The sequence below is a fragment of the Kogia breviceps genome, chromosome 14 (genome assembly GCF_026419965.1).
Source record: "Kogia breviceps isolate mKogBre1 chromosome 14, mKogBre1 haplotype 1, whole genome shotgun sequence".
Taxonomy (NCBI): Eukaryota; Metazoa; Chordata; class Mammalia; order Artiodactyla; family Physeteridae; genus Kogia; species Kogia breviceps.
Window position 1 is genome coordinate 35,832,177 of NC_081323.1, and position 484,883 is coordinate 36,317,059.

The 484,883-nt window shown below is 40.5% G+C and overlaps 2 protein-coding genes and 1 pseudogene across 14 annotated transcripts; 1 reads left to right on the top strand and 2 right to left on the bottom strand.

The window, feature by feature from the left end:
• The first annotated feature begins 21,085 nt into the window (after positions 1 to 21,085).
• On the top strand, positions 21,086 to 395,352 carry TASP1 (taspase 1). Of its 13 annotated transcripts, XM_067011978.1 has the most exons (16): positions 21,086 to 21,132; positions 29,971 to 30,189; positions 33,218 to 33,285; positions 34,988 to 35,056; positions 63,910 to 64,030; positions 71,478 to 71,562; positions 81,416 to 81,495; positions 95,149 to 95,255; positions 120,501 to 120,620; positions 125,836 to 125,914; positions 169,073 to 169,183; positions 212,319 to 212,429; positions 228,302 to 228,375; positions 344,104 to 344,246; positions 363,361 to 363,471; positions 395,161 to 395,350. In XM_067011978.1, the coding sequence occupies exons 2-16, from the start codon at positions 30,045 to 30,047 to the stop codon at positions 395,264 to 395,266; spliced, it is 1,530 nt and encodes a 509-aa protein (XP_066868079.1). In that variant the 5' UTR covers positions 21,086 to 21,132; positions 29,971 to 30,044; the 3' UTR covers positions 395,267 to 395,350. The 13 variants fall into 13 exon arrangements, 11 of the variants coding, with proteins under 11 accessions (XP_066868079.1, XP_066868081.1, XP_066868080.1 ...); XM_067011980.1 differs by lacking the exon at positions 212,319 to 212,429 and having other exon boundaries at positions 395,161 to 395,352; XM_067011979.1 differs by lacking the exon at positions 363,361 to 363,471 and having other exon boundaries at positions 395,161 to 395,348.
• Positions 146,660 to 147,479, bottom strand: LOC131741790 (replication protein A 32 kDa subunit pseudogene; annotated as a pseudogene).
• On the bottom strand, positions 356,531 to 435,148 carry ISM1 (isthmin 1). Its single transcript, XM_059038986.2, has 6 exons — positions 434,975 to 435,148; positions 385,478 to 385,717; positions 376,193 to 376,457; positions 368,126 to 368,269; positions 364,160 to 364,249; positions 356,531 to 358,254 (listed from the first exon to the last, which is right to left on the bottom strand). The coding sequence occupies exons 1-6, from the start codon at positions 435,110 to 435,112 to the stop codon at positions 357,737 to 357,739; spliced, it is 1,395 nt and encodes a 464-aa protein (XP_058894969.1). The 5' UTR covers positions 435,113 to 435,148; the 3' UTR covers positions 356,531 to 357,736.
• Between the last annotated feature and the right edge of the window lie 49,735 nt (positions 435,149 to 484,883).

Here is a 484,883-nt window from a genome sequence, read left to right on the forward strand (position 1 = left end):
ATTTCTTTTGCCTTGGGAGACTGATCTAAGAAAATAGTGCTATGATTCATGTCTGAGAATGTTTTGCCTTTGTTCTCTTCCAGGAATTTTGAGGTGTCAAGTCTTATATGTAGATCTTTAATCCATTTTGAGTTTATTTTTGTGTATGGTGGGAGGGAATGTTCTAATTTCATTGATTTACTGGTAGCTATCCAACTTTCCCAACACCATTTGTTGAAGAGATTGTCTTTTCTCCATTGTATATTCTTGTCTCCCTTGTCATAGATTAATTGACCGTAGGTGTGTGAGTTTACTTCTGGGCTCTCTATTCTATTCCATTGATCTATATGTCTGTTTGTGTACAAGCAGAGGCTTTAAATGTGCTCTCATGGTTTGACTTGGTCTCTTGTGCTTTTGTCATCTCCATGAGCACATCCTAGTTAGCTGTTGTTTCTAGAATGAGAAACACATGGATCAGTCCTGAACTTGACCTGCAATCTGGAGCTAAGCTAAGCCAATTCACAACCTGGAGTAGAATTTCCCCAGCCAACTAGCAGACCAATGATTGTGAAAAGTAAGAATTCATTATATATTTTTTTGTTGTTGTTACACAGTATTATTTCAAGAGTAGCTGATTGATACAGGGGCCTCTAGTCCTCCCAGTAATGAACATATTCTTAAGCTTTACCTCTAAAATTTGTCATTGTGTGGATTTTCATGGGAGGCAAGCCCTCTCTGACCCCTCCCCTTCCCAATAGCAATAACAAAGTCATGTGATTTGACTCAGCCAGTCAGATGCTGTCCCCCTCCTAGAACCTTAAATCTGGAGTAAGTGATACAGATAAGAAGGAAGAGTTTAAAATTAATTTCTTTGGTGGAAGCAAGGAGTGCCAGTGTGAGTGACCTCATAACCACAGACTCTTCTTCCCTTGGTTGTTGCTCATTTTCAAAACTTCCTATAAATTCTATGAGTGATCAACTAATTTCTGACTAATTTCTTTTCTGCTTCAGTTAGATCTTTGTATTTTTTGCAGCCAAAATATTGGATTGGTACAAATAGCTCATCTGAAATATAATCATTTGAGAACACAGAAGGCTTTTACATTTATTTCTAAGGCTCTGAAATCTCTGGAGCCCTGGAAGCTTCCCCCCTACCCCAAAAACTGTATTTTAATGATTCCACGAAACTATACCAAGTTACATCAACAAAGAGTATTAATCAGATCCATACTTTTGGAAAAATCTTTCTTCCTCTAGACCTACATTAGCATTATCTTTCTAGAAGAGACCAGATTTTTCAACACAAGGAGTCTAGTATGCCTTCATAAGTGGCTCTTTGGCTTAAGCAAGGGGTGGGACCAGGTTGGAAATCAGAACTGATCCTGAAGGGAATGATTCAAATGATAATGTTTTTGCGTGGAGGTTCCTCAAAAAATTAAAAATAGAACTTTTAGAAGATCCAGAATTCCACTTTTGTGTGTATATCTGAAGGAAACAAAATCACTATGTTGAAGAGATATCTGCACCCCCATGTTCATTGCAACATTATTTACAATAGCCAAGACATAGTAACAACCTAAGTGTTCACCTATGGGTGAACGGATAAAGAAGATGTTATTATTCAGCCACTAAATAATTCAGCCCTTAAAGAAGAAGGAAATCCTACCATTTGCAACATGGATGCATCCTGAGGGCATTATGCTTAAGTGGTGTAAGTCAGACAGGGAAAGACAAATACTTACTTGTGGAATCTATAAAACACACACACACACCCCAAAACACAAAGCCATAGTAAAAGAGATCAGATTTGTGGTTACCACAAGTGGAAGGTGATGGGTGGGGGAACTGGTACAAATTTCTAGTTATAAGATAAATAAGTACTGGGGATGTATGTACAACAGGACGACTATAGTTACCACTGCCATGTGGTACGTTTGAAAATTTCTAAGAGAGTAAATCCTAAAAGTGTTCATCACAAGGAAAAACACTTCTCTTCTCTCTCCCTTTGTTTTCCCTGTATTTATATGAGATGATGAATGTTAGCTAAATTTATTGTGATAATAATTTCACAATATAAGTAAGTTAAATCATTATGCTGTTCATCTTAAACTTATAAAGGTCTGTATGTAAAAATTAGAATTCAAAGACCCAGAGTCTTGGCTTACCTTCTGTGAACCTCAGTTTCTCCTTATGTATAAAACGGACCTAATAAATTGGACAGGAAAAGGTTTTTAAACGCCAAACGGCTACACAGAAGGAAATTGCCTAAACATATATCGCTGTACCCATCTCCTCAATGAGAAAAAAACAAGGAAAAACGCTATGGAAAGATTGATTGCTAGTGGCCGTTTCTGGCAAGTGATGAACACTGCAGTAAGAACAAAAAAGAAAATACAAAACTTGGGCTTCTTGAGGTTTTTGGCTTGGCCCCCAGCTAATCATGATTCCAAGTGCTGGCCGGTAAAACAACACAATCACACTGAGTTAAGCTCTTTTGCGATGTTATGGAACATGCATTGGAAAGAGCAGGCTGAGGGTGTGATGCACCTGGGACTCCCAAGAATGTTGCAGAAGCTCAGCCAGTAGAGGCCGCTGAGGAGTTCCAATCATGTAAACGGAGTGATTATGTGAACCAACTGTTTCTACTTGGCTGGACATCAGAAAAATGGCCCAGCTAGTATGGTGGTGAAGGTGGTATTCGTGCAAACGTAGACTTAGGCTGAGTGACTTCTCCTCGGAAGCGCTGCCAGGCTCTTGGTAAATCATATAGCCTCAGACAGAGTTTGGCTATGTTAGCTGTTTTTGTCTTCTTGACTGCATCTTTCCAAAATAAACTCTCCTGTAGAACTACTTTAATGAATGAATGTGTTACTACAAACTAATGATGGAGTCATATTTAGAGCCAACAACCCCTTTCCTGATACACCCGCAGTTCCCGAAGCGTGGCCCCCAAACCTGCAGCATCAGGGTTACCTGGGAACTTAGGAACGCAAATTCTCAGGTTCCATCTCAGAATCAGAAACTGTGTGGGTGGGGAGGGGGACAACAATGTGTGTTTTTATAGGCCCTCCAGGGGATTCTGACTCACACAAAAGCTTGGGAAATACTGCCCTACAGCATCTCCTTTGGCCTATTCAAGAGCAGAGCTCAAACAATTCTGCCCTCTTCTCCGACAGCATCAATCTCTCCCTCTCCATTGGAGCTTTCCCATCAGCACACTTATTCATGCTGTTATTTTTCCTTCTATAACCTCACTTCTTGCTATAGCTTTGTTGACCTCACTTCTTGCTACCTCACTTCTCTTGCTATAGCTTTGTTCTTTGCTTCACTTTAGTTTGGATAAACAAAACTCTTCAAAACAACTGTCTGCGTTTTCCTCCCAGTCTCCTTTAAACCAACTCAAATTAGGTTTTGCAATGAGTGCTCCAAGAAACTGCTCCAGCCAAGGTTAACCGATGACCTCCAATGCTACAAAGTCTAATGGACAATTCCCAGTCTGTATCTTTCTTGATCATTCCCTCTTCCTGGGAACCCTTCCTCACTTGGCTTTCAGGTCTACCCACTCTACTGGTGTTCCTCCTACCCCATCGACTCCCTCTCAGTCTTCTTTGTGGGTTCTTCCTCATCCCCTTGGCTTCTTCAATGCTGAATGCCATTGAGCTAAGTTTTTGACCACTTCCCTCTTTTATCTTCACCCTGTCCCTTGGGGGGGGGTCTCATTTTTTTCTCATGACTTTAAGTAGGAACTATGTTTATGACTCTCCAGTATATATTTCCAACCCAGAAATGTCTCTTGAACTCTAGACTCCTAAATCCTACTGCCGAGCTGATAGCTCCTCTTGGATATCTATTAGATAGAGCAAAGCTAACGTGTCCTAACTTGACCTTCTCATCTTCCCCTCCCCCACAGAGTCTTCCATCCACAGTCTGCCACATTTCAATGACTGAAAATGCCATCCTTCCAAGAGAAGCTTGGAGTTATCTTTTATCCTGCTCCTTCTCACATGGCACACGTGTAGTCTAATGTGAAATCATGTTGGTCCCACCTTCAAAATATAACCAGAATCTGACCACTTCTTACCACATCCACTGCCACCACCCTGGCACCAGCCACCATCAGCTCTCACCTAGATATCTGAAATCACCTCATGAATGGTGCCCCTGATCTTCCGTTGCTGCTCTACAGTTGATTCTCAGTGACTAGAACGGTTCATTGAAAGCATAGTAAGATCATGTCACTCTTGGTCTTAAAGTCATGTAATGGCTCCTGTGATATTGTGACTTTTAAGAAATATATACTTGGTCTTCATCCCCTTCCTAGAACAGAGCTCCTAAATCCCTTGGAATTTCCTAAGTGGTGAGAGCAGTCCCTAGAGGTGGCTTTTCTTATGTCAATGAGGTGGCTTTTGGAAAGCACACGAGGATGGGGGCAGGTTTCCAGAGGAATCAACCCCATGATTAGAGGGTTGGAGATTTCAGTCCCACTCCCCAGTGTCTGCAGAGGGGTGAGGGTCTGGAGGTTGAGTTCAATCACCAGTGGCCAATGATTTAATCAATTGTACCTATGTAAAGCAGCCTTCATAAAAACCCGAAAGGAGCGGTTTCAGAGAGATTCTGGGTTGGTGAACACTCCTTGGGGAGAGGGGTGTACCTGGAGAGGGCATGGAAGCTTAGCAACCTTTCCCACACACCTTGCCCTGTGCATCTCTTACATCTGACTGTTCCCGGGTTATATCCTTTTATAATAAACTAGTCATTGAGTAAGTAAAACATTTCTCTGAGTTTTGTGAGCTGCTGTAGAGAACTACTCAAACCCAAGGAGGGGGTCATTGGAGCCTCTAATCTACAAGCAGTGGGTCAGAAGAACAGGTGGCAACCAGGACTTGCAACTGATGTTTGAAGTGGGGGAAAGGCAGCCTTGTGGGACTGATCCCTTAGCCTGTGGGATGTGACACTATCTCTGGGTCAGAATTGGGTTGAATGGTAGGACACCCAGCCATTGTCAGAGAATTGCTTGGTGTGGAGGGAAAGAACCACACCTTGTATTTGAGTGCAGAATCATAGCTCTCTGTTTCATTCAGAATCAAAGTCCTCCCCTCAGTTGCCTCGGTGTCTGTCTCCTAACTCTCTCCCCACTTACTCCTGCTCCAGTTACACTGATCTTGCTACTCCTTGAGCCCGCAGGCTTCTTCTCGCCTCTTGGCCATTGGACTGGTTGTTTCCTGGGTCTGAAATGGCTGGGACCCTCAACTTATTCAAGTCTTTTTTTTTTTTTCTTTTGGCCTCACCGAGTGGCTTGTGAAATCTTAGTTCCCCGACTAGGGATTGAACACGGGGCCGTGGCAGTGAAAGCACCAAGTCCTAACCACTGGACAGCCAGGGAAGTCCCACTTCGAGTCTTTTTTCAAATGTCACTTTTAAAAATTTTTATTTACTAAAAAAATTTTTTTTTGCAGTACGCGGGCCTCCGACAGTTGTGGCCTCTCCCGTTGCGGAGCACAGGCTCGGGATGCACAGGCTCAGCAGCCATGGGTCCCGGGCCTAGCCGCTCCGCGGCACGTGGGACCCTCCTGGACCGGGGCACGAACCCACATCCCGTGCATCGGCAGGTGGACTCTCAACCACTGCACCACCAGGGAAGCCCCAAATGTCACTTTTTAACGCGAAGCTGACTTTGTCCACCCAATGTAAATGGTAGCACTACGACTCCATATCAAATATCCTGCTCTTTTTTTTCTCATTGCATCTACCACTTCATCATATCATATTATTCACTTATCTAGTTTATGGCCTGCCTCCCTGCACCAGAATATAAGTTTCTTCATCACGGATGAATCCCCAGCTCCTAGAGCAGTTCCTGGCACAAGGTTGGCACTCAATAAATATATATTAATGTACAATTAAATCAGTAAATGAATGAATATGTGAGTAAATGCATGTGGAGTTATTTGGGGCCTTGGTGATACTTATGTCATCACTCCATGTCTTTGATCCTAATGTATCTTGTCCAGAGGAGTTAGAAATTTCCCTCCAGTTGCCCTAAAGCCATCTGGATTTCATTTTTTATTGCTACCATCATGGAACATCACATCTCCAAAATCTCAAATTAAACAGAATATAAAAATGGAAGGGGAAGCAGAAAAGGAATCTGGGCATCCCACCTGTAAATTGCAGGGGGGGACGAACACTTCTAAGCTTGAAAATATTCATGGTGGTTGATGTGAGAGGCCAGAAGAAAGTGATAGCACTTGAAACCTGACTGAGTAAACAGAGGGTCAGGGAAAACACAAAAGACCCTGGTGACAGCCAAAAAGAATGGCAGGACATTTAAAATACAGGTCAGGGGAGTCAAAACTGAGTGAATAAGAATTATGGCTGTGACCCATGAGTAGGTTTTGTAGTTTCTTCAGAAGCTGTATTGAACCTGGAAAGCAGATGGTATATCAGTTTCCTATTGTTGCTGTAACAAATTCCCACAAATGTAGTAGCTTTAAACAACACACATTGATAATCTTACGATGCTATAGTATGAAATGGGTCTCACTGGGCTAAAATCAAGGTGTTAGCAAGGCTGTGCTCTGTTTTGGAGGCCGTAGGGGAGAATCTGTGTCCTTGCCTTTTCCAGTTTCTGGAGGCCGCTCACACTCATGCCACCCACCCCCCGTCCCCCCTTCCATCCTCAAAGCCAGCAATGGCCATTCAAGTCTTTCTCATACAGTATTACTCTGACATTGATGCTTCTGATTCTCTCTTCCACATTTAAGGACCCTTCTGATTACATTGAGCCCATTAGGGCAACCTAGGATAAGCTTATTTTAAAATCAGCTGATTAGCAATCTTAGTTCTATCTGCAATCTTCTTTCTCCTTTGCCTTGTGTGATATTGTGATTTTTAATAAGAGATGTACATTTGGTCTTTGACGCTGTTCCTGGCACAGAACTCCAAAACCCTTGGCATTTCCTAAGTGATGAGAGCTCGAAAGGTGTCTTTTGTTATTTTTATTTTTTATTTTATTTTATTTTTTTGTGGTGCACGGGCCTCTCACTGTTGTGGCCTCTCCTGTTGCGGAGCACAGGCTCCGGACGCGCAGGCTCAGCGGCCATGGCTCACGGGCCTAGCCACTCCGCGGCACGTGGGATCCTCCCAGACCGGGGCACGAACCCGTGTCCCCTGCATTGGCAGGCAGACTCGCAACCACTGCGCCACCAGGGAAGCCCGTCTTTTGTTATTTAATGAGGCAACTTTTGGAAAGCTACTAAGGATGTGACTGGTAGCCAGAGGAGCCAACTGTGTAATTAGACAGTTGGAACTTTCAGTTCCAATCCCCAGCCTCTCGGTGGCCAATGGCTAATGATTTAATCAATCATGTCTATGTAATGAAGCCTCCATAAAAACTCAAAAGGACAGGGTTTGGAGAGCTTCCGGGTTGGTGAACACATGGAGATTTGGGGACAATGGTGTGCCTGAAGAGGGCATGGAAGCTCCATGCCCTTTCCCCATACCTCGCCCTGTTAATCTCTTCCATCTGGCTGTTCCTGTGTTACATCCTTTTATAATAAACCGGTGATCTAGTAAGTAAAATGTTTCCTGAGTTCTGTGAGCTACTGTAGCAAATGAATGGAACTTGAGGAGGGGTTGTAGGAACCTCTACTCGACAGCAGGTTGGTCAGAAGCACAGGTAACAACCTGCGCTTGCAACTGGCATCAGAAAGTGGGGGGCAGTCTAGTGGGACTGAGCCCTTCACCTGTGGAATCCGACGCTGTCTCCAGGTAGCTAGTGTCAGAACTGAGTTAAATGACAGGACACCCAGCTGGTGTCTGGAGCATTGGTTGTTGGTGTGGGGAAACCACCACACCCCAAACACATACATGTTGGAATTGGGGGTTTAGACCCCATTACCTTGTAAAATAAAATAGTCACAGGTTCCTGAGGTTACTACATTAGACACCTTATTCTACCTACCACAGATGGTATCTGAATCACAATAGTTTTTTGTTTATTTGATTAGAAATGAGTTCTAGAAAAAACAAAGACCAGCCTGGACAGCTGCTCTTTATCCCTGTTTCTTAGTAATATTTATTGCATGGATGGCTAGAGAGAAGGGTGGGATTAGAGGTACTTTTACTGGAAGCTTCCCACAGGAGTGTTAAGGATCTTTGGGGTGAAACAAGACCACTTCCTACAATTTCCTATCTGCCATTATGTTTTATGTTTGCAAACCTTAAAGGTAAGTAATAGAGACTAGAAGAAAATGATGTCTATAATCAGATAACAGTGTTTCAGAGTTTCTCAGTGAATGTTGTTGGACTCGGGTAAATCTATAGACAGTTTTTTACTGGCCTACTTTCCATGGGTATAGTTGATTTGCATAACTTTCCAATCCATCTTCATTAGGTTTCTCTCTTTCCCAGCTTCCATGAGTGTTGGTTAATAACTTAGGAATAAACATTGAAATGCAGGAGGGATTTCACACACTTGTCATTTGTGACACCTTCCCCTGGACTCTCACACTGGCCCTGACAGAAGATAACGTGGGCCCTGGGTCAGACGACTCTTGTCATTTACACTTAGCCAGAGGTCGCCTTCTCCATGCCTACTGTGTGCCCAACACTTAATAGGCCTTCCACAAATATTTGTGGATTGATGGATTGGGTTAACCATCTGTGAACTGAGTGGATTGGAGCAGATGAACTTCCTATCAGGTGTGTGTGGTTCTTCAGAAGCAAACTCTGAGATGAGGATTTGCGTGCAAGTAATATGCCAAGGAAGGACTTCCAAAAGAAATAGGTGAGGGAGTGGAGGAGGCAAGCTGGGGAAGAGGGAGAAGCCAAGCAAAGGAGTGATTTCAGTCGAGCCACAGCTTCTGCTTTATCCCACGGGGAGGCTTGAGAGCCAAGATTATACCTCTGGGTTTGTACTTTCTCAAGGGAAGGAGCTGGGCTTTTCTATTCCAGTACCAGCCCTTGTTGGCCAAAGGCCACCCTAGGGGGATGTGTGTGGGCCCCCAGGCACTTGGAGCTCTCAGCAAAGTGGGCAAAGTGGCTCCAGCTGCCCAAGGGATGGGCCCTGAAGAGAGTCAGACCGGCTGGCTGGTAAAAGCAAGAGCACAGAAGCCAAGGGAGGGGCCCAGAAATGGTTAGAGACCTCGGAGGGTACCACCAGCATTCACCACAGCGTCTTCCGGCTCCACAGTTGCAGAAACATGGCAACGTGTTCACGTTTGTTATGTGCAAAAATTCACAGTTTGAGAATTCTGAGAGACACCCCTGTAATACATTTGTCTTTAATAAATATGGCTTTGTTCCCAGGAAATAAATTTTTCCAGTGGTAAATCTGGCTTTAAATGACCATGGTATATATAATTTCTGCATTTAAAAAATTCCATGTGGTTGTTTCTAGGGATATTTGAACTTTTCGATTCCAACTCTACTATGCTATACTTGTAGAATTGGACTAGAAAAATGCAGTTAACTACATACTAGATCCAAATGTCCTCCCGATCAGTCATGGTATTAATTTCGTTTAATACTGATGTTTTGGACATTATTCATGGCATGGTTAAAAAGCCATAAAAATAAAACTTGAAGCATATGTTCCTTGGCTCATTTCTGAACAAATATCTCAACAATTAAAGAAAAAAATTACTGAAAATAAAAGAAACTAAAGAGGTCCATCTCCTTATGATCCTGGAACCACTGAGGGCAGAACAGTCCCTCAGATTAAGACATTTCATTTATGAAGCTTTAAGTTAATCTGGCTTCCACTGAGGGCAAGTCAAAAAGGCACTTGAAAGCAATGCAAAGTGTTGGTTTTGGACAATTTTAATGCTAAAACACACATTTAAACCATTTACACAAGATAAACTAACAGTTTTTTTGGCCAAGGGCCTGCAAATTAGGATGTTAAAAGAGCAGGCATAAGAAACCATGAGTTTTTTGGGATGTAATTTGAGCCTGTTCTCTGGACCAGCGTAATTGTGAAAGACCAACATGTTCCTTTCTAGGACCAGGTTGTTTCTGTAGGCTTATGGGGCTTCTGTGTGTCAAAACTACTCTTGGAGCTGTTTATCTTTGTGTAGAAAGTGACTGGCAGGGTCACTGAGATACCTTTTGGCTAACAGAGTTACAACGAGATGTAATAATTCAATTCACCTAGAAACAGCAATGATTGATTATTAAATATACCACATATACCTCCAGTCCTGATGAAGATGTTGATGTTGATAAGGATAATGCGGAGGAGGAGATGGAGGATACTTTGCCAAGATTCTTCCTGTTGCTGGAGTACTCTGAGGGCTTTGAACTGGCTTTTCTTTCTGCCTGAATCTTGTTCCTCTAGATGGTGTCATGGTTGGTTCCTTTCTTCATTGAGGGATAATCCAAAAGTCACCTTCTCTATGAGGCTTTCCTAGGGTTGATCTAGTATTGTTTTCCCTGATACACAGACATGCACTATGACATTCTCTGCTCTATTTCCTTTATAACACTCATCACTAATGTTGTTATATTGTCCACTTATGCTTTTATTTATTTATTGTGGGTCTCCCCTAGGCTCACCACTCTCATTTATGGAGGCTTCTGATTCACAAAACGACTACTTTCTTTTCCCATCCATGGCTCCATCGTGTACCATGAGGGGCCCTTGTGCATGCATGTGGACAAGACCACTTGCCCATCCAAACCCCATCCAAAACACCACCATCCCTGTAAACGTTGAGATATGGCACAACAAGAAGAACTAGTTGCAATTTACTTTGAAATTTATTAGTTTTTAAATAGATAGGTTTATGTCCGGATAGAGAAATGGCTAGCTATGTGATAAAGCAAGTACAGTGAAATGTAAATGGTATTGTAAAATCTAGGTGGTAGATATACAGGTGCTTGCTTTTTTTTTTATTTTTCAAGTTTTCTGTATGCTTGGAAATTTTCATCATACAAAGTTGGAAGGAACACAAAGAAAAAAAGAACTGGTTTGGAAGTCAGGAGAAGTCAGGAGTCAGAGTTGATTGGGTCCCAGCTCAGCTATTCACTTGCCATGTAACCTTGGACAAATCTCAAACACTGTGAGAATTATATCCAAAAAATAGTTTGACTATCTATTAGTCAGGACTCTTTTGGTTGGAAGTGACAGTAAGCCATCTCAAACTAACTGAGAGAGACAAAGAGAGAGAGAGAGACAGATAGATAGATAGAGATTGATTGGCACATATAACTGGGAGGGAGAAGCTTCAAACCAGACCATTTGACATTTCTCCCCATCTCTTGACTCTGCTTCCCCTCATGTATTGCCCTTAGCTCTTCCAACTCCAGATGGACTTTCTACATGCAGCAGGGAAAGGGAATGGCCACAGATTTTACCTCTTTCAATTTAATAACCTAACGTGTAAAAGAGGATCCTCTCTTCAAAAATCCATAATATAAGATTCTAGGGAAGAATTTGGATTGGCCTGAAATAAGTCATGAGTCTAGACTTAACAGCCCCAGGTATAGTATGTAATTAGCCGGGCCTGGGTCACATGCTCGTACCTGGGTCAGGCTACCAGGGCACTGACTGGAAGACCCAGCAAAGCCACATAAAATGGGGGTGGGGATCAGTTTCCATAGTCCAAGGGACGTTATTACCAGGGAGAAAAGGGAAGGGATGCTGGAGAGAGAAAAGAAAACAAATGCCTACTATAGCCTGGCCTCTCTAAGGAATCTTTTAGAGCTAATATTTTGTAGGTGCTGATCAGACTGCTATGTACCTTATAGATGCTCAGAAAACATTTGTCAAATGAAAGAATATGTAAAAAAAAAAAAAAAAAAGAAAAAGAAAAGAAAAAGCCAGAAAAATGAAAAATTATTTAAAATGTTAGTAATGGGAAAATTCTTTAGATATCAGTTAGCTTAACTCCTTCATTTCACAGATAAAGGAAAATGAGGCCCCAAAAGGTTAAGTGATATTCCCAAGGACATGTGGTTACATCTAATACTCAATCATTCTGATCCCCCATCCTGCCTCTCCGTCCCTCTTTAAAGCATTCTTATTTCAAACAGATTCCTTTCGCCCTCAAGTCTCAGTAGATGAACCATCAGCTAATACCACCCAGGCATCTTGATAGCAAAGAAAATAGAGACAAAAATTACAAAGAAAAGGAAAAGAAAAAAAATCCACCTTTGTTTAATTGTTATTCTGATGAGTTAAGCCTTGGATTCAACACAGGCAGGCTCTCCTAATAGAAAAGAAGACAGATTCATTGGCTGCTCCCACAGTCAGCTTGTGGATAAAAGCGTGTTTATACAGCTGGATGGATCTAGAAGGAGCCAGGGCTGAAAATAGTCAGTGAGCAGGCTGATGGCAGGTGACAGCTGGGAGCATCTGTTTCCCATTAGAGACCCTGGGCTACAATCGTTCTGTCCTCTGACCCCTGGGCCCACCTTCCCTGGAGGGCTGGGTGTGTTCCCAGGTCTCAAGGTGCTGACAGCCAATTCACTTGCTAACACATCCTAAGGATGCTCAAGGGTTAGAAAGCTCTGGTCTGGGATTTGGAAGGAAATCTCAGAATTCAGATTGGATGGATCAAGTTATTTATGTTCAGCTACTAAATCATACTTTAATTCTGTCGTAGAAACTGTCAGAAAGAACGTGTCATCTATTTCCTACCCCTTGCCCGTCCTTCCTTCCTTCCTTCCTTCCTTCCTTCCTTCCTTCCTTCCTTCCTTCCTTCCTTCCTCCCTCCCCTCCTTCCAATTTTTAGCTGAGCGGGAATATTGGAAGAGACTGCTACCCTTAATTTTTTGTAGAAAAGCAGAATCATGCTGCTCCTAATTTTTCTACAGCAGTTAGCCACCTTGGCCAGCATCTTGAAAAATATCTTGAGTCCTGTCTGCAAAATGAGCTTCATAGAAATGAATATTAGGCTTTGATGGTAACCAAAAAATATGACTGGAAGAAGGAGGTCAGTCTTAATTTGGGTTCCCCTGAATACAGACCCTGAGAGAGGATCAAGAGCAGGAAGTTTCTGGCGGTTTAAGGAAGCGGAAGCCAGGGACTATGAAGGCTGAGCCAGGGAGGCAGGAAAAGCCAGTGAAAAGATGCTTCATCCATCGCTGCTGTGGGCAACGCTGAGAACTCTGAGAAGCTTACAGAATGCCTTCCAGATTGGCGTGAAGGACAGAAGGCTGGAGCCTTTAAACAGCTCTTTGGTTGAGTGTTGCCCCTAGGGGGTGTTACTGTCCAAGCACTTCCAGGGTGTGCTTGAGCATTAACTCAGAGCGAGCTACTGCAGCATTGGAAGTGACCCTGGGCCAGAAAGCAGAAAGACAAGGAAGCTGACAGTGCAAGTTGGAGGTGCCCGCCGGAGATGAACCCAGAGTCAGCCAAGTAGATGAGGTACAGACACCAGAGGCATCTGCTAACAAAGTATGAGCAGCCAGAATAAATCCAGATCAACTATGGATTAATTAGTGATTGGAATATGGGATGACTTATACTATTCTCTCTACTCTTTTGTATCTTTGAAAATTTCCATAATAAGAAGTAAAAAAGAAAAAGTGAAGCTTAACATACAATTTCCTCCAATGTCATCCTCACACTTGAGAGAAACATTGGAATAGAAGCTAGATAACCTTGATTTCCCTGCCACCCCCCTAACACGGTTAGGTGCATTCTTCCTTGTAAAGATTATAAAGGAAGGAAAAATGTTATTGGTTCTAAACTATATAAAATAATACGGGTTAATAGTTCCAAACAAATGATATGCTTTAAATTTGCCGAAACAGCATTGAATTTATAGAAATAGACAATATTGCATAGGTAGATAGTAAGAAAAGGAAATCATAGGAAGGGGGAAGATCCTGACTGGTCCTATTGTTTTAGGCAAAGTTACACTCAAAGCGTTCTGGACAATGGGCATATTTTGCTTTTTGCAGTCTAGCATTCATGTCTCCTGCTCTTGGAAACGTTTCTCAATTTCCTCCCCTCATTTTATGCAGTTTTTGTGGGATTATGAGTTTGAGGATCCTGTCTTCTCTTGGAGAAGGTGTGAACACATGATCCAATTTATGCCATATATATGTTTTATCCTGGAATTTAAATCTTGAAGAAAGAGACACAAGTAGCAGAAATAGATGAAGTGGATTTATCCCATGGTTGTCCCTGGAAAAGCTTGTCCATTAGTAGTTGCTAGGTAGCTAGAGCTTTCCTGGTTCCTATCTTTTCTGAGAGGTTTTCCTGTTTCTGTGAGCTACCCATCCATTTAATACATTCATTTTGGGGGCTCTACTTAGCCAAAGGGGGTCTTGGTCACATGCAACCACTGAACCCTTACTGAGTATGGCAGTTTGTCTCCAAGAATGCTGCCCTCAATCCCATCCCCCTTTACAGGCATGGGCCATTGCCCCCATCAAAAGGTGTAGGGAATGACACACACTCCTTTAAATCAGATCTGGCCTTTGACTGGCCTTCCATATGGTGTTGTGTGCACTCTGCTTGTTCTGGGTCTAGTTTAAGAGGACTGGCAATGTCCACTTCCTTTTTCTTAGAAGGCTCATTCTCGGGAAAGTCAGTTGCCATGTATGATGTCCAACTGCAACTGTGACCTCCATGTTGTGAGGAAACCCGAGTCACACAGAGAGGCTGCAGGTGGAGAGATGCCCAACCAGTGTCCAGCTGTTCTAGTTACACCAGCCCAGCCATCAGACATGGAGTGAAGAGGACTTCAGGTGACTCTAGCCTCAGTTGCCATATAACGACAACTGTGTGAGAGACCCCCAAGTGAAAACTGCTCAGCTGACCCCAGTCAACCTCTAGAACTATGAGTGTTAAGAATGTGTTCCTAGGACTTCCCTGGTGGCGCAGTGGTTGAGAGTCCGCCTGCCGATGCAGGGGACACGGGTTCGTGCCCCAGTCCGGGAAGATCCCACATGCCGCGGAGCGGCTGGGCCCGCGAGCCATGGCCGCTGAGCCTGCGCGTCCGGAGCCTGTGCTCCGCAACGGGAGAGGCCACAACCGTGAGAGGCCGGTGTACCGCGCAAAACAAAAACAAAAACAAAAGAATGTGTTCCTAGGTATAACAAAAAGACACGTACTAGGATGGTCTTAGCAAAACTATTTGTATTAGTTTCCTAGGACTGCTGTAACAAAGTACAGCAAACTGGGTGGTTTAAAACAAGAGAAATCTATTTTCTCACAGTTCTGGAGGCTAGAAGTTCAAAATCAAGGTGTCAGCAGGGCCATGTTCACTTTAAGACTCTGGGTATGATCATCCTTGCATTTTCTAGCTTCTGGTGGTAGCCTTGATCTCGGACATTCCTTGCCTCGCAGCTGCATCACTCTGATCTCTGCCTCTGTTGTTAGGTGGTATTCCCTCTTTGTGAAGTGTCCATTTTATTACACTTATAGATTCTGTGGTCAGAAATTCAGACAGGACACAGTAGGGATGGTTTATGTCTGTTCCCCAAAGCCTGGGCGAATTTTCTGGCGCTATGAATGGGAGATCCTTTCCTCCATCTTCCAACAATATCCTCCTTAGCTTTTTCTGAGCCCTACTGCAGCTTCCTCGATGCCTTTTAGGCTTCTGCTAACATTCTCCTGTAGGATCCTCTCCCACCCTTGCTGCTTCACAGAGTCTCAATGCCAGTGCCATATGTTTTACTTTTGTTATGTTATTATGTTGTTTTGTTATGACAGATTCCACTTCCAAGTAACAAAATCTGTTCCACTTACTATTCCCTTCTAATAAATTGTTACTCTTACGGTGTAATAAACTTTCCCTCCTACCCCTAGAAGTCAGTGGTAGAAAATTAACAAAGGAAAAGCTACACAAGAACTGGTAAGCTGTGGCAGTGCTGTTGGAGCCTGTGATAAGTACTGGCAGAAGTATAAACATAGACGTGTAAAACAAAAACAATTTTATTATGCTCATGGGTTCTGTGGATCAGGGTTTGGAAAGGACATGTGGAGATGGCTTGTCTCTGCTGATGACGTCTGCAGCCTACACTGGGAAACACACAAACCACCTTCCATAAGAACAGAAGGCTGGAAGTTAATCCAGGATTAGAGACTGGAATCTTCCAAAGGCCCATTCACTTACTGGTCCAGCAGTCAGTGCTGGCTGCCAGCTGGGACCTTATATGGGGCTGCTGGTCACAACATCTACACATGGTCTCCTCGTGTGGCTGCTTGGGCTTCCTCAGAGCATGGTGGCTGGAATTCAAGAGTAAAGTATTATAAGGCTTCCCTGGTGGCGCAGTGGTTGAGAGTCCGCCTGCTGATGCAGGGGATATGGGTTCGTGCCCTGGTCCAGGAGGATCCCACATACCACGGAGTGGCTGGGCCCATGAGCCATGGCTGCTGATCCCGCACGTCTGGAGCCTTTGCTCTGCAACAGGAGAGGCCACAACAATGAGAGGCCCGCATACCACAAAAAAAAAAAAAAAAAAGAGTAAAGTATTCCAAGAGGGAACCACAAACTTCATTGCTTCTGTGACCTTTCCTTAGAAGTCACCTAGAGTCATTTATCCTACAAGTCAAAAGCCATCCCAGATTCAAAAGGAGGGAACATAGACAGACCTTTAGATGGGAGGGGTATCAATATGCAAATATGATCGTTGTCACTATTCTGTTCAAAATGATACAGTAGCTGCCCACAGACTATAGGCTAAAATCCAAACTCCACAGAATGGCGTAAGATCTCCATAATTTATTCCTCACATAACAGCCAGTACTTTCTTCCACTTTATCATCCCTTAGTTATGAGCTATTTAGAGTTCCCAGAACTCAGTCTTTTGCAGGTCTTTGTGGTTTTGCATATGCTGTTCTCTCTGCTTGAAATGCTTGTCTCTTCTTTCCTGACTCTTCCTTGCCTATTCTTATGCTTTCTCAAATACATTTATATGTTACATCTGTTATAGTCAAGTACTAATTTCTTACTCATTGCATTTATTATTATACAATGCCAATATGCTAAATATTTTACATGCATTACATTAATTATTCTCGAACAATCCCATGAAGTAGGTTGTTACTTCCATTTTCCAGATAAGAAAAGCAAAGTTAGGAAAGGTTATGTAACTTGTTCAATATTAGGCATCTAGTAAGTGGCATATCCAGGAGATAGACCCAGGTTTATTTGATTTCAAAGTCCTTCCAAGTAACTACTATCCTATACAGACGAAATTTATAATAATTGTATCAGCAGTTATCTGGCTTTTGGTCTCAGGACAACTTTGTGCTCCTAAAAATAATTGAGGATGCTCCAGATATTTTGTTCATGTGGGTTATATTTATTAATATTTACCCTATTAAAGATTAAAACCTAAATATAAAGCAATATTTTTGTTTAAAAATGAAAATAAATCCATCGCATGTTAATATAAATACCGTATTTTGATAAATAACTGTATTTTCTGAAAACAACCAAAAAAGGTAGAGAGAAAAGTGTTATCTTTTGCATTCCTGCAAATCTCTTTATGTCTGGCTAAAAGAAGCCAAATATATTCTCCTCTCTGCCTCTGAATTCAATCTGATGTGATATGTTGTGCTGGTTGAAGTATGTAAAAAAAATCCAGCCTCCCACAGATTGTAGCTGGAAAAGGAAAGAATATTTTAATGGTCTTATCAGATAATTGTGCATACTCTTTTTTGGATAGTACATCAAAACTGGACAGGTGGTGGTTTTTTAAAAGTTAGTTGCAATATGAAATTTGAAATCCTATCTATGAAATTTTTGCACATTTTACACTTGTAAGCGAATGAGAATAGGTAGATAAATAAATATCTTAGTATTATTATAAAATAACAGTTTGATACTAATGATCCCCTGACATGGTCTGGGGACCGAACATACACACACGCACACACACACACACACACACGCACACGCACATATGCATGTATAAGATTTAAACTGTACATTATCTGAGGACAAGTTGGCCTCTTTTATCCTTATATATGTACACCTGTGGTAGTACAGCTGCTTTTTTTTTTTGAATTTTATTTATTTTTTATACAGAAGGTTCTTATTAGTTATTTATTTTATACATATTAGTATATATATGTCAGTTCCAAATTCCCAATTCATCCCCCCCCCCCCAGCTTTCCCCCCTTGGTGTCCATACGGTTGTCCTCTACATCTGTGTCTCTATTTCTGCCCTGCAAACTGGTTCATCGGTACGGTTGTTTCTTGATGGTGTCACCTTTGGGGCTGGGTGTACTTGGCTCTGGAATTGATTGTTTGCTGACCTCTCTGGATCTCCAATACTTCTTTCAAGCCTTCACACCCTCAGCACCTCTCATGTATAATGCATAAGATCTAATTATCTGTTCAATACATGAATGCCTATATTATATAGAATTTACCTTCCAATTGCACAGTACTAATTTATTTTCCAAATTTTAATAACAGTTACTCCAAGAGCAAACTGGACATTTTTGGTTTATTTAATACCATTGTGTCATTTATTTAAGAAAGAAGCTTGAGTCTTTGCATATTTTATAGTAACAAGCCTGAACTTAATGTTTGGTTTTATTTTTAAGTAACATTTATTGATTACTTATTATGGGCCTGATACTTTCCTAAGTACTTCACATACCTTATTTATTCCACAGAACAGCTCTATGAGAGATTCTATTATTTTCCTCATTTTACAAGTGAGGAAACTGAGTCACAGAAAGATTGAGTAAATTGTTCAAGGTGACTCAATTGGTAGGTGGTAGGGCTGAGATATGAACACAGATTCTCTTGCTTCTAGAATCCCTGCTCTTAACCACTGCACTACCTCTGTCTATCCTGACTTAAACACGTTTTTTTTTTTGTGTGTGTGGTTTTTGTGGTATGCGGGCCTCTCACTGTTGTGGCCTCTCCCGTTGCGAGGCACAGGCTCCGGATGCGCAGGCTCAGCGGCCATGGCCCACGGGCCCAGCCGCTCCGCGGCATGTGGGATCTTCCCGGACCGGGGCGCGAACCCATATCCCCTGCATCGTCAGGCGGATTCCCAACCACTGCGCCACCAGGGAAGCCCTTTTTTTCTTTTTTAAACCACTTACTTTAATATAGGGTTCTACCTTCCCTTTTAAATCTAAAATTCTGTTTTTATAGATAACTTTCACAGTAGACCTTTTTATTCCCTTTTATTTTTGTTCATAGAGAAAAATATCAGCAGAAAAATATGTTGGAGAATACAAAAGTTAATAAAATGAATTTGGAATTACTAGCAGTTAAGTCTTTCCTGTACAATTAACACAAACTTTTATCTAGGAATCCCAGGGGAATCAGTTCTGGGGTCTCCCATACTAGCCCCAAATTGCCTTCCTGACTCTCATTCCTTTTTTAAAAAATATTTATTTATTTGGCTGTGCCGGGTCTTAGTTGTGGTACGAGTGATCTTTGTTGCCACATGCGGGATCTTCGTTGCGGCATGTGGGATCTTTAGTTGCAGCACGCAGGATCTATAGTTGTGGCATGCAAATACTTAGTTGCGGCATGTGGTATCTAGTTCCCTGACCAGGGATCAAACCCGGGACCCCTGCGTTGAGAGCACAGAGTCTTAGCCACTGGACCACCAGGGAAGTCCCCTGACTCTCATTCTTGATTGCTGGAGGTACACATCTTGATTGCTCCCCCTTCTGAGGCACTCCTTCCATCACCCTCCCCAACCCACCTCTGCAACTAGGCTAAAGAGAAAGTCCCTCTGGTTCAGTGGTTCTCAAATTTTAGTTGTGTCTGATCCACTCAGACAGCTTGTTAAATCAAACTGTTGGGTCCCAAACCCAAAGTTTCTGATTTAGCAAGTCTGTGGTAAAGCTTAAGAATTCACATTTCTGCTATGAGTCCAGGTGATAGGACCACACTTTGAGAGCTATCCAGAACTACTCCTTTCAATCTCTGCTTCCCAAGACAGGTTTAATGGTGGTTATGAAATGGAGCAGGACCCTATGGTCCTTGCCTCCATGTCCTCAGCCTGCCTTTTGTCTGTGGAAGAACTTTAGCTGAAGAATAAGTTTAATCAGAGAAATGAGAAAATGCAGAAACAAAGGAAAACAGTCAAAGGAGGCCAAATAATAATTTAGTCATTAAGCATAGTCAGGGACCTTTAGTTCCTTCTCAAGGGCTATAGATAATATTCTGAGCCATATCCTGTGAGCTGTCTTGTACATACTGAAACCCTCGCCAGGTGGAAGAAGTTGACTACATGATGACCAGACTGTAGCCATGACATAAGCTGCCACAATTCCAAGAATTGGCCTCAAGGAGATGGGAACAAACCGACCCTGGAACTGAAGACTGACTGTACTTAAAACAATCCAGATGAACACTGGTCAGATCACCTCATGATTAACTTCAAGATGACTGTCAGAGCTGACTGTGCTGTTTCTGCATGTAGGCCCCTCCCTCCACCTATAAAAGCTCGTGCTCACTGATTGTCAGTCTGGGGAAGCTGGCCTTTGGACAGGCATTGCCCGCCGGCCCGCTTGCCGACATCCGACATCCAAAATAAAGCAAACTTTCTTTCCTTTCCACCAACCTTGCCTCTTCTTTATTGGCTTTTGAGCGGCAAGCAGCCGGATCCCACTTTCGGTTACAGTTACATGGTAACTATTCATGTTAATAGTTACAAGAAAACATTAAAGAGATTACATAATGTTACTAGATCTTGGTCTTAGATGCTAGAGGCTAAAAGAAAGGCCACTCACATTTTCCTTCTCCCCAGGGCAAGGCTAGCCCTTTCCTCCCACATGTAATCCAGGCAGAACTCTAGTTTTCCCTACTGTGTGTGGGGGGTCTGCAAGGATTGAATGAAATTAAGCTCTTAAGTGACATCTCAATAAATGATGACGTTTAACTTCATTCCGCATCACATCGCTAGTCTGCCAACCACCCACATAAAAGGATCACATCCTTCTGGCTCATTAAGAGGCGGGGTGAGGAGAGAGAGGCAATGGCGCCTGCGCAGCTCACAACGAGGCTCCAGGTGGTGTCCTCCCTGCACCTCCCCTACCAGGTGAACCACTCCGGGGCCGAGGGAGGAGACCGAGCAGAGTGTGGGCGCCTGCTTCCGGCCACGTGGTTATGCTCACGGCCAATGGAAAAGCTTGACGTCACCCTCGCTTCCTCACCCTGGCAACGGGTCGATGACTACTTCCGGTGCTGTGAGGGCTCGGGGCTGACGCGGGTGAGTGTCTCTCTTTCTCACGCTGTCCGCGCCCTTGCCGCCGACGTGCGCTGCCTCTGTCCGGGAGCCGCGCTTTCGCTGGGACGTCCTCTCCGGGGCCGGGTGCGGGCGGCGCGCAGGATGCCCCTTGCCGGGGGCGGTGCTGGAGGAAGGGACTCGGGACGTCCCCAGTCCCCGAGTCTCGGTCGCGCGTGGGGCCCGCGCCGGCCCCCTCCCAGCGGCTGCAGCTTGGCGGCTTCATTCCCTCTCCGGGGAAGGGACTGTCTGTGTGTGGGGAGGGAGTCCTTGCATTCCTTCACCCACTTTGCAGTCTCGGGCTGCGGTTTCTCCGAGTTCGAGGCTCGTAGAGACCCGAGGGTGTGTGCCCTGGTCCTGCGTGGCAGGTGGGGGAAAGCAGCCTTATAGTGTAATAGAGGCCTGGTTAGAGTCCCGCGGAACGTTAGCATTTACTGCTCAGTTGCAGAAGGACGAGGAAAGGACCAAGAAGATGGAAAAGGAGCAACTGGAGAGGAGGGTGGAAAACAGGAACTGGAGGTCCCTGAAAATAGAGGGCATCGTGTTTCCGGAAGGAGGGAGTTCAACTTGATTCGCCTCTGTAGGGGAGGGGAATGAAGGTATTTTGGGGACCACGTGACTGAGATCATTGTATACTAAGTTAAGGAATTTTCATACACTTGGGAGTGTAATAATTTGCTTTTTTTGTTTAAATAAAGCTTTCCCCCCACTTATAAAAAGCAGTGCATGCTTACTAAAGAATATCTGGAAAATGTAGAAATATTTAAAAAGAGATCATCTGTGGTTCCACCATCCCCAGCCCAACATTTTGATATCTTTCTACTTTTTTTTCTTTTGGCTGTGCTATGTGCCTTGTGGGATCTTAGTTCCCCGACTAGGGATTGAACCTGGGCCCTTGGCAGTGAGAGCATTGGGAGTCCTAACCACTGGACTGCCAGGGAATTCCCTACATTAAAAAAAATAGCATATTTTTAATCTACTTAGGATCATAGCGTATGTGTATAAAATGTGATTTTAACTAAAAAGCATGTTTTATACATTGTATCTATTACATGGATTTTTTTGAGAAATAATTCATAAAATTCCGCCCTTTTAAATTTAAATTTCAGTGGTTTTTAGTATATTCACAACGTTGTGCACCCATCATCACTATCTAATTCCATAACTTTTTCATCACCTCCAAAAGAAACTCTGTACCGTTATAGTTACTCGCCATTGATCTCCCCTCCCCTTGTTCCCCCAGCCCCTGGCAACCACTAATCTACTTTGTGTCTATGGATTTTTCTATTCTGGATACCTCATGTAAGTGGAATCATATAATATGTGGCTTTTTGTTGTCTGCCTTCTTTCACTTAGCATAATGTTTTCAAGGTACATCCATGTGGTATTATGTATCAGTAGGTCACTCCTTTTTATGGCTGAATAATATTCCATTATATAACTATGCCACGTTTTGTTTATCCATCATCAGTTGATGGACATTTGGATTGTTTCCACTTTTTGACTCTTATGAATAATTTTGCTATAAACATCCATGTACAAGTTTTTGTGTGGATGTATGTTTTCAGTTTTCTTAGCTGTATACCTGGGAGTGGAATTGCTGGGTCATGTGGGAACTGTTTAACTTTTTGAGGTACTGCCAGGTGTTTTCCAAAGTGGCCTGCACAAGCAGGATATGAGGGTTCTGATTTCTCCATATCCTTGCTAACACTTATTGTCTGTCTTTTTGATTATAGCCATTCCATTGGTTGTGGAATGGTATCTTGTGGTTTTGATTTGCATTTCCCTGATATCTGATAATGTTGAGTATCTTTTCTCTGTTCTTATCGGCCCTTTGTGTATCTTTGGAGAAATGTCCGTTCAATTCCTTTGCCCATTTTTAAATTGAATTAAAAAGTTTTAAAAGAAATTTTAAAGTTGTATGAGTTCTTTATATAGTCTGAACACAAGTCCCTTATCAGATTGCAATATTTCTTCCATTTTTTCCCATCTTGTGGGGTGTCTTTTCACTTTCTTGAAGGGTGTCCTTTGAAGTACAAAAGTTTAAAATTTTGGTGAAGTCCAATTTATCTGGTTTTTTAATTTTTGGTTGTTTGTGCTTTTGGTGTCATATGTAAAACCACTGCCAAATCCAAGATTATGATTTACTCCTATGTTTTTTTTTTCCCTAAGAGTTTTATATAGTTTTAGCTCTTACATTTAGGGCTTGATTTATGTAGAGTTAATTTTTGTATATGGTGTGCAGAATGAGTCCAACTTTATTCTTTTGCATGTGGCTATCCAGTTTTCCCAGCACCATTTGTTGAAAAGACTGTCCTTTTTCCATTGAATGGTCTTGCCACCCTTTTCAAAAACCAGTTGATCGTAAACACATAGATTATCGTTTTCTTAACTATTTCTTTATGTTGGGTATTTAAGTCGCTCCCAGATTTTTGTTTTTCTGTATTATCCTATGTTAAACACAGCTTAAAAGGCATTAAACCTTTTCTGTATTTAAAATTATTTTGGTAGAAAATGTTCTCAGAAGTGGAATTACTGGGTCAAAGATGAAATAAGTATGTTTTGGAGCTCATTTAATGAGGCATTAAACCTTCAATCTCATGATGTTAAGAGCAACAAAATGCTTCTTTATTCATCAGTTGCTATAGCTTAAGGGCTGGATTTCTCTAAAAGCCTTTCTCTGTAAGATGAATGGATTCCATGACTTACTTCCTCCTTCAACTGCTTCTAAAAGACTAAGTAAATCTACAGTGAAAAACTTCAGCACCAGAGGCAAACAGGACATGTGGTAGTGTTCTAAATGGCTTAAAGAAAAAAAAAAAAAGTGTCATCACATGCAGTAGGAAAATGAAACAATCTTTGAGAGAAATAGGGTTAAGATTTAGACCTTAAATCAGTACCATAAAAGTCCCTGAAGCAAAAAAAGTGTTTTATTCTGAGTTTCTCTTCTGCCCTTGATAATCAAGTTAATTTACATTCATCTAGGTCCCAGAGACAGAGAACTTAAATCTTCTCTTTTTAGTAAATAGTACCCACTTAAAAAAAAATTCAAATATGAGATGTTATTAGGAGAAAATAAGTTTCCCTTTCATCTTTGCCCCTCCCTCTTCTCCAGTCTCCCAGTACTATTTAGAGGAATCCATGGTACTATTATTTGTGTCTATGTAGACTAGTTCATATATAGAGTATCTCTGGGGAGCGGGTATATACAAAATTATATATTTTAAGGCTGTTGATACTTTCTGACACATTACTTTTCAAAATGGGTACATCAATTTATGATGGCAATACAGTGCTAGTTAGATTTCTTCTTTTTTGTATTTCTTTGAATATTCTTTCTTTAATATTGGATATCCAGTTTATATTTCCTTTTTTATGTATTGCCTGTTCATGTCTTTTGGCATGCTGTTTGTCTTGATTAGCATTGTCCTTTATGAGATTTATTTTGGTAGCCTTTTATAGATGGTTGTTTTACGACAGCCTGGATTTGGGGAGAAAAGTTAATATGCTTTTTGTAATGCTTATGCTAAGAGGTATGTGAGCTGAACAAGGGTCAAGGCAGTAGGGAGAAGGAAGTTAAATGCTTGAGAAGAAATCTATATGATTTGGAAACTGGGCGCAGTCCAAGATGACTACAAGGTGAGTTAGAAAAGGGTGGTATATATTTGATGTCAATCTTTGGTCACAATTTATTTTTTTAACTCCTTAGTCTTAACTGTAGAGATCAAATACTAATTTTATTTATTTTTTAATTAGGATTATCTGAGGTTTGTGTGGCCTTAGAAGTTCAAGATCCAGAAAAACAAAACCAAAAAAGACCTCTTGGGCCAGTTTTTTTTTTTTTTTTAAATTAATTAATTTATGGGTGTGTTGGGTCTTCGCTGCTGCACGCGGGCGTTCTCTAGTTGCGGTGAGCAGGGGCTACTCTTCGTTGTGGTGCACGGGCTTTTCATTGTCGTGGCTTCTCTTGTTGCAGAGCACGGGCTCTAGGTGCACAGGCTTCAGTAGTTGTGGCACGTGGGCTCAGTAGTTGTGGCACACGGGCTTAGTTGCTCCGCGGCATGTGGGATCTTCCCAGGCCAGGGCTTGAACCTGTGTGCCTTGCATTGGCGGGCAGATTCTTAACCACTTCGCCACCAGGGAAGCCGTGGCCAGTATTGTTGATTGGCTGTGTTTTTGTCTATTCCTTCTGTAGGTGGGATGAGTGTTGAGAACCTTCAGAATATGGCATTTCTCCTCTTAGTGAAGGTTTGAAGTGGGATCCCATAGGCTTGCCCTATTTTGGTACTTGGACTTGGCTAGTTACCTGTGTTCTCATAATTAAATAAATATAAAAAAGCTTTTTTTTTTTTGGTAAGTAATGCATTCAGATTGTTCAAAATCAAAAGGTACACAATGGTGAACAGTGAAATTTCCATCCCTCCTTTGTCCACCAGTCACCCAAATCTTCTGGTAACCACTATTATGCTATTTTTTGATACACTCTTCTGGATTGTGCTTTGCATATATATATTTAACTGTATTTTTTTCTCCCCTCCCTCAAAATACGGTACTGCACATACTTCTGTACCATGTCTTTTTTACTTGCTAAAATGTCTTCAAGACTGGTCGTTTCATATTTGTATATCAAGAACGTTTTCATTTTTTCCAAGAGCTGCATTTATTTTTAAGCACTTCCATCAAGACATACTGTTGGTCCATATCTTTCCCATTACAGACAGTCTTTCAGTGTGTATTTATAATTTTGGTTTATTTTGCCCAATTGCCCATGTTGAGTTGTTGCTACTAGCAATGTATGAGAACTCCTGGTTCCCTATATCCTCAAAACATGGTGTTATCTTACATTTTTTTGTTGTTGTTTGCTAGTCCAATGATATGTGAGTGTAGTTTTATTTTACATTTTTCTTCTGAGTGAGGTTTATTTTAGCATCTTTTTTTAAAATATAAACTTATTTATTTTTAAATTTATTTTTGGCTGTGTTGGGTCTTAGTTGCTGTGCGCGGGCTTTCTCTAGTTGCGGTGAGCGGGGGCTACTCTTCATTGTGGTGCGTGGGCTTCTCATTGCAGTGGCTTCTGTGTTGCAGAGCACAGACTCTAGGCATGCGGGCTTCAGTAGTTGTGGCACACGGGCTTAGTAGTTGCGGCTCGCAGGCTCTAGAGTGCAGGCTCAGTAACTGTGGCGCACAGACTTAGTTGCTCCGTGGCATGTGGGATCTTCCTGGACCAGGGCTCGAACCCGTGTCCCCTGCATTGGTAGGCGGATTCTCAACCATTGTGCCACCAGGGAAGACCGGTTTAGCGTCTTTTGATCTGTTAGACTGTTACATAATTTTTCTTTTTTTTTTTTTTTGCCGTATGCGGGCCTCTCACTGTTGTGGCCTCTCCCGTTGCGGAGCACAGGCTCCGGACGCGCAGGCTCAGCGGCCATGGCTCACGGGCCCAGCCGCTCCACGGCATGTGGGATCCTCCCGGACCGGGGCACGAACCCGCGTCGCCTGCATCAGCAGGCGGACTCTCAACCACTGCGCCACCAGGGAAGCCCCATAATTTTTCTATAAACTGGGATTTGCCCACTCCCCCCACCCTTTGTCTTTCTTTTTTGAGACATTTGTTGGAATTCTTTTAGGAAGGTCAGACTTTTAATGGGTTCTGAGTTAAACAAAAACTGATGTTGGAGTAGAAATTGCTTCATTTCTAATTGAATTAAAAATATTCCAGTAACCATTGGGAGCTGGAGGCCAGAGTTGTACATTGGATAGCCTGTCTACTTGAGTTCCTTTCCCAGTCTAGCAGAACTTTGGGGCCAGCATTTTTGGAGGAGTTTATTGAGATGACATGGTTTGCTAAATAAAAAAGTTTCAGATAGTCTCTGAGGGATGGTAGATTGCTCAAGAAATTGCATATTGATTCATCTTCCACATTTTATTTTTTTCAGACAAGCTTGAGAAGCAGTGTTTTTAAATCTCTAACATATATTGAGTGCCTATTACATCAAACCTTATTCATTATAAAATGTAGATGTTCTAACTTGTTATTCATGAAAAAAAATGCATCTGATAACAGTGAGTCAGAGTAAGTTTTATAGCTCATAATGCTTGGATATGGTTTCATTTGAACTGAAGCTTTGAATTTTCCAAAGCCTGAGTTTTCACACAACTATGTTTGTGGGACAAGTGGGCCCAAGCTCATTTCATGGCTAGGCCAGACCTCATGGCAGGTATAGACTGGCAGATGAACTGCTAATCATTTAAATTGACTTCGTCAACCAACACAGGAATAAATAGTAACCTATCTCAGAGAAATAACCAAAGTCAAATAAAGGTAATTGATGCAGATCCTTGTGAAGTCCTTGGAAGAAAATCCATCCTCAGGGAGAGAGCTACCACCTAAAACAAAAACAAAAACAGGCATTTTAATCCACTGTTATTTAATTAACCTCAGCACTCTTTTGTAATGAAAATTTATGAATATATGTAAACATTTTAATACAGCAGCATATATATATGATTTAAAATTATTTATCCTTTAAATGAAATGACATATAATAAAAATTAAATGAACTCTTAATCAGGAATTAAAGGAAGTTAAAATACCATATTGCAGTGCTTCACAGACCATTTCTGGTGTGAAGGATCAACTTAAAAACTTTTTTCAGTCCTTTGTTGACCATTTCTTTTGTAAAATGAAAAAAACAAAACAAAAAACCACAAAACCTCAAAACAAAACAGAAATATGGAACTGTGAATGAAAGATAAAAGTAAAAGCTTTTATTTTTATTAGATGTAGCTGATAAAATTGTTTCAAAAATATAGTTATAAACAAAACATGAGGAAATAGAAAAGAATTACAAAAACTGTACACATTGTTTATTGAAAATGTACACGTAGATGTAGAGAATGGACATGTGGACCCAGGTGGGGAAGGGGAGGGTGGGACTAATTGGGAGATTGGGTTTGACATATATACACTACCATGTGTAAAATAGATAGCTGGTGGGAACCTGTTGTATAGCACAGGGAGCTCAGCTCGGTGCTCTGTGACCACCTAGATTCATGGGATGGGGGGTGGGTTGGGAGGGAGGTCCAAGAGGGAGGGGATATTGGTATACATATAGCTGATTCACTTAATTGTACAGCAGAAACTAACACAACATTGTGAAGCAATTTTACTCCAATAAAAAAAAAATAAGACAATTAGTGTATGAATAAAATAATAATCTCTTGCAGACTGGTAAAAAGCACTGGTCTGCAAACCACACTTTGAGCAACACTGTTCTTTTGGACTAGTTGGCTAAGTCACTCTTTATGTTACTATTTATGTTTTCTATTAGAAAAAGACTTGTGCTCCTCCTTCCCCATTTCTCAATTTAGAATAAGGTATACATTTTTACCTAACAGTGTGAATCTAGGTGTTTAATTAGTTTCAACCACATGACTTTGAGATTTTCTTCAAATCTCTGTCGAGTTTTAAATGATCCACTTTTCCCTAGTCTGAAGTGTGTTCTGCCATCGTTATTATTATAATAGCCAAGATTGCTAGAAGCTTGTGAATTTGTGAGAAAAATTGGAAACTTTGTGGTTTAAGTTGCTTGTAATTTGTTTTATAAAGTTTTGTATTTTATCGTTTATCTTTTGAGAGCCTCAGAAATAACGCTTTCATGAAAATTAACAAGTATATGTGCAAGTGTTATTTTAATTTCTTGGTTTAGTCATACAATTTTGTTAGCATTTGCCTTTTTTTCTTTTTTTAAAAAATGAATTTAATTAATTAATTTATTTTTGGCTCTGTTGGATCTTTGTTGCTGTGCGTGGGCTTTCTCTAGTTGCGGTGAGCGGGGGCTACTCTTGGTTGAGGTACGCAGGCTTCTCATTGTGGTGGCTTTTCTCATTGCGGTGGCTTCTCTCATTGCGGAGCACGGGCTCTAGGCTCACAGGCTTCACTAGTTGTGGCACATGGGCTTCAGCAGTTGTGGCTCGCCGGCTCTAGAGCACAGGCTCAGTAGTTGTGGTGCACGGGCTTACTTGCTCTGCAGCATGTGGGATCTTCCCAGACCAGGGATTGAACCCATGTCCCCTGCATTGGTGGGCAGATTCTTAACCAGTGTGCCACCAGGGAAGTCCCAGCATTTGTCTTTTGATTGAGCTGTGAAGTATTACACTGTTTTTCTTAAGTGGTTCTTCACAGACAGATGTAAATCTGTATGTTGCTTCATTTCTTTAAGCAAGCAGCAATCTAGCTCTTAAATGTTCTCACCACACACAAAAAATTGTAATTATGTGAGGTAATGGATGTGTTAACTAACCTTGTTGTGGCAATCATTTTGCAGTATATACATGTGTCAAATCATCGTGTTGTACCCCTTAAACTTATACACTGGTGTATGTCAATTATATCTCAATGAACCTGGAGAAAAAAATAAGCAGCAATCTAGGCTTTATATCAAGGCTCAGTGATGTTGCCAGCACTGCCTGTGGTTCTAGAATGTCCCAGAGGTTATTAGCATTTGGTTTGGAGGGAGTAGAAAGTGATATTTAAGTTATGTTGTGGTTTTCTTCAATGTAGATAAAATGAAAGATAAAATATCTTTGGACTCAATATGAAGTCTTTTTACAGCAGTTCTTTTGTTTATGTGACTTCAAGCAAGTGCTGTCAGTGGACAGAGAGATTTAAATTCTAACCTTTGTATATTCTTTGTATTACCCAGTTAAATAACTTTAAAATTAGGTTTTAAATTTTTTTGAAAGTTATCTGTGCACAGATTTGTATGTTACGTGTGTGTTAGTGGAAAGAAATGCAAACCCTCTTTGCCTGTTTTCCTTTAGAGTAATTCCTCTCCTGCAGTTACTTTTGGATGGAAGTATGCTCTTTTCCCAGTAGAAGATGGTAATCTTGGAGAATGACCATGGAGAAGGGGATGAGTTCTGGAGAAGGACTACCTTCCAGATCATCTCAGGTTTCTGCTGTTAAAATAACAGCTAAAGAGTTGGAAACAAAGCAGCCCCATAAAGAGAAGCGAGGGGGCTTTGTGTTGGTGCATGCAGGTAAGCTCTGAGTTGGAAGATGAAAATAATGTTTTTTTCCCTTGCCTTGAAGTACACCAGGAATTGAATTTCATATCTGGAGGAGGCAAACTGCCAGAGGAGCTGGAACCAAAGAGATTGACTTCGATAGAGTGAGGGCCTCCCCCTAGCTCCCCACTTAGAAGTCTTATAATGACGGCTCTTCCTTTGTCTCCTTCACTCACCTACTCTATTATTTACTTTTACCCCATATTTAGGTATTGTTAAAACCAGACACAGTAATTGTTTAAACTCTGGTTTGTGTTTTTAAAAATAATGCTGCTGAAAAAATTTTATTGACCCCATTTTTGACTTTGTCCAACTTAGAGTATAATTTACACAGTCTTAGAGCTAGTTTGCCTTTTTAATATTATAAAAGAGGAACCTTAAAACCAGAGAGATTAAGTGGCTTCAGCCACATGGCTAGTTCGTACAAGAACTAGGCTGAGACACCCTGAAGTGAGCCTTAAGTCCCAATCTAGTGCTCTTGGCACTCCATCAGCCTGTAATCTCTGCTTCAGAGTACCTTCAAGACAGACACAGTGAGTTCAACCCCTGAGTCCCCATCATTGAAGCCTCTAGGGTTTCTAAGCAGTGCAGCCCTACCTAGGTCTTCCCCCCCCCCCCCTTTTTCTTTAGTCATCTTTATTTGCCTGCATTTAGCGTCTAAAGTTCATGACCTCTGTGAAGGAAGAAGGAATGGCTGGGTCTCCTTTTAACTTTTCTCAGACAGTCAAGCAGGATGGCAGCAAGATTAGCTTTGATATGGGGTGAGGAGTGGAATTGTTTCTTCTTGTCAAACTGGTGTTCTTCCTGGTCATTAACTTTTGGCTATATCTAAACTGCACAGACAACTCGGGAAGCCTTATAGAATCGAATCCAGAAGAATCTAAAAACAAAACAAAAACCAGGTTCAAATTCCTTTTCTTTCAAATGATTTTTCAAAGAAGTGAGGTAAATTTCTAGAAACAACTCAGATTCCTAGTCCAGTGTTCTTTCTACTACACCATGGTAGTGGTGCATCTTTCATAGTACACAGTGAGTTATTTCATTCAGAATGAGTATTTGAAAAATGTCCAAGAAAAGCCTGAGATGTGTAAAAGCAACAACATGGAGCTTTTTATTAGTTGGAAAGGTTTGCCTTCTATGACAGTCATTGTGGCCTCCCCACTGTCTCAGAGACACACCTGATGGCAGTGGCTCTTAGACAAAGTTGGTGCCAGGGGCCAGCTGTAATAGGTGGAAATCTGGGTTATGACAGGAAATTGTATGGATGAAGGGTGGCCTTCCCCTTCTAAATTATTAGAAGTTCAGATAGAGTGATTGATTATGCAGCATTATATAGCTTGTACATTTAAGGGACGAAATTTCAATTCCAGTGCAGAGATTTTAAGTGTTTTTTTTTTTTTTTGCACTAAAGGCGACTTGCCCATGTTTTAGTCATTTGAGTAGTAGATTCTTGCTTTTCCCTAGATCTGTATACTACTTATTTTACCTAATATTAAAAAAGATAAACACTTTTTAACCTTAACATTTTGAAGATGGAACTTATCTTTAAGTGGAATGTCGGTATCACGTGGGTGAAGAGAAAATAATTTAAACACAGTGCAAAAAAAAACCCAGTGTGATTAAATTTTAGTTAGGTTCTGTTGCTTGTCAGCTGCTTAGATCCTAAGCTTACCTCTCCTTTGTTAAGTAGAGGAATTAGCAAGTGTTAATCAGGTATTAAAGATCTCCTGGAGTCATGCTGAGATGGTTTCCCTATTCTAAGTAGAGGATTGATATGTTAATGCTATTAGTGCTGTTATCCACACACTAAAGTTATCTATTTGGCTATAGTATCCCATGTTTTGGGAAACACTGCTGAAAGTTTGGGGCCTGCTAAGACAACAGACCTGGGATCATTTATTAGAGAACCATGAAGAGAGTCCTTTTAAATATTGGCGCAGGTTCTGTGAAGTTTCAGAGTTTGCTTGAGAAATGGGACTAGCATTTGCGCGTATTATGGATTCGTGTTGTCTGGGCATCTTTTCTGTTCTGTTGGGTCCCTTAACCATAGCTTCTCGGGCTAGTTTTTTCTCTGCCCTGATGAAAGTTGGGTTAAGTTCGTGTTGTAGTCTGCATTCTCACAGGAGAAGCCCTGAGGCTTAGAGATGGAGTTCTTTTTTTTTTTTTTTTTTTTAACATCTTTATTGGAGTATAATTGCTTTACAATGGTGTGTTAGTTTCTGCTTTATAACAAAATGAATCAGCTATACAGAGATGTAGTTCTTCAGCCTTCCCTACTATGGACCCCACTGGGGCCCAGCAGGGGGCTGGGATGGGGGCTGAGGGGAAGATTCAGAAAAAGTTAAAGAACTTTGATTAAGGGCTCTTTTCTTGGTTTCTTTCTTGTTTAGGTTATTCTCAAATCCCTACCTAAGCAAGTATTACTCCTTTTAGGAAAACAAATTTCAGAGCAATTCTCTTGAGGAAGTTGCTGGGTGTTCGATTAAGAGACAGGGACCACCAGGATTTCTAATAGGCAGTTGTGAATATACTATCATTGAGATTTCAGAGACACCCTGAGCTACATTCCAGGGGTGAGAGGATGGAAAAGTTTGGGTAGAAATGGTGATATTGGTGGTGGTTGTTGACAGGTGGGATATAACACCCCTCAACTTCAAGTATTATTCAGAAACTACCTGAGTTATCAACTCCAGCTAAAAAAACTCCTAACTTTGGAGAAGTTTTTGAAAGGAGAGGTGACCTTGGCGAAGCTGCTCTGGGGTCATAAGCTATTTCTGGTGCCTCTAGTAGGAAAATAGCTTTTGAAAAGAGGAGATAAGGCATGGTATTAAAAAGTCTTATGGTGCAGAAGGAAGCTGCTAGATTTTTAAGACTCCATGCTCTTAGGACAATAGTTTTATTGTCACTAGGAGAGCATCAGTTTATATGAGCTATTTATATAATATAAGCAAGGTCTCTGATATCTTAATGACAGTTAACAAGTGACTTTTTTTCACTACAGGTGCAGGTTATCATTCTGAATCCAAAGCCAAGGAATATAAACACGTATGCAAACGAGCTTGTCAGAAGGTATGAAGAGAATGTATTCTGTCTGCAACAGTTTAGTTTTGACCAAAAGCAGCTTTACCTTGAAATTCAAAATTTTAAGGTTTGATTTATAAGACAGTCTTTGGTTTGGGCCACAAAGTAATTTTGCTCCTATTTGTGGGGTCTTTTTTTGTTTTGTTTTGTGTTTTTTATTCTCCAAATCATGTTTAGATCTTTTCCTTCCTTTCCCAGATCAAAGTCTGTATTTTTGGAATTGTGGGCACATAATCATATATCTTTTAATCTTTGAAACGGCACTGAGCTCTATAGAAGGGGTAGGGAAAACAGCTCAAAGGCAGCCAATGTGTCTTTCTATGAAGGGAAGAAAAAAAATAATAAAAAATTAAAATGGGTGTTCTTCTTAGGGAGATTATCCTGTGCTTTTTCCTTCTGTTTTTCCATCACATAATTTTTATCATAGCAAATTCATTGTCATTCCTGAGTTTAACTTTGCCCTTGTACCAGTTGTGCTTTTTTTTTTTTTTTTCCATCTTTGGTGAGGTTTTGCTGAATTGTTGAATACTTAATGTGGAGGCAGGAATGGACTCAGAAGAAATATTGTTTGTTTTTATTTTGATCCTGACTGTATACTCTTGTAGGCAAACCTTCCATTACTTTTTATGCAAATAGAATGTTAATTGGATGTTGCATATCAAGTAAATAGGGGTCTCTCAGCTCTTTTCATTTATATTTACATACCGTTTAAAGACGATTATAACTTTATTAGCGATCCAAGATTTTTCTTATGAATGAAATCTCATAAATGAAAAAGAATATTTGGTTACAGGGATTTCATTTGTTAAAAAAATTTGTAATAAAGGTAAGTATTCTTTAAGCTATTTTATATTACTTTATCTTATTTTTCAAAGTGTGAAATCTTTTTGTTATCTGAGAAGAGATGGTTTTGTAGGAATATAGTTCTGTATATAATACATTTAGAGTGTGTAACCAGCCTCCTTAATTTATACAACAAATGAACTTCTTAATGAGGAATACAGTGCTTCGTTTTTGATCTTTGTTGACTAAATTGGAGCTTCAGTAATTCATTTAAAAATCAGTCTTCCTTCTCTTTCTTTCCTGTCTTAATTTATACCTAAGAAACAAGGTGATTTTAGTGACCTTTGCTCTCTATAGATTATATTACAAAAGAATATGATATGTTTATCTCGATGTAGAATACCTTATAGGATCAAAAATACTTTTGTCAAATGTATGCTCCATCTAAGGATTCTGAAATGCCTCTGTGACTGAGAGTAACTACTTTTTATAGTTAGGGGTAGAGAGAGTAGTAATGGTGGGAAGAGAAGTTGTTAGCTTAGTCTGTATAAAATATGAATTCAAATTTCAAAATGGAATTCATATAATTTCTATGGCTCTGTGAATTACCCTGTGATGAATGAAGCTCTTCCACTTACTAAATTCCTTGCACTTTGTATTTAGTGGCTAAATTTATTCATTGTCTTAATTTGAATAATAATAAGTGAGCTATATTATAAATTATCCTGAATAATTGCTTATTTTAAATCTCACTCATTTATGTGTTGAGGTATGGAATGGAACTCTAGTGATCAATTTTTATTAACTCTAAATGTCTCCTACACTTCTTCAAGCCTTTGGAAAGTTTCTGGGTATGTTTAAGAAGTTGTGGTTTTAAAATGAATAATCTTGCCCATTGGTTTCATAGGCAATTGAAAAACTACAGGCTGGTGCCCTTGCAACAGATGCAGTGACTGCAGCCCTGGTGGAACTTGAGGTATTTCTTTTCTCTATTTGTTTCATTTAAAATATTTGTGAGTTTATTTATTTATTTTTGGTGCCGAAACCTGGGATATTTGTGAGTATGTTCATTACTCTTAAATGACATGAAACTGTTGTTTAGTCAACCATCAATTATATGACCAGCGTTTCTCAACAATATTAACAAGGTATGAAGAAACCTGTGATTTTGTTAGGTTGTTCTCATTGGAGACGTCTCCGAGTAATATAAAAAAGTTGATTAAATTCATTTTTCCCTGGTTTTGTGAGATTCATGAATACAAGTTACTGGTGATTGGATGCTTGAATTTCCTAAATATTTTCAGAAGAAAAATTCCTGAAGTTAACACCTCCTGAAAGTAATACATGTTCTGTTGTTTAGAAAACAAAAAATTCCAACTGTCTAGAAGTGTCCAAAGTGGAGGAGGAAGTTTTCTCACAAACTTAGCAGTTGGATATATATCCTGAAGCTGTGCTCTGTGTGTGTCTTGTCCAGTGTGATAGGTTGGTCTCCAGTTTGTGGACATTGAGGAATTCATTGAGGAGGTTCTCAAGTTCGCTGTAATCCTTGCTCCTCCAGAGTGAGGGTCTCTTAATTCTCTTAATCTGGAACCCTGAGGATGAGTTTGTGCAGGGGATACTGAGGGCTTCAGAAGACCGATTTCTGTTGCTCAAACTTAGAAAAGGTAGATTAGTGTAAATCACTTTAGAGCAGTGGTCCCCAACCTTTTTGGCAACAGCGACCAGTTTCGTGGAAGACAATTTTTCCACAGACGCAGGGAGGGGAGGGGATGGTTTTGGGATGATTCAAGCGCATTACATTTATTGTGTACTTTATTTCTATTATTATTTCATTGTAATATATAATGAAATAATTATATAACTCACCATAATGCAGAATCAATGGGAGCCCTGAGCTTGTTTTCCTGCAATTAGATGGTCCCATATGGGGGTGATGGGAGACAGTGACACCCGAAGTGTGTTGCTTATGTCCAGTCTACTCCCTAAGATGCAGCTTAATCGTCACTTGCCACTCACTGATAGGGTTTTGGTATGAGTCTGCAAGCCGTTGACTGATTATGGTCTCTGTGCAGTCAAACCTCTCTGCTAATGATAATCTGTATTTGCAGCCACTCCCCAGTGCTAGCATCTCCACCTCAGATCATCAGGCATTAGATTCTCATAAGAAGCGCGCAACCTAGATCCCTTGCATGCATAGTTCACTGTAAGGTTCGTGCTCCTCTGAGAATCTAATGACGCTGCTGATCTGACAGGAGGTGGAGCTCAGGTGCTAATGCGAGCAATGGGGAGCGGCTGTAAATACAGATGAAGCTTCACTCGCTCACCCACTGCTTGCCTCCTGCTGTGCGGCCCAGTTCCTAACAGGCCATGGACTAGTAGTCGTCCATGGCCCCAGGGTTGGGGACCCCTGGTTTAGAGAACAGTGAACAAATAGTTATTTGCTTGAGAAGATTACTAGAGGAATCAAATAAGACATGAAGATAAAACAGGGATGAGTTTGAGGGAGGAGGTGTTAGGGTAGACTGTCCCAAATTGACTGGATTAGGCTCTCATATCAGGGCACCTACCCTGACAGGCCAGGCCTTGCTTTTACTTGCGAAGATTGCCCAGGAGTTTACAAAAAGTCTAGCCATGTTTTCTGTATATTCCCCTGGTTAATTGCAGAGTTACGCTTTTAATCGTGCTCTGTAGATTGTACTCTATCTTGTTAACACTTTGAGCTTGGTCCTAGGGTATGTAGTCAAGAAAGGTGAATATATATGGTGGGCACCAGTTCCACTGTAGTTTGGTCCCTGAGTTGTGTGACTTGGGGATATGTGGTCTCCTTCCTATTGAGACTGATACATCTTATACCAGCCCTACCAACCAGTAGCCATGAGTCCCTGGGCACCTCACAGACTCTCCTTGACTCAGTTTACCCATTTATAATATAGGGATGATAATTTCTACTTTACAGAGTCGTGAAGATTGAGTTAACATATGATAATCACTTAGAACAGTATGAGGCACATAGTAAACACCTCATAACTGTTAGTAGCTATTACTATTGTGAGGTGCTTTGGAAATTATATATATGAGGTGAATATTTATGTTAACTCTTTACATTGTCAAAGGAAAGTTAATTATATGTTGTGGGTAAAAGGGCAAAAGTGATACAAGGAAGAAGATTGATGTGCCTACCACCAAATTTTACCTTTATTCAAAACACACACAAGGAAAGCTTCATCTAACTTAATTCAGTTATTAATTGCAACTTACTTTTCTTTGTGTAGAAGATGATGTTACAGGTGCATGGAGCCCGTGTGGGTCTGGGGAAAGAAGATTAATGAATAGCTGGGTATATATTGTACCATAATGGCAACTATGAATACAACGTTGAGTAAAATTAAGTTTTCCTTTTTCTTTTCATCTTAGAATAACTTAAATCTTCTCAGGTCGTACTTATATCATGCCCAATATTTCATTACATTTTTCCCATGATGAATCAATCCTACTTTTAAGGAGTTTACTTATGTATACTTAATAATGATTTAAAATACATTTTGGAATGAGTTACATGTGAGTAAATGAGCTTTATAGTTTTGAATGATGACCTGTGTTTTTTAAGAGTGTGGATATGAAGGTTTTTAAAAAAACAAATGTGTTCTGTTATTTTGATTGGACTATGTTATATGGCCTGAGTGAGTTTAGTGTACTTTCCTCCCTTTAATTATTAAGTTTGGGGAAGAATTTCAATGAACTATCTTGAAAAATTCATTTTTATGTGGGATCTTTGATTGAAATGTATGTCAGTAGTTTAAAGGTTAAGTCTACACTAACAGGAGGAATTTGCCGGAATGTTAAGAATTATGTTGGAAGTCATGCATATACTGCCCCCTGCAGTTTCAGTCACCTTGTGTAATTGTGCTTCATCACCTTTGAATAGGGTGAAATCTTCAAATAAAGAGATTAATCAAAGAGGTATTGTAATAGTTTGAGTCAATGGAAAGATATATAAAAATTGGATTATTGTATTTTCTGTACTTAGAGAAATATAGGTAACAATATTAAGTCCTTTCAGCCAACTGAAAATTCCCAGAGAGTCTGATTTATACTGTTATGTTTAATTTGAGAGTAACCACGTATCTTTAGTTTTGATCAATCTATTTAGTAGAGCTAAGCTTTGTTCTAATTATCAAATTGATATGGGCGATCGTTATACCTTTGTCTTTTGACTTTGGGATATACTTTTGACTTAAAAAAACCATACTTTTTAAACTTGTTTGTTACATTATTACTTAGGCAGGTAACTAAAATTGGTTTGAGTTTCCTGAGGACTTTCCTAACTGTATATTGAAATGACTGAAATGGTTTAATGCTCCTTATTGGCTAGAAGGGGTATCTGGCCTTGTATTTGGAAAATATGAAAATTTGCATTTACCCAAATAGTGAAAAGTACACTGACCTCAACTTGTTGCCACAGAGGAGGAAGAGACAAGGTGAAAGAAAAGAAAATTTTTAATAGAAAAAAATGTGTTTCGGTGGCCTCTGTAACTGAAACAGGCTACTTAGACAAATCATTTTTGAGCTTTTCTTGGAATCCCATTCCCTTGTGTAGTTTCATTTTTCTCATCCACCTGGACAGACAAGTGGTGTTATCATAAGACTACAACTTCTGGGCACCAGAGGGAGTGTTCCCTTCATTCAAATAAGGGGTGGGGGGCATGCGTGTAAGTTCCTGCCTAGTAAACTGACTGGCTTCTTCCTTTGGGGTTTTGGGAGGGAAGGTGGCCACTTGTATGAGAGGTGTTCTGCAGTGTGGAGTTGAAAATGAGATGATGCCAAAGTGCATTTTGTTTATCTTCAAAATGTGGTGAAGGAAATGGAAAGGTCAGTTTTATAGATCATATTTTAATAATTTATTGTTAAAGTGATTTGGTCCCATTGTTTCATTTAACTATTTATAGTTTTTTTTAGATTCTTTTTATATCTGATGGGAAAGGGACTGCTATCAACCCTGATTTCCCTCACAGCAGGGAAGATAAATTTGTGAAACAATTTGATCTTCATACCTAGGGCTGTGCATTTGGAAGACAGTTGTTTCCATGCCTGCTTCTGAAATAGTTTTGGTTCGGGTAGTGACAGTAGATTTAAAATTCTAGACCATAATTTTGTACATTTCACATGTATAGCCTCTGATATGAATTTCTTATGTGAGAAAATTAGATATAGATATGGGTGTGTCATGATGCCACTGCTAAAGTAGAGAGCTTTTCAAAGATTCTGACAGAAAATGAACTCATAAAATGCTTACTGAAGCGCCCTTTGCACATCAGTGTATTTTTCTTAAAAAGTACGAAGATGTGATTTAAAAAGTTCTAATAAGGAATAATAGGTGAAATATGACTGACAAACTTTTGAGAGGTTACTTATCATTTTGTGAGGAAACTGATGAATCTGGCTGGCTGGCTGGTGTAACCTTTGAGAGATTTTGGTTAATTCATTTTGAAAACTGATTATTTTGGTAGGTAGAATACTATGCATTAGCAATAGTGATAGATATAGCTTTTAAATTTCATATAGTGAAAGGTAAATTGCACAGCCTTCCTTGTTAAAAATGTTTTGTTGAACTTATGTTATTCTAAGTGGACCCTGCTGTTTTGTTGACTTGCTTCATTCTTTAAGTCTTCATATGGTCAGGGGAGATGGTAATTCATGGTGGAAACTTGTTTATTGTCCAAATGCTTTAGCATTTAAAGGGCAGTTTATATTGGGCACAAGCTTTTATGTCTGCTAAAAACGGTCCATTGTCTTTGGATCTCTATATAATCCAATATGATGCTTGCTTATAAACTCTAGAAATTCCTTTAAAAAGTAACTTCTTATCCAGATGGCTGATAGTTTGGGGTGTGAGAGAAAAAATGTAGGTATTTGCATTACTGTATATTTATATTATTATATATAATATTGTTATGCATTTATCTGACCTCTACATCCTGAGATGTAGAGCCAGCTCTGCATGCATTTCTATAAAGCAGGGATCTCCAGAATGTCATCACCATTGAGTAGTCTGTTGTTGGTGGACCACAGCCCAGGCCTCTGTGCAGCTGCAGGATTAGGCCACACACCCTTCCCTTGGCCTTATACTTCTGGCTGGAATTGTTTGTGTGCCTCAGGGGGAGAGAAGGCCTGCCAGTCCCTGGGATGCTTAGGGGTCATGAAGATGGTGTGGCTTGCTCCTGGCATATGGGCATATCTAGGATGGGAGGGAATATTGGGAAGGTCTGATATAACCCCCTTTCTCTCACCAAGCCTGTAGCAAATTCAGTTGTGGGGTTTCTTTGTGATTAGATGCTTAACCACACCTGCTCCCTACCCCACTTCAGTGTTTGGTTTTTGTTGCAGAAAAGTAGGGGCATCTGTTTTACACTCATTTATGTTTATTTGAGAGGTTAAAAATTATTTAAATAAATGAGCATCTTTGTTCTTCTGCACATTTTTTTTTGTTTTGCAGAAATCATCTTTTCATATGCAAAGGGTAGCTGAGTATTTCAGTGGTTCCTTGCTTCCTCCTCCCCTCCCCTCCCCGACGGGGCTGAACACATTGGAAAGACAACTCAATGCATTTAGCTCACATACACACAGTGCCCATTAACCATGTGACTGAGGAGTCTAATTTTAGACCTACTACCCCTGAAAGTCTCATTTTTCTCTTCCATTGACAATATCTTTTATTCTCTGTAATGGGGAGGGGGTTCCTGTTTTTAAGTATGCGAAGCAAGGAGTTTTTACCTTTTCTACTTTGTAGTACTTAAAATGTTTTCATTGCATGACATTTGGATTTTGACTTCGGATGCTCTTTTTTTCAACTTGGTATCATTGATTATTTCAGTCAAAGACCCTATTTTGCTGTCTGTTTAGCAGTATTTCCAGGGGTGCTTCAGTATTTTGTGTATTCCAGCTGTTTATAGAGTCTTTATGTTTCTCTGCATTTTTTTTTTATTTTTTTTTTATTTTTTGAGGTGTACACACACAGTTACACTTCACGGAGTTGCATCCAGCCAAGTGTCCATGTTCTTCTTGTGAAGAGGCAGAGAAAAATCACCTCTCCCAAGAAATTCCACCTTCTGACCAAGGGAAATGTGTCCTGAAGAGCTGTACGCAGATGGGAGGCAACTTGTTTGCTTGTTCTGCTGCTATAGAGCATTGAGTTAATTAGAAGACAGGCTGTGGGTGGCCAAGTGCAGACAAAGAAGCACCAGACAGAGCCCAGTTAGCCTGGGGAAGTAAAAGTAAGTTACACTCTTTTTAAAACACTTTTTTTGAGTACTGATGCTGATTCTTGCCTTTAGTACTAAGGGGCAACTTGTAACTTACTGTTTGTATTTACACAGTAGATGCATCTGTTCTTTTCTTCAGACTCTAGAAACTAAACATGCTCTCTAGCACAAAGTACCCGCTTAATTAAGGAAGAGCAGTGATTTTTTTTCTTTTAACTTTTTTTAGAATAAAAAGAGAACTGAATCAGTTATTACATTCCAGATAAATTTTTACACCGCATCAAAACTGTGTATTAGTTTTTGGCCAAGTCAAAACACTTAAGTACAGAGCTTGTTTGTATGGACGGGAACATGAAAACAGTTTCACCTTTTTCTAGCCATTTCTTGATGAGCTCTGTGGAACTTATCAGATGAATTCATCTTGGCTGAATCTGGTAGAAGGTATGGTCTGAGACCAGACTTAACAGTTCCTAAGGAGCTTGTAGCTTTATGTATGAGCCCTTGTTTTGCTCTGGGAGTTATTTTTCTCCAAGAATATACTACATTTTAGAATTCAGCTTTGAGCTACTTAAAGCTACATTTGGTAGTGTGATGTAATTGGTGGTAATTCTGTGTTTTGGTTATGTGGCAGCAATTTAGACTTTTGGATTGAGTGTAAAATGTCTTCTAAATTAATAGAGATATTAGATTTATTGGCCCTTGGATTTATAGTGCTGTGATTATTGAATCATTTCATATGTGTAGGGTGTGTATGTCTGTGTGTGTGTTTGGATCTATATTCTTTGGGGCATCAATTTTATAATCTAACATCTACTCTCTTTGCTTTTTTGCTTTTGGTAATGAAGGGCTAGGCTAAGAAGATTTTTCTATGCTCAGCAAAATCACAGGCTGATATCATGAAGGTCAATCTGAAAGACTGCCTTTGATTTTAAGTTTTTGTCTATCTCTCAAATGTAGGACTGTATTCAGAATCTGGAAGGGAATGGGGAGGAACTTACGTTATATAATTTTTAGGAATCTCATCAAGATCATATCCTAAATCCTGCTACAAAGCAGAACAAAGCATTACTTCTGTTTTTTCCCCACTCATTCTCTCTGTCTACCTGCCGTCTAATTTTTATGTGTACAGCAGGCTTTACCTAAGTGTTAGAATAATGAAGGATTGCATCTCCCTATAGCAGAGCAAACAGCTTAAAATGGAATCCTAGGCATCCCAGTTGAGAATAGTGCTTTGGCCATTCCCACTGCCAGGGAGTTTTTACAGGCAGTCATTCCCACTCAGGGTCCAGCCTCCTGCACGGTATACTCATTTCCTGACAGTTCATGACATGTGTATAACATAGGGTATCAACACTATACCATTTACTAGCCTTCTCAGAAAATTCTGAGTGGGGAACTTATTTTTGTTTTCCTCTTTTGGAGTATGTGCAGATGTTAACATTTTCTAGTGGGTTGGAAATCTTTTAAATAAGCATAGTTATAAGTTACTACTTATAAGTTAGTGACACCCCTCTCACCCCTCCAATCTACCATGTCCTCAGTTCACATTTGATAGAAGGATGGTTTACATTATTATAATTCCATGGTCTGTTAGGTTCTTTTTGAGTGATATTTCCATATTATTGTCAATGTGGTTAAAAGGTATAGTTATTAAGGTTGAAGGGAAGTATAAGTAGATGCCAAGTTTGGCTTTACTAGAGAAACAGCTACATTTGTCTTTTTCTATTGTAGCTCATGTGGAAAAGACAATTTCAGGTACCGTGTGCGCTAACCTCTTCCTGGACATCGTAAAGAATCCAACTAAAACAAAGTTTAAAACTATTTCAGATGTGCAGGTCTATGGAAGCCAATATTTTATGTTAGAGATTTGTGTTATGTTTGACAAGTAACTCTTTGTACTGCAATTCTGTGGCTTTCAATTAAAAAAAAAAACTCATGAAAATAAACTGCTGTGATGCGATTTTTCTGCTTAATATTGCTATGTCTTTATTTGCAAATTAGGCAGATTAATAATGGAAAGGAGGTGAATACAGGCAGGCAGTGCTTTTTAATTAAAATACTTTTAGTAATAATTTAGAGAAAAAACGTGGTTCTGTTTTTGACAGAATATTGCATGCCAGATCAACAAATGCTCTAATGAACAAAAGCAATATCTGATGCATTTATTCTAAATTTCTATTCAGTAGAAGAGCTTGGACACTTCAAGATCATTAAAAAGTCTTAGTTCCTAATACATATACTGTTGTGTGTTAGTTTTTTTTTTTTTAATATAAACTATGTTTTTTTTGTGTGTAATTGGACAGTTAAAAAAATGAACTGTCACAGATAATAAAAATGGGTATTCAACATACTATATTTGACTCAACTGTTCACAGAGTGTGATGCAAACAAATGTTCTCTCAACTTACATCCAGCATGGCTAAAATATTACTTTAACACATGTTAAAAGTAGAGCATTGTAACTATTTGGCTAGATACAATTCCGGGCTGTCTGAATTGAGTAATTTCCTCAGGCATTCCAACTTTGATCAACCACAGCACAAACTTTTAGCATGTCTGTAAAGCAGCCAGTGCATCTGTAAATATGTCCCGCGATAGAGAGAAAAGAGAGTGCCAAAAAAGAAAGAATACTTTCTGTCGTTAAGGAGCAGTTACAGAATGAAAATGGAAAGTTTTTTGTTTCCCTAGGAACTCTCTTTAGATGATTGAGCCTCTGATGTCTAAGTATGCCCTGTGGTTCTGTATTAATGAATGAAAGATATTTCATTTGGGCTTAGTAGAAATGTTTTCTGGCTAACTCTGCTGAAACGTACTGGTTAGAGTTCATTTATTCTTAAACTTTCCAGTCTTTATTAATATAGTATTAATTGGCTAAAAACCTAAACATACACAAAAGCATGTATCTCAGTAGATCATGTCTTAATTGTTTATAGCTAGTATTTGGGTGAAAATATTCTCATATGACCCTGTTTTAGAGAATAACTCTAAGAACAGGCAGTGCCACTGCAGAAGTAATCTCTGCTTTCACCACATGGAGGAAAATAGTTTTTTCTGGGTTTTATCTTCAGTGACCTGGAAATGAATTTGCAAATATCTACTGCTTTCTGTATATAAACTAGGATAATTTATAATGGTAAATTGCCCTCTTGGATATAGCATGGTTATATCACATGGATGTAACTTCCTTGGAGATATTTTAAGGTGTAGTAAACAACTATTTGCAAACTGGGTGTTAAGTTGGATAATATGGCTTGCTTCTTTCTGACCTTGTTTTCTGTAGTCCTAGGATAACAGATACCATGACCTCCAATTAGCTCCAGTTGTGAAAATTCTGCTTTTTAGGTCAACATTGTACCAGACATCAGGAGGAATCCATCATCTTGTAATTTCTATGTTGCAGATCTCTTCTTATTGTCCACATTGTCCAATTAGTCAGTCATGGTAAAAACACAGTTAATCAGTTAAGTAAAGTTTACCAATAGTGAAAAAATTTTATTGTAGTTTCATACTCTTTTCATTGAGTGTTTTTTCAGAACTAGACAAAGGGTAGTATAGTTCGTAGATTTACACCCTTTAAGCCCATTCTCTGTATCCCAAAAGAGGTTCAGAGAAGTGGTGGACAGGCAAGTTGGGGAGGAAGATGGAAAGGCAAGGCCTGGGTGAGCTAATGTGACTTTCAGAGGCAGGGACTTGAATGGATCGCTAAGTTGGTTACCTTGTTGCTGTTTCTTTGTTTACCCAAAATTTATGAATGCCATCATTTCTTCAAAATTCAATACTTCTTTAATTTCATGAGCCTACTACTTTGAATTTAAAATCACTAAAGTTCACGCTGAGAACGTGAGAGCCAACTTTTACAAAAACTATGTGATATCCAGTTTATAGATAGTTTATATATCCAGTTTATAGATAGGTTCTCAGTATCTGTTAATTATTTTACCTGATTATCTCTTTGTCATTTTTTTGGTGTTACTCAACATTGATATGCCACTCCCCCCCATGTAACTATATAAATTTTGTGTGTGTTTGGGTGTTTTTGGTTTGTTTGTTTTGCTCCAAATTACTAGCTCCATAGAGAATAACTGTGTTTTTTCTCATCATTTTGACAATGGCAATTCACCAGTGTATAAAGTTGTAGATGAGGTTGTCTATACTAATGGTGATCAAGGTAGTCTTGAGAAAAATAACATGATAATTTCATCATTCTTCTTGTGGATTCTGGGTAGAAAGCTTGTCTGACTCATTTTGGAGAAGCAAAAAAGTATTATAAATTCCAACTGTCATAATCAGAAGATAAGTGGCATTTCTGACCACTAAGCTGGCTCTCAGTTAAGTGTGTTGACACAGGGTAGTTAGTCTACAACACAGATTAAATGGCTTACTTCTGTATTTATCATTCTTCTTGTTTAAGTAGTAAGAAGTACAAATAGTCAATATTTTCAATGTTCAACAAGGCCTGAGAATGAAATCATGATCTGTTGTTGGGACTGGCATTTGTGTCAAAGAGCTGCTTTGCCTGAAATCTGTATTATGTGGAAAATTGAAGACTTACCAAAGCTGAGAATTTGTATCTGGAGAAGCATGAGACCTTATTAACCTTTACAAAGTGAGGTTGCAGAAGAGACAGTTTACAGATGTGTGTTGATTAGTCCATAGACAAGTTCTTAAAAATTGGAATTTGTTGCCAACATTTAAAATCAGGAGACTCATAAAAACCTGGATTTCTAACTTCTTTTGAAAAAAAGTGAGATCTGGTCACATGGAACATGCATTCTCTGAGGGTTGCAGTCTGCCAGGGCTGAGCGACAGCTGCCCCTTTTGAGTATAGGAAGCTGTGTAACTGAAACTATTTTTCAGCTCAAGGTACAGATGAAAATAAGGCTTGGACAGATATGCCAACTTTTGTGTTGTTGGAAGGCCTGAGAAAATGAACTGATGATTTAATTGGCCTCAGTTTTTTGCTCTAGAGTTTGCAAATTGTTGCAACAGGGATTTCTACCAGAAGTAAGAATAAGACTGGAATGAGCTTTGATTTGATTTTTTTAAATTGGAATTGGACTAAGGTATTAACTTATTTTGAAAATGAACTTCAAGTCAAACTAAAGACTTTTCAAAAAATTTCCCACTGAAGTAATTTGAACCAGAACCAAGGTATATCACTCCAAAGAGTTTGAGCTGGATTAGAAGCAGATCAAAATACTCTGTGACCTGGCTAAGCATGAACTAAATTGTTCCTTTATTTACTTCTAGTTCCAGAAGTAAAATATTATTGTTAGTGATTGTGGTGAAGAATGTACCAGAAATGACCATAAGTACAAGCATGTTGCACTGATTTTTGAACTTTGTCTTGCTAACCTCCTAAAGGATATTTAGCTTCCAACATCATTTGTCTTATCTTGATTCCATTAATTCTTGATGGAAAACATACTAAGAAAAATCATTGATTTGTGCATAATATTTGTGGCTGCATCTGTGATGATTGCTTGGAAACTTTTGTATGTCCTTTCACCATTGACTCACATTTTATTAATCTTTTTTCCAATTCATCTCATTTTTCTCCAGTAAAAGTTGAATCCTGCTTCCCAGAGTGGTTAGCTTTTGTAGCCTCTCATGACTCACTTGTGCTTTCTTACTCTCCACCTCCTCTGTGCTTTTGCTCACAGATGCCTTTACAAGCCTCCTCAAGGTAGGGTTCGAGGAGAAAGTGAAGTTAAACAACTTGTGGAGTTCATGTAGATTGGAGTTTCTGAAGGAGAGGGCCATGGTCCAGCTGAATCAGAATCACTTGAGGTAGTTTGTTCAAAAAAAAAAAAAAAAAAAAAAGTGAACAGTCCCTACCTTCACCCCACATGACCTAGGTCAGAATCTTTGGGGACAGGAGTCTGGAAATTTTCATTTTTCTGAGTTAAAAAAAAAACTTTTAGCTTTGAAATAATTGTAGATTCACAGGAGTTGTAAGAAATAATACAGAGAGATCCCTTGGGTCCTCAACCCAACACTGATAACCTTTTTTTAAAAAAATTTGCCATTAATCTTTTATTAAAAAAAAGTTACACTGTAGTTTCAAAACTTTTTATTCAAGTGTAGTATACATATAGAAAAGCATACACATTTATGGTACAGGGGCAGCTCCTTGAATTTTTTGGAGTGAACCAGCACCCAGATTAGGAAACATTTGCAGCCCTCCAGAAGGCCCCTTCTGCCCCTTCCAGTCACTCCAGGGTAAAGCCTGTTCTGAAGTGGAATCATGTAGTACGTATTCTTTTGTGTCTGCCTTTTTTTGTTTAATTCATAGAATGCAAAAGGTGAAATTCAAAGAACACACAATTAGTCATTTTAAAGTAAATAATTCAGTGGCATTTAAACATTCATAATATCGTGCCACCACCACCTTTGTCTTGTTTCAAAATATTTTTCACTCCCCAAAGGGAAGCCTGTACCCATTAGGCAGTTGCTCTGTATTCCCTCCTCCCCAAATCCCTGGCAACCACCAATCTGCTTTCTGTCTCTGGATTTACCTATTCTGGATATTTCATATAAATGGAATCATACAACATGTGACTTTGTGTGTCTTCTTTCACTTAGCATAATATTTTCAAGGTTCTTCTACATTGTAGCATGTATCAGTGCTTCATTCATTTTTGTGGAATATTATTCAACATTATTCATTTTTATACCACAGTTTGTTTATCTGTTCATTCATTGATGGACACTTGGGTGGTTTCCATTCTTTTGCTGTGAATAGTGTTTGTTATGAATAGTGAACAGTGTTCCTGTGAACATTCCTGTACAAGTGTTTGTTTATCAACTTACTGGGTCATATGCTAATTCTTTGTGTGTGTGTATGTGTATTTTATTTACCTTTTGAATTTTATTTTATTTTTAATACAGCAGGTTCTTATTAGTTATCTATTTTATACATATTAGTGTATATATGTCAATCCCAATCTCCCAATTCATCCCACCACCACCAACCCCCTCCCCGCCCCACTTTCCCCCCTTGGTGTCCATACGTTTGTTCTCTACATCTGTGTCTCTATTTCTGCCTTGCAAACCAGTTCATCTGTACCATTTTTCTAGATTCCACATATATACATTAATAAACAATATTTGTTTTCCTCTTTCTGACTTAATTCACTCTGTATGACAGTTTCTAGGTCCATCCACATCTCTACAAATGACCCAATTTTGTTCCTTTTTATGGCTGAGTAACATTCCATTGTATATATGTACCACACCTTCTTTATCCATTTGTTTGTTGATGGGCATTTAGGTTGCATCCATGACCTGGCTGTTGTAAATAGTGCTGCAATGAACATTGGGGTGCATGTGTCTTTTTGAATTATGGTTTTCTTTGGGTATATGCCCAGTAGTGGGATTGCTGAGCCATATGGTAATTGTATTTTTAGTTTTGTAAGGAAGCTCCATACTGTTCTCCATAGTGGCTCTATCGATTTACATTCCCACCAACAGTGCAAGAGGGTTCGCTTTTCTCCACACCCTCTCCAGAATTTGTTGTTCGTAGATTTTTTGATGATGGCCATTCTGACTGGTGTGAGGTGATACTTAATTGTAGTTTTGATTTGCGTTTCTCTAATGATTAATGATGTTGAGCATCCTTCCATGTATTTTTTGGCAATCTGTATATCTTCTTTGGAGAAAATTCTATTTAGATCTTCTGCCCATGTTTTGATTGGGCTTTTTTCTTTTATAATATTGAGCTGCATGAGCTGTTTATATATTTTGGAGATTAATCCTTTGCCCGTTGATTTGTTTGCAAGTATTTTCTCCCATTCTGAGCATTATCTTTTCTTCTTGTTTATAGTTTCCTTTGCCGTGCAAAAGCTTTTAAGTTTCATTAGGTTCCATTTGTTTATTTTTGTTTTTATTTCCATTACTCTATGAGGTGGGTCCAAAAAGATCTTGCTGTGATTTATGTCAAAGAGTGTTCTTCCTGTGTTTTCCTCTAAGAGTTTTATAGTGCCCGGTCTTACATTTAGGTCTCTAATCCATTTTGAGTTTATTTTTGTGTATGGTGTTAGGGAGTATTCTAATTTCATTCTTTTACATGTAGCTGTCCAGTTTTCCCAGCACCACTTATGGAAGAGTCTGTCTTTTCTCCATTGTATATCCTTGTCTCCTTTGTCATAGATTAGTTGACCGTAGGTGTGTGGGTTTATCTCTGGGCTTTCTATCCTGTTCCATTGACCTATTTTTCTGTTTTTGTGCCAGTACCGTATTGTCTTGATTACTGTCGCTTTGTAGTATAGTCTGAAGTCAGGGAGTCTGATTCCTCCAGCTTTGTTTTTTTCCGTGAAGATTGCTCTGGCTATTTGGGGTCTTTTGTGTCTCCATACAAATTTTAAGATTCTTTGTTCTAGTTCTGTAAAAAAAATGCCATTGGTAATTTGATAGAGATTGCATTGAATCTGTAGATTGCTTTGGGTAGTATGGTCATTTTCACAATACTAATTCTTCCAATCCAAGAACATGGTATATCTATCTCTCCATCTGTTTGTGTCATCTTTGATTTCTTTCATCAGTGTCTTATAGTTTTCTGAGTACAGGTCTTTTGTCTCCTTAGGTAGGTTTATTCCTAGGTATTTTATTTTTTTTTGTTACAGTGGTGAATGGGATTGTTTTCTTAATTTCTCTTTCTGATCTTTTGTTGTTAGTGTATAGGAATTCAAGAGATTTCTGTGCATTAATTTTGTATCCTGTAACTTTACCAAATTCATTGATTAGCTCTAGTAGTTTCCTGGTGGCATCTTTAGGATTATCTATGTATAGTATCATGTCATCTGCAAACAGTGACAGTTATACTTCTTCTTTTCCAGTTTGTATTCCTTTTATTTCCTTTTCTTCTCTGATTTCCATGGCTAGGACTTCCAAAACTATGTTGAATAATGGTGGTGAGAGTGGACATCCTTGTCTTGTTCCTGATCTTAGAGGAAATGATTTCAGTTTTTCACCATTGAGAATGATGTTTGCTGTGGGTTTGTCGTATATGGTCTTTGTTATGTTGAGGTAGGTTCCCTCCAAGCCCACTTTCTGGAGAGTTTTTATCATAAGTGGGTGTTGAATTTTGTTAAAAGCTTTTTCTGCATCTGTTGATATGATCATATGCTTTTTTTTTTTTTTTTGCGGTACGTGGGCCTCTCGCTGCTGTGGCCCCTCCCGTTGCGGAGCACAGGCTCCGGACGCGCAGGCTCAGTGGCCATGGCTCACGGGCCCAGCCGCTCCGCGGCATGTGGGATCTTCCCGGACCGGGGCACGAACCCGGGTCCTCTGCATCGGCAGGCGGACTCTCAACCACTGCGCCACCAGGGAAGCCCATATGCTTTTTTTTAAACATCTTTATTGGAGTATAATTGCTTTACAATGGTGTGTTAGTTTCTGGTTTATAACAAAGTGAATCAGTTATACATATACATATGTCCCCATATCTCTTCCCTCTTGCATCATATGATTTTTATTATTCAATTTGTTAATATGATGTATCACATTGATTGATTTGCATATATTGAAGAATCCTTGCATCCCTGGGATAAATCCCACTTGATCATGGTGTATGATCCTTTTAACGTGTTGTTGGATTCTGTTTGCTAGTATTTTGTTGAGGATTTTTGCATCTATATTCATCATTGGTATTGGTCTGTAATTTTCTTTTTTTGTAGTATTTTTGTCTTGTTTCGCTATCAGGGTGATGGTGGCCTCGTAGAATGAGTTTGGGAGTGCTCCTTCATATGCAGTGTTTTGGAAGAGTTTGAGAAGGATAAGTGTTAGCTCTTCTCTAAATGTTTGATAGAATTCACCTGTGAAGCCATCTGGTCCTGGGCTTTTATTTGTTGGAAGATTTTTATTCACAGTTTCAATTTCAGTGCTTGTGATTGGTCTGTTTATATTTTCTATTTCTTCCTGGTTCAGTCTTGGAAGGTTATATCTTTCTAAGAATTTGTCCATTTCTTCCAGGTTGTCCATTTTATTGGCATAGAATTGCTTGTAGTAGTCTCTTTCTATGCTTTGTATTTCTGTGGTGTTCATTGTAACTTCTTTTTAATTTCTAATTTTATTGGAGTCCTGTCCCCCTTTTTCTCGAGTCTGGCTAAAGGTTTATCAATTTTGTTTATCTTCTCAAAGAACCAGCTTTTAGTTTTAGTCATCTTTTCTGTTGTTTTCTTTGTTGCTGTTTCATTTATTTCTACTCTGATCTTTATGATTTCTTTCCTTTTACTAACTTTGGGTTTTGTTTGTTCTTCTTTCTCTAGTTCCTTTAGGTGTAAGGTTAGATTGTTTATTTGAGATTTTTTTGTTTCTTGAGGTAGGATTGTATTGCTATAAAATTCCCTCTTAGAACTGCTTTTGCTGCATCCCATAGGTTTTGGATCTGTGTTTTCATTGCATTTGTCTCTAGGTATTTTTTGATTTCCTCTTTGATTTCTTCAGTGATCTCTTGGTTATTTAGTAATGTATTGTTTAGCCTCTATGTGTTTGTGTTTTTTACGTTTTTTTCCCTGTAATTGATTTCTAGTCTCATAGCACTGTGGTTGGAAAAAATGCTTGATGTGGTTTCAGTTTTCTTAAATTTACTGAGGCTTGATTTGTGACCCAAGATGTGATCTATCCTGGAGAATGTTCCATGTGCACTTGAGAAGAAGATGTAATCTGCTGTTTTGGATGGAATGTTCTATAAATATCAATTAAATCTATCTGGTCTGTTGTGTCATTTAAAGCTTGTGTTTCCATATTAATTATATGTCTGGATGATGTGTCCATTGGTTTAAGTGGGTGGTTAATGTCCCCAACTATGATTGTGTTACTGTCGATTTCCTCTTTTTTAGCTGTTAGCAGTTGCCTTATGTATTGAGGTGTTCCTATGTTGGGTGCATATATATTTACAATTGTTATATCTTCTTCTTGGATTGATCCCTTGATCATTATATAGTGTCCTTCCTTGTGTCTTGTAACAGTGTTTGTTTTAAAGTTTATTTTATCTGATATGAGTATTGCTACTCCAGCTTTCTTTTGATTTCCCTTTGCATGGAATATCTTTTTCCATCTTCTTGCTTTCAGTCTGTATGTGTCCCTAGGTCTGAAGTGGTCTCTTGTAGACAGCATATATATGGATCTTGTTTTTGTATGCATTCAGAAACCTGTGTCTTTTGGTTGCAGCCTTTAATCCATTCACATTTAAGGTGATTATCAATATGTATGTTCTTATTACCATTTTCTTAACTGTTTTGGGTTTGTTTTTGTGGGTCCGTTTCTTCTCTTGTCTTTCCCACTTAGAGAAGTTCCTTTAGTGTTGGTTGTAGAGCTGGTTTGGTGGTGCTGAATTCTCTTAACTTTTGCTTGTCTGTAAAGCTTTTGATTTCTCCATTGAATATGAATGGGATCCTTGCTGGGTAGAGTAATCTTGGTTGTAGGTTCTTCCCTTTCATCACTTTAAATATGTCATGCCACTCCCTTCTGGCTTGTAGAGTTTCTGCTGAGAAAACGGCTGTTAACCGTATGGGAGTTCCCTTGTATGTTGTCATTTTTCCCTTGTAGCTTTTAATTAATTTCTTTGTCTTTAATTTTTGTCAGTTTGATTACTATGTATTTCAGCATGTTTCTCCTTGGGTTTATCCTGCCTGGGACTCTGCACTTCCTGGACTTGGGTGGCTATTTCTTTTCCCATGTTAGGGAAGTTTTTGAGTATAATATCCTCAGATATTTTCTTGGGTCCTTTCTCTCTCTCTTCTCCTTCTGGGACGTCTATAATGTGAATGATGGTGCATTTAATGTTGTCCCAGAGGTCTCTTAGGTTGTCTTCATTTCTTTTCATTCTTTTTTCTTTATTCTGTTCTGTAGCAGTGAATTCTACCATTCTGTCTTCCAGGTCACTTATCTGTTTGCCTCAGTTACTCAGCTATTGATTCCTTCTAGTGTATTTTTCGTTTCAGTTATTGTATTGTTCCTCTCTGTTGGTTTATTGTTTAATTCTTCTATGTCTGTGTTTAACATTTGTTGCATATCCTCGATATTTGCCTCCATTCTTTTTCTGAGGTCCTGGATCATCTTCACTATCATTATTCTGAATTTATTTTCAGGAAGGTTGCCTATCTCTACTTAATTTAGTTGTCTTCCTGGAGTTTTATCTTGTTCCTGTATCTAGTACATAATCCTCTGCCTTTTCATTTTGTCTGTCTTTCTGTGAATGTGTTTTTTGTTCCATGGGGTGCAGGACTGTAGTTCTTCTTGCTTCTGCTGTCTGCCCTCTGGTGGATGAGGCTATCTAAGAGGCTTGTGCAAGCTTCCTGATGGGAGGGACTGGTGATGGGTAAGGCTGGATGTTCCTCTGGTGGGCAGAGCTCAGTAAAACTTTAATCAACTTCTCTGATGATAGGTGGGGCTGAGTTCCCTCCCTGTTGGGTTTTTGGCCTGAGGCAACCCAGCACTGGAGCCTAGAGGCTCTTTGTTGGGGCTAATGGCAGACTCTGGGAGCGCTTATGCCAACAGTACTTCCCAGAAATTCTGCTGCCAGTGCTTGTCCCTGCGGTGAGCCACAGACACCCCCTGCCTCTGTAGGAGATACTCCAACACTAGCAAGTAGGTCTGGTTCAGTCTCCTATGGGGTCACTGCTCTTTCTCCCTGGGTCCTGATGTGCACCCTACTTTGTGTGTGCCCTCCAAGAGTGGAGTCTCTGTTTACCCCAGTCCTGTTGAAGTCCTGCAATCAAATTCCATAGCCTGCAAAGTCTGGTTCTCTGGGAATACCCGTCCTGTTGCTTGACCCCCAGGTTGGGAAACCTGACGTGGGGCTCAGAACCTTCACTCCAGTGGGTGGGCCTCTGTGGTATAATTGTTCTCCAGGTTGTAAGTCACCCACCCAGCAATTGTGGGATTTGATTTTATTGTGATTACGCCCCTCCTACCATCTCATTGTGGCTTCGTATGTGGGGTATCTTTTTTGGTGAGTTCCAGTGTCTCCTGTCGATGATTGTTCAGCAGTTAGTTTTGATTCCAGTGCTCTTGCAATAGGGAGTGAGCTCACATCCTTCTACTCTGCCATCTTGAACCAGTCTCTCCCATGTGCTAATTCTGTTTTTAACTTTTTGTGAAATCAACAAACTGTTTTCACAACAGCTGAACCATTTTACACTACCAATGGCACTGTACAAGTGTTAACAATTTCTCCATGTTCTTGCTGGCACTTGCTATTTTTTGTTTTTGTGATTATAACTATCCTCACGGGTACGAAGTGGTACCTCATTATGACTATGATTTTTATTTCTCTGTGAATAATGATGTTGAACATCTTTTTATGTGCTTGCTGACCATTTGTATTCTTTTTCAGGTAAAAATGTCTGTTGACGTCTATTCAAGTCCTTTGCTCATTTTATAATTGGGTTCTTTTTTGGTTGTTATTGAAAGTTGTAGGAGTTCTTCATATATTCTTTTTATTTTTTTTATTTTTGCGGTATGTGGGCCTCTCACTGTTGTGGCCTCTTCCGTTGCGGAGCACAGGCTCCGGATGTGCAGGCTCAGCGGCCGTGGCTCACGGGCCTAGCCACTCTGTGGCATGTGGGATCTTCCTGGACCGGGGCACGAACCTGTGTCCCCTGCATCAGCAGGTGGACTCTCAACCACTGTGCCACCAGGGAAGCCCCTTTATATATTCTTGATGCTGTACTACTATTGCATTTCTCTGTCAGTCTGAAATTACATCAGATTAACACTTAAAAGGAAAAATATATTGTAACTACCCCTGTGGTTTTTTTGTCTCCCCTTTATAGCCCTGTTGCCATGCCCAGTACTTCCTGTTTCCTGTCCTGTATTGTTTTTCTTCATCATATTTACTGCTATCTAATAAGGCATCTAATTTATTTAATTTCTTATTGTCTGTCTCCCTTAGCTAGAATTCTGGCTCCATGTGGGCAATGATATTTTTCTGTTTTGTTCATTTCTATATCCTCGTGGATTAGGTCAAGGATTAATAAACCGTGGCCTGAAAGCCAAATCTGGACTGTTGCCTGTTTTTGAATGGCCTGCAAACTGAGAATGGTTTTGCCATTTTTAAATGGTTGAAAGAAGAATAGTATTTCATGACACCAAAAAATTATATGAAATTCAAATTTCAGTGTTTATGATGAAGTTTCATTGGAACACAGCCATGCTCATTCATTTGTGTATTTTCTCTGGCTGCTTTTCATGTTACAGAGGCAGAGTTTAGTAGTTGTAGACTTGTCTGTGTGGCCAAGCCTGAACTATTTAACATATCTGGCTCTTTACAGAAAGATTTGCCTGGCACATAGATGAACAATAATTTTTGGTTGAATGAATGAATGAATCTTAGCCTATACCACCACAGAGGAATCTAAATTGGAACTCTTTCAGCAATCCGGTCTTGAAAATTTGAGCTTAATTGGCTGCTTAATAAAAATATCCTCAATGTTTGGTAATACATTTTCATTGGCTTCTATTCATCCTGTAAATAATGAGAATTAATGATGAAATACCAGGGAGTTTTTAATTGTTAGGATAGTGTCAGGTATGATAGGTTTATTGTACAATTTTTACTAGTGTTAGTTTGAAAAAGACTGTAACAACATGGAGTATACATCCTGTTTTTATTTTTCTATTTAAAAATGACTCAAGAAATTGTTTCAAAAGCTGTTCCGTTTTTTTTCTCATTAGCTTTAGATTAATAAAACTACCTGCTTATTAATGAAGGCAGTAATAAAAATAATTTTGATATCTTAGCATACTTAATTTTGAATAAGAAAGTGTATTATCACGTAATTTCATTCTACTGTTGAATTTGCCCTGATTAACAAGGTATGAATACTAACATATTAGTAATTTCCTGTAAATGTCTAACTTCTCCTTAAAGGAGGATTGGAAATTGGACAAACATAAATCATTTTATATAAAAATGATTTTACAATGTGCCAGTCCAGTTTTTGTACAACATTTGAAAACTAAATTGTTTGCATCTGTAAGCGCTGTTAATAGAGGTCTCATAATAGATCCCCAGAGGTACAGTATACCCCATAGCCTTGCAAACAGTTTTTATTTTATGCTTTCAGCAAAGGACATTAAATGGGTAATACAGGTTGTGGTTTAGAGTGAAAGAGTAATGCTTTGCAGATCTTTGCCTTAGCTCGGTGTTTCCAAATTTCATTAATAAGAAAGGGTTTCCATGTCATGGTGGGTGTGTAGCTCTTGATTTGCCTCTTGGCTTTCCTGCCCTCTCTTTGCTGGGTTAAGCAAAGTGATCTTGCTTTTTAAAGCTTTGTCTCCTTTGAAAGTTATAAGTAAACTTAAAAATTATTTTGCTTTTAAAATGTTATCTTTTAGAAACTGAAAATTCTATTGCCTGAATTTATTTAATTTCTCTTGTTTCAACTGTGAAAAGATTGGATTCTTAACACTCTATTACATTTTTCTGGCGTTTTTTTATAGCAGTAACCTGTAGGAATCAGTAAGTATCAGCTTGCTTAAGGGCTTATAGTTCACAGTGATCAGTTATTCTATTTATATCTATTTGTAATTAACTCCTATCCATTCTGCAAATATTTATTGAGTACTTACTGTGTACCAAGCATTACTTTAGACATTGGGATACAACACCTAAAAAGACAAATTATTGTACTTACAGGGCTTACATTCTATGGGGAGAATTAGACAATAATATATAATGTCAAGTCATAAAAAGTACCATAAAGAAGAATAAGATAATAAGAGAAAAAATCACTGAGGAAGGTTGGGGAAATGCTAAGTCAGTATGGGGAGGATTGACCTGCCCAGGGATGTCACATGAACAAGATAGGGGAGAAAGCCATGCAAACAAACGTGTCGGGGAAGGGAGTCTTGGGTTTGAAGGGGAAGTCTCTTTTTATCCGATTTTGTTCTTCTTTCTAGTACTTACCATCATGGGACATCAGCTATTTATACATGCAGACATACGAGTATATGTATGTTTCTATATACACACACACTCAGTCTTTATTTACTGACTCTTTCCCCTACTATAATTGCTCACTAAGCTCAGCATTTCAAAATGTAAAAGCCTTCAGGGGGGAGTGTTCCTCTTGTGCAAAAATTACAAGGAGGCGTGTGGCTGGTGCATAGTAAGGGAGAGAAAGAGAGGGGCCAGATCACGTAGGGCCTTGTAAACCTTGGAAAGTAAGACTTTAGATTTTATTCTAAAGTATGACAGGAAACCATTGCAGGTTTTTGAAAAGGGGAGTAAACAGGACTTTAAGAGGATCGCTGGCTACTGATTGGATATAATGATTGCTAGTTGTACAAAATGATTCAGCTCAGAAAATCAACAACAAATGACCATATAAAAAGCTTATGTACATTATAAGGGGAAAATTAGTATATGGGGTGGTCAGTTTATACTGAGTGATAAGTACAATTTTTTTTCAGTTTTATTGAAATATGTATACAACAAAATGCACCAATTTTAAGTGTATAATTTGATGAGTTTTGACAAATGTAACTACCACTGTAACTACCAATACAATCTTGACATATAGCATTTCCATCACCCCCAAAATTCTCTCCTAATGCCTATCTGCTGTGGATCCCCTCCTCTCAGCCACCCCTGGCAACTACTATCTGCTTTTTTCATAATTTGGCCTTTTCTAGAATTTGGTATAAATAGAATCATACATTATGTGGCCTTTTGTGAGGGGCTTCTTTCACTTAACATAATGCTTTTGAGATTCATCCATATTGTTGGGTAAATTTAGGAATTTGTTCCTTTTATTGCTGAATAGTATTTCATTGTATTGATATATCACAATTTGTTTATTCATTTACCAGTCGATGAGCATTTGTGTTGTTTCCCGCTTTGGGCCGTTCTGATTAAAGCTGATATGAACATTTTCATTCAAGTCTTTATGTGGACACATGCTTTCATTTTTCTTGGATAAATAGTTAGGAGTAGAATTGCTGGATCTATGGTAAGTGTGTGCTTAACTTTAAAGAAACTGCCAAACTGCTGTTTTTATTCTTACTAGCAGTGGGTTACAGTTGCTCTACTTTCTTGCCAAAACTTACTATTGTTGGCCTTTTAAATTTAACCATTTTAGTGGTATCTCGTGGTTTCAATTTGCATTCCCTAATGACTAATGATATTATGCATCTTTTCATGTATTATTTGCAATCTGTTCATGAAATTGTTTGCCCATTAAAAACTTTGGATTGTCTTACTGAGTTGTATGATTTTTTTTTATGTATACTGGATACAAGTCCTCTACCTTTATGTTTTTTAAAATTTTTCTCCCAGGCTGTGGCTTGATTTTTTTTTTTTTGTGGTATGTGGACCTCTCATTGTTGTGGCCTCTCCCGTTGTGGAGCACAGGATCTGGACGCACACGCTCAGTGGCCATGGCTCACGGGCCCAGCCGCTCTGCGGCATGTGGGATCTTCCCGGACCGGGGCACGAACCTGTGTCCCCTGCAACGGCAGGTGGATTCTCAACCACTGCTCCACCAGGGAAGCCCGGCTTGATTTTTTAAAATAAAGTTTTAATTTTAGAACAGTTTTAGATTTACAGAAAAATTGAGAAGCTAGTACAGAGAATTCCAGTACACCCACTACCTCATCTTCCCTACTAGTGTCTACATTAGTATGGTACATGTTTCACGGTTAATGAACCTGTATTAACACATTATTATTATTATTATTTTTTTTTTTTTTGCGGTACACGGGCCTATCACTGTTGTGGCCTCTCCCGTTGCGGAGCACAGGCTCCGGACGCGCAGGCTCAGAGGCCATGGCTCACGGGCCCAGCCGCTCCGTGACATGTGGGATCTTCCCGGACCGGGACACGAACCCGTGTCCCCTGCATCGGCAGGCGGACTCTCAACCACTGCGCCACCAGGGAAGCCCAACACATTATTATTAACTAAAGTCCATACTTTATTCGGATTTCTTTAGTTTTACCTAATGTGAAAATCTTTTTTTGTTCCAAAGTGTTTTTTACCTTAGATTATATTTTTCATCTCTAGAAGTTTGATTAATTTATTTTTTCATAGCTTCTTTTTCTTCTTCATGTTTTCCTATACCTACTTGAACATATAGAGTATGTTTGTGAAAGCTAGTTTAACATTGTTAGTTAACATTAGAATTTTTTGCTAGTTCTGTCATTTATAGGTCTGTTTTTGTGTGGTAATTTCTTCTGGTTATGAGGCATAGTTTTCTGCTTATTTGCATGCTGGTCATCTTTGGTTAGTTTTAAACACTGTGTATTTTACATCTTTGGGAGTTGGATATTGTAGTAGTTCTTCAAATATTGTAGGACTTTGTTCTGGGACACTGTTGTGTAAATCATTTTGATCCTTTTGAGGCTTCTTTAAAACCTTGTTAGTGCAAGTCTAAAGTAGCCTTGTTTTTAGGGCTGATTTGGCCCAACTCTAGACGTTACCTGAGACTTTTCCTGATGTCCTCACTCTGGCTGATGGGAACATGACTTATTCTCCCCTCTGTGTGAGCTCCAGGGATTGCTCAGCTTACTCTTTTCCAGAGGTTCTTTCTTTGGTCTTGGTAGCTTCCTCACAAGTAGGCTAATACTCATTTAAAGTCTCAGGGTCCTACAGGCCTCTGGCATTCTCTCCGTGTAGCTCTCTCCTCTTTGCACCCTGTACTGCATATTCTAGCCTTCCTGGCCTCCGTGAACTCGTAACTTTGTCTCCTCAACGCTGGAAGAATATTGGCTGTTATTTGGGTTCCTCTTCCCTGTGCTGTGGTCTGAAAAGTATCTCTAGGGATTAAGTGGAGGCACCTGATTTGTGTCTATTTTTCTCAGGATCACAGTCCTATGCTATTGAATGAAGTCTGTCTGTTTCATATATTTTGTCTGATTTTCTAGTTAGGAGGACAAATATGATCCCTATTATGCCTTCATAGTCAGAAGCAGAAGTTCAGTAGACACACTTTTGAAGTTATAAATGTATTTTGAAGTAGGAGAAGTATTTTTGAAAAAAAAATTGCTTCTAAGATATCCTTTAATTTTCTTATATCCCTTAATCTTAGGTATTTTTGAAATGTCAAATTTAAACATCGGGCAAGAGTTAATTTTTAGAATAATTTAGTTCACTTTGTGATTTCTAACTTTGTGTTATATTGAAATTAATTTTGTAGAGCTTATTTGCTGATATATCCCATTTTAAAGATTGTTGAAATGGCATATATACTGTTATGATCTTGTACATATATTTTGGGAATTACTAAATATGATGCTTTAAATTTTTCTCACATTTCAGTTCCTTTCTCACATACTTTGAAAGATACATGTGATTAGGCAAGGGAGGTTATGTAGAGGAAAAAAAAAAAACGCTTGAAATATGGTGGTAATTTACTTGTGCTTACTTGTACAAACTCTCTGTTCAGTGTCATAGAGGCTTCTGACCTGGGTCTTTGTATGTTTGGATATATGGGTTCAGGCTTTTGAGCATGAGCCACCCGCTTTTGCTTGGCCCTGCCTGCAGTAAACCTTTCTCTGCCGCTCCCCCAATATACATACATACATATATATATACATACATATATATATATATATATATATACATACATATATATATATATATATATATATATATGAAATAATCCAGGGCAAGGATTCAGTCTTTATCTGTTCTAAATCATAGTCTTCTTTAGTTGTGATCTCTTTCCCAAGATTTAATTGTGAATTGATTTAGGTAGAATATTCACTTGGAAGGCCTTATTCAAACTTGTTACACTTAATTGCGCACTTTCTTTCCTTCATCTTATAAAATGCCCCGTTTTTATTAACGGTTTTATTTATCTCTCTAGTTTGGAAGTGTTCTGGTCCTTTTCTCTCCCTTTCTATTTCCTTTTCCCTGCTGCTGTCATTTCATATCAAGTGGTTAATGTTTCAAGCCTGCATTGTAAAATAGCCTCCAGTTTGGTCTCTCTGATTTCAGTTTCCTCCCCCTACTTTTCGTATATCAATAATATGTGAATGTCAATTTATGTTTCCTTGGCCAATATACTCAACTTGACTTTTTCTTCTACAGAAAGCTTGAATGGCTTCTCATTATTTTCCCAATCAAGTCCAGATTCTGATGAGTGGCATGGAGCAATCGCCATATTTGGCTCCAGCCAACCATGTTTCCTAAATGTGTCTTCTGTGACTCTGACACTTTACGGCTGCCTACGTGTTGCTTCCTGCACATCCACCAAGTGGAATTTTCTAGCCCCCTGACCAGTCTTTGGTTTTGTTTTACATCCTTCAGGAAGTCTGCTATTAACTTCTTCATCTCATACTGGGCCATTTCCTTTTGAATCCTCAAAGTACTTATTGTTTGTATCACTCACTTTCTATTTAATTATACAGCCCTTTTGTTGTTTTCCAGTCTGTGATCTTACTTCTAAAATTCTGTGGACAGTTAGATTTTCTAACTGCATTAGAACAAAGGCCCTGGTCTCAAATACCTGACCCCTTTGCTCAAGTTATAGGTACACATTAGGGAGATCTTAATGTTGTAGTCAGTTTTCCTTGGATCCAGGAAACTGGGGACATTTGTAGATAATTTTTGGGCATTTGGTGATCTTTAGGTTGGTAAAGAATTGCCCTGGTTTCCTAGATAATATTGCTTAGCTTAGAACATAGTTAATTTTTCTGCATTGACTGTGATTTCTGACTCAGATACTCTCTTGCGTTTGGATATCTAGTTGTCCCAGCACCATTTATGGAAAAGACTATACTTTCTTTTTTCTTTTTTTTTTAATACTGTTACTGAAGTTTTATTGCATATATATTTTCACTTACTAAATTGCTGAACCCAGTAAAGAAGTATTTGTTTTCTGCTTTTTAAAATTTTTATTGGAGTATAGTTGATTTACAATGTTGTGTTAGTTTCTGCTGTACAGCAAAGTCAATCAGTTATACATGTACATATATCTACTCTTTTTTAGATTCTTTTCCCATATAGGTCATTACAGAATATTGAGTAGAGTTCCTTTTGCTATACAGTAGGTTCTTATAAGTTATCCTTTCTTTATTGAATTGTTTTGGCATCCCTGATGAATTGACCATAAGTGTAAGGCTTATTTCTGGACACTTCTGTTGTATTGATCTATAAGTCTATCCTTAGCTATATGTCCATATCACACTGTCTTGATTAATTTGTAGTAAGTTATAAAACCTAGAAGTGTGAACCTTCAATTTTTAAAAGAAAAAAAGTGTTTTTCTTTTAAAAATTGTTTTGACTGTTCTTAGTTCCTTGCATTACCATATGAATTGTAAGATTAGTTTGTCAATTTCTGCAAAAAACGGCAGCTAGGATTTGATAAGGGAATGTGTTAAATCAGACCAATTTAGGGAGTATTGCCATCTTAAAGATATTAAGTCTTCTGTTCTATGTAAATTGATGTCCTTCCATTGATTTAGGTCTTTAATTTCTTTAAAACATGTTTTATAGTTTTTACTGTACACCTCTTACACTTCTTTTGTTAAATTTATTACTATTTTATTCTTTTTTTTTTTGGCGGTATGCGGGCCTCTCACTGCTGTGGCCTCTCCCGCCGCGGAGCACAGGCTCCGGACGCACAGGCTCAGCGGCCATGGCTCACGGGCCCAGCCGCTCTGCGGCATGTGGGATCCCTCTGGACCGGGGCACAAACTCGCATCCCCTGCATCGGCAGGCGGACTCTCAACCACTGCGCCACCAGGGAAGCCCCCTATTTTATTCTTTTTGATGTTACTGTAAATTGAATTGTTTTCTTAATTTCATTTTCATATTTTTCATTATTAAGGTATAGAAATACAACTGATTTTTGCATATTGAGCTTATATCTTGCAATCCTGTTGAACTTTTTTATTAATTCTGATAGTTTTTTAGTGGAGTTTTTAGGATTTTTTGTATACAAGATCATGTCATCTTCCAACAGAGGTAATTTTACTTTCCTTTCTAATCTAGATGCTCTTTGTTTTTCTTTCTTGCCTAATTGTCTTGTTCAGAATATCCACTATAATGCTGAAAAGAAGCGGTTAGAGTGAACATTGTTGTGTTGTTCCTGATCTTAGGGGAAAGGGTCTTTCATCATTAATTATGATGTTAGCTTTGGACTCTTGTAGATGCCCTTTATCATGTTAAGGAAGTTCCCTTCTGTTTCTAGTTGTTGAGTGTTTTTCTCATGAAAGGGTATTGGATTTTGTCAAATACTTTTTCTCTGTTAATATGATCATGTTTTAAAAATTTGTTTTATTCTTTATTTTATTAACATGGTGTATTACAATGAGTTTCAGATATTAAACCAAACTTGCTTTCCTTGAATCCCTCTTGTTCATGGTGTATAATCCTTTCATATTTTGTTGCATTTGCTTTCCTTGAGGAGGGTTTGGTGTCAATATTCATAAGGTATATTGTCCTTTAGTTTTCTTTCCTTATGATATATTTGCTTTGTTTGGAATCAGGGTTGTACTGGTATCATACAATGAGTTGGGAAGTGTTCTTTCCCGTTCTAGTTTTTGGAAGAGTTTATGAAGTGTTGACATTAATTCTTCTCTAAGACTAATGGTATTTTAATGTTTGTTTTTATCTTTTAGGATTCTCCTTTTACAAATGCAGGAATGGGATCTAATCTAAATCTCTTGGGTGAAATTGAGTGTGATGCCAGCATAATGGATGGAAAATCCCTGAATTTTGGAGCTGTTGGAGCACTGAGTGGTATGTGAACATTATAACACATTATCTCTCTTCTTAGAAAAAAACGGAATATTACCATTTCATTCCTCCTAAAGACTTAGCTCAGTTGTTTTCGTCATTCGTACTTGGAATAGTGTTGAAAACATTGTTTTCTTTTACGGAATTAAAAACAGAAAATCTTACCTACAGATAGAAAGAAAACAGTGAAATAGCTTATGTCCAAGTCTTTGGTTAGAGTTTGATCATCCTCCTCCATCTCCTCAAGAGATTACAGACATGTAAAATGGGAGTTAGCATATTCTATTAATTTTGCAATTATTTGAATACACAAATAATATATTTTTATTGTTAAAAAATTCAAATGATATAAATAAAATTTATTTTATTTATTTATTTATTTTGTTTATTTATTTTATTTTAAAATAAAATTTTTTCTTCCAAATCTTTTCTTCCAAAACTCTCCTTAAGTTTAACCAGTAAAATAATGTGCATTTATCCATATTTATATGTAAGAGAAACATAGTTTTGCACATTTAAAAAAAAAATCAATGTACATATTATTATGAAACTTTCTTTTTTTCTTTAAATAGGATGTCTTGGAGATTTTTTTCCACATCAGTACATATAAGATATAAATGTTTTGCAGTTTACTTATTAAAACAAAATATAGGGCTTCCCTGGTGGCGCAGTGGTTGAGAATCCGCCTGCGGATGCAGGGGACACGGGTTCGTGCCCCGGTCCGGGAAGATCCCACATGCCGTGGAGCGGCGGGGCCGTGAGCCATGGCCGCTGAGCCTGCGCGTCCAGAGCCTGTGCTTCGCAAAGGGAGAGGCCACAACAGTGAGAGGCCCGCATACCACCAAAAAAAAAAAAAAAAAAAAAAAATATATATATATATACATGAAGGGCACAGATTTTTTAAAAAAAAATTTTATCGTAGTATAGTTGATTTACAATGTTGTGTTAGTTTCTGCTGTACAGCAAAGTCAATCAGTTATACATATACATATATCCACTCTGTTTTAGATTCTTTTCCCATATAGGACATTACAGAATATTGAGTAGAGCTCCTTTTGCTATACAGTAGGTCCTTATTGGTTATCAGTCTTATATATAATATTATGTATATGTCAATCCCAATCTCCCAGTTTATCCCTCCTCCCTTCCCCCTGGTAACCATATGTTTGTTCTCTACATCTGTGACTATATTTCTCTTTTATAAATAAGTTCATTTGTACCATTTTTTAGATTCCACATATAAGCGATTTTAAGTATAAAACTTCATTAATTTCTAGATGTATATAGCCATGTAAACCACCACCAAATCAAGACATAAAACATTTCCATGTCAAAATATAGAACATTTCCAAACTCACAGAAGGGTTCTTTATGCCTCTTCCTAGTTTATACTTCTTGTACTCTCCTCCTACCCACTCCCCCTTGTCCACTAATTCTGACTTTAGGCACCATAGATTAATTTGCCTATTCTTCAAATTCCTATGAATGGAATCGTACACCTCTGTGTCTGGTTTCTTTTGCTTAATGTTATGCCTGTGAGATTGATTTATGATTTGTGTCATAGTAGTTTTTTCTTTTGTGTTAGTAGCATTTTATTGCATGAATATAAAATAACTTATTCTCTTGGTGGATATTTAAATAATTTCTAGTTTTCTACACCTAGAAATCGTACACCTCTGTGTCTGGTTTCTTTTGCTTAATGTTATGCCTGTGAGATTGATTTATGATTTGTGTCATAGTAGTTTTTTCTTTTGTGTAAGTAGCATTTTATTGCATGAATATAAAATAACTTACTTTCTTGGTGGATATTTAAATAATTTCTAGTTTTCTAGAATAATTTCTAGACTGTTATGAATAAAACTCCAGTATATATTTTTGTGCATGTCTTTTGGTAGACATATACACTTATTAATATTTCCCTTGAGTATAAACCTAGGATTTGGAATGGTAAGTTTAGGTACCTATGTACTTTGCTTTAGAAGATACTGTCAGACAGTTTTAGAAAGTAGTTGTTACAATCTATACTCCCACAATGTATGAGCATTTCAGTTACTCTGCATCCTTGCCAATGTTTGATATTGTTATTCTTTTAAAAATTTAGTCATTTTGACATGTGTATAGTGGTATTATTGTTTTAATTTGAGTTTCTCTGGTGACTAATGATATTGAGAACCTTCTCATATGCTTATTGGCCATTTAGATGTCCTTGTTGTGCAGTGTGTTCAGGTCTTTTGCATACTTTTTATTGGATTATTTTTTAATTGATTTGTTGGAGTACCTTATATATTTTTCACACAGATCCTTTGTCAGATACATGTATTGTGAATATCTGCTCCCAGTCTGTTGCTCACTCTTCTAATGAAGTTTCAGTTATCAACCTTTAATGTTATGGTTAATTTTTATTGTATTTTGTTTAAGAAATCTTTGCCTACCCAAAGTTTTGAAGGTAGCTTCCACTGTTTTCTTTTAGTAGTTCTATTGTTTTTAACCCTTCACATTTAGTTTTTTTATCAAGCTCAGATTCATTTTAGCGAAGTAGGAACCGTATACCTTCTATTCCATTAATCTGTCTATTGCCAGTCCCAAACTGTCTTGATTTCTGTAGCTTTATATTGTATTTTGATAATTTGATAGTGTAAGACTTCCAACTTCCTTTTTCTTTTTTTTTTCTTTACAGTTGTATTGGCTATTCTTTTTTAAAAAATACATTTATTTTTGGCTGTGTTGGGTCTGGGCTTTCTCTAGTTGCGACGAGCTGGGGCTACTCTTTGTTGTGATGCGTGGACTTCTCATTGCGGTGGCTTCTTTTGTTTCAGAGCACAGGCTCTAGGCATGCAGGCTTCAGTAGTTGTGGCACGTGGGCTCAGTAGTTGTGGCTCATGGGCTCTAGAGCGCAGGCTCAGTAGTTGTGGCGCATGGGCTTAGCTGCTCCACGGCATGTGGGATGTTCCCAGACCAGGGCTTGAACCTGTGTCCCCCACATTGGCAGGAGGATTCTTAACCACTGTGCCACCAGGAAAGCCCCTGTATTGGCTATTCTAAGTTTATGGCATTTTCATAAAATTTTTAGAATCAACTTGTCAATGTCCATAATAGAACCCTGCTGAGATTTTGACTGGTATTGCATTGAATGTAAAAAACCATATGTGGGGGCTTCCCTGGTGGTGCAGTGGTTGGGAATCCACCTGCCGATGCAGGGGACGCGGGTTCGTGCCCCGGTCCGGGAGGATCCCTCATGCCGCGGAGTGGCTGGGCCCATGGGCCATGGGCACTGGGCCTGCGCGTCCGGAGCCTGTGCTCCGCAGCGGGAGAGGCCACAACAGTGAGAGGCCCGCGTAATAGGGAAAAAAACAACAACAACCATATGTGGACAACTGACATCTTAACAATATTGCATATTACTGTTCGTGAACATTAAATATGTGCATTTGTATAAATATTATTCATTTCTTTCTCAGCAATGTTTTATGGTTTTTAGTATAGATGTCTTATACACCCTTTTTATTAGATTTATTCTAGATATTAAGTTTTTTTGATGGCTATTATAAATATATATTTTAAAAATTAATACCAGTTATTTTTGTATTTAGAAATACAGTTGAGTTTCGTGTATTGGACTTATATTCAGTGGCCTTGATGACTTCACTGATTAATTCAAGCAATTAGAAAAATAGATTCTCTTGTAATTTTTATATACACAGTCACATCATCTGAATCATGGCAGTTTCTTTTTTCCTTTCTAATATTAAATTTTTTTTTTCTTGCATTATTGTGCTGGCTCTGTCACTCGGTACAATATTGAATATAAGCAGTGGTAGTGTACATCCTTGCTTTGTTCCTGGTCTTAGAGGGAAAGCCATACTGTGTGCTGGTAGCTGTAGGATTTTCATAAATGCTGTTTATCATATTGAGGACATTTCCTTCTAGTCTTAGTTTGCTGATAATTTTTATTTTAAATGGGTTATTGAATATCATTAAGTGCTTTTCTGCATCTTTGGCTTTTCTTTTTTATTTTGTTAGATATGATGGAATTTATGGTTGATTTTTGAATGTTAAACCAACTTTTCATTCCTGGCATAAAGTCAGGATTGTAATTTTTTATCTTTTTCACATTCTACTGGATTTGTAATTTTTTATCTTTTTCACATTCCACTGGATTTGATTTACTGATGTTTAAGATTTTGACATCTATGTTTATATAATAGATTGGCTTTAATTTTACTTTCTAAAAATATTCTTTTTAGACTTTGGAATCATGTTATGGCTGGCCTCATAAAATGAGTTGGAATTTTTTTCCCCTCTGTTCTTTGAAAGAGTGTGTGTACAATTGGAATGTTTTTTAATTGTTCAGAAAATTCATTAGTTATTTTGAATCATTTGGAGTTTTCTTTTCTTTTTTTTTTTTTTTTTTGGTGGTACACGGACCTCTCACTGTTGTGGCCTCTCCCGTTGCGGAGCACAGGCTCCAGACGTGCAGGCCCAGCGGCCATGGCTCACAGGCCCAGCTGCTCCGCGGCATGTGGGATCTTCCCCGACTGGGGCACGAACCCATGTCCCCTGCATCGGCAGGCAGACTCTCAACCACTGCGCCACCAGGGAAGCCCTGTATTTTGCATTTCTTAAGGTTTATCTCACTCATAATTGTAACTACAGTCACTTACATTTTCTTCAAATACATGTGTAATTTATTTTTCATTGGCTTCTTGAAATCATTGTTTGTTGATCAGTTTCTGAACTGATCAGCAAATTGTCCCTATATAATTTATTGAATAACAACAGTAACGATAATATTAAGTACCATTTATTGGATGAGTATTACATACATACCATGCAATGTTCTCCAGTAGTTCATGTATGTTAAATCATTTAGTTCTCACGATAACCTTTTGAGGTCAGTACTTTTATCCCCATTTTATAGGTGAGGAAACTGAGACACAGGAGAGATTTAGTAATTTGTCCAAGGTTACTGTGTCAGTCTGGGTCCAACTAGGGGACAGAAACCACACAGCAGTTTAGACAGGAGAAGCTTAATGTAAAGGGAAGGGGGAGACTATCCTGGTAAGGATAAACTTGGAAGGGAGTTCAGACCTCACAGAAAAAGGTGTGGCTGCAGCTGACTGTTGGACAGCCCACTTTTTTGCTGGGTTACCCAGGCCACAGTCATTGTGAGAGCAGAAACAATCCTGGGTGCCTCAGGCTGATAGGTGGGCACACAGAGGCCAGGAAGCCGTGGGAATTAAACCTTTGTTTGCAGGATGAGGATTGGACTTTTGGCTCCCTAGACAGCCAGCCCCACAGGATGCTTTGCTATAGGGCTGAAGAGAAGGTATGGGGATCAGTGACTTGAGCTGGGCCTGGTCCTGTTCTTTCTGGGGCTGTCAGCTATGCTGCTGTGGCCTGAATCAGGAGTTGGGGAAAACGTGGTAGCCAAATGCTGGAGAAAGCTGCACCCCGCAAGCACTTAGCACTGGAGAGAACCTTGTGGACCAGATAGTGAGAATAACTGGTGCTCTCCTGGATCCTGGCTGGCAGGCCACCTTTTCCTCCTGCACTGTGTCTCCAGTGCCCTCTACTGACAAAGCTGACCCGTGTGCCAGCTGGCAAAGGAAACATAGTTAGGCCCATTTCCACTTTCACCCATTAGGCAACCAAGGGTGAATTTATAGCTGAGAAGCGATAAATTGATAGCTGGTTTATAACAGTCTGACTCCCATCACTCTGTGTTCTTTCCACCTCTCATAGATAGTCCATCCTTTTCCTATTCATTTGAAATACTATCTATATTATGTATTAAATATCCACATGTACATGTATTTGTGTCTCAACTTTAGCTTTATTCTATTCCATTGATATATTTGTCTGTTTGGTACCCAAACCACACTCAATTAGAATAGCTTTTAATAAAAAACGGTTATCTTGTAAGGTGAATACCTCCTCATTTTTTTACAAAAAATTATTTTCATTTTTTTTTCCTGATGAATTTAAGAGTCAGCTTGTCATGTATCATAGAAATCCTTTTGGAGCTTTGGTGGAGAATTTATTGCTTTGAATTTGTAAGTTAATTTGGTAATTATTAATGTCTTTACAATACTGAATTATCACATACAGAAATAAATTTAAGAGCTAGTACAGAGATCTAAGCTTTTCCTTTCTTTGCTACTTCATACATTCTTTGGTGGGGCAGAGAAGTTTTTGGTGTTTAGCTAAATATCTAGTTTTGTTTTAAGGCAATCTGGTGACCTTAATTTGAAGTTTTTAGTCTCTTTGTATCCCACTTCTGTTTTTTTTTTTTGTTGTTGTTTTTATTAATAGTGTTCTGAAAGGCATCCATAGGTTAGTGGTTAAGGGCATGGTCTCTGGCATTAGCTGCCTTTGTTAAAATCTCAGTGTGTGATCCTGGACAGGTAACTTAACCTGTGCAAATGTTTCCTCAGTAATCAGATAGGGTTTATAACTGTACTTATGTGATAGAGTTGAAGGATCAGTTAAATAATCTGATACATTTAAGGGCTTGACACTGGGCCTGGCTCATACTGGATCCTAAGTTTCTGTCACTGTCTTCTATCATCATCATTGTCATGCTAGGCAATTTTTTTCATGCTAATACTTTCTGTCCTATTTTCCCTCCTAGGTAAGCACCCTTTTCTCACTGTTCACATTTTGTTTTCCCTTCTGGAAACAATCCGAACCATATTTTAAGTCTCAATCTTGTACATACTTGGCCTCTTCTCCCCACCCTTATCCCATTTGTAGGACTTTCTCTTTATGCTTTCTTGCAGGTGAGATTTAAAATTTTGGGCCATTAATTTTTCTCCCCAAGGTAAATTTGAAGCTGTTTGTAATCATGTTTATTCTTTAGAGGAAATTCATGGTTTTGATAATAGATGCCAAATTATCAGTTTATTTTTTTTTTTTTTTTTTTTTTTTTTTTTTTTTTGCGGTATGCGGGCCTCTCACTGTTGTGGCCTCTCCCGTTGCGGAGCACAGGCTCCGGACGCACAGGCTCAGCGGCCATGGCTCACGGGCTTAGTTGCTCCGCGGCATGTGGGATCTTCCCGGACCAGGGCACGAACCCGTGTCCCCTGCATCGGCAGGCGGATTCTCAACCACTGCGCCACCAGGGAAGCCCTATCAGTTTATTTTTTAAATTCCATACTGAAATCTATTAAAAAGGAACTTAATTTAAATTTGTATTATTGCAAATTCAGTCTTTGCTGCTGTAGCACATGACAAAATGAGAATATATGTTTTATATTTGTTCTTATATCTATAAGTATTCATATATTTGTCAATTTGATCCTTATTTTTCATGACAATTAACGATATTCATTAGTGTATTTAAAGAAAGTTTTCCATGATATTTAAAATTTGTCATATTGAAACTGCCACAGAATTGAGTGGGAAACTTGAAGACTTTTTGACTTCATTTTCTGCCAATTTTATTTTATAGGAATCAAGAACCCAGTCTCAGTTGCGAACAGACTCTTGTGTGAAGGGCAGAAGGGCAAGCTCTCAGCCGGCCGAATTCCTCCCTGGTAACTGCTTTGTTCTTCGACTTTCCCTGGGTCTTTGGTCTTTGGTGCATGCAGTGTTTGAAGGCTATTTTTATCCACAGAAGGCTGATGCAGTTGGTTACACACCAGCAGTAGCTTGCCTTTGAGAGGAAGACATGCTTTGTTCTGTGATCTTGGAACATTTTGAATACTTGATAGAGCTCCGGTTGGAATAGAATATTACGGATTAAAGCAGAAAAGAGATCAGTTAATTTTAGGTTTTGTAGTCGATTATAGAGATGCTTTTGCTGTTAATAAGTGTTCAACGGGGGTCTTTTTATTATAAAACTTTAAAGTATCTTACATGTTTGAGACCAGAGTCTAAACTCATTTTTAATTTTGAGAAGCTCTTAATATAAAAGTATGTAATTTTTCTTTTCTGGAGAAACATATTGTGACGCTCAATTAGTAAAATTACATCTTTTCTCCAACATTAACATAATTTTCATTAAAAGAAACTGAACTTTTCAAATATTTATGAAAGTAGAGAGAACATTTTAAAGAACCTTCATGAACCTACCATCTAGCTCCAATAATTAACAATATTTTTGCCCTTCATCTATCTCATGCATCTCTTTCCTATAGTTTTTTTTTTTTTTTTTTTTTCCCATTACGCGGGCCTCTCACTGTTGTGGCCTCTCCTGTTGCGGAGCGCAGGCTCCGGATGCGCAGGCTCAGTGGCCATGGCTCATGGGCTTAGCCGCTCCACGGCATGTGGGATCTTCCCGGACTGGGGCACGAAGCTGTGCCCCCTGCATCGGGCAGGCGGACTCTCAACCACTGCGCCACCAGGGAAGCCCTCCTATAGTATTTTAAAGAAAATCCTCACCATCGTATTTCATCCTTAAATAGTTTTGTAAATTTCTGTTTGCAAACTGTAATTACCATCCTGTTAACATGCCTAATAGTATAAACAAGTATGCGTCAATATTGTCTTTTTTTTTAAAAAAATTATTTATTTATTTAATTTTTGGCTGTGTTGGGTCTTCGTTGCTGCGCGCGGGCTTTCTCTAGTTGCAGTGAGTGGGGGCTACTCTTCGTTGCAGTGTGCGGGGGCTACTCTTCGTTGCGGTGTGCGGGCCTCTCATTGCTGTGGCCTCTCCTGTTGCAGAGCATGGGCTCTAGGCTTACGGGCTTAAGTAGTTGTGGCATGCAGGGTCAGTAGTTGTGGCTCGTGGGCTCTAGAGCACAGGCTCAGTGGTTGTGGCGCACGGGCTTAGTTGCTCCGCGGCATGTGGGATCTTCCCGGTCCAGGGCTCGAACCTGTGTCCCCTGCATTGGCAGGCAGATTCTTAACCACTGCACCACCAGAGAAGCCCTCAATACTGTCTTATACTCAACCATCTTATACTTCAGTACTATATGTGTTCAGCATGCCTGAACACATTAAAGTTACATTAATACTCTCTGTTGAAAGTTGTGACAGTGGTACTATAGATATCACTTTATTTGACTGTTATAATTTCAAGTCATAGAAAATAAATTAATATAGTTTTGAGAAATCTTGAAACCTTTTACCCAAATATATTCACGATATCCCTGTTTCCCATGTCAAGAAAATGAAACATGTTAAGAAATGTTAAGAAAATGAAACATTACCAAGAGATTTAAAGTTGCCTAGACTGGGCCCTTTCTAATGGCATCCTTATCCATCTCACTGTCCCATATCCTTACCCTGACCCCATCTCTGGCCCTGCCCCTAGGTAACAATTGTCCTCAATTTTAGCTTTTCTTATTCTCATATATTCCTTCATAGTATTACACATATACAGTACAGGCATACTTCATTTTATTGGGCTTCACAGATGCTGCATTTTTTACAAATTGAAGGTTTGTGGCAGTTGTACTTCAAGCAAGCCTATTGGTGCCATTTTTCCAATGGCATTTGCTCATTTCATGTCGCTATATCACATTTTGGTAATTCTCAAAATATTTCAAACTTTTTCATTATTATTATAGTTGTTATGGTGCTCTGTGATCAGTGATCTTTAATGTTATTTACTACTGTGACTTGTTGAAGGCTCAGATGATGGTTTGCATTTTTTGGCAATAAACTGTGTTTTAATTAAGGTATGTACAGTGTTATTTTAAGCATAGTGCTATTGCACACTTAATAAAATACAGCATAGTATAAACATAATTTTTATATGAACTGGGTAACCAGAAAATTTGTGTGACTTGCTTTATTTATTCACTTTATTGTGGTGGCCTGGAACTGAACTTACAATATCTCTGAGGTATGCCGGCACTTTGATTTTCTAAGTCTACGTAAACATGTACATAGATGTACAAAAAAGTTCTGGAAAGAAAGTTACCAGACCTCACCATAATTACCTCTAGGAAGGAGAAAGGAGGGAACAAGATGAGGCAATTGTCAAAGGAGATATGTGCAATATTTTTATATTTTACAAAGATAAAATATATGTGAAAAAGTGATGGCCATCTCTGTATTAAAATTATATCATAAAGTGATCCTACAATTGTCTGGAACTAGTGATGTAAGTTTCTCACGTACATAGTTCTTCAGCTTTATTTTTTGTTTTCAAAATTGCTTTGACCATTTTAGGCATTTTGCATTTTCATGTGAATTTTAGAATTAGCCTGTCAATTTCTGTGAATAACCTGCTGGAATTTTGATTAGCTTTGTAACTTATCCATTTTATAGGGTCTTCTTTAACCTCTCTGAATAGTGTTTTATAATTTTCAGTGTACAGATTTTGCACAGTTTTTTATCAAATTTATACTTAAGTATTTCTTTTTGATGTGATAAATTGCATATTTTTAAAAGTTAAATACCAGTTGTTCCTTGCCAATATAGAAATATGATTAATTTTATTATATTGATATTCTAGCTTAGGAATTTGCTAAATTCATTTGTTCTCATACTGTTTTTACAGATTCCATAAGATTTTCTACATAGATAGTTCTGTCTTCTGGGAATAAAGATAGTTCTTTAAGTAATAAAGATACTGCTTTCTAATGTGGACTCCTTTAGTTAATTTCTTTTTCTTTATTACACTGGCTAGCACCTCCTATGCAATGTGAAATCAAAGTGTGAGAGTAGACATCCTTGCCTTGTTTGTAACCTTAGGGAGGAAGCATTTGTTCTTTTACCATTAGGTATGATGGCTGCTATAGGTTTATCATAGATGCTCTTTATCGTGTTGAGAAAGTTCCCTTCTTTACCTAGTGTGCTGAGAGTTTTTAATAGGGATGGGTATTGTACTTTTTCAAATGTTTTTCTGCATCTGTTGCAATGATCTTATAATTTTCCTTATTTTGTCGGTATAGTGATTGGTTGATTTTCGATTGTTAAAGCAACAGTTGTATTCCCAGGATAAACTCCACTTGGTTATAATGTATTATCCTTTTTATATGTTATTGGATCCAATTTGCTAACATTTTGTAAAGAATTTTTGCATCTATGTTTATGAGAGACATTGGTCTGTAGCTTTCTTGTAATGTCTTTGGTTTGGGTTCATTTTGCTTCTTGAATATGTAGGGATATATAGTTCATCAAATTTGGAAAATTTTTGGCTATTACTTCTTCAGATATTTTTTTCTGATCCCCTCTTCTCTTCTATCTTCCAGGATTCCAATTACACGTATATTTGGTCCTACAGATCACTGATAATTTACTTTTTCCATTCATTTTTCTCTTCGTTTCATTTTTGAATAATTTCCATTGCTGTTTTCAAGTTCACTATTTTTTGGCAATATCTAATCACCTGTTAATCCCATCCAGTTTATTTTTTCATTTCTGACATTGTAGTTTTTATCTCTAGAAGTTCAGTTTGCACCTTAAAAAAATGTCTTCTGTGTATCTACTTAACATGTTTCATATTTCCTGTAGCTTCTTGAGTATATGAATACAATTATAGTAACTGTTTTAATATCTTTGTTTCCTAATTCTGTCATCTTTGTCATTTCTGGGTTGTTTTCAATTGAGTGATTTTTCTCATTATAGGTTACATTTTCCTGCTTCTTTGCATGTTTGGTAATTTTTTATTGGATTCCAGATATTGTGAGTTTTGCCTTATTTTGTGTTGGATATTTCTGTATTTTAATTCTAGGATGCGGTTAGAGACAGTTTCATCCTTTCAGGTCTTGCTTTATACTTTGTTACATGCAACTAGAGAAGCATTTAGCCTTGAGCTAATTTTGCTTTGCTGTTGGGCAAAACCTTTCTGAGTACTATAACAGATGCAACTAGAATGAGGTTTTTTACTTTGGTGGGAACAGGAGCTGTTTTTGGCCCTGTGTGAACTTGGGGATTGCTTCCTCTAAAACTTTTCGTGTTATTCTTTCCCAGGCTTTGGATGATTTCCTCTTACACATACACTGATCTGAAGACTATAGGCGGACTCTGTAGATTTCTCCTCTCTGGTTCTCTGCCCTGTGAACTCGGCCACCTGGGCTTCTCTGGATGCCCAGCTCTCTGTCTTCAACTCAGAGAGACTGCAGGGCTCTGCCTGAGTTCCTGTTCCTGTGCTGTGGCTGCAAACTCTCCAGGCAGTAAGCTAGGGCAATCATAAGGTTTACCTTGTTAGTTTTCTTTCTTTCAAGGATCGCTGTCCTGTGCTACCTACTGTCTAATGCCTGAAAACTATCATTTTCTGTATTTTGTTTGATTTTTGTTTTCCATTGGTTCAGGCAAGAGTATAAATGTATTCCCTGTTTCTCCATCTGTCCAGAAGCATAAGTCTCTCACATACGTGCAAGTTCACAGTATACCTGCAGTAGTTTTAAAAAAATGCCAATTCCCTGAGTATCCTAAATAAATAAAACAAATTTATCATGTTTTTACTTTAAGCTTGTTTATGCACAACCCTAAGAAGTCTAGTTATCTAATTTCTATAATGATAATAGCTAAAATTTATTGCATTTGTACACTATGAGAAACATTGTTTTATGTGGTTTGTGTGTATTATCTCATAAAATCATTATATGATTTATGAGGGTAACATACATTTTGCCAACAAAGAAACTGAGTACCATACTTGACACTGTCATGCTATTAAAAATTTATGGAGTCTGTCCTTATCACATTAGAAGCAGCAGATTAGAACCCATAGAGTAGAATCCTTTTATAATAGTAAGAAGTAATGTTTACACCCATTTAGTTATCCATTCACTTACCCATTCCTTCATTCAGCAAATATTTTTTGTTTACTTCCTGTATGCCAGGCATAGAGGTAGAAAAACTATCAAAAGCAGATGGAGGACTTAGAAACTGTGGTCTTCTGGTGTCATCTGTTGAAGAGGCAGGTGACTCTATGGGGGCAGCAAGTCATTGGGTGTTTTCTAAGAAGTCTTTAAATAAAAAGTTCATCTGTCTGTATATCTCATTGAGGAAGACAGGGAGGGAGTGTATTTGTTTCAGCTGTATCTAAATTCTATTAGAATTTTATAAACTCTTATTGCTTTGTTAGAAAAACCCTCAGCAGAACTTTAGGCAGAATGGTATTTCTATTAGCTGATAATTTTTTATGTTTTAATTTTTTGGTTATTGCCACCATGATATGATATATTACTTAAGTATTGGTGTTTGGTCAGATTAGTAGAATATATTTAGCATGCATATGATATCCTCATAAATTTGGTGGGCCTACTATCATAAACTGGGTCATATTTTCCTAAGTTTATTTTATTTATAAAAGTAAATAAATTTTATTTATTTTTACTCTTTCCTCCTTCATTATGATAGGCTACAACTTTGATAGGCATAACCATCTAGAACAGGGGTTGTCAAACTATGGCATGTGGGCCAAATCTGGACTATTGACTGTTTTTTGTAAATAAAGTTTTATTGGAACAGAGCCATACTCATTTGTGTACATATTGTCTATGGCTGCTTGTGCTCTGCAAAGGCCAAACTGAGTTGTTGCAGCAGAGACATCTGGTCACAAAGCCTCAACTGTTTACTGTCTGGCCCTCTACAGAAAAAGAATTGCCGACTGCTACCCTAATATGTTATAGAATAAGTTATAATTTTTGGAAATTATGTTTCTTTTGGTGAAAAAGGGAAAGCTAGAAAAGCATTGTTGCTCATTAGACCCTTAGATTTTTTAAGATGCAAATTTAATTTTTGGTACATTGTTTATTTAAAAATACTATTTAATCTATTGTATTTCATAAATTCATTGATTTTATTACCATTGTATGAATGTGAAAAGAAAATTTAAAAACCTATAGATTAAAAGAAACAGAGCTATCAACTAATCAGGAGTTATGGATGGGTTAGTTGGGTTCCCCTTCAAACAAAATAGTTTAAAAGGCAAAAATAACAATAATAGTAAAAATTTTATGAGACAATCAGGGAAATGTGAACATCGATTGAATAAACTATTTTGATTCTAAGGATTTATTGTTAAATTTTTTAGGTGTCAATTGGTTATGTTGTGGTTATGTTTTTTTAAAAAGTTATTTTTTGAGATGCATGCTAAAATATTTATATTTGAAGTTATATGATATCTGAGATTTGCTTCAAAATAATCTGGGTGGGAGTATAAATGAATGCGATTAGCAATGTATTAACAATTGATGAAAATGGGTGATGATCCTTTGGGATCATTACACTGTTCTCTGTAATGTATATGTTTGAAAATTTTTGTAATAAAAATTTTAAGAAGAGGTAAATCCTTATTATTTAATTTGGTCATTATGTGTTATTTCCACATACAGCAGGTTCTCTCTTATTTGCACTTTATCTGTTTGTAAGCTTTAAATAATCAGTAGCCACCAAATTGGTGGTCTTTCTTCAGTTCTGTGCATTTATGATAAAGAAGTAATAGGTAAAATATATAGAAATCCATTTTTAAGTCCAAAGAAGCAGCTATCATTTTCTCTCATTATATCTTTCTCATCCAACATAATGCATTTTAAGCAGTTTTGAGAGCTTTCTGAATCACTAAATTGCACAGTTTTAGACTGACTACATAGTATCATGGTTTTTGAAAATTTCCCATCCATGAAATTGTAATTGACCTCACTGTGTTTTCGGGTGTTTGGCTATGCTGGCACTTCAATAGCTCAGCTTGTTGAAGGTTTTAATAATCCCACTCAGTGCGGTCTCAGTAGTGTTGCTTTTGTTTCTTAACACTTTAGACTTGCTTTAATGTAAATTAAGGAGAGCATAGCACGAGAAAAATGCTGTCCTTTAGAGAATTTTGACACCCTAGTTTATTGCTGAATATCTTGCCAATGTTTTTCTAATGCTTAGTGTGCTTCAGGCACTGTTCTAAATGCTTAGCATATATGGATATCAATGAAAAACAAAGATCCCTGTTGTGGTGAAGCTTACAGTTTATTTGAGGGAGATAGATATAAACAACAGAGATAATATCATCAGTTATAAAGTATATGGTATGTGAGAAGATAGAAAAAAGAAAAAATGTAAAAAAGACAGAATGAGAGGGATTGGGAGTACTGGGTAGAGGAGTGCAGTGTGTTGGGTACAGTTTTAAATTGGCCTCATCAGGGAGATATATTTAAACAGATGGGGAAATTTGCCATTTGGGAAATAAGGAAGACCCTGACAGGGAACAGTCAGGGTGAAGGCCCTGAGGCAGGAATCCCCTTGGCATGTTTGTGTGTTGTAAGAGGCTGCAGCAGAGTAAGCCAGGGGGCAAGAGGAAGAAGAGATGAGGGAAGAAGGGAGCAGAGAAGACCAGGTCACTTGGGAGCCTGGAGATCCTGGTGAAGGCTCCAGTTTTCATGCTAGAGCTCTCACGAGGGCTTTCGCAGGATTTTGAGAAGAGAGATGTCATTACCTGACTTGTGTTTTACAAGGATGTCACTGGCTGGTGTGTTGAGATTAGACTGGGGCAGGGGACGGAGCAAGGCGACCATGGAAGTGATGAGGCCATTTCAACACTGTAGGTAATAGATGATGGTGGCTCAGACCAGGGCGGTGGTGAGAAGTGGTCAGACCTGGATGTGTTAACAAGGTGGAGTCAATGGATTTTTCCAGTGAATTGAGGTGAAACTTCTGTGAAAGCTTTCTCCTTGGAGAGTCAGAAGAGTATTTGAGAAATATTTGAATTGGTGCTGCATTTAGTGTTGTGGGAAGAGATTTTTCATTTTTGATAGTATAGTTTTTAGTGAAAGCTCACCTAGCTTTTTAGCATTTTAAAATGATTTCAGAAGCAGTTAGTTATATGCCATTTTGTGTGATGTCAAACTGCTGGACAAGTAATTTTTGGTAGTGAAAGGTCAGGATCTCAGAATTCTTACCCGTAAGACGGCATCCAAATATGCACCTTCCTGTGAATATTGTACAGCGCCTAACGTATTTAAAACCTTGCATAGCAGACAACGGCAAACTAATTTTATTTAGAATCAAATTTACGAATGATTAAGAAATGAAAAATAAAACTAAGCTTAAGTTATAAAATACTTTCGATTCCAGATGCTGGGATAGAACCCCAAATGACGACTGGGAGTGCTGAGAATACTAGATTCAGCTCCAAACTTCTGTCCTGATCATTTAATTTAATACTTCAGCATCTCTTCTACGTCTTCACATGAAGAGAGTTTATTTCTTATATCAAAGTCTTTTTCTAGCAGAAGGAAGTGCTACAAATGCTGTCAGGACAGCTCAACTTGCATCCAAGTTCCTACCTCAGTTATTCTTCCGTTTTCCTTTATGTGACAGCTTTTCTTTGTAGTTTCTTTGCAGTGGTCTTCATTTGATACAGGAATAGGAGGAACTTTTCTATTTCTGGAGTCCTTTAGATTTTTTTTTAAGAATGGAAGTTTGAAGAGGTATTCTTGTTGGCTCTCTGCCTCCTCTCTTTTTTTTAATGCTTCCTCCATTCTCACCTTCATATATACTGGAAAATAGTTACTGGGCTTAACCAATTTGTTTTTCATTGGAGCCATTTGGATATGTTTCTGAGTATCAACTTAGACTTTCTTCTAATCTGTCATTGATCTTCTTACGAACAATCAAATCTAAAGACTTCAATATGTATTATTTCAAGTTTTTAGTGTTGGAATGATTAGAAGAACAGAAACAAAAAATAGGGAGCAGGAAACTAATGAGTAGGCACTAGTTCAAGGAATCCATTACTAGCTGGCTGAGAGCTTTAAGAAGCTGGCTGTGGAAGGAGATGAAGTGATTGATTATTATGGTAACTGCTTGCTATTACTGTGTTAGGGAATGGGGTGGTTAATTATCTTGCATGCTATTTGAAATCTTTGAAAGGAGGTCTTTTACAATTAGCTAACAGTATCCTTTTATTCACTTTGTTATGTTAAAACTTGCAGTTTGGGACTTAAAAAAATTACTTTTGGGATGTACCACACTGCTTTATTTACCACAGTAAAAATGATTCTGACAGCCATGTATATATTTTTATTGCATCGAGGCTTAGAAATGTAAGTGCGTATCATTGTGTTTGGGCATCTCTGGATGTACCCGACTCATTTTGGGTAGATCCAGGTGTTATACTAGGCACGAATACTAAATCTGAAGACATTCACTTAAGCTTTGACTCTTAATCTGATGAAATAGATCTTGTACATAAACTGAGAACCACAGTTGATCCAAGATAAATCTTAATATTTTCCACTGGGAAATCAACCATTTTTACTTCTTATGTTACATTTTGCCAATTTTTACTGGTTAGTTATTGCAAACGATATTGTACCATTTCTACTTGTAAAATTTCCAACTTGAGGAAAAATTAAAAGAATTTTTTAGGCATATGGCCATTTTGAGGTATTGCAAATTTTTTTCAGTTGCCTTACTATATTACTTATATTACTTTATTGAATATGTAGGAGAAGATGACACTATGAATTTTTAAAAGAGTAATTTTTCTGTCATTAGCTTTTTAGTTGGAGAAGGAGCCTACAGATGGGCAGTAGATCATGGAATACCCTCTTGCCCTCCTAGCATCATGACCACAAGTAAGTAAAACTTTTCAAAATTAAGCTGTATTAGCATATATACCTGAAAGTGTTACATTGCTTTTGATCCATATAGTACCTATATTTAAGGAAGAAAGCTTGTATGTTGAAATATTTTAGTTAAAAGATAAATAGAAAGTTATTTGATTTTAAGCCACCTTTATATTCTTGAGATCCCCTCACTCCTGCTTTCAAAAAAATTTTTGGTTGCATTGGGCCTTCGTTGCTGTGCATGGGCTTTCTAGTTGTGGCGAGTGGGGGCTACTCTTCATTGTGGTGTGCAGGCTTCTCATTGTGGTGTCTTGTTGCAAAGCATGGGTTCTAGGTGTGTGGGCTTCAGTAGTTGCAGCACGCAGGCTCAGTAGTTGTGGCTCATAGTCTTAGTTGCTCCGGGGCATGTGGGATCTTCCTGGACCAGGGATCGAACCCATATCCTCTGCTTTGGCAGGCAGATTCTTAACCACTGCGATGCCAGGGAAGTCCTTGCTCATGTTTTTATAGAAGTATGGTTAAAGGATCCCTTTTAGGCTACTTAAAATAATTACTAACAATAAAACCATACCACTCAGAGAGAGAGAAGAAAACATAGGTCAACATTTACCCATCCTTGAGCTGAAGAAGTCCTATCTAGGTACCAAGTGTATGAGAAGGAAGAACAAAAGTGTGACTGCAGAAGAGTTAAGACTGAAAAAACATTTATCATAGCTATGACAATGGGATACATATGCTTAATCTATGAAGAGTTTTGCCAGATTAAAAGTCACACGAATACATGTGATACCCCAATAGAAAAAGGTCAAAAGTCATAAATAGATAATATAACATAGCTAATAGGGACATTCAAATTAAGATGAGTACATGTTAAATCTGTTCCCGCTCACTTGGTGAAAGAGTTAAAAAATATTGTATTACTACTGGTAAGTGTGTGGTAAAATGAACATAATACATTGTAGGTACAAATGTAGATTGGCAGAAATTTTGGAAGACAGTTAAGTAGTATAGATCAAAAGTCTTAAACCCATTCTGCTTCTCGGAACTTGTCATCAGGGATATAGACGTAGGTTTATGTAGAAGGGTACTCAGTGAGCATTATTAAGAATGTAAAAAAATTCTATTATATATAAAATAAGCTACAAGGATATATTGTACAACAGGGAATATAGCCAATTTTTATAGTAACTATAAATGGAGTATAACCTTTAAAAAATTGTGAAATCACTATATTGTATACCTGTGTCTTATATATTATTGTACATCAACTACTTCAATAAATAAAGGGAAAAAAAGAAAAACATAAAAAAAGATTACTAAAAAATTTGAAAAAGACTTATGTCCAACACAGAGGAACATGAGTAAACTATCACATAGTCTTATAATGAAATGTTATGAAGTAGCTGGAAATTGTTATAAAGACTGATAATGATTAAATCTAATAATGACTTTAAAAAGTGAAAAATGAGGTTCTAAATATGTATATATGTGTGTTTTATATGTCTGTCTTAAAAAAGAAATCATGGCTACGTGTTTATGTGTAAAACAAATAGTAAAAACATATACTACTTGTTTTTTAAATCTTTAAATTTGTATCAAGTAATCTATGAATGTAATTTAAATAATCAAATGAAAAAGTGAGGAATCATTAGCTCCATGGAAACCAAGTTGTATAAAAAAGAGATGACAATTTATCATAGCAAGTGTCTAATAAGGACTAGCTCTTAGTAACATTATATTCAAAATGAATTCCGTACTGCTGCAAGTTGTAATATTGAGAGGCTGGGAGGAGGAGAAATGTGTGTGTGCAGGGAGGCAGGGAGTGTGAGAGTCCTGGATCCTCACACTCGCTGCCACGAATTCTGCCTTAGAGTCTCCCCAGTGGAACTTGCTGTGGAGCTCTTATATCAGGCACACAAATCAGCTCATCTGCCAATTCCATCTTGTTTTTCCTTGGAGGCAGGCCACCTGGCAACCTGGGTCTAGAGTGGGCGCTCGGTAGGCCTGCTGTGCAGCTGTCATCTGGTCTTCACCTCCCTATCACTTTGGAATTCCCTTTTCCTCTCTCCAGTATCAAATTGTCTGTTTCCGAATGTTTTTTTTTTTTTTTTCTTGTTTTACTCCCTCATTTGATATATGTAAGGTGGGAAATCACTTTCGCTTAGGTTTCTGAAGAAATTGCTCTGTCTTCTAATTTCCAGTCTTGCTATTATGCAGTCCGCTGGCACTTTGATTCCCATTTTTTTGTGGTGTCTTTTGCCTCTTTGGAAGGAAGTTCTTATTTCAGTGAATAAGATATCTTATTACCTCAATGATATCTTGGGATGGGCCTTTTTTAACTTATTATACTGGGTACTCTTTTGGACTCTCCATCTGGAAATTCATGTGCTTTGGGGAAATTTAAAAAAATTTGTGTAATAATCTCTCCCCCTATCTCTCCTCTGTTATATTTTTCTAATTTCTTTGAATTAGATGTTGAACCTTGTGCTCTAATCCCATGTATCATTTTCAAAATTTACTTTTTCTCCTTTTAAAAATCTCTGTCTTTTGTTCTGCTTTCTGGGAAGTTTCTTCAATTTTATCTTCCAAATCTTCTACTTCTAATGAATTTATAATTTTGGGTTTCATATTTTTAATTTCTAGAGATTCATCTGTGATTAATACTTTTAAGACATGGGGTTTTGTTTCATGAACTCAGTATTTCTCTCTTAGGATATTATGGTTTAAAACTTGTTCTTATCCACTGTTTCTGCTTCCTCTGTCTTACTTTGTGTTTGTTTCAAACCCTAATACATGTTAGCTAATTTCCTCAACTATCTAGTGACCCTCTGCAGTTTTCATATTCATGAGTGAGTTACCTAAAGACCTGTTGGCAGCTTTTTGTGTTAGGGCAGGTCTGTTTGACCTCAAGAGGGGAGGAGTTGATCATTTCTCTACACATTTTTCTTTTGGATTAGACAGAGAAATCTTCCCAGCTCTGGCAAGGCAATAGCCAGTATTCTGGTACAGAGCAAGGGAAGGGGCTGGAGGTGTCACAGTGCCTTTATCAGACTTTTACATCAAACTCAGTTTTAGGTAGAGCCCTGTACCTGCTCCCAGATGTGCTTGGTGTCTGCTAATTTGGTGCCCATCTAGTTCAGCCTCTCCACATTTTCTGCAAGCACAAGCAGGGGATTTGGGCATCTCCATGTTCCTTATTGACATTTTCTGCCCATTCTCCTGTTTTTAGTCTCAAGCTGGCTTTCAGAGACACCAGGTGCTTTCTACTTTGAGCTCTCTTGATGTTTCTTTGGCAGGAATTAGTTTACTTTGGCTGAGATTAGTTTGCTTTGTGATGTCTTGGCTAGTGGGCACTGGGGTTCATCTTCCTCTGCTCAATTAGTTACTGTTTGTCCACTTGCTTTCTATGTTCTAAAACTGTTGATATCTCCCTTCTCATTATAATCACTGCTTGTGTATGTCAGTCTTTTCCCCCACTTAAATTTCTTTTTGGTAAAGTTTTAGTAGGGCATGGAGATGAATTCATGCATTCAGTCTGCCAATTTTACTTCAGAACATTTATATAAAAATGTGTTGGGCTTCCCTGGTGGCGCAGTGGTTGAGAATCCGCCTGCCGATGCAGGAGACACGGGTTCGTGCCCTGGTCCGGGAAGATCCCACATGCCGCGGAGCAACTAAGCCCGTGAGCCATGGCCGCTGAGCCTGTGCGTCCGGAGCCTGTGCTCCGCAACGGGAGAGGCCACAACAGTGAGAGGCCCGCATACCGCAAAAAAAAAAAAAAAAAAAAAAATGTGTTAGAAAATAGTACTAGATTTTTTTTCAGGATGGCAAAATTATTTCTGACTATTTTTTATACTTGTAATAAGAAAAACATATTGTGCCATAGATTTTTTTTTATAACTTTTATAACCAATCAACAAGAAATGTTCTCTGAATAAAGTGTTTGAAAGTTAAGTGACATATTCTTTTTATTTTTTTCAAAAAAGAATGGTTCTGACCTATGGGGAATTTAAAAGGAGAAATTATAACTATTACTTAGATTAAAAAAATTTTAAATACCATCTTATACTCAGCCATTTGTTTAATCCTCAGTAGAAATAAAATGGTATGTTGGTGCTAGTTAATGATAATGTTTTATACTTGATTACCTTTTGGGGGGCATAATTTGTAGGTTTTTATTCCCCTTCAGCTTTTAGAATGTCTTTCTAAGGTTTATTCTAAGTTTATTACACATTTTCACATGTACTTACATATTTTATTCCTATATGTAGATTTGAATTTCTTTCTGGCATCTTTTCCTTCAGCCTGGAATGCTACATATTTTCTGGTAATGTGGTAGATGTAGTGGTGAAAACTTTTCTCAGCTTTCATTATTTGAAAAACATCCTTATTTTGCTTTTACTTTGAAAAGACATTTTTGTTGGATATAGACTTCTAGGTTGGCAGGTTTTTTCCTTTTAGCACTTTTTTTCTTTTTTTTTTATTGTGGTAAAATATTCATAACATAAAATTTACCATTTTAACAATTTTTAAGTGTATAACTCAGTGGTACTAAATACATTCATAGTGTTGATTAACCATCGCCTCTACCCATTTCTATTTTTTCCTCAACCCAAACAGAAACTCTGTACCCATTAAACAGTGATTACCTATCCCCCTCTTGCCTGTCCCTGGTAACCTTTATTCTGCTTTCTTTGTTTATGAATTTGCCTGTTCTAGGTCCCTCCTCTAAGTGGAATCACGTAATATTTGTCATTTGTGTCTGGATTATTTCACTTAGCGTGTTTTCATCTGTGTTGTAGCATGTATCAGAATTTCCTTCTTATAGCTGAATAATATTCCATTGTATCCTTTTAGCACTTTTAAAGATGTTATTCCATTATATTCTGGATTCCATTGTTTCTGCTAGGAAGTTAGACATGATTATTATTGCTTCCTTGTGTGTAATGTGTCTTCTTTTTTCTCTGACTGTTTTTAAAAATTGTTCTGTTTGTTTTCACCTAGGTATGGTTTCCTTTGTGCTAGTTTTATTGTGCCTGTTGAATCTGAGGGTTCAGTTTTTAATCAAATTAGGAAACTATTGGACTCTCTGCTTCATGCTCTCCTTCATCTGTTTCTAGGACTTCAGCTTCACTTACATTAAAACATTTGATGCTGTCATGTGTTCCTGAGGCTCTGATTTTTTTCAGTCTTTGTTCTCTGTGCTTTCTGTATTAGTCAGGATTCTCCATAGAGACAGAACCAATAAGATACCTATCTATCTATCTATCATCTATCTATCTAAAGAGATATTATAAAGAATTGGAAATTATGGAGGCTGAAAAGCAATTATGGAGGCTGACAAGTCCCAAGATATGCAGGGTCAGTCAGCAAGCTGGAGACCAGGAGAGACAATGGGGTAGTTTTAATCCAAGTTCAAAGGCCTGAAAACTGGGAGGGTCAATTGTATAGTTCCAGTGTGAAGGCTGGCAGGCTTGAGACCCAGGAACAGCTAATGTTTCAGATCAAATATGAAGGCAGGAAAAAGTTGATGTTCTAGTTGAAAGGCAGTCAGGCAAGAAGAATTTTCTCTTACTCGGGGAGAGTCTGCATTTTTCTATTAAGGCCTTGAGCAGATTGGATGAGGTCCACTTACATAGGGAGGGCAATCTGCTTTACTCCTTCTATCAATTTAAATGTAAATCTCAACCTTATCAAACATACCCTCACAGACATACCTAGAATAAAGCTTGACCAATATCTGGGCACTCTCTGGCCCAGTCAAGTTGTCAAATAAAATTAACCATCACACTTCTATTTGTTTGATTTCTGTTGAATTGGTCTTTGAGTTTATTGGTCTTTCCTCCTGCAGTATCTAATTTGATATTAATCTGATGTTATGATTTAAAAAATATAAAATATTATGTTTTCAGTTTTAAAATTTCCATTAAAAAAAACAGCCTTCATCTTTGTCTTGAAATTTCCCATGTCTTCACCCATTATATCCATTGTTGCCATATTTATCATTGTTATTTTGAAATCTTTGACTGCTAATTCTAAAATCTAGGTAATCTGTGGGTCAGTTTCTATTGATAGATTTTTTTTCTTGACCTTGGTCACACTTTCCTGTTTAGTTGCATGTCTCAATTTTTTAAAAAAAATTACACCTTGAGCATTGTGGATGATACATTTTAGAGACTATGATTTGTTATCATCCTTTGAATGATGTTGAGTTTGCTCTAACATGTAATTAAATTATTTGCAGTTCACCTTGATATTGTCACAGCCTGGTTTTTGGCTTTGTTAAAGTGAGTCTATTTCAGTTTTTTCTTAATCCTAGAGTTGTCTCTTAGTACTAGTTTGTGGTCTTTATTCCTGAGATATGGCCTTTCTGAGGTTTCAGTAGAAAGTCTCAAACTTTAAATTTTGTTTCTCCTACAGTGAGTATTTATACTGAAACATCTGTTCACTTTTCAGCTGTTATTCTCCTCAGTGGACTTTATGGAATCTTGCATCCTGTATGAACAGTTAAGGACTCATTCAGGATTTGAGGGGACTTTTACATAGATTTTTGGGCCTCCTTTTTTGTGGATTTCTCCTTTCCAGGATTCCTCTCTTACTTTCCAGTGGCTTCAGTAGCCCCAGACTCCTTCATCTCAGGCCAATAAGACTGTAGTTTTCTACCTGAGCTTTATTTTCTGTGTATTTCACAGGGTGGGGAGTGCCTCATGGGGAAAGCTGTTTGAATTTGGATCTCACCCAGTGTGTTTCTTTTCTTTCAGTGGTTGAATCCTCTCCTATTTCTGCCAGCTTTTGGTCACTTGCCTTCAAATAGGCTTTTTTTTTTTTTTTTTTTTTTTTTTAGTTTAAAACTTCTGTGCAGAGTTTGTAATTATTATTGGTCTGTAGGTTAGTCTCATATAAGCTATTCTTTCATTACCAGGAGCTGGAACTGATGTTTTGTAAATGTGTACTATTAACAAATATAATAATAAAAATAATATAAATTAATAAATGTATCTAACCATTGTATTTATTACTTTTAAATTGTGTGGTAGAGGAATAAGTTATCTTCTTAAATACTGAAGCATTCTACATAAACCTGGTCTTGCTTTTTACTTCCATTCCCAATCCCAGACTCCTGCTCAGTCTGATAACCACAGTTACTTATTTGATTTGCTTCTCTCTGTTCCAACAGAAATGTTGGAATATATAGTATTCCAACATATATAGTTGGAAAAGAATATATAGTATTCTTTTTTAAGTAGATAAATGGTATCATACTGTAGTATCTTTAGTAAGTTTGTAGATAAGTAGTATTATAACATGGCTTTTTATAATATTTTTTGTAATGCAGCAAGATGTATTTTGAAATCTGTCCATGTTGATATATATAGATGAATTAATTTTTAAACTGTTGAATAGCATTTTACCGTATTTATTTAGCTGTTTCTTTATTGATAGGCATTCAGGTTGATTCTAGATTTTGCCGTTAACATTGATAATTCCATGAATATTCTTGTACACATCACTTAATATATACGTGTTCTATTGGGGTAGATAGTTGGAAGTAGAATTGCTGGCTCATAGAGGATGTGCATTTACTGTTTTGCTGGCTATTGCCAGATTCCTAAGAGGTTTGCTGTCTACTTTTGAGAAGTCTGGCTTTGTATAGTTGGTGCCATTGATGACCACATAGTAGCTCAGAGCACAGACTTTAGAGGCCTTTATGTGACCAGGGGCAAGTTACCTCCAAGACACTTTTCTCATGGAGATGTTGTGACTCCTTGAGGTAATGTATCAAGAATTCTTACTCCAATTTTTGGTCCATAGAAACATTCAGATGTTGACTATTAATATCATTCTCACTGTTACTAATATGTGGGATGTGAAAATGATCTTGGTGGTGTGATTTCATCAGAATTTAATAGGCTTAGCTCTTTAGCACTGACTAATAAGATGATTTTAGTGATTGATCGTATCTGGAGTTAGGTGTAACCAGTAGAGCAGTGGTTTTCTACTTTGGCTGCACATCAGAGTCACTGGGGAGCTTTGAAAAATTCAGAAGCCCTGGCTGCACTCAAAATCAATGAAAACAGCAACTCTGTAGATGGGACCCAGGCATCTGTAGTTTTTAAAGTTTTGTAGGTAATTTCAATGCGCATTCAGTTTTCAGAATGTCTGAGATAGAATGTGTACATTCTTTTGAATTCTTCCAGAAAATTCATTAAACTTGAAATTAAAAGGAAAGTAATTTTGTTTTCCTTTGGTAAAGGACGACCTTAAATAGTTTGTGCTACAAAGTTGCTACCATCTATTCCTTAATTTTCAGCTGTTTTATGCTTTCATTGGACCTGGGATACATCTTTAAATTAAGTAAAGAGTAGATTAAGGACATTATTCTATTCTTTCAATTTATGGGCATGATTCCACCACAAGGAATCCTATTTTCTTCTTTTCTGTTGGCTAGATTGTGCTCTTACAGTTTTTCTGCCTTTGCGTAAGGTACTTTGAAAGACAACATGATATCAAACATACTTTGTAATTGTAGAGTTTTATCATAACTGGTATATGATATATCAACACTTAATTTCATATGGCTAGTTAATATGGCCAGTTATGCTGACATTCCATGTACCCTTTGCCCAGTTTCCACCAATGGGAACATCTTGCCAAACTACAGTGCAATATCACATTCAGGATAGTATTGACAGTCAAGATACACAACACTTTTATCACCACAGGGATCTCTCATGTTGCCCTTTTATAGTCTCACCCACTCACCTCCAACCTTCACCCCTTCCTTGACACCTGGCAGTTACTAATCTATTCTCCGTTTGTATAATTTTGTCATTTCAAAAATGTTATATAAATGGTATCATATAGAATATGACTTTTTGGGAATTGGCTTTTTTATCACTTAGTATAATTCTCTTGAGATTCATCCAGGTGGTTGTTCTTATCAATAGTTTGTACCATCTTCTTGCTAAACAGTGGATGTACCACTGTTTGTTTAATAATTTATCCATTGAAAGGCATCTGGGTTATTTCCAGTTTGGGGCTATAATAAATAATGCTGCTATAAATAACTGTTCATGTACATTAAAAAAATTTCAGTAAAATACACAATGTAAAATTTACCATCTTAAACATTTTTAATGGTACATTTCAGTAGCTTTAAGTATATTTACAGTGTATAACTATGACTACCATCCATCTGCAAAATCCTTTTCATCTTGAGAAACTGAAACTCTGTACTCATTAAACACTATCTCCTTGTTTCCTTCCACCTGGCCCTTGGCAACCACCATTCTTAGTTCTGTCCCTATGAATTTGACTACTCTAGGTACCTCTTATAAGTGGAATCATACATTTTTTTTTTTCTTTCATGACAGGCCTGTTTCACTTAGCATGATGTCCTCAAGGTTCAACCATGTTGTAGCATGCGTCAGAATTCCTTTTTAAGGCTGAATAATATTCCATTGTATGTATATATCACATTTTGTTTATCCATTTATACATTGAATGGGTTAAAGCAACTTGAGTTGTTTCCAACTTTTGGCTATTATGCATAATGCTGCTATGAACACAGGTGTTCGAATATCTGTTTCAATTCTTTTGGGTACCCAGAAGTGAAATTGCTGGATTATATTGTAATTCTGTTTTTAATTTTTTGAAGAACCAGTGTACTCTTTTCCATTGCAGCTACACCATTTTAAATTCCCAGTAATAGTGCACAAAGGTTCCAATTTCTCCACACCCTCATCAACACTTGTTATTTTGTTTTTTGTTTGTTTGTTTGGTAATAGCCGTCCTAATGGGTATGAGGTGGTATCTTGTGATTTTAGTTTTCATTTCCTTAATGATTATGCTGTCGGTTATCTTTTCATGTGCGTTTTGGCCATTTGTATATCTCCTTAAATGTCTGTCTCCAAAAAGGGAGTCAAGGACTAGCCTTTTAAATTCCCTGGAGGTCACTTTAGCTGGAGGGAGAGGCATTGCAGCAATGGCTGTCTGCCTCTGAGTCTGTACCTCTGTGACCAGAACTAGCAATCAGAGCACAGATTCTGGTATTTGGAGGAGAGGTTCTTTATTTCCCACCCTGACTCTCACAAGCTATGTGCAGGCTGCTCTAGGAGTGTATGCCCAGCTGCCTGCCACAGGGTTGGGGATGGGGTGTGGGGAGGCTACTGTGTGAAGAGCTGAAGTTGACCCAAATTAACCACAGTTTACAATGAAGCTTTCCCCTGGAAACTTGCCTCTTTAATAGACTCCAGAGTTGTATAATATTTAACATTAGACAGATTCTATCAGGCCAGTTGTTGTCTAGGTGGGGAGACAGATTCCTGGTGCTTCTTACTCTGCCATTTTCCCTCTAGCTCCAGCTTATTAATTTTATATCAGACTATTCTGATTCAAGGTTATTAATCCTATCTATAACTATTTGCATATACTTTAAAATTTAAAAAGATACCATTTATCATTTACCTTTGCATATGATGTCTTTTGCCTTGTAGACATTTTAAATTTTATGTGGTTTTATCAATGAACCATCCTTTTGATGGATTCTGGCTTTGATAACATTCAAAGTAAAATATTCTACTTTAAAACGAGTAAAAATAAAAAATAAAATCTCTCTCAAAAAAGATTGATATAAAAAGACTGGTATTTATGCCTATTGTGTGATGGCTTAATCTTTTTGGACTTCTGTTTTTAGATTTTATATGTTTAAATCATTAATACTTATAAGGTTTCAGTTTTGTGTGTAGTGTGGGGTAGGAATTTAATTTGTGTTTTTTTCCTCAAATAGGTAATGTATTGTGCCAAGAAAGTTTACTGAATAACATAGATTTCCCAATGGTATGAAAAAGCAGTGTTATTCTCAAATTCTATTAGGATATACCTGAGTTTGTTTCTAAATTTGTTGGTCAGTTCCATTACTCTTTTTTGTCCATTACTACACTATTGTTGTTAGACTTTGTCTTGAGGGCAACTCTGGTTCCTTTCCCACCTAATTTTCCCGACATATTTGTTTTTCCTTATTTAAAATTTTCTTGATTAATCTTAAAGGTAATATGTTAGAGTATCTGTTATTTTCCCACTGTTATTTTAATTTACATCAATGTGGAGAAAATTAATATGCACTTAAAAACACTGTGACACTTTGTTTTACTACAGTCAATTTTCATTTAGATTTGTCTGCACATATATTCTTTTCTTTTCACTTAATTCCCCACCCCTCTCTCCTACCATTTTTTTTTTTTTTTTTTGTCTTTGAGCTTTCACTTTGTATTATTTTGCCTGTTACTGAGGAACACCTTTTAATATTTTTCATTAGTACAGGTCTTGCTGGTGATGAATTTGCTCATTCTTGTTCACCTGAAACTATTTTTATTTCACCTTCATTTTTTATTCTTATTTTTTTTTAAACTTTTTTTTTTTTTTTTTTTTTTTTGCGGTACGTGGGCCTCTCACTCTTGTGGCCTTTCCCGTTGCGGAGCACAGGCTCCGGACGCTCAGGCTCAGCGGCCATGGCTCACGGGCCCAGCCGCTCCGCGGCATGTGGCATCTTCCCGGACCAGGGCATGAACCCGTGTCCCCTGCATCGGCAGGCAGACTCTCAACCGCTGCGCCACCAGGGAAGTCCTCACCTTCATTTTTGAAGGTTAATTTTACTGGATATAGTGTTCTGGGTGAGCAGATATTTCCTTTCAGTGCATTGGAGATAACCAGCTTGCCTAAATGCACTTGGTATTGGGGTAGAGGGTAGGGGTGGACTTGCTTGGTTCTAGCTCAGCCTTCCTGTGGGGATGTTGGCCCTTTTAATCCCTAGCTTGCTGTGGGAAGTGTCTCCTATGAAACTCCCACCTTTAATGGGCTCTGGGTTTGACTTAATGCCTCTCCTTGATGCTATGGAATCAAATTCAAGTGTGCAAGTGTTGGCAAATGTTCACAGTGCAATAATAATAGCTTTAGTCTTCAGTTTACCCCCAGAAAAGCTCGGTACTTTTTATATGGTTTTTAATGCTTTTAAGGTGGTGTTTTTCATGCTTTTAAGGTGGTGTTTTTCATATTTTATCCAATATTTTTGATAATATTTGGTGGGAGAATTGCTCTTAAGAATTTAGTCTGCCATTATCAGAAAACTTTGGTAATCTATTCAGTGTTGTATTCCAGTTTGTAATTTCTCTTGTCAGCTGAATCTAATTGTTTAAATCTGTATATCAAGTCTTAAAATTCCAGTTATTGTATTTTTTATTTTTATTTTTTGTTTTTTATTTTTTTAAATTTTTTGTGATATGTGGGCCTCTCACTGTTGTGGCCTCTCCCGTTGCGAAGCACAGGCTCCGGACACGCAGGCTCAGCGGCCATGGCTCACAGGCCCAGACGCTCCGTGGCATGTGGGATCTTTCCGGACCGGGGCACGAACCCGTGTCCCCTGCATCGGCAGGCGGACTCTCAACCACTGCGCCACCAGGGAAGCCCCTGTATTTTTTATTTTTAGAAGTCCTATTTGGTTCTTCTTCAAGTCTGCCTGGGAATTTTATCATCTTTTCTTCCTTAGTTATATTTTCAATATCTTTTTTTTTAATGTCTGTGAGCATAAACATGTTTTATATTCTATATACGATTACACTAGTATCTGAGGTCTTTGCCGGTTGGATTACACTTTCTGATGTTTGGCTGACTTTTATTTTTTCATTCTTGGTGATTTATTTCTCATTCGTTCTATGAACTGTGTTTTTAACTATGGGCTCATATTAATTGGAACATGGGAATTCTTTGAGGTCTGAGTGAGCTAAGGTAGGTTTTTCCAGGGAGTATTTGCATTTGCGTTTAATGGGTTTTTGAAGCATTACCTCACCGAGATCATTTTTGGTTTTTTGTGTTTTTTAGGCCACATAGGTAATACGAATTCTCCTAATTCTGCCTGAACTTTTAAGTATTTTTTTATACTTTAATGTTATATAGATATGTATTTTGTTCTTATAATTCTAATTGTTCTTCAAGAGCAGCCCCCCACCCCTACCCCCACCTTGTGTGCACACGCGCACACACATTTGCGTACACACACCCACACACGCGCGTACACCCCCCGACACGCGTACACACCCAACCCCCCATGCACGTACCCCCCACACACACCCACACACACCCACAAAACAGCACTCCCCTTCCCAAACCAGCCAAGTGTAACAGGACTTTTCTTCTCTTACCTTTATAGCCAACCTGTGACTTAACAAGTTTCCTGATCCTTTGCATATTGCAGCATTTTCTAGTTTTCCCTTTCATTGGGCATATCACCCTTTGGGGTTCCCCCTTTTTATGCGGATGATCTCCAATACGTTTTCTCCTGCTGCACTGTCCCAAGTCTCAGCTCTTGTCTCTTATGCACAGAGACCTTCAAAACCAGAGCTGGCCATGGCATGCATTAGCAGACACTCCTGGAGAGCATCTATCTTCAGAACTCTCTTGTCTCTCTGGATTTGACCTTTTTCTTAATTTTTTTACTTTAGGTTATTTTTCTTATTTCCTCCCACCTCAGTGTACACCGAAAAGACTTTATAAAACCCTTTATCTAACATTCTTAAGGATTTTGTCCTGAGGAGTCTCTTCAGGATATCTCATCTGCCCCATTGCCCTAATATTTTTCAAATGTTATTTTTAATGTTTCTTTTATAGGATTCAGTTTAGCTGCATTTAAAAGAAACAAGAGGAAACTAGAGCTGGCAGAAAGGGTGGAAACAGATTTCATTCAACTAAAGAAAAGAAGACAATCAAGTGAAAAGGTCAGGAGGTGTTTGAAATATTAATAATTAATGTATCATAATGATATACTTAGTCTGCATTTAGATATATAAGCCTCAGAATAGTACAACCCAGTAGAAATATAATGCATGCCACATATGTACTTTTTTAGTTTTCCAGTAGCTGCATTTAAAAAAATTAAAAGAAACAGGTGAAATTTTAATACTTATTTTATTTAAAACAGTGAATCTAAAATATTGCTTCAAAAATGTGATCAATGAAAAGAATTACTAGTGATCTAGTCTATTTTCTTTTTTTTTGTATTAAGTCTTCAAAAAGCAGTGTGTATTTTACACTTACAGCACGTCTCAATTATATTAAATTTTCATTGGAAATATGGTCTGTATCTATATACCATAAAGTTTACAGTTGAAAAAGTAGGTTTACATAACAAGTTACATAACAAACATACTTAAGACTTCCCAGAAATTGAATTGAAATTCTGTTTTTAAATTAAAGTTTATTAAAATGTAATAACATTAACAATTTAGCTTCTCATTTGTCCTTACCACAGTTTAAGTGCTCATAGCTCCATGTGGCTCCTGGCTGCTGTTTTGGTCCTTGCAACTCTGGATGAACATGGCTGTTTAGGGGATAGAGTGTTATAAGGAAATGTATATATTGGATTCATGTAGGTTTTTTTGTACATTCTAATTACATGTCTCTGTTTCTTATTCTTATATTTTCTTTGTTTGCATTTCATGCGTTTGTGTGCCATCATGAGTCTGCTTGTGGCATTTCTTAGGTGTTTTGGGGGATAGAAAAATTAAAAACCATATCATTCATGCTCAAACTATGGATTAGAGGTCCGTTAGCACACAGTTCATGATCGAGTTCTCATGTCACATCGTCATTTGATATAACGGCATCTCGTTAATATTCTTCATTGATTAGTCCTATAATTGCTTATGTATTGGCTAATGCTTTCCATCATAGCTATATATGGTTTATTCACATATGAATGCATACTAAATCTTCTCTCATGGTGATAGATATTTTTACAGTATGTTGCCACATGGGACAATTAATCAAACATTTTGGTCCAAACCTTTTTATTTTTCTGCCAGAGAAGAGTAGAAATTTAGGAGGCAAATGAACAAATGAGTAGGTAGACCTTGGTGAAAGTGGCTAGTAGTGTGGTTCTGTTTCTTCGGTTTTTGTATTCCATGTGATGTCTGAGTAAGCAAATTAAGGGCTTCTGTTCTTTTAAAAAACTGATAAAATTTGCATATAGTGAGCAATTGAATCATTTTAATAAATAAATATATATATATATATATATATATATATATATATATATATATATATATATATATACACCCATGTAACCCATATATACCTATCAAGATGTAGAACATATCTGGTTCTTTTGTACTTCCTTTCAGCCATTCTCTACCCTTTATAGGTGACCACTGCTCTGAGTTTTATCACCATAGATGTTTTGTGTTGCTCTTGAACTTTATATAATTGGAATCATACAGAATTTACTCTTTTCTATTTGGTTTCTTTCACAAAATGTTTTTGAGACAGTGTGTCACAGGTTTATTCTTTTTTATTACTGAATAATATTCACATTTACTGTAAGTTGTTTATCCATTCTCCTATTGATGGACATTTGGTTCACTTCCAGGCTTGTACTTTATGAATAAAGCTGCTATGAACATTCTTATACAGGTCTTTTTTTCAGGGACATCAGTTTAGGGTTTTTATGCATAGAAATATCAGTTGACCTCATAGAGAATATCTTCAGCTGGTCTTATTCAGAAGATTCATTTTTTTTATTCAGAAAATATTTATTAAGCAGCTACTCTTGGTGCTGAGCTGGGTAGTAAGAAAACGGTGGTGAACAGGATGGAGGTAATTCCTGCTCTAATGAAATTTTACACTTTAGTGTGTAGAGATGGAAACATATAAACATACAATCAAGTAAGATAATTACCATGTTTGATAACTGATATAAAGAAAAAAAAGCATAAGATGATATGATACAAAGTAACTTGGATATGAGAGATGGAGGGAAGACTCAAAAGAGGACTCCTTTAGTTAGGATGATACCTTGCTAGTTAGAGACCTTTCTGAGGGTGTAACATTTGAGGCGACATCTGAAAAAGATGAAGTGAGTTTTATGATAAGTCAGTGGAATAGTGTTCCAGGCAAAATGAACTGCATGTGCAGTGGCCCTGGTGGGGACTTGGCATATCAAAGGAATGGAGAAGAGGGGCATTGTGCCTAAAGCATGGTGGGCAAGAGGAGGATGGTATGATCTGAAGCTGGAGAGGTAGGTAGATGCCGGCTCCTTGAGGTGTTTCCACTTTTGTTTCATGAATAGTGAGTTATTGTAAAAGCAGGGAAGCAACACTGCCTTATTCATATTTTACAGAGTTCTTTCTGGCTGCTACATGGAGAATAGGGGGAGGCAAAAACAGAAGTGAGGAGATTAGTTACAAAGTTATTACAGTTGGGAGATGGTGCCACATGGACTGTGGATGTTAGGGATAGAGATGGAGAGAAGTGAATATATCCAGGATATATTATAGGGGCTCCTAGAAAGACAGGAATTACTGATGCCTTATAGAGAGGGGATTAAAAGTTTTAGTGTAGTCGTAGTGTATTGTCATTTACTAAGGTGGGGTAAGGAGATGGAGAAAGTATGGCTTCAAGGTGATGGAGGTGGAAAGTGGAAATCAAGAACTTTCTTAGTCCATGTCCCCTTAATGAGCTCAGATTAACCAGTGCTTTTCATTTTCACAATAAAACATATTATCTGATGCCAAGGCACCCTAAACACTCAAAGGTAATAGACCACTTTTAGTGTGCTGTGTTCCTTTACTCCTTTCAGCTGAATTTTGTGCCACCAAGAGCTTCATTATGCTCATTGTTTTTATCATTTTATCCTTTATCATAATTAATCGTCTCTCATAAACTGATGAATATTGAGTTTAAAAAGAGAGTTGTCTGCTTGAAAACTGAGAGAGTTATTTTGAAAAAGTTAGTTTGAAAACTAACTTGAAACAGCAGAGTGGGTCTATAAAAATTAAGCATGGGCAAACCAGCTGTAAAAGATTGAGAAAAATCGTAAAAATCTAGAAGCTTTGTGCATTCAGAGTGTATTGTTAGTGTATTTATATTCTTGTTCTATTTTTAGATAAAATAAAACTTGAAATCATAGGACAGTCCAGGGTGTTATAGGAAGATGATATGGAACATTTGTACGTGGGCTCACATTCAGAGAAAGTCTTATATGAAAAGATTGGCTAGTGAATGAATGAATTGGTTTTGTGTTTTAAATAAAAAGGAAATATTTACAATATGTGTCCTTTATGATTCTGTCCTTCACCCAGAGAATATTCAATTTTTGAAAAATTTAAACAACCACTCATCAACCTGGTTAAGAGGATTTGCAATAAAAAGCTGGATGTGGCAGCAGGAAAGATTAACTGTGGAGTTGGTTATATGCATCTGAAGCTTAGGGGTAGGTCAGGGGGAAGATTCCCATTTGGCAATCGTTGGCATCAAAAGGAATATGAATCCACATGGCCAGATGAGCTCACTTAGTAGGAGTGAGTGAAGATAGAGGTCTGAAAACTGAACCCTGGGCCAGGCCAACATGTCTACATTGGGAGGAGGAGAAACCAGTGAAAGAGAAAGATGGAGCAGCCAGTGGGGCAGAGGGGCCACCAGGAGAGTGTCTGGCAAGCAGAGAGGAGTGTTCAAAGTCAGGCATCACCTGGGTCAAGTGCTACTGACAAAACAGGTAGGAGGACAGAGGACTGGCCACTGGACTCGGCACCTGGAGACTTTGGACCTGGATGAGGACAGTTTCCATGACGTGGTGGATTGTAGAGCAGGTGGAGTGGGTCCATCAGGGAGAACAGGGTGGAGATAATTCTTTTGAGAAGTTTTGCTGTGGAGTGGGGAGAGAGAGGTGGGGAGATGGGGTCAAGACGCCATACTACAGTTACCTTCTGTGAATTCACTGAGTAATTTCACCTAGGAAGGCTCAGTTTCCTTATCTTTAACTGAAAATAGTGATATTCTGCTCCCGTAGCAGGGCTGTTAGAAGGAACAGATGTGTTAATGGATGTTCGAGTGTTTGGTGACTGTCACCGACTGCGACACCATTGTTTTTGCCTTTGCCATTGTTTGCCTTCATCTCAGCCAAAAAAGAAGAGAAACTGGTACTCTGGGTGGAATCTTGTAATGGAGAAAAGGAGGGTGGTAATAGAGGTCACTAGTAGTGGGTGGAGAGGTGGAATTCAGGCATGATTCAAATGGAGTATTTTAGACCCCTGAAATGACAGGAAAATATTTTTAATATTCAGAATATATGAACTTTAATGTGTATAATTGATTGTCCAGACATTATCACAATACTAATAGAAATCAGAATTAAAGCAAGAAGAATATTTAATCAGCTTGCTACCTCAATTAATTAGAGTACTTTTGTTTTCCTTTGTCTTTGACATTTGACTTAGTTTAAGATAAGAATGGTTAATTAATGGAACACTTTTGGCTGCAAACAACAGAAAACCTGATGGTGACTTAGGAAATGCATATTTGTCCCCCTGCTCCCTGGCCCTCTGCCTCATAATGAAGAATTTTGGAGGTGGGTGGTTGCAAGCATTCATTAGCTCAGGTTTCCAATGATGCTGGAGCCAACATATCTGGGATTTCTCTTGGGCCTTTTCTCTCATGCCTTTTGTCTTATGGATGGAATATGGCTCCTATAATTTTAGGTGTCACATCTGCATTCAAGGTGAGAAGAAGGTGAGACCATGCAGGGTGTGGGCCGGGAGACTAGTGCCAGATGTGTCCGTCACTTTTTTATCTGGGATGCAAAAGTTTTCCAGAATCTCTCTCAATAGATTTCTCTTTAGTTGTTTTTTTCGGGGGCAGTGGACAAGGGGCACAGTTTGGTTACATGGCTATTCCCAGTTGCAAAGGAGCCTAGGAAGTTAAGTGGATTTTCCTCATTACTATCTCATAGCTCATGGCTTGCTGCTACACACATTGTCTTCCCCCCCCAAATTAGTTGTTTTGTTGTCAAAGGAAGGGGAGGAGAGTGGTTATTAGGGAGGTAATCTACAGTGTGTAGCGTAGATGGAGAACTTTTTTTTATCGTCGTCTTCTGCACAATTAATATGTCCCTTGTTGCTACAAACCAGTAGTGGGTTAAGCAACTAATCTACCTATAAATCAAATAAAACACATTTTGTCCTCACTTTCAGAACACATGGGTTTTAAGATACAATATTAAAAAATAAGGAATAAATTCTGAGTAACTGTCTATTCTTAATAATTGACATCTGTTTCATCCATGCTTTTTTGGTGTGACTTAGAGGTAAGACATGCTGGAGGAGGAAAAGATTATTATTTACCTGTAGTGCTGTGTAATATAAAAGTAGTAGTTGTTTATGCTCTATTCCACTCCCCTATCTGGGTAGACCCAACTGTTCTGGATTTTTCTCTACTTCTTTCTTTCCCTTGCAGTGTATAGATAGTCCACACTTTGCATGGTAGTGCTAGACCATAAAAATGACTGTGCAAACTGGAACTGTGCAAAGGGATCTTAATGGCAAAAAATTACACTTTTTCCATGACCTTTAGACTATTTTTTTTGTGGGGGGCGGGGTACATGGGCCTCTCACTGTTGTGGCCTCTCCCGTCGCGGAGCACAGGCTCCGGACGCGCAGGCTCAGCGACCATGGCTCACGGGCCCAGCCACTCCGCGGCATGTGGGATCTTCCCAGACCAGGGCACGAACCTGCGTCCCCTGCATCGGCAGGTGGACTGGCAGCCAGTGCGCCAACCAAGCCCGACCTTTAGACTTTTTTGTCAAAACATTAAAAACTCTTTTACTGGTGGTTATAAATGTGTAGAGAAACAAACAAAAAAGTAATTAAAATGAATATTTGTTTAGTACACTAATTTAAAACATTAGAATTAAAGTAGGTTTTTTCTGTCTAAAAAACCCTTTATCAAGAGTAGTTTGAACAGTGCTTGCTTTCCTGTCATATAAGTTATGATATGGAGTGAGCATCTCTTTATGTCATGGTGAATTGTCAAACTTTTAAATTTTGGATCAGCTTTCAACATTTTATCCTTTGTTCTTTCCATGTTGTACAGTATCTCTCAGCGTTCCTTTTATGTCAGATATTTTTGCCAGTGTCACTTCTTCTGGGACATCTTCATCCTTTTTGTCACAACTACATTCCTTATTTATGTTGACAGGTTTGTCTTCACTAAGTTCCTCTGACTGAAGGTCTCGAGTCTCTTGAATGGTGGCAGTGTTGAAAATTCCCACAGTCAATTATTTCTTCCATAAGGTCACTTATTTTTTATTAGAATTGCACTTCCAACCTTATCACTTTTTGTTTCTTTGCTTCACTTTCATCTTAGTTGGCTAGTGCCCTTTTTTGATTATCGATATTTGTAAAATGTCATGTGGATTTATCACTGGGAGACAAGGAGGTAACACAACTACACACTTAGCTGTCTGTGCACAGTGACCCATCCGTGACAGATGTCGAGTGAAATGACATGATTGGTCACTGATCATGATGAGCATCTAACATTTACATAGTTTACATACTGATCTTTGAACTAAAGGCCTAGTAGTGAAGTTTACACTTTATGCAATTACTCACAGTTACTATACCATGTAATTGAAGTTTGAACCAGGTTGTTGAGTGACTGGTATTATTTAACTGAGCTGTGATAACTGACGTTTGTCTGTGTCAGAGCTAGGCAGATCGAGAACTGTGTTTGTGAAAAGGAATGGTGCAGTTCAGCATGCTCCTCTGTCCTTTGTGTAGTTCCCACGCATGGGTATCTGCATTCTCCCCCAACAGCATTGCCAAGGACTCTCATTGTTAGAATATTTATCAATAATTCTTGTGGTGTATGTGATGAAGTGATGACATGTTTTAAGTTTATCTTTTGATACAAAAAGTAAAAGGTAGTTGTGTTAGTATTAAGCATTTTTGAAAAAGAAAGCTTTATTTTGGAATGAAGTGCTAATAAAGTCATTGGCCAATTGAGGTTCTTAGCTCTGCTACCGAACTGACTGAATTGTTACATAACCTTGATACATAACAGAAAGAGTTGCTACAAAGAGGAGATACTTTGGGAAAACAAACAGACCCAGTGCACAGGATAATGTAGATTTCATAAATATCAGTTTCAAACAGCTAGCCCTGGATATTACTAGAAGGGACTCTTTTGTTCTTAGAGTATTAAAAGAGGTTGGGGGTATTGTTTGATCTCAGCATTTTTGATGTTTCAAGCCTTTTTTTCCCCTTCATTTTTCACAAGCATATTGTCAAAATAGTTTCCATGTCTTTTTCTTTAATAACAGAGTTTACAGTTGGATGTACATGAAATTCTTTGCCTTCTCCCACCACTTTTATGAAGTAATTTAAGTTTTCAATTAATTTCATTGGTTTTTAGGTAAAGCAGTACTTGTATAGTGTGGTGAAATGAAAGATAATCAGACCTTTCCCATTGTGTGAATCTTTCATTCTTCAATTTCTAATGAACAAGTTTAGAAAATCTTGCAGTGCTTTATACAGTGTTGTGTGTTGAAAACCACTCTAAAGAGATTCTACAACTTTTAATTTTGTGTTCTTTAGCCACCACATAGGGACATCAAATTGGCCACATGTTTCAGAAAGAAAATGTTGGGCCTTGCGTTGTGTGCTTCACATAAATATATTCTATTCTTTTGAAGTATATTGTGGGTAACATTTTTCCCTTTTATCCACCATCTTGAAATTATTATATAAACGCTTAACTGTATCATACTAAATCACTGTTATTTTTTGGGTGAGAGGTAGGTTAAGATCAAAGGAAATAAATGCACAGAAAACAACATGTTTTCGTCAGATTGTTCTATTTGTACTTGTGTACATGTTTGTGTATTATGTGTGCAGAGGAAGGAGTAATTAGTCTTTTATAGACATTTACTTGATCTGGAGTCTTTCCGTGTTTCTCAGAAAGATGGTTAATGCATAGATATATGAATAAACAGAAGTAAGAAACTTCTTTGCCTTCTCTTTTTTTTTTTTTTTTTTTTTTTTTTCCAGCCCCCTCCACCCCTCCTCTGCCTTCTCTTTTACATAAAGAAATATACTTTATATATTTGTGGTTTTTTCTTTTTAATAAAACTGTAAATTCATCCTGTGGAGTCATTATCTTCCATTTGAAATTATTTCTTTGAATTGTAAGTAATATATTAAAAATTATATTTTCCTGTCCTAAAAGACTATCTTGATTACTGATTAAGCCTATGAGACTTAACATGTAAATCAGTAAGTCAGTAATTTAAGTACTTGTATTACTAGATTACCACCACCTCATGCATTTATGTAGGTTATACAGTCTGATGACCATCATTCCTTTGCAATATAATTTGATGGGGTTTGTTTATTTATTTATTTTTCCATTTTCTTAAGACTCTTTTAAACCTCTTTTTCGACCTTGAAGTTGGTCTTTTTTTTTGAATTTAATTTATTTTTTTTTATACAGCAGGTTATTATTAGTTATCTATTTTATACATATTTGTGTATATATGTCAATCCCAATCTCGCAATTCATCCCCCTGCCACCATGGGGTTTCTTTAAATGTCTATGGTTTGCCGGACTTTATGTCAATTCATCAGTTATCCAAATCCAGAACTTTCAACCCCTGATAGCTGGACTATTGCAGTATTTTTTTTTTTTCTTCTGTTTCAGAAAAAGTTTCTAAGTTCTCATATAAAGATTCAATAGCTAGTAGGTTGGATTTCTTCCCGAGTCTTCCTTAAACCCTTATGAAGCTGTGCCTTAAATTTATACTGAGTTTTAAAGTTATAAGTGAGATGAGTGAGGCAAGAAATCTGTTAACAGACCTTAACTGCTGTTTTTATTTTGTAAGGAAAGTAACCTGTGGTTTTCCAGACTTGTTATAGGCTGACATCATATATTCAGACTTGTAAATCCTCCCTCCACTTTTATTATTCATCAGCTCTGTAGAGCCTCCTCTAAATTTTGGTGTTTAACAGAATCAATGGAGGGGAAAAAAGAGCATTCCTTCATTATCATTGGGATAATCTCAGCTGATCTTGTATATAATGTGCAAATCACCATATTATAGCTTTCCTAAAAGGAAGTGCCTCCAGTGAATGGAATTTCATTGGAGCTACAGATAGAAGTCTTCCTGTTTGGGAATTGGCTCAGACCATGATGTTAAGAGCATCAGATTCTAAGTCAGAACTTTTAAATATGTCCTCATATGATATCACCATGTACTAATGACCTGAGTTGACCCATCACAGATGTAGTAGTGTTGACACATGTGTAGCTAATAAGGCCAGCAGAATAGACCAATACATGAGAAGACAAATGTGTATATAAACACACACACACACACACACACACACGGATCAGTAACAAGGATGTTTTAAGATCAGAAGATAAGACCCACTGCTTAATTAGGTTGAAGGAAAACTGTCTGGAGTTTTCAAAGACCTGATTGGCCCACCTCTTCTGTAATCAGCCTAGAACATTTTGAATAAAAAGTCAGATGCCAGAAACTATTCAGAATTCAAGACCTGGACTGGGATTACTTGAGGAGTGGAGGAAGTAGGGCAGGCTGAAATGGGGTACAGTAGACCAGGATTTCTAGTCTAGGTTTGCTGTTAACTAGTCCAGAGACCTTGGGCAAACATGGAGTCTCTCTAGACTTCAGTTTCCTCAGCAGTAAAGACAGCATGCTGGACCAAGTGATTACCATCATTCTTTCCAGCTTGGTAATTCTCTAATATATTATCATTGGCAACATGGAGTTTGTCTAGACCTCTTGATTCTCTCATTGAGAGATACTTTATTTTAGTGTATGCTAAACCTGGCCGGCCATTATCTTCATCTGGATAGTTGTAAAACTAGATTTTTAGGCTCAACTCTCAATATACTGATAAAAATCTGCAGGGTTGTGTGAGGTATTGGGCCAGCATTTGAGACTCATTGCTTATTCTGCCTAATATGTCACAGTGGGCCTAGAAAAGCTGCTTAGTAATCATTGCTTAAATGAACATAGAACGTTCTAGAGGAGTTAGTAATTATATACATGATTGCATTCAGTTAATAACTTCATGTCCAGTCTTATTCCTTTAGCTCTCCTGTAAGTACCCTAGAGCTCTTTTCTCCTTTCTCCTAATTCCAGAATTTGTCTCCGGGTCATTGTCATTTTCCACAGGTACCTGACACAGTGCCCATTTAATGAAACTGTGTTTGAATGGATGAATCTGAGTTTTTATTACCACCCCCCTCTTCAGGCCCTGAACTGTTCCAGTTGCTTATTATACATTTCATGTCATACCTTAGCTCAGCATGTCTAAAATCAAGCTTCATCACTGTCTCCTGGATGACTGCAGTAGCATCGCAACCCATCTGCTCTTGCCTTTCCAGTCAGTTCTATACCCAGCCTTTGTGGAATCATTTAAAAGTGCAATTTGATTTTGTCATGACGCTGTTCAAACTCTTCAGTGACTTCCAGCTGCTCTTAAGAATAAAGTATAGGCCCCTTAACAGAGCCCACAGGGCTCGATAAGAGCAGGTGCCTGTCTTCCTTTTCAGTCTTTTGTTCTTTTACTCTCAGTCTGGGTCACACTGTCAAGATTCTGCCTGAGTCAGGTCCTTTGTCCCTATGATTCCAGATCCCAGGAATATTGCCTCTCCCCCTCCCACCTGTCATATACACTGTCGTGCTGCTTCAGCTGCCTCTGAGTGTGCTTATTTGATGTCTTTCTCTTTCCCTAGAGTGCAGGTTCCAGGAGGACAGGGCTTATATCTGTTTTCGTTGTCATGGTTTCTCAGCTTGGCATATAATAAGTACTCAGTTGGTTTAATGAATACAGGCACTGTTTTTGTTTTGTTTTGTTTTTGCTTGCTTCTTTTTGATATATTTACCACCCTCAAGTCTATGCCTTTTTACCTTGATGGCTGGATGGTGGCAGTATCTTTATAACTGGCTTCCCTGGTTCTAGCCTTTTCCCATTCCTCTTTAGTTCTGCGTATTATCCCAAGATGCATTTCCTTAAAAATACCTTCATTGGTCTTGTCCTTCTTCTGAGAGAAACTTTAATAGAATCTTTACTATATGTAGATTAAAACCCAATGTTTTCAGAACTGACTTTATGAACGCTCTTGAAACTTGAGCCCAGCCTACTCTTGCATTATTTCTCTTCTGAATAATCTTTTTTTCTCTTACCAACTACATTTCTGTATTTGATTTTTCATGGAATTGCTGAAAGTTCTTATATCTAAGTTTTTCTCATGTCTCCTTCTCTTTGTGGAATAAATGATAATTCGTAATGGAATACCAGCCACTTCTCCACCTACTGAAATTCTAATCTAAGTCCTTTGGATTAAGGACCAGCTCAAATGCCACCCAGATCAAAACCAATTCCTTTCTTCTACTTAGTACGTGTAATGGGCACTGAATAAATTCTTGTTGAATTGAATTATCTACTACCTTTGACATTTTGAGATTGGTGTGTGTTTATTTTATTATGTCTATGCAGGCATATGGAAGCGTGAGCATTTTGTTTTTTTATCCTTATCACAGTGCCTAGAAACGGTGCCTTTACTCAATTGATATTACTAACTAAAACATCTACATCCAATGATTCTACTGTTAATTTTGAGAGAGCAAAGTGTATGTTATTTTCTTTAATTGTAAGTCTTATGGTCTTTCAAGATAAGTTTGAATCTTCTTTTAATTGCTTCAAGCATACATTAGTTCAAAACTATGTCTCACTTTCAACAAGCTTGTATTTGGGGATGTAATGAAAGAAGAGTTTGGTTATCTGAAATATTACTGTTAATAATAATATTATTGAGTAAGTGAGGGAAATGATTGTTGGGAAATAATTTCTTAGAAACAGCTCACAGTTGCAGCTGACCATTCCAGAGGTGAGTCAGGAAGTGTCCACAAGGGGGCGTGCCCATCTAGCCATCTAGAGAAACGTGACCAAGTCCCTCTCCTGTTGTGCAGGTAAAAATGCCTGTTTTACAAATGTACTCCTAGACCATGTGTCTTTTTCTAGGAAAAAGAATAGACATTCACCATAACAAAAATTCCTGCCCATTTTCTAGCACCTGTTTATTTTGGTGGTGTGATTTTTCCGAGGAGGGACGGGACAGAATGGAAATAGGGATTGCCTTGCAAACTAAGACAAGTCTATGATGCTTGTGATTGTGCTTTTTTTTTTTTTCCTGCATTGAGAGCATTTTTATTTTACAAGCATTGCCATCTCTTCTGTGGTCATTGTATGTCGTTTGCTCAAGGGATAGGCAGTGCTCCATTTTCATTGCTACATTGATTTGTAATCACCTGAGGTTATGAGGAACTAGCAAGTGACCTTGAGGAGTGCACAGGCTTTGAGTGGAGTTTCTACCAGAGGTCATGGCCTCATGGGATCTTCAGTTTTTGTTTTTTTCCAGTACCTATTTTACCTTGACTTCAACATTATCACCAGCAAACATTTATTGAGTACTATTTATATACAGATTTTTAAGTAGGCTTTAGGAGTAAATAGAGAGGCCCTTCCCATTTGGTCCAGAGGAATTAAACAATAAAGGGAAATCATACCATTTGGTATGTGCTAGAAGAATGAAACCATCCGTGAGAGCTGCAGGGATTAGCAGGATGGATAAGTTACCATAAGCACCTGATAGGCTTTATGGAAGAGGTGGAATTTAAGCTGGGGCTTAGATAAAGAGTAGGGCTTACATAACTGTAGAGAGAAAGAGAAAGTCGTAGTTTAGAAGAAGCCTGTGAAAGCACCACAGAGTTTCTGCAGGAAAGTGGTTTCAAACCCAAATGCTTATGGGGGCCAGGCAGGTAGCCTAAATATGTGAGACCGTCTAGAGAGGGGTGGCGGGGGTGGCAATACATGTTCCATTTTTAGGTATTCAAAAACCAAAATAGTGCACTTTGCTGGTCAAACCAAGCTCTGGTTTCGACAGCCTGTAATCCCCAGTGGGGGCACGACAGCCGATAGGATTCAACTGTCCACAGAATTTAGCAAAGTAAAATAGACCATAGAGGAAGTAAGTACACAGGCAGAGCTGCCCCTGAACGTCTGTTTGCACTAACTGTACTCAGAAGCAAATGAGGAGAATGTTTTGAAACACAGTATGTGTGAGTGGCGCCTGTCCTGGTGGTTATTTGCATTAAACACAGGCTTTTTTGAGTGTTGGGAATCTCTGAAAACATCGAGGTTAATTTGAATGGAGTTAGAATATCTAAAATATAGTACTATCATGATTAGTTTAGATTGTATTTTACATCCTAGAATATACTTAGCTCCTTCCTACTCTTTGTAATTCTTTGATTTATCTCTGATTTCTAATAAGATTTTAATCTATTGAGGAACAAAAAGAAAATAACTATATGGGCATTTTTTGGCTCCCTTTTGCTTTTTAATATGCTGATCTTTAGTTGTTATATATTTATGATTTTGAATAATAATTTCTATTTTGTGAGTATACTCGTAATTATACGGTCAAATGAATATTGCTTTAGAAATCTCATACCAAATAAAGTAACTTATTACTGTGTTATTAAAGTCGGTGTCCATTATTGTTCTTCAATCTGGAGAGGGTGGAACTTAAATCCAGGTTAATGACCCATCCCAATTGTCATGGTGTTTCATTGGCAGGAATAGACTCCAGATTGTCCAAGTTACCTTTATCTGTTATTCCCCACTGCTTTAAGACTCAGTTCAAAGGCCATTGGAGCTCTGGAATTTAAAAGAAAAAGTGTAATTTTATCCCGAGAAGGTAAATGTAAGCTCTGAAATGAAAAACCAGAGGTCCAGACCACGGCCAGGTGTTCCTGGAAAGAGCCAAATTGGACAAGTAAATTGCAAAAGGTTGCCTGCTCTTATTAAAGAGACTTTGTTCCTGTCTATTTAATTAGCAAGGTCTTAGTTCATTTATTTATGTGTTTTTTAATCTGCCCAGGTAATGACATTCATAGCCTATTAGTGTGTGTGCTGGTAGCGTGTTGCGCTATCTGTGTGGTTGAAGTCCTCTCATATATGCGCCTCTATGAAGTGAAACTGCCAAATAATCTCAATTCCCTCCTTCTCCCTTGAACATGTTTCCCAGACGGCAGTGACTGAGTTTAAGATAGTGAAGGATGACCAGTGGAAAAAGTGAAGTTAAGACTCAAATATTGTACGGGTATTAATTATTTAGAGCTTTTAGGAAAGCAGTCTGGAATTAAAGAAACTGAATTGGTTAGTCAAAAACGAGGAGTGTGATATGGTGCCAGATGATTGATTTAAGGGGTTGGGAAGGCAGTAAAGAAGTGTTACCAAAAGAAAACATTGAACGGTGGAGTGTGTGACCAATATAAAGATATATCATTTCTTTATAGATAACGTGAGAGGCTTAGTGTTTGATGGTAAGAGCCTTAGAAGTTTGTTTTGAACAGTAGACCAAAGGGCATGCACAACGTCCTGAAATAAAGATCACTTCCACATTGTGAGAAACGAGTCTGGACTTTAGTTTGGTTACTATGGGACCAGCGAAAGATTTCTCAGCAGTTGTTTAAGGATTTGCTTTTGAGACAGAACCCATTTAGGAGTGATGTGCAAAAGCATTACATTCAGGGAAGATCTAAATATGAAATAATCAGAGAAACGTGAGGTTATAGGAAAACTACTTTAGATAGGCCGAGTCTGGATTGTGCATAAAAATGGAGCAAGATGCAGTTTCAGAGGACAAGAAGTTTGAGTTATTGATGAGGTTCATTTAAAAAGTATTTATCTTATGACACTTTGTTAGTTGCTGCTTCCAGGTGGAAGGGGGGGACGACAAGCCACCCAAGAGCTTAGAACAAGCCAGTGTATAAAAGTCTTCCAGACAGGGGTTTAGGTTGTACTTTTAGGGCCAGGGCCCCGGTGTGGATGGGAAATGATTCAGGAGAACTTTTCTGGAGTTACTGAGGCCCTGGGACTTGAGGAAGGGCAGCATTTTGATGAGGGGCAAGGGTAGGGGAGGAGAGAACAATATTTGCACTGGATGAAGTGCAAGCGAGTCAGGATGCCATCTATAGTGTGGAGTTTAACAGTATCTGCTGTTACTCTGGAAGAGCCAAGGCTTATACTGGAGGAGAAGGCAGGAGGGCCGGGCCTTTGCTGAGGTTTAAAACAACAAGTTGTTTTGTCACAGAATCAAATTTGCCCTTCTTTTTCCTCTTTATTTATTTAATTGCTTTTTGGATCTTTTCACCTAGTGTTTATTCCTCTTTCATTGATTTTTCATCTTATCTCTGTTTTTTCTCCTCGTGTTTATCTTATTCTCTTTCTAACTTTAGTTGGACACCTGGCTTATTAATTTTGTTTCCTTTTCTAATATTAATATTTTGGGTATTAATTTCTAAGTGCCACTTTTGCTATATCTCTCACAAGTTTTGAAATGTAATATTTTTATTATCATTCATTATTAAATATTTTTGTTTCTATTTAGATTTCTTATTTGATCCATAAGTTATTTAGAAGTTCTTTTTTCTTTTTTAATTTTAAAATTTTATTTACCTTTAGTGACTCCTAACTTAATTGTATTATAGTTAGAGAGTGTATTCTATTCGATAATGTTTCTTTTTTTTTTAACATCTTTATTGGAGTAGAATTGCTTTACAATGGTGTGTTAGTTTCTGCTTTATAACAAAGTGAATCAGTTATACATGGTCAATTTTTGTAAATATTTATTTGTGTTTGAAAAGAATACTTCCACTCTAATTGGTACAGAATTCTGTGAATAATGCCTATCTAATTAAGCTTTTTAATATGCTGTTCAGATCTTTTATTTCTTACTGATTATTATTATTATTATTATTTTGGTCCTTTGACCTATTCATAGTTGAGAGAAATGTGTTAAAATATCTCATTGTGAGGTATTATGGTTTGCTGATTTCTCCTTGTTGCTCTGTTTTTGCTTTATGTATATTTGAGGCTATTTTTTAATTTTAGGTACATACAAATTTAGAATTACTGTATCTCCCTGGTGTATCTAAACTTTCAGTATTTATCACCTAGTGACCCTTTAGTTCTATCCCTTTAGTTCTATTAACTTTTTGTCTTAAAACTTAATTTTCTTGATGTTAATATAGCTACATTGTTTGGATTGGTACCTGCTTGGCATCTCTCTCTCTTTCCCCCGTCCTCTTCCAGCTTTTCCATGTTCTTATTTTTCAAGTGTATCTCTAATAAATAGCATAGAGCCAGATTTTACAACCCAATCTTGACCTTCTAATAATAACCATTATTATTATTATTATTATTATTATTTTTTTGGAGGGGGCCCTCTCACTGTTGTGGCCTCTCCCATTGCAGAGCACAGGCTCTGGATGCGCAGGCCCAGCGGCCATGGCTCACGGGCCCAGCTGCTCCGCGGCATGTGGGATATTCCTGGACCAGGGCACGAACCCATGTCCCCTGCATCGGCAGGCGGACTCCCAACCACTGCACCACCAGGGAAGCCCAACCATTATTATTTTTAATTAATTAATTTATTTTTGGCTGCGTTGGGTCTTTGTTGCTGTTGCATGGGCATTCTCTAGCTGTGGTGAGCGGGGGATACTCTTTGTTGCTGTGCATGGGCTTCTCATTTTGGTGGCTTCTCTTGTTGCGGAGCATGGGCTCTAGGCATGCGGTCTTCAGTAGTTTTGGCACATGGGCTCAGTAGTTGTGCCTCGCGGGCTCTAGAGTGGAGGCTCAGTAGTTTTGGCATACAGGCTTAGTTGCTCCGTGGCATGTGGGATCTTCCTGGTCCAGGGCTCGAACCCGTGTCCCCTGTACTGGCAGGTGGATTCTTAACCACTGCACCACAAGGGAGGTCCCTAACCATTATTATTTTTAAAGACAATATTAATTTTGATTTACATGAAGTTTTGCCATTTTATTTGCTTACCTATTCCTCGTTTCATTCCTGAATGTCCTTTTCCTTCTTGGATTATTGTCTTAGTCCTTTCAGACTGCTATAACAAAATACCATAGACTGGATGGCTTACAAACAGTAGAAATTTATTTATCACAGTTCTGGAGGCTGGGAAGTCCAACGTCAAGATGTAGGCAGATTTGGTGTCTGGTGAGGACCCACTTCCTAGATGGCTATCTTTTTTGCTATAACCTTACATGGCAGAAGGGACAAGGGAGCTTTTTGGGCTTCTTCTGGAATGGCATAGTCCCATTCATGAGGGCTCTGCCTTCCTGACCTAATCATCTTCCAGTGCCCCACCTCCTAATGCTATCACCTTGGGGATTAGGATTTCAACATGTAAATTTTGGAAGGACACATTCGGATGACAGCAGTTATTTTCCTTCTTAAAGTGTATCATTCATTTGTTTATTCATTCATTCATTCAACAGGTATTTATTGAGTGCTTAAGAGGTATCAGGTACTTTTCGGGGTGCTTAGCATATGTTAGTGAATAGAACAGATAAAGATTTAAAAAATTTATTTCTTTATCTTCATTTTTTCGGCTGTGGCAGGTCTTAGTTGCAGCACACAGGGTCTTCGTTGAGACATGTGGGATCTTTCACTGAGGCACGGGCTTCTCTCTCGTTGAGGTGTGCGGGTTTTCTCTCTCTAATTGTGATGTGTGGACTCCAGGGCGTGTCGGCTCCAGGGTGCGTGGGCTCTGTAGATTGTGGCACGTGGGCTCAGTAGTTGTGACACGTGGGTTTCAGTTGCTCTGCGGCATGTGAGATCTTAGTTCCCCAACCAGGGATCAAACCTATGTCCCGTGAATTGGAAGGAGGATTCTTTAACACTGGGCCACCAAGGAAGTCCCTAAAACATACAAAGATTACTGCCTTTGTCGAGCTTCCAGTCTCGGGGGAGATTGGCAGTTTAAATAATATGAAAATATGTGGTATATTTTAGAAGATGATGATATGTTATGGGAAAAAGATAAAGTAGAGTCAAGAAAGGAAGATTAGGAATGACTATGAGTGGGTGGTAGGGAGGATTAGAAGGAGGGCAGTTTGCAGTATTAAATAGAATGTTCCTTTAGGATTTCATTAAGTGCAGGTCTCTTGGTGGTAAACAAATTTTATTTTTTTATTTATAAATGTATTTATTTTATTTTTGTTCCTAAAAGGTAATTTTGTTAGGTACCCACTTCTAGGTTTATAGTTAATTTTCTCTGAGTACCTTGAAAATACACCACTGCCTTCTGATTCCCATTGGACTTTGGGAATTCTGCCTTCATTCTGTTGTGGTGAGCTTTCCTTTCTATCTGGCTCCTTTTCTTTCTCTCTGGCTTCCTAGAGATCTGGATTCTTGTTCTTCATCAGTTCTGGGGAAATTTGAGCTATTTTCTCTTTAAATATTTTCACTTCTCTATTCTGTCTATTCTTTCCAGTTGGGCATACATTAGACTTTTTCTCATTCATATTTTTTACTATCTGTCTCATATTTTCCATCACCCCCACTTGCTTACAATTGCAATCAAATGTGTATTAAATGTTATATAAATATAACTGTATTATACTATTAGGAAAAAGTTGAAAAATTTGTTCATGACCTGATGTTTTGAATTCTTGGTTGTGTACTTTAAAATAGATACATCAGCTGTTGATTTCTTTTTTTTAAGGTAAAACTTAACAAACAGCAACACACACACAATCTTAAGTGTATAATTTGATGAATTTTGATATGTGTATACAACCATGTAACAAGATATGATATTGCTACTAGTCTAGAAAGTTTCCTTATACCCCTTCGGAGTCCACACCTCCTCCCAAGACGACTATTTTTCTGATTCTTTTTCACCATAGAGTAGTTTCACCTGTTCTAAAACTTCAGATGAATGGGATCATATATTATGTACTCTCTTATGTCCAGCTTCTTTTACTCAGCATACATCTAAAAGATTATCCATATTGTTGTACATATCACTAGTTCTTTTTTATTGCTGAGCAGTCCTCTACTGTTGCCTGTATCACGGTTTGTGTACCCATTCCCCTCTTGATAGACATTTGGGTAGTTTCCAGGTTTTGACTCTTGCAGTTTGACTAAGGTGATATAAACATTCTTGACAAGTCTTTTGTCATGTATATTTTGCTTTCTCTTGGCTAAATATTTAAGGCTTTAGTTGCTGGGTCATAGCTAGGTGTGTATATTTAATTTAGAATTAAAATTTTTTTGATTTAGAATTTTAAAATTGTGATTAATACTTATTCCAGAAAAACAAGAAGCCAAATTAGATATATTCATCATTAATTTTTAAACTGATTTTAAGTCTTTGAGATGTATTCTGTAAGTGTTTTTATCAAATGGATGCAATTTAATGATCTAGTTAATATTATCTTAAGGAACTTGTCAGAATTACCATCATTCTTAAATTCCTTAATTTTTATCTCAACTCCAGTATATCTTAGGTTGCTATCCTTAACCAGTGGTTCATTATGAGTTCAAATTAAATAATATTAATTAAACAACATATGAATAAGAATAAAAATTATTTAAAACTGTGTAAAGCTATCATTGTGGTGGTTTTTACTGTTCAACTGTGTAATAATCTAAGTCATGAGTATGTTCATAATCTAAGTTCAATAATATAAGTCATGAGTGTGTTCATCTGGTCTCTACCATCACTTACACGTGCTCACTCAACATGTACACTGAGGCTCTCAAACGGTTCCATTTTGAAGAGAAAAAAATCCATAATTCATTATTTGTAAGATTATTAAAAAAAAAAACCCTGAGATTAGCCACCAGAACACTGTATAGGAATTCTGCCAGTTGGAAAACATTGTCCTTTGAGAGTCTGGAATTTGGGGGTAATCCTCTGGAATTTTCTTATGATATGAATTTATAATTAAAGCTTAATCCAGATATATTAAAGCCCCTTAAAAGCATTGTTAACACTTTATTTTTATTTTGAGCTGAAAATGTTTCTGTTTTCAGAGTTGAGTGATTTAGGGAATTAATAACAGAGACTTTTATATAATATAATTTTTTTCTCTGTTTTAGATATGATTGGCACTAATTATATAGTGCTGCAAAAATTTTAATGCATATTTATTAAGCAAAGAAAATAAAGGATTATTTAAAAATAGACATGACTGTAGCTTACAGAAACATCATTTGTAGTATTGGACATCAGAAGGGTGATTTTCTGAAGGGTCACTGGATATTCTTATATCCAAATTTTCCTTGGTTTCAGCCAAGCCAGACACATGAAAGTAGATAATTCTAGCTAAATTGTACTTCTTTTACACACACAGCTGATATACTCTGAGCCCACAGTGGCCCCACGGTAGGGGTCTGGTTTTAGGAGATTGACCTGGAGCCAGATCTAAGTCTCTTGTAGCCAGAGGTAGTGTTCCATCTTTAGGATGCTCGAAGGTGGTAAAGCTTTATGCTGAAGTTACTGTGCTGTCACAGAGGGTGTTAAGTCAGCTGCATTTCTCAAGTGGAAGCTCAGGCCAATCATAATGTTGCTTTCAGCCTAACAAAGGTGTACTGGGAAGGTTTGGTACCTTTAAAAAAAACAAAGTATTATTAATAGGATGATCCCACCATACATCAGTTTCAGGATGCACTTTTACACTTGAGATATTATTCTTATATTTTAGCTATTTGATATTTGAGTAGTTCTGTACAGAAGAAAGACCAAGTTAATGAGATAAGTAACTGATAGATGGTGTCTCTTGGCAGGTTTCAGAGTTCAGAGTGCAGGTTAGAGGCTTAATTTTCATGTGGAAAGTACCTACATTTTGTTCTGATGGATTTATTAGTTTACATGTGTTACTTAATTTAATTCTTACAATAACTGTGTAGTAGCCATCTCCAACTTGGAGCAAGAAAAATGAAAACTTTTGACATTAAGCCCAACAGAGATTACTAGATCCTTGGTTACTTCAAGAAAGTTTTATTTCAGTCTTTTCCATAACACATGCAATCTCTATGCCAACTTTATGTACATGTGTTTATTCTGATGGGAACTATAGTTTATGCCACTGCTTTTTGGTCACAATTTTATCTAAAAAATTAATGCAACTAGCATGTTTCAGTCAGGGACAATAGGTCCATGTGTACCTATGTGGTGCATGTACTTCTAAGTATTTATGGAGTGTAAGTATAATAGCAGCTCTATATAATAACAGTCATTGTGTGTTTTTTAGCCTTTCTTAGATTTCATTCTTGTACAAACGAGCTCTGTGAAATTATTATAGCCAAAATACCAGTGTTTGTCTTTCACTCAATTTATCTGCACTTCATAAAAATGCTTAAATGTTATTTCATCATCCTTCAAGTTGCTTTTCAGTATGTGAAATCTATGAACTAATTCTTGAATATTTATGAAGTAATTCTGATTTTTGCAGGTGTTGCAAGCCATTAGGAATATTTAGCTTAATTTGGAACAGGATTCTCTATTTTTCTCTTGATTTTTCATTTTTGAAAAACAAGTTACAGTAAATCCATCTGTGTATAATCCTTTTGTGTCTTTCTATAGTAGTTTGGTTAGGGATAAGAGTTATAGTTCACAATATCCTGATCGAAATGCTAAGAGAATTGTTTTACAGATAACGTATATCATTGTGTATATGTTATGTGTCCCCTCAGTAAAATTCTACTTTATAGGATGTTTGAGTAGGATCAGCAGTCACAGTTAACAAAAAAGGAACTAATAAAGAATACCCTTTCCTGACTTTGTTGTTGCTGTTTTTGAGGAAAGTTATTTTACAGTGCCCCTTTATTTGCATGAGAGTTGTCTATTTCTAAAAGAACCAGTAAGATTAATAAGATCATACTTTAAAATACTTTGTAGTATGTTCATGGTGTTATGGTTTTGGTGATATGCTGCCAGTTGGTAGTTGAACAAGATAGAGCTTAAATCTTTTATGCTGACATAATGTTGGTCTTAGGTGGTTTAAGTTTCTCCTTCAGCAGATTTGTGCCTATAAAGTTATTTGCCTTAGAATGAGTAGAGCAGACATCTGGCTGATAATGACCTCGTGGGATGCTATCAGACCTTGTTTCTCAAAGTAGGGTCCACGGAGCAGTAGCATCAGCATCAGCATTACTCGGAGGTTTTTAGATGTACAGTCTTGACTGATTCTAGATTACTCCATCAGAATCTGCATTTAAACAGACCCTCCAGTTGATTTGTATGCACATTAAAGTTTGAGAAGCCCTCCTGTAGATGACATAAGACTTGGCATCTGAACAAAAAACAATCTCTATCTGAGGTTGCAAGGATATAAAGATTTAGGAATTATTTCTTAGAAAAATGAAACAAATGTTCATCTTAAAAATACATTTGTCTTTAGGATTATCTCTCTTTTCTGGAATAAAATGTGTCCAATGCATTTCTTTACTTTGATAATTCCATCTTATCTACCAAAGGAGACAGACTCCACTTAGTCTGTACCAAATGGGTAAACCTGATAATTGTTAATCTTCCCTAAGATAGTGTCATTCTCTGGCCTTGTATGAAATTGAATCTTGAGAAAAGGAGATGGAAGACTGACGTTAGAATGGCAGGGCATATATCGTCACTTATTGGGCTTGGTTTTGTTACACCAGGGATACAGATGTGCTTTATTTACTCCAAATTTATTTTATTTTTATTTTTTAAATTTTTATTGGAGTATAGTTGCTTTACAATGCTGTGTTAGTTTCTGCTGCACAGTAAAGTGAATCAGTTATATGTATACATATATACACTCTTTCTTAGATTTCCTTCCCTTTTAGGTCACCACAGATCAATGAGTAGAGTTCCCTGTGCCAAACAGTAGGTTCTCATTAGTTATCTATTTTATACATAGTGGTGTATACGTGTCAATCCCAATCTCCCAGTTTGTCCCACCCCTTCTTCCTCCCTTGGTAACTGTAAGTTTGTTGTCTACATCTGTGACTATTTCTGCTTTGCTGATAAGTTCATCTGTACCATTTTTCTAGATGCCACATATAAGCGATAATATACGATATTTGTTTTACTCTTTCTGACTTCACTCTGTATGAGTCTCTAGGTCTATCCATGTCTCTGCAAATGGCACTATTTCATTCCTTTTTATGGCTGAGTAATATTCCATTGTATATATGTACCACATCTTCTTTATCCATTCCTCTGTCGATAGACTGACTATCGTAAATAGTGCTGCAGTGAATATCAGGGTGCATGCATCCTTTCAGATTCTGGTTTTCTCCAGCTATATGCCTAGGAGTGGGATTGCTGGGTCATACGGTAGCTCTACTTTTAGGTTTATAAGGAACCTCCATACTGTTCTCCATAGTGACTGTACCAATTTACATTCCCACCAACAGTGTAGGAGGGTTCTCTTTTCTCCACCCCCTCTCCAGCATGTATTATTTGAAGATTTTTTGATGATGGCCATTCTGACCAATGTGAGGTGATACCTCATTGTAGTTTTGATTTGTATTTCTCTAGTAATTAGTGATGTTGAGCATCTTCTCATGTGCTTTTTGGCCATCTGTATGTGTTCTTTGGAGAAATGTCTATTTAGATCTTTTGATTAGGTTATTTGTTTTTTTGATATTGAGCTGCATGAGCTATTTGTATATTTTGGAGATTATCCCTTGTTGGTTGCTTCGTTTGCAAATACTTTATCCCATTCTGAGGGTTGTCTTAAAGAATAAGGATGTCCTGAATGTCTGCTGTGTGCAGACTGAAACAGTGGATCAGACCTTTCCTCAGAGGTTTACAGTCAGGTTAGGAAATTATCCTTAAAAGTCAGACAACCTACCACCAGAAGAACTGTGATATTCTGGGATACGGCCATGTTGATCCACTGGCTGGTCTTCCCCAGCTGCTGTTAAAAGGGAGAGTAGGGACACAGCACTCATTTCAGTCAGTTACACCTGTTGTATCAAAGTAAGTACTGTCATAGTGGAACAGTATATTTAAGGGGAGTTAGAATTTAGAGCAAGAACCAAAGAAATGCCAATATCTAGTTATACCTTCTCCTAATAGACTTAATATAATATTCACTGTGGCATACTCTGCCTCTGCATTTTCTAGTTTGCTTTAAGGAAAAATCTTTTGTTTTCATTCTGCTTCCTATTTCAAAACTCCCTTCAATGTTGCTCAACTTCTGAGGTGGCCTTGGGAGCCCATTGACTTTTCTGGGGCTAGCCTTAGTGTGGTATTTCAAAAATCACTCAGGCAGGTACCCCCTCAGCACAAATATGTCTTGCTCAGTAAGTAGTATGAGCATAAACCACACAGGAGGGAGAGCTGGTCTCGTTGAACATGGGCCTCTGCCTGACTCTTTCATACAGACTTGAGTGCTAGGGTGAGGGTAGGGGTCTCAGGTTCTGGGGCACCAGTGCCCTAGTGTAAGAATACCACCATGACTGCTATGAACCTAAAGACCTGTAGTAGCCCTCCTTTTTAATACATAAAAAAGATAATTTTTCATGAAACTTTGTTCCCACTTCCTTTACTTCTGATTTTTATCCAGCAGTGTAAAGTTTGTCTGCCTTGCACAGGTGAACCAGAAATCTTTGAGGTAGGAGACAGCTGCTTGTGGTCACTACATGTGAAATGCCTTAAGCATGTGGCACCTGGAACAAGACACAAGAAACACAAAGATGCCTCCCAAGAATGTGCAGTTTTCTGACATATGATTGGCAACCATGTTATTAATATAGCAGAGAAGGGAGCTTGCCATTAAGTTTCTCACAAGGAAGGAATTATAAAAGAAAAATTGTATCATACTAAGACTAGAAAAGTCACTCTCTTCATTTATTGTGCTGAATATATTACTTTTAGAAATTTGTATATAACATTTAAAAAATACTAATAAGGACATCTGTTAGTTCACTTACATCATAGATCTTTTCCTCTATAAATTCTCAATCATGAACTTAATTCTTGAGATTAAGGAGACACGGCGATATACTGTAATTTATATTAAATTGTTTTTTTTCTTCCTCCCTTAGAAAGGCCCCTTAGGCTTATCATTAGAGAAGAGCAACCAGACACCCTTGGTTCAGGATCTTACAGTGGAAAATACGTTTTGACTTGAACCGGATTAAGTGGCAACTTGATAATAAATAATTTCAGGAGATTGCTGAATGTTCCGGTTAAGGATTAGCTCAGATTTTGTTATGTCATGATTGTCCTGACAAGTGCTGTGTGGTCACATCATTGTCACACACCGTGCTTAGCGAATGCTGTGGCCACTTTTGCTCTGCAGGAGAATGACTCGGGCACTTTGGACACAGTGGGCGCTGTGGTCGTGGACCATGAAGGGAACGTGGCTGCCGCCGTCTCCAGTGGAGGCTTGGCCTTGAAACATCCAGGGAGAGTGGGGCAGGTAAGTGATTCTGGGGTTTTTAAACTAGCTTTCCAAGTTGAAACATGGAATTTTCTAGCCCACAGGTTTTTGCACAAGTAGAGATATTTTTTTTTCTTTAGAAAAAACAAATGATTGTTCTTAACACTTATGTAGTATAAATCATCAAATACCTGTTCAGGATTCTTTCTAAAATTAAAACCTATCTCACAGTAATAGGGTTCTTCCTGGTCTTTACAATTGGTAATCCTATGTTTGGCTACTTTCAGCAGGCTAGCTACTGGCCCGGGCATTTATCAGACATTTAATAAATGTGCATCCATTTCCATTTTCTTTCTTTGTAAATGTCATTCTCTTTAGGATCCAGTACCTGACTATATGGCTGCTTGCTTTCCAGGTGGAAAAACAGTTTTAGAGTTACATTTTGTATTTCCTCCATTCAAGGAACAATAACATTTTGACCCTCTAATCCCTCCTCTGATTAAGCATTTCAGCTATTTTATAGACTGACTAGTAGTCCAAGTCACCAACACATGATACCACTTGAGAAATCGAGATAGAAGGGTCTAATTTATGTGCAACTGGCTTATTCCCTGTTCACTTGTACATCTTCTTCACCCCTGACTCCCCATCTCCATCCAGCCTTTAGTACCCAACTGAGAATGAAATTTAATAATCCATTTGATCTAATAACCTTTCTGAGAATAAACCAATTTGGCACATTACTTACAGCCTTAATAAATATTTGTTGAGTGAACAAATGAATTGGACACCCTCACAGAATCTGTTAAAGTTGTTGGACAGGGTGTGCTTAAGCTCAGTGCTTGGATCTCGTGTTGCATCTGTAGCACCGCTTGGCACGTTCTGTGTGCCTTGTCTCTCATGTTTGAAGAAGAGTCGGTGTCACAGTTGCTTTGGACATGATGGTTAGCTAGTGCTTGGAGCAGAGTGATCTGCTTCGTGGAGGACATCTTTGCAAAGCCCCAAGTGATGTTCCCTGATTTGCCCTTTATTGTGGACAAGCCACTCACTGTCCTATGGTGGGAAGGGGAAGGGAAGAATAATTAATTTTGTGCTACTCTTTGCCTACCATACAAGGGGATTTATGAGGAATGATTACTCAACATGTGAAAATGCTTTGAACTCAGTATAAAAAAGCCTTTGTCTGGTCATGGTATTTTTCCACATTATAAAGCCCTGTGTATTTGTCAAGTTTGGAATAAGAAAATCAAGCTTGGCATATCAGATCTGGATTCCTCGGTGGAGAAAGAGAGAGAAAAGCCAGCAGAGCCACCTTCATTGCATTGCAATTCCCATGACTTTCTTACTGGTTTTTGTTTGTTTTCGTTAGTAAAATAGCAACAACAGAATCAAGGATAGTGCTGGACTATGTTAGCAGGTTATTACACCGAACCCTGCACGTGGGGTTGCCCTGGAAAAAGAAATATGTAAAACTTAACACGTACACATTTGAAGCTAGGAGAGTAGGTCTTAAAAGTTCTTACTACAAGAAAAACAATTCTGTAACTGTGTATGATGACGGATGTTAATTAGACGAATTGTGGTGATCATTTTGCAATATATACAAATATTGAATGATTATTTTGTACACCTGAAGCTAATATAATGCATGTCAGTTGTACCTCAATTTAAAAATATGGGCTTCCCTGGTGGCGCAGTGGTTGAGAATCCGTCTGCTGATGCAGGGGACACGGGTTCGTGCCCCGGTCTGGGAAGATCCCACATGCCGCGGAGCGTCTGGGCCCGTGAGCCGTGGCCGCTGAGCCTGCGCGTCCGGAGCCTGTGCTCCGCAACGGGAGAGGCCACAACAGTGAGAGGCCCGCTACCGCAAAAACAAAACAAAACATAAAAAACCTTGCATATTGATTTACTCCACTTGTCTAGTTTATGAATGCATAGTTTGTGAGAGCTGATAAATCAGGAAAGGGTGTGGAGGGGTAAAGAAAGGTGCTTACGGGAAAACACAGTTGCTTAATCATGTTATATTGCTCAGACAGAGGAGAAGCAATAAGCCTAGAAATATGCAAGCATCAGATGGGAGGTAAAGAGCCATTCTTCTTGACGATCAGGACAGAATGAAACAAAATACTCAAGCAAACTATTTAAAAAAGCAAAGATTAATTATTTTTTAAAAATGTGCTGAAACTAGCTATTCTTATATACATTTTAAATGCACAAGTAACTCTAAAAATTTTAGCATATTACCCGTATTACCCAGCTGCTGAAGTGGCAATTTGAATTAGAACTTGTTTGCTTCCTCAGCTTATCATAATTGTTAGAACTTACAAACAGGGCGCGAGAGAGGAATTATTATCATTATGTTCTACTCTCCCCTAACCCTCACCCTACCCACACACAAACAGGCAGTTGAGTTTAGGGGCTAAGAGTGTGGATTTGGGATTTAGGTAAAACTTTATTCTGACCCCACCCGCCCACTTACCAGTCCCCTCCCCATGGACAAGTTACTCAACGCCGTTAAGTTCTACTTTCCACAACTATAAAATGGGGATAAATAGCTACCTTACAAAGTTCTAGAAGGTTAAATGACATAATGCATTTCAATTGCTTATCATAGTGCCTCCTAATAACAGCTGCAGCTGCTGTTTATTAATCACTGGCTCTGTGCAGCAAGTGTGTTAAATTCCCATGATCCTACAAGACTGTGAGGTGGGTGTTTTTATTACCCTCATTTTATAAAAGAGGAAACGAAGACCCAGCGAAGATTAAATTATAATAATATCATCACTTGTATGACCTACTTTTACTGCATGATAATAGCTTTGATAAAATTTTACACTAAAAAGAAGGAAGCCTTTTCCTATCGCTCTTAAAGCAAGTTGTTTTTAAAGATCTGCTTAAGGTTGTTATGTTTTATCCAAAGGAGTGGATAAGAGAGGGACAGTCTCTGATTCTTTCTTTTATCTTAGCCATCACTGTCTCAGCCCAACCAATTTCAGAAGGTTAAGAAGGAAGACAACTTTAGGTCATGAAATTGAGGAGAGATAGCATAATGGAAATTTGCGTAGAGAGGAGGAACAAGAGTAAGAATAAACTTCCTTTTCATGGCCTCCACTGGGCTTCTCAGGGGTGTCCTCTTGGCCATATTTCCTATTTTTTAGGTGCAGACTCCTGGTCAAGATAATTGTGGGAAATGGAAAGGGCAATGGGCTACGATCCAGGGTTTCCAGTGAAGGAAGGATGGGCCCTTCCACCGAGGTCACATGTTCTCTGAGGCTTCAGCTGACCCAACACCCAGCCTAGGTAGTACCAGTGGAATGGCTTATCCCACAAGTCTGCCATTTTATTCTGAAATCCATATGTTGAATTAATTCCATAGAGCTTTTAGTTGCCACACTCACCCAGCTGTCTTGTGTGTTTTAGAAGCATGGTGTTTTCAATATGTCTGCCATATCAGGGGTGTTGTGTTCAGTTCTTCGTTCTACTTTTAAGAGGGGTATAGTCATTGACAGTGGGGGATGGCAACTGTGGATCACACGAACATGGTCAGACTTCATCTCCAATTATCCTGGACTCTGGATCATTTCTCAAGGAGGGTCATTAGGGAAGTGGGGTGGGTGTGTGCATCTCAATGTCTTGGGGAGCAGTTCACAAATTCTTTGAGAGAGAAAAGAGAAATCAGGGCATTAGAATAGATGTTGTCAAAAATTTGGAGAACTTTAGTGGAAGGTTAAAGTATTTCCAGAGAGTAGACCTAGGATTGGTGGGTGGAAGTTAAGGAAGAACTTTCCACCAATGGAAAGTGTCCAGAAGGGGTAAATGTTTCCACATGAGGTGGTGAGGTTCTCAGTATCAGAAGTGCCTGGGATATTTCACGGGAATCCCTGTTCTGGGTAGAATATTAAAGCAAATTAGTTCTGAAGTCCTTGTAAAAAAGATTAAAATATCATAGAAAGCTGAAGTCTGTCTGGTCACCATTCTCAGTCTAAGCTTCTTCTTCCAGTCCTCACAAGTGAGTTTCTAGAATATAACAGTACTATTTTATGGGAGTATCTTTTTCCTTCATCAATCACAGAGAATACTGAATGTCTTGTAGTTTGCTGCTTTTTTTTTTTAAACTCAATAGGTTTCAGAGTTTCTTCTGTAATAATTCTTAAAATTTTTTTTAAAGAAACATAATCCTTTTTTCTAATGTTTGAAACAAATTCCACATATTGCTATGCCAGTGTTTAGTTAGCCATTTCTATACTGATTGAATTTACGTTGTTTTCAGTATTTCATTCTTATCAAACAGGTGATAATGTACATTCTTGACCATGCCTCCTTTTTTTCTCTGTAATAGCTATCTAAGGGTTTTTCTAATTTTGCTTCTAAGGAATGGAACAGTTATCAATTGTGATTCCCCTTCCAAAGGCAGAGAAAATCATTGTGAATATTGAAGAGGTGAATCCAGACGTTCTGGGTGGCACTGTTGGAAACAAAATAGGAATGATTGTCACACACTTTTTATAAAACCACAGCAGCTTATTGTGTTCCTGGTGGTTTCAGACATATAAATTTATTCCACCACCTCACAAAACGATTAGCTTGAACAGGCCTTTTTGTCTCCTTTCTTTCTATCTGGCAGAGTCTAGTACAGTGGTGAGCAGATACTGGGCCCTTCGGTGCATACCTGTTTGCAGTTCCTGTTGTGCCATCCCGAAGGAGGCAGGGAAAAGGCACTAAAACCTAAAGCAGCGTTTGCTACAGCGTGGCAGGAGGACCACCCGCATTCCGGGCTCCTAGGCCTGGGTTAATGATGCCGATTCCTGGGTCAACCTCCAGACCATCAGGATATCTGGGAACCAAGGTTCCTATCATCATGCTCCCCGAGAAATCTGATATACACCTAGTTTGACAAGTGTTATTTTAAGGCAACCACAGTGATTTCAAGGGGCCAGAAGAGCAACACCTGACAAACTACAATAGAGGGAAGATTTTTCAGGGAAGGAAAAATTTACTGTTGATGAGACTAAGAAACTTTCTTTTGCTATTTTCTGAAAAATTTTAGATTAGTACATAGCTGAAAATATAGTTTTGTTAATGTTAGAACTATTGTTTGGGTAGGTCGTATACAACCTCTGGTTATCGCTCATTTGCTATACATCATTATTAGATGAGGCTTTATTAGATGGGTATGATTTCTGTCTTCTGTTGAAAGCTAGTAATTACGTATAATAATCTTAAAATATTGTATTTATCTATTTTTTCCCCCCAGGCTGCTCTTTATGGATGTGGCTGCTGGGCTGAAAATACTGGAGCTCATAATCCCTACTCCACAGCTGTGAGTACCTCAGGTATTTGCTGCTTTCATGACCATTTTTCATAACTTCAACGTTGTAGGTCATTTAATGATTGAAAACCATTATTTTTATGTAAACACAAAGCATGTGCTAAGACGTCACATGGATAAGAACATAAATGCCTGAAAAATCTTTGATATTTGGGAGATTTTGAGAATTGTTTCACAATGTAAGTATCACAGTATAAAGGCTTTGCTAACATTTTCAATACAACTTTGGAGTTAACTAAAATTTAATTGTATTTTTAATGGATTTTTTTTCCTCTAATGACTCATGGTAGTACCAAATTCAGGTCAAAATGATATAAAAGTAGCAAGGCATTTCAAAAACTAAGAGGTCATTTCTTGAGTAAAATGTTGACATAAAACTTAAAAGGTGTATTTCAAACTGCAGTTTATGGCATCTACACTTTTGATAAAATGTAGGTCCTTTTTTTGTATTTGTATTAGAAGAGTCATTTTCATTTAGAAGTGTGTGTGTGTGTGTGTGTGTGTGTGTGTGTGTGTGTGTTTGTGTGTGTGTGTGTGAGAGAGAGAGAGAGAGAGAGAGAGAGAGAGTGTGTATGTTTGGGGGGAGTGGATTTTTTAAAAAAATTTTTATTGGAGTATTGTTGATTTATAATGTTGTGTTAGTTTCAGGTGTACAGCAAGGTGAATCAGTTATACGTATACATATACCCACTCTTTTTTAGATTCTTTTCCCATATAGGACATTATAGAGTAGTGAGTGGAGTTCCCTGTGCTATATAGTAGGTCCTCATTAGTTATCTATTTTATATATAGTAGTGGGGAGTGGATTTTAATGGGCAGAATGGTTGTTGTCTAGACCCAGGTTTTCATATGCTTTTGCCAGACGTACTTGAAGCTCTTCATGTAGTTGATATGCATGGTTGACATAATAATATTGGTTCATCCCCTTTGCTGTGCTGTCTCTCAAGTTACAGTCCGAGGCCTTTCTCCCAGACGTCTTCAGGCTTTATCAGGAGGCCGGTAGACATGGCTGCCTTTCCATCCTTTCTCTCTTCAGTTTCTTGCCACATTGTTTTCTGTCCCACCACACTGACCACCCACCCAATCCAAGAGCCCTCCTCTCCCACTCACTCTTGCCTCTCTGTGGTCTCTGGCACAGGTGACTCTTTTCTTTCCATCTCTAGCGTAGATCCTGAACTGCTCTTGGTTTGTCCTGCTTCCCTGACCTGCTCCATCTTGTCCTTCATCACAGACTCTTCCCATTGCTAACGACCCCAGTGTGGGCCTCCGCTGGCTTTTCTTTATCTCACTGTGTGCTGATCTGGTATTATTGCTGTTGTTATCGTGATTTCAGCTGTTATCTTCTAACGTATTGGCTTCCACGTCTGTTTCTACTCTGGACTTTTCACTTGAAGTCCACCTGAGTTCTTTCTGCCTTCCTGTTGGATACGTCCCTGTGGGTGTCGTGTGCATATGAGATTCAGCAGCTCAACTGAACACCTTGTTCGTTATTCCCACGCCTTGGCCATCCTTCTCCTGTATTCTTTTTTTTTTTCTTGCCATCACTATCCTATTTGGTCAGACTTGAAATCTTGGTACCATTCTCATATCTGTAGCTTCTTTCCATTTCTACTGACCTGACCCTGTTACTTCAGACACCCAAGCTCCTGCCTGCGTGTTGCAGCAGCCTCCTGACTCAGATCCATTATTTGCATTGGAGGAAAAATTTGATTTTGAGCCACTCAGGTGAAGTCCAAACACAAATTAATGTTGAATCTAAACCATACTAATATAATAGACAAAAAATTGTTTCTCAGTCTCTCCATTTTGAAGAAATGAGCATAATGTAGTAATATGAGTTAATTTTTAATTTAATATTGCTGGCACAGGAAAATCTTTACACATAATACTTAGGAATTAGCTTGTGCATAATGAAGTATGGCCCATGTCTATGGAAAATTTTGGTATTTGAACAAACCAAAGTCTAAAATAGGTAATTCATTGTTTCATTTTTATTTTCCTAAAGAAATATCAGTTGGTATCATATGTTGTGTTGACTTTATTTTTTGTCAGTATGTGGTTCATGAGTTGGTTTATTGCTATTTAAATGTTAGGAGACCTGAATTCTACTTTAAGCTGGAATCCTGAGTGCCTGTCTCACTGTGTCACTTTGGAAAAGAAATTCAATCTCCTTGGGATTGTCCACCTTCCTTGTTTAAATTTGGTGATGTGGAATAAGAGCACATAAATCTTTATAGATTTGATTCAATGAAGTAGATTGCAGTGGGTGGGTAAAGTTAAAATTGTAAAATTAAGGTCTTTCTCCCTTCCCCTTGAATATTTCTTTCTTTGCCCATCTTGTGTCCACTGAAGATAGTTGTATATGACTAAAGGTAACTTTAGGTTTCCAGTTTATGATATCTAGTGTAGTTTTTTAGCTTGGATGCCCAGCTCATCATGTTATATCCTTCTTAAGTTTAAGAACTAACCATCATCAGCCTACAGAACCTGAGGATAATAGAGCAAGTCTCCAGTTCCTTCCATCTGTGGGACTTTGTGTGATTGCTTCGCCCTTGTTTCTCCTGGGGCTGTTGCTATGAGGTTGACGATGGAAACATATGGCAGAGTTGGGTGACCAAGTCAGAAGAAAGGCAGAACACAGAATTTTGCAACTGTTTGGTCAAAATAAAAAAGACATGTGCCTTAGGCTGTTGCAGAAAATCCAGAGACCTGGCCTACATTTTAGGTGTATAGTTCTTGGAAGGTGATAATTGAAAGAGAGAGGGAAGATAGTTAGTTATGGTCAGGGTAGGACATCTTAAGGCCAGACAGGCGATGTGGTCATTAGCCTGCGGGATAAACTCCAGCATCTTGTTCTCATCATGGCGGGGAGGAATGAGTGGAGAGTGGGGAAGAGCGTAGTGGGGCAGGAGCTGACCTTGCAAACTCTGACTAATGTTCCAGCATCTTTGAAATTTGCCGAGCTAGGGAGGTTCTTGTTCAGACTCTTCCACTCACTGGCTGAGACATCCTGGCAAGGAGTTATTTGTACCACAGGAATAGTATCTACCTTCATATTTATGAGGATTTAATGAGCTGATGTATGGATCTCTAGAACTTATTCATCTTACACAACTGAAACCTTATGAATTTTGAATAGCACCTCCCCATTTCTCTCTTCACTAACTCCTGGCAGTCACCATTACCCTCTGCTTCTATGAATCTGACTATTTTAGGTACCTCATATAAGTGGAATTGTGCAGTGTCTGTCCTTCTGTGACTGGCCTGTTTCACTGAGCATAATGTCTTCCTGGTTCATCCTTGTTGTCATATATGGTAAGATTTCCTTGCTTTTAAAGGCCGAATAATATTCCGTTATATGGATATACCACATTTTCTTTCCTTGCTCATCTGTCAAGGACATTTAGGTTGTTTTCATATCTTGGCTATTGTGAATAATGATGCAGTGAACATGGGAGTGCAGGTACCTCTTTGAGATCCTGATTTCAATTCTTTTCGATAAATACCCAGAAGTGGAATTGCTGGATCATATGATAGTTCCTTTTTTTTTTTTTTTTTTCCCCTTGGTACTCGGACCTCTCACTGTTGTGGCCTCTCCCGTTGCAGAGCGCAGGCTCAGCAGCCATGGCTCACGGGCCCAGCCGCTCCGCGGCATGTGGGATCTTCCCAGACCGGTGCACAAACCCGCGTCCCCTGCATCGGGCAGGCGGACTCTCAACCACCGTGCCACCAGGGGTTTTTGAGGAACCTTCGTACTGTTTTCCATAGTAACTGAACCATTTTACATTCCTACCACCTGTGTATGCAGGTTCAGATATCTCCATATCCTCACCAACATTTATCTCTTGTCTTTTTTTTTTTTTAACATCTTTGTTGGAGTATAATTGCTTTACAATGGTGTGTTAGTTTCTGCTTTATAACACAGTGAATCAGCTATACATATACATATGTCCCCATATCTCCTCCCTCTTGTGCCTTCCTCCCACCCTCCCTATCCCACCCCTCTAGGTGGTCACAAAACACAGAGTTGATCTCCCTGTGCTATGTGGCTGCTTCCCACTAGCTATCTGTTTTATATTTGGTAGTGTATGTATTTCCATGCCACTCTCTCACTTCGTCCCAGCTTACTCTTCCCCCTCCCTGTGTCCTCAAGTCCATTCTCTACGTCTGCGTCATTATTCCTGTCCTGCCCCTAGGTTTGTCAGAAACATTTTTTTTAAAAATTCCATATATATGTGTTAGCATATGGTATTTGTTTTTCTCTTTCTGACTTACTTCACTCTGTATGACAGACTCTAGGTCCATCCACCTCACTACAAATAACTCAATTTCGTTTCTTTTTATGGATGGCTGAGTAATATTCCATTGTATGTATGTGCCACATCTTCTTTATCCATTCACCTGTCGATGGACACTTAGGTTGCTTCCATGTCCTGGCTATTGTAAATAGAGCTGCAATGAACATTGTGGTACATGACTCTTTTTGAATTATGGTTTTCACAGGGTATATGCCAGTAGTGGGATTGCTGGGTTGTATGGTAGTTCTATTTTTAGTTTTTTAAGGAACCTCCATATTGTTCTCCATAGTGACTGTCTCTTGTCTTTTTGATAATAGCCATTTTGACAGATGTGTGGTGATATCTTGTGGTTTTAAGTTGCACTTCCCTAATGACTAATGATGTTGAACACCTTTTTCATGCACCTGTTGGCTGTTTGTATGTCTTCTTTGGAGAAATGTCTATTCAAGTCCTTTGCCCATGTTCTAATATTGTTTTTTTGCTATTGAGTTGTAGGAGTTTCTTATCTATTTTAGATATTAACCTCTTTTCAGAAGTATGGTTTATAAATATTTTCTCCCATTTCATAAGTGTCCATTTCATTTTATTGCCTATTTCCTTTGCTATGTTGAAGCTCTTTAGTTTGATGTAGTCCCACTTGTCTATTTTTGCTTTTGTTGCCTGTACGTTTACTGTAATATCCAAGAATAAAATATACCAATGCAAGACACATACACTAGGGGGAAAAAGAGACTGCCAGTTATATTATGACACGTGGCTTTCTCATCACTTAACACATGGCTGTTGCTTTACAAGAAACTATAGAATTGGGGGTATTCTTCCAATGAGAAATATTTGCTTCCCTGGTAACAATGTCATGCCCCTTTGCTCTTTCCATGCCTTCCTATATATACAAGCACTTTTGGTTTGAATTGTGTATCATACTGTAATCCTTTTGAAGACATTATAATGGCAATTACACTCAAAACACGTAGTTCCAGCATGGCACACAACTCAACCAAAGGGTCAACAAATGGGAACAGCTGACCTCTAGAGGCAGCGGTGGCTGTGTCACAGCTGCAAGAGAGAGGACAGCCATGGGAGGATGCCATCAATTACAGTGCACCTCCCGATTTCCAAAAATTTAAAATGTGAAAAAAAGTGTGCTTTTCTTATTCTCAGCTTTTTTGTGAAAATAATTAGTTTCAAGCTTTCTTTAAGTGGTGACATAAGGTCTTGAGAAAAGGGGGCTTGTGGGACTTCCCTGGTGGCGCAGTGGTTAAGAATCCGCCTGCCAATGCAGGGGACACGGGTTCGAGCTTTGGTCTGGGAATATCCCACATGCTGTGGAGCACCTAAGCCCATGCACCACAACTACTGAGCCTGTGCTCTAGAGCCCGAGAGCAACAACTATTGAGCCCGTGTGCCACAACTACTGAAGCCCAAGCGCCTAGGGCCTGTGCTCCGCAACAGAGAAGCCACCGCGATGAGAAGCCTGCGCACCGTAACGAAGACCCAATGCAGCCAAAAATAGATAAATTAATTAATTAAAAAAAAAAAAAAAAAAGAAAAGGGGGCTTGTGGGTATATTTGTGTTTCCTGAGTGCCTGGCACAGGGCTTTGCACTTAGTAAATGCTTAATAGACAAATTAAAATTTAAAAATGTATTTGCATGGACAATATTTTATTATAAACATCAAACTTCCGAAGAGACTGGAACATAGTTATTCCAACCATTAAAAAGAAAGAATAGTTATATAATGTGGTGGAAGTGTTAATTACCCCAGAATGGCAATCATATTACAGTAAAGAAATGTATCAAGTTAACATGTTGTACACCTTAGATTTACACAATGTTATATGTCAAATATATTTCAATGAAAAGAAAAAGAAATGTGTATGTGATTCTTCTCTCTTCTAGAGGGATTCTTGTCTTTTCAAAAAGATTATTCATCATGGAATTTCTTTAAATAGAATTTTAAAATTTGATTGAATTTGACAAAATCAGATTCACATATAATTTTTCAGTAACACATCAGATGTGTAATGTAAGATACATCTGTGGTCTTTCTCTGGCTATGGAAGGGAAGAGCAGATTGAGGATCAGAAGATTAGAAGGAGGAACAAGCAAGAGATGAAGTTTATGCTCTGGCTGACCTTAGCCTTGGTCTTCTGTTACTTGTCTGTGCAGTCTGTTTTTTTTCCTTAAAGAGAAACAGTTAAGTCCAGGGGTTTTATGGCAGCTGACTAGAGATCAGAAGACATAGGCTTCTGCATGGAGAAAGGTCTGCTCCCCAATAGGAGACCCAGTGATTTCTGATTTTCTAGGTTCTTTGATTTTCCAGGTCTTGGCTGATCCAGAAATCAAATGGTAGTGAGGGTGTGGCCATGGCTTGCTAAGAGTAGCTTCAAAGGTGGATGGGATAAAAACTGCAAAGAATGAGGCCAGGCTCTTGCTTTGATATTTCTGAGCCAGTGATTGGAGTCTCCTCAAGGGCTGGGAGGTATGTCACCCCTTCTTGATTCTTCCACCTAACAGGCAGCCACAGGTCTTCCTCTGCCCCTCTGTGAGAGATTGTCTAACGAGTCTGTGCTGCAAAGCTCCTTCCCAGATTCCTTTGTCAGGATGGCACAAGGCAGCCTTCCTTGCAAGTCACATGACACAAGAGCCAGTGGGACACCACTGCTGGGACATTGACATGTGCCCTGTGGTCACTGCTGTCTGAGGGCCCAGATGGGATGGGGAGGCAGGCAGGAATCTGTGCTCCTGCTTCCTTTGTAAGAGTATCCATTATTTCTCCTTAGTACTCTCTGTATGTCACAAGCGCTCTTGGTGGCTTAGTCTCTTGATTATCATGAATTAGAGCCCTGTTCTACTCTCGACCCTGGGTGCAGGTCACCTAGGGGTTTGGCTTCCTTTCCAACACTCTCTTCCCTGTTTTTTTAGCAACTTTCAAGGTGACTCTTCAAGGAGCTCTCTGTACTGGAGGTCTATTATTTTTCTTAGTTCTTTCCGCTCATTGACTCTTAAATATACTTTAGTCAGGCATCCTCCTCCACCACGCTACTGTCGTGCTGTTGTCAAGATTAACAATCACCTTCAAAAGCGAGTGTCATCCCTTAATCCTGTAAGCAGCATTTGACACATTTGCTTGAATGACTTTGTTCCCCGGAAATACTATTTTTTTTTTTTTTGCGTTACGCGGGCCTCTCACTGTTGTGGCCTCTCCCGTTGCGGAGCACAGGCTCCGGATGCGCAGGCTCAGCGGCCATGGCTCACGGGTCCAGCCGCTCCGCGGCATGCGGGATCTTCCCAGACCGGGGCACGAACCCGTGTCCCCTGCATCGGCAGGCGGATTCTCAACCACTGCGCCACCAGGGAAGCCCAGAAATACTATTTTTGATCAAACTCAACTGGTCTTCTTCCTGCCTCACTGGCTGCTGCTTCTCAGTCTTCTTTGTTAATTTTCTCATCTTCTTGACCTCTCAGTGTTGGAGTGCCCTGAGGCCTAGTCCTTGATTTTTTTCTTTGTCTTTGAATACCCACTGCCTTGGTGTTCTCATCCAGTTGAATGGCTAAGTACCATATATATGCTGACACCCACATTTTTATCTCTACACTGGGCCTCTCCCCGGAACTCAGTTTTTTAACTGCTTGTTCAAAGCCCCCACCTGTATATGTAATAGGCAAGATATTGCCCTCTCTGTCCCCACCTGATTCTTCACACAGGAAATGGCCCCTCCAGCCTCCCATTGGTTCAGACCAAAATCTTAGCGTCATGCTTGACCCTCTTTTCTTTTATATCTCATCCAATCAACTCCAGCAACAAACCCTGTCTACTCTCCTCTCTAAATATATTTAAAATCCAATGACTTCTTAGCACATTCACTGCTATTGGCAGATTCAATGTGCTGCATCTCTAATCTGGGTTATTGCAGGAGCCCCATAGCTAGTCCCTTGTTTTCTGCTCCTTTTCCCTTTTATTCAGTTCTCAACAACTCTTGAAGGAATATGTTCAAACCTAACTCAAATCATGTGTCATACTTCCTCTTTGAACTGTCCAGCGTGTCCCATCTCACTCAGAAAAGCCGAAGCCCTTACTCAGGACCCGCAAGGCCTTATACAGGGTGCTGCCCACCTTCCCCTCAGGCTGCAGCTCTAGCTTTTCTTCCCTAGCTCAGCTATGCTTCAGACATGCCAGGCACACTTCCACCTTAGGGCCTTTGCCCGAGTCCTTCCTTTGCCTTTAACTCTCTACCCTTCATATCTTATGCCCCTGCCCCCACCTCATCAGCTCTTGATTCAGATAATTCACCTTCTCACTGAGATCTTCCTTGACCACCCCATCTTAAACATGTAACTCTTCCCTCAGCCAACATTCCCTATCCCCCTCCCATGTTTTATTTTTTCCCACAGAATGTATCATGTCTAACAATTTATAGCTTTTATCTGTTTATTTTATCTTTGTTTTCTACCCCACTCTACTATGAAATTGCATGAGGATTGGGATTTTCCTCACTGATGTGTGAATGGTGCTCATCAGATAGAGCCTCTGATGTTTGTTGAATGAATTGATGTGAATGAATATGAACAAATAAATACATTGGGCTGGTGTCTTAGCTCAGGCAGCTATAACAAAATACCATAGACTGTGTGGCTTAAACGACAGACATTTATTTCTCAAAGTTCTAGAGGCTGGGAAGTCCAAGATCGTGGGCCAGAGTTTTCCTCCTGGCTTGCAGCTGGCCAGCTTTTTGCTGTGTCATCACATGGTGGGGAGAGAGTGAGGGGGAGAGAGAGAGAGAAAGAGAGAGAGGGGGTGAGACACACAGACACAGAGGGAGGGAGGGAGAGAGGGAGCACAAGAAGGGTGCAAGCTCTGGTCTCTCTTCCTGTTCTTACAAGGACACTAATCCCATCATGGGTCGGGGGGCACCCTCATGACCTCATATAACCCTAATTACCACCCCAAAGACACCATCACCTTGGAGGTTAGGACTTCAACATAGGGACTTTCTGTGGGGCACAACAATATACAGGTGGAGTGCATTAGGTCAAGCCCAGATGAGTCAGGGCTGAGAGGAAGGTAAGTGCAGGGTTGAGATCAGTGTGTTCTGATGAGAACAGAGGATCCCTGAAGAAGAGGGGTGAGTACAAAGTGTGCGGATCTTAACTTGGGGTCTTATTGGGTGCTCTCTGGATGGCCTTGACTAAGTATTTAAATTTTCTTTTGTATGAAGTGGGGACCCTTTTGAGGAGGGAGATGCTCATTGTTTTGGAAGATAGATGAAGACAGAGCTTTCGTCTTTGAGGTCGATCTGAAATGATGAGCGGTGATTCAGACAGAGAGAGGCGAGAGTGGTCAAGGGGTTCAGTACACTGCTGTTAGTTCTGCTGGGTGGGATCCAGGCTCTTCAGCCCACTCTGCTTCCTTTATATGCCTTCCTAGGCTGTCCTCTTTCTCACTTACATGGCTGACAGTGTGGCTTCTCAGAAGCTTCTTGTCTTTATGAAACAATAAACTTCATAATCTTTCACACGTGACAAGATTCTTAGAGGGCAGCCACTTAGGCTGAAATCATTTGGGTTTTAATATGTAGGGTTGGGAATGATACTGTGAGAAATCTTTTTATGTGATTTATGACTTCTAGATGTGAGCATAGATAAAACCCTAATATATTTGTAAACATCATCATCTTAAAAGCACTTGACTCTTTGGACTGATTGTTTAGTGTGGGTGGGGAAGAAATATTGTTCGTTTACAGATAACAGAGTAGATAAACTCCCAGCACATTTCCCAAAACTAGTTATGTGAGATGAGAATTCTATTCCAAGACTGTTGCTTACTCTAATTAAGTCACTTCATATCTGATGAACTATAATATATTATTTCCTGCTTTTTAGTTAACTAAGGTCACTGAGGTTCTGAATTTTGCTAGGTTATTTCCTAGGAAACCAGTTCAGTGTGACAGCTTTGGTTATCATGTATCTTGGATGTTTTAAATGAGTAGATTTTCCCCTGATTGTGAAATAACACATGGTTATTGAAAAGAAGTTGGAAAATGAAACTGATAATTTTGCTATGCTGTGATAGCATGTTAATATTTTTTGGTAGATTTTTGACAGATAAAACAAAAACAACAATATCATTTAGCTTCTGTTAGTCTTTGTCCCTTTATATTATATAAAGAACATTTTTATGATTTGTTATATATTCTTCAAAACATAATTTTAAAGGATATGAAGGATGTCTTTTCCACATAACACGAGTTCAGGCATTTTGCTTTTATGGAAGAAGACTTGTAACTGTTCTCAAGCTATTTTAGAGGCTCTTATTCTGTGTTCTAGTGTCTGGGTGTGATAAAAAAGACAGTCCATGTCCTTGAAGGACATGAACTCTATGGCCTTACTTGATGATACAGGGAAGTTTCTTGCCAGTATACAAATACATTGAAATACTGGCTGTAAGAAAGGCTTGCTGCCCTGAACCAGGCTCTGCTGCATCCCACACCTGAGGGATGTGCCCCGCAGTGCCTCCCAAAGGGACCTCAGTGCACCTGGCCACCTGACTCTTGTTGCCGCCATCAGTACCTCTCCCTTCCTGCCACACACCCTCTCTCCAAAGTCCCACCCAAACCCATTGCTTTTATGCTTAGCACCACCCATCACACTCATATTCCCACTGAAGTGTCTCTGGCGCTCCAGGAGAGCTCAGGACATCATGAAGAAAAGTAAGTCTTTCTCTGAAAGACGCTGTAGACTTGGGTTACTGCGGATCAAGTCAGCTCCAAGATGTTCTTTTGATGTTTGTACTTTCTCAGCTTTTTTTTTTTCTTGCTTTTTTTTTTTTGGCCAGATACTTATTTTGCATTGCTTTGTTGTTGTTTGGTGAAAGAACAGACTTCTAATTTTAAAACCCAAGGTAAAGAAATGGTAGAAACAGAAGCATAAGATCAAGTGATGGGTTAAAATGCCAGCGCTCTGATCTTTCATGTAATTCTCCCTTTGATTGTTCTCACTTGAAAGAATGCCTTTTCCGTCCCATTGTCGAGCACTACCTGCTGTCAGTCGGAGAGGGAGGAAGTCGAACAACTTGTCAAAGCCTTTCTGAGCTGCCTTCATATGGTTCGCAGAAACAGAGCTGGGTTTTCATTTCTTCTTTCATTCAACAGGAGTCCCTTTCATGTTTGCAAATTGAAAACGCGTGTTTTTCAGTGTGGAGTGAGGCTGTGTGTGCCCTCTGGCACACCTGTTTCTCATTTCCTGACTTGAAAGCATAACCCATCAAAAGGAGCAGAAAAACAATTTCTTTCTGACACGCTGCTTCGTGTTCCTTACTGGACCGAAGGCCTTCGTGGCTTTGCCATCTTCATTTGCTCTGTAGAAGGTTCTCGTTAGAGGCAGAGTTCTCTCAATACCAGCAGCGCCTTTTATAGCACAGGGCTGTTTGGGGTATTATTTTGTTGTGGTGGTGGTGGTATTTTTGCAGCTCAGGAAATTTACTTGAAATAAGATTTATTTTTAAAAATACACAGAAAGGTCTTAAAATTTTTTTAATATTAAATTTAGCTGGGCAGTATATGTTGGAAGTGTCTATGTAAGCTGATAAGTGAACTGATAGGCTGGGAATAGGGCTTGGTGAAGCATACGAATGTTTAAATTCCAGTACACTGTTTAACATAAATCAAATATTTCCAATGCATTACTTCAGATTTGTGTGTACTTTAAAGTCCTGCCAGCTTAAATGACTGTGAGGCACAATATGTTGACTTTGAGTTTTGTAAATTGATAATTTGTTGCTATGAAGGTTGTACATGGTATAACTCATCACTTTCTGAAGGTACATAGTATGTCTGATGTTGCAAGCTTTTATGAAAAAATGATGCTCAGGGAATTCAGGCCTTTGGCTCTCAGATGCTTGAAGCTGGACCTTTGGTTCCTCTTAAGGTTTCCCTGGACATTTTCAGTGTAAGGCACATGGTTGTTTAGGCCCAAACTTTGGTTTAGGCTTTCTATTTCTGAGAGTTATTTGGGATAATAATCTTAATGATGTATCTTCAGAAACAGTTTCTCAGGTTCTTTTTTTAAAAATACCCATTCTTTTCAAGTTTAGTATGTATGAATCACCTGTTAAAATGCAGATTATGATCCAGTGGGTCTGGGAGTCTGCATTTTTCATAAGCTCCCAAGTGATGCCAGCGCTGCAGGTCCATACATCATACTTTAAGTAGCAAGACACCATTTTGATGGGTGAAGTGGTGCTGTCCCCAACTGTGCCTTGCCTATAACACTCACCCCATACATTTTACCAGTCTCTTCTCTCATTGTGTTCTGGTGGATCTAAAGCTAAGGAGATCTGGTGTATATATATCCTTGACCCTAGGTATCCCTGAGAGCTTTAACAGATAGTTAACGAGTGACCATATGGGCTAGCATGGATAGAGACCACTGAGTCAGGATTATGGTGTTGGCAGGAATGATATTAGCTTTCCTGACTCATCTGGGATACACCTAACCTTGATACAAATTAACCAAGTTCATGTTGCAAACAGAAGTGGATAAAACAACCTGCTAACTCTAAAATGTACTGATAGAGGGGTTAGAAAGGCAGAATGCTGAATCAAATGTGTTTTATTTTAACCAGCTCTGTCCATGGTGGCTGGTTAATTTGGCCAAAAGATTTATTGTTGAATCATGGAGAAAAAGTGGAGACACTGAAGTGTAAAATGTAGAAGCAGTCAGTTTGCATCTTTATTAGCTTGTTATTGAATACATGTCATGGTTCTCATTAGTGAATCACAGCATGATTGAGCCCATAGTGTAACATGTCATGACCAAAGGATACCTTACATTTTTATTTTCAGAATGTTTTGTTCATATCCTGAAAAAGTGCATTTACTTGTTTCTTGTATTTGTCTTTGGCTTTGATGAAAAAAAAAATTTTTAACAAGCATTGGCTAGTAGAAAACATGGATAGTCATTTAAAAAAATTTGAGTTAGACAAGAAAGTATTAGAGAGTTCTTTAAAATTCCAGAGTTGTTATTTCAGGTCTGCATGTACCCACATTGAATGGAAGAGCAGGTGCACTCCAGAGGTGGTTTTGGTGTATGGGATATCATGGGCTTGGAAATCAGACTTGGGCTGGAATCATAATGGAGGGAGCAGGTTGGAAGGGTGTGTCCACCTGCTCCCATCAGGACTGGAGCATCTTTCTTTATGGAGGAGAGACATACAGATATGCTTATTATCATTGATGTTACCACTTTGTACCATTGCACCTCCTGTTAGTTGGGATTCAGTGTTGTATGTTTTGTAATACTGAGGAGTTCTGTTTTCCCCATCTGTTTCTCTGTATTCTAGCCGTAAATGAGAAAGTTTTCCCGGTTCTTCATAATTTCCTGGTAAATTGTATGTGTTATAATCTATCATAATAATCATTATTTGCTAATATTGATGATAGAATAATAAACTTCTGATTGAATTCTGCTAGGATGATGTGATGATTTGTTCTCAGAAATACAGAAGAATATTTGCCCCATGTAGGTAAGATAGCTAGTAAAATTCATGTCAGAGGACAATAAGGATTTAAGACTTAACTGAGATTTCTTGCATATGAGTTCTTCCTTATCCTTAAAATTTAGATTTGCCCTCTGCTTTACTTGTTAAGCTTTCTGTATAATGTTAACATAAATTTAGTGGAATATAGAGACAATATATTTTCTATTAAATTATTTTATTTTATTTATTTATTTTTGGGCTGTGTTGGGCCTTTGTTGCTGCGTGTGAGCCTTCTCTAGTTGAGGCGAGCGGGGTTACTGTTCGTTGTGATGCACGGTCTTCTCATTGCGGTGGTTTCTCTCGTTGCGGAGCATGGGCTCTAGGCGCGCGGTCTTCAGTAGTTGTGGCTCATGGGCTCTAGAGCACAGGCTCAGTAGTTGTGGCGCACGGGCTTATTTACTCTGCAGCATGTGGGATCTTCCCAGACCAGGGCTCGAACCCGTGTCCCCTGCATTAGCAGTTGGATTCCCTGCACCACCAGGGAAGTCCGAGATATAATATTCTTAATGGAAATATTTTTCATATATTTGTCTTACACGTCTTCATTCATCTGATATGTCTTATCAGTTTTGATTTCATTTCACATCTTAGTAGCAATTCCTTTGGAGACTTTCACATTAGAGTTGTAGCCTGTTTACATCTGGAATAAGCATTAGCACAACACACTTGAGTTTGTGCACAGCCCTGGGCTTTCCTCAGGACAACTTTTGTAGGTTAAACCCTGCCCCTGTCATCAAGTTCACCGATATGTTTCAGAACTCACTATGTGCATTGCACAGGTAAGTTTTATCTTCAAGTCTGGGCAACTCTCATTAGCAAGTCCTAGATGTCATCATTTACTTCATTTCTTTATATCTGTCTTTGTAATATAAACAATTTAGCACAATTTCTTGAGGAAAGAGTGCATGTTTCTCTTTCTGCTCCTGTTTAGAATGCCTTCCATCCTTATCACACCTGGAAAAGCCTGGCTCACCCTTCAAGGTTGAGCTCAAGTGTCTTTTCTTTTCTTCAGCCTCCCTCCTACCCTCCCTGCTTCCCTTGCCCAGTCCAAAGATTTATTCCCTTCGTGGTCAGTGGTGCCATGAGGTAGCGCATGTACCATTTATAGTTGTTCCCCTTTATAAAGCCTGAGAGCTCCTTGAGGAAGAAGCTGGTGCCTTAAAGATATGGTCGGTACTCAATAAATGTCTGTTGACTTGAACTCAGTAACCCTTTGCATATTTTGAAGAACTGTCAAACAGATTCTGATTGGCAAAATGACTTAATTGTTCCACATTGGAAAACCAGGGCTAGTGCTCCTGCTTGTTTAAGAGCTTTAGATATTCATGCTGAGGGCTCTGCTCTAAGGAGAAGGGTGGTTTAATTTTATTTTAGTTTAGTTTTGATAAAATCCATTGCAGTTTTCACACGCTTCCATGATTGTGGTAATTAGAATACTTTGAGCTCTAGGTAACAGAAATCACTACTCAAACTGGCTCAACAACAAGGAGTGCAGTGGTTTCACAAAGGAGGAGGTTCCAAGGTAGGTGGACTGCAGGCTTGGTTGGTTCAAGGCTCCATTGCTGACATCAAGTATCCAGTTCTCCACGTCCCTTGTTTGCTATGCTGTCATCATTACTGGCCTCTCTTCAGGCTGATGGCAGAATGGCTATTGCATTGCCAGAAAAACTCATCACATGCAATCTCTCAAGGAAGTAAAAACAATCTCTTTGTGTAGCTCTCTTCTAGGAGTGAGGAACACTTCTCAGACACTCCCCAGCTGACTTTTTTGCATTTTGTTGATTGACTAATGTTGGGTCACATGCCCATTCCTGAGCTACTCACTGACAAAGGGGATTACCCATGAACCAGTCATGAGCACAGGACATGCCCTTAGATCATGTTCATGACTGTGGGCAGGGGTGGGGGTAGAAAGCCGAATAAGATCAGGATTCTGTTAGGACCGGAGAAGGAAATAAATTCTGTGTGAGTGACCACCAGTATCCTGGTAAATTGATCACTTGTGGAGCATTTACTATGGTCAGACACTGTGCTAAGTACTTTTTACATAATGATTCTCATTTTCAAATGAGAAAACGGAGGTTTAGAAAAGTCCAACAGTGCCTGAGTGCCGAAAGAATCTAAACAGTCTTCACTCAATGACAGTAGAGAAATGTGAAGAAGTAGAGGGGCCAAAAAGGAATGTAATCAGCTATTGTTGTACTAGAAATGGTATAGGTAGGTATCTAGAGAGTTAAAAACATGTAGTTATCCTTTAAATCTGTCCTTACCAAAGCTACGCCTCTCGCCATTATTTTTGGCTAACAGAAAGCTGGCTGTGGAAAATGGATGTTTTTGTTTTGAAAAATCAAATGCAGTAGATTAAAAAAAAACACCATGCCACCACAAAGTTTGTTTATATCTTCATTTCACTCAAATTAAATAGCTGAAATGGGATCTGGCTGTTTTCATATTGTTTATGTTCTGCTTTGCTTCTTGGTTCTGGGACAGGATTCTTGGTTCTGCTTGAATCTGTGTGCCTCTCAAGTATCATTTTCAAGATTATTGTGGAAATTAATAAAGAGAAAGTATTTCTGTTCAGTAAGCACTGTAATTGTCCTACTATGACATAATACAATGCTATTTTATTGGCATTATAAAATACCTTTCAAATGTGTGTTCTTGGAACCTCAGTCTACTTTGTTGTTCTTTTTTAGTCCAGAGGGAAGGAAAGTGATTTACATAAGTAATCACTGTAATATTTTATTTATTTTTATAAATTTATTTATTTTATTTATTTTTGGCTGCGTTGGGTCTTCATTGCTGCGCGCAGGTTTTCTCTAGTTGCGGAGAGCGGGGGCAACTCTTCATTGCAGTGCACGGGCTTCTTGTTGCCGTGGCTTCTCTTGTTGCGGAGCATGGGCTCTAGGCACACGGGCTTCAGTAGTTGCAGCACACGGGCTCTGTAGTTGTGGCACCCGGGCTTAACTGCTCTGTGGCATGTGAGATCTTCCCGGATCAGGGATCAAACCTATATCCTCTGCATTGGCAGGTGGATTCTTAACCACTGTGCCACTAGGGAAGTTCCTACCACTGTACTATTTTAAATGAGGGGTCATGTGAGGTTCTTACTTCTTTTCATCTCATTTAATTTAAGGGCAAAGTTAGATGCTTCATCTATGTTTCATTTATGTGTAATAAAAGGACCTATGTAAATAAAGTACATGAAATCAAAGTAAAGTTGTTTTTACTCAATGAAGCTATTGTATAAATGTGTGTGTGTGTGCACACATGTGTGTGCATGGACAGGAATTGCACAGAGGACTGGGGAGTGACGTATCTTCTGATGGATAGCTGCTGATTTTTGTTTCAGCCATCATATTGCAAAATATTAGGTTCTTAGGTGAGGTTACTCAGTCTGAACTAGCAATGTGTAGCTGTTTAGCTACCTATTGCTGTTAAACAAATCACCCTCAAACTCTGTGACTTAGAAGAATAACCTTTTTCTTATGATTATATGTGTTAACTGGTTCTCAAGTGGTTGGTTCTTTTGCTGGTTATGCTTGGGGATTCTCATGTGGCTGCATTCAGATAGTGGTTTAACCAGGTGTTTGGTGGGCACAACCAGAAGGTTGGACTCAGCTGGTTTGCTGGGATGTTTTGGCCTTGCTGGCTAACCATGTAGTATCAGGGCTAATCCTGCTCTAATGTGGCCTCTCCCTCAAGGCAGCTGGATTCTTACATGATTGCTCAGGACACTCAAAGTACCAAAGCAAAAGCTATCAAGCCTCTTTAGGGTTTAGGCCTGGGACTGGCATTGTGTTAGGTAAAGTGAATTACAGGGTCAATCTAGATTCATTGTGGGAGGGGATTACATATGAGTGTGAATGCTGGGCAGCTTTGTTCATTGGGAGCCATCCTTAAGACTGTTGTCTTAATAACTGTTTTTTTTTTTGAGTAACCATTCTCTTTGAGAACCTAAAAACTATGGACTCTCTCCCTAGAAACATGCATGTGAACACAGTTACCTGCATTAAGTGTACACACAATTCTAGAAAAATTTCATGGAATCCCTAGCTGGACAATCCAGGATTGTCCAGGTAAGTACCCCCAGTTTAACGTATGCAGTTTAGGAATTTACGAACTGTTAAGATAGTGATTTAAATAGTAACTTAATTATTTTAAAATAGCTGCATAAAATTCTGTTCTATGGTTGTTTCAGTCTCTTAGAATGACCAGTGCGTTATTTCCTGTTTTTTTTTTTCTATTCTAAAAACTGATTTTCTTGTACATAGCTTTTGTATACCATAAATTCCTAGAAATATACTTTATGACTCGAAAGGAATGGCCATTTTTAAGGATTTTGGTGGATATTGACGAATTGTATCTTTTTATTTCTCATTAAGAAAAAGTTTTTAAAAATTGCATTATTGGATACATATAAAATAATGTATTATATATGTTAAGTTATGAAACAAGATGTAATCAAATTCCTTGAACTTATCATTACCTTAAAAATGAACACTAGTAATAGTACTGTATCCTCTTCTATTCTTTCCCAAACCCCTGCATCTTCTCCAGAGATAACTACAATCCTGAATTTTGTGTATTTTTTTTTTTTTTTGCTTAAAAAAAAGTTTAATCACATATGTGTGTATCTCGAAACAGTATATTGTTTAGTTTTATGATTTTTTATTGAGCTGTAGGAACATGGTATTATATGGTATATGGTCCTCTGTGATTTACTTCTTTCACTAAATATTATGTTTCCATAGTATTTGTCCATATAGTTGTTCTGTAAAATTTAAAAAAAATTTAACTTTTAATACTTCATCCTGTATTGACAAATTGATACTTTTATTATTACAAAATATTCTTTATCTCTAGATAGTCTTCTTTGTTTTGATGTTTACTTTGTTTAACATTAATATAGTCACACCAGCTTTCTTATGTTTAGTGCTTGTCTGGTATATTATTTTCCACCCATTTTACTTTTAGTCTATCTTGTCTTTATATTAAACTATGTTTCTTATAAACAAACTGGGTCCCTCCCCTTTTAAAGTTAATGCACATTGATAATCTGAGCCTTTTACATGGAGTGTTTAGTCCATTTACACTTAATGTAATTATTGACATTATTGGGCTAAATCTACTGTCTCGCTTTTTGTTTTCTATTTGTTCTTTTTTTCTTTGTTCCTCTGTTCTTTTCCTGTTTTCCTTAGGGTTATTTTTAATATTTCATTTTATTTTTCTCTATTAACATTCTGTTATACTTTTGTGTATTACGTTTTTTGTGGTTGCTCTAGAGATTACACATGCATCATTAACTTACCATAGTCTGCTTTAGAATAATAATATATTACTTCACAAACAATGTAAGATTCTTTTAACAGTATAAATCCATTATTTCTTTCCCACCCTTTGAGATCTTGGCATATATTTTAATGTCCATATTATGTTATAAATGCCACAGTATCTCATCATTATTTATTTTTGCTTTAAATAGTTGTCTTTTAAAGAAATTTACACCCACGTACACACCCACACATGCCTAATAGTTTTAAAGTTTTTTTAAAAAAAATTTACCCAAGTAGTTTCTCTTTCTGGTACTCTTTATTTCTAACATCAGTCTTCTGCTGGTATTATTTTCCTTAGAATGCCCTTTAGTATATTTACAGTTCAGATCTGCTGGTGATGAGTCTTCTCATCTTCTATCAGAAATGTCTTTATTTCCCCTTTATTTTTGAAGGATATTTTCTCTGCATAGAGAATTCTATATTGACTGTTTTTTCCTTCAGTAATTAAAAATGTCATTCCATTGTCCTTCTGCTGTTTCTGGTGAGAAGTTTTATGGTTGTTCCCTTGTATATTTTTAATATTTTATCTTTGGTTTTCAGCAGTTTGATTATGATGTCCCTAAATGTGTTATTCTTTGTGTTTATCCTTTTTGGGCTTTGCTGAGCTCCTTGGGTTATTAGGTTGATGTCATTTGCCAAGTTTGGAGGATTCTCAACCATTATATCTTCAGATATTTCTTTTGTCCTGTTCTCTTTTCTACTTCTGGGATTACCATTGTATGCGTTATCCTGTAGATATGGAGAGCTTTGTTCCATTTTTAGTCTTTCTTTACCTATGTTTCAGTTTGGGTAATTTATTATGACTATTGTTAAGTTCACTGATCCTTTCTTTTGCTATCCTATTTGCTCTTTTTTTTAAAGCAGTTATAGAACTTCTATTTGCATGTTATACCTCATTAACTTATCTCAGAATTAGCTGAGATGATAAAGTATTAATTATTAATGTAAAAAAATAACATTTTTACAAGTTACTGCAATAGTAGAACTATTTTATTAAACATATGAATGTACTTATTCTGTACAAAACACATATCTTTCTCTCTGCCCCACGAAGCCACCATTCTAGAACCCCATGCTTATAAAAACACACTTTGGCAGCAATTATGACAAGGTGAAAGAAAGTGCAATTCTGAAAGTAACAACACATAACCAAAGTGGGGAACAAAAACAGGCAGAGGTTAGTGGGCTTCCTGGCTAGCTCTCTGCTGACAGACCCTAGTCCTGCTCTTAACAGGAAACAATTCAGGAATAAAAATTCCTGAGTATTATTTAAGTAATACCGCCCAACCCTCTTGGTAGCATCCCTCTTCCAATTCCATTTATCCTGATATTGTAACTAACTAATTTGTAACTTCTTTAAGAAATGCGCCCTGGTTTACATCCCTGTCAGTTGCCCATATCCCTCTGAGCTTCAAAAACACAGAAGAGTAGTAAGTTTCAAAAGGATGTCAATTGAAACCTTTTATAGATGAAACCTACTTCCTAGAAGTCAACCTGCCAAATATATGAACAGCTAGAGACTAGAGATTGCATAAAGTCCAGCTGGAAAATATCTCGGGTACCCAGTTAGATCCATTTATTCTGCGACTGTGGATTTAAAATGATCATCATCCACAGTGGAATAGATGTGTCCCTCGTTGCTTACAAAATCCACAGTTTGCTTGATGGAGGCTACGGTCTTGTGTTGGAGCTGATTCTTGAGATCCTGAAAGTTCAGTTCAATCCTTCAGGCCTTGGGCAAGCCTTAATCAAATTCAGTACCTGGTTCTGGGCCACAGTGAGGCCATTTGCTGGTATGAAGCTATTCCCACCAAAGTTCCCAGGTTCACCCATTCCTGGATTGCTGATAGGTGCTCTCCCTGCTGAGGGCTGGCTGTTAGACGTGCTCAGCATCATATGTGCATTGACTACTTCCAGAATATGTGTGGTGAAATCATTCATATCCTCCAGGGGCATGATCTTAAAGGCTACCAGGCTTTTCTTGTTCTGAAAAGATCTCAGATGACCAGCCACTTTCACATATGTTTCTGGAGGAACCACAGTGTTTTCACTGCTGGCATCATCTGTGTCAACCCACTGGCAAACATCCATGGGTGCAGCCGTCATGTCATTTATTTTGTAAACAATGTTGGTTGCAGCCTTCTCTGCATTTCTGATTATCCCCACAATAGTGACCTGTGAAATCTCAACATTTCCAATTTTGAACACTTCATCAACCAGAGTAGCAGAAAGCAGCTGAGATATGGTACACGGTACAATATGCTGAGCTCGGGCTCTAGATTTCTTTTTGGCCTGGGAAGGTGTTGGTGATCCAAAGCCCCCAGGGGACTGTGTGTGTAGCCTCCAGCTCCACCAAAAGAGGAACTGTTATAGCTTTCAAATCCACTGGTCCACATCTTCCTCACGATTCCCTCAGGAAAGAGTTCCAGAAGGTTCCGGCCTGGTGGGTTCCCCTAACTGCCTCCTCCTATTTGCTCTTAAACCCATTGAATGCATTTTCATTTTTGATACTGTATTTTTTATTTAAAGTGTTTCTATTTGGTTCATATTTGAAGATTGTCTCTGCTGAGATTTCCCATATTTTTATGAAAATTTCCACCTTTTCCATTAGATAGTTACATAAAATAATTAGTTAGTTTAAGGTTTGTATCTGATAATTCCAGCGTCTGGGCCATTAGTAGTCTGCTTCTGTTTACTGTTCCTTCTCTTGTTTATAGGGCATGTTTTTGGCTTTTTCATTTACCTCATAATTATTGATTGTATGCTAAACATTATGTTTGGAATACAGACAAGACTGAAGAAGATATTTGCCATTAAAAAGGGACACACTCCTTTTTACATACATCTGCAGTGTTATTTGTAATAGAGTTGGGGCTGGGTATTCTTGCAGCAGTAGATACAATTCACTCCTGGCTTTCGATATTTCAATGCTAGTATTAGGATTTACCATTAGGCAGAGCTTGGGATCTGAATACCAGCAAAACTCCCGATATCTCTTTATGTTATTTATTGTTCACCTGTCAGCTTTTGGAATCATGGGGAAACTTCTCTCTTTCTCTCCTTCTCCCTCTCCCTCCCCCTTTCCCTATCCCTCCTTTTTCTTTCTTTCTTTCTTTCTTTCTTTCTTTCTTTCTTTCTTTCTTTCTTTCTTTCTTTCTTTCTTTCTTTCTTTCTTTCTTTCTTTCTTTCTTTCTTTCTTTCTTTCTTTCTTTCTTTCTTTCTTTCTTTCTTTCTTTCTTTCTTTCTTTCTTTCTTTCTTTCTTTCTTTCTTTCTTTCTTTCTTTCTTTCTTTCTTTCTTTCTTTCTTTCTTTCTTTCTTTCTTTCTTTCTTTCTTTCTTTCTTTCTTTCTTTCTTTCTTTCTTTCTTTCTTTCTTTCTTTCTTTCTTTCTTCCTTTCCTCCTTTCCTCCTTTCCTCCTTTCCTCCTTTCCTCCTTTCCTCCTTTCCTCCTTTCCTCCTTTCCTCCTTTCCTCCCTCCCTCCCTCCCTCCCTCCCTTTCTTTCTTTCTTTCTTTCTTTCTTTCCTGCCTTGCCTTGCCTTGCCTTGCCTTGCCTTGCCTTGCCTTGCCTTGGGTGATAGCTCTATGCATCCAGGTAGGTGGAGGAGGCTGTCTTTTAGCTTTCCTGTTCTGTTCCTAGCCTTCAGCACGCTTCTGCTTTACACTTAGGGAGGACCTGTGTGCCTGAGGGTGTAGATATCTTTCAGCTCCCCAGCCCCGCCCCAGGAAGCCCTGCTCTTGGTGAGGACCTACAGGAAGGAGTCAATGAGTAAAATCAGATTTGCTCAGTGAACGGGGCTTCTCTGGATTCTAATTCAACCTGTCAGCCCACGTGTGGTCATTTAAAGTTTGTTAAATGACTAGTTCAGCTAGTTTCTCCTTAACCTCGTCTGTAGTGTTTCTCCTTTCCCCACTGCTTTCTGGGTGATAAAAAAGCCATTGGCCTCTTCTGTCATAGGAAAGGCTTGTCCCTTTTGGGAATTTAGTTCATTGAGATATTTTTGCTTCGTTATCTCTCTGAGTTTTTAAAAAACTGTAGTGTTGTAGCTTAACTGGCTTATTGGTTCTAGTTGTTAGGGTGGCTCTTGTTGGCTTTTGTTGTTAGGGTGGGAGTGATAGACTTGCAGATTTCTTCATCTTAACTAGAAGTGGAAATTCAAGTGATCAGTTTTGGTGGCTTGCAAGACATAGTAGAGTTTGGAACCTTTTTATTCTTTTGCTGGTAAAATTGTTCCATCTCTTGTCAATGGAAGCCACTTTAAGCTGGCTTCTGTGGTCTTTGCCATGACTATCTTTGATAGCTTCCTTGCTTTTCAGTAGAACAAGATGCCTCAGGCTCCTCTTGGTCACTTCTTTAGCCAGACTCAGAACCAGTCATTTCCCCAGGGATCCCTATTTCTTTTTAACAGGAAATGGTATGATTCTAATATGATAACCTAATTTTATTATTCTCACTGTAATTTCCATGTTAGCCTCTGGGCAGTGATATTGTCACTGTTGCCTTTCTCACATGGAGTTCATGGTCTCAGCAGTAAATATTTTTACTGGAAATCAAAATGAAAGTTTAGCCTACTGGTTTATAACTATATGCTTACAGATTTTTAAATAAAATGATAGCTGTGTGGGTTCTTAATCTGGGTTTTGTGGACCCTATGGAATCTATGCATGGGTTTTCGTGGAGAATTCTGTGTATTGACTGAAACTGTTTAATTTTAGGCAAAGATATATCTTTTTTTCTCATAACTTTGGGGAAATAAGGAAGCATAATCTTAGGTAATTGAATAAAATTGTAAATAAATTTATTGGCTAAAACAAAAAGTTAAAAATTAATACAAGTGTGTGTATTTCCTTCTTTTACTAACATTATTTCTTAATAATAGTGTCAAATGAAAACCTTGAAAAATGCTAAATTTTATATTGTCTATTTATTTGCCTTTTGCTACATGTCTCATTTGATGTTGTCTACCTATTTTGCTTTTTCCTTCTTTTACCTGCTCATATGTTGGTTATGCTAGTTGGTGGTAGGAAAGCTTTGGGACCATTTCTTTTTTCCTTTTTTTTTTTTTTTTTAATGTCTTTATTGGAATATAATTGCTTTACAATGGTGTGTTAGTTTCTGCTTTACAACGAAGTGAATCAGTTATACATATGTTCCCATGTCTCTTCCCTCTTGCGTCTCCCTCCCTCCCTCCCACCCTCCTTATCCCACCCCTCTAGGTGGTTACAAAGTACCTAGCTGATCTCCCTGTGCTATGCGGCTGCTTCCTACTAGCTATCCACTCTACGTTTGGTCATTTCTTTATTCTTATTCCTTGATTTCTACTCTGATCTAGACAAATGAATATGATTACCATTTTCCTTTTTACCTTCAGAACTTTTCTGTCTTTCTCCAATCTCAGAACCACCCTTGATGCTGTGTTGAGTAGAGAGAGTGATAAGCAATGACTGGTGAACAGATTGAACACTTTTTTTCCATCTTATTTCACAAGGCCTCTAAACACTGAATGTTGTTTTTAAACTCTGAGTACAGCTTTGAAACTGATGAAATGATTTATATATTGCCTCTCTTTTGTACAGAGGAATCTACTGAGATGTAACATCAACTCAAACTTCCCTTTTCAGCTTTTAAAGAGGCCCTGGCCATTCAAATCACCCTCATAAATCACTTCTAAATTTTGTTATTTGGAAAATTATTAATTAAATGTTTAATATGTTGGCTGGCTAGTAAAACTGTCTTGCTTATGTTTTCTGTCTGTGGGTTTTATACTACATATATAATCAATATGTGTGCTGAAATGTTTATTTTACATTACATCACATCTACATTATTGTAGATGTTTACAGCTATGTCTTGGCTTTTTTTTTTTAAACTCATAAAATGCACACTATGGTTTTGATGCAAAATGAAATCTCCACTTTTAACATTATTCCTTTGGGACTGTTTAGTGATTGTTTTTAGGATGTCATGGTTACAATTGAGGGCTATCTACAGTCCTAAGTATTGGTATCAGTATTTGTTGTGCTACTTATCTGCAGGTAATTATTACTTTGATCTTGATCATGGATTCAGGTTTTTGAGGCTTTTGAGTTTTCTTTGCGTGTATCTCCTTTATTTGCGTGCTGATACTAGCCTTATTTCTGCAGTGGTGGACTATCTTGAAACAAGCATATTAGAGTTACAAGACTTGGATTTTAGACTCAGCTCTCCCACTTCACTTTTCTTATTTGTCAGATTGGGATGACAGTGCCTTCCTTGCAAGTTAATTGTAGGGCCTTTAAGAGATGACATTTGTGAAAACCCCAGGTACATGGTAGTTGATCAGTTAATGGTGAATCAGCGAGTCAGTGACTTTTTCTCTTCCCCCTTAAAAAAGAAATAGATTAAAAAAATAATCTAACTGTAGTATTTCATGAATTAACAGCTTCTTAAAAGGGTTTTCTCCTAAGTGGTCAGTTCATTGCAAGCCTCTTAACTAAATTTTACTGAAAGTTATTGAAATTCCAAAAGTACTTCCAGCTATAAAATTTTGTCCTGAGGAATTTGAAATCATTTAAGCTAAGCCATTTATTTTTTCCAATGAGGAAACTGAGATACAGAGATCTTAAGAGACTCATGTCAGGTTCCACAGCTGGAGGTGGTTCCCCTCACCTCCCTGATGGAACAGAAATCCAGATAGAAGATGTACAGGAGCAGCAACTGAACATGGCAAGCAGTGCTGCTTCTGTGATGACTGCTGCTCTAATGAAGTTCTCAAGTGGAGAGAAGTCTAATGCTCATACGTGTAGTACATTTTCCAGACAAATGCAATAGTAGCGATAGGGGCTCCACCGTAGCCAAGGAACACCACTCCTGCTTGGGTGATTTTTCTGATTCTTTCTGCTGCCTGGGACCATGTGTCCTGGTGCCCTGATTAGAGTGTTGTATTTAGATAACTAAATTGAGAAAATTTAGAGCAGAAAGCAAGATCCTATTTCATCATCTATATTCATGCTCATGAGTTTTGGATAAGTTTCCACACTGAGATGTGGCTTTGACAAAGAGAGGGGCCCAGGGAAAGAAGAAGTGACTCAGGCTTTGGGGTGGGCACCTCTGTGTTGTTAACCACAGATCTCTGACACTCTGCTGTGACAGATTGGATCAAGGATTTTCACACTCATTTTTTTTTTTTTGAAACTTTTTTGTTTGTTTGTATGTTTTAGTTTCTTTGAAATAGGTTTCAGTCTATGAAAATATTTGCATTCGCAAAACTGGAATTCTTCCCATTTATGCAACTGCTTCTTGTTCAGATAAATCTTTTGTGGTTTGGTTATACCTTCTCAATACAATTGATACTAGTATAATAAATAATAAATATCAAGCATTTAGTATATTTAGCATATGCTTAGCACTGTGCTCAACATGAGAGATTTTCCTGTTTAATTGTCATCATTCTAGTGTATTTTTCTGTATTTTAAATAATTATGAAAGGTTAAAGCACATATCAATTGCATCCTAGTTTTTAAGAGAGGTCTCTAGGAGATAGTTGTAAAATTGGTTTTTCTATTGGTTATTTATTATTTATTAAAAAAATTTGGAAAAGCCTGAGTTGTTTTTGATAGATTATTGTAAATATCCAAAGTATGCTGATGGGTTACAGGTTAGAGAGAACTGAATACTGGGGAGACACTAAATGTGTATTGGTGACCATACCCTTTGGACTAGACTGGATCAGACATCTTCACTACTTATTCCATCTCTTTATAAAGCTCCTTATGTTTTCTTCTTGTATGTAATAGGTTCCAGGTTTGATAGCCATGGGGACACTGTGAAGACTGAAATCACGTGTGTTCTATCACTTTTAAGGCAGCCCTCTCCTTAATTTCACAAGACAGACTTGAAAACCAGAAGTAACCCAACTCCAAAATTGGCAGTAAATCCTCTGACAGGGAAAAGGTGACGTACTGTGTAATAAATTCCTTTGTTGAAAAAGAGATGTTGCAATAGTGGAAACTGAAGTACCAAATGTTTCCTTTTAGATTTGGAAAGGCCTTTCCTCATTACTTATCTGTCCCTGTGGACTTCTAACAGGGGATGTGTTGAAAGATATTTCAGATGCCCACTCGCCGCAGTGAGAGTGAATGGCAGCATTTATAAGATGACATAAATACTTGAAAATCATCAGTAAGCCTTGGAGATGTGTAGTGTGCCAGGGGTACTGAATGTCAGCTTTTGTTGCTGCTGATCCTGTTCTGGGATGCAGGCCGCCTGGGAATGTGTGTTATTTCTCTCCTGTGAATGCAGCTTTACTCTCCCTCTCTGGGGGTCTTCGTATCAGAACTGAGGTTAGAGTGGTTTAGAAGAAATAAAGTCTCCAGAAGAAGAGAAAGATCTGTGGGATTAGGATTTATACTTAAAAATCCTAATCTCATTTTTAGGTCCTCTGGAGGAATTATATCCTAATCCTCTACCAGTTAAACAGTACATTAAAACCCTACATTAAAAACTTGACACATAAACAGCCTTTTAATTTTCATTTTGTAATAATCTGGCTCATGCCCACCACTGCTGCCACCACTAAATGAGATGAAGATAAAACAATTAAAAATTATCTTGAGATGCAATGAAGATATATCTTAAATGTCAGCCAAGAGTTGGTAAGTTTTCATGTTTCTCTGTCCTTATTGCAAATGCTTTTCAGTTTGCCACTTAACCTTTTGGAACTAAAATGTGATTTGACAATATGCCTTTATTGGGCTATTATGTTACATATTTTTAATTATCTTAATTTGAAGGCTGCATCTGTCACTAATGCTGAAGTGAAAATACCAAATGTGTGACGGAGGGCGGGTGAAATAAAACACCTGGAGCATTCTTTACGAACTCAAATATAGGGCAGTGAAGTGTATGGGACCAAATCCCATAATGGGAGACCCTGCCTTGCCCTTTACTATTGTACCTGAAGAGGAAGTTTGATGAATGCAGGAGTGTAACATTGGTGTTGGGCATTGAACTTCTTGGGAAAAAAAGGCGTTTATTACGGAAATTGGGGAAAATAACAGAAGGAATGCATAACAAACAAAAATCGTGCATAACCCATAATCCCTGGATAACCACAGTTAAAATGTTTCCTACCAAACTAAGTGAAATCTTTATCATATTATTTGTTTTGTTCTGATAATGAAAGGTTTACCCACGTGATCATTTTGACCCTAGGTGAGATCTCAGCTTTCTTGGAAGCAACAGCTTTCAGAATTGCAAGTCAAAGGTTAAAATCCTCTTTAAATGTATTCTAGGCTCTCAGTGATGATTGTCAGGCTAGCTGGGAATCACCTTGTTCTAACAGAAACAAAATACAGAGAAAAGGATGAGGAGAGACAAGAAAGTGATAGCTAATGGGTTTTCTTAAGGTAGTTATTATCTATTGCAGTATGAAGTGCTTACTCAGTGCCCAACCCCACGCTGAATGTTTTACGTCTGTTGTCTCATTTTGTCCTTGTGAGGTAGTTACTACTCCCATTCCCCATTTTCACAGTAGAGGAAACTGAGGCTTAAATAAAGAGTCCCAGACTCTTTCAGCCGGATTCAAACATCAGTCTGACTGCCAAATAGAAAATACTAACCCTTATTCTACAGGACTTTATGGCCTTAAGGTAGGGAGGGGTGTGTGTGTGTGTATGTGACAGAGGGAGAGGGAGAAGGGGATGGAGAGGGAGAGAATGAATGAGAGTATGAGAAAATTGAATACATAGAACACAGAAGGCGACCCTGCTGCTTAACCCACAATTCTCAGGTTTTTCCTGTAGTAAAGATACAGAAGCTCTTCTGTAATGCAGGCCAGAGTGTTCACTGGAGAAATGATGGCATTGTTGTAAACATCAAGATGAGGAAAAAAAACAAAGATACTCTATTAACTCTTCTAGTTTCCTCAGAGTTGGCAACTTTTTCTGGATTCTAAACAAACCCACAAATAGGCACTCCGACGATGGCCTCGCGGAAGAGGTTTCACATGGCTCAGGGAAGTGGTCGTCCTTTACATGGATAAGAGGGGCTCTTAAATATCTGAGACTCCGTTTTCAGGCATCATAAGGATTTATTTTAATCAAATCAGTCTTATTTTTTCAAACACATTAAAAAGAAATTTGGTTTTTGGTAGAAATTAAACATACCACGAATTTTCCAAAATAACTCCGTTAAGATAAATGTTATCAAGCCAAATAATCTTTTTCATGTCTTCCTGCTAATGGTGTCTGATAAATACATCTACACGAACTTATCAGAAATTATATTTGACTCAATACAAAGTTGTATGTTTGAATGGAAGAAGTCGTCTTCTTTCAGTGTAAAGTTTTCTGAGCCATTTTCTTTCACCAGCAAATGGCTCTCTATATAGATTAAGAATGTATTTGGTACATGTCTCTTTTTGAATTATGGTTTTCTCAGGGTATATGCCCAGTAGTGGGATTGCTGGGTCATATGGTAGTTCTATTTTTAGTTTTTTAAAGAACCTCCATACTGTTTTCCATAGTGGTTGTATCAATTTACATCCCCACCAACGCATATATATGGAATCTAAAAAAAAAAAAAATGGTACTGAAGAACCTAGTTGCAGGGCAGGAATAAAGAGGTAGACATAGAGAATGGACTTAAGGACATGGGGTGAGAGGGGGAAGCTGGGGTGAAGCGAGAGTAGCATTGACATATATACACTACTGAATGTAAAATAGATGGCCGGTGGGAAGCAGCAGCATAGCACAGGGAGATCGGCTTGGTGTTTTGTGATGACCTAGAGGGGTAGGATAGGGAGGGTGGGAGGGAGGCTCAAGAGGGAGGGGATATGGGGACATTGGTATGCATATGGCTGATTCACTCTGTTGTGCAATAGAAACTAACACAGTATTGTGAAGCAATTAATACTCCAGTAAAGATCTATTAAAAAAATGCATTTGGCCCCAAATGTCGCTTGGTGGTTGAAAGGATAAGCAAAATGTGATATGTACATACAGTGGAATATTATTCAACCTTAAAAAGGAAGGAAATTCTGAAGCATGCTACAATATGGGTGAGCCTTGAGGACATATTAAGCGAATTAAGTCAGTCACAAAAGGACAAAAGTGTATGATTCCACTTACATGAGATACCTAGTGTAGTCAAATTCATAGAAATGGAAAGTAGAATGGTGGTTGCCAGGGCTATAGGGCAGGGGGGATAGGGGGGTTGTTGAATGGGTACAGTTTCAGTTTGGGAAGATGAATAAGTTCTGGAGATGGATGGTGGTGATGATTGTACAACAATGCGAGTAAAAATGCTGCTGAATTGTACACTTAAAAAATGATTAAATGGTAAATTTCATGTTATATATATATATTACCAAAATAAAAAAAGAAGAATTCATTTGGGCTTAAAAAAGAGAACTCAATTATAGTGGCTTAAACGGACAGATTTTGTTTTCTTTTGTTTTAAATCTCATGTAACAAGAAACCTCGCAGGAGACTGGGGCTGGTCGGGCTACCCAGCAATGCTGTCTGGTACCTGGGTCTGTCCTTTGTCTCCCACCTTCCTCAATGGGTAGGCCTTCCTGCCCATGAATGTCACCGCCTGGTCACAGGATGGCAGCTGCACCTCGTTTAGCTGTGCAGGTGCAGGCATGGGAAGTTGGATTTAGTCAGATGTTGCAGAGACATTTAACATAGTGCTCCCTGAATATCCATACACTCCTCTGTGTCTCACAGGCCTCCCCCCACCGCCCCCACCGCCATTGCAGTTGCCTGAAACGGTGTGGCTATTTCTGGCCAGTGGACTAGAGTGGAAATGATATGTGTGAGTTCCAGGCTAAAGCTGTAAAGTGGCCCTGGTTAGCCCTCTCGTTCTCCTGGAGGGGATATGATCCAGGAGGTGCAGTTATAGATGATGGAGCCTCCATTAACCTGGATTTATTCCTGAGTGACTGTTGGAAGCACATTCCCTGGTGACCCAGGCACAACTTATAACATTAATGAGAAATTATATTTTTGTTGTGTTAAGCCAGTGAGGTTTGGGGGTTGTTTGTTGTTGCAGGCTCATATAGTTATTCTGACTGATACTCCAGCGTGGGCTTTTGCCAGATAAGTTTGATGAAGTGAGCAAAACATGGAGGCTTTCAGGAGTAAAAGAAAGGGTATAAGTTGATGAAGCATGGAATTTTAGTTGGATAAGGAAGTAAGTGAAGATCTAAGGGCAGTGAGCGATAGTTAAAAAGCAGCAGAATTAATGGGATGGCACTTTTTGGTGAGGTAGAGGGAATGTTGGAATTAGAGTAGTCAAGAGATGAGCTGGAAAGATAGGAGGGGTGGGATGACTGCAGCTGAGACTATGGAGAAGTTAATGTTATTGATTATGGCAGAATCGTGGGAGTGAACTTACAAGGCAGTGTGGATAATTTGAAGAGAGGATTTCAGAAAATCCAGAAGCTAAGGTATTGGGTAATACCTAATATTTTAATATCTAGTAGATATTAAAATCAGCAAGCATTATGACAAGGTATAGTGTTGTGCAGAGTACAAGTAAGCTGGGAGCTAAAGTCTCAAAGAAATGAGTTTGTAAGTCTGAAACTGTTTCTATTCACCCTCACTCCAGAATGGTAGTTTAACTGATTCTAGGCTGACAGGTTTTTTTCTGTTTGTTTATTGCCTTAGCATCTTTAAGATATTAGCCTTCTGGCCTCTTCTGTTGCTTGAGAATATGTAACTTACCAGTTAAATTTTTAAATTAAAAATTTTTTTGGAGATCACCTTTTTCTTTGTGATTAGTTTTTAAAAATTTTTGTATGTTTTATTTACTGCTTTAATACAAGTGCCTAACAAGTGCCTGGCATAAAGAAGATGCCATTAGTGGCTTTGGTGATTCCTGTTTCCTCCTTTACTTGGGGACTTAAGTAGTGGGGGAGGGGTGCATAGTCCCTAGTGCCATCTGCTCACACTGACACCCACGGCAATGGCAGTCACTTGGACTGGGCTTTGAACATCAGCCAGGCAGGGTGCTGCAGAGGTGTCTCTAGATCCCAGCTGTATGACTCGTTCAGGTCTGGAGGGCCCCTCTGTGACACTGGGGACACAGAAATCATTTGGTTGCTCCCATGCATGAGAGGGCACAGCAACTCTTCAAGGCTGCCCATCTGCCCAGGTGCTTGCTGAGACTCTCCTTACCGGGCTCTCTCTTTTTTTTAACATCTTTATTGGAGTATAATTGCTTTACAGTGGTGTGTTAGTTTCTGCTTTATAACAAACTGCATCAGCTATACATATACATATATCCCTATATCTCTTCCCTCTTGCGTCTCCCTCCCACCCTACCTACCCCACCCCTCTAGGTGTTCACAAAGCACCGAGCTGATCTCCCTGTGCTATGCGGCTGCTTCCCACTAGCTATCTATTTTACATTTGGTAGCGTATATATGTCCATGCCACTCTCTCACTTCATCCCAGCTTACCCTTCCCCTCCCCGTGTCCTCAAGTCCATTCTCTAAGTCTGTGTCTTTATTCCTGTCCTGCCCCTAGGTTTGTCAGAACCATTTTTTTTTTTTTTAGATTCCATATATATGTGTGTTAACATACGATATTTGTTTTTCTCTTTCTTACTTACTTCACTCTGTATGACAGACTCTAGGTCCATACACCTCACTACAAATAACTCAATTTCATTTCTTTTTATGGCTGAGTAATATTCCATTGTATATATGTGCCACATCTTCTTTATCCATTCATCTGATGATGGATACTTAGGTTGTTTCCATGTCCTGGCTATTGTAAATAGAGCTGCAATGAACATTATGGTACATGACTCTTTTTGAATTATGGTTTTCGCAGGGTATATGCCTGGTAGTGGGATTGCTGGGTCTTATGGTAGTTCTGTTTTTAGTTTTTTAAGGAACCTCCATACTGTTGTGCATAGTGGCTGTATCAATTTACATTCCCACCAACAGTGCAAGAGGATTCCCTTTTCTCCACACCCTCTCCAGCATGTATTGTTTGTAGATTTTTTGATGATGGCCATTCTGATTGGTGTGAGGTGATACCTCATTGTAGTTTTGATTTGCATTTCTCTAATGATTAGTGATGTTGAGCATCCTTTCATGTGTTTGTTGGCAATCTGTATATCTTCTTTGGAGAAATGTCTATTTAGGTCTTCTGCCCAATTTTGAATTGGGTTGTTTGTTTTTTTGATATTGAGCTGCATGAGCTGCTTATAAATTTTGGAGATTAATCCTTTGTCAGTTGCTTCATTTGCAAAGATTTTCTCCCATTCTGAAGGTTGTCTTTTCATCTTGCTTATGTTTTCCTTTGCTGTGCAAAAGCTTTTAAGTTTCATTAGGTTCCATTTGTTTATTTTTGTTTTTATTTCCATTTCTCTAGGAGGTGGGTCAAAAAGGATCTTGCTGTGATTTCTGTCATAGAGTATTCTGCCTATGGTTTCCTCTAAGAGTTTGATAGTATCTGGCCTTACATTTAGGTCTTTAATCCATTTTGAGTTTATTTTTGTGTATGGTGTTAGGGAGTGTTCTAATTTCATTCTTTTATGTGTAGCTGTCCAATTTTCCCAGCACCACTTATTGAAGAGGCTGTCTTTTCTCCATTGTATATTCTTTCCTCCTTTATCGAAAATAAAGTGACCATATGTGCGTGGGTTTGTCTCTGGGCTTTCTATCCTGTTCCATTGATCTATATTTCTGTTTTTGTGCCAGTACCATACTGTCTTGATGCAGATTTGTAGTATAGTCTGAAGTTCAGGAGCCTGATTCCTCCAGCTCTGTTTTTCTTTCTCAAGATTGCTTTGGCTATTTGGGGTCTTTTGTGTTTACATACAAATTGTGAAATTTTTTGTTCTAGTTCCATGAAAAATGCCATTGGTAGTGTGACAGGGATTGCATTGAATCTGTAGATTGCTTTAGGTAGTATAGTCATTTTGACAATGTTGATTCTTCCAATCCAAGAACATGGTATATCTCTCCATCTGCTTGTATCATCTTTAATTTCTTTCATCAGTGTCTTCTAGTTTTCTGCATACAGGTCTTTTGTCTCCTTAGGTAGGTTTATTCCTAGGTATTTTATTCTTTTTGTTGCAGTGGTAAAAGGGAGTGTTTCCTTAATTTCTCTTTCAGATTTTTCATCATTAGTGTATAAGAATGCAAGAGATTTCTGTGCATTAATTTTGTATCCCACTACTTTATGAAATTCGTTGATTAGCTCTAGCAGTTTTCTGGTGCAATCTTTAGGATTCTCTATGTATAGTATCATGTCATCTGCAAACAGTGATAGCTTTACTTCTTCTTTTCTTTTTTTTTTTTTTTTTTTTTTTTTTTTTTTGCGGTATGCGGGCCTCTCACTGCTGTGGCCCCTCCCATTGCGGAGCACAGGCTCCGGACGCGCAGGCCCAGCGGCCATGGCTCACGGGCTTAGTTGCTCCGCGGCATGTGGGATCCTCCCGGACCAGGGCACGAACCCGTGTCTCCTGCATCGGCAGGCGGATTCTCGACCACTGCGTCACCAGGGAAGCCCTACTTCTTCTTTTCTGATTTGGATTCCTTTTATTTCTTTTCTTCTCTGATTGCTGTGGCTGAAACTTCCAAAACTATGTTGAATAATAGTGGTGAGAGTGGACAAACTTGTCTTGTTCCTGATCTTAGAGGAAATGGTTTCAGTTTTTCACCATTGAGAACGATGTTGGCTGTGTGTTTGTCATATATGGCCTTTATTATGTTGAAGTAAGTTCCCTCTATGCCTACTTTCTGGAGGGTTTTTATCATAAATGGGTGTTGAATTTTGTCAAAAGCTTTTTCTGCATCTTTTGAGATGATCATCTGGTTTTTCTTCTTCAATTTGTTAAAATGGGGTACCACATTGATTGATTTGCATATATTGAACAATCATTGCATTCCTGGGATAAATCCCACTTGATCATGGTGTATGATCCTTTTAATGTGCTCTTGGATTCTGTTTGCTAGTATTTTGTTGAGGATTTTTGCATCTATGTTCATCAGTGATATTGGCCTGTAGTTTTCCTTTTTGTGTGACATCTTTGTCTGGTTCTGGTATCAGGGTGATGGTGGCCTCTCAGAATGAGTTTGGGAGTGTTCCTCCCTCTGCTATATCTTGGAAGAATTTGAGAGAGATAGGTGTTAGTTCTTCTCTAAATGTTTGATAGAATTTGCCTGTGAAGCCATCTGGTCCTGGGATTTTGTTTGTTGTAAGATTTTTATTTACAGTCTCAATTTCAGTGCTTGTGATTGGTCTGTTTATATTTTCTATTTCTTCCTGATTCAGTCTTGGAAGGTTGTGCTTTTCTAAGAATTTGTCCTTTTCTTCCAAGTTGTCCATTTTATTGGCATATAGTTGCTTGTAGTAATCTCTCATGATCCTTTGTATTTCTGCAGTCTCAGTTGTTACTTCTTCTTTTTCATTTCTAATTCTGTTGATTTGAGTCTTCTTGCTTTTTTTCTTGATGAGTCTGGCTAATGGTTTATCAGTTTTGTTTATCGGGTTTCCCTAGTGGTGCAGTGGTTGAGAGTCCACCTGCCGATGCAGGGGACACGGGTTCGTGCCCTGGTCTCGGAAGATCCCACATGCCTCAGAGCGGCTAGGCCCGTGAGCCATGGCTGCTTAGCCTGTGTGTCTGGAGCCTGTGCTCCACAACGGGAGAGGCCACAACAGTGAGAGGCCTGTGTACTGCAAAAAAAAAAAAAAAAAAAAAAAATTTGTTTATCTTCTCAAAGAACCAGCTTTTAGTTTTATTGATCTTTGCTATTGTTTCCTTCATTTCTTTTTTCATTTACTTCTGATCTGACCTTTATGATTTTTTTCCTTCTGCTGACTTTGGAGTTTGTTCTTCTTTCTCTAATTGCTTTAGGTGTAAGGTTAGGTTGTTTATTTGAGATTTTTCTTGTTTCTTGAGGTAGGATTGTTTTGCTGTAAACGTCCCTCTTAGAACTGCTTTTGCTGCATCCCATAGGTTTTGAGTCGTCGTGTTTTCATTGTCATTTGTTTCTGGGTATTTTTTGATTTCCTCTTTGATTTCTTCAGTGATCTCTTGGTTATTTAGTAGTGTGTTGTTTAGCCTCCATGTGTTAGTATTTTTTTACAGATTTTTTCCTGTAATTGATATGTAGTCTCATAGCATTGTGGTCAGAAAAGATACTTGGTACGATTTAATTTTCTTAAATTTACCAGGGCTTGATTTGTGACCGGAGGTATGATCTATCCTGGAGAATGTTTCGTGAGCACTTGAGTAGAAAGTGTAATCTGCTGTTTTTGGATGGAATGTCCTATCAGTATCAATTAAGTCCATTGTGATTAGTTTTTAATATTTTCTCTCTTTCTTCCGGCATTTTTCACTGTGGCATACCTAAGGATAGATTTGTTTCTATTAACTTTTTTTGGAACTCTGTATGCATCTTCAATTTAAGGATTTCCTTATACCTTAAATTCTGGAAACTTATTTATTATTTCTTCAAAGATTAGTGCCCTTTCCCCCATTCTTTCTCTTCTCTTTCAAAATGCCTATTAATATGTTGGATCTTCTCTTTTTATACTTTAGGTTTCTTAACTCCTCATTTTCCTTCTCTTTATCATTCTAGGCTGCTTTTAAGTTTTTTCCCATGGATATATATTCTAATTATCCCTCTTGCATTGAGTTTTAATCAAATTTTTTTAACATCTTTATTGGAGTATAATTGCTTTACAATGGTGTATTAGTTTCTGCTGTTCAACAAAGTGAACCAGCTATATCTATACACATATCCCCATATCCCCTCCCTCTTCCATCTCCCTCACCCTCCCTATCCCACCCCTCTAGGGGGACACAGAGCACAGAGCTGATCTCCCTGTCCTATGCAGCTGCTTAATTTGAAAACTTTTATTTGATTCCTTGAAAAATCTGTACACCCCTCCCAACCCCTGGCTCCCAGATTGCCCTGTTTTTTAAAATGTTGATTTCTCTTTTATCTTTGTACTACAGATTGTTCTATTACAAACCTGGTCAAACTATGATCTGTGGGCCAAATCTGACCTATGGCCTATATTTGCATGCCCAATAAACTAAGAATGATTTTTAATTTTTTAAAGGGTTTTTACAGAAATAAAAGTATGTTTGACAGACATCATATGTAGCCTGCAAAGCCTAAACTGTTTACTTATCTTTTTCTCTTTCTTTTCTTTTCTTTCTTTCTTTTTTTTAAACAGAAAATGTTTGTCAATCTCTGTTCTATTACCATTGCTTCTTGGTTTGGTAATCCCTCTGTTTTTTGCATCTGCCCATTCTGTCTTATAAGTGTGTGTGTGTGTGTGTGTGTGTGTGTGTGTGTGTGTGTGTGTTTTGTCATTTTTTATTGTGAATTCATCTTTAGTGTGGGTTGTGAAAGGTTGAGGATCCACTCAAGAGAGAAAATGTATTATAATTATTTTCCTGATAATATGGGTTTTTTTGTATATAGTCTGGTAACCACTGCTGAAATCACTACATAGAATATCTCCATCACCTCAAAACATTCTTTTTTTCCCTTTCACAATCAATTCCCCAGCCCCAGACCCTAGCAATCACTGATCTGCTTTCTCCTGTTAGAGTTTTGACTTCTCTAGGTTTTCATGTAATGTAGTTATAGAGTGAGTGCTGTTCTGTGTCTGGCTTCTTTCACTCAGCATAATGATTTTCTGATATTCACCCATGTTGTGTTTATCAGTAGATTTTCCTTTTCATTGCTGAGTACTGTTTTAACATATGAATATATTATAAGTTGTTTATCCATTCACCTGCTGATGGGCATTTGTGTTGTTTGTAAATTTTGGCTATTGAGCATAAAGCTGCTATGAAAATTCAAGTGCCAACCTTACATTTTTCTTGGATAAAGTACCTAGGAATGAGGAACTATGGTTTTAGTAGTAAGAAATATTTATCTTTCCTATGTCAATTACCCTGGAAAAAATGAAAAATACAAACATTTCTTAGTCATATTTCATAATAAAATTTATCAGCACACCTGTTGTAAGACAGTTGAACTCATACATTTTCCATCTCTGAAGAGTCCCACACTATCATACATTCAACATACTCCAAGATAATGCTTACTAACATGTAGGAAGATACTGTTCCTTACAAACTTCAATATATTATGCATAAAATGCATTCATATTATATATGAACAAAGAAGTCTTATTGACAACTCTGTTGTGATTTTCTCTTTAGAGCAAAGGTAAGAGTTTCAAAATCTCTAATTTTAAAAGAGGATGATTTCAATTAGTCCATCTTCAAGGAAATATATTTATAAACTGCCTACATGCTTCTTACACTAGTTATGTCTGCTTTAATTAAGGAAGGAAAATGTTCCTCATTTCCCAAGTGAGAAACATTTCCTAAAATCACAACATCCCCAGGGTTGTTCTTAGTCTAAACCTCCATATAGAAATGTCTGGAATAGAAATTTTTAAATACCAGAATCCAAGTGTGTAAGCTTTCACATTCAAAAGTGCAGAAAATCTCAACATCAACAAACTATATTTCTACAAAAATCAAAATTTCAACTTATATAACCCTTATTTAGATAACAGTGATGTCACTTTAGAGTTAACTGTAGATAATCACTGGATTGTAATGCATGCAGAGATTAAGAAAATTTCAAGTGTTCCTAAATATCATTATAAAAATGAATATTTTACATTATGTAAAATTATGATTATTATGATCTCTAGAGAAAGATATATAAAGATTATGAACAAATAAACTTCAGTAATGACAAAGTAAAATTTTTACCTTCATTTCCAGTTGCTTTCTAAAATTACTAGTTAGTTTCAACCTCATTGAATTAATGAAAATAAAATGTATCCCATGACAGATTTTTGTGGCAGAACCTAATCCTTTAAAAAACATATGAAACAAAAATAGCATGAGAAGTTTCTGGGTACAAATTATAATATATTATAATATTTAGATCCCCTCGACCAATTCTTCGAAACTCAACATCATTGTTTGTAAACTAGTCATATAAAATGATTCTAAAAGTATAAATGAGTTTACATCAACCAATTGACTCTGACAAGCTGCCACCCCACCACCTACCACAGATAGCATCCAACAGAAGCTTGTGGTGCTTAAAACATATTTCACCACCTGCCAAGGAGGCAGACTCCACGGTGGAGAAAACTGGAGCTGTAAGACACAGGTGACTAAGTGCCACACAGTGGCAGTGGTGCTGGCCAGTGGAGCAGGGGTACGCATTGTGTATCCCCCAGACCCCAAGAAGGCTGCTTTGCCTGCATCAATGCACCCTTGTATGGCACAGAACTTCCAGAATTTTAGCTTCTGTGGAGTTCTCTGAGGGCGAATGCATGACTGCCATCAGCAGTTAGAGGTAAAGACATAAAGATGCTTTCAATCCTGGATCCTGGAGTGAAGAGTCTAAACTTTGTACCCCGATTGTACAGCAGGTTAAATTCTACATACCCTCCTCTCCGGAGCTGCTGCCACAACTTCTCCTGGTGGGTGAAGAGTCATCACAGTGCTTTTTCACAGGGGAATGTAAGAAGGAATGACAGCCTGGGCACAGCTCTGCACAAAGTGAAACACCTCCTCCTTGGAGGGAGAGTCAAGGTCATCAAAAAAGATACCCCTAATACCCCTCCGCTCTCCACGATGGGCTATAAAAAAGTCATTGTCACATCATTTTTAAAATTTTGGGTAGAGATCTGCACCATGTTGGTCACAAGCCTCCTTTAGAGTCCCATGAAAATGGACTGCATCCTCTTGGTTCAGGTATGTTGGGGCAAGGTCACATCCACCACCAAACCACCACTGCTTGTTACCTACCAGATCAAGACATGTGGTTCTGATGTGGACTTTGAGATGCCAAGGAAATGTATTATAATTCTGATGTCTGGGTATGGGGCATACTGGAGTCTCAGTAATAGGAAACACACTGGGAAAGAATGAGCTGGGACTGGGCTGAGGTTTGGGATTTGAGGGAGAGACATGGCCATGGAGGTTGGCTCTCAGCAGGCTGTGGGAATGTCTAGGGTTTCTTTTATTTTTTTGCGGTACGCGGGCCTCTCACTGTTGTGGACTCTCCCGTTGCGGAGCACAGGCTCTGGACCTGTGCACATGGCTCAGTGGCCATGGCTCATGGGCCTAGTCGTTCCATGGCATGTGGGATCTTCCCGGACTGGGGCACGAACCCGTGTCGCTTGCATTGGCAGGCGGACTCTCAACCACTGTGCCACCAGGGAAGCCCATGTCCAGGGTTTCTGATGAGTCCAGCGCTCTCAGCTAAATCCTCAAGGTTGGTCTGTAGAGCACACAGTCAAGGCACTGGCATCTGGACTGGCCAGAATGGCAGTTAACTGAGTGTTCAGTAGCCAACCAGGTGTCCAACACCTCTGGGGAGATCTGACAAAATGTAGCAGCACCTCTGCCAACTACTGTGTCCTCTGGTTCTAGCACCAAGTAGGTGCTCATTAACAATCCGTTGTGTGAACAGATGGGGAAAGAAATGAAAATAAAGTTCATATTTTGGGGACTGATAAGTACCAGGCAGGAATCTGCTTCCAACCTTTGCCCTAGACTCCTAACCAAACAGGAAGAATCTGGAGAGATAAGCTCTAGTGGTGGTTTTGTAGATTCCTTTGGGATTTCTACATAAACAATTATATCATCTGCAAATAGGAGCAGTTTTGCCTTTTTCTTTCTGATCTTTGTGCCTTCTACTTCATTTTCTTGATTTAGTGCAATGGCTCGAACTTCCAGTATATTGTTGAATAAAAGCGATAAAAGCAGACATCATTGCCTTGTTCCTGATCTTAGGGAGAAATAATTCAGTCTTTCACCATTAAGTATGAAGTTAACTGTAGGTTTTTTGCAGATGTTCTTTATTTATAGAAATTAATTGAATTTAGAGGCTTGATCAGATTGAGGTGTAATTTTTTTGGTGTGGGGCAAGACTACAAAGGTGTAATTTTATCAAGGGACATGTAATATCTGTTTGTATCTTTTTGTGATATTAGCAGCCATTGGCGATTGTTGCCCATAGCAATTATTAAATTATAAGTTACAAACAGTTATATTCTAATTTTGTTAACTTCGTCTTCATTTATTAACTGGGATACTATTATGGAGAAAATTTTCCTTCATAAACCTTCTGGTTACCCTGCTACGCAGTTCCTGTAGGAAGGACAGAGAAATGCTTGATTGTTTTCTTTCATTTATCCATTTTCAGAATAGTGAATTGGTTCCATAGCATCTTCCAAAGGTGTTTTTAAAACATAAGGTATGAATTCACTATGTGTTTCAGTCTATTTAGTCATTCTTATTGATAATAAATAATTGTGTACTTTTCTAAGTTCTTTTAGAATTTGGTATTTATCACTTTTCCTCTAGGTTTGTAGTTAGGTCTTCATTCTTTGTATAATCCATGTCTTCTGCTAAGATCTGACAATATAAATACACTCTTGCTTGCATGATTAAGGACAAAAGGAAGATGTATTGAAAGACTTATTTCTAATATCTATGAATAAAGAATGGAACTGTTTGCCTCTGAATCACACTTCAGCTATATGGCAGCATATTCTAAGAAACCTTGGAATTTTGTGGATAAAACCATAGGAATCAAACTTTTCTTTCACTGGAACCTGCAGAACAAGCTTTTGGTGTCAAGGCTCTTATGTTAAAGGTGATATATGTCAGAATGGAAGTCATAATTTTAAATTTCTTGGAAAGAAATCAAGCATTGGAAAACCCTATATATTCCTGTATAACTACAGAGGAAAACGTCTTTCTGACACATACTGTGTATTTTTGCTGTAATGTTAACTTCATGTGGTTTAGCTGTTTGCCTTGAGGCATGTGTACATAACCTTCTGAACACCCATTTAGCTTATAATATGCCAGTTTCCTAACAATTATTATTGTTCTAAAGTATAACATTTCACCGTTCAACATCAAATACGTACACAAAGGGAATTAAAATTTGTGGAGTTTCCTGAGCTTACACAGTGTCTCTACATAGTAAGTGTTGAAAATGGTTTCTTTTCTATTAGCTTTATTTTAATTTTTCCCCTGATTATAAAAATAATATTGCAAACATTTAACAAAATAGGGATCACCGTAATCCTGCCCACAAAGTAATATATTAAATTGCATACCTAGATGAAGATCTAAGTGTAGATACTCACAAAGATCTTGAAGGAGATTTACATTTACTTTACCAAAAACTACAGGGAAGTTATTTCTGACAAAACATCGGTGATTTAAAAAAAAAGAAAAACTTTCTTAAGTTTTGAACAGTTTGTATTTTTGGCAATGAGTGTATAATGTATGTGTATACATATTTTATACATATGTGTGTATACATACATGCATGTGTATATGGGGGTCAGAGGAAGGGAGGGGGGGAAAGGAGGAGAGGTGTACATATGCAGAGAAAATTTCTGAAATGAATGGCACCAACATGATTTAACAATTACAGATAACATTTTTAAGGGAGATTTGTTGTTAGTGCCTAATGTCTGTCACAGTACATACTAGCCAAACAGATAATGTGTGTTATATCAGTTTGTGTTGGTTTAAATTTCATGAACTTAGAACTTTTGATTAAAATATATTCACTACCATATATAAAATAAATAACCAACAAGGGCCTACTGTATAGAAATTTTAAAAGTTTTTTGTGGTTATCCAGCAATGGAAATGAAACAGAGCCCTAGGTGATTCCTAGGTAGAGAATCTGAATTCCTGTATTATGTGAATAATTCCTATGAAAAGGGGGTTTCCTTTTATTTTTCTTTGTTTCCTTTTAAGATTAGACATGTTTCTTTAGTTTTTGTCAAATCTCTTTACTAAAATTACTAGAGTGCTCGTAGAAATCATTTCATCCCTCACTGAATTATTCTCCAACGTAACTACTTCTTCAGTGGTGCATAAGGGTGTTTTAATGCTAGTAAGACAAGAAGGATGTTTAGTACTGCCTTTCCTCAACCGTTCTTGGTTTCCTTGGCTTTCTAGGATGTGGAGAGCATCTTGTGCGCACCATACTGGCTAGAGAATGTTCACATGCTTTACAAGCTGAAGATGCCCACCAAGCTCTCCTGGAAACTATGCAAAACAAGTTTATCAGTAAGTATAACATTAAGAAAATTACTTCCTTGTAAACAGAGGTTGTTCCTGTGAGCTGTAAGCTTCATGAGTCAGGTGCCACGTTTGTATTGCTAGACCTAGGTCCAGGGTTTAGCATGAACTTAGACCCTAAATTAACATTGGCTATGAAAAGAAATTCCATCAAAATAGCTACTACTGCATGAAATTTACCATATAACCAGTGTAATGTCCAAGTTGTGAGACACTGTCCAGGATTAGAGTCATACACAGTACAATAAAATTCTACTAAACAAAATTCAAGGGACAACCTCATTTAAAAGTTTTTCTGTAATACAATTTGACTCTTTTTAGAAATAAGTTAGTGTTGTATTCATGAATCCAGTGCTTCCATACACAGTTGTCTAGGGTTGAGTTGAAATCTGGCCTGGCTCCATTTGCCAAACCCATATAACCTGATGTGAGGCTGCATCTGGTTGGAGGAAGGGATGGCTTTTTCTAATCTGCAGGAAGATTCTGTGTAGCCTCGCAATGGCCCTGTAGAGAACTGTTACTGTGGATTAAAACTATTTGACTCGGGTTTTTGCCATCATTTAACATTGAGCTTACCACTATGAAAAGGCTTGTGAAGTTGTATAAAAAATATAAAATGGGGCTTCCCTGGTGACGTAGTGGTTGAGAGTCCACCTGCCGATGCAGGGGGTATGGGTTCGTGCCCTGGTCCGGGAAGATCCCACATGCCGTGGAGCGGCTGGACCCATGAGCCATGGCCGCTGGGCCTGTGCGTCCGGAGCCTGTGCTCTGCAACGGGAGAGGCCACAACAGTGAGAGGCCCATGTACCAGGGGAAAAAAAAAAAAAAAAAATATATATATATATATATATATATATATATAATATAGTTAAAGATAAGTTAGAGGGACTTCCCTGGCGGTCCAGTGGTTAAGACTCCACACTCCCAAGGCAGGGAGCACGGGTTTGATCCCCGGTTGGGGAACTAAGATCCCACATGCCACACAGCATGGCCAAAAAATAAAATAAATGAATGAATGAATGAATAAATAAATAAAATTGAATTTTTTTTAAAAAGATGCCTCCTCTAACTCCTCCCAGCAACCCTATCCCATAAAAAACAAAAAACCAAACCCCCCCCACAAAAAACAAGTTAGAGTAATAAGCCATAAACACATAAATGAGGGGAAGAGTATCACAGGGTTAATCTGGGGGGTGTCTCCACGTAGAGAATCAAGACAGGATAATATTAGGTGCTAATTACGTGGTGAGGACAGCACAGATGGAAAGCATAGGAAGAAATCACCCGAAAAGGATTCATGGATGATGAACTCCTAGAACTGGCCCCAGGAGGCTGGGAAAGGTGGGGAAGAAAGGAGTGTGAGCACAGACATGACAGTGGGGTTAGACGTGGTGAGGGCTCAACACCTGCATGACTCTTACCTGGAGGGAAGTGTTCCTGATGTGCCGTGAGGCTGGATCGGCCAGGTGAGGCCAGGTCCTGAGGGCCTTAAAATCTCTGTGTAGGAGTTCATGTTCGATCTGATAGAAAGGAGAGAACCATTATGTATTCTTAAGTTGATCAATAAAATGATGTTTTAGGGGAGGGTTTATAAAGTAGATCTCAGGTTGTCCAAGACCATCTCTATAGGATACTGACATTAGGGGCTGGGAATGGTCCAGGCCATGGAGACGAAATGGTGATTTTGAGGGAGGGGTCCATGGAGGAAGTGGAAATATTCATAGATTTTGCTGCTAGGAGTATGTAGCCCTCTGGGTCCAGTCAGGAGGTAGAAACCATACATTAGGTTAATCAGGAGGAGTTTAATATAAGGAATTGTTAACCATGATGAAAGAGTAGCTGGAGGCTGTAAGGAAGCTCTCTGTGGTGCCATAGATCTGAGAGTGTCCACGGAAGGACATGCTTGGGAGGGGCTCAGACCTTGTTGGAGAAGGTGTGGTTCAGCAGGTAGCAGAGAAGTTCACTGGTTTGGACTGGCTGGGACTGGTCTGGAGTTGCTGGGCAAACAATAGGCCACCCTCCGGAGTGCAGTGTAGATGGGGAACAGATAATCAGCACCTGGTGGCTGGGTATGCCGTGGGAGCCCAGCGTCAAGGGGGCGTGCAGAGGACACAGGACTGCAGGGCACACAGGCCACAGGGCCCCTGCAGAGGGGACGACTGCTCAGTGTGTGCCCACCTGGGCCACAAGAGCTGTGTGCAGGCTGTGCAGGGCCTGGCCCAGGGAGTCCTGATGGGCACCTGTGTGTAACCACTGGTGACCTCTGGTTTCCATGTCAACAGGGCCCAGCCTGCCAGGTCACAGCAGGGCTGCGTCCTGGGCCTGTGTCTGGAGCAGACTTTACCAGATGTCCCACACCTACATTGACTCTTCTCCCCAGCCCATGGTGGACAGTGCAGGAAGGGTGCCTATTGTAACTCTTATAATGTTCCTAACTGGGTTTAATGCGTGACTCCTTGCCCTCATTCTTAGTCCTTTCCATGTAAGCCTGGTCCCTTTTTACATGGCACTTTATATTTGTTTTGCTGCCATTTCGTCTTCGTTGGGTGGCATCTGGATTCCAGGGACTTTCTGTGTCACTGTGGAGGGACCATCTGGCTCATGGGTGCCCTCTTCCCTCTGTTGGCTTGTGCTGGGATGGGGCTCGCCCTCCACCTCCCCGTGGGTCAGTGGCCTCTCTCCCTGATGAATTCACTATGGTGTCCGTGGTCTTGTTGTAACCTCTGGCTTCTGCAGTACACATAGCATCCACTGACAGCAGATGCTAGTGGTAATGGGGTCAGGTGGTCTGACAACAGAATAATAAGGAGACTGTCAAGTCCTCTTGGCCCAAGCATATCAGGCTACTTTTCCACTCTATTCCTAGAGAGCCTTACTGGCCTGAGGGTGGCATGGCAATGGGCAACGTCCCTGCTTGGCTTCCTGTTCCTTCAAGCCTCATCTGTTTTTGGATCCTGTGAATCTAGGGCTTTGTCACTGGCTCCTCTTTTTCTTCCACCCTCACCAGCTTGGGAAGAGGAACAGAAACCCATACCAGGAATCAATGCTTTTCTTCTAGTTTTCCCCAAAATGTCAAGGTGTCCAGTCACACCCCTACCCCAGCCCTACCTTTAGGATACTGGTGGGAACCTGGCTAAGCAAGGGTTGCCCCAAACTATTTGCCAAAATTTAGGCATTACCTGTTTAAAACACTTTTCATCTCAAAGCTGTCTGTACTTAGAATTTATGAAAATCCACTCAAGGATAAAATATAAGTTTTATAATATAAGCGTGCAACTGATGGGATAGATGGGGCATTCCAGGGATGGGAATAAAACTGAATTACTGGACTTCCTTGGTGTTGCAGTGGTTTAAGAATCTGCCTGCCAATGCAGGGGACACAGGTTTGACCCCTGGCCCAGGAAGATCCCACATGCCGTAGACCAAATAAGCCTGTGCGCCACAACTACTGAGCCTGCGCTCTAGAGCCCACGTGACACAACTGCTGAAGCCCGTGAGCCTAGAGCCTGTGCTCCACAAGAGAAGCCACTGCAATGAGAAGCCTGCGCACCACAACAGAGAGTAGGCACCACTCGCCACAACTAGAGAAAGCCCGTGTGCAGCAGCAAAGACCCAATGCAGCCAAAAATAAAAAATATAAATAAATACATAAATTTATTTAAAAAAAAACAAAACTGAATTACTTCCTCAGATTTATAAGCATTGTTGCTTAGGCCTTTAATACATATCATGCCCTCTTAGGAAAGATTTTTGGGTGAGAGAGAGAAAGAAAAACAGATTATAGGCAAGAAATAACTGGATTTATCTGAAGGAAGAACAGAGTGAATAACTAGAAAAAATTTCATTATGAAGAGATTTTTTTTTTTTTTTTTTTTTTGCGGGGGTGTCCGCGGGCCTCACTGTTGTGGCTTCTCCCGTTGCGGAGCACAGGCTCCGGATGCGCAGGCTCAGTGGCCATGGCTCATGGGCCTAGTCGCTCCATGGCATGTGGGATCTTCCCGGAGTGGGGCACGAACCCATGTCACTTGCATCGGCAGGCGGATTCTCAACCACTGCGCCACCAGGGAAGCCCTGAAGAGATTTTATACAGGTGCTTTCTTCCAGTTATTTGACCTGAGGTCATGAAAACGTAAATAACGGTATGAACTACATGCATGCTGGTAAGAATCACCTGATGGCAAATTGTGAGCTGAGGAATGCATTAGGAATGGACTTTGAGGTCTGCCTTTGGTGATTTTTCAGAAAAAGGTTGATGATTTTCATGTTACTACATCTTCAAATATATCAGAATCAGACTTGGGTCTCATTGTTCTTTTGTTTTAACAATTACCATCGTGGAATGCTGTTTTTAAGGGAAACCAAATTCTTGGCCTAAACAGCCTGTGTAATTTATGTAATTTGCTTAGTTGCCCAGCTACACCAGTTTTCATCAGAGGTGAAAACTCGACACTCAGGAGAAGTTCACTTCCTGGGAACCCTGCGATGGGTGTGTGATGATGGCACATGGTAATTTTCTCCTTGTTGAGAGTGACCTGAATTCTTTACTGTGTCTGAAACCACAGATTCACTAGCTCGTTGTACATCTCCAGATTTGGGTCCATGCTGAGGAGTTCCTGAGCTCCACTCCTTTCTCTTCTGATGCTTTGTTGTCCTCTCCTTTGTATAACTCTTGAAACTCCTCAGAGAGTTGGGCTGTAGTACTTCATTTTTCCACTGGATCCCATAACCTAATGCATATTGAACACTCATCTTAAAAATTCCAGACTCTTGGAAAGGAATCAGAAATTTCAGAACTCATCAACCCTGCTCACTAAATCGTTGAAGAAACTTGTTTTGCAATAGTTCAGTGACTTGTCCAAAGTCACCTGGTTAGTCAGTGGGTGTTCCTTCTGCAAGGTCACACTGCCCCTCCCCCACCCCTTTTTAAGCAAAATAAAATGTGGAATACAGAAAAACAGTGTCCTGGGAGTTAAGGCAGCTGGGTTCCACTCTTAACTCTGTGTCTGACCACTGAATCTATCAAGTTACTTAAGTTCTGTTTTGTTTTCTTAAAAGAAAAAAAAAAGTTAGACAAGAGACAGTTTCTAAATTCCTCCACCATGCTAAATTTTATGAATTCCGTACCATATTACACCTGTAAATATGTGGTTCTTTTTAATCAGGTGATTTGGGATTGGAAAATCAAAAATTTCTGGGACCGCTTGGGAACTATCAAGAAGCATGGATGATATTTACAAAGTGGTTAGAATGAAATAAATTGAATTTACCAGGGACCTGGATGAGAAGTAAGGTCTGGTTCTTTCCTGTTTTAACAGTGATGAAATTAGTTGTTGGTTTTAGGACAAGCCTCTTTGTTCTCAGTTTCCTCGTGTATAAAATGAGGGGGCCTAGCTCAATGGTCCCCAAAGTCCTTTCTAGCTCCAAAATTCTATTTGGTCCCTGGTTTGTTCACAGGTCAATCTAAACTGTGTGTGTGAAAGTACAGTTGTAAAGCAATTTAGTCCTCAGTTGAAACTATAAATTAAAGCTATTAAAGGTGGATCACAAGTTTCTATTGAGGTGATTTGGTCTAAATCCTTTCTGGTGACGGCTGTGGTAAGCTAGCCACCACTTCCTTGGTTTTGTGGAAAGGCATCACGATACTCTTCCTTTCTTGCTTCCTATGTTTTTTCTTAAAAAGAAAAGATTTGCATAAATAATATATCTAGAAATTCTCACTGCAGTATATACTTAGAAACATTTTATATAATAATCAGGACAGACTTATTCCAAGACTCCAGTGGTTCTTCAGTCCCAGTTCTGGTTTTCCTGCCCAGGCACTGGTTCCTGTGGTGGTTTCTGCTCATGAGGCTCTTCTCTGGTGCTGTGATTCTCTATATGTGACTGTCTGTCTCTCCAGTTGTAGGAGAACTTGTTTACCTTGTGATTTCACTTTTCTGATGGATCTAAGAAGAGGTGTTGATTTTTCAGTTTGTTCAGCTTTTTACTTGTTAGGATAGAGCGGTGACCTCTGAAGTCATTATATGCTGGACCAGAAACCAGAAGTCTCCTCCACAGTCTTTTTCCAACGGTTATTATCACATTAAAAATTTTTTTCTATAATCAAGGATTAAAAAAAATGGTTTCCAGTTTTAATTTGTCTTTTTCTGATGAGTAAAATTTCAAATATAACTTGGCCTTTTATATTAATCTGTGAATTATCTGCTAATAGCTTTAGACCATTTTTCTGTTGTACTGTTTGGGTGATTTTCTTTTAATTGACATTTAACTTTTATTAATGGTAAAATTACCTTAAATAAAATATTCTAAAATGACACAGCAATAACCATTTGTACAGAATTTTAAAATAACCCTGTCTTTTTGAGTGGTGTTATGTTTGATATCTGTGCCTTTCTGCAATAATGAGGGATTTAAAAAAAAGTAATTTTACACTATGATTAAATAATTTGTTTTTATGTATTTTTTCTAAAGTAGTCAGCAACTTATTAAAACGAAGATTTTTCCAGTTTTTTTTGTACTTTGAAACAAACTCTGAAATTATCTTAAATGTAGGGTTCTTTTAAAAATCTATTTTTGATAAATGAGCCTTTAATGTGATAGAGTAAAATTGAAAGACATTTTGAAGATTAAAATGTTTTTGTTTCCACTTGTATTACCATTATGCCAAGATCCAGAGCTTTGGTTTGACTTAATGTAGGAAGCATAAAACAGAATAACCAATTTGTGCATTTTTTATAAAAAAAACCACTGTTCGTGTAACGTACAAAATCCATAAAAATGCGTACTGTAAAAATAGTTCCTTAATAATACTTCTTGCTAACCAGCTGATTATAGACTGAATGCTTAGTTAAGTAAGGAAAAGAAATAAATAGATTTCCTTTTTAGTTGTGCTTTTTAAATTACACACACACACACGCAGAGACACACGTATAAAAGCTCTTACGATGATTCAGATGTGACTTTTCCTATTCATGGTTATTTTTGAACAAACTTGGTTACATGAATTATTCTTTTTTCATGCAAACTGTGGCTGCATGTGTGGTATGTGAACTTCAGGGTGGCATTATAGCTTCCTGCCCAGTTCTCAACAAGTAATGTCATAGTACTTTTTTTAGTTGGTTTGGCTCTCTATTAAATATAATGGTTGATAAAATGTTATCTGTAAAAGTCAAATTTTCCTTTGCTTCTCTTTGAATTTCTAAGCTAACTTATTGGTATCATCAACCTACAGTCTATGTGACTATTATTGAAAAATTCTATGTGGTATATAGTATTACAATTAAAAAAAGAAGCTTTTGCTCCATGTTCTTTTATTTTATCCCTTTGGGGAATGCTTACACTCTTTCTGACATCATATAGGTTTACTGTCAAATGCAGAATGCCGTCAAAAATTGAGATTGAAGGGAATCCACTCTTGTGGTTTTCTGCCAACTTGAGAAATTATATTTGATAAATATTTTCTTTTAATGACCAAATTCTTAGCTAAAACCCTGATAATTCATAAGCATTAGCTTTGATAGGAGGAACAAAAGTACATTGTCATTACACATTTTAACTTCTTATCTGATGTCATATATTATGTTTCATGAGTTTCTTTATAATTTAGAAAACTTAAAATATATACTGGTCTCTTTACCAGTAGTGCATTTTTGGATCTTTACAAGACTTTTCTCCTATTCTTCGTGCACATTTCTTTTTTTCAAACACTAAAATCTTTTTCCTAAGAGAACTTATTTTTTTAAACCAATTCAAAAAGTCAAAGATGTTTCTCCTTCATTATCATAAACATTGTGATATATAGCCTGTTGTACTCACATGTCCAAATTGCAGAATAAGGAAAACAATAAATTAGGAATCCCAAAGCATTATTTATCACTAATTCTTGGGCCTTAGGGTTTTATAAATACTTTCAGAATTTTTAACGTGTTTTTATTTAATAAATATTCATGAAAGTTGTGAATGTACTTTGCTGGCTACTGTGACAGATACACAGATAAATACACCATATCCACCTTACTGTCAAGGAACTTGCAATCTAGGAGAAGAAAAAAGGCAAATGTACAGTAAATAAAAAGTAAGATGCAATAAGTTTTATACTAAAGTTCAGGAAATATAGGGGACTTCCATTCCTGGCAGTTTCATCAGATGGAGATCCTGGAACTTTGACTGCAAATAATCTAACAATGCTGGACAAAATATTAATGGCAAAATCACATTTTCAAATGAATAGGTGAGAATCTTCGTTAAAGATTGTCCTAGTTATATGAAGCTCCCAGGGGCTTGACAGAAGTAAATGAAAATCCTTCTTGAAGCAATACTCTTTCAACTCAGATCTCAAAGAAGTGCTCAACTATGAATTCAAAATAAAAGCTTAAATTAAAATGAAACACACATGAAATAGTTACCATGAGAGAAAGCATGTCAATAGAAACTATAACCAGACTATCAAAGACTTTAGATATTAGAATCACTAGGTAGAAAATATGAAATAAATATTTTAGACATTGCTGTTTTTAAGTAGGTATAATCATTTTGGAAAAATATTCATGAGAAGTGGAACACGTACATGCCCCACAACCCAGAAATCCTAGTCCTGACTACGTACATGTGCCCTGGGTGACACACACAGGAACATGTACAACATGGCTTTTTCTTAACAAAAAATGGAAACCATTCTAACGTCCATCAGCAGGAGAATACTGTGTGGCAGTGAAAATGAATGGATTACAAAGACACACATCCATATGAATAAACCTTAAAACCATAATACTAAGTTAAAAATACAGTTCGCAAAGGACTGCAGTCAGTGTTGCCACCATTAATATAACTTTGCATAACCAGACACTATTTCATTATACATGCACATATGGTAAAACTATACAAGTGAACAGGAAGTTATTGGAAAATAATTCAGGGTAGTGGTTTCCTTTGGGACAGAAGACCTAGGGAGTCTCAACAGTATTAGTAGTGTGGGATTTTTCTAGTTGTTTGGTGGATTAATGGACATTTGTTCTATTAATATGCTTCATGAATTATATGTTCCATATATTCTTTTCGTGTTTTATGAAAAACTTCATAATTAAACTCTTAATATGATAAAGTAGGAAAAGCAGAGTTCAAAAGAAGCAGAGGAAGAGGTGTCATATCTGGTAGATCGAGGAGAGTGTCATGAATGAGGTACCTTCAGGAGGGAAAATCTAGGACTGGTTTTGTGAGCAGCAAGTGATCTGATTTAACAAGTGAACAGAGTATATTAGGGAGAGTGGTGTAATTATAAATGAAAAAGAAAACCCCAAAATTGGACTTACTGTAGTGGAGAGAGCCACATAAGGCTTTGGCAGGGGAGTGTTACAGTAGGACATGGGATGGATTGGAGGAGGGGGGCCTTGTAGGTGAAGCTACTAATTTGAAGGGCATGGCAATTAGAGAAGCAGAGCTAGAGTGGATCAAAGGAGAGTCAGGTGCCAGAGACTACTCTCAAAGAGAGAATCCTTGAGATTCTTGATGTTGATTGAATGGGATGGATGCAGTGAAAGAGGCATCAAAGTAACTGGAGTTTTTTTTTTTTTTTAACTTTTAATTTTATATTGGAGTATAGTTGATTAACAATGTTGTGTTAATTTCAGGTGTCCAGCAAAGTGATTCAGTTATACACATACATGTATCTATTCTTTTTCAAATTCTTTTCCCATTTAGGTTGTACATAATATTGAGCAGCAGTCCCTGTGTTATACAGTAGGTCCTTGTTTTGAGTCTCCTGGACTTAGAATTGCAAGGCCAATAAGAGATTATAAGAATGTCATGCATGGAACATTGGACATGTAGACAGCATGGGGTTGATTTTGACTCCTATGTTGGCATAGAGGTGTTTGTAGGCAAGACAGTCAGTTGGATATATGGGCCTGAAGCTTGTGAGGGAAGTTGAGACTCTGGGCTTATCTTTGGAATTTATGGTGTCTTTCACACAATGAATTATCCCGCTGAGGAAGCCAGATCTGCTTGCACGTCATCTCCTCAAGGAGGTCTTTCCTAACCATGCTGCCTAAAATTTTAACTTCTCTTAACTCTGGTTTGTGTTTCTTCTTGGCACTTGTTTTATTCTGTACTTTTTTTATTATTGTCTATCTCTCTTCAGCACGCCATAAACTCTATGAGAGCAGAGATTTTGACTGTTATTTCCCCCCATTTCTGTCTCCCCAGCAGCTAGAAGAGTGTCTGGCAAAGAGAACATTTGTGCAATGAATGAATGAATGCGAAGGTAAAAACCTTAGAGGGTTTCTGCCTTCAGGGTGGGTGGAAAGAGTATCCTGTGAGGAGATAGGAAAGAGGGAGAAAAGATGCAACTGAGGAGGACACTCATCTGGAAACCAAAGACAAGGAATTTTTTGAGATAACCAAGGAGTTTCCATGTGTTTAGAGATATAAAGGAATATCAGGAAAATGCTTTTAGGTCTGGGCATTTGGAGGGTATGAATCAACTTTCAAGCATGTGCAGTGGCAGGGTAAGAAAAGAACTTCACTCAGCAGCTGGAAAGAAGGAGGACCAGAAATGATGGTCTTTCAGCCTTGGTGACAAGCTAGGTAGGTTAGACTTCCATAGATGACTGGCATCGACAACTTTGCATGGAAACTATGCAGCAATAGCACACAAATTTACTGAAGAATAATACTTTGCCTTTCATCTTTTTTCTTCTTTAACGGGAGTATATCTCATGGAGGGTCACCCAGTTGCAAATTCAATCATATTTTTTTCCCATGTGACATAAGATACATATATAGAATCCCAGAATATTTTTAAGTGTATAGAGATTTTACAAATTAGAATAAACTTGAGTGAGTGGAATGGGGACAGAAGGAAAGATAGCAAGTGACTACAAGGTTAACAATCATTTTAGAAATGTGTGGGGTTTTCTAAGGGCCTTCAGGAATGTTCTTTAGGAAGCTAATGGCAGAATTGAATGCTTTTTGCTTGTCTCTTTTTGGGGAGTTGTTGTGCTGAGCTCTGAAATACCTCTTAGAGTGACATCCTTTTTTTTTTTTTTAAATAGAGGCTTAAGAAATAATCATATATCTCATTTAAAACAAGGTGCAGAAAGCTAGTACTGTAAGCTAGGAGGTTGGAGAATAGGAAGAGTGATTGGTTAGATTATACTCAGTGGAATTGTTGAAAGTGGTTAAGAATCTGAGATATTATTTTCTTTCTTTGGCTAGAATGAATGGTTAAAACTCCCATTTTTTGACCCGGGTAATCATCATTTGAAAATAAATAGTTCATCTGCTTGGTAAATTGAATAACTCCCAAATTTGTTTTTTTCAGTGCGTGTTGAGTGTCAAAGAGAATCATCACAATTTCCAAGAAACCCAGAGGTTACATTCTGTGATGTGGCTTATGCCTTGTTCCTAAAGGAGAGTCTTGAGATAAAGCTGGGTCATCCTGTCCTAGGGAGCTCAATCATTTTTCTCTTCTTCCTCTCCTCTTACAAATAAGAAAAAAAGAAAAACTTGTGTTGTGTTAAATTACTAACAGAATTGATCAGCAGCAGATTAACAAAATGGACTTATCAGAATAAGTGGAAGTGGGTAGACGGCAGTAGAAGTGTGACTTTGTAGGGCTTTGTGCATTCACAGCCCACATTGGTTTTCTCCCTCTGGCCTAGGTTTCCTGTTTACACAAGACCTCTAGTCTTGTCTTAGAACCTGGAAATCCCATATATTTTAGATACTTGCAACTTTTGAAATAGCAGGGGATGACTGTGTCAGCAACAGCAAATGTGTTCTAACTCAAGCCTTTTGGGAAACAAAGAAAAGACCATTTAAATTAGCTACCAAATTTTGGTAACTGGAAATAATTTGGTAATATTATTTGGTTGGAAAGCAAATAATAAGCACAGTACTAAAAACGAACAAAACAAAACAAAACAACTCTGTAAGCAGTGTCACATTACTTTAAAAAACCCCATAGTTTTGTTGCTGGTCTATTTGATTTCAAAGGTGGCCAGGTTTAGGGACTGTGGACTTGATTATAAAGGTTGGTGCCATCACAGAATTAGGAGCTGCTGAGCTACTTACAATACGTACTTTATTTTGAATTTTATGTTAAAAGATGTTTATGAAGTATTAGGATTTAATTAAAACCACTCAAAGAATTTGTTTCATCCCATCCCATGCTAAAAAAAAAAAAGAAAAAGAAAGTTCTTTGTTTCCATATCAGAATTTGTTTTTCCTCCAAAGGGTACTGATTAGGTGATCAAAAAGGGTTTTTGGGGCTTCCCTGGTGGCGCAGTGGTTGAGAATCCGCCTGCCGATGCAGGGGACACGGGTTCGTGCCCCGGTCTGGGAAGATCCCACATGCCGCGGAGCGGCTGGGCCCGTGAGCCATGGCCGCTGAGCCTGCGCGTCCGGAGCCTGTGCTCCACAACGGGAGAGGCCACAACAGTGAGGCCCACGTACTGCAAAAAAAAAAAAAAAAAAAAAAAAAGGGTTTTTGTCTGTTCCTTGCGCTGTGAGCACATGGTTAAAACTCACTAATATTAGTTACAGTAAACTCAGAGCACATAATTATAATGTTACAAGAAGGAAAGGAAAATTAAATCATATGAAGCTGAAGGCTGAGTTGTACATATACTGACTGATTAGTTTGAATAGGGCTTAAGTTACATTTGGTGGGTGTGGGTAAAATAAAGAAATCCATAATTGTTATAATAGATTTTAGAATTGTTTTTATGGTTGTGAAGTTGCTTCCCCTCATTGTAACCTAATTTTTTAAAAGCCATCAGATATTTGAGAGTAACCATGATTTTTGAGCCTGTGAGAACCACATATTCGTGAGGGAAGACTAGAGTGCATGTAAACAATATTATTCCGAATCTTCTGTGAATGTGGTAAAACCCAGTCCATTCATTAGCATTAACCGTGGGCAGCTCATGCTGAGGGCTTCTCACATGGGCCATCTGAGGCTCAACGACACTGATGATTTTCTGGTATTTACCTCATTTCTGGGTTGATTTTCAGTTTCAGATTGGGTAAGCTCAGAGTACCTTCTCTGTTTATTTGTTTTAAGTAGCAGATTTTTATTTATTTAAAACACTTAAATCAAGTAGCAGGCTTCATTATTTGAATTTGTGATTAGGAATTCTGTAATTGTATTTTAGGGGTAAATTTGGAATGGGCTTGCTGTTAGTCTGTGTGTGCATTTTAGAGGTTTTTTTTTTTTTTTTTAAGGTCAGAAACAATTCTGCCTGTCTTCCCTTTTCTTTTCTTTATTTTCCTGTAAAATATAATACTCTGAAGAACTCCTTGTTGTATTCTGTAACTATTTAGATACAAAGATGCAAAACAAATGGCCATTTTATAAATATAGAAACGTGTATTTAAAGAATCCGAACCAAATACCAAATGACTGATAACCAATAAAAATAATGTAGGCTGAAATTAACTCCCTTTGGTGGAATGATTTTTTTTTTTTTGCGGTACGCGGGCCTCTCACTGCTGCAACCTCTCCCGTTGCGGGGCACAGGCTCCAGACGCGCAGGCCCAGCGGTCATGGCTCACGGGCCCAGCCGCTCCCCGGCATGTGGGATCTTCTCGGACCGGGGCACGAACCCGTGTCCCCTGCATCGGCAGGCGGACTCTCAACCACTGCGCTACCAGGGAAGCCCTCTGGTTGAATGATTTTGAAGCAATAGCTTTTTAAACAAAAATGTTTGGGAGTGATTAGCCTTTGATTTAAAAAAAAAAATCCTTTTTAAGACGATTGGAGAAATTTTAATAGACTAAGTGATAGTTCTTATTCATAAATGTTTATAAATATTAAAACTGAACATTAGTCTTATTAGAATTATTATTAATAGTTTTAGGTATGATAATTATTTTTATTATTATTATTTGTTTTTAATTGAAGTTTAGTTGATTACCATGTGTTAGTTTCTGGTGTGCAGCAAAGTGATTCATATATATATATATGTATATATATTCTTTTTCATATTTTTTCCATTATGGTTCATTATGGGATATTGAATATAGTTCCCTGTGCTACACAGAAGGACCTTATTGCTTATCTTTTTTATATATAGTAGTTTGTATCTGCTAATCCTAAACTCCTAATTTATCCCTCCCTCACCCCCTTTCCCTCTTTGGTATTGGTACGATTTATATAGGAGAATGTTTTGCCTATGTTCTTTTCTAGGAGTTTTATAGTTTCATGTCTTATATTTAAGTCTTTAAGTGACTTTGAGTTTACTTTTGTGTATGGTGTGAGGGTGTGTTCTAACTTCATTGATTTACGTTCATCTGTCCAGCTTTCCCAGCACCCCTTGCTGAAGAGACTGTTTTTTTTCTCCATTGTATATTCTTGCCTCCTTTGTCATAGATTAATTGACTGTAGGTGTGTGGGTTTATTTCTGGGCTCTGTCCAATACCACGCTGTTTTGATTACTATAACTTTGTAATACTGTCTGGAATCGGGGAGGGTTATGCCTCCAGCTCTGTTCTTTTTCCTCAGGATTGCTTTGGCAATCCTGGATCTTTTATGGTTCCATATAAATGGATTGCTTTGGCAATCCTGGGTCTTTTATGGTTCCATATAAATTTTAGGATTATTCTAGTTCTGTGAAAAAACACATGATAATATTATTGTGGTTAGGATAATATTATTGTGGTTAGGTAAGAAGATGTCCTTGTTCTTAGGCAGTATCTTCTGAAGTATTTAAGATGAAAGGTTGTAATGTATGACATATACAAATGGCTCAGAAAAAAGTATTTATGACTGTAATGCTTTTGCACTGAAGGCTGATGGTGACTCTGTGGGGTAATTGATTTTCTTTGTAGGAAAGCTTATGATAAAAGTAACAAATCTTTGAGACTTAAGTTAAAACAAAACTGTTTACTAGTTAACAAAGCTGAGGGAACAGAACTGGTTTGTAGACACTGAGAAATTAATTAAAATAATAACATAATTCATTAAATAAATGAAAACTTATATTTAAGGAGAAATATACAGAAAATAAATGTGTTTAACTTTTAGATGTGCATTTATTTGACAGGAGGATTAAATTTTAATAGGGAAGCACATAAATATAAATATATGACTAGTAGGTTAATGTTTTATTTTTGGATCTATGAGAAGCCCTTAGTATTTTCACTTCTCAGCTTACGCATCCAATCTAAAATCCATTATATTGTCACGTTTAAAAATATTCTTTGGCTTCCCTGGTGGTGCAGTGGTTGAGAGTCCACCTGCCGATGCAGGGGACATGGGTTCGTGCCCCGGTCCGGGAAGATCCCACAGGCCACGGAGCGGCTGGGCCCGTGAGCCATGGCTGCTGAGCCTGCGCATCCAGAGCCTGTGCTCCGCAACAGGAGAGGCCACAACAGTGAGAGGCCCGCGTACTGCAAAAAAAAAAAAAAAAAAAAAAAATCTTAAGGCAGGCAACAAAGAATATAAACTGTCAGGAGTAATATTTCATTAATCACCTCTACATGCTAACTTAGCTAACTTTTGCACCCTATCAGAGTACACGCATAGAGTGGCACACAATGTGGGCTGGCTTGTCCTGTAGTCATTCTCAACTTCCTTTGCCCTTCCATGCCTCTACTACATAGACTGTAAAAACTATTTACATTTTAAGACTCCCTTGCAGCTAGGAACAGCCATACAATATGGGTCAAACTAACAAGACACAAGCGTCTGTTTGAGGGTTTCTGGGAGAGGCTTTTGTCTTCTTGATGAAAAGGGCTGACATCACCTCTTTTCCCTTCTTCCTGTCCTGAATGTAAATGTGATGCCTGGAGTAAGAGCAACCATCTTGTAGCCATGAGGAGACAGATAGGAGAATCACAGAAATCATGGCCTTGACACTGTAAACCTGCTGCTGCAAATGCAAAAGCCACTTTCCTCCAGACTACTTGTTCAGTGGGAAAAGTAAACCCCAAGTTATTTAAGTTACAGCAGGTCTGGGTTTCTGTTGTTGCTGAATACACTCTATCTGTGAAATGGAGAGTGTGTTGAAAATCTGGCCACACATTTATTTTACGTGTGTGTGTGTGTTTGTGTACAGCTACATACATATATACATCCTTACATAAATGAGGGGGATGTTCTTGTTTGAATACCTATTTGGTCACCTTATCCATTGTCTGTTTTTGCTAATAGAGTCATGAATTTGCTTAAATATTGGATGGCTGTGTGCTTCATGGTCCCCACCATGAGGTTGGTAGGGGATGGTAAGGTAATTGTTATATTCTAGCCACTACCTTATGTGAACACAGCTATTGTGTTAGACTATTAAACTTAGAGTTAATTATTCTGGCAGCCAAGTGCATCAACCTCTGTGGTTAGTTAATAGAGATCTGTATGACCTGGTGGTATGTTTGTCCTTCCATAAGGTTTATGCTGTATTATCCCACCAGTCTGTTATTTATTTGGTGCAAAGGTAATATGTTCACAGGGTACAAATTCAAAAGATACAAAAGGATAAGCGGGGAGAAGTCTCTCCCACACTCTGTCCTTCAGCCAACCTAGCTCCTCTTTGTAGAGGCAACCAAGGTACTTATGTATCCAACCAGGGAAATCCCATTCATTTAGGTGTAGACTGGTGTGAGTGTTCTTTTCTTGCCTTTTACACAAATGGTAGCAATCTCTATACCAATCCTTCACTTTCCTTTTTTCACTGATTATATCTAGGCAGTCCTCTCTGAATCAGTGCATAAGAGTTTCTTTATTCTTCTGAACAGCTGCATAGTATCCATTATATATGGATGTGTCATAATTTTATTATCCAGTCACCTTTTAGTGGACATTTAGGTTGTTTCAGTCTTTTGCTATTGCAAACAGATGCCACAGCAAATGACCATGTATACGTCAATTTATCCAAGTCATTTAAAATTTGAAATGATATGTATATTGTTACTTTAGAAAATTATTTCGATTCTTAAAGATCAGCAGAGTGAGGAGGTATGACTAGAACAGTGTTGGGGGTAGAATGAGGCAAGTTGTTTCTGAAGGAACATGGTGGGCCTGTTAGTTGTCCCAGGAAGGTGGGGCACAGGAGAGCCTGTCTTTGCTGTCTGGGAAGATTGCAATCTGAGGCCTTTTCTGGTGCTTATCGTAGTAACAGATGTTTTAAAGATTTGTATAGGTTTGGATGATTTTTCTATTTTCTTTTCCTTTTATATCAGTTGCATTTATTCACTAATTATAATAATCCTACATACTTACATAGCACTTTATACTTTTCAAGGACGTTTCAAATACCCTGCTTCAATCCATCTTTTAAAACTTAAAGCTAATGTTAGATAAGTTATCTTCTTTTTGTACATGATTGGAAAACTCAGAACCAAAGGTCATGTGTCAACCTGTTGACTTGTATCTAGTCAGAGAGCTAAGCCTGCAACCCACATCTCTTAATTTCCTGGGGTAGGCACACACAAAAATGATATGTGTGTGTGTGTGTGTGTGTGTGTGTGTGCTCACGCACATGCGTGTACACACTTCAACACTCCCCTCCCTGTGTCTTCTGATGTCAGAGCCCTTTTTTACTGGGAGGAACCATTCAGAACCCATTTGGGTGGGGCTGACCCATCTCTCCTGCCACAGGGGTGAGCCTGTAACGCAGTTTAAGCAGATCGGAATAGTCATCCTTCTGGCTGTAGTGGTTGGTTCAAGGATGAGCCCAGTACCCAAGTCAGGCCGATGAGAATCCTGCCTTGGGCTTTTCTGCCACAGCTCTGTGGAGGAACCATCTCTTTCTGCTTAGGTTGCAAGTGATAGGATGAGCAGTGTGGCTCCAACCATGTCTGCAGCGAGATAAAATCTCCAGAATTCCAAGTTATTTGAGGCTCGGAAATGATCTTTTTGGGATAGGAGCAAGGCTTGTCTGATTCACATGTCGTCTACTTTGGATGGAATCGCATTTTGTGTCGTTTATTCTGGGAGGAATTTACTCTGAGGGGAGCGGCATGAGAGGAAGGCTACCGAAGTGGGGGTCAGGGTCAGTTCAAGTCTCTATTCTCTTTTAGGGTCTTGGATAATTCATTTTCTCCTTTAAAAACTACTTATAGTGAGTGGCTTAACCAAAGATTTATCTTCTCTCTTTAAAAGCCTTCCTTTAAAAGCCACTTGTCATGGCTTATCCGGAGATTAATTCTTCCTCTCATCATAAGAAATCCAGAGGGCCTGCCCCACTGTGTCTTCCACGTTCCTGCCCCCTCTCCTCTCCTCCTGCTCTGCTGCCTGTTAGGGTGTGGCTCTCACCATTCCCTGGGATCACATTTGCATTTTCAATAGGAAGAGGGGAAAAGGGTAAAGAGCAAAAGGAGTGTGTCACCTGCGAATTAAAGGACTTTTCCTAAAAGGCCCCCTACTCAACTTCTCTTTGTGTCTTCATGGCCGGAACTGTGTCCTGTGGTCACTTCTAGCTACAGAGAGACTGAGAAATTTCTGAGCTGGGCCCATCATGTCCCCTCAGTAAAATTGGACTTGTTTTAGTTAGAAAGAAGGAGAGAATGGATACTAGGTATACATCTGCTGTCTGCCACAGGGGTTGGATTAGATGATCCTTGGTCTAGACGGTCCTTTCTAGCTCTAGAAGTTATGAAGTCTGTTTAATAAATTCTGGGAGAATTGGTGGTTAAGGCTTTAATGCTCAGTGCAGCAGATTTAAAAATCTACATCAGGGTTTGGCAGACTGTGGTCCACAGGTCAAATCCTGCTAGCCACATGTAGAAAGAAAATTTTGTTAAAACACAGCCCCACTGATTGGTTTACATACTATCTATGACTGCTTTTACATTACAACAATGAAGTTGAGAATATTTACTGTCTGGCCTTTTACAGAAAAGTTTGCCAGTCCCTGGCCTAGATGATCCAGAAGAGCCCTTCCATCTTGGTAGTTGCAAAAACATGCATTTATTTAGTCATTCAGTAAGTATTTGAGCATGCACCTACATTTTAGGCATTAGACCAGGCCCTGGGGGGTATAGAAATGAATAAAGCAAAATCCATATTCTCATGGAATTTACATTTTATCAAGTCAGGCAGATAATAAATACACAGTAAAACTTAGAGTCTATGGTATAGTAATAAGAGCTACAGAGAAAATGAAGTAGGAAAGATGGATAGTAAGTGCAGGAGAGGAACTTGAGGTTTTTAAAGAGACATTTGAACAAAAATCCAAAGGTAAGGAACAGAGCCATGTGGCAAATGAAGGGAAGAACATTCCAGAATAGCGGGTGCAAAGGAGGTTGCAGTGTGTCTGGAGAGGCTGAGAATATCAGGGTGGCCTGAGCAGAGTGAGCAAGGGGGAGAAGGGTTGGGGATGAGCTCAAAGAGGTGGCTCAGGCCATCATGTCGGGACTTATAAGCCATTGTAAGATGGGAGCCAAAGAGTGTTGAGAAGGAGAACAGCATGACCTGACTTACGTTTTAACACGGTCATTCTAGCTACAGTGCTGTCAGTAGACTATGGGGGTCCAGAGTGGAACCTGGGAGACCAGTCAGATGCTATGAAGCTATATTGAGCAAGAGACTATAGTGGCTTAGACTAGAGTGATGCTGGTTGAAGTGAAAGAATTGGTTGAATTCTACTAGGTTTTACAGGTAGAGCTAACATGATTTGCTAGTCAGTTGATAAAGGGTGAGGGATAAAGAGAGTCAAAGATGACTTGGTTTTTGGCCTGGGGACCTGAAGGAATGGAGTTTCTTTTTATTGATGTGGGGAAGCCTCCAGGAAGTTAAAGTCTTGGGGCAAAGATCAGGAGTTTCAGGTGATGCTTTTTGAATACACAAGTGGAAGTGTTGATTAGGCAATTGCATATTCAAGTCTCCAGTTCCAGGGAAGGCCTGGGCTCAAATAAATATGAGAATCAAGAGTGTGCAGATGATATTTTAAGGTGATGGACTACATGAGGTCGTCAGAGGAATGAATGTAAATAAAAGAAGATGTTGAATGGCTCTGGCATATTTCAGAATTAAGGTCAAGGAGATGAAGAGGAACCAGCAGTGCAACTGAGGAGGAGCAGCTGATACTCTTCCTGGAGAAAGTCTAGGAGTTTGTGAAGTCCTAGAAGTCAAGTAAAGTTAAGTGTTTCCAGCAGCAAAGAGTGATCAGCAGGTTAAATGCTGCTGACAAGTAGTAAGATGGGACCCTGGGGATAGATCTTTGGCTTTAGCACCCTGTGTAGGTTGTGGGTGACCTCGCAAAGAGGGTTTGGGTGCAGTGATGGGGATAAAAATCCCAATTTGAGTGGGTAATGAAAGAGAATGAGAGGAGAGAAATAGGAAACAATGAGCACAGACGAATCTTTCAAGGAATTTTTCCTTTCTTAAAAGGAAGAAGAGAACGAAGTAACAGCTGGAGAGGGAAGTGGGTTTTGTTTTGTCTGTTTAGGAGACAAATGAAATGTTTTTCTTTATAGGAGAAATTAAGAGCAAGTCATCTAGGAGAATGATCCAGGAGAGAGACAAAAGAACGCTCTGTGTGTTTGGGGAGGGTGAATCACCGTTGTGAGGTCCTGGGGTGAGTTAGAAGGGATGGACCGAGTGAATGGGCAGAGCCGATGACCTTGAACAGTTTTATCTGTAGTAACCAGAGGAAGTCCCTGAGCCCGATCAAGGGGTCGTGGGAGCTTGCCGAGGTTCTCTCTGGTTGCTTCCATGTTTCTCAGGGAATTGGGAAGCAAGGTCAACTGCAGAGTTAGGATGGAGGAGAAGATATTGGAAATTGGAGGAGAAATGAGAAAGTGTAGGTCGGTACTTGGGAAATGTATGATGAGTACTGGGCAGCATTAAAGGCCCAGATTGAGGTTAGTGCTCATGAATTTAAAGAGAGTGCTTAGCATGGTACCGCTATTCTTCAGCCAAATTCAGCTTATGGATGCAGGCATGGGGTAGGGTTTAGTTATGGTTGGAGTTTTGACAGGTGAGTATAATGGGCAAGAGTAGGCCACGATAGCTGATTCTGCAGGGAGTTAATGATCATGACGGACCATGGATGTTAGCCCACTTAAGGACCAAAGTGAAGATTTGAGGCTGTGAGGGACAGGTTGAAAGATGGTTGGAGTCTGGGTACTAGAGGGTGTGTACTGAAAAGTCAGGGGTAGTGGTTAGTGAGATGCTTGCTTGGCAATCACAAGGACTAGGGTACGATAGTGGGAGTGAGTGGCTGACATTGAGTAAAGGACAAGATTATGGGAGAGAAAAGGTCAAGGAATTGAGAGGTCAGAGAGTTGGAAGCATACCCTCCACACCATGAAATCACTGGGAATTAGGGCAGGATGGATGTCAGAGAAACATTGATCCAGGGGCATAAATCTTTGAGGAGTGATGGGGAGTGACCTCTGGGGGCCAGTAGATGAACTGCCACACGGACGAGTCTGATGACAGGAAACTCAGATCCGGTTAAGGGTCTCTGGGCAGCCCTGAGGAAGAAGGAAGACACTCCCCTACTCCAGGCACAACATGATATTTTATTGTTTCCACAAAACTCATTTACGTTAGCATCCCTTTCGAACCTCGTCCACCCCAATCGAAGTGTGGAAATGCCAGCTGTTTGTCAGAATTAAAACAGAAAGAAAAATGCACTGTCCTCTGAACCCGCACGCGCTAACATTGTATGTTGGCAAGTCGACCTGCGCATCCTCAGATCTGCTGTTTTTTGTTGAGCTGTGGCATTAACTGACAAGGACATGAAACAGCCACAGGGCTCAGGGGTCCTGGGCCAGAGCCCAGCTAGATGGGTACAGCAAGTGAGTGGTTCTTCTCTTCTTTAGCCCAGAAATTGGTGCATAAACTTTAGTATGAAAATGAAATATCTGAATCACTAGCACTGCCCCCTTTCCTTCAGGGTGTTCATTATCAAAACAGCATTGTTTACTCGGCTGTCTGCATAGATCTTACTCTGTTGAAAATGGCCCTAAAATAGGTGTGCTGTTTTGAAATGTCTTGGATTGACTGCTGTTTCCTGCGTCAGCCCTTTGGTTGCTCACTACGATTAAGGTTTTGCGCCACTACTGACCGGGCTGTCTTTAGTTGTCTGTCTTGGTGGAGATGCATAATTGAAAATGTACAAATGAAAACATGCCTCTAGCCTCTTTTCAAATTTAGAATTTTGTATGAGTCTCACAGTGGTACTTCACTCGATTTCCATGTTGTTGGGCAATTTTGTGGGTAGAGGATCTTTTTGCTGTTTAGTAATTCTCTCCTTCTGGGAAACAGGTCCAAAATAGACCTTGCTTATATGGAATTTCCCCAATTCTTAGAGTGACATTTTCGTGTTTATCTTAGCTTATTAACATAAGCTTTATGAAATTGTGAGTGTGTGTGTCTATCTGTGTCTCTGGATAAACTTGCTAATCTGTAGGTGGAGTTCCCAATATTCATAAGAAAAAAATCTCAGCTTTATCCCAGAGAATTATTGGCTATTTATGAAGTTTTGATACTTTCATATATTCATCTATGTATATTTATACAGCACAATTATATAAAACCGTTTTCTTCATTTAATTTTAGATTAATTAGACCCTTCAAGTAGATCTGTAGTATGGTTTTCTGGGTTTTTTTCCTTACAAAAATTCTATTAAAAAGTTGTTTTTGAACACAAAGCGTTTTTTATTAATTGATAATTTCCTAAAGCCATCCTATTATACATACACCATTCTGTTTTTCAAATTTTATTTATCTGGATGATGGGGTTTCTCGATGTAGATAACTCATAGAACTCCATTTTCAATTTTTATCCCTATTCTCCTATGTTAAGGACAAAAATATAAGTTTTCCTTGTGGGTTATATTGCTCATTTCTTTCTGCTAAGTACCTACTTTTGTTTTGGGCCCTTTTCTCATTACAAAGCTTTTAAATTTTATTTTATCTTATTTTATTATTTTATTTTATTAAAAATTTTTTTCTTAGAGTTACTTAGGTTTGGTGGTTTCCTGCCATCCTTCTATAAATTAAAACAAAGGTGACTGACAAATTAATTTGGTCTTTCAATGCCATTGATGTCATATGAATTCTAGTAGAGATACTTTTACAAATATAAATTAAGGAAAGGAATTAAATTTTTTTGTTACCTTTGCTTTCTTTCTAGCTGTTCTCTAATGATAAGATTTCACTCTCCAAAAAATGTTTTAAAAGATTAAAAAATTTACGGCTCTCATTTTTGCCTGTCAGCTGGTCTTTAAGACATTTATGGTTTACTTCTGCAGTTCCTTTTTTTGTTTTATTTATTAGACCTCTAGTAAGAGGTTACCCACAGCCCAAGGCTTCTAGGCAGGTGTAGACTGTAAAAATCCACAATTAAATCAAACAGGGCAGCTAAAACTCCACACTGAAGGTGAAAAAAAAAAGTTCAGGGCTTTATTTAGTAAAGAAGGACATGCTGAAAAATAGATCTTGCCCAGCTGCTAAGGTTAACAAACTAGAGCTGTTCTGAGTGGGGCCAGGGAGGGAGTCCAGAGATGAGCAAGGCCGTGATGGATGGAAAGGGAAGGACTCAGAGCGTTGGACCAGGGAAGGAATTTCACAGGAAGCGGTGGACCGCGCTGCACCCAGGATTCTCTGACAGCTGTCCTCGGGGCACTGCCATTGATCTTACATGATGACGAGGGGACATGTAAATAACCTGATTGAACTGACACGTTGAGGTCAGGGACCCCTTGCACATGTTCCATTGTGGTGCCTGGGCCTCCTCGTGGGGAACAGTGAGCCGGATGCTCTCCTGGCAGAGCACCTGCCTTGTGTCCCCAGAGTGGTTTCCTCTTGTCCCGCTTCTCCTCTAAGCAGCATCTGCGGCAGCGTGTGCTCAGCCTGATGGGGAGGGTACGGCCCATTCCGCAGCCTCTCTGGGCCCAGGGGAAGGGAGGCCGTCCAGGGGCACAGTTAATCTCTCCACGCACATGGAGCAACTCTCACCTGGACCACACCAGCCTTCTCTGCAAGCTTCCTGTCTCTTCTCTTCTCCTGACACCACCCCCAAGCCTGTCTGTTCTCCACAAGGCAGCCTGTTCCAGTTTCTTCTCTAGCCCTTTGACTGTCCTCCACTGTAAAGAGGATAAAATGCAGACATGACCTCATGACCTCTGTGATGTGATTCCTGCTTGTCCCCTCAACTTCATGCCTGGTCACTCTCCTCCCTTGCTCGTTATGCTGGCCTCCTTGGTCTTCTTTTTGTTTTTCTAAATTCCCAGGTTCTGTCATACCCCAGAACCTTGGCACACGATGTTTCCTCAGTCTCGAATATTCCTCTTTCCAATCTTAACCTGGTTCCTTTCTCATCATCTTTTAGTCTAAATTAAAATGCCACCTGCTCAGAAAGGCCTGTCAACAGTGGGTTCTGCTCGCCCTCATTAGTCTCCATCTCATCCCCTCCAGTGTTTCCTCTGCGGCACCGTCACAACTGTAACATCGTGTATATATTTATTTGTTTAGCCATCACCTTCCTCAGCGTGTAGTCTCGCTGTGAGCTAGGACCAAGTGAGTCTTGTTTACCAGTGTAATCCCAGCACCCAGAATAGGGTCGAGTATATAATGCATCGGTATGCAATAAATCCTTGTAGACAAATGAAGGAAAAGTAACAGTGATATCCACACACTCTTTTTTTTTTTTTTTTTTTTTTTTTTTGCGGTACGCGGGCCTCTCACCGCTGTGGCCTCTCCCGCTGCGGAGCACAGGCTCCGGACGCGCAGGCGCAGTGGCCACGGCTCACGGGCCCAGCCGCTCCGCGGCACGTGGGATCCTCCCGGACCGGGGCACGAACTCGCGTCCCCTGCATCGGCAGGCGGACTCTCGACCCCTGCGCCACCAGGGAAGCCCCCCCCCACACTCTTGTAGATGATAGGTCATCTTTTGGTTGTCCCCCGTCCTTTTTCAGTATATCCTTTGTTATTTTCCTTAACCCAATTCCTGTGTGCAACACTCCCAGCAGGAAGGGAAGGCTTACTCAGCTCTCGCTGTGGGAGCTCTGGGTGGAGCTGTGCTTGCTTGACTTTTTGAAACAAATAAAAATATTGTTGGGGCTCTGTCCTTAGAAAGTTCTGTCCCTGGTTAATGTGACCACTGTCAGCAGCTTGAAGTTCTTAGAGATGACACCAACCTTCTTGACTTTCTCGGTCACCGATTGCTGCCTCTTACAGCTGTTGCCTCATCCTTCTCTTTTGCTACACGACCCCACAGATCTTTCTCTTCCTCTGCTGTTCCTATTTCAGCAAGTTGACCAGTTCTGGACACTGTGGTTCCTTCACAACCCCCTGCCCCCTGCCCCCTGATCTTTTCAGTTTAGTAAGTTTGCCCTGTTTCTCCCACCACATAGTCCCCTAGACACTCTTTGCACCATTGTCTCTTGGATCTCCAGGCTCTGTTCCTGTCCTTCCTCTTTGCTCCTCTTGTTAACCTCAACTTCTTGATTTGGCAAAACTGCCCTCTGTGTCCAGACTCAGTGGTCTCTTTCCCCCGGATTGCCTGTGTGGGGACAGCATCCCTCCACGCACTCATGACTAAGCAGCCCTTCAGCCTTTCTCTAGGCCTTAGAACATCTAGCAGATATTAACCTGCTGTATTCTGAATATTCTGTATTCTTCTTTCTGACCTTTCTCAGGGTTCATCTTGTCCAAATAGTAAAGAGCTATGACCGCTCATTCTAGTGCTTGCTTGGTGCCATGATATTGATCCAAGTTCAACCCATTGTCCAAGGGCAGATTTTTTCCCTTTCCTCCACCCTGAGGCCCTTTTCTAATAAAGTGAGTGTGCCTTTATCAAGTCCTAAACCATTTAACACAAGGCCCAATTTAACTATTGGGCTATTCATTCATTCATCTAAAAAGTATTTATTGATCACCTGTTATATGTCAGACACTATTCTAGGTCATGGGTGGTAAACAAGATGTTCTAATTTCCATTGCATTCTAGTGGACACATGTACATATTTATAGTATGTGTATAGTATAAGTATTTGTATATATGAGTCTCTATGTATAAAATTTAATATATACACTGTTCTCTAGCTCTTATTTAAGTAAATTGTATGTCACCAACAGCGCTGTAAGTTTTCCAGAAACAAATTTTTTCTTTTACTATTTTGTGTACCACACTGCTTGGGAGAATGCTGAGTACAGAGTAGGTATTTAGTATGTTCAATAATGTCACAAAAAATGGAATGCATAGACAAATGCATTCAAGTGAGATACAAAACCTCACATACTATTGCCTTGATACAATTACAGTCTAGCCTTCTGTGTAAATGCCCTCCTGTTATGGGTTCAAGATACAGTAACTCAGTATATATGGATACATGACTTCATTTATAGTTCACAATGTAAACACTGAAGTGTTTCTAGACCTACAGTTGTAAACTCAAGCACTAATAGACAGTATTGATAACATGCATTTATAATTATCTAACTGTATACCCTCTCAATATGGTAACAAATATAAAAAATATTGAGGCATCCAGAAACTTGATAGGATCTGCAGTATCAGCAGTCACCATTTGCTAAGGGAAAACACCCTCCTGTGTGTCTCCTCTGGTCTCAGTGCTTCACTTCTGCCACTTCAGGTCACCAAATGTGTTGGGGGGTTAGTTCCCACATCAAGCAATTCTCTGATTCTCTGGACACCAGCTGAGTGTCCCACAGTTGAACTCAATTTTGACACTCTCTACCTGGAGATAGCATTACATCCCACAGGTTAAGGGTTCAGTCCCACAGGATCGAACCTCTCCAGATGCCAATCACAAGTCCAGGCTGTCACCTGTGTTTCTGACCCACAGCTGAAAATTCTAAGATTCTCACCGCTGCCTCCTTGGGATCTCTTAATTTGCTAGAGTGGCTCATAGAACTCAGGAAACCGTTTACTTACTAGGTTACTAGATATAGCTTTTTTTTTTTTTTTTTTTTTTTGTGGTACGCGGGCCTCTCACTGTTGTGGCCTCTCCCGTTGCGGAGCACTGGCTCCGGACGCGCAGGCTCAGCGGCCATGGCTCATGGGCCCAGACGCTCCGTGGCATGTGGGATCCTCCCCGACCGGGGCACGAACCCGTGTCCCCTGCATCGGCAGGCGGATTCTCAACCACTGCGCCACCAGGGAAGCCCTAGATATAGCTTTTGATATAAAAAGATATAACTCATGAATAGCCAGGTGGAAGAGGTGCATAGGGCAAGGTATGTGGAGCTTCCGTGTCTTCTCTGGGCTCACTGGTCTCCTGGTAACTCCACGTGTTTGCCAAACTGGAAGCTCTCCAAACACCATCCTTTTGGGTTTTTATGGAGGCTTCATTACATAAGCAGGATTGATTAAATCATTGCTGATTGGTGATTAATTCAACCTCTAACTCTTCTCCCTGCCCTGATGTGGAAGGTGTGGGGCTGAAAGTTTCAACCCTCTAATCACATGGTTGGTTCCCCGGCAACCAGCTCTCATCCTTAGGTTGAGAGTCACCACTTTAACATAAACTCTGGTGTGGTTGAAAGGGGCTTATTATGAATAACCAAAAACGTTCATTTCACTTTTATTGCTCTGGAGCTATTTCAGGAACTGGGAACAAAACTAAATATTGTAACAAAAGATGCACCTATATAGCTTTTACATAGGAAATCACAAGGGTTTTAGGAATTGTATGCCAGGAGACCTGAATCATGATCAAAATATATATTTCTTATTATATCAAAATATCACATCATTCTATCAGGCTTTCTGGACAGATACTGTAAGAAGTCATTTTACCACAGTAAGCTAGATAGATTTATTTATTTAAAGTTTACAAGAGCACAGCAAAGTAGTTGCTACATTAAACTGACTCTAAGTTTGAATTAAAAGCATGATGGGAAGCCTCAATATCATGTACTTCTGCACAGTCAGAGAGCAGGATCTGACCTTACAAAGTAAAAGTGAACAAAGTTTGTTTATAGGGCAAAATGGCGTATGTGAGGAAACAACTCTGAGAAGGAAAAACTCACAAGGAACAGCAACAGATGAGTGTATAATGTTGCAAAGGTCTGTTGTCCTTTGGTGGTCTTTGTACAGTAATGGGTGGAGACAGTCCCCTGCACTCCCAAGTGCTTATCTGCATTATGCTTATCTGCATTATTTGATCACATCTTTGTTTACCAAGTCAAATGGAGATACTCAGAAAACTATAAGACACTGATGAAAGAAATTGAAGACAACACAAACAGATGGAAAGATATACTGTGTTCATGGACTGGAAGAATTAATATTCTTAAAATGAACATACTACCCAAGGCAATCTACAGATTCAGTGCAATCCCTATCAAAATACCAATGGTATTTTTCACAGAACAAGGAAAAATAATTTTAAAATTTGTATGGAAACACAATAGACCCCGAATAGCCAAAACAATCTGGAGAAAGAAGAACAGAGCTGGAGGTATCATGGTCCCTGACTTCAGACTATACTACAAAGCTATAGTAATCAAAACAGCATGGTGCTGGAACAAAAATAGACACATGGATCAGTGAAACAGAATAGAAAGCCTAGAAATAAATCTGCACACTTATGACCTATGACAAAGGAGGCAGGAATATACAGGGGAGGAAAGACAGCCTCTTCAATAAGCAGTGCTGGGAAAACTGAACAACTACATGTAAAAGAAGGAAATTAGGACATTTTCTAACACTATATATACAAAAATAAACTCAAAATGGATTAAAGACCTAAATATAAGACCAGAAACTAGAAGAAAACATAGGTCGTACACTCTTTGACATAAATTGTAGCAGTATTTTTTTTGATCTGTCTTCTAAGGCAAAGGAAACAAAAGCAAAAATAAACAAGTGGGACCTAATTAAACTTAAAAGCTTCTGCACAGCAAAGGAAACCATCGACAAAACAAAAAGACAACCTACTGAATGGGGAAAATATTTGCAAGTGACATGCCCGATAAGGAGTTAATATCCAAAATATCTAAGCAGATCATACAATTCAACATCAAAACAAGCAACCCAATTAAAAAATGGGCAGAAGACCTGAAAAGACATTTTTCCAAAGAAGACATACAGATGGCCAACAGGCACGTGAAAAAATGCTCAACATTGTTAATCATCAGAGAAAGGCAAATCAAAACCACAGTGAGATATTACCATACACCTTCCAGAATAACTATCAAAAAAGATCACAGGACTTCCCTGGTGGCACAGTGGTTAAGAATCCTCCTGCCAATGCAGGGGACATGGGTTCAAGCCCTGGTCTGGGAAGATCCCACATGCCGTGGAGCAACTAAGCCTGTGCGCAACAGCTTCTGAGCCTGTGCTCTAGAGCCCGCAAGCCACAACTACTGAGCCCATGCCTGTGTGTGCCCTAGAGCCCATGCTCCACAACAGGAGAAGCCACCGCAGTGAGAAGCCTGCACACCACAACAAAGAGTACCCTCCACTCACCACAACTAGAGAAAGCCCACACACAGCAAGAAAGACCAACGCAGCCAAAAATAAAATAAATAAATTTATTTTTTTAAAAAGGTCACAAATAACACATGGTGAGTATGTGGAGAAAAGGGACCCCTTGTACACCGCTGGTGGGAATGTAAATTGGTGTAGCCACTGTGGAAAACAGAGGTTTCTCAAAAAACTAAAAATAGAATTACCATATGATCCAGCAGTTCCACTCCTGGGTATATACTGAAGAAAACAAAAACAGTAATTCAAAAAATATATGCAGTGTTCATAACATTATTTACAATAGCCAAGATATGGAAGCAACCTAACTGTCCATCTACAGATAAATGGATAAAGAAGATGTGATACCACACACACACACACACACACACACACACACACACACACACACACACACACTGAAATACTACTCAACCATCAAAAAGAATGAAATTTTGCTATTTGTAACAACATGAATGGACTTGGAGGGTATTATGCTTAGTGAAATAAGTCAGAAAGAGAAAGACAAATACTGTATGATATCACTTACATGTGGAACCTAAAAAATAAACTAGTGAATATAACAACAACAAAAAACAGACTCACAGATATGGAGAACAAACTAGTGGTTACCAGTGGGAGCGGGGATGGGGGAGGGTAAGATAGGGGTAGGGGATTAAGATGTACAAACTACTGTGTGTAAAATGAATAGTACAGCACAGGGAATACAAATATTTTATAATTATAAATGGAGTATAACCTTTAAAAATTGTGAATCACTATGTGGTACACCTGAAACTTATATAATACTATAAATCAACTATACCTCAAAAAAAAAATACTAGCATTGTCCTCCTGAAGCAAAAGGCCTTGCTCATGAACACTGGTGCCTTGGATTATATTGTAAATATATTGTAAATATTATATGGTATTTAGCACAAATGGAATCTAGAATTTCATGAGCAATAACTTTACCCAGAAAATTTTTTTTTCATGTTTTAAACACTTTTGTATACTTATGATTGATTAGTGAACTTAATACAGAGTATTTTCACTTCTCTCACAGACAACTTGCCATCCAGTCTCATAGAATTGAGGGATATTTGTTTTGTTTTGATTTTGTCTTGTTTCATGTGAGCAGGCCGAGGATTGCTGAGAATGATTTTCTTGATTTGGGAATATTATAGATGGTGACTATAGCCTGTAGTAAATCTGATAAGATGGATCAGAAGAATAAGAACTGACCATGGAGAAAAAATAATTTGTTGATTTTTCATACCAAGTTTACATCTCAGAAGACGTTCTGTAAAGATACTTGATCCTTTTAAACTATAGAGATAATTGATCCTTTTAAACTATAGAGATACTTGATCCTTTTAAACAATAGAGAGGTATGCTTACAGATTTTGTTTTAGGGGTACCATGTCACATTTCCTTGTCGAAAATCCACATGGCCTCAGGATTTGTAGGTGCCAAGAATGTAACTAACTCCATCTGTAGGCTTTCCTCAGAGAAATTTATACGGACACCCTGACTCTAAGCAAAATCACAATTAATTTTATTAAAGTATGTTCATATGAAAATTCCCGTGAGAGTAGGAGGCAGGAATACTAAACAAGTCTATTTTTAAGGACATAGGAAAAAAATCACATGAAAGTAACAAAGAATATTGACAAATAATGAATAATGTGAAAATAATGAACAATGAGAGGAAAATAATGAATAAGCAGAGGCCCAGTCAGGTAGAATATGCTATAAAACTGTAATAAAGCCAGTTGGTATCTGTATGGGAATAGTTTCATCAGTGGAACAAAGGACAATCTAGGTGTAGATGCACATATATATGAGAATGTAATATGTGATTAAAAATTCATTTCAAGTCAGTGGGTAAGAGATGAATTTTACAACAAATTTATATTGGTCAATAAGGCAGTCCTTACACCAAAATTAATTCCAGATAGACTGAAGTTTTAAATATAAAATCTGAAATTTTAAAGCACTAACAGAAAACATAGACTAATCAACTTATTTTCATAATTTTGGGTTACATAAGGCCTTTCTGAAAAACTCCCAACACAGAAGCCATAAAGGAAAATGACTGATAAATTTGACCACAGAAGCATTAAAAACTTCACTATTACCAAAGAAAAAAAAAGTCATAGACAAAAATCAAAAGATATATGATAAACCGAGGGAAAATATTTACAATACATATGACCCAAGGAATTTAACAAATTAGTAAGAAAAAAATCCAAAAACCCAGTAGAGAAATGGGTAAAGGAAATTTTCGGTTTGGGATTCTGTGTTTTGTACGACAGAAACCCAGCTATAGGGTCTTAAAAGGGAGCTTTCCTTTTCTCACCTAAGAAGTCTGACAGCCCAGAGGTGGCACAGTGGCTGCACAGTGCACTGGGGGTCTAGCTGTCTTCCTGTTTGGCTGTCTTTATGGGTGTTTTCATTCTTTGTTCCACCTCTAGGCACCACATCCGAGGCAAATGGCAGCAGCCAATAAGATACATGCTAATCAGGTCTGCCTTTAATAAGCTCTGCTAGCAACTCTGCCCCTTAGCCTGCCAACTGCAAAGGAGTTTAGGAAGCTGGGCAAACTTCTGTCCCAAACAAAATTAAGGTTTGTCTGAAAGGAAGAAAGGGAGAATGACTAATGGGTAGGCAACTAGTTGTGTGTGTCACAGATCTGAAAGCAACTCACAGATAAGGATATACAAATGGTTCATAGACATCGAACATTTTTCATAATTAAATAAATGTAAAACAAGCAACAATCAGATATCATTTTTCATGTATAAGATTAGTAGTAATCAAAGAGTTTGCTGATGCCTAGTTTTGGTAAGGTTATGGGTAAACGGGCACTCTCAAACACTTTCCTATGCATATAAATCTTCTTAGAAGGCTGTTTGGGAATCTGTAGCAAATAATTTCAGTGAATATGCTGATGGATTCATCAACTCTACATTGAGAAGTGTATCCTGTATATTCATACATGTATGAAAGGTAAATGTCCAGATGTCTACTGCAGCATTATTTGTAATGGCAACAAACAAATGAAACTAGAAATGACCTAAGTGCCCACCACTAGGGAACTAATTAAAGAAGTGATAGCATATATGTCCAAGAGTATAGTCATTGTTAAAAAGGGTGAGCTAAATTTGTGTGCGCTGATATGGAAGGATCTCCACGTTAAATTATTGAATTTTAAAAGCCAGAAACAGAATAGTTTATGTAACATGGTCCAATTGAGTGAAAAATTGAAAAAGGATGTGTGTGTCAGTATGGATAATTTCAGAAAGGCTATACAGGGGGCTCTTGGTGGCACTCACCTCTATGGAATGGCACTGCAGTAAGGCATACTTTCATTTACAGTCAGTGTCTGCAGGGGGGTTTGGTTCCAGGACCCCCTGGTGATATTAATCCTCAAGTCCCTTGTATAAAGTGGTTTAGTATTTGCATATAAACTTATACACATCCTCCTGTCTGCTTTAAATCATCTCTAGATTACTTATAATATGTGATATAGTGTAAAAACTATGTAAATAGGTGCTGGAGTGCAGCAGTTTCAAGTTTTGGAATTTTTTTTTCAAATATTTTTGATCCACGGTTGAATCTGTGGATGTGGAACTTGTAGATACAGAGAGCTAACTGTGTATTATTTTGTTTGTTTGTTTATTTAGAACTGTATGTATAATACATTTTCTTTAAGCACAGTAATAAATTGAAAATGTGCCTTTTGTCAGGGGAGATTCAAGAGAGTTAATAACCAGTAGGGACACCAGCCATTAACAGTCAGCTGAATACTAGCCCTTCCTTCTCTTGACTTGAAATGAGGAATACCCTGGTGGTCTGGCATGATTATATACGGGGATAGATTTCTTTACTGCATTGGAAACATCATTGCCCCAAGGCCCCAATACCTGTATTGCTGTTCTCTCACTTGCTTAGGTTTTTTTTGTTTTCCTTCAGATGTCTCGCTGGTCATTTATTTATCATTATCCCAGGACAGAGAAGCTATCCCTGACCATCCTGATTAAAATGCTGTCTCCCTGTGTACCCACCATATTACTGTTATCTCCCCTATGCTGCTTGATTTTCCTTTCTACTACTGGTGGTATTTGTTTATTGTCTGTCATATCATAGATGACTTGGTGTCTTAGTCCAGGTGCGCTACCCACACAAAATACCACATACTGGGTGGTTTATAAACAAAAGAAATTTATTTCTCCCAGTTCTGGAGGCGGGGACTTCAAGATCCAGTGGCCCATATTGTCAGGTGAGGGCCTTCTTCCAGGTAGCAGACTTCTCATTGTATCCTCACATGGCCAGAAGGGAAAGGGAACTTTCTTGGGCCTGTTTTATAAGGACACTAATCATGTTCATGAGAACTCTGTTCTTATGACCTACTCACCTCCCAAAGGCCACACTTCCTAATACTGTCACATTAGGCATTAGATTTTCAACATATGATTTTGAGGGGACACAAACGTTCAGACCATGTTGGATACAGATTTTGCCTTAATCATCGTGTACCCAAGGCCCCATAAACAGTGCTTGGCACAAGGTTGATTCTTAAATATTTTAAAGTGAATATTTACAAAATATGAAACATTTGTTGAATGGATGTCATATTTCTCAAATTCATGGCTTCTAGTCTAGCATTAATAAGAAAGTATGAACTGAGCCACCCACTGTACCCTCACGGAGGACACTTTACCTGGTCTGGACCCCTGTCTTTTGCCACTATCACCATTTCTGCCTTGTGACACTCCTGGAGATGGAAGTTCTGGCAGCTGTAACTGGTGGGGATGGTGTTCTGTACAACCCCCAGCAGCTTGGAGGGACCCCGCAGAGTCTGAGGGCAGAGGATCTTTGTCTTACTTGTTAACGTTAACATGTAAAGTTCTAGGACCAGGGCTGGTAAACCAGCCCTTTGGCTTCCTCTCCCATGAGTCTTCAGTTCTCTGTAGGCTGCTCTAACCTGCTTCTCTGTCAGGGATTTACATTCTCATCCTGTCATCGTTGCTTAAGGGTGAGTTTGTGGAATCCTTGATCCCTCCACATACAGGTAAAATTTGGGGCTGGAATATTCAGAAAAAGAAGATAACCCCCGATCCTGCTTGAATTGCTTCATGATTTTTGAAGTATGTTGTCTTTTCTCCTCAGCTGAATCGTTCCCTTGAGGACAGAAACCTTGTGTCAAATTAAAAAAAAAAATCTCCTGTCATTTCTAAAACAGTATGAGGTGTGTACATTCTATGTTTGGTTAAACCAACAAGCAGAGGCTTTAATGGAATCCTTAATTTGGTTTCTTGCTCCAAATCTTTGTGGCAGAATCAATAAATTTATTCAAAGACTAAGACTGAATGTCTCTGATATGTTTAGGTTCTGATTATAATTTAGAATTTTCTGTTTTGAAATAAATTGACTTTTCTTGTATTTCAGATTTTGTTAGGTAAGGGATTTCAAAAGGGTCATTGGCCACACTTAGCTCTCTTCAGTTCAACTCAACTAAACCCAACTCAACTCTCCTCTAAGGAGTTCAATTGGAGTCTTTAAAACTATGCTTATCACCAGAAAACCACACATAATGATGACACTCTAGAGCTGTGGTAGAGGTGGGTTTTTGAGGGCAGGTGTGTCCTCACGGTTTGTAGTGAGAGGATCTGGATCAGTCGTCTGGTGCCTCACTCCCCTCTTCCCCTTTGTGTTTTCGTAGGTCATTTACCTTCCTGTGCCTCAGCTTCTTCCTTTCATTCCTTCAGTTTCTCATCTGCCAAATGAATGTAGTAATAACTGTCCCATTGGGATTTTTGTGGGAGCAGGAAAGGAGAGAATGCAGTTAAGTTAATGTACGTCTTATAGGATGATGGCGACAGTCTTGTAGACGTCTCTTCAGAGGTAGGATATAGTGGCACTTCATTAATGGCACTGTCACCTCTGAACTTAGGGACTAGCTCCCCTCGTTATGTTACGTGGTCTTCATGTCATTCTGCTATACTTCACATCCATGAAAGATACGGTAACTGAAGTGCATCTTTAGAGGAAAGGTCCTTGATCTTTCAGGAAGTATAAACTGTTATCCTGCTTTTGTGTCTAAGGAATATTTATAATCTCTCTTGTTGTTTTGAAGGTAGAGATATATGTTTTCAGTAGGGAACATTCATTATTCCCTAGTCCGTTTTCCTTCTCACTTGACCTCCAAACAAACCATGTCTCTCTCTCTCTCTCTCTGTCATTGTATCTCTTTTTCTCAATATATGTATAATTCCTTGAAGAGAAAATGCCATTCAAGTGGTTTGTCATCTAGACTTTAAAAAGAAGAAAGCAATACACAGAACTGTATTGAAAAGACAGAGATTCTTTGTTAAATGTGATGGGAAGGTAGAATAGCAGCTGCCTTCTGGCTACAGAATTACACTCTTTTTTTTGCGGGCCTCTCACTGTTGTGGCCTCTCCCGTTGCGGAGCACAGGCTCCGGACGCACAGGCTCAGCGGCCATGGCTCACGGGATTAGTTGCTCCGCGGCATGTGGGATCTTCCCGGACCAGGGCACGAACCCGTGTCTCCTGCATCGGCAGGCGGATTCTCAACCACTGCGCCACCAGGGAAGCCCCAGAATTACACTCTTGATAGGTTCTCACATGTTGAAGAGAAAGTGGTGTATCATGTTTTGCAAAAGAAGCTCTAATGTTTTGGCTTGCTGGCATCCAGTAATGGCTGGTTGCTACTGGTGGGGAGACACGAATCTTTAAAACTGAAAATACTCCCGCCCGTTAGAACTGTTAGAGACATTAGAGGTTACTAGTCCAGTCTCTCAGTTTTTCAGATGAGGGAAGAAAGCAAGGTTCAGAAAGATAAAGTGGCTTGTCCAAGTTTGAGTAGACAGCACCAATCTCCTGGTTGTGTAGCCCCATCTTCTATCCATTTGTGTTTTGTGGACATCTGTGGATTTGTCTGTCCATGCATGACCCCACTCTGCTGGACTCTTGGATAAAGTTGATTGCTCTAGGCTTAACCCCTAGGCAAAGCCAGGCCAATCAGATTTCCCTATCTTTCGAAGTCTGATGGCCTCTGAGAATGTGAAACCTGATAAAGAGAGGAAGTCTCTCCGGTGGCGAAAGTTGTATCAGGTGTACAGCTCTGGGCCTATCCATAGATGGCCATTACCATCCATACAGAAGAAGCTGTTTCCAGCTGTTCCTGAAACCCATCACATCCCCACCCTTCCAGAAGTTTGGTGTTTTTTTTTCCTCTTGGATTTTATGAGCCAGTGAATCCCCCTTTTTACTTAAAATCATTCTAATTGGGATTCTGGCACTAGCAACAAAAGAATATGGATTAATATTCCCACTAACTTCTCTACTTTAATACTTACAGGGATTTTCTTTAACAATTTCTTCAAATTCTTCATTCTTAAAGATATTGCACAAATACAGTAAGCAGGTGTCTCATTTGTTTACAGTCTGGATTTACAATCTTAATGAATATCCAGATACACACATTTGATCACAGTGAATATGTTTCTTACCATCTGTAATTATAATTTCATTCCATAGTAGTTATAGATTTGGGCATTTAAAGAATCAATTTGAGATATTTTAGTAGGGTGAATGAAGCTTAATTTTTATTATTTCTTTGTTTCTATTAGTCTTTATGCACGTACTTGCACATGGAACTTTGGATTGTCTTAGTTAGTTAATTTTTGCCCCCCCCCCCCAGTTCCCTATTTGATTATAGAAAGCACTTATCACAGAGCCCAACATGTCACACTGTGTTAATTTTTCCTACTGGGAAGAACAAGAAAGTGTCTCCTTTTATACAGACACTGTTTAACATTTTAACTTGGTAAATTGATACTCTATCATCACCACCATCTAATAATCACCGAATGTCAGTTGAGCACTAGTTCCAGCCGATGTAGAAGGTTAACCAGATAAGTATAGTAATAGATCTTGTTCAACATGATAATCTTTGAGAACCAGCAAAATGCTGAAGTGTGCTCCTACCCTTAACATTACTACCACCAAATGTTTAAATAGCACCTCAGAGGTTACAAAGTTAATATATAAATTCAATCCTCACAACAACCAAGAAAGATATATTTTAATATCCATGATTTATAATTGGATATTAAAGAAGAAACTGAAGCATAGAATTTTTTTTAATATGTCTTGCTTAAGACCACAGTTACTACCTTGAGAGTCAAAACAGGGTTTTCGGTCTGAGTCAGTGTCGTTTTGTTTTGTTTTGTTTTTTTAAACACCACAGTGATAATATGAAATCTGACTACTATCCATGAAAATTTTGGAATCTTCAAATTTAGTACTTTAATCATTGTATCATTAAATCTTTGAATGAATGCATATCAAGGGTGAGGAGCCCTGATTTAAGCTTCCATGGTGCCCAGGGGCCCCACCCCCTTTCAGAGCACACATGTACTGTCTTGCCATCCTTGATACTGCACTGCAGTGGTGTAGGCAGGAGTGTGTGTGTGCGTGCGTGTGTGTGTGTGTGTGTGTGTGTGTGTGTGTGTGCGTGTAGGTTGGGAATAGGGGAAGGTGGTGAATAAGTAGAAGTACTCCATTGGTCTCTAGGAGGGCCTCAAAGGTGAATCAGATACTCTGACCCCAAAGAGCTTGGGTCTGTATACAAGGCACTGGAGCTGAAGAATAGATTTCAGTTCATGGAGGGGAGGAGAGGGAGCTGAGAAGGACAGTTCACAACAGTGGGCCCAGGGGGAAGTCTTGGGGAAATGGAATATAAGAAGTCCAATTTGGCTGGAGCACATGCTGTGTAAAAATAATAGGGAGATAAGGTTGGGAAGACAGAGGAGGTCTGGGCCCGGCTAAGGAGTTTAGACATTATTCCATGAGCAATTGGGAGTCACTGAAAATTTCTGAATGGTTTAACGGTATGATCATAGCTGGGGTGCGTATTTCTTATTAGAGTAAACTATGATGTCAGTTTCCCATGCCCATATCCATCCTATGAACAACCATATTGGTTCTGCTTGCAGAACGTATCCCAGACCCACCCTCTGCTGACTGTCTCCACTGCCACCAGGCTCACCCAAGCCACTGGCGTCTCACAACCAAGCTCTTTTAGTGGCTTCCTGCTTCCACACTTGCCCTGCCCATCTGTCTGCACAGCAGAGTAACCTCCTACAAACACAAATAAAAACCATCACTGACCTGGTTAAAGCCCTCTGTCACCTTTTCATCACACTTGGAGTAAAATCCAAACTCCTTTCTGGGCCTTCTCTAACCTTATGTGACGTAGCCCTGCTTCCCTCTGAACTCAGATTCTACCCTCCCTCCCGCTTCTTCACTTGGCTTTGCCACTCTAGCCTCCTTTTATTTCCTGAGCTTCCAGACTCCTTCCCGCCTCTGGGTATCTGCACTTGCTGGTTCATCCGCCTGGAATGTTCCTTCCCCGGATCTTTACATGGTTAGCGCCTTATCAAAGATGCCTTCCCCGACCCTTGATGTAAAATATTAGTCCCAGTCACGCCCTACAGCACTTGCCTGGATTCATTTTCTTCACCGTACTTCCTACCAACTGGGTGGATTTCCTTGTTGATTTGTGACTTTATTACTTGTCTCCCAACCTGCTCAACTTGATGTGAGCAGGTACCTCATTTGTTCACTGCCGTGTCCCCAGTGCCCGACGAGCCCTGGCACATCGTACACATTCATTGGATTAATTTCTCTAAGAGGTGAGTGGATCAGGAAGGACAAGGAGAGTGCATGGGAGTCCTGTCGGTGGGGATGATGGGGCGGAGGCAGGCACAGGCGCAGGCGCACCCAGAGAACTGACAGGACTTGACGTGGTTTGAAGAGTTGAGTCATTGGAGAGGGAAGAGGTAGAAGGTTCTGAGCTTGGGTGAGCTGTGAGGACCCCAGGAGAAGTGACCAGATTTGGTGAGAAAGGAGCAATTGTATAGATGCCAAGACTTTGAGTGCAGGTGGGGTGGAGCTCTCCAGCAGGCGGTTGGGACATAAGCTTATCCAGAGTTTCCCGTTCTGAGAGGCTTTGCTGCAAAGCAGGCAGAACCATGGGCTTCAAGAGACGTGGGGGCAAGCCTTCCTCCTCAACTGTGGCGTGGCTGTGGCTTGTCATTGAACCCCTCTGAACCTCAGGTTCCTCATCTGTAAAGTGATCATAAAATGCCTTCTCGTGGTGGTTCTGAAAATTAAACTACAGAACATGAAAACATGGAACTAGGGCCTGACACAGGGTAGTTTCTCAGTGACTATTAATTCCCTGTCTCCTTTCCCTCTTGTCTAAGAGGCTGAGGAGTAAAACTTTACCCTAGTTCCGCAGTATAAATCTGTGTTGCTTTTCTTTGCAAAGCAATGTGTGTGTGTGTTTTAAAAAGGCAAGCAGTACCCCCAGGCTTACACTGAAAATGAGTAGTTCCCTGTCCCAACCCTCCACAGCCCCCTCGTTTTCCTCTCCCCGGAAGCTACTACTTTTAACTCTCTTCGCTATTTTTTCTCAGACTTACACCTATAATTCAATATGACATGTTTATACTACTATTTCTTGATTTTTCAATTTTAAATATTATTTGGATATCAGATTTAGATGTTATCATCTTCACTCCAGGGAAGGCAAGGACTTAGTAGTTCCTTTATACTTCCAACATCAAACCTATGCTCACCCACACAGGCCTTTTCTCCTCTTAATGTATTATATCCCTATTTTTCAGTTCATCAGTATCATGAGTTTATAGTTTTTACTCTAGCTATTGACATCTGAGCTACATAGTGAGCTGTTCATTTCCTGTAGAAATTTTTATTTATTCTGCAGTTAATATTTGCCTCACTTTTTTTTTTTTTTTAACCAATCGCTCTTACATTCTCAGCCTTCCCACAAAATCTGAAACATTTCTCCTCAATAATTTCAAATGCAACGTGTATCTTATATGTTTAATTTTTTCCCCTCCTTGGAAATACCTTTCCAGCTTCCTCTGGCTCTCTGCTGTTTTGGTCTGTTGGCTTTCCAAGCCTGTGTGTAGCTGTGTGTCACCCAGGAATACTTTTGTTTTGGATCCCCTGTTTGCAGCTCTTCTTTTCTTTCTCATTATTTTCGTTGCTCCTTCATTTTGCTGAGGCACATTCATCCTACAGCTTTCTGAGAAAGAGTGCACAGGAGGTGAATTCTTTGAGACTTTGTTGAGCTTTATTCTCCTTTCACGCTTGATGGACATTTTGGCCAAGGGTAGAATTCTAGATTGGAAATAATTTTCTCTCAGCATTTTGAAGATAATACCTCCTAATCTTCTAGTTCCCAGTGTTGCTGTTGAGAAATCTGATGCCATTATGATCCTCTTGCCTTCCCTGTGATCTTTTTTCCCCATTTGGAAATTTTTAGACCTTTCTCTCTTTCCTCAGTATTTGATATTTCATAGTGATATGTCTCCATGGCACTCTTTTTTTTTTCCCTCATGTGTTGTGCTGGGAGGTTCATGAGCCTTTTCAGTCTGAACACTCATCCTTCAATTCTTGGAATTGCTTTTTAATTATTTTTTGAAATTTCTTCCCTTTCATTTATTTTCTCTCTTTGAAATTCCTCTTATTCAAATATTGGATCCTCTGGCCTATTCTTCTGATTAAAAATTTTTGTTTTCTCTCATTTATTATCCTGTCTTTTTTGTGTTTCTCTTCTTTTTTCTTTTTCTTTTTCTTTTTCTTTTTGTTTGGCTGCGCCATGCAGCTTACAGGATCTTAGTTCCCCAACCAGGGATCAAGACTGGCCCTCGCAGTGAAAGTGCTGAGTCCCAACCACTGGACAACCAGGGAATCCACCTCCCCATTTTTTTTTAAAATTGTGCTTCTGATCAAAGTGTTTGCCTAAGTTTTCCCTCTGTTACCTTTTTGCTTGTTTGCTTTCTGTGTTTCCTGGAGGCCTAATGGAAACAACTAGTGATGCTAGGTTGTCTAAGTACCAAGAAGCTGAACTGAAAACCTTCTGTGTATGAGTCACACTTGTCATCTGGAAGCCCTCCCCATAAGGCAAGGACAAGCTATGTTTTTAGGTTCTCTCAAATAGGTCTTTACTCTTGAGCTGGTTGGAACTGAGACTTGAAATACTCTTGAGACTGGAAAGGAATTATCCAGTCTCTTGCTTGGAGGATATCAGCCTACCTTCTTGCATCCTGAGAGCCTATGAGTGAAGGGAGCTGGTTATTTCACTGTTTAACATAAAGGCTCCCCTTTAGCCCCTGTTTTCAGCATGGAGCCTCCCATCTGCTCTGGGCTGAGCCTGATGACCCCAAGTCTCAAGTCCCTCTGGTTCAACATCTCTAGAGAGTAAATGTCCTGCTTTCTCTAGGGTTAGGGAGGAGTAACTTCCTCTCTAGGTAGGAATCTGGGGCTCGAGGTCAGGGGTCGGCAAACTTTTTCTATGAAGCGCCAGAGAGTAGATTTTAAACTTTGTGGGCTACACTGTGGTCTCTACCACATATTCTTCTCTTCCTCTTCCTTCTCTTTTTCTCTCTCTTAAAAAAAGAAAGTTTAAAATGTAAAGCAAACACTCTTCGCTTGCAGACAGCACAAAAACAGGCTGTAGAGCAGGCAGGTCATAGTTTACTGACCCCTGGTCTAGAGGATCCTTTTGGACACTCTCGACCAACGATCTTTATTCCAGGCCCACCCTGCACCCCTGCCTTCAAAAGAACTTGATGCCTCCAATTTCTGGTCCTTTTTATGACAAAACTGGATGGCTTCTTACAGGTGTCCCTTGACTCCAACCAGCCTCCCCGCCCCCCGACCCATGGAAGCTTAGGTTTCAGCTTTCCCAGGTCCACTAGGTGAGCAACTGCTTGTCCATCTGCTTTCTGTTTTCTAAAAGGTCAGTTTTTTTTCTTGTCTCTCTCTCTGTCCTTATTAGGCCATGCCTTTTTCCCCTTCCCTTTCTCCCAGTTTACTGGCATTTGAGAAAGGAGTGGAGATAAATGCATGTGTTTAATCTACTGAGTTTAACCAGAAGCTCCCCCCAAATCCAATTTGGTTGGTTTTTATTTTTATTACTTTCTTTGATAGTGCTTGGGCTCATTTTGCATTTGTTCTCCACGTGCTCACTTGCTATGCCAGATGTTCGAAGAAGATGTCCTTGGGGAGGAAAAATGAGGGGTTTTAGAAAGCAGCGTTCCTGAAATGCTCACAATGGTTTAGTTTGTGTGAGATCTCTGCGAAGCATGGTTGTTTCTAACCACCAGACTCTCATAATAGAAATACAGTTTCACCCTTATTTGTGTAAACCATCAGGAGCATTTTTAAATGTCTGTAATAAAGTTTGTGGCTTATTGTTTAAAGTTGAATTTAAGGTAGTAAATCAAAGCTTTTGGTGGCATGCCTCTGACAGCAGGGAGAGCCTGGTAAGTGATCCCTAAGAGCTGATCAAAGGGAGCTGCTGAGCATTTTTTCCTGTATTTGTGTTTTGGGCCTTTAATCTGGCAGCGTTTCCAATTCCATTCTGAATATGGTCATGCACACTGCACCCCCAGTCAAGTCTTCTTGGAGGCGTCTGGCACTGTCTTTGCCTGTTCGGGCACAAGCCTGCCTTTGCTATCCCGCCTGTACAAGGTACGAACAGTGGCGAGTGTCAGAAAGTGGGCATCTTTCAAGAGCTTATTCGTACCACACGTTTGTTCCAGTAATCAAATGAAAATTGAAAGGGAAAAGAGTAAAATTTACTGAAAATGACCACTAGTCATTTCTGCCTAGGCTCACCTTTCCTGGCCAGCGAAGACGGCGTGCTCGGAGGAGTGATTGTCCTCCGATCCTGCAGATGTTCTGCAGAGCCTAACTCCTCCCAAAATAAGCAGACGCTTCTGGGTAAGTTAGACAAACACATTACGTGGGTGTCTTTCTCTTTCATTTTTTCCAAGAGATGGAAAGATTTATATCCTTAAGTCGATCATTTTAACCTATGGTTGGGCCAGATGCTCTGTTGATATGTAAACATCTCTATTCCACTGCCCTTTTTGCCTAGGTCAACATCTACAAGGTGAATATTCATTTCGGAGTATATGCTTATAGCATATTTTTCAAATGGTCTTAGCACCTAGCACCTTTACTAAAGCCCAATATTAAGACTATCGGACCATGTATTTATACCCTGCCTTATTTGACAGAGCGTTTGAGATGACCCATAACAATATACACAGTAACATAGAGAGAAGCTTCTTCCTCTTCCCCTCCCCAAAAGGAATCAGAACTATGTGAAGAGCTACTGGCCTAGAAGTCCACCCTGGCCCCATGGCTTATTAGCTGTGATGCCTTTGCGTATCATTCTCACTGTTCTATGCCACTTCCTCATCTGTACAATAAGGATGTCTGCCCTGCTCTTCTTATGGAAGGGTCCCATGAGTATTTTCCAGATTTGCAGATGTCCATCCAGATGTGTGATTTTGTGTCTAGCAAAGCATACCAGTGGGGATGGAGCCCAGCCCACCCTCCAGTTGCCAAGGCACAAACTTGTGGGGCTGCCTCTGCCCATGGGGGTACCTTTTTCTAATTCATTCATCCAGAGGGGCACACTTTAAAAAATCTGCATAAAGATGCCATGTAAGCTAGCAGGGAGCCCTGTATGTTGTTATTTTTTTAGTTGACTTTTTAATTGAAGTGTACACTCAGAAAAAATTGTTAACTGCAACTGCGTGGCAAATATTACAAACTGAACCCACCCATGTGACCAGCATCTAGATAAAAAATAGAACTTTACTGCAACTCTAAAAGCTCCCACATAACCCCTCCCAGTCTCTCCCCCTTTCAAAGTTAACTACCATGCTGACTTCTAACACCATGATTAGTTCTATTTGATTCTATATTTTGTATAAATGGAATCATAGAATATGTATTCTTGGTGTCTAATGTCTTCAAGGAAATGTTAAACCTGTTAGATTCATCTGCGTTACTTGTGACAGCAGTTTGTTCACTTTGATTGCTGTATAGTATTACATTACGTATGGTTATAGCACTCTGTAGTTATCCATTCTTCTCTACGCATTTTTTTATATATATATAAGCACTACAAGTCATTCTCAGTGATGTGGTACTTCAGCTCTTTGTGTAAAATTCCTTTTATCAAGTATGGTTGGTACCTGATCTGTATTGTATGATTGTTGTGAATTGTTGTAGTACAAGTCCCTACATATCTTGAGGTTTTATAAGTCAGTAAAATAGAAGACTGAGCATTTCTTATGAGAATAAAAAGTATTTTTTCTATAAAAGCCTGAAGAACTTTCATAAAATCTCTCATCTCATTTGTCAAAGGAAAGAAAAAAGCACTTTTATAGGAAATGCCTCTTTCTCCACCTGGACTCTGATCACCAACTTCATTGTTTTTCATGCTATATTTTCTTTCTCTTTCCACCCACTACACTTGCTACCCAGGTTGCTCCTGGCAAATGTGTTGTTTGTTTGTTTGTTTGTTTTTAATGGCCATCGTTTGTTAAACTGAGGCAAGCAGCCACTTGCTTCTTCGGTATCTTAATCATTGTCAAAACCTTTGAATATCTTCCACAGTTAGGTAGCAGGGAGTTTGCTTTTAAAATGTGCAGAGATGTACCTGGGCCTTCCATAAAAACTCAGAATAAGTCTTTAGTACTGGGAGGCAGGGTGGGGGACAGTTATTAAAACTGCTTCATAGACTGTTGCTAGAATAGAGTTTCTGTATTTTTTTGAGCCTGGACTCTCGTCCATTCAAGTTAATCCTGAAAATTGTAAGGGTTTTTTTTGGTTGTCCTTTCAATTTTGGTGGTGTAGTATAGAAATGCATATTTTAGGATAAGTCATAGAATTTTAGCTCATATTAAATAGTTTTTATCACCAAGGTAGTAATTTGTAAACTGATTCCTATGCTCTGTCTCAAGAAGAATGAAAACTGTCAATTTATGAAATTAAGTGAAATCTTGCCATTTGTTAAAGTTAGCTGGAGGGACTGATGTTTGTGAAGTTTATCTACTAAAACCTGGTGAACTTAGGCTCCTATCAACTTATAGGCGCTACCAATGACGTGGGATTTTACATATTTTGCCCTAAGAAAGTTACATATGTTCAGTGGGTGGTGAGAAAGTAAACGTGGTACAGAAGGATAGAAAGAAGATGTGAAAGTCACCTTTGCCATCCAGTTCCCAGAGCCGCCAGCTTCTGATTCTGGTTATTCTCATGGGATTCACCTTCACTCTCTAGGATGTGCTTATGCTTCCATTTCTCAATCAGTAACTAGTGACTCCTTCGGGGGAAAAAATTATGAACATAGCTCATACCACTCCCCACCACCTCTCCGCATGACTTTTGTGAGAACTCTAACTTGAAATCGTATATTTATTATATTTTATTTCAACAGTAATGCACTGTTTCTTGATTCATCAACTTTCTATCATCTCTGCCAACCATCCCTCACCCCTTGGACTATGTAAGTTTCCTTCCTCTTCCTCCCTGACTCCCAACCCTCATCTCAACCTCTAGGAACCATGCCATTATTGTCATAGATAGTAACATTTGCATTCTGTCCTACAGGCAGCTTGCCTTCTATGCTCTGATTAGATGTTGATCCCAAACAGTGACAATTAGTACCAGCATTGACAGTATCAAAATTATATTAATATTATTCACTGCAGATTCCAGTAGTAGAAGATTAGACCCATCAGAAGGGAAGTGTCTGCCATAAGCCTCTGTCTGTAAAAGGAGAATGTTTCAAACATCAAGCTCAAGTGGGTTCTCCTGTGCTTTACCATGTTAATTGCTCCACATCAGGCCGCAACTTAATTTGCTTCATGTTTGGACCATGACTTCACATTTATCACTTTATAAAACTCTCATGAAAGTATAACTTCATAAACTCGTGGCTCCTTAATGTTTGGTAATATCTAGTAACCAGGAGGCTCAGAAATCTTTTGGTCCTACACATCCAAATAAAGCAAAACAATTCCCCAAATTAAACACACACACACACACACACAAAAAACACTTAACTGCTATATATTGTTCAATCACTTTTTTTGTCCCAAGAATAGTATAATCAAAACAATCTCTAACTTGAGCTTTTTCTGTATTCACTCTTTTCTGAAAATCATCAATAGCATTTCCATTACACCACAAAAGCAGTTTCAATCAGACCCCATTGCTACTTGATGGAGTTTCTAGGAAGCCATTACCCAGCCTCCCCTCTCGACAAATACATCAATTACAAGGGCCCCAGTGGGCCACTTCTAGAGTGAGATGACTCAAATACATGCATTTTCAAGGTCTGTCCTTTATTTACTGATTCATGAATACAGTTGGAGAATCTCAGGTAGAGAGGAACTTTCAAAGTCCTCTTGTGTGACCTCGTTATGTGTGCTCTGTCCATAAATTGTTCAAGAGAGATGGAGCTTAATTCCTCTCCACTTGTGACTCTCTTCCAATATGTCAGAGTGACAATGTGTGACTTCTGAGGTGAGGTCAGAAAAGGCAATGGCCCTTCCTTCTCTCTTTCCCGGTTGGATCACTCACTTCATGAAAGACCAGCTGCCATGTCATGAGGACACTCAAGCAGCACCAGGGAAAGGCCCCTTTGGCAAAAAAACTATGACCACCTTCCAACAGCCAGCGAGGCACTGGGGCTTCCTGCCAACAGTCTCAGCTCCGAGTGAGCCTTCAGATGCCTGAGACGGAAATCTCATGAGATCCTAAAAAAGAACACCCAACACAGCCACTCCTGAACTCCTCATCCACAGAAACTGAGATAATAAATGTTTATTGTTTTAAACCGCTACATTTTGGGGTAATTTATGTATGCAGTGATAGATAACAAATAAACCTTTTAAATGCTTTTAAATGCTTTTAAATGCTTTCACTGCCAAATGGTCCTCTGGTTTGTCTAAAGAACTACAGTGACAAATCAGGAGCTCTGTTGCATCTTTAGGCAGCTCAGGCTGTCAAGACTTCCGTTTGCATCAGTGATTCCGCTTCTCTGCTTTGAGGTCCTCTTGGACAAATGTGATCGGCACTTTTTTACTCTGCAGGCCCCTCATCACTCTTTTCCAGACTGTCTCCTAAGCCTCCCCAACCTCTAGGATCCCCACCTCTTATCTGTCTCCCACCTCCATCCTGCCACCAGACGTCTCTCCCTCTATGATACATCTGTAGTGGCCCAGAGAACCTGACCACGGGCTCAGAAACAGGGGCAGTGGGGGGGAGAAGCAGGCTGCCCTGAAGCAGAAAGGGTCAAAATGAGAACCTGACCGAATTGTGGCTTAGAGAGCCACACCAACCCCAGGATCAGAGGGATGGTGGCCAAAACAAGAGCTGCGGAAGTATATATAACTTACTACAAGTTTAAGCTAAATGTTGAATAACTTTCTATGTATGCTAAAATAAAGCAAAACATGTATCTCTTACTGTCGCTCCCATGTTCCCTACTTTTAATTCTTCAATGAGAAAACACACACACGGTCACACTCACTCCTACCTCTGCTGGACATTTCCCTAGAAGATAGATGGGAAATGCCCAAATCACTTGCTGGGAAAAGCCCTCCCTGATCTGGCTCCAGAACATGCTTTCAGTGTCATTTCCTACTAGTCCTCCTTTTCCTCCACTCATTTCTGATGACCCGAGTTCTGGCAACTCCAAATTGCTTGGTCTTCTTCCAAAGGGTCATGTTTTTCCCCCAGTAACTTTCCCATGCTATTATTACCTGTGCTTGGAAAGCCCTGAGCTAATTACATTCCTTCTTTAAGACCCAGGACGGATAGGAATCTCCTCAGAATCCTTTGGAAGCCCTTTCCCGAGGTTATTTGTTCCTTCCTTGTGCTCTTTTTGCAACATATAATTTCTGTCCTTTGTAACAGTCACCATGACATCCTAGACATGTATTAAAATGTCTGCCCCTCCCTCTAGGCCAGCACTTCTTAACCTTTTTTTTTGGAACTCAGTTATTTGAAAGACATAGATCACAGGTCTTTGAGCCCCAGTGACTCACGTGGAGGGTACAGGGGTTGGAAATATCTTAAAGATTCCTCTGTCTCTGAGCATCACACCACCAGATTGTGAATCATTGGAATGCAAAGACTGGGTCATATCCAGCTTTGTACGCACCCTCCATTGTAGGCTCCCAGGAATTATTGGAGGAATAAATTAAGTGCCACATGGAATTTCTTTTGTGATTATTTAGCAGATATTTTTAAAGAAATTGACCACTATTCCAGAAAAGTGAAATGTCACATAAAATATCCTCACATGCTCTTAACAAACAAACAATATGGGTCAGAAATGTTGGATAATGACGAGTGTCAGGGAACAAGAAGATTTGGAGACAGTTTAAACGGATCTCAGAAGACAGCCTTTGCAAACAGCCTTGTAAAAGGACAATTTGGACAAGAATGTGTTTGCAACACCCATCCCACCAACTCCCACCCCCCAGATCATGAGATGCTGGCAAAGCCCAGCCTACAAATCACTGCTTTAACACAAAGCAAATGCTTGTTCCTGGAATGAAATAGCTGAAAATCATTAATTTTCTCTCTGCTTTTAGAGAAAAAAACAATATACTTTTACCTGCTAAAGTACAATTGCATGTTTTCCAGGCCTCTACAGAAGTGCTTTATTGAGGCTGCTATATGGTTAATAATTGTGTAAACAAAGACACATCAAGCCTTCCAGTGGAAAAACTTAATTCTTTTCCATTGTAAGCTTATGAATCAATACAAGTAATAAGAATATATGCAAATATATGGCATGAACAACCAGTCTCACTATATGGGTGCATTTTTTCCCTTGTAGCCTGCCTTCACTGTGCTGATGGGAAGCCCGACAGACCCTGTGAAGTTTAGAGGTTCCTACCTTAGAGTGGTTAATAGGAAGCAGTGAGTATGAGGAACAATGCGAAATAGACTCCATATATTTAAGGAAAATCTTAAGCAATTCAAGATAGGAGGCATAGGGGCTAGTAAGGGTGAATATGCTGTATGTTCGGCCAGCGGCCTTTGCCCCAAGCCTGTCTGGCCTTCTTGCTAAATAGATTGAAGGCCCACAGTTCAGCTCGAGCTTGGTCATTTGATGAGCACACGTAATAATTGTTACTTTCCCATCAAGTCACCCTCACCTCACTCAGGGAGTAACTTCAGGTTCTTTGCTGCCCAGGAATATGTTCATGATGCTGATAATTAAGTTTTGTACATGATATTGTTTCTACTGTCCAGCTACTCCTTTTTTTCCCTGGATTTTCATCTTTATTGTGAAACTTTTCATGTGTTTTTAGAAGAATGTAATAAATTTGTAAGTTAAAAAGGATAATAGTGAAACGAACACCTGTGGACCCGCCACCCAGCTTAAGAACTTGCCCATTCCCCATATCTCTGAAGCCCCCATGTGGGCCTGTCTGAACTTTATATAAATGTTGTAGCAGGTGATTTCTTCTGTGAGAATTTTTGCAGCTTCTTAACATGATTACCTGAAAGGATAATGAGTCCCTTTATCATTTTAGACTTAGCTCGATCAAGTCAACTGTTCTTCAGTTACCAATGAGAACTGAAATGAGGCATTCTCCTCCCTTCTTTTCAGATCGGGCAAAGTTCTTTATCCAGTATGCTTCTTGTCACTGTTACGAAAACTTGCCATGATTTAAAAATAAAAATTGTTAGATTGAATTGATGCTTCCTGGAACATTAAAAAGATAAAAGGTCATTTTACTGTAAGTTAAAATTCCAAACCGCCTTTTGATTTTACTGGCATTAAAATTTTGGTGAGCACATATAAATGCATGTACTTCAAAGGAGCTTCGTTCTCGGGGCCCAGCAATATCCCTTATTTCCATTTCATGGCACATGCCACCATGAGCACTTATGACTAGGCATTCTGCTGGGCTTACACGATCATAAAAATAACCCTCAAAGAGAAGGCAAATTAGCTATTAGACTGGTAGTGGGAAAAGAGGTACTTACGGTTGGTTATTGATGTTAATACCTTGTCTTAAAAATATAACTAAAATTTTGTTCTGTAAGAGGGTCCAGTGTCATGGTTGGAAGCTGATTTCTTTATCGCCTCAGCAGTGCTTTGGGATTGTTACATCTTCACTATAGTCTTAAGAGATAGGCTGGCATTTTGGTTCTTATTTAAGGATCAGATGGAAAGAAGTGAATTAAGTAACATTCTTAGTTGCAAAGTGAATAAGGCAGACATGATATTTAAACTTTTCAACAACTGAGTTGCATTAACCTGTTGAGGTAGTGCTCTGAGATTTATATTTTTCAGAACTGGTTTTCATTTTTAAAATACAAAGATGTTGATTACAAAAAGCTATCATTTGCTTTGTTTGCTTTATAACAGAACTTTTCTTCTGTTAAATATTATTAATACACTTTAAAAAGATTGGAAATAGATTTTCATTTGTAATTTTTTTCTCCATCATGAGAAGTATACTTCTAGCTATAATCTAACCATATAGTTTTTTTTTTTGACCACAAAGTTTTCCATCTGAAATAAAGAATACAAAGATTTATGAACAGAATTCTAGTGATTATGTAATTCTTATTACTTTGGTTCTCCTAAAACTCTCAGAAAAACATTTTGACAAATTTTATAGTCAGTTTTCATCTGCTCAAAATGTAATGTAGATCACCTTAGTACGAAACAAATCCTAAAAAAATATTCGTTGAATGAATGAAATCGTGTTTCAGTATAACTTGTTTCACTGAATGCTTTTCTCTTCAGCAGAGAACTTCCGAGTCCCAGCCATTGGCCACTTATTTCGTCAGTTTCTAATACAATAAAATGATAAAATAGGAAGAGAATTGAAATGTCCTTTGGGGCTTGTTTTACTCTTTGACCCACATCCCTCTCTTCCTTTTTCAGTCAGCATCTTTCTTTAGTCTTGAACAAATGGAGTGAGCCTTGGAAAGAGGGAATAATTATTTTCTTGGCTTAGCATAAGTGGAGTTCTATAGAACTCCATCCCCATAGCTCCCCAGACAGTTCAGTGGTGAAAGTTTTTCAGGGCAGCAAGCCAACTCAAAGCTACTTCATGGCCATAATGGGACATGCATTGTATGAATCTTAAGGATTCCATGTCAGGACAGTAAAGCATCCTTGAATGAACCCCCTACTGGGTTATAAAGAACCTCACCACCCAGGGGAAATCTGCAGAGACAAGAAGAAATTGTTCTATTTACAGTTCCTCTTCCTTCCCATTTAAAAAGTGAATTTATCTTTATTTAATAAGGAGTAACTTAAACGCTATGCAAAATGTCCTAGGGTAAGCCATTTGACCTGGGGCTAAGGAGTGGCAGCTGACTTGGCAACTGCCCAGCCCAAGACGGTTCTGATTTTAGAGTTTTGTTTTCCTTGCAAGAAAGTCTGGGATATGAAGCCAGGCAGAGAGGTTTGAAATGGGTGTGGGAGCCAGTGCAGCTGGGGGTTGTTAACAACAATTGGAGAACAACTTTTTTTTTTTTTTTTTTAAAAGGTGGCTGAGGGCTTCTCTCTGGTCAAAAAAAGAGAATCTGTTTGAATAGAAAAAACTTGCTTTGCAACTCTGGTAAGGAAATTTTGTTTGACTTAATTTAAACAGGATGACATGTGACTCAAAATGTCTCAGGCAGTGGGGGGACCCCAGACTGAAGTGGGGCTGCTCTCGGACATTATACCCCTAGGTGAATTCATTTGTTCCAAAGCATTAAATACAACTTTCCAGACAGGCTGGCCTCTAAGATTATGTACAAATCCATTCCAACTGTCCCTGTAAGGCCATTAACTTGCCATTCTTGAGGAACACATGTACAGCACATCCACACCTAATCTGTTCTCTGGCGCTGGAACAGGATCAGTAGTGTTGACGGTTTTTCACATTGTGCTGGTGTGTTGGGACATGATGTGAAGTCACTCGGTGGAGAAGAATCCTGCCAAATGCCCGTGTCCGTCTTTCATATGTTAAACCCATAGCTTTAGGTGTTCTTAACGTTTTCTAATGGAGGTCTTTTCGTGATCTGGACATTTCCAGTAGCCTCACCATCCCTGGGCTTTGGCTTTCTAAAAAGCCTTTTTCAAATCAGTAGTTGAGGTGTAAACAGCCACCAGCCACTACCAAAGGAGCGTGGTCATTACCGAGAGGCCAGGGCTTCTCTAAATGGAAATCAGCTTGAGCTTGACCACACCAAACACTATTTCAGACAGCACATTCACAGGCTCAGACGTGCCGCCCCAGGCCACTCATAAACTCTGCACGTTGCTTGAGTTCATGGTCCCCTACATGTAATAATTACACAAGGAAAAGTTCTGGTACTGTGATATAGCATCTGCCCAGTTTGTTTTTATTAGTAGTAGAATCATTTCTAAAATACTGTTCCATAAAATTCAGTATTTTAGTCTAGGAGACAATTTTAGATGTAAAATTAAGAAATAAATTATAGACTTTTAGATATCACTGATGGTAAGAAATGCTACTTTGGTACTGAGTAGGGTTTAACATTTTAGTTTTTCTTCTATGTAATTGTATTTGAGCAAACTTTGTACTACTCTTGACTAGGTTTTAGTTATAAGTTGACTTAATTAAACAATTTTGAGAGATCTTTGTGAGAGAAGCTTTACCCTTGAGATGAATAAATATTTTCTCATTTTTAAAAACTTATGATGGTTTCAGCATTTTTTATTTCAAATGGAAATAAGTATTTGCTTTGTTTTGTTTGTTTTGATTGCTCTTTGAACATAGCAGGTTTTGTTCTATATATACGTGGCCATTTTAAATTTAAGTAGGGGTTTATTCATGCCCCTTCATAAGATTTGTTCATGTTTTAGGTAGTCACAGACATGAAACAATTTGAGAGCATCCAGTCAGTTTCACATCATAATAAAGCATTCTCATGAAGGGCAATTAAAAATATATGGTAACATGTCATTACATCAAATTTCAGTGTATTTCAGAATGTCATAATCTAAAACAGGGAAGAAATTAATTCTTCATAGATAAATTAGATTAACAAGGTAATTGAGATTCCTAGGTGTATTTTTTTAAAAAAAATAGGACATAATTGAAAACAGGGCAAAATTCAAAAGTTTCAGAAGGGATGTATAGTGAAAAGTAGGTTGCCCCCCCTCAACTTCCTTAATCACAAGTTCCCTCTCTAGCGATAACTGCTTTTGCTGCTTCCCAAGATTTTCTTCCAGAGACATCTCATGTATTTACAAGCATTGTCATCCATGGTGCCCTTTTATTTCCTTTCACAAAAATGGCAGCACCATCTTTATATGTCTTTCTCCACCTTTCCTTTTCTTTTAGATAAACTATATATTTTGCAGATTAGTGTTTTTTCCAACTGTAGCATGTCACATTAATGAGGTCTAATTTAGTGAGTCACGAGCAGAACCTTTTAATTGTAGTGCATAGAATATAAAGAACCCATGTACTAAGTGACAGTGTGTGGGGCTTTTTGTTTTGTTTTGTTTTGGTTTTACTGTGGTTCATGGCAAAAAGTTTGAAAAAACACTTAGTGTGGATGGTTCCATATCATCCATGTAGAACTTTCTCTTTGTTCTTAATTACTTGAATAGTATTCCATTGTATACGGTACCATTGTTCTTCATATATGCTCCCACCAAAAGGCAACCATGCTATTTCCAGTTTCTTCCTAATTAGAACTACTTCAATGAATCTCTGTGTAAAGATGTTATTTTGTACATGTAAAGGCATATCTGTAGACTAAATACCTAAAAGTAGAATTGCTAGGTCAAAGGGTATGTCATTTTGAGAAAAAGAGTCTATCCTCATTATTTGCAGATTCATATTTGTGAATTTTCTTACTTTCTGAAATTTACTTGTAATTGAAAGATCAATACTCCCGGCACTTTCCCAAGTCATTTGTGGGCATGGACAGAGTAGGGAAAAATTTGAGCTGGAAAAGTAGCAAAACTTACGGATTCATGAGATGACAACCGATAAAAAGAGCATAAGGGACAGCATTATTGTGAGGCTGAAAGCCAAAGAAATTCATGAGCAGGTCATCCAGGGTCAGGAAAATGTTAAGCTCTTCTTGGCTAGTGTATTATTATAAAGAAATACTGCATAAAATTAGTTATAAAAACATATATTAAATAAGATGTCTTTAAACAGAAACACACATAAAATAAGTTTACCTATCGACTGAAAATGCTGTGACCAGAGGCTTGCAGGAACCTAACCCTGTATTTCCCTTGGGAGCTCAGTATTTGCTAATTCAGTGTTTATGGTGAATTTATAGAACATAACTACTGCAAATTATAAGAATGTATTTCCATATGGTCATACTCACACCGTTATTATATGAGAGTGCTCCTTCCTCTACCCCCAGGTAACATAATGCTGTTTTAACCTTTTGGTGTCTGATAACCTGAATGTTGAATCTCTTATAGTTTTAATTTTCATTTCTTTTAGTAGGAAAAATGTAGAACATATTTTCATGTTTTAGAGTGACTCATATTCCCTTTTGTTCATATCCTTTTGCTTTCTCTTTGGATATTTGTCTTTTCCTTATTGATTTGTAGCAGATCTTTAAATACTAAGAAAATTAGTTCTTTTTCTATAATATGAATTGCAAATATTTCCCCCAGCTCATCACTCATCTCTTGACATTTTTCCCATATGGCAAAAGGTAATACTGTAAACATTTTTAATTTAGTCAAATGTATTATCTTGTTATAGTTTTAAAAGCTTACTTTAAGAGATATTTAAGAGTTGTGTTTGTGTTCGATGCAGTATGATTCTAAATCCTTTTCAAGCTGAGGAGATTTCAGAGTGAGAAAGCAATGGAGAATCACAGGTTTTAGAATCTAGAAGTCCAATCTGAGTCCTAGGTTCTGCACTTGCTTCAGATGGCCTCAGCCATGTTACCTCCCTTCTCTGAGCCCCAGGTTCCCCATCTAGGCTTTGCCGAGGTGCCTGGCAGATGATAGATTCTCAATGTTAGTTCCTCTCCTGCCTCCCTGAAGTCCTCCACCAAGAAATAATTTGTTAAATTATTCATTAATAATTTATTAAATTATTGAGTTGACATACACTAAAAGAAATAAAATAAGATTTCTTTTCAAAAGCATTTTATAATTTAAATTTTAGACAATCCTGCTGAGTTTCTAAAGTCTGAGCCTGAATGAATGACTGATTTGAATTGTTGGTATTAAAAATAATGTGTCACATGAAAAGCTGCTCAACATCACTAATTATTAGAGAAATGCAAATCAAAACTACAATGAGGTATCACCTCACACCAGTTAGAATGGGCATCATCAGAAAATCTACAAACAACAAATGCTGGAGAGGGTGTGGAGAAAAGGGAACCCTCTTGCACTGTTGGTAGGAATGTAAATTGATACAGCCACTATGGAGAACAGTATGGAGGTTAAAAACTAAAAATAGAATTTAAAAGCTTAAAAATAGTTTTTAAATTTAAAATAGAATTACCATATGACCCAGCAATCCCACTACTGGCCATATACCCAGAGAAAACCATAGTTCAAAAAGACACATGCACCCCAATGTTCATTTCAGCTCCATTTACAATAGCCAGATCATGGAAGCAACCTAAATGCCCATCGACAGACGAATGGATAAAGAAGATGTGGCACATATTTACAATGGAATATTACTCAGCCATAAAAGGAACGAAGTTGGGTCATTTGTAGAGACATGGATGGATCTAGAGACTGTCATACAGAGTGATGTAAGTCAGAAAGAGAAAAACAAATGTCATATATTAATGCATATATCTGTAACCTAGAAAAATGGTACAGATAAACTTGTTTGCAGGGCAGAAATAGAGACACACGTAGAGAACAAACATATGGGCACCAAGGGGGGAAAGTGGCTGGGGTGGTGGTGGTGGTGTGATGTTTTGGGAGATTGGGATTGACATGTATACACTAATATGTATAAAATGGATAACTAATAAGAACCTGCTGTATAAAAAATAAATAAAATTCAAAAATTCAAAAAAAATGTGTCAGTACAATGCACCTCCTTTGTTTGTTTGTTTGTAAAAAGAGTGAATGAAGACTGAATTTCTAGACACTGAGTTACTTTAAGAACTCCTAAATTCTGTATCTAGAAACTTTATTGAAAACCTTTCAATAGAAAAATATTTAATGTGGTCAATCAGCACACCCAATTTATCCTATTTTGTAAGTCTAAATTTTTCATGTGTTAACATTTCCATAAAGCAGGCTCTATTTTTAGAGAGAATAATACAGTTTGAAATTGTGAAAATTGTGTCTTAAAAAAAATAATGTGCAGTGTTTTTGTCCTTCCCTTTCATGATTAGATTGACTATATATTTCCATGTATTTTTCTTGGCTAATTCATGAGCAGTTACCACCTTAATATTTGGGGAATAAGGAGAGGTCACAGTGTAAGAAATGCCTGAACTTTGTATTTAAATACAATGGCATTGTCACTACTCGAGAAATTGAGCAAGGCTTGAGTGCCTTTGCTCTATTAGGCAATTCATAGTATCCCAGACCTTGCTCTGGACTCCAGCGTTTTTGAAGTTCAAAGCAGATGTGTTAGGAAGAAAAAACATCTGGCAAAGAGAACTTGCTTCATTGCGTGACGCTGTTTTCCTGCACTCATCAGCGGAGCGTCTGTGGAGCAGGTTGGCAGGTTTGAGAATTAATTAATGATGAGGGAATGAGCCACTCTGTGAGGAGCTCAGTGTCGCCCCTTCTGCTTCTTCCTTTGCCATGTGTCTGGCAAAGCCTTCAGAGTCTAGGACCAGAGTCTAGCTGAGCCACAGTTGTGTCTCAACTCACACACTTGTCTTCAGGCCTAATTAGCTCGGAGATGTAAACAGATGGATGGCCCGGGACCCAGAGGGTTGGTATTGAGCAAGGCAGTTTTATTACTGGGGGCTTTTGAAATTTTTGTGAAGTGCATCAAAACTTTAAAAATGCCTTTAAAAAAACTTAGAATTTTGAAAGTAAGTACTTGAAGCTGACAAAGCTTTGTGTGTATCTCAGTATTTTTCTTTCTGTAACTTTTAATTTAGATATAATTTCAAACTCACAGAGAAGTTTTGAGAACAGTACAAGGGACACCCATGATTTCTTTACCCAGATTCACTCATTTTCATTTCCTCCATTTGTTTTTCCATCTCCACTTCCTCCTTCCTTCTCTCTTGCCTTTATACACACACACACTTAAACATGTACATTTTTTTTTCTGAATGACTTGAGAGCAAGGTGGAGAGATCCGGTGTCTTTACTCCTAATACTTCAGTGCTTATTTCTTAAGAACAAGGTTGTTCTTGTAAATAATCACAGTATAGTTGTCAAAATCACAGAATTTAATATTGATGCCACACTGTTACCTAATCCATAGTCCATTTTCAAACTCCATTAGTTGTGTCCCTTCAAGCACCTCCTGTCCCCATCCAGGCTCCATCCCTGGAGGACACATTGCCTTTAGTTGTCATGTTGCCTTTGTCTTATTTATTTTTTTGGCCACACCATGCAGCTTGTGGGGTCTTAGTTCCCTGACCAGGGATCAAACCCAGGCCCTTGGCAGTGAAACCACTGGACTGCCAGGGAAGTCCCCGGGATGCCTTTAAATGGGAACAGCTTCTCAACTTTCTTTGTATTTTTTGACTTTGACATGTTTTGAAGAGTTCAAGCCAGTTATTTAGTAGTGTTCCTATATCAGATTTGTGTGGTGTTTCCTCATGCAATTCTGGTTCTGCATTTTTGGCAAGAACACCACAGCAGTGGCAGTGAGTCTCAGGAAGCACATTGTGTTGATTTGTCCCTTAATTGGTGATGTTAGCTTCCATCATCGGATTAAAGTGGAGTCCATGGGTTTCTTCACAGTGAACTTATACTTTGCCCCTTTATACTTCGTAAGAATTTTGTGGAGAGATCACACTGAGATTATGTAAATAGCCTGTTCCTCTTCAGATTCTCCTAGTTTTAGGAAGTGTGATGGCTTTTGAACTCTGTTATTTCTTCTGTATATATTAGTTGGCATTCTGCTACAAGGAATTGCTTTCTCTTCTCCCCCATTTTATTTATTGCTTTATGTGTTTGCATTAGTATGGGCTCATTGGTTTTAATTTTGTTCAGTGGTGGTAATTCTTTACTGTTATTATTTATTTTGATCCTTAGATTGACTCAGATATGGCCAGTGTGAGTCCCTGCAGGCTGACCCTGGGTCCTTTTGATATGTCCTCCTCATTCTTTGAGCACTTCCTTATTTTCTGGCACAAAAAGATGTTCCAGATTCATTTAATATTTTCTGTGCCCCAGCCTTGGAATCAACATTTCTCCAAGGAATCCTGGTTCCTTTTCATGGAGAATGGTATTGAAGACCTAGACCCTGGGGTTCGTGTGTGTATGTGTGTGTCTGTGTGTGTTTTTAAGGAAACTACGTTATAGGATATTATATTTACTAAATCATCGTGTACTGTATGTATGAGTGTGTGTGCATGCATGTGTGTTGTTTAATGTTACAAGTTTCAAACAGAAGACCATTTATTTTACATGTAATAATCATAAGTTTTGACAAGTAAGAAATATATTTTTCATTTCACAGTCAACAGTATTATACGGTTCTGAGTACTAAATCATACTGACATTTATGAAGGAGTGAATGGAAAGTAGGGAGCCCGAGTGTGTTAAATATAAAGCTATCTTTAACTGTTGTATTAAAAAGCAGAGATTTATTTTCCATCTGTGATCTGAATGTGCCTATTTGTGTTCTCTTCCATGGCAGTGGAATTTCTATGGAGCCACACGACTGAGAGCATGTGTGTTGGATATATGTCAGCCCAGGATGGGAAGGCCAAGGTAAGCGGGAAAACGGGTGCATAATTGGAAAACCTTGTAGCCACCATGTGAACCTCTAACCGGCCAAGTGGACACAATGGAATTTTTTCAGCCTCTCTTGGCGGTAGCTCCTGTGATCTTTATGAGAATCTGATAAAGAACAGTTAACGGTCCCCCAAAAAACTAGCAGATCTTTCTTGCTTTTGATGATGGAGCAGGGGAGATTAGGACAAACCTTTTATTTTTTTAAAATCTTGTTCTTCTTCATCCACTGTGAATAATTGGAAAAGAAGAAACTGGGGATTGGGAAGAGAAAATGGGTGTGCCGCTCATGGCTGGTAGGGCTCGGTGATTCTGCAAGGAGGATGGGAATAGCTGAAGGAGAATGAGGCAAAGTTAGCTGAGCACTTGGACCACACCCTGCGTGTGTGAGGGCAGAGATGCCCAGCATCCTTGCAACGACTACCTGGCTCGTGCTCCAGTGTGGTCTGACACGGCATCCTCATGGCAGAGTCAAAGGTCTGTGCCCCGTGTGCCACGCACCCCGGGCCCTCATCCCCCAGTGAGTCACAACATTCACAGAGAATGTCCACGCAGCGCCCCTTGAGTCACTGGGCTACCCTGCACTCAAGAGGGGTGAGCCTGAGAGTCAGAAACATAATTTGTGGATTTATTTTATACTGGCCTCATGTTCTTCTTGTTCATAAAATTTTTAGGAACAGCTGTGGCATATGATGTTTACTTGGCATTAAAGTACCTCAATTACAAAGCTGTAAAGCCTCTCTTTCAAAGGACATGATTTATTTTACACATTTGTAAATGCAAGTAAGAAAACTTCTGATGTAAACTGTCTGATAGAGATGGGATCATTAACAAATTAAGGCTACAAGTAAGAAAGGGTAACTTCTTGCTTATTGGTCATATAACACCAATCCAGGCTTGCCTCTGAATATTACCCAGCAGGCCCGTAGCATCACAGGGCTTTGTGAGGACAGCATACAAGAGCTTTGTTCCATAGTACATAGAGAAGAGAATTATAATGGCTCATTTAAGAAAGGTGATTTAGAGCAACAGCCAGCTCTACCCACCACCAGTCCCTCCCATCAGTAAACTTCCACAATCCTCTTAGATAGCCTCATCCACCAGAGGGCAGACAGCAGAAGCAAGAAGAACTACAGTCCTGCAGCCTGTGGAACAAAAACCACATTCACAGAAAGATAGACAAGATGAAAAGGCACAGGGCTATGTACCAGATGAAGGAACAAGGTAAAACCCCAGAAAAACAACTAAATGAAGTGGAGCTAGGCAACCTTCCAGAAAAAGAATGCAGAATAATGATAGTGAAGATGTTCCAGGACCTCGGAAAAAGAATGGAGGCAAAGATCAAGAAGATGCAAGAAATGTTTAACAGAGATCTGGAAGAATTAAAGAACAAACAAACAGAGATGAACAATACAATCACTGAAATGAAAAATACACTAGAAGGAAACAATAACAGAATAACTGAGGCAGAAGAACGGATAAGTGACCTGGAAGACAGAATGGTGGAATTCAATGCTGCGGAACAGCTAAAGAAAAAAGAATGAAAAGAAATGAAGACAGCCTAAGAGACTTCTGGGACAACATTAAATGCAACAACATTCGCATTATAGGGGTCCCAGAAGGAGAGGAGAGAGAGAAAGGACCCGAGAAAATATTTGAAGAGATTATAGTTGAACACTTCCCTAACATGGGAAAGGAAATAGCCACCCAAGTCCAGGAAGCGCAGACAGTCCCATACAGGATAAACCCAAGGAGAAACAAACCAAGACACGTAGTAATCAAATTGGCAAAAATTAAAGACAAAGAAAAATTATTGAAAGCAGCAAGGGAAAAATGACAAATAACATACAAGGGCACTCCCATAAGGTTAACAGCTGATTTCTCAGCAGAAATTCTAGAAGCCAGAAGGCAGTGGCATGATATACCTAAAGTGATGAAAGGGAGGAAGCTACAACCAAGATTACTGTACCCAGCAAGCATCTCATTTAGATTCAATGGAGAAATCAAAAGCTTTACAGACAAGCAAGAGCTAAGAGAATTCAGCACCACCAAACCAGCTCTACAACAAATGCTAAAGGAACTTCTCTAAGTGGGAAATATAAGAGAAGAAGAGGACCTGCAAAAACAAACCCAAAACATTTAAGAAAATGGTCATAGGAACATAGATATCGATAATTACCTTAAACGTGAATGGATTAAATGCTCCCACCAAAAAACACAGGCTTGCTGAATGGATACAAAAACAAGACACATATATATGCTGTCTGCAAGAGACCCACTTCATACATAGAGACACATACAGAGTGGAAGTGAGGGGATGGAAAAAGATATTGCATGCAAATGGAAATCAAAAGAAAGCTGGTGCAGCAATACTCATATCAGATAAAATAGACTTTAAAATAAAGAATGTTACAAGAGACAAGGAAGGACACTACATAATGATCAAGGGATCATTCCAAGAAGAAGATATAAGAACTATAAATATATATGCACCCAACATAGGAGCAGCTCAATAAACAAGGCAACTGCTAACAGCTATAGAAGAGAAATCGACAGTAACACAATAATAGTGTGGGACTTTAGCACCTCACTTACACCAATGGAGACATCATCCAAACAGAAAATTAATAAGGAAACACAAGCTTTAAATGACACAATAGACCAGATAGATTTAACTGATGTTTAGGACATTCCATCTGAAAACAGCAGATTACACTTTCTTCTGAAGTGCGCATGGAACATTCTCCAGGATAGATCACATCTTGGGCCACAAATCAAGCCTCAGTAAATTTAAGAAAATTGAAATAATACCAAGCATCTTTTCTGACCACAACGCTATGAGATTAGAAATGAATTACAGGGAAAAAAATGTAAAAAACACAAACACATGGAGTAACAACACATGGAGTAAAATATTTAGTAACAATATGTTACTAAATAACCAAGAGATCGCTGAAGAAATCAGAGAGGAAATTAGAAAATACCTAGAGACAAATGACAATGAAAACACGACGATCCAAAGCCTATGGGATGCAGCAAAAGCAGTTCTAAGAGGGAAGTTTATAGCTATACAAGCCTACCTCAAGAAGCAAGAAAACTCTCAAATAAACAGTCTAACCTTACACCTAAAGGAACTAGAGAAAGACGAACAAACAAAACCCAAAGTTAGCAGAAGGAAAGAAATCATAATGATCAGAGCAGAAATAAATGAAATGAAACAAAATAATAGCAAAGATCAATAAAACTAAAAGCTGGTTCTTTGAGAAGATACACAAAATTGATAAACCATTAGCCAGACTCATCAAGAAAAAGAGGGAGAGGACTCAAATCAATAAAATTAGAAATGAAGGAGAAGTTACAACAGAAACTGCAGAAATACAAAGCATCCTAAGAGACTACTACAAGCAACTCTTTTCCAATAAAATGGACAACCTGGAAGAAATGGACAAATTCTTAGAAAGGTATAACCTTCCAAGACTGAACCAGGATGAAATAGAAAATATGAACAGACCAATCACAAGTAATGAAATTGAAACGGTGATTAAAAATCTTGCAACAAACAAAAGTCCAGGACCGGATGGCTTCAGAGGTGAATTCTGTCAAACATTTAGAGAAGAGCTAACACCCATCCTTCTCAAAGCCTTCCAAAAAATTGCAGAGGAACACTCCCAAACTCATTCTATGAGGCCACCATCACCCTGATACCAAAACCAGACAAAAATACAACAAAAAAAGAAAATTACAGACTAATATCACTGATGAATATAGATGGAAAACTCCTCAACAAATTACTAGCAAACAGAATCCAACAACACTTTAAAAGGATCATACACCATGATCAAGTGGGATTTATTCCAGGGATGCAAGGATTCTTCAGTATATGCAAATCAATCAATGTGATACACCATATTAAGAAATTGAAGAATAAAAGTCATATGATCATCTCAATAGATGCAGAAAAAGCTTTTGACAAAATTCAACACCCATTTTTGATAAAAACTCTCCAGAAAGTGGGCATAGAGGGAACCTACCTCAACATAATAAAGGCCATATATGACAAACCCACAGCAAACATCATTCTCAATGGTGAAAAACTGAAAGCATTTCCTCTAAGATCAAGAACAAGACAAGGATGTCCACTCTCACCACTATTATTCAACATAATTTTGGAAGTCCTAGCCACAGCAATCAGAAAAGAAAAAGAAATAAAGGAATACAAATTTGAAAAGAAGAAGTAAAACTGTCACTGTTTGTGGATGACATGATACTATATACATAGAGAATCCTAAAGATGCAACCAGAAAACTACTAGAGCTAATCAATGAATTTGGTAAAGTTGCAGGATACAAAATTAATGCACAGAAATCTTTTTCATTCCTCTACACTGATGATGAAAAATATAAAGGATTAATATCCAAAATATATAAACAGCTCATGTAGCTCAATATTAAAAAAACAAACAACCCAATCCAAAAACGGGCAGAAGACCTAAATAGACATTTCTCCAAAGAAGACATACAGATGGCCAAGAAGCACATGAAAATTGCTCAACATCACTAATTATTAGAGAAATGCAAGTCAAAACTGCAATGAGGTATCACTTCACACCAGTTAGAATGGACATCATCAGAAAATCTACAAACAACAAATGTTGAAAAGGGTGTGGAGAAAAGGGAACCCTCTTGCACTGTTGGTGGGAATGTAAATTGATACAGCTACTATGGAGGTTCCTTAAAGAACTAAAAATAGAATTACCATATCCTCAGCAATCCCACTACGGGGCATATACCCAGAGAAAACCATAATTCAAAAAGACACATGCAGGGCTTCTCTGGTGATGCAGTGGTTGAGAGTCCGCCTGCTGATGCAGGGGACGTGGGTTTGTGCCCCGGTCCGGGAAGATCCCACGTGCCGCGGAGTGGCTGGGCCCGTGAGCCATGGCCGCTGAGCCTGCGCGTCCGGAGCCTGTGCTCCTCAACAGGAGAGACCACAACAGTGAGAGGCCCACGTACCGCCAAAAAAAAAAAAAGATACATGCACCCAAATGTTCACTGCAGCACTATTTATAGTAGCCAGGTCATGGAAGCAACCTAAATGCCCATCAACAGACGAATGGATAAAGAAGATGTGGTACATATATACCATGGACTATTACTCCACCATAAAAAGGAATTAAATTGGGTCATTTGTAGAGACGTGGATGCATCTATAGACTGTCATACAGGGTGAAGTAAGTCATAAAGAGAAAAACAAATATCATATATTAATGCATATATGTGGAACCTAGAAAATGGTACAGATGAACTGGTTTGCAGGGCAGAAATTGAGGCACCGAAGTAGAGAATAAACATATGGACACCAAGTGGGGAAAGTGATGGGGGTTGAGGGTGGTGGTGTGATGAATTGGGTGATTGGGATTGACATGTATACACTGATGTGTATAAAGTTGATGACTAATAAGAACCTGCTGTATAAAAAAAATACATTAAAAAAATAAAAAGGTGATTTGTGGGTTTAGAGCAACACTATCGAAAAGAATTTTCTGTGCTGATGGAAATAATTTATATTTATATTGTGTCATCCGATATGATAGCCACTAGACACATGTGGCCTTGAGCACTGGAAATGTGGCGAATATGCCTGAGGAACAGAATTTAAGATTTTGCTTAAATGTGAATAGCCACATATGGCTAGTGGCTACCATACTGAACAGCACCGGTTTAAGGAAAGAGTGGAAAAGTGGCTCTCTAAATAAATATTTTCAAAACATTCTTTTTTTCCCAATGGCAAAACGGTTCCAAAATATAAAATAAGCCTGATAAGCCATAAGAATCCTTGCCCAAGTATAGCTTGCAGCCAGTTAAGTTTCTCTCACCCTTGACATGTTGAATCTGAGCTAAAATTGCTTTTTAACAAAAAAACATGGAAGAGGTGGACTTCAGTAGTGGAGCTGGTCTGAAACCTGTCTGGTGGGGATGGTCAAGTTATTAAGTCCCGTTTGCAGAAACGTTCCGGTTATCCCTGCTGGTGGCCTGTGGAAGACACCTTGCTATTTAACATGAAATATGGGAGGAAAGAGAGTGGAGGGTCCTGCCTTAAGCCCAAAGATATTTGGCTTCCAGTTGCATCGTTTGACATCTGGTGGACGTGGTTTTCATATTGCTGGTAAATTCTCCAGCTGTTGGTATTGATGGGCCAACAGATACAGCTGCTCCTCTTGCCTCACTTGTAAATTATGTGTTTGACCTTCCTTGCAGAGAGTTCATCCCTTTCCCTTTCTTCCTCTTTTAAGCCTGTGGCTACAAATGCTTTCCCCCAAAAAACCAACCAAACAAAAACCCCCAAAACTCTAAAGCTCTGGTTGCTGAATTCTATTGATAAAAAACAAACAAACATCTCTTCTGTCATAAAGCCTGGAATTTTATTGTATTGCAAGTATGACAAAGTTATAGATGAGAAGCTGAGCTCAAAAGAGGAAAGAGGGGCTATCGCAAAGTTTGTATTCTTTTTAAGAGAGTATAAGCCTTTGGCCTACCCCCTGGTTTCCTGATTTCTGTGAAAGAATTATTGAATTAGTGGCATGCCCATTCAAGCATGATGATGGGTTTGTGAAACATGCTCTCATATGATATTGCAAACCACAGTAGCAAAATGAGAAAGAAGGCATCTTTATTTAATTTTACTTTATTTTATTTTTGGCCATACCATGTGGCATGCAAGATCCTAGTTCCCTGACCAGGGATCGAACCCATGCCCCCTGCAGTGGAAACACGGAGTCTTAACCACTGGACCGCCAGGGAAGTCCCAGAAGGCATCTTCAAAAACTGAAACAACAACAACATTTTTTTAAATTTAAAAACTACTTCTGAAAAGTTTTTTTTTTTTTTTTAATTTGTCCTGCTTTCCAAAAATTGCCTTCTTTCTGCTTGTTACCAAACTCAGAAACTGAAGCCACCTGGCCATTTGAACATTTTATATAAGCTAACTATGTTTAGTCCAGGTTAATAACTTGAATTAAAGTTCACCTCAAAATTGTACTGCTTCAAAAAGGCTGGATAATAACTAATATCATTATAACTAGAATCCATATATAATTTGAATAAATAGAGGTAGGTTCTTTTATAAGTTTCTTTCTTTCTTTTTTAATAGAATGCTCTTGTAGTTGTATACCTTAATTTAATTTCTAAACCCCTTCTGTAGCATGAGTTAAAGAGATTTCTTTTTATTGAACCAAAATTAGGGCATTGATACCAGTTGGATTTAAAAATCAGATTGCCTGTATCCTACCCAAGATAGCACACAGTTAATGAATGGTTTTTAATAAACACCCAGTGTGTATGGACTACTATAATAAAAACAGATGTTAACATTGGCATGGAACTTATTCAGTATAATAAGTGAAACCTAGGTTTCTTTTACTATGTAGAGGTCATTTTTTATAACACAGTGAAAATACTGTTATAAAATTTAATCCTTGAGGAGGAGCAGGCTATTTTATGGTCTTAAGGAGTTTCCCCACAGATTCTTATTAGTTGCAGGGGGAAATAATAAGTATATAATGGAGAAACCAGGCAATAACTTGACCATGTGATCAAAATTAATGTTGTGAGTGAGGGGCACATGGACATATCACGTGCCTCTGGATGTGAGAACCTGAGAAAGACACAACATCACTTTTGCAGTATCCCATCTGGAAGTGCACAGACTGAATCTAACCACAAGGAAACATCAGACAAATTGAAAATGAAGAACATTCTAGGAAGAAAGAAAAAGGGGACTATATTCTTCAAAAATGTCAATGTCATAAAAGACAAAGGCTGAGGAAATGTTCCAGATTAAACAATGTTAAAGAGTCGTGACAACTAGTATATGCAATAACTGATCCTAGGCTGGATCCTATATGGGAGGGGAAAAATGCCAAAAATGTATTTTTAGGTCAATTTACAAAATGGGATATAGATAGTAGAAAATGTTGTATCATTTAAAAATGTACTTGTTATAACTGTACGGTGGTATGCAGGGGAATAGTCTTACCTTTAGTACAAACTGAAGTGTTCGGAGGTAAAGGGCCATAATTCTACAATATCTTCTCAGTGGTTCAGAAAATAATATTATGTGGATGGATGGGTGGATGGATGGATAGATAGATAGCAGATTACAAAGCAAACGGAGCAAAATGTTAGCAATGGATGAACCTGGGTAAAGGATGTATGGGTGTCCCTTGAACTATTCTGTAATTTTGAAATTATTTTCAAATAAAAAGTTTTTTAAAACATCACCCTTTTATATTATGGCACATTTGATCAGTTCATGCAATTGAAATGAACAAGTATTGGAATGGGTGCAGTGCCAGGCAGCTGGAGCCTAGGTTCCCCCTTCACTCCTTGCAGACTATGCGACTCGGTGTGGCCGTTGTGCCTCTCTGATCTCAGAGGCCTCATGTGTAAGATGAGAGTAAGAAAACCTGACTCTGCCTTAAGTCTTTCCTGGGATCAGGCTTGATAGGAGCAAGGAAACAAAATCTTATGTGTCTGAATACAGATGAATGGACCCTGGTTAAGTCCTTTATATATTATGGGTATTGTATATATATGGCCCTTCCTCCCTAGATACTTGCTTGCCATCTGCAAAATTCTAAATTCTACATTGCAGATTAATAAGCATATATGTTGCTGTTCAGTTTTTGGTAGGATTTTTGCAACCCCAAATGTAGTATCTACCATGCTTTGTTTTTATGAAGATAGTTTCTGGGGCTTTTAAAAAATCTCAGTAAATGTCTGTGTACAAGGGATAGCACAGATGAGATTTCTGAGAGCTTTTTACTAGGCTTAACTTGTGTCTCAAGGAAAGCCATGGGAGGAAGACTTAAATATAAAACACGAGGTACATGGGACTTCCCTGGTGGCGCAGCAGCTAAAACTCTGCGCTCCCAATTCAGGGGCCCGGGTTCGATCCCTGGTCAGGGAACTAGATCCCACTTGCATGCCACAGCTAAGAAGCGCATGAGCCACAACTAAGGAGCCTGCCTGCCACAACTAAGACCCGGTGCAACCAGATAAGTTAATTTTTAAAAAAAATGAGGTCCACAAGAGGGAGTTACCAAAAGAAGTGAGAAAAAGACTTCCACTTCCAATTAGGATGAAGAAAGTCACAAGAGACTGTTGCTCCTACTACCAATAATGAGAATAAACTGGATAAACTATAAAGTCGTAGATTTGAAAACTATCCCCAGGGCTTCCCTGGTGGTGCAGTGGTTGGGGGTCCGCCTGCCGATGCAGGGGGCGCGGGTTCGTGCCCCGGTCCGGGAGGGTCCCGCGTGCCGCGGAGCGGCTGGGCCCGTGAGCCATGGCCGCTGGGTCTGCGCGTCCGGAGCCTGTGCTCCGCAGCGGGAGAGGCCACGGCAGTGAGAGGCCCGTGTACCAAAAAAAAAAAAAAAAAAAAAAACTATCCCCAAAGCAGAATATGGTAGAAAAACTTAAATGAACTAAATTCCAGAAAGAGATAAGCCTTTCCTAGGAGAGAAAAAAGCTCTGACTGCTTCATTCCTGGCAAAGCGGCAGGAGGAGCGTTTTTTAAAGGTATCAGCAAGACCATCTATAAAGAGACAGTGTGATAAGAGAATGGGCTTTGGAGTTAGCCAGACTTGGACTTCCATCCTGAAGCCCCTGCTTTGTAACCTGGGGCAGGTTGCATATCTGACCTTTGGTTTCCTTATCTTTAAAGTGGGAATATTACCGAAGCTTTCCGAGCATTCTGAATATTAATTGAATAATACAACCAAAATGCATATAATAGAGCTACATACATTGTGATGGGTGATGGTGGTGGCGGTGGTGGTAGAAGTGGTAGAGTATCTCAGGGCTGTCACCTTGCAGCTCCGCAGCCTCATTTACACTGTAACCGTGTTCCCAAACATGCCATGTCCATTGCCTACCACAGGAGTGACACCTCCTGGATTTTCACCCTGCTTTCCTGGTGGAGATGGTAGGGGTTATTACATTTTGACAAAACGTAACTCTAGCTTGTAAATATAAACCAACTGACAAGTGAATTCAGAGATCCCAGAAGAGGAAAAAAAAATTGTTTGAAGCTGCAAGAATAGACACACACACACACACACACACACACACACACACACACACGCACACACACACCCCTGCAATTCAGGCCAATATGGTAGTAACGGAGCCCTTTCAAAAAGCTTTCTGACTAGATGTCTACCAATTTGACAGCATCACAAACTTAGGCTTTTAAATGAAACCTAAGTTGCCTGCAGCATTCCTGATAAGCTCACCTAACTGAATAATTTTCCCTTTAAAAGTAAGAGGGAAGAATATTGTTTACTAGCTACTGTTGAGTATCTCTTGAGTGAACGCAGGCAGCCTTCTCAGATTCCTCTGAGCTCTAGACAGTGGAACACCTTTGGGTGTGTTGACCATGAATGAGTTCCTTAAAAGAGACTTTAGTTCCATGATAGTGGCCAGTGACACTCAGTCACTGGGTGAATATATTGGATCATATTTTAGATTTATGAAGAACCACTTAGATACAAGTTGGCCTTGGTCTAAGCCAAATTTTAACTGCTTCTGATAATCTAATCCCCATGTTACTCAACAACTGAAGGAGTCTGATCCCTGGCAGGAAGCCAACTGCCCTGAGATGGTGTTAGGTGCCACCAACAAGCTATGTACTAGGAAAACATCCCAGACAGCTAAATTTGGCAAGTGTGCTTTATGGAACAGAAAGAAAAGTGGCTAATCAGTGATTTTACTTTTACCTTTTAAGCTTGCCCAGAATTTCAAATATAGAAAATTGCATTTCTTTTCCATGCTCTTAGGGCTTCCAGGAGGATCCCGTTGGGTTTATTTAGAAAATTCTTTAGACAAACAGGAGAAGATTGTAGAAGGTTGAGTATGTGAAAAACAAACTTTAAGACACAAGTTTCCTCATCCTCAAGTTTAGTTCTAAGAGTAGTTGGTAATTTTATTTTTGCCTAATTAGTCTTATGCCATCAGTTTCTTCCAAATGATTCATTTGACATAGCTCCAAAGCAATAAATAGAATAAACACAAAGAGGGAATTCACCATGTTGGCAAGAGCATAAATCTTCCCAGAGGTATTAACCATATTTATCCAAATAAATCTCATTTTAATTATGGTGTAGCGTTAGATCTCTGCAAAGATAAATATGTCTATTGCTTGGACTTGTAGACATTCCATGTTAGTTGGAAGGAAGTGAATAAACCTTTTTTTCTGGTTATAGCAACATAGAAAATAATGAAAACATTAATTTCTCTACTTCTATATACTTACATAGCCATCAGCTTACATAGTTCACATCAGGTGTGAACTTAACATTAGAATGTCACCTTGTTACCTTCTAGTACCCAACATTTTAGGTAAATATGTACCTTCCCAAAGCAGACACGTGCCTGCATTTTACGCACAGAACAACTCATAAGTGTGAGATGTAACTGAGACAAGCATTCATGAGAATGATCGGCCTTATTACCCACAGTGAGTAAGTAATGGTTACAGGATGGTCATTTCTTTCTCTTGGTTGAAAAGCAGTGGACAAATGATGAAAGGAATCTTTTCTTGTGTTTTTTTTCCAATCTTAAGACAAAAAAGGCTATAATCTTGGTCATGCCATTCTTGTTTCTTGTTAACTTTCTAACTTGAAACAAGGTATTGGTTTCTTTGATTGTAAAGATTCAGGATCACCCATTGATTTTATGTTGTAAGAACTTATATTATTTTCTTAAGTAGGTGAGTAGTGATGGGAACTGAATTTACAGGTATGCAGTCAGTATACACAGAGGTACTAATGGCCCCGCAGGGCCCCGCACACATGGGCATTCATTCCATATGTACGCCTTCTATGAGTGGCTCCCTGTTGAGGTTGAGGGTAGAACTTTGAGTCCAGATGGTTGTTTGGATACAACACTTTATCCCCGCTCTCCCTCCTCCCCAGTAACCTGTAGATTTGAGCTCAAAAGCTGAATTCATCAGCAGATCAGCCTTTTTAAAAAAATGGAAAATGTTTACACAAAAAATTTCAACTTACATAAAATAGAAATTTTGAATAAAATTTTTATACAAGATATAAATGTTTTAAGTTTTACGTAAAGGTACAATTTTCTTCCTCCTGGCTTGTTTTCTCTCATAAGAGTAGATTTGGCCACACTGGGACTCACTTCCTACATGGCCGTGATTAGTTGGACCCAAGTGGTAGCCACCCTGTTTGGTGGGGCCTGTACATTCCATTCTGACCATCCTACACCTGGCCTGTTTCACTTACAGGCATCGGAGACTGACCCGTGCTGTAGATTTTGAACGCTAAGCAAAGTCTATCTGCTGGAATACATTTTCATTCCAGTACCACTCATTCAAAGAAGAGTTTCTGTCTTCTTTAAAGCCTTCATCTTGGAGCGTCCATTCTGTCTAATCCTAAGGATTAAAATTCTTCTCTGATGATTATTATGTATGATTTTTATGTCTTATAAGTAAAGCAGTGCTGTAAATTGGTGAAACTTTAACATTTTAGTAATAACTAATTGAGACATTTGGATATGGTTGAGCTACTCTCTCTATTTGCATTCTTTTCAAATACTTCTGGATGCAATAAGTGGTACATATGACGATTTACTTTTATGCTCTTGAGCTGTCATCACTGTACTGTACATGTTTGGACTACACTGTCTGCTGCAGTGTTGAAGGCATGAAAAGAAACTTAATTTAGAATGAGGGTTGTTTTAATGCTTCTCTATTAGGAGATGCTCAGGGTACTTGGAAACAGCTTTTTTTTCACTTGAAATAGAAAATTAATCGTATTTTGAATGTACCTCCTGTAACAGATGAAAACCCCAATAATCCCGATTTCTTCCATTGATGGGTCTTGTGGATATTATGGTAAAATTTTGAACAGTTAGAACCTGCTAACAGTTAGAACCTGCCCCGTTAAAAATGGAAGATCTTGGCAAAACAAGCTCTTACTAGGCAATTAGTAATAAGCCCCAGTAACCCCTGAATAAAACATGCTTCCAACCCAAATTTCTACAAACTTCCAAAGCCAGGTCAGACAGGAAGGACCTGGTCTTTAAGGTGATAACCTCTTAGGTACAACAAGTTCCTGAATCTAGCAATTTATGTTTTTGTTCAGTAGGCCATACTTGGGACAAAAAAGAAATAAATACAATCTATAAGTTTTTCACCATCAAAGATGACAAAAATTCATTTCTTCTTAACCTCAGTTAATCAGTATTAGAGCTAATCAGGGTTTTATTACAGTGAATAGTAATGATTAACTGGGAAGGAAGCCTTGATTCTTTGGCTTTGAGATTGTAGCTCTTAGAAAAACTGAGTTTACTTAGGAGTACAGTTTTGATGAAACATAGCGGCTCATTTTTTAAAACGAAATATTTATTAAACAAATGCTATTGAGTGCCTATTATATTCAGGTACTTTCCTGGAAACATAATAGTGGACAAAAAAGCTAAGAATCTTTGTACTCCTGGCCTGACACACTAGTGGGGAAAATCATAACCAAGATAAATAGCGCATATAGTATGTTTGTGATAAGTGCTAAAAAGAAACGTGAAGCTGGCAAGGATTTTAGGAAGTACGAGGGTTCCGATGTTTGGCAGGTCTCACTGAGAAAGTGACGTTTGAGTAAAGCCTTAGAAGATTTATGAGAGCAAGGCAAGAACGTCCCAGCATGGAGAACAGCAAGAGCAGAGGCCTTCAGTCAGGAGTGAGTGTTCCGGGTGTGACGGAGGGACAGTGAGAGGGCTGGTCTTAGTGGGACAGAGTAAGCCATGGGGGACCAGACCATGTGGGTTCTTAGCGGTCACTGTCGGGATCCGGGCTCTTCCAAAGCCACTGGAGGGTAGTGAGCAGAGGAGTGACAGTGTCTGGCTCACATTTTAAGAGGTGACTCCAGCTGCTGAAAGGGAGGCAGAGTGGACGGCCGTTGCCACCCGTGAATGACGATAATGAGCTGGACTAGAGCATTAGCTGGGCAGGCGGTGAGAGCCAGTTGGCTTCTGTGTCCATTTTAAGAGAGAGCAGACAGGAGCTGCTGATGGATTGGACAGAGGCACGGGGGAGAGAAGGCAGCAATGAGAATGGAGTTGCCATTTACCAGCGCGGGGAAGAAGGTGAGGAGGGAGGAAGCAGGCTTGAGGGGAAGTAGAAAGAGCTCCGTTCTGAATATGTTCATTTGGAGATGCCTGTTAGGCATTGAATGGAGATGGTCAGCGGGTGGTTGGATGTATGTGTCAGGAGAGAGGACTAAGTTGAAGATGCATATTTGGGAATCTCAGCATATAAATGCTTTTTTTAAATTACAAGGCTAGATGCGATCACCAAGAGAGGGACCACCGCCGGGAGGAAAGATTTCTGAGGAATTGCTGTGTTGATAAGTCAGAGAGGTGAAGAACCCAGCAAAGGAGACTGAGAAACGGCGGTAGAGGCTGGTGGAGAACCAGGGGAGGGTGGGGTCTTAGAAACCAAGGAGAGAAAGTATTTCAAGGCCAAGAGAGTGATCAGCTTTATCAGATCCTGTACTCTGGGCCCATGAAGTTAGATTTGAGGACAGACCACTGGCTTTAGCATTCAGAAGTCATTGCTTACCTTGCTAAGAGCCGTTTCAGTGCAGCGGTCAAGGCAGAAACCTGAGTGGAGAGGGTTTAGAGAGAATGGAAGGAAAGAAGCTGCGGAAACAAGAATAGACAAGTCTTTTAAAGAACGTTGCTGTAAATGGAAGCAAAGAAATGAAGTGGCAGCTGGAGAAGGAGGAAGTTCTGGAGAGTTATTATTCTTTCCTCTTTCTCCAGTGGAAACAGATGCTTCACTTTATGTCCAGAACACTGCACAGATAATTTTCTACAAAATGAGTTGAGGAAAAGTGGCCCAACTCTTGAGTCCTGGGGTGCCCCAACATTTAGTGGCTGGGGAGGTGGGGAACTGAGGTCTCAGTATTAGAGTAAAAGAGAAGGGAGGTTTCATCACACTCTTTATAGGAGTTTGGGTGCAGCTGGAATTGAAGGACGGCATCCGTTGACATTTGGGATGAGCTGGCTTACAGAGTCCGCAGGTTCCTTTATTGAAGAGTGTCTGAACTTCACGTGCTCACGTGCCTGTCTGGCTCTAAGAAAAGTGGGCTGGGGCTGACATTTGACCAGGCTCCTTTTTTTCAGAGAGCCTCTCCCAGGACCAGCAGAAGCCAGCCTGGGAAGCTTTGCCCTCTCTCATCTCAACACCTTAATAGTTCTTTGGTGTCGCATGGGTCAGATCAATAAGAAGTCAGGAAGCAGATGGTTTCGACGAGGAGAACTTTCTTCAAAGAGTTTGTTGGCGGTTTTTGTTTTTACCCCTCCCAAATTCCTCACTGACAGATCAACTGAAATTCTCAGGAAATAGTCCATTACACAAATAGTAGTTTCACTCTTTATGGTAGTTTCAACATTAGCCTTTCATTTCTTTTCAAATACAAGATGCTCTTTTCAAGCTATAGTAAAATCCATGTTATCTGGCAGCTTACCAACCAGAAGACTGTTACTGACATTTTAGGTTTTCACTCAGTACAAATCATCTGGATGCTGAGGCTTCCCCACCAGGTTCTCCAAGAAGGGGCCGCCTGGTTGTCTGTACCAAGGAAATGGCAGCCCAGGGCTTACCATTATAGGAGTGAAGGTAAACCCCCAGCCTCCATGCTGCACGTGGGCCTGCAGGGCTCGGCTAGATCTCCTCCTCTTAGCTTCGCACCTCCTGCTCCCATTAGTCCCTCAGAAAGAAAGATCTGAAATATGAAGTTCCTTACATAAGATGGCACAGCTACCAAGAGGTGGAGCCAAGATTCAAGCCAGACAGTCTGAACTCCAGAACCAAAGCTTCCGACCACGCAGTTGTCAGGAGAGGCCTGAGCTGGAGATGTTTATTGGGGAGTCTCAGCATATAAATGTTTTTTATAGAACTATAGGACTGGATGAGGTCACCAAGGAGTGACCACAGATGGGAGAAGAGAGGCCTGAGTGCCAGGTAACTCCCATGCATTTAGGGTGGGGATATGGGGTGGGGGGACATGCAAAGGGGACTGGGAAATTGTGGCCATAGAGGTTGAGGGGAAACAGGTGACGGTGGGGTCCTGGAAACCGAGGAAAGGAGGCGTTTCAAGGAGAAGATGGTGGGCATCTTGATGCAACTGCTGGGTCCTTTGTGGACAGTACAGCTATTTTGTTCATTCTTTTTTTTGGGCAGTGCTCAGGAGTGGTGTGGGGACACAGTCATGCCTCCCAGAACGGGTTCTGAACAGTTAGAAAGGACATAGATTAATTTCTCAATAGATTATATTGCTGCATTAAACACTCACTAAATCACTCTGCTGCATAATTAAGAAAATACAGAAAAATGACAGGGAGAAAAAAAGAAAATGTAATCCTGGCCCTGACTGAATCCTTCTGGAATGCAGTGAACTGCCCCACATTAACCACTGTTAACGTTTTGATATAGTTCCTTCGGCTTCTGCAATTGTGATTTTTTTTACTCAATTGAGATTGTTTGGACTACATGGAATGGCATATTCTGCTTTATTCTTTTTTAAAATCAGTTTTTAATAGAAAAATAGTCATGTACCTCTTTGAACATTTGAGAAAAAGGGTAAATAAAATTTTAGAAATCAGAGTAAAGACTGTAAAAGGTCTCCACAGTCTCAGAATGCACCATAAACATGATTGTATCAGAGGTGTGTTTCTGTGTTGTCTGTATGACACGTCTACTGTCCCTCTCACTGCCTGCCTCCCTCTGTATCCAAAAGGTAGCCTAGGGACAGGCTTTGTTCCTGCAGAGATGGGGGTGCAAATCCTAGGGATGAGAGTGGGGTGAAAATCCAGCCTCCTGGCCTCCACCCGCAGATACTCTGATGTACTGGGTCTCAGTAAATGGTCCTAACACCACTATCTAAGAGCTCCACTCCTAAGTTAGGCCGGGTCTAAAGAGAAGGTGATACAAGTCCTAGGACCAATTGGGATTTCAGTTACTTCTTGGGGCTGTTTTAAAAAGATCTATAACCTGAATTCTAGGAAAATTTACACGTGAGGTTTTTGAAAAAAAAATATGCAAACAGCATTTAGAGGGCCATTCTAATGCAAAACTATAAAGAATGTTAGAATCAGAAAGAACTCCCAATATTGAGTCGAATTTTTCATTTTTACCTATGAAGATGCTGAAGCCCAGAGATATAGTGACCCCCAGTTCAGAGACTCTCCAGTCTGTCCGCAGCAGAGTTAAGGCTCAAACCCAGTTCTCTGAATCCCAGAATCATCCTGAAATTTTTTGGCAAAATGTGTGGCAGTAGCTTTTCTGAGCAAGCCCTATTTCACCCTGAAAAATAAAGTTGTGTCTCCTAACAGATTTAGAATTTGATTTAGAATCCTTCACGCTAAGGCTTTGTGGGAGTAAAGAGAGCCCTAAATGTGGAGTCCAAAGGCTTTCATTCAAGTCTCAGTTTTTCTACTTCCTCTGGGACCATAAGCAAACCACATAACCATTCTGAGCCTCCCCTTTTTTCCACCTGAAAAATAGGTAGAGTATACCTCTGTCTACCTGAGAGGGTATTTTGAAGCAATCTCATCGATGTAAAGGCACTATGGAAACTAAAGCATTATGCAAATCTAGGGGCTTCGTATTTTTATTAAGATTTTACAAGGAACTAGTTTCACAAGGAACTGGCTTCCGCATCCCACAGAGACCTAATTGCCTTCAGAGCGAGATCCATGTGTGTTTCATTCTTCTGTCCCCTCGTAATAAGTGCAGAATAAATATTTCTAAATAGTGGAGAGCTTTTATCACCTTTAGCAGAATGGAATATCCATGATAATTCTTCATGTGAGTGGTGATATAATAGGTGCTGTGGGCTTGCCCTGTTTATGCGGATGCCTTCACGGGGCTTTTAAGATAAAAATAAGGGGCAGCGTTGTCTGATGTTGCCTCTGAAGTGTGGTGTCGTTGCATGGTAAAAGAAGTAACAAAAGTTGCCGAGAGACTGGAACAAAATGCGACCATATTTTCGTCTTATTTTAAGGCTCCTTGGACATGATATTTCTATGTGAGAACAGTAGAACTTTCCCTTTATGTAGCCTTGTTTCAGGACTAACAACGAAATCTGCCATAACGTTGTCTTTGTGCTTTGTCCACATTTGCCAATGGTCTTTTATGGCATCCTTGTTCTAAATGTGGAAAACGAGGTAGGGGCGACATGGAGTAAAATGACTAACATATGGCATTAATTTTTCAATCTGTTGATAGTTCTGATTTGTTGGGTTGAACTTGGGAATTACATCTTCACATTGCTCTGGCCCATTTATTACTTTCAGTGTAAGACAGTGATGGGATGGAAGTAAAACGCTTGTTTTTAGACTCATTCACAATGTATGCAAAAGCTAAAGGAAGTCAGTGTCAGAGAAGGTTAAACTTTGCGAGGCTCCTCTAGAGGCAGTCTAACCCAGAGTCCTTGTTTTACAGCTCTGAGATTTTCACTCATTTGCCTGATATCACACAGGCTAAGGAAGTGAGCACCCACATCTTTGGACCTGTAGTTAAATGAGGTTTTATTCTGTAAAATATACACATTTATTCTGGATTATATTAAGCAGGTTCATGTGAAACCGTCAAACTAGTTGAGTACATCTGCTTTCAGGATGAAGTCTGAAGACCAAACTCTATTTTTAGAGCAGTAAACTACATTCCAAGCTTTAATGCTGCACACAAAGAATGCTCAGAATATTCTTATTCACAAGTTGTGTCTCCTTGAAAGACAGCACTTGAAAGCAATGGGGAGGGAACTTCTGGGAAAAGGATGGGAGTTGGGGATAGTGTCTCTGGACTCAAGTCATTAAGGAAAAAAAAAGCCCATAGTAGACACAAAGCAATAAAAAACAACCAGACACACTTCCTCAGCACTTCTCTCTGGAATTGGTCATTTAAGGTCTATCACGTTTGTGCCAGTAAAAGAAAGCAGAGAGTGACTGTTGTCACATCAGGTAAGAATTCACTGTGTGAGGGCACAAGGTGTGCTCAGCCAACATGCCACCTCCAGCCCCGACTCTACACTCCCCGAGTAGCACAGTGCTGATGCAGAAGACAAGCTGAGCCTGCAGCTAAATGGATCTGTATTCTACAAAATATACACATCATTCTGGGTTGTTTTAAGGAAGTTCATGTGACACTGTTAATAGATTGAAAAATATAAGTTACCTAGGACTCAACAATTTGAAAAATAAGGCAGAATTAACAAGAGAAGGGAAAATGGTAGGGAAAGGAATATCTGTCTCTTCAGATATTCATGGTAAGTTGTAAGATTGAGTATGAGACACTCTTGTCCCGCTCCCCAGGAGGGAAATTGCCCTGTAAACAAGGTAGCCCTCCTGCTTTCCATATTCCTCTGAGCACTGAATTCTGCAGTTTCATTCATGCCGCAGGATGCAGGAGACCTGCCAGGCACACAGCCCACACCTGACGGCTGTCGAGTTGCTGCTGCCCCCCGACCATCTCTCTCTGAGAGAGGATAATGTGCATGTAGTTGTTGAGATGAATGAACAGATAATGTCACATCATATTATTTCTACATTTTGTGTCCGTCTTGGGAAATACCTAGACTTTTATTTTCAGAGTTTTAAGGTTCACAATTTCAATATCACTCTGAGCTTTTAATTTATACAAATCTCTTCAAAAATTTATAACAGACTTACAAGCTATAATCAAAAAGTACAAAACATAAAACTAAGAACTATAAAATGTCTAATTTGCCATTTGCTCTCTTTCATTTCCCAAATCCTCATTAAATAAAACAAAATCCTCTATTGGCTTAGCAAATATACAGAGCCCCTGCCATGGACCAGGCTATCTTTTAGGTAATGAGGGAACAGCAATGAACAGATAAAACTCCTCGCCCTCGTGGAGCTTTTGTCCCAGTGGAGGAGACAGGCAATGAATGGGATCAAGGAGCAAAATGGATGGCTGGTTAGATATGGTAAGGACATAGGAAACGTTGAGGCAGAGAGGGTGGTACTAGTGAAATTCAGGTGAGTGGCCAGTGTTAACCTCCCCCAAAAGGCGGTGTTTGAGTAAAGATCTGGCAGAAATGAGCAAGTGAGCCACCTGGGCGTTGGATGGAAGAGCTTTCTGGGCAGTGAGAACAGCACATGTAATGGCCTCGAGGCGGGAATGTGCTGCGTGGTTGAGGAACAGCGAGGAGGCCAAGTGGAGACGAAGAGGAATGAGCCAAAGGAAGGGCCGGAGGATTTCAGCCAGAGAACGAATGCAGCCCACAGCATATGGGGCATTGTCGGGCTTTACTCTGTATCTATTGTGGACTGAATTCTGTCCTCACCAAATTCTTATCTTAAAGCCCTAACCCCCACTGTGATTATATTTGGAGATGGGGCCTTTACAGAGGTGATTATGGTCAAATGGGGTCATAAGGACAGGGCCCTAATCCAATAGGATGTCTTTATAAGAAGAAATGCCAGGGATTTGCACACACAGAGAACAGGCCATGTGACGCTACTGGGGGAAGACAGCCATCTGTGAGCCACACAGAGAGGCCTCAGAAGAAACCAGACCTACTGATGCCTTGATCTTGGACTTCCAGCCTCCAGAACTGTGGGAAAATAATTTTGTTATGGAGACCCTAGCAGACTAATATGCTGTGCTAACCCTCAGTTGTCTTTGAGAAGTGAACTTTCTGCTAAAGAGTAAAACTGATCTTGAGCAAACTTAACTAGTGTAACTGACAACGATACTCATTTTGTGTCAGCCCAAAAGGAGCTACTCATCCTGCAGGTACTATATTTGACTTAAAACAGGTGAGCCAACAAATTAGTCATCCGAAACACAGCTAGCAAGTCAGTCCAGCCAGTTTTTTTTCATAGTGGCAGTTTAAAAGCAGCTCTCACAATTCTTTTATTTTTGTCTTTTAAACATAGAAGAGTTCGCCTTTGGCTGGTGTGAATGAAGAAGATGCTGTACCGCCTTCTTCCATCCCTATTTTTTCCCCAAACTGTGCTCCCTGTTTAATCTCTTACCATCTTCCTTCAAACAAAACTGCCTTCTTAACATCACAAAAAAATGACAAGGGGAAAGCATTTGGCTGCTTTTGGAGGTTTATTATTCTGAACCCTGAAAAGGAAGAAAAAGAATCAAGTGTTTATCCTTCCTTTCTTTTGCCCTACCCAGGTAGTGGGGAGTTTCTCGCCTTTTGGGAGGTCTGAGGTCTTCTGCCAGCGTTCAGTGGGTGTTCTGTAGGAGCAGTTCCACGTGTAGATGTGTTTCTGATGTATCTGTGGGGAGGAAGGTGATCTCCGTGTCTTACTCTTCCACCATCTTCCCAGCTTTCATGTTAGATAATATAATATTCCCTTCCTTTCTTATATGCACTTTATTGTGGAATACCAAAAAGTTGAGAAAGTTCTTTATAGAAGAATTCCAGCTATTAATGTATTGACAGTGATGGAATTAGGAAACCACCCGTTGGTGACTCTTGAAATAATGGGGTCTAGGCAACGATTATCAGTGGCTGCTAAAACTGTTGCAGAAGCTTATTGCGAGGTTGACAGGCAAGGAGACAGGAAACAGCTTAAATTTGTCTCTCCATCTGGGGTTCAGTCAAAGTTTTATGAGTTAGGGGAGGAGGGTTGGTGTGCAGAAGCACTGGTGGGGCAGGTTTTTAATTTTTATTTATTTTTTCACATCTTTATTGGAGTATAATTGCTTTACAATGGTGTATTAGTTTCTGCTGTATAACAAAGTGAATTAGCTCTGTGTATACATATATCCCCATATCCCCTCCCTCTTGCGTCTCCCTCCCACCCTCCCTATCCCACCGCTCTAGGTCATCACAAAGCATCGAGTTGGTCTCCCTGTGCTATGCAGCAGCCTCCCACTAGCCATCCATTTTACATTTGGTAGTTATGTCAATGCTACTCTCACTTCGTCCCAGCTTCCCCTTCCGGTGGGGCAGGTTTTGATTGGAGGGCTTTGGAGCTTGGCCATTTATGGTAAGGTGTCGTAGATGGGCTTCAGCACCGGACCTTCCTGGACAGCATACCCTTCACTTCTGAAAGGGCTCTGGAGTTCAGGTTCAGGTCAGACCCTGGTCCTTTGGAGGGGGTGGGGAGAACAGCTTTGGTTCCAGGTTGTTTGAGGTCCAAATCTCTTCTGCATGTTTCTGCTGCATGACTTGAGGTTTTGTTCTGTTGTCTCTGAAAAACAACTCAATATCCTGTTAGAAACAGGATAGGCCCAGTCTGGGAGTGGTTCTATGGTTACAAAACCATTAGGCAAAGGTTGATGGGAGTATCGGGTTGCCACCATCTGAACCCAATGGGCCAATAATAGTAACCGCACTGAAAGGTGATCACAGATGTTAGGGCCATCTGAGCACACACCGTAGGCAGAACGCAGCCCCACCAGTGGCAAATTATTGCCGAAAATGCCCTTCTAAAGAAGGTAACTGCAACTTTACTCTGGTGAGGGAATGCAAGGGTTGCCAGATTTTTCAAGAGTATCTAGAAATCAAGATGCTTGTATGCAATTTCCCAATTTTAAAATATTTTCTATTAATATTTTTAGAAGTTGGAAACACTGTGTGGCTCAAACCAAGCAAACTTGTCAGCTCTCCCTTACTCAGGCCCAACACTGCCCTCCAGTCCTATTTGCCGTCCAGTGCCATGGCCTCCGGAGAGCCTGCCCCACCTCCTTGATCCACATCCATGCGCTCTCTCTCTTGACTTCATTAGCATTTGTGGTTGGGTATCTGTGATACTGCGATTTAGCATAAGAAGTACATACTTGTTCTTCCTCCAGGGTTCCTGACTCACAGCTCCCCAAACCCTTGGAATTTCCCAAGTGATAATAGCAATAGGGTCATCTTTTGTTATAATATTTGATCTCTAGTCCTCAGTTTCTGAAATCATTTCAGAGCTGTAAAGGTGAAATGGGTATCTTGTTATTCATAGCAAGCCCCTTTCAAGCACACCTGGGTTTATTTTAATGAGGTGACTTTTGGAAAACCCCAAGGTAACCTAAGCTTGGGGTCTGGTTACCAGGGGAACCAACCATGTGACTAGAGGGTTGGAAATTTCAGCCCCACCCCCTGACCTATGGGGAGGGGAGAAGGACTAGAGACTGAGTTCAGTCACCAATGACCAGTAATGTAGTCAATCATACCTATGTAACAACACCTCCATAAAAATCCCCCGAAACACAAGGTTGAGAGGGCTTCTGAGATGTTGAACGTGTGGAGATTTGGGGAGTGGTGCCTTCAGAGAAGGCATGGAAGCTCCAAGCCTTTTCCTACCTTCCTTGCCTATGCATCTCTTCTCTATCTGGCTGTTTCTAAATTATATCCTTTTATAATAATGTAAACTGTTTTCCTGAACTTCGTGAGCTGCTCTAGCAAATTAATCAAGCCTGAGGAGGGGGTGGTGGGAACCTCTCATTTATAGCCAATTTACAGCTATGGGCCAGAAGTGCAGGTGACAACCTGAACTTGCGATTGGTATCTGGCATGGTGGGGAGACAGTCTTGTGGGACTGAGCTCTTAACCTGTGGGCTCTATCTCCTGGTAGATGGTGTCAGGACTGAGTTAAATTGTAGGACACCCAATCAGTACCTGCAGAGTTAATTGCTTGGTAGTGTTGGAAAACACACATTGGAGTGTTATACCCTCTTAGTGTATGGTCACGTGCCTTTGTTAATGGTTTTCTAATCATCTCATATGGCCTTACTTGTCTTCCCAACAACATGACATGTTCTTAGAAGGTAATTTGCCAGTATTCTACCACTTTGGTTTTCTCTGTAGCACCCAGGCATGCTGAGGTGATTGTTTTTGAGCCATCGAAGATTAATGATACAGCAAGCAGGTATATACAAAGCCCTTAGTAGTTAGTAAATACTCAGCAATTGTTAATTATTGTATCAGTGAGAGCAGAACAGCAGCATCAAAAATATTGGCCTAAAAATGTCCATTTTCTTCAACCTTACCTTTTAGCATGCAGCTAATTTTTCATTAAAATATCTCGTTCTATTTTTGAAGACTATCAAACATTTCAAATAGAATTACCCAATTCCGGAATATCAAATAATGTGTAATAGATATTGTGCTGCGTAATGTTTTGTGCTATGGCTATGTGTTTGTTTGAATAATAAGAATCTAATGTGTTGACACGTGGTCTCATTGCATGCAGTATCTCTTGTAGTCCTTGTCAACCTGATGACAAATGCTCTTACGTTAAGTCCCCTACATACGAATGAGTTCTGTTCTGAGAGCGAGTTCGTAAAGTCCACCTTGTTCTTAAGTCCAACAAAGTTAGCCTAGGTACCCAGCTAACACAATCGGCTGTACAGTACTGTACTGTAATAGGTTTATAATACTTTTCACACAAATAACATTAAAAAACCACAAAAAATAAAGAAAACATTTTTAATCTTACAGTGCAGTACCCTGAAAAGTACAGTAGTACAGCACAACAGCTGGCACACAGGAGCTCGCATCCAGTGAACAGGCAAGAAGAGTTACTGACTGGAGGACAGAGAGGAGGTGGGAGATGGTAGAGCTGAAGGATCATCAGCAACAGGAGACGGAGGGCAAGCTGCAATTTCACTCACGCCTGACATTAGTGCCACAGGTTCTGGTTCCTTGCTGGATTCAATTCTATCTACCCTCTTGAAAAAACGATCCAGTGATGTCTGGGTAGTAGCTCTTTTTTTCTTGTCATAGAAGACGCAGAGGCACTGGATTGCATTCTGAACGGTTGCTGCAACCTTCTTGTACCATTCTACGTTAGGGTCCTGTGCCTCAAAAACTAACAGTGCCTCCTCAAATAAAGAGAATCCCCTTGCCATTTCCTGCATCGTGAATCTCTTTGGTTCACCAGAAGCACTGCCACCAAACAGCACAGTTAGCCTGTCCTTTGCTGCTTTATCGCCTGGCATCAGCTTTTCCTCCTTACTGATGTAACTTCGGTCTGGCATCCTCTTGCAGTACAGTCCTGTCTCATCCACATTAAAAACCTGCTCAGGTAGATACATGCCTTCATCAATAATTTCTTGAAGCGTTTCAGGAAATACCCGGGCAGCTACCGTATCTGCACTTGCTGCCTCGCCACTTACTTTTACGTTGTGAAGGTTGGCTCTAGCCTTGAACAGATGAAACCAGCCATGGTTGGCATTAAAAGATGCACCCTCTGATTCTTCACCATGTTTCTTCTTCAAGTCTTCATAAAGGCTTTTAGCTTTCTCTTGAATCACCATTAAGCTGAGCGGGACTCTACACTGATGTGATCCTGCATCCACACACTGAGAAGTTTCTCCATCTCCTCCGTCACTTTTCCACGCTTCTTCGATATTATTGTTGGCATCATCGGCACAGCAGACTTCACATGTTCCATGATCTTGTCCTCATTCTTCAGAATCGTGCCGATGGTTGAATGATTCATGTTATAAGAACGAGCGACGTCTACCATCTTTTCGCCTCGCTCCTCTCTCTCAATTATTTTCACTTTTGTTTCCATTGTTATCGCTTGGTGCTTCTTAGCAGTACGAGCTACATCACCGCTGCTTTTACGCTTGCTTCTGGACATCCTGGGCTTGAAATAAAGATACTATACTACAGTACTCTATACAGTACTGCACAGTAAAGTACACAAAAACACAACCCCTTGCAGAGGATGCACGCATGTGACAGTGTACGCCAGGCACATGAACTAACTTACGTAATTACATGCGAACACACGTTCGCATCTTTGAAAGTTCACAAGTTGAAGGTTCATATGTAGGGGACTTACTGTATAGCTATTTTAGAGGTGGGGTCCTGAGAAGTTTAAGTAACCAGCAGAGGTTACATAGCAAGTGCAGAGGCCCGGATGGAATCGTTGTTAAAGATAACTCCAGCTGCTGTAACAAGCAAACCCCAGAATATATGTGTATAGTTGTTCAAACACAATAAGAAGCATGTTTCTCATTCACATAAAATACAAATTGGGGTTTCTGATTGGTAGAGGACTCTCTTCCAAATTATGATTCAGGGTCCCAAGCTCCTTACATCACCTAGGCCTCAGGTCATCAGAGAAAGCACATGGAGAATGGTTTGTAAGATTTCCTGCCAGGCCTGGTAGTGGCACACATCACTTCAGTCCATCAGCCTGATTGCAGTCACACAGCCACATCTAACTGCAAAGAAGCCTGGGAAATGTCGTCCAGCTTTGTGTCCAGGAAGAAGAGATGGCCCAGAATTCAAGGTGCTCTGATCTGGTAACCCATGCACATAGCCCTTATGATAAACTGCCTTTGTAGATTAACTTTAGAATTGGACACTATATGTTGTATGCTACATGCACTTTCTTAGCCACTGATCAATGAAAAAACTGTTTTTTTTTTTAAAGGCAAAACAACCAAACTCTCAGAATTATGAAACTAATGAATAAAATATTTCCAAGAGCTTTTTTTTTTTTTTTTTTGAGCTGTTTTTGTCTAGATGTTATGTTCCTGACCCCACCAAAGGAGGATAATAACTTGTTTAAGAGAATCTTCCCTTGACTGTTGTGGCAGATCTCAAGCAACTCTCCCATGAGTGGAAAGATGGATTAAAATATAACCACTAAATGAAGGCTTTGAGACTTTCAAAATTAAGTTGTATACTTGTAGTTTTCCTGGAAACCACAAAAAGCAGTCACTAAGGTGTTCTCAAAAGATTTAAAGACACGAGTATGAAAGATAGGAAGTCTCAGCTACTACTTAGATTGTGATTAGGACATCAAGCAATTATATAATTTCTGTATTTTTTTTTCTTTCACTTTCTCATTTTGAAGTCTTCAGGCTAAATATGTTATTATGCAATGTATTTGGTTTTATAGAAAGATACAGCCCTAAGACTATTGGCTTTGTAATTTACAAGGTGATATTTCTTCTAGGAGTGTTAACCTCAAGGATCTGTCTGGTCAACTCAGGGAATTAGCAAGAAAGCAGAGAGTTCTAACTCCAAGGCCATTGGGTTCCACTGGTGTGGCACTGTTAGCATCTGCGGAATCTAAGGCTCTGTCTCCATTGTAAAAGCATAATCACTTGGAAAGTGGGAAAATGGAGTCAGTCCATACTTTTAAAAAATCTATTTAAAAATAATCTTTACTATAACAAACTAGTGTGATTGACTTTTCAACCAAACTGACTGGTCACACGAGTTAAAACACCTGAGATTCTTCGTACATAAACATAGCCCTGAAGGGTATACTTCAGTCACTTCTCCACTCAGTGAGCATTTCCAGAGTGTGCCTTTGTGTCAGACACTTTGACAGGTGCAGGGAGTACAGAGGGGAGTGTATGACAAACTCCTGCCTCCAGCTGGCTTCCAATTACAGAGACTCAAAAATTCAAAAGAAACCAAACCCGGACAGTTAAGTCACAAGATGTGAAATGCTCAGCTGGGAGCTGTAGGAGCTAGAAGGAGGGCTTCTAGATCGAGAGGAAGATCCAGTCAAGGAAGTCTTTCCCAGAGAAAGAACCAAAAAGGATATTAGAGACATGGAATCCTCGTTAGAGAGGTGTATGAGTGAGGCATTTGGAAGGAATGGAGGGAGAATACCCAAAATGCTGCTGCTCTGGCATCTACCATTTTCATGTGCTATTTCTCATTAGTTCCAAATTCCAATAAAAGTACACTGTTACTTAAATGGTTTTAAAGACACCTTGTTACGGTCTTATGCTTGTAGGACACCCTAGAGTCTGCACAGTCCTTATACACCCAATATAAAATACTTTATTGCACTTTTAAATGCTGGCATACAAGTTCATCGTAGACAGTGGTGAACTGTCCACAGACATTTTTAGGCTCAAGGAATTCAAACCCACTTCTCCAAAAGAACTTTTAGAGATAAACACTCATATAAAATATTCTCTTAAACAGCCCCCACTGTTTATAATATGATTTGATGCTCCATTGAAATTTCCACAGAAAGCTTCAAATACATCTTGGCTCAAACTTTTTCAGACAAAGGTTACTTATTTTCCGATGAGTCAGAAGACCATGTTGATTGATGAAACTGGTGAAGTGTTGACATACATTTGGACGGTTAACCATTCTATTCCCCTCAACACCAAAATCATGCCAGTGTGTTTTGTAATTGCAAAATCCCCCTTGACTAGATGATAATTTAGGGAAGCAGTAATCCTGAGAAGTTAATCTTAACAACTTGTTTGTCTGGTTGAGCATTTCTGTCTTATGTAAACAGCTCAATTTATACAAATCTCAATGTATTTTTGAAGTATTTTGCCCATGCACCATTAATAAATATCTCAAGACCTTTGTCATCTTTTCCAGTTCTTTTTTCTTTTCCATCCTAACTCTCCTTGACAATTTGTGGTTTAGCTCAGTTTATTTAGATGCTTTTCTGTCGTAAACTTGGTGGGGGTAGGAGTGTTAGAGGTAAGTTTCGATTGGCCATCTGTGTTTCTGTAAATCTCAGAGGATTGCTATCAAGTCCCCTGGTCTGTGGGACAGCAGTTTCTTCCTTCTAGTCCTGGGTCTTTTGAATGCTCAGCAGAAAAATCAGTTGCTTTAAGACTGACATCCCCCTGGTCAAGTTGCAGGCTGTCTGCTTGGACATATGGTCGCTCTTTGGTCTTTTAACAATTAATTTATTCTCTGTTGCCTCTGGTGCCTGGACCACCAGGCCTGCCAGGAAGTCTCACTGGATTCTCTCTGAATCTCTGGGAAACGTGAGGATGGAGTTTCCTGTGAGCTTCACTTTTAGGGACAGATATCTTAAGTAACCTGATTGGACATTTTCAACCTATTTGTGAACAGAACCTGGTGTTAATATTTCTCCATTGGGGTCTGCATCATGGATTCACTCCTAGATAACCTCTTCTCTTAATGCCATCTTATAGAATACAGTTCTGGACCAGGAAGAAATGGTCATTTCTGCTTTCTTCTTTTTTTAAAAAATTGTGCTAAAATATACATAGCATAAAGTTTACTATTTTAACCATTTTGGGTGTACTGTGCAGTGGCATTTAGTACATTCACATTGTTGTGCAACCATCACCACCGTCCATCTCCAGAACTTTTCACCTTCTCAAACTGAGACTGTGTGCCTATTAAGTAATGACTCCATAATTCTACCTACCCCCAGCCCCTGGGAACCACCATTCTGCTTTCTGTCCTGTGAATTTGACTTCTAGGTACCTCATATAAGTGGAATCATGCAATATTTGTCCTTTTGTGTCTGGCTGGCTTATTTCATTGACTTAGTATCTTCAAAGTTGATCCATGTTGTACCATGTGTCAGAATGTCATTTCTTTTTAAAGCTGAATAATATACCACTGTATGTATAGACCATGTTTTGTTTATTTATCTGTTGATGGACATTTGGGTTGCTTCTACGTTTTGCTTATTGTGAATAATGCTGCTATGAGCATTGTGTACAAATATACGAGTCCCTGCTTTTACTTGTTTTGGGTATATACCCTGAAGTGGAATTGTTGGATCGTATTACAATTCTGTGTTTAATTTTTTGAGGAACCACCATATTGTTTTCCACATTCTTGATCCCTGTCCTAGCCATGTGACTATTTCATGGCTGAGGAGGCTGAGATGAGAGATGAGATAGACTAAGGGGCTTCTCCTCTCTCAGGGATTGCCTTTGTTTAGAACTTTTTTTTTTTTTTAATCGATGAATGATGCCTGAGGAAAAAATTCTTTGACCTCATGTTAATGAATCCCTGAAAGAATAAAAGGGCCCCATCAACACTGAGCCCTGGGAGTTGTGGATCTGAGCGTTTTGTGCCTGCTGTGACAAGGGCTGCTGGGTAGCAGAATCAAACAACACGTCCTCTTCAAACTTCTCCGGCTAGGTTAATAAGACATCACAAGAAATGAAAGATCCACAAGTGTGTCTTACTGTGGACTTCTCGGGTATAATATATCCATACTTATAAGATGTAATAAGATGTACTAAACAGCCTTCAGATGCTATAACAAGGCCAGATTCTGGGACAGGGTGCCCAGAGGCGTGAGCCTGGTGACCAAACTCAGTGATACTCACCTCCCAGGAGGTGCCACATGGACTGCCTTGCCCAGCTCTCCACCCCAAAGTTGACAGGCCTCCCTCCTGGAGGTTGCAGGTGGCTTCCTGCCTTGCGTACAGAAACACTAAGTACCCAGAGAACATTTTCTGCTCTCCAGAGCTTTCCAAATTGCTGACTTATGTCAGCTCCTCTAATAGGACTTGTGCAGTGAGACCCAAGAACAGTACCCACCATCAAACTAAAACCAGGTAGCTTACCTGTTGCTCCATCTAAAGCATATGCTTGCCTTATTTTTGGTTGCATGAGAGGATGTCAGACCCACCCCAGGCTTGGCCACCTCACCAGCTGCATCCAGCAAGTTCACTCTGGGACTTGAACTCCCTTGGGTTCAGTCCTCAGGAAAAGCTTGTGTGGAGAAGCAGAATCAGAGAGGATTACCTGAAGGATATACAGCCCCTCTGTTCTTCTTAGAAACTCCGACATTTATCTATCCCCGGATTAAGCCAGATCATCAAAAAAAGGAATTCCTGGCTGACGTGGTCCTGACCCCTTGTGGAAGAGCTTTTCCTGCTGGCCTCCTTTGAGTGATGCTGTAATGCTCAGCCCTACAAAGCTCCTTGTTGTACAACTGCTGTCTTCACTCATCCACTATACACAGTACCTGCTGTGGGTGAAGCCCTACAAGAGGAATGGCTCCTTGGACTCTGTGCCGGGAACGGTTTTCTCCTTTGAGTGGTTGGTTTGTGTGATCCCGTTATACCATGTGGACCCCTGCCTGGTCTTGGCCAGTGGGAAGCTCCGAGACAGGGCAGCAGTCTGCCTCCAGCATGGGGACAGAACTAAGGCTAGATTTTGTGTGTTAACTCATGCCTGTTTTATTTAACTCATTTTTGTAAGTTCTTATTTTTCTTTTTTTTTTTAATTGCCTCACTTACTTGAGGTTGAGTGATCTGATTTTTGTAAGCTATTTAAATCCTTTAAGGAGTAAATTGAGGGAATAAACATGAATCGTGTATTCTCAGTTGCTTTGAATGTTCAGAGGACAAAATGTATATCAACTGGTAGTTTTCAGGTAACTGGAATATGCTCAACACAGGTGGCCTTAAAACCACTCTTGTTCTGAGTGTGACTAAACTGTAAGCTCTGTGCTCCTGGGGGCCTGGGATGTCCTGGTCTCTATCTCCAGCTACCAGGGCTGTGCTTGGCAGGTAGTAGGTACTCAGTTAATATCCCCTGAGATTTGGACAAACGGGATCTGTCTGCACCTGAGTTACCCGCCAGCACAGCCTGTAGATGCTCAGAAGCAAAGAGAAGCCAAGATGCTCTGGTGTTTCCTCCGCCTTTGTCGCACGTCAGGGGGACACAGCTGGCACCTCTAACAGTCTTCCGTCTCCTCCTCTGCAGACTCACATTTCCAGACTCCCTCCCGGTGCAGTAGCCGGACAGTCCGTGGCGATTGAAGGTGGGGTCTGCCGCCTGGAGAGCCCAGTGAACTGAACCTTCAGGCTGAACACAGAGCATCTGAGCGGCATTTCAGAACCCGAGCTTCGCAGGGTTTTAACCGAAGTTGGATGTTTTATCTTCCTCGTTTTATAATTCCTGTCGCAGCCTCGTGCATCGCTCGCGACACTAGTGCTGCTGTAGTTAGCGCTTGGTGACACGCGCGTCTTGGGCAGATGAGCGGGACTGTGTATGTGTGTGCGTACGTGTGCGCGTGCCCGTGCGCGCGCGCAGTGCGTATGCTTGCTTCTCCTTCGATGAAATAGAAACTCCTCCTTATTGTGTAACCTCAGACCAGGAATGATTAAATCATCTTCCCAAAATGTGTGCTTTAACTGTTTACAAGTAAAACCTAAAGTTGCAGGAAACATTGTTGATTTCACAAAAAGGTACCAACTGTCTTTGATATAACGTGTCGGAACTGCAGAGTAAATCTACTTGTTGAAATGACTGACAGTGGCCATGCTCCATTTGATATCAGTGCTAGTAACAAAGTGTTTTTATTTGTTAGCCAGTTTAAGTGGATCCTATGGTAACTTAAACTGTTGTTCTCATCCCTCATATGGGGCATTTTTCTTTAACAAAGAATGGTTTCAGTGAAACAATCTAGCAGAGAATTAAGGTCAGAACCTTTTTAAGTAATAGTCTTATTGATAAAGTTTGTACTTCTTTCCTCAAGCTTTTCTAAGCTTAAATACTGCATAGCTTCGAGCTGTGTGTACTATATATTATGAAAGAATATGTAAAGAGAACATACAGTAATGCACAGTCCTTAATTTGTGTATAATGGAATGTTATTTACAATGTAACACTGTAAATAAGAAAGCAAAATTTATGGGAAAATTCAATATTATCTTTGTTTCTCGTTTAAATATATTTTTAAGATAAAGGCACAAAAATAAAAGAAACATATTACTGGGTATAGTGTGTGACTCCTCTTCTCAGCCTAATAAATTATCTTTTGAATCGTAGATTGGAGAGCTGTTCTTTGTAAAAAGTTACTTCTTCTGGAAGTCATACCTTTATGCCTCTTGCTGTGGTTCTGAGTAGTCAAAATTCAGTTTCATCTCTATTTAATTAGGCTGGACACCAGCGAGATGAAAGATGAACTTAGTACATGATTGAATGGTCAATACAGAAGTCCCTAAAATTTTCATTGTAATTTGATAAAAAATAACCAAGGGAAGGAATAAGAACACTTTCCTTTGAGAAATGGTAGTGGCAGCTGAAAAGTCAATGGTTTCAGTTGATAAATTGCTTCTAAATGTTATATTTAGTGACTCTGGAGCCACGTAAGAAAACCAAGACTTTCCTTTTGATTTTACATGTAAGAAGTAACTATTAAGAAGATACTAAAGATAGACTCGCTCAGGGGGAGGAAGTTCCCTGCACCATATAATCATGGCTCTGGGCGGTAACTGATAAAGCCCCAGATGAAATTATACACTTGACATCAATGTATGGGCAAATTATAAAGGAAAGACAACCAAAATGGAGTGGGTGTAAATATGAATGCTTTGGGAGTTGCTGACTTATATTCCTCGTACAGGCAATTACATTTGTCTCGCTGTGTTCTCGTAGACAGGTTGGTGCCGTGGTATCTGTTTCTCATTCTTAATGAGGCTGAGAACTTAGTAAGAGATGGGCTGGCTGGTGGGGAGCCTTTGGCTTCAAAAGCTTTCAAAGACCTGTTACCTGTTGGCAGGGTTTTTTCAGGAACTGGATTGGATCACATAAAACTATCAGGACACTTTGGAGTCTGAAAATCATCTGACCTATTTCACCAGGAATGCCATTTCTTTCATCTCCTTTTGACTTTATTCTGTTCATATTTAAAAGTTTGGGCTTGTTAAACACCCCTTTTATGAAGAGATTTAAAGGGTCAGTATAAAAGAACACAGCCCCTCCAAAAACAGTTTGTTAGGACTTTAGTCTCCAATTTCTAATTTTTTTTTTTTTTTAATTTAAGGAATATTATGAAACCAGGAGGAAAAAAAGTCGAAGGGTCATGGAGGCAAGAAATCTTAATTGTAAGATCAGATGTTAAAGAAGAGATACTGGAACCAGAAGGTACTGACAGATATAAAATCAACTTCGTTTCACACAAAAGTAGGAAAGATAGAAACAGATAAGAATGTAACCTCATTCCCTAGTCTGGCCTATATCACCAAGACTCTGAAGCTGTGTTTGAAGGTACCCACTTTTAATGTGGATGATCCTAACTATAGGCCTGTATTCTATTTCATTTTAAGGCCTGAGCATTGGATGTTTGGTTCTCTTGGGTACAGTTAAGCCTGGCCTGGATGCCTCAAGGCTGTCACTGTGATCCTGCTCTGAGTTTGGAAACGGGTGTCTTCCGCACTTGATGAGGAGGCGGAGGGTGTGTGCTCTACCCTAAGGAGTCCCTGTGCTGACTGACAGGTGTGTCAGCCTTGTCTGGGCTCTGTCCTCGCTTGTCACCTCTGCCACCTCTCCCTGCTTCCTGTGTGTCTGCCTGTGGTGGGCCCTTTCTCATCGTCTAAATGCCTCTTCTAAACGTGAACTTGAACGCAGATGCCAATGTCTGTTAGAACTATGTACGAAGAACATATAAACAAGCCCCTGATGCTTGCTAGTCTGAGATGCTTGTCTGTGAGCAAAATGGATGAGTTTTAGTTTATAGACGTAAGGACATCTCTTTTGGTTGCTCAAAAGCCTTTTGTGCCGAATTCTTCATCTTCTCCCATGTTTGAGAGTGGTGATGTTCATACCAGTTACCTGAAATAAGTACGGTTACTCTGTTGTAACAGATGGGGAGGGTGTGAGGGAAGGAAGAAAGGAAGATTTAGAAAAGTACTGGAACTATTCTCATATCTTGAAATTATATTTCATTATTGTGAATTTTAAAAAATCTGGTCATGGTTATAAAAGCAATCCATGCTTATTACAAAAACTTAGAAAATAAAGAAACACAACAAAAAATGTAACTCATAACCCCACTTCCCTAGAGACAACAGTTATTAACACCTTAGCTTGTAACCTTTAGCGTCTATTCTTTTTTTTTTCTTTTTTGGCCAAGCCACGAGGCTTGTGGGATCTTATTTCCCCGACCAGGGATCAAACTCATGCCCCCTGCAATGGAAGCGTGGAGTCTAAACCACTGGACCACCAGGGAAGTCCCTTAGTTTCTGTTCTTAAAGACTCTTCTCATATATAAATTTTCTGTGCTTTTAACACAAAAATGGGATTGTATTGAACCCCCAAGTGGGGTTATATAACCTTCAATTTTCACTTAATAATGTCATGGAAAGCTGTCCAAAACTATAGGGTTACACATACCTCATTTGCTACTTCCCCATACAATGCTGGCTTAGCTAATTCATATATGGATATGAATACATGTATTTTATCCTAAAACTTTTATAAACTGATCACAGTACTGACAGTACATTTTCAGCATCCATTCTCTGAGGCCACAGGTCCATGCAGTGAGCACTGAGGTAAGGTCTTAGCCAACTCAGCAGGTGTCCTGGAACAGATCACTGTCATTGCCCATGGATCTTCTATTTCACAGAGCCCCAGACCACTTTTACAGGCTCACATGTGCACCTCTGTGCCTGAGGACTTTCTCTGGAACCGTGGAAAGCTGCTCTGTCCCTGCACGCAGCGGGCCAGAAGTCCAGGGAACCAGCACCCCCAGAGGCAGCTCTCAACAAGTGAAGAGAAGTTGGTGTATAAATATACAAGGAGCGCCCTTGCTTCTTGGGTGGGGTAATTCCGAGGCATGTGTTTCACACTGTTTTTGAGAGATTGTAAGCTTCAGTTGCCCCCTGTGGTCACTGACTTATAAATACACCATGTATTGGCTTTCTTCCCTTCCCTGTACACTTCCCCACCCCCAACCTGTGTTTCCTGGAATCATCTCCCAGATGGACTACTTGCTCTCGACTCCTTGTCTTAGGGTTGCTGCTGAGGAACTTGAAACTAAGCTTCATTCTGTTCCGTATGCTTTTGGTCAGGAAGCCTTGGAGGGCCTTTATACTCTCTCCTGCGGAGGGTAGACTCACTGGTCTGCTAGTGCACCTGCTGCCACCCCCCACCCCGGGGACTCTCCTCCTGCCTGGGCTCCTCATGAGCTGTCTTCATCCGTAACATCCGGGGGACATTCTCCAGGTGATAAGGCTGGTAGTACCACGAAGGTGGAAGTTTATGACTAAGTCAGTGCTGACAGTCATTAGACCCCTGGAGGCGGGAGAAAGGTTTTAAGGAGGTGGGAATGAACAGAAGCTGAGCAGCAGCAGGTCGTCATGGGTTGATGGATGCCTTAGGGGAAATGGCCTGGAATTGTGTTGATGGTAATTGGAAGAAACCATGGCCAAAGGTGTGTTATGACTTGAAGAGACCAAAGCAGTGTTGTCAGCGTCTCTGTGTTGTGAACACATCTACATGTTGACCAGGCTATAACAACCTCATATGACACCTGTTTCCAGGATGCCATCTCTTAAGCCTGGATATCCTTAACATAATTTTATGGTTAAATTTCTTTTTCAGATTTCCTTTTTTTTTTTTTTTTTTTTGAGGTATAGTTGATTTACAATGTTGTGTTAGTTTCAGGTGTACAGCACGGTGATTCAGGTACACATATATTTTTCAGATTCTGTTCCCTTACAGGTTATTACAAAATATTGAGTATAGTTCCCTGTGCTATACAGTAGGTCCTTGTTGGTTACCTATTTTACATAGAGTAGTGTGTATCTGTTCATCCCAAACTCCTAATTTATCCCTCACCTTCCTTTCCCCTTTGGTATATAATTAAATTTTTAAGCATTGCCACCTAACATTTTTCTTAAAACAAAATGTTCATTAAGTCAAACCCATCAACTTTACTCTGACATAAACCCTATAATTGCTCAACATTGTGAATCCCTTTGTGCCGTGATGCCTCATCTCCTTGCCCTCCTTAGGGTTGCAGTGGTGGGTCATGGGCTTGAGGATCTACAGAGGGATGATGGATGGAAGCCACTCCTCCCTCCCAGGAACTGGCCCAAGAAAAGGTTGAACCCAGAAGATAAGCCTTTGTGTGTACAATGAATTTGACTTTAGCTGGTAAATGTGGGAAGGAGGTGTGGGTGGGTGAATGTCGTGGGCTACAGGTGGGAGTGAGTGAGCGGGAGGTTGGCAACATACAAGCGATCCTTTTACATTAATATTTATTCTGGGAGAGTTAGAATTCTTAAGCAATATACTGCCTTTCCCCAACACTTCATTTGCGGAAAATTCACAAGGTATTAGCCCAGATGTGTATCATCAGAGACCCACAGGCTAACCAAATTGACCAGGCAGTTTTTCTTTTCCCACACGCTGCTGTCTCTGAAGTGTACGGCCACAGGAAGGATTACATCGAAAACTGGCAAGCGCCTTCCTCCAAGGCTGCACACTCAGCTTCCAGAAGCCCATCAGCCAAGCCCAGGGTGGTTCTTCGTGACCAGTTGTGGAAAGCGGGAGGGAAAGCAAGCACCGTGGTTTCTCCTTTACATGATAGAGTCCTTGAAGCCCTGAAACCACAGTGGCAAAGCCACAAAAACTGGGCGAGGGTTTCTCTACCTCAAACTGCCATGGGGGTTTCACTGATTGTCAACAGAGCTTCAGAAACTGGAAAGAAAAGAATCTAAACAATTCCTTTACCCTCTGCTGTGGCTATTATCTTGAAGATCCAAAGAGTTGCTCCTAAAATGGCCTTTTCTGGCCTTGGAAAATCCAGCAGTGCTTCATTCCATTTAGGAGTAGTAAGATTTTAATCTTTCCACCCAAGATTTCTCCTCAAACCTGTTAACTACCTGCCTACTTCATCTAGCTAATGCTCACTCTGTTCTTCTGGATACTCAGACCAAAATTCTTGGGTTCTTTCTTTCACATATCACAGAATAACAAACTGCCCCAAATCTGAGCAGCTTTGACAACAACTGTTTTATTTGCTCACAACTCTGTCAGTGAGACTTGGCTTCTCTGACTGGTTTTCCTGCTGCTCTCACTGGTAGTCACTGGTTTGCTGAACTTAGTTGGAGGGCGAACTGGGGGATGCACCAACTGAGCTTCCTTCCCCCTTGTCAGCTCAGGGCCTCTCCTTCTGCATGAGGCCTCTCAATATGTTCCTTTCAACACATGCTGCATCCAGGTTCCCAGCAACACAAAAGCAGAAGCTTATTATTATTTTTTTTAAATATTGAGCTGTATGAGCTGTTTATATATTTTGGAGGTTAATCCCTTGTCCGATGATTCGTTTGCAAATATTTTCTCCCATTCTGAGGGTTGCCTTTTCATATTATTTGTAGTTTCCTTTGCTGTGCAAAAGCTTTTAGGTTTCATTAGGTCCCATTTGTTTATTTTTGTTTTACAATAGTGTGTTAGTTTCTCTTTTACAACAAAGTGAATCAGTTATACATATACATATGTTCCCATAACTCTTCCCTCTTTTGTCACCCTCCCTTCCACCCTCCCTATCCCACCCCTCTAGGTGGTCACTAAATACAGAGATGAACTCCCTGTGCTATGCTGTAGCTTCCCACTAGCTATCTAATTTACATTTGGTAGTGTGTATATGTCCCTGCCACTCTCTCACATCGTCACAGCTTACCCTTCCCCCTCCCCATATCCTCAAGTCCATGCTCTAGTAGGTCTGTGTTTTATTCCCATCCTACCACTAATCTCTTCATGACATTTTTTTTTTTTTTTTTTTTAGATTCCATATATATGTGTTAGCATACGGTATTTGTTTTTGTCCTTCTGACTTACTTCACTCTGTATGACAGATTCCAGGTCTATCCACCTCATTACAAATAACTCAGTTTCATTTCTTTTTATGGCTGAGTAATATTCCATTGTATATATGTGCCACATCTTCCTTATCCATTCATCTGTTGATGGACACTTAGGTTGCTTCCATGTCCTGGCTATCGTAAATAGAGCTGCAATAAACATTTTGGTACATGACTCTTTTTGAATTATGGTTTTCTCAGGGTATATGCCCAGTAGTGGGATTGCTGGGTCATATGGTAGTTCTATTTGTAGTTTTTTAAGGAACCTCCATACTGTTCTCCATAGTGGCTGTATCAGTTTACATTCCCACCAGCAGTGCAAGAGGGTTCCCTTTTCTCCACACCCTCTCCAGCATTTATTGTTTCTAGAGTTTTTGATGATGGCCAATCTGGCCGGTGTGAGATGATATCTCATTGTAGTTTTGATTTGCATTTCTCTAATGATTAATGATGTTGAGCATTCTTTCATGTGTTTGTTGGCTATCTGTATATCTTCTTTGGAGAAATGTCTATTTAGTTCTTCTGCCCATTTTTGGATTGGGCTGTTTGTTTTTTTGTTATTGAGCTGCATGAGTTGCTTATAAATTTTGGATATTAATCCTTTGTCAGTTGCTTCATTTGCAAATATTTTCTCCCATTCTGAGGGTTGTCTTTTGGTCTTGTTTATGGTATCCTTTGCTGTGCAAAACCTTTTAAGTTTCATTAGATCCCATTTGTTTATTTTTGTTTTTATTTCCATTTCTCTAGGAGATGGGTCAAAAAGGATCTTGCTGTGATTGATGTCATAGAGTGTTCTGCCTATGTTTTCCTCTAAGAGTTTGATAGTGTCTGGCCTTACATTTAGGTCTTTAACCCATTTTGAGTTTATTTTTGTGTATGGTGTTAGGGAGTGTTCTAATTTCATACTTCTACAGGTAGCTGTCCAGTTTTCCCAGCACCACTTATTGAAGAGGCTGTCTTTTCTCCAATGTATATTCTTGCCTCCTTTATCAAAGATAAGGTGACCATATGTGTGTGGGTTTATCTCTGGGCTTTCTATCCTGTTCCATTGATCTATATTTCTGTTTTTGTGCCAGTACCATACTGTCTTGATTACTGTGGCCCTGTAATATAGTCTGAAGTCAGGGAGCCTGATTCCTCCAGCTCCATTTTTCGTTCTCAAGATTGCTTTGGCTATTCGGGGTCTTTTGTGTTTCCATACAAATTGTGAAATTCTTTTTTCTAGTTCTGTAAAAAATGCCAGTGGCAATTTGATAGGGATTGCATTGAATCTGTATATTGCTTTGGGTAATACAGTCATTTTCACTATGTTGATTCTTCCAATCCAAGAACATGGTATATTTCTCCACCTATTTGTATCATCTTTAATTTCTTTCATCAGTGTCTTATAGTTTTCTGCATACAAGTCTTTTGTCTCCTTAGGTAGGTTTATTCCTAGATATTTTATTCTTTTTGTTGCAATGGTAAATGGGAGTGTTTTCTTAATTTCATTCTCAGATTTTTCATCATTAGTGTATAAGAATGCCAGAGATTTCTGTGCATTAACTTTGTATCCTGCTACTTTACCAAATTCATTGATTAGTTCTAGTAGTTTTCTGGTAGCATCCTTAGGATTCTCTATGTATAGTATCATGTCATCTGCAAACAGTGACAGCTTTACTTCTTCTTTTCCTATTTGGATTCCTTTTATTTCTTTATTTTCTCTAATTGCTGTGGCTAGAACTTCCAAAACTATGTTGAATAAGAGTGGTGAGAGTGGGCAACCTTGTCTTGTTCCTGATCTTAGTGGAAATGGTTTCAGTTTTTCACCATTGAGAACAATGCTGGCTGTGGGTTTGTCATATATTGCCTTTATTATATTGAGGAAAGTTCCCTCTATGCCTACTTTCTGCAGGGTTTTTATCATAAATGGGTGTTGAATTTTGTCAAAAGCTTTCTCTGCATCTATTGAGATGATCATATGGTTTTTCTCCTTCAGTTTGTTGATATGGTGTATCACGTTGATTGATTTGCGTATATTGAAGAATCCTTGCATTCCTGGAATAAACCCCACTTGATCATGGTGTATGATCCTTTTAATGTGCTGTTGGATTCTGTTTGCTAGTATTTTGTTGAGGATTTTTGCATCTATGTTCATCAGTGATATTGGCCTATAGTTTTCTTTCTTTGTGACGTCTTTGTCTGGCTTTGGTATCAGGGTGATGGTGGCCTCGTAGAATGAGTTTGGGAGTGTTCCTACCTCTGCTATCTTTTGGAAGAGTTTCAGAAGGATAGGTGTTAGCTCTTCTCTAAATGTTTGATAGAATTCGCCTGTGAAGCCATCTGGTCCTGGGCTTTTGTTTGTTGGAAGATTTTTAGTCACAGTTTCAATTTCAGTGCTTGTGATTGGTCTGTTCATGTTTTCTATTTCTTCCTGGTTCAGTCTTGGCAGGTTGTGCATTTCTAAGAATTTGTCCATTTCTTCCAGGTTGTCCATTTTATTGCCATAGAGTTGCTTGTAGTAATCTCTAATAGTCTTTTGTATTTCTGCAGAGTCAGTTGTTACATCTCCTTTTTCATTTCTAATTCTATTGATTTGAGTCTTCTCCCTTTTTTTCTTGATGAGTCTGGCTAATGGTTTATCAATTTTATTTATCTTCTCAAAGAACCAGCTTTTACTTTTATTGATCTTTGCTATTGTTTCCTTCATTTCTTTTTCATTAATTTCTGATCTGATCTTTATGATTTCTTTCCTTCTGCTAAATTTGGGGGGTTTTTGTTCTTCCTTCTCTAATTGCTTTAGGTGCAAAGTTAAGTTGTTTATTCGAGATGCTTCCTGTTTCTTAAGGTATGATTGTATTGCTATAAACTTCCCTCTTAGAACTGCTTTTGCTGTATCCCATAGGTTTTGGGTCGTCGTGTCTCCATTGTCATTTGTTTCTAAGTACTTTTTGATTTCCTCTTTGATTTCTTCAGTGATCACTTCGTTATTAAGTAGTGTATTGTTTAGCCTCCATGTGCTTGTATTTTTTACAGATCTTTTCCTGTAATTGATATCTAGTCTCATAGCGTTGTGGTCAGAAAAGATACTTGATACGATTTCAATTTTCTTAAATTTGCCAAGGCTAGATTTGTGACCCAAGATATGATCTATCCTGGAGAATGTTCCATGGGCACTTGAGAAAAATGTGTATTCTGTTGTTTTTGGATGGAATGTCCTATAAATATCAAGTAAATCCATCTTGTATAATGTATCATTTAAAGCTTGTGTTTCTTTATTTATTTTCATTTTGGATGATCTGTCCATTGGTGACAGGGGGGTGTTAAAGTCCCCTACTATGATTGTGTTACTGTCGATTTCCCCTTTTATGGCTGTTAGTATTTGCCTTATGTATTGAGGTGCGCCTATGTTGGGTGCATAAATATTTACAATTGTTATATCTTCTTCATGGATCGATCCCTTGATCATTATATAGTGTCCTTCTTTGTCTCTTGTAATAGTTTTTATTTTAAAGTCTATTTTGTCTGATATGAGAATTGCTACTCCAGCTTTCTTCTGATTTCCATTTGCATGGAATATCTTTTTCCATCCCCTCACTTTCAGCCTGTAAGTGTCCCTAGGTCTGAAGTGGGTCTCTTGTAGACAGCATATATATGGGTCCTGTTTTTGTATCCATTCAGCCAGTCTGTGTCTTTTGGTGGGAGCATTTAATCCATTTACATTTAAGGTAATTATTGATATGTGCGTTCCTATTACCATTTACTTAATTGTTTCAGGTTGTTCTTGTAGGTCTTTTCCTTCTCTTATGTTTCTTGCTTAGAGAAGTTCCTTTAGCATTTGTTGTAGAGCTGGTTTGGTGGTGCTGAATTCTCTTAGCTTTTGCTTGTCTGTAAAGCTTTTGATTTCTCCATTGAATATGAATGAGATCCTTGCCGGGTAGAGTAATCTTAGTTGTAGGTTCTTCCCTTTCCTCTCTTTAAATATGTCATGCCACTCCTTTCTGGCTTGTAGAGCTTCTGCTGAGAAATCAGCTGTTAACCTTATGGGAATTCCCTTATGTGTTATTTGCATTTTTCCCTTGCTGCTTTCAATAATTTTTCTTTGTCTTTAATTTTTGCCAATTTGATTGCTTTGTGTCTTGGCATGTTTCTCCTTGGGTTTATCCTGTATGGGACTGTGTGCACTTCCTGGACTTGGGTGGCTATTTCGTTTCCCATGTTAGGGAAGTTTTCAACTATAATCTCTTCAAATATTTTCTCAGATCCTTTCTCTCTCTCTTCTCCTTCTGGGACCCCTATAATGCAAATGTTGTTGTGTTTCATGTTGTTCCAGAGGTCTCTTAGGCTGTCTTCATTTCTTTTCATTCTTTTTTCTTTATTCTGTTCCGCAGCATTGAATTCCACCATTCTGTCTTCCAGGTCACTTATCCGTTCTTCTGCCTCAGTTGATTCCTTCTAGTGTAGTTTTCATTCCAGTTATTGTATTGTTCATCTCTGCTTTTTTGTCTTTAATTCTTCTAGGTCTTTGTTAAACATTTCTTGCATCTTCTTGATCTTTGCCTCCGTTCTTTTTCCAAGGTCCTGGATCATCTTCACTATCATTATTCTGAATTCTTTTTCTGGAAGATTGCCTATCTCCACTTCATTTAGTTGTTTTTCTGCATTTTTATCTTGTTCCTTCATCTGGTACATAGCCCTCTGCCTTTTCATCTTGTCTATCTTTCTGTGAATGTGGTTTTTGTTCCACAGGCTACAGGATTGTAGTTCTTCTTGCTTCTGCTTTCTGCCCTCTGGTAGATGTGGCTATCTAAGAGGCTGGTGCAGTTTTCCTGATGGGAGGGACTGGTGGTGGGTAGAGCCAGATGTTGCTCTGGTGGGCAGAGCTCAATAAAACTTTAATCCACTTGTCTGCTGATGGATGGGGCTGGGTTCCCTCCCTATTGGTTTTTTGGCCTGAGGCGATCCAACACTTGAGCCTACCTGGGCTCTTTGGTGAGCCTAATGGTGAACTCTTGGAGGGCTTACACCAAGGAGTACTTCCCAGAACTTCTGCTGCCAAGCCACAGCCACCCCCTGCCTCTGCAGGAGACCCTCTGACAGTAGCAGGTAAGTCTGGTTTAGTCTCCTATGGTGTCACTGCTCCTTCCTCTGGGTCCTGATGCACACACTACTTTGTGTGTGCCCTCCAAGAGTGGAGTCTCTGTTTCCCCCAGTCCTGTTAAAGTCGTGCAGTCAAATCCCGCTGGCTTCAAAGTCTGATTCTCTAGGAATTCCTCCTCCCATTGCTGGATGCAAAGGTTGGGAAACCTGACGTGGGGTTCAGAACCTTTATTCCTGTTGGTGGACTTCTGTGGTATAAGTGTTCTCCAGTTTGTGAGTCAGCCACCCAGCAGTTGTGGGATTTGATTTTATTGTGATTGCACCCCTCCTATCATCTCACTGTGTCTTCTCCTTTGTCTTTGGATGTGGGATATCCTTTTTGGTGGGTTCCTGTGTCCTCCTGTCAATGACTGTTCAGCAGTTATCCGTGACCCCAGTACTCTTGCAAGGGGCAGTGGGAGCACATCCTTCTACTCCACCATCTTGAACCAATCTCCTCACTTTATAATTTACAATGTAACTAACATATTTGTTTGGTGTCTTCTTCCATGTGAAAGTATGCTCCCTGAAAACAGGGCATTTTTGTGTTACTCATGCTATCTCTCCAGCACCTGAGATGGTGCCTGGCACATAATAGGTCCTCAATAAATATTTTTTAAATGAGTAAATGAGAGCTCTTCATGGTGACATGAAAGAGGCAATGTGGAGCATTGTAGTAGTTTTCTATTGCTTCCCTAGAAAATTACCCCAAACTTAGCTGCTTAAAGCAACACAAGATTATTATCCCACAATTCTGTCAGTCACAAGCATTTGGTTGATTTCTTTTCTCCATCTCCCATGGGTCAAAATCAAGATGGTGGCAAGACTACATTCCTTGTGAGAGGTGCCAGGGGAAAGTTTGTTTCTAGCTCATTCAGGTTGTGGGAAGGATTCTGTTCCATGAGGCTATAAGAATGAGATCCCCATGTCCTTGCTGGCTGCTGGCTGGAGGTTGTTTTCAGCTTTCACTGACATTCCTTGGCTCCTGGCCCCCTTACTCCATCTTCAAAGCCAATGACAGCTGGGTTGAGTCCCTCTCATGCTTTGAATCCCTGACTCATCTCCTTAGCCCTGTCTCTCCCACATAGTTCTTCTGGCTACAGCAGGGAAAGGTTCTCCACTTTTCAGAGCTCTTGTGATTAGATTGGGCCCAACTAAGCAATCCAAGATAATATCCCCATTGTAAGGTCCATACTGTAATCACATCTGCAAAGTCCCTTTTGTCATGTAAGCGACATATTACAGGTTATGGGGATTAGGGCCTGAGCATCTTTGAGGGCCATTATTCTGCCTTCCAGAAGCATTAGAAGTGCAGTGAACTGAAGGAAGGATATCAGACGCTGGCTCTGGCATGCTAACCTCCTATGTAGTCTTGAACAAGTCCCCTAAATTCTTGGGGTCACAGTTTCCTCATGTGCCAAATTAAGGATGTTGGATTAAATCAGAGCTCCCTCGAGTTTAGGCTTCCTTAAAAAATAATGGGTCTGGTAATGCTGAGCCACAATGATGCCATAGTTCCTCCAGCCTCCTTCATACCTTTATATGACCTACTCTGAATACTATGTTTTTCACTTGCTTGTTAAGTAAATGTCTAAAACTTTGATATACTGTATTGAAATAGATGCTCTCAAATATTGCTGGTAGAAGTATGTAATACAGCACCTCTGAGAGCAATTTGGCAATATCTATCAAAATTACATGTGGATTTACCTTGTAAACCAGCAACATACTTCTGGGAATTTATCTTATCAATACACCTACACACATACCAAAATGACATATGTGCAAGGATATTTGTTGCAGCATGTTTGTAATAGCAGATTATTGGGGATAACCCATACTTATTATAAAGATGTTAAATGAACTATGATTTATCCATAGAATGGAATAGTATTAAGCTGTTGTAAAGGAAGATGAGTTTCTCTTTTTGATGGCATGGAAAGATCTTCAGGATATATTAGATGAAAAGGGCAAAGCAAAAGTTAGTGTGTATAACATCCTGTCTTTGGGATAAGAATTAGGACAAAGACTATATATAACTATTTTCTTATATTGCATACATAAATTCTGGAAGGATACATAAGGAAGAAAGATTGATATCTATAGGGGTAACAACTCTAGGGATGAGGAATGGAGTAAAGAAGGGACTGGATGAGAGAAATCATGTTAATGCAACTGATCACCTTCTGCTGTAGTCTCAGGAAGGCCTCTTGCTCTTGGATATGCTCTTCTATTCCCCCCCCTTTTAAAAAACTTTTTATTGGAGTATAGTTGCTGTACAATGTTGTGTTAGTTTCTGCTGTACAACTAAGTGAATCAGCTACACGTATACATATACCCCCTCTTTTTTGGATTTCCTTCCCATTTAGGTCACCACAGAGCATTGAGTAGAGTTCCCTATGCTATACAGTTCTCATTAGTTATCAATTTTATACATAGTATCAATAGTGTATATATGTCAATCCCATTCTCCCAATTCATCCCACACCCCTTCCCCCCCAGGTATCCATACTTCCGTTCTCTAGGCATTTGAGTGAGGATTACCATTTGTGACCTGGCCTCATCCACTCCCCTGCTCAGGACTACTCCTGAGCAGCTGTCCAAATCAGTTGCCCTGGCCAGACCAGAATCCTTACCAGAGGCAAAGAGTGGATTCAGAGTCAATTACCAAAAATTTCTTCCATTGCCTCAGTGTCTGGTCATATTTTCCATGTTTTACTTTAATTTCATTTGATTCATGGTTACAGTTAGGGGCTAATGGCAGCTGGTTGACTCCAAAAACATGAAACTATTATTTAGGGCAATACTGGCTACAAGATAGATAACCCCCCAAATCTCAAAGTCTAAATATGATAAAGCTTTTTGCACAGATGAAGTCTAAGTGGCATCCATCCTCCAAACAGTGATTTAGGAACTGAGGTCCTTCCATCCTTTTGCTCCAAAATATTTCATGCATGGCTTCCAAGGTCTCTGCAGAAAGGGTAAGAGAGAGGCTCATGTGTAGAAGAGTACACATGAGAAGAAAGGGTTGGGGCACATGAAGCAGCAGGAAATGTGAATGTGAGTATATGAGCAAGTGTCTTCACTGGAGCTCAAGGACTACACGTCTTTCATCTCTTCTATTTTTTAAGACCATTTTTATAAGGATATTGATTTTTGCATTTGGAGTCTTAAAACTTCATAGCTAGACAAGGCAACAAAGATCATTTAGTAATTACCAACATATTTTTAAAGTTCTCAGAAAGAGAATGTGATGTGCCCCAAATCACAGGGGAAATAGAATTCACCAAAATAGTGTAGCCATTTCACAAATCAAATAAGCAATCAAACAACAGCAAAAACAAGCCCCAGAGAGGAGAGAGAGAAATCCGTAAGCAGAGTTGCTATATCATCTAAAATGTCCAGTTTTCAGTATAAAATTACAAGACTGCAAAAAGGATAGGTACATGTGACCTAGCCTTGGAGGGAAACGTGCAACTTGGAGGGAAAGGTAGCAAACTATCTCAGAGGAGGGCCAGATGTCAGATTTAACAAAGACTTTAAAGTAGCCATCACAAATATTGTTGTGGACTGAACATTTGTGTCTCTGCACCAAATTCAAAATTTGAAATCCTAGCCTCTAATGGTGATGATAGTAAGAGGTGGAGGCTTTGGGAGATAGTTAGGTCATGAGAGTGAAGCAATCATGAGTGGGATTAGTGCTCTTATAAGAAACCTGAGAGAACTAGTTTCCTCTCTCTGCTCTTTGCCATTTGAAGGCACAGCAATAAGACAGACATCTGCAAACCAGGAAGAGGGCTCTCAACAAAATCCAGTCCTGCTGGCACCCTGATCTTGGACTTCTCAGCCTTCAGAATGGTTAGAAATAAATGTTTGTTGTTTAAGCCACCCAAGACAGAAATGCTCAAATAACTAAAGGAAACCATGCTTGAAGTAGTAAAGTGAGGTATGAAGACAATATCTCATGGAATAGATAATATCAATAAAGAGAGAGTAATTATAAAAAAGAACTGAATGGAAATTCTGGAGTTGAAAAGTACAATGACTGAAATTTTTTAAAAAATATATTAGAGGAGCTCAACAATAGATTTGAAATAGCAGAAAAAAAGAACTAGCAAACTTGATAGATCGATAGAGATTAGACAATGTGGGGGACAGAGAGCAAATAAAATGAAGAGTAAAGATCCTCAAAGAAATGTGGGACACCTTTAAGTTAACCTCTGTATGCATAGTGGAAGTATTTGAAGGAGAGGAGAAAGAGAAAGAAGCAGGAAAAATGTTTGAAGAAATAGCAGCTAAAAACTTCTCAAATTTGGGCTTCCCTGCTGGCGCAGTGGTTGAGAATCCGCCTGCTGATGCAGGGGACATGGGTTTGTGCCCCGGTCTGGGAAGATCCCACATGCCACGGAGCGGCTGGGCCCGTGAGCTATGGCCGCTGAGCCTGCGTGTCCGGAGCCTGTGCTCCGCAATGGGAGGGGCCACAACAGTGAGAGGCCCGCATACCGGAAAAAAAAAAAAAAAAAAAACAACTTCTCAAATTTGCTGAAAAACTTTGATCTACACACTCAGGAGGCTCAAAGAACTTCAAGTAGGACAAATGCAAAGAGATCCACAAATAGACACATCATGATAAAAGTGCTGAAAGCCAAAGACAAGGAGAACACCTTGAAAACAAGAGAAAACTGAATCATCTCTTGTAAGGGAACCCCCAGAAAATTAATGGCTGATTTTTGATCAGAAACCATAGAGGCCAGGAGGCAGCAGAACAGCATATTCAAACTGCTTAAATAAAAAACTCTTAACAAGAATCTTTATACCCTGCAAAATTATCTTTCAAAAATGAATGTAAAATTAAGATATTTCCAAGTAAACTAGAGAGAGAGAGAGAGAGAGAGAGAATTTGTTGCTAGCTGACTAGCTTTACAACAAATATTAATGGAAGTCCTTCAGACTGAAAGCAAGTAAACCCAGATGGAAATCGGAATCCACACAGAAAAACAAAGAGAGTCAGTAAAGGTGATCATGTATTTATAAAATACAGTATAAGTGCCTATTTTTTCCTTTCTTCTATTACCTAATTTACAAAGCAAGTGTATAAAATAGTATGTAAGTAATTGCATTGTTGGACCTAGAATGTATAATGTAATGTATTTGACAGCACAAAGGATATGAGTGGGAGCAGAGTTGTATTGGAGTTAGAAAATGAAACCAGATGGTAACTTGAACCCACAGGAACAAATAAGGAGAACCAAAATGGGTAAATAAGAAAGTAAACATAACAAATGTACAAATATACACTTGCCCTTCTTTCTTATTGCAGCTTCTTTAATAGATATAAAATTATATTACATAATAATTATAATGATGAATTGTATTTGCAACATCTATAGATGTAATATGTATGATAATAATAGCACAAGAAGGGAGTATGGTAAATAGAGCTATATAGGAGTAGCATTTCTATTTCTTGTTGGAATTATGTTAGAATAAATTTGAAGTTGATTCTTATAAGATATATATATATATAGTAAACCCTAGACCAACCACTAAGAAAATAGTGAAATAGTGAAAAAGATCATTAAAGGAATTAAAATGTTACACTAGAAATAGTCACTGAATGCAGAATAAAGTAGTAACTTTGCTGTACACCTGAAACAGTGTAAATCAACTGTACTTCAATTTAAAAAAAGAATAAAGCAGTAAATGAGGAATAAGGGAACAAAACAGACGTAAGACATACAGAAAACAAAAAAAATTAAATGGCAAATATAGATTTAACTATATCAATAATAACATTGGACAGCTCAATATTAAAAGAACAAACAACCCAGTCAAAAAATGGGCAGATGACCTAAATAGACATTTCTCCAAAGAAGACATACAGATGGCCAAGAAGCACATGAAAAGCTGCTCAACATCACTAATTATTAGAGAAATGCAAATCAAAACTACAATGAGGTATCACCTCACACCAGTTAGAATGGGCATCATTAGAAAATCTATAAACAACAAATGCTGGAGAGGGTGTGGAGAAAAGGGAACCCTCTTGCACTGTTGGTGGGAATGTAAATTGATACAACCACTATGGAGAACAGTATGGAGGTTCCTTAAGAAACTAAAAATAGAATTACCATATGACCCAGCAATCCCACTACTGAGCATATACCCAGAGAAAACCATAGTTCAAAAAGACACATGCACGCCAACGTTCATTGCAGCACTATTTACGATAGCCAGGACATGGAAGCAACCTAAATGCCCATCAACAGACGAATGGATAAAGAAGATGTGGTACATATATACAATGGAATATTACTCAGCCATAAAAAGGAACGAAATTGGGTCATTTGTAGAGACGTGGATGAATCTAGAGACTGTCATACAGAGTGAAGTTAGTCAGAAAGAGAAAAACAAATATCATATATTAATGCATATATATGGAACTTAGAAAAATGGTACAGATGAACCAGTTTGCAGGGCAGAAATAGAGACACAGATGTAGAGAACAACATGGACACCATGGGGAGAAAGAGGCAGTGGGGTGGGTAGTGGTGGTGTGATGAATTGGGAGATTGGGATTGACATATATACACTAATATGTATAAAATGGGTAACTAATAAGAACCTGCTGTATAAAAAAAAAATTTAAAAAAATAGCATTAGATGTTGTATTAATCAGGGTTCTCCAGAGAAATAGAACCAGTAGGATAGTGCATATCTGTGAAAATTATTTTTCATAAGGAACTGGCTCACACAATTATGGAGGCTGACAAGTCCAAATCTGCAGTGTGGGCTGGCAGACTTGAGACCCATGAGCCCCAGTGGTGCAGTGCCAGTCTGAAGGCCAGCAGCTTGGAGACCAAGCAGAGTCAATGGTGCACACGAAGTCTGAAGGAAGTCTCCCAGGGAATTCTCTCTTGCTCGGGGAGATGAGTCTTTTTTGTCCAATTCAAGACTTCAACTGATTGGGTGCCGTCCACCCACATTATGAAGGATAATCTGCTTTACTCAGCGTTCACCATTTAAATGTTAATCTCATCCAAAAACTTTGCCTTTCAAGGTAACACATAAAATTAACCATCACAGATGTGAGTGAATTAAACAATCTAATCAAAAGGCTGAGATTGTCAGACTGGACTGAAAAACAAAATCTGATTATCTGCTGTCTACAGGAGACATACTTTAGATCCAAATATACAAATAGGCTAAAAGTAAAATGATGGACTAAGATATATCATGCAAACAGCAATCACAACGCTTTGAAGCTAGATTGGTTATAATATTGTCTAATAAAGAGGAGAATTTATTTTTATTTTTATTTTTTGAGGTATGTGGGCCTCTCACTGTTGCGGCCTCTCCCGTTGCGGAGCACAGGCTTCGGACGTGCAGGCTCAGTGGCCATGGCTCACGGGCCTAGCCGCAGCATGTGGGATCTTCCCGTACCGGAGCACGAACCCATGTCCCCTGCATCGGCAGGCGGACTCTCAACCACTGCGCCACCAGGGAAGCTCGAGGAAAATTTTATAATGATAAAGGGCTCAATCCATTAGGAGTTTATAAAAATTATAAACATACCTGCACATAGCAGCAGATCCTGAAAATACATGCAGCAAAGCTGACACAATTGAGAGTAGAAGTAGACAATGCAATTAGAGTCAGAGACTTCAATACCCCATTTTCAATATTGGATAGGACAACTAGGCAGAAGATCAACACAACGTAAATAAAACAGAACAACTTTATTTCAACAGAAATAGAAGACTCAAATAACACTATATGCAATGTGCACCTAACAGACATTTTTAGAACACTGTACCCAGCAACAGTAGAATACACACTCTTCTCAAATGCACATGAAACATTCTCAGGATAAACCTCATGCTTGGCCATATGTAGATGGCTGTCTTCTCTCTGTCTTCCTATGTGAATATCTGTGTCCTAAGCTCCTCTTCTTATAAGGACATTAGTCATATTGGATTAGAACCCTCCCACATGACCTCATTTTACCTTAATCAATTTTAAAGGTCCTATCTCCAAATGCAGTCACTTTCTGAGGTACTGGGGGTGAGGGCTTTGACTTATGAATGAATGTTGTGGGGAACAATTCAACCCATAAGACATTATAAATGAACATTGCTTGTTTGAGTGAGGACCCCTTGTAAAGGCAAAAAAATCATTGTTCACTGGCGTTAATATAAATTATTTTAAAATAATGCCACTTGTATAAACATAAAACTAGGTAGAAACTTCTTATGTGTATAGTCTTTTATAATCATATTCCCAGTAGATATCCAAGTGAATACAACAAAATCCAAAATCAATAAAGTTCACATTAACAATAAAATAATGAATTATATTACATTGTTTTTTGTTATTGTTTTACCTAAATCATTATTTAACTTTGGTTATTGTGGTTTTTAGTTCTAAAATTTCCATGTGTTTTTTCTTTTTATCTTGTTTCTTTGCTGAGACTTTCTATTTTTTATTCATTTGTTTCAAGCATGTTCCTAGTTGCTTGTTGAAGCATGTTTATAATAGCTTCTTTAAAATCTTTGTCAGACAATCCTAACATCTTGGTGTTGGCATTTGTTGACTGTCTTTTGTCATTCAAGTTGAGATCTTCCTGATTCTTGGTATGAGTGGTGTTTGATTGAAACCTGGGTATTTGGGATATTATGTTATGAGTCTCTGGATCTTATTTAAATCTTGTCTTTTAGCAGGCCTCCTCTGACACCACTCTGGAGGGAGAAGGGGAGCAATCCCTTATTACTTGCCAGATGGAAGTGGAAAAGTCCAGGTTCCCCACTCAACTGCATTGACGCCCATGGGGGAGCAGCTCCTTATTACTGCTCTGTGGGGGTGAGAGTTCAGGCTCCCACTAGGTTTTTGCAGACACTATGCCAGCTAGGATGGGAAGGGGTACTTTTTCTTTACTCCCTAGAGGAGATGAAAGTCTCTAGTGCCTGCTTGGCCTTCTCTGACACCACTTGGCAGAGGGGGTATTGGGACAGCTGTCACAGCCTAATGTGGGTGGAAATCTAGGCTCTCCCCTTGACCTTCACTGGAAGGAGTGGGATTGGAGATGCAGACTTTTAACCTGTGATGTTTGGCTGGAATAGAGCAGTTATTGTCTAAAAGTTTCCTGTTTTGCTAGGCTGCCCCTTTTCTGGTCCATTGGAGCTGAGAGAGCAGACTTTTCTTGGGGCTCATTTTGTCTGTGCCCATTGGTGTTTCTGGGTTGCTTGCTTCTCCAATACCCAGTCTGGACACATGAGGTAAAGTGAAAACTTGGCCAACTCATGCCATGTTGTTCTTCAGGACCCTAGGTCCCTAACTGGTCTGACTTCTTTTCTCCACCTTTCCAACTTTTCTTATTTTTTTATACATAATTTCCCATGTTTTTTTAGCTGTACTTAGTGGAAGAAATAGGGGAAAGTACTACACCATCTTTCCAGAAGCAGAAGCACTGATTTTTATTATAGAAGCATTTATTTGGAAACTGAATATTTCACTAGTTGACTTGATTCTCTTGCTTTTGAACTTGATAGCCATCATCTGAGTTACCAACATTATTGGCATTATACTTCCTTTGGATAATAAACTTGTCTTTAACTACCTACCCATTATTCTTCTAGCCAATCCACTTAAAAGACACCCTGGGAAATTATGATGTAGGTATTTCATGAAAAATTCCTAGTTGAGAGTTGACCACTCACTGCATTTACTGCTGACAAAGATTGATGCATAGACTGCTCTATGTACCATCTCTGGTCAACCCTAAACAATAAAGATAATACCACTCCGGCTATTGTTTACACGCAGCGTACCTGATTATGCCTCAGTCCTCCCACTTTCTTTTCCAGCTATGTAAAAATCTTTCACCATTACAACAACCTCAAATACAAATGCAAATGACGTTGCCTTTCATTAATTAGTTGCAGGGTGACCCTGAATATGTTTGTATTAATTTATTTTAGTTTGTCATCAAAATGAAAAAAATTTTAATTGCAAAATTCATTGAATTCATGGGTTCTGGAGGCTATATCTATAAATTCACAAGAGCCCACAAACTCTAGTTTGAGAAACTTAGGGCTTGATCATTTCCAAATCTAGCTGGTTAATGAGAAGAGTTACGATGTACTGCAAGCTAGCCTGCAGGTGGCTGTTAAATATTGGGGCACATGGATAGGGGAAAGGGACAGGCAGGCACCATCTGGCTGGTGGAGGAATGATGATGATGATACGTCTGTATCATTCGCTGACAATCCTCCTCCATATCCCTGGACACTATCATTTCCAGTGTGATTCAGCTGATTTCCAACTACCAGTATCTGCATCTCTGTGCCCAAGGGCTCTCTCCAAAACTACATGTGGCAGGCCAGAACTGCCAGGGAATTAACACTTCCTGGAGGAGCCCTCAGCCCATGATTCTCAGGATATTTGGGTATTCATCCTCACTTTGGAGTGGGATATCATTGAGGCTTGTGTTTGCACCATTGCCCAGAATGTCCACTGGGTATTTCCAGTTGCCCACTGTGGTGACTTCCTTGCTAATACACCCTTTATTGGCTGCCTTCTCTTCCTGTCTCATATCCCCACCCTCAGTGTTTCCTGTACCTCCCAAATAAAGTCCTTGCACTCAAATTCTTATCTCAGGGTTTGCTTCTGGGAGAAAAGCACTTTTACTTATGATACCTCGTTTGACCCGTACAACAACTCTGGATGGTAGGAAGTTATATTACTCAAAAACTGCGAAGGAATGTGAGCCCCTTATTCTGTTTTGTTCTTTTATGTGTCCCAAGAACAGCACCTGGCACATTACAGATGCTCAATAAATAATTGATGAATAAAGGAAGAAACTGATGCTCCTTTAAGTAATTTGATCAAGTTGCCAGTGAGAGAGCCAGGACTCCAAACACAGTGCTCTCTCCACTGTACACTCAGGGTCCTTTTCCTAACACTCTTGTCTCCGATCATGGTTTGTGGAGGAACTTAAAGATGATTTAAATATGCCAGTATCATCAGCCGGTTCTAAACCATAGCAATGTCAATGTTTTCAGGGTTGGTGGAATTGATCTGTTAGTGAAAATATTAAAGATATTTATGGCTCGAATTGCCAAGTCTGCTTGTTGATATCACAGACATTTGGGATCACATCATTCCCACAGTGACCCTCTGGAGCAACACAGCCCCATAAAATAGAGGCAAGTAGTCTTTTTCAGCTCCAAAATAGTTAAACACATCCTAGTCCAAGGCTTGTTTTTACGTTCTCCTCATCAGAGGTGTGAACATCTTAAAGTCAATTCACTTGAAGGAACCTCATTCTTTAATACTCTAACTTGAGCTTAAAAAATCATTTTATACCTCCTTTATGCATTCTAATGAGTCCTGTAATAAATGGACATTTGTAGGTAAAACGGTATGCAGGAGTAGAAACAAAGAAAAAATATCCATTGCAGTTAGCTATTAGATTAGATACTAACTCATTAATCAAATTTTACTTAAATCTTCCCCCAAATGAATGGTTATTCTGTGAAACCATTTTGATCCCCGGGCACTGCTTTCCCTAAACTCCTTAGAGTCATCAGGCACATTAAAGGATATCCGATTTCATTGGTCTAAGCTGAGTGATCGCAATTCATCAAGGCATGAAAAGTCTGTCCAGTCTTGTGGAATATCATTAAATGGTTCAAGGACGTTTCTAATCTTAATGATGGCCAAGGGGGAACAACTATTATGATGATGAATGAGAATGAATATCTGGAGAAAGTTCAAGGCATGTTATACTTACAAAGACTAATACACGTTGTTTATCTAAATCATCCAACTGATTAAAGAAACACACAAAGCCCAAGACAGTTAAAAGCAGAGAACCAAATAGGGTTTGACCTACCCTGGTATATTTATCGCTGACCATGTCATGCGTGTAAAATGTATTGCTCCACCAAGATACTGTGTATATAAATTGGGAGGGTCTTTTGAGGCTGATGTTGAGTAACATAGGCTGTCCAGTTTATTGCCTGGCTAAATATTTATATAAAATGAGTTCATTGATGGTGGGGAAGCCTCCATAAAAGGAGTCTTTCAATGTTACTAACTGATTAGCTACAACGCCCATGGCTTAGCAAGAGCTAGGTGGTGGTAACTTAGGTACTTTCGCTCCTAAAACCAATTCCTGAGCAGCTTAATGTTTTTAATCCCTGACCTGAGTTAAATATTTTTGTGTGTATGGAGCCAACTAAGGCACTACCCTCTTGGTTCTAAGAGCAGTTCAGAATCTGCAAGGAAAAGGAAAATGCTTTTCAGTACACATGCAGAAGAAGAAAGTCCTCTGGAGCCATCTCTTGCTGGGAGAACATGGCTATTAAATGCACACCATTTTTAGCACAGAGCAGTCAGTGCTGGGTTAAATGAGGGAAGACTCATTTCATATCATAAAGGCCAGAGAAAAAAATCTCTTACGCAGGGGGACTTTGTTTTGGCTGACCTTTCTCTGGGCAAAAGGAGGAGAAAATCAACCAAAGTCTTAATCATAGTAAATATCTTTTCAGTAGTTCTGGGAGAGGTAGGTTGTAGGGCTGAAATAGTGCAGCCATTGCTTAAAAGGATTCTTTAAAGATAAGCTGGAACAGTACAAGACTTAGAATTAAAGACTTTCTTCACTTGAAATCTGACACACCTCGTACTTCTGGTTTTCCTCATACCTCCCTGGTTTCTCTTTCTCTGTATTCTTTCATGGTTTCTCTTCACTTCCTGTCCTCTGAACATTGGTGGTCTCAGGGCTTGGTTCTCAGCCCTCTTGCCTCCATAGATGATCTTATTGAGTCTGACGGCTTTAAATATCATGCCTCCCAGATCTCCAGCCTGAACTGCACCTGAACTCCAGACCATTGACTTGCATCTCTACTGTGACATCTAATAAAGCATTTTCAGAATATGTCCAAACCTTTAGTTTCTGTCTCTCTATCCCCTGACCCCCTCCCCCAGAATTCACCATTTCAGTTGAAATTGTTCTCATTTACTCAGCTGCTGTGTTAAAAATCTAGAAGCTGTTTGGTTTTTTTCTTACCTCCACAAAATATATTCCGAACTGCAGCATAAGGAGTAGGCTAACTTAGAAGGATGCATTCTAATTTGGTCTTGGGAGATGTAGTAGGTAGGGCATCTGATGAACAGCAAACTACTCCAGGTCCCTTCATGTTCTTTTATCTTTTGATGGGCATAGGTATTTCAGCAGAGATGCCAAATTGGCCCATCTCAGGGCTCAAATATGTAGACTTCAAATCCTGGGTCTTTGTTTTCAAAACTCGGAGTTTCAGTCCAGATCTATTAAGCTCACAGGCAGGAATACAGGGCAAATTGTTGTATGTCAAGTGGACCTTTGTTATCTGTCCATCTTTGGTTACTGTAGGCACAAAAGATGTGAGGAGAATTGATAAGACCAAATCAGCACCTGTCCCTCCCACAATGGCCATGGCACTATTCCTCTCCATCTTCTGGCATCTTTTCTTCCCTAAGGAGTTGTCTCCCCTTCTTAACCTCACTTCACTCTCAGCTCACTGCTGTTGAGAAGACATGGCCCGTCCTCTGCAGACTCCCAGACCAGCATTTTCGTATTTCTTACTTCATCTTTCATAATCAAACATTTTGTGATGAAGAAATGGAATTCTTTACTTAAATGATGATGAAGAACATTTCTTTCTTATTAAAGGAACTAGAGGGGCTTCCCTGGTGGCGCAGTGGTTGAGAATCCGCCTGCCGATGCAGGGGACACGGGTTCGTGCCCCGGTCCGGGAAGATCCCACATGCCGCGGAGCGGCTGGGCCCGTGAGCCATGGCCGTTGAGCCTGCGCGTCCGGAGCCTGTGCTCCGCAACGGGAGAGGCCGCAAAAGTGAGAGGCCCGCGTACCGCAAAAAAAAAAAAAAAAAAAAAAAAAAAAAAAAGGAACTAGAAAAGTAATACATTGATATACTAGAAAATTTTAAAAATATGGACAAAGAAGAAAATTAAATTTCCTTACAGTCCCATCACTGAGAAATAATCACAACTGTTAACATTTTTAAAGGTTTTCCTTTCATTTGTTTTCAGTGCATTTATATTCAGAATAAAAAATTGTCCCAAATCTTATCTGGAGTGGAACTTTTTTGTGAGTTATTATACACACAACTTCTCATGGGAAGAAACTGGCATTCATAGTAAATTGCATAAGCAATTTTCTAATGGATTCTGATGGGATTGAGAAACTCATCCTCCCAGTTGACTTTCAGCTGACTGTCAGTAAATATTCTACAGATCTTTAACTAGTCATTTTTTTCTTTTTGTATCTGGTCATAACAATGATTATCTAACCATTTCTTTTCTTATAAAATGTCTCCATTAAGAATAAATCCTTGAACTAGCCTGCTATAGTTCCTTTTCCTGAAGCAAGATTGTCATAAAACTTTGGTGTATGCTCTTAACCAAATTATCTTAAAAAGTTTTCTTTTAATTACCGTACATGAGACCTTATTGCTTTGTAATACGAATAAATTATTTTAACACCAATTATATATTCCCCAAATGCTCTACCTCAAAAATCTGGATGTCCTGTCCATGGGAGATACCTTGGGTGGATCTTATTTTGAGAAGGTGCAGGGAATGTTTACTGGAAATCAAGTAAACAGTACACACCTTGAGAACCAGCACTGTGCTATATTATACTTTTATCCCAGGAAAAGAACCAAATGCTTACTGCGAGGGTAGTAAGTATAGACAGTAAGTATAGACACTAGTAGGTCCTAGCATCGTCAGAGGGACCATGACCAAATTGCTAGAATGGTCACAGCTAACACTTACATAGCTCTTAGTATATGAAAGTATACTTTAACTCTTAGAATAAAAGCACTTCATACATATTAAATAGTTTAATCCTCATAACAACCCTTTGACATAGGAACTATATGTTCCAATGGAGAAACTGAGGTACAGAGAGATACTATAACTTTCTCAAGGTGAAATAGTTAATGGCAGAGCCAGAATTTTAATCCTGCTTGAGCCCCCATGTCCTCAACCCTCTACTGATCCTCAACACCATAGAGATAAAGGCCAAGAGGCCCACATTCTTACTCTGGTTCCATCCTGCTTTTGACCAGCTGTGGACCCTTGGGTGTGCCATTCATTTATTCCACAAATATCTGTTGAGCACCTACGTAAGAGACAGTCTCCAAAGGGGGCTGCCATCAATTCCTTCCCTCTCTGTATACGGGTTTTTTTCTCCTCCTTTTGAATCTTTTTTTTTTTTTTTTTTTTTTTTTTTTTTGCGGTACGCGGGCCTCTCACTGTTGTGGCCTCTCCCATTGCGAAGCACAGGCTCCGGATGCACAGTCTCAGCGGCCATGGCTCACGGGCCCAGCCGCTCCGCGGCATGTGGGATCTTCCCGGACTGGGGCACGAACCCGTGTCCCCTGCATCGGCAGGCGGACTCTCAACCACTGCACCGCCAGGGAAGCCCTCTCTTTGAATCTTGACTAACCCGGTCACTGCTTTGACCAATAGAATGAAGCACAATTGAAATTATAGGACTTCTGAGCCCAGGCCATGAGGGGATTGGAAACTTCTATTTTCTTCCTCTTGGAGCATTCCTTTTGGAACCCAGCTGTCCTACTGTGAGGAAGCACAGCAGGCACATGGAGAAGCCCATGTAAGATAGCTTCAGTGAGGCAACTAGCCAGCAACCTGCATCAAATGTTAACTGCGTGAATGAGGCCATTTTGGACCTTCCAGTTATCCCATTGTCTCAGTCATTATCAGGTGAAACAGAACTAAAAGGTGAACCCACAGAATCGTGAACAGTAACGTAATATTTAAACAGCTAAGTTTGGGGCCATTAGTTAAGCAGCAACTGATAACCGAAACAACCTACTATGTGCATATGACACCTCATCTTTAAAATGTGGACATTAAGACCTATCTCACTGGTCTTTCAGGAATGCTGATGAAGTAGAAAATTCCAAGTATAATTGTACCAATGCAGTATGGAAACTTCAGCCCAACATTTGAATATGTATTTTTAATTATACCCAAAGAATACTAGACAACAGATACATTGTCTCTTCTCTTTGGTTCTCTTCTTATTTGAAACATATTTGCTTTCTTTTCCATTCTGTGAAAGAGAAGTGGCCAGAAGAAACAAAATAGTTATCTGATCCTGAAGATAAAGGAATTGAAGAGAATGCTAATGAATTCCTAGCCTGATAGGGGTGAATTTATCCTTCAGCCTGCAAGGTTTTCCTTCTCCATTTTCAGTCTCTTACTTGGCAATTACTCATTCCTCCTATCTCAGCCTGAGGGGCTTAATCCTTTGCAGATTTCTCACAGTAGGCCCATTAAATGCTTCTTTGACACCACACAGCCTTCCTTTATAGCACTCAGCACAGTTTATAGTCATTCATATTTGTGGAATTAGTTTATTAGTGTCTCTCTTCCTTACTTTATGAAATGAGAACCAAACCTCTTTATATCTCCTGGTTCATAGAACTCAAAAATAAAATTGAATGAATGTATAAAGGAACTGGAAAAGGGGCGAACAGAACAAAACTGCCAAGCCAACAGCTGTGACTTTACAAATATAATTGAAAATCTGCCTGTGTTTGTCAACTGCCAACTCCCCAAAAGACCATATCAGTACTCCGTTGATCAAGCAAAGCTGTTTAGTACTTACTGCCATAAGGGAGAACCCCACCTTGACAAAGTCTTAGTAGTAGCTTAAAAGAGACTGGTCAAGGGCAGATATGTATAGGTGAAACAGGAAGGAAGGGAGCAGGACACAACTTTTAAAAGGATGACAAGGCCATGAGACATGACATAAATTGTTAGAACCAACTGGGTCCAAGATGGAGGACGAGACTTCCACTAGATTTTGAACCTTAGTATATGCTCATTGTAACACATCAGCATGCTAAATGACACACCCATAGGTGCCAGGACAGTTCCAAGGCTGACCATAAAAGGTCAACAAGTGGGTGGTGGCCCAATTCCTGGAAATTCCCCACCCCTTCTCCCAAATAGCTGGAATACTCTTCCCACTCATTAGCCTATGAAATTACCCACCCCTATAAAAAATGTCAACCCCAAACCTTGGTGCCTCTCGCCTTCTGAGATGGCCCACACTCTGTCTATGGAGTGTGTTTCTCTCTAAATAAATCCACTTCTTACCTATCACTTTGTCTCTCACTGTGATGAGACATCAAGAACCTGAGTTTCATTGAGTCCAGGAACCAGGTGTGTGATTTCAATTAAAAGACCATGGGGGAGACCTTCAAGATGGCAGAGGAATAAGATGTGTAGATCACCTTCCTCCCCACATATACATCAACAATACATCTACATGTGGAACAACTCCTACAGAACACCTACTGAACACTGGCAGAAGACCTCAGACTTCCAAAAAGGCAAGAAAATCCCCACGTACCTGGGTAGGGCAAAAGAAAAAAGAAAAAACAGAGACAAAAGAATAGGGACAGGACCTGCACCTCTGGGAGTGAGCTGTGAAGGAGGAAAAGTTTCCACACACTAGGAAGCCTCTTCACTGGCAGAGACGGGGGTGGCGGGGGTTGGGGAGAGCTTCAGAGCCACGGAGGGGAGCGCAGCAACAGGGGTGCAGAGGGCAAAGCAGAGAGAGTCCCGCACAGAGTATCAGTGCCAACCAGCACTCACCAGCCTGAGAGGCTTGTGTGCTCACCCGCCGGGGCAGGTGGGGCCTGGGAGCTGAGGCTCGGGCTTTGGAGCTCAGACCCCAGGGACAGGACTGGGGTTGGCTGTGTGAAGACAGCCTGAAGGGGGCTGGTATACCACAGCTAGCCAGGAGGGAGTCAGGGAAAAAATCTGGATCTGCTGAACAGGCAAGAGAGGTGCGACAGGCAAGACCATTATTCCTGGGTGTGTGAGAAGAGGGGATTCCTGCTCCGTCTGCCCACAGAAGACACAGCACTGCCTAAGTGAGCTCCAGAGATGGGTGTGAGTCATGGCTATCACCTCGGACCCCAGAGACAGGCATGAAAAACTAACGCTGCCACCGCTGCCGCCAAGAATCCTGTGTGCAAGCACAGGTCACTACCCACACCCCCCCGGGAGCCTGTGCAGCATGCCACTACCAGGGTCCCGAGATCCAGGGACAACTTCCATGGGAGAACACATGGCACACCTCAGGCTGTTACAATGTCATGTGGCCTGTGCCACTACAGGCCACCTCATGCTGCGTTCCTGTTATGACTACTGTACCCCTCCCTCTCCCTGGCCTGAGTGAGCAAGAGAGTCCTAATCAGCTGCTGCTTTAACCCCCTCCTGTCTGGACGGGGAATGGACACCTGAGGGCAGCCTACATGCAAACGTGGAGTCAAAACAAAGGTGAACCCCAGGAGCTGTGCAAAGAAGAGAAAGGAAAATTTCTCTGTGCAGCCTCAGGAGCAGCAGATTAAATCCTCACAATCAACTTGATGAATGCTCCATCTGTGGAATACCTGAATAGGCAACGAATGATCCCAAAATTGAGATGGTGAACTTTGGAAGCAACTGTAGACTTGGGGTTTGCTTTCTGCATCGGATTTGTTTCTGGTTTTTATGTTTATCTTAGTTTAGTTTTTAGTGATTTTTATCATTGGTGGATTTGTTTACTGGTTTGGTTGCTCTCTTTTTTAAAAATTTTTAAATTTTTTTAATGTATATATATTTTTTCCTTTTTTCTCTTTGTGTGTATGTGTATGTTTCTTTGTGTGATTTTGTCTGTTTAGGTTTGCTTTTACCATTTATCTTAGGGTTCTGACTTTTTTGGGGTTTTTTTGCTGTTGTTTGTTTGTTTTCTTTTTATGAGTGTGTTTATGTTTCTTTGTGTGATTTTGTCTATTTAGTTTTGCTTTTACCATTTGGTTTGGGGTTCTATCTGTTCGGTTTTTTTTTTTTTTTTTTTTTTTTTTTTTTTTTTTTTGCGGTACGCGGGCCTCTCACCGTTGTGGCCTCTCCCGTTGCGGAGCACAGGCTCCGGACGCACAGGCGCAGCGGCCACGGCTCACGGGCCCAGCCGCTCCGCGGCACGTGGGATCTTCCCGGACCGGGGCACGAACCTGTGTCCCCTGCATCGGCAGGCGGACTCTCGACCGCTGCGCCACCAGGGAAGCCCGTTTTTTTTTTTTTTTTTTTCATTTTTTTCTTCCTTTTCTTTTGAGCCGTGTGGCTGGCAGAGCCTTGGTGCTCTGGCCAGGTGTCAGGCCTGGACCTTGGAGGTGGGAGAGTCAAGTCCAGGACGTTGGACAACCAGAGACCTCTTGGCCCCATGTAATATCATTCAGTGAGAGCTCTCCCAGAGATCTCTATCTCAACACTAAGACCCAGCTCCATCCAAAGGCCAACAATCTCCAATACTGAATGCTCCATGCCAAAAACTAACAAGACAGGGACACAACCCCACTGATTAGCAGAGAGGCTGCCTAAAGTCATACTAAGTTAACAGACCTCCCAAAACACACCACAAGATGTGGCCCTGCCCACCAGAAGGGCAAGATCAAGCCCCACCCTCAAGAACACAGGCACCAGTCCCCTCTACCAGGAAGCCTACACACAAGCCACTGAACCATCCTCACCCACTGGGGACAGACACCAAAAACAACAGGAACTACGAACCTGCAGCCTGTGAAAAGGAGACCCCAAACACTGTAAGTTAAGCAAAATGAGAAGACAGAGAAATATGCAGCAAATGAAGGAGCAAGGTAAGAACCTGCCAGACGAAACAAATGAAGATGAAATAGGCAGTCTACCTGAAAAATAATTCAGAATAATGCTAATAAAGATGATCCAAAATATTGGAAATAGAATGGACAAAATACAAGAAATGTTTAACAAAGAACTAGAAGAACTAAGGAACAAACAAACAATGATGAACAACACAATAAATGAAATTAAAAATTCTTTAGAAGAAATCAATATCAGAATAACTGAGGCAGAAGAATGCATAAGTGACCTGGAAGATAAAATAGTGGAAATAACAGCTGCAGAGCAGAATAAAGAAAAAAGAATGAAAAGAATTAAGGACAGTCTCAGAGACCTCTGGGACAACATTAAATGCAAAAACATTCGAATAATAGGGGTCCCAAAAGAAGAGAAAAAGAAAGGGTCTGAGAAAACTATTTGAAGAGATTATAGTTGAAAACTTCCATAACACGGGAAACGTAATAGTCAAGTCCAGGAAGTGCAGAGAGTCTCATACAGGATAAATCCAAGGAGAAACACTCCAAGACACATATTAATCAAACTATCAAAAATTAAATACAAAGAAAAATATTAAAAGCAGCAAAGGAAAAGCAACAAATAACATACAAGGGATTTCCCCATAAGGTTAACAGCTGATCTTTCAGCAGAAACTCTGCAAGCCAGAAGGGAGTGGCAGGACAGATTTAAAGTGATGAAAGGGAAAAACCTACAACCAAGATTACTCTACCCAGCAAGGATCTCATTCAGATTCAATGGAGAAATTAAAACCTTTAAAAACACGCAAAAGTTAAGAGAATTCAACACCACCAAACCAGCTTTACAACAAATGCTAAAGGAACATCTCTAGGCAGGAAACACAAGAGAAGGAAAAGAAACCCAAAACAATTAAGAAAATGGTAATAGGAACATACATATCAATAACTACCTTAAATGTAAATGGATTAAATGCTCCAACCAAAAGACAGTGGTTGAATTCATACAAAAACAAGACCCATATATATGCTGTCTACAAGAGACCCACTTCATGGGGCTTCCCTGGTGGCGCAGTGGTTGAGAGTCCGCCTGCCGATGCAGGGGACACGGGTTCGTGCCCCGGTCTGGGAAGATCCAACACGCTGAGGAGCAGCTGGGCTCATGAGCCACGGCCGCTGAGCCTGCGCATCCAGAGCCTGCGCTCCGCAATGGGAGAGGCCACAACAGTGAGAGGCACGCATACCACAAAAAAAAAAAAAAAAAAAAAGAGACCCACTTCAGACCTAGGGACACATACAGACTGAAAGTGAGGGGATGGGGAAAGATATTCCATGCAAATGGAAATCAAAAGAAAGCTGGAGGGCAATACTCATATCAGACAAAATAGACTTTAAAACAAAGACTATTATAAGAGACAAAGAAGGACATTACATAATGATCAACAGATCAATCCAATAAGAAGATATAACAATTGTAAATATTTATGCACCCAACAGAGGAGGACCTCAATACATAAGGCAAATGCTAACAGCCATAGAAGGGGAAATCGACAGTAACACAATCATAGTAGGGGACTTTAACACCCCACTTTCACCAATAGACTGATCATCCAAAATGAAAATAAATAAGGAAACACAAGCTTTAAATGACACATTATACCAGATGGACTTAATTGATATTTATAGGATATTCCATCCAAAAAGAGCAGATTACACTTTCTTCTCAAGTGTTCCTGGAACATTCTCCAGGATAAATCATATCTTGGGTCACAAATCAAGCCTCAGTAAATTTAAGAAAATTGAAATCATATCAAATATCTTTTCCAACCACAACACTATGAGACTAGATATCAATTACAGGAAAAAAACTGTAAAAAATACAAACACATGGAGGCTAAACAATACACTGCTAAATAACCAAGAGATCACTGGAAGAAATCAAAGAGGAAATCAAAAGATACCTAGAGACAAATGACAATGAAAACACGATGACCCAAAACCTATGGGATACAGCAGAAGCAGTTCTAAGAGTAAAGTTTACAGCAATACAATCCTACCTCAAGAAACAAGAAACATCTCAAATAAACAACCTAACCTTACACTTGAAGCAATTAGAGAAAGAAGAAGAACAACAAAAATCCCCCCAAAGTTAGCAGAAGGAAAGAAATCATAAAGATCAGATCAGAAATAAATGAAAAAGAAATGAAGGAAACAATATCAAAGATCAATAAAACTAAAAGCTGGTTCTTTGAGAAGATAAACAAAATTGATAAACCATTAGCCAAACTCATCAAGAAAAAAAGAGAGAAGACTCAGATCAACAGAATTAGATATGAAAAAGGAGAAGTAACAACTGACACTGCAGAGATACAAAGGATCATGAGAGATTACCAGAAGCAACTATATGCCAATAAAATGGACAACCTGGAAGAAATGGACAAATTCTTAGAAAAGTACAAACTTTCAAGACTGAATCAGGAAGAAAGAGAAAGTATGAACTGACCAATCACAAGCACTGAAATTGAAACTGTGATTAAAATTTTTCCAACAAACAAAAGCCCAGGACTAGATGGCTTCACAGGTGAATTCTATCAAACATTTAGAGAAGAGATAACACATATCTTTCTCAAACTCTTCCAAAATATAGCAGAGGGAGGAACACTCTCAAACTCATATCAGGCCACCATCACCTTGATACTAAAACAAGAAAAAGATGTCACACAAAAAAGAAAACTACAGGCCAATATCACTGATGAACATACATGCAAAAATCCTCAACAAAATACCAGCAAACAGAATCCAACAACACATTAAAAGGATCATACACCATGATCAAGTGGGATTTATCCCAGGAATGCAAGGTTTCTTCAATATACACAAATCAATTAATGTGATACACCATATTAACAAATTGAAGATGAAAAACCATATGATCATCTCTATAGTTGCAGAAAAAGCTTCTGACAAAATTCAACACCCATTTATAATAAAAACTCTCCAGAAAGTAGGCATAGAGGGAACTTACCTCAACATAATAAAGGCCATATATGACAACATCATTCTCAGTGGTGAAAAACTGAATCCATTTCCTCTAAGATCAGGAACAAGACAAGGATGCCCACTCTCACCACTGTTATTCAACATAGTTTTGGAAGTTTTAGCCACAGCAATCAGAGAACAAAAAGAAATAAAAGGAATCCAAACTGAAAAAGAAGTAAAACTCTCACTGTTTGCAGATGACATGATACTATACATGGAGAATCCTAAAGATGCTACCAGAAAACTACTAGAGCTAATCAATGAATTTGGTAAAGTACCAGATGCAAAATTAATGCACAGAAATCTCTTGCATTCTTATACACTAATGTTGAAAAATCTGAAAGAGAAATTAAGGAAACACTCCCATTTACCATTGCAACAAAAAGAATAAAATACCTAGGAATAGACCTACCAAAGGAGGCAAAAGACCTGTATTAAGACACTGATGAAAGAAATTAAAGATGATACAAACAGATGGAGATATATATATATATATTCCATGTTCCTGGATTGGAAGAATCAACATTGTCAAAATGACTATACTGCCCAAAGCAATCTACAGATTCAATGCAATCCCTATCAAACTACCAATGGCATTTTTCACAGAACTAGAACAAAATATTTTACAATTTGTATGGAAACACAAAAGACCCTGAATAGCCAAAGCAATCTTGAGAAAGAAAAACGGAGCTGGAGGAATCAGACTCTGTGACTTCAGACTATACTACGAAGTTACAGTAATCAAGACAGTATGGTACTGGCACAAAAACAGAAATATAGGTCAATGGAAAAGATAGAAAGCCCAGAGATAAACCCATACACCTATGGTCACCTTATCTTTGATAAAGGAGGCAAGAATATACAGTGGAGAAAAGATAGCCTCTTCAATAAGTGGTGCAGGGAAAACTGGATAGCTACATGTAAAATAATGAAATTAGAACACTTCCTAACACCATACACAAAAATAAACTCAAAATGAATTAAAGACCTAAATGTAAGGCCAGACAGTATAAAACTCTTAGGAGAAAACATAGGCAGAACACTCTATGACATAAATCACAGCAAGATCCTTTTTCTCCCACCTCCTAGAGAAATGGAAATAAAAACAAAAATAAACAAATGGGACCTAATGAAACTTAAAAGCTTTTTCACAGCAAAGGAAACCATAAACAAGATGAAAAGACAACCCTGAGAATGGGAGAAAATATTTGCAAATGAAGCACCTGACAAAGGATTAATCTCCCAAATACACAAGCAGCTCATGTAGCTCAATATCAAAAAAACAAACAACCCAATCCAAAAATGGGTGGAAGACCTAAATAGGTATTTTTCCAAAGAAGACATACAGATTGCCAACAAACACATGAAAGTTTTCTCAACATCACTAATCGATAGAGAAATGCAGATCAAAACTACACTTAGTTATCACCTCACACCAGTCAGAATGGCCATCATCAAACAATCTACAAGCAAGAAATGCTGGAGAGGGTGTGGAGAAATGGGAACCCTCTTGCACTGTTGGTGGGAATGTGATTTGATACAGCCACTATGGAAAACAGTATGGAGGTTCCTTAAAAAACTACAAATAGAGCTACTATATAACCCAGCAATCCCACTACTGGGCATATACCCTGAGAAAACCATAATTCAAAAAGAGTCATGTACCAAAATGTTTATTGCAGCTCTATTTACGATAGCCAGGACATGGAAGCAACCTAAGTGTCCATCAACAGATGAATGGATAAAGAAGATGTGGCACATATATAGAATGGAATATTGCTCAGCCATAAAAAGAAACGAAATTGGGTTACTTGTAGTGAAGTGGATGAACCTAGAATCTGTCATACAGAGTGAAGTAAGTCAGAAAGGGAAAAACAAATACCATATGCTAACCCATATATATGGAATCTTAAAAAAAAAAAAAAAAAGGTCTGATCAACATAAGGGCAGGACAGGAATAAAGACACAGACTTAGAGAATGGACTTGTGGACATGGAGAAGGGGAAGCGTAAGCTGGGATAAAGTGAGAGAGTAGCACTGACATATATATACTACCAAATGTAAAATAGATAGATAGTGGGAAGCAGCTGCATAGTGCAGGGAGATCAGCTTGGTGCTTTGTGACCACCTAGAGGGGTGGGATAGGAAGGGTGGGAGTGAGGTGCAAGGGGGGGGGGGATATGGGGATATATGTATACATATAGCTGATTTACTTTTTTATAAAGCAGAAACTAACACACCATTGTAAAGCAATTATACTCCAATAAAGGTGTTAAAAATAAATAAATAAAAGGACCATATGTTCAAGTCCCAATCTGGCTTTACCTGGGTTTGAATCCCAGCACATGGGTTCAAGTCTCAATCTGAGTTTCACAGTTTCATAGGGGCTTAGATATATTTTGAGTGGTTTAAGGCAGGCTTTTAAATGTGGGGATTCCAAGTGGGCAAATTTCATGATTTAATAGAGACTGATGGACACAGAAAGGTAAGGGTTCTGGAACCAGTCATGTTTGATAAACAAGAAGGTCTACTCCCGGGAGCAATCTGTTGACCTGGGAAAGGGGCTAGTTGAGTAAACCATTGTTTAAAAATAAATAGATTTTCAGGAAGCTCCTGGAGCAAACACTGAAGACATTTACTGGGCAAGAATATTCTGAAATGAATAGTAAAGTCATATTCATGTAGGTTTAATTCTGATAATTAAGTCATGAGGCTGCTGGCAGCTCCCGAATCCCCAAGCCCATTGTCCTAGGACTGAGTATAGAAAGGCAGGTGATTTCTCTGACCTTTATGTGCTGAATGTAGAGACGGTGCTTTATAACAATTGCTCATACCATTGACTGTTAAATCTAGGAAAATCTGTAGGCATGCCTGGGATACTAACTGCTGCTTTCCCACTTCTTTAAGCCATAAAACCTTATTATTTAAAATAGTAGCATCTTGGGAATCCCCTGGCAGTCCAGTGGTTAGGTCTCGATGTTCTCACTGCCGTGGCCCTGGTTCAATCCCTGTTTAGGGAACTAAGATCCTGGAAGTCACATGCCCCCCCCCCCCCCGCAAAAAAAAGTAACATCTCAATAGCCTGAGGTTGAGAGATATGGATTTGTGATGCTTCTTTCTTTTTGTCCTTTCTATGGCTTTATTTTTTGATTATGGTTGCTTTATAGGACAAAGTGTTAGCTTCCCTGTCAGAAACCCAGTGGGAATGAAGAATGAAAGGAAGTAGCAACAGCACATTAGTATAACAGTGGATGATTCTAAGGTGGTCTGATGGTTTAGGGAGCAGTAATTGTTGGGTTACTAGCATGTTTGCATATGATATGAACATGGCTACTTTGCTGCCAGTGTGAGGAATGGTGAGATCTCCAGGACTAATTGGGAATGGGGGAAGTCCTTGGCCAAGATAAACAGGACTAAGAGGTTAGGAGGGAGAGCAGAAACAGTTACACAGAGGCAGTTAAGTGCAGCTAGGTTTTCATTTCCCTATCAATCAGATCCCCAGTTATATCAAGAACCATTCACTGGAAGACAGAGCCAGTCCATAAAGCATTCCAAAGGCACCATCACCATCACATTACATAGAATTTGTGGCCAAGACTTGACACACCAGTGTTGAAGGAAGAAAGCTGGGGCTTGTGCAATTTCTCAGCCACATGTATGGCAGGTAAGGATGTAGGAAAATTTCTGGCCATGGGAAGTAAACATCTACCTCTGAAAGGGTGCAGTCTTGCAAACATCATGAAACAAAGACTCAGTATTGTGAGTTGAGCCAAGAATTTCCCAAAAGGGAGGGTGGAGCTTGGGCATGGCTTTTCTTCTCTTCCCTTGTGTAGTATCGTCACATCATCTGGGGGTAGTGTGTGCAGAAGGGAGCCTTTAGAAAATTGGTTGTGCTCCAATTTATGGTTCCCCTCAGCAACTAAATCTTTGCTCTCTGATCTATAGCCCAGCAACCATAATTCCTCTCTTCCTTTTTGAAAGTTATTTTTTTCCTGTAAAATATATGGTCGTAATTTTAAAATTAAATACTATGCTCCCAAACAGCAGGGGCCTTACCCCTTTCTACCTCACAAGTCCTGTTGCCCAAGACCCACTTTCATTTCTTTCAACTGTTTCTTTTGGTATTTATCTCCATTCACTTATACTCTTTCTGGATTTATTCATTTTAGACCCTGTGAGTTGACTCCTGCTGTGTTAAAGACTCAATACATTTATACACACCCTCCCCTTTTCCTTTCTCCCTATTCTCATAATTACACCACAATTTTTAGCTCAATCCTCACTGTTTATATGAACATGATTGATAAATATTGTTTACTCTGCTAATATGGTTCAGTTTTTTCCATCAGGTTTGTTAATGTCCATTGATAGTTTTTTTTCCCCAAAGCTCAAACATATCTGATAATTTATCTAGTCTCCTTTTTTTCTCTGAAGACTCCCTGCCAGACCCCTCTGTTCTCCTGTTTTGATACAGTCTTTGGGGCTGCTGCACAGTTGTCATCCTGGAATTTTTCTCCACCATCACCCTGTGACCTCCCTTTCTGGGTGCCCTGTTTCTGGATGTCCTGTTTCTTCCACTTGATTGGCTTACTTCCTCCTTTTGTATAATTATCTTCTCTAGTGGTTTCCTAAGAAAGGGCACATGGAGGCAATTATTTTTCAGTTCAGGGATGTGTCTGAAATGTCTTTATTCTCCCTCTTACAATTATTTATAATTTGGCTGCATATAGATTCCTGGTTGAAACTTGACTCCTTCGTTGCTTCTAGCATATGTATTTCTGTGACTAGTCCAAAGCAGATTTCATTTCTAATCCTTTGTAAGTGATGTCCCCCGCTCCCCACTCTGGGATAGGTTTTAGGATCTTCTCTTTATTTTGATGAGCCACAGAATACTGGTCACTCAGTGGCCTCTTTCAATTTCAAAGCACATTCTTCAATTATGGAATTTTTCTTTTATTATTTCTTTGATAATTTCCTTCCCTCTCTTTTCTCTAAGTCTCTGGAATAACTATTACTTGGATCTTGGGTCTCCTAGATTGAGTCTCCAGGACTCTTCTCACTCTTTAAGAGAAATCTTTTACTATCTGTTCTTGAAAGTTTTCATCTACTTTATTTTCTAAATCTTCTACTGATTAAAAATTTTTTTAACCATCTTATTTTAAATGTTTAAGAGTTCTTCCCTATAATGCCTTCTCAATGAGTATATATGCAATGAATTTTGGATTTTTCATCTTTCAAGATATTCCAGTTTTCTGTAACTGCACTGCTCAATACAGTAGCCACTAGCCATATTTGACTTTTTAAAGTTAAAATAATTTTTAAAAAGTTCAGTGTCACCCAGTGGCCACATTTCAAGTGCTTTCTAGTCACATGTGACTAGTGGCTACAGCACTGGATATCACAGATAGAAAACATTTTCATTACCAAACGTTCTCTTAGATAGCACTGTTCTATGATTACACAAAGCCTATTCTTTTTTTATTGAGATATAATGGATACATAGGTGTACAACATAATTTGTACTAATCCTACTTTTTTTTTTTTTTAATTTTTTTATTTTTTTCGGTATGCGGGCCTCTCACTGTTGTGGCCTCTCCCGTTGCGGAGCACAGGCTCCGGACGCGCAGGCCCAGCGGCCATGGCTCACGGGCTCAGTTGCTCCGCGGCATGTGGGATCTTCCCGGACCAGGGCACGAACCCGTGTCCCCTGCATCGGCAGGCGGATTCTCAACCACTGCACCACCAGGGAAGCCCTAATCCTACTTTTAAATTGAAAAATCTTTTTAAAAGATTTTTTAAATTAACATACTCTAAAATTGACATTTTTGTGTGTGGATAGTTCTGAGCTTTAATATAAGTACAGGTAAAAGTAACCATTACCACACATACACATTACTATATATAAAATAAATAACTAATAAGTACAGCACAGGGAATGCTACTCAACACTCTCTAATGACCTATATGGGAAAATAATCTAAAAAAGAGTGGATATATGTATACATATAACTGATTCACTTTGCTGTACAGCAGAAGCTAACACAACATTGTAAATCAACTATACTCCAATAAAAATTAATTTTAAAAAAGTAACAATTATCACAATCATGATACAGAATAGTTCCATAGCCCCCCAAATTCCCTCATGCTACTCTTTTAGAGGCAAATCCTCTCACCATCCCCAAACACCCACTAATCTATTGTCTGTTCCTCTTGTTTTAACTTTTCAAGAAAGTAGTCTAGATAGCATCATATAGTATGTAACCGTTTAAGACTGTCTTCTTTTTTTTTTTTTTTTTTTTTTTTTTTTTTTTTTTTTTTTTTTTTTTGGTATGCGGGCCTCTCACTGTTGTGGCCTCTCCCGCCGCGGAGCACAGGCTCCGGACGCGCAGGCCCAGCGGCCATGGCTCACGGGCCCAGGCGCTCCGCGGCACGTGGGATCCTCCCGGACCAGGGCACGAACCCGCGTCCCCTGCATCGGCAGGCGGACTCTCAACCACTGCGCCACCAGGGAAGCCCAAGACTGTCTTCTTTTGTACACTTTAGTGCCTTTAGGATTCATCCAATTTGTTGCATGTACCCTCTTCAATGCTAAATAGTATTTCATTACATGATTGTACCAGAGTTTGTTAGATGGTTCACAGATGTCTAATGAAGGGCATCTTGGTTATTTCCAGTTTTGGGAGTTTATGAATAAATCTGCTAAAATGTGATCAGGTTTCTGTGTGAATATGTTTTTATTTCTCTAAGGTAAATATCCAGGAGTAGGTTTGCTGTGTCATATGTTAAGTATATTTTTAATTTTATAAGAAACTTCCAAACGATTTCTCAGAGTGACTATACTATTTTTCATTCCCAGTAGCACTGTATCCAGTAGCTCTGAATCTTTGTTAACATTTGGTATTGTCTTCTTCTTCTTTTTTTCTTTTTTGCCATTCTAATGTATATTAATATCTTATTGTGATTTTAATTTGCAATTCCTTAATGGTTAATTATATTTTGCTTCCTTTCAAGTGCTTATTTACCACCTTTATATCTTCTTTGGAGAGGTTCAATTTTTTTTGCCCATTTTGAAATTAGGTTATTTCTTTTCTTACTGTCGAGTTTTGAGAATTGTTTATATATTCTGGTTATAAGTGCTTTGTCAGATGTGAGATTTGCAAATATTTCTCCCAGTCTGTAGCTTGTTTTTTGTTCTCTTAATAGCATCTTTTACAGAGTAAAAGTTTAAAATTTTGATGGTTCTGATTACTGTTGCTTTATAATAAATCTTAAAATTAGTGTGATTTTTCCAATTTTATCATTCTTTTTCAAAATTGTTTTGAATGTTCTAATTGCTATTCCATATAAATTTTAAGGCCAGTGATACTATACTACAAAAGAAAATCCTAATGGGATTGAGATTGGAATTTAGTCAAATCTTTAGATCGTTTTGGGGGAAAATTATCCTGTTATGTGAGTCTTTCAGTCCATGTATGTGGTATGTCTCTCTATTTACTTAGATCTTCCTTTGATTTCTCTCATTAATGTTTTGTAATTTTCATCACAGAGATTATACACATTTTTAGAGATTTCTACATAATTTTGTCATTTTTGGAGCTATTGTAAATTGTATTCTTAAGAAAAATTGACTTCTAATTCCTAATCTAATATGATTTTTTTTTTTTTTTTTTTTTCTGTGGTACGCGGGCCTCTCACTGTTGTGGCCTCTCCCGTTGCGGAGCAGAGGCTTCGGACGCGCAGGCCCAGCGGCCACGGCCCACGGGCCCAGCCACTCCGCGGCATGTGGGATCTTCCCAGACCGGGTCACGAACCCGTGTCCCCTGCATCGGCAGGCGGACTCTCAACTACTGCGCCACCAGGGAAGCCCATGATTTATTTTTAAAGTGTTGATCTTGTATCCTGTGACCTTGATAAACTCATTTATTAGTTGGAGGAGCTTTTTTGGTAGATTCCTTACAAATTTCGACATAGACTATCATCTTATATGTGAAAGGGCAGAGCCTTCTTTCTAATATCAGTGTTTTGGTAAGAATATATTGAGAGATCAGATAAAAAATTCAAGTCATGTGAAACAAAGCTGGGTTTTCCTTACCCTTTTTCATTTCTATCGTCCTGATTTAAACTCCTGGATTATCTGCATGTTCGGTCTTTGTGAAACTTTAGCTATTCTAAAATTGAAATCAACTTTCCAAGGTGTTCCTAAGGGCTTATAACTTCATACCCAGCAACCCCCTTGAAAAAGTTATTCCATAAAGTTACTTGGTGGTAAATGTTGCATCTTTAGCACCAGTGATGATAAAATGGAACTGGAACCCGACATCTCAGAGGCCTCATCAGGGGCTTCTGATAAAGGAATGGAGAGCATTAGTCCCAGGATGGAGACAGCCTGTGGAGCCAAGGAGGAAGGAGCCTGCCATTTCTGCCTCCTCAGAAGGCCCCTGGAACCAAACCACAGCTGTTGTCTTCCAGACATAGAGGTTCCATCATTTGTTTATAGGAAAATGGTCCTCCCACCACTGACTGACCCCTTAAGGATGTTTCGAACAGCTTAGCCCACACAAATGACAGGCTGAAGTTAACTGTACTGCTCTAATTGAGGACTGTCAAAAATACCAACATGCAGGAGGTGGCACTTGATCTGCTGTGGGTCCAGAATTGTCCTAGGGAATAAGAGGAAGGTGAGAAAAATATTCCTCATGTGCTGCCTTAGCTTACACACGTTATGTCATTAATCTGGCAACAAAATAGGAAACAACAGTGTTGGTCGGAGCCAAATATAGAGCCCAGGCGCCATGTCCAGAAGTCCTAAAGACAAGACGAAGGGAGTCTTTTAATTAGGACCGACCAGCCATAACAAACCTATGGAGACAGAACTACATGCTCCGTGGCTTGCACTACACCACCCATACAGCAGTGTCTGAAGCTAAAAATTCACTTTATTTGAGTGAAAAGAAAAAAAAAAAGCCAACATGAAATCCATTAGGCCCCTAGGGATGGGTTGACTTGCCAAGTTTTTTCACTAGTAAAGCACAGCTATGCAAAGACTCTGTCAAATCCAATCTCTCTGCCTCCCGGGCACTACTGCTGTTCTAGGGGGGCTTCCAAGGAGTGACCAGAGCTGTTTGCAGGAGCCAGGTTTTTATTTTCGTCAATAAATACCCACCAACATGTGGCCACACATGAACTTTTGATGTGCTACAGCCACTTTATCTTTTTTTTTCTATTTTTTTTCTCTATTGAGATATAATTGACATGGGACATTGTTTAAGATGTACAATGTAATTATTTGAAACATGTGTATATGACAGAATGATTATTACAAGACATTTAGGTGTTCTTGGTAATGTTGAGGCAGGTCTAATCCAACCACCGATCCACGGTTACCCGGCATCTACCATATGCCAGCTACTGATCTAAGTGCTGAGAATACAAAGTGGTACAGAATATCAATGTCCCTGCCCCCAAGAAGTTTTAGGCTTACCCTTTTTCAGAAGCCATATTGTTCCTTCCATCATTCATTTATTCCACAAATCCTATTTGTGATACAGCCATTTTATCTTAAAATTTAAAGTAACTTTTATTTTTCCTTCTTACTACTGAAGCAGCATGGAGATACTGTAGAAAAATAAGAGGATACAGAAAATAGTAGACAAGTTGTTGTCAGCATTTCTATATGTATCCTTTTTTCTGGGGTGGGGGAGTATTTTTTAAATTAATCTTTAGTGGAGTATAGTTGATTTCCAATGTTGTGTTAGTTTCTGCTGTACAGCAAAGTGAATCAGTTATACATATACATATATCCACTCTTTTTTTGATTCTATTCCCATATAGGTCATTACAGAGTACTGAGTAGAGATCCCTGTGCTATACAGTAGGTTCTTACTAGTTATCTATTTTATATATAGTAGTGTGTATATGTCAATCCCAATGTCCCAATTTATCCCTCCCCCACCATATGTATCTTTAAGACCAGGGTTTCCAAACATTGGCACAACAGACATGTGGGGAGGATGATTCTTTGTCGTGGAGGGCTGCCCTGAGCCTTGTGGAACATTTAGCAGCATCTCTGACCCCTACCCCCTACCACCTGGATGCCAGGAGTGACTCCCTTCCTACTCCCCAGTCCTGTTGGAACAACCCCAAATGACCCCAGATATCACCTGTCTCCTAGGCCCCAACAGCCGTAGGCTATTCCAGGTTTTGGAGTGGAGTTTGTTGACTGAATTCTACCATTCACACTTTTCCCCTCTGGGAGTCTAGTTGACACTTATAAACAGAGGGAACTGAGCTAAAATGGAATCAAAGTTATCGGCTTTATTAATTACTCAAGTTAGGGCAACTGGACCCTATGTGATCCTGACTGGTTTCACTCATCCAAAGCAATCTGAGAAGCTTGGGACCAGAAAGACGAGGCCTGGTTGGGTCTCTCTGAGGTGGGAAATGAGCCTACGGCCCATGTGGGACCATGTCTGAGAGGCTAAGAAAGGAGGAGGCTCTGTTTTAGGGTTTCGAGGCAAAATGACCCCCATCTACTTGTGTGTCGACTTGGCCAACTGAGATAAGCCACTCTGTCTAGGATGGGGGTTGTTGCCAAGGCTGGGTGCTGCCTCTTTAGAGCTGTTGAAAAAGCCGCAGAGTTGGAGGGGCCTCCTGTTTTATGAGTCAAGGCAGGAATGTGGGGGGCAGGCAAAGAAAACAGAGTTTTCTTTCTGTGAAGATATAAATACACATACATAGTTTAAGAAAAAGCAGTCTCACACTGTACACAATGTTTTACAGCCTTTTTGGTATCTATCACACTGTATATACTTTTCAGTTACCATAGCAACACCTCTCACCTTAAATTATTTAAGACATAATATTTAAAAAAAATTTTTTTAGGGCTTCCCTGGTGGTGCAGTGGTTGAGAGTCCGCCTGCCGATGCAAGGGGCGCGGGTTCGTGCCCCGGTCCGGGAGGATCCCGCGTGCCGCCGAGCGGCTGGGCCCGTGAGCCACGGCGGCTGGGCCTGCGCGTCTGTAGCCTGTGCTCCGCGGCGGGAGAGGCCACAGCGGTGAGAGGCCCGCGTACCACCAAAAAAAAAAAAAAAATTTTTTTTTAATTTTAATTTTTTTTTTTTGGCCATTCCACATGCTTGCAAGATCTTAGTTCCCTGACCAGGGATTGAACCTGGGCCCCGGCAGAGAAAGTGCCGACTTTCTAACCACCAGGGAATTCCCTAATACATAATTTTAAATGGCTGCATATTGCTTACGTATAAATAACGTTTTTAACCAATTAACTTTTCACTTTTGACTTTTGTTGCTTTCAAACTTCTATTATGAACACACTTGAGCATCTAAGAGGGTAAGACTGCACATTTGTCTCTGATTATTGCCCAAGGGCAATAATTATTAGATTATCAAAGAAGCAGAAGCATTGGTTCAAATGGCATGTATTGCAATGTCCTCCTGGAAGGGGACCCCAAATTATATATAGCTTGAGGAGCTAAGATAACTGGAGCATAAATAAAGAAAAGGTGAGTTAACAGATGCACTGCATATTCTTCTGTCTTCTCTGAAGTCCAGATGACTACTGAAGTCTGGGGCCCCCAGTTTCAAAGGCTTGAGCCCTGGATGTGGGATTTGCTGCCCCCCAGCTGCCAACAGCTCTGATGTTCCTGGGAAGACTCTCTTCTCCCATCCCTGGGTGCATGTAACTCCTGGCACAGTGCTGTGCACAGAGCTCTGTTGTCTTCGGGATTTGGCATCCCTGATGAGGTTAGCTGCATTTTCATTGGCTGTGATCTCAACTGGAGAAAGCTGTTGTGTACGGTAGATATTTATAATTTACTGTATATCATGATGTTTGGACATCTTAGAAAAATCTTTTTGACTGCCCCTCCCTGGGCTAGCCAATTCTTAGAGATAGCAAAAGACCGAGCTAGGAACATGCCCTCGATACGCAAACTAATCAATCCAGAGCTCTACCCGGCTCGTGCATCCCGGGAGGGTGCCTTAATCGTCCCAGGGCCAGAGCCAGGTGCCAGGCACCTCGGGACCACCCTTAAAGCCCAAAGCCTGCTGAAAAAATTCAAACTAGCCAATCCTAAACAGCTGACTCTGCCCTGCCTCGCCTTTCCAGCGGAATCCCCAGGAACGGCCATGACCTGAACGTTCCCCTCATTCTTGTCTTCTGCCTCCTGACCATCCTGGTGCCTTGCCCACGTGGCCCTGTGTGGATGCCATGCCTCCTGTCTCCAGGATCCATGAGTGTAATAAACTTTGGCTTTTCCTGAGCCTCCCCTCTGTGTCCTCTCGGGGCCGTATCTGCCGACCATCTCATAAAAGAATATACGACACAATGGCGCAGGACAAATCTTCAAGCTTTATGAAGTGGATTCCCAAGGTTTCCAGTCTTGAGTTGTTGGGAGTAGTTGTCAATCTTCCAAGAATCCAGGCACTGACATTTTTATCTTCGTGTCTCCAGCCTGAGGACCCCATCAGGAAGAGCTGCTGGGCTGCACCCACACAATCCCTTCTGCTCTGGAAGTGCCTAGAAAAGTAACCTTTAACCAGGGTGGATTTTAAACACTAGTACCAGTTAAATACTGTCTAGAATTCAAAAGCTCACTTTGTTCCAGGAGACTTTGTATCTTTCTCCTTCATCTCTCTCTCCCTCTTCCGCAGCTTCAACATGACCCCCAAAAGCGCCTTCTAAGTTGTGAAGCAGGAGACTGCCAGATTGCCAAGAGTAATATTTGTGTTTGGAAGCATGGCCCCCGTGGAACGGCAGTAGCCCTTGAGCTGCCTCCAAGGTTTCTCTTAGCCAGCGTGTTGGCCAAACAGTCCCGCTCTTCATTCGTTTTTTTAAGTTTGGGAGGGAGCTGAGTGTTTTCATGGGAAGAGACCGACTAGGCACTGAGGAGGCTGTGGCAGCGGTGCGGGCCCGTCCCCTGGGCCCTGCTCAGCATCCCCAGCTGCCCCTTTCCAACCCACCTCTGGCAGAGTCAGGAAAACCCGCTGGGTTTGTGGAAGCCGTGGAACGGATGGGGTTGGCGCCCTAACAGAAGCCCAGTGTTCCACGCACTCTGAACCCAGTGCCAAGGTCCATCCTCCAGAGACACTGACGGCTCTGTTCTGCAAAGCACCAGCCTTGCGTCACCCACTGGGAGAAGGTGTGTGCTCGACCTCCGTCTTGCCCAGTGTGGACCTGCCAGGGAGCAGGGCCAGAGCCCCGACACGGACACAGCAGGGTGTTCAGCTCAGGAAGGCAATTCGTCTTTCTCCTGGCGCCCTGTGGAGGTCAAGGACGCCTCATGTTCTCATAGGGAATGACGAGGAGGGCACGGTCAGCCCTTGGACGCTGCCTCGTGAGCGGCTCCTGGGCCCCATCCTGCCACCGTGGACTCCAGGGCCCAGAGGCCTCCTGGGTCGCAAAGGGCAGCCCAGGCGGAAAAAAAATCAGTCAACAGAATTCCCTACATTCTGATTACTGCTATTAAAAAAAACGGAAAGGACAAACCCACAAATGAACTTATTTACAAAACAGACATGGAAAACAAACTTATGGTTACCAAAGGGGACAAAGGGTGGGGAAGGGATAAATTAGGAGTTTGGGATCAGCAGATACAAACTACTATAGATAAAATAGAAAAATAACAAGTCCTCTGTGTAGTACAGGGAACTCTAGTCGATATCCCGTAATAAACTATAATGGAAAAGAATATGAAAAAGAAGAAGAACCCTATATGTGTACAAATAAGGACTAAACAGAAATAAAAATAAAAATGATAACTGCAGTTTTTTCCTTTTCGGTAATGTGATTTTATTGTCTTTACAATTTAAAAAACAGATGGAAAGGAAACGACTCAAAAATTTTCACCAGGTTTTCTTTTCTTTTTTTCCTTCTTTTTAAAATTTTGTTGAAGTATAGTTGATCTATAATGTTGTGTTAATTTCTGCTGTACAGCCATCACCAGGGTTTCTATGGTAGAATCCGGGCAGGTTGCAGGCCTCCAGCCCGGTGAATGTATGCAAACACCTGTGAGCCTGGGAGGTGCCGTGTGGACTGGGAGTGGGTGGGAGTGCTTTGCCTGGACACACGTACCCGTGTGAGGCCTGATCTCCTTACATGGATTCGAGGGCAGTAGAATCTTGGAAGACTTAGGGCCTCTACTGTGCCTCAAGCCAAAGGAATCTTGGAGGCGCTGTGGCTGTTTCCTGGGCCTGCCATGGCCCATTACTCATGTCAGCTGCTGAGAGAGCCTGGAGGGGGGTGAACGCAGGGTCAACACAGATGGAGAGGGACATGGGGCACTTGGAGACGACAAGGCCCTGGGGAGACAAGAGGAGAATAAAAGATGCTGGAGAACTTGGCCTCAACAGACATCCTCTCTAACACTTGGTGTTGACCCCATTCTTCCCAGGAGATTGGATGTTACCAAGTGTAGCCAGGAGGTTGTTGAAAGAATAAAACTTTCATTCCAGAAAACCTCCCCTGGACACAGAGATATCTACTGGCAGATCTTTCTGCTAAATCCTGAGAATCTCTGATTTATCTGAGAATCTCCCCCATCTCTCCTCTCCCAACTTCCCTTCCCACTATGTAGACCCTAACCCTTCTCTTTGCCTCCATTTACTTGGATTAACTGCACCCTTTTATCAGAATCTGAAAAGTTTAACTCTAAATTTTGTGTTAAGGAAACTCTGGGGATCCAATCTGGGCAGTTGTACGTACATTCCAGATACTGTAGACTTGAGGGCATCCCCAAGACCTGCCCCCGCCAGGGCCTGGAGGTCAAGGCCAAGGGTACTTCCTGACCTTCATAGGTTATGCTTCTCCCTCTCAGGCTGAGATTCCTGCTGGTGTCACACAACCAGAAAGTCCAATGCATACCAGAAAAGAGGATATTCCTTAAAAAACAAAGAAACACGGAATCAGTCTCGGTGGAGCAGTTGAGAAAAGGGAGGAGTAGGACATCCCCAAGCAGAAGGGCTAAAGTGTGAATATTCCTGAGTGGCTGGTGATGTGGAAGTGGGCAAAGCTCATGGGCAAAGCTAGCCTGGCTCTCATGGTGGCTCTTGGAGCTGCCCACTTAGGCTTGGGAAGCCTCTTAGGTTCTGGATTCTGCAGGAGTGGATCCTATTTGTTGGGGACCCTAGTGTCTTTCTCCCTCCAGGCTGGCTGCAACCATCTGCTGGGGGACCTGGGCAGGTGCTCAGCAAACTGAGTTGCAGGTGAAGGGAAAGGGTGGGAGTGGGAGGAGGGTGGATTGCAATTCACCGAGGCCTGGGGAGCAAGAAAACCTGATGAGGGGGCTCCCGCATCTCAGGACCGGGCTGAGCCATCCTCAGATCAGAAGGACCTTCCCACTAAGTAGGGCAAGGAACCACAGTTGCTTGGCCCAGATCCACTGCCCCCAGGCTAGGGTGCCTCAGCCAGCATGGAGAAATGCACAGAAAGAAAGCAGATGTGTTTCTTTCGTTTGTGACCTGGTCCAGGTATGGTTTGGGGAGCCTCCTTGGTTTTTTGATTTGGAAACTTTCCTGCGGGTGAGAACTGAACTTAGCATTGTATCTGGAGCTAGAAAACAAGTACTTGGAGAATGTAGCCCAGCAGGGCCATTTCCCAAGAGCCACCCCAGGCCTCCTGCTGGCGCTGCTGAGCCTCTGCCCTCCAGAGAGAGGTGAATGAGGTGCCCACGCTTGGTTTTGGTGGAGGCTCTGGCTTCCCTATGTGGCCTCCAGGCAGGTCTGATCCTGGCTTCCTGCCAGACCTCATTTAATACCTACATGGGAGCAGAGAGGAGTGATGGTGGAGTTTCTCATTTGCCCCCACACGCAGGGATGCCACCACGCAGGACTCTGCCTGAGGGAAGACAGACCAGGGAAGGGATATTTGCCCCCCACCACCTGGGACCCTCCCTGACCCTGCAGCATGTCAGCTGTGTTGCAACAGTTCCTTCGGAGAAGGCCTTGTTCTTAGAGCTTCTGCCAGCAAAGCTCATGAGCGCAATTTCCCCCTCTTCTTGAGACATTCCTTCCTGTGTCTCTGCAGCCACAGCCTCGGGCTTCTTTTTGTCCAGGCCCCAGATGGCAAGAAGTGACCCAAGCTGGGTGAGCACCCACGCCCAGCATGCACATGCCATCAGGAGGACGCTGTCGGGAGCACGCGACCCCTCTCATCCTCCTGCAAAGGGCCCCGTGGGTGATTTCATCAAAGGGACATTCCAAGGCTCTCTGCCCCCTTTCGTGTCGCTTGTGCAATCTCCAAACTTGAAAGCAGAGGAAGAGTGAACCAGATATTGTCATCTGAGGGCCAGAATTCCACAAATCCATTAGGCTGGGAGTGCCGCTGACCAGTTGGCGAGGTGAACTCGCCCTTTCCCCCGGGGCGGGGCAGGGAAACAGTGCTCAAGATTTTGACTTGCAAAGCCCTGGCTGTGGTGCAGCTCCAAGCGCCTCAGAAAGACACCATCATCTTCTTAGTTTGAAAGGGCGGCCTTCGGTGCCCCGAGGAGCCTGTCTCGGGTCTCTGCTGACTCTGTCCCAGGTTCCAGGACCTCTGACCACAAAGCAATGCTCCGTCAGATCTCCTCTCGATCAACGAGGTGGACAGGACTGAGCCATTCTCCTCTCTGAAAGAAACATCCTGGAAATAGCTAAAAGTCAAACCAAACACAAAAACAAACAACCCTTCCAGACCTGCAATCTGTGTCCCACTGGAAAAACAAACTGTCTGGGTTTTGGGGCAGAGAAAACTTGAGAAGCCTGGCCCACATGTGTGGCTCCGGAAAACTGGCCGAATGTGGTCACTGATGGTTAAAACGGCCACACAGCCTTCCTAACTGTGCACGTGAGTTTGAGCTCCTCTCATCCGGGGTGGAGTCTGTTTCCTCACCCGCTGAATCTGGGCTGGCCTGTGACCTGCTTTGACTAATAGAATATGGAGGTGGTCAGGTACCAGCTGTGAGCTTTGGCCTTGGGTTGTCATACTTTCTCTTTCTTTTATGATCACCATGTGAACAAGCCCCAGCCTGCTGCAGTCTGAGACATGTGGTTCATCACCCATCTGCCTGACCCACAGCCATCCAGCCCCCGACATATGATTGTGGCCCTTCTAGAACCACTGGCCCCCAGTTGACCCCCCTCACTGGATCACATACACATGGGAGAGTCTAGTTAAGCCAGCCCAGATGAGAAGAACCACCCAACCCATCGTAGAATCCTGAAAAATAATGAAACAATAAATAATAAATGGTGTTTGTTTGTTTTAAGCCACTAAGTTTTGGTGTGGGTTGTTAGGTAGCAAAAGCAACTGGTATACCCACTAAGTCCATCGTCAGGAGAAGGGTGGAGAGAAGAGGAGGTGAGAGAAAGGACTTCAAAGAGGAGGCGGTCGTGGCTGTTTGCTGAACCTGTTCATAGATGCATCATCTCCTTTGCCTTACCATCAACCCTAATTTTACAGACCAAGTTCAAACAGAACAGATAAGTTGCTTCAAGTCACATAGAAAGTGCAGATTGAAGGCTCAGACTGAGGTCTTCTGACCTGTCCAGTGACCTTTCTAGTACTTATGCCATAGTTGGACAGTTTGCTTAGTGGATTTGCTCCCCAGCCTTAGAGTCAGACAGACCCCAGTTCAAATCCTGGCCCTTCTCTTCCCCAGAACCACAATCTTAGGCACATGATTTAATGTCTCAGACCTTCTGTTTCCTCATCTGCAAAAGTGGGATAATGGCACTGGCCTAGCGGAGGGGTGGGAAGGAATAATATTTATAAAGCATTTCCTATACTTTAATGTTTAGCACAAGGAGTGGTGTCATTATGTCACTTCTTTGGGCCACAGCCTCTACTTTTCTCAAAACTAAATTTTCTGGTACATACCAATAGCAATAGTCAGAGGCTGGCATCTTTGATAATTACATATTTCCTTAGTTTCTCATCACCTTCTCCTGCTACTTGGCCCGTGTTAGACTGTTATACTGGTGACTCCCAGTGAACAATACCTCCCAGTATATACAGACACACAGTGGCAATATTGCAGGTTTAGTAAAGACCACCACAATCAAGTGAATACAATAAATTGAGTCACACGAATTTTTTTGTTTCCTAGTGCATATAAAAGTCCTGTTTACAATAACTACAGTCTCTTAAGTGTGTAATAGTATTATGTCTAAAAATACAATGTACATACCTTAAAAAAAGATTTTATTGCTAAAAAATGCTAACCATCATCTGAACCTTCAGTGAGTTGTAGTCTTTTTGCTGGTGGAGGAAGGTCTTGGCACCCTGATGACCACAAAGGCAGATACACACCAGATCCACATCAACCATGAATGAATTGGCAGCAAAAATAAAACCAGTTTATAAAAGGAGAGGTGCGTATTCACAATAGCCAAAACATGGGAACAACCTAAATGTCCATCGACAGATGAATGGATAAAAAAGATGTGGTACATATATACAATGGAATATTACTCAGCCATAAAAAAGAACAAAATGATACTATTTGCAGCAACATGGATGCACCTAGAGATTATCATACTAAGTGAAGTAAGCCAGACAGAGAAAGACAAATACCATATGATATCACTTATATGTGGAATCTAAAATGTGGCACAAATGAGCCTTTCTACAAAACAGAAACAGACTCACAGACATAGAGATCAGACTTGTGGTTGCCAATGGGATAGGGGTTGGGGGGGGATGGACTGGGAGGTTGGGGTTAGCAGATGTAAACTTTTATATATAGGATGGGTAAACAACAAGGTCCTATTGTATAGCACAGGGAACTGTAACCAATCTCCTGGGATAAACCATAATGGAAAAGAATATTAAAAAAAGAATGTCTATATGTGTAAAACTGAGTCACTTTGCTGTACAGCAGAGACGGGCACAACATTGTAAATCAACTATACTTCAATTTAAAAAAAAAAAGAAGAGAGGTGTGTTTGATGGGGTTTTGGTAGAAAGTAAAGAGTTGAAAGAGATATGTTTATATTAGTACCCATTCCCATTTCTTTTTTTCCTGTTACTGAGTTATAGAATTGGAAGAGACCAGAGATCATCAAAAATATGCATAAAGCATCTTATATATGAGCTTCACATTCTCAAGTTCACATTATCTCATTTAAATCTCAAAACTCCCTTGAAATATTGTGAATATATTATCCCTGTGTTATAGACAAGAGGACTGAATTTCCAGGAAGTTAACTTGTCCAAAGTCACACCTAGGAAGTAGTGGACCCAGAATGGAATTCGGCTCTGTGTGAATACAAAGTCTAGTTTCTTAATTATTGTGCTGTAGAAAATTGGTTCTTGTATTTAAAAACCAAATTTGAAGTGTGCTCACCCAAGCAAATGAAAGGTATTGGAAAAGGAAAGATGAAGGTATCCTCTTTCTAGGGGACTAGGAAAAGTTAGTATGCTTATGCTCTGGTTTGTGATGACATTTTGGGAAGTGCCTTAGTCAGATGAGGCTGCTATAACAATATACCCTAAACTGGATGACTTAAACAATAAGCATTTATTTCTCACAGTCCTGGAGGTTGAAAGTCTGAGATCGGAGTATCAGCAGGCTTGAGTTCTTGGTGACAGCCCTCTTCCTGGTTTGCAGATGGCTATCTTCTTGTTGTATCCTCATATGGCAGAAAAGAAAGCTCACCAGCCCCCCTGGCTTCTTCTTATAATTAATTCCATTCACCAAGGCTCCACCCTAATAACCTCCCATAGGCCCGACCTCCGAATACCATCACATTGGGATTAGGGTTTCAATATATGAATTTTAGTGAGACACAGACAGTCAGTCACTCCATTGCAGGAACCAAGTCCTACCTCACACAACGATGGACCATGGGGCCACCAGGCTCTGTCTGGGTGACCTGCTTAGGAAATGAACCTTGCTCTGAACAAGGCTGACATCTCAGCTGACTTTTAGAATTGACCTTAGGCAAGCTCCTGTTTACTCTATCTCCAAGCAGTACGTTTGAGTATTTTCTGGAACTCCCTGGAGAAGACTCAGCACATCATATGACTGAAAGAGGGAAGTATTTGCAGCCACAATACTTGAATTTAAGTCCCAGCTACTTCCTGCACTTCAGTTTTCTGCACTTCAGTTTTCTTTCCTTTCTTTTTTCTAGATTCATTGAGATATAACAGACATATAACACTGTATTGGCTTACAGTGAATAACATGATTTATGTGTTTGCAAAATGATCACCACAATTAAGTTTAGTTAACATCCATCACCTCACATCGTTAAAATTTTTTTTTTCTCGTGATGAAAACTTTTAAGAGCTACTCTCTTAGCAGCTTTCAAATATAGAATATAGTATTGTTAACTATAGTCACAGTTTTCTTACTTTCCAAATGGGGATAAGAGGGGACTTCCTTGGCGGTCCAGTGGTTAGGACTCAGCGCTTTCACTGCCGTGGGCCTGGGGTTTAGTCCCTGGTTGGGGAACTAGGATCCTGCAAGCCGTGTGGCACGGCCAAAAAAAAAACAAAACAAAACAAAATGGGGGTAAGAGTAATGAGATAATGAAAGCTAAGTTGCCATAAGAACATCAGTTGTTATTATTTTTATTATTACACAAGTAAAGTTATTACTGATGTTGATTTACATGGCAAATTTGAAAAGTTTGGGGTTAAACAGAAAGACATGTATTTTAATCTCTTTCAAAACGAAAGCCCTTAGAACAGTGTATGCTGATAAAATGAAGCTTTTTCTAGGTGATTGGGTGTGTCACTTAGGAACACTGCATGTAGCAGAAAATGCAATTAGCAGTGGCTTAAATAAATCGGCAGTTATTTTCCCACTTGATAAGGAGTCTGGTGGTGGGAGGTTGCTGGCATTGGTTTAGTTGCTCAATGATGCCCAGGTGCCCACTTTGTCACCCTTCGCATATGGGTTTCATCCTCATGCTGACTGTCTCGGGGTCCCAAGATAGATGCTGCAGCTCCAATCAAGGGAGGAAGATGGGAGAATCCAGAGTTTTCCCAGAAATTCCCTTAGGAGGCTTTTTTTTTCTATTTAGGTCTCATTGGCTAGAAATGTGACATATGACCACCTAAGTTGCAAAGGAGGCTGGGTAATATTTATCTTCTTTAGGCTCTGCCATAGAGGCATCCAAGTGAGAAAGTGTTGGCCTAACAAACCGACAGTAATCCCACAAGAGAAATTTGAGTATTTCCTTTACTTAAAAACTTTTTGCTCCTTTGTAGTTCCTGATATTTAGGTAACAGACACATTTCATGTTTTTATAACAAGAAAGAAACTGCTTAGGGCTATTATTTTTAAAGTAATCAAATAAGAGACCTCAACCTACTGTTTTCCTATTGGGCATGATGTGGGAAAGGCTTGATTACACACATAGTGCCTGGCTGTGGTGTCTCCTTTTATCTTGCAAACCAAGCAGAAGATTCATGTTCAATTCTTGTGAAAGGTTGACAAACCACCACTTGTGACTTTGGGAAACGAGGACCATGTCTAATTGAGTTATTCGCTATTACACCCTCTGCAGATCTCTTTTTGGACTGTTGTTCTCTTGTATGCTCCAAAGGTCACATATAAGGAAAGAACAAAGTTCAGAGACACATGGAAACAAGTTCAGGAGCCATAATGGCCAAATGTTAAACTCTGGTCGGGATGAGGTATGCAGGAAAAGTTTATAATCAAAGTTGGTTCCCTGAATAACTGTTATTGACAAAGTGGCTGGTAAGCAAGAAAAGAAGGTGACAAATGATGGCACCCGGAGATGTTGCAACCTGCAACATGTTACAGATTAGCTGGTGTTTTCCTTGCCCATGAGACCAGTGTTAGGGAGAGGGGGAAAATGTGGCTTGATTTAGAGCTGATGATATCATGTGTCTCGTCATTGGAGATCAAAAGAAAGCTTGTCTATAAAACACTGCTAATGAAATTGGGGCAAAGGGTAGACTCTTCCCTTGGGTGTGTCAAAGGGAAGTTTTGCTCTGCACCGGGCCAGCAGGATGTGAGTTGGACTCCGTCCTCGGGGATGTGGTCGTGGCCACGTGACCTCATGTTCAACCCCACCAGCCTTGAATTCTGCAGTTATCAATTATGTGTAATCAGCCCTTTTAATACTTGATGATTTGGGGACCGGTCGGTTCTTTTCATTTTCTATGATGTGTGACTAGAGACTGCAGGTACTTTGTTTTGTATTATCCTAGTAAGTGACGTGTGTGTGTGTGTGTGTGTGTGTGTGTGTGTGTGTGTGTGTGTTGGTAATGCTGGAGGGGGTGGGGGAGTGCAGAGAAGCAGCAACTGACTTTCATATTCTCACTCTGTAAGGCCAGATTTTGAACAACCCACCTGTGATGACTTAGTATCTTTTTCCTGAAACTAGAAACTAATACGTGGAGGGTGACTTGACCTGCATCTTCTTGGATAACTTGAGGAATGCTGAGGGTGTTATAAATTCAGGCAAGTACAAGAAGTGAATGTCACTGTCTTTGTAGTGTGGAATTAGCGTGAAGGAGGACAAGATATCTCTAGCATGAAACCCCAGTGAACGAAAACTCGACTGTATCCTGCAGCTCAGAAGAACTTCCTCCAGGTAGAACTTCTTATCCTGTGTAAGGACAAATTTTTTCTTAAATTCAGTGGGAGCAATTGGCCCTGCTCAGCCACGTTCCATCAAGTCCCACGTGCCCGAATTTCTAGAGAATTCCGATTTCTAACACCACAGAGGCTCTGAAGAGCTGTCAGAGCCACACTCAGGGCTTAACTGAAGCCCTCACGTTTCCTTTCCTTCTGGCCTCTGGTTACTGAGAACACTTACTGAAAATTGCTGTCCCACTCAAGAACTGTCAAAGGTAATTGTGTTGCACGAACGTTCCCAAGAAGCATGAAATAATATGGTTACCACCTGGCGACCAAGTCATCGAACCTGTCTGATGAGGCCCAAGCCTGCCACATGTGTATAGGCCAGTGTCTGCCTGGAAATCACAGCAGAAATTTGTGAGGAAGACGAAGACGTGTATCAGAGGCCTCTTAGTGGCAATTTACGATAGGAATCCCTGTGTAAAGGGCAGTTGTCAGGGCACCAAATCCGGTGAGGCCTGAGGCTACAGGGGTGGCAGCCAGGGGTATGATGGGGGGAGAATTCAGCACCTCGGGAATGTGGATCTTCGTGAAGCAAGTAGCAATACTGACTTCAAAAGCAAGGTCTGACTAGGCTATTCTCACAGCTGGCAGTGACTTTGGTGTCTAAGAAAATGAAAATCGAAGACTCAGGAGGTGGGAGGCCCTAGAGGGTCTGTCTGAGTTTCCCACCCCCTCCGCCCTTTACTTCTGACACCAGCTATGCCTGTCCAGATGAGCAGGAATTTTTTTTCCTCTTAAAACTCCCCAGACCAGGAATTCCTTTTCATTCTTGGTGGCCATTTTCAGAGTCTCGTCCTCCTTGAGATGAGACTCTTTTGCCTTAACTTGAATTTCGAAGACCCCAAGATACTCCCCAAATACAGGTGCCTCTATTTGTAGGGCAAAAACTCCACTAACCCCCCAAATTCACTCACAGATTCCCTTGGGAGAATCTCGTTCTGTCTGAAACTTTTTTATTTTATTTTTATTTTTTGGGTCAGAAATTGTCCTAATGTGAATCAAATACCCAGTGTCAGCACTCTAATTCTGTAGTCAGGGTGTGGCTCAGAAAAGACACATTGATACCAGGCATTTCCAAACATAGGATGCCGGTCCACATTGGAACCATCATGACATCGTTATAAAGTCAACCAATGTTAGGAGTACCTGCTCTTTTTATCTTTTGGTGATATTCACAGTTGAGCTTTTGAGGTACAAAAAAATTCTTGCTTCTCAAGCAGTCTCTAAATTGAAACCAGGGCTGGCTACATAATTCATGGGGGCCAGTGCAAAATGAAAATGTGAGGCCCTTTTATTTTCCCCCCCAAAAGATTTTTCCTTTCTTTTGTGGCCTTTTTCTCTCAACCTCTCATGGTGTTTTTTCTTTGCTGTTTTAAAGTCACACTCCCTCAGGCATGGGGGTACTTGTGGGGTGAGTGTAGTAATCTCTTGGCAGGGGTCAGGGAACAGATAGCAAGGAACCCACGTCAGGGAAGTGAGGAGGTGCCAGGAGACAAGCACCACTGTCCTATCAGACTCAGAAAAGACAAATTCAAAGATAAAATTATTAAGATCTAAAAAATGGTGACCACAGCATTAAACCCCAGTGTGAGGTGCCCTTCTGAGTTCAGAGCCCTGTGCGACTTCCCGGGTGGCACATACACGAAGCCGGTCCTGATTGAAACTCATTCTTTCTCAGGATTGCAAAAGCCATGACATAATCAATGTCCATCTGGACTCTTCTTACCTAATGACTGTTTGATTGCCATTCTTTTCTATATAATCTGTTTTTAGTTCCTGGAAGCTTTTCACCCTACTATTCAGACATTTTTCACTTGTGCACCTTGGTGTAAAATTTTCATCCCTTATTGTCTAGAATCTTCAGAGAACCCTTTCAGTGGAAACCTATGTCTTTCTGTTTTGGGAACTTGTATTGTTTCTTTGATAATTTTCTCTTCTCTCTTTTCTTCCATTCTTTTTGCAACTCCTGTTGGTGGATGTTGGGGTTAATCCTCTAATTTGCTTTCCTTTCTTTTCTTAGTTTCTATTTCCTTGACTTTTGCCTCTTCTCTCTGGGAATTTTCCTCAACGTTGTCAACTTTTTATGAAGTTTAAAAAATGTCTGCAACCTTTTTCTTTTTAATCTTCAAGAGCTTTTTTTTTTTGCTTTAATTTTTTATTTTTCATAGCAACCTGCTCTTTTTGGATGAAATCTTTCTTTTCTTTTCTATTTGAGAATATTAATATTTTCAATTTTTTATTCGTTCCTACATTAATTCTGTTCCATTTCTTTTTCTCTTTGAAATGAGGTATCTTAGGTAGCTTCGGAATAGTAGCTGGTCGCCAGGAGGATCAAGCCATGGTTAGAGGGTTGGCACTCTTAGCTTCACCCTCTGATCTCTGGGGAAAGGAGAGGGGCTGGAGATCAAGTTCAATCACCAATGGCCAATGATTTAATCAAACATGTCTATGTGATGAAAATTCTGTAAAACCCCCTAAACCACAGGATTCAGAGAGCTTCTGGGTAGGTGAACACATGAAGGTGCTGGGAGGGTGGTGTGCCCGCAGAGGGCATGGGAACTCTGTGACCTTCTCCCCATACCTTACCCTGAGCATCTCTTCCATTTGGCCGTGCTGAGTTGTATCCTCTATAGTAAAGCACTAATAGTAAGTAAAGTGCTGTCCTGTGTTTTGTGAGTTGCTCCAGCAAATTATCAAACCAGAGGAGGTGATTGTGAGAACACCCAATTTATAGCTGGTCAGTCAGAAGCACGGGTGGCCTGAGACTTGTGACTGGCGTCTACAGTGGGGCGGTCTTGTGGGACTGAACCTTTTAACTTGTGGGATTGGACCCTAACTCCAGGTAGATGGTGCCAGAACTGAATTGAGTTATTGGACACTCAGTCGATGTCAGAGAGTTGGAGAAACTGTGTTGGAAAAGACACCACATCTTTGGTGTCAGGAGGAAGAAAACTGCTCAGTCTGCATTCAGAAGTGAGGCACGATGATTGGTGGCACTGAGACCATGGATGGGAAAACTTTACCCATAGGGTAAACTTTACCTTATGGTAAAGTTTACCATAGGGTGACCAGGATGTGAATCACTGGTTCATTGACGAATTCCCAAATATCATCATCTATAGGTCATTTCTCTGGGCTGCTTAGAGGGTAAGCTGGATCTCCTGCATATGTGTGTGTGTGTGTGTGTGTGTGTGTGTGTGTGTGTGTGTGTGTCTGCATGGGTAAAAGGAGTTCTGGAAGCCAGGTGGGGAAGGGGGGTTGGGGCATCCACAGTATGCCACACAGACTTTTACTTTACCCTTACTTCATCTCTGCATTTCTCGGGGCCTGCTGTCCAAGTCTAGCTACTTTGAAGAATAAATCTCCAACTTTCTGCCCCGAAGCAAAGAAAGCATAGTTGCATGGATGCACTGATGGGAGAGGAGACCTTATGGGCTCAGCCACGCTATGGGCAGACTTCCAACAAATGCCCTTTTCCACATTGGGCTTTACTCTCGCCTTCCTTTTAGAATTTTCACTGCTTATAAACCCTGAGCCACTCAGAGTTTCTTCAGGGTGAAGCAGCTCTGTTCCCACTTGTCTGCAAGCAATTGGCTTTCTCCTTTCTTCTTTCTGCCAAGGTAATTATCATTCCTCCATCCATTTCTCACCTTCCAAAAATTTGTTGAAAGCATTTATAGCAAATTGTCTCTCCTTCTTTTTAACCTTGTTGAGTAATTTGTTTTTTAAAATTCCTTGGCTGTCATTTTAATAAGATTTGGGTAGGAAGAAAAGATAGTCATTTTCTATTCCACTATTTTCAATCAAACGTTTCCTTTAGAAATCTTAATCTTTGTTGGAATTGAAACCCATGCATTAAAAGTTGAATCCTTGCTGTTTACCAAGTGAAATAATAAGCAATCTAGAGAAAAATTTAATTTCAGACAATTTCTCATAATCTGTTTATGCTTATTTAAATACAATTCTAATAATCTTGGCTATTTAGCTTTTAGTAGACTAGAAACAGAATTATAATAGAGCCGCACGCATCCCCCGGGGCACGCCCCGCCGCGCCTCGGGACTGGGGTCCAGTGCGGAGACCCCTTCGTCCTGGGACACGGGGTGTGGCCGGATAGGCGGCCACCCCCTCGCCCGTCACGCACCGCACGTTCGTGGGGAACCTGGTGCTAAACCAATCGTAGACGACCTGCTTCTGGGTGGGGGATTCGTACGTAGCAGAGCAGCTCCCTCGCTGCGATCTATTGAATGTCAGCCCTCAACACAAGGGTTTGTAAAAAAAAGAAAAAAAAGAAAATTAAATTAAAAAAAAAAAAAAGGACACACACAAAAAGGAATTATAATAGAAAGTTAGACCTGAATGTACTATCAATCATATATCCTGATAGTATTGAGAATAGCTGGCAGACCAAAAAGTGACAGAAAACGTATAATAACAAGTTAAAAATAACACATAATAGTACAACAGTTTTTATAAGTATAAACAGTCTTACACATTTCAAAAGGCATAGCTGCACTAAAGTGTAACCCTGAGGCCATCCTTCTATGACAAAACCTTCTATGGCTCCCCATTATGTAGATATGTTTAATATTCTCTCACTGTTTCATATATTGCCAAACATATGACCTAAGGTTCCAGCAAAACACCTTGCTCTATTTCACACCTGGGAATTTCCATTTCCTACTTGTGAAATTCCTGTATGGCACACCATTTCTTGCTATCACAAGTCATCCTACAAGACACTTTTGAATCCCATAATGTTCTCTCCTTCTCCTTCTGTGTCCCCATGGTACTTGTTTAGATTTATGTAATAGCACTTGCTGTGTTTTGAGAGGAATTTTGAACTTATGCATCTGCCTTACCTCTCCAATTGGATCATAAAAACCAAATAGCAGGGCCATTGCAGTGAACTGACTCTATCCCCCCAGATTTCATAGGTTGAAACTCTAACCCCAATGTGATGATATTTGGAGGTGGGGCCTTTGGGAAGTAATGATGTCATGAGGGTGGAGCACTCATCAATGGGGTCAGTGCCCTTATAAGAAGAGGCTGGAGAGCTAGCTCATCCTCTTTCCACCATGTGAAGAGACAAGGAGAAGTTGACTGTCTGCAAACCAGGAAGAAGGCCCTCACCAAAAACCTCACCAAAACCCGCTGGCACCCTCAGACTTGCAGCTTCCAGACCGTGAGAAATAAATTTCTGTTGTTTATAAGTCACTCAGTCTATGGTATATTTGTTAGAGCATCCCAGACTGACTAAGACAGCCATTAGTCTTGGCATAATGCCTTGCCTATAAATGCTCCTGAATAAATGTTTGTTGAATCCAATTGAAAGTACGATAACTGGTGTTTGACATGACAATCCTTAGTCCTCTAGGAAAGGTCAAATAGAATCTGAACACTCTTTTAAAAGATTTCAAAAATAAAAATGACATAAGAAAAATATTTGTGTAATGTATAAAATGTATATTACCTTTAATATATCATAAGATTTATTTCTTGTTGATAGAACAATGAGGTACTGTTTTTCACATGGACTACAATCCAGTTATATCACCAAGCTGTTTAAGTTTGAACATTATAGCTTACATATGGAACATCAACTATGTCTTTTTGAAAGAAGGTAGGGTAAAGGGGTTGTAGCAGGTGGAAAAAATGTGAATATTTTCATTTTAAGATGTTTTGGAGAGTGGCTATGTGCTCATTGACAGAACTGACCTGTCCCCAAAATGTTTGGGATCAAACCCTATCTTGCCATTGACTCATGTTGTGTTGTAATTTCCAAGGTGCTTTTATCTTGGTTTTGGATTGATCTTTGATTAGGTGTGACTCCTGACACATTTGCTTTAAATTTCTCTCTCCTCCCCTGTCAAGCGGTTAATGATCTCAAAATGTCACACTGGATTCTGCAGATTTCTCAGGAGGTCAAGTGCGAGTAGAGCAATAAAATAAGTAAAAGAGGCAGAATCATCTTATTGGCGATTTCTACAACACCCATGCCAGGCTAGCTTCATGGGTGTGTGACTCAGACAACTGCATGGGTCTGGGCTCCAAAGGGCCCCATGCTTTGTTGAATGCTCTGCTGTTGCTATCTTGACATTCTTAATAATTTTCTCTTTTAACCTGTGTAAGTGAAGTCTGGCAGGGTAGTGGAGCATGCACATGAGCAGAAGAGGTGTATACAACATGTGGGTCTCCTGTTCATTCCCATAGAGTGTTCACGATGGCCTGTGAGCACAGAACTCTGGTGGGCCCATGATGCATGGGAGTTCAGCTAGACTGGAAGCATGCATATCTACAACATACAAAGCAAGTCAGAGCACCGACATCCTGGGAGGCTACACTTGCCATTCAAACCAGAAGCTGCTTAGAATGCATAAAGAAGAAAATGGCATTGTAAGAAACATGCACGATCGAGAAATCTTATCACATCCTCTATTAGCAAACTGCGTATGCTGAAAGTGACATGAAAGGGAAGGGAAAGGTTGGACAATGTATAGCTCCTTTTCCTTTTGTCCTTCCTAACTCATCAGTAAGCCCCAAACAGAGACTGTAGGTAGAATGTGAGTATATGAAGAAGTGAAATTAAAACGTTTGAGTTAGTGTTTGCAGCATTTCCACTGCTCTGATAAGAATGAAATATATACACATGTACAAGTCATGAAATGCAAAATGTGTAATTTTGGTGATTCTTCACACAGGTTGAATCCTCTTATATTTGTACTTAAAACTGGTGGTGTGCAATGTAAAGATGAATGGTGAAATTCATGCTAATGACTTAAAATTTCAATTTAATTTTTCTTTACTTTGAATAACATTAAACAGCAAATAAAAAACACCATGACAAGTCAAGAATTTTTGTGGAAGCGAGGGAAACACTTTATAGCTTAGTAGCTTTAATGGCACTTTTTTCCTGCTTTTTGAACAAGGACCCTACATTTTCATTTTGCACTGGGCTCCCCAAATTACGTAGTCAGCCCTGTATCTAAGTATGGACTTTGACCCACAAAATCACAGGCTAATGCAATTTTGAAGTAAGTGAGCTCTATCTTAAGAACTACAAAGAATACTGTCAGAAGTTGCCCAGGATGGGATAACATTTTTTGTGATCTCTAGGGACACAGTGAATGAGTGTACAGTTATGGCCATGGCCCAAGGGAGGAAGTAACGTGGGGAATTACCTTTATACTCAGATCAGCCCACTCATGATCAGGAAACGTGTCCCAGCCTCATTACCTTCAGGGAGCCCACCAATCATTTGCACCCTGACACCAACTAACTCCAGTTGAAGACCAGTGGCCCTTCATTCATTCCACAAGTGCGTGCTGGTCATAAACTATTGTATGGTGAACAAGAGAGTCACAGTCCTGGTCCTTGTGGAATTCACAGACCAGTGTCATGGAATGTAACAAATAAAGAAGTGAGAGTAAAGTAAAAAAAGCAAAAACAAAAACTTGAAAGCACAGCGGAGTTTCCTATGTACAGGAATTTGTATTCATCATCAGGACTCTCTCTTTGCAAGTGACCAAAAGAAAAAAAAAAGCTTTCACCTCAAACTGGCTTAAGCAAAAATTAAAAAGTGTAGGTTCATACAACCCAAGTCACGTGAACTATAGGCAGGCATAAGTCATTCTCCAACAGAAAACAGAATCCATTTTATCAGAACAGGGAGACTAGATATTCCACTACAGACTCTTTAAATAAATTTTTTGATAATGTAAATAATCACTCCTGTTTCTATGGGAATATGTGCTTTAAAATGTGGGCATAGTGGCTTCTCATAAAGCAGGAAACTTCTGAATGTTCTTGTTATTTTGGGCTGGGTTTTGATTTGGGAGGACACTGGCTTGTTGGGAATGTCTGTCTGAGATGTGGGTAAAATGTCTTGGAACACTGAAAAGGTTCAGTCAAAAGAAGGCAGGAGAGTAGAAAAAGAGGATTAAGGAAACAGAGGAATAAAGAAACAGAGAATTAGTAGGTATGTAAAACATAACAAAAATGAAAATACAACATATCAAAATTGTGGAATGCAAATAAAGCAGTTCTTAGAGGGAAGTTTAAAGCATTAAATGCTTATACTAGGAAATAAGGGAGGTCTCAAATCAATCCAAGCTTCAAGGCTAAGAAAGTAGAAACGAGGGCAAGGAAAACAAACCCAAAGCAGCAAAAGTAAGGAAATCATATAGATCTGAGCAGAAATCAATGACATTGAAAACAGAAAAGCAAGAGAGAAAATTCATTAAACCAAAAACTGGTTCTTTGAGAAGATCAATAAAATAAAGCAACTCTAGCAAGACTGTTAAAGGAAAAGAGAGAGAAGACAGAAATGCCCTAGGTCTGGACTAAAAAAGGCTAATACAGACCCCACAAACATGAAAAAGATAAGGGAATACTATAAGCAACTCAATGCACTTAAATTCTACAGTCTACATGAAATGAAGAAATTTCTCAAAACCCACAAACAACCAAACTCACCCAAGATAAAAGAGATGCCTGAATAGTCCTATAACCAGTAAATCAACTGAATTCATAGTTTAAAAGCTTCCACTAAAGAAAATTGCAGGCTGGATTTTTCTCACTGGCATAGTCTACTAGTTATTTTAAGAAGACATAATCCTAATTCTAGAAAATCTCCTCCAGAAAACAAAGGAAGAGGCAACACTTCTAACCTCATTTTATGAAGCCATTATTATTCTGATACCAAAATCAAAGACATTTGAAGAAATGAAAACTACAGACCATTATCACTAATGAATACAGATGCAACTATCTACAAAAATATTAGAAAATCAAATTTAACAATGTATGTAACTAATTTGGGCTTTCTAGCAAATGCAAAGCTGATTCAATATTTAAAATTAATCAATGTAATCCAATGTTTTAACAGTTGAAAGAAGAAAAACCACATGTTCATATCAATAGATACAGAAAAACATCTGACAAAAATTATCATTCATTCATGATAAACAGTCTTAACAAACAAGGAATAAAATGAACATCTCCAACTTGAGAGTGATATTTTACAAAATCCTACAGCTAACATCATATTTAATGGATAAAGACTGAACATTTTTCCTATAAAATTGGGAACAAGGCAAATATATATACTCATATTATTCCTCTTCTACATTATCCTGGAAGTCCCAGCCATTGCAATAGCAAGAATGAGAAATAAGGGGCATTCAGAATGGAAAGGAAAAAATAAAACTGTCTCTATTTGAGAGGACATGATTGTCTATGTAGAAAATCTCGAGGTATCTCTAAGAAAAAGCTCATAGGACTAAGAAGTGAGCTTAACAAGGTTATGGAATATATGGTAAACACAACCAATCATTTTTCTATATACTAGCAATGAACAACTGAAAATGAACTTTGAAAAAAAAAATGTTGTATTAGTTTGCCGTGGCTGTCATAACAAAGTACCATAGACCGGGTGGCTTAAACAACAGAAATTTATTTTCTCACAATTGTGGAGGCTGAGACCAAGGTTTTGAAGGTGTTGGTTTCTTCTGAGGCTTTTCACTTGGCTTGTAGATGGTCATCTCCTCCTTGTGTATCTTCACATGATGTTCTCTGTGTGTGTTTGTGTTCTAATCTCCATTCCTACAGGTTAGGGCCCACCCTAAATACCTCATTTTAACTTAATTACCTCTTTAAAGACTCTATCTCTAAATTCAGTCACATTCTGAGTTACTGTGAGTTGGGACTTGAACATATGAATGTTGGGGAGACAAAATTCAGCCCATAACAATTACTCAGAACAATAGCTCAAAAAAAGAGAAATGCTTAACTTATAAACCTAAAAAAATGTGCAGAATCTGTAAGCTGAAGACTTCAAAATATTATGAAAGAAATCAAACATGTCCTAAATAAATGGAGAGACATATCATGTTCATGGGTTGCAAGATTAAAGGTAGTAAAATGTCACCTCTACCCAAATTGACTTATAGATTTAATACAATTTTAATCAAGATGCCATCAGGAGTTTTTTGTAGATAAGGACAAGCTGATTCTATAATTTATATGGAAAACTAGAGGAATTAGAATAGCCAAAAAAAATGCTGAGAAAAAGAATAAAGTTGGTGAACTTAACCTGATTTAATGATTTATCTTAAAGCTACAGTAATCAAGAACATATTGATCTATAAGATAAACAAAGCAGAATAGAGCACTAGGAAAAAGACCCACACAAGTAAAATCCACTGATTTTTGACAAAGGTGTAAAGATAATTAAAGGGAGAAAAGATAGTTTTTTCAACAAATGATGTTAGAATAATTGAACATCCTATGCAAAAATGGGAGCCTTAATCTAAAACTTACACTATATAAAAAAGTTGACTCAAAATGAATCATAGCTCTAAATATAAAATGTAAAACCATATAAAAATTTTAAAGAAAACAAAAGAGGAAATCTTCTTGACCTGGGTTTTGACAAAGACATATTAGACATGACACAAAAACCTCAATAGATTAAAAAAAATTGACAAATTAGAATTCATCAAAATTAATAACTTCTGCTTTGCAAAATACGCTCTTAAGAAAATGAAAAGAAAAACTACATTCTGAGAGAAAATATGTGAAAAATCACACATTTGACAAACAACTTGTATCCAGAGTATATTAAGAACTCTCAAAATTCAACAGAAACAAAAAACCCTATTTAAAGATGGGCAAAAGACTTGCAAAGACATTCCATTAAAGAAGATATATGGGAGGCAAATAAACACATGAAAAGATGTTCAACATCATTAACTATTAAGGAAATTCAAACTAAGAACATAATGAGGTACTACTATATATCTATTAAAATGGCTAAAATAAAAACTACTGACAACATCAAACACTGAAAAGGACAGATGGCAAGGGGAATGCTCATATATTGCTGGAGGGGATGCAAAATTGTACAGCTAGTCTGGAAAATCATTTGTTTGTTTCTAAAAAGTCAAACATAGACTCCCATATAACCCAGCTTTCCAACTACTAGATATTTACCCTAGAGATATGAAATCTTTTTATTTTTATTTCTTTGAATTTTATTTAATTTATTTTTTTATACAACAGGTACTTATTAGTTATCCATTTTATATATATTAGTGTATACATGTCAATCTCAATCTCCCAGTTCATCACACCACCACCACCCCTCCACTTTACCCCCTTGATGTCCATAAGTTTGCTCTCTACATCTGTGTCTCTATTTCTGCCCTGCAAACTGGTTCATCTGTACCATTTTTCTAGGTTCCACATGTATGCATTAATATATGATATTTGTTTTTCTCTTTCTGACTTACTTAACTCTGTATGACAGTCTCTAGATCCATCCACCCATCTAGATGGGTTTGGATCCATCTAGATCCAAACCCATCTACAAATGACCCAATTTCATTCCTTTTTATGGCTGAGTAATATTCCATTGTATATATGTAGCAAAACTTCTTTATCCACTCATCTGTTGATGGCCATTTAGGTTGCTTCCATGACCTGGCTATTGTAAACAGTGCTGCAATGAACATTGGGGTGTATGTGTCTTTTTGAATTATGGTTTTCTCTGCGTATATGGCCAGTAGTGGGATTGCTGGGTCATATGGTAATTCTATTTTTAGTTTTTTAAGGAACCTCCCTACTGTTCTCCATAGTGGCTGTATCAATTTACATTCCCACCAACAGTGCAAGAGGGTTCCCTTTTCTCCACATCCTCCCATCATTTGTGGTTTGTAGATTTTCTGATGATGCCCATTCTAACTGGTGTGAGGTGATACCTCACTGTAGTTTTGATTTGCATTTCCCTAATAATTAGTGATGTTGAACAGCTTTTCATGTGCTTCTTGGCCATCTGTATGTCTTCTTTGGAGAAATGTCTATTTAGGTCATTTGCCCATTTTTTGATTGCGTTGTTTGTTTTTTGAATATTGAGCTGCATGAACTGTTTATATATTTTGGACACTAATCCTTTGTCTGTTGATTCATTTGCAAGTATCTTCTCCTATTCTGAGGGTTGTCTTTTAGTCTTGTTTGTAGTTTCCTTTGCTGTGCAAAAACTTTTGTTTCATTAGGTCCCATTTGTTTATTTTTGTTTTTATTTCCATTACTCTAGGAGACAGATCAAAAAAGATCTTGCTGTGATTTATGTCAAAGAGTGTTCTTCCTATGTTTTCCTCTAAGAGTTTTATAGTGTCTGGTCTTACATTTAGTTCTCTAATCCATTTTGAGTTTATTTTTGTGTATGGTGTTAGGGAGTGTTCTAATTTCATTCTTTTACATGTAGCTGTCCAGTTTTCCCAGCACCACTTACTGAAGAGACTGTCTTTTCTCCATTGTATATCCTTGCCTTCTTTTTCATAGATTAGTTGACCATAGGTGCATGGGTTTATCTCTGGGCTTTCTATCCTGTTCCTTTGATCTATATTTCTGTTTTAGTGCCAGTACTATATTATCTTGATTATTGTAGCTTTGTAGTATAGTCTGAAGTCAGGGAGTCTGATTCCTCCAGCTCTGTCGTTCTTCCCTAAAGACTGCTTTGGCTTTTCAGGGTCTTTTTTTTTTTTTTCCTGTACGCGGACCTCTCACTGTTGTGGCCTCTCCTGTTGCAAAGCACAGGCTCCGGATGCACAGTCTCAGTGGCCATGGCTTACAGGCCCAGCCTCTCTGCAGCATGTGGGATCTTCCCGGACCGGGGCACGAACCCGTGTCTCCTGCATCGGCAGGCAGACTCTCAACCACTGCGCCACCAGGGAAGCCCTATTCAGGGTCTTTTGCGTCTCCAAAGAAATTTAAAGATTTTTTTGTTCTAGTTCTGTAAAAAAATGCAGTTGGTGATTTGATAAGGATTGCATTGAATCTGTAGATTCCTTTGGGTAGTATATTCATTTTCACAATATTGATTCTTCCAAACCAAGAAAATGGTATATTTCTCCATCTGTTTATGTCATGTTTAATTTTTTTCATCAGTGTCTTATAGTTTTCTGCATACAGGTCTTTTGTCTCCCTAGGTAGGTTTATTCCTAGGTATTTTATTCATTTTGTCGCAATGGCAAATGGGAGTGTTTCCTTAATTTCTCTTTCAGATTTTTCATCATTAGTGTATAGGAATGCAAGAAATTTCTGCGCATTAATTTTGTATCCTGCAACTTTACCAAACTCATTGCTTAGCTCTAGTAGCTTTCTGGTGGCATCTTTAGGATTCTCTATGTATAGTATCATATCATCTGCAAACAGTGACAGTTTTACTTCTTCTTTTCAAATTTATATGCCATTTATTTCTTTTTCTTCTCTGATTGCTGTGACAAGGACTTCCAAAACTATGTTGAATGATAGTGGTGAGAGTGGACATCCTTGTCTTGTTCCTGATCTTAGATGAAATGCTTTCAGTTTTTCACCATTGAGAATGATGTTTGCTGTGGGTTTGTCATATATGGCCTTTATTATGTTGAGGTAGGTTCTCTCTATGCCCACTTTCTGGAGAGTTTTTATCATAAACGGGTGTTGAATTTTGTCAAAAGCTTTTTCTGCATCTATTGAGATGGTCATATGGATTTTCTTCTTCAGTTTGTTAATATGGTGTGTTGCATTGATTGATTTGCATATATTGAAGAATCCTTGCCTCCCTGGGATGAATCCCACTTGATCATGGTCCATGATCCTTTTAATGTGTTGTTGCATTCTGTTTGCTAGTATTTTGTTGTGGTTTTTGCATCTATATTCATCAGTGATATTGGTCTGTAATTTTAGTTTTTTGTAGTATCTTTGTCTGGTTTTGATATCATGGTGATGTTGGCTTAATAGATTGAGTTTGGGAGTGTTCCTTCCTCTGTAATTTTTTAGAAGAGTTTGAGAGGATGGGTGTTAGCGCTTCTCTAAATGTTTGATAGAATTCACCTGTGAAGCCTTCTGGTCCTGGGGTTTTGTTTTTTGGAAGATTTTAAATCACAGTTTCAATTTCATTACATGTGATTGGTCTCTTCATAGTTTCTATTTCTTCCTGGTTCAGTCTTGAAGGTTATACCTATAGAAGAATTTGTCCTTTTCTTCCAGGTTGCCCATTTTATTAGCATAGAGTTGCTTGTAGTAGTCTCTTAGAATGCTTTGTATTTCTGCTGTGTCTGTTATAACTTCTCCTTTTTCATTCTAATTTTATTGATTTGAATCCTCTTCCTCTTTTTCTTGATGAGTCTGGCTAATGGTTTATCAATTTTGTTTATCTTCTGAAAGAACCAGCTTTTTGTTTTATTGATCTTTGTTATTGTATTTTTTTGTTTCTATTTCATTTATTTCTGCTCTGATCTTTATGATTTTTTTCCTTCTACTAACTTTGGGTTTTGTTTGTTCTTCTTTCTCAGGTTCCGTTACATGTAAGGTTAAATTGTTTATTTGAGATTTTTCTTGTTTCTTGAGGTAGACTTGTACTGCTATAAACTTCCCTCTTAGAACTGCTTTTGCTGCATCCCATAGGTTTTGGAGCACCGTGTTTTCATTGTCATTTGTCTCTAGGTATTTTTTGATTTCCTCTTTGATTTCTTCAGTGATCTCTTGGTTATTTAGTAACATATTGTTTAGCCTCTATGTGTTTGTGGTTTTTTTACGTTTTTTTCCCTGTAATTGATTTCTAATCTCATAGCATTGTGGTCAGAAAAGGATGCTTGATATGATTTCAATTTTCTTAAATTTACTGAGGCTTGATTTATGACCCAAGATGTGATCCATCCTGGAGAATGTTTTGTGCGCACTTGAGAAGAAAGTGTAATCTGCTGTTTTTGGATGGAATGTCCTATAAATATCAATTAAATCTATCTGGTCTATTGTGTCATTTAAAACTTGTGTTTCCTTATTAATTTTCTGTTTGGATGATGTGTCCATTGGTGTAAGTGAGGTGTTAAAGTCCCCCACTATGACTGTGTTAGTGTCGATTTCCTCTTTTATAGCTGTTAGCAGTTGCCTTATGTATTGAGGTGCTCCTATGTTGGGTGCATATATATTTATAATTGTTATATCTTCTTCTTGGATTGATCCCTTGATCATTACGTAGTGTCTTTCCTTGTCTTTTGTAACATTCTTTATTTTAAAGTCAATTTTATGTGATATGAGTATTGCTACTCCAGCTTTCTTTTGATTTCCATTTGTATGGAATATCTTTTTCCATCCCCTCACTTTCAGTCTGTATGTGTCCCTAGGTCTGAGGTGGGTCTCTTGTAGATAGCATATATGTGGGTCTTGTTTTTGTATCCATTCGGCAACACTGTGTCTTTTGGTTGGAGCATTTAATCCATTCACGTTTAAGGTAATTATCAATATGTATGTTCCTATGATCTTTTTCTTAATTGTTTTGGGTATGTTTTTGTAGGTCCTTTTCTTCTCTTGTGTTTCCCACTTACAGAAGTTCCTTTAGCATTTGTTGTAGAGCTAATTTGGTGGTACTGAATTCTCTTAGCTTTTGCTTGTCTGTAAAGTTTTTGAACTCTCCATTGAATCTGAATGAGATCCTTGCCAGTTAGAGTAATCTTGGTTGTAGGTTCTTCCTTTTCATCACTTTAAATATATCATGCCACTCCCTTCTGGCTTTTAGAGCTTCTGCTGAGAAATCAGCTGTTAACCTTATGGGAGTTCCCTTGTATATTATTTGTTTTTCCCTTGTTGCTTTCAATAAATTTTCTTTGTCTTTAATTTTTGTCAATTTGATTACTATGTGTCTCAGCATGTTTGTCCTTGGGTTTATCCTGCCTGAGACTCTGCATTTCCTAGGCTTGGGTGGCTATTTCCTTTCCCATGTTAGGAAAGTTTTCGACTATAATCTCTTCAAATATTTTCTTGGGTCCTTTCTCTCTCTCTTCTTCTGGGACCCCTATATGTGAATGTTGTTGCATTTAATGTTGTCCCAGAAGTTTCTTAGGCTGTCTTCATTTCTTTTCATTCTTTTTTCTTTATTCTGTTCCACAGCTGTGAATTCCACCATTCTGTCTTCCAGGTCACTTATCCGTTCTTCTGCCTCAGTTATTCTGCTATTGATTCCTTCTAGTGTATTTTTCATTTCAGTGATTGTATTGTTCATGTCTGTTTGTTTGTTCTTTACTTCTTCTAGATCTTTGTTAAACATTTCTTGCATCTTCTCAATCTTTGCCTCCATTCTTTTTCTGAGGTCCTGGATCATCTTCACGATCATTATTCTGCATTCTTTTTCTGGAAGGTTGCCTATCTCCACTTCATTCAGTTGTTTTTCTGGGGTTTTATCTTGTTTCTTCATCTGGTACAGAGTTCTCTGCCTTTTCATTTTGGCTATCTTTCTGTGAATGTGGTTTTCCGTCCACAGGCTGCAGAATTTTAGTTCTTCTTGCTTCTGCTGTCTGGCCTCTGGTGGATTAGTGTAACTAAGAGGCTTGTGAAAGCTTCTTGGTGGGAGGGACTGGTGGTGGGTAGAGCTGGCTGTTGCTCTGGTGGGCCGAGCTCCATTAAACTTTAATCCACTTGTCTGTTCATTGGTGAGACTGGGTTCCCTCCCTGCTGGTTCTTTGGCCCGAGGCGGTCTAACACTGGATCCTACCTGGTTCTTTGGTGGGGCTAATGGTGGACCCTGGGAGTGCTCACCCCAAGGAGTACTTCCCAGGACTTCTGCCACTAGTGTCCTTGTCCTCATGGTGAGCCACAGCTGCCCCCCACCTCTGCAGGAGACCCTCCAACACTAGCAAGTAGGTCTGGTTCAGTCTCCCCTGGGGTCACTGCTCCTTCCCCTGGGTCCCGATGCTCACAGTACTTTGTGTGTGCCCTCCAGGAGTGGAGTCTCTGTTTCCCTTGGCCCTGTCAAAGTCCTGCAATCAAATCCTGCTAGCCTTCAAAATCTGATTCTCTTGGAATTCCTACTCCCATTGCTGGACCCCCAGGTTGGGAAGCCTGATGTGGGACTAAGAACCTTCACTCCAGTTGGTGGACTTCTGTGGTATAAGTGTTCTCCAGCTTGTGAGTCATCCACTCAGCAGTTTTGGGAGTTGATTTTATTGTAACTGTGCCCCCCTATCCTCTCATTGTGGTTTCTGCTTTGTCTTTGGAAGGGGGGTATCTTTTTTGGTGAGTTCCAGTGTCTTCCTGTCGATGATTGTTCAGCAATTAGTTGTGGTTCTGGTGTTCTCGCAAGAAGGTGTCGAGAAATGAATTCTTATGTGCCCACCAAAAACTTTACATAATTGTTTATAGCAGTTTTTTTCATAATTTCCAAAAACCGAAAATAAATGTCTTTTAATAGGTGATGGATAAGCTGTGACATATTCATGCAATGGAATACTACTCAAGAATAGAAAACAATGACACACTCACACACACATAAAACAACTTGGAGGAATCTCAAAGCATTATGCCCAGTGAAAGAAGCCAGTTGCAAAAGGCAACATGCTTTGTGTTTCTATCTACAAGACACTTAAAAAAGACAAAACTATAGTGATCAGTGGTTGCCAGGGGCTGGTAGGGTGGGGGTGGAGGAAGTGGCCACAATAGGTGGTAAGAGAGTTTTTGTGGGGTTGATGAAACTTTTTTATCCATAAAGAAGCCTCCATTTCAAACTGCTGGTTTTTCTTTGAAGGTGAGTGTTAAATACTTGTCTTTTAAAAACTTCTTTTAGTAAGCAGTTATATGAATAGCTCATGGCAGGTAGGAGAAAAATCATGCCCAATTTCCCAGTTCATCAAATGAATTATGAATAAATACATATTAACCACATTTCAGTGTTTTGATGCAGGTGGGATTCATTGAAGGGCTGATTATTTTGGATCTGGCTTCTCCTGGAGGGAGTTTTGTCCTCTGATGACAGCAGAGGGGTTTTGTCCACCGACATGTCTCTGGGGACAATAAGATGACTACTTCAGGAAACAGCTTGGGGAGCGGTGAGTTCCATTGGAGCCCTCCCACCCCATCCCTTTTCCCATAGCAGACCTGTGAGCCCTCTCATGGCATCTAATCACAGCTCTCTTCTGCCTTGTTTGGGAATCAAAGTGACAGGTTTCTCCCCATTTTATTTATGGAGACAGATATCAGAAGAGCAAGCAAGCAAACAAGAGCTCTAAACCTCAAGCACAAGGTTTACATATGTTGCAGATTTGCGTTCCCAGTACAGATGTGCAGCCTTGCTTTTCAGAAGGGACCTGAGACCTATAACCCCTCGCTAAGAACAAAAGATAATAGTCTCAGTTGTAGTATCACATGTGTTTCCCATGAGAAGGGAGACTCTCTAGGGTCACACCCCCCCCCCCAGTGACCGGGCTGTCCTGTGCGCACCCCCTGGTGGTCACTTAGATGGAATGTCTCTCTGTTCCTTGCCTCTAGCCGCTCTCAGGCTGGAACCCTGGTATAAAACAAAGAGAAACATTCCTATTTATTTCCTTGGAGTAGCAAGAAAGAAATAGCTGACCACCAAGAGAAGAAGCAGCGGAAGAAAACAAAGTATCATCTGACCAAATGGTGTTAACTGTGATCATCAGAGCTAGTGAGTCCTTGAGTTTTCTTCAGCTCCATGAGCAGGACTCTTTGTCACCCCCTGCCCTTGTGCTTTAGTTTTCTCATCTGGAAAATAGGAAATGTAAACTAGGTGATGATTTCTAAGGGTGCTTCCAGCTTTACATTATCTATTATCTAACATATGTATATATGTGTTTAAGAGGTGTCTTCTGCAGAGGCGTTGGATGCCATTTCCGCCACCTGACTTGGCACCAGCCAAGAGATCAGTGCCTGGAAAATTGAAGAAAATGGAAAGACATCTTGTAGATATCTCTTTGACCTCCAACATCCAGCCCTTTCTGCTTGTGTCAGCGCACACTTTCTGATGATTTGAAATAGATGACTGTGATTAGAGCATAACTAAAACCAATTGAAACTTAGTTTACTTTCTTCCAAAAGGCTCTCATCCAGTCATTATGAAAACACACTCGTCTTTAGAGAGAACTGAGGATGTAAGTCTAAATCCTATGCTCCTGCAAAAAATGTAGACAAGACCCTCTTTTCACACTTTTGGGTCCTGCCCATCATTTTAAGTCTTCATAAGTCCTGAAGTTAGAAGTTATATTTTACGAACATACCTCACATTTACTTACATTTCACAGAGAGCGAGGCAATTGATGACCACAATGCCCAGTGTATTTTTAATCCAGTCACTTAGTCGCTCTCACCTTTCATCTCCTTACCTGTGAGTTGGGGCCGTGGAAGTCAGAGATAGCCCATGGGGACATGTTTTGTAAAGTGTTACACAAGCTTTGGGGAGTGATTTTAAAGCTGATTTCACAGCCAGATCCCAGAGATGGTGCCTGAAAGTTGCACAGTTTTTCTACAGAACATCAGTCAATTACTTCACGTTTTTTAGCTTAAAATGATAATTCCTCTTCAGTGCAAATCGTTGTCCTTATTAGAAGGAAGAAACAGAAGACATTTCTTAGAGAAAAAGTCATCCTAAAAGTGATGCTCTGACCACATAGAAACCCAGAAAGGCTCACAAGAAATAATGCATTTCTCATCAATTTGGCTATTAAAAACTAAATTTTGTCCAGAGGAGCGGACGGAAAAAGGTTTTTCCATTCTTTTATGAGGAAGCCTCCATTTCACGCTACTGTGGTTGAAGAACAAGGTTTTCTCTCAAGATGAATGTTAAATTCTCCTCTAAAATATTTATTTTAATAATCAACTTTAGGAGCAGCCCACAGCATGTATAAGAACAATAAGCTCTTTCTACCTTTGTGGTGTGATTCCAAGTTTCCTGTCCTGTTTGAGCCACTGTTATTTCTGAGAAGTGACCCCATTCCCTTTGGGCCAGGTCCCCAGTCTCCTCAGCACCTACATTTTCAGCAGACAAGTCTTAGTGTGTCTCCTGCTTTATGTGAATACGTCTCCCCTGGACGATGCCCAACCCCTCCTCCTTTTGACCAAGGGAGATTTGGGGACCATAGCTGTGCTTCCCATGTCACAGTCCGATTGCTCCCCCTTAGTGCCCGCTTTTCCTCAGAGTTGTCCTGACACAACGTCTGTCAGGTTGGGGAAAATGCTTGTGGCAAAAGCGGCCACGTACCTTTGAGGACTTAGATGGTGGGTGGCAGGGAATCTCTGCAGAGAAATGAAATGGTGCTGCCTTTTCCCAGAGTGTACACCTAGTTGTTCCGAGGAGCCAGGAAGGACTTGTGGCTTCGCCAAGCGTTTTCTGCCCTGGCTTTACTCTTCCTACAGTAATCCCTGGGACTCTTTTCATCCCAGGGTTTTATTCCAAATGGAATGTTAAGAGAGTTCAGATGTGGAGAGACAGGTCAGGGCGGTGGGGGTAGGGAGAGGTGTGAGCTTGTCCAGATCTGTGGCTTTGCCAGAACTGTTTTTAAGTTGACACAGGGCTAAATAAAAAGCCCCCTGGCTTTGATCTCAGGGACTTCCTGGGTAGACTGTCTGATTAGATAAAGATCACGTCTCCAGCCCCACCCCCATCATCTTTTAGGCAGTAATCTAAGCTCTGCAGCCATTCCTTGTCCTGGGCTCCTGTCTCTTTCTCAAAGTATGTCTCTCTCTGTCTCAGTGAGTTCCTTCCTGGGTCCTGGGTTTTTCTTTCTGTTTGAGCAGGAAAAGGAGGCTGAGAAAATAGAGCACTTCTTCTCCTTTAACTCCTCTTAAGTTGTCTAGAAACAAAGCAAAAGCTTTGTTTGAGAGCCTCGTATGGACCTCGTCTGGCCTGGGCATCAAAGGGAATTGGTCTCTGTGTGCCACATGGTCAGCTGCTGGGATGCTATGGAGAGAGTGAGTTGGCAGGTGGAGGGTTTGGAGAGAGAAATACCATCAGTCCCTGCACTGGGTTCATCAGCCAAGACAAGAGGCTGTGAGGGATGTGGAGGAGAGTGTCTTCTCTGTGACTCTTTAACCTAGAGCTGGTCACCCAGGAGATGCAACAGAAACCATCTTTGATGATGATGAAGTAATTGCTCTTAGGAGTCGGGCAATTTTAAGAAATGCTTGAACCTAAAACCTACCAGGTTGAAAATCTTCTAGGCTGGATCACAGCTTTTTAGCTTTGTTCAGAGGAGAATCTCTTTATGACATTAAAAACTGAGACTTTGTGGGCTCCCCTGGTGGCGCAGCAGTTGAGAGTCCGCCTGCCGATGCAGGGGACACGGGTTCGTCCCCCGACCCGGGAGGATCCCACGTGCCGCGGAGCGGCTGGGCCCGTGAGCCATGGCCGCTGAGCCTGCGCGTCCGGAGCCTGTGCTCCGCAACGGAAGAGGCCACAACAGTGACAGGCCCGCGTATCGCAAAAAAAAATAAAATAAAATTTAAAAAAGAGAGACTTTGCACAAGAGGATTTGTGCTTTTAATATTTTATTTTACTTAACCATCTGTGCTGATCACTGTTTTAAGTGACACACACACACACACACACACTCACACTCACAGTTTACATAATATAAATATTAACTCATTAAACCTTCATGACAACCCGATGAGCATTTGCTGTTAGCATTTTCCAGCAGTTCCATTTGCTAATCATATTCGATAAACTAGGAAACTAAGGCACAGAGAAGTTAGATATCTTACTCAAAGTCAGACAGATAGTGGGGCAGCAGATTAAGGATTCAAACTCAGGCAGTCAGTTCCAAGAATCTGACTCTGCTGCCTGCTCACACCCCCCTACCCCCCAACACACACACACTTAGAAATTCACTAAGAAAACACACATGAATAAAAAAGTTATAAATTTATGAATTCAAGAATATTTTAAAATATTTACATACACATGAAAAATAGTCACATTTTTATGTGGGAAGCAGTTGAATGTAGCGATTTATTCATCAGCTTCACAAACATTTCTTTGAGAGCCAACCAGACCCTGGGCTCGGTGTTGGGGTTTGAATGGGGATTGGAACGTGGTAGGTCCCTGTGTTTAACTCAGGCTTCAAGACACCAGGTCTGGGCCAAGAGACAAGCATCATGTTTATGCTGCAACATTACTGAGGGCTTTAGGTGCTGTGGGGCCAGGGTTCTGGAACTTCCGGGAACAGAGCGTTTCTCTCCTTGGATCCAGTCAACCATCATCACTTCCCCCAGAGAGAAGCCCAGTTCCCGGTGGTGTGCCGCAGAGGGACACTTTATCTACAGTTGTCACCTTCAGGGTCCATATGGTTAATGCCCCTGTGGCAGAAACTGCTAATTTTCTCTTCAGCATCTTCTTTATTCATCATAGAATCCCTGTGCGTTAGCTGGGGCACATGGCTGCCACACATGAAGGTGGTATTTATTCCCCATCATCTCTTGCAAGTAGGTGTGGCTGGATGACTAAGTTCTAGTCAATGGGATGCAAAGAGAAATGGTGTCTGCAACTTCTGGGAAGTCCTGTTTTACTTCTTCCTCTTTTTTGCTGACAGGAATATGGACGTGATGGCTGGAGCTTGGGGTGTCATCTTAGACCATGAAGTGGGACTGCTGGCATAGAAATGTAAAACAGTGAGATTGAGGGACCCTGGACCCCATACCTAACTGGGACTATTTTCCTCCAGATGTAGTTTTCACAAGAGAGGAATCAAATTCTATCTTATTTAAGCCATGGTTACCTTGTTTCTCTCTAACCTAATGCAGCTAAATCTAATCCTAAATGATATAGCATCCCTCTTCATTAACATGTGATGTGATTTTATTCATTTGAATCTTTCTAAAGCTACATAGTATCTGTCCAATATGCTTTCATTCTGTTTAAATTAACAGAGTTAAGTTCTGATTTTCAGCCTTGAGCCCTGACTGGTACCATCTGTCTCTAAGTTCTGCCTTAGGGTTTGCAAACACAGGATGATGCCAATGCTTTTAGGGTTAAAACACCTCCTTAAACACAAAGCCAGTGTACCACACACAACTGTGCTAGTGAAGTCTGAACTCTCTTGGGAATTTAGAAAGTAGTTTTGCTCTATCATCCTTTCCAAGGATTTGTCTTCGCTTCTAGAAAAAAAGACAACTGTTCTTTCAAGGGCCCCTGAGCCCCTCAGCAGTGGTGTGGGTGAGTGGGGTAAGGGCTCTCACTGCAGGGCCAGATTAGTGGGGCTAGTGGTCCAAGTACGGGTCACTTCCCACGGGAAGGGGAGCCCCGGGCCCTTTCCCTGCAGCGCCACCTACTGCTACCCCACCAGCCTCTGACTTAGGGGACTTGGGTCACCTCCTCACAGCAGGCTGGGCAGATTTTCTAGCCCCCAATCCTTAGGTGAGGTTTTTAGAACAGCCAGTGCTTTCACTGGAAGAGTCCTGAACCACCTCCATGTGAATGATGCTGGTCAGAGAGCCCCTTCCTCTCAGCCGACTCCAGCCAGGCCCGTGCCCAGGTGCCCTGCTGGGGCCACAGGCCAGGGGACCACAGGCCTTGATGCCCTTGTGGGCCTCGCCCACATCTCTGTGTGTGTTTGTGTGTGTGCACGTGTACACGCGCGTGTGTGCTAGGGAGGGAGTTAACTTGTGGTGATCAGTTTCCTGTAGATAACACTTAACCTCTTCATATCTTCAGACACTATAGCATGCTTAGAACTCTGAAAACCATCCCTGTTTTTTTTTCTTTGACAAGTAGATAAGCTAGAATGTGGGATGTCATTTTCAAGGCATGTTTCAACTCTTTTTCCCCTTTAGTTCTCTCTTCTCTACTCTGTGCCTTGTCCATTTCTCCTCTCCCACTCTCTGAGGGACTGTTCCCTGTTAGGATTAAGTGAGGCTCAGTCCTCAGCCCCTGGCCTCTGGGAGACCCAGACATGATGTGGAGCGGCAGTGCCTGGTATTCCTATAACTTCCAAACACCCGCCGTGCGGGGCTCGTGTCTGGTTCACCCAGCAGAAGCCAGAAGGTGCCCATAGTCTAGTTCTTACCCTGTTTGCCTTTCTGCAGTTTGATTTTCAGGGGAGCACCTGTGGGAGAAATGTGTGGGCAGACTTGAGTGCTGAGGCCACGGTGACCTGTGGGATGGGCATGGGGGAAAGGAAGGAAGGACCTTTCCAGGAAGGACCATGGGGGCCAGGGGCCTCTGCTTGAACTTGGAAGGTGCTCAAATGAGAATCAAATCTCACTGGCTCACACCCCAGCCAGAGGTTGGTTTGGTGCAGGCAGGATGGGGCAGAGATACCGTCTCCAAGTTTGAAGCCCCAATGGTGAGAAGAAAGATGGATGTGGAGCCACACACCTAGGTTTAAATATGGTTCTACGCGTGAGATTGAGGGCGCGTCTCTCCAGGGTCCTCAGGGTCCTCACCTGTGACATTTGTAAAAGGTGATGGAGGTGATTTCCCACTCCGGTATCCAACACGAAAGAGACGCTCAGTAACCGGGCGTTTCAGGCTCAGGTGGGAGCCCATGGCTCCAGAGTTGGTGATTTTATTGTCTCCAGGCTCCTCCCGGAGCAGGACATCAGTGGGGGTGGAAACGGGGGCTCAACAAGGCGGGACAGGCTCGAGGCCTCCGTCCAGAAAATGCTGGATTTGTGACCAGGTTCCCAGTCCAGGGCTCTGTTTACCCCAGAACGTGTGTGTGAGAGAGGAAGGGAGAAATCGGCAGAGGAGGGCTAAATGGGAGCAGGTGAATGCAGCGTCCCAGACCCAGCATCATTGCCGTCAACCGCACAGCTGGCCATCTCCTGCGACGTGTGTACACCCACAGATGCCAAGGGGTGTTAGAACTTGTAGGAAGTCTTCTAACCTCGCCACTTCATTTAGTTTTCCTTCGCAGGTTTTTGCTCCTCTTTAGTAATTAGCTTTTTTCTTTGGAATTTTTGAATTTTATTTTATTTATTTTTTATACAGCAGGTTCTCATTAGTTATCCATTTTATACATATTAGTGTATACATGTCAATCCCAATCTCCCAGTTCATCACACCACCACCACCCCGCCACTTTCCCCCCTCGGTGTCCCTACGTTTATTCTCTACATCTGTGTCTCAATTTCTGCCCTGCAAACCAGTTCATCTGGACCATTTTTCTAGGTTCCACATGTATGCATTAATATATGATATTTGTTTTTCTCTTTCTGACTTACTTCACTCTGTATGACAGTCTCTAGATCCATCTGCGTCTCTACAAATGACCCAATTTCGTTCCTTTTTATGGCTGAGTAATATTCCATTGCATATATGTGCCACATCTTCTTTATCCATTCATCTGTCAATGGGCATTTAGGTTGCTTCCATGACCTGGCTATTGTAAATAGCGCTGAAATGAACATTGGGGTGCATGTGTCTTTTTGAATTATGGTTTTCTCTGGGTATATGGCCAGTAGTGGGATTGCTGGGTCATATGGTAATTTTATTTTTAGTTTTTTAAAGAACCTCCCTACTGAGCATGTGTGTATGTATAACTGATTTAGTTTGTTGTAGAGGGAAAACTAACACACTATTGTAAAACAATTATACTCCAATAAAGATGTTAAAAAAAAAAAAAAAAAAAAAAGAACCTCCCTACTGTTCTCCATAGTGGCTGTATCAATTTACATTCCCACCAACAGTGCAAGAGTGTTCCCTTTTCTCCACACCCTCTCCAGCATTTGTTGTTTGTAGATTTTCTGATGATGTCCATTCTGACTGGTGTGAGGTGATACCTCACTGTAGTTTTGATTTGCATTTCTCTAATAATTAGTGATGTTGAGAAGCTTTTCATGTGCTTCTTGGCCATCTGTATGTCTTCTTTGGAGAAATGTCTATTTAGGTCTTCTGCCCATTTTTGGACTGGGTTGTTTTTTTTTTCATACTGAGCTGCATGAGCTGTTTATATATTTTGGAGATTAATCCTTGTCCATTGATTCGTTTGCAAATATTTTCTCCCATTCTGAGAGGTGTCTTCTTGTCTTGTTTGTAGTTTCCTTTGCTGTGTAAAAACTTTTAAGTTTCATTAGGTCCCATTTGTTTATTTTTGTTTTTATTTCCATTACTCTAGGAGGTGGATCAAAAAAGATCTTGCTGCGATTTATGTCAAAGAGTGTGCTTCCTATGTTTTCCTCTAAGAATTTTGTAGTGTCTGGTCTTACATTTAGGTATCTAATCCATTTTGAGCTTATTTTTGTGTATGGTGTTTGGGAGTGTTTTAATTTCATTCTTCTACATGTAGCTGTCCAGTTTTCCCAGCACCACTTATTGAAGAGACTGTCTTTTCTCCATTGTATATCCTTGCCTCCTTTGTCATAGATTAGTTGACCATAGGTGTGTGGGTTTATCTCTGGGCTTTCTATCTTGTTCCATTGATCTATATTTTTGGTTTTTGCTAGTACCATATTGTCTTGATTACTGTAGCTTTATAGTATAGTATGAAGTCACGGAGTCTGATTCCTCCAGCTCTTTCCCTCAAGACTGCTTTGGCTATTCAGGGTCTTTTGTGTCTCCATACAAATTTTAAAATTTTTTGTTCTAGTTCTGTAAAAAATGCCATTGGTAATTTGTTAAGGATTGCATTGAATCTGTAGATTCCTTTGGGTAGTATAGTCATTTTCACAATACTGATTCTTCCAATCCAAGTACATGGCATATCTCTCCATCTGTTTATGTCATCTTTAATTTCTTTCATCAGTGTCTTATAGCTTTCTGCATACAGGTCGTTTGTCTCCTTAGGTAGGTTTATTCCTAAGTATTTCATTCTTTTTGTTGCAATGGTAAATGGGAATGTTTCCTTAATTTCTCTTTCAGATTTTTCATCATTGGTGCATAAGAATGCAAGAGATTTCTGTGCATTAATTTTGTATCTTGCAACTTTACCAAATTCATTGCTTAGCTCTAGTAGTTTTCTGGTGACATCTTTAGGATTCTCTATGTATAGTATCATGTCATCTGCAAACAGTGACAGTTTTACTTCTTCTTTTCCAATTTGTATTCCTTTTATTTCTTTTTCTTCTCTGTTTTCCATGACTAGAACTCCAACATGAGGTTGAATAATAGTGGCAAGAGTGGACATCCTTGTCTTGTTCCTGATCTTAGAGGAAATGGTTCCAGTTTTTCACCATTGAGCATGATGTTTGGTCTGGGTTTGTCACATATGGCCTTTATTATGTTGAGGTAAGTTCCCTCTATGCCTACTTTATGAATAGTTTTTTTTTTTTTATCATAAATCAGTGTTGAATTTGTCAAAAGCTTTTTCTGCATCTATTTTGATGATCATATGGTTTTTCTTCTTCAACTTGTTAATACGGTGTATCACATTGATTAATTTGCGAATATTGAAGAATCCTACATCCCTGTGATAAATCCCACTCAGTCATGGTCTATGATCCTTTTAATGTGTTGCTGGATTCTGTTTGCTAGTATTTTGCTGAGGATTTTTCCATCTATATTCATCAGTGATATTGGTCTGTAGTTTTCTTTTTTTGTAGTATCTTTGTCTGGTTTTGGTGTCAGGGTGATTGTGGCCTCATAGAATTAGTTTGGGAGTGTTCCTTCCTCTGCAATTTTTGGAAGAGTTTGAGAAGAATGGGTGTTAGCTATTCTCTAAATGTTTGGTAGAATTCACCTGTGAAGCCATCTGGTCCTGGACTTCTGTTTGTTGGAAGATTTAAAATCACATTTTCAATTTCATTACTTGTGATTGGTCTGTTCATATTTTCTATTTCTTCCTGGTTCAGTCTTGGAAGGTTATACCTTTCTAAGAATTTGTCCATTTCTTCCAGGTTGTCCATTGTATTGACATAGAATTGCTTGTAGTCGTCTCTTATTATGCTTTGTATTTCTGTGGTGTCCATTGTAACTTTTTCATTTGTAATTTTATTGATTTGAGTCCTTTCCCTCTTTTTCTTGATGAGTCTGGCTAAAGGTTTATCAATTTTGTTTGTCTTGTCAGGGAACCAGCTTTTAGTTTTATTGATCTTTACAATTGTTTTCTTTGTTTCTATTTCATTTATTTCTGCTCTGATCTTTATGATTTTTTTCCTTCTACTAACTTTGGGTTTTGTTTGTTCTTCTTTCTCAGGTTCCGTTACATGTAAGGTTAAATTGTTTATTTGAGATTTTTCTTGTTTCTTGAGGTAGGCTTGTACTGCTATAAACTTCCCTCTTAGAACTGCTTTTGCTGCATCCCATAGGTTTTGGAGCATCGTGTTTTCATTGTCATTTGTCTCTAGGTATTTTTTGATTTCCTCTTTGATTTCTTCAGTGATCTCTTGGTTATTTAGTAACATATTGTTTAGCCTCCATGTGTTTATGTTTTTTTTACGTTTTTTTCCCTGTAATTGATTTCTAATCTCATAGTGTTGTGGTCAGAAAAGGATGCTTGATATGATTTCAATTTTCTTAAACTTACTGAGGCTTGATTTATGACCCAAGATGTGATCTATCCTGGAGAATGTTTTGTGCGCACTTGAGAAGAAAGTGTAATCTGCTGTTTTTGGATGGAATGTCCTATAAATATCAATTAAATCTATCTGGTCTGTTGTGTCATTTAAAACTTGTGTTTCCTTATTAATTTTCTGTTTGGATGATGTGTCCGTTGGTTTAAGTGGGTGGTTAAAGTCCCCCACTATGATTGTGTTAGTGTCGATTTCCTCTTTTATAGCTGTTAGCAGTTGCCTTATGTATTGAGGTGTTCCTATGTTGGGTGCATATATATTTTAAATTGTTATATCTTCCTCTTGGATTGATCCCTTGATCATTATGTAGTTTCCTTCCTTGTCTCTTGTAACATTCTTTATTTTAAAGCCTATTTTATCTGATATGAGTATTGCTACTCCAGCTTTCTTTTGATTTCCATTTGTATGGAATATCTTTTTCCATCCCCTCACTTTCAGTCTGTATGTGTCCCTAGGTCTGAAGTGGGTCTCTTGTAGACAGCATATATGTGGGTCTTGTTTTTGTATCCATTCGGCCAGACTGTGTCTTTTTGTTGGAGCATTTAATCCATTCACGTTTAAGGTAATTATCAATATGTATGTTCCTATGATCTTTTTCTTAATTGTTTTGGGTATGTTTTTGTAGGTCCTTTTCTTCTCTCGTGTTTTTACCACTTAGAGAAGTTCCTTTAGCATTTGTTGTAGAGCTGATTTGGTGGTACTGAATTCTCTTAGCTTTTGCTTGTCTGTAAAGTTTTTGATTTCTCCATCGAATCTGAATGAGATCCTTGCTGGGAAATCTTGATTGTACGTTCTTCCCTTTCATCACTTTAAGTATGTCATGCCACTCCCTTCTGGCTTGTAGAGTTTATGCTGAGAAATCAGCTGTTTACCTTATGGGAGTTTCCTTGTATGTTATTTGTCGTTTTCCCCTTGCTGCTTTCAATAATTTTTCTTTGTCTGTAATTTTTGCCATTTTGATTACTATGTGCCTCGGTATGTTTCTTTTTTCGGTTTATCCTATATGGGACTGTGTGCACTTCCTGGACTTGGGTATCTATTTCCTTTCCCACGTTAAGGAAGTTTTCGACTATAATCTCTTCAAATATTTTCTTGGGTCATTTCTCTCTCTCCTTTCCTTCTGGGAGCCCTATAATGCAAATGTTGTTGCGTTTCACGTTGTCCCAGAGGTCTCTTAGCCTGTCTTCATTTCTTTTCATTCTGTTTTCTTTATTCTGTTCCACAGCTGTGAATTCCACCATTCTGTCTTCCAGGTCACTTATCCGTTCTTCTGCCTCAGTTATTCTGCTATTGATTCCTTCTAGTGTATTTTTCATTTCAGTGATTGTATTGTTCATGTCTGTTTGTTTGTTTTTTAATTCTTCTAGGTCTTTGTTAAACATTTCTTGTATCTTCTCAATCTTTGCCTCCATTCTTTTTCTGAGGTCCTGGATCATCTTCACGATCATTATTCTGAATTCTTTTTCTGGAAGGTTGCCTATCTCCACTTCATTTAGTTGTTTTTCTGGGGTTTTATCTTGTTCCTTCATCTGGTACATAGCCCTCTGCCTTTTCATATTGTCTATCTGTCTGTGAATGTGGTTTTTGTTCCACAGGCTGCAGGATTGTAGTTCTTCTTGCTTATGCTGTCTGCCCTCTGGTGGATGAGGCTATCTAAGAGGCTTGTGCAAGTTTACTGATGGGAAGGACTGGTGTTGGGTAGAGCTGGCTGTTTCTCTGGTCGGCAGAGCTCAGTAAAACTTTAATCCACTTGTCTGCTGATGGGTGTGGCTGGGTTCCCTCCCAGTTGGTTGTTTGGCCTGAAGCAACCCAACATGGACCCTACACAGGATCTTTGGTGGGGCTAATGGTGGACTCTGGGAGGGCTCACACCAAGGAGTACTTCCCAAACTTCTGCTGCCAGTGTCCTTGTCCTCACCTTGAGACACAGGCACTCTACACCTCTGCAGGATACCCTCCAACACTAGCAGGTAGGTCTGCTTCAGTCTCCTACGGGGTCACTGCTCCTTCCCCTGGGTCCCGATGCACACATTACTTTGTGTGTGTCTTGCAGGAGTGGAGTCTCTGCTTCCCCCTGTCCCGTCAAAGTCCTAAAATCAAATCCCGCTAGTCTTCAAAGTCTGATTCTCTAGGAATTCCTCCTCCCATTGCCCGACCCCCAGGTTGGGAAGCCTGATGTGGGGCTCAGAACCTTCACCAGTTGGTGGTCTTCTGTGGTATAAGTTTTGTCCAATTTGTGAGTCACCCACACAGCAGTTATGGGATTTGATTTTATTGTGATTGTGTCCCCCCATCGTCTCATTGTGGCTTCTCCTTTGTCTTTGGATGTGGGGTATCTTTTTTGGTGAGTTCCAGTGTCTTCCTGTTGATGATCGTTCAGCAGTTAGTTGTGTTCCGGTGCTCTCGTAAGAGGGAGTGAGAGCATGTCCTTCTACTCTGCCATCTTGAACTAATCTAAGTAATTAGTTTTAAATATGTCACATATACAGAAAATAATGTAACAGTTGTACTTTACCCAATACTCAGATTTAACCAGTATTAACATTTTGCCATATGTACATATACATTTTTTAGGTTATATATATACTTTTATATTAGTTTTTTTTTCTTTTTTTTTTTTTTTTTTTTTTTTTCGGTACGCGGGCCCCTCACTGCTGCGGCCTCTCCCGTTGCGGAGCACAGGCTCCGGACGCGCAGGCTCAGCGGCCATGGCTCACGGGCCCAGCCGCTCCGCGGCACGCGGGATACTCCCAGACCGGGGCACGAACCCGCGTTCCCTGCACCGGCAGGCGGACTGTCAACCACTGCGCCACCAGGGAAGCCCAGTTTTTTTTAAAAAAAGAAATAAAATATTATCTGTAAAGTTTCTCTCCTTCCCCACCCACTCACTATCAGCCATACCCAGAGGTAACTGTTACCTTGCGGTTGGCTATTAGTCCTCCCATGCATAATTAAAACTTTAATTCCCTATGTCAGTGTCCAGTCATAATACAGTATTGTTTTGTGACTTTTTAAATGATTGAAGACTGTATAATACTTTCATATCCATTTGCAATTTTCTTTTATACACATTATAGTTTTGTGACACATCTGTGAGCCTATGCCTAGCTCTAGATCATTTAATAGCTGGATGGTATTCTATCCTATGAATGTAACATGGTGTATTTGCTCATTCCTCTGTTGGTGAACAATTTTACTTATTTCTAATTTTTTTAAAAAAATTATTATTATTTTTTTGGTTGCATTGGGTCTTTGTTGCTGCACGAGGGCATTCACTAGTTGTGGCGAGTGGGGGTTACTCTTCATTGCGGTGCATGGGCTTCTCATTGCTGTGGCTTCTCTTGTTGCAGAGCATGGGCTCTAGGCATGTGGGCTTCAGTAGTTGTGGCACACAGGCTTAGTTGCACCACAGCATGTGGGATCTTCCCAGACCATGGCTCGAACCCATGTCCCCTGCATTGGCAGACAGATTCTTAACCACTGTGCCACCAGGGAAGTCCCTCTTATTTTTGATAATAGAAAAAAGACCCTCAGGAGGGAAATTAGTGAATTTTGCTACATTTCAGCTTCAACTCTACTAGGTATAGTCAAATTATTCTCCAGTTTACATCACCACAAGCAGAGGTGATAAAGAGTTTCTGTTTTCACATCCTCTTGCTAACACTTGGTATTATCAGACTTGTTTTCCTAAATAAAATGTGGCAACTCTGGCTTGTTAGTTATAATCGCCATGGTTAATCATGTCCTCATCTGTTCCCATAGCACCTATCACAATGTATTATAGTCATCTGAGTTAGTCACCCTCACGGGACAGGGTTCCTGTCCATCTTTTTTTGTATATCCAGTAGGTACCTAGCATGTGAATGGTGACTGGCACACACTTACTTAGTGTTCAGTACACTTGTGTAGACTTAAATATAAGAATAAAGCAATCAAAGAACAGAACAGTCAGGGAAGACTTAGTGAAAAGGGTAGAACCAAGATTGGTCCAAGAACCAGAACCTTCAAACACTCCTGGATAGAGTGTCAACCAATGTAACCACTTTGGAAAACCCTGGGGCAGTATCTGTTAGACTGTGCATGTCCTCTGACCTACCAATTTCACTTCCAATAGAAATGTTGTGTGTATGAGCCCCAAAGACACACCCTGGACTGTTCATAGCAGCACTATTTGTAAAAGCTCCAAGCCAGCAACCACCCACATGCCCACCCATGGTAGAATGGTTAAATAGACATGTGCCATACTTGGCAGTGATGGGCAGGCAGGACTTATAGCTAAAAGGAGCAATGTGGGAAAATCTCACAATACAATGTGGAGCAAAAGGTGACAGATCTCAAGGAGCATATGCTGTGTGAGTCCACTGACTTGAAGTTCAAAATCAGGCAAAACTAATCTAGTGCAGAAGTTGTGATACTTATTACTTTTGGTGGGAAGTGGGTACTGACTGGAAGGGGACAGAGTGCTGGTAATGTTTTATTTATTTATTTTATATTGGGGTAAGATTTACATATGATGAAATTCAGTTTTCTTAAGTGCACAATTCAGTGAGTTTTGACAAATGCATACAGTTGTGTAGCCACCACCATAGTCAACACTTAGAACATTTCTATCATCCCCAAAAGCCTCTCATGAGCCTTATGCTCCATTTCTTGACCTTTGTCATGGGTGTTGGTTACATGTGGTTATTCACTTTGTGAAAATTCACTGAGCCGTGCACTTATGATATGTGTGCATTTTTTTCTGAATGCCTGCTTAATTGTAATAGTGTTCGAAGAGCATCTTTAATAAAAGTTTGGCTACAAAAATGGCAATTGGCTGCAAGATGGCCAACTGGGTGGCAGAGGGGATGGGAGAGGAGCAGTCAGGAAGGTGACTGGGCTGTGCAGTGTAGACAAAGCAGTGAAAGGGAAACAGTGAGTCTGCAGTTTTATCTCAAGCTTTAGCTTCTTACCTTTGCTGCTGGTGAGTGGTGAACCAGGCATTATATTTCTAGCACTGGATTACTGCCCTCCTCCTTTTTTTTTCCTCTTTATAATAGACTGTAATAGTAGGAGGGAGCACTGAACAGTGGCTCAGAGGCAGGCTTCTTCCTGACTCAGAGGAGTCCCTAGGAAAGGGGACTTGAAATGTTCCTCTCAGAACGTTCTACCCTCCACAGCCAATCAGCATAGGACACCTTGCTCCCTTTTGAATGGAGGAATCCTGGTCATGTGACTTCAAGTCATGAGGTCTTTGGAAATCTCTTCCTGGTCTTGTCTGGTCAGGACCCAGCCATCCCTGAGCAGGGATTGGAAGGCTCTCTGGGGTCAGGAGCATCAATGGTGTGGGTCTCTCCAATCTCCTGTTTGTGCAGATCCCACCTTAGTTATGTTAATAACAGGGACAGTGAGTTATTTTAGAGGTTCCAAAGAGACTTTCATCCTGGGAGATCCTGGGTTTTTCTTTTCTTTTCTCTTTCCTTTCTCCTTCTCCTTTTGTTCAGCTCTCCAAAGATTAAAAAAAAAAAAAACAAACAAACCACCCAACCCCCCAAACAAACCAAAAACACAGCCAAGTGGGGTCTAAAGGGGGTTACAGCTAACCAGATAGAAACTCCCTGGCTAATGGTGTAAAATTTTAAAATGGTGCTTTTCGGGCTTCCCTGGTGGCGCAGTGGTTAAGAGTCCGCCTGCCGATGCAGGGGACGCAGGTTCGTGCCCCTGCATCTGGGAAGATCCCACATGCCGCAGAGAGGCTGGGCCTGTGGGCCGTGGCCGCTGGGCCTGCACGTCCGGAGCCTGTGCTCCGCAACGCGAGAGGCCACTGCAGTGAGAGGCCCGCGTACCGCAAAAAAAAAAAAATAAAAAATACAAAAAAATAAAATGGTGCTTTTCAAGATCTGCTACCCTGTCACTAAAGAATTAAAAGTTTACTTCACTTAGACTGTTCTCTTCCATAGCAAATAAACCTAACATTTAGCCATGACCTTTGTGAAAAAATAACTTAGGAACTTGCATAGAAAAGAGAATTCCTCTTTCTTTTTTAAAAGTCAGCCTTGAAATTTTTATATCCTTTGAGTCATATTCTTGAAGCAATTGGCTGAGTAGTTCAAGAAATGTTACCTTCCCAATTCAAACATGACATTTTGAAAATCATCCATGAATTACATGCCTCAGGAATGAAAGGCTTTTCTGTGCCATTTAAAAGTTGTTGGTTTTTTTTTCATTTTAAGGGCAATCATGAATATCTATAAGGGCACATTTATGACTCCCAGAACAGATAGAAAATTAGCAAAGTCATAAAATTTTTACCCAGCTTTGCTATTGCAGCTGTGTCTCAATCCAGTCTCCCACCAATTCCCCTGCCACTAAAATGGTTAAGGATGATGTTATTTTTGCCATTACAGGCAAGACACTGGTCTTTGTATGTTGGCTTTCTAAATCTCTACATGAAGGTCTGGGGAAAAAAAGGGTCTGTTCTTCTGGTTCAACAAAAAGTTGCTGGTCCCATAAATTTGTTCCTGGAAAGTCTTACCTTCTGGTGCCGGAAAATGCCCCTCTTCTTCTAATCCCATAGAGTAAACCAATGCTAAACCTCAGAAAATCAACTGTCTGTAAGCTTTCTGCCTTCATTTACACTACTGTATTCAGGATCTGTAGACATGGATGTATGTTTCTGTATATACCCACCCAGTAATTACTGAGGCAAGCCTTTAATTTGTCTGAAACCGTGCAGGCATAATGGTGACAACCCACACATTTTTCCACTGGAAATTGTAAATGGATGACAACGAAAGAACCGAGGCAGCCCCTGCCCCCTTCCTGGGAAGCTTTTTCATGACTCTTTGTCCATCAGGCCAGAATCAACTCAATGCTCATGGGGTGTTGATCACTGTCTCTCAGGTAATTAGAACAGTGCTACTCAAAGTGTGGTCCTTAGAGCAGGACTGGTCTTTAGTCAGCAAGGAGATGAAGTCAAAAATTAAGAAAAGACGTTCAGAAATGTTTAGAGGTATTTTGTGGAATCCTTTTCTGCCTGTTGAACCTAATCATAAAAACTGGGGGTTTATCTTCATTTTGTAAAAACTAAATGGAATTGAAACCTAATAGAGTTTTTATCTCTGGCCAGGATGAGAGTGAATTTTCTTTTTTGGAAGAGCTGTCAGCAACACAAGACCTCGTCTCACATGAGCTTGATGGCAATAATATTATTACACACTTATATTTGAATAACAAACTTATATTTGAATATTAAAGCACGAAGTGATGTCTTGGTTTGGGACCACTCAGAAGCAGATCCAGAGAGAAGGATCTGGGCAAGTAGCTTATTTGGGAGACAATTCCAGTGAACGACAGTAGGGGAGTTGGGGAGGAAAGACAGGGAAGGGAAGGAGGCCAGTAATTGGCATGTTAGCAAGCAGGTCCCCACCGAGGGTGGCAGGACCTCAGTCTCACCGGGAGCTCGGGAATAAAACACGCTTCAGAATTGCCCCACTCGAGGGATGAGAGAGATGGGGTATTCATCCACCAAGGTCCTGTTAAGCCTCCTGGGAGGCACTGTTCACTCCCTGGCACTTCAGCCCCATCTGTGCAAGCTGCGTGGCCCCTGGTTAGAGAAAACCATCAGGCAAGAACTTGCAGGAGCTGCCAGTTGAAAGTTGAGTTGGTCTACATGAGATGAGAAGGATCGCTCCCTTCGATCACTAACTTTGGGCCCATCCAGAACCCCTTTCACTAGCTTTCTCTCTTGCCTTGTGTAATTAATTAGTTGGTGGTCTACCTATGTGGCAGAGACTGATCGGGTGCTCACACAGCCAATCTCTGCTTCCTGGGCCCCCAACTGGACTCCATTTCCCAGTCTCCCTTGTAGAAGAGTGTGGCATGAAACAGCTGTACTTCCCTGGGCCACCTATATAAGTCATTGCCCATATTCTCCCTGCTTTTTACTCCTTAAGCCTCCTGGAATAGAGATGACCCGCAGGGCACCCTAGAGAGTCAAGCCTTGAAGATGGGAAGTTTGGGTCCTTGGGTCATCACTTAGAGGAGAGGCACTTGACCAGAAACATAGCTTTAGAGGTTTTTGTGTTAAGCCATTGTGATTTTGAGGCTTATCTATTACAGCAACTAGCATTACTTTAAATAATGCAACATACACGTGTGATCAAATAATTTATTTTTCTTGATATCACTTACCACTATTTCAGATTATGCATTTTTTATTTATCAGCTGTCTCCCCTCCACCAGGAAAACTTGGATTTGTACACTGCTGTATCTCTGGCATCTAGAACAATGCCTGGCAACTAGTATACGCTCAATAAATATTTCTCCAATGACTCAACACCGACGCACAGGGTACATAACAGGCCCTATGCTAGGAACTTCATATCTCTTATTTTATTCTCCAAACAACTGTGTGGGGAAACTGGAATATACGCAGGCTGATTAACTTATCCAGTGGTACCCAGCAGGCAACTGAGGGAGCCAGAATTGGAATCTAGGCAGTCTGATTCAACTCTCAAATTCTTCCGCCCTCTGCACCTTGCCTGATGATATCTACCAGGTACAGAGCTAGGGGCTGGGGGTGTAGAAAGCATGAGACATGGCACCTGTCCTTCAGGTCGACCCAACAGGTGACAGTTGGCATGGGGCTTGAGTGTAGCAGGGAAAACAGACCACTCTCATTCTTATCCATGGAGCAGGCTATCTTCTAGAAAGTTAGGCTCTGCTACTCAGCCAACCTGAGCAAGGTCTCAGATACAGGATTCAAATCCTCTTACGGAATACGAGAGAACTGAGCAGACTATATAGGGCTAAAGCCAGATCCACCGTCACCAACAGGAGACACGTAAAGGGTGGTGCAGGGACATTTGGTGGATTTGAACAATTGGAGCAAAGGCAGAGTGAGTCGGAGGCAAAATCCTGATCCTATGTGTTGGGAAGAGTTAGGAAGAGAGTTGAGTAGAGGTTAAGGTTAAGAACACAGTCTTCAACCAGCTTTGCCATGTACAGAGCCTTATGACTTGGGCAGGTTAGAAGATCTTGTTGGGCTTCTTTTGCCTTATCTGTAAAATGGATGTAACCTCCTTGCATCCCATGGTAAAGTGATTAGCACAGAGGCACAAAGTGTGTGCTCAGGAAGGGTGGCTGGTATCGTACCTATTCTTTGATCCTTGCTCCCGGGTCTTAGGGTTGGGAAATCTACCCCCTGGCCACTGAACTACAAAGATGGAAAGGCTTGGAGACTAATCATGGTGGATAATAATTGAATGGGGTGAGGAGGATGCCCAGCTCTTCTGGGGCCCTGCCCTCATCCTTCCCATGTGTGCCCACTAGAGGGCCTTGGCTTCTCTGTCTGCCACTATTGGCTTGCTCAGACATGGCACCTGAGAGGCCCAGTGGGTCACTAGAGAAAGGGATCTCTTTCCAAGGAGCAGCAAAGCAGCAAAGCATTCGATGAGAGGCGTCTGTAGAGCAGTTGCTGAGGGGTCCTATAAACAGGTGCTGCCGGTGAGGGGGCAGACAGCCTACTCTGCGGTGGGCAAAGTTGACCCTTGCTCACATGATCCCCTTTCCATGAAGGAATTACCCAGGGTTACCCTGGGTCTGGCTTGAGGCCCTATAGTAAATGAGATACATCTGCATAGAGGTAGGTTATAGTTCAGCAAATTTCCAGAGGGGTGGCACCATCTGGATGATGGATGGGAAACTAGCGGAATTCTCAGTAGGCAAAGAGCCCAGGAGCCCTCCCCAGCTCCTAATTCACCCCACCTTCCAACTCTAAGTTCGTTATGTCAGGAAGGTCTGATATAAAGAGGCAAATAGCCCACTGGTAACATGGCTCATATCAGTCATTCTCACTGTATTAGGAAACAGCTTTAATTTTCCATGCTAAATCCTTAACAAAATACCTAAGATACAACTCCATAACTTGCCATTCTTGTCCCTCTGGCTCATCACTGTAAACATCCCAGTTTTCAGAAAACACCAAGCTCTTGCGTAGTTCCTTGCCTTTGCCCATACTGTTTTCTTACTCCAAATGCATCTACTTGCCCTCCCTCTTCTCTGCTTTGTGAAATACCACTCCTCCATTAGGTCTAGCAGGTACTTCCCTGATTCCTGCCTCTATTTTCCCAGAGTACTTTCCACTTACCCTTTATAGAACACTTATCAGAGGGGGTTATTGCTGTACATTTTTGTCTCTCCCGATCACTAAATTGAGCTTCTCATGTGATTCATCTCCAGCTCTGCTTGAATACCTGTCCTGATAGGGTACTCACCATCCCAAAGGCAGTGCATTCCATTGCAACCAACTCTCTTGGCAAAAATGGTTTTCCTATTATTAGGAACCAAATCTGCTTCCCTGATACATGGACCTCCTGATTTTCTCCTTACCAGTTCAGTTGCCTAAACTTCCTTCAGGTGTGAATAAGGATTCTCATTCCATAATTAGAAATAGGTCTTAAATATAAATATCCTGAGAGTGGGCAATACATGGATAACTCATTCTAAAGTGTAAATGACTGATAAGAGCTTTTCCATTAAAACAAGATTTTATTATGAGAACCTAAGGGTAGGCTGATATAGTAGATAGAGCACTGGACTAGGAAATGAATGATAGATCCAATGTGATCTATTTTTTTCTGAGCTTTGGTTTCCTCATCTGGAAATGGAATAATTTGCACAATGAGGAGTTCTACTTATTACTGTAATTGCAGAATTTTGTCTGGAAGCAGTCCCACTCACCTGTGCTGTCTTAAGCCTTTGCTCTGGCTTGGATTTCTTAGCTCTTTCTTAGCTCTGGGTGGGCAAAAAGTTGCACGTGTATCAATGAGCTCTAGCCTCCTGGGGGCAGGGTTGATATTCTTGGTGCCAAAGATGCTATGACTTATACCACCCACCATCACATCAATCAATGAGCCTTTTATTCTACCTGGTTTGAACCTTCCTCTCCCCTGCCTTGAAGCCCTGCTTTACCAGGGCTATTTATGGAATTTGTATCATAAATATTTGAAGGTAACACATTTACTGTAGGTAACACATTTTATTATGATTTTATTATGTAATCTCTTTTCCTGGAGTTTTGCAAGTAAAGATTGCATAAGAACCAACTCTTTATTTGTCCTAAGTTCCACCCTACAGAACCAGGCCATATTACAATTGCTTGATGCACAAGACTCAGTGACTCAATAAATACTTTACAAAAATAATGTATTTTTTTTTCTTTCTTAAAACATAAAAAAATTAGAGTTTCCTAGACTTGAGTTCCTCTCCTTGTTTTTACATTTATTTACTGAGAATATATTGTGGAGAACAAAATTGTTAAGATGGTATTAAAATAAAATAGATGAAATGAAGTTCATGTTCTCTCCCCATTTGTTTTGCATTTTTTCTTTGGAAAAGTGCTACTCCTTGTTTTTATGTCTGACCTTCCTGTAGCCTTCTGAACCTATTAAGGCAAGAGCAGAAATTCTATTCTGGGGTCTTTTAGTAGAATCATAGCATTGTGTTAATACTGGCCTTTGTTTTAAAGTCCATTTAAAACCAGGCCTCAGATTTTCTCCTAAAATACCCACTTGCCCCCCACTCCCTACCCAGGCCGAAGCAAGGGCATTTGGAAGCTGAGACTTCATCAAGGTACCTCACTGGCTAACTAACACTTGGTTTCAGGTGGGTGTTTTCTTGTTTTGATATCTTTCTGTTGAATTCTTTATTTTTAAAGAAGTCATTACTACAAAATTCCCTTTCTCTTCCATCCCCCTAAGCCCCTTTCTGAACTCTCATGGAAGTGATTAAATAGTTTCACGATGACAACTCCAGAGAAAAGGTGACGTATAAGTCACATTCATATTAAATAAGTTATATATAAAAACTGCCTATCACGTTTACAACTTCGTTCTCTTTGCCCCTTTGCTTCTCTCGGAAACGCTGGATCTGGGGTGTGAGTTGAATCCCACCTGCTATGACCTCCAGGTTCTTCTCTCAGCTTCTTTCTCCCCATCCTCCTGAGGACATCCCCCCTAGGAAGAGTTCCAAGGAAGCCATTGGCATTGAAGAGGCAACGGTGGCTTCAGATGGCAGTCACAAGGGCCTGGCGCACACCCCTAGTGTAACTTATGAAAAAGACGTGGTATATGTACATATACATTTATGCGGGTAAGAGAGACTCTGTGCCAGGTGGCGGATCAGTGCAGTGTGTTTGTGTCACGAGCAACAGAGGTGGTGTCTCTTTAATACTCTCTGGCCTCTTGAAACTGCTTGATATAGTCTTCGTCTGAGGGGCTCTCTGTGCACTTCTGTCCGTTGTTGGGAGGTCGGGCCTCGTTATACCTGCTCCAGTCGCCCTTGCAGATAATCCAGGGCAGGATGTCCACTTTGTAGTGGAGCTCCGCTGAGAACTCAGTGCTGATGAGATTGGGCGTCCCCGCTCCTTTGCCCCTGGTGATGAGCTGCATATTGTCGCCATAGCAACAGTGCTGGGCGGCCAGTGTGGTGCTCTCCAGGGACAGCATGGAGCGAATGCAGTACCGGGCCGTGGGCTTGTAGATCTCCAGCTTCTCCTTGGGCCCGCTGGCATCCTTCCAGCGGAAGTCCTTGTGCTTGATGCGGTCGAAGATGTCGGCCGTGCTGTAGGCCACCTCGGTGGGGTAGGAGCAGGGGCAGCTGGGCAGGTCATTGATCACCTTGTGCATGTACTTCTTTAGGAACTCGCTCTTGCAGCTCATCCAGCGCTCACAGCTGTCCGTGTCTGAAACGGGCCAGAGAAACCCTCTGATCGCATGCAAAACCGGCTGCCTGATGACTTTAAAGTCAGCCTTTCCCGTCCCTGACTGGCAGCCCCTGGAACCCCCAGGCCATGGGTGAACACGATCATGGCCCTTGAACTTGGGAACTTTGTTCTCGGCCCCACCAACTCCTTAATTTATATTATGAAAACTTTTCACATACATAGAAAAGTGGAGAGAATATATATATACAATGACTACCCAGATGCCATCACCTAGACTTAATCATCATTAAAATTTTTTGGGGAAAGATATGATATTATTACCCCTAAGTTTTAGTAGGCGTCTACAAAAAAAGGAGGATAATTAAACCATATTTTCTATGTTTTCCTAGATAACTGTAGCCCTTTTATCACCCATAACAGAACAAACAATAATTCAGAGGGACATTTTGAATCTCCTCTCTAAATAAGCGATGAGTGGTGGAAAAGGCCTCAAAGGGATATTTGTAGGACTAAGTTTTATTTCTGCCACTAACTGACTGGTTTAAACTAGGCTAGTGGCCTAACCTCTTAACCTTAGGCAGGAAAGAGTTAACAGCCGTTACATGCAAATCCCTATGATAAGAGGTCTCAGAGAGGAAGAGGCCGGTGGCCCCTGCTTTTAGGGAATTAATATTTAGGCCAGAGGACACTGACCTGTAGACTTTGAGCCAGAACCTGCCTCAAGAGGTGTGTAGTGTTTGGCCTTACAGTATTAAAAAATATTGAATTAATTGCCAACATTTAAGAATTATGTGATTACACTCATTAATGTAGATTCCTGGTTTCTTTTGAAAAACCCAAAGATAGGCTGACGTCAGTCCTGCATTGCCTTGTGAACAGGTAACCAGTGACCACTTCTTGGTCAAGACAGGAGGTCCTGTCACTCATGGGTGTTCGCTCTTGGTCCCTTAGTCATGCGAGTTCAGGACCTCTGGTTTAGTGAATGTCTCAGTTTGTGTTTTCCCAGACCCTGAGACAGAGATGCCAGTGAAAATGGTTCTTTGCGAAGTGATTCTGGGAAACACCAGCAGGGAGCGTGGAGGTGGGACAGGGAAGGGAGGGTGCCAATATGGGATGTGGATCAAACAAGTAACCACTGTAGAAACTGGAGCATCTTCCCCTTGGACCTCGGAAACCCATCCAGTGACAGGGTGGAACTTTACCCAAGCCCCATGATTCTGGGAAGCAGCCAAGGTTAAGACTTTCCCCCACCCTTGCGCATTCTGGAAAACCACTTACTGTAAGAACCCTCTTCCCCGCAGGACTTGATAAGACTCACAGCTGCTGTCTTGTTTACCTATGACAAAACCAGACACAGGGCTTCCCTGGTGGCGCAGTGGTTGAGAGTCTGCCTGCCGATGCAGGGGACACGGGTTCGTGCCCCGGTCCGGGAGGATCCCACATGCCGCGGAGCGGCTGGGCCCGTGAGCCACGGCCGCTGAGCCTGCGCGTCCGGAGCCTGCGCTCCACAACGGGAGAGGCCACAGCAGTGAGAGGCCTGCGTACTGCAAAAAAACCCCCTCGAAACCAGACACAGACCCTCCAGATTCCCTTTCTTGGTCTCTTAAATGATTAGCTAAACTGCTCATCCCCAATCAGAACAAAATGCACCCCAACTAAACTTTAGTTAATAGTCTCCCCTTCTTTCAAGCCCCTGACCATTTTAAAAAATTTTTATTTTGTATTGGAGTAGAGCCAATTAACAATGTTGTGACAGTTTCAGGTGCACAGCAAAGTGACTCAGCCCTACATATACATGTATCCATTCTCCCCCAGACTCCCCTCCCATCCAGGCTGCCACATAACATTGAACAGAGTTCCCTGTGCTATACAGAAGGTCCTTGCTGGTTGCCCTTTTTCAATACAGCAGTGTGTACATGTCAACCCCAAGCTCCCTAACTATACCTTTCCTCCACCCTGCCACCCCTGTAACCATAAGTTCCTTCTGTAAGTCTGTGAGTCCTTTTCTGTTTTGTAAATACATTCATTTGTATCATTTCTTTTTAGATTCTGCATATAAGCGATATAATCTTATATTTCTCAAGCCCCTGAACTTTGACCTACCCTCTGCCTGGGACAGCATATAGCCTCTCCTTAGGGGTCCCTACCGAAAACAGGCTGGTCTCAGGGCAGAACATTCTCTGATGCCCTACCTGATCTCACCAGCCTTCCATCCCACTGACTCACATGGAGTTCTTCTAGCCTTATTTACTCCTCTGTAAAAGAAAACCCTTTTGCCTAACCCTTGAGATGCTTGCAGGCCTATAGACACAGTGTTTTCTCTATTGCAAATAGGCCCTTTCCCTTTTGCAATAATCCTTTGAATACAGTCTTTGAAGAGAGATGTTTTGTTTTATTTGGCGGGATCTGGGTATTATCCACCAGTTCCCATCCATCACTGATAGGGGGCTGCTCCTGGACTTCTGGAAGACCGTGGATTCATGGGCTGGTGGCTCTGGGGGCCAGAGCACACCATCAGGCAAAGAACCATAGGGGCCGCTGGGGTGTAGGGATGTGGTGTGGGCAGTGGCAGGTTTCCCATCGTGTGTGGTTCAGGAAGCTGCAGTGCGTAAGATGAGCCATATCTAAGGCCGCCCACCATGGTGGAATGTGTGGGGTGCGTTAAGGGGGCCAAAGCAAAACGTCCCACCGGTGCTAAAAAGTGTCATTTCTATCAGTGCAAGTCAGGGGGTGCTTCAAGGAGTGTGTGACACTGGGCTGGCCCTGAGGCTCTTCAGGGCTGCATGGTGGCCACAAGTGTCCTGCTCAGAGCTCCTGCAAGGAAGCCTGCTGGGGGCACTTTGCTGCCTGGTTGCCTCCAGCTGTAGCGGCTGTGGATCTACTGTGGTTTTCACATCAGGTTGTGCTCCCCCGGGGCTGCTCTCGGTCGATGACTGAGCCTGGTGCGGGCGCTGCCCAACGGGGGACCCCTTTGTCAGGCAGCCTTTGCTGGGGGGTCCCCGTTGGCACGGCCGAGACTTTCTCAAGCTGCGTTGAGCCCCTTGCTTCCCAGTCCTCCTTCCTTCCCTCCCTCCCTCCCAGGTCAGGCCTGAATCTTGGTCTGAAAGCCTTCCCTGCCTACTCCTGATGGCTCCCCTCTATCCTTCCCGGGAGCTTCCCCAGTGAAACTCTTGAATGTCCAATCCCATCTCAGAAGGCTGGACCTGACTCAGACTACATGCAAAAGCAGAGATGGGGCCGGGTGAGGGGGCGGCCATCCAGGTTGGTATTAACTGAGCAAACCACAGTTAAGCAGAAGAAGACTGGGGGCAGGGTACATGTTCAGTCTCCCTGGAGCAGAGGATATAGGGAAGGAAGGTTGTTAGTGTCAGGTCATGGGGTCTTCAGTGTGGTTTAGGCTCGTTTCAGAGGGCACTAGGGAACCACTGAAGGTTTTTGAGTGACAGTGAGCTCTTCACTGAGCTATGCAGTAGGAAGAAAGATTCAGTGCTGATGCCAATTGTAAGAGTCCAGGTGAGATACTCTGGGATCAAGAGTAGTCGGGGAGGTAGGGCTGCCAGGCCTTGGTGGGCTTGGGGGGAAGGGAGGAAGGTATCAGAAGTGACTCCCCAGCTCTGACCCAGGTGCCTGGGAGGCTGCTGGTGTCATGAGTGAAAATCAAACGGTCGGGTTTGCGGGGCAGCTTGCAGGGGTGCTCAGGTTTCTCTTGAGGGATATGAGAGAGAGCTGGGGCACCTCCCAGGAGCTCAGAAAGGCCTGGCCTAAGATGAAACACCTGGGCTCTTGTGCCAGACTGCCTGGGATCGAATCCCAACTCAAGTATTTAGTGGCTCTGTGACCCCGAGCAAGGTATTCTACCTCGCTGTACTTCAGTTTTCTCATCTGTAAACTGGGTATAAAAATTGCACCGATCTCAGAAAGTGCAATGAGGATTAAACCAGAGGGAAAGCAGGGAGTACACAGAACAGGGTTGAAGACGCTGCCTGCGGGGATGGGCTGAGTGCTGTGATTCCACCCCTGAGAGCCCCTGACTGAGCGGTTGCATAGGGATTGGAGGGTGCATCCTGGGAAGTGTGTGTGTCTGCAAAGCCACTGGGGGTCCCCCTCAGAGGGCAGGGTTTTCAGAAACAAAATTCAGCGAGGTCCCAGAAAATAGCTTTGTATTTTTCCTCCAGAGTAGAAGGTCATCATAATTCATGTATAGGACATAGGTCCTTTGACTTATTTTTTTAATCAAATTTACATGGAGTATTCAGTATGAATGTTCTCAATGCTTCACAAGTATTAACTCATTTCACTCTACAATAGGTCTAAGAGGTAGGCACCATTACCTTAGACCATTTTACAGATCAGAAAACTGAGGCAGAAGTAGGTTAAGAAACTTGACCTTGTGCTAGTCAAGCTTTTCTCATCTCTGCTGGGCATCTTCTGTTTGTCCTTCTACATCCTTATTCCACATTTTTCCTTGCCATGGAAGGCTGCTCTGTATGCACCCAATCTGTGGGCTCCCTGAGCCCTGGTTTCTAATTGGGGTGAGCCAATGGGAGGACCGGGTGAGGGACCAGAGGGGAGGGAGGAGTGAAGTCAGGGTATTGTTCCCGAGGCTCCACCCTCACTGTTACAGGTTGGTTACCTCCTTCTGGGAGCTGGAAGTGCTGTCAGGCAGCCCTCTCTACACAGTGGCTCCGGGAACCACTCCTTCCCCTGGTCCCTTCAAGCCAGTGGGTGGTAAGGGCTCCCCACGCTTGCCAGCCCCAGGGTTCTGTACAAGCCCTTCTTGGTTTCCACCCACCTGCTCACACCTTTGCCAAAAGGCCCTCATCAAATGCTCCTCTATTACCTGATCAGCATGTGAGCCTTGTCTGTTCCTGCCCAGAACCTGCCTGACCCACCATCGCCCCTCATCCCTGTGTGTCCTCAGCTGCCCACTGGGTGCAGCTGGTCCCATCCCCTGTGAAAGGGCAAATAGCTGCCTGCCTGTGGGGTGAGATATGGGGAGGCCTGAGACACTCTCTTCCCCCAAAGCCCATCTTATTGTTTTAGGATTTTTTGCAAAATTCCTGCATGTGGTCTTTAATTTTTTTTTTTTTTTTTTTTTTTTGGTGAAATGCATTGTGTGTGCAGAAGGCTTCTGCTAACGGCGTTCTGGTTGCACGTGAAGGACTGTGACGGAAACCCCGGGCAACAGAATTTCCAAACTGACTCCAGTGTGGCTGAGGAGGGCAGAGTGAACAGGTGAGGAAAGGGTTTTGGGGGGTGGCAAAAAGAAATGGGGCAAAAGGAGTCTGTCATATAGAATTACATCCAAAAGCACGTGGAGCTATTTTTATTCAGCAAGCTTTCCCCTTTCTGAATAGACACTTTCAATTTTGTTTGGTCCACGTTCAGTGTACTTGAGCTAGCACTTTCGAGCAGATGAGTAGCAGGGTGTACCAAAGGGTTATGAAAGATTCACGTGGCGGGGAGTGAGATGGGGGAGGCATAATGTCGAGAAAGTTCCCGCTCTCTTCCTTCCTCCCCTCCGTCCTTCTGCTGGAAAACTGACATCACAATTTCTTGATTTTACTGGGGACACTCGGTGAGAGTTGGGAGAAGAGATGCCCTGAGGCTCGAGGCCCGAGTGTGGACGGATCCCGAGCTAGGGGCAGGGCGCCCTGCCAGCGTGCTATGGATGCTGCGTGGCTGGCCGGGCAGACACAGCAGGGCTGCTGGGCTCCGTCTGGTGCAGGAGGAATGGGGCGGCTGCTCTCTCTTGCTTGGTGTATATTCAGCGAGCAAGAAGTATGCTGAGAAAATTGGACCCCGTAAGAGGAAAACGAAATATTTAAATGGATCCAAGGATGGCATGGCAAAGGCAGAAGGAATCTCCAAAACGCTAGATCAATATTTGGATGGAAAAGCAAAAAAAAACACCTTCCCTTACCAACTTCGAACAGTTTGGTGGCATTAAACTCTTCACTTCCCGCAAGCAGACTCACTTCGGTGGCAGCTGTCCTGAAGGTGTCTTCGATTCCTAAACACAGACAGGAGCTCATTTTCCCTAGTTATATGGAAAAAGTCAGCCCTCCACCCCACACCCCCCTGCCCCACTGGCAAATAAAAAAAACAAATAAGCTTGAATAAAGCCTTTCTTGTATTCATTACTACTCATGGGCAGAAACTTGCCAACAGAGGAAACAGTAAAAAGCAGGTATAGAGCATAAAATATATTAAAACCCCAGATACCATTTGCAGCATGAAATCAGATCCAAATGTGCCTGAATGTGTCTAAGGAACTCATTCCTTGGGCCTAGGAATGGGATTTGGGGCGATGCGGGATACGCGTCAGGATGGCTGTCTATCTAGAGGTGTCAGGATAGCAAACTAAACTAGAGGCTGTAGAGCGTAGTGGTTAACAACTTGTCTCGTGGTCAACACCAGTCTTAAGGACTGACTCACTGGGTCCAAATCATTACTAGCTGTGTCACCTTGGGCAAGCCCTGGGACATCTGTGTGACTCAGTTTTCACAGCCGTAAATGGGGAGGACCAATGACCCACCTCATAGTGCTGAATGAATTAAATGAGTTATGTGTAAAAAAGCACATAGAGTACCAAGTGGCAAGTGTTGGCTGACATTTTCCCCTTGCATATTTGTCTAGTTCATTTTGAGGATGCAGCAGTCCATAGCTAAAGACCAGATCTCTCATATGCTGGGACTTTTAGCATTGCTGATGATGCTTCAAAAAGAATAAGTTGGGGGAGCGATGAATTGGGGGTTTGGGATTAGCAGAAGCAAACTATTATATATAGAATGGATAAACAGCAAGGTCTTACTGTGTAGCACAGGGAACAATATTCAATATCCTGTGATAAACCATAATGGAAAAGAATATGAAAAAGAATGTATATATATGTATGACTGAGTCACTTTGCTGTACAGCAGAAGTTAACATAACATTGTAAATCAACTATACTTGAATGAAATACATTAAAAAAAAAACAACCCAAATTCAACGTTTTTAAAAAAAGAATAACCTGGGCTTGTTATTGCTTGCTCTGAGCAACGGAACCTAGCTTGCCTCAAACTTCCTGGCTCCCTCCCCTCCTCAAATGACCACACCCACCCAGGCTTCCTTTGCAAACAGGAACCCCCTGTAAATGGGGGCAGTCAGGAGAGGGAGGAGTAGTGGAACATGGGCTATTTGTTGGAGAACCTTGACTGCCTTGCTAAGCATGAGTTGATTTCCTTTAAGGGGCTCTCTCTGGTTTTATGTGAGGTCCCTAGAACTTATTTGTATGGTCAGCCTAAGGGACAAACTTTTACAGTGCAATCACTGCCAGGCCAGGGAGATGGCCTGTCCCATGAGTTTTTCCAGTAGAGCTGAGAATCAAGACACCAAAAAAAGAAAGAGATCCTGCAAAAGGAGATCCTTCATGTTCAAGGGAGCCCTGAAAAGCTGGAAGAGTCAAGAACAGAAAGGGTGGAAGGAGGGCAAGTTCAGATGAGAAGAAAATGTATGAACAGGGCTGCTGGCCATGCTGCTCTCAGTAGTGAGAGAAAACGAGAAGGAAACATTCAAAATGGCGGCAGGGAAGATACCTGCTATCAAGATATCTAGGTCTACTGCTTTAGGTCTGGGTGCCAGCTCTGGGAGAGAAAGCAACAAGCAAGCCCGCCCAAGCCCTGACATTAAATGCTGTCTGTATTCACGTGTGGCTGAGCCCAACACCCTTCCCCTTGACAGAGGTGTTAAGAGTCTAATGGTTAAGAACAAGGATTCTGGAATCAGACTGCCTGGATTCAAATCCCAGCTGGACCACTTGCTGCCTGTGTGACTCTAGGCAAGTTAGCCTGTGTGCCCTAGTTTCCACAGCTGCCACATGAGTACCATCATCAATAGCTAGTTCATGAGGTTATTGGGAGGATTAGATGAAGTAACACATGCAAAGACCTTAGAAATTTGCTTGATACTTAAATACTCAAAAAGTCCTACTCTTCATGAACCTCGTTATCTTTTTTTCCCTTCTTCATCTTCCCAATCTTCATCTTCATCTTTATCTTCATTTTCTTTTGTTTCATCTTATCTTCTTCATCATCTTCTTCTTCCTCTGCTTCTCTTCTTCATTTCTTCCTGCCTTCCTCCTCTTCTCCCTTCTCATATTATCATTATTTATTGATTTCTACCCATCCAAATCCCATCCCAGCAGACTTCTAACTCAGCTTCACTATGATGAACACAGGAAAGATCAGGACAAGCATCTTGATGGTTGTTCCACTTTTGGAAATCCACCTGCATGGCTGACGGGGGCTAGAACTGCCTCTTCTCATACCATCAGCCCTGTTTTCTCCACACATCCCTTTGCTATCACACACATCGCCAATCTGATCTTCTCTCTCTGCAGAAATCCCTTTGCTCTTCCACTTTTTTGTTCTAAATCTCAGCCTGAGAGATTTAGAACAGAGTTTCTAGGGGTAGGGAACAAATACACTTGAATAAAGTATATTTGAAAAAGAAGTCTGGGTGTGGGGATCAAATGTTCTGCCTCTGAAATTTCTTTCGGAGGAAGCCATTTGGAGCGTGTGATTTCTTGGAAGAGCCCGAGATAGTATTTTAGGCTGGTTTTCTACCTGACCATGGGGAACACATGGTAGATGGAAAACTATAGACCAGGAGTTGGTAAACTTTTATGTAAAGGGTCAGAAAGTAACTATTTTAGGCTTTGTGGTTCACATATGGTCTTTTTTTATTGAAGTATAGTTGATTCACAATGTTGTGTTAGTTTCAGATGTATAGCAAAGTGATTCAGATATATATATACCTGTATATATATATAATTTTCCATTATAGGTTATTACAAGATATTGAATATAATTCCCTGTGCTATACAGTTGACCCTTGTTGTTTATCTATTTATATATAGTAGTTTGTATCTGTTAATGCCAAATTCCTATTTTATCCCTCCCTGTTGGTAACTGTAAGTTTGCTTTCTATGTCTCCGAGTCTATTTTTGTTTTGTAAGTAAGTTCATTTCACATATGGTCTTGGTTGCATATTCTTCTTACTCCTCTCTCTCTTCTTCCTCTTCCTCCTTCTTCATAACCCTTTAAAAATGTGTGGGCCATACTGACATGGGCCGTGGTTTGATAACTACTACTATAGACACAATTATTTTTCACCCGAATATGGACTCTCACCAAGTTTGTAATTAGTTAAGTTTTTAAAACACTGACAATGCAGTTTAAAGTGATACTTAACTGCCAAGTTGCCCCAATTTGCTCCCTCTGGAGCCTTCAGCAACTCTCAGGCTAACACATGGTTTTTCTGTAGATGGCCTTTAAGCCTCTGGTTCTGGCTTCCTTATTAGACCATGAAAGCCTGTCTTCATGTGTCTCTTTAAGGTACAACCCACCCCACATCAAAGGCTCAAATTAACCAGAATCCCTCCTTTAAATTAAGTACATGGTGGCATTGTCTTCTAAGTCACAGTTACTGCAATTGTGTATAAGGCTCAGAAAATCCATCTTTTCATCCACTAAGCTCATTACTCATCTCTTGTCCCAGTCTGGTCAGAATTCTTAGGAAAATGGTTGCCCTGTAGGAAGTCAATTTCTATAAGTTTAAAAATATAAACTAAAAGCTTCTCCAGACTCACAGATATAGAGAACAAATCAGTGGTTACCAGTGGGAGGGGGGTGAGGGGCAATATAGGGGTGGGGGGGTGGTAGGTACAAACTCTTGGGTATAAGCTAAGCTACAGGGATGTATTGTATACAACATGTGGAATACAGCTAATATTTTGTAATAACTGTAAATGGAGTGTAACCCTTAAAAATTGTATAAAAAGATAAAAAAATAAAATAAAAAAAGCTGCCCTTAAATGTGGAGCCACACCCCTGAGTAAACCCACCTGGGCAGTTTGGACGGTCACAGGTCCTAGATTCGGTTGCAGTGCACGCGTAGCCACAAGACCTGGTCCGTTTCTGGTTGCCGTTCCCACAGGTGACGCTGCAAACAGACCAGAGACTCCAGTCTCCCTCACCGTCTGTGGAATCTGGAACGGAACCAGGGAGGTGGTCACCAGCCTTTGCCAAAGAGTCCCCAAATCTCCCCCATTGAACTGCCAGCCAACTGTCCATTTCTGACGTTCCCAACGTTAGAGGGAGCCAGATGCCAGCTGGAGTCAAAAACCTATGGCTCCAGGGTTCATTTTAGGGATTAGCTTAATAATGGCAGGGACTTTGTCTGAGGTTTGGGGCACATAGCCAGGGCCTGCCCCCTAGAAGGTGCCCAGTAAGTGCTTGTTGAGAATGTGTACATTCACAGAGTGTGGAGCCATGGAATAATATGGTAGGGATTTTCCAAAATGACCACCATCAGTTCCTTCACACACAAAGAGAGGAGTAACATGAAGGGCCCCCAAAACACTACACATGGGAATGAAGCCTTCTTGGACCTTCCAGGCACTTCTCAGTGGACAGCTGAACTCAGCTGATGCCATTGGCAGTAGAAGAGATGTCCAGTGGGGCCCCACCTGAACTCCTGAGCCACAGAATCATGAGAAATAATACACTGCTGATGTTTTAGTCACCAAATTTTGGAATGGTTTGTTATGCAGCAGTAGATAACTGATACATAATGGTAAAGCTAGAAATGGTCCTTGAGGTCATCACTCAACATCCATTCAACAAATACTGAGCCCCTATTATGTGCTAGGCACAAATCAGGGTATGTGAGATATAGCATTAAATAAAGCTTTCAAAGATCTCTGCCTTGTGGTACTAATAGTTTTGTGAGAAGATTCAGACAATAATCAATAAACACTCAAAAAATGAGTAAATTATACAATATATCAGAAATCGATGAGTGGTATGGAAAAAGGAGAAGTGGACCAGACTAGGGGGGCCTGGGAGTGTGAGAGCAGCGAGAGAGGTTGGTATGTTATCTAGACTAACTTCCTCTTTTTAAAAGTAAGGAAACTAAGTCCTGGAGTGCTTGGGTGACCCATTCAAGGTCATAAGGGTACGAGGAAGGAAAGCTTGGGCCCTAGTGCTAAATCCTTGATCTCTAAAGCTTGACCCTTTCTGCAGCATCTCCCCTCTGAACTATTTTTTCCTGCTTTATCCAAATCTTCCTCCAGACTTGGGGCCTCTGCCAGGGCCAAGCACAGAGCCCCAGACATGTGCCTCTCAGGGAAGGGGTCCTCTCTGCTCAGAACAGGTCGCGGTGATTGTTATTACGTAGGCCTGGCAAGAATGCAGTCCACACATGTTTCTACCTGAACCGTGGGCCCCGTGCCAGGCTCCCAGGCCATCGTTTACAGGGTGATCACTCTGAATGTTGCTCAGGCAAACCCAGGGCTGCCGAGTCTCAGCCCATCATGAGAAGTTGGTGGGGGGATTCCTGGTCCTCTTCCCTAACCCAGAGCCAAACGTCTGCTCACATCTCACCTGCTCCCAGGGGCCCCATCTGTTTCTCCCCACTTCCCAAAAGGGATTTTTCCAAACTTTGATTTCTTTCTAAGACATGGTTTTCCAACCACAGGGCCAAGCAGATGTTTGAAACTACTGCCTCGTGTGAGGGCGGTGGGCCTGCTTCCCCCCATCAGCTGCCTCCGTCTCTCCCATATCCTCCTGGGCATCAACGTAGTGGAACTGGACAGACCGCTGAGGAGGGGGCCGTGGCTACTCCCTCCCAGACCTCTCGGTAAACTCTCCGAGAACACGAGGGATGTGCCTGGAACAATTACAGGATAGCACTCCTGTCAGCTGGTGTGTCCATGTGTAGCGGGTTATACGCACACGTGAACACATTCAGAGCCTCCTGTGTGAATCACCCGTACCAGATTTTGTTAAAGGGACAACCACCACACCAAAAAGTCACCAGTAAAGATGGTACTGTTTTTAGACTCATAAGAAGGGGGCAGTGGGTCAGTCGGAAAAAGCTAATTAAATCACACAGGTAGAGTCCATGTCACCTGTGGGGTGGGTACTGGCCTAAGACATGATCCAATGATGCCAAGAGGTGTCCTGCTTGGCTCAGTAGAAGCAACGGGGCCTCAACCATCTAGAAATTTCTGGAGACCTTTCCTCCCTGTTGCAATAATTTGGGGAAACATCATCCCTGAACTTTGAGATTTTAGCATTAAACACACCATTTTGGAATCTCTGCCGGAGGTAATGTCTTGTTTTGGTTTCTTGGATCTGAATTACTGAATGCTAATATTGTGTCTGATGTGAAAAATGACTTCCATAATTATTCTCCCTGTTTCTACCCCCTTGGTTACTACCTTTTCACACCAACCCCAGTCTGGGCCATGTGACTTGCTCTGGCTAATGAGAAAATAGCAAATATAATGCAAACAGAGGCTAGAAAAGTGCTTGTGCATTAGGGCTTGCCTTCTCACTGTAGAGAAGTCTTCCACCACCACATGAAGAGCCCAGACTAGCGTCCTGGAGGGTGAGGGACCAGAAGGAGAGAGGCCCAGATATCCCAGCAACCCCCGCTGTCCAGCTGGGACCCCATCATTGTGAATGAAGCCATGCTAAACTGTGCAGCCCCAGCCAAGCCAGCCCTGGGCAGAGCAACAGTCCAGACAATCTGCAGACTCTTGAGAGAGAAGACATTTGTTCTTTTAAGCCACTAAGTTTTAGGGGCAGTTTCTAAAGCAGCAAAAGCTAACGGTCACAAATACACTATAACAACCCTCCCTATGCTACGCTCTCTGGATGGCTAGCAGACCCTGGAACCACGATGGATTTATTACTTCACTAAGTGGCTGACTCCATGTCTTTATTTTATTTTATTTATTTGTTAAAAATTTTTTTTTCTTTTTAAAGGTCCAAATCACATTTAATGAGATTAAAAACTACTAAACCTGAGGTTTATATATTTTTTTTAATGGATAGGATTAATGACAGATTCAACACGGCAAAAAAAAAAAGATTGGTAAACTTTAAGTCATAACTATAGAAACTATCCAAAATGAAACAGGGAGAAAAAGATGGATTAAAATGAACAGAGCATTGCATTGATGAATTGTGGAACAACCTAAAGCATCCAAATACACACGTAATTATAGTCCCCAAAGTGGGAGGGCAGGGGTGGAAGTGGGGGTAATGGAAAAAATATTTGAATAAATAAAGGCCCCCAATTTCCCAAACATAATGGAAACTGTAGACCCACAGATCCAAGAAATGCAACAAACCCCTAGCACAAGAAACATGGAAAAGACCACACCAAGGCCATGTCTTTATTTTAAATGCTCACAAAGTCATTTATTTTCCAAATATTTAAAAATACTGGTCCCCCAAAGTTAGGTACAGAACATGTATACAGCCACGTGGCTGATCATTTCTACTGGGCTAGCAACGAAGTGAAACAACCTCTTGGGGAAAAGTGGGCACATCAGCCCATCCTCTGGAAGCATCTGTAGCATACAGCCCCTGATGAACACCCCATCCAAGCCCCTCCTTGTGGGGATTTCTATTTGTTTAGTGTGTTTGCAGGAGAGAAAGGGAATTTCTGACTGGGGGACAAAGCTTTGAGGGCAGTATTCCTTTCTGCTATAATAAAATAAGCCTGTTCTCATTGGCTCACCTACCAGGGCATCACTCAGAGCAGAAGATGAACTTGAGCAGCAGTAATTACAAAGATGACAACAAAGACAGCAGAGAACAGTCCCTGTGAACATTTATGTGGTGCTTGGACAGTCCCTATCTGTGACATCAAAGAGCTTGGTGAGGGCAGAGAACAATCCACAGGGCAGTGGGCTGAGGGCCGGGTTACAGGGATGTTGTTTGAAATGTTAAAGTGGTCATTATAGACTTTCAGGGCACTAGAGTTCTGTGGGCCAGTTATAGTGTTTGGGCAACTGAAGTGACTTGGGTCTTGGCTCGGCCCCTGGAAAGCCTCTACCCTAATCCTAGATGATAGTGGCTGTCAGTTATTGAGGGCCTGTCTTAACCAGCTCCTCTGTCTACACACCCTGATCGAACTCCTATAACAATCCTGCAAGGTAGGTAGAAACATTCTCCTTTTATGGATAAGGAAACTGAGGCTCAGAGAGGTTAAGGTACTTGATTAAGGTCACACAGCTCAAACTTGGCAGAGCTGGGAGCAGATCTGAGATCTGCCCGCTCTGGCCATATCCTGTTCTATATCCTGATATTCCAGCAACTTTGATTCTGGCCCCAGCAGCCCTTCCTTAAGATACTCACTTATGTGGCCATAATTTAACATTACAAAGAAAAACACTTGCAAAAAATCACTGTGGGATCTATTAAAATAAGACCATGACCCGTCAGAGAATTGCAAAGGACAGAGACCCAGCCCAGTTACACTAAGCCGTGTCCATCTGATTTCACTATGCAGGTTATTCAGAGCAATCTGGGGAATGGTATACTACTATTTGAAAGAAAAATATTTATTTGGACTCTTTCTTTGCCCTGGATGATACCTTAAGTATCTCAAACACATACGGTCCAAAGTTGAGCTGACTCAATCACAAATTAGGTCTAACTATCTTCTGTTGTGTATTTTATAATTTATTCTACAGATGCTGTTACGTTCTACTTATTCATCTAGGATTTTTGAAGTACTCTTTGGTTGCAGACATTTACATTCTTATTAAAAATCCTACCTTCAAATATTTGAGATAGATGTCTTCCACTAAGCCCAGTTCCTGTGGCAATTGTAGCTGGTCTCAGATGAGGCAGCAAGCCCTCAGTGACGTGATGTGCACTGCTTTGCCACTGCATGGACCTCACCTTCCTGGGCTATATATTCTCTCCTTGTATCCTCCACAGCACCCGACACAGGGATAAATACTTAGAAATTGCTCTATACTTTCTTGTTGATTGAAATAAAAGAGGATTTAGCTCATCTGATGCTGTAAAGAAGTCTGGAAATCACATGTTCCCTGTGAGTCAGGCTGAGAAGCAGTAATTATTCATCCATGTTGCAAATGCTACTGAGTTACTGTAGCGTGTAAGCTACACACCTACGATCTCACTTCTAAAAGTGTGGTCCGAGGGCCAGCAGTGTCAGCTTCACCAGGGCTCCCAGCCCTTTCCAGCATCTACGGCTTCAGAAGCTGCCTTTACCAAAAGCCCCAGGTGATTTGTGTGCACATAAAAGTCTGAGAAGCACTGCTTTAGAGGTGTCATAAGGGACACCATTTTCTTTATAAAGTAGCAATCCTGATGTCTAGTCTAATGATGGTGACATTACTAAGAGACACTCTAAAATCATCAAAGATGGGAGTTTCCCCATGACCCAGGGATGCTGTAAGATCCAGATGCAGGGCACTCACTCCCCAGGTATTATAGATCTAGAAAGCTGGGGTGAAGGTGGCTCTGGTAGCCACAGTAACTGCCCCAGCAGAAGCAAATTCTACCCTCAAGACTGACATGGAGGGAGTATTCTTAATGTTCATAAATTTGGCAGAATATATTCTGTAAAAGCTTTAGATGAAAAAGTTGTTTCTAAGTGGCGGTCTTCAAACGTTAGTAAGCATGAGAATCACCTGCTGACCTTGGTTGAAAAAAGAAAGAAACAAAGAAGCCAAGAAAGACCCCAGGTCTCACTCCTGCACATTCTGATTCAGTAGAAGGACAGCAGTGCCCCTTGACCTGGAATGCACATTGGAGTCACCCACAGAGCTTTAAAAAACACTGATGCTTGGGCCCCACCCCCAGAGATCCTAAGTTAATTGATCTAGAGAGAAGTCCAGCCATCGGGAGTTTTAAAAAATTGCCTAGGTGAGTGGTAGCAACCATACTAAGAAACACTGGTGCTTCGGACCCCACTGTTCCAGATCAGAGCCTGCTGGAGGGCTTGTTCAAACAGATTTTTGAGACCCACCCCAGAGAGTCTGATTCAGTAGGCCTGGAGTGGGGTCTGAAAATTTGCGTTTCTATCATGGTCTTGGGTGATGCTGATCAACTGGCTTGGGAGCCACACATGGAAAACCATTGGTATGTAGGGAAGATTTTAACAGGCAAAGGAGGGATTCTGAGGTCCAGGGTCTGAGCCCCACTCAGAGAGACCTTGTTCCATGCGGTCTGGGCAGACAGGTTCAGCTTTAGTCCTGAGCCCAGGTTCAGTTCCACCCTGGTCTTTTCCTCCCATTCCTATCTTCCAATCTAACTGTCCCTTTCTAAATACACTTTACTGTCCTAAAAGATGTGCTATTTATTTATTTTTCCAGAGAGGCAGAATAGTAGTTACGAGGACAGACTCTAGACCCAGACTGTCTGAGATGGATCCTAGGTCTTGACCCTTGAGGTCAAAGTTGCTTAACTTCTCCAGGCTTCAGTTTCCCCATCTGTAAAATGGATCCCTGCCTCAGTGAGCTGATTAAATGAGCTAATTTGTGAGAGCTGCTATGAAGAGGAACTGTGAAAGGCAAGTGCTGTAGAAAGGTTGGCTACTGTTCCCAATCCTTTGTCTTGGAAAATAAATTGGACTTCTTCTGGGAAAGGAGAAGGTTTTACGAGACTCCTGATTGGGTGGGGTCTGGGAGCTCTCTTTCTGCTCCCTTAGCATTTGATGTATATCTCTGCTGTGGCACCCTTTGCTCTATCAGTTAACTTTTCTCCTTTTGTCCATAGATAGGTGAGATGCTTTTTAGGGAAGGACTGTGTCTTAATCATTTTTGGATTCCCAGCGCCTAGCACAGTGGTGGGCATAAGACATATTCAATGTCAGTTCAATGTCAGAACAACTAAATGACGTGGCTGGGAAAAAAATGGTCTTACTCTTTTGGAAGTTGCCTAGGATCATCTATTAGCAGGTAGAAACGACTCTCCAATATACAACTGGTCTTTCTGCTGAAAAATGGGGGTAAGGGTGAGAATGCAAATGGTGCTAGACAAGTCATCCTCATAGAGTGTTTGCTTAAGTCTGCTGAGGCTGAACCGCAAGAACATCAGGATGGTGGATGCATTTGTAAGATATCAAATACTCTTATTATAACACAAGGCACACTGCCTGATTCCTCATGAAGCCTGGCCAGATGCTTTCTGAATCTGTTTCCTCTTCATCTAGGACACACAGAAAACATATCCCAGCCTTCCTTGCATCTGCGTGGGGCCATATGATGAGGTCTTGCCAATAGAATTTGAGCAGATGTGATGTGTGTCATCTCCGGGCTGAGGGGCTTAAGAGCGTGTGTGCCTTTTCTAGGCTCTATCTCTCTACTCTCTGCCAGCCAGATGCCGAGCATCCGGTGGATAATTTGCAGGCCCTCATAGTTGGTGGAGCTTCAAGATGGAAAGAGCCTGGGTCCCTGAATGACTGAGTGGAGCAGAATTCCCCCTACCCTGTCTCCCATCCCAGCTTAAGTGAGAAAAGAACTTTCATTATTTTAAGTCATTGAACTTAGAAATTGCCTGTTATCTCTGCTATCCTACTCTAAAAGCAGGGGAAACTATAAGTCCCAATTGGGGGTCTTGAAATTTATTGGTGGGGAGGCCTCGCCTTGACAACTCATGACATACATGTCCATGAGGGTTTCCAAGGGCCACTCCACTGCCTACGATGAACATAACACAGTTGCCTGGTCAAAGGAGACAGTGGGGTACATCTCTTTTACTAAATTGATTTTTAGTATGAATTTTTACAGTCAAACATATGAGGAAGTGAACTTGGTGATTTTGTCATTTTGGAAAAAAAGAAAAGAAAATTTTGGGGAAAAATAAGGCAGAACCTCTAAGACCCCTAACTGAAAAAAAAAAAATTCTCTCTTAGCATAATTGGTATTATTTTAAAATTATAGTCTTTCCAGAAAAATGTGGCTTTGGGGGCCTCTTGGGGCTTCTGTGGACAGAGCGGACAGAGTCTGTATGAGGTCTGCCTCATTGAAGACCCAAAGCCACACACTGTAAACGGGGTTTTGTTTGGCTCCATGTCTCCTGGGCCTCATCATCTCATTTATTCTCCTCACCAATTTTATATTACTGGGTGGTAGACTCACCATATTCTGGCTGCTCTTTGGATTCAAAAGTCCGGTGGCCTGGGGCCGGACGGTCCCACCCCCCAGGGGGGTTGAGGAAGTTGCTGTCGTCTGAGGTACTGTCGTACTTGTAGTCCTGGTCCCCGCCGTTGGCCCTCGCCAAGGACAAGGACCTCTGCCACCAGGCCCGCCAGTCAGGGGATGGGACTGACCAGCTGGGCTTATTCTCCGGATGCTGATCTTTATCTGCTTCAGAGTCAGGACCGTCCACCACCTCTATGGTGACCTGAAGAATTCAGAACAGGCCAGGGTCAATGAGGAGTCAACAGCCTCTAAGCCGGGTGACCCTTGGAAGACAGTCTGAGAGAACGGAAGGAAATGTGCATCCCTCACAAAGGAAAGCTGAGGCTGCACGGTGACACAGAATGGAAAACCTCCAGGGGCGCCCAAAGGAGCGGAAGCACCCGGGCCTCGGGTTGGGAGAAAGCAATGCGTCACTAGGGTCCCTGATTTACTGACGACTGTGCTGCTGGGAAGCCTTTAATTCAAGGAGGAAACATGTACCGTGTATGTTCTTGAAGTGGCACAAGAATAATTATAATAAAACTGAACACTTACTGAGTACTAACTCTGCACCAGGGACTGTTTTAAAGGCTCTACATATATTAATTTAGTTAATCCTCAGAACAGCCTTATAAGGTTGGCTCTGTTGATTGGCCCTTGTGGCTGCTGATCTCCAAAGATGTCCCCGGCAGTTCCTCCCATTCTGGTATGTGTGTGCCACACCGCTCATCAAGAGGTGGAGTTTGTTTCCCCTCCCTTTCGGTCCGGGCTGGCCTTGTGACTCACTGTATCCAGTAGAACGTGTTAGGTGTGACAATGTGACAAGCCTTACGAGGTCTTGCAATTTCCATTTTCATTCTCTTGGCATGTTCCTACCATTCTGTACAGAAGCCCAGCCTAGACCACTGCTCACAGAGCCGCCATGTGAAGAGGCAGGGCACATAGAGGAGAACGAAGAGTCCTCTCAGTCACTGGCCAGCTCTGAGGCCCCAGTCTCGTGTGGGGGGGTCATTTTGGATCCTCCAGCCCAGTTGGGTCACCCTAGCTGATACCACGTGGAACAGAGATGAGCTCTCCTGGCTGGGCCAAACTCCTGACCCACAGGACCGTGAGCAATCCAGTGGTTGTTGCTTTAAGCTACTAAGTTTTGGGGTGTTGCTAGACAGCTTTTTATAGACAGGGAAACTGGCACACAGAGAAGTTAACAACTTGCTGAAGGTCACAGACCTAGTAACTGGCAGCCATGGGTAGTCTAGCTCCAGAGCCCATGCTCTTACCGACTTTGCCGTACTGCCTCTCAAAAAGTCAGTCACCGAGGTGGTGTCCCCTCCTGTGACCAAGTGAGCAAAGAGGCCACTGATGCTGGTGGGGGCTGGATGCCACAAGTCGTGTAGAGATGTGAGCACAAGGTCCTCCAGGTCCAGGATGTCACAGCTTGAGTTTCACTCATCCCCTAGTCCAGACCCAGCACCCACTCCTTAACCGACCCTCAGGGTCAGAGCAGATAGTCCCAGAGTCAAGGTCAGAACTTGCTCTTGGATTTATGGAGCCTAGTCTGGAAGTCACGGGGCTGAAAGAATGCAGCTTCTTGGCTCCGAGAGACCATCAACATAGAGAAACTTGTTTAAAAAACATAATAAAAGACTCCTTGGGTTCCTTTGGCCATCGCATAGCTCTTGCAACACCCCCTGGATGAGTTATGTGCAAATGAATCAGAAACATGCGCTCCAAGTAATCAGCGCAAGATGTACTGGGCAGATGCTTTTCCAGTTTTGTCCTAACTGGACATCTGAGAGATTTGCTGACATACTCTGCCACATTGCACCAGGTCATGCCAATCCCTGAGACAAACAGACCCATCCTTTTGTCTCAGGAATGGGAAGGTTTGAATTCTACTTGCTTTGACATTGAAAAGAAGTTGCCCAGCTCATGGTGGGCCTGGGCTGTGGCCTTAGGGTGTGGCCCAGACACAAAGTTAAGGGTGTGGCTTTCCATCCCAGAGTATACTTGGGCTGTGGCAGGCCAAGTGCATCTCTTCCTCTGGTGTGGGATGCCTAGAAGAGCACCACTGGCTTGCTTCCATGCCACCACCATTACACCAGTCTCATAAGCATCCCTTGCATATTTGTAAATAATTATGGGACGTTTAGTAATCCCCAAAAAGGAAAAAAAGAAAAGAAAGAATGACATCATTTGCTTTGTATCATTGCTGTTTGCTGGAGGGATGGTTGTTGGAAAGGGATGGGGACCTGGACCCACACGCGACGCTGTAAGGGCAATGAGGAAGAAATACACAGCTGGGCTGCGCAGACCCGAGCTGGGCAGTGACGTGGTGATGCCGAGCCTTTGAAGACATAACCTTTCTCCTCTGCAGTCCAGGCCCCCTGTGCCTGCAGACAGAACAACTGAGCCGCAACAATCGTCTGCAAGGCTATTAAGGGTTTTGGAGGGGAGAAGCTGCCAAGAGCCAGGCAAGCCTGCAATTATGGTAATGAAATCAGACTCTGGGTAGGAGATAAGGGGGAATGGGCTGGACAGTTTTGGTATTCCATTTGTATCCAGACTGGAGTCAAAGGGATTGCCTAAACAAAACGTGCCCTGCAATTTCTCCAAGCTGGGAATCAAAACAATTTCATGTTTTAAGCTATTACCGTCAATATGATTTTTTTCCCCCCGCAAACTACTGCTCAGATCCAAGCAAAATAGATTTGTTGCCTGGCCAGGCAATGAGTAGCAAAATATGAATTTACTCCAAAAACTATATTGATGACTAAATCTCATCAGTTTAGAGGTTTCTTTTTCCCCTTTCATTTTTAGCCACTGCTCCAACTGAATTAAAAAAAAAAAAACCAAAAACACACACAAAATAAAAAACACACAAACCTTAGGATCCACCCTTCCCTGCAGTTAAGAATATGGAAACCTCATACAGACATCAAATGAAGAAATGTAATCTTGAGCCTGAAATTTCATAGGCATCCAATTAAAAAGACTTAATGAGCACGATCATGACTTCTCGAATGGTGCTGATTAGTTTTATGTTTCCTGTTGCTCTTATTATATTTACATGTTCTTTAGCATCAAAGAATCTGTTCCTAAAAATGTCTTGAACAATAATAGGTGTGATGAGCTGGAGGTGTGGTAGCGAGCATAGCAGATTTCCAACCTGATAGATCTTACCATCCTTTTGCATCCTTAATACACAGAATTGAAGCATCTTTAGTACATTGGTTTCTTCTGGACTTTTCTGTACCATGAATCAAGATAGTAAAAGAAAGAGAACTTTTCCAAAAGACCCAACTCCAACTTCTGGCAGAATATTGTCAGCTCTAAGAAAGAGAGTCTAGAATAGGTGCCAATTTGGAAAATTCCATCCAAAATTAGGAAAGGAGGATAAAATCCTTTGCCATATTACCTGTTTCTTTCCTCCTCTTGAGAGTTTAAACATTTATTAGAAACAAACTCTTTACTCTTGCTCTGAAAAGCACTTTCCACTGGGAAACTAACACAATTCTTAGTCTAACTGATAATAAACTAATGACACTGGGAATACAGAAGCCTTGACTTTCTGAACTCAGGAGAATCTTCTAGCAGCTTCTACCTTGGTCCTCTAAGCCTTGAGAGCTATGGTGACTAGGCAGATTTGGGTTCGTATTTATTTCCCAGAGAGGAAAATGAGGCCTGGGAGGTGAAATGATTCCTCAAAAGCACAGAGCATCCGGGGACAGGACGACAGTCTCCAGCAAAGGGTTAGACCCCCGATTATGTACCCCTTCTTCCTTGACAATTGCCGAAGAAAGAACACAAAGGACTAGGAAGATATATAATCCCTCCCTCTCAGACCCACTGATGCTCTAAAAACAACTCTGGCAGCTCCAGTAAGTGTGGTTAATGCTTAGAGATTTGCAGCGTGCTTGTTCAAATATCATTGCTTGTTCTACACAAGTTAAACCCACATTTCAGGCATAGAAACTGGCCTAGAGAATTCACGTTCCTGAGGTGAACAGCAAGGAAGGTGGAGAGCTGGACTCAAAACTCCTGATTCTTAATTATTTTATACGTTTCCTCTGTCATCTTCATGCTCACTGACATCACCAACCAGCATCCACCAGTCTGGGGAATCTTCCCATATTCCTGTCTCTGTGCTGAGTGCTTCACATGATGATTTCATTTAATCCTCACAACAACCCTACTACTACAGAGTATTGTACTGCAGAGGTACTACTCACAGGTTGTGTTATCATTCCCATTGTTCCCATTGTATAGACAAGGAAATTGAGGCATAGAGAGGTCGAGTAACCTGCATGTAGCCATAGAGGCCAAGCCTGGTCAACAAAACAGTGGTACCAGAGCCCAAGGGCAGGTTGGTGGACTCTAGCTCATGATAGGGACTGCAGGGCCCCCAAAAGAATCTGAACAATACCGGCTTGTCCCCTGGAGTGTGTGGGCCCATCTCCTGGGCACAGAGAGTTCTTGGTTCTTACTTGGCCAGGCCTGCCATTCCAAAAGGATTTTAGGAAAAACGGAGGAGGGGAAATCAGGAGTAGAAGCACGTACAACACCTGCAGCCCTGGCCAACTCATCTGATTGTATCAAGAGGTCTACGGCCGTGTAAATAAGTCTGTGCGAGGGGAAAAAAAAAGGCCTTTAGATGACTATTTTTGTGTCTCCCTCAATGGAAGAAAAGAAATAAATACATTGGTTGAAATGAATACAGATCTCAGATTGACCCAGAAAAGAGAACTATTTGGTGGTGAATAGCCACTGTGGTCATGAATTGATGCAGTGAGCCTAATAATGAGTTTATTTTAGAGATTTTTGTCTTTGCTATCTGACCATCAGCTGCAGACCAGAAACTTAGCCAAGGATACCGAAGTTCAAGTTGAACTTCTCCTGGGAGATTTACTTTCTTTCCTGAGTGATTTATTTATTTATTTATTCGTTGCCAAAACCCCAACTTCTAGTTTTGTTTTAAATTTAATATGGAGATTGGGTTCAGGAGTTTGAGGCTATTTCTTTCTCTTTTGTGCATTGTTGTTCTTTTTTTTTTTTTTTTTTCCCCTCACTCACTTCCACAGCCTGAAGCCAGTCTTAAAATGGAGAGCCCAATCCACTTGGGACAGAGGCCACCTGGCTTCAGGGGTTTAAAAAAAAAAAAAAAAGCTCTAAAAAGCTGGGCCTTTTAAAGGATTTCCCTTCCTAAAAGTCAAGAGGCCCAAGAGCACAGCATTGTCACTTTGGAAAGGTGTGGGCGGTTTGGCAGGGGGGGGACAGCAGACCCCAGCCTTGGAGCGTGGGAAATGCTTGCAGACACAGGGGGGCTGGGGGGAGGTTCAGAGAGAGGGATATCAGATTCCTGGGTAGCTCCCGGCTCCAGTGAGGGCTGGCTAGGTGGGGGTGAGGGGCAGGTTGCCAGGGGATGGGGGGAGACCAGGCCAGGGGCCCCGGCAGCGGAAGCCGACCCACTGATATGCCGTCACCTGTTTTCAGTCCACTCCCCAGGGAGAGACAATGCTTGGACGGCCCGGGGTGACCGGTGGGACTGTCTGCTTGGCTGAATCGGCCCTGTGTCAAACCAGTGGATTTCAACAAAAGACCAGAGCTCTGAGGAAGGGGCAAGGGCTGACAACGTGAAAACCATCACCCCCTTTTAGAAAGCACCTCATCTTTTAAAGGACCACCGGGGAGCTGGTTTACTCAAGTGCAATGGGGCATGAGGCTACAGCGGCCAGTGCTGCATGTGTGTGTGTGTGTGTGTGTGAGAGAGAGAGAGAGAGAGAGAGAGAGAGCTTGTGTGTATGTACATGCCCTCACACACACTCACACTCAGACCTAGGGCTGGGGCTCCCAGGGGTAGCGGCTGCGCCAGTCTTTCTTTGAGCATCTTTCTGAGTCACTAACGCTCCCCTTTCATAATCTTCCAGAAAGAGAAAGGACAGGAATGCAGTTCAGTGTTCCATCATCAGATCAATAAAACATAGGCTGCCCTACCCACCCCGACTGCCTGTGGAAGGTTAATAGACACAGGGCTTGTGCAAGGCAGAAATGGGATGAACCAACTGGCCAGTAGGCAACAGGACAGCACTGGCCTGGTCTTTGATTCTGATGACATCTGCGCTGGAGCCTCATTCGTTTCGAGTCCATTTTGCCAGAAACCCTGATATTTGGAGCTACAGGGAAACCTATACTCTTGGGAGGTATAGTGATTTCTTCTGTCCAAAGGGTAACTCAAGAAACATACAGGGACCTCATAGGAGTGGCCTGGTCCCCTTCCTGCCTCGTGTTCCAAAGCATCCCTTTCCGAAGCAGCTCTTGGAGGCAAACTTCTTGTATGTGCTGGGGCGGTGCTGAGACAGAGTGAAGACAAAGTGGGAATTCCTTTGCACCTGTTAGAAGTCTATACACACAGGTGGCTGTGGGCTCAGAGGGGACAAGGACGAATGATTTCCATTTGTCCCATCTCTGCTGCCATCCTTTGTGGCGGCACAAGGGGAAGCTGCGTTTTATAAAAGTCCAAGAGGCTTTGTTGGAGAGTCTCAAGTGTGGTGATCTCATAACTCATCCTCCACTTATCCTCTGTTCCCTTGTCTCACTTTATAGTTCTCTCCACACCCATAAACTCCAACCACCCTCTCATCCCTCAGGAAGCCCAGCGGAACTGTTCCAAAGCACTCTTCACTTTGCGTCTGGCTAGACAACACAGCTTATTCTGATGAAAAATGGATTGCAAGCTCGGGGGTTTTACTGAGCTCATGCACAAATCCATCGCTTCATGGCTGCCCTTTTCTTTTTATGGAAAAGTCATTTGGGTTCCCCAGATCTGAGGATCCTAACCACTTTTGCACCACTGTTCTTCCCTGACAGTCAGGTTAATGTTTTGAAAAGGCCCAAGTGGGGTCTGAGGACTTCCTGATGGAGGGATTGATCTGGGAGAGAGAAAGGGGATCCTGAGAAATTTTGTTAGAAATTCAGTTCTAGGTGGAGCTCCATGCGCTTAGTAAATTTCTAATCAGGGGACTGCAGCCTTCCAGTCCCCTGCATCCAGGTCTTTTCTTGTAAGTTTATATTAGTAACTCTTAAATCGATTACATTAATAGCTCAGTCCTCAGCATTAAGCCCCACTGCGACATTTCCCATCTCTGAAAAACAAATGCAAGCTACAGCAAACCTAAAATTGTTGTGGGCATGATCTAAGCATCCTTGGGATAAGGGTGGTTTAGTCCTGGAACCGTAAAATCTATCAACAAGGAAAAATCACTTCCTGTCAATGAAGGCGTGATGGGGAGCCTCTTTGAGCAACAGTAAGGAGATGTCTGTGTCTTTTTTTGCCAGTCTGCACCTCCCCCAAGTGGATCTTTTGTTCTTTATCAGAGAGCCATGTGGCCAGTTCCCGGAGAGAGGGCAGTGGATCGAAAGTCCTGTTTTCCCCATTCATCAATTAGAACAGTACAAGACCTATTGGAAATATTAATTGGTCCATGCAGTGATTTCAGCACATGGGTTGTCAAAGAGTGACCTCCGAAACATTTTTCACTTATGTACCCTAAACGCTGCCCTGCCCTAATCTTCCCAAATATCCCATCTATTCAGGTCTGTCCTCCATGGAACGCAGCGCTTTTTCTGCCTCTGTCTCCACAACCCTTCTGGCACTGTATTGGGTAGTAGCCAGGATCTTTACACCTACGTCATTTCCTGGAGGGAGAACACCTTGCATTTCTTAACCTCCCAGAAGCTCACACAGCATTGAGGTGTATTCTCAGGGACATTCAGTAGTCACAACAACACTGGTGTTAGGCTCTAAAAGGGTGTCACACAGACAGCGTTAGTCTTGCGAGAGAGACCACTAACCTAATTATGGATCAATTGTTCCAAGGTCAGGTTCAGGAACTTTCTGCCATGGAAGCTAATTGGAATTTGATGCAGAGAAAGAATAAGGACAAGCTGCTCTTCCTCCAATGAAAAGAGTTGAGGATAAACTTAAAAGTATGGAAGCAGGCACCTGAGGACTCGGGCTGCACAGGGCCAGGCTGCCCAGGGGGACGAGCTGTTCTCGGCCGCCGTGGGTACCGTCTCTGGGAAGAAACAGTGGGAGGCACAAGCGAAATTCAAAATGAGGAGTTTGTTTTTGAAACACGAAATGGTAGCGTGAGTATTCTTGGGAGCCTGAGAGACTGGATTTGAGCCCCAACTACTGTTTACTAGCCATGTGGCCTTGGGCAAACCAAATGGGAACTTGCTGAGAGTCAGCTGCATTATTGATAATATTGGAGGAATGATGTGGGCTCCATAAGGGTATTGGGAGAATCAAATCGGATCCACCTTTACTTTGTAAAGTAAATTGTGCTATTTCAGTGCAGAAGAGAGTTCTTATTTTCAGTTCCAGGTACCTCTTTCCTAACCTCTCATTTCCTTCAGCTTCACCCCATCCCATCTTAGTGATATGTATTTCTCTCTCTCCTAGAAACTTCTGTTATCACCTCCTTTCCTCTTATCAAAAATTTTTTATCAGTCATTTACACTTTGGAGCAACTGAAGTGTTGTCAGCGCCTAAAGGAATTTCTGGTGTCGAAGGCAAGCTAGAGAGGCATTTGAGAGACAGTGCCTTCCTGAGCATCTTAGAAATCACACTATGATCTGCCTCATCTACTCGTGTGTCTTATTGGCCTTTCCCTATAGCTAACATATTTCATCAATTTCAGGGATATTATGTTGTCTTGTTTTCACATTTCTTTTTTTTTTTTTTTTGATGTGGACCATTTAAAAAGTCTTTATTGAATTTGTTACAATACTGCTTCTGTTTTATGTTTTGTTTTTTTGGCTCTAAGCATGTGGGATCTTAGCTCCCCGACCAGGGATTGAACCCGCACCCCCTGCATTGGAAGATGAAGTCTTAACCACTGGACCTGCAGGGAAGTCCCTGTTTTTACATTTTAACATCTCTGAAATCAGGATGTATCTTTCTTCTTTTTCAGGATGTATCTTATAATCATTGGTGTGTCATACTCTAATTAGCACTGCTTTCTTTGTTCAGTGGTTGATAAAATAATGATGCATCTCATAATCCAGGGTGGTACACAGATGAAATACAACACTGCTCTTATAAAGATAGCATGCTTGTCAGCAGGATTCATTAAGGGGTCAAGGAGAAAAGCGAGGTAAGGCAGCAGTTGCTTTGGAATCAGATCAGGAAACAAAGACATGGGCTGTTTCATTTTCTTTCACCTTTCAGTTGCTAAGCATTACCTGGATATTTGGATTCTGCCCATTGATATCAGCTTTGGAAAGATCTGGAAAGTTTGGTAGATCAAGGAGAAAGGATCTGGGACCATCTCTTTGCAATGAAGGGGGCCCAGCCTCTTGATGGAATTGCTGTCTGGGGAATGGTTGGTGTGCAGCCTGGTGGTCCGAATGCTCCCCCGGTGTTTCTTTGGAGAGAGGAGAGCTGGTTTCCGATGTCGAGGCACTTTCCATGTTGAGGTTATTCTAAAACAAACAAACAAGCAAATGAACAAATACATAGGAGAAGCATGATTTAGAAATGCCACCCTTAAAAATTCAGGACAATTCCAGGGGTTGGAATGAAGTCAGGATGGTATTCCCAACTTGTTTTCCTTCCATGGCTTAGTTTTTCTATCTTCAAAAAGCTAAATCATCAGGAAATTTTCCTAGCCTGCTACTTGGGAATTTTCTGAGGGCTGATGTGTGATGGGATAGTAATCAAACATCAAAGCATATCAACAAAAAGTGCTAATTTGAAGGAAACTAGGTGCTCATTTAGAACTGGAATCAAATTATGGTTTCCTTATCACAGCTTCAATTGATTAACCACTCTGGCTTGAGTTATAGCCCCAGTATCCAGTGTTTGTTTCTTTGGTGTGGGTCAGCAGAAGATCTGACCAAACTGGGTAAAATACTTCAGCCAAATCATGATTTCTAACCATCCATCCATCCATCCATTTTTTCATCCATCCACTCACTAACCTATTTAACTTTCCTTCCTCCTTCCTTCAATTCTTTCATTCATCTACTCATCCATGCTTCCATCCATTTATCCATCCACACAATCAACAAGTGTCCCCCACGTGCTAGGCACAGGAAAGCCATGAACAAGACAGACATGGGTCCTATTCTCTTAGAGAGTACGTCTATTTAGGGGGAATAAACAATAAATACACACATAAATAAGATCAGGTCAGAGAATGGTGATTGCTAAGAAGAAAAGGAAGAAGAAAATGACAGAGAGTGGTCAGGGCACCATTAGATAGGTAGCTGGGGAAGACCTTCCTGAGAAGGTGACATCGAAGTGAAACCTGAACACCTGTAATTATCTGGGGGAAGAGCATTCTAGCAGAGGGAACAGCAAGTAAGACAGTCCTGAGGTAGGGATGGCTTGTCTCATTTGAGAAACACAGAAAAGGCCAGTGAGGCTGGGATGGAGTGAAGGAAGGGAGAAGGACCCAAGATGGGGATGAAGAGGTGGAGACAGGCCAAGAAAAAGTGACAAAAAGGCATTCTGAAATTGAATGTCTTTATCCCGGAAAGAAAAGTCCAAGTCTGTTGTTTGTCCAAACTAGCAAAAAATGTCTGTGTTTAGTTGTCACTAGGGGAACTTTCTTCCAGTGACTGAAGAGTGTAGTAGTTGCTGGACTTCTTTCTCAAAGCAACCCTTCTTCTGCTCTCATTCTTCCTGGACCTCTTGTTGGATGTTTCCTCCATCCCTTCAGGGATAGCATTTTCATGTTTACTGGTGGAGGGAGATGTGGAGATAGAATTTCACCAGTGTTTGGGTCAGTGGTTAATGTTCTTGTTATTCTTGGGCATGTTTGGGGGTTTTGGAGTGAATATTCCAGCACGTTGCCTCCACACACACTCCCTGCCCCCTCTCACAGCAGTGTCTTTGACCCAGTCAAGGGGTTACACCTGGTATCAAAACACTCCCAGCTCTGAGTACGCAAGGTCAAGAATGGCCTGAGGATGAAACACATGCAGTAGGGAATGATCTTATTAGAGAGCTGACCTGAGGGGATGGATTTTTCTCTCTTTAAACAGACATAGGATTGTGAGGAATAAACTCACTTGTGCAGAGACCATGTTTGTGAATGTTCCCAAGAGGCCAAGAAGAGGCTGAGCTAGAAAGAAGCATGTCTGCTGTCTCTTCTTTAACATGTGCAGTTAAGGCAGGGGAAGCGGGCTGCTCTTCATCATGTCTTTGCTTGCCCTTCTTCTTTGCTCAGGAGATGTGGCTAGGGTCATTGTCTTTGTTCACCTCTCCTGTCACCTTTCTGCCATGTTTTCATCTCCTGGCACATCCTCCTAGGGGGAGTTGCCCTGCCATCCCCAGGCATTGCTCAATGCAACAGAGGCCAAATGCATTATGCTGAGATTGTATTATCCAGCACATGGAGAGAGAGAGAGAGAGAGAGAGACAGAGACAGAGACAGAGACAGAGACAGAGACAGAGACATGCTAATTCTTTCCTCAACATAAGACCTCTCTATCACAGCCCAGGGGAAGAAAACTGAACGCAACTGTTCCCTTGTTTTTCTCCCTGGATCCTCAACAGTGTTAGTAAGGACAGTTGACTTCTCATGGAGAATTTCTTGCACAGGTTTTGGGGATCTAAGTCTCAGAAGGGACCCAGGATTTGCTTGTCCATGGCTTGAGGGATCCCCTGCAAATCCAGCCCTCACTTCATTGTAGCAACTGGGACATACTGTTTAACTGTGTTAAAAATGGAGCTCTTTTTACTTTTCCCTGTGATGAAGCACTTTTTCCACTACGAAAACTTATATTTTATTTTATATTTGGTACTTTTCATTTTTGGCCACACTGCATGGCATGTGGGATCTTAGTTCCCCAACCAGGGATTGAACCCATGCACCCTGCAGTGGAAGTGAAGAGTCCCAACCACTGGACTGCCAGGGAATTCCAGAAAAACTCGTATTTTAGAAGAAGAGATAGGAAAGGTATCTGTGCTGCTTATTTGGCATTTCACTTAGATGGCTGAAAAAACAAGGACTGAATATGATGGGTTTCTTGACCTGACTCTGGAATTTTTCCTGAGAGGAGATATACCACCCCAGAGTGATCCTGGCTTAGACAGGGACCAAGAAAACCCCTTAAACTCTCTGTGGCTCAGTAATCCTCCATGTAAAACAAAGCAGACGATAAGGAGAAACCCATGCTGTCCCAGCAGGACGGTCGAGAGAACTCAGGGTGGGTTGTGACTACACTTGAAAAGAGAAATGTAGAGTTAGGGCAACTGGGCTGGATGATTCAGGCCTCAAGTGCCTCTGCCGCGAAGACGGGGGCTAAAGTACATTGGGGCTTGAATTATGCACACAGTTGTGGCATTTCTCCATCTTTCCCCGATCCTCATCCTCCCGTCCCTCAAACAACATTTGGAAGATGAGAATGGGAATAATAAAAAATGCTAATCACGATCTCTGAATATCTGAATTATTCTTGCATTTTTACAAAAACATATTTATCTGGAAATCTTGGCTCCCTCCAAACCGTGGCATGCCCCCAAACTGTTCAGAAACTGGAAGCTCTACGGTAGGGGGAGGGAGCCTTACGGTGAATCATATAAGATGAAGCTCCACTTTATTCAATCAATGACAAGATTCAGGGAGTAACCATTATTTTGGTAATCAAGAATTTAAATCTGGGGCGGCAGACAGTAGACAGGGTCTGCTACCAAGGCAGGAAAACACCTCTTCTTCATTCTTTCTCAAAGACCCACTGTATGGCTTCCTTGTAGAGGCCCCACTGGAGGTCATGGTTGATGGACCAAGCTCACTCACCAAGAGTTCCACTTAATTATTCTAGCAGAGTAAAGATTCTCAGGAAGGGTGGATATCAAAATGAAGATTTCAACAGTTTGTATGTTATTCAGAAAAGCAGACATTCTTCTCTGAAGACATGGGCTTTGGACAGTCCAGGGATTGAAGAAAAGAAATATCACCATTCTTTCCAAGGTGCTGCAGGATTCATTTTGTTTAAATTCAAGTGACATGAGGGAATCTGCTCAGTTTGGGAAAATATTTCTTTACCCACAATGTGTCTTTGAGTAGACTTTCAATCTGTGACAATGCTGCAGCTCCAGGAGCAACATTCTCTCTAACCTGCATGCGGTGTTCCATTGCCAAGGAAGGTGACCTATGGTGGCCAAATTATCCAGCTGCTGCTTAATGCTCCCCATCTTTGGGCATAGCTCCTGTCCCTCCATTATTTTACAACTTATTCTTATTTAAAATAGGAATTGGGCTTCCCTGGTGGCGCAGTGGTTGAGGTTTCGCCTGCCGATGCAGGGGACGTGGGTTCGTGCCCCGGCCCAGGAAGATCCCACATGCCACAGAGCGGCTGGGCCCATGAGCCATGACTGCTGAGCCTGCGTGTCCGGAGCCTGTGCTCTGCAACAGGAGAGGCCACAACAGTGACAGGCCAGCATAGCGCAAAAAAAAAAAAAAAAAGGAATAAAGTAATAATATTGTAAAATGTTAACAATAATAATAAAATTATAAAATAGGCTCCATGCTCATGCAGCCTGGTGTTTTGCCTTAGATGGCAGTATTATTGTGGCAGATATTGCAGTTTCCTCCCCAATATCCGTTCCCCACTTTTTTTTTTTTTTTACTCAGTGTTTATTTCAGGTGGCAACGTGCCTGGCTAAAACTACATGTCCTAGCATCCACTGCAGCTAGGGATGACCATGTGACACAGTTCTACCCAATGAGATGTAAGTGGAAGGTGCCTGATGGTACTATTGGACAGAAGGCAGAGTCAGTTTGCCTTTTGCCTCTTTTCTGTCTTCCATTTTCTCCTGGCTGAAGTGTGGATAGTAGTGTTGGAAGTGAAATGATGCCACTGGCAAGAGGTTGAAGATATATGCTAAGGGTGGTTGAATGGAAAGATAGAGGAGCCGGGGTCCCCGATAGCATGGTAGAGCCTTCATACTAGTCCTGGAATGATGACCTCTGAACTTCTTGTACCTGTGATACAGTAGTATTGACAATACTGCAGCCCTAGTAGCAATGTTCCCTGTATGATTCTAATTTGAGAGCCGTGACCGCCAATAAAAAGGGAAAAGCCCTGGTCAGCAAAGTGACTCAAGATTGGGTACCATCCCCGGCTGAAGGAGGTACCAACAGGGCATATAGTGAATCATCACCATGACCTTCACAATGGCAGCCAGGTTATGGGTGCTCAGCTCTGCTGCTAATGTTCATAATATCCTTTTCCAAATCTGCCCTCTACCCCCTTCTCTGTATATGTATAGACTCTTCTATTGTTTCAACATCTATACTTTACATTTCTCAAATCTATTACTCACTGGGTAATGTAATATTTCCTTTAATTTATCCAAAAATACTATCATTAAAGTTCAAAGACTTTGCCCTCAAAGAATCCAGAGCTCCTTGGACAAATGGCTGATTCCAGAGCTTGGGCAGGGAAGTCAAGGTGAGTTTGGGATATTTTGCTGTGTCAGAAAGCAAGGAAGACTTCAGTGATTAATGGTGTCCTCTTGAAAGAACACAGGAGCCAGATTGAAGGGCCTACCCTGCACCAGGATTAGACAATTTGGGTGTTAAAACAAAAAGGTTGTCGTTGACTGCCATACATTGCATCTATGACATTCCATGAGCCTATGATGATACTCATTAAAGAGAGGAAGCCAGAAAAACCATCACCCCCATTTGAGGTAGGGATTATAAAACTCCTTACTTTGAACATTTGTATTAAAAAGAAGTAGAGTTTTGTCTAAGGAAATAAAGTTTGAACTGAGATTGAAAAACACAGGTAAATTGAAGCCCGTGAAGCAGGTGAAGAGCACGGAGCAGAGGGGGAGATGGGCCAGCGAACACTGCGATCCTGGCAAAGGATACGGTGGGTGCAGACTCCCTGAGACCTCCCAGGGCCTGGCGCAGAGGCCCAAAGGCTATCAGAGCTGGAATGGAGTGGGTGTTAGGCTCAGTGCCAGTCTGCTGTCTTAGTAAGCGATCACTGAGTAAATAATACAAATGCTAGGCCCAAACCCAGATATCTGGACCCACCAGCCTTCGGTCTGAAAGCTTTCTATCCTAGTGTACTGTGACTTTTCCATTAGGTCTTCACTTCCCCAGTGGCATTCTCTGGGTCATCTGGAGGCTTGCTAAGCTTTATGTGTGGGGATTGCCTCCCTGGCTCTCATCGGCTGGCCCTGGATGCCCCTGGGAAAGCTCTGTGAAGATGAGCTGAGAAGAGAAAACCTCTCATCTGCAGACCGGGTACAGTTTCTAAGATAATAAGCCCAGGTACTTTGTCATTCATGTCCTTTCTCCCCAGGACATCCCTGGCCCAAGACCAAGGATGCCCAGCAAATGCCCTCAGCCCCTGCGGCGTGGACTCGCTCATTTTGGCTGTCCTCGTGACCAAGGTGGATCACCACAGCCACATCAAGGTCAGCATGGTCACAGTGGACAGAGGTGCCCGCTGGTCATTTGACATAGGAGCGAGAGAGAGGGAGGGGTTCTTTGGAGAACCAAGTCACACGGGAAATTAGGGCGATCAGCTCGAGGGCGACAATCAAGGTGTGAAAACAGGCGATGGATCCACATTTGGAAGAAGCATGCTAAGCATCATTGTCCCAAGTCTGCAGCCAGCCACCTGCCCTGTTCCATAAACATCAACCAATCAAGTCTGGAGCATGAAAAACCGGGCTGATGTGACCACTTCCAGAACCTCCAGAAGAGGCACAAGCTAGTACCAAATTGTGGCTGGCTTGGACAGTTTTCGTGCTTTTTTTTTTTTTTTTTTTTTTTTTTTTAAGGCTGTGTAACTATTCCCAGATTAACACAACCAGGCAGACTTCTTGGAGGCATATGGGATGGCAAATTTCTGGAGGGCAAAGAACAGGCCGTATCTACAATCTCAAACCCCACACCCTCCAATTCCACGAGCTCGGGGGGGCACCCAATAAGTACTAGTTGATGATAATGATGGCCACGGGCCTAGTTAGATTTTGTTTTAATTAGGCTCAGACTACAGGCCTCATTACCCCTAATGTGGCTTTTATGTGGGATTCTAAAGAAAAAAAAAATCCAAGAATCTTATATTGAAGATATTAAAGAAGATATTATTAGCAATGCTTTTGGTCTCATAGACTTTGAACAACAAACAACAAAGATTATAATTAACGTCACTGCAGCCTCTCTCCTTAAAATATATTAACAATATAGCTAATTAGCAATATGTCCTCATTTGGGGCTGGACATCTGCATATTATTATCGACAATGCTTGTTTCCTTTTTCCAGATTAAAGGCAGCCATGCTGCACCCAGGCATATGGCCACACTCCTTCCACATTAAAACACTCCATATTCTTCTCCCCACGATAAACACACTCGAGGCTTTATCTGTATTGGGCATCGATTTTTGTCTGGAATATTTCCACACGTCTAAAAATAGGTTCAAGAATGCCATGGGTGGTATTTCAAAGGGAAGAGCAAAACTTTCCCTGTTTGGGGAGAAACAAAGAATAAAAGGGTACTCTGATTATCTTTACATATGACTAGGCAGCAAGCACTCCTAGGAAGAGAAAACCAGGAGAATGAGCAATGTGAATTTCAGGTGGGAAAACCTGCTTTCTCAGGAGGTGCGCTGGTTCTTAGGGCTTGGGAAGATGGCAGAGAGATGGTGATCACAGGAACAGAAGCAGGGGTGGTGGAGGCTTGTTCAGTGCAGTGTTGGAGAGGAGGAACCAGGACCCATGGGGAGGTCCCCGCACTGTTGAACACACCAATGGTGAGGTCAGCCACCTTCTTTTCTCTCTACCGGTGTGTGATGGTAATCACACCCCTTCAGGCAGTAGGCACAGAGCAAATATCCGGGGCTCTATTTTACGGCAAGCATGAACATGCAATGCCCCTTTGCAGGAAAATACAAATTCCTGGCAGAGGGAAGTGGCCAGAACTGTGCTTCAATCTTTGCTGTCGGATCCTGAAGACAATCCTGGCAGCTAGTGACACAGGCACATCGTGTTTCAAGAATGCAGGAGTGTTTTGTCTTGGTTGGGAATGGAGCCCTCTGTTGAAAGTCTGACTAATAGCTGAGGAATCTTCTGTTATGGGGGCAGAACGTATCAGAAGGCTGTTTACTCTAGGGTTTGGGAGTGACCTTGCTTATGATCTCAGGCGATGCTTTGGAAGGAATGAAGAATGGCCGACTCCTTGCACTTGGGCAGGGAGTTGGCTCGACAGGGGAAGGGGCCGCTGGTGTGGGTCTCCCACCCCTGTGCTTCTTCTTGATCGAAGTCTCTTGGGACTGCCTGACAAAATGGAAGTCAACGCCCCACTAGCTCGTCTCTGATACTTCTGTAAACAGCTTTGATCTTGAAAATGTGTGGATTATTGGTGATTTTTCAAGTTGTACTTTCTCCACTGCTGGCAAAGAAAACAGGCCCCATTTCCTTTATGTCCTGTTAGGCTTAAAGAATGAACAGAAATGAGACGCAAATTATTCTTTTAAGTCTAAGAAAACATGTGAGAAGTAGAGTTCAAGGCTGGAAAGCCAATTTGGCTAAAGAAACCTTCAGCCATCATCTAAACCATCTCTGCCAACGGAGGGGGATGGAGAAATTGTATTTTCCAGACTCCTTCTCAGGGCAAATGGTGGAACTGCCTAGAAGGGACGCTTGTATAAATTCTCTTGGGGTGTGAGACAAACCTGCTCCCCAGTAAGCCGAGGGAAGATTTTGTCTGCTGAGAGGGGTATGTGAATTTGACAGCAGCACTAACTTGCTCAGGGCTCTAAAGAACAGGTCAATGGTGGCCACCAGGGGGCTTCAGCCCCGCGGAGCTCAGCCTCCCCTCTAAGTCAAACTTTGAGCAAATATTTTTTTTTTTTTTTTTTTTTTTTTAGCGGTATGCGGGCCTCTCACTGTTGTGGCCTCTCCCGTTGCGGGGCACAGGCTCTGGACGCGCAGGCTCAGCGGCCATGGCTCACGGGCCCAGCTGCTCCGTGGCATGTGGGATCTTCCCGCACCGGGGCACGAACCCGTGTCCCCTGCATCGGCAGGTGTACTCAACCACTGCACCAACAGGGAAGCCCTGAGCAAATATTTAATGAGTGTGGATTACTGTGGATTTTTCAAATTGTGCTTTCTCCATATCTGGGAAGGAAAACAGAGTTGGTAACTATCCAGATCCTTTTCTGGGGCCCAATTTGAAGAGGTACCAAATTATTAGCGTGCCTAAATGGCCCAACTATCTAAGTCCTCCCTTGACCAGAGGGAGAGTATCGAACAGGACGAGGAGACCCCGGAGGTGAATGCCCCTGCAGTGATTCTGTGCCTTCCCACATGGCCTGGGGGGTACCCAAGGCCAAGTCAAGGCTGGTGTCCGCTGTCGCGAGGCAGAACCTGGAAGGCAAGTCGAAGGGCAAAGCCTGGCAGAGTTCAGACTGGCCTGGGGTGGTGGCGGTGGCCTTGGGGACCCTTGCCCAGCTTATTGTTTTAATTAAGAAGATGGATTTCTCTCAACACGCAAAGTTAAGACCCATCACTGAAACCTACCACAAATCTTTCTGCTCCAAGTACCTCTAAACTAGGTTTTAAAGGGAACTGGACCTTAACCTTGGAATCCTAGAGAAGGGCTCATGGTGTTGAGGAAGGGTCCTAGGCTAGGAGGTATGAGGCCCCGTCTACGTCTCAGCATTGCCCCTACCTAGTTTTACAAGCTTAGGCAAGTTCCTTTACCTTTGCACCTAGATTGGTAGGGTTTGCAAGAACGTCCACAGATTCTCTTTCTGTAAATAACTATGCATTGGGTAGTTGTGTCCTACACCGCCTTTGCATCTGGTCATGTGACTTACTTTGGCTGCTGGATAAGCAGAGATAAGTGTGTTTTGGAGCTTGCCTTTTTTTAATTGCTCTTTGCAATCTCAAGGCCTGGGCTAGCCTGTGGGATGAGGACAGACATGTGGAACAGAGACGATCTACCCCAGACTGAACAGCCTGCCAATGACCAGTCACTCAAATGGAGGCCATCCTAGACCATCGGGACCCAGCTGAGCCGGTCCAGACTAGGAGAGCTACCCAGCTGACCCATGGAATCGTGAGAAATGATAAACATTTGTGGTTTTAAGCTAATGAATTCAGAGTGGTTTGTTACATGGCAAAAGCTAACTGATAATAGGACCTCAGTTATTTCTTCTGTAAAATGGGTGTGGCGACATTGGATGGGAACTAGAGAAAACCTCTCAATCCATCTAGTTCTGACCTCCTGGGAATGGAAGCCTCAAGAGACACTTGTCTTGGAGAAAATGTTTTCTAACAATTAAAGAAAAAAAACCTGATACCAAATGCTAAAAACATCAAACTGAAGGTGGGGAAATTAAACAAAAATGTGATGGTTCTAAATGCATGAAGTGCAAATGCTATCTTCAATGTCGAGTATGCTTCCTTCTTTCTCCTATCCTTCTACCTGCTGACTCAACGCTGGGTCAAATCTGTTGGAAAACATCACCCTGCTTACTGCTTCCATCATTTACATGTGCTGCTCTGTTAATAGCTCCAAGGTCAGTGTTTCAAAGATTCGGAGCTGAGACTTAACAATTCTCCCCAACACTTTCATGATGCACCTGTATGGCTTTGTTGGCTCTCAGAAACTAGTAATGCTCATTTATTAGGGAAACCCTACTGACACTATAAAACAATTATAGAGCCATCATAGAGCAACTATAGCCTGGGGTGAAGAGAAACCTGTACACCACCAGGACCAGTTCCCTTTCCCACCTGTCCGTACAGATTGTTCTTATTTGGGCTCCTGTTCTGTTCTCCTCCAGGGAAACTGTTTGATCTCTGCTTGGAAAGCTGGCAGCTAATGTGATTGTGGGCCCTGGACTTAGCTTGGCTAATCTTTCTCTACAAATGGATGGAGTTTTGTTCTGTTTATAGATTCACTCAACAAACACTTTCTGGGCATCTACGGTTTGGCCAAAAAGTTCCTTTGGTTTTAAGGTAAAAATAAAAGACACGTTCTTCATTTTCACCGAGGACATTACTGAACAACATATTCACTGTTTTGTTCCACTACCTTCTGCCATTTTTCAGGTAACTTCATAATTCCATCTTCCCAAAACTTTTAATCTTTTTGAGCAAAGAACTGTTCCAGGTGCCTTTTCCAGTCTTCCAGGGGACTGAAATTTTTTCCATTAAAAGAATTCTGTAAAGACCTACATAAATGTAAACTGAAGGTGCAATGTCTGGTGAATATGGCGGATGAATCAGAACTTCCCAGCCAAGCTGTAACGGTTTTTGCCTGGTCATCAAAGAAACATGCGGTCTTGCGTTATCCTGATGGAAGATTATGTGTTTTCTGTTGACTAATTCCGGACGCTTTTCATCAAGTGCCGCTTTCAGTTGGTCTAATTGGAAGCAGTACTTGTTGGAATTAATCGTTTGGTTTTCTGGAAGGAGCTCATAATAGAGGACTTCCTTCCAATCCCACCATATACACAACATCATCTTCTTTGGATGAAGACCAGTCTTTGGTGTGGTTGGTGGTGGTTCATTTCGCTTGCCCCACGATCTCTTCCATTACACATTGTTGTACAGTATCCACTTTTCATCGCCTGTCACAATTTGTCTTAAAAACGGAACGTTTTCGTTACGTTTCAGTAGAGAATCGCATGAGGAAATACGGTCAAGAAGGTTTTTTTCGCTTCACTTATGTGGAACCCAAACATCAAAGCGATGAACATAACCAAGCCGGTGCAAATGATTTTCAATGCTTGATTTGGATAGTTTGAGTATGTCGGCTATCTTCCACGTGGTGTCACGTTGATTATTCTCAATTAATGTCTCGATTTGATCTCTATCAACTTCAACTGGTCTACCCGACCATGGAGCCTTGTCCAGCGAGAAATCTCTAGCACGAAACTTTGCAAACCACTTTTGACATGTTTGATCAGTCACAGCACCTTCTCCATACACTGCACAAATCTTTTTTTGTGTTTCAGTTGCGTTTTTACCTTTCTTGAAATAATAGAGCATAATATGCCAAAAATGTTGCTTTTTTTAATCTTCAATATTAAAATGGCTAGAAGTTTTTAAAAAAAATGCACGCTAATATGACAGCTGTCACAATACAATCTAACAAAATTGTTTCAAATGAAGTTAAAGACAACTAAAGGGTACCAGAGCCATCTTATGGAAAAAACCAAATGGATGTTTTGACCAACACAACACTTTGTGCCAGGTGCCTTGCTGGGTTGAGACAGTTCAACAGCATATATCTTGTTAAGAGAAATTATCCAAAAGTTGGAAATAAAGCAAAAGGATGATTGCAAGTTGATTAGTTCATAGCAGGGCATAGTATGACAGGACTGTCCTACTCTTCTAGGAGAATGAACCTTTGTTTCACTTATTATTTACTATTGCTTAGGACCTAGGGTAAAAGTTACATGCTAACTTGGAGACTTTCACCCTGTAGAAATATACATTTTTTTTTTTTTGGTCTGATAGAAAAAATACCTCATTAAAAGTTCTTATCACAAGGGAAAAAAATTGAAAGTATGTGAGGTGATGGATGTTAACTAAACGTACTGTGCTAATCATTCAAAATATATCATATATCAAATCATTATGTTGTACACCTGGAACTTATGCAATGTTATATATCAATTATATTTCAATAAAACTGGGAGAAAAAGAAACAATAACTCAAAGCTTACTGTTTTATTGACCTATAGGACATTAACCAGTTTTGCTTCTAACTCGCAAATTTACTTTGTCATGATTTTCCCCACTAATTTTATAAATATCTCTTCCTCACATGCTCTGAACTAGAATTAGCATGTCCCTAGTTCCCTCACTAATTAGTTAAATAAACCTTTGACATATATTCATTTTATATGAGACATTTTTAACATTATGAAAATCATATTTGGAGAATGTTTTGTCTTGAAGGACTTCAGACTCCAGTGGGGAAGTTAAGAAATGCTTATATATAAAACGCCAGGTAGAAAGTGGGAAACTCTCTAGGAGTGAAAGAGTTCAGCATCAGGAAGTAAAATTATCCATACTTCTAATTATGATTCCACAACTCACCATCTACTGAATCTTTAACAATCACCACATATTCTTCTTTCATTTTCTCTAAAAGACCCCTATCTATCAATAGATACCGGTCCAATGCACTAACAAGCTGAAATAAGTATGGAGAAGAACAGTTTGTGAGCAGGACTTCTTGTGGGTTTCTCCTTTTACTGGGGAGGGCAGAAGGCCAAGTGTCAGATGGCAGAGGGCACACACACACCCCTCCCACCTTTCAACCATTTTATTACCTCCCTTCCCCCATACAATTTCCTACTCTGACCTTAGAGAAACAAAGCACCTCCTAGTTTTTTTCTCGACAAAGATCATTCTTCCACTAGAACTCAGTTAGCTGAGCTTAAAGGAAAGAGAAGAGCAAGTTTCTCAGGGGCTTTCTTTTGGGGATGGTCATGAAAGTGGGGTATGACAGACCATGTGCTTACATGTTACTACTCTCCCCAGGATAAACATCGCGGTACTAGGGTGTATCCATCTGAATCTGGGTAGCAAATGGATGGCACTGAGGTACGTATGCGTGACCAAGGGAGCTTAATGAAAGAACAATTGACAGATGTCTGGACAAAGAGGCTGGGAACCACCAAAGATGCTACAGTATGGCCAGGAAAGCCAGGGAGATCTTATACTCCCAGGCCTGAAGAGGCAAGGAAAGGGAGAGGTTACTGTTCCCCAAAGGGAGAGAGAGGTATGGCTGTGTGTGTGTGTGTGTGTGTGTGTGTGTGTGCACACGCACCTAGGGGCCTTACTAAATACTGCAACCTCCCTCTCCTCTTCCTCTCCTCTCTTGCCACCTTTACCATTGGCCAAGTCCAAACAGAAGCTCAAGAGCAAGGGAGCCCATTGATGCGATACATTCCGATCACACATCTGAGGCACAAGTTAGGATGGAGAAGGGTGAAACGTGGATCTAGAGAGGTGAATGGAAGATACTGAGCACACAGGACATGTCTGGGAGAAACCACACTATCACCCAGGCCAGGCACTGGAATTTTAATCTTCACAACATCCCTTTGAAGGAGACATGAGCACTCATGTTCCAGGGAGAAGGAAATTGAATCCCAGAGGCCCCTGGATGGCAAGTAGGCACCACAGCCCCATTCCTTCCACTGCACGGTGCTGTCCTAATTTCTCTCCTGGAGGAGTTATTTAGAGTAAAAGGATCTGCAGCCCCCTTGGTGTTCCCATCTTCCCCCAGCTGCAGCCCTCGCCCAGGTAACAGGTCCAAGAGGCCTGGCTCAAGCACACTGGCCTGCAGCGCACTGTTGATTTAATCCTCAACTCTGCTCCCCAACTTTGTTTGGTAGCGGGGTCCTGGCTGCATTTTCTTAGGAAAACTCCTATCTAGATACCAGTCCAGCCCAAAGCTGCTTGGCTTGTGCAGGCTGATGACTTCGCAGGTCCAGTTAGGGCTGGTCAACAAAAACAGTTGGTATAATGAGGCTGAATTACAATAATGGCAGCAAACTCGTGGTGGAAGAAGACAGGAATGAAATGGCACATAGCACTTCATGCAAACATTATGGGAGTTATTTTGGTGGGCCAGATGAGGCAGAGAATGGAGAAAGTAGGTCACAAAGAGCCAGGTTCCAAACTCTCGCTTTGGATATTAGCTTTTGGGGTCATCACATTCCTCCTGAGATTTGCTAAGCATTTGGGGTGAACTTTGAAAGTGACAGGGACCCAAATGGACATCCACAGTAGACTGTATAAGGAAGGTGTATGCGTACAATAGTTATAGAATGACATATTATCAATGAAGTTCTCAAATGGAATGTTGAACAATCCAGATAAAACATATGACTCTATTTATATAAAGTTCAAAAGCAGGTAAAACTAGCCATTGTTGCTAGAAGTCAGGACAGTGGTGACCCTGGGGGTGCTGGTGACCAGAGGGGAGCCCGGGGAGGGGGATGTCTGGAAGAAGCAGCCATATTCTGTTTCTTGATCTGGCAGCTGGTTCCATGATGTGTTCGCTTAGGGGAATTTGTTGAGCTGTACACGTATGATTTGTGCTCCTTTCTGTATGCAGGCAACTTATCTACGGAACTTATATAACTACCAAAAACACAAGGGAAAATAAAATAGAAAGGGAATCATAGAGAAATGACAGTTGGCAAGGTCACAGAGATTTCTTAAAGACACCCAGCTTCTGTTACTGCTATTTTCTGAACAATTAAACGATGCAGGAAAATATGGTATTTGAAACACGAGGGCCTCCACTCCGCCCATTATGTCCCTATGACCTAGTGTTCTCACCTCTAAAATGAGGAGCGTTTCTGCAATAAAAACACTTCTTTTCTCCCCTTTATTATCCCCTCTCCCACTGGTCTTTCCTAGGACTCACTCTTACCTTGTTATCTTTTCTCCTGAATGTTTTCTTCTCAGGCCCAGCTCCCACCTTCCCTAATCCAAACCTCCACCTCCACCTCAACTTCCACCATCTTTCCCAGTGTTGTCCCATAGTCTTGTCCAAACACTCTTTATGGATCATCTCAATCAATGTCTCCCGAAGCTCCCCACCAGATGGGTACAATTATCATCACCCCCATTGTCCAGATGAGAAAACCAAAGCTGAGAATGTTACCAAAGTCACCAGCTCTTAAAGGGTTCAGTGGGGACTGACCATGACTGTGAAATCTGTCCGAAAGGCAGGTGCTGATGGGGTTCATGCTGGACCAGTGGAGACAAGGGAAAGCAGCCTGGGTTGGCTGAAGCCACAGGAAAGAATGTCAATACCTCTTTCAACCACCCCAGTGTCAAGAGTGGCCAGGATACAGAGCGAGGACCTCGACTCTGGCCAGCAGCCTCTCCAAAGAGGCCCGACTTCGGGAAGGATGGGGAGGCCGGTGCATTAGTCTTTTGAGTTTTAAAGTCATTTTCATCTCTACAATCCATATTAAAATACAGCTAGTCCTGAGAATAGTTACACCAGACCTGCCAGGCAGGAGCAGGACACAAGGTGGGTCCCAGGATTCAATGCACCATCTTTACAGAACATGGTGCAGGGGTTCGTTGGGTGGGGGCGGCACAGGAGAGGGTATCTGGCCTGGCCCTGGAATACAGGGGTCCTGCCTCCCAGCCTGGTGCTCTTCCTATTGAACTGGCTGCTCCGGCTGTCTCATTGCCTTCCACACTTTTCCAAGATTGAATTACAAAACGTTAGCTTTTCCCCTTAGAATTGCAATCACACCAAAAAATCTGGACCTCACTAAATGCTCTCTGAGTGAATGGATGGATGAATATCAATCCATGGATGGATGAAAAAACAGAATTTCAAAGCCTGATGGCTGTGGGCACAGCTGACTCCCTGTGGTTTCATTCAAGGCCACCATGCAAGTGGTGTAATATGTGCATGGAAGAAAAGAGTCTGGTGGGGGGCAAGTAGGGGTTGAAATTGAGACTGAAGGAAGGGGTGCCGTCTGCCCAGACAGAGTGCCTTGCTGTAACTCATATAGAGGCTAAGAGGTGCTCATAGATGCCTTCGGGTCAAACCTCTCTGTCTCCTCTAGCTGCAAAGACTTTCTTTCCCTTGGCTACATAGAAAACTCCTATGCATCCTTAAAAACCCTGTTTAGATATTGCCTTCTTTGTGAAGCTTCTCTGAGCTTCAGCAGAATTAGTCTCTCCTTGCTCTGCATTACTTCCCATACCTTATACATACTTTTTAAAATTGTATTTTTATACATTATTAGAATTTTTTCATTTTTGTCCAGTTTCTGGCTAATAAAGGCACACAAAGAGTGACTGAACTGCAAACTCAGCTGCACAAGGGGTAAATTATATTAGCCATGTTAGCTTCTTCAAGTCCATTCATCCCTGCTGACAGCACAAAGAGTATTTTGCCTATTTCTGAAATTCCTCTGCCATTGTCCTAGTCCAGGCTACCATCATAACTTTCTCCTCTGTCTTTCAAATCTCAGCTTAAATATCACCTCCAGAGAGGGAGGACTTCCCTACTCATCTAAGTAGTGTCTCTCCCCGCAGACAGTTCCCTTCCATCATTCTGCTTATTTCCTTTATAGTATTTGCCACAAGCCAAAACATTTCCATTGATAGGCTTTCTACTTTGTTGTCGGCTCCCTTCAGAGTGTCACCTCCTTGAAGCAGGGACTGTGTCTGTTCTGTCACTTCCATATCTCGGCACTTAGCCCAAAGCCTGGCACACAGTAGGACCTCACTGCTGCCCTCTGAATGAATGGATGGATGGATGAATAAATGTACAAACAGGATTTCAAAGTCTGATAGGCTAGGCACACTTTACTCACCCTACGTGTCTGGAACCACATCTGGGTCCTGGGGTGTGGGAGTGAGGAAGGTCTCCTTGGCTTGATTCCTGGCTTGGTCTGCTCTTGCATGGTGACTGCAAGTCCTGGCACAGTCACTTCCCCCCAGGTCATGTCATGAGCAATGCCTGGTGCCTCCCTTTGCCCAGAGAGAGAATGTGGAGACTGCGCTGGGGGTACCAATGGTGACAGCCGCCTGGGTGGGACCGATTCACCGCTCAAAACCCAGCCAGTGCAGCAAGAAGCAGCCCTGGTGGAGCTCAGGGGACAGTGGGATAGGGAAGCAGGGGCCAAAAGGAGACTCTGAAGGAGACGAAGCACAGGGACCCAGGTATTTTGCTCTTTGGAACTCGTTTCTGACCCTGAACATTTTCTGAATCTACTTGCTTCTCTTCGGTGTCAAATAATTCAAAGACTTTTTATAGATGTATATCTATATACATATTTATTTATAAATGCACATTCTTATGTGTACATAAGTGTATATAAATATATATTTGTGTATATAACCATGTATATCTATATACATATTTATTTATAAATGCATATTCTTTTGTGTACGTAAGTGTATATAGATATACATTTGTGTATATAACCATGTATATCTATATACATATTTATTTATAAATGCACATTCTTTTGTGTACGTAAGTGTATATAGATATATATTTGTATATATAACCATGTATATAAGTACATATATGTGTATAAATATACACACATATTTATATATACACATATGGATATGTGTGCTTTAATTTTAATTTCTGTTTTAATTTTTAATTTAAAGATATCCTAAGTAGCCCATTCTCTCCTAACCAAGCCCAGAGAAAATATGGTAATAATGCAGAGTTAACACTTTAACTTAGTGGTTCTCCAAGTGCCATCCTCAGAACAGCAGCATCTGGCCACTTGTTTAAAATGCTGATTCTCAGGACCCACCGTCACCCTGCAGAATCAGAGTCTCTGGGGTAGGGCCCAGTAGCCTGTGTTTTTAAAAGTTCTCCCAGTGACTCTGATGCAGGCTAACATCTGAGAGCCTCAGCTCAAACCAGGAGAAGACAAGGAACGGGCAGCTGAGCAGTAGTTAGGAGCTATTCTTCTGAGGGTCACTCTGGCAAAGGGAAAGATTTCCAGAAAACGAAGGGCTCTCAAAGGGTTGGTGTACTTTTTTTAGGGGAAATGTAAGCAGCGAAACAGCAAATGAGCCCCAAGCACCAAGTCTGGCCTGGGGAGACCCTCTGAGCAGTCACGGATCCCCCCACGATGAGGACACTGTGAGGGGGAAGGGCAGAGCCCCTCACCCTCCAGGGTCCCTGAGTCAAGTGACATTCGACACCAACACACAGGGTGAAGAGACCGAGCCCCGAAGATGGAGGGTGAACCACACAACTCGACTGGCTTCCCACCTTGCCCGGCATCTGTGCCTTCCTGTCTCATCACGCTCGCTTGGGTAGCAAGTGCCCCCCATGGGGCAGCAGAGGGGGCCCTCACTGTGTGTCTGTCTCCGAACAAGCCGCATGGGTCCGTGGGGAAGGACAGGCTTGTGTCCTGATTGGCAACTGGATAAACTTTTCTAGCTCAGGGGGCTGGCAGAGGATTAAACAAGGCCTGGAAGGGGGCCCTCAGGCAGGCCTAAGAGAGAGAAATTATCCATCAGTTTATGAGACATGTGGAAGAGAGATGGTGGGAGATCGCGAGTCAGACAAAGAGTTTCTCCAGGTGCCCCGATGCCAGGTGCCGGTTCCCATGGTTTGCAGATGGCTCCTCTTTCACCTGAGAGCTCCCTGGTGCCCATCAAGCCCTTCCACCCACAAACCCATCGGCAAGGATCAATCAGAGACCATCCAACTCCTAACTTGAAGTTTTCCGGGAGATTTAAGCAAAGACTCGTGTGAAGTTGAAGAAGCAAAATCTATCTGTCCCCAACACATCCACAGCAGTCGCCGTCTAAGCCAAAGGTTCCTTCTCGAAGGGAGAGTGTTCTTTCACCAACTTGCACACCTGCTCCTGGTTCTTCAGGGTGATCTTCTGGCAGACTGAAGCCTGATGGATGCCTTCACCCTGGGGGTCTGAAGTCCCTGTAGGCAGTGTCCACTCCTGCCAGGAATCCACCCCTACAAAATGGTCTCTTCAAACAAGCCACACAGGCCCCAACTGGAAAGGCTCATGTAGCGACCAGAGCTTTGCTCTCCGCTAGCAAATTTATCCCTCATTCATTGACCACACCATGTGTCTGCTTTAACTCCAAATCTTTCCTATTTACTCTCCACGTCTGCACATAGAAGCACTGGTTTTTAGATAGAGTCAAACCCATTTTTAAGCAGAGCCCTGGGTATTCAGTCACTAAAAGCTCCAAACACCCTCCCCAGGGCCTACAGAAAAGGCACGCTGTCGGCAAAAAGTTCTCCACCGTGGCCCATTTCGTGAACTTATGAAAGGCTTCTTTCAAAATCCTGATTTTGAAAGCAGCCTCCAGAAGGTCAGGAGACAGTTTGTTACAAGTGGATCTGTTCCTTCTCTGACCAAAGGAAATAGTGTCTAGCTTTTCCAAAGAGAAAGGAAGCATCTTTTGCCCAGTCCTGGTTCCCTCCCTCCCTCACACCTTGCTCTCTCTCTGCCGGATCATGATCTCAGGCCTGAAGCCCCAGGAATAGAAGATCCCTGTCCTCGGAATCCTCACCCCCCCCACCCCCCGCAAGCAGAATTTCGCTCGTTCCAGGTCTTGAACAAAGATTCCCCGGCACACGTTTGATCTCTTCACGCTCCGTTCTCATTAGTCCTTCACACTCTCCATCACTTGGAAAAATACAAACAGCATGGTTCAGTTTTAAGGTTAAGAACTGACAGTCTCCATAAACATTGTTACAGTAAAAGCCGACTTATCCACTGCCAGCATTTGGTGTCTGCGGGAGGGGGACGTGGAAACCCCGAGCATCAGAACAAGAGAACAAGTGCTGAACATCCAACCGCTGGGCGAAGGATGCCCCCATGGCGTGGCTGGCAAAGACCTGCGTGGATCCGTCCCTGGAGAGATAAAGGATTACAGGGAGAGACAGGGAAATTCAAGGAGCAGGGTGGCTCAGGTATCAATTCCTGACCTATGAAGAACACAAAGCCATCAATGGTCCTAAGTTATGAGATCGCAAAAATTAAAAGTGGTCCATGAGGAGGCTATACAATCATTCTCAGGATGTTACAAATAGGAAGAAGCAGAGGGTGAAATGGATGGAGGCAAGGAAGACCTTGAACTTCAGCCACACTCCACCCTCAACCATGTCAAATATTTACGTGCTGAAATCATCTAATTAGCCGGGATTTATTTTGACGGTGTGTGGGCAGATGAACGCTTATTCATTTACTCACTTATTCATGCAACATATAATTACTGAGAGCCAATTGCTCTGTTCCAAGTGCTGGGAATATAACAGGGGAGACAGGAACAGTCCTTGCCCTCATGGGGTTTATAGTCTCCAGCGGCAGTTCTTAAACTTTGCTCACCTCCTGATGTCCAGGTCACACCCCACGCCGTTTAAATCAAGGTGTCTGGGTAGGATCCAGGTACTAGCACTTTTAAAAGATCCCTAGGGGATTCCAACGTGCAGCAAAGTTTGGGAACAACATAGGAGTTTTAACTGTGTTGACAACGATTGGCCCGATCAGTGAGCGTGGAAGCCTGGCCCGTGGCTCACCTTAGCAGCTCCTGCTCAGCTCTGTGAAACTACACGTGCCCGCAAAGACTGCATCCTAACCTGTTCAGTGCAAGGGCAAAAGCCTCTGGAAGCTCAGTCCTCTCTGGGCTCTTCCCAGGGAGTTTCCTAACTAAAAGGACTAGTCACATCCTCACACACCGGTAGGGAAACTTCCTTAATCCAAACCCCAAATCAGGACACATTACCCTGCACCTGATCTGATAATGGTATAAAATATTTGAAACCCAGGCCATCCCAGAAGCCCTAAGCCCCCTGGTTGCCATATTGACAAGGTCATTTCACGGCATGAATCCTGGGAGCAGACTCCCAGCAGGCTTAAATCACACGATTTCTTTGTTAAGGTTGAAAAAGAGAACTTGCTTCTTAAGCCTTTGCCTTCCGTTCTCTCTGAGCTTTGATATCCTTCTAGTGATCAATGGAAATCCATTATAGACTTTCTTGGACCTACTCCTGGATTTTCATCAATTTAGAAAGGAAAGGTTACAATAAGTCTTTTTTTTTTTTTTTTTTCTGGAAGTCCCCAGGAATTTTCAAAAATGAGAATAAAGGAAAAGAGAAAGAAAAGAGGAGTCTGCTTTGAAGTTGCAATGACCACGCCAGAAAACAAAATAAAACAAAACCAAAAAAAGATGGATCTTGAGAAAAACGTTTTAGGAGAAGGACGTCCCCCTGCTTCCCATTGCGCCTTCTTAAGGGTGAAGTGGTCTCCACTCAAACCACCAGCGCTGCCAGTTGGCCAACGCAGCAGCATTCCACTATAGAGATTAAAACCAACTTTATGATTGTGGTGCAAATAATAAAGAGCCTGGCAGGATTTCCTTCCAAAATGAAAGCTCATTTATTTTCTGAGGTGTATAATTTGGTTGTAAATGTTTCCTTTGGGCCAAAACAACCCAGATTGGGTTTTTGCCTGGAACACATCACAGCTTTGCTGGGGAAGAATGGACTCTGTGTGGTCTCTCCGTGTCCATCCACTCGGGGCATGGAGCGGTTCAAGCAGGCCCGCTCTTGCTTCACGTCTGGTCTGGCAGCAGCAGTCTAGGGGACAGAACCAGGGATGGGGAAGCAGGAGGCGCTGGGCCTCGACTGGCTGCACCCACTCCCAAGTCCTGGTCCATCTGGGAAATGGGCTGGTTCACCGCTGGCTCCCATTCAGGCCTGTTCCCATCCCTCTCAGTGGTGGGGAGAGTGGAAGAGCCTTAGGAGCCCAGTTCCCTGTGAGACTTGGCTTTTCTTCCAGGTCTTTGCATCCTTATTTTATTGATCTTTTCCAAAAAGATCATCCTAAAAAAATCCACCCAGAAATGACTAATATTTGGATAAAGGCAAAGCCAGCTTCTTTCCAGGGCTCATGGGCTTACCACACGTACTTGGGACCAGAGTTTGGCCCATGGTGTTAAGCCAATCTCACCCAAATATAAATAGCTTTCTCTCCTATACAAGCAGATTAAGAAATAACAAGGTTTGCTACCATTTTCATGTTTATCAAGCCTCTCCCTTACATCATATACTTTTAACCTGCCTTCCACTTGCATCTTCACATCATATTCAAAGCCAGTGCTGTGCTTTGTAGATGAAAATATATTTATTTCACAGTTTTTTTTTCTTTTCCTTCCAAACAGCTGGTAATGCAGAACAGGAAAACATCTTGTGGGATCTAAGGGATGGCATCAAAAGTCATCATGTGACATCCCTTTAGGATATCAGAAGTTGTTCCTCTAACACTGGGATTGGGTGAAGGAGGGGGAAAGAAGTGGGCTGAAAGGGGAAACAGAATCAGTGCAGTTCACCCAGGGAGCATGAGAACAGTGGTAGAAATTATTAGGGTTACGGGACCTGGCTCAAGAGGTGAAGTTCAACGGTGTCATGTATCATGAAGTCACCTGCCGGGAAATGATGGAGCATACTTTCGCTAAACCTGAGATGCTCCTGAAACAGACCTCAGCAGTATGTCAGGCAAAAGGTAACATACAAATAGCTTCCTATGGCGTGTAGATGTCTCACTGCTAAGATGAATGATCCACCCACTTGTCAAAATTATATCTAATTTGCCAATTGGCCGTGGCCATTCTGAGTCAGTTCATACACCAGCTACACAGTTCATGCTCAGCTTTTTGGATAATCACCCGCTACTGGACATCAGGCCCCCAATTCAAGTGGAGCAATAAGAAAGGTTCTCGAAGGAGAATGGAGTGAAGAAATGCTAGAGAATAAAGGTTTCTGATGATTCATGTACAAAAAAAGATGCTAATATGGACTGGGCAGCCACAGCCTCAGTCTCCGAGTAACCCAGCGACCCTAGATAATTCCTTCAGCACTTTCGGCCACTGCCTAAGCAACACATCGCCCACCTGCAACTTGGAAAGTCAGATTCACACAGTGTTTGGAAACCACAATACTGACACAGGATGAAAAAGTCGTAGAGGAAATCCCGACTTTCCTCAGTGTCAGATGCACAAAAGCAAGGGATTCAAACCACGCCTGCTGCATGAATGTCAATTTTGCACTGTGGTTAGAAGGTTTTATTCTAGGACACACACATCATACTGCAATAAAAGAAAGGCCAAGAGCGACTTCTTTTTGAAAACCATAATTCTTTCCTACTTCACTACCTTATGTCAATACATCTGAGCCTCTGGGGCTGTAAGTCACTTCCTGTCGTGGTCAAGTTTCATTTCCTCTAGAAGCTTTCAATCCTTTTCACAGTTCCCAGGTGCAAAGATGATTTGACTGAAAGTCATTTTGAATTCAGAATGTTGCCCACAGAGTCTGGACAGTGGGGTTTAAGAAATAATTATCCCTCATGCCTTAGTCCCCCTTTAAAATTACTCTTCCTCCTGTGAACATGCGCGCGCGCGCACACACACACACACACACACACACACATCAACAGACACATACAGACACACACACACACCAACAGACAGACAGACAGACACACACCACGTTCCTGACAAAAATGCCTGTGGTTCCTGCCAAGGCATCTGGCAAAGGGATCCTAAGTCACTAGAACCTTCCTGACCTGTGCAGGCTACAAGCTGCATGGCACCTTACTTCATCTCATGGTCAGAAGTGAATCAGGGGACAACAAGAGACATACAAAGTGACATTTTAAAACATGATGTTTCCTGACATTGCTTTTTTGGGTAAGTTGAAATAGTTAATTCACAGAAGAACAAGAATTGCAGATCCAGGCCCTCCTCCTGCCCTGATGGTCTTTTATTTATTTATTGAAAAAAAAATCTCTGTTCTGCTCCATCCTTTGCCCTGGAGTGGTTAAAATAAATCAAAGCGTAGGATATTCATTACAGTGCAGGGGTTGGTGAGTGACTGAATTGTTCCTTAAAAAATCAGGTCAAGTTAGGTGGTTTTACATTTAGAAGAAAAAAACAAATATGAACAGAGAAGCCCAAACCAGTCACTTCCTGCTTATAGGCCAGGCCACTGGGAGATTGGGTGATACCTTGCAACTCGGGAATTTAATCAGGGCTCTGCCGCTGTCTGCTGTTAGCAAATAGGTAAACCTTCCAGGTCTCAGTTTCTTCATCTATAAAATGAAAATAAAAATATCCACTCCCCGAATGTGGGGAAGGCATTTTGGAAAGCACAACACTAAGTGACACATCAGATTTTACCAAACAGGTGCTATATGCCAGGGGCTACAGTATATGCTGTGGGGTATGAAAGAGAAGTAAGTTACCGTCCTGTTCCCTTACTCCATTTTGGCAGGCGGAGTGGGGAGTAGGGATGTTTTGTATATTTTATATATACACATATATGTGTATATATACAACTATATATACACATTATCTATATCTATGATTGCATTGTATAGATATAGATTAGATAGATAGATAACTGTACATAAGGAGGAATGTAACCCTCGCTTAATGGATGTGCAATGCTGTAAGTGTTCAGAAATGAGCCATTTCTACGTGGACAGTTCACAGGAAAGTTTCTGTGGCTCGTCCAGAAGTTTTGCAGCTGGAAAGAGGGAGAAGTTAGTTGTAGCTTGAGCAGAGAGGCAAAAAAGCATGGGGAGGCCACAAGGACTAGTAAGAGTCTAATTTGGCTGCAAATACAGCCTATAAAGCAAAGGGCAAGAAAAGTTGATTAATTCCAGATACGCAGCTCCTCAATACACGTTTTCAGGCAAGAAATGGGGCGGGGGGAACCACTGGACTTCTTAAGCAGGGAGGGCAACAACGTTTAAGAAGATGAAGCTGAGTGTTTATTATATTTTGATGAGTATAAGAAGAGAGACACTGGAATTGCCAAGGAGATCTGAGAAAGTAAAGACACAGGTCGCCACGCCAGAGAGTGAAGGGGAATTGTCACCATTGGGACAACAGAAAGGGGTAGCGGCCAATGTCTGTTTGGAGGGGAGTATGATTCCATCTCCTGGAATTCACACCTTTGTGCAGTTCACTCCCTCTGAGTGTGGGATGGAGCGAGTGACTTGCTTCTAACAAACAGAATGAGGCAAAAGTGATGGGAGGTCACTGAGATTAGGTGGCAGAAATCCATGGATTTCTTCTTGCTAGTACTCGCTGGCTCTGATGAAGCCAGTTGCCATAGTTGGGCTGCCCCCTGGAGAGGCCCACATGGCAAGGAGCTGGGGGTACCCTCTGGCTAACAGCCCTCAAGAAAATGGAGAAAACGGAGTCCTCACCCAACGAGTGAGCTCAGAAGCCAGTCTTCCACCAGCCACACCTGGACATGACTGCAGCCCCATCTGATAAACTGGATCAGCCTGGGAGAGGCCCTGGACTGGGGGTGCCCAGCTAAGCTGGGCCCCAATCCACAGAAATTCTAAGATTATAAGTGTCTGTTTTTTAAGCTGCTAAATATTGGAACAAGAGGCAACTAATACATGGAGGCAGATACTTAACTGACCCGGATGTTGAGGAACAGATGCTTCTCTGAGATTAAAATCCCAGACTCATGGGCCAAAGTTGTACATACTCTTTCTTCTAGACTTTATTGATTTTAGAAACTTTTCATAAAAAGAAACCTCTCCACCATCCCTTTCTTTCACTGTTTCCTAGGGCTGATTAAAGAAACATGACTTGATTTTCAATTTCAAGCGACTCAGAAGGGTATTCAATAGAAAAGCGTCAGGAAATTAATGCCATACACACCAGGCAAGGCAGATGCTTCTGAAGCTGACACGTAGGTGAAGCACACCTTTCCTTTGCACACATCGTACACTCTTTTGATTTTACACTGGTATTTGTTTTGGGGGGCCTGGGAAAGGGGGACACATCCTTTCAATATAAAATGAGTCGTTCCAGAAATGCATGAGTGGCACCAAAATACTTGAATGATAGTTAAAAAAAACTTGGCTAAGGGATTTTTAAGACATCTCATTATCTCTTCATTTATGTTTGAATTATGGACGTATTTAGAAAATATCGTGCCTGTGAACTGGGAGATAAACCTCCATGCTAACCTTTCTATTATGTTTTTATATGAAGCATAATTAGCTGTAGTTAAATTCTTTTCACCCATCTTTTTGCTGTGAGTAAAAGAAATTGAAGAACTGTCTTGCCACATAATTTGTAGAACTTAAAGATATGTAACGTCCAAATAATTAACCACACTCTTTTTATCAGCTAAGGCTGGTTTTGCATGGTAGTGGAAGACAGAGCCTCCGTACTTGAGCTTGACACCTCAGTGAGATTGGTGGTCCTCTCAGTGCTGAGGGACTGTCACTTGCAAACCAGTCAGAAGTGAGCTGTTCTGAATCATCTCCTGCTCCTGTAGACTTTTCAGCCTTTGAAAGGGCGAGCAGATCTTTGTACTTAGTTCAAGACTGAGGCCAATTTTCTCTCTGCCTGAGTTTACCTCCCCTGTCCGTGAGGGAAGGAAAAGAGAAAAGTACTCTGTTTGTGCTCGTTCATAAGTGTTACCTTTTTAAACTGGCTAAGGGGGTATCTCTCTTTCTGACCTGTGTGGGATGAGCACTGCCTCCACTGCAGCTGTGGTAACAGATAAACAGTCCCTTCTGCAAACACCTTGAGCTCTGAGGCTTCTGTCCATTCCACTAAAGCAAACCTATTATCTGGAGAATTGAGGAAATAAGCCCATCTTTCCTTCAAACACCTGACTAATTCAGGGAAACTGCACCTGGTACTCTAACTGCAGAAATACTGCGAATTTCTAAGTCTTGTACTCCCTACCAAATGGGTTATAACAAGTCCTACCCAAACTGTGTTTTGCTGATTAGTATCTGGATAAATATTCACAGTGCAAATAGATGCTTACAGGTGATGAATATGGCTTCAAATTCTGGGCATGCTCAATTTCTTCCCTGGGTTTTGGCACTGGGGAAGGACCAGGTTTTTTCTTGACTCAGGCCTTGTTTTCTGAGAAGTGATGGGCTGCATGGCAGGTAATGGTCAGTTATTGGTCATGTGATGAGAAAACCGAGAGACGAGGCAGGAAGAAGGCAAACAGATGGCAGCCCAGGCCCAGGTATGGTACCTAGAAGTACACATACAAAGTTCTGAAAGCACAAGCCACCGTGAGCAATAAGGCAGAGAGGGCCAATTGTTCACCAAACATAGGTGCTCTGGCTCTAAAGTAGAGGCATCCCCCTGCCCCAACCCCCAGGGAATGAATTTCCCAGTTACCTTGCCTCTAGTATGATAAATGTGGGCAGAAGTGATGCGTGTCCCTTCTGAGCTGATATTGTTAAGAAGACATCAGAGGCTCTATCAGCTCATTTCCCTCGTTTTCAAACTCAATGAGATCCTCATTGAGGATCATTTCTCACCATCACTCATTTTCTCACCATCCTTCAGCTTTCTCTTACTTGTGCTTACACAACACATGTTCTTTAATTGTAACCATTCCTTTGCAACTGCCCTCAACTCTCCTTGCCCCCTTCTCTCCCTCTGATCTATTCACCAGCAAAACTTCAGTTCTGGTTGAACCCAATTATTCAACTTCTCTAGGTTAGTGGGCAAGCAGATGGGTGATCGGGAAAAGGAAATAGCCCAACTTGAAAACCTCGGTCCATTTTGGATTCTTGTTCTCAGACCTCAAGTGAGCACTCAGGACTGTTCCGCCTACTGCCCTTTCCTCAGAACCTCGCCTTCTCCAGTATCCAAGATGACTGCTTAGCATCTTCTGTCTCCACATTTCCTACTCTTCCTCATGTCCTCGCTGCATATTCATTGAAGGAACAGGAGTCACCCATTGGATGGTAATGCTCGCATTCCCGCCACTAGGTCTGCACTCCCAGAGGCATCACTCACCTTCTCCCTCATCCCAGCTGTTACATGGAATGATCATTCCTGCTTCTATCAAAGGCCAATTCCCACACTCACGATCTTGCCTTCTTGAGGAATTTACTCCCCAGCCCTCCTCTCTCTATCTGGCATCATTAATTTCTCCCTCTCTACTGGCTCAGTTTCATCAGCATCAGTGATGCCCTGGTACCTCTGATCTTAAAACAAATGAACCAAAAACCCCTCCTTCAATCCCATGTCCATATGTTTCCCCTTCATAGCAAAACTTTCCTAAGACTTTCCTTTAGATTCTACTTTTACTTCCTCATTTCCCATGTGCTCCTTTACCCAGGAGAGGCTGACATCTCGTCCCGTAATGCCTCCAAAACCGCTCTCATCAGGGACGCCAGCCATGGCCATGCTGCCCACGGGCACTTCTCTATCCTCAGCTTCTTTGCTCTGACAACAGCATTCAACGGGAGGGCTCTTTCCTGAAGGCAGTCTCCTCCCTTAGTTTCTGTGACACAACCCTTGGTTTTCCACCTGCCACTTTGGTCATGACATCCCAGTCTCAATTCCTGGTCCATTTGTCCACTTCACTGCTCATCATCTTCACTTAGACATCCACAAATATCTCAAATGCCATATGTCCAATATAGATCCACTGAATGTATGCCCCACCCCCCGCCATAAAACTGGAAGTTATCTGGGACTCTGAAGTCCCGATTCACCATCACATCCTGCTGGCTCTGCGTCAGAACCGTATCTTGCATCTGTTAGCCATCGACTCCTCTCCACCCTGGTCCATGTCCCTTCCTCTCTTGCCTACTGACATGTCTGCATCCTTCCTTCCCTTCTCCACAAAGCAGACAGAGCCATCACTCAAAATCTCTCTAATGGCTCATTTATTACTGATCTCAAAAGAACAGGCAGATTCTTCACCATGGCCTACAAGGCCCCACACTCTTCTGCAAGTTCCTAAACCGCTTTCTCCCTTACACAATGTTCTTCCGTCTCTTTTTGGTCCCTCAGTCAAGCTGAAGTCCTTTCCACCTTAAGGCTTCAGTACCTGTGATTCCACCTGCCTGACCTGCTCTCCCCCTTGTTCTTTGAAGATCTGGCTCTTTCTTATTCCCCAGCTCAGGACGTAGGTGTCACTATTCCACCAAGTCCTTCCTTGGCCACCCTCTTTTAGTAGGTACACCCAGGCATTTTCTATCTTTGCTCCCGTTTATGTCCTGACAAGCACTTATCACAATCTATAATAATTACTTTATTTATGAATTAAGTTTTTTCAGTCTCCCCATCTGGAACATAAGCTTGCTCTCTATTAATCTCCAGCGTCTGGTGCAACACCTGCATACAGTAGGCACTCAATATGTGAGTCCTGAATGAATGAACGGAATCGTGGAATGCTTACTATACGGTTGGGTCGTGTCCTATACTTATATGTACATTATTTCATTTACTTGACTGCCACCTGGTTGTCTCTGAAATAAGAGACACAATTCATGTTCATTTCATTTCCTTTCAACACCCTTAACAATCAAACAGCAGCTGTAACAGGGCAGAGTCTGGGCATCTGAGATGGACATTTGCTCCAATTCCCTTTGGCAAAAAAAGACCATGAAAAAAAAACCCTTACAGATGTTCAGAAATGGGGTTGTGCAGCTTTGTGAAGGAGGAACGGGCTCAGTCACCCTGGAATGAGTATTACGGTCTTGGGCAAGTCCTTTCATTTCTCTGGGTTTTTGATTCCTCATATATAAGAGTTGTCAGGACTCAGTTTTCCAGGTTTCTTGCCAACAACGAAATTGTAGGATTTGGTGAGTGTCTGCAACCTGCCTCCTAAGCAGAGGGCCTCACCGTGGTTGTGGGGATGGCGTTGAGCTTAGAGGAGCCCATTCAGCCCAGAGAGCAGGGCACTGAGCAGTGCGCAGCCGTGTGTAGTGACCCTTGTATACACGAGCACCTGCCACGTGCCCACATATCCTGTCGACACAAAACGCATCCTAGTCATATTGTAGGACCAAGACAGACACTTCCAGGGCCGCAGCCATAGCCACTCCCTGCCAGCATCCAGCTTTCCTTGGATCTCAAGGGGGAGCCCACAGATGGCCCCCCGAGGTCACTCCAGGCTGAACACGTGGGGTTTTGTGGGCGCCGAATTTTTCTTTTAAAGGGAGTCTGTGTAGTGTTCTGGCAGCTCCCGGCATCCAGGCAGCCCCCACTGCACTGGCAGGTTTCCACAGCGCTTCTTTGATACCCCATCCTAAGTGGCATGAAGAACCCAAACCCAAAGGAACAATGGACACACCTGGGAGCCCTCCGAGCAAAGTAAATTGAGTTAGTGGTTTGAACAATCTTGGAGCAACCATTCAGAGGCCCGGGGAAGAGATGCGTCTCCTTAATTAGAGGGCAGCTCTTTGAAGCTGCCATTCTATCTCTTTGTTTTCCCCTGTGTTCACATCCCCGTCCTTCATTCACATGAGGAAGATGTGAATCATGCTCTTCCTGGCCCCGCGGCACACACGTCTCCCCTGACTCGGGGCCACATCATTCTGTAATTGAGTTTGCTGCGTCTGATCAGGTCCACTTGCCTTCTCTTATTCCCCTCCTTCCCCATTTCTGAGCAAGTTTAAGGCCAAGGACATTGACGTTCATCTTGGGGTTATTGCAGAGCCTAGCACGGGGCAGAGAATACGCAGTGACAGAAGCCCTGTGGGGCCTGGGGACCACATTGGATGGTGCTTCAGGGTGGCGAGGCCAGCAGGGAGAACCTGGAACAGGAAAGCTGCCGGTGCAGGTGTCTTCCAGGCAGCCTGGCTCTCATCACTCCCAGCTGAAGTTCAAGATCACAGTCACTTTCTTGGGATTCCAAGAAAGTGGAATCTCTCCAAATACTTCCAATGTCTTCCAGTTGATTCTCATTTATAGGTGGGACTGATCTCATTTCCTAGGTGTCTTTGGAATTGAGTATTTGGTCTCCATCAAAATCTCAGCAGGCAGATTGCAGCCATTCATACGGTTGGTGTGTCTTCCTGACCATGCCAGGCAGGAGAGCAGAAAGCAAAGGTTCTGCCCAGTCATTAGCCTTTTTCCAGCAAAGTGTGGTGTGCTGAACTTTTCAAGAGTAATGGATTAAACAGAAGGGGAAGCTCCGAGCCAGGTTGACTTGGCCATTCTTTAAAATGCTGTATCCTCCGAGGACAGATTCGCTGCTGTAATAAGTGATCGCATATTGGAAGGTCCGTTCTGGATGGTTCCGTTTGGGCTGGTAATGTTGATTGCAGATGCCTCAGTCTCCACCACCTGGAGAAAGACTCCAAGTCAAGCCAAAGACATCCTTTAAATTATAAGTCATTTCACTTGTATGCTTGGAGCTATTTTCCCTCTATATTTCCCTCTTAGGGAATAAGGTGCTTCATTTTCTGAGAGTCGTACAAACAGCTCCATTCCTTCCTTGCCCAGTTCTAGTATGTGTAAATGCTAACAACTCCCTGAGATTTTCAAACCAGGGTGATATAAAGAAATGCTGTCCATGCAGATATTGGGGGACTGCATAGAACTGATCCAGGAGCTTAGTTTGGCCTCAGTCCTTAAAAAATGTTTACTCCATGAATGATAATTTCAAATATGTTAATGAGTAATGGTATATGAACTTTGCCATTTTGCCCAAGTTGGGTGAGGTGGCCCTCTGATTTGAGGCAGATCCCCTCTCTTGAATGACTTTCCCAAGACCTTGCAGACCCTAGGGAAAGGGTTGGAGCATAAAAATATAACTCAATTAGTCAAAAAAGTCACCATATTGAATAGAAGGCTCTCAGACCAATGGTTAGACTTTCAGGAGTGTTTGGGCACACGTAACCACAGTGATGGAATGCCCATCTTGCAGTGCTCTCAAAGGTATTCTTTTTAAAAAAAATTTAAGTTACTGCCTCGCTTTATTGTACACGGTGTCCTATAAAGAAGATATATGTTCACAACTGAGCTTTGAAAGAGGACCGTGGGGCCAGTTCCATTTAAAGGGAGTGAAGTCAAGCAGTAAATTTGCTGGTCACTCTTTTCATACGAACTGTATCTTCGCCAGCAGTTGGTCTTTGATGTCATAACAATAGCCCTGGGCTACGGAGGCAGAGGAGGATGCCCCCTAACACTGAAACTAGTCCACACTCATTAAAATTTGGAGACCAGTCTGCAGGCTAGCACACATGAGGGAGCACAGCGAGTGGACTCCAGGCTACCGGGTGCCTTTCTCAGTGAAAAACGGCCATCTCTTCTCTACTATCTACCCTGCCTGCTGCATTCTTTGCTGTATTTTTAATTGAAGTATGATATACATACGGAAAAATGCACGTATATAACCATACAGCTCAACGAGATTTCACAAACTGAACACACCTGTGTAACCAACACTCAGATCAAGAAACAGAAAATTACCAGCACCCAGATGGCCCCCTCGTGCTCCCTTCTAGTTACTTCCTTGGCAACGAAGCCGGTGTCCTCTCTTCCAATAGCATAGATTAGCTTTTCCTGGTTATTCAACATAGACAGAATTATCCTGCACGTACTCTTTTGTGGCTGGCTTCTTCCACTCGACACTACATTTGTGAAGTTGTACATGTTGTGTGCAGTCGTTTGCTCTTTCCCAGTGTTTACACTTGCTGCCTTACTATCCATTCTACTGTTGATTGGCATTTTGGATGTTTCTAGTTTGGGCCTATTTTAACTAGCACTGTTATGAGCATTCTTTTTCCAGTTTTTAAGTCCACAGATGAATACATTTCTATTGGGTATATACCCAGGAGTGGATTGCTGGGTCAGAGGGTATGTATATATTCTGTCTTAGTAGTTACTCTGGAAAAACAATTTTCTAAAGTGTTCATATCAGTTTATATTCGTTGTGGGTGCTCTACATTCTTGCCAACATCTGGTGTCTTCAGTTTTTGTTTTTGTTTTCAATTTGCCATTCTGGTGGGATAATATAGTGATTTAACATTTCTGTCGGTCATATGGTATTAAAAGTTATTTTTTCTGTTTTAGCGATCTACCCAGTCAGTGCTCAAATCTGTGACAATCACAAAATTAATAAGCTATTAAGATCGTTGAAATGAGACTGGTCCCAACTCAACATTTGGGAAGCAAAGGGAGAAGAGAGAGGGTGTTATAGAACATACCCAAAGTATGAGACAAGTTCTGTCAGAACCAAAGCAAAAGAAAGGATAAAATTCACTGGGGGTACAGGGCAGTCAGAGACTTGGGAAGAATGACAGAGAAAGATCTAGAACCAGAGTCACCCACAAGCTGATCAGATACTAGCAATGTAATGCCATAACTGAAAAAGGAAATATGATACTCCTCTCAACTATGGGAAACATTTAAAAAACCCTGACCACTTGTTCCTCAGAAAACCTTGAGGAAATAGACTTTGTGACACACTGAGGAAAGGGAAAATCTGATTAGTCTCAAGGAAGAGATTCTCCTGGCCAGCAACCATAATTAGAAAGCAGAATATACAGCTCAGAGAGCTTGTGAAACTCCTGTCCCCAGGCATGTCCTGTTTCTCTTGTTATGTCTGGGAAAGGAAGGTAGGAAAGGGTGCCCCTTTGTCAGGGAAAGTGGTTGCAGGCTTCGATTGTTAAAGCTCAGTGGGTGATGAATAACATATTTGCAGCCACGGTTCCATCCCTACTATGGAACACACGATTTTTAAGCAGTAACACTGCACAAGAGAAACCATTCAGAAGGAAGATGGAAAGAGAGGGACGTGTGTATCTTGACTCAGAAACAACCTTTGGTGGAATCCAGTGCTGACAGAGCAACCCATGGCCTTTCTGGGTCTGATTTCTCAGAGGCAGGGTCCTTTGGGCCCCACCCTTCCCCTCGGCTCGACTTCAGCCCAGAGTCAGGCTGAGCAGCTCCACAACACAGCCCTGGGCAATGGTTGGCTCCCACTGGAGATGTTCACATGTCCATCAGGCATCCGCTTCCTGGGACGTGGACTTGGACGTGGCCGCATGGCGGGTGGGGTGGGAAGGGGGGCTGTTTAACCAGGAGGTCTGCTCTTTCCCAGTCTCTTCTCCTTAGCTGTCCCTGCTCTTTCCTTTCCTTCTCCCACATGAGAGAAGAAGCCAGGAATAACCTTTTTAGAAGCATCGCATGAGGCACAATGTGTGTCAGCACACGGAGCCAGCCTGGACTGCATCCCTTCTGTGATACGTTTCCCCACATAGGAGGTTCTCAGAACAATCAGACATTAAACCTTGATTTCCTGACATTGCTCTGCCTCAGTTTCTTCAGCTGCAAAATGAAGAGAATCTTCATTGGGCTATAATGAGAATTAAAGGTGCAAATACATTTAAAGTTCTTACAGCAGTGCTTGGCACAGAACAAATGCTCAACGCTAGCTTTTGTATCACCATAACCATCATTATCACAAGGTTTGAAGGTGCAGTTCAAAAATCAGAATTATCCCATTAGGATGTCTCTTTTAATTTTTTTATTTATTTTTTTAGGATGTCTATTTTCAGATAAGGAAAATGAAATGCAAAGAGTTGAAGTGACTTGTCCAAGGTTTCACTGCTCTGTAATACCAGCATCCATGAGTTAAACCATTCTTATGCACCAAGGATGGTCCTTACAACATTACAAACTCCCAGGGATATAACTTGCATTATCCCATTTTTCTGAATAGGACACAGAAGCCCAGAGAAGTGTGAGACTTTTGCCTAAGGGCATGCACATAAGAAGCCGATGTTGAGTTGAAACAAATCCAAAGCCCATGCCTTTGGCCACTTTATTGGACCTTGTGACTAGTTTTGGCTGATGGGATGCTAATAGGTGTGACCCAAGCAAAGGCTGGGGTGTGCTTGTCCATCCGGCTTGCCTCTGCCTTTCTGTGACTTTTCATCACTGTGAGAGAAATGCAGGACAGGTAACCTGCTGGTTGCAGGAATCTGGGAGATGCACGGAAGAAACCCAGACCCAAACCTCAGCCCGGAACCCAGCCCACCTAGATCTACTGAACCCCAGCCACCCATAGACCCACAGGCGTGAGAACACATGTTTATTGTTACAGGCCACTAAGTTTTGGGATAGTTTGTTGTGAAGCATAATTGGATAATAGCTAAATAATACCTGATCTGTACTGAATGCTTTCTGGGACTTGTAACTTGCAAGAAAAGCATGCATCTCAACCAGTGCTTGTTAACCTGTGTATATGTTTCACCTGGGACCCTGATTAAATTGCAGATCCTGATTCAGTCGTTCTGGGTGGGGCCTGAGATTCTTATTTTTTATCAAGTTCCCACGAGATGCTGCCGCTGCTACTCCATGGACCACACTGTGGGTGCAAGTGCAAAGTCATCCCAAGCTTCTCACCTGTACCTGCGGGTCACGACTGCATCTGGTGAACTCGGGGCAGTGGATGAGCCACCTTAAGTGTAAGGGAAGGACAGTTCTTGCCCTCCAGTGAGAATCCTCTGTGGGTTTCTAATAATCATCACTCTCCTCATGTCTAGTGTGGTCAGGGGGTCAGCTCATGTTAACATTTCTGCAGCCTGTTTCATGGGCTAAGGATTAGGAACACCTAATGAGATCTCCCCTTTGTAATTTTTGCCCCTCCTGGAATTTGAAGGTTCCCAGCAATAAACCTGGCTTCCAATTAATTTTGGGCTCAGAACCAATACTAGATTTCCAGGTCACAATGTAATTGAGTCTCTAGGCAGGAGAGATAGAAAATCTATTTCTGGTTTTCTTAATTTCCACTCAGGCAGGGCTTGAGACATCAGACAGCAGCTTATGGAGGAAGCTGAAGTCTCTTCTGCTGGGAGACTTTTCCAGCTGCTTCCAAACATAGTCCAGCAACTATGTTTCTTTCCACCATCACCATCACCACCACCAGCACCACGATCACCTGGAGAATTGAGCCTCATGAGACTTTTGTACTTGGAGAATCCTGAAAAGATAGGAGAATTCTTTCCAAGGAAACAGCATCTTCTCCCCTTCCTTCAGCGTTTCATAATATATTATAGATTATACACCTATGTATTAGCTGTAGGAAGAGATCATCCTGAGACTCAACTTCCAAATTCTCTGAAGTTTTCTGACAGTGTCTTTGGTTGTTGTAGATCCTAAACATGCTATGTGAGTACCTTTAAAAGACTGCCACAATTTTTAATAAGCTAAACATACAACCAGCCATTCTTCTCCTAAGTATTCACACAAAAGAAATGAAAGCATATATTCATGCATGGACTTATACCCGAACGTTGGTAGCATCTTCATTTTAATAGGCCCAAGTTGGAAACAACCTAAATGTGCTTCATTGGGTGAATGGAAAAGTATATTGTATGTGCATACAATGGAACAATAACTGGCAATAAAAGGATCAAACTCTTATGCACCAAACAACATGGATGAATCCCAAAGTCATTATGGTGAGCAAAGGAGCTCACTGTACTGTACATTCTGTACGAGTCTACTTATATAAAACTCTAGGAAATGCAAAAACCGATCTATAATGACAGAAGGCAGATCAGTGGTAGAGATTTCTGGGAATGAAGGAGAAATCCCCAAGGAGCACAAGGAAGCTTCTTGATGGTGGTGATGGTTTCACAGGTGTCAACTCCTCAGACTGTTCACTTTAAATATGCACAGTTCATTGTATATCAATTACACCTCAGTAAAGCTGTATTTTAAAAAATAATAACACAACTGCCATTTTCCCCCTCATCGTCTCCCCATCGCTGTCTCTAAGAGGTGGCTGGGAGCCAAGGCATGTGTTTTACTTGTTTCATTGGCTTTGGCACGAATACTCTTTCTGGATGCTGGTGGGAGTAAGGTAACATCTGGGTGGCCTATGACAACACTTCTAGCCTCCCTGTATCCTTCATATAGATTCTAGCCACACCTTGTTATTTTTAAAAATAGAGATGAGGTACCCAGTAGGAAGTAGCTTTTTGAATTCACAGTTGACCTTCCTTTTTCCAGGTCACTTCTGGTGCACATCTAGGGATCGGGGTGCCCAAAACTGTGAGTCTGGCAGCCCAGAGCCCCAAACTTGAAGCTGGAATTCTCCTATTCCATTGGCCCTGCAGCACTGTTCCTTTCAGGGGGCTCAGGGGTGTTGCTCTCTAATGGAGGTATATCAGCCATAGACAGTGCTCTCTGTGAGATGACTTGGTTTACTAAAATGTGCATGGGTCAGGTCAACAGGAAGAAGGGGTAGTTAACCTACTGTTTTTACTTCTACTCAGTTTACAGAAACAACTTTCCAGTGACACATGCTGGTCCGTGCCTGGGGAGTTGATGCAAAGCTACATTTATCAAAGCACCTTGGCATCTGCCTTTTTTAGGCGTTAGAAGACAGTCCCACACACCATTGATGACTTCCCATCATCGCTCAACCTCCCACTTAAAATAGCAAACAAGCACAGGACGAGGCTCTCAGGAGAAAAACAACAGTCATCTCTCTAAACACCAGCAATTTGTAGGCTTTCCTTAGGCCTGAACTTGCCCATTCCTACAATTTTAGAATTCCTCTCTTCCCAGCTGCTCTGGGAAAAGATGGCATAACCTGATTCTGTTGCTGCTGCAGCACATCCCTTTCTGAGGCTAACAGACTTCAGCTTTGCTAACAGCGACAAGAAGCAGCAGGTGCCTCATGGAAACTCCACCCTGTACCTTTCCTATGTCATCACTACCTAGAGGAATGGCCATGTCCCCATGGCAAATGTTTGAGTAGTGCTTTGTTTAGTTTGGGTTCTCCCAGAAGCAAACCCTGGGACAAAGAGGAAGTGGTATACTTGGGAGATGCCCCCAGGAAGCTCTGGTAGGAGAAAGGGAAAGAGGGTAGGGAAGTTAAAGAGCCATACGTTTATGTTATCAAGTCAGTGACTAGAGTGGGCCGTGAGTGCTTAGTCCTAAGGGGAACACTGGGCACTAGCATGTTGACTTCATTTTATTAGCATTGTGCCCCATCCAACCTTTGCACTGATACACCACAGAAAGAAAGAAATTAAGCTTTATATCTTTTATGTTCAGGGCTTCTTATGAAGTTCTTATGGAAGAGGAGTACAGACAAAGTTTAAATAAAATGCAAAATGAGACTTTTTCAGTAACACACTCCCTTGCTATTTCTTTAACATCATTGCATACAATCCCAGGAATTAAATGGACAACCCCATTCCCACCCCCTAAATAATCTTCTGTCTTTTGGGGGATGAGTATAGACAGAGGGACACCCTTAGCTGTCACTGAAGAAAGGGGCTTCATCACCATCCTTTTCCTTATAAATCATAAAATCTTGAGCCAAGGATTGCAGAAGAAAGATGTTCTCAGATGAGAGAGAATAAGAGGATCACAGAAACCATTAAAACGTTGTAAAATAAGATCAGTGAAGACAAATTAAAAAACTGAGATAATCAAATCTGGAGAAGACAGAGGAACTATTAAATAATAATCTTCAAGTCCTGCATGAGATGTTTCTTGAAAAGTGAATGAATAGTGGGAAGAAAAAAAGCAAACATGAAATTAGGATGTATCATAAAAGATTTAAAGGACACATCAGAGAAAAAAATGTTCTGTCATTGAAGGTTGTTATAAAGTACTTGTACAGGTACTGAGTTGGCCAAAAAGTTTGCTTGGGTTTTTCCCAAAACCCAAATGAACTTTTTGGCCAAATCAATACAAGTGGGATTCTTTCCTTTGGAGGCTTTAAAACCACAATAGATTCTTCTTTACTGAATGGATAGTTCTCATGACTTCTGAGGGTGTCCCCAAGCCTCAGAAATCAATGCCTTTTAGAACATGGCTGGAAAAGAATGAATGAAGCAGCTGCACAAATAATAGAAATTTCTTCTGGTTTGTATACAGGAAAATTAAAGGAAAGAATAAAATTATAGTGTTCTATTCAAGGTGGCAGACTAAGCATTTTTGTTTACTTATTTTCCTTCTCCAAATTCTACTGAAAAAGGAGATGAAATATGAAAATAAATCCCCAACAGAAGTGGAAAGCTGAGAGGGGAACATCTACAGAAGAAGGAATGATTTCTGGTAGATGTGAAACCAACAGTAACCAATTGAAAGTGAAACATTACAGAGCTGAGAAAGTGAGAGAAAGATCACCAAAAAATGAGTTTCTTTAGAGGAATTCCCATAATAATATAAAGAACTGAGCCTGTGTCAGTTTCACTAGCAGGTATTTACTCACAAGAAATAAAAACCTATGTCCACAGAAAGGCTTGTACAAGAAAGTTAACATGATCTTATTTATAATATCCAAACCATTAGAAACAACTCAAATGTCCATCAATGGGGAAATGGATAAATAAATGGATAAATAATTGTGGCATACTTATACAATGGAATACCAGAAGAGAAATCTGCTGATGTACACAGCAATGTGAATGAATGTCAAAAATACTACATTAAGAAAAAGAAGCCCAGACACACACACATACACACACACACAAATGCACACAGTATGATTCCATCTACATGAATATTTAGAAGAGGCAAACTAATCCATGGTAATAGGAATCAGAGGCTGGTTGCCTGTGGGAGGAGTAAATTGCATACAAAGGTGCACTAGAAGACTTTCTGGGATGATAGAGATGTTCTATATTCTAATTTTGATGGTGCTACATAGGTATATATAATTGTGAAAAACTGGAACTGAATCTTTAAGATGCATTCATTTTATTGTATGTAAATTATTCATAATTTAAAAACTTTTAAAAATGTAAAGAGAGAAAAAAGAAGAGGAGGAGAGGAGGGGGAGGGGTGAAGGAAGAGAAAAGAAAGGAAGAAAAGAGAAGAAGCTATAGAAGCTGGGTGAAAAGGATGAGGACAGGAAACTGATAAAGAGTGAAAAAGCTAGCACTAGGGTGGCAAAAGCTGGAAGATTAAGCTAAGACACAAAACACATTAGAAAAATGCAAAGAGATAAAACTACAAGAGAAAACAATTGAGACATGGAAGACTGATAGATCTTGAAGTCCCAATAGTTTCAAAGTCTAATAGGAGTTCCAGAAGGAGAGGACAAGGATATTGGAAATAAGCAAAGAAATTACTGAAGAAATATTCTTAAGCTGAAGACAACCTTGAGGATTCAGATTGAAAGGGTCCACCAAGTGCTGAATAGGACTAACAACTAAAGTCTTAAATCTAAACACAAACATAAAATTTCTGAACATTGTGAATAAAGAGAAACATCCTAAAGTCTTCCACTTAAAAAAAAAATCACCTGCAGAGAAATAGCATCAGACTTTTCACTGAAACATGAGACAGTGTAAAAAAAAATGCATTATACCTTCAAAATTCTAAGGGGAAACAAGATAGAACATAGCCAACTGCCAAATTAGCATTTAAATGTGAGAAGCTAATAAAGATGTGCTTAAAAATTTAGGATCTCAGAGAGTTTATCCTTTGATAAACCTTTCTGAGAGAACTTTATGAGAATGTATTCCAGCAAAATAAACGATGAGAATATGAGATTCCAGAAGCAGCAGCAGATAGATAAATAAATAAATAAATAAATAAATAAATAAATCTTATAGTTAAGTCTAAATAATTATTGGGAGAATATACTACTGCTAAGAAATTGTTCCTAAGATAGATATAATGAAAAAGAATGAAAGAAAAAGGGAAGAAAAAAAGAAACAAAGAAGAAGGAATGATCTAGCACTAAATGTTCAGATAATGTGATTAAAATTTGAGAGAGAGAGACAAGAGAAAACAAAAGCATGTTAGAATCTTGTTTTGGGGAGGTTTAGGTTATAAATACTGACTGACTCTCAGCATTGATAGAAAAGTGTAAGTTCAAATCTGTGTTAAAATGTTAAGAGTTTGAGAAATAGAACAATTTCCAAACTTGAGGGATAATGAGCAAAGTAAATAATATTTAATTACTTATTAAATGTTTAAGGGCCAAGTTCTAACAGAGCACTTACATGCATTCAGTGTTTTAATCCTTACAACGACACTGGGAAATAGTCTTTGTATACTTATTTTACAGATGAGGAAATTTAGACATAGGCTAACTCTCTTGCCAAAGTGAGAGATAATAAATTGGAAGGTGGGAGGCAAAATGAAGAAAATTGGAAATTTAAAAACACCAAATAAAATTGAAAATACACCTTCAAATCTATTAGTAATCACAGTAAATATAATGGGTTATATTAACTGACCTATTACATGGCAAAAGAAAATTTGGCTATTGGTTATTAATAAGAGAGATATTCAAACAAAAAAGGCAGAGAAAAGCTGAAAATAAAGGTTGGAAAAAGACACATAATTAATGGCAAGAGAAAAAAAATAAGCAGGGGATGCAAAATTACTATCAAACAAAAACAGGTGTTTGAGACAAATGTCAATAAAAAGATACATGTAAAGGAATTTCACCTTGATAAAAATATGACCATCAAAAAAAGACATTTTACGTCCTAACACCATGGATTCTAAACAAGTAAAGTGAAAATTAAGGGGATAATAAGGAGAAACAAACAAATCCACAATGGTAGTGTCAGAATGCAATTAAATTTTTTGAGGAATCAGCAGATTAAGTAAACAATAAATAAATCAAGATTTGAAGGGTTTTCATAATATAATTAACCATCTTGATCTGACAGGTCTTATAAAGAGATTTAAGACTGTACATCATAAACAATATGCAGTCATGAAATAGTTTCAAAATATGCTTGTATTACATATGAACTTTATACTGATAAAGTAAAAATCCAGTAAAATGTGTGATTTTCAGAGAAGATATAAATTATCAAAAATGACTAGAGAAAAGTTGTAGTATCTGAATAGGCTATTGACCATGGAATAACATGGACCATTAATCAGAGATCTCAACCAAAGAGGCACCAAGCCCAAGACAGCTAAAATGAGTGAATTCTAACAATCTTATAAGAAACAGATAATTCTTATTATTTAAAGTACAAAAGTGGAAAAAGAAGGGTTTTCAGTTAATGCCATGGAACTATAATGATATCACTACTGAAATGGATACTGTTAGCTCTCATGTACACACCAAGAAAAATGTAAGCATATATTGCTAAGTATAGCTTTCCTGGACTCTGGTACTAACAAATTGGAGAATATAACAGAAAATTCACAATAGCAATCAAACCTAGAAAACAGCTTGTCAAAAGAAATGTGAAAAGATGAAGAAAATTCTAAAACCTTACTCAAGGAATAGATACCTTAACCATGTCCTTAATGAGAGGATTAAATATTATAAAATTCTCAATTCTTCTAAACTTACCCCCAATATATACAGCAATTCCTATTAAAAGCTCAATGAATTTTTAAACAAAATAATTCTAAAGTCTGTTTGAAAGAAAACATTTTATAAAAATTTCTAAGAAAAAGAATGTTAATGACAGGGCATTTGCCCTATGAAAAAATACTGTGAAGCTACATGAAAAAAAGAGTGTGGTGCTTGTACATGAATAGAAAAATGAAGGTCAAGAAATAGACTAACATATATGTGAAAATATGTGATAAAACTGGTATTTTGTACCAACAAATATAGAATGGAGTATTTACCAAATATGATAGGAGAAGTGGCTACTCACCTGGACAAAAACCAAAGTTATATCTTTATCTTAAACCTAAAACCCACAAATAACTTCAAAGTAGATTGTAGTTCTAAACAACAACAACAACAAAAACACTATAAAACTGTTAGAACAAAATATATTTAAAGACTTTGACAATCCTTATTTGAGTAACCCTTTCTCAAGTTAGGCAAAAAAACAAAATGTCATAATGGAAATGATTCAGGTTTGATTATATTTAGAGTGGAAAGTTTGGGCATGGCCAAAAGCAGCATCAACAATGTTAAAAAATGAGTGAAAGATTGGTTCAATATTTGCAAAGTATATGAGATAAAAGGTCAGTATGGTAGCTATTTTGCAAAGACAGCCACAATGACTCCTCCCACTCCTGAATACACACTCTTTTACAATGTTATTTTGCTGGTCCCCCCGTCAAAAGGAGTCTATTTCTGGTCCCCTAGAATCTGAGCTGACCAAGTGATATGTTTGGCCAATAGAATGTGGCTGAAGTTATACAAGTTCATCAAGAGGCCTTGCAATTTCTGCTTTACTCTCTTGCTGCTCTGAGTCCACCATGTGAAGACATGTGGAATAACTTCCTTGAGGATGAAGAGAGAACATAGGTGACAGCCAGCACCAACCATCAAACATATGAGTGAGGCCCTTTTATTTTATTTTTAATTTTATTTTTTTTTAACATCTTTATTGGAGTATAATTGTTTTACAATGGTGTGTTAGTTTCTGCTTTATAACGAAGTGAATCAGCTATACATATACATATATCCTCATATCTCCTCCCTCTTGCATCTCCCTCTCCCCTCCCTACCCCACCCCTCTAGGTTGTCACAAAGCACTGAGCTGATCTCCCTGTGCTATGTGGCTGCTTCCCACTAGCTATCTATTTTACATTTGGTAGTGTATATATGTCCATGCCACTCTCTCACTTCGTCCCAGCTTACCCTTCCCCCTCCCCATGTCCTCAAGTGCATTCTCTACATCTGCGTCTTTATTCCTGTCCTGCCCCTAGGTTTGTCAGAACCATTTTTTTTTTTTAGATCCGTATATGTGTGTTAGCATACGGTATTTGTTTTTCTCTTTCTGACTTACTCCACTCTGTAGGACAGACTCTAGGTCCATCCACTTTACTACAAATAACTCAAGTTCATTCCTTTTTATGGCTGAGTAATATTCCATTGTATATATGTGCCACATCTTCTTTATCCATTTATCTGTTGATGGACACTTAGGTTGCTTCCATGTCCTGGCTATTGTAAATAGAGCTTCGATGAACACCGTGGTACATGACCCTTTTTGAATTATGGTTTTCTCAGGGTATATGCCCAGTAGTGGGATTGCTGGGTCATATGGTAGTTCTATTTGTAGTTTTTTAAGGAACCTCCATACTGTTCTCCATAGTGGCTGTATCCATTTACATTCCCACCAACAGTGCAGGAGGGTTCTGTTTTCTCCACACCCTCTCTAGCATTTATTGTTTGTAGATTTTTTGATGATGGCCATTCTGACTGGTGTGAGGTGATACCTTATTGTAGTTTTGATTTGCATTTCTCTAATGATTAGTGGTGTTGAGCATCCTTTCATGTGTTTGTTGGCAGTCTGTATATCTTCTTTGGAGAAATGTCTGTTTAGGTCTTCTTCCCATTTTTGGATTGGGTTGTTTGGTTTTTTTTGTGATATTGAGCTGCATGAGCTGCTTGTACATTTTGGAGATTAATCCTTTGTCAGTTGCTTCATTTGCAAATATTTTCTCCCATTCTGAAGGTTGTCTTTTTGCCTTGTTTATGGTTTCCTTTGCTGTGCAAAAGCTTTGAAGTTTCATTAGGTCTCATTTGTGTATTTTTGTTTTGATTTCCATTTCTCTAGGAGGTGGTTCAAGAAGGATCTTGCTGTGATTTATGTCATAGAGTGTTCTGCCTATGTTTTCCTCTCAGAGTTTTATAGTATCTGGAGTGAGGCCCTTTTAGACCATCTAGCCCACATGAAGCCAATAGAAAGCTATAGCCACATGAATAATCCTAAGCAAGATCAGCATAAGAAACACCCAGCTGGGCCCAGAGTAAACTGCTGACACACAAAGTCATGAGCAAATGAAATGTGATTGTTTTAAGCCACTGTGTTTTGGGATGGTTTGTTATATAGCAATAGCTAAGTGGGACAGTTATTCACAATTTATAAAGAATACCTGAGATAAAAGCAGACAGCCTGCCTGGAAAATGGGCAGGGCAAGTCATGAAACGAGAAACACAATGGCTGTTGACTTGTATCAGAGCTGGAGGCATCTTGTTGATGAACTGGAACAAGAATTCCAGCCTCCCTGGGTCTGAATCTTGGCCCTGCCAACCATGGTTGTGTGGCCTTGGGCAAGTTACTCAAATCTCTCCAGGTCTCAATTTCATTATCTGTGAAATGGGTATATAAATACTATCTATCTCATAGGGTCATTGTAAGGAAACTCAGTAGCATTAAGTACAGATAAATGTTGCTTTTGCTTTTACTGCTATTAAGAGCTCAGATCAACTTGTGAGTCTGAAGCAAGCAGTACAAGATGCTAAGCAGTTTTGTTGAAGGCAAGTAGAGGGATGAAGGAGGAATGTACTGATAAAGATGGTAGTTAGGAATTAGAGAACAAAGACATTTAGTTACATTTCCGAGTTTGGTTTGCTTTAATGCTATTGTAAAAATGATCAATGTGATGATTTCTAACACTTCCTTAAATCTCATTGTTTTAATGAATTCTAGCTTTACTATGTAAAATCTGTAGAAATTCATGCTTCTGAATCTGACTGAGATTTAGTAGAGAGACACTTATTTGAATTTCAAGTAAAAGAGATACTATTATTATCATTATTCTTATCATTGCCTATGGTTCTATATTTTGGGATAGTCCGTCTTCCAGACTGCTTTTTTATTACATATAATTGTTTTCTTACTATTATCAATTAAAGACATATGAAAGAACTAAGCTGAGTATCTGATCAACATGACACTAGAGAAGATAAGATTTCATTCAAAAGTGAAAAAAGTTGATTTTTCTGTGCATTTTTATACAGCTGTTGCAGACCACTGTAAAATTTCTTATTAGATGTTTTAAAATACTGAAAACAGTACAAAGACTAACATCATTATTTATTATTCTTATGAGCCACATAACCAATAGAAATAGTGTGTTCAAAGCATTTTACTACCACCTCAAACAGCATACCTAACAGTACAGGGACAGTCACTTACAGAGTCAAAAAACATATCTCCTACTATGTTGAAACTACCAAAAAAATCATGTTAGATCATGTTTAATGTGTGTTTATGTATGTATATATAATTTAGATAGATAGATAGATACATTCATATTTGACACAATAAGACTGTCAAGATGTGTTTGAAAATGTAAATTGTTAGGGACTTCCCTGGTGGTACAGTGGTTAGAATCCACCTGCCAACACAGGGGACACGGGTTTGAGCTCTGGTCCGGGAAGATGCCACGTGCCGCCCAGCAGCTAAGCCCGGGCGCCACAACCACTGAGCCTGTGCTCTTGAGCCTGCGAGCCACAGCTACTAAAGCCCACTCACCTAGAGCTCGTGTGCCACAACAAGAGATGCCACCGCAAATGAGAAGCCTCCGCTTGCTGCAACTAGAGAAAGCCTGAGTACAGAAATGAAGACCCAATACAGCCAAAAATAAAAATAAATAAATAAATTAAAAACCCCCCAAGAAACCTAAGCCCTGAGAAAAAAAAAAGAAAGAAAGAAAATGTAAATTGTTAAAAGACTTTTTCTCTTTTGTAGCCAGCAGGATGACTTTCTCAAGAACTTGGAATACAAATATTCTTCAAAGATTTTTACACTTATAAAATAACAACAACAAATTAAGCAGCTTCTGGCTCTGCAACCGTGGGCAAGTTACCCAACCTCAGTTTTTTCATTTGAAACAGGGATAACGATAATGCCTAATTCACAAGACTTTTGTGAGGATTTAAAAAGAAAATATGTGAAAAGTGCTAAGAACAGTGTCTGACACATAAAAGGCACTTGATAAATCTTAGCTACTGTTGTTATTCTTACTATTTTATTGGGTGCCCTTGATATGCCAGATCACTAATAAAGGTGCATCTCTTTTATATGTTCCCAAATATACTACAATTTGGGAAAATAAAGCTACCATTGTGTATTTCTGACTCCAACCTCATATTTCAGAATATTTTAAGCAGAGATAACAACACAAATAATGTAATATAAGGATAGACGAACTTTCTGGTTACAAATAATGATTTTAGCAGCTTAAGATATCCCAAAGGCAGCAAACTTAAGTTTAAATGTAGTTAGTTAAGATAGGTTATGACTTCCCTGGTGGCGCAGTGGTTAAGAATCCACCTGCCAATGCAGGAGACACAGGTTCAATCCTTGGTCCGGGAAAATCCCACATGTCACGGAGCAACTAAGCCCGGGTGCCACAACTACTGAGCCTGTGCTCTCAAGCCTGCAGGCCACAACTACTGAGCCCACGCACTGCAACTACTGAAGCCCATGCTCCACAACAAGAGAAGCCACCACAATGAGAAGCCTGTGCACCGCAACAAAGACCCAATGAAGCGGAAAAAAAAAAAAAGGTTAAACATGACCGGTAAATGGAAAAAATATGGCACCCACAGTTTTGTTTTCAAATACACCTGCTACTAGCTAATTCACATCCTGGGCCCTGAAAACGATAAACTAATGAATGTCTTTTGCAGACCTCCTCACTTGAAGGAATATATTCTCTCCATTTGAATCATAATACCTTTGGAGAGTCAGAGGGTCAAAGAAATAACTTTAGTCAGGAAGAATTTAAAACTTTTATAATAACAAATTACAAAAGAGAGTAAAATTATGAACTAAACTGTTAAAGTCATCATTCTGCCTGAATAAGTTCATTGAGTGGACAGAATAACCAAACACGATTACAAAACAAGCTGAAAGCTGATGGATTAGCAGCTACTTGGGACCCAAGATACTCCTAGGAGCATTACTCTTTCTAAATCCCCCATTTCTTCTGCCCTCTTGGGACAGTTCTTCAGCCACAGGCTCTTTTGAGAATTTAATCCACTTCGCCTTTGCAGTTGCCACTTTCACCAGCTGCTTCTCTCATCACCTTACCAGTCAAATGGAAAAGGCCAAGCCTAGGTTATTCTAATGATAGCAAACACCTCATAAAGGAATCTGCCAAATTTACTTTTCCATAGAACATCATTTTTACAGCTTTTCATGAGTCCACGAGGAAAGAAAGCATCATGTATAAAATGTGACTTCCAGATATCTTGAAGATATTAGGAATTGTTCTTACAGTGTTAGAGAGGGTCGGTGTACCACCGTCTACAGAATGGGGTGTCTTCAATTTCCCCAAAGGAATCCCGTCAGGCTGTCACTGTACCTGTTTGCCCACAGGAGAAGAGAAGAGGGCCTCATAAAGTTAGAACATTTTCAGAAATGTTCCCAATTTAAAAGAACTTTAGGCTCTGGGGTGCATACTTTTTCATTCCTGGTTTTGCATTTGTGTGTAAGGATCACCTTGCTTTAGTCTATAACATCCTGGCCGAGAGAAAACATGGTGTAACTAATCAAGAGTTTGGAATGTGTAAACTTGGCAAGTTTCTTAACCTCTGTACCTCAGTTTTTGCATCTATCAGGGGAGGATATTAACAGCATAGTACATCATTAAATCGGTTAAGTTCTGTAAAGCCACTTAAAACTAGCACATGGTAAGCACTGTGGAAGTGTTTAAGTGAATTCCTTCTCTCTACAACAGTAGGGTTTTCAGGCAACAAATTACATAAAGATGTGAGAAATGAACTAATAAGGGCAATGGTCTTAAAGTCCTTTGGGACCAATGAATAATGCTTATCTCGACATAAAGAGTTTAAGAGGGGCTGGTTTGAGGAGGAGATTTTAGGAGAGAATTCCCGCTGCTTCCTGGGAAAATCCCTGCTGACTTCTACCCATGCCCCAAGTTGACAGTTGTCACACGTCTGATAGAGCCAAGGAAAGGCGCTTCTTCCCAAGACAGCGGCAGGAAATCCCTACCTGGACAATCCTTTATTTGGAAACCAGAGAATTCCTCTTGTGTCTGACGCCCACTACCCGCTCCCCAGTTGTGACCCCCTCCCCTGCCTTGGAGCTGCACAGATCATTAGAATTCCATTCCTAAGGAGACCTTCAACAGGGGCAGAACGCTGGAAGAAGTCTTTGCTGTAAGTTTAAAAGCCCCAGGTAACGCCGGGCCAAAGTACAACCGGTGGCTTGACTCCAGGCCCTCTGCCCGGCTGGGGAGGTATAAGGGAGGCATGGGGACCACGTGGGCAAACAGGGGATGTCTGGCCATTCTCTTCGGGAAATTATTTCCTGACCTTTGCGTAGCTTTCTGAGGGGGCAGATTCACTGGGGTTCTTCCTTCCAAACCCAGTCTGGGGATTTATCCTAAAGTCTCTTTCCGCTCCCCCCTCCTACCAGAGTAACGTTACTCAGTCTCTAAAGGGTAACCAAAGAGTGGCAGCACCCCAAAGCAAACACAGACATACTCCACACTTCCTCCGCCCATCTCAAGCTAGCACCCTCAGGTACTTGGTGACAGACGACCTGGAGGAGCATGCCTGCCAGACCTCGAAAGCGGTCCAGCCTCCAGGTACGAACCCCGCTCCGCCTCAGCCGGAGATCGGTGGCCCCGGAAAAACTGCTGCCAAAACAGATGCTCTTTGGTGGGGCGGGACCCGCCTCCTCGCTACTATCAGGTGCTAGCTAGGTCAGCTCCCCGCCACCCGGGTCCCCGCTGCCACGCGCGCCCCTCTCCGGCAGCGCACTCACCTGCAGCTGCGTCCGGCTGGCGTTGGCCGCGGCCGCGTCCGGCCCGTCGGCGGCTCCCGAACCGCGCAGCACCGTGATGTGCAGCGTGAGCAGCAGCAGCCCCAGCAGCAGCAGCAGCTCGGCCGCCAGGCGTACCATCCTCCTGAGGCGCGCGGCTTTAGGACCCGGCGCGGCGGGCGGCGGCGGCGGGGGAGGAGGAGTCGGAGCCCGGGAGCCCGGCGGCGCGGCTCCCGCCTCGGCCCCCGCCGGGGCCCCGCTCCCCGAGCCCGCGGGGCTGGCCCTGGGCGCGGCGGGGCGCGCCGGGCCGGGGGAGCAGGAGCCGCCGCCGCTGCCGCACCACGGCGGAGCCACGGCGGGGCCGGGGGCGTCTAAGCTGGCTGCTGAGCAAACCCCGGCGCTCCCCGGCGGCGGCGGCGGCGGCGGGGACGGCGGGCCGCCAGGGGCCCGGGCCGGGCCGGGGACCACCCTGCGGGCAGGGGGCAGCGGGGGCGACGGCGGGGCGGGCGCAGCCGAGTCCCCGAGCGCACATGGGCGCCCCAGATGTGGCCGCGGCGCCGCAGCTGGAGCGGGAGCGGCCGCCAGAGGAGCGCGGGGAGGAGGAGGAGGAGGAGAAGGAGGAGGAGGAGAAGGAGGAGGAGGAGGGCTTCAGTGGCGGCCCAGAGTTACCTCCACGCTGGGCTCCCCCGCCCTTGCCGCCCGGAGCCACTCACCCGACGAACCACCTCCCCTCCTCCCTGCGCTCCTTCGGGCCGTGGGCCGCGCCGCCCCGCCGCCGAGTCCTAGGGTGAGCCGGCTCCGGATGGGGTCCCCGGGCCCCGGGGGCTGTCACTGTCTGGAGGTGACCTGCGCGCCCCTCCGGAGTCCGCGTCCGCCTGCCGGGCTGTGCGCCACCGCTGCCGAGGTCGCTGTGGGCGGCGAGGGCCGAGCCCTGTGCGCACTGCGCCTCGGGGCTGTGGGTGGGTGGGTGGGGTGCCTGGGCGAGTTTAGAAACCTTTATTGACAAGGTGGAGTTGGGAGTTGTGGTGTTGGAGACGGAGAGGGTGCCGGACCAGCCAGGTGTCAGTCTGCGACTGTGCGCCCCTCCCTCAAGCTGGCGTGCGTATGTATGAAGGGGAAGATAGAGTTTCGTTCCAGAAAGGTCTTGACACTCGCTCCCGCACGATGGGCCGCCCGCTCTCTGAGCACCTCTGCTCAGGCGCCCGCGGCGCGGAGTAGAGCCTGGGAAGGCAGGCGAGTCCGATTCGCTGGGTGTCCTTCTGGTCCAGGGCGCAGGTGTCTCGGCGGGAAGCTGCAGGGGCCGAGTGCCCGCGGGCTCAGGCGCGCAGAACGGAGTGGGGCACTGGGGGGTAAATATCAGCTCAGGCAGTCGCGTGTCGGGGGGCTCATCCCGGAGGCGCCGCGCCCGGAGGGTACCTGGGGGCTGCTGTCGCACAGCCGCCGCTCCCGGGCCAGCGCCTCATGACCGCGCTGAAGCCTCGGGCTCCCGCGCGCAGCTCATGCCTTGCAGGGGGCAGCCGGCGATTGGAAGGTCTCGAGGGTCGAGCAGAGGGCAAGGGGTCCTCGCCTCGGATGCAAGAGAGAACCGGGTCCGGTGCCGGGCTCAGATCACCGCAGCGGCACCAGCGCGTCCTGCTCGCGCTCCCTCCTTCTCCAGGAGGCTCGGAGTGGCTGGCGCTCGCGCTGGCTGGGGCTTTTTATACCGCTCTTCCTCCGCCTCCCCCTTGGTTTCCTCCTTCCCCCTCCCCTGTGCCCGCCCAGTCCTTTCCTCCCCGTGATCGGAGCCTTCAGCCTAGGCATTCACAAATTTTGCAAATTTCCAAGCCCATCTCGCATTCTGGATTCCAGTGTCCCCGTAATGGATCCACTCCATTCTCCCTTCGGGACTGAAATTAAATAAATAAACAAACCTTTCTCTCCGGCACGCCCCCTCCCCCCGCCCCCATCCCTACAAACTGAAGTAAGATTCTTAAGTCAACTACCTTCCGAGTTCACGTCTTTACTCAAGGCACCTCGTCCGAGTCGTACCCAGATTAAGACAAAAGTACACTTTCATCATTCCGAAAGTTCCTCGGGCCGCCGTGGCGGTGGTTAAGGTATGGTATGCTGGTTGGTTTTATTTGTGTCAGGGTCAAGAGGGCGAGTTGCTGCTCTAGAGATGCGTTGTGAGCATCTTTAAAATCCCAACCAACCCTAGCATCTTATTAAGAAATTGACAGCTTTTTAAAGCATTCGATTTCTTTCCTTTTCAGTATTTTTTTTTTGTGGGGGACGTTGGGAAGGGGGAGATGTTTGAAGGGAGCGAGTGCTTTAAATGTTTAGGCAGCCGGTCCTGTCAGGCATCTTACTGCAATCCCCAGGCTCTAAGATGCCAATAATTGTCAACTGCAGCTCTGGGGAAGAATTTGAAACAATACTCGGTCCCTGGTTCAGATCAAAGAGGAGATGGCAGCGGTTTTGCGATCCCACAAGGTTCCTCCTGCGTGTTTTCTAATTAGAATCACTTAGAAAAGGGTGGGAGAGTGCAGGATAATCAGCACATGGATGGAATATATAAATTAAAATGGCAAACTAGAATACTGTATGCAGAGAGAGTTTAATGCTGGCTCTAACCCCCAATTGTGCCAGATTGTGATGTGGGCACATAGGGACAAATGACTTTCCTATTGCCTGAGGCAGGCTGGTCTAAATTAGAATCCAGGCGCTGCTGCTGTTATCCTGCATTTCCATCACACACAGTCCCCACATGTGAGCCTCAACGACCTCTACTCTCATCTAAAATTAACATTTTTCTATCCCAAGGAAAAATAACTTTTAAAAAAACTTGGAAAGAAATCCTTGCAGTGAGTGTAAATTCTTGTAAATTTATAAAAGGAGGGTTGGAGATCAAAGTCTTTGTAAAACGTTGTAAAAATTGTAAATTGAATTTTGGGGACTGAAGTCTTTATAAAATGTTGAACAAATGTATGAATGAATCCTATTAAAATTCTTACATGCTGTGAGATCCAAATTCCAGGTGAGTTTATGTTCTAGTAAGCACACATAACTAGTATTGATAAACCTCCATGCTCTGTGACTACCATTGCCAAACAAGGCTACCAGCAGTGCTCCGCTTTTGAGGAGTTAGGGAAAACTGGATTGTAATTTTTGGGAAAAAAGAATTACAAATTTAGTAGCCCAAGCAAATTAAGTTTAAGCACATTTAGGAAATCATACCAATAGCTGATGAAAGTTTTTAAAATCCTACCTCCTTCTACAGAGTTCCCACAGCACCTTATTCATATCTTTATTATTGATCTTACTATGCCCTAGTAGAATTGGTCTGTTTGCATGTCTGCGTTTTCACCAAACCTGTATCACCTTTATGGTAGAACATTCCAGAGTACATCCCCCTTACCCCAGTATCCAGTTTTCTTCTTCCTGTGTTCACAGCTAGAGAACATTTTCCAGTAAATGGGTCTAGGTGGGACTGTGGAGAGCTCTGTCACTTTCAGGTCTGACCATAAAGCATCCCGAGTGATCATCTATCACACTCTCTCTTTGCTTTCTACATGGCAGAGGACTCTGAGGTGGAAGGAGCCAAAATCTCTGAATTATTGCTCAAAAGAGAGCTACCAGGCATACCTGCATTTAACCTTGCACAGTGAGAAGTACGCTTTGTTGTTCAAGGCCACTGTGATTTGGGGATGTTTGCTATGCAGCTAGTTCAACCCGTCCTGACGAGTACAATCCTTGAGACAGGGACAGCTGCCTCCTCATCATTATATTTCTAGAGCTGAGCACAGTGCCTTGAATGGAGTAGATGCTCAATCCGTGTTTATTTAATGAATGTAACAAACGTGGTTTTTATACAGACCCTACCCAGTAAATTAACTCTTCTTAAACTGTTCCTACTATAAGTAGCTGACCTATGAATATTAACTCTTCTGTCTTGATTATACTATTCTCTCACAGACGTTATCTTTTATTATCGGTCCATTTCTTTTGCAGACAAGCTTATTTGACTGGAATAGTTGGGTAAAGCAAGAGAAATTAATAAGCCAGTGTACCTATAGTAAATGTCATTGAGGAGAATCTTGTAGTCTATTATGGTCAGGATTTTATTGTTTTTACTATGTATTTTTTTCTAAAAACTGTTGGAAGACAGAAAAGAGTAGTTTTAGTGTACTCTTTAAAAACAAATCTTTTTATTATGGAAAAATTTAAAAATATATACAAAACTAAAAAGAATATAATAAATAACCCAGCTTCAACAAAACTCATGACCATTCTTGTCTCGTTTGTATTCTCACTTTCTATTCTCAGATTATTTTGAAGCACATCCATGACATCATATCATTTCACTGGTACATATTTCAGTATGTATCCCCAAAAGATAAGGACTGAACCAAAAAAGTGTTAAACACATGCATACTCTATGTGAGGTGTAAAACAGATTTATGAAGTCAAAACCAGAGACTTTTTCTGGGTGTAAGAATAATTAGCATTTAGGGATTGTGGTGGAGGCTGCTAGGTGTTCACCAAAACCCGTTTCCTCTTCTTCCTCGACCTAACAGTAGACTACGTTGCCCAATATCCTCTGCAGTTAGATACAGCCATGTGACTGGGTTCTGGCCAATAGGATGTGGGTGGAAGTGATGGATGCCACTTTCATATCTAGCCCATAAAAATCTCCTGTGTGTGAGCCTCTCTTTTTTCCCTTGTCTGCTGGCTAGATGTTTCTGTCCGGGATGACCTGAGAGGACTGATCAGTTGGAACAGGCATCCCATTCCAACTCTGCCCAGAACACCCTAGCAAGGCTATTTTGTGATTAGAAATACACTTTTTTTTTTAACTGAAGTATAGTTGATTTACAATGTTGTGTTAGTTTCTGGTGTACAGCAAAGGATTCAGTTATACATATATATATATTCTTTTTCATATTCTTTTCCATTATGGTTTATTACAGGATATTGAATATAGTTCCCTTTTCTATACAGTAGGACCTTGTTGGTTACCTATTTTATATATAGTAGTTTGTATCTGCTAATCCCAAGCTCCCATCCCCTACCCGCTTTCCCCTTTGGTAATCATAAGTTTGTTTTCTATGTCTGTGAGTCTGTTTCTGTTTTGTAAATAAGTTCATTTGTATTGTATTTTAGATTCTACATATAAGTGGTATAATATAGTATTTGTCTTTCTCTTTCTGACTTACTTTGCTAAATATGATAATCTCTAGGTCCATCCATCCATGTTGCTGCAAATGGCATTATTTCATTCTTTTTATGGCTGAGAAGTATTCCATTGTATATGTGTACCACATCTTCTTTTTCCATTCATCTGTTGATGGACACTTAGGTTGCTTCCATGTCTTGGCTATTATGAATAGTGCTGCTATGAACATTGGGGTGCATGTATCCTTTCGAATTAGAGTTTTCTCCAGATATATGCCTAGGAATGGGACTGCGGGATCATATGGCAACTCTATTTTTAGTTTTTTTAAGGAGAAATAAACTTTTAGAAAAATATGTTAAGCCACTAAAATTGGAGGGTATGTTCCAGGTGCTTACATTGCCCTGACTAATACGTTCTCTGAAGGAGGGGTGACAAATCTTTTCTTTGGAGGGCCAGATAGCAAATATTTTTGTCTCTATGGGCTGTCAGGTCTCTGTTGCCACTACTCAGCTCTGCTGTTGCAGTGGGAAAACAGTCAAAGAAAATGTGTGAACGAGTGGGTGTGGCTGTGTTTTAATAAGACTTTGTGTATACAAACAGACCACATGACTTAGTTCACCAGTACCTGTTCTAAGAGATGGGCATACTTCACCACCTCGTCTCAGGGTCCATACATGGAGGAATTGTAGCAAAACGGGGTTGAATGGATTCTACTTACTAGCCGTGTAACGTCTCAGATAAGTTATTTTAGCTCTCTGAGTCTCAGTTTCCTCATCTGTAAATTGGAGCTAAGAATGCCTCCTCTAGGGCTGTTGTGAACTTCCACTATCACTCCCACAGAAGACAAGATGAGTGAGTGGTTCCAGGTCTCTCTGTCCAATACACGAAGGACATGACGGCAGGGAGCTGGTCTGTCTCATTCACTTCTGAAGTCACATCACTTCATAAATATTGGTGCCATGGAGGCAACTTTTAGAAAACTGCTGAAAAATGTAGCTGTAAGGAGCCCAAGAGGTAAACTCTAAGCCCTAGGGGAAACACAAACAAAAACTCCAAAATGTTGTTCCATTAGAGTCCTTTGAACTGTGCAGGGGTCACAGTGCTCACAAGTGAGAAAATCACCACCCTCAGAGGCTCAGAGGTTCTCCTGGGGACTCTACCCGCTAAAGCAACAGCTAGGCTGCTGGGACACCTGGACCTCCAGCATCGTTCCAATTTCTGAGGCTCTAACACACACACACACACACACGCACACGCACACACACAACATATGAGAACCAAGGGGATGCCTGTGTCTCTCCTCACTTCATCATAAGAGCCCTTATGTACAAAGGACCCATGACTCCCCTGAGTGTATGACCTAGGAGGTGGAGGAGCTGCATTCCCAGGTGAGGGCTGTCCTTCCCAGGCACGGGCAGGAGTGGTGGCAAAACAGGGTTGCTTTTTGAAAGGGTTCATGATGGTTCTTCCCTATGTGGCAGGGTCCTTTCCTGCATTTCCAGCGTGATATTAAAATGTGATGTCCTGCCTGTCCACTGACTTCTGCAAATAGCTAGCCCTTGTAGCTCTCATTTGTGCTTAAAAGAGACCCCTTTAATACTTCTGCTTTGCTATAATTATTTCTGTGCAAATTCTGGAAAGCAAAATAAAATCTCAGGGACATGCTATAGCTGGAGGAGGAAATATATAATTTGTATAATTATGTTATATATTGTATATCCTGACAAATAATTTCCAGGCAGAAAGAGAGCAAACTATTCAGTCAGAGTTGAGTCTCAGTGTCTAGAGGATGGAAGGGGCCAACCAGAGTTCATCCAGCTTCGTTTTACAGATGAGGAAACTGAGGCCCAGGGAATTAAATCGACATTTTCAGTATTGCAGAGGGACTCGGTGGCAGCATCAGGTTTCCCAGCTCCAAGGCCATTGCTCTTTCTATTTTCCAAAAGTAAAGTTTAAAAAATGAAAGTATGACATACATACAGAAAAGGGTGCATATCCTAAGTGTATGTAGCTCCATGGAATTTTTACTGTTCAGATCAAGAAACAGTATAATACCGGCACCCCAGAAGCCCAAATGTTACCAGTATTCTGACTTCCATCACCATACATTTGAATTGACTTAGACAATTAATATAAATTTAGTTTTACAGGATATTCTCTTGGTATCTGGCTTCTGGTGCTATGTTCTGTCCCTCTCCCCAACTTTTTATGTTGAAAACTTTCAAACCTATAGGAACATTGAAGGGACACCGGTCCATCCTTGTGGTAGATGGCACAAACAACCACAGTTTTCCCTTCATCATATCCAGGCCCTTTACAATGTGACTTCTCGGCTTTTCCCACTAGGCTGTGAAGGCATCCACCTCTTGACGCTGTGCTGGCCTTGTGATTGGCTTTGACTAAGAAAACGCAACACGAGTGAGGCTATGTCTGTTCAGCCATCAGGCCTCAAGGAGCCTTGCTGGCTTCCTCTCTCTCTCTCTATCTGTCTTGGAATTTGCCTCTGCCATGTGAATAAGCCAGAATGAGCCTGCTGGAGGGACAGGGACAGGGTCCTAGTCACTGCAGCCAATGAATGACCAGCCTAGTCCTAGAAGCAGAGCCACCCAAGTGGTCGGCTGCTGATCACATAAGGGACCCCAACAGAGATCACAGGAACCCCCCAGGGGAGATGAGTTTAAATGGAAAAATAAACTAAATACACGTTTGCTCTTGTGGTGGTTTGTCACACACAAAGGTGCTCAATACAACCCTTTACCTCAAATATTTCAGTGCGTATCTCCTAAGAATAGAGATTCTCCTACATCGTAGCAATGTAATTATGCTCAGGACATTTACCATTGATACAATTATACTATCTAATTCACATCCATATTCAAAATTTTCTAATTGTTCCTACAATAGCCTTTATAGCTCATGTTTTCCTATTCAGGACTCAGGTGAGAATTCCTTATTCCACTTAGTCTCATTATCTCTGTCTTGAACAATCCCCATTTCCTCCCCACCCCCTTTTTCTTTTGGTCTTTTGTGTCATTAACATTTGTTAAAAAATAATTAATTAATTAATTAATTTTTGGCTGTGTTGGATCTTCGTTGCTGTGCGCAGGCTTTCTCTAGTTGTGGCGAGCGGGGGCTACTCTTCATTGCGGTGGCTTCTCTCGTTGCAGGAGCACAGGCTCTAGGCACGTGGGCTCAGTAGTTGTGGCTCGCGGGCTCCAGAGCGCAGCCTGAGTAGTTGAGGCGCACAGGGGCTTAGTTGCTTGGCGGCATGTGGGATCTTCCCAGACCAGGGCTCAAACCCGTGTCCCCTGCAATGGCAGGCAGATTCTTAAGCCCTGCGCCATCAGGGAAGTGCCATGTCATTAACATTTTAAAAAGTCTAGGTCAGTTGATTTTGCAGAACGGCCTTCAGTTTATACTTGTGTGGTTGTTTCTTCAGGATTAATTTCCAATTCTGTACTTTGGGCAGCAATACTGCCCCAGTGGTGTCCTCTTCTCTGTACATCACATCACAGGGTCCACGTCCTAATTGCCTGGTTGTTGGGAAATCCCTCTCAAGATGCAGAGGTCTTGATTAAATGGGAAGAGTTCCTGACTGAGAATCTGTTGGTGTGTTACTTGTGTTATATTTGTCCTATGTGGAAAGAGAGTTCATCTAATTTCCCGGGAACCTACTCCACTTTGTTTTAAATTGTTTTTAACCTTGTCCAGCCCCCTTGTGACCATATTAGAAGGTGACTTTCCTATATGACTCAGTTATTTATGTATTTGTTTATTTAGTCAAAATATGCCCTTTAACGGTCATAATCAAACATCTTGAAAATTCTGTGGAATATAAAGACGCTTGTTTGGAAACTACATAAAATAAGAACTTCTTCATGTAGTAATGTTGACTGGGTTGTTTTGCAGGGAGGGGTACAGGTTTGATTTTTTAAATTGAGATATAGTTGATTTATAGTTGTGTTAGTTGCAGGAGTACAGCACAGTGATTCCGTTATACATATATATATATAGATAGATATATATCTATTTTTGAATCAGTTATTTTTTTGTTTGCTCTAATCAAAAGTCATTATCAATTAATTCTTAATAGTTTAGCTTCAATCTCTCTCTCTTTCTCTCTCTTCTCTCTCTCTCTCCCTCTCTCTCCTTTTCTTTTTGTTAGTAAGCCAGACTTGATACAAGGCAAAAGAGAAATAAACTTATTATTCATCACCCTTGACTTCAGTGATGACTTAGCTTTATGATGCATCTTTTAAAAAATTGCAGGGAATCTAAAAATACCTAGGGAAGTTTAAAAGAAATGAAGAAAATACCAACAGATTTGTCATGTTAACTCTTTTTTAACAACTAAAGAGTAGTTGAAATATTTTTTCAACAGCTCCAGGTGAGGTTATATATGCAAGAAAGCTAAAACTGGTTAATCTGCATTTAGAAGTGAATTTAATGACAGCAGTTCTTCAGCAGAGAAAGATCAAGCTGACACCTCTAAGAAGCCACATCAGAGGCCTCTCCACTCAAAACAGCTTTGCAACTGACTGGTTCTCACATCTTTACTAATAAACACGAGAGCTCATCACTAATGCTGTGGCCAGGATTTCACAATGACTGGGGATGTCGTGGCTCATTTGTGAACCAGATGTGTCTAAACTGAAATCTGAAAATTCTCACTTGGTAAACAGGATGATGAAAGCTAGATATGAAATGGCCCTGTGGAGGAATAAGCATGGAAAAGCTGTTTACACATTTTTGGAGCTCAAATATGGGGCGGTTGTTATTTTACAAAGATCAGGATTTTTCCTTTATTTACCTGGTGTCTAATTTGGTTCTCAAATTGTATTTCAGTTTTATCCATGTGACAAAAGTAGCATTTGGGAATAAAGCTTTTATTTGTTGGGGATATGAAAGCCAAATAATCTTTTCAAGGGATGTTTTGGTTACTCACAAAGACTGAAGGATAAACTATTCTCACATTTGTATGTGTATGTATGGGAGTAAATAGGGTGATATCAGGCCCAGCAATATTGAAAAACAAACAAAAAATCGACATATACCAGCCAGGTATAACCAGCCAAAGTAACATTGGCTGCTGTAAGAAACACTCCCCCAAAGCTCAATGACTTAACACAATAAAAATGTATTTTCTTGCTTGTACTGTAATACTATGAATACCTTGGTATTCAATACTATGAACACTATGAATACATTCCTTTGATTAAAGGGCCCAGGCTCCTTCTATTTGGTGGCTATGTGTTTTCTAGAACCTTTATCCAGCAGACAAGGGAAGAGAGAAAGGATACATGGAAGATTGCTCAGGAAGCTTTAAGGGTCAGACCTTATGCCATTGGCCAAAACTCAGTAACATGGCTCCACCTAACTGCAAGAAGGGCTGGAAAATGTAGAATTCCTGTTGTCTAGGAGAAAAATAAAATGGTTATGTTGAATGCATGGTGCTGTTTCCATATAGAATTATCTCTGTCAAAATACCACTCATTTTCACCAGTATGTGAACAAAAGCTTGTAGTGTCATGGGTGGGTTAGATAGAGCGGGGGTTAACATTTTTATTTAAAGGGCTGGATAGTATACATTTTCAGCTTTGTGGGAAATGAAGAAATATTAAGTACATTATGTATGTACTTTTATAACCATTTAAAATGTAACTGCTTAAAAATGTGAAAACCATTCTTAGCTCAGTGACAGTACAAAAAGAAACAGTGTGGGCTTGTTGTGGCCTGTGGGCCATAGTTTGCTGACCCCTGGTCTAGATAAATTCTAAAAGGAAATATTCAGCACTGCAGGATTTTCTGTTTCTCAGATTCTTCCTAAGCTGATTTTGACTTTGGTTGAGGTTTTTTTTTTTTTTTTTTTGCGGTATGCGGGCCTCTCACTGTTGTGGCCTCTCCCGTTGCGGAGCACAGGCTCCGGACGCACAGGCTCAGCGGCCATGGCTCACGGGCTTAGTTGCTCCGCGGCATGTGGGAGGTTCCCGGACCAGGGCATGAACCCGTGTCTCCTGCATCGGCAGGCGGATTCTCAACCACTGCGCCACCAGGGAAGCCCTGGTTGAGTTTTTCAGATAACCGTTTACGGCAAATTATAGGAGAATATAGACTTAATTGAGGTTATGAAGATTAGGTAGAATTAAACAACAGTTCTGTGTGACAACAGTTACAGGAGATAGCAGTTAAAAAAAAATTACTCTAAACTGGATAATAATAGGAAATATTCGATTATATTTCAAAATATAGTAAACCTGTAGGTCATTATAAAAGGGTCTGCTGGGCTTCCCTGGTGGCGCAGTGGTTGAGAGTCTGCCTGCCGATGCAGGGGACATGGGTTCGTGCCCTGGTCCGGGAGGATCCCACATGCTGCGGAGCGGCTGGGCCCGTGGGCCATGGCTGCTGGGCCTGCGCGTCCGGAGCCTGTGCTCCGCAACGGGAGAGGCCACGGCAGTGAGAGGCCCACGTACCACAAAAAAAAAAAAAGGAAAAAAAGGGTCTGCTTCTGTAACATAATGCACAGTTATATCATGCTAAGATTTTCTAGGCACTTTGTAATGACTATGTTTATTGAGATTCATCTACTAATATGTGATCTCAATTAAGCACTCAGATGTTGCCTTTCTTCTTGCACTTCCTTCTCTCCTAGTGTTAAAATGGTTATTTTTCCTGGTTATTATACAACTATATAATAAATAATGAGAATCTGGACTCACAGAAGTCTAGGGAGAGCCATGGAGGAGGATGTCTGCTTGGCTTGACCACATCAATTCTGACTCATTAGCTGGTATGATAACAGCTAAGATTTTATATATCATTTAAATTAAGTAAAAGTAATACATAAAAAAGAGCATTGCAAAAATGTGGTTTGTAGTACAAGATTTTACTAATGAGTAGATTTCTGTTCTTATGTTAATCATTTCTTTTATTAAGCATTTTTGTAATTATGAAAGTAATATATTTTCACTGCTGAAAATATGGAAAATTATTTTTAAAAAAGGAAAATTGAAATTATGTACATTTTTGTCACCTAAAGATGATCACTGTTAGCCTTCTGGTATAGATATTTTCTGCTTACACACACATATACACACACCAAACACATATATGCACACACAAATATACATAGCCCACATTCCTATTTAGATATTTTTACATAGTTTGGGGACATGATTGAAACCATATTGCATATGGTCACTAAAAATCCTCTAAAAGAAAACTTTTAATGGCTGCAGCATATTATCTTGTATGAATATATTGTAATTTGATTAGCCTAACTTCTAGTTTTGGACACATGTTGTACAAAATCCCCTTAATTAAAATGCCCATTAAGAGAGATATACCCAACAAAATAAGTGCTTATATCAACAAAAAGACATATGTAGGAATATTCATAGCAGCTTTGTTCCTAATAATCTGCAACTGGAAACCATCCAAATGTGTATCAATTTGAGAATGGGTAAACAATTTTCAGTATATCTATACAATGGAGTAGCATTAGTGGCTGGCTGCTGCAGGTAACAATATGGGTGATTCTCACGGACATGATGATTAATTGGAAAAATACAGAATATAGAAAACATTCTTTATCACTACATCTATATGAAATTCAAGAATAGGTCCAACTAATCTAAAGTGATAAGCGATCAGAATAGTGTCTTGGGAGGAGTGTAGACTGGGAAGGAGCATGAGGAAACCTTCACAATACTAGAAGTCTTCTATTTTTTGATCCGGGTGCTGATAAGCTGTACCTCTATAAACAGAAATAAGAATAAAAATACTGTGTGACTGGGACTTCCCTGGCAGTCCAGTGGTTAAGACTCCAGCGCTTCCTCTGCAGGGGGCACAGTTTCGATCCCTGGTCAGGGAACTAAGATCCCACATGCCGTGAGGTGCGGCCAGGCACACACACAAATAAATACATAAATACATAAATAAATAGCTTAAATGATAAACGTTTACTAATACACATAGGGAAAAAAATACTGTATGATACATCTTTGAAGATAGATTGGCACTACGTTTCTTATAAATTCCTTAGTGTCCAGTAATCTCATAATTTCTAAAAAAAAAATGCTATTTTGAATTAAATAGCATATTTTTCTTCTAAATGTCTATAATTTCTTTTTCTATTACACACACTTTAGCCGTGTGACTTGCCTTGGCTTCTGGCATGCGGGCAGAAGCGGCGATGTGTCAGTTCTGAGGCCGGGCCTTAAGAGATACTGTGTGTTTCTTTTCACCCTCTTGTGCTTTTGCCCTGGGACAGCTACTGCCCTAAGGAGGATGAGAGATGTGAGCAGAGCAGCCCTGGGGGCAGGGCCAGCTAGGCCTGGGTAAGTCACGCATCCCCCCCACCTGCTCTGCAGACATGTGAATAGTTGATTATTGTTCTAAGCCACTGAATTTTAGGGGATTGTTATCCAGCATTAGCGTAGAACTTGTTACCTGATTCCTAAAATTTCCAGAAAAATGACCCGAATTGTTTGTCCTTGACTCAGGTTCACCATTACTGACACAAAATTTGAATAAACAAATTATATGTAAAATTGTATAGCTGGAAGATAATGGTATCCCATCTTTACAATTTGTCACATCTACATAACTCCTCCATTAGTATTAACCTAATCCCTTTCTTTGACTTAATTTTTTTTTTTTTTTTTTTTTTTTGCGGTACGCGGGCCTCTCACTGCTGTGGCCTCTCCCGTTGCGGAGCGCAGGCTCCGGACGCGCAGGCTCAGCGGCCATGGCTCACGGGCCCAGCCGCTCCGCGGCATGTGGGATCTTCCCGGACCGGGGCACGAACCCGCGTCCCCTGCATCGGCAGGCGGACTCTCAACCACTGCACCACCAGGGAAGCCCCCTTTGACTTAATTTTAAATCAGTCATTTAGATCAGTATTTCCACCTACCCATATCCAAGCAATAACATTCATGAAATTAAAGTTAGATGTGTTAAATTTTTCATAACTATATCGGTACCTTTATCTATATGTGTATACGTATATGTATCTATTGATACGTACTGTGGCAGTTATCATTCTATGTGTGCATTCATCAAAGCTCATTTGTTATTTTCCTGGGCACATAGAAAGATTGCATTTCCAAGCTAGCTGGGGCCATGTGATTGAATTCTGGCCAAGAATGCTTAGATCAAGAACAGTCAGAATCAGACTAGACATTTCTAGACTCAGTTCCTGAAATCTCTTGCACTATCTCTCTCTCTCTCTTTTCCCGCGTACTGCCTGGGTGCAAAGAATGTAGTTTAGGACTCTAGGGTCCTTGAAAATGACAGAGTCAGTAGAGGGAAGGAACCCTGATTTTTAAACCACCTTGTAGATCAGAGGTCTTCCCACATCCCTTCCACACCTCCTTCAACCCCACCAGCATGCCCTGGACCATCCAGGAGTGAGAAATGAATGCTTACTGTGTTAAGCTACTGGGAATTCAGGAGGTATTTGCTTTAGCAGTTAAAGGTACCTATCTAATAAAAATACATAACCCTTAAAATGAAAAGATATCCATCCATTTATCACCTAAGCTTACCTCTGTGCCACCTGTGATCCAAATGCCCCACTTTAGAAGCACCGCTCTGATCCAAATCCCCCTTTGACAGTCAAAGAAACTGAGCCCCTGAGAGGGAAGGTGTCACCCAAGCATGCACAGTGAGTTAGAGCAGGAGCTCAAGTCGCAGACTGGATATATTCCAGGAACGCTGTCCATGGATTTAGTCCCCTCAGGATTAGGGAAGCATCGGTCACTGACACTGCCGACACCCTGTATTTCCTTGGTGCCACTGATAGATGCCAGGGACTCTGTGTCTCTGGGAGCTGCCCTCCAGCAAAGCACACACAGGAGGTGGTGGGCAAATACCACCACTTCCTTCCTTCAAGGCCTCTTCTACACAGTGTCCCAGTGGGTGTTCAGAGGGGCTGAGCCCCCACAGCCCCCAGGGGTACCTGCCCTCTAACACCACCCTCCACGCCCTCCCCTCACTCTCACTCCTCCCTTCTCCACAGGCCACGGCAGACAGCATGAAGGAAGGCACCTCAGCGGAGGTGACTTTTGAACAGAGTCGAGAATTTGAGGAGACACAGTGTCAGGCACTTGAAACGGTCCTGGAGGTGGGAAGGGCCTGGCATGCCCAAGGCCTAGCAAGGAGCCCTGTATGGCGGAAGCAAGCGGGTGGACGGTGCGGGGAGCTCTGAGAGAGGTGGGTATGGGCTAGACTGCTGCAGAGAGGTTTGAATGTGCCCTAAGAAAGAAGGGAAGCCAGCAAAGCTCCTCAGGTTAAGCACAGGAGCCATTTAACTTGATTTACATTTCCGAAGTTCAGTGACAGACCTTTCCAGAAGATGTGGGACCTAAGGCATTGGCCCTTTTGATGGGAGGCAGTCCTGACTTGCAGCTCCACACATACTGACCGCCCCCAGCGCCCTGTTCCTTATCTGCCATGCCCACCGCGGTCTGTCTGGGGCTCCTTCCAGTCAGAATAGGCAGTAAAAGTGGCCCTGGATGGGCAAAGACACCCTATCTACTTTCTAACCTGATACCTTGGGCCGTCTTCTGTCTTAAGCCCCTTGAACTGCAAACTACCTCATACCAAATCCAAAGTGGGCTCAATTCAATGGGGAAGAAAATATGAGCCATGATTAAAAAGGCATTTCCCCCACGCTAGGCCTCACAAGACATAATTATCTTCTTGTACCACACCCTGTTAAAATTATTAAAGGAGGCTCCGGCCATATTTCCATGCCCAGGGGAAGAATTCTATTACAAAGGTGGACAGAATGGGCCCTTGAAAACTGCAACAAGGGATCCTGGGGATGGCGGGGGTGGGGGTGGGGGGAGGGGGGAATTGTGAGCTGTAGATGTAAAATAATTGACTAAAAGTGGCCCAGACCGACTTAGTGTTCTGAGGGGAGCCTCTGTCACCCCACTCCCTTCCAAGGTGGGGAATTCTGTTATGAAAGCAATTAGGTTGTTCAAGGCTTGGAAATAAGACGTCTCAAAATTAAAATAAAACTATGGAAATCCAAAACCAATCAGTACTCAAAAGATGGATTCAATCTGTCTTTAAACGTATAGATGCTGGGGTAATATTATTTGAGTTATTATATTCATGAGGATTCTGAGAAGCCTTACGACGCCGTTAAGGTTGATGCGAAATGATTTTGCAAAGCTGTTTTTGGTGTGAGCCAAAGTGACAAGCACTTGGATAAACACTATGTTTCCCTCTGAGAGACCCATTGATTGTCGTTTCAAAATGGATTTAAAGAGTTGGGTCAGAAATTGTTTTAAAAGGTGAGCTTATCCTTGTGATTCTTGCATTTCTTAGTCTGAAGCTCCCAGCCCCCAGCCCTACTCTGAAGTTTAAAAGGATGGTTTGACAGTACAAATTACTTTCTTTGTTTTCCATGGAACAGAGCTTCTGGTTTTTATAGGCATATAAACTATTTTTATAACCTAAATCTCTACAAGTTGTGGCATGAAGAGAAATAGTCAAAGGCTATAAAAAATGTATGATACATCGCTGCTGATTAAAAATGCAAGTATTGGCCATGTTAACTGAATCCGATAATTGGTTTTTCATATTGTCATTTAACTAAATTCTTTTTTTCAATCCGTAAAGGCACATTTTATGAAAATAGACGACTATTTCAAGAGCACTGAGGCAGTTAAAAATGCAAAAACACTTCCAGTATCTGAACAAGATAGGAAAGTTTGATCCGTGGACATTAAGATGAGTGTTTACATATGAAATAGATACATATGCACATGGATCATCCTGAGATTGCTGAAAGAGAGATTTCGCTTCATTTTAATTTATTTATCTTAACTTTAGAGAAAGGGTTCAAACTGTCATGTTTTCAACCTATTGACATCTGTGCTGCAATTTTCCTCATAAAATGGGGACAGTAATAGTATCTGCTTGTAGTTACTATGGTTGCAGGTATTAATTCAGTTAAAAATCTATGCACAGTAACATTCAATATATGCCACTTATATTCTCCATCCCTAGTTATTGAACATGTAGCTAATGCTTAGTAATTGCTTATTAATGAATATTCAGTTAGGATAGATCTTTTCTAGAATTTGAATGAGAAGATAGTGAGATGTTTTCTTAGTCCAGGAGGCCAACAGTCATTCAACACACATTCATTGGTATGTGTCATGAGTTACAGTGAACGATCAGTGCTGTGTTGGAGAAAGACAGACTGACGTGTGACAGTCAAGTGTTAAATTTCCAGGAATTTTGTAAGCTTGCTTTTAAACACGGCCATTTTTAAGAATTTAATTACATAAATGAACAATTAAATAAGTTATATTAAAAGCAAAAGTAATGCTCAAAATTTATTTTCCATTTTACAATTACCTATGGTCTTGAATTTATTCCTATCTGTTGCAGCTATACGGTGGAAATACTATATAACGGTGTGCTTTTGTACATCTCCTCCCAACTCTGTGTTCAGTGACATTATTTATGTTGGTAACTGAAATCAGCCATGGAGGGCATATTTATACCATAGAAATCAGCAAATATACAAGTCAGGGTTCCCCCCATTCTCTACTCTCCCCACCAAGCCTCCCTCCCCCCAAAATAAATATCATCACACCACTGACTCTGTCTGGGCTGCAGGGGGAATTGGGAGGGGTGGATATCTTCAAAAAGTTTATCATCTAAAAGAGTCTACAATTTTTTATTGCTTCATCCCTTTTTCTTCACATTTAAGTTTTCACAGGTCATTACGTCAGGGAAAACTGAACTCATATCATGATATTTCTGATAACTCAGAGTGAAATCTGCATGTATTTCCCCTTATTTTCTTTCTTTGCACATAAACATTTAGATAGTTATCTTTTGATAGCATATGAGTAGCATTTTAGGAATTCAGAGGAGAATTGGATATTACATTTCCTTCTTTTTTAATTGATTGATAATGTTTAAAGCTGTGTACTAATATAGGGCGCTATGGCATGGAAAATACAAAGTAATATCGAATTAAGCACCACCATCCACCCAGGTTCTCACATTTATCCTTCCCCTCACCCTCCACAGCCTATCCATCAGCAAGCCTTGCTGGTTCTTTACCTCCCAAAATACATCTGAAATCCACTGACTTCTCACCCTCAATGCCAGACCCTCAGCCAGACCTCCATCAGCTCTCATCCAGGCTCCTCCAACAGTCTTGACCTCATTTTCATTCTTCCCCTTCTCCAATCCCCTTCTCTCATAGTAGTAGGAATGACCTTTTATTTTTTTCAGAATACATTAATCCTATTTTTCCGTTAAAAATCACTTTGAGTAATCACTGACATACAAAAAGCATAAGTATGCATTTGTAAAACCATCACCACAATCTATGCCATAAACATATTCATCATCTCCAAAAGTTTCCTCCCACCCTCTTTATTTATTATTATTATTATTTTTTGTGTGTGGCTGATAAGAACGCTCTTGTGATCTACCCTCTTAGCAAACTTTAAAGTCTACAATACAGTATTGGTAATTATAGGCACTATGCTATATAGTAGATCTCCAGGACTTAGCTATAGGAATGCCAATCAGGCCATGTCACTCCCCTCTTAAAACCCACTGGGGTTGTGAATTGCACTTAGAATAAAATGCAAATTCCTTGCCGTGGCCCACAAGACTCTACAAGATCTGATCTTTGCCTGTTTGCCCCACCTCATCTTGGGCCATTCTCCCCCTGGCTTTCTAACCTCCAGGATCATTGTTCTTCTGACAGTTCCTGGAACACATCCATTCTCTTCTGTCTTGGGGCTGTAAAAATTAATAAGCAGAAATTTCAATTAAAATAGAGTTGGAGGCCAGAAGGGGGAGCTCTCATGCCCTAGGACAACAGTAACGGAGCCCAAGAGAAAGAAGAAAGACTTCCTTTCCTTGCCTGGCAAGAGCTCAGCCAATGAGAGACTGTCACAACCCAGCCAATGAAAAGTCACTATACTTCGAACTCTCAATTCTGAAGTCCTGCAGATCTTAGCTGAAATGTCACCTCCTCGGAGGGGTCTTCCTTGATCATTCTGTATAAAATGGTCCCTCCTCTGATATGTCTTCACCAGAAGTCTATTAATCTCTTTCATTTACAGCAGTTTTCATCATTTGTCAATGTGTATTAGTTTACTTACTTGTCTTTTGTATGGTTCCCTAACTAGTCGGTAAGCCCCATGAGCTCAGGGGCCACGTCCATTCCATCCGAGCCCACCCAAAGCTGAGCACAGTGCCGGAAGCACGGGGGGCACTCAGAAACACGTCCTGAATGAAAGATGGAAGTGTGGCCACGTGTGATTTCTTTAAGCCCAGAGTTACATGTTACTCTAACTACTACTTTCAAATGAAAATAACCCTCATTTTGCTTTTTTCTCTTCTGACAAGATAACAAGAATTTGTTTCCCAACACTTGCATGCATGTCTTCCCACTTTTATATCTCTACTAGTCGGCTGCCGCCCCACCCACTGCTGTCCACAAGGTCCCATCTCAAAGGCTTTCCGTGAGCTCACATCCATGAGCTTTCCCCTGGTCTTCCCTGATGGTGTGCCCTTTATCCAACCTTCCTGCTCCCTCTGGTGCCTTCTTAAAGGCTCTTACCTTGCTGAATGCAATTGTCAAGTGGACCAGAAACTTTTCCAGAGCCCAAACAACCCTACATCCCCGAGGAACCTAGCAGCACGCTTTGTAAATAACCCTGCTCTCAGTAAAAGTTGATCAATTAATTTGTTTATGATGAAAAACTGGAAAACTGAGTTAATTACCCAAATGTTTCCAAATGTCCAGGTGTTTATCTTCATGGAAGAAAACTCTGAATGAATGATTAGATGTCTTCCTTTGCATCTTGGTGGTTTAGAGCTGTTTAAACACAGTCCCCTGGTTTGTTTCTTTTCAGCTTCCCTTCCTCCCCGAGCACAAATTTGCCTCAGTCTAGTGCTTCCTCTTTAAAAACCACCTTTAAAAAATTTAGGGTTTCCTCTTTAAGGAAAGGCTGAGAAACACTACAAATACTAATATTGAATAATAAATGTCATGAAGTGAAATTTCTTTTGCACATTTTGTAGGAGGAGCCAAGGCAGACCCGCTCCAAGGACTGGCAGTCTCTCTATGTCAGGATCAAAGGGCAGGTGACCTAGATTCCAGCCTGATGTTTGCAGCATAATGTGTTTGCTGCTCTGCCTCCAAATTCCAAGGAAGGTCACTGTGAAATGAGTGGGGTTGTGTGACTCCATTTTCTTAACTTAAAATGCTTGGAAAAGTAACTTGCCTCTCATTTTAGAAGTTCCAATATCCCTTTTTATATTTTGACCTTTTACAGAAATATCCTATACCTTGGCTATGAAGAACAGGTCTGTGAACTTCCTGGGGTGATGGCAATGATCTCCATCCTGACAGGATTGTGGATCACCTAGGTGCATGTGTTTGTTAGAACTCATAGAATCAAGTACTTCAAGACCTATGTACTTCCCCCTACAAATATCATACAGCAATTTTAAAAGGAAAAAAAAAGATAACACATGGGTACTGAAAATAGTCAAGTAGCACAGAATGGGATGAAGAAAAAAACTTAACAATGAAAAAAAACCCAAAACTACAAAGGCAATTATCACACTATGTGGTCCGAGGCCAGCAGCATCCATCAGCATTCCCTGAGGGCTTGTTTAGTAGCGAAGACCCTCAGGCCTCACCAGGGACCTGCTGCATCGGGATCCATAGGTTAGCAAGGTGACCCAGGAGATTTGTCTGCACATTAAATTTAGAGAAGCCCCGCCTAAAAAAATGAGGGCCAGTGGTCTAAATGCTGATGTCCATCTTATCAGCTGAGTTGCACTGCTTACCTGTGACTTTGGTTAAAATTTAGCCGTTTCCTCACTTTCCCTGATTTTGCTGAGTGACTTTGGTTAAAATTTAGCCGTTTCCTCACTTTCCCTGATTTTGCTGAATCTCTCCTACCTCCCCCCACCCCGCCCCCCCTCGCCCCTAGCCTCCTTTGCCTAAGACTGGCTTGGGAGGCTGCCGTTCAGACCCGATTTTGTTCACTGCTATGCAACCGGCTGGCCCTGGCCAAAGGAGCCTAGTGAAACCACTTAACTTCCTGCACTTCTGTTTACTCTTCTTTACAAAAGACATAATGGCACTGAGCTACCAGGAGCTTAAATTAATTAATGTTTATAGAGCCCTTCAAGCTTTGGGGATAAAAGCCTCTTTGAAAGTGCATGTAATTATCATTATGGCTAATGAAGCTCCATGCCAACCCCTCCCCCTCACTGGGGGCGTGGAGAGCTGCCCTGGTAACATAATCCAGAGAAGGTGGCAATTTAACTCAAATGTCACTTTCCTTCTTTGGTCACTCTATTAGTATTTTCAGGTTTTTTTTTTTTCTTCTTTTTTTAAGTACACATTGGATGTAGCTAAACTAACTGGGTTTATGGTAAAATAAGCAAAACATGTTCTAAACGCAATGCTTTTCTCCAGCCTCAGAGGCTGTGATTGCACTGTTTCCTTGGTTGGGAAATGAGATCCAAAGAGCCAGAGAGGGAGAAAGAGAAGGGGGCGGGGGGAGAGAAACTTACTAGAAGGTGACTTGGAGTTTATCGTGATGGTTCTCATCATATTGAGGTTTATTGTTTAGTCTTGGGGTTGACCAACTTCTGGGAACATATTTAATGCTCACTGCAGTAGAGTAGACACCCTCAGTAGGTCTCCACTCTGGGAAAATTACAGTTTAATGGAAAAAAATGCAGCATCTCCAAGTGGGAAAGTCAACAACGAACAGCACTCACAGGGAGCCTTGTTTCCTTAACACAGATTATAGTGCAGATGACAATTTTAAATTACCCTCTTCATTTCTTCTCTTTATGTCTCAGCTCCTTTGCTTGATTTTGGAGATCAGGAAGGATGCAACTGCAAAAATGTCAGTGAAGGAGCCACCGTGCCTTTGTGAATTTATTTTAAGAGTTTTGGGAAATCAACTCATATTTGTACAAGTTGGAAAAACTTGCTGCTTTCTCTATTTGCAATCATTTTGAAGAGAGACAATGGAGTTTAAAAGGATCTTGTAAGGATAAATTCACATGCTTGTGAAACTGGGTTTTATCACTGCCGGTAAAGCTACCTAAGTGTAAGAGTTCTCGAATTGGGCCTCGGGACTGGGCCATGCACAGAGTGGCCTTTAACACCTTTGGTTAAAGGAGTTAATCTACAGCACAGGCCACCCTCGCTCGGAAGAGGAAGAATCCCCGAAACTGGAGTGCAAGCAATGTCTTGACTTGTGAATCACTAGACTGGCCACCGTCTTGGCGGCTTCTTGAGGACAGCTTCTCCCCTCCTCACTTCCTTTGTATCCCCCAGAAAGGTTCAGGATGCTGCCTCGGGGATGGTGGGCGACCGTTCACTGAAAACCAGAGATAGAGTTATAGAGGCAAATACACATGTCAGTTATCAACATAAATATCAAATTCACTTACAGGATCTCGGTCAATTTAAGAGGCATTCCTCAGAATCTCCTCTGTCCCACAGAATGAAAAGGATTTAAGAGGCATTCCTCAGGATATCCTCTGTCTCACAGCATGAAAAACGATCCTCGCCTCAAGGGGCTGGTGAGTGAGCTATGGAGTTGAGATAAATATGTTCGTGTTTGTCTCTTCCACTAGAGGAGCTTTAGGAGGGCAGGAACCAGGTCCGTTTAACTCACTGTTTGGGTCTTAGTGAATAGTAGAAGCTCAATACCTATGTTTTTGAATGCAAGGAGGAAGGGAGCGAGGAAAGAAGGAAGGAAGGAGGAAAGGAAGGAAGGAAGGAAGGAAGAAAATGAATTAAACTATCCATTCCATGCTGTTGTTATTCAAATAGAAGCCAGTTAACATGGGCAGGTTTCTAAGGAGGAAGGCGATGAATAAGCATCTAATGGCAGGATGGAGAAACAGATGGGAAAGGAAGAACATTCTAGTGGAGGAAAATGACAAGAAAAAGAATGAAAATTAATAAGTAGGTTTGTGGATTTGTGGATGAGGTGGAGTTATTGCTCCCCAAAAAAGAGAGCATGGGGCCAAGTTCCAGGCATTTAGGTATGAAGTAGGAAGAGAGAGTTGCACTTTATTAGGTCATGTCTACTTAATAATGATAATCTAATTAAAACCGAAAAATTTAAAAATTCAGACATTCCCAAGTAACTGAATATTTGTGATATATGGAGAATAATATCAAAATATTAATTAGGCTGAAATTTTCCAGGCTTTACTATTCATATATTCACACTAGATGATATTTTCAATTAATTTTTTGGAAATAATTTGTATCTTAGGAAAGGCATAATTATTACATGAAAATCAAATTCTTGTTTTATTTTTTTCCCATGGCAACTAAAGTATGGTCTTATGCAAAAACCCTAACGAACTTTTTGGCCAACTCAAATTTTGGTGTGGGCATATCCAAAATCAGGAAAGAGAAACAGAAAGGGGTTAAAAATGTGTTTAAAACCTTCCTGTAAATCATTGGCCAGGATAAAATTTGAACCCTAGACTCTCTGGATCTGAGCTGAAAACTACATACCTTCTCTGTTCTTTGAATATAGAAATCTCTATTCTAGGGTAATAAGGAGAAAAAGTTCAATTTATCACGTAACTTGTAGAGCATGATGGTTGCATGATGGTTGTCTAACTCTTGACTTTCTGTACAGGACAGAGCCAATTCAGTGAACAAAGGATAAGTAGGTTTGACTTGGTCTGGACAAAGTCTTTGAGTCTTTAGACAGGCAAATCTAAAAATAATAGTAGTGAGTAAAATGTGAACTTTCCCATTCATCCTAATGGGGTTGTCAACTATGAAGTTTAATTATATCACTGGTAGCCATTTGATGGCAGTTATGGGACTTAGAGGCCAGCAATTAACGCTGACTTCTAGCCCAACGAAGTACCTCCAGTTTCTTGATTGTTGTAATGATTGTTCGCTAAGCAGAAGGTCAGTTAAAGTCTTTTTGATCCCAGTCAATAGCCTTAGTTACTGAGTCATTAGTTTCCTAATAACCAGCAAATCCTCTGCTCAGCTAGGTCTGTCTTGGGTGTGTTGGTCATTCTTACCAGATGAGCCAAATGGTCTTGTATTTCTGATTGCGATTTTATAAAGAAAACCACAAAATAGAATTGAGAAATGGCCAGCGAGCAAGTTCTGTTTCTTTTGTGTGCCTGCCCTTTCTCTCTCTCCAGGGGGATCTGGTCTAGCTCATCAACCTGGTAGGGACTGAATGAAGTTGGGTTGCTATTGACAGGGGAGCTCTCAGGACAACAGAGTGCCTGGTCCACTCATTCCTTTATTCCTTCATCTATTCATTTCATAAAGTATGTTTTCAGCTCTCTTGTGTGCTAGGCACTGGTGTAGGGTGAGCTTGGCTGACAAAAATCCTCGGAGCTTACAGTATACAAGTAAACAATTTAGAATGTACTTGTATAATTCTAGTATACAAGTAAATAGTTTATTTTTCAAATTGAAATGTAGTTGATTTACAAAGTTTCAGGTATACAGCAAAATGATTCAGTTATATATATATATATATACATACACACATATAACTTTATATAGTAATATATAACTATACATATATAGTTATATATGTATAATTTTTTCAGATTCTTTACCATTATAGGTTATTACAAGATATTGAATATAGTTCCCTATGCTGTACAGTAGGTCCTTGTTGGTTACCTATTTTTTATATAGTAGTAAGTATCAGTTAATCCCAAGCTCCTAATTTATCTCTCTCCCCCTTTCCCCTTTGGTAACCATAAGTTTGTTTTCTATGTCTGTGAGTCTATTTCTGTTTTGTAAATAAGTTCATTTGTATCACCTTTTTAGATTCCACATATAAGTGATATCATGGGGTATGCCTTTCTCTGTCTGACTTACTTCACTTAGATCTCTCGGTCCATCCATGTTGCTGCAAATGGCATCATTTACAAGTAACTAGTTTAGAATTGGCTTGTGTAAGAGTGATAAAGTGCTGTGATGACAATAAAGCAGAGTGCTGAGGTTGGTGTGGGCCTGACTTTAGGTCATCACTGAACAGCAGAAATATCACGTGGACCAAAATGTAAGCTGCATATGACATGAAAAATTTTCTGGTCACATTAAGAAAAGTAGAAAGAAACAGGCAAAATTAATTTTAATACTATACATTTAACTCAATATATCCAAAATATCATTTCAACAAGTAATCAATATAAAAATTATTAATGAGATGTTTTATAGATTTTTTTCATACTAAGTCTTTAAAATCCAGTATATGTTTTATGTATATGGCACATATATGGCACCTATGAAGCGCTCAACATCCACATATGGCTAGTGGCTACTATATGGGACAGTGTACTATTAGATAGTGGGTGAAGAGGGACTTTCTACCACCTAAATAAGGAGAAAGAGCCAGCCATGCAGAGATATGCACTCCAGATAGAGGGATCAAGAAGTGCAAAGGCCCTGAGGCAGGGTTAAGTTTTGAAACAAATTTGAATTCAACTGGAAAATAAGAAAACAAATATAGCTAGACATTCAGTTTATAACACTTGTATGCAGCCCTGCTAAATGGTTTAAAACCAAGTTATTTTTTCAAAATGCTCACATAACACAACAGGCCATCATTTCTTATGAGCCTAAATGAAATGGTCTGTTCAGTTCAGTTTAATCACTTGATTATAATAAAAATGAACTCAGTGCAAAACAAAACTTTTCCAAAAAAAAGGAATGGGTAAGTGGATGCATATTGAACATATTTTTTTTTCTTTTGCCTTCAAACATGCAAATTCATCACAGTCTAGTGTGTCTTTTACTGATAAATATACTAATTATAGATTCTGGGTTCTAATAGCATTATCTATCTTCAGGACAGGACTTTGTAAAAAATACATCTGGGGACCATTGCTTGTGTTTCATCTTTCTCTGGAGTCAGGCCATGTTTGACCCCTCAGTGAGCCTAGCAACATAATGAATTCATTAGCAACAAGGGTACACTATACATAGAAAATGAAAACTCACACAGAAATCACTTTAAAAGAATCATTGAATTTATTTTAAAATACAATGTCTGGAATATACTTTTCATGGCAAACAAGCATTCTTGTATTTGTGTGATACGAATTTGAGGTATGTCTTCATTTGGATTCCTCTAGAAGGCAACTCTGAGAAAAGGATATGAGTGCATGGAGTTTATTTGGGAGGTGATCCCAGGAAGCAGGGGTTTGTGGGAAGAATGAGACAGGGAGGGAAGAAACCCAATACAAGGTGCATTAGCAAGTCAGTTACAAGAGCAGACAACTGGAGACACCACTCTGGGATTTGTGCAGAATATGCCCCATAATATTCCCCCCCCCAGGAGCAAGGAATTTATTCCCCAACTTCGTCAGTCACAGGCTGGGCTGCTTCTGGGCTGGAGAAAAGGATGTTAATACCCCAGAGCTTGTGACCTGACAACCATATGGACAGAGAGGGCTATGGTGCCCAGAGAAAAACCTCAGGCAAAGGTGTGGCCAGTTGGAAGGTCGATGGTGTGAACAGGAATGGGAAGGTCCAAAAGAAGCAGGTCAGTTACAGTAGCTGCTCAACGTGTATAATGGAAATTCATCCAGAAGCTTACCTTTAGCACTTAATAATTTGTGCATGTTGTAGCATTGAATACTTTACTGCTTACAAAGACTTTCATTTATGTTATCTTATTCAATCCTTACAAGGACCCTGAGAGGTGGGTTGAGCTGGTGAGCAGGTTATACTAGTCATATATTATAGAGGAGGGATCTAAGGTTCGTGAAGACCCATGTTCACAGGTGGTAAGGAAGCAGTGCAGGGATCTGGCTCTAGTTGAAACTGTGGTTCCTCCTCCTCAGCAACCACAAGTTGGCTCCCCCTCTCTTCTCTCTTCTCTCTCTCCCACTGTGAAACTATGCACTTTGCACTTTGTGTGGGATTGACCCCATCCCCAGCTGTAGGGATGGGCCTTGATTGGCCGAAGCCAACCAGATCTTTGTGTTCTTAATCGATACAGTGACTGGTTCAGTTTCAGTCAGAGCAAAGTGAAGGACTGTAGCAAACTAAATGGCCAGGATAAGAGAAAGATATCTTTAACTCTTTATCTTTTTTATATTTTACATATGTATCAGAAAATATGTTGCCCTGTAGTTCTTGGCAGCCATTATGTGAGCATGAGGCAACTCAGCCTGAGGGTAAAACCAATGGAATCAATGGTAGAAAAGACAGATAAAAAAAAAAAAAAACACCCAAAAGTGAAAAACAAAAACAGCATCCTTGGTGACATTCTTGATTCAGTGGATAAAACTGCTGAAGCTGAGAAACTCCATTTTTTAAGAAAGCCGTCTGAGTTGGATTTTCAAACACTTACAGTTGAGAATATTCTGAGAGCACCTGGTTCAGTGCTCCACACCAAATGCCCCATGTCATCTTAGGATGAAATAAGTTAAACCTCATGTATGCAGAACCTAGAGACATTTTACTTATCATTTGCACAACATGTTCACCTAAATTATATCTTTTCACTTGAAGTGTATGTCATAACCCATGGAAGCATTAATACAGTCCAGGTTATAGCTTGGAGACCAGCTTTATGTTAGAGAATGAAGGGCAAAAGAGTTAAACAGATGAAACAGAAAGATGTTTTAGTTTTAAGTGAAGTTGTGACTCATATGGCGAATATTTAATGCAACCATTTTTTTTTCAAGAAATCATAAGTTCAAGAAAACAAAAGAAGAAAAAGTAAACCTAATGATAGCTAGAAAATCAGATTTTCTCTTTTTATTTGGATATGCAATGGTAGCCACTATAAGGGAGTTTGTTTACCTTCTTTTCCCTCACCTACCTCACTTATATACCTTGGAAAAACAAAATTCTCATTTTCTTAGCCTCTTGCAGCAACAGGTGGTTATGTGACACAGTTCCAGCCAAAAAGATGTAAGCAGGTTCTCCTGAGAGAATTTCAGGGAAAGCATTCTCTTTCCTTTTAAAATGGGACATAGACTACCAGCATGCCTCTTTCCTCTGTTCCCTACCTTGAATGATGATGTGAAATCCAGAACTATGGTTGCTATTTTGTGTTAATTAGGCAACAGACACGAGGACAAAAGCCAAGGGAAGTGGGTTGAAAGGACAGGAATAATCTGGCTCCCAAATGGCACTGTTGAGCATGCTAGAAACTGCCTGTCTCTGGACTTTCTTTTAGGTGAGAAATCTAAACCCTGTTTGTTTAAGCCAGTATTTACTGGGTATTCTTTTACTTTCAGCCTAATGCATTCCTAACTAGTACATGCAGTCACTTTAACAACTTTTTGAATATCTAGGTTTATTTCAGATTTCTACTCTTTTTTCTTAAAATGTTTTGGTGGATGTAACTTAACTCAGGAGGTACTTGTATATCAAATGGGTCAGTGCCAAAATTTTTTTTTTTTCTTTTTATAAAAGAAAGACCCACTCTAGTAAAGCAGAAAGAACCTCTATTGTGGATTCAGTCTTGGGAGCATATCTGAGCTCTTCCACTTACCACCTCTTTGATCTTTCAAATGCTGTGAAAATCTCTGTCTTTTAACTGATATATTAGAGCATTCACATTTAAAGTGATTATTGGTATAATTGGATTAACATCTACCATGTTTGTTTTCTTTTCATTGTATTGTTTTTTGCCTCTTTCCCCTTCTCTTTTTCTTCCTTCTCTGTTTTAACTGAGCATTTTACATGATTAATCCTATTTCATCTTCTTTCTTAGCATATCAGTTATACTTAAAACATATTTTGTGGTTTCCCTGTAGTGTAAAATACCGCCTTTAAAAAAGAGCTAATCTAAATCCACCTTCAAATAACTCTATAACACTTCACATGAAGTCCAAGTACCTTTTAGCAGAATGTTCCCAATTCACCTCTCCTATTCCTTGTGACATTGCTGTTATTAATTTCACTTATCCATATGCTATACTCACTGCAATACATTGTTACTATTATTACTTTTAAAAAGTTATCATTCAAACTGGTTTCAGAATAATAAGAATAAAATATTTTATTTTACCTCTACTTATTCCTTCTCCAGCACTCTTCTGTTTTTATGCAGATCCAAGTTTCCTACCTGTATTATTTTCCTTCTGTCTGAAGAACTTTCAACATTTCTTGCAGAGCAGGTCCACTGGTGATGAATTCCCTCAATTTTTGTTTGTCAAAGAAAGTCTTTATTTCTCTTTCATTTTTGAAGGATAATTTCACTTGACAGAATTCTAAGTTGGTGGTATGTTTTCTTTCAACACTTCAAATATTTCATATCACTCTCCTTTTGTTTGCATAATTTCTGATGAGAAGTCCTCTGTAATCCTTATGCTAGTTCTTCTCTAGGAAAGGTGTTTTTTTTTCCTTTAGCTTCTTCAAGACTTTGTCTTTTTCTGCAGTTTGAATATGACATACATAAGGTTTTAGTTTGTTTGGTTTGTTTGTATTTATTCTTTACCTCTGAGCTTCCTGGATCTGTGGTGTTTTACTGTTTGTCTTTAGTTTTTGAAAGTTCTCAGCCACTCTTACTTCAAATATTTCTTGTGCTTCATCATTTCTTTCTACTTCTGGTACTCTAATTACTTGTATGTTACCCTTTCAAAATTGACCCGCAGTTTTTGGATGTTCTGCTCTGGTAAGTTTCTATCTTTAAGCTTACTCATTCTTTCCTCGGTCATGTCAAATCTACTGATGAGCCTATCAAACTTGTTCTTTATTTGTGTTACAATTTTTTCCCTAACATTTCCCTTTGATGCTTTCTTAGAGTTTTCATCTCTCTGTTTATATTACCCATCTGTTCTTGCCTATTTTCTACTTTTTCCATTAGAACCTTTAATATATTAATCATAGTTATTTTAAATTCCCTGTCCTATACTTCAAATATCTATGTTATATCTGGGTCTGGCTCTGATGATTGCTTTGTTTCTTCAGACTGTGGGGTTTGTTTGTTTGTGGGTTTTTTTGTATGTTTTATTGGATTATAGGACCTGAGGTAAATAAGTCTTTAATGTGAGGATTTACATTTTTCTGTTTAGGAGTTTGAATTTGTTTAAGACTTTCTGTAGCTATAGGTTCAAGAGGTTTTAAATTCCTCTGGTGTCCTTGTTTTTGTCTTGACTTTGGGTTTCCCTAAGTGTTCCTTCTCCGAGAAAATCTGGGTCTGCACTTTCAGCTGTAACCCTCTGTTGTCATATGGGAGTCTTATTGGTGTGCTGATAATGTGTTGAGAAGGGGGAATGTTTTATAATCTTGCAATTACATCTCAATGTTTTAGTCATCCTGTGTCTTTGGGCTGTGATCTTCACAAGTGAGTTACTAGTGGTACAGCTACTTTTCCCTCTACCCTCTACTTCCTTCCCTGGCTGTAGCATTCCCAATCCATTTCTTCAGAGCCCTGACCTCTGTTGACCTTGCCTCTTCCCCACCTTAGATAGAACAGGAAGGCTAGAGGGGACTGGATTGACAGACATGCCCCCTCCCCAGATGGGACAAGGCTCTTGCAATATTTTTTCTCATGGAGGGTTCATCTTTGTGGTGGAAAATGTTCTGGACATATTTTCACAAGGATTCCTCTTTCTCTCCCTGGCCAGATCCAGGAGGAAATCCTTCTCAGATCTTCATTGTGAGGACTTGGTGGAATTCATGGGGGTAAAAAGCAATGAAAATTGCCCCCTGCAATACTGGGGACCTCAGAAGTTTCTCATTCCCTTGTTAGTCCACACTCAGCCTCCAGCAATTCATCAAAATTACCATTTGAATGTTCCTACAGCTTTATGGCTCCAGCAGCTTGTGATTCAGGTAAGCAGATTTGACTGTGACTTTCTGGATGCCTTTGTCTCTTCAGATTTCAGTCTGGCTCTTTGCCCTGCCACCTCAGTTCTCTGATGGGTCCAAAAAGAACAAGTAATTTTTGATCCGTTTAGCTATCTCCTGTTGCAAGGGTGGGAGTGACAACTTCCAAGTTCTTTACATATCTGAGCCAAACCAGAAGTCCTCCTATCTCTTCTTTGAATCTCACTTTCTTCATCTATAAAAATGAGTACATTTATGGCTACCTTGCAATGTTATTGCCATGATTTTATGAGACAATAATCTACAAGAAAGTAATGGAGCACCCAGAGGAGATGATCAATAAAATGGCATATTCCATACTTAAATTTTAGAGAGAATTCCAATGTCATAAAGAAACAAAGTGGAGTTGAACCATGCATACACTTAATATTACATGAAATCAACTAGACATGCTCAAAATAAAAATTAACAAGTAGAGAGAAAATAATTTAAATAATGTGGTCAATTCTGTCTGTCAATCATAGTACACTTGTGTCAATTAGAAGAAAGGAGCAGTGAAGAGCTGGGGAGTAGGAGTGAGGAGGAAGAGGAAGGAAAATTTCCAGGCAGAAGGAACAATGTACTGTGGCGGGGGGTGGGGGGTGGCTGTCTGAGACAGGAAGAAACTAAGAACATTTAAGAAACATGGCAGTGGAGCTGGAAGGGGACAGAGGTGGTCAGAGGGGAGGACTTGTGATCACCGTGGAGTGCTTGGACTCTGTTTTAAGAGCAGGGGACAAGTGTCTTCAAAACTCAATTTCGGGCTTCCCTGGTGGCGCAGTGGTTGAGAGTCCGCCTGCCGATGCAGGGGACACGGGTTCGTGCCCCGGTCTGGGAGGATCCCACATGCCGTGGAGCGGCTGGGCCCGTGAGCCATGGCCGCTGAGCCTGCGCGTCCGGAGCCTGTGCTCCGCAGCGGGACAGGCCACAACAGTGAGGCCCGCATACCACAAAAAAAAAAAAAAACACCTCAATTTCTATCATCCTCATATTTAATAGGTAGAAAACTGGAAGTGGTGCCTTCCTATGAATTTATTTTATATTTCTTTTTATTGCTGTCCAAATCAGTACTTTATTTATTTATGTGAAATTATTATCTCATGTCTTTTATATATTGGTTCAAAGATATATAATAGTATCTTTGTGGTATTATTACTATTTGAGGAAAAAAATCTTCCTCAATTCAAAAAAAAATTAGTTCTTACCATTCAGTTATCTAAAATGTATAGGTCTTTCCATCTGATGGTGTGACAACTCAGTGGCTTAAGCATTTATATCTCATTCATCTGTCTTGGGGTGAGCTGAGATCCAACTGACCTAGCCTGAGCAGATGTAGTTGGTGCCATCTCTGGAAAGATGGTCCTCTGGAAAGGCCAATGTTTGGTTCCTTGGGAAGGTTGTAACAATGTCATACTCAACTGGGCAAGTTCTTGTGACTCTAATAAGACCATAGACCTCAAGATTAGTTGGTGGTGGGTCAAAGGGAGGAGGTGTCTTGCTTGGGTTCATCTGACAGAAGACACAGGGACAAGGATTTGGGTGCTAGGAGTTTATTGGGGAGATGATTCCAGAAATATGGTGAGAGAGTGGGGAAGGGAGATGTGGAAGAGAAGACAGAGAATAAAGGGTTCGTTGATCAGCAGGTTACCACTCTGGGCAGCCGGAGTTCCAGCTTGTTGAGGACAGTCTGAGAGACTGTGTAGAACGTGTCTTCAAATTACGCCCCCAGATGGCGAAGAGCTCAAGATTCTCATCTGCCAACTCCCATCACTCACTGAGGAGGGTTGCTCTTGGGGTATCAACTCTTGCTTCCTGTGGGTGGGGCCTCCCGGGTCCACAGAAAACCCTTAGACAGAAAGATGCAGATGCTTGTAATAGAAAGCTGTCAGTGTGCCTGGTTACTTAGACCATAATGTTGCCAGGACTAAAGCTTGTCCTTACTGGAATATCTTATAATTCAAGAACACAATAATGAACACAGGATAGCTTTAAAATAATTTCTTAGCTCTTTGGCTTACTGAATCTGTGTTCAACTTGCCTGTCTCTCCTTTTAAGCATCTTTTTATTAAAATTTTAATTTTTTTCCCAGAGGCAAAAAAAGCAAGTTTCAAAACATGAAGCTCACTGTTAGGTTTTCGTTTCTAGTACCTTCCCCTTTTCATAGAACATCTGTCTCATCATGAACTTTGGAAGTATAAATTTAAAAGAACTGAACATGAATGCTCTTGGAATTCTGATGAACAAGTGTTTTCTGAAAGTCTGTCACCCCATCCTTACTTCTGCAAGGTGAGGACCTACCACATATAAATTCCATCTTCACATCACTCACATATATTCATATTTAAGGCTGAATGGTGAACATGGAGGAGGATATTGCATAGAGATGGGGGCAGGAATGAATTGCTGTGCATGCTGTTATTTTTAGTGGCTACCTCTCATCGTCCTTAAACTGTCACTGAAGAATAGCTTTTAACAAGCTGCAAAACCCTGAAAGGTCATAACCCAAGAGGGAAGAGACTCCAGGAACGTGCACCAGGGAAGATGCAGTTGGATAAACAAGCCATAAAGCGCACCATATTTTCTCGTTTCCAGCATTTCACTGAAGAGCTGACCCCAGGCTATTCCCCTGTGAAAGTGGAATTTTAAAAGAACCATCCCCAAACAAACCTATACGAATCCCCAGTTGGCTGGCTTTCCCCATCACTAATGAAACCCAGGAGGGTCCCTAAGTGAAGTGTGACAATTTGAGAGGCAGAGTGAAGATCACAGAGGTGAGAAACCTACCACCTCTCTTTTCATATCCTGAGGAGCATATGGGCCAGACTTAGCACGCTCGGAGTTCTGGTGGCCAGGACAAAGTTCCCACTGCCTGAGAGCTTCATGTAGATGGACACCCACTGCTGTGATGCGCCCTCCTCCAGCGCGGCCCAGCCCAGCCATTTCAAAGATGACTTAGCTGAGTGTTGCACATATTTTTTTTCTGAGGAGTGAGGTGAATGTGTCCGCATGAGACGAAATGATGGGAATGAGACATGGGATAAGGGACTGGCTGACCTTCTCACCAGGGGCTGTGGGGACATGGCTCTGGACTCTAGGACCAGAGTATGGATAGAGCTTACAAGGTCTCATCTATCAGGCAGAAGTAAAGGGGGTTAGTGTTGGAGCAGGGTTGGGGGAGGAGGGCTGGATCTCTAGGAACTGAGAAATCAGGGTGCTATCTGCAGCAATTCTGCTTCTTAGAGATCTCTGGATGCTCCTTTTGGGATTGTAGAATCAGGGCCTGTCATCCTCCTTGGAAGGTGTCCAGAGTTAAGTCTAGCATCAGACAGGGCTAAGAGGTGGGCCTCCTCCACGCTCACCTTTCCTTTCTTACAGGTTGAGATCTGGAGCCTCAACCACACATGACATGACAAGGTCCTAGGGCTTGGTGGAGCCGTAGGTGGTTGGCTGAGAATAGCCTGGGTCCTTGAAATACCATGTGGAGGAGGGTGCTTGCCACCCAGAGACATGACTTTTGACTTCCCTATGAGCAACAAACAGCCCATCACCTTTTCTTACAAATGTTTAATCTACTTGAACTAATAAATTACCATTTTGGGATTTAAAAAATTATTCCTGGGTTAATTCTCCTCTTTTCTGGATAACATGCCTTTCTTTTCCTTGGATGTGTTTATTGGAGTATTGGGTAAGGAATTTTTTAAAGAAAGGGTACTGAGGAAGTAAACCTTGTGAACCCTTTATGTTAAAAAAAATTCCCTATTTGTCCCTCCCTTGATTAGACATATTTTTCTGGATGTAGGATTTAGACTCAAAACTATTTTCCCTCTGAATTCTAAGGCATTGCTTCATTGTATTCTAGCATCCAGAAATGCTAATGAGACATTCATGATAGAAGAAGCAGCAGGGGATACAAATCAAAAAAAAGCACAAAAGACCAATACATACAGCCATACACACATGAAAAAATTGTATCACTCGTACGTTAATAAGAACCCATTTTCTTCTCCATCAGGTTGACAAAGATTATAAAAATGGTAATATTCAGCATTGGCACAGATGGCGGAAATGAATATTTTTATACACTGCTTGATGGGTGTGAAAATTGGAAGGAACTTTTTGGAGGACACGTTTGTAATATTCAGAAGTAAAATCTGGTACTTTTACTTTTGTAGGTGAGATTGTTTTGTCTTTCTAGTTGGAAAGTTTTCGTTCTCTTTATCCTTGGTGTAGCAAAGTTTCATGAAGATGCTTTTAGGTGAAAATCTATTTTTATTCATCAACTCAGTACTTACTGGGCCTTTCTTACCTTCTGTTTTGTTTCCACCTCAGGGAACTAGTTCTTTTATGTTATTTCTTAGATTATTTTTTCCTGCCTTCAGTTTTCCTTATTCTTTATTTCTCAACTTTTTGTTAGATGGATATTGGTCCTACTGTATGGCTCTGCTATATCTTTAAAATTTTCTCTCATGTTTTCTATCTCTTTTGTCCTTTGCTTTATATTCTGAGAGAGAGTTAAAATTTTTTAATTATTTGCTTTCTATTGATTTATTTTCACCAAACATTTAAATAGTATTTTTAATTTTCATGAACTCTGGTTCCTTTTCATATCAACCCAGTTTTGTTTTGTGGGTGTGATATCTTCAAACAATCAGCTTGACCCACAAGAATAATAATTAGAATATTTTAAAAGTTCCCTTTTCTATGATTGTTGCTGTTGGTGAAAGTTTTTCTCTTTTTTCATCTTTGCTACTCATTTTGGTGTTGTTGGGTTTCTTCAAATATCTGGTAATCCCTATCTTCCATCTATATTTACAGTCGAGGTACATGTTAACAGTTTGAATAGCTGGCATGTTTCTTCTCTACTTGGCTACTGTAAGCAATAAATGCATAGTAAAAAATGCAATTTTCAAAAGAATAAGTGTTCATTTTATTAGAAATAGAACCACTTTAATAAAATATTTTAACTTTTCTGTATAATGTGCCTGTAACATTAACTATCCATAGGACTTATAGAAATGTCTACGTAGGAAATCTTTAACATCTGGTTCATCCTACCTAGTTGGTCCAACTTAATGAGTTGTCTCATTAATATAGAATCTTACAAATATATACTTTGAAGTTTTGTCTAAGATTTTTTTGAGTTAAAAACTCTTAGATATGTAGTTGAAAATGTTTTAGGGGACCTGGATTATATTTTTTAATATCAACCACTACTTTGTGTATAAAGAAAAACCCCTTTTGTCATAGGTGTCTATAATTTGTGACCGAGATTTATTGATGTTTTATGTGTGCACAGATGCTTTCAAAAGACTAGTATAAAGTATATGAAATTGACATGAACATTATTAAAAGAGTTGCATGACAACTATAATTATGTACAAACTAGATGAATTATGAGGAAATCATGTATTGTTGGCAAAAGAAATTATTTTTCCCTTTAAAAAAACTCATAGTCTTATTGGCTGCATCAACCTGGCGAAACACCAGATGCCAAGATCTTTTTCCACGATCTCACATGGCTACCCGTTCATTTTTCACACACAGAGCCTTATTCATGGTGGGGATCACTAGTTAAGTAGGCTAGATTGATCTCACCTCGCTGAAGCCATTACACTTCTTTTGGTCTTCCTTGCACATTTGGTCCATGCAAGCTTCAAATCTGGAAAAAAAAACAGACTCATGGGCTGGAGAAACAAAGAAGCAGCAATTTCCTTGCCTTTTTCCTTGGCCGGTGATGAAGTGGAGAGCATGTGGTGATTGGAGCCAGACCTAACCCTGGCCACGGGCAGTGCACCCAAACCTAATTAAGAAAGATCCTGAATAAACTTGGGTGCGAGCCAAAATCACTAGCCCCTTCAATCAATGTTTTTGATATAGAAATTAGCATCTGGGCTGAATAAAAGAGAGCACTGTTTCATGCCAGGAGGAAAAAAAAAACATCTCTTTCTTCTACTCTGACTCCTCATGTTCGATATTTCATTGATTTGTATCAGTGATAACTTTTCTGAACAGTTGACTTGCAACCATCAGATTTAAGCCTCTCATCTGGACAAAGGGGTACAATAAGAATGAGTGTGACAGGTTCTACCTTAAACCCTCACAGATATCACCCTTTTTCAAATGGGTAAGCTGGTCTCACTAGTTCTTATTCCTGCTTGAATCACCCCTGCTGATATATAAAACTTAGCTGAAATAACTTTTTAAGAAACTTGATTCAATAAGGAAGAGGGCATTCCCAGAAAAAAGCAATGCCCCATCAGAGCCTTGGAAGTCCTCTTTAGGCACTGCTAATCCCCTGACATCTTCCACACTGCTGCTGTCCAAGATGAGTCCATTATTCATCTCCACGGGAGTCCCCCGAAGATAATGTATGTCAGAGTTCTTGGTACAGTGTCTAGCACATGATAAATGTCCCAAAAAGATTGATTTATTATCGTTCGAGACACCATATACCTACTTTAGAAATAATTCCTACTCTTACTCCAGGAAATAAGAGTGCATGGTATGAGACTGAGAAAGAAAATTTGACTCATTTTGGTGCCTTCATGATCCTGAAGACTTACCTTTTAATGAGGTTGAAACAAATTAAGACATCTCTTCCTTTTATAGAGACTCAGTGAAATATATCCTGATGAAATCATAAGACTTCCAGGGCTCACCCCAAAGCAATCTGGTGGGAGGGGAGTGAAGTAGGGGGAAGGGAAATAGATGAAAAAGATTGGCCATGAATTGATGTTTGAAGCTAGGTGATAGGCACACGTGGGTTCATTATACTCTTCTATTTTATCATATGTTTAGGTTTTTCCATTATAAATTTTTTTAAATGTGTAGATTAGAAATAAATGTTTTAAGAGGATGGACTGCTGTCAGCTCAAAGCTGAGTCCCTCCCCAAGAACTGAATTGCCTTCAACTGAACAGAATAGTTTTGCCCAGCGTAACACTCCCCCCGACACCTTTACTCTGGTAGCTTGCATCCCGTGACTAGTCGATGGGGAGAAAAGACCTGGCTCTCATGCCTCCTTTTGAGATAACTCTAAAGGCCCATCTCAGTTGCATAGCTCCCCTGGGGCTTACTGAAGCCTTCCTTATGATGACATCACAGTGCAACTTCTCCGGTTTCCAATCCTGTTCCCTCACTCCAACCTAGATACCGCACCATTGTATGTGATCTCAGTGGTGTGCTGGTAAATGTCTAACCTCCAGCTCTCCAGACCACTGCTTTGCAGTGTTCGCCAGTTTCTGTGGTGTAAATACTCCCAATATGGCCAATTTCAGGCCACCAATGTGATGTCACTGAAAACAGAATTGGGAAGAGATGAGCACAATTTGTTGTGGCACAGTGCAAACCAGGGCTCTCCACCCTGCGCCAATTTTTCTCAATGAAATTCTTGAAAACAAATCTCCACCTCAGTCTTTTTTTTAGGGCAACCCAAACTACATCAACACAAAACCCATCAATTATTTTTTATATTGCCAATTTTGGTGATTTGTTTATTAGAGAAATTTACACATCGCAGGCAGAATGAAATGAAGTTGGTCACCTCATATCTTTCAGTGAAACATACACACACACAACGTACCACAACACCATAAGACAACGTTCCCCAATAACTGCCTAGAAACATTTAAAATACAGTCTCCTTTTAATTTCCTAAACATTACACAGCTGCGTATGGCATTCTGAGAAAACAGACTTCAAATATGTTGTTCTTACTGAGACCAGGAAAAATTGCCAAGAAAGCATCAGATAAGTTCAAATTACAATTGTTATTATTGCCATAAATCAGAGGGTATATTTAAGAGAGCTAAGGTTTTCTCATCGGAACTTTGAAGTCAGAGCAACCCATTTATAATATTTGTTATCTCTGATGAAAAATACAGAGGAGCATTGCATGTTTGAAGAACTGTTAAGACTTTCACCCAACTCAAGAGCTATTATTGGAATAAATAAATAATCAGAGGTGGAAGATTTTTTTAAGGGGTAGGAAGCAAAAAAAGAAACAAGGTATCGCATTCAATGGAACAAGGGCATGAAAAGGAAAAGGAACATCTTGTAGGAAATGACACAGAGGGAGAACTAGAGAAGAGATAATTATGCTCGAATGGCAGATTATTCTTCAATATTGGGTCCCTTTTTGTAGAAAGAGAAGGTACCTGGAAATGGGAACAAATGTCACATTGAGGTGAAAAGTTTGAAATAATTCATTTTATTTTAGTAAAATAAACACTCTTAACCATCAACAGAGAATCAGAACAAAGTTCCTGGTATGTCATTAGCACTGACCAATCTACCAAAACAAAAGTTCCAATAGTGGTTCTCAGGGGGAAGGCTGACTGAAATGAAAGATTCCTGGGCACTGTAGCTGCTCTGATTCAGTGGAGGTCTGGTCTGGCGTCCAGGGATCTGCATTTTTTTTTTTTTTTGGTTTTTGTGGTACGCGGGCCTCTCACTGCTGTGGCCTCTCCCCTTGCGGAGCACAGGCTCCGGACGCACAGGCCCAGCGGCCATGGCTCACGGGCCCAGCCGCTCCGCGGCATGTGGGATCCTCCCGGACCGGGGCACGAACCCGTGTCCCCTGCATCGGCAGGCGGACTCCCAACCACTGCGCCACCAGGGAAGCCCCAGGGATCTGCATTTTAACAAGCTTACTAGTATGTTCTGAAGTCCATGGCCTCTGCCAAACCAAAACATGCTGAAAGGGAAGATAGCCAAACACCCAGGATATTGCATTCCATAAGATTAGGAAGGAGTGTACACTATTTCGCTATTATGCAAATATATCCTACTTACAAGTATCAGTCTGGGTCTTTTATCTTCTGCTTCCCTGAAGGTCATTTTCAGAGACAGTATCTTCCATCTATCTATCAGCCAACCAAATTCTCATCTCTGTATCTTTATACTCTTGCTTGATCTGTAAAGGAAGGGGAATGTGTGTGTGTGTGTGTGTGTGTGTGTGTGTGTGTGTGCGCGCACGCACACACATGTGTGCACACCACAACTGGGACGGTTGGGGGTGCATAACATTATGTTCTGTTAGAAAATTACCTTTCCAAACAGAATCAACCAATGGGACATTTATTTTTGGCTCTGGTATCGTTTTTGAGACCCCAAAATCCCTATTGAATTGAAATCATGGTTTTACTAACCTAGCAGTAGATTTTTTTCTTATAAAAAATTCTCACAAGCACCCTCTTGACCAACCTTACTCTGTGTGACATACATTCTTATATTACCAGCCCTTTGGGACCTGAGCCCCTCTAATATGCTCAGGAAACATTCCACTTGGATTAAAGTTGTTCTCCTAAGTGTATATTCAACACAGACTTTCTGACCGAGGTATGTCCTTGATCTTATTGGAGAATGTAATCAATTTCCCAGGACTCCGGGATCTTGATGAAGATGCATTTTGGACAATTAACTGAGATCAATTTCATTTAAATGTACATTTTCAAGAGAAAAGATCTATGTGCCTTGCTTTTCTTGGCACATTTGTACAACATACATTTTCTTTGTACAAGGAAAGCTGCAGTTCACTGAGAAGAGTGGGAATTTAGTCTCTGTTGCAATTTAGTTATCAAAATCAGTCATTGGATTGGGCAACTGCATTTTCAGGACCCCCTTCCTCTCCTCTTCTGCTTATAGGACTCCTTGCAAATGTCCAGGAGAAGCTTTACCATGTGATCCACTTTTAAACTGATGTACCGACTGGGGGGTTATAATTTCCCCATAGAAAGCTTTCCAAAAGCTGATCACCTTTATATATATATCTTCCAGCTTTATTGAGATATAATTGACACACAGCACTGCATAAGTTTAAGGTGTACTGCATAATAATTTGACTCACATACATCATGAAATGATTATCACAATAAGTTCAGTGAACATCCATCATCTCATACAGATACAGATTTAAAGGAATAGAAAAAAAATTTTTCCTTGTTGTGAGAACCCTTAGTGTTTCCTCTCTTAACAACTTTTATAAATTTATTTATTTATTTATTTATTTTTGGCTGTGTTGGGTCTTCGTTTCTGTGCGAGGGCTTTCTCTAGTTGTGGCAAGCGGGGGCCCCTCTTCATCGCGGTGCGCGGGCCTCTCACTGTCGCGACCTCTCCCGTTGAGGACCACAGGCTCCAGACGCGCAGGCTCAGTAGTTGTGGCTCACGGGCCCAGTTGCTCTGCGGCATGTGGGATCTTCCCAGACTAGGGTTCGAAACCGTGTCGCCTGCATTGGCAGGCAGATTCTCAACCACTGCGCCACCAGGGAAGCCCTTAACAACTTTTATATGTAACATTCAGCAGTGTTCATTTATTTATCACGTTGTACGTGACATCCCTAGTACTTATTTTTCTTATAACTGGAAGTTGATACCTTTTAACTGCCTTCATCCAATTTCCCCTCCTCCACCCCCACCTCTGGTAACCACAAATGTGATCTCTTTTTCTGTGAGGTTGTTTGTTTGCTTGTTCCTACTATATAGCATAGTGATCCAATATTTCTATACATTTCAAAATGACCAACAAAAGTCTAGTTACCATCTGTCACCAAAGATATGATATAATAATTGACTATGTTCTCCACATTCTGCATGTCATACCAGTGACTCATTTATTTTGCAACTGTAAGTTTGTACCTCTTTCCTTCCCTCACCTATTTCTCTCCTCCCCCTATCTCCCTCCCCTCTGGCAACTACCTGTTTGTTCTCTGTATCTGTGACTCTGTTCCTATTTAGTTATTTGTTCATTTGTTTTGTTTTTTAGATTCCACATATGAGTGCAATCATACGATATTTGTCTTTCTCTGTCTGACTTATTTCACTTAGCATAATGCCCTCCAAGTCCATCCATGTTGTCATAAATGGCAAGATTCCATTATTTTTATGGCTGAGTAATATTCAATTGTATATATATATATATATATATATATATATATATATATATATATATATATATATATATATACCACATCTTCTTTATCCATTTATCTATTGATGCACACTTGGGTTGCTTCCATATCTTGGCTATTGTAAATAATGCTGCGATGAACATAGGGGTGCAGATGTCTTTTTGAATTAGTATTTTTGTTTTCTTTGGATAAATACCCAGGATTGGAATTGTTGGAGCATATGTTAGTTCTATTTTTAATTTTATGAGGTGTCTCCGTACTGTTTTCCATCGTGGCTGCACCAATTTACTTTCCCACCAGCAGTGCATAGGGGTTACCTTTTCTCCATAACCTTGCCAATATTTGTTATTTCTTGCCTTTTTGACAATAGCCATTCTGACAGGTGTGAGGTGATATCTCATTGTGGTTTTGATTGGAATTTCCCTAATGATTAGTGATTTTGAGAATCTTTGCATGTGTCTGTTGGCGATCTGTATGTCTTCTTTGAAAAAATGATTTAACCTTTTTTCCTTAACTGACACACCTGTGGGACAGAACATTTTCCAATTAGTAGCTCTTTACTGTAGTGATTTAGAACCAGGAGGAACCCCACCTAGACAGGATATATATAAACGTTGGAGGCACGTGAATTTCCTGCAAGTGCCCCTGATGCCTCTTGGTGTTTGCATTTCTTCTCCCCCAAGTTGACAAGTGATGAAGACATAGTGACTAGGAGGCCACAGGCTATTCTCAATCTCAGAGGAGACCTCAGTGCCCTCATCTCTACTGTGGGGATAAAAATAAAACAAAATTACAGAGTTATTTTGAAGATTAAAGAAGTTAATTTATCTAAAGTTTCTAGCACAGTACATTATACATGGTAAACATGCAATATGTGCTATCTATTGTGATTATTATTTTATAGTTAGTATTATTTTAAACTTTAGCTCAGTTATATCTGTGTTGTTTTAGAAATACTTTTATTGAACTAGTTGGTCTTATTATCTCAGCTTGAAATGAATAGTATAGGAGTGTAACATTTGCTTCTATATTTTTCTTTTTTAATATTTAATTAATTAATTTTTTATACAGCAGGTTCTTATTAGTTACCTATTTTATACATATTCGTGTATATATGGCAATCCTAATCTCTCAATTCATCCCACCACCACCACCATCTCCCCCCCCACCCCGCTTTCCCCCCTTGGTGTCCATACGTTTTTTCTCTACATCTGTGTCTCTATTTCTGCCTTGCAAACTGGTTCATCTGTATCATTTTCTTAGATTCCACATATATGCGTTAATATACTATATTTGTTTTTTCTCTTTCTGACTTACTTCACTCTGTATGACAGTCTCTAATTCCATCCACATATGACCCAATTTCTTTCCTTTTTATGGCTAATATTCCATTGTATATATGTACCACACCTTCTTTATCCATTCATCTGTCGATGGGCATTTAGGTTGCTTCCATGACCTGGCTATTGTAAATAGTGCTGCAATGAACATTGGGGTGCATGTGTCTTTTTGAATTATGGTTTTCTCTGGGCATATGCCCAGTGGTGGGATTGCTGGGTCATATGGTAATTCTATTTTTAGTTTTTTAAGGAACCTCCATACTGTTCTCCATAGTGGCTGTATCAATTTACATTCCCACCAACAGTGCAAGAGTGTTCCCTTTTCTCTACACCCTCTCAGCATTTGTTGTTTGTAGATTTTCCGATGATGCCTATTCTAACTGGTGTGAGGTGATACCTCATTGTAGTTTTGATTTGCATTTCTCTAATAATTAGTGATGTTGAGCAGCTTTTCATGTGCCTCTTGGACATCTGTATATCTTCTTCAGTGAAATGTCTATTTAGGTCTTCTGCCCACTTTTTGACTGGGTAGTTTTTTTAATATTGAGCTGCATGAACTGCTTATATATTTTGGAGATTAATCCTTTGTCCATTGATTCATTTGCAAATATCTTCTCCCATTCTGAGGGTTGTCTTTTTGTCTTGTTTATAGTTTCCTTTGCTGTGCAAAAGCTTTTAAGTTTCACTAGGTCCCATTTGTTTATTTTTGTTTTTATTTCCATTACTCTAGGAGGTGGGTGAAAAAAGATCTTGCTGTGATTTATGTCAAAGAGTGTTATTCCTATGTTTTCCTCTAAGAGTTTTATAGTGTCCGGTCTGACATTTAGGTCTTTAATTCATTTTGAGTTTATTCTTGTTTACGGTATTAGGGAGTGTTCTAATTTCATTCTTTTACATGTAGCTGCCCAGTTTTCCCAGCACCACTTATTGAAGAGACTGTCTTTTCTCCATTGTATATCCTTTCCTCTTTTGTCACAGATTAGTTGACCATAGGTGCATGGGTTTATCTCTGGGCTTTCTATCCTGTTCCATTGATCTATATTTCTGTTTTTGTGCCAGTACCATATTGTCTTGATTACTGTAGCTTTGTAGTATAGACTGAAGTCAGGGAGGCTGATTCCTCCAACTCCTTTTCTTTTCCCTCAAGGTCACTTTGGCTATTCAGGGTCTTTTGTCTCTACATACAAATTTTAAGATTTTTTTGTTCTAGTTCTGTAAAAAATGCGATTGGTAATTTTATAGGGATTGCCTTGAATCTGTACATTGCTTTGGGTAATATAGTCATTATCACACTATTGATTCTTCCAATCCAAGAACATGGTATATCTCTCCATCTGTGTCATCTTTGATTTCTTTCATCAGTGTTTTAAAGTTCTGAGTACAGGTCTTTTACCTCCTCAGGTAGGTTTATTCCTAGGTATTGGGGATTGTGTCCATAATTTATCTTTCTGATCTTTCACTGTTAGTGTATAGGAATGCAAGAGATTTCTTGCATTAATTTTGTGTCCTGCAACTTTACCAAATTAATTCATTAGCTCTAGTCTTTTCTGGTGGCATCTTTAGGATTATCAATGTATGGTATCATGTCATCTGCAAACAGTGACAGTTTTACTTCTTTTCCAATTTGTATTCCTTTTTTTTTCTTTTTCTTCTCTGATTGCTGTGGCTAAGACTTCCAAAACTATTTTGAATAATAGTGGCGAGAGTGGACATCCTTGTCTTATTTCTGATCTTAAAGGAAATGCTTTCAGTTTTTCACATTTGAGAATGATTTTTGCTGTGGGTTTGTCATATATGGCCTTTATTATGTTGAGGTAGGTTCCCTCTATGCCCACTTTCTGTAGAGTTTTTATCATAAATGGGTGTTGAATTTTGATAAAAGCTTTCTCTGCAACTATTGAGATGGTCATATGGTTTTTATTCTTCAATTTGTTAATATGGTGTATCACATTGCTTGATTTGCATATTTTGAAGAATCCTTGCATCCTTGGGATAAATCCCACTTGATCATGGTGCATGATCCTTTTAATGTGTTGTTGGCTTCTGTTTGTTAGTAGTTTTTTGAGGATTTTTGCATTTATATTCATCAGTGATATTGGTCTCTAATTTTCTTTTTCTGTAGTATCTTTGTCTGGCTTTGGTATCAGGGTGATGGTGGCCTCGTAGGACTTCCAAGTTTGGGAGTGTTCCTTCCTCTGCAATTTTTTGGAAGAGTTGAGAAGGATAGGTGTTAGCTCATCTCTATATGTTTGATAGAATTCACCTGTGATCTGGTCCTGGGCTTTTGTTTGTTGGAAGATTTTTTTTTTTTTTTTTTTTGCAGTACACGGGCCTCTCACTCTTGTGGCCTCTGCCTTTGCGGAGCACAGGCTCCGGACGCGCAGGCTCAGCGGCCATGGCTCACGGACCCAGCTGCTCCGCGGCATGTGGGATCTTCCCTGACCGGGGCACGAACCCGTGTCCCCTGCATAGGCAGGCGGACTCTCAACCACTGTGCCACCAGGGAAGCCCTGTTGGAAGATTTTTAATCACAGTTTCAATTTTATTACTTGTGATTGGTCTGTTCATATTTTCTGTTTCTTCCTGGTTCAGTCTTGGAAAGTTAAACCTTTCTAAGAATTGTCCAGTTCTTCCAGGTTGTCCATTTTATTGGCATAGAATTGCTTGTAGTAGTCTCTTATGATGCTTGTATTTCTGCGGTGTCCGCTGTAACTTCTCCTTTTTCATTTGTAATTTTATTGATTTGAGTCCTCTCCCTCTTTTCCTTAATGAGTCTGGCTAAAGGTTTATCAATTTTGTTTATCTTCTCAAAGAACCAGCTTTTAGTTTGATTGATCTTTGCAATTGTTTTCTTCGTTTCTATTTCATTTATTTCTGCTCTGATCTTTATGATTTCTTTCCTTCTACAAACTTTGGGTTTTGTTTGTTCTTCTTTTTCTAGTTCCTCTAGGTGTAAGGTTTGATTTTTTATTTGAGATTTTTTTTTTTTTTCTTGAGGTAGGATTGTATTGCTATAAACTTCCCTCTTAAAACTGCTTTTGCTGCATCCCATAGGTTTTGGAGCATCGTGTTTTCATTGTCATTTGTCTCTAGGTATTTTTAAATTTCCTCTTTGATTTCTCTTGGTTATTTAGTAACATATTGTTTAGCCTCCATGTGTTTGTGTTTTTTACATTTTCTTCCCCTGTAATTGATTTCTAATCTCATAGCATTTTGGTTGGAAAAGATGCTTGATATGATTTCAATTTTCTTAAATTTACTGAGGTTTGATTTGTGACCCATAATGTGATCTGTCCTGGAGAATTTTCCGTGTGCACTTGAGAAGAAAGTGTAACCTGATGTTTTCAGATGGAATGTCCTCTAAATATCAATTAAGTCTATCTGCCTGTTGTGTCATTTAAAGCTTGAGTTTCCTTATTAATTTTCTGTCTGGATGATCTGTCCATTGATGTAAGTAAGGTGTTAAAGTCCCCCACTATGATTGTGTTACTGTCAGTTTCCTCTTTTATAGCTGTTAGCAGTTGCCTTATGTATTGAGGTGCTCCAATGTTGGGTGCATATATATTTATAATTGTTTTTTCTTCTTCTTGGATTGATCCCTTGATCATTATGTAGTGTCCTTCCTTGTCTCTTGGAACATTCTTTATTTTAAAGCCTATTTTATCTGATATGAGTATTGCTCCTCCAGCTTTCTTTGGATTTCCATTTGCATGGAATATCTTTTTCCATCCCCTCACTTTCAGTCTGTATGTGTCCCTAGGTCTGAAGTGGATCTCTTGTAGACGGCATATATATGGGTCTTGTTTTTGTATCCATTCAGTGAGTCTATGTCTTCTGGTTGGAGCATTTAATCCATTCACATTTAAGGTAATTATCAATATGTATGTTCCTATTGCCATTTTCTTAACTGTTTTGGGTATGTTTTTGTGGGTCCTTTTCTTCTCTTGTGTTTTCCACTTAGAGAAGTTCCTTTAGCATTTGTTATAGAGCTGTTTTGGTGGTGGTGAATTCTCTTAGCTTTTGCTTGTCTGTAAACCTTTTGATTTCTCCATTGAATTTGAATGAGATCCTTGCTGGGTAATCTTGGTTGTAGCTTCTTCCCTTTTATCTCTTTAAATATATTGTGCCACTCCCTTCTGGCTTGTAGAGTTTCTGCTGTTAACCTTATGGGAGTTCCCTTGTATGTTACTTGTCATTTTTCCCTTGTTGCTTTTAATAATTTTTCTTTGTCTTTATTTTTGTCAAATTGATTATGATGTGTCTCGGCATTTTTCTCCTTGGGTTTATCCTGCTCGGGGCTCTATGTTTCACGGACTTTGGTGGCTATTTCCTTTCCCATGTTAGGGAAGTTTTTGAGTATAATCTCTTCAAATATTTTCTTGGTTTCTTTCTCTCTCTCTTCTCCTTCTGGAACCCCTATAATGCAAATGTTTGTGTGTTTAATGTTGTCCCAGAGATCTCTTAGGCAGTCCTCATTTCTTTTCATTCTTTTTTCTTTATTCTGTTCCGTGGCAGTCAATTCCACCATTCTGTCTTCCAGGTCACTTATCTGTTCTTCTGCCTCAGTTATTCTGCTATTGATTCCTTCTAGTGTATTTTTCATTTCAATTATTGTATTGTTCATTTCTTTTTGTTTGTTCTTTAATTCTTCTAGGTCTTTGTTAAACATTTCTTGCTTCTTCTTGATCTTTGCCTCCATTCTCTTTCCGAGGTTCTGGATCATCTTCACTATCATTATTCTTAATTCTTTTTCTGGAAGGTTGCCTATCTCCACTTCATTTAGTTGTTTTTCTGGGGTTTTAGCTTGTTCCTTCATGTGGTACATAGTCCTCTGCCTTTTCATTTTGTCTATCTTTCTGTGAGTGTGGTTTTTGTTCCACAGGCTGTAGGGTTGTTGTTCTTCTTGCTTATGCTGTCTGCCCTCTGGTGGATGAGGCTATTTAAGAGGCTTGTGCAAGTTTCCTGATGGGAGGGACTGGTGGTGGGTAGAGCTGGGTGTTGCTCTGGGTGTAGAGCTCAGTAAAACTTTAATCCGCTTCCCTGCTGATGGGTTGGGCTGAGTTCCATCCCTGTTGGTTGTTTGGCCTGAAGCGACCCAACACTGGAGGCTACAGGTTCTTTGGTGGGGCTTACAGTGGACTCTGGGAGGGCTTATGCCAAGGAGAACTTCCTAGAACTTCTGCTGCCAATGTCCTTGTCCTCACAGTGAGCCACAGTCACCACCCCCCTCTTCTGCAGGAGACCTCCTACACTAGCAGGTAGGTCTGGTTTAGTCTCCTATGGGGTCACTGCTCCTTCTCCCTGGGTCCCAATGCACACATTACTTTGTGTGTGCCCTCCAAGAGTGGAGTCTCTGTTTCCTCCAGTCCTGTCAAAGTCCTGCAATTAAATCCCGCTAGCCTTCAAAATCTGATTCTCTGGGAATTCCTCCTCCTGTTGCTGAACGCCCAGGTAGGGAAGCCTAACATGGGGCTCAGAACCTTCACTCCAGTGGGTTGACTTCTGTGTTATATGTGTTCTCCAGTTTGTGAGTCACTCACCCAGCAGTTATGGGGTTTGATTTTATTGTGATTGCTCCCCTCCTACCATCTCATTACAGCTTCTCCTTTGTCTTTGGATGTGAGGTATCTTTTTTTGGTGAGTTCCTGTGTCTTCCTGTTGATGATTGTTCAGCAGTTAGTTGTGATTCCAGTGCTCTCACAAGAGGGAGTGAGTGCACGTCCTTCTACTCCACCATCTTGAACCAATCTCCACGCTTCTCCATCCAACACGGGAGCTGTGGGTGGAGTTTCTATCCCAGCTCACAGCATGAAAGCCTTGGTTCATCTGTGTCATGCAAAGTCAAACCTCTCTTGAAGTGATTTGTTTATAGTGTCATTTGATGGAGTGGAATGTTCTGTAACTCATTCGAACTATTACAGAAGCTTTACTAAAAGGTCACCACTGCTTTCTAGCGTTTCCCAATCTGGGCACCATCTGGAAGCTTGATCAAGATAAGGTTTTCCCCTGGCTTTTCCATACCAACTAGATCCAATGAGCAAAGTGCTACTTCTGCAGAGAAGTTTGTGTTCACATTTCTAGAGAGAGAGAGAGACAGACAGGCAGACATACAGAGACAGACAAAGAGAAAAAGAGAGACAGAGAAAACTCAAGTAAATTCCAGTTAGTTGCCCAATAGTGTGTAAGCCCACTTAGCACCAAATTGGAGTGCTTATGCCAGAGGACAGTAGTATTTAATAAGCCTGAATGGGGAAGGGGGTCAGAATTGAAAAGTGGAATAGCATTTACTTTTAAATGTCATTTTTGAATCAATATGTTCTTCAAGTGTATTCTTGAGAGGCAACTCTAAAGGAACTTGAATTTCCCCATGTACTCCAAATTTAATAGGAAAATGACCACTCAGTCATTAAAGTAGTAAAACTGATGCTAAACATTCAGTCTGCATGGCACCAACAACATTCAAGTTGTTATAACTTTACAGTTTTAGTCTAGGCCTACCATTGGCTTGCTTGCTTTCTGCCCTCTTCCTGATGAAACAAAAGTCTTGAATTTTCCAAACCTCAAAACTCAGCTGTAAAACTGCAGGAGACCAGCAAGCGGAAAAGGAAAATTTCCTTTAAAGATGTTTGGTCGCCGCTGGCCAG

Bases quoted from the DNA above. Each gene is read 5' to 3' on its own strand.
- ISM1 (XM_059038986.2), bottom strand. From the start codon at position 435,112: ATGGTACGCCTGGCGGCCGAGCTGCTGCTGCTGCTGGGGCTGCTGCTG. The intron at 376,458-385,477 runs GTAATGCTTAGC...TGAATTCTTCAG, and splicing joins GGCAGAATCCAAATATCCAG to GTCACCATAGAGGTGGTGGA. The intron at 368,270-376,192 runs GTGAGTCTACCA...GTTCCGTTCCAG, and splicing joins CAAAGAGCAGCCAGAATATG to ATTCCACAGACGGTGAGGGA.
- TASP1 (XM_067011978.1), top strand. From the start codon at position 30,045: ATGACCATGGAGAAGGGGATGAGTTCTGGAGAAGGACTACCTTCCAGA. The intron at 95,256-120,500 runs GTCAGGAGGTGT...TTTGCTCTGCAG, and splicing joins GAAGACAATCAAGTGAAAAG to GAGAATGACTCGGGCACTTT. The intron at 212,430-228,301 runs GTAAGTTAGACA...CTTCCATGGCAG, and splicing joins AAATAAGCAGACGCTTCTGG to TGGAATTTCTATGGAGCCAC.